Raw genomic sequence first — 543,264 nt, forward strand, 5'->3', positions numbered from 1 at the left:
AGCATTTATTAAGTGTCTACTGTGTGCTAGACATTGTGCCGGGCCCTGGGGATATAGATTTTTTAAAAATGGTGTCATGAAGCTTTTGTCTTTGGCTAAGTCCGTTTCATTCCCCACCTCAATGCTCAAAAATTATTTAATTTTTATCTGATAAGTGGCCTTGCTACATGCAAGAGTAGAATATTGAATTTTGAACTATGTTGTATGATTTACACTTCTTTGCCCCACTTGAAGAGGGCTAAGCTGTGCATGTCATAAAACTTGGGTTTAAAGCAGCTTCTGACCTCTCTGAGGTTTTCTAAGGTCCAGAGGACAGCAGGAATATGGTTCCTTGGTACATGTTTCATTATGCATTGTTTTCTCGTCATTACCTACCATTTATTTGCTTATTGATTCTGTATCAATATTAAAAACTTGTATCATTTTTAAAAAATGCTCTCATGGTACTTACAGTCTGTCTGAAAAAAGCAAGAGGAAAAATAGTCAGTTCTGCAAAAAATCACTGGAGTTGACTGAGTTGGAGTGTCACATGGTACAAATTAATCCAATTAACCAATCTGCATACAGGCATAAACTCTCTCCTCCTCCAAGTGACTACCAGTGAACTAAGATTATGATGATGGTGATGGTGATGGTGATGGTGATGGTGATGGTGATGGTGATGGTGATGGTGATGGTGATGATAGCAGCTAACACTCATAATGGTTCCAGAGAACAGATAGTGAAACATGTCTCCATTGCCTCAGAAAAAGATAGTACAAATATTGTTATCCTCATTTTACAGATGAGGAAACTGAGGCTCAGAGAAGGAAAGTGACTTGTCCCTTTTACACAGCTAATAATGATGAAAAGATTGAAAATTTGGAGGAAGAGGATGTGGGTTCAGATTTCAACTCTGTAATTAAACTTCCATAATACTGGATAAGGGTCATTTCCTCTTTCTTGACCTCCTTATGTGTCATATGAGAGGCTTGGACAAGAAGATCACTGAGATCCCTTCCAATGCTAAATCCTATGATCTGAGAATCAAAGAATCTCTCAGCTGGAAAGAACTTGAGAAACTCTCTTACATCTAAACAATGGAAGCTAAGTCTTAGGATTCCAACTTTAATGTTCTTCCCATCTTTCATCTCTAAAATGTAATGGTTTTTAAGTACCAGATGGGATGGGAGAGGCGTGGCTCCTTGGCAGTTTATGCTCAAAAAGAAAAACACAAGCAAAGCAACTAAGGGTTTAATTGACCACAAGTTCAATATAAGACAGTATGATGTCTGCTAAGGAAAAAAAAATAAAAAGCTAATGGAACAGCAAATGGGTGTATATGACTGGATTATAGAGTATGTGAAGTAGAGAAATATCTAATATTAATATATAATATAATATAATATAATATAATATAATATAATAAGACTGGAAAGAAAGGAAACAGCCAGATGATGAAGACCTTCGAATGCCAAGTAGAGGAGTTTATGTTTGATCCTGGAGGTAATAGGGACCCACAGGAGTTTATAAATCATTAAAATTAAGTTTATTGTCTACTCTCAAAGGCAGCAGCCCATTCTATTTCTGAACGGTTAAAAAGTTGTCCTTAATGTTATTAATTATATATTATCTTGTTCTCTGATTATTTCATGTGTGAGCTTATTGCTTCCCCTGGACTGGAAAGTTCCTTATGGCAAAAAGTAGGACTTCCACGTCAATATCTCCCATAGCACCTAGCACCATCAAAAGGGAGGAACAATAATTCCTTTTGGGTCGAATGATGGAGGTGGTAGCAGCCTGGGCACCTGGTTGTTATCAGAAATGATTCTTCATTATCATCACCATCATCAATCACAAAAGGAGGGCTTTCCACAGGAAGGAAAGCACACTAGTCCACTACTGGTGAAGCCGTGGATTGGTCTCATCGTTCTGGAAGATGACATGGAATTATGAAAGAAAAGCCACAATCTCTGACCCTGAGATCTTGCTACTGGGCATATAGCCCGAGGAAATCAGACAGATAGAAAGGACCCCTGCATAACAAAATATTTATAGCAACACGTTCTGTGGGACTTCTGGCCAAGATAGCTGCCTTGAGTAGAGGCAGGCCATCCAGCTCCCACACCCCCCACTGCAGAAAAAACCTCAAGATGGGACCAGATGGAAAAACAGTCAAGAAACCCAAGAAACAGCCACAGGAAGTAACTTCTTTCATCATGGAACTTCACAAAAAGTCATCGCAAAACCTGTAAGCATGAGAAAAGGGGGCCGACAAGAAAAGCCAGCAGACCAAAAACCTAGGAGAGACAGGTGGATCTTGTGAGGCTTTGAACCCAGAGGCAGCAAGAGTAGAGAATTTCCCAGAGAAAGCCTTAGGTTGGTCAGAAACCCACTGTGGACCTTGGAAGCAAGTGGCAGTGGGAGCAGCCAGGGAGGCGGGTCTGTGCTCATTGTGACTTTCAGAGAGAGACAGCCCAGTCCTTTGGGCTTTGAGATAATGCCAGAGGGTTCTGAAGATCCAAGACTCTGAACCTCAAAGATACAGAGGGGTCTAACCCCAAGAGGAAGTTCAGGAACTCGGGTGACCCAGAGCAAAGCCCAGTATTCTTCTGGGTGGTGAAGGGAGGAAGAAGACCTTTAGAGGGATAAAGGACTTTTAAGCATTTCTAGTGAAAAGAACAGAGTTGAATGGGAATTTTGAAATATAAACACAGGAGTCAAAAGAAACCAGAATGGTAAATTGATTTGAACAATTGGAAGGAACTATATGATGGTGTTATACTATCATCGTCATTATTATCACAGCATTTATAGTTTTTAAGGTTTAAACATGCTTTAAAGTAAGAAAAAAAAATTACTCATTTTATCCTAACAACCACTCTGTGAGGTAATGCTATTTTTTTTTTTGCTTTTTTTTGGTGAGGCAATTAGGGTTAAGTGACTTGCTTGGGGTCACACTGCTGGTAAGTATTAAATGTCTGAGGCCGGATTTGAACTCAGGTCCTCCTGACTCCAAGGCCAGAGTTCTATTTACTGTGCCACCTCGCTGCCCCCAGTAGATGCTATTATTATCCTTATTTTACATATGAGGAAACTGAGGCAGACAAAGATTAAGCAACTTTCCCAGGGCTACAAAGCTAGGAAGTATCTGAAGCAGGATTTGAACTCAGGACTTCTAGTGCTGCCTACCTACAGAAGCTTAATATCTTCAAAGGGTACTGAAAAAGTTAATTTTTTTTAAAAAGAGGATTTGGGAATGGATTGATTCTATTTTAAGGATTTTAAGGGGGTAAAGGAAGGAAGGATAAGGAGAACACTAGTGTGGTAAGGAGGAAGGAAGAGATGCCAGAACATACTATTTTTCATAATTAGGATTCATGAGAAGAAGAGAATATAAACGTGGAGGGAAGGAGGCATCTGGCGAGCTTCATTCTTATCTCAGTGAGACAGAGGAGGGCTGAACACACACAGAGATCCTTGCACAGACACATAGGCACATGTAGAAATGCAGCAAATTCAGCTGGGAAACAGGTAGAGATAGAATAGTGGTTAAGAGGAAGAACAGTAACTAATAGCAAAGAAAGACTTCTAAGCAAAACAGACTTCCCAAGAGATTAAAAGGAAAAAAAGAAGAAAAGAAAACTTTTGATAATTAAGGGAGTGCCCATAAATTGGATTATGGCTGAGCAAATGAGGGTATAGCACTAAAATGAACGGTTACTGTGCTGTAAGAAATGACGAAAGAGTTGCTTCAGAGAATCGTGGGGTCGTCTGAACTGTAAAGAAAAACAGCTTTGGAAGACTGAAGAACTCCAGTCCATTCAACGTCCAACCAGAGTTCCAAAGGACTGACGATGAAAGATATCTGTCTTCTCGTGGTAGAGAGCTGATGGCCTTAAGGTGTGCAGAGAGACGTTCATCTTTGGAAACGGCCACTTGGTGGGTTTGTTTCGCTTGGCTGTGATGATAGATTTTTTTTTTCCCTCTTTCTAATTGGGAGCTAGAGAAGGAGCAATGGTTATGGAAAAAAAAAAGGAGAAAATGAAAAAATAAAAATAAAAGGACTATTGAAGAGAAAAATTAGGAGCTGAGGAGGACAAGGACAATTTTGAAAGTGACATAATGAATTCATTATATACCTTTTTAAAAGCGAGCAGTATGGAAAAGAGATTCACAGTTTTATATACAGTCTTCTTTATGTGTTTAACTTGATTTATAGAAATATTCAGGTTTTTAAAGGTTTGTTAAGTTCAGAACTTTAAAAATTAAAATTAGGGAAAAAAGCATTCTGTAGCAGAAAAAAAAACTGGAAACAAAGTGATCGCCCATCAACTGAGAAGTAGCAAGAAGGATTCAGAGAACCTCAGTTTCCTTATCTATGAAAGGGAGATGATGATATTGCTTAGCTCCCAGAGTTATTGTGGGCATCAAATGAGATAATGTATATAAAGAGCTTTTGGAAACCTTAAAGTGTCATCTGGCATACAGCACAGTCAGGCCACTTACAGGAAGTAGGCCAGCCAAGTCTCCAATTTTGAGACCTGTGGATGGAGGTTCCAATGATAATTGGTCTTTATCATTTCCCCCTGGAGAAGGTATGGAAACCACTGCATGATTGTTCTCCCATAGTGGTCCTGGAATATGGATAGGGCCTGGACACAGATTTCAGTGATATTAAAAACTTCCAGATGAAGAAATTCCTTGTATCAGGACAAGCTAGCATCTTCTTGGTGACCTACAGTCCTCATGTATATTGTGGTTCAAATTTGTGATTTTTAATTGGTATAGGAAATTCTTCAATGTTATTGTTTGTCCTTCATTTTTAAGAGGATCAATGACATTACAGGGTGATGTCTTGACTTGCACATGAATTGGATTTAAGTGAGGCAGAGGTGTTCAAAGTCGTCAGCCTCACTCTCTCCTCCAGACTCATCAATGTCCAGTGGCTGGACAGAAGTCAAGACAGCTGGTGATGGCCTGGGATGCAGTGGATGACCTTGGCACCTTTGATGTATAACCAAGCTCCAATCGCTCCACAGCACCTGCTTCAGCCTTCGTGGCCATTGGAATAATTGTTCTCATCCACCCATTCTGCTGGCAGAAGTCTTTACATGCTTGTTGTAGACACCTCCCTAACTCACTGACCAGTTTGAGGCCCATCAGTTACCTTCAACCTGGTTTAGCCCATCTGTCGAGATGGCTTCCCAGGACATGGCCACTGTGCATGCTACAGCTTCTTAGAGCCACAGGTGAGTTGAGTGCCAGGTGGACACGGAAAGTGGATGAGCAGCCCTGAGCTGTCATGTCAAAGGTGCTCGTCCTCCCGGAACAACCTATACATCCCAGCAGAGATATATACATAGATTAGATATATACATACACATGTACATATAATACGTAGGTACACATACATACACCTGTATGCATACATATTCACACATACACATACACACACATTTGTAGAGGTGAGACTAGACCAGGGTGTCAAACTCAAATAGAAACAAGGACCGCTATGGATGGGTATACAGGAAGATCTCTGTGGCCACATATTGACTTAGTTTTACAATGTAATGTTACCTATGTTTTATTGTAATTTTATTTATTTTGTTAATGTCCCCCAATTACATTTTGATCTCTGCACTAGGGAGTGTTGCAGGCCATGGGTTTCCCTGCTAAGATCCCTTTCGGTTCTGAATCTCCTGATTTTAGAGTTCGGAAAGGACCTGAAATGTGTGTGATGTCATTCTCGCTTCTAGTTTGCATCTTTTCCAAATAAGAATGAGAAGTAGGAGTGTAGACCAGAGGCAGAGGGGCCTTAGGGGTCACCTAGGCTTCTCTTCTTATTTTATGAAGGAGGTACCCTGTGACCTAAGAAGAAGAAATAACATCTACCCCAGGTCACCCAGGTAGGGCCGGAAAAGTTGTTCCAGACCAGGAACCCTGATGATTTCCCTCAAGCATCTCACCCAGGCCTGAGAAAGGGCTCCATACCCACATCCCTGGGTGGAAAACCACTCAGCTGGGCCAACACCACCACCTGGACCAGGCTGAATTTGAGCCAAGTGCCATCTCTCAGATGATTCTTTGTCTAGAGATCTATTTAGGGCCAACCTCCTCCTCCATCCTCCCCCTCACTACCTAGGGGGGTGGGTCCTTCTGCCCCAAGAGAGCTCAGCCTCTGTCTTTGTGGGGAAGACTGTCACTTAACCCTACTTGCCTCACCAAAAAAAAAGAAAAAAGAAAACAAAGCTGATGAACCAACCGTGAACATGTGCCTGCTGTCACACCACGGGAATCCTTTGAACCCAGGAGTTCCACCACAACAGTTGTATGCTCTAAAGAGTAAATAGAGATCCATAGATTCCAAATATAGCTCCTCTCCCTACACTAACTACAGGCTTTGGATTAGAAATTATTTGAATAAAATATTTTTAAAAACAAATCAAATGTAGATTTCTCTATTATTTTAACTTAAGTGTTTAAAATATTATTAATGTAACAAGAAGTCTGCTGACTTAAATCAACACTGGATATTTATGAAAAGGAACTCAACATCTTCATTTATAGCAGGAATTTGAAAAAGCTAAGGAGAGCCATCTCTTTGCTTGTTAATCTTTTAAGGATGGGTCGATTCTCTCCTCTGCTTGCATGCTTGTATCCCTTCAGCTCAGGCCCATGACCCTTTTAGGGGCACCATTGCCATTGGCCCAATTGGAAATCATCATGTTCCTCCTTTCTACCATCCCTAGTTACTTTTAGATTTATGTACCTTTAAACTATTTGGGGGACCCTATTATTGGAAGACCCCTGCCTCTGCCCTTGTTCCAGCACTCTCTGCCAATTTTATTGGTATTTTATTTTATTTGTTTTTAGTTTTCAATATTCATTTCCATAAAATTTTGAGTACTAGATTTTCTTCCCCCCTCTCTTCTCCCCCTTCCCCAAGATAACATCCAATCTGATATAGGCTATACATATACATTCATATTAAACATATTTTCACATTTGTCATGTTGCAAAGGAGAATTAGAACCAATGGAAGAAACCACGAGAAAGAAGAAAAAACAACAAAAAGAGCAAATAGTATACTTCAATCTGCATTCAGATTCTATGGATGTGGATAGCATTTTCCGTGTCTTTTGGAGTTGTCTTAGATCACTGCATTGCGGAGAAGAGCTAAGTCTATCAAAGTCAGTCATAGCGCAATGTTGCTGTCTGCCATTTTTTATTAAGTGGTCGTGTGCAAACTCAGTCTCTTTTCTCTTGTCTGTTGTGATATAGGGGCTGTAGCTAGCCTATGCAACTTATCATACATGCACAAAGAACTGCTCAAGAGGAGTGGGGAGAGGAGAAACTCGGAGGCTGATTCTTACCTACACTGATCAGTCGGATCTCAAGCCCCAACTTTTGATCTTTTTTTTTTCAGATGACTTGAAGCACAGAATTTTTTTAGTTTGTCTATTATGTTTTCACCATTATTGTCCAGGACATCCCTCAAAGACTAAGTGGAACCATTGTCTACTTGGATCTTTTTGTAACAGCAAAGAACTGAAAACTAAGGGGTTGCTCATCAACTGGGGTATGACTGAACCACTTGTGATATACAAATGAGGTGGAATACTATTGTTCCATGAGAAATGATGACAGGCACTGTTTCAGAGAAACCTGAGAAGACTTCTATGAACTGATGCAGAATGAAGGGAGTAGAACCAGGAGAACAGTTTACACATCAACAACAGATTGTAAAAACAAACAACTTCCAAGGACACAAGAACTGGGGATAATAAAATGACCGATCGTGATTCCGAAGGATCCAGAGGAAGCATTCTATCTGTCCTTACAGAAGAGCAATGGATTCTGAATGAAGAAAGAAGCACACATACTTTGGACACGGCCAGTTCAGTTATTTGTTTTGATTGACTATGCATATTTATTATGAGGGTTTTGTTTTCTTTTCTCTTTTTTTTAACTGAGTGGGGAGAGATGAGAGGGAAATAAAATAATTTTTTGTTAATTGAAAGAAAAGTTAATTTAAAAAATCAGTTGTATGATTGGAACATTTCCTCCCTATCTAAATGTTTTCCTATTGACCATAGAATATTGATTCTTCTAAGAAGAGAAAGAGTAAGTATTTGATAAGAAAAAAGGACAAAGGACAGGTGAAATAAATAGTACGGGAGACCAGGGCCTTGTATGTGACCTTGGCCCCGTCTCTGATATTCTTGGTGTCAGAGTCCCCATCCATAAATGAGGGGTTGGACCAGAGGATCTCTAAAGTGCTGTTCAGTATGTGACCAGGGACAAATCATTTAACCTCTTTTCTCGCAGGATTTATGGAGGTGGAAGGTCCTTCAAGGCCGTGTAGCTGAACCTCCTTCTCCCCCCGAGGAGACAGCTGGGACCAAGAAGTGATGGAAGTCACAGGGTAGTAAGCTGCACAGTCAGTATTTGAGCTTCAATTTCCTCCTCTGTAGAATGTGGTTGACAAGACTCATGTTACCTACCTCACCAGAATGTCGGTAAAGGAAGTAATCTGTCAACCTTGAAGCATTCTCGCTCCGCCCCCAACACAAATCACTCTGTGTTTATCTCGTGTCCATCCTGTATTTACTTAACCAGCTTCCTTACAGCTCGGTGCCTCCTCCCACAAGAAGCCTTTCCTCGACCTCCAGCTGATGGTGCCTCCCAACCAATTATGTTATATCAACTGTGCACAGCTAGGTGGCACCATAGTGCAGAGTGCAGGGCCTGGCATCGGGAAGACTCATCTTCATGAGTTCAAATCCAGCCTCAGATACTTACTAGTTGTGTGACCCTGGGCAAGTCACTTCACCCTGTTTGCCTCAATTTCCTCACATGTAAAATGAGCTGGAGAAGGAAATGGCAAACCACTCTGGTATCTCTGCCAAGAAAAACCCAAGTGGGGTCACCAAGAGTCAGGCACAACTGAGAAATGACTGAACAACAATGATGCACAGTCACTGTGTCACCCTATTCAACCAGCTCCACTGATTATTTCTTGTAGCATCAAACACGAACTCCAGTGTTAGACGTCCTTAGACTAGAAAGTAGGGTCTGGTTTTTGCCTTTCTTTGTATCCCCAGTGTTTAGCCCAGTGCCTGGCACATAGTAGGTGCTTAATACATGCTAGCTGACCAACTGGCTTTTTTTTTTTTGGAGGCAGTTGGGTTAAGTGCCTTGCCCAGGGTCATGCAGCCAGTGAGTGTCTGAGGCTAGATTTGAACTCAAGTCTCTTACAGTGCTTTATCCACTGTGCCACCTAGACGCCCCTTGTCTGGCTTTTAAAGCTCTTCACACCCCAGTGCCAACACATTCCACTACTCCTCCTCTCCCCTATGAACTCTCACTCCCCCCAAACTGACCTTGTGCTATGTCTCCCCCTGGCCTTGCACTGGAAGCCTCCCGTGCCTGGAATGCAAGTCTATCTCTAACACTCTCTTTTACAGGAAGCCTTATCTGATTTCTCCAATTCGCTAATGCCTTCTCTCTGAAAATTGCCTGTATTTATTTTATATAAAATTCTATAACCCACCTTTGGTATGCCCAAGGAAACCTGAGTGTTTGTCTCAGAGAGGATCATGGGAGCCTGAGTGATCCTCCTGTGTCTGGCCCAAAGAGAACATAGAGAGATTTGGGGAAGAGGACTGACCAATTAGAGGAGTGGTCACCAAATTCTCCACATTTCTTTCTGTGCCCCGTGGGCCTGGCTAAAGGCAAGTTACATTTACATATGTACAAATTGTCCTGACCTCCTAGAAAAATAGGAGCTCCTCCAGGACAAGGATTGCTTCATTTCTGTATTTGTATCTTCATTGCCTAACACAATGCCTGGCCCGTGGTAGGCATTTGATAAATATTTGTTGATTAACTGATTAAAAATATAAATCCTTACTGTTAGGATGAGCCATGAATTTATGAATCTACAATGGATTCTGATGAGGATGGTGGCTTAGAATCCCCAGAGTTAACACCCCTACTCTCAAACTCTACAATCATATCAACATAAAGGACAATAAAATTCTGTTTATACACACACATTACAGGCATACATACATGTGTATATATACAGGCATATACACACATATATAATATACATATATGTATATGTGGGAGACAGCCGGTGAAAATGGCTGTATATAGAGATACTTATATCTATCTACATATCTCACACGTAAGGGCCCATCAGCTGTTTATAATCAGCAGCAGTCTTTGGATGTTAGGTCCTTCCCCACTTCTATCCCACCCCCACTCTCTCGGTAGCCTAAATGCTGTTAACTACCCTAACAAGAATAGATCAGCCAGACAAGCAGCCTTCTTCACATCACTGGGTTCAGTTTCCCAGAAGACCATATTCTAGCATTTGACCTTTGCTTCTTTCTCCCCCTCTCCTCCCCTTTCCTTTATCCTCTCATTCATCACAGCCCAGGATGTTTTTTGTTTGTTTATTTGTTTTCTTTTTAATAAATGACCTTGCTGCTGTTTGGGTAGGAATTCTTCTATTTTGCATAGGTAAGGCAATCCCAGGCTTAACCCTGAGATGAGGAGGAAAAGCTAGTTATAGATTTGGGCCAAAGTGTTGGGGGTGGGGAGGTGGAATTGCAGAGAGATGACTTGGAATTTTTTCTAAGCTCTTGGGTCAGAGAAGATGGTTTCTTATTATGGTTCTTACAACTGTAAGATGCATCCATGAATATCTGATTTTTCACACATGTGGCTTGGCATATGGTTTCCCCAAGCAGTATATTCTTAATTTCTTAATTAAAACCAAGTTTTGCACAGCAACGATTGTGTAACTGAATGGCAGGAATGAATTGGATCTAGTGCTGCTTCTCAGACTTCTGCAGTTGCTGAAAATAAATCAACATGTCTTGAGAGGGGGTGGTTAGGATACGACATTCCCTCGTCCTGCTGCTTGCTTCTTCCCTAGCTCTTCACAGCCCAAATCAGGGTGAGAGCAGGGTGCTGCAGGGCTGGGAGATGGACAGCTGGAAGCCTGAAGATGAGGTTCTGCCTGTAAGTGTATGTGGTGTGGGGTGGAGAGATGAACTCCCGATTGCACCAGCATTTCCATCTGGGTACCCAAGAATCTGGAGACCCTCACCTTCTGTAGAGAACTCCTCATGCATTTGGACTCTGCACTGGATGCCCTCCATGACGGGGCAGACCCCTGCGGCAAGCATGGGAATGTCTTCCTGGTTTGGCCTTCTACTGATATTGCCAATCAGAAGATCATGGAGCAAAGATATCTGTGGTTGCATCTATCAAAGAATCTTGTATGATCTTAATGGAGACACTGTTTTTGGAGACCCTTTTTAATCAACAGTGAGAAAAAAGCCTACTTGGATGAGACTGTAGTATTTAAGGATGTCAGAGAGTAGGAAGGTGTTTATGGTGGTTTGGTGGTATGAAGAAACTGGTCTACACTTTCAGATATGGGAGAACTCGATGGTAAAACTGGGACTGTTTGGCCAGTCAGTGGATACTGTGGTCAGGGTCAGCAGACTACGGGCCAAGGAGAGACCAGTTGAGGCTGAGAGGCACCAGTGATGTAGCAATGCCTGTGCCTTGGGTTTCAAGATTTCCTCCCCTTGAGTCGTCATTGTGGTCAGGGGAGGGAGGAGGGGTGCCCAATGAGGGTCCATGTTGCTCTTGATTCATAGCTTGAGATGCTCTCATACCCCTATAGAGTATTCACTAGACTTGGTCAGGTAAGTAAAGAGGAGGGTTATGATCAGAGCCAACCTGGGGCTGTTCATCTGGATTGTTCTGAGTGAACTTGCTTCCAGTTTCCTCTCTAAAGAAGGGGTAGGCCTGGTCAGTCACTCAGTAAGTCAATACATACTTTTAAAGTACCTACTGCGCGCAGGGCACCTGTGCTAAGTGCTAGGGATGCAAATATGAAAAAGAAAGTCTCTGCCCTCAAGGAGCTTATAATCTAATGAGAGAAGCTAATATACAAAAGGAAGCTAAAAGGGGATGGGGAAGAGTACCTAGGTGGGGGCACGATGGAGTCCAGTCAGAAGGACAGTTGCTGGGTGGGAAATGAGGAGACAGCTGGCTTGGGGCCCCTCTTTAAAAGGAGGAGTTCTTTGCCCCACCTTTTAACTCTCCAATCAGAGGGGCAGAGTACTGATGAAGCGTGGGTACCAAGGCTATTACTAGCTGTGTGACCCTGGACAAGTCACTTAACCCTGCTTGCCTCAGTTCCTCATTTTTAAAATGAGCTGGAGAAGGAAATGGCAAACCACTCCAGTATCTTTGCCAAGAAAAAGGGGGAAAAAAAACTCACCTCGAATGAAATCACAGAGATGGACATGACTGAACAACTGTAATCTCACAGAAAAATGAATGTCCTAATAAAGGTTGCCAGGGGGATATGATAGAGTCTAGTCCAAAGGAGTGGAGCCAAGGTGTAGCCCCAGTTTTAGCTTCCTTTTATGTCTTGTCTTCCTCCCTTAGATTATAAGCTCCGTGAGGGCACAGACTTTCTTGTTCATGGTTGTATCTCCAGTACTAGCACAGTGCCCTGCACATAGTAGGCACTTTATAAATATTTTTTGACTTACTGACTGACCAGACCTATCCTTTCTCTAGAGAGAGAAAACTGGGAGCAGGATCACCTAGTACAATTGAGATGAGCAATCCCCCATGTTGGGCCAGACCACACGTAATATCTCTGGACTTTCAGGACAATGTCCTGAACCTTTGAAAAGCCAGGTAACCCCTGAAAGACACTGAATGATAAATTCTGATCTTCGCCTATTTCAAATTCTGCTCTTCCTCCATGTTCTAACTTTTCCATGAGACCTTCCTCTATGACTCCATTTCCCATTGATCTTATTTTCTGATCTCCTACACTGGGTCATACCATTTAATACTTAATGCATATTGTTTTATAGTCTTTCATTTGTTTCATACGTGCAAGTGATCTCCCCAGCTGGATTACAGGAGCTCTGTAAGAAGTATGATATACTGGAAAGGACAGTGAGCAGTGAAGTGCATTAGGTACTAGCTATGTAATCCAAGATACTTAACCTCCTTGATCATATTTCCTCATCTGTAAAATGACAGCATTGTACTAGTTGATCTTAGGATCACAGAATTTAGAGTCAAAAGGGACTTCTGACCTCATTTAGTCCAAATCTATCATTTTACATGTAATGTATTGTCCCTTTAAAGCTTATTGCTAAGTTAAGAACGTTCAGAATCCTTAGAGAAACAGTAACTATGAGAACCAGTTTCTTAAGCAGTTACTCTCGGACTCAGGTCTGAGATAAGCAGTGAATTATTGGTGAATTCTGAACGTAACAAGCTATAGCAAACTGGAGGGATATGAACCAAATGACTGTAAGACAAATTGGCTTTCTCTAATTATAGATAGAAGATAAGAATTTTATTACTCCTCATAAACTAAGGTAGGGTCATTTTTAGAGATGATCTGGAACTTGAACCCAGAAAAATAAGAGAAAAGAGAAGTGAAAGGATAGATTTTGGAACTGCATTAGCTAAGCTTGAAACTGAAAGTGATGGCATTACAGCTGCTGCCAAGAAGTAAATCTAGCTTGATCAAAGATACAGTTTGGAAGCAGAGAATCGGAGAAGTTACTCATTAGATTAACTAGTTTGGCTGAGACATCATGTCTAGTGAAATGTCAGGAAAGTCCAGCTGGATCAACTCAACTTAAGCAGTGAAAGCATTTATTTAACAGAGAAGTTGCATTCACCAAGGAATGTTTATTTGACAGTCCTTGAGGACACCAAAGTCTACCATTCCAGAGTTGTGAATGACCTTGAACACTTGGGTTTTCCTCACTCATGGGTTACCTTGGCAGCCTCCTGTGTGTTCCCACTCTCCTCCAAAGACACTGAATCCTGTGTTGGGATGATGTGACCCAGGTCTATGTGTGAATTATGATGTATTTATTTTTCATGCATTTGCTTTAATATATGAGTACCCGTGAGAGTATTATTGTTTCTTTTGCCTTTTAAAATAAATGGTGATATTTAAGATCTAAAGGTGTCATTATTGTTAGGGACAGGTTGTATAAATAGAAACACATTTATGGGGATGTGAGACCTAGAATGGTGAATCTGAGAATATATGCCCCCACAACAGGGTTTCCCCAAGGATCCTGAGGGAATTTGAATGCAACCCCATTGTGATGGTCTTTATTTGACTTCTAAAGGCCCTTCAGGTTCTTTGGTTCTATAACCCATTAGATATGTGGTGCCGGGCAAGTCACAACCTCCCAGAGCTTCAGTTTCCCCATCTTTAAAATGGGGTCAATCGTAGCTATAGAAGTTATCTCCCACACTCCTCATGGGGAATTCCCTATAGCAACAGAACATGGGCCTAGTCCCTATCCCTGTAAAGATATACTCAACTCTGAGATGTAATATACACATGCAAATACTTGGAGGAGTACCACCTGATAAGGCGGGCAATGCCATTTGAGTATCTGGCACTGAAGAAGAAAACCTAAGGTAGTCCATACAGCTGGAAATCAACCACCCCCAGCATTCACTCAGTGTAAATAATAGTTATTCTAATCATATGCAATGTCCTGGCAGTAATAACTCAAAAACAAGGAAGTATGGCCTTAGGGTGAGGATTTGTGGAAAGCAGAAAATACATCTTTAGCTGTGGGAAGTTTCTTTCGGGTGGGATCTTTTGCCTGCATTGCAGACATTGACAATTTGCAGTAGATGGATTTGCCCAGGATAAATGGGTGGATCCCCGCCAACTCTGAGAGAAGCAGTGTGGTGGAGGGGAGAATGAACTGTGTTTAGAATCAGGAAGACCTGAGTTCAAATCTCACTTCTAGTATTTATGAGCTGTGGGATCATGGTCATTTAACCACTCTGCTGCTCAGTTTCCCCTTTTATAAGATAGGGATAATACCTGTGGTACCTACCCCCACAGGGTTACTGGGACAATCAGATAAGAGAATATCTGTGAAGCATTTTGAAAACATTAAAGTGCTATGTTATATAAATGCCAGTGATGATTATAACCACAGAAAAGTTGCCAGCCAGGAAATTTCCATTGTTGGAAAATGTGTGAGAATAAACCTTCAGAAAGCAAACTGTAGCTTCACACTTTCAGATATGAGAGCTGATAAAGAGAATGGAGGGAGGGGAAAGACTCATATTTCACAAGGAGGGCAATATTCTTCTAGTAAAAAAGAAAAAATACCTCCATATAAGGTTCCCTGGAACTAAGTTAGTAAGTGCCCGGCTCCTTGTGTTTACAGCTGCCCTGAAGGGAGGGGAGGGAAGAGCTGGCCACTAAAATATGATCCCACTAATGCTGTGAAATCAGCAAGAGACCTTTTTGAGGAAAGAATGTGGCTTCCAGCTGTAGAACAAATTCTGCGAAGAGGAACGAATTTCAGGATGCGTGCTGTTCAAGCAATGACACAATATGGGCATTAACGTATCATTTTGCTCAGCGAGTGATTCCACTACCCCTGCCCCCCAATAATCGTACTTTCTTCATTGAAACATGCAAAAATAAAAGTCCTTTTAATTTCAGAATGTCACTAGTTTTCACCATTACGCTGATTTCACAGACAGGTGATCTGGGGCAAAGATCTGGGGAGAATTCAACTGAATTCAATCCAAAGGCATACAGTTTGGATAATGCACTCCATGCTAGGATCAGAGCATACAAAGACAAAAAGCATGGCTGTCCCTGCCTTCAAGGAGCTGGGGGATGTATCCTGCACACTGACGTTGCTCAGTCATTTTCAGTCATGTCCAATTCTTCATGATCCCATTTGGAGTTTTCTAGGCAGAGACACTGGAGTAGTCTGCCATTTCCTACTCCAATTCATTTTACAGATGAGGAAACTGAGGCAAACAGGGTGAAGTGACTTGCCCAGGGTCACACAGCCAGTAAGAGTTGGAGGCCAGATTTGAATTCAGGAAGAGGAATCTTCCTGACTCTGGGCCTGGTATTCTATCCCCTGTGCCACCTAGCTGCGCCCCCTGCACATAGCTGCCCCTAACAAGGGAAGTATTATGTATGGGTACCTAACAAGGCCACTGCCTCTTAAGTCAGAGGTCCTGGGTGCAAATCTTAGCTCTGATTTTATTATCTCTGTGACCCTGGATGAGTCATTTGTGACAAGGTCTCAGTTTCCTTATCTGTAAAACAGACTAGGTGGCCTCAGAGTTCTAAAACATTGATCCAAAGTAATTGGATTGAGGGAGAAGGAAGAGGGGACCTGGAAAGGCCTTTTAAAGGAAGTGGTGCCTGAACCAATGGGCCTTGAAGGGAGGTGGGAATTCCAAGAGGTAGAGTGGTAAAGAGGGACAGCATTCCTGTTATGGGGCAAACGTGAGGGGGTGGGAAATGGAATACCAGGCACGTACATGGGTACAGGCAAACAGCAAATTGGCCAGTCTGGCTAAACTCTAGATTTCAGGGTGGACAGTAATGTTATAAGACCATGGAAAGCGAGCTGCAGTCAGACTGTGAAAGCCTTAAATGCTAAATGAGTTTATTTGTTTATTTTTTTAATCCTAGAAGCAATAGGGAGCCCCAGAGCTACTTCTTTTGGGGGGGGGTAATTGGGGTTAAGTGACTTGCCCAGGGTCACACAGCTAGTAAGTGTCTGAGACAGGATTTGCACTCAGGGCCAGTGCCCTATCCACTGTACCACCTAGCTGCCCTTCCCCTGAAGCTTCTTAAGCAAGGTGGAGAACAGCAAACTGGGAAGTAGCAGGGAGGAAAGGTGGTAGTGAGGAGCTGGGACTGCCCAGGAACCTTGGGCGGGGGAGGAGGGTCATTCCAAGAGAAGCCACCTAATGGAAACTGACACACTGTGGGCTCTCCCAGGTAAGGCTTTCCCGGAGGTTAAAGGGCAGGAAGAATAGGACTACAGCTCTGGGCTGGCTGAGACCCAGAGCAGAACTGACTGGGTACAGTGGGTGCTGCCACGGCAGGCACGTCCATTGCCAGGAAGGACACACAGTACCTTTGCCCACAGCTTCTATCTGTCCCTCACCGACAGCAAGCCAGAGCCTGAGGCAAGGCTGCAAAGCGTGAGAAGTTGCTCTTTTCCAGGTTCCCTTTTCCTAACCTTTCCCTGACCCCAGTGGGGACCTTGCTCCCCACTTTCAGGACCCATATCTTCCTATTCTTGAACTCTGCCCACCTCCCAAGCTGGGTGGCATTGGCTACCAGGGTGACCCCTGAACTGAAATGCACTCATCCCAGAGTGCTGACTTCAACAGCACAAGCATTTCAAGCATTGTCTAATGATGTAATTAAAGGCAGGATCTTCTTCCACATCAGCTGGAGGGGGAAAATAAAGGTGCTCTGTTAAAAAAAAAAATCATAATGATAACAACAACAACAACAATAAAAGAGATTTGGAGAAGGGAGATTGCATGGCATGATGGGAAGGTACACTGGCTCTGGAGTCCCAGGTCTGCCTCTTACTGCTCGGGTGACCTTGGAGAAGTCCCTTATGGCTTGGATGGTGGGCATGACTTTAACACTTATGGGCACCACGGTATTTGGGAAAGATTCATGAACTTGGAGTCAGGGGGCAGGTGCTCTGCTGTGATCTGCTACATCCTGCCTGCATGATTTTGGGCAAATCATTTTCCCTCCACTTTGCCTCAGTTTCCTTACCTGTAAATTGAGGGAGTTGGTCTTGGTGGCCTTTAAGATTCCTTCCAGCTCTAAAAATATGATCCTACGAGCAGCAGTCAAATTGCACCAGTGGGAGAACAATGGAGGGGCTGCAAGAAGAGACCTGGAAAGGAAGGTCCTTTTTCCTTGACCCTGAAATCATGTTAGCTTACAGCTAGCTCTGGCTCTGAAGCAAAACTTGTTTAAATCATTTTAGGAAGAAGGCTGGGTCAAAGGGACAGTAGGATGCCTGGGTTATTCTATTCTTCCTTCCCCTGACCTTTAAAGCTGGAAGAGATCTTAGTACTATCTAATACAACTCTCCCATCTTACAGATGGGAAAGTTGAGTCCTAGAGAAGTAAAGTGATGTACCCAAAGCTACAAAGCTGGGACAAGCGGCCAGGTTCAATCTGCTTTGCCCAATTTACTCTCAACATATTGCTCCAAGGCTCCCAGTTGTGGGAATCTTGAGTTGGCTGTATCTGAATACTTCCCATATCTCTTAGCTCTACCCTGTTCTGGGTCTTATCTCCTTCTTTCTCCCTTTCTCTCCCTACAGGGGTTGGGGGACTCATTCTGAAATATTCTCTTGGTAGCCCAGAATGGATTAACAGCTGGTCTTGGGGCTTGTTTTCTCTCTAAAAAAGTGATCAAACCCAAAGATGACCATTTAAAATTGTATTTAATGCTATGAAATTTCTATACTTGAGTAATATCAAAAACAGACCTTTCTTTTAAAACAATTAAATGTAAGCAAACAAAACAATAATCAATGGAGATAATGCTTTCAGAGGAAGCTTTTAAAGCAGCACCCCCAAGATCCAACGAAGTTTCCTTCTTCACTATTATTAAGCGATCTTGCCTAGTGGATTTTCCTCCTTTATCTTGAGTTCCATCTTCAAAGAGCTACTCTCACCTGCTTAACTTTGGATCAGAATTCTACTTGCTCCAGACCAGCTTGCTAGCCTGGTATCAAAACTCTTCTGCCTCCTGCCTCCAGTCACGATATCCCACATCACAGAGTCACAGAATTCGGAAGCTGGAAGCGCACCACCCCAACCCGGCCCCGTTGCTATCTTGTTAATCCATACTCCAAAGATATCTCCACTACATCATAGCCAACAAGTAGGCATCCACAAGCTGCCCAGATTCTTCCAATGAGGGGAACCTGCCTCCTCTCCAAGCAGACCATTCCACTCTAGGACAGCTCTGATTGAGAGGAAACTTTTCTTGGCAACGCTACCAAACAGAACAAATTTATCTTTCTCTGACCTAACAGCACTTCAATTACTTAAAGACACCTATTATGCCCCTCAGCCCCAAGTCTTCTCCAGTTCCGCAGTCCCTTCAGCCAATCCTCATGCGGAGTGAACTTCAGACCCTTCACCACCCTAGCTGACCTCCTCTGGAGTCTCTTCAGCTTACCAAGATGAGAGTTGCGGGACTGAGGGGTGTAGCTGGGCAGAGGTTTAAAGACTCTGAGATCAAGAGGTATCAAGAGGTCACTTGGTCTGACAACCAAGAAGCCCCCTATTGCTAAGGAGCCTGTTATCAGGGGCAGGTCAAAAGTCTGAAATCAGTCAAGGCAGGACAGAGCAAATCAGCCATAGAGAACCTTAAAATTGAAGGGACCTTGGAGTTCCAAGCAGTCAAGGCAAGTAAGGGTCAGGAATCCATACAGTCAGGCAGCTCAGCAAATAGAAGCCCAGAAGTGAGCCTGATCCCAGGCAGGACAGTCATCGTTTGCCTGTTGCATCTCTTATACTTTGTGATAGATGTGTTGTTACTATTTAGTTGATTAGTTCATGTCCAACTCTTTGGGACCCCATTTGGGATTTTCTTGGCAAAGATACTAGAGTGGCTTGCCATTTCCTTCTCCAACACATTTTAGAGATGAGGAAACTGAGGTAAATAGGGTGAAATGACTTGCCCAGGGTCACACAGCTAGTCAGTGTCTGAGGCCAGATTTGAACTCAGGTCTTCCTGACTCCAGGCCCAGCTGCCCTGATGGACATGTAAAGGAAAGAACTGCCATCTGAGGAAGAATAAGGAGCCTGCTGATGTTAACTGGGGCAAGAGTAGGAGAGATCTAATTCTAAAAAGACTTTGATATGGGAGGCATGTTTTAGTGAAAACCTTAGTTCAAATCTCATATCACTGGATTATTGGCAGCATGATCCTGAGTAAGTATGGTGTTTAACCCAGCTTTGAATACTTAATACCTTCCCACATCTGTCAGCCTCCTCTCCAGTCTGATTGGAGGGCTAGAGGGCACTAAGCTCCCCCCAAAACTTTCCTTTACAGAGGGTAGGACCTGCACTTTCTGACTCACTCTGCTTTCCGTAGGTAGCTCTGACTGGTTTTAACTTCAGGGAAATTTGATTTCCTCTCCTTCTCCCACTCCCAGCTTCCTTGTGTGTGTTTTCTTCTCCCATTAGATAGTAAGCTCCTTGAAGGTAGGGACTGCCTTTCTTTTCTTCATGTGGATCCTTAGGACTTAGCACAGGGCCCGTGTGCTAAGCACACAGCTTTGTAGGTCCTTCGTTTTTCATGAGAACCAATGACATCATAAGGTGATGTCTTGATTCTTGCATGAATCGGATTTAAGTGAGGCAGAGCTGCACAAAGTCATCAGCCTCACTCTCTCTTCCAGAGTCATGGAAGTCCAGTGGCAGGACAGAAGTCAAGATGACTGGTGATGGTCCAGAATGCAGTGGATGACCTTGGTGTCTTTTTTGTATGACCAAGCTTTTAGCAGGTGCTTAATAAATGTTTATTGAATTGCCTTTCATCTCTCCGAGCCTCAGTTTCCTCATCTATAAAAAGAGGGGATTGGATTCTATGACCTAAGTTCTCTTTGAGCTCTAAATGTATAAGCTTATGTCCTCCCAGTCAAAGGGCTTCATTCTCAGCTCTTCCTTCTACTGACTGCCAGGGAAAGAACAGGCCAGTGGCAAGAAGGACTCTGTGCCTTTATTGTCTTCCTTTCCCCACAGCATCTTTTCCTCTGAGGTAAGATGACAAATGAAACCTTCTGCCCAGGATCCTTTTAAAGAGATTGTTTTCCTTCCTTCCACTTTATTCTCTCTAAGAGGCCTGAAACCACCCACCCCCTCCCACTGTTATTGGACTTCCGTAGCTGGAAATTGTAAGGAAAGAGCTGCACACACCAGGCTCCCAGTTACTTTTCTTTTAACTTCCTGCTTTTTCAGGATCTTCAGAAACCATTTAAAGTTAGCAAGGACCCAACTCACGACCAAATATTTTGAACACAGGTTTAAAGGGAAGGGAAGGGAACAAACAGTTATTAAATGCCTACTATGTGCCAGGCCCAGTGCTAAGCTTTTTACAAATATTATCTCATATGAACTCATTTGAAGTTAAACAGATATCGTATCTTCAACTAAGAATTCTAAGGGTCAGAGTTCCCAAGGAGCCTGCCTGGGGATTACAAGCTATGGGCCTGTTCAAGCAACAGTCCTGTCTGTATACAGAAGCACTCTACACCCCATCCCATTCCTACATACACACAAAATCATAATTTTCTTTGCTTCTGAGAGGAAATGTATCCCTTAGCTTGAGAAATCACCATCTCCTTACAATTAGTGGGCTAGATCAATGAATTATCCTTCCCAGCAGTGACCTTCTATTACATTAAAGAAAAAATAGGGCTTTCCATCCCTGTAGCATCCCGTTTTTCTTCTCAGTGCTCTTAATATTACCATTAAAGACTATGATAAGACACTTGGGACTCCTGGTGGCTCCTATCTAGCCATTTTCATGCGTATTCTCATTTATTAAAAGGAAAGTTATTACATTAGCAGTCATTAATGCATCTGTCAAGGGAGGGGCTAAATTGTCCCCACAGCTTAAGAGAAAATGCTATGGGAGGTAGGTGGTCTGTATTTCTTCAAGAAAAAGAGTGGCATTAATTACCTAGGAGAAGGTATAAAAGCTTCCTGGCTATAATATCTCTCTTCTAGATACAGGCTAAATCTGACTTTGCATTTTCCTGATAGAACATTTCATTCTTTTATTCAAGGGCTTGTGCATAGAAGGTAGTGAAATAAAGGTTTTTTAAATTAAGTTGAATCGAATGAAATTGTTCTTTCTTGCCCTATGATGAGTTGACTGGCCATTGCAGCTGCTGTTCTGGCAAGCCCTAATCAATCCAAATTCAAGATTCTCATTATGTCAAATCAGGGATCTCACAGTGGCTTCTAGGGCAGTAGATGTGTCTGTTTTCTTTCTCTGTGCCCTCAAATTCAAAAGCATCAAGACTGGAAGATCAAATCCTTCTCCAAATCCATTTGATTCCAGTGGTTCTCAATTTTCTACCTACAGGGTGAGTTTTTATTCTCCATATTTCTATACCAAGTAAAGGGAAAAAAAGGCATTTGGTTCCTTACTTAGTAGAACCGGCAATTCAAAGGAAAAAAGGCAAATTATTACTTGTTTGAAAATTAGTTATATTCCCATAACTCCATCTTATTCCATTTCTATCTCTTCCAGGAAGAACGTATTCAAAACCAAAATACAGAAGTATATGTTTTTTCCTATTTTCCATTCTCCTCCAACTCTCTTTATTCATATATATATATATATATATATATATATATATGATTAATTCATATATATATGACATATTAATGATTGATTATATTAATGGAAAGGCCCCTCATGTGAGTGATCAGCCCTTTGCTTTTTGGTCTCTATAATTTCTCCCTTGCTGTCTTATCCACTCTCAGCCACTTTAATTATCACCTCCTCTATGAGACTTATAGGGCAGATAGGGGATAGAGTGGCAGGCCTGGAGTCAGGAAACCTGAGTTCAAAGCCGGACTCAAATACTTACTAGCTGTGTGACCCTGGGCAAGTCACTTAACCCTGTTTACCTCAGTTTTCTCATCTGTAAAATGAACTGGAGAAGAAAATGGCAAACCACTCCAGTATCTTTGCCAAGAAAACCCCAAATGGGGTCATAAAGAATCAGACACAACTGAAATGACTGAACAACAACAACAAAATATAGCAAGAAATATAGTTAGAATGGAACAGAAAAAACATATGTGTAATAAAGGAAAGAATATAGTCTAGTTAATTCACCTGAATTTTAGTTCCTTTCCTAGTTTCATTTGCAGGCCAATCAAAGAGCATCTTGGATGGGGAATAAAGGCTCATAATCAAGGATGTAATAGTAATTTAATTTTCTAAGATAATTAATTTAGTTTTGTAGACAGTATAGTCATTTGACACAATGAGACTCAAATCAATACCAGACAAAGACAGTGAAAAGAACAGACAATCTTTCTTGGCTAGGTATGGTGGATCATGGCCTTAGCTGTGCACTAAAAGAACTTCAACCTTCTCTTGTCAGTGAGAGGCTTTCTAACCACTGCACCTTGGGAAATGGGAATAGAAAGCAGCAGATGGCCCTGAAGAGCTAAAGCCCAGTAGACATGAGACCAACAAGTGAAGATACTAGTAGAGACAATGCAACAGATATCAAAGAAATGATTTGAGGTGAAGATTAATGGAATAACATAATAAGAAGACAGAGCACATTGTAGGTAATTAACATTTATCGATTGATTAATTGATTGAAATCAGAGTTATGGGTTGTCCCAGCACAACTGCTCCCTAGCCACATATGCCTCTATTAAACGTGTACCCTCTTTTCTTATATTCTGGTCATACAGATTCCTGATGTGTGTGCCCTCCATGCATGAACTCTGGTCACACATGTTCTCTGCATGTGGACTGTTCTTCACTGGCTATGGTAACCTATCTACGCTCAGAAAGACTTTTCTTGTCTCGTTTACCTTGTGGCTTGATCAAATGTCTTCCATTTTTAACTAATGTCTCTTCTGGTTAACATGTTGGTAGGGATGTGTGAATTATAGTTTTGGGTGGCTACTAACCTACAGAATGCCTCAGACCTGGGATGGATTTAGGAGATTTTGTGTGAAAAGTAGTATGGGGCCCAGAAACTACATGTGTAGATCCATGTCTCCAACCTTGACCCCTTTGCCTAGATCCAGTCTTACACCTTCCATTTTTCATCTGGTTCTACCTGATTCCTACAGTTCTGCCATCACCCGGGACTTAACATTTCAAGAGATAAATTTATCATCTTGCCCCCAAATTGATTTTCCCTCTAGAACTCCCTACTTTTTCCCAATGACCTAACCTTCCTCTCACCCAGACTCAAAATCTCAATCACCTTCAACTCTCCCTCCTCCCTGGTTTCTCATTTCTGATCAGTCCCTACCAAATCTTGTCCGTCCTTCCTTGAAGGTGTTTTTCACACTTAAATTCCTATCGTTGATACTGCAGTTCAGGTGTTCTTGCCTAATCTGTCACTTGCTACCTATTCTCCTGGTTCCAAGCCTTAGTATTCCACTTTATCCTGCACACTGCTATTAAATTAATCTTCCCAAAACATCATTTATTAGGACACACCTTGATCAAAAATTTCCAATAATTCCCCATTGCCTGTGTCATAAAAACCAACCACAACTGATAAAGCATGTAATTTTTTAAAGTTAAAAAACATTTTCTTTAAGTCCCATTATGGGTCCAACTTATTTTCATAGCCTTATCACATACTACTCTGCTACTATTGTACCTATAGCATCAGTATTCACAGATACTCTATCTCATAGGGTGGATAAGAGGGAAGCATTTTGCAAACTGTAAGAACTACATAACTTTGAGTTCTTATTGTGATAACAGCAGCAGCTGAGGGCTCCACAGATGACTACCAACAGGGCCGTGACCTATGCTATCATTTCCCAAGCGACAGAGAGGGTTGGAGTCCTCCAACCTCCTTTTCCCAGGCTCCATTAACCTATGGCCCAGGCACACCTAGGGAAACAGGGAAGGGCTAGGATGATGTTAAGGACAAGGCCATTGCTTACCTGGTGACAGGGTTCTTCTCGTCCTTTCCTTTAGTGCCAGCTATGTGTTACAATCTCCAACTGTTTGCAAAATAGTTTACTATACCAAACTCTCCCCAGGAGGATAAATCCAACATAGGGAAATATAAACACACAAGGAAAATCACTCTGATCTCTGGGACCAGCGAAGCTACACACACAAAGGTCTCACCCGGCTCTCTTAACTTTTCCACCAACAGCCCACTCAGTTTTGCCCTAGGAAGGTCTTAATGCAGAAGCCCAGGGTTATTAGCTCTGCTTTGACAGTCTGGCTCCAAGCTGTTGTGGAAGGGCAAGAGGCTGGTGCCCAGATTAATTGCCCTGCTTCCTATTAGTGGTAATGAGGAAGAGCCTCTTGACCCTAAAATATGTCCGTAAGATTATAGAATTTTAGAGCTTAGAGGGCTCTGGTGACTGCCTAACAAACCCCCTTGTTTAACAGATGAAGAAACTGAGATCGAGGGAGGGAGGGAGAGGGAGGGAGAGAGGGAGGAGGAGAGAGAGAGGCAGAGAGACAGACGGAGGGAGGAAGGAAGGGAGGGAGGAGGAGGGGGAGGAGAGAGAGAGAGAGAGAGAGAGAGAGAGAGAGAGAGAGAGAGAGAGAGAGAGAGAGAGAGAGAGAGAGAGAGAGAGAGAGAGGAAGTATCCACAGTGTCGGAGCACATTATTGGCAGAGCCAAGATTCAGACTTCAGCCTCTTGACTCTCACTCCGGCGATTTTTCCAACCTGTTAGTGTTTGAGGTTGGGTTTTCCTTACTCAAAAGCAGAACCAGGGCTATCTAATAACATTGTGACACAGAGCTCACAAATGAAAAGCAGCATGATATTCTAGAAAGAGCATGGGAGTCAGGTGACTCCCATTCTCATTTTGGCTCACTTCCTAACCGATCTCAGGACAAGTCCCTATTCTCTGGGATCCAACTTTCTCTTCTATGTGAAGAGGAATGGAGGCTGGACCAGAGGAGAGGCTGGGATGCAATGAAAAGAGAGGACCTCGATTTGAATCCCAACTCTGACACTTACTGCCTATGAGACTTAGGATAAGTCACTTGCCCCTCGCTGAGCCTGATTCCTGATCTGTAAAATGAAGAAGTTAGACTACTAGATGATCTCCGAGGTCTTCCAGCTCTACCATTCCATGATTCTAGGAAAGAGTAATATCATCTGTGCCAGGGTCATTGGCTATTGATTCCAAAGAGCTATGCAAACTTGTTCCCAACACTAAAGATATGTCTTCCCCAACTCCTTCACCTCTGCTAGTGTACTCTTCAAGGAAAAGATGAGATTTCTCCTACTCCTATGTTGCATAAGTCCTGCTGCCTACTTTTCTATTCATCTCTTCCTAGAATATTTCGAATATTCATCTCTGCCCACCCTACCTCCTTCCCCCATACGCTTTAAGCTCTCTGGGGCTCCAGCACCCAGCACAATGCCTGGCAGGTAGTAGGTGCTTAATAAATGCTTGTTAGATTGGAATGGGCTATTTCAGGCAGTTAGCAGCCTAAGGGAAAACCAGGGCCCTGCCCCTCCAGCCAAGCCCTTAACTCCCACCTCCAAGAAGGCTGAATTTGGTTTAAAGAGCATTAACGCAGGTGGAATCTACCTTAAAGCCAGAGCAATTGTCTAAACCTCAGCAACTATATGCTTATGTTCATCACATTAATTTTTTAAAAATTCAATAATTCACTTAGCCATAACCTATCTGTGTCAAGGATAAAGACTGCATAGTCTCATGTCCACAATAAGGAATAACTATCTATTATTGGTCAGTTTATACTTCTGTTTTTGAGAGTAACAATTTAAGGGAGGTTTCTTTGTCTTGTTCAGAGCGGATTAACTGTGGATGTATTTGCTGAGCCTAGATCCCAGTCGTAAAAGGCAAGATGTGTAAAATTCAAACACAGGGAAAAAACACTTTTGTTTACAAATGGCTCTTCCTGTAAATTAGTCTGTCTTTACTTATCTGTTTACATTTTGGATTCCACCGGCAGCTATATATAATAAGTTCTCTGACATCAGGAACTTTTTGTTTTCCCCGAAATCCATAATGGCTAACATTTTGGGGCACCTGAAGGTCTGCAAAGCACTTTACATGTATTATCTTTTTAAATTGTTATGCCCATTTTTCATAAGAGAAAACAAAGTTTAACAGGATAACTGGCTTGCCCAGCCTCACACAACAGACAAGTAAGTTTCTGAGTCAGAATTAGAACTCGAATCTTCCTCATTCCAATCCCAGAATTTTACACACTGCGCCAATTCGTTTTCATCACCGAAGACTGAATCTTAAACTCCGGGTTGTGTGTGGTTGTTGTATTGTGTGTCCTTTGTCCTTCGTTCTCGAAGAGGACTAAGATATTAGGAAGATGATGCTATGACTTACAAATGAATTGGATTTAAGTGAGGGACTGCAGTGCAAAGTCAACAGCCTCACTTTGTCCTCCGGAGCCTTCTGGGTCCAGTGGCCAAATATAGATCAGGACAACTGGAAATGATGCACAATGCAGCTGGAGACCTTGGCCTTTTAAAGCTAAGGTCTTTCCAAGTTCTCATTTTGACTAAGGCATGCCCATTCAGTGATTAGGGCTGTTTAAAAAGTGACCCAAGAGAAGAGGCCTTTAATTAAAAAAAAAAAATCAGGCTGGGAGGAGAAGATCTGCAGGGTTTCTGGCCAAAAGAGAAACAATTACTATTTACTTTCACTTCAAGCCTTCAGGGCCCAAACAATAACCACTAAGTGGTGCTTGGGTAGGAAACTTATAGGTGCTTAAAAAATGTTTGCTAGATTGGATTGGATTGAAGACTCAGATTCTGGCTTTTTAAAATTAGCTTTAGGAGTAAAAATGCCAAACTAAGTTAGTTCGTGAATTGTTACTGTCCATCTCATAATCATCTCCTGGTAAAGTTTACTCTGACCTGGCAAAGCTTCCAAGAGCCATTTTTTTCCTGCCATGACTTTAGGTCTTTACTGCATTTCAACCTTTAAGCTTATCACACAGACTGTAACTTACAAGAAACGTTCAGGCTTGATCTTTATCTAGCAATGTCCCAGAATGTCCAGGAAATGAGAAACATAAACACGTACAGCTCAGTGGATTACTAGATCCCAGGGTGCTCCAGAACAATGGCTTCTACTCCATATGGAACACTAATCAGCATAATTACGTCGGGGAAAAAACAGAACCAAAGGGCTTTTCTCTTTTGTCAGGGGAATATGAAAAGAGATGCAAAAAAAAAAAAAAATCCTTAACCAGGAAGGAGTTGGCGGGCTGGGGAGGGTCTGGCAGTAACTTATTTAATCATTCATTGTTATTGCCATCTGAATGAAGGAGGAAAAAGCATTTGGTAAACATTTACAAAGTGCCCAGGGCTGAGGATGCAGATGCAAAAGTGAAAACACTCCCCACCCTCACAGAATTTAGGAGAGACCTCGTCTGTTGGGCAGCTGGTGTCTTGGGGAGCGTTATTTTGGTTTGTAAAGTTACCTGGATGATGAGTGGAACCCTAGGCGAGTCAAAGACTTTAAGAATCAAGGGACTTCTATGGCCATCTAATCTAACCCATACACAAGGAAACCCCACTATAACACACTCACCAAGTGACCAGCCATCTTTGTGCATTGATATACCCTTTCTAGTAACAGTTGAAAGCACCTTCCATATTTATCCAACTCATGCTAGATACTATGCTTCTCATTCCAGGTGAATGGCAGTCTTCATGTCACTGTTCAGTCGTTTCAACTCTTTGTGACCCCATTTGGGGTTTTCTTGGCAAAGAGGGTTTTGCCATTTCCTTCTCCAGCTCATTTTGCAGATGAGGAAACTGAGGCAAACTGGGTGAAGTGACTTGCATTTTAGTTCTTGCAATATATTTGCAGTAAATATTTCTTTGTAAAAAATAATTGCTGGAGGGTGGGGGTGGGGAAGGGGAAGGAAGGGGGCCACTAGGTGGCTCGATGAATAGAGCACTGGCCCCGGAGTCAGGAGAACCTAAGTTCGAATCCGGCCTCAGACACTTGACACTTACTAGCTCTGTGACCCTGGGCAAGTCACGTAACCCCATTGCCTAGCCAAAAAAAACCTAATTAATGTTATGTGGTTAAGTGGAAGTGGCATGCTACTCGCTGGCACCTGGGCCTGAAAACACACCTCAAACTGCATCAAGGTAGTCTTGGAACCCTGAGGGAGATATAACAACACGATTCTGGGATAGTAGTATAACCACTCAGCTGGGTGGTTCACTGGAGTCAGGGTAGACCTGAGCTCAAATCTGGCCCCCTGCACTGACTAGCTGTGTGACCCTGGGAAAGTCACTTAAAAAAACCCCAATAGGCTTCTGTTTACCTCAGTTTCCTCAACTCAGACATGGGGATAATAATGGTATCTACCTTGTAGGGTTGCTGTGAGGATCCAGCGAAATAATATTTGTAAAGTACTTACAAAGGGGCTACCCCATAGTAGGCACTATATAAATACTTAGTTCCCCCTTCCTTCCCTCCACTACACTAGAAAGATTCATACTTTCCTTGCTGTAGACATTCCTCCCACTGAAGCTAATCTCAACCCCTCCTCATTTTAAGAATTGTCATGACCACAAGATCAGCCTGGAAATCTGCCTTCCCACTGAGAACCTCTTAGCATTTAGGTAGGTTGATCTCCTTATCAAATTAGGGCCATTTTCAAACTCCTTCCAACTCGATGAGGCCAGGCAAAGCCTGTGTTCTTCTGGCATGGCTATCTTCTCCAGGGTCACCTCCAAACCACGATAGAGCCTTAGAACAGCACTTTGGGGTGGGTGGAGGGGAGAGATGGGGAGAAAATTTGGAACTCAAAATCTCGTGGAAGCGAATGTTGAAAACTAAAAATAAATAAATTAATTAATAAAAAGTTTTAAAAAAGAATAGCACTTGAAGGGAGAACTATGAGACATGTACTTATGAAATGACACAAGAACAGGTTAACTGTGACTAAATCTATAGGCAGCATGGCATCATGGGTAGAGTATTAGAGTTGGAGTGAGGAGGAATTAAACCACAAAGCTGGAATTTCTTTTTTTTTTTTTTTGCGACGCAATTGGGGTTAAGTGACTTGCCCAGAGTCACACAGATAGTTAAGTGTCAATTGTCTGGTCTGAGACCGGATTTAAACTCTGGTCCTCCTGACTCCAGAGCCAGTGCTCTATCCACTGAAAGCTGGAATTTCTGCTAGCTATGTGACCCTGGGGAGTCACTTAACTTCTCTGGGCCTCAGTTTCCTCATCTGTAAAATGAAGGCTTTGGACTGAATGGTATCTGAGGTCTCTTCCACCTCTACAGCTGTGACCCTGAGAACCCATCAGTATTGTGCCGATTGCCTGAGTACCCAGAGAATGCAGAGTTAAAAGCACAGAGCACCAGCACAGTGTCCAGTCCACAGTAAGCCCTTGATAATAATAATAATAGCTAGCATTTATACAGCCCTTAATATGTACCAGGCACTGTGCTAAGCTCTTCACAAATTATCATCACAACATTCCTGGGAAATAGCCACTGTTACTACCCCATTTCACAGTGGAAGAAACTGAGACAAATGGGTTGAATGATTTGCCCAGGATCACACAGCTAGTAAGTAAGGAGGCTGAATCTGAGTCTTCCTGATTCCAAGCCCAGTTCTCCAGCCATTGCACCACCTAGCTGCCTAGGTACGTTTGTTGATTGACTGACTGATTAAGTAGGAATCGGAGGTGGATTTGGTGCAGCTTCCTGAAGGAGGTATCTGGGGGTGAGGGACTATTCCAAGTGCCTAGCACAGTGCTTTGCAAATAGCAAATGCTTAATATGTGTTGAATTGAATTAAGTGATGTGATTATAGTTCAGATCTCATCTTCAGCTAAGGCATTCCTTTTCCCCTTCCTTTTTCAACCAGCTGCAGTTACATCTGCCTCACTGGTTTCATTTGAGCACCTTCAAAAGCCTGGGATTTCATGAGTTTTCATATTTGAGGATAAACATAACGTTATCTCAGCAAGTGTCTAAATCTTAGGCTCTAAGAAGTAACTAGCAGAGTACAGCCTGAGCCCTCCCCCCGCCACCCCAGGTACACCCTCCTGAAGGTAGCAACACAGGAATTCACCTCAGTGTCTCTTTTTGTTTCCCACTTCTATTCTGGAGGTGAAGATGGGAGAAGAAAAAAGGGAGCAGAAAGAAGGAAATACCTGAATTCTCACTAGGCTTAGGACTGGATCTGTAGGATTTACATGCACCTAACACTAGGGTAAACTGGCCACCAGGGAGAGGAAAGAGAATTTATACTTTTATTTCTATCCTTATGCTTTTAGTTGGCACGGTTAGTATTTTTCAACATACATAAAAGCAAGGAAGGGGTGACTTCAGGTAACAAATGAAATCAATCAGCAAACATACCTACTGGGTACCAGAGGCAGCTAGGTGGCAAAGTGGATAGAGCAGCAGGCCTGAAGTCAGGAAGAGTCATCTTCTTGAGTTCAAATCTGGCCTCAGACTAGCTGTGTGACCCCGGGCAAGCTATTTACCCCTGTTTACCTCAGTTTCCTCAGCTGTAAAATGAGCTAGAAAAGGAAATGGCAGACCACTCTAGTATCTTTGCCAAGAAAACCCCAAATATGGGGCAGCAAGATGGCACAGTAGATAGAGCACGGCCCTGAAGTCAGGAGGACCTGAGTTCAAATCCAGCCTCAGACTAAACACTTGACACTTACTAGCTGTGTGACCCTGGGCAAGTCACTTAACCCCAATTGCCTTAAAAAAAAAAGAAGAGAGAAAAAAAGAAAACCCCCAAATAGGTCACAGAGAGTCAGACATGCCTGAAATGACTCAATAATAACTGTGTGCCTGGTACTGTGTTAGGCACCAGGATACAAAGACAAAAAAAATCAATGAAATTGTCCCTGCCCTCAGTGAGCTTACAATCCACTGAATGAAATTGAATCAAGCACTGTCACATGGGACCATGCCTCTGGTTTGTTAAAAACAAAACTGAAAAATCTCATATTCTCACTCAGAGAAAATGCTTTGAAACTGGGTTCACCAGGAGCCTGTGAACTAAAAAAAAACCATTTGAATAACTATATTGCAATATAGTTGGCTTCCTTTGTAATCCTATGTATTTTATTTTATGCATTTAAAAACATCATTCTGAAGTAGGGAGGGGCACAGGCTTCACTTCCAGAAGATCCGTGCCACATAAAAAGGTAGTTATGAACACGTGGCTTACAATGTGATTTAGCTGGAACAGGGAAGGAGAAGGTTTCACCTTTTGGCCATTAGCACCAGTGTTCTGAGTCATCTGTAAAATTCCAACTTGAAAATACACACACACACACACACACACACACACACACACACACAGAGCACTGTGTGTTGAGCTCAAGACTAAGGTAGACAACTTATTAAGCAGAACATGAAACAAGGAGGCGCTAATGGTGGAGATGTGTGTAGTAAGCCTGACTTTTGTGTGTTTTAGGCACTCAGGCCCAAGGCTTAGAAGTTATTTTTGTTTTCAGTCCTGTCTGACTCTTTATGACCCCATCTGGAGTTTTCTTAGTATGGTCTGCCATTTCCTTCTACAGCTCCTTTTAGAGATGAGGAAATTGAGGCAAACAAAGTTAATTAACTTGTCTGAGGTCACGTAGCTAGTAAGTGTCTGAGGTCAGATTTGAATTCATGTCTTCCTGACTCCAGGCCTGGCACTCTATCCATTGTGCCACCTAGCGGCCCTCTACTGTGAGTAGACCCTGGGTAAGTCCCTTAACATCTCAGTGCTCTCAACAACTCACTGAAAGCTACAAATTATAGATAAATTATCTATAATTATGGAGGGAGATTCCATGCTGGAATTTTCCTCACATTAAAGAAAAAACAGAGTCAGGTAGGCCAATCCCCGATCCCCGCCCCCCACAAAAAGATGAAGGCCAGAGGATTCGAGGAGTCTGGGACTCAGCCCCAACTGGTTTGACTGACTTCTACCGAAGGGTGTACCTTTGCTGCCAGAGACATTGCTTCTAATGCCACCAGAATACAGAGAGGAAGCAGAAGGGGGTTAAAGGCAGGTTGCTACGGCAACCAGCCTCCTCCTGGTTGCGTGGGGCATGGGGGTAGCAACACCAAGTCAGAAGATGCAGAGAGAGCTGGTTTCTCTCTGGCTCAGAAGTCGCCTCTGAGACTCATTCCAAAGTGACTCCGGGAGACAAAGCACAAACAGCCATTCCTTGGCCACAGCAGAAAGCCAAACACCGTCCACTCCACGTTGGTCAAGCCGGACCAGGAAAAGAGACATTCAGGCAGCTGTCAGCATTTTTTAAGTACTGCTACTTTTTGTTTTTATGTCATCTCCATTTGCCAATGCATAACCTCCCGTTTCACTCAAACAGAGCTTTTCCTCACAACAGAATAAGCAAGAGGAAAAAATGCAACAGTTCAACAAAACTAACCATGTCTAACACCCACAGTCCCTCACCTCAGCGAAGGCACTTTGTTATTCTTATTCTGTGTCTTCGCACAGAGCCTGTTCTAAACTACTGTTTCTCCTCCCTCAGAAGCTCCCAAGCCAGGTTTAGGCATCGATTGCCATCTTCCCACCTCTTCCCCCAAGCTGCCTTTGCTGGCCAATTAACACTTTTCTCCCAAAGTCCCAGTGGAAACCCCAGCTGACATCTATGAGGGGAAAAAAATCTAGCTACATGAAAGTTGCTATGCTCTTTGCATCTCTCTCTCCTCATCTATTTTCTCCTAGGGTGCTCCTGTCTTCCTCTAGTTCCTCAGCCTGTTCCCATGAGCTAGATCTTGAAGAGGCGGCTGCATCTCCTTCTGCATGGATGGAGAAGGCAGCCACCAGGGGACCGCTGGGACCCTGAGGGCTTTGCCTTAGCAGGGTGGGAGGGAGAAGCTGCAGTAGTTACAAGCTACAATGAGGATGTTTTCCTGCCTTGCCCTGATACATAAATTACTCTTCCTTCATTGAATGGATTCCTGGCATCTCTCTCTCTCTCTCTCTCTCTCTCTCTCTCTCTCTCTCTCTCTCCTCCCTCCCTCCTCCTCCTCTCTCTCTCTCTCTCTCTCTCTCTCTCTCTCTCTCTCTCTCTCTCTCTCTCTCTCTCTCTTTCTCTCCCTTCTATCCTCTGCTCCTCCTTCCTTCTTTCCTTCTTCATTTCCTTCTACCTTTTCCCTCTCTCTCTTTTTCTTTCTTTCTATTCCAAAAGAGAGTTCTAGATGGTAAGTTATTTCAGTATGTAATTCTGAGTTAGCAACAACATTTGGCATTTATCAGGTACTTTATATCCATTCATTAACGAATCATAGACTTGGGGTTGGAACATACTCTGGAGAGCACCCAGTCCAGGGGTTCTTAACTTTTTTTTGTGTCATGGTCATGGACCCTTTCGTCAATCTGATGAAGCCTTTGGCCTCCTTCTCAGAATAACACTTTTTTTTTTCAGTGAGGCAATCGTGAGGTTAAGTGACTTGCCTAGGGTCACACAGCTAGTAAGTTTCAAGTGTCTGAGGCCGAATTTGAACTCAGGTCCTCCTGACTCCAAGGCAGGAGTTCTATTTACTGCACCACCTAGCTGCCCCCATAATACCTTTAAATAACAAAATAAAATATGTAGAATTATAAAGAAACCCTAAAAAAATAATAAGATAGCTAGCATTTCTATAGTATTTTAAAGTTTACAAAGCACTTTACAGATATTCTCTCATTTGATTCTTATAACCACCTTGTGAGGTAGGTGCTAATATGATCCCCATTTTTATATATGAGGAAACTGAGGCTAAGAAAGGTCAAATGACTTACCCAGGGTCATGCATATTAATGTCTGAGGCAGGATTTGCACTCAGGTCTTCTGACTCAAAGTCTAGCACTCTATCCACTGTGTTGCCTATTGAAGAAGTTATCAAAACATTGTAATAGTAAACGCACAGGTTAGGAACTCCTGATCCAAGGCCCTCATTTTACAGAAACTCAGGTTATGACGGGGGCAGTCACTTACCCAAGGTCACCAAGGCAGTAAATGACAGCCTAGATCTGAACTCATCTCCTCTCACTCCATGCTTAGCACTACTTCTAACCCTAAATGCCTCAATCCCAGGCAAACAAATGGCCCTCACTGAACTCTACAAAGCCACGGGGAGGGGAGGGAAGGGAAGGCATGGGAGGGCACCCTGGGAGCACTGCTACCTGCTTCCTTTTGCCAAGGGCAAACACGAATCTCTCCTTATCCAGCCAAGCCATAGGGAAACAGAAAGAGGACTTACATTTTATTTCATTTTTAAGTGTTGGTCCAAAGGCCTTCATCTCTCCACATTTGGACACTTAACATTTTAGGTTGCGTGGTCCTTTAAGGGGAAGTAGGATCTCACTTACACGCTGTAATATAAGAACAGCATTTGTATAATAACACTTTGCATATGACACTCCTGCTGACGTGATTTCATCAGATACCCCAACATCCCTTTGAGATAGTGCAAATATTATCCTGGTTTTACAGATCAAGAGCTAAGTCTCAGAGAGGCGCTAGGGTCATCTGATCCCTTGGCCAGAGAGACTTTTGCCCTGTGCTGTCTGCCAGCAAAACTGCATTTGAAGAGAACATTTTCTTCTTCAAAACCTTTTTACATTCACAGATTCCCAGGAATTTTTTTTGAAGCTGGAAGAGACCTTTGAGATTGCAAACAACCCTTTAAATTTGGAGATTATTAGTCTCCTTTGTCAAATGAGTAAATGCATTTCCAGATCTGGGTAAGTGATTTGAATGAAGTGACCCTGCTAGTGAATGTCAGAGCTATTTCTAGAAGCTGGGGCTCGTGAATCCTAGTCTATATTTTTTTCTACTATGTCATACTTCCTTGTATAAGTTACAGGCAGGGGTGTGCTGGCAAATGTTTAACGACCAGCTCTCCAGAAAAAAAGGGGGAGGGCTATTCCAATACCACTTTTAAGTATTGTCTGCATTATTAATATTTCCTCCATCATTTTCTCAAGTCCAAACAATCAACACAACAATAAATCAGACCCTGTTTTGTAGATGACTTCAGAAGGGCAAATGTCCCCATTGAAAATTTAACAATCAGATTTCTCAAGCCCATTTCTGAGCTGGCTTTTTCACATCCCTGTTTACAGGTAACTATTAGATTGTATCTTATATGGGTACAATGGGTCAGGTCCCAAAATGGAGGTAAAGGTAGGACTTCCCTGAATGAGGTGTGAACTCTCCTTTTCCTGACTCTTCCTTTCCCCAGTGAGGCCTTTGATTTGATACTGACTCGGGTCCCCACACGTAGAGCTCTGCCCTTGGGGAGGACCAAGATACAGACCTGGACTTGGCTCCCTGGAGAGAAGCTTCACTGTCTACACAGACCCTCCAAAGAAATAAGTAGCACCCCCTCCACCACCTTCATGAAGAGTAAGAACAGATGTCAAATAGAGACACATTGATTAGGAATTGGTAGTCAGAAGGAGAGAGGCTTGAAAGCAGGAGGAGCTATGATGAGAAGAAGATGGGAAAGGGAAGAATGAGCAATAGAAAAGGAACCGAGTCATAAGGGAGCAACCAGGACCTGTCCCTTGGCTGGATGGTATAAATCCTGTGAACTGTGTGGGTCTGGATAGGAGGCAGGGCCCACCAGGAGGAGGAAATATTTGACTCTGGAGCAATCCAGATTTTTCTGCCCCTTGCTGGGAGGCCCCACTCAGGGTAATGCTGTTCTTAGAGGACTGGAGAGGCCCTTGGGAAGGCAGAGACCTTTCAGGGATGAAAGGGAAGTCGTTCTGATTATTAAAAGGCTGAATGTCAGTCCTTGGCATTTTTGGGGGGGGGGTGTCAAGTTAAGTTAAGCTTGTTCTATATTCAGAGTTTTGTTAGCCTGAATGCTTGCCCGGGGACCTTTAAGGGTCCTTAGAAGAAGAGAGCCTATTCTGATATTGAGAGGGGGACCTCAGGAAGAACCAAAGAAATGCGTGAGAAGCTTTCAATATGAAATACAATGATATACGACTTATGATGAAAAATGCCATCCACCTCCAGGCAAAGAACTGATGGATCTGAATGCAGATCCAAACAATGTTTTTAACTTTCTCTATTTTTCTTGGGTTTTTTTCTTTATTTTGGTTTGTGTTCTCTTTTGCAAAATGGCTAATACGGAAATACGTTGTGCATGACTGCACGTGTATAATCTATATCAGAACTGCACAACTTGGCAGTAGAGAGGAGCGAAACTTAAGATGGGCTAAACTTCTTCAGATGGCAGATTAGTTAGACTACAGACAGAATGTCCATGGTTGGTTGCCACAGGTCGTAGGTAGCAACAACCTTACGTTTTTCTTGGGCCTCCAGAAATCCTTTGGGGGGGCTACATAGGCTGTATGTTGTGCAGGCCTGATCTATGTCAAAGTGCTTGCTTTTCTCAGGGGGGTTGAAGAGGAGGGCAGGAGCGAATTTGGAACTCAAAAATTATAAAAAATGGGGGGCAGCTAGGTGGTACAGTGAATAGAGCACTGGCCCTGGATTCAGGAGGACCTGAGTTCAAATTCGGCCTCAGACACATAATACTTCCTAGTTGTATGACTCTGGGCAAGTCATTTAACCCCAACTGCCTCACTGAAAAGAAAAATAAAATAAAATAAATATATATATGTATATATATATACATACATATGTATATATATATAATGAATATTAAAAATTGTTTTTGCATGTAATTAGAGAAAAAAAGAAAAGCATTCTTAAAAAGAAAAAAGATTGAGTAAAGTCTGTTTGAGTCCAGATTTTAGCCCAGGTTAAGTATGTAGGTATGTATAAATACTATCTCAGTGTTTACTTACATCTCAGAGGCAACTGGTGGGCAGTCTAGGCCTAAAGTCAGAAAGATTTGAGTCCAAATGTGGTCTCAGATACTTACTAGTTATATGACCTAGGTAAGTCATTTAACCCCTGTTTGCCTCAGTTTCTTCAACCACAAAGTGGTGATAATAGAAGCACCTACCTCGGAGCTGTTGTAAGGATCAAAGAAGACAATATTTCTAAAAGTGCTTAGCACAGTGCCCGGCACATAGTAGGTGCTATATAAACACTTATCTCCCCCCCACCCCTTCCCCTTATTAGAGATATGAAGATTTATCTAACGGCAGCAATAACTGTCGGAACACAAAGTACCCAGGCCAGGCTCCTTCCAGCGTATTACAAGTCGGTTGGCCATTTTTTGTGGGCTCACTTTTTTTATGTACACAGGTAAACTGAGCAGAAAGCGGAAACAATTATACAGGAGTGGCAGAAGCTAATCGGGGAGTCAGGAGATGCACGTTCATGTCTGTGTTCTGACCCTATCTTTGGGAAATGTGGGAAAATCCTCCACGACTCCACTTTTCTTTACCTATTTAGTTAGTTACTTGGGTAGTTTGCGGGTGTTTGGGTCCAAGAGGCAAAATTATTTTCATGATAATACTAAGACATTTTAATTTCTAACATGAGAGATATCAATAGATGTAACCCACATGGGCAAAAGTCCTTTGGGGTCTTTGATCATTTTGAAGTGTATAAAGGGACATTAAGACCCAAAAGTTTGAGAACCTGTTGCTTTGTGGGGGTGGGGATTCTCTTCCATCTAAAAATACTTCTATTAATCTTAACCTAAAGGTCTGATAAATTCAGGAAACACATGTTAAACTCTCCATAAATAGAATGAATAATTTAAAAAGCATCAATTTAGCACATATGATGTACTATGGATTAGTCGTTTCTGATAGGAGTTACATTAGGGGGCCATTACCTTCTCTCCACTCCCTTCCTGCCATCTTTTTTTCCCTTGCTCAAGTTAAAAATATAAATACAGCTATGAAGAACTAGGAAACTTACATATTAGCAATATAAATGACCAAAATCAGTCGCCTTCATGGCCATTGGAGCAAATTGCTCTCATCCACCCATTCTGTGGAGAGAAGTCTTCACATGCTTGGGATACACACCTCTCTAACTTACTGACAGGTTTGAGGCCTGTCAATTACCCTCAACCTAGTTTAGCCCATCTACCAGCATAGCCCATCTAACCTGGAATTTCACCAGGGTGTGGCCCCTACACACGCTACCCGCTTCTTGGCATCACGAGTAAGAGCTGGGTGAAGGTGGACTCCAGAGGTGGGTAAACAAAGGGCTTCGCAAGCCCTCACACAAGAGGTGTTAGCCCTCCCTGAAAGTGCTTAATAAATGCTTGTTATCTTGACTGGACTCAATAATAACACACCTATGGAGGCTTTTTTTTATGGGAGGGACATGGACAAGGGTCTCACATGCTGTGAATGGTATTCAGTCTGCATTATTGGAAGGCATACTCATACTAATGACACCGTAGACACTTTGGAGTATGGATTAAGTTTCAAGTTCACCTACTCTTGTTATATTTCACAGGTAGAATTATCCCTACTTTATGGATCAGGAAACTGAGACTTATAATTTATCTGACCCAACTCCCTCATTTTACAGATAAAAAAAACTTGAAACTGAGTAACTTGAGGGACTGGCCCATAGTCACATGGCTGGTAAGTGACAGAGATTCAAACCTAGGTTTTCTATACCAAATCCCGTGCTCTTTCTAACTACGTCAATCAGAATACCCAATTTTGAATTTGCACAAGTCAGACTGGGGAGAACAGACAAGACTAAAATTTATCTTTGTCCCCCAAAAAGTATTTACAAGCTAATCAATAAAGAAAACATGGGAACCATTTCACCTATCTGCCAGGACACTTTTTAAACACTTGTAAAAATGATTTTATATGTAAATGTTGCTGCTAAATAATGGATTTGTGCAGTATTTCCCAAATTAATATAATTGAAGAACACTCTCAGGTTGAAATATATTGATGGAGTCCAGAAATACTCCTTGGGGGTATCCAGAATTCCCTGGAATAAGGCAAGGTTGGGGAAAAGTAGAAGCAAGATAGAGAAAATTAGGCCTGTTTTTATATCAAAAGAATGCTACATACAATTATAATTGTCAATTATAAATGTCAGCTATCAGTATGATTATGAGTATATAAAAAACAGACTTTAATTTAGTAGATGAACAACTGTCCCATTGAATGGAAAACTGTATATGTTTATTCTCTATAGAACAAAAAATTCATGGGCTACTGAATATTTTTTCCCAATCTTGTTATTTGGGTGGCATACAGACAGCTCGTATTCACTTTTATACAATTTTGTAGATTTTGATAGACTCCCCCTAATAACTCTCCCTCATTCAGCATCCTGGGAAATTCTTCTAATGACTTCATCTGACAGAGGAAAAATTTAGATTTAGGAAAATGGACTCCTTACTATTTAACTGGATCGGAGACAAAGCCAAACATGAAACATACATCTGGATTGGTAATGTAGGTATAAGATGCCAGACTTTAAGAGACTAAAACACATATTTCGTAGGTGTTGGGAAGAGTAATATTTCTGTTGAAACCAGTCTGATTTTCTCAGGTTTCTTCAAATTCCATGATTTGATATCTTATCTACACAGCATGAATACATGGTGTTCCCATTAAATACCTCATTTGCCAAGAATGCCAAGAAAATCAATCTATGTATTATGCAGAACCAATGCAGCTTGCTAAATGGAAAACAAACCTTTTCTCTTTGCAATTTAAGCAGAAATAAGTTCTAGCAGCTACCTTTAACATATCTTCTTCGTGTACTGAATTTAAACCCCAACAGCACTAAATTATACCCTAAATATGCGTTAAATACAATAACGAGGTCAGGTCGCTTTTTGTGCTCAGACGTTTAATCAACACTATCCGCAGGAAAAGGAATAGATATAATTTGTTCCTTTATGTCTCTCGCTCCCCTCCTTTCTAAAATACTATGATTCTAAGATAATATTTACACTAACACAGTAGGATATCGAAACTGGGTGGGATAAGCCCCATGACAAGAATATGTTTCTGGAAGCTGATGCCTTATTAAAGAGAAACAGAATAGGTAGGAGAAAAGGAGGAAGACTTCTTGGGAAAGCAATTTGATAGTGTGCAAATAAAATGACTAAAATATCCATACCTTTTAAGCCAGAGATTCCATTACTAGGCATATAACCCAAGGTGTTTATTGATAAAAGGAAATGTGCCCCCCCAAAAAGAAACACCCATTTACACCAGCATACTTATAGCAGCACTTTTTATGGTACAAAGAACTGGAAATAAAATGCCTAACAACTGGGGACTGTCTAAACAAATTGTGGTAAATTAATGGAATGGAATGGAATGGAATGGAATGGAATATTTCTGTGCTGTAAGAAATAAGGGCTATGATGAATACAGAGAAACATGGAAAGACTTCTATGAGCTGCTGCAAAGTGAAGTCAGCAGAACCAGGGGGGAAATATACAAAATGACTACAACAATGCAAATGGAAAGAACTCCAACCACAAAATAATGGAAAATTGTCTTGTTGTAAAACCACAAAGAATAAACATGTTCCCAAAGAAGAGATATGAAACCCTTCCCCCAACTCCTTGGTAGAGGTGGGAGGTCCACAGGTGTGGGTCTTTGCATAACTGTCAGTTTTTTTTTTATATGAGACAATTGGGGTTAAGTGACTTGCCTAGGGTCACACAGCTAGTAAGTATTACGTGTCTGGTCTGAAACTGGATTAGAACTCAGGTCCTCCTGAATCCACAGCTAGTGTTCTATCCACTGCACCACCTAGCTGCCCCTAAAAAAAAAATTGTTATATAAGATGACTACCTGGGAGGGGGAGACAGAAAGATACAGGGGGGAATTTAGGAGATAAAAAAAAATTTAAATAGCAATAAAATTTATTTTTTTAAAAAAGATCTACTTTTGAGGGTTCTCAAAGGGTATGTTAGTGGAACACATGTTACATAATCTTAGATCAAGCTAGAAAAAGGTCAGGTTTAGCCCCAGCGATAGACCCACCTAGCTAATTTCAGAGAGGCTCTTTACCAGGCTTGTTTCAGGGTAATTAATTTCTGGCCACAGCAACTCCTAAAGAACAATTATCTACTCCTAAGGTTGTCGTGATTTGCATTGCCGGACGAAGTATTTATACCAAAGAAATTAGATGTAACCCTGGGTTTGTGCCTTGGGTATTTGTTTGCATAGGATTCTCTCCTCAGTCAATCAATCACTAAACATTTATTAAGTGCCTACTACGTACCAGGCACTGTCCTAAGTACTAGGGATACAAAAAGAAGCAAAAGATAGTCTCTATACTCAAGGAACTCACAATCTAACAGGGTAAACAACATGCAAGCAAATTTGTAAAAAAACAAAAACAAAAACAAGTCAAGTATAGGACAAATTTAAGTAATTAACAGAGGGAAGACACTAGAATTAAGAGGGGTTGGGAAAGGCTTCCAATGCAAGATGGGACTTAAAGGAAGCCAGGGAGGTCAGTCAGTGGAGCAGAGGAGGGAAAAACCTTCCAGGCGTAGGGGAGAGCCATAAAAAATGCCAGGCGCTGAGAGATGGAGTATCTTGTTGGCTGAACAGCCAGGAGGCTGCGTCATTGGATTGAAATGAATGCGTCCAAGAGTAAGATGTAAGAAGACAGGAAAGGCAGGAGGCGGCTAGGTTGTGACTCATGGTGAAACATGCTCTCCAGCTCCTGATGGAGAGGCAATGAATGTGTGCAGAATACAGATTGGGACACACGGTTTTTGGACATGGCCACTTCAGGAATTTGTTTCACTGGACTATGCATATTTGTTCCATGGTGTTTTTTTGTTTGTTTGTTTGTTTTTGCAATGGGGGAAGGATGGAGAGGGAGAGAAAAAAGATTTTTTGTTCGTTGAAAAAAATTAGTTAAAAAAAAGACTTTTCTCCTTGGTAGTGAGAATAATGACTAGATATTTAGTGCCTTAGGAGAAGAGAGACATTTTTTTTTTCTGTCTTCAGAGAGGACACACAGGGTTCCTGACCCTCTTTGGGGGAAAATCAGAAGGGAAAGAGAGCAATAGACTTTGGAAGAGCTCTCTGCAGCCTCTCTCCTCCTTGATCCTCTCTTCTCTGGAGGTTCTCAGGACACCGTTCTCTCCTGGTTCTCCTCCTACCTATCCGCCCATGCTTCTGTCCCCTTGGCTGGATCGTCTTTCAGGTCATGCCTTATCACCATAGGCGTCCCTCAAGCACCCTCATCTCTTTTCTCTCTATACTGCTTCACTGGGTGATCTCATCAGCCCACATGGATTTAATGACCATCTCTATGCTGATGATTCTCACATCTACCTGTCCTGCCCCACTCTCTCTGCTGACTTCTAATTTCTCAGTTCCAGCTGCCTTTCAGACATCTCAAACTGGATGTCCAGTGAACATCTTAAATGAAACATATCCAAAACAGATTTCTTTATCTTTCCCTCTAAATCATCCCTGCCTCCTACCTTCCTTTATGACAGTAAAGGGCAACACCATCTTCTCAGTCCCCCAGGCTCCAGCATAAGAGTCATTCTGGACTCCTTACTCTTCTTCATCCTCCATATCCAAGCTATGGCCAAGACCTGTCGATTTCATCATATCTGCAGCATCTCCCAAATCTTCCCCCTTTTCTCCCATCTTAAAAAAAAATTTTTATGAATTTTAACCCAGAAATCTGAAAAATCCTAGATCACTTATGAAACAACCTGAATGAGGTTCCAGAAAGCTTGTTCTATGCGAGATAGTTGAAAGAAGTGGGTGTGTTTAGCTTAAAGATGCTCAAAAGGAGGCATGATTGAAATTGTCCAGTATTTGAATTGCTGCCAATTAGGAAAGGAGGCAGACTTATTTTGTGATGTTCCTTAAAGCCATATTAGAACCAATCAGTGAAAGCTATAAGGAGGCAAAGGCCATGTCAACATGGGTGGAAAAAAAAACCCAAACCCTTTTTAACCAATAAAGCTGTCTAATAGGAAAATATTCAGCCCTGGGAAGGTGGCGAACAAGCTCTCCTTTACTAGAGTTATTTAAGCTCAGTCTGGGTGACCATCTGTCAGGGATGTTGGAGAACGGATTATTCACTAAGTGGGAGGTGGACCAAGTGACCCCTAAGGTTTCTTTCAGCTCCAAAATTCTGTCACTCCTGTCTCCCAACTGCCTGCTAGATATTCACCCGGAGGTATCCTGGAGTCATTTCACTCTCAATATGCCTAAAATGAAACGTAACCTTTTTCTGCCACAGTAAAATGGGCTTAGCTTAAATCGTGCCTCTCTATGCAATTTCCAGGACTTCCCTGTTTCTGTAAAAGCAAATGTTCTTTTTCTAAATTTTTAATTTTTTTCAATTAATAAGCATGCTTTTTCTATCCCTTCTACCCCCACCTCCTATTTAGAAAAAAAAAAGACGAAAGAAAGACAAAGTCCTTGTAACAAATATACATAACTGAGCAAAACAAATTCGTTCAGTGGCCATGCCCCACAATGTATGTCTCATCTTATGTCTTGAATCCATCATCTGTAAGGTGGTGGATATTTTTTCAGCAAATAGAGAGATAGATGATGGATAGATAGGATAGGTAGAATGGATAGATAGACATGTAGGATAGCTAGATAGAAGAGATAAACGAGTATTTATTAAGGTATTTTCCAGTCACCAGACATAGAATCTTATTCTTTGATTCTTCTTTCTCCTTAGCCTCTGTCCACTGGTCAATCACCGCCTCCCACTGTTTCTGTCCCTTCTTTTCTTCTTTCTTCTCCTAGTATTCTCCTCTTTGTTGTTGTTCAATCATTTTGGGGTTTTTTTTTCCCAGTCATGTTTGACTGTGACCCAATTTTGGGTTTTCGTGGCAAAGACACTGGAGTGGTTTGTCATTTCCTTCTCCGCTCATTCTGCAGATAAGGAAACTGAGGCAAACAGGGCTAAGTGACTTGCCCAGGGTCACACAGCTAGTAAGTATAATGAGGCCAGATTTAAACTCAGGAAAATGAGTCTTCCTGACCCCAGGGCCTCACACCTGAATTATTGAACCATAGGCTAAGAATAAAAAGAATCCTATCCCACATTCCCCTACCTCTGCAGGGAAACTCAAGTTAACTATCAACACCAATAAGTATATGGCTAGTGTCAAATGAGTCACACAGTCAGTTAACAAATACTTATTAAGTACCTACCTACTATGTGCAGCTAGTTGGCTCAGTGGATAAAGTACTAATCTTGAAGTCAGGAAGACCTTTGTTCAAATCCAGCCTCAATCACTTACTAGCTGTGTGACCCTGGGCAGGTCACACCCTCTGTCTGCCTCAGATAGCAGCTATCTACCAGAATTGTTAAGAACATCAAATGAGATAATCATTGTAAAGCTCATAGCTTAATGAAGACTAATTTGACTGTTGCCACCAGTGATACACTAATTTATATTCAAAGTTAACTTTCATTTATTTGTCTTCCCTCTCCAATTAGCTTATATGATCTCCCTGAGGGGGGAGTTTGCCCACGATATGCTTCTTTTCATCATTCACAGTGCTCAGAACTGTGTCCTTCATATAGCAGATGGTTCATAGATAACTACTGATTGATCTGAAAAACACTTCATGCTCTCCTTTCCCTCTTTGCAGAGGTTGGGGAAGGAGGAGGGGAGACCAACGGATGTGAAATGCTGCCTGTTTCCTATAGACATATTGATTCCTTATCTTGTCTGCTTCTTTTTTCTTTTTCCTTTTTCTCTGTTATAAAGAATGGCTTATTGGCTAAGGGGAAGGAGGCTGGATATATTCAGAAAAGAAAGTCATGGAAAGATAACAGGATACCAATTAAAAATAAAAAATAAAAAGCATTACATAGTTACATAAGGGATGGAGCAAATGATGCCTTACATTTCTAATATTTCAGTCTTTTCATAGAATTTCTCCCATAGTCTAGAGAGCTTCAAAACCAATAATAGGGGACTGACAAAAATGAAAGCCAGCCCCCGTCCATCTTCCTTAGGAACAAAACACCCACCTGGCTCTACCTCCTACTTCCTGGAGTGTAAGTGGGTGGGCTCTGCCAGATACAGCAATTCTGAACTGTTTACTTCTATGTACTGGGAGTGTAAAGTGGAGCTCCCCCCCCAAAGTTCCTTAGCAGTGCCTAATGCACACCCACATGCTCTGCCGATGATGAGAGAGGACAGCTGCCCCAACAGTGGCTTCATTAAGGACAGGTCATTGAAAGAGTAGGTACCAGTTAACTGACCAGGGTAGCATGTGCTTGCACTGCCCTAACTGGGCTCCCCCACTACAATGGCAGAGCATATTAGGACTTCACATTGCCCAGGCTTCAGGAAAGAAGAAAAGGCGCCTTTAGTAGGTTGCTGACAAAACCGCCTTCGGGACCCAGTGTAAATATGACTGACTCTCAGAGACAGACAGAAAGACAGATATGGAGACAGAGAGACAGAGACTGAGATAGACAGAAAGGAACAGAGACAGAGATACTCACAAAGACACACAGAGAGACATAGCAAAAGAGATGGAACGGTTGTGTTTTTTTAGTGCTCTACCTGGTAAATCAACAGATTAGAATTCGGCTGGAAGAATTAAGGGATTGTTGAAATGGGGAAAGTGATTCACAAAAGGAGGGTCTAAGGAGATGCAAAGATTTCACAGGGCAAGAGAATAAAAAGTCTCCCATATCCCACCAGCACAGCTGAAGTTCTAGCAGGGCTGGCAAGGCTTGCTGTATTGGTTCAGGAAGGAACATTTGTCTGTTGACTCAGGGGACAGACTAGCTAAATTCAGAAGGATTCATCAACAAGAAGCTGGCCATCGGGGGACAAGTTTTTTGGAAGCACCAACCGGGTGGAATTATTAGCTTTTCTAAGTGTTAAAGTAGTATATTCAGATATTTTGACATTTTCAGTGAGGGGTCTTCTTAGCCCCAACAGGCACAGTAGCAAAGCAACAATACTGTGGTAAATTAAGCACATTAATTCCTTAAGAAGTTCACTGAAACAAACATGGATCTAAAAGGAAGGACGTCTGATTCTGTGGAAGAAACTATAGAGGTCATGCAGTGCAATCCCTTCATTTTACACATGAGTAAACTGAGATGGGGAGGGAAGGAAAGGAGAGGGGAGGGGAGGGGAAAGGAAAAGAGATATGAGAAGAGGAGAGGAGAGGAAAAGAAGGGAAGGGAGGGGAGAGGAGAGAACAAATTGAGGCAAGGGTGACTTACCCAAGGTCACATAGGTAGTTAGTGGAGGAGAGGTGGGATTTCAGCCCAGATCCTGACTCTCCATCTAACACTTTCCACCTCATTACGCTGCCCTCAGCAGAGATCTGCCGCTCCATAACCAAGGGTATGGCTCGTGTCCTCCTGCAACTATAGGCCTCCCTCTAATTATCAAAGCAACCAGTCTGCTCATTTGGGGGGGGCCTCTGTTTCCTCACCCATAAAACGACTGGGGTCAGTGCAGCTGATCTCTCTGTAAAGTCTCTTCTACAAATGTTCATAGAAAATGTTCATAAACATAGTCTTGTGACTTTCAGTCAAACAGGTTTTTCTTAATTCAGACTTGGGAGTTGAACATTGAGAATAACATGTTTCCATTTTCCTCATTAAGAAGGTTGACAGTGGGTCCATTAAAAGTGTCTTAAGGTTTCATTGTGTTTACAAAAACGTTTGGTTCTGTGATGCTTTCTTCACAAGCAAAATAGATCATTAACAAAAATTCTTGAGTTTGCATTCAAAGAGTAATAAAGCTACAGTAGGTAAGAACTCAATAAAGAAAAATAGAAAACCATAGATTTAAAGCTGGGGATTTTAGAGGTCATCTGCCGCAACTCCCTCATTTCACAGATAAGGAAACTGAGGTGCAGAGAAGGTAAGTGGCCTGGCCAAGGTCCTACAGATAATAAGAAGCAGAACTGGGAGGTAAAAGAAAGAGCTCTAGAAAGGACTCTGGGGACTGGTCCTGGTTCTACCACTAACTGGCTGTTACTAGGTACCTCCCATATCTCCATACCATAGTATATTCACTATGGCCATCACCTCCACCTCTGCCCCACAGGAACCTTGGATTCCATCCCTTGAAGTCACCCTACACTCTGATAGGCTTGTTTTTACCTAATCGTACCAGATCTAGGCTTCCACCTCACTTCTGGGTCATCTCCATCGATGCACTCACAACTTTAACCATTGTCTCCACCTGCCTCTCATCTCCCCTTTCCAGATCCCCTTTATGTGTTTTCTTTCCTCATCAGAATGTAAGTTCCTTAACGGCAGGGACTGACTTCATTGCTTGTAATGATATTTCCAGTGCTTAGCACTGTTCCTGGCACATAGCAAGCATTTTATGAGTGATTGCTCTATCATCTTTCTGTCTATTCATCTATTATCTATCTGTCCATCCATTTATCCATCTATCATCTATCTACTCATACATCTATCTTTTCATCTATCTACCCATCCATCCATCATCTATCATCTACATTCATCCATCCATATATCTACTTATCTATCCATCCAGCCATTATCTATTTACCATCTGTCTGTCTATCTATCTATCTATCTATCTATCTATCTCTATCTATCTATCTATCTGTCTAACTGATCTTGGGCAAATAACTTCACTTCTCTGAGTCTCAGTTTTTCTTTCTGTGAAATAAGGACATTGAACTAGGTCCTCTCTCAGAACCCTTCTAGCTCTAAATTCTTTAATTCCACAAAATGATGATTTCAAGAGACACTATGCAGTTGCCTTGGGAGTAAAGATAGTTTATAACAAGTATTTATAAACTAATGCTTGTTGAAAATGTTGAAGGAGAGGCTTTACTAGAAAAGGGAAAATTCTAATAAAATCCAAGGAGGGAAAAAAGAATTTTAAATTCATGGGGCTTTGGTTCCTGATATTTTTGCTGCCTGAATATTTACATCCTGGAAAGAGGTTGGTTGGGTTTTTTTCTCTTTCTTTTTCATGACATGAGACCCCTTTGTTTACAAAATCAATGCACACATGAAAAGAATCTTCAGTGCCAAGAACAGAAGCCAGAAGGGACAATTTCTGGACTCCACAAGTGTCAACACAGCAAAAACATAAGCAAAGACAACATATAGATATGTATGTATGTATGTATGTATGTTTAAATAATCAAATCAAAGCAGCTTTTCTTCCTGCCCCAGCTGGTGGCTCTATTCAAATGATGTATTAAAACACATGCACATACTACAACAACAACAACCACAACAACACAACTTTCTATTTATAAGCTTCACAATCACACCATGTCAAGGTCACAGTGCACACTAGGAAAATGAAGGAAACATCCTCCTCAGCATAGGTGGAGCTTGGCAATCCTCACATCCAGTAATTGAAAATCTCAGTCTGAAAAGACGCTTAGAAAGGAAAAGTAACCAACTTTGCGTCTGCCAAAACCTGACCATTTACAAGGGGGAAGGTGGCGTATCAGAACCTAGTTCCCAAAGTCTTATTTGGTTACCATCTGTTTTTAAAATATAAACATCCTATCCAATCAGCTAAGTTTTAGCCCATCTCAATCAGTGGAAATAGATTCAGCTGACTTCTTTGTGAACAAAACCTGTGAATATCCTTGTAGAACCATTGTGGACCCAAGGAGTGACTGTAGTCTATCTGGAGTCTTTAGTCTGGCCATCTACCACAGATCACAGGATCATTAGAATTGGGAGAGATTTCAGAGGTCACCTGGTCCAATCCCCTTATTTTATAGAGAAGGAAAGAGGGATGGATATCTAGTCACTTGACCAAGGTCATTAATAGAAACAGCTCACATTTGTTTATGGATTTAAGGTTTGGAAAGCACTTTATGTACAATATCTCATTTGATCCTCACAATAAGCCTATGAGTTAGCCGCCATCTTTATTCTTTTTCTACAGATGACAGGAAACTGACATTCTGAGTGGTTGTCACTGGCCCAGCTAATAAGTGTGCAAGGCAGGATTTGAACCCAGGACTTCTTGATGCCAGGCCCAACATTCTAAACAAGGAGCTGCATTCAAGTGTTATTGACCAGCTGGTCCAGCAACAGGATGTTCCCCATCCCATTCCCAAATGAAGCCAATTCAACTTCCTAAATACAAAACTGATGTGTCAATGTCCGCCTGGATTTAGGTGTCTTCTTAATAAAGACGTTCTAAATATGAGTTTTAATTTTAAAATCATTGCTATGTCCCCAGCTAACTTCATACTAGCTATGTTACCTTGATAACATGTCTTGAATCTGACCACTTATCTCACTTCATACAACTATCACTTTGATCACCTAAGCCATCACCTCTCCTCTGGAGTATTACAATAGCCTCCAAATTGGTTTCTCTGCCTTATATTTCTCCGCCCTCCCCTGCTACTTCCCACTCCCCTCCAAAGAGCTGCCAAAGTGATTTTCCTTGAGCATAGGTCTGACCATGTCCCTTTTCCACTCCACTACAGCGACTCCTCAAGACCTGTTATAAACTGCTCTGTTTGGCTTTTAAAGCCCATCACAGCCTTGCCCCAACCTATTCTCCAGCCTCAGTCTACATTACTCTCCTTCCTGCTGGCCTCCATGGTCCAGCGAGTCTGGGTTCCTCACACACACACATTCCATCACCTGTCTCTTGTCTTTGGTCTGGCCATCCCCCATACCTGGAATGTTCTCTTTCCTCAGCTCTGCCTCTTAGAATCTCTAAAGACCTCGTCAAATGCCATCTTCTTCGTGAAGCTTTTTATGACCATCCCCCTTCAACTAGTGCCCAACACCTGGCTTTGTGTATATATTTATTCTGTATATATCTTTATATTCAATCGAATATAAAAACTCCCTGAAGGCAGGAATTATTTCATTTTTGACTGTATCCTCAGGACTTAGCACACTGCCTCGCACAAGATAGGTTCTTAAAAAATGTTTGTTGATTGACCAAAGTTCCTCAGCTGCTATAATCACGGACGTGGGCAAATACGTATGAACAAGAACACATTTTTAAGTTTAGTTTTCATTATTAAGATTTTTTTCCATCCGTTTCTTAATCCTAGACAATTAATAAAACAATCAAGGGCTGATCCAAGTTGTAAATGCTCGTATTGAACATTTGACAACAGGCTGGCTGTCCCAGAGTGTACCGGGCTATAATTCTATGAACGCGAGGAGGAATTTAAATAAAAGATCTGTAATTCTGTGGGCTATAGGTTCATGGCTCAGTGCTAGAAGGGCCTTCAGGGGCCATCTAATTCAACCGCCACATTTCACAGAGGAGGAAACAGAAGCTCAGTAGGTTTGTGATTTGTCCAAGGTTGTAAGTGTTGGAGGCAGTATCCTAGCCCAGGCCTCAGAGTCTGGGACTAGTGATCTTTTGGATGCACCAAAGAGGGTGTGGCACCATTTCAAAAGGCTGCTATTAAAAACAAGCGTCTGTCACCTGAGAGGGTAGGAAAGGCAGGGGGCTATCTCTTTCTCAGTAACACTGCAGGGATTCTTTTGTACGTTGTTGTCGTCTCAGAAAGCAGAGAGAGCAGAGTCCTAAGGGGATAAGACACCAGAGAGGTGCATCTTGATACTGAGGATTAAATAGATGGAAGGAAAGTTCAGGAATAAAGGACATTACCTGGGGAGGACTGGCCTAGGAGGAGCATCGAAGCCCTTGCAGACAGCCAGAGGACAGTAGGGAGGTGGCCGGGCACAGAGAGCAGGCTCTGAATGGGGAGAAATACAGAGTGATGGCGTAGGCATGGGGCAACACCTATCTGGTTAAGGGAATAGGCAGGCTCATTCTCTCTACTCCCTGCCCACCCAATCTCCACTCATTTCCCTTTGGATCTGGCTGCCTGTCTCTACTACCCAAATACTTCATTGCCTTTACACTCATAGATTGGAGAAAGTAGATGCTTGAAAAGAAAATTCCCCAGAATGGTGAACAAACAAGTCGAATAAAAGATAAACCCACACAATTGGGAGCAGTGTGGCTCTAAAGTTCGTACAGATTCCTCAGCCTGGCATTTAAAGCCCTTCTCAGTCTGGCTGCTGCAGCAATTCCACTATGTCCCAGTCAGACTGGCTTCCTCCTCTTACCTGGCCTCAACATTCCAGCTCCTGGCTCCATGGTTTGGTACAGGTTTTTCTTCATGCGTGGAATACCTTCCTTTGTCCCTTAGAACCTTTATTTTCATTCAAGGCTCAGCTCCAATGCTGCCCTGGCAGGCCTTTCTTGACCACCTCCAAATCCACGACTTTCACAGAGAGCTTCTCCTCTAGAACTCAGCCATCCGGTCACCCAGCCCAGAATCTTGCTGCTGAAGAGCAGTCTCTTAATAAATTTCAATTAAGTGGAATTGAATATGAGCACTTCCTCCTCCCCCAATGCACCTATATTATAGTATAATATAGGAAAGAACCTTAGAGGGCACTGAGCCCCACCCCCTCATTTTACAGATTAGGAAACTGAGGCACAGAAAGGTGAAATGATTTGCCCCTCATCACACAGCTTTTAGTATCTGAAGCAGGAAGCAAACTCGGGCCTTCCTGATGCCAACTGCGACACTCTATCCACTATACCATACAAATCCATCCATACCTTCTCCACTATGCTATTCTTATCCACCTCCTTCCATAAATCCTCCATAAAGTATTTATCAAATTCATTAGGGATCTACTACTAGTTCTTTTAGTATTTTGTGCATACTGCTGCAACTGGACCAATCCATTTCTAGTCCTCAGCTTCTTCATCTGCAAAAAAGAAGGGGGGTAGCTGGGTGGCACAGTGGCACCAGCCCTGGAGTCAGGAGGACCTGAGTTCAAATCCGGTCTCAGACACATGACACTTACTCTCTGTGTGACTCTGAGCAAGTCAATTAGCCCCATTGCCTAGCCAAAAAAAAAAAAAGATGGCTTTTTGTCTTCCACCTCTAATCTCTAAGCCCTCATTTAATTTTTAAAAAATCACTTCTGCTTCCAACATGTGCTTTTAATAAATTACAATAATAATAATAGCTAGCATTAATATAGCACCTACTATGTGCCATGCATTCTGCCAAGTACTTTATAATTATTATCTCCTTTGATCCTCACAACAATTCTGGAAGGTAAGTATTATTGGCAGTTGAGGATTGAGGCAAACAGAGGTGGAGTGATTTGCCCAAGGTCACATAGCTAGTAAGTATAGAAAAGTCCATTCGAAAAACCTCGATTTTTAAAAAAACAAGAAGGTATTCATTCCAATGACAATGGGAGGGGTAAAGGTAGGAGATCCAGCAGGAAGGGTACCGAGAGCAAATTTTACCTATTTCATATTATGCTTGACGTTGGCCAAGGCAAAGCTTTCTCTTCCACCTCAGCCGCTCCATCCCTCTTTAAACATACAATATCTTTCATTCTCAAATGAGGAGGCAAATTACTGTAGAGGAGTTGGGCCTTGAGCATTGCTGTAAAGAATGAGCATTTCTGCTTGCCTTGTCAAGGGGTAAAAGAGAAGAGGAAGAGAATTTAAAACTCAACATTTTTAAAATGAATGTTAAAAATGTTTTACATGTAATTGAGAAATATTGAATGAAATAAATAAAAATATATTAAAAAAATAAAAAGAGAATGAGGATTTAGATTCATGGAGGAGGAGGGGAGGGGCCAGGCTGGACCAGAGCAGAGGAAAGGTCTCAGATGCAAAGACTTTTTGTTTCCCCCCCTCCACCCGAAGAAAGTAAGCTCCTAGAGGACAGGCAATATTTCATTTTTGTCTTTGTATCACCAGTGTTTATCATTTGTATCACTGTTTATCACTGTCTGGCACACATTAGAGGGCAGCTAGGTGGTGCAGTGGATGGTGCCAGCAAAAGCAGCTGAGTTCAAATATGGCCTTAGACACTTACTAGCTGTGTGACCCTGGGCAAATCACTGAACCCTGTTTGCCTCAGTTTCCTCATCTGTAAAATGAGCTGGAGAAGGAAATGGCAAACCACCCCAGTATCTTTGCCAAGAAAACCCCAAATGGTATCACTTGCTGAAAAAAAACAAACAGCTGTCCTCCAATGGGAACTTAATAAATGCTTTCTGGTTGATTGATTAACTTATCAACAAATTCATTAAACAGCACAATCTTTATTAACCTTTATTTACCCGCCATGGAATACCAGTCAAGTTGGAGTGATCTCCTCAGCTGAGCAGTGAGTGAGCAAGCACTTACTAAGAGTTTACTATGTGTCAGGCATTATGCTAAGTATAGGGGATACAAAGAAAGGGGGGTAAAAAAAGGAAAAGTCCCTTTCTAATTCTAATGGAGGAGACAATACGCAAAGAACTATGAACATTATAGATGCAGTGCAAATGGAAGGCCGTGTCAGAAGGAAAGGGAGGTAGAGGTAGAAAGGAAAGGCCTCTTGCAGAAATAATTGAATAGAGTTCTCTTCTCTAATGAGAGATAACCTGACATAACGAATTGAGAGCTGGGCTCAAAGCCAGGAAAACCTGGATTTGAGTTGCACCCTGTTATATCCTGCTCAGCCTCCCTGGGCAAGTCACCAAACTTTCTCAATGCTCAAGAAAACTCTCTAAGACTTTTAAGTTGCCCCAAAGGTGCCAGACGGCATTGGTGGAAGACAGTTTGCTCACCTTGAAGTTCCCTACATGAATAAAATCACAGGTGCAGTCTCTTTGGCACGTATTGCTTCCTCCCCCAGAGAAAAACAGCCCTGCTCTCCTGTATGGACATGGGTGATCTATGTCTTCCTGGGAAACAGAGTGAAATTCATTGCCACACCCTGGTGCTAAGCCTGCGTTGGACATGAATGAGCTGGCTGACTGCAGCGCAGACCTGAAGGCTGGTGGAATTCAGTAGGACCCAGGACAGCTTACTTATTGGCAGAACTGTATTTAAAGCATCCCAGAAAGATAGCAGCCATGGCCCTATGCAGATGTGCCAAGCAGGCGAGCTTATCTTTACCTCTTCCTCTTCCATCCCAACATTCAATACCAGGAAATCCAATTAATACCAATTAATTTTAAAAAAAAATTTTTTTTTTAGGCAATTGGGGTTAAGTGACTTGCCCAGGCTCACACAGCTCAATTAATACCAATTAAGCACCTATCATGTGGAAGCCAGCAGGGATAGAAAACCAAAACAATCCCTGCCCTTGAGAAACTGATTTTCTACTATGGGGGGGGCGCAATGATATAACATAGAGACAAAATCTATACAAGATAATTTGAGAAGAGAGAAAGAGCTGGGAAAATCAAAAGAGGCTTTCAAGAATAGAGGAGTCACCTGAGTTGAACTGGGAAGAAGAGAAGATTTAGGGGTTTAGTCATTAGTTCTATGTATAACCTCTGAGAATTGACTCTTGGATTCACAGAGCTGCAATGGACCTCAAAGGTCAGATATCTGGTCCAGCTGCTTCATTTGTACAAGAGGGCCAAAGAGATTGAGCTGCCTGTGGTCGAACAAGTAGTAAGTGGTGAAGTTGGGATTTGAACCAGGTCCTCCGGCATGTGTATGTATGTGTGTATATGTGAATACATGCATCTGTATATGTGTATACATACACATATATGTATATTGTATACACATGTGTATATATAAAATATATATAACATAGCTTTATATGTGTTATACATATAGTGTGTGTATATGAAAGAATGAGAGAGAGGGAGGGAGGAAGGGAGAGACAGAAAGGGAGGACAAAGAGACAGAAAGAGGGAGAGGAAAGAGAAAGGAGAGGAGAGAAGAAGAGAGGAGAGGAGAGCAAAGGAAAGGAAGTTGCACAATAGATAGAGAACTGAAGTGGCCTTAGAATGTTAATCTTGCCTCAGACACTAATAGTGTGACCCTGGGCAAGTCACTTAAACACTCTGACCCTCAGTTTTCTCAGCTGTAAAATGAGGAGGTTGAATTTCATGGTCTTAAAGTTCCCTCCTAGTTCTGAATATAAATATACATGTTCATATACATATATGTGTATGTATATAGCTTTTTAGAGAGATAGAGACAGAGAAACAGAAAAGAGAGCATGTCAGACTATTATGCTGAAATTTTAAATTAGCTGAGACCTGAAGATTATTTTAATCTTTTATGACTGCATATAACGTATATTCATCTCAGTTGTGGTAAATCTACCTGTGAATGAAACTATACGATGTTCTTATTTCTCCACATTTGGCCCTGGGTCAGCACTACCTGTATGGAGGCCATGCCGTCATTACTTTCTTCCCTTCTTTTAATACAGTCAGTAGCCCAAGCTCACTACTCCTCCTAGGTCATCACACTCAAGTCTTCCTTCCCTTTTGGAAGCATATGCACCAATCCTCTGTCCACCCCAACTATGAAGGATTAGTCAGCTGAAATTTGTATAAACTAAAAAGAAAGCCTCATTCATCAAACAAAGTCTGTGCCCGGCTTCCTCTGCTACAAGGCATTCTAACATCTCACAGCCATTCTGCTAAAAGTCCTCTCCTTATCCAACATGAGTCCCTCCTTTTGTAATTGAAATCATTGGTCTCCAATCCTCCCTTCTATGGAAATACAAAATGACTCTTTACCCCCATTTACAGTCACATAATCATCATAGGATTTAAAGAGGGAAAGGACTTAGATGATTATCCAGGGTCTGGAATATGGGGTTTTTGTTTGTTGGTTCGTTTGTTTTAATACTTTTGACGACTGTATTTCAGTGTAACTGCTTTTGATTCCTGTTGGATCCTATGTTTTGTTTTATGCATTTACAAATATTATTCTGAGAAGGGGCCCATGGGTTTCACCAGACTGATTGCCAAAGTGGGACATGGCACAAAAAAAGGTGAAGAATCTCTCATTGGATCCAACCTGGCCATCTCCCCACATGCTGCTCCTACATGGTCCATCATGCTTATCTCCCCCAACCTACCACAGCCTTGGGTCCCTCACCTCTAAAAAGGGAGTTTTTACCTTATCTTACCGGGACATTTCCAGGTCATCTCTACACCAGGCAATTATAAAAGAACTCCCCATCCTTTCCACTTTCTAGCTTCCCTTTGTAGATTGTCTTCTATTGTTAGAATGTAAAGTCAGTGAGAGTGGGGACTGTCATGCTATGATGAAGAAAAAGCCCTGAGAGAGTACCTGGGTTAGGAATAATAAATTTATTAATTAGACTAGCTGGCAATGAATAAATTGATGATTAGTGGTTTTTCTTGGTAACCAAAGACAAAAAAATGTGGAGAGCCTAAAAGCCTTAAATATTTTTTTTGAAAGGGAATGCCTCGACAAGTGAAAATCAACCCTGACTGATGGACATTTAATGAGGAGGTAGGCTTGGAGTCTTCTGCTCCTGCTGCTGAGAATGTGACTTGATCTTGAGGCTCAGCCACCTCCAGCAATCTATTCAAAGGAATCCATCTCAACCAGACCACTCTGGTTGGTTTTCTTCTTTGTGAGCTGGATCACCCTAAACTCTAATTGAGGGGTGCAAGGACAGGGGCTGCGCCCCTCCCCCGTAAGAACTCCCCTAGACTGAATTCTACTTCCACTCTAAACAGAAGTAAGATCTCCTAGTTGGGTAGAGTCCTGCCCAAGATTGAAGAGCATGTATACCCTGAGGGCTAGAACAAGCTCATCAATCAGTCACATCTTTCAGAGACTGACTTATTACAGAGACTTTTGTAGAGGCTGACTTTACTTTTAAGTGAGGAAAGAAAGGAGAAAAGCCTGGATCCAAATTAATAATTGGTTATCAATATAATAGTAGAATAATTTCTCTCAGTCCTTAATTATATTTGTAGCATTTAGTAGAGTGTCTGGCACACAACAAGGGCTTAATCAATGCTTGTTCACTCTATCTCTATCTATCCATCCTATCTTTCTCTCTCTCTACCCAGCCTGTCTGTCTATCTATCTATCCATCCATCCATCAATCTATCTTGTCTATCTATCTGTCTGCCTGTCTATCTGTCCATCCATCCATCCGTCATCCATCCATCTATCTATTTATCTTGTCTGTCTATTCATCTATCCATCTCTCTCTCTCTCTTTCTCACCTGTCCATGTGTACAACCCTCATTTTACAGATAAGGAAATTGAGGCCTAAAGAGGAAAAATGACTTGCCTGAGGCTCAGGTGACAAGCAGTAAAGCCAAGATTAAAACTCAGGACCTTAAAGTGCTTAACACAATGCCTTGGTGCATAGTAGGCTCTTTGTAAATGTGCTTGTTTCCTTCCCATTTCTTTCTCCTCTGGCCCAAGACCCAGTGTTCTTTCCATAACATTACCCTGCCTAGAGAGATGTAGAGTCATAGATTTTAGAGCTGGTCTCTTTATGTACTTGAAGATTTCTTTTTCTTTGTTTGTTCTTTTAATTACTAGATCTGTGATTTCATCACAGCCCTGTGAAGGGCTCCTGCTAATGTAGATCTGATTGCTATCCTGCAATTCAGAATTGCTTTGGGTCGGTGACAGGTTGAAATAACTTCCCCAAGGTCATACAGCCAATAGGTGTCAGAGGCCTTCCTGGTTTTGAGGCCAGATCTCTATCCAATAAGATGAGCTGCCTTTCCCAGAGATTTCTTTTTAATCACTGTCCTTATGACCTTGACATTAACTTCAAAATAGAATTTTAAGTTGATATTCTTAACCTCAACCATACAGCCATCTGACTACTCTCTAGTAATGTCCATACTAATCACATTCTCAGCTGAGATCAGACTTCCTTGTTTAAGGATTCCTGAGATGACTATTGTTCAGTGGGGTTAGGGGTTTGCCCACCCATAACCACTCCTATTATAAATTCAGTTTCAGTTCTCTGCTAGAAGGTAGGATGAGGTGATCTTGGGAATTCTGATCAGCTCCAGGAGAATTGTAGGCATTAGTTCCACAATGGACTCACCTTGGGCTGATACTGTAAGGCCTTGGAATATGAATATAGTTAAATACTATTTTGCTACAAGAAAAAGGGATAGTTTCAGAGAAACCTGGGGAGGCTTATATGAACTGATGCAGAGTGAAATGAGCTGAACCAGGAGAATAATTTATACATTGATAACAACATTATAAAGATAATTCATTTGAAAGACTTCTAAACTCTGATCAATGGAATGAATGAGCATGATTCCAGGAGGCTGATAATGAAACATATTACCCACTTCCTGTCAGAGAAGTAATTGACTTCAAACGGCAGAATACTATACGTGTGTGTGTATATATACATTTATATACATATACATACATACACACATTATATATAGATGCATATAGATATAGATATTGGTATGAGCTATGTAGGAATTGGTTTTGCTTGACCATCCATATTTGTTATAGGGTTTTGTTTTTGTCTATTTTTTTTCAATAGGGAGAAGAAGTAAGGAGAGAAAATAAATGTTTGTTAAAATAACTGATTAATTAAAATCTAGTCAGCCAGACTTAATTAGCTTTTAGAAGAAGCTATTAATTATGGTGATATGGTTGGTACAAAATATACCCCTGAATTAGGGGCACGTTCTCCCACTAGTAAACATAGAGTCCAGGGGAAAATAGGTTCCAGCTTGCAGAACATGTATGGCAAAAGTGGGAACTTGGAGCTCCTAGAAGGCTTGTGCTGGAATCCTCAAAACCTTCCCCTTGGGTGTGGCATGGCTTCTCTGATGGACTCCTTCTATAGCCTCAAGTATGCTTTTTCTCCTTTTTCCAATCTGTCCTCAATTGCCAGTGAGCAGAGATGCTGAGAGGTTGGACAATACTCATCCCATATCCAGTTCCTCCAACCAAGTTCACCAAGGGCCTTCTCTGGCCAAGAGCAGGGAGCAGACCAAAGTGGAGGCTGAGGTCAGAGTTCTTCTCCTTCCTCCCCAAGGAATGCCTTCTCTGGGACTTGGCCCTGAATTCAATCTGCTGCTAGACACTGCAATCCCTGGTTATGAACTGTCTGCCATTTTATAGATTGACCACTGGGCCTACCTGAGTTTCTTCAACCTTTCTGAACAGAATTCAAAGTAATGTCATCCCAGTTCATCCTGTGACTTTCAAAGGCATCTCAATTAATCAAAGTTCCACACTTCAGGGTTGGACATTTATGACTGATTCATTCAGTAGAGAAGTGTTCTCATCTGGTTAAGGTATCAGAATAGCCTCTAAACATTTACTTTAAGTGTGGATGGGTTGATTTGACTGATTGATTCAATCAACCCCTCAACCTTACACAGACTTAGGGAGCAGCTATTAGAAAGATGCTGGGAGCTAGTAGAAGCAGTGTCCTGTGTGAGGAACAGCAAAGTAGGCTCCTCTTGAACTGTTACAGTTGTGGCCTTTAAAACTCACAGAGCGCGAGTTTTGAAGCTGGCTGTCCACCACCGACTCATCCTTTCCACAGGCAATGAAAACGTCCTCTGAATGAGACGGCTGATGGTGCCTCCCACTCTAGGAGAAGGCTTGGGAATTGGAAGCTGCTCAGCAGGTTCATTAACATGTCTGGGAGTAGTACAGAGAAAGATTTAGGGCTTCTCTGCTTGTTTCAAAGGGACTGATTATTTGGAGCTTCCTGCTAGTTTACATTCTTGGGGTGGAGGCAGTGGACTCACATCGAAGATTTATGTGACAATATAAGCATATGGCAAAGACACTTGGAGGTGAGGGACGTGTCTCTCCTATGAAATGTGTTTGGCTGTGGATAGATGTCACTGCACGAATGTAAAATACATAGTCCATTTTCCAAAGAGTTTTTTGTTGTCTGAAAAAAGTTTCAGTCCCTAATCTGCTGCTTACAACTTATCAGACTTGGGGCAAGTCATTTTCATCTCTCAAAGTCCAAGTTTTCTCATCTACGAAGTGAGGTGTTTGGATTGGGTGGTACATAAAGTTTCTTCCAGATAGAGATCCTCTCATTTTCTTAATGTTCTGGGTTTCCAAAGGGTTTAGAATGTTTATTCATAATTTCGGAAAGTTTCCCATACTGATAAAATCACAGGTCCAGTCCAAGAGAGAGAGATTGAGAAAGACAGAGGCAGAGAGAGAGATAGATGGAGAGAGAGAGAGAGAGAGAGAGAGAGAGAGAGAGAGAGAGAGAGAGAGAGAGAGAGAGAGAGAGAGAGAGAGAGAGAGAGAGAGAAGGAGGGAGAGAAAAACAAAAGAAGGAAGAGAGAGACAGACAGAGACAGAGACAGAGAGAGAGAGAAGGAGGGAGAGAAAGACAAAAGGAGGAAGAGAGAGAGAGAGAGAGTGAGAGAGAGAGAGAGAGTGAGAGAGAGAGAGAGAGAGAGAGAGAGAGAGGGGGAGAGATGGAGAGAGAGAGAGAGAGAGAGAGAGAGAGGAGGGAGAGAGAGAGAGGAGAGAGATGGAGAGAGAGAGAGAGAGAGAGAGAGAGAGAGAGAGAGAGAGAGAAGATGGAGAGAGAGAGAGAGAGAGAGAGAGAGAGAGAGAGAGAGAGAGAGAGAGAGAGAGAGAGAGAGAGATTATGGAGTGACAAAATTTAACTCTTGATGATTTCATCAGCTCTCATGGATTCAATTATCATCTCACATCCATCCTTAATCTCTCTCCTGAGCATCACACCTGCTTGATATTTCCAGCTGGATGTCTCATACACATCTCAAACCCAACATATCCAGAAGGGACCTAATATGTCCACTCCTACCCTATCCTAAACCAAACTATGTTTTTAACTTACTTATTTTTGTCAATGGCATACCATCCTTTCAATCACCCAGGTTGATTAGGAGCAGCTAGGTGGTACAGTGGGAGAGTGCTGAGCCTGGCATCAGAAAGACCTGAGTTCAAATCCTGCCTTGGATACTAATTAGCTAGGTGATCCAGGGCAAGTCACTTAATCACTTTCTGCTTCAATAAATGGGGATAATAATAGTACCTACCTTCCAGGGTTGTCATGAGAATTAAATGAGATAATATATCTTTAAAGCACTTTGTACAGTACCTGGCACACAGTAGTCACTTAATAAATGCTTGCTTCCTCCCCCTCCAGGTTCACAAATTTGAAGTTATCCTTAACAGTTCATTCTCCATCACCCCTCTTAGATCTGAGAGAAATGATTATTAACAACTAATGATTGGGGGAGATCCAGAGTTTCCCATTTTTCTAAAGTCTTCATTTTCTTTTCTTTTTTTAAATAATTAATTTATTTTTAGTTTTCAACATTCACTTCCATGAGATTTTGAGTTTTAAATTTTCTCCCCCTTCATTTCCCCCCCCCCGCATGATGGCATGCAATCTGATATGTGCTCTACTTATACATTCATATTAAGCACATTTTCCCATTAGTCATGATGTAAAGAACAATTAGAACTAATGGGAGGAACCACAAGAATGAAGCAATAAAACAAAACAACAAAGGAAAAGGAGAGCAAATAGGATGCTTCCATCTGCATTCAGACTCCATAATTCTTTCTCTGGATGTGGATAGCATTTTCCATGGTGAGTCTTTTGGAATTGTCTTAGATCCTTGCATTGCTGAGAACAGTTAAGTCCATCAAAGTCAGTCATCATACAGTATGGCTGTTACTGTGTACAGTGTTCTCTTGGTTCTGCTCATTTCACTCAGCAACAGTCCATACAAGTCTTTCCGGGTTTTTCTGAAGTCAGCCTGTTCATCATTTCTTATAGCACAATAGTATTCCATTACATTCATATACCACAACTTGCTCAGCCATTCCCCAATTGATGGGCATCCACTCAGTTTCCTATTCTTTGCCACCACAAAAAGAGTTGCTATAAATATTTTTGTACATGTGGGTCCTTTTCCCATTTTTATGATCTCTTTGGGATACAGACCCAGAAGTACTATTGCTGGGTCAAAGAGTATGCACAATTTTATAGCCCTTTGGGCATAGTTTCAAATTGCTCTCCAGAATGGTTGGATCAGCTCACAACTCCACCAACAATGCATTAGTGTTCCAATGTTCCCACATCTTCTCTAACATTTATCATTTTCTTGTTTTGTCATGTTAGCCAATCTGATAGGTGTGATGTGGCACCTCAGAGTCATTTTGATTTGCATTTCTCTAATCAATAGTGATTTAGAGAATTTTTTAATATGACTACAAATAGCTTCAATTTCTTCCTCTGAAATCTGCCTGTTCATATCCTTTGACCATTTATCATAAAAACCTCATTTTCAAAGCTTATTCTCTGAAGATTGAACTAACTTTCTCCTCAGTCTTGGTCAGACCCCACCCCACCTTACAAGGAATCTCTAATCTAAGGTCAATTCCTGCCCATTGTGTTCCATTCAAGCAAGTCTGATTGGAGGTAGATCCTTTGTCTAGATTGCCCAAGGCTGGGGGTGGTCTGGGTATAGAGATAGTCTTTTTGTCCAAGAGTGACATGATGTCACTCTCTCAGCCCCTCATTGGAGTGAGTCCATTTCTCATTGTAATATTCATTCTCTCATTAATTGTTAATCAATCAGAGTTAATTGCAACCTTCTGGAATACCCAATTTTCCAAGGGCATATAAACCAGGATTGTGACTATCTTTGGTATTGGAGAGTGCCACTGACTTCTTTTGTTAATAAAATACTAGCATTATTAATAAAATGACTAATTACTCAGAAATTATATCTCTCAAACTTTTTAAACATCACAGATCCAATCAGTCACCAAGTCCTGTCAGTTGTTCCTCCACAGCATCTTTCTCCTTCACCACTCACATAGCTACCACCCTAGTTCAGGGCCTCATCACCTCTCACTTGGACTATTACAATAGTTTCCTAACTAGTCTTCTTACCTCCAGCTATGTCTCTATCCAATTCACCCCTTACATAACCAAATCAGTCTTCTTGCTGTTCCCTATGTGTGACCTTCCACAGCCTTCCTCTTATCAGAGACTTCCCCATGCCTGATATGCTTTCCTTCCTCATCTCTGCCTCTTGGAGTTCCTAGCTACCTGCAATACTTGCCCCAAATGTCACTTCCTTTTTTTTTTTTTTTTGGCTAGGCAATGGGATTAAGTGACTTGCCCACGGTCACACAGCTAGTAAGTGTCAAGTGTCTGAGGCCAGATTTGAATTCAAGTCCTCCTGACTCCCAGGCTGGTGCTTTATCCACTGTGCCACCTAGCTGCCCCAAATGTCACTTCCTTTAAAGGGTCTTTCCTGCTCACTCAATCAATGGCAATTATTAAGTGCTTACTGTATCCTTAGTTACCACTGCTCTCCTTCCAAAAATTGCTTTGTATTTCCTTTGTTTACTTTTTGCATTTATCTGCGTACATGTCACATGTATCTTACTTCCCATTCCTAGAATGTAAGCTCCTTGAGGACAGATACTAAGGGACTATCGGTTTTTTGTCTTTGTAACCCCAATATTAAGTACAGTATTTGGAACATGATAATCACTTAATAAAAACTTAATGAATTGAATTACATTAACAGCTATTTATAGCTATTAATCCAATTTTGATCAGTGATTTTTTAAACTGTCTATTAAGTAATAAATAATTAGGATTAGCTATGAAGATCTTCTACTTAGCTCTTCCTATGATGCTTCATTATGGCTTGAATGGAAAGGACCTTGAGTCCTCAAAGACTGTAGAAGCAGCTTACACTCTACTAGATCATAGTACCAAGCTAGAAAGCCTAGGATTGGGTCATCTGAGGACCAACTTACATAGGTCTGGAGGGGCTCATCTCACAAAGCTGCCCACCTGATACTGATGAATTCTTTTGGCCATAGCAACTCACAAATACTGCTAACTAGGCTACGGAAGCATTCTGTTTTGCATCAGTCACAGAGCCTTTGATTGACTGAAGTAAATATTAGTGAGATCTTTATAATATTAACTTTGGTGTTTTTTTTTTGGCTAGGCAATGGGATATAATATTAACTTTAAGAAAAAAATCATAAGGAGAATATTAGCACTACTTTAGAGGATTGATGTTCTGTCATTTTCAGTCACATCTGACTCGTGATCCCATTTGAGGTTCTCTTGGCAAAGACACTGGAGTGGTTTACCTTTTCCTTCTGCAACTAATTTTATAGATGAGGATTTAGAAGATATAAGGTGTTAAATTGAAATATTAAGAGCATGCAATTTAAGCTTTTATTTCACTTAGAAACAAGCAAACTTAATGCCTAATTAGTAAGAATTATTGGTCAAAATACTAAGCTAACCTACTTGAGGAAAAAGATGGCTCCTGGATGGGATTTGAGAGGTCATGGGACCAGTGGAGTCAAGCTCAAATAGAGATGGAGCCCTGCTACACATATTGGCCCAGAAAACCAGAAATTAATATTATCTATGCTGTATTGTGTATATTATTTATTTATTTTGTTAAACATTTCAGAAATTTTTTCTTTTGGGGGCTAGGCAATGGGGCTAAGTGACTTGCCCAGGGTCACACAGCTAAGTGAGTGTTAAGTATCTGAGGCTAAATTTGAACTCAGGTCCTCTTGACTCTAGGACCAGTACTCTATTCACTGTGCCACCCAGCTGCTCACCTCCCATTACATTTTAATCAGGTTTGGGCACACTTGGGAATGCTGTGGATTTGCACACTGTGATGACCAATCACTTCATTTTATAAATAAGGGAGCTAATTCACAGAGAGGTGGAATAATTTGCCCAAGGTTACATAGTGAATAAGTGGCCAATATGGAATTCAAATCCAGGTCCTCTAGCTCCAAATACAGCATTATTTCCATAGCACCGTTTCTCGAGGTTATAGGTCAGAGGTCCCTGACCAAATATGGCCCATTTGTTTTTTTTTAAACTAAAATTCAAAGGTATAGAATGAAGAACTTGACAATAATTTTAAAAATTAGTAAAAGACCTGACAATTATCGTAATCATAGCACCTATTACTTTCCGTAAAATAAATTTAATCCTATTTCAACTGAAATATTTAACATTTAATTTGGAAATGTCTAGTACAAATCTTATAAGTATGAAAGAAATGCTGTGTGTGGGAAAATATTTGAAAACAAGCTAGTAGCTGTGTGACCCTGGGCAAGTCACTTAACCTCAATTGCCTTACAAAAAAAGAAAGAAAGGAAAGAAGAAAAAAAAAGAAAGAAAATTAGTGACAATAATCGGTGAAGCATTGTGATGTAACAGAAAAGGCACACGTTTTTAGTACAACAGAACTTGGGTTCAAATACCAATAGATACAAGATTCATACAACCTGTGATACCTATAGAAAATCACTTTATCTCTCTAGGCCTGTTTCCTTATTGCTAAAATGGAGGGGCTAGGCTAGATTATCTCTAGAGTTCCTTTCAGCTCAAAATCTACACTCCTATATTTTATTTTTCCATCTTATAAAGTATGGCTAGATTCCCAGGTCCAGGACTATGCTAGAGCCCGCTTGGACTTCCTGGTGAGAGGTGACTGTTAACCTTTCAGTGTGAGCATTTATACCTCAGAAATTGGCAAATGGTACAAATCTGGGTTCAATTTAATGTTTTGTTGATTGTCTAGACTTAAGAAAGTGATGGAGAAAATGTTAATAATGCAAATTAAAAGTAAAGGTGTGTTATGCTTTCTCAGAGAGCTGGATATTAAACTTTGATTAGCCCTTATAAAAGAATCATTTCTTTTACATAGGCTTGAATTTTTGCTCTGCTACTTGCTGTTGCTGTGACCTTTTGGTAAATCACAGCCTCTGTGGGCTTCAGTTCCTTATTGATAAGACAAAGGGGCCAGACTATATATGCTTGCTAAATCCCATTTATCTCGAAATCTGTGAGCTCATGACCTAAGATGATGATAAAATAAATTAAAATCCTAATTTTAAGTTAAAAAAAGAATAATTTCTTTTGAAGATATGGATTTAGAGATGGAAGAGACTTCAGTGTTCTTCCTGGTCCCAGTAAACTGGGGTCAATAGAGGGTGAGTGACTTGCCCAAGGTTACACATTAAGTGGCAGAGATGGAATTTGAATCCAATTTCTGATTCTCTATCCAATGCTCTTTCTACCGTGGCATTATCATTAATGCAAAGATTCAACTATGTTTCTCAAAATCTCATTACAAAATCATGCTTATAAATAGTCTGTTCCCAACAGTGATGCCAGAGACAGCTGTTGCTTCCCTTCTCTTACTATTTTACTATTTGGAGAGGGTAGGCACTGGAGTCCCAGACTTAAGTCAAGTAGGTCTTGGGGAGAGGGGATATAGCAACTTCCTCTCCCCTCACATCCTTTCAGGCTCTATTGCAAGGAAACTGGTGAGGAATTCTGTCAATTTGCCACTGAATCTGTTTCGCTATCTAAATTTAACTTTTCTGCCATCATTGTCATAGTTAATCATTAGTTGCATGAACCAAACCTCCCAGTGTTTTCTGTAGCCTTGCGGATGGGAAAGTAGACAAGGCCTGGGGAGACAATGTCCCAGAATGGAAAAACAAAACAAAACAAAAACAAACCACCGGCTATGGAGTCAGAGGACATGGGTTCAAATTCTGCCTGTGATGCTTAATACCTGTGTGACCTTGGGAAAGTCACCCTAACTGTCAATTTCCTCATCTTATTATAAGGGGGTCAGATTAGGTGGCTGCAGAGATCTTTTCTAGCTCCAGGTCTCTGGTTCTTTGATTAGGTGACTATTCATGTGTAATCATGAACACATCCTCCATCTTCTTTAAACCTCCATTGCCAGCCAAAAACCTTTGTGATTCTTCATCCAGGGACATTTTCCTAAGTACATCATCTATCTCCTTTGCCAATTTCCCTCCACAGAAAAATTTAATCTATAAATTTCATTCCAAGTCACTCATTTTTACTTAAACTACTTCTAATCACCACAACTGCTAGTGTAGACTATCAGATGACTTAGACAATGTAGTAGGTGTTCCCAGGTGTGATTCAGACAGGAACCTTCTTCCCTCTGCTATATCCTGAACAAGGTGAGATATTCTCTGGATTAGGGAAACTTTCCAGCCAGGTATAAATTCCCCTTGTTTTGACTCTTTTTACCCTACCCATGAGGCCTCTGTTCCTGAAGTGATGTGTGAACTTGACTTGTCCTTGGTTACACTGATTTCAAATTGATAATAATTGATGATTTATGATCCATGACTTATGATTTAAAGCGAATATCTGAGTTCTGTCCTTGGGCTTGTGCTTTGAAAAGGTGTTATTCCTGAACACTAAAGACCTGGAGACACAGAGAAGAGAGGGGATACTAACAGACATGTGTTTATTTGCCTGAGGAGAGGCTTACATAGTTGTGCAGGTCCTCCAGACAAACATGTGCCAGCTGAAAATAACCAAGTGAAGGAGTTCCTAGACCAAATAGACCCTGGAGTGGAGGTGCGTCAAAGAACAGAGCCATAACATGGAGGAGCAAACCCAGATAATACCTTTCTCTGGTATTCTGAGTTATTTATCCTGGAAGACCAGGGAAAAGGAGCTGATTCTCCCTAAAATCCAAGTGCTTCCCCTTGTAGCGGGTCCTTGAGGAAGTATTATAAGTGTGTAGTACTATAGAGGTGCCTGAGGAGGCTAGGGGCCCACCAGAGAGATAGAGGAAGGAAAGGGAATGGCAGGACCTTTCCATTTTTGTCATTGGATAAAGCTTGTCTTATATTTAAATCTTATTAGCTTGCATGGGAGCCAGGACCTTTTCCCCTTTTGATGGATACTTAGACCAAGACAAATGTCCTGGAGAAGGGAGCAGGGCACAGACTTTAGCTGGTAACACATGCCAGAAGGCTGCACAATTGAACCTGACCTTTGGGAATTCAGAGCTAAGGTTCAGAGTCATGAGTTATAAAATATTTCTGCCACAAGTTGAAATATGTTGGACCATGTTCCTGCTATGACCCTTCTCTGCTTCCACAAACCATACAAGAAAAGTATTTATAGTTACACTTCAATGCCCTCATAATCTATATTTTGATTTCTTACTACAGTCACTATGAGCCATGTGGCAATCAAAATGGGTAAGGAAGAAGACTGGGTCAGATACCATGAATACTCTCAGCAAATTTAGCTTCAGGCACTTACTAGCTATGTGAGCTGGGCAAGTCACTTAACCTTTGTTTGCCTCAGTTTCCTCATCTGTAAAATGGGGATAATACCTCCTAAGATTGCTGTGAGGACCAAAAGAGATTACTATAGTAAAGCACTTAGTACCATGTCTGGCATATAGTAAGCACTATGTAAGTGTTAGCTATTATTACTGTTGTTGTTATTGTTATTTATTATCCAAGTTGCCACAACCTTACTGCATACATTGATCTCAAGCCTGACAAATAAAAACTCTAGCATTAATTACTCAAAGCATTACCTGCCAAGTTCATGCTTAGTTGTGCTAAGTATTTCTCTGTTCCTCATTGACATTAGTCCATTTCAGACTGCCACATCATGAAAGATAAAAAGAAGAGTCCCAACCCTTTGCAAATATTTAAGGCTTTGCATACAAATACTGGATATGTAAACCCTTTATCTCAAAATATCTGGAGGTTCATCTACATGGATAATCCCTCCACCAATGCATATATCACACTTTCTCTCCACCTTAGTAAGCATTTTCAATTCTATGTTGCTTTGACCAAAAACATTGATCATTTAGTGGCCGAACTTTGCTAGGCTGGTCTTTGGATAAAAGGTTTAGAATTTGCAATTGAATATGTGTTCATTGTCTTTGTCTACTGTATTCATTTGTCATTTGTATTCATTTGTGTATTTATTTGTCTTGTCTACTGGTGTGGTTTTTAAGACTTCAGGCCCTTAAGGAATCAACAATGGAGCTTCTGAATAGGCTGGTAGTAGAAGTTAGTGATGTGAACACCCTTATGATTTTAACAGTGGCTGAAAACATTCTTTACTTAATGACCTGCCTTCCATAAAGTATAGCTTTCTAAAATGGAACATGACACTTTTTCCAGATACTTTATCAAACTCATGCAAAACCCCATAAATTTTAACAGGATGAATATAGTTAGTTCTTATTTATCCATATAACGGACAACTCATATATTTCATGAGCTAAATAATTGTCACACTCCTAGGCCCAGGCTCTAGATGACAAAATGTATTTCAATGAGAAGACATTGAGGATATCCCTCCCCAACCTGCTCTGACCTGTTTATCCCAATGGATCTTCTTTTTTTTTTCCCTTTTTTTCGAGGCAATGAGGTGAAGGGACTTGCCCAGGGTCACACAGCTAGTGAGCATCATGTGTCTGAGGCCAGATTTGAACTCAGGTCCTCCTGACTCCAGGGCTGGTGCTCTATCCACTACGCCACCTAGCTGCCCCTAGATCTCCCATTTTATGCAAAAGATGTGGCCTCACTTTCTGAAGAAGAATCCAAAGGGTTTTTTTGGGGGGGGAGTGAAGATGATTCCTCGATTCATTAAGTATTAAGCTTAACAAATAGGTACAAGATGCCCTCTAATAGCTAGATCCCCCCTAATAGCCAGAGTTCCATAGGTGGAAATGGTAAGGCGGAAGGAGTCAACTGTATAAGCTTAGATATCTGAGGATAACAGTTCTCAGCCTCATGATAGACACCAACAGAACATCTTCTTTCTGAGGTAGCTATCCAGAGTACTGAACTACCTCTTCCTGAAGCTTTTCCTTATAGAACAGAGTGTTAGACAGCTCTATTTCTGCCCAGCTTACTGATTCTATCTGCCTTGACCCTTGTCTTCTTTTCTTTGATAATCCTGGATGCCAGCATCTACCCCAATCCATACACTGCCTCACCTCAACTTCTAAGCTACAAACTTGCCCTATTCTGCGTCAGACTTGTCCTGTGTGTTGCTTGAGTTGTACTATTGTCTAATATGACTAAAGAGTTATATTCCTGAGTTCAAATCTGGCCTCAGACACTTACTCGCTGTGTGACCCTGGGCAAGTCACTTCATCCTGTTTACCTCAGTTTCCTCACCTGTAAAATCAGCTGGGGAAGGAAATGGCAAACCACTCCAGTATCTCTGCCAAGAAAATCCCAAATGGGGTCATGAAGAGCTGGACACAATTGAACAACTGCGTTCTACCCAGGGCCCTAGATTAGCATCCTGGGTCCCTGGATTAGTTCCCAATCCCTTAATTCTTCAGCTAGTGTATCCTGCAGTGACAGTATGGTGATGGAGAAGCATTAGGGGAGGGAGCAGCCTTGCAAAATTTATTTTTAACACTTATCAATGTTTCTGAGGTTGCTTAGGATGATGGCTTTAATTCTAGGGTTCTTGGGTGTGCTCCACCATCATGTTGTTCCTATCTTACCACACTCTGCCTTCCAGACAGATGTACCTACTTACCTAGCAACAGGCTCTGGGATTCCCATATCTAAGAATTGCTTCCCCTCCCTCCTGCCCCCATAAGAGGGAACATACAAAAACTCACTTGCTGTGGCAGAGGATTATCTCAATGATTCCAGTCTTCTTGTTGTTGATGTCATGGGTCTGGTGTCAACTTGTTTGTCTTGTTCCTGACCTGCCCCTGCTGTCAGACCTTGCCTCTTCTGCTTTTTGACTGCCTTGCTACCTATATAATCTTGGGCAAGTCTCTGAATCTCAGTTTTCTTTTTTTTTTTAATGAGGGGTTTGGATTAGATTATTTCTAAAATTCTTTCCAGCTCTTAATCTATGATGATAAGATCCTGTATCTTGGCTTAACCTTCTATATTCTTACCATCTGTCTGTTTTATTTCAGACCTACTGCTACACCTGACCTCTGATAAGCCCTGATTTCATTTTCCCAACTGTGATCTAAATTCAGATCCCACACCTTGACTTGTGACAGTTGATTTTGTCTTCATCTAGATTTCTGAATATTTCCTAGGTTGGGCCCTCTCCTATTCCTGACCCCTACCCTTCCAGTCTTTCCTGGAGTCTCCTGATCCTAGCTTCTTCCCCTGTCTGCATTCTTACAGAATTCCATGTCCCCAGCACTACCAATCCTTCTGTTAACTTACTCCCTTAATCTTCATATGTGTCATCATCATTATCACAAAATCAGCCTCTAATTACATATAAAAAGTCAAAGCTGAATACAGATTATGCTCAGTATAACACAAATTACAATAATTAGAAAAGATGCAAAAATCCCAGCCAAATACCTTTCAACTGAAAGGAAAGGATATTTTATACTGCACTTCACTATTGATCAAAAAAATTTCACAATACTTAAATTGATTTTTAGTCCTGTTCTGATTTTTTTAAGCCCATATTACTAACTTTGGGGGATTTCCATGGCATTACTGAAAATCAGATTTCATTAAAAACCAGGGGTGGAGTTCACATTTCAAATCAAAGTCCAGATTAGGATTCAATAGCTATGGGGCATTAATGTCTTTTTGAGCTCCTTAAGTGATTGCTCTGTCATTCTACTTCAATTAGGAACAAAGTATAGTAGAGCTGGAGTGACTTTCCACTTCATCAAGTCCAGTATTCCTGCTTTATAGATAAAGAAACCAAGACCCGCAGAAGTTCTGACAGGGCCACATTGATAGCCCCGGAGCCAAAATTTTTTGTTATTGTTCAGTCATTTCAGTCATATCTGACTCTTTGTGACCCCATGGACCAAAGCATGCCAGGCCCTTCTATCATCTACTATCTCTCAAAGTCTGTCCATGCTCATGTTCATTTCTTCCATGACACTCTGTCCATCCCATCATCTTCCGTCCCCTTCTCCTCCTTTTGCCTTCAGTATTTCCTAACTGCAGGGTCTTTTCCAATGAGTCTCATATTCTTATTATGTGGCCAAAGTATTTAAGCTTCAGCTTCAGTATTTGACCTTCCAGTGAGTAGCCTGAATTAATTTCTGTAACTATCAAATGATTTGATCTCCTTGCTTTCCAAAGGACCCTCAAAAGTGTACTCCAGCATCATAATTTGAAAGCATCAGTTCTCTGGCACTCAGCTTTCCTTTTAGTCCAACTCTCACAGCCCTACATTGCTACTGGAAAAACCAGAGCTTTGACCATGTGGACCTTGTCAGCAAGGTGACGTCTCTGATTGTATGTGTTCTGTTTAGCCCACCTCAAAAAAAGAAAAAAGGTTGTGTCAAGCTAAGTCTGTCTACGTGGGAATTCATTTTAATGTATATCTTTGAAACAAACTTTTATGATCTTGGACAAATCATTTAACCTCCTGTTAGAGTTAGAAGGGCTTAAGTTTCCACAGGTAGAATGGTGCAGAGATGTAAAGAACAACAGCTCCAGGAAGTAGTACACTGCAGGTGGACTCGGGCTGAGCCAATAAAAAGTAAGCTGATGGTTCCATAGAGACCCCAAAATCAAGATAAGGGTCGAGCCAGCTCAGACCAGTTAGGGTCAACCTGAGGACACCTGAAAAATGTTAGTGCACCTGCTTAATGAGCTTCATTACTATTATCTGACTCACCCCGCATAAAATTAGAGCCCCATTAACGAGTCATGGGACGTATGACCGAGGGAGGGGACACATACTTGAGCATATCAAGGAGAAACATGTAAGGAAAGGTGTAACCTGGGAAGGGATGGACCAATCCTGGCCTGGGAGGTTTCATGCAGAATTCAACTGCATAAAAGCACACTTGCCCTTGCACTCAGGGCCCACCCCTCCTGAAGAGGGGTGGAGCCCGCTTCTGGCCAGAAATGTCTAAATCCTCTGGACTTTCTCTGTAATAAATTTTCTTGATACTAAATTTTTGGTGTCAAGCTTATTTCTAACACTCCCTTTCTTTGTCCGTAAAAGGAGGGAATTAGGCTAGATAGGGTCCTTCTGGCTCTAGAGCTATGATCTTATCATCTTAATTGGATAGCTTTAATATTATTCTATAATTAAGACTTTCCAGTAAGTGAGACTATCCTCTCTCCAAGTGGTTGGAATCAATGGAACAGTGATTCTCATTACGGAGTCTTCATAGGATGCAATACAGTCTTCATTCATTTGTTCACATAACAAACATTTTTGAATGTTTGGGAGGGGCGTGCCATGCAAAGACTAAAAGGATGAATAATAAATAGTCTCCTGCCTAAAGAGTCTAGGTGGCACAATGGCTAGAACTCAGGTTTTGGAATTCAAAAGACCTGAGTGCAAATCCTGTCTCAGACACTTACTAGCTGTGTGAGCCTGGGCAAGTCATTTAACCTCTGTTTACCTCCATTTCCTCATCTATAAAATGAGGTTAATAATAGCACCTAACCTCTGGGATTCACAGTGAGAATAAAATGAGACAATATTTGTGAAACACTTTGCAAATCTTAAAGCACCATATAAATACTAGTTATTCTTATTAAGAACATCATAATCAAGTAAAGGAGGTTAGATAGCTATCTAGATATATAGAAGTAGGTAATATAATATGGATTGCTCTACATATCATGAGAAGCATATATTACCAGTCACTATAGAGTGTGCATACATGTCATGAGAGGCAACAAGACACACAGTAGAGAAGGCTGGTCTTGGATGGAGTAAGGCTGTTGCAGAAACATGCCAGCTGTGAGACTCTGGGTGAATCACATTCAGTGCCCCAGGCCACCCTCTAAGACTTAAGAATTGCAGAACAGCTGCTGCTCTGCACCGGTAGAGGGAATTTACTTTACCGTGAGTTCTCTTGCATGTCATGGCATCACCTCCCTGATATCATGGTCCTCTTCAAGAACGAAGAACAAACAGTGGGGGCAAGCAAACCCAAATAGAAATGGATCGGGGGCGGAGGAGGGAGAAGAGCTGGGTGGCGCAGTAGATAGAGCACCAGCCTTGGAGTCGGTTCAAATCTGACTTCAGACGCTTTATTGGCTGTGTGACCCTGGATAAGTCACTTAACCCTGATTGGCTCAAAAAAGGGAAAGAAATGGATCACTGCAGACCACATATTGACTTAGAAAACCACAGTTTAACATTATTTAGGTCATAGTATATTTTTATTTATTTTATTAAACATTTGCCAAATATGTTTTAATCTGGTACTGGCCTTACTCTAGAGGTTTGTGAGCTTGCAAGTTTGACAGCTCTGCTCACTAATGAAGTGCTATGTAATATGTTATAGGTGGAAAGAAAGTGGCAAGTGCTTGTAGAGAGGTAAAAAGTGATTGGAAAATCTGGAGGAGGACAAGTCACTCCTGTAATATCAATGGTGTCCTAGCCAGTAGCTGGCCAGCAGCTGTGTATTTAGGCAGTTGAGGCAGGGACCAATGTAAATCTAATAACCTGACTTCTGATAACTGAAGCTTTTTTCTTTAAATGACAAAACTCTTTTTTAAAAAGGTAAGTTTTAATAGAAATCTTTTTTAAAGAGTCTATTTTCACATTTCTTGCTGTTTTAAGCAGTATCTGAACACCATTTGACCTTTTCTTGCTGACTTGGGGTCACCATTGTGAACACGAGCCATCAGACAGTGATGCCTTCAGGGCTTACTGAGATGAGCACTGTTGTAGGCTCCAGAGAGATTGCTTTACAGCTGGCAATTCTGCTGCTTCCGTTTCTTCCCTCCCTTTCATTTCCTTCCTCCCGGTCACTTAGGATAACAGCTTGTAGCAGCTCCCCAGCCCTCACTCAAAACAAATAAAAAGCTATTTAAATCAGAAAGGCTAATTTCACATAGAATCCCAAATGAAAGGGCTATAACTCTGGGAAGCTTCATTCTAGAGTAAAGTATGTGCTAATTCATACCTACCGATTAATTTCTCAGTGACAGAACCGCTATCTACCTGCCAGGATTTTCCATCCCTTCCTCCCCACCCCACCTGAAACAAGGTTAGGCTAATTTTCTCAAAGACAATAAAGCTGCTTTAGGATTTGATCAGCCAGGGAGCAAAGGGTCAAGCTACACCCCTCCTGGTTCAGCTTCCTAGTAGCCTTTGGCTGTGTTGACATAGCTTTCTGGTCATCCAAAGGCATAAAAGGGCTCACCATATGGATTTGGAGCCCTTCAGACTTTGCTGATGTCGGAATACCCTGAACACCAGATCCCGCAGTATTAACTAGAATAGGGAGGCATGGGGAACTCCAACCATCCGAACTGAGTGCTAGAGTATACTTGTTGAATATTCTTTCTGTTTCATGGCTATGTAAGCCATGGTCTTAAATTCCTCTCAGGCTGCATACAAGCACATGTCACATATGGCCTTGTGCTTCCATTGCAAGGTGCTAAAGTTAGAGAAATCCTTTCCCTCCCCGCCTCTCTCCCGCTGCTCCCACCAAGTAAAGAGGAGCGAAGAAATCCTCAGGAGCTGAAAGCATCCTTAAGAGTTGAGTTCTTCCTCAAGCAGACCTTTCTCAATTTTTAAACTTTCAGGCTCTCCAGAACCTAGATGAGTGGGTGGCTAAAAGGCACAAAAGCTATCCTTGCCCTTGAGTAAATCTATTGTCTGTCAATACTGCCATCCTAGTTTCCTTGCCCTTTCATGTGAAAATAAATCATTCAGAGTTTAATATCCTTAAGTTCAACAAGTGGATCAGGGAATTCTATTGGTCGGAGAAGCCCTGATCAATTCTCCCCTCACAATTCATAACTCATAGCCCTTTTCTCTCAAAGTTAATAGCTCTGTTCATTCATTTAACAAACACTTATTGAGTTCCTCCTCTGTGACTAAACTTGTACTTGGTGTTATGTAGGCAAAGACAAAAAACAGAGACTAGTCCATGCCCTCCAAGAGCTTATATTCTACTGGTGGAAAAATCACATGTACTCAAAAAAATTAAAGTAAATACAATATACTTTCTAGGGGGAGGCATGAGCAAAAGGGAAGATCAGGATAGACTTTCTACAGGACATGACACCTTTTTTGAGCCTTTGAAGAACCCAGTAAGTCCTTGAGGCAGATAAGGAGGGAGCAAATTCGAGAAACTATTCATGCAGTTAAACTTGATGGAAGTTTGACTGGTAGAAACGTGGGATGTTATTAATTAGGTTAGCTCAGGATTGCTATTGTCGTTCAGTCATTTTTCAGTTCTGTCCAACTCTTCTTGACCCATTTGGGGTTTTGTTGGGAGTGTACTGGAGTGGTTTTACCATTTCCTTCTTCATCTTATTTTACAGATAAGGAAACTGAGGCAAACAGGGTTAAATGACTTGCCCAAGTTCACATAGCAGTAAGTGTCTGAGGGCAGATTTGAACTCAGAAAGAGGAAGTGTTCCTTACTCCAGGCCTGGTACTCTATCCACTTCTCCACCTAAGTGCCCCTATCTCAGGATATGTAAGTTTTAAAATATTTGAGGTGTACTAGGCTTGATGAAATTCTATACGACATAATTTGGAGCACAATACTAACATTTAATCCATTTTACTTTACTCGTTTTTAAATGGGCAAATTCAGGGTTATTCTTAAAGTCCTCTATAATAATTTGTGTCTTTATTTAAAAAGCTTTATTTCAGAGGTGATCATAATTCAAAAAAGCACAGCAGTAAGATTAGTTATAAATTCATTTTTAAGCTATAATCCACAAGACCTGTTTATACTGAAAGTGAAGTGGTTAGTCAATGTAAAGTTGGAATTATTCCAGATTTAGCACTAATAATAGGCTAGATTATGGTAGTTAGATTTGGAAGACACTGATTGGATCACCAGGCCATCTGACTGCCAGGGGAAATGTTTCCCACTTGAGAGAAAATAACAGCATGCCATCCAAAAGATGTAACTGCATCCTACAGAGAGCTTTCCTTACTATAAATAGATAGACAGATAGACAGACAACATAGACGGATAGATGATAGATAAGATAGATAGATTGATAGACAGACAAGGTAGATGATAGACTAGATAGACAGACAGATAGACAAGGTAGATGATAGATAGATAGGCAGACACAGACACAGACAGACAGACAAGATTGATAGATAGACAAAAGATAGATAATAGACAAGTAGATGATAGACAAGATAGATAAAGGATAGATGGACAAGAGAGATAAAAGATAAATAGATAGACAAGATAGATGATAGATATAGATAGACTAGATAGATAGCTAACCAGATAAATAAATGAATAAACAAACATGCAAATAAATGAAGTGAAGCAAGTACAAATATTACCCTTTGATTTTCATTCTCTAGACCCAATGGGAATTTTGGTCATTGTAGGCCACGCACTATTTTGTAAGAGGTACTTTCTAAACATGCAAGAAACATTCCCTTACACTGCAGTTACTCTCCATTTTTCTGGCATGTAAGTTTTTAGCAGTCTCAGCCACTTAGAGCACATCTGAGAATCTGAAAGAAGGTTTAAAAAGGGAGACTAGAACCTAAAAGAAAGCCTGATCAAAATCCACCCAATCACCTTAGTACTCAGGTCCTCACCTGGAGCCTCCTGCCTCTCGTTTTAGAGATGGTTCTGGTAAGCTTGTTTTCTGCTGCTTTGAATCTGAAGAGTATCAGGAGGCAAGAAAAGTAGGCTGCTAGAAATTGGCCCAATCCAGGAAGCTTTCCATCATTTTCCTGACTGGAGTGTCACAGTGAGGCACAATGCTGGAAGAGGTAGTAGCTCACAGCAAAGGAGGATACAAGAAAAACAATCAGACTCTCAAAGTCCAGCAGCAGGAGCTCATTGAGTGTAGAGACAGATAGTCCCATATGCCACAATAGACTCTGAGGGCATCATCTATGACAACACGGCACAATGATAGCTGTTCACCATGACTCCAGGCTATCAAGGTTATACTCAGACAACTCTGTTTACTAAGTAAATGACATTTTAGAAAGGTTTCTATTGCTCCAGTGGTATATATACTTTAGGAAGGATGAATACTATATAATTTTTATCTTAGTACAATCTCTTGCACTTCACAAATGTTTACTGAATTAAAAGAATGATTTTTTAAAAAAAAGTATTAGCGTTTAAAAGGGATAAGCACCAATCAGTCAGAAATTTTACTTCCCCATAGAAGTCAATACAACATTTTTGTGTTTCTATTTTCCCCTACTGAAATCAAATAGAATATTCATAGCATCAAAGATTTTGAGACAGAAGGGACCTTAGAGGTCATCTAGTTTAACCCCTTCATTTTATAGATGGGCAAACTGAGGGTTGGCCCAAAATTACCTGGCAAGTGGACCTAGGATTCAAACCCAAGGCCTCTGACTCCAAATCCCATACTCTTCCTATGCTCGATGACTCATCTTTTTTCTATAAAATAACTCCCCTAAATGAATTCATTGTTCCTTTAGATATTTATAACCTACTTTTGATCATCCACTTGGCAGATTGCTGGCATTTTTAAAAGCCCTCCTTTTGACTTTCTCACCTCCTACTGATTTACTCTTAATCCTCCTGAGTCACACATACTCTCTCTTCCTCTGGTTCCAAATCAGCTACCCGAAAAGACTGCCTTTAAACACGAACACTTAATTGCTTCTCTGCCCACCTCTCCCAAGAAGTCATGAACCAACTAGCCTGAGAGCTTGCAAAGAATCTTTCTCAGAGGCCTTAGGGCTGTTCATCAGTCAAACAGAGAGTTCATACTGTCTGTCCCCAACGTGGTACGAGGATGCAGAGTTCACATTTCATGTAAATGTCACGACTCAAGAAAAAAGAAAAAAATGAGCTGGTGGGCAACATGAAGAAACTGTATAGCTTTCTGCCTTTTTCCTGATTGGGTTTTCACAGCATGGCATTGATATTTTGTTTGAAGTTTTGTTATAAATTCCCAGGCCATGGGACACACCCAGACACACTCAAACACCATCTGAGTACAAAAACACATTCCACAGTCAGAGAGAAATGCATTTTTGGATGATTGGGCATTTCAGAAGACCAGTGGGAGTGTTTTTCATACCCAAAGCAGTCTGAAAGAGGGTAGTAGAGAAAAGAGAAAGAGACATGTTGAACCATCTGAGCTAGGATTTTGATCTAGACCAGTTGTTCTCTGACACCATCTCTGAAACTGCATGTGGTTCTTTCATGCTACTAGAAACTCTCTAAAAAGGAACATTATATTATACTAAATTATACAGGGCTTATGGCTCCCTAGGCTGAGTGACTGCAAATGTGGCTTTTGATTCACATAACTATGAGTCTGAAAACTGGTCAGGCACCTTTACACCCAAGGGTGCTCATCCTCAAAGCACAATTACTTGAGTATCAGGTGCTTATACTCAAAAATCAATCCAAAAAAATTTTTTTATTAAACATCTACCATGTGCTTAATGAGAAAAATCTTTCTGTACTATGGTAGAATGTGTCAGGAATTGAGGATATAATGACAAAAGTGAAACAATCCCTGCCACTTATATTCTAATAGTGGAGAGAGATAGACAACAGAGATACATAGATATGGATATACACACACATATACAATATGTGTATACATACACATGCATATATCCACATATATAATGTGTATATATATAAAAATATATATGTGTATATATATATATATATTATGTAAAAATATGCAAAGTGAATAGAAGATGATTGAATTCAAATCTGGCCTTAGACACTTATCAGCTAGGTGATTCTGGGCAAGTCACTCTCTCTGCCTCAGTTTCCTCAACTGTAAAATGGGAATAACAATGCCACCTACCTCTCAGGCTTGTTGTGAGGATCAAATGAGATAATATTTGTAAAGCACTTAGCACAGTATCTGGTACATAGTAGGCACTTAATAGATGCTTATTTCCTTCTTTGCTCTTGGAGGTTGGTGGGGGGGAGGAAGTACTAGCAACTAGGCTAGGCCAAGAGATTCAGAAAAGGATACATATATGCATACATACATACATACATACATACTATATATATAAGTAGCCCTTGAGATCCCCAGAAGTATGTTGAATATTTTCAGTATTGACACTTCCCCAGGCATTATGATTCAGACATAGAGTCTTCATAGAATAGTAGTACTGAAATGTTTCTTAGAGAGCATCATTTGTCCTCATCTTACAGAGGAGGAAACTGAGTCTCAGTGAGGTTAAAAGGCTTACCAAAGTTACATAGCTTGTCAGTGGCAGAGACATGATTCAGGTCCTTTGACTCTAAATCCAGGGCACTTACCATTATGCCACCTCACCTGCCTCAGTCTCCAACTGCAACCAGAAATATGTCCAAGGCATTAATTCTTCTTCTACATCTCAGTTACATCCCTGCTGTTCTTCATTTCCATCCTGTTGATTGATTGAAGATGTATATGGAACCCATTGCTCAGAACTTGAGCACAAATTCAATCTTGGAGGCATCTCAATGATCATATTCTTTGGTTCACATCCTCAACTAGAGATTGCCCTGAAAACATCACAATATAACTTTTATCTAGCTCTCCTATAGGTTCCCCTGGTTCTCTTGCAAGCATCAAGCTAACAAGGTATAGAACACTGAACAAGTTTATTACACCCAACAAAGAATGCAGAAAGGACTCACAGTCAAACTCATAGATACGTAAGAAAACCCATGTGGTAAGCCTCATCTCTCTTCAGGGATCTATACAGTTGCTCTAGATTTATAGTTTACCCTTGCCACAATAGCAAAGACTCATATCCCTGTTACGTTTATGTTGCTGAATCCTGTAGCTTCTAGTTGCTCTATAAAATGTAGTGCCCTGAATTATTACAATGTTGTTGGTGGTAATAAAGTTTACTTTCTCTGCACTTATAAATATGTATGCAATGTTCATATTAGAGAAGATATGGTGGTGCAGAGACATGGTGTGGGTTTTAGGGCCCACGTCAGAATGCAAGCCCTGCTGGAGCTATTTGATAGCACCTGCAGAATCGTGACTTTCCATGTTGTCCTTCCAAATTTAGTTGTTATGGTCATTCCTATAAAGAGAATTTAAGTCCCTTCTCAGCCCACCTTCTCAAGTATATGAATGTTACCTCTGTGAGAGGACCAAAAATGATAGCACTTGACATTTATATGATGCTTGTCTTTCCACAGGTTCCTAAAATTGCTATCAGGTCAACATAGGACAAAGAATTGAACCCTTGGGTATCAGCCACAGATATACCTAGGAAGGAATTGGTTTGCATGAATGGTCCTGGGCAAATGAAGTTTAGAGGTCACCATGCAGCACTGGATCTCTGGGAAACGTCCAACGTGATAAACTCTTGCTGTGGCTGTGGATGATTTCATTAAATTCTAGGTGTCCATAAAGTGATGGCAGGGTGTGTATTAAAGGGACAAGCAAGTAAAGGAAACCATGCCCATCATCTTGCAGGGGAGGGGGAAGTGTCTGATATCAGGAGGGTATTTGCAAAAGGAGTTTGAAGTTTTTACTGAATACAGTCATAATACAAATTAGAAGTCAGACAATCTTGTTTTAATTACTGTTCTGAAATTGAAGCCACATCAGGAAGATTTTATTTAGCAAGTAAAATGACAGATGTCCATTTGAAACATTATAAATGTTAACTAAAATGTATACACACTTATCATCAAATTTAGTCATCTGTAATGAAAATTACAATGTTAGATGATAACACCCCATAACCTGGATTAAAAGACCTAGTAGGTCCTCTGTAGCTCTGGCACACTGTGAAGATAAGGGCTTAATAAAGGCTCATTGAACTGAATTAAATTGAATTTGGGATGGGAGAAAAAGAATACAGACTGGATCTATGATGTCATTAGAATAGGGAACTTCCAGGTAAGGAAACTCATTTTACCAGTGCTGGTTGCCACCTTCTTGGCAAATTATAACCTGGGAGAGTTGCCTAGGGTCAAGTTAGTCAATAAGCCTTTAATAAGTGCATACTGTGCTAGAGCTCTGAGAAGCTAAGTGACTTGCCCAGGGTCACACAGGCAGTGAGGGGTCAGAGGCAGAATTTGAACTCTGGTCTTGTCAAGGCTAAGGTCTTGTCAGCTCTTTAGCCACTTACAATAACACAATGAGCAGTTTGAATTGAATGAAGAAGGGAAATACTCAAAGCTCAAAATGTTCACAATCAGCTGAGATGCAGGGTGATACAGAGAAAGTTCTGGACACTGAATGAGGAGCCCTGGGTTTGATGACTGGTTCTGATAGTTACAGGCTTTGTGAGCCAGGGCAAATCAGTCAACCTGTCTGTGCCTCAGTTGCCTCATATGTAAAATGGGAATAATTATACTTCCTACCTGCATTTCAGTCTTATGAGGAAAATGCTTTGCGAGTCTAAAAACATATGAGCTGTTATTAGAATCAACACCCGTGCAATTGAGGAATGACACACAAACACACACACAGAAATATATTATGCCTAAATCAGTTTGTCCATACCCTCTGGGACAAAGCAGGCTCAGTCTAATTCCTCTTGCTCATGTTGTCCAGTCATTTCAATCACATCCAACTCTTCATGACTCCAGTTGGGTTTTTCTGGGCAGAGATGTTGAAGTAGTTTGCCATTTCTTTCCCCATCTTTGCATCTCTTCATTTTACAGATGAAGAAACCAAGATAAACAGGGTTAAGTGACTTGCCTAGGATCACACAGCTAGTAGCACCTGAGGTCAGATTCAAACTCAGGAAGATGAATCTTCCTGACTCCAAGCCTGGTACTCTATCCACAGCTCCATGTAGCGCCCTTCAAATACCTGGGTACGGTCCTCTCTATCCTACCCATTTAAATTCAATTCACTCCAACAAGCATTTATTTTCATTTCATTTCATTTTATTTTATTTTATTTAGGCAGTTGGGGTTAAGTGACTTGCCCAGGGTCACACAGCCAGTAAGTGTCAAGTGTTTGGTCTGAGGTCGGATTTGAACTCAGGTCCTCCTGACTTCAGGGCCGGTGCTGTATCCACTGCGCCACCTAGCTGCCCCCCAACAAACATTTATTAAGCACCTACTCTGTGTCAGGAACTCCGCTAAGCCCTAGAGATACACATAAGAAAAACAAAAACAGACCCTGCTCTCAAAGAGCTTACAATGTACTGGGGGAAGACAATATACAAAAGGAATCCGAAAAAAGGGAGAGCACTGGAGGGTGAGGTGGGGGCGTGGTAAGGGGGTGCGTGTTGTCATGATGTTTGTTAAGTTTAAACCACGCAGAGTAGCTGATTGAAAATGAAGAGTTAAGGCCTCTATAAAGGAAGGCTTTGGGAGAAGTTTAGTGTTCCAACCTCCAGCCCTTCAATTGGAAGAAAGAGGCAACTGAGGGTGCTGAGAAGATTCATTTCATTCGTTTTTTCAGTCACGTCCAACTCTCCATGATCCCATTTGGGGTTTTCTTGGCAAAGAGACTGGAGCAATTTGCCATTTCCTTCTTCAACTCATTTTACAGATGAGAAAACTGAGGTTAAGTGACTTGCCTGAGGTCAAATGTCTAAGGCTAGATTTGAACTCAGGTATTCCTGACTCCAGGCCCAGCACCACCTAGCTAAGAAGATGCTTAGTATCAAAAACTTAGTTAATCCACCTGGTAAAGAAATAACAGGTGATCAGCTTATCTCACATGTGAGGTCGGTGGACAGGGCAAGGAAGGCAAGTGTTCTTCCTTGGAGTGGAAGTCAAGTAGAGCAGTTGATAGAAAATGGAGTTACCAGGAAGGTTGGAGCTTTGGGATCCACCCTCCAGGCCTCCAATCAGAGAGAGAGAAAACTGAGGGTCAGTTGAAGAAGTGTAGAGTAGCAGAACTTGAGTCATTCTTCATACTTCCCATGTGATTTCAGGTGATGAGCTTATGTTGAGGGAGGCATGATATTCATGGAGACAAAACCAGGTAGAGCCTCTGATGATGAAGAGACAAATGAGATATTTTATGATAAATTAGTTATTATTGTTCTTATCCAGATCATCTCTGTTTCCAACCTAGCATATGATATTAAAATGGTTATGCAGGGGTAGTTCAGCATTGCATTCATGCCTCCAAAATTATTGCCTCTCAAAAACGTTTTCCATATTCTAATAATGCTTTAAAACCAACATATCACTCAAACACTAGATGCAATTCTATCACTTTGAATTTCATTTTTAATTGAATGTGCTATCCATACTGCAATAAATATGACAAATTACAGAATATAATCTCATAAGTGAAAATGAATGTAAAGATCATTTAGTCCAGTCCCTTCATTTCACAGAGGGAGGGAGAGGGAAAGGGAAGGAGAAAGTGTTTAAGATCTCAACCTAAAGAAGTCCATTCATTTCTGACCAACATTAGGACCCAGAAATGTCCTCCAAACTTGTAACCTGGAACATAATCTAAAGGAAGTAGATGAGCATTGAGTTGTCCTTCTTTCAGTGACTATTCATCTGAAAAGATCTGAGGGATTTAGTAGATTGTAAACTCAATGAATCAATAGTAAAATGAGTAAACTTTAAAAACTAATTTAATCCAAGATGGTATTAAAAGAGGAATAGTTTTTGGAATGAGGGAGGTGATAGCCCCACTATATTCCATTGAAATAAGACCCCATATGGAGATTGTATTCAATTCTGGACACTACATATTAGGAAGGGCATATAGTCAAGTCACAGAACATCTAGCAGAATGAAGTCTAGACTAATCAACCAACAGGGCATCAATGTATTTCATATTTTTTCTGAGTCATAAAAAAAAAGGTGATCCAGTCCAATACCCTCATTTTATAGATGAATGAATGACTGAAAAAGCATTGATTAAGTACTTACTATGCTTTTTTCCTTCCTTCCTTCCTTCCTTCACCTATAAAAGGAAGGCACTGGAGAAGAAATGGCAAACCACTCCAGTATGTTTGCCAAGAAAACCCCACAATAGGGTCATAGAGAGTCAGACATGACTGAAACGACACAACAACAACAACAACACCACCACAACAAAGCACTTACTTTGTGTCAAGTAGCATAAACTCTGGAGATGGAAACAACACAGTCTCTTCACTCAAGCAGCATATATTCTAATGAAGGTAGACCATATATCTAGGGAAGCTAGTGGTGGAAAGCAGGGAGCAGTGGGTGTGACTGGAATGCACCCCCAGAATCAGTGATGGCTTCTCCCACAAATATCACAAGTACCAAATCAGGGAGAAGCAATCAGATAACAGTTCATATGAAAGAGATTTGGGTTTGTTTTTTTTTTAATGGATTGCAAACTCCTTATGATTCAACAGCATAACATGTTTGCCAAAGCAGTGAAAGTGGTACCAGGCTGCTGTTGCAGAAGCCCAGTGACAAAGAAAGTCATGGTTCCACCATACTCCATTCTGATCGGACCACGTTGGACATCCTGTGGTCAGTTCTGGGTGTTATGCTATAGGAAGAGCCTTGAAAAACTGTCCAGAGGCAGGTGACCAGAATGATGAGCACACTGAAAACCATGTCCAACAAGAGCCGGTTGAAGGAATTGTACATGTATGGCTTGGAGAAGAGAATATGGGGAGACATTGTACTTGTCTTCAGGTATCTTAAGGGCTGGTATGTATAAGAGGGACCAGATTTGTCTGTTTGGCTCCAGAGGGCAGAAGGGGGTTTTAGAAGGGCAGATTTCAGGTCAATGTAAAGGTGAACTTCCTTCCAATTATTCCTGTCCAAAACTGGAATGGACTGTCTTGTAAAGAAGTGAGTTCCTCATCACTGGAGCTATCCCACTTGTGGTAGATATTGTAGGAGGGATTGCTGGTCATGTGTGGGTTGGACTAGATGATCTCTGTGTTCTCCTCTAACTTGGAAAGTTTGTGATTTTGAGAAATAAGTAGAAAGCTTTAGGTATATGGCAATGTTTGCAAAAAATGAAATGCAAAATTAATTTCTTTTAGCCTACTAATAGAACTGGAACATAAACAAAAATAATACATACATGTTGATCAAACAATTAATTAACAATCAAAGTGGGCTGACCTCATCTGACTTGAGATTTTTCCTCATGGTTATTTCATTTAAACACATTTTATTTTTCACGAGAACAAGGGAAAAATACAGAACATGCAGACATAAACTTGTTTATTATGATGTAGGATCAATACAAACTATCTGTTTCACATTCTTTGCTGTCAAAGAAATGCTTTTTATCTTTTCAGAAAATCATCACACTCCCCCAAGATGACAAAGACAGGCCTTTCTTTTCTGCATTTCTAAGAGTCTTGGTTTCCCCCAGCCTCTTCATCTTTTAAGATGATAAAGGTGTTTGTTTGACTCATGTTTGCATGTGACTTTAACTATATATAAGTTATCAAAGTATTTTTATGGGGAAAAAACTTAATTTTTTTCTTTTCAAAAGTAAAATTTCCTTCTATAATCTTCAACTACAATAAGAATTGCAAAAAATCAATGTGAATTCCTCTCATGGGAGAATGAACATGGGAAATATTTTCAATGGCAGGCTATTGCATTTGTTAATTTTTACAGCCTCCCTTTGCAGAAAGCCGCAGTAATAAATAAAATAAAGATACTGCATATTTAGGCATAATAAAAAAAAAGTACACAAGACAGTCTGAAAGACCTTGTAAAAGATAGACCTGCACAGAACTGTTCTTAGAGTTGTGTGCCTAAGGTTAGTTAAGATTTAGAATGATGTTGTAATACTGATGGGCCTCTTGCCAATTTTTATAATGGGCCTGTGCCAGCAGAGGCAAGCATGCTGTTGAATTTAGAAATCTGGTAGTGAAAGGACTCTACTACTAAGCACTAATAAACTGCAAGCTTCCTTGTTAGAGACTCCCAAGTATGGTTCTCTAATCATGGATCCCACTGGAAATTGGGAGAATTAGGCTATAAATCTCCGGAGCTGTCTGCTGTGGAAATAGAGCAATTCTTTCCATATGCCACCCTTGAATTCACTCAGATTGGGCTGCTTATGAGGTTGGATTCATACCTGTTCCTAGCCCATAGGTGCATCCAGTAATGGATGGTCCAAGAGTCAACTTCATCCTCCTAGGGGTCATCTGACAAGGCATGCCCTGGGGAAGACTCCCTGGAGCTTTCTCACCTGAACAGAGACCCTGTTGGTGTCTCTAATTAGGACTTGTATTTCTGAGGCTGGACTATCCATAAGGAAGGTGGTATTTCCTAGAGTTTTTTTCAAAGAAATTAAGGTTTCGGCAGACATTGAGCTGAGCCAAGCAATCTGACGACTTTGGATTTCCTTAAAATTTTCCCATAATCTACGAATAAATTTTTCTTCAAACGGAAAGGCTTTCATTAAATTTTACTTTAAATTACCAATTTAATAACCATTGATGCAAACTTTTCAATACACATGGAACAAGAAAGAAGATTTTATAAGAAATGGTGAACTTCTATTACTAATTCTTGCTGTAGAAAAGTCTATTTCCGTCCTTAGGTTAGGTTTTTATAATCTTCCCTCTTCTCTTGGGCCAAACAATTACCTGCCTCCTTTTCCTTCTGGAAGCCTCCTTTTTCTTCTGCCCTTCAAACTAAGCCAAACTAATCCTGCTTTCAGTCTTTTCCCAGCATTAGTCAGATTGTTAAAGAACAAGCCCTTCTGATGGCCTAGCTCATGATGTATCTATGTGGGAGTGGTGGGGAGGTAATGGGACTTTTGGTCAAAACATTTCTTAGACGCAAGGAACAACTGTGACCTGGGACTGGGAAAGTCTTGTCCCCTTTGAGAACTCATCAAAAATTCAGAAATTCCTTTCTCTTCCATAAACTATTCACAGAGTCTGAATAATACCTAGAATTGTAATTAATGTTTAGACTCAAAGGTTCGCGGCCATTAAAGCTAGAAGGGATCTTAAAGATCATCTAGTCAATTCAGTTTAATAATCAAATTAATCCAACAAACATTAAGTCTATCTAGCATGTTCAAAAATGGTGTACTCAGGATTTGTGTGTTGTTGTTGTATCTTGAGCTGATTCTTTGCCACCACATTTGGGGTTTTCCTGGCAAAGATACTGGAATGGTTTACCATTCCCTTTTCCAGCTCATTTTACAGATGAGGAGCTGAGGCAAACAGGGTGAAGTGACTTGCCCAGGGTCACACAGCTAGTAAGTGTCTGAGGCCAGATTTGATCTCAGAAAGACGAGTCTTACTGACTCCAGGCCTGGAGCTTATGCACTGAACCTCCTCAGGATACAAATAGAAAAATGAAACAGTCCCTTCCTTCAGGGAGCTTTCACTCTAGTACAACTCATTCATTTTGCAGAGTAGTAGTTTAAGTCCCAAATAAGTAATTTACCCAATGCTACATAGTTAGGAAGCAGCAGAACGGGGACGCCTGTGTTCAGATCCAGCACTCCTTCTATTGTACCAAAGCCCATTTTGGTTCTCCAGAAATTATTTTTCTCAAGTCTTCGTTTACACACAGACACACAAACACACAGGTACAGACATAGACACACACAGGCACGCACACACACACACACACACACACATGTTATTATGTTGATTTGTAACAAAACAAAGCACTGCTGAGCTTAGCGGAGGGGATTGGGACTGGCATACTTGCCTTCTCTTTCTCCACCAAATGTCACCTCTCAGCTCAGGACCCTCACAAATGGAATGGGTTCATTTTTAGTGGAGCCTGGTCCCTAAAGACAGGGATCAGGCTCTTTTTTCCTTTCTTTTTATACCCTTTCATCAAAGCTTCAAGAAAAATTATTTAAATTAGGTAAAGGACAGCTATTTATTTTGTCCTCATAGAAGAAATGCTAAAAACACAAAAACTCGCAAGTTCATGGCAACATCAGAATTAACTTAGAACTACTGTTGTACTTTCTGGTAGTTACATACTTAAGATATCAAAGCATGAATAATATTGCTACTAAATTGATATTTCACTTTCACCCCAAACAATTTTTTCCAGGTCCATGTCTTCTGCCAAGGTAGGATGGGGGGGGTAGGACCCTCCTCTTGCTAGTGATCATTCTTTTCAAGAAGCACTATAGTAGTTGCCAGGGCTTCTCTCAAAGTGCACTCGGTAGCGATGAGACTCCTACACATCTGGACCTCTCAGACTTTTCAGGTTGGCTTCAAACCTGGAAATGTCCATCTCAGGTTCATTATTTGGTCACCTATGTTCAAGAAAGAAAAAAAGGCAAAAAAGCAGTGGGGGCTTTGAAATTCAGTTTCTAGTTCACCTAGGTCAGCAGGTATTGGGCTTAGGCAAAGGATGCTGGGCTTAGAGAAAACTACATGTCCTAGAGACAGGAGAGAGATAGCAGATGCTGTCTCCCCTGTTAAGTCTAGAGTGTAACTAGCTCAGTGGTCAGGCTTCAGTGCCCACCAGGTAGTCTCTGGTTTAGAGAATGACACATTTCTGTACTAGATGTTCTGTAGAGTGTGAGAGGCAGATGGTGTAATGAATAGAGTGTTGAACCTGAAGTTAGGAAGACCAGGGTTCAATCTTGCCTCTTACATTGACTAACTGTATGACTGTGGACTCGATCTCTCTGAGTCTCATGGGTTGGACTATGTACATTTAAAGGTCTCTGGCAACTCTAAATTTGTGATTCTATGACCCATGGAATGAACAGGTAAAGATGACGCAAAGTCTAGGTCTTTATTAGGTTACACTGGATAATGAAGTGTCACAAAGTATAGGCTAACTATAAGAAAAGCTCACATTTTATTACTAGATGTATTATTTATTATTCAAAGAGCTGGAGGGCACCTTAGAGAGAATCTAGCCCAATCTTATTTTACAGGTGAAGAAACAGAGGCTTAGGAAGGTTAAGTCATTTGCCTAATGTTATTTAATTGGCGAAATGGTGACCCAGCACTCCCCTCAAGTCTTCTTACTTCAAAGCTATCATACAAACAACTTCACATACATTATCTTATTCGATCTACTATGTTATTTGATTAGGCAGCTAAATAGAGCAGTGGATAAGAACACTCAACGTAGACTTAAGGTACTAAATGTTAGCTTTTATTATTATTATTATTATTATTGTTATTATCCCCCAAATAATAATAATTATTATTATATATTGTTACATATAATGTGTGTGATATAAATATTATTGTTAATGATAATGTTTTTTATTATTATTATACTATGTGCCTGGCACATAGTAGGTGCTTAACAAAGACTTGTTAATGAATTGATCCTCAAAATGGTCCTGTAAGAACTGAGGAATCATAGATTTAGAGATTACCTAGTCCAACTCCCACTTCACAGTGAGGAAACTAAGAGGTAAGGTGATTTTGCCCCAGATCATTTCGGTCCAGTGCCAAAGACAAGATCTGAAGCCGTGTCCACTGTTCGCACTGCCTCCCTGAAGGATAATATAATTAGCCTGTATGAAATCAATTCCGGAATGTTCTACTCTACCATTGTGTTCCACATAAGGCTCTAATCCCCAACCCCTCTTAGTTCAGGTTTGATGTTGACTAAATGAGATACTCAAGAGTCACTGAGCACAGGGCAAGAATACACAGTATGGATACAGTGGCAAACACGTCTGGTAAGTATGTCATAAGGGTTTGGTGACTTGCATGATCTTGGGTGCCTGCCAATTCTGAGAGGCCCTGACTACACTTGGCTGAGACCTTTTCTGCTCCTAGGCCAGGAAGCTGTGTCAGGGAAGCTGGGGCTAATCAGGATGAAACAGGGGAGAGGGGAAAAGAAGTCAAGAAGTCAAAGAAGGATGAAAATGAGCTTCATAAAAGTTAATTGACTTGGCCATGTCTATACAGCCATGCCATAACTGCGACTCAAGTAGATTTCTTCTGACTCTGAATTCAGGGCTCTTTCAATTATAGCAATCTTGAGAATAGTCAGAGAAACAGATATGTTAGTCCTACAGGAGTAAGCAGTCAACCAAACCACCAGTATTTATCGATCACTTACTACAATCCATACAAAGGTATGGATGATATATAGAAATATGTGACACATTGCCAGCTGACTGGTCTCTCTTTTTCCTTGTTCTGATGTCAGTAACAACTCTTCCAACCCGGTTCTTTTCCTAGGCCCACTTTGAAACAGGAGGCAGGCTCCCAACTTCTCCTACGCCCTAAGTAACCACACAACCCTTGGCAAAGAGATAAAAATAACAAATATGGGGGAGATACAAAGTTACAAGAATTCTTTAAAATCCTTGTTGCAGTTTTTTAAAAAAATCTTTTTAAGCATTTAAAACAAGAGCTCTTAATCTGAGGCCCATGACTTTTTTTTTTAATATTTCATTAACTATATCTCAATACAATTAGTTTCTTTTCTATGAACTTTATTTCATGCATTTAAAAATTATTATTCTGAGAAGGGGTTCATAGGATCCACAAGTCCACAACATGAAAGCGGTTCAGAACCCCTGGTTTTAAAGATGCTGTTAAAGGAAGAGACAGAGGGCTGCGTAGCGTGGCCCATTTGGGTGTTTACATTTTGATGGTCGCTAGGGGTCTAGGGTATGATTCTCACTTTGACAATTTCAGAAACTTCATTTTACCAGTCACTCAAGCTGATCAATCAGCCAATCAACGTTTATGAAATGCTTGATTGGTGTTAGCCAGTGTGATAAACATCAAGGATACAAAGCAAAGTTAAAACACAGAAACAGCCCCTTACCTCAAGGAGTTTCTATAAGAGTGTAAGACAACATGTAAATAAATAGGGAAATACGTGATATATACAAACTAGATGGATGGTGATCTCAGAGGTAAAGGAACTAGCAGATGGGGAGATTGGGAAAGCCTCCTACAGAAGGATTTGAGCTGACGCTTGAAGAAGACAGAGATATAAAGGTAGAGGTGAGGAGAGAAGCAGTTTTAGGCTTGGAAGAGAACCAGGGCAAGGCCGGGAGAAGGTATAAGATATAAGAAGAACTGCATATGGGTGAGTATCTCTGGGCCACAGAGTCTGTGGAAGGGAGTTAAGTGTGAGAAGACAATCAATCAATAAACATTTATTTGGCACCTACTATGTGCCAGGCCCTGTGCTAAGTGCTGGGGACACAAAAAGAGGCAAAAGACAGTCTCTGCCCTCAAGGGGCTTACAATCTAAGGGAGGGAGAGAGACAACATACAATCAAATTTATTCAAAGTAACCTATATACAGGAAAATTAAGAAAAAATCAACAGATGGAAGGCCCTAGAATTAAGAAGGGTTGGGGAAAGGTTTCAGTAAAAGATGGGATTTTAGTTGGGATATGAAAGAAGGCAGGGAGGACAGACAGTAGGCAGAGTGGAGGAGGGAGAGAGGTCTAGGTATGGAGGATAACCAGAGAACACGCCCAGAACTGAAGATTAGAAATGAAAAAAAGGGACCAGGTTGTAGAAAACTTGAAATCCTAAACAGAGAAATTTCTATTTGATCCTAGAGATAGTAGGGAACCATTGGAGTTTATTGAGTGTGTATAAGAGTCAGGGGAAGGCAAGATGATCTGATGAGACTTACACTTCGGGAAAGTCACTTTGGCAGCAGTGCGGACGATAGACTGGATTGGAAGGGACTTGAGGCAAAGTGATCAATGAGAAGGCTGGGTGAGAGGTGGTGAGGGCTTGGAGTAGGGCTGTAGACATATGAATGAGGATAAGGGAATCTATAGGAGAGATCTTGTCAAGGTAGAAATGGTAAGATTTGGCAACAGATTGGACATGTGGAATGAATGAGACTGAGGAAGATGCTGAGGTTTTGGACCTAGGAAATGGTTGCTCACAGTGACAGGAAAGTCAGGAGAAAGGGAGGATTTGGGAGGAAGGCTAGTGAATTCTATTTTGGATGTAAGTTTGAGATGCCCATGGGACATCCAATTTGGGGTGTTGAATAGGTAGTGGGAGATGCAGGATTTGACTGCAGAAAAGAAAGTATGGCTGGACATAGAGATCAGAATCACCAGCATAGAGAAGCCAACCAGGGGAGCTGATAAGATAACCAAGTGAGATACTATAGAATGAAAAGAGAAGAGAGCTCAGAAGGACATAGTTCTGAGGGACATTCACAATTAAGGGGCATTACAAGGCTGAAGAGTCACCAAAGGAGACTGAGAAGGAACAGACAGGTAGGAGGATGATCAAGAAAATCAGGGTCACGAAAAATCAGGGAGGAGAGAGTGGCTAGGCTCTGGAGAATAATTCATGGTGATGAAATTCACAAGAAGTTGATTTGTGACCTAAAATGAAAGTTCAATAATTCAGAATGGAGGTTATTCCTGGCCCAAGGACCAGCCCCATCCACTGTGTGAAGATTCTTCTCCTTTAGGGGTCATAGGTAAAGAATAAAGACAAGGATATATCTCAAATAATAGCCAATTTGGCCAGTTGTAGAACTAGTTTTCATCCCCATCACTTTCCCCTTTTAATCTTTCTGGCCAAGACAAATTCCAAATTTTCCTCCTGATGCCCACAGGTAGACACAGAAATGTGATCCTTTTTAGAGATCCTGATTTTTCTGGGAGAATGCAGACAAAACTTAGCTCTGGGTACCTAGAACTGAATAGGCAATGAAAGATACATACCAGATCATACAATAAAGTAGTAGTGTTTCAATAATATGGATGGGAAGCTTACTATGCTACTTAACCTGTGGGCATTCCAACTGTGGAGCACAAGGTTTACATTCAACAAATACCTGCCTTGTCAAAGTAGAGGTAAGTGACCACAGTGATCACCAGCACCAAGAACACCTATATAACAGCAACGACTATAGCTTTTTTTTATATTGTTTTTATGGGAAGAACTAACATGCTAAGGACTATAGCTAATCCTCTCCTCTGCTTCATTCCCCTAGCTATGGCTGCCCATTTATGTTTTCTACTATCTAATTGTTTCTTTTATTATTGTGCTGATTGCAGCAAGTTTCAAGAATTTACGGTTCACCTCAATGGGATCCTAGATTATTCAAAAGAGATTGTCCCTACAATTCATACAAGAAAAACTAAATGCATGAAAATATATGAACATACACATTTAATTGGTTATGGAAATCTATCTTACCCTATAGGAAAATAGGGGGGGAAGGGGACAAGAGAGCAGAGAGATGATAGAGGAGAGGGCAGATTGGGGGAGGGGGTAATCAAAAGCAAATACTTCTGAGGAGGTCAAAAGAGGGAATAGAATAAATGGGGGGTGGGATAGGATTAAGGGAAATATAGTTTTTCATAACATGACTACTATGGAAGTGTTTTGCATAGCTACACATGTATAACCTGTAGTGGGTTATTTGCCTTTTCAATGAGAGTGGGTGGGGAGGGAGGAAGGGAGAAAATTTAGAACCCAAAGTTTTAAAAACACATGTTAAAAAAATTGTTTTCACATGCAACTGGGAAATAAGAAATACAGGCAATGGGGTACAGAAATCTATCCTACCCTACAGGAAAATAGAAGAGAAGGGGGAAGAGATAGATGGGAGGGCAGATTAGGGGAAGGGGTATTCAGAATGCATGCCATCTTGGGGTGGGGGGAGGGGCAAGATGGGGAGAAAATTTGGAACTCAAAATCTTGTGGAGGTAATGTTGAAAACTAAAAATAAATAAATTAAAAACAAAACAAAATAAAAACAAAAAAACCAAAACAAGATTTGTGGCAGAAATTCTGTATGGAAGTACTTGGACAAGGGTCATGCAAATTGAGACGGTATGGATTAGAGGGGGTTAGAATGGGTAGAGGGAATATCTACATTTATGAGATCACAGATCCATTGAGGTATTGCTTCAGGCATCTCCCATCCATTCCAGCTTCTCTATTTCTCTTTAGCCTTGCTTCATTGTGGATCAGGTCTCCACCCAGCAGGAGGGGCAGTGAGGAGAAAGTTTGGAGAGCAAAAGAAGGGAGTCAAATAGAAGGCCCTGTTCCAGAGTTCAAAGAATAAAAGCAAACTTTTTTTTTAACCAGTAAACTTTTTACTAAGCAGTGGGAAAAACCACAAGGAGCAAATCTGCTAGACTGAGCCAGAGAAACTGGTCTGAATCTAGGAACCACAGGCCCAAAGTACAATGGAAGCAGAGCCAAGATGGCGGGGAGAAGTCAGGAAGTTGCCTGAGCTCTCCCCAGTTTCTGTCAGAAATAACATTAAATCAAGTCTCTAAATGGATTCTGGAGTGATAGAACCTACAAAAAGATGGAGTGAAATAATTTTCCAGCTTAAGATAACTTAGAAGGACTCTAGGAAAGGTCTGTCTCACTTGGGAGTCCAGCCCAGCCCAGATGGTATCTGGGCAGGCCAGCTTGAGGCTCTTAGTTACAGCACAGATCAGCAACTGAGGCCTCTAGCTCCTGGCTCAGCAGGCCGGTAGCACAGCAGGCCAGCTGTGAGGCCTCCAGCACCAGCACAGAAGGCAAGTTGCCAGACTGGGAAACCAGGCAACAACAGTTGCAACTAGGCCAGGCCACCCCAGTGCAGTGAGCAAGCTACCAGCACCCGAGGCCCTAGCACGAGAAGCTTGGGACCGTGCCTCTTGCGCTGTCTTGCACTCCCCGGAGCAGAGTTCAACTTTAAAAGCCATGAAATAGGCCAAAAAAGAATAAAAGAGCAAGAAGCAAAAATGAACATTGACCATAGAAAATTACTCTGGTAACAGGGAGGATCAAAACACAAACTCAGAAGAGGACAACATTGTCAATATACCTATATCCAAAACCTCAAAGGGCAATATGAATTGGTCTGAAGCCCAAAAAGTCTTCTTGGAAGAGCTCAAAAAAGATTTTAAAAGTCAAATAAGAGAGGTAGAAGAAAAATTGGGCGAAAGAAATGAGAGGTATTCCAGAGTCAACAGCTTGGAAAAGGAAAGACAAAAATTGACTGAAGAAAACAATTCTTCAAAAAATACAACTGGCCAACTGGAAAAGAAAACCCAATGAAGAAAAAAACTCCTTAAAAAGCAGAATTGGCCAAATGAAAAAGGAGGTACAAAATCTAACTGAAGAAGATAATTTCTTAAAAATTAGAATTGGGCAAGTGTAAGCTAATGACTCTATGAGACATCAAGAATCGGCCAAACAAAACCAAAAGAATGAACAAAAATAGAAAATTTTAAATACCTCATTGGAAAAACAACCAAAGTCCCAAGGAACCAGGTCAGGAAGACATCACTTGCTAGCCATGCCCCCTTTTCAATCAGGCTGAAGGCAATGCAGCTATGGGCTTTAGCATCCTTTATTAGAATGCCTCCTTAGGGCTCAAGGTCAAGGCTTAGTAGGATGTTGATGTGGTAGAAGACTCCTGCCCAATCTGGGGGCTGCAAATTAATCATGGATTCCCGTGTTCCTTCTTCCTTAACTTCTTCCCTTCCTCCTTTCCTTGCTTGCCTCCTCTCTCCCTCTCTTCCTTCCTTTTTTTCCTTCCCTTCCTTTCTCCCTCTCTTCCTTCCTTTTTTCCTTCCCTTCCTTTCTCCTCTCTTTCCTTCCTTCCCTTCCTCCTTTCCTTCCTTCTTCCTCCCTCTCTCTTCCTTTCCTTCCTTCCTTCTCTCCCTCCCTCCTTCCTCCCTTTCTTCTCTCCTTCCCCTGCCTCCTTCCTTTCCTTCCTTAAGCACCTACTAAGAGCCTCCCTGATGTCATGATCCTCTCTGAGAATGAAAGACAAACATCTGTGAGTAGTAGTAGGGGCTGACCCACTGGGGACCCAACTCAAACTGGCCAGTTGGGCAACATAGCTTCTTTCTTTTTTTTCCTTCCTTCCTTCCTTCCTTCCTTCCTTCCTTCCTTCCTTCCTTCCTTCCTTCCTTCCTTCCTTCCTTCCTTCCTTCCTTCCTTCCTTCCTTCCTTCCTTCCTTCCTTCCTTCCTTCCTGTCTTTTGTCTTTCTTTCCTCTTTCCCTTCCCTTCCCTCTGTCAACATAGAGTATCATACCCTTACCTGTGGGTGCTCTGCCCAAAGGAATGTAAATTTTGATTACTGAAACCTCAAAAGATATCTTGGGGTTTATGGGCTAGATTTCTTTCTTAAGGACCACCTTAAACCCAAATCACTCTGGTTCTCATTGATTGGTCAACAATAGGTCCCAGGCCAAGCCCCACTTGGTCATTGTTTGGGCCCTGATGGGTTCAGAGTGAATGTAAATAGCAACTGTTTCTGTTTTGGCCAGAAACCTTGAGAGGCTTCCCCTCCCACATTGATTTTTTTTTTGACTAGGTAAGAGGCCATTCTCTGCCTCATTTCTTACCTAGCCTTAATCATTGATTGAACATTGCTCAGTCAAACTGAGACCTGTTAAAGACCTCCAGTGCCATTTCCAGTCATCCTATATCTTGCCACTGGATCCAGATGGAGAAGAAAGTGAGGCTGGTGACTTTGCACAGCCCTCCTTCACTTAAATCCAATCGACTTGCATGTCACCTCCCCATGGGAGGCATCACCTCCCCATGTCAAGGTCCTCTTTGAGAACAAAGAACAAACAACAACTAAGAGCTAATTGCTTTTACTTTACAGAGGCATCTAGATGGTACAGTTGAATAGAGCAATGTGCCTGGAATCAGGAAGATCTGAGTTCAAATCTAGCCTCAGATATTTACTAGCTGTGTGACCTTGGACAAGTCACTTAACCTCTGTTTGCCTTAGTTGGGGGTGGGGGGTTGGTAATAGCACCTAACCTCCAGGGTGGTTGTGGGAATCAAAGGAGATATTTGTAAAGTACCTGGCACATAGTAAATGCTATATAAATGTTAGTTATTACTATTAGCTAATACCAGTTACTGGAGATAAAGACTAACATGAAATAATCTTTGCCCTCGTGGAATATGCATTCTGTTGGAGAGGGGAGGAACAACTTATATTCTACTGGGGGAGGGATATAGAACATATTTATAAATATAAGCTCCTTGAGGACAGGGACTCATGTTTGTCTTTGTAGCCCCAGCACCTAGCTGCCTGACCCACAGTGGCTATCAAACACCTACAGCTTGATTTGACTTTCTGATTACTCCAGTCCTCATTGACTTTCTTTTACATGTTCTATGGACACATGTATTCTTCTATACATCCTATGGACATTTCCACACAATTTAGAACTTAATTTCATATTGTCTTAAATTAATATGCAAATGAGCTGCGATTTCTTCAGCATAGGGAACCTGAGTTGAGAATTCTCTTTAGTAAGCTAAGTAGAGAATTTCTAGGAAATTAATTCAATAAGCATTTATCAGATACCTACTATGTGACTGATATGGGGAAGGGCTAAGGAGACAAAAATGGAAAAGAAAAAAATAACAGCCTGTGTCCTGAAGGAGCTTACGTTTTACTGGAGGAAAGCAACATGTAGGCAGATAAGTATATACATATATATGTATGTGTGTGTGTTCATGTATAAACACACAGAGGAAGATCTGGGGCATTCACAAATGGCTTCCTGTTGGAGGGAGTTTAGCCAAATCTAGATTACATAATGCAGGTAAGTCCTTGGGAATTGCCTAAAACACAGAAAAGTTAAGAGATTTGTCCAGTTTCACACAGCTAGTGAGGGTTAAGTGGCACAGTGAATAAAGCACCTGGTCTGGAGTCTGGAGACTCATCTTCCTAAATTCAAATCTGGCCTCAGATACTTACTGTGTGACTCTGGGCAAGTTATTTCATCCTGTTTGCCTCAGTTTCCCTATCTGTAAAATGAGCTGGAGAAGGAAATGGCAAACCACTCCAGTATCTTTGTCAAGAAAACCCCAAACAGGGTCACAACGAGTCAGACACAACTGAACCACAATAAGAAGTAAGGAACGGGCCATATTTAAACCCAGGTCTTCCTGACTCACTATGTGTCACTGCCACAATAATGTATATCGTGTGTGTGTGTGTGTGTGTGTGTAAGTGCACACACGCTTCTAATTAGACTGTACATTCTTTAAGGTCAGGGACATGGAAGCCAAATCTTCTAGAATGCTCACTAAAAAGAGCATTGTCTAGAAGGGTCATGGATAATTTTTTATATGGGATTGTCATTCATTATTTTTTAAGACAAACTTCAGAAAATGCACTATAAAGTTTCATTATCTCAGTCTCAGGACTATTAAAACTCAAACCAAAACTGTAATTAAGAATCAAATTTTCATAGCATTCACACTCTAAAAAAAATTCTTCCCCAGTGATCACTTAGTCATTGTACATTTCAAGAACTTTGAGCTAGAGGTGAGAATCTTGGGTAAATTTATAAACCAAGGACCAAGTTCATAGTGACACAGTGTACAATCCAAGAAGAAATGAATGGAGTTAAATTCCTCCACACCTTGCCTACAACATAACCTAGCCGAGGATAACTATTTACAAAGGTAAGATTACAAGGTACTTTGTAATCACCAAGCATTGTGGCATTATTAACTGCCTGTGTTTTGCTTCAATTCAACACTCATTTATTATCATTCTAGCTTTGTGCAATTTAAAATGGATTCACTCATCCTCACTGAATTGATAAGATCCACACCCCCACTTGATGGATGGAGACAATGAGATGTGCAGAAACAACGATTTGGTCAAAATAATGTTCCAGCTCAGCTGAGGTTTAGCCCCACGAACATCAGAAGAGACTCTTTCATTGTTAACTTTAGGATAACTTGAATGCTATTTTGGATTGAGTTTTAATATCTATAGCTATAAACATTTGTAGGGGGGAAGATCTGAGAAACTTTTATACTGCATTAATTGCCCCTTGTGGAATTAGTGAGCAGCCTTAGAGTTATTAAAATTATCCTGTTATTGTGAATTTGAAATCCTATTTTCCTTTCTTTTGGGGAGGGGGTGGGGTGGGGGGTCTTTGTTGTATGATCATGTAGAATCTCTAGTACTATTATGAATTGACAGATTCTCTTAGGAAGGCTGAATTTCTTCCAGGTTCCTGTTGAAGACTAGCTCCCATCGGTCTCGAATCAATATTTTCTCTATAAAAATCTGTCCTTTGAGACATAACTGATGAGAGGATACGTGGGGGAGAATTTTAGAACCAAGCATGACGTCACACATTTGTGTTCTAAACCATCTGTATCTTTTCTTAACTAGGGGGCTGGAGGGGAGGTGGCAAACACAGATGCAGGGAAAAAAACCCATCTACCTCCCCCTCCCCCATGCTGGCAAGGGGAGCAGAATGAAAGAAAAAGCTGTTTGTTTCTGTGGATGGCTGGGCATGATCTATGTAGCTCCACGTCCGAGGTTTTATCTATGGGCGAGCAGGAGACACGCCCGCGCGTGAAGAAGTCCCACGTCCTTGCCCCGCGTCCTCCGAGAGGACAGGCGGACCCGGCGGCCGGGAAGCGGGCCGGCACAAAGGAGACCCTTCCCCCGCTCCCATCCTGCGCGTGTCCCCGGTCTCCTCCCCGCAAGTGACACGCGCGCGCGCGCTCCGGCCCTCCATAAATGGGGGCGCGTCCGCCTCCCTTCTCCACCTCCACGTGCGATCTCGGGGCACACCCCCGCGCTCCCGTCCTCCCTCCTCCACCTGCTCGCCCCCTCCGCTCCCAGGCCCGCCTCGGCCGCTCCGGCGCGGGAGCGCGCGCGCGCACACGCCCCCTCCCCGACCCCTCCTCCCGGGCTCCGGCCCCCTGCTGGGGGCGGCGGGGGAGGGGGAAGAAGGTGAGAGAGAAAGGGAGCGGGAGGGCGGGCCCGGAGGCGGCGCGGCCAATCCCGGCGCCGCTTACTCTGGGCCTGTCCCCCGCGCTGGGGCCAATCGGGGCGGGCGGTGGTGGTGAGTGGCGGTGGCGGTAATGTTGTGGAGTGGAGTTGGGATGCTGCCGCCGGGGCCGGGGCATTAGAGGCAGGGCGGGCGGCTGAGGCGGCGGCGGCGGGGGAAGGAAGGAAGGAAGGAAGGAAGGAAGGAAGGAAGGAAGGAAGGAAGGAAGGAAGGAAGGAGAAGGGACTGGGGGAGCGGCGGCAGGAGGAGGAGGAGCAGCGGCAGCTGCCGGAGGCGGCACCCCCGGCCCCGCGCCCCCCGGCCGCCCTCGCCGGACGCCCGCCCCGCTCGCCCGAGGCGGCCGGGCCGCGCCCCCTGCCCAGGCTGGCGCGGGGCGCGGAGGCGGCGGCTGGATGGTGCGCGGTGGCGGCGCCCGCCATGGTGTTCCTCAAACTCCGGGACCAGGTGGGTGAAGGGCAGCGGGAGGGCGGGGGCGGGGGGCGCGCGCGTGCACGTGCTGGTGCGCGCCCGCGGGGGGGCACCTGGAGCCCGCCCCGCCCCCGCGCCAGGTGGGGCTCCGGCCTAACCGGTGGCGGCTGCGGCGTCCCCGAGGCCGGGATCCCAGGCGGGGCGGGGACCGAAGCGAGCCGAGCCCCTCCCTGACCTCTTGCCGAAGAAGACCCCGGGGCCCGAGGAGACCTGTCACTTGCAGGCGGGGAGCAGCCCTCGCTCTCTTGGTGCCCGGGAACACGTTTTCTTTGTGAACTTTAAATGAGACTCGCCCCGTGGTTCGCGTAGGGAGCGGCGCTGGCTCCGATGAATGGGAGCTGTTCGCTGTTAAAACACCGCAAACACGTTTGTAGACTTGTGCTTTGATACTCTAGGAAGGGGCACGCGTTCAAATTCCGCCCCAAGACCCCCGAGCTGTGTGATCCCTGACAGATCCCCTCAAGCACTCGTGTGTTTGGTTCATCCTGTTTGTGATGTTAGCCTGTAACTAGGAAGGTTGCTTCTTCGAGGAACTTGGTGTGTTTTTTTAAACAAAAGCTTCGAAACAGATTTAAAATTGAACTTGTGTATTGAAATGTAGGATGCGATACTGTTTTTCAGAGTAGAGGTGGGGGGGAGGTTTGAGGATCAACATACTTTTAAAAATTCTGCCTCTGAGAATATCTACATCCAGATGTTCAGTGCTGAAAATTGTTGCATCGAGTAGATGCAGGTTTATTTTATATCCAGGGTAGTTTCCATTGATAGATAACTGCCTGAAATTATGTATCCTTTGGTAGCAAGAGGGTACCAGCTGGTGTTGACATCATCAGGGCATGACACTGAAAAAACTGCCTGCTGTCTTGGCTTGTGGTGTGTGTTTGTCAAAAGAGATGAAATCTCATTTATGTCAGATTAAAAAATTTTTAAATTACATGTAGGTAAATTTCCATTTAAATTGGTTTCCCTCAATTTCTACCACCTTCTGTAAGTTTAACGTGCATCACACTATCTTAACATTGTGTAACTCAAGTAGCCAGGTTTTCTACTTATTCTCCAGCAGGCCAGTGGTATTGCTGCCTCACTAATACTGCCCCCTAAGTAATCAATGAAGTAGGGTATTGCTCTTAAAATGTGGGGAAAGAAACTGGATTTTATTCATATCGTTTTGTAGATCTAGAACCGCTGTGGGCTTTTAAAAAGTCTAGTGTTTTGCTTGTGGTCTTTTTTTGTTGAAACCTGAATCCAGATAACTCTAGTGCTGAAGTCCAAATGTACCAGCACATTTGTGTTAGTGAAAATGAAAAAATCGTAAAGCAGTAATAGCCTGATGGCTGAATCCATTGTTTTAGCTTAAAAATATTTAGAGACATTATGGGGGTTTTTAAGTGCTAAAGTTACCAAAATAAATGAAATTAAGGCATGAATGCAATTGCATGGTTCAGAGGAGAGATTAATAGACTGTTACAGTACTTCATCACATAGTCACTAGTGTGAATTTGGTAAACTGCAGTCAGACTTTTTTATTGGATTTTGAGAAAAAAATTTAATGATTTCATTTTAATTTCTAGCAAATAGCTGTTTCCTTGAGTCATTTCACCTGCTACAATGTGTAGCTGCTACACTTTGTATAGCTGGTGTAGTGACTAAGCACCATAGAGGTGGAGTCAGGAAGACCTGAGTTTAAATTCTACCTCCAACACCAACCAGCCATATGACTCTGGGCAAGTTACTTCTGTCTTACCTTCCTCATCTGTAAAATGGGTATAATAATGGCATCTATTTCACTGGACAGTTGGTGAGGATCAAATGAGATAAAGTGCAGCGCTATGCAAACCTTAAGTCTCTCTGTATAGAAACTATTATTAGTAATAATAATGGCTAGACAGGATGCCGAGAGTGAAATGACTCGGCCAAGCCGACCTCTTGTTTTAAACGAGTAAAACTTAAAACTGCACTAAGGCTTTTGGGAATGTGTGTGTGTGTGTGTGTGTGTGTAATTTAGAGTGGGAAGGGCCCTTAGAAACTCTTCATTTTACAGGTGAAAAACAAGAACTAAGTCCTAGAAGTAAGAAGTAGACTTCTTGGTTCTTCTCCTGAGTCGATGACATTTCTGTGTTCTATAAAAACTGCTATCTATACAAGCTTCTGGAATATAGGGATCATGAGATCATAAATGTAGAGCTGGAAGTTTCCTTAAGAGGCCCTTTTAAGAGTCTAAACCCCTTGTTTTATAGTTGAGGAAATCAAGGCTCCGGGAGAGGTGAAGAGCCAGGGTCATGCAGCTAGTGAATGCCTGGCTTTGCTGGCTTTTAGTCTGGTATGTCATCTGCTGTGGTATAGTCTAGCACCAGCAATACTGTAGACCGACTAAGGGTGGAAAAGACAAGTTGGCATTGTGGGTAGAGAGCTAGCCTTGGATCCAGGATTCAAGTCCTGTCCCTGACACCTGTTGTGTATGTGACCCTGGGATAGTTGGCCCTTGACCTTTTGGTGCCCTAGGCAACTCCTTCCACACTATTAAGTTGTAGAGAAGGTACCTACCTGTATAGAGAAAATTGCTTCACCAACATCAGTGAAATCACATATCCAACCTTAGTCCCTGTCCTTCCAGAGGTAGTACCTTCCAACAGATGTCAAAATAATTTTTCAAATAAAATAGCCTTCCATGACTTATTGTAATCATGGGGTTGGAAGCATTAGAATATGATGCTTATTTTTTGTAGGTAGTTAGATGAATATGGAAATGCTTCCAACTTGTACTATATTTTATTTTAATTTCTCATCTTTTGGAGAAGTAAAAATGTCAGCCCCCCAGCAGTTTCATTTAAATATGCTTTCATCCCTCAAGGACCTCAGAGGTCATCTGGTCCAGTTAATTCCCTTTTTTTTTTTATAGAAGAAACAGATTCCAAAAGGTTCAGTGACTTGATCAAGATCACACAGCTACCTAGTGTGAAATAAAGTCAGTAAACTAAGTATTTTCACACTGCTGTAGTGTGTTGCCATTGGTGCTAAAACTAGAAACTTGTCCAGAAGGAGTTTTCAATTTGTTGTAGAATTTGCTAGGGACAAAGGAGACAAAAGTTTTGCCTTACAGGTGGCATTGATGCTTCCTGAATACACCATTAGTAAAATGGTTCTGCCTGTAATACTAGATCACTAAGTTTGTTAGCCATGATTCATAAAACACACCCTTATTAAAGAGAAACTTAATGTATATAAACCTGCGGTTACCTCATTTTATTGGACTCTTTTCATTTTAAAAATAAATTATTTTGATCTGATATCACTTTAAATATCTGTTTCGAGGGTCCTGCAGGCAGACTTAGAGTGCAGTTTCTTAACTGACTACTAGACCATGTATTGCTTCCCTTAGGTGGGGTGGGGTTGAGTCCTGTAATTTCATTGGTGTAGGGAACTCCCATTGAGGACACTCCCTCTACCAATGCAAATAGCCCCTGTTGTGCAACAAAAGTCTGGGACACTGAGAGGTTATGACCCTGATCCCAGGTAACACATCATACACTATGTGTTAGAGGCAGCACTTAAACCTGAGAGGCTGCTGCTCTATCCATTATCTCATGCTGCCCCGCTTTGGCGTAAAATTATTTCATTTAAGAATACTTGCTTTAGAGGAGTTAAACATTTTTTATGTTGGAGTAATAAAAGAGCAGTAATTTTCTTTTTTGTACTTGTGAGTTGACTGCATATATGCTCATTTATCTTTTGTATTCTCAACTATTTTGTGCTACTTGCCTGGGTTGGGGTTTTGGTGTGATTGGTACTGCTTTTGAGTGCAGGTAAATTAAACCTACTCATGGGTCTTGGGGAATGGGGTTGAGGGGGTAGCAACTTAATCACTCCTTTAGATGGAATGAAGAGTACTTTAATGTGTCCGAAGCATGATGCTAGGCACTTCAGGACGATTTAAGAAAAAAGAAAAAAAAGAAATGATTCTTTAACTCAAGGAATCTCTTTTCAATTTTGAGAAAGTGCACAGAAAGCAAGTGAAGAACATGTTTATAAAAGGTATCAACAAGTATTTATTTTCACTTTTTGTGGACCCAGCTCTTTTGAAAGAAAAAGAAAAGGTATGAGTCCTGCCTTCTTAAAGCTTTGTTTGAAGATAGCATATACCAGAGTACTAGAGAACAATACAAGATGGCGTATAATGAAGTGTTTTTCATACTTTGTTAGGTGCTGAATTCTTACCTAGTAGATAAGATGACTAGACAGTTTTTGCTGCTAGAATGCCCACTGCCACATCCCAGGGGATTCCCAGCAAGGAGGACTAGTGTGGCCAGCACTTTTCTGTCTCCTTTCATAGACCCCACTGGCTTCAACCCTTTTCCTTCCCTACAGTCTCAAAGCTTCATAAAATTAAAAGTAGCTCCTCTTGGGGGGAAAAAAAGGTTGGGGGCTTCTGCTTCAGATCCTATAGGAATTAATAAAAGGGGGATATTACTATGGGCTGAAATGTTTGGGAAGACTCTGGGCCAGGTAGGATTTGAGCTGGGACTTGAAGGACTAATATAGGATTGGCACAATTCAGATTGGTAGAGAAGCAGATTTAGAGCAGTAGAGAAGTGAGGAAGGGAGTTGGTTATGGTAAGCAAGAGAGAAGTGGAGATGAAAACGATGTTTGTGGGCTGATGGCAAGAGAGGTGGTAGACATCTGAATAGTAATAGGAAGTAGATTGGTTAGGGTAAGTGGTGCCAGATCTTGATTACTGTGCTTAGAAGATTGGACTTTGTATGGTAGGCAGAAGAGAGAGTCATGAATTTTAAGTTTTTACAGGAGAGAAGATTGAGGAAAGGAAAGACTTGAACAATGGGATTATGTAGGCCACTTATATCAACATGGCACAAATCAGTATGTTGAGGATATTAAATGTGGGGGGAATGTCTTGAGTGGGAGTGAGCTCATGGTCAACCTCATATTGATGTGGATTATTCACTTAATTTGCATGGATAGTTGGGTTTGACTGTTTTATACTCTCCTACTTGGTCACCCCGCTTCCATTCTTACCCGTCTCTAATCCATCTTCCACACAGCTGCCAGAATCATCTTTCCAAGGCACAGCTCTGATTGTGTCACACCCCTAAGGAAGGGCCTTAAAGGGCTCCCCACCCCCTGGATTTAAGGTCACTTGCAATCAGGATCCCACCTATCTTTCCATCCTTTTTTTATGCAACTTTGCTTTCTCTGCATCCAGTCAGCCAAACCTATTGTCTGTTCCTTGAACAGATGTCCTATAGGCATCTTTAATGCAACATTCTAAAAACAGATTTCATGATCTTTTCCCCTAAACTTACCATTTCTTTTAACTTCCTGCTTCTGTACCGCCATTCTTTTAAAGCCATTCACAGCCTTTCTACAGCCTATCTTTCCAGTCTCATTCACACTTTAAATTTGGAGAAGGGGCAGGGAGAGGCTGGAGGAAAGGTTCAGGACCCATGGTTTCATTGGTGATGGGTGAAAAAACTCTTTTCTTCTCCTCCCACCTGTCGCCCATTGGGAAAAGAAAGCCCAAACCAAAGTCCTTGTGACATATGTACAGAACAGATTCCCTCCTTGGCTATGTCCAAAAACATGCGTCTCATTCTGCACTCTGAGTCTGTCGTCAGTTCTGCTAGAATCATGGATGGTCATTGTGTTGATCAGAGATCTTAGAGCTTTCATAGTTTATTCTGTTATTGTATAAGTTGTTTTATTTCTGTTCATTTCGTTCTTTTTCAGTTCATACAAGTCTTCAAAATTGTTTTTGTAATATTGATGTTATAGGAATAGTGAGGTGACACAGTGGATAGAGCACTGTCTCTGAAGTCAGGAGGACCTGAGTTCAAATCCAGCCTCAGACACTTACTAGCTGTGTGAGACCCTGGGCGAGTCACTAACCCCCAATTGCCTCCCCCCAAAATTAATCTATTGATATTGAGGTATGAATTATTCTTCTGGTTCTGCTTACTTCACTCTTCTTCAGTTTATACAAGTCTTTCAGTGTCTCTTTGAAATGATCTTTTTCCTCATTTCTTACATCATAGTAACATTGCTTTTGCATTCATATTCTATAGTTTATTCAGCCTTTCCCTGATTGATGGGCATCCCTGCGCTTTCCAGCCACATTGCACATTTCTCTGCTTCCCACATTGGGATCTAACTGGTTTACCAACCTTTTTTCTGTTCCTTTCACAACACTCCCATCTCCCATCTCTGTGCCTTTGCACCGGCTGTCCTGAATGCCTGGAAGCAACGAGCATGCATTCAACACTTGTTACATTTCGGGCATTGAAGATCCCAGTACAGTGACTGAAACCATCCCTGCTCACAAGGATGTTCTCTTCTAATGGGGAGATGAGGAAACAGCTGAGTATATGCAGAATAAGTATAAAATAGTTAAAAGTAATTTGAGAGGGAGCACAGTGGCAATTGAGAGGATGAAGAAAGGCTTGGTACTTGATGTCGTGTCTTGAAGGAAGAGAGGGGACTCAAGTGTGGGTGAGGAAGGTGTGTATTTCAAGCAGTTGGGACTGGATGACCAGTGCCAAGGCACAGATACAGACTATGTGGGGAACAGAGAGAAGGGTCAGTTTGGTAGAACTGAAGTTCGGGGATGGAAGGGGGAGGCCAAGTTGTGAAATGATTTAAAAGCCAAAGAGAGAAGTTAAATTTTATCCTACAGTCATTAGGAAGCCACTAGAATTGTTTGAATAGGGGAGTTGATCTTATCCTTAATCTGGGTTTAAGGATAGCTGTGAGAAGGATGATCTGGCAGTGAGGGGACTTGAGGTCTTAAGACCAGCCAGGGGGCTATTGCAATAACTCAGTTGAGGGATGAAGAGGGCCTGAATTAAGGTTACAGTAAGAGTAGAGAGAAGGGATGGAGTTTGTGATGTGGAGGCCCAGAGGACAGGTTTTGGCAACTGATTGGGATATCAGTGGGATAGTAAGCTTGAGGAATAAAGGATAATTTGAGGTTACAAACCAGTGAGACTGGAAGAATGGTGTTGCCTTTAACAGAAATAGGAGAGTTTGGAAAAGGAGAGGGTTTTGATAATGAGTTTAGTTTTGAAAACGAGTTTCAGATGTCTGAGAAACCCAGTTTGAAATGTCCTGTAGGCAATTGGACTGAAGATCAGGGGTCATCTGCAAAGAGATGACAGTTACTGAGAGTAGAGAGGCAGAAGAAAAGAGGGCCTAGGACAGAACCTAGAGATCCACATGGTTATGGGGTAGGATACAAATGATGGGCCAGGAAAAGAGACTGAGAAAGAGCACCTGGACAAGAGGAGAATGTGGAGAGAATAGTCTCACAGAAGCCACAGAAAAGAGTACCCAGAATGAGGAGAGTGTGGTGTCAAGTGCTACTGATAACGGTGGGGAAGGATGAGAACTGAATGCGAAACATCAGAGTCGGCAGTTTTGGAGAGAGATGTTTGGGTTGAGTAGTGAGGTTGTAGATGGCCACAGATTGAGGAATAAAAGGGAATAAAAGAGGTAGGCAGGTAAGTAGTTGAAAGGGTTTGATTCAAGTGCTAGATGGTTTTCCTCCTCCCCCTGTTACACCCGCAATTTATATCTTAGGTAGAGTGATCTGCGTTGTTGGAGGGGATACCCATATTTATGAAACGATAGCTCCATTTGAATATTTGGCAATACTAATTTGTTTTTATGTTATATGCCTCAGTAGAATGTAAGTTCCTCGAGGGCAGAGAATATTTTGTTTTTGTCTTGTATACTTAGCATCTAGCACGGTGCCTTCTACTTAGGCACTTGATAGTGCTTCTTGGATTGAAATGTTATTTGTGATTCTAATGTATACCAAGAGATCGTACTGATGTAGTCACAGTGACCTGCACTGGGAGTCGTGGATGTGCATTTGGATTTGGTGTGTATTATGGCTTTTTTCTTCCAGCAGATTTACCCTGTTTGATTTTTATATTAACCTGAACAAAACAGTTTCTACTTACTACTGGGGCTATAGGGAGAAGCATCCTGTGTGCATGTGTAAAAGGAGAAGTGATTTGGGTTTTTAAATTATGTGTGGTTTTACTCAGACTTTTAAATATCTGCTAGGTACATTTCAGGGAGCTAGAAGGCACAGTGGATAGAGTGCCAGGCATGAAGTCAGGAAGGCTTATCTTCATAAATTCAAATCTTGCTTTAGACACTTACTAGCTTTATTACCCTGGGCAAGTCACTTAACCTTGTTTTTGCCTCAGTTTCCTCATCAATAAAATGAGCTGGAGAAGGAAATGGTAAACTCCAGTGTCTTTGCCAAGAAAACATCAAATGTGGTCATGAAGAGTTGGACACAACTGAAATGATGGGACAACAGATACAATTCACTCTGCTAGCAAGGTACTAGTTTCACATACGTAAGCAGTTCATAACCTCAAGGTTATTGTCTAGAAGGCAGAGATAAGATAAGACGCATAGATTATTATAATTCAAATGAGAATAAGTGCATTAGAGGAGTAAAAGAAATTAATATACAATGTGGGTGATTCGTATGGGGGTAATTCAGAATTGATTACAGCAAAACTTCAAATTTATAATTTTGTTTATTTATTTTTTTTAACTGGACTTGTGATTTCATTGGTATAGGGAGCTCTTGGTGAAGAACTTACTCCTCCAAATGAGGTTGCTACTTTCTCAGCCTGACCTTATAGTTGTTCAGTTGTTTAAGTCATGTCTGACTCTTTGACCCCATTTGGGGTTTTCTTGGCAAAGATGCTGGAGTGGTTTGCCATTTCCTTTTCCAACTCTTTTTTTTTTGGGGGGGGGCTTGGATTTGGGGAGGCAATCAGAGTTAAGTGACTTGCCCAGAGTAACACAGCTTTTTACAGATGAGGAACTGAGGCAAACAGGGTTAAGTGACTTGCCCAGGGGCACACAGCTAGTAAGTATCGGATGCTAGATTTGGACTCAGGTCCTCCTGATTCCAGGGTGGACACTGCACTGGACTACCTAGCTGCCCTTTCTCCTATACCTGTGGTATTGAGAATTTAATTTACTTGCTTTGTCATATAAGCCAATATGTGGCACATTTAACACTCTTGAAGCCCATTTTCAATCCACTAAGCCTTGCTGCTTCTATCATAAAAAAATTACTAAACAAGATTGTAGGGGTAATGTTAAACGTAAAATCGAAAACGTGAGTGTTTGGATTGTCACTAATTCCAAATTAGTACTGAATTGATGAAATCTTTATGTAATTGTATTTAGAGCTTAAAGGGTCCTTGATATAGCAGATTACAACAGGATCGAAGAAAAGAATCATAGATCAAAGATTTTGAGCAGAAAGAGAACCTGCAGGCTTTCACATTTTACAGACAAACTGAGGCTCAGATTGGTGAAGTGACTTTGTCAAAGGTCACATAAGTAGGAATGGACTATAAAGTCACCTGGATAGGACTTAAGTGGATGGAGAGCTGAAAGGAAACGTTCTAGGGTGGACAGCATGAACTTGGTTAGGGGTTGGAATAAGTATGTGAATACAGGATGGACAATCAGAAAACTGATCTACTGTGCCAGGTGCTGTGCCAAATTTTGGGGATACAAAAAAGAGCAAAAGAAAGTCTTTGCTCTTAAGGTGCTTACAGTGAAATGGGGGAGACCTCATGCAAACCACCATGTATAAGCACACTATGTACAGACTAAATTGGACAGAATCAGCAGAGGGAAGGCACTAGAATTAAGGGGGAATGAAAAAATGTGGGATCTTACCTGGGACTTGGAGGAAGCCAAGGAAGCCAAGAATCTTAGAGGAGTAGGGAAAGAATTCCAGGCATGGGGGCTAGGAAGGGGAGGACAGCTTGTGAAAGCTCCTTGGGTTGGGACGTGAAGGGTCTTGTTTGAGGAGCACCGAGAAATCTGGTGTCATTGGATCAAAGAGTACAACGTAGTAGTGAGAGTAAGGAAAGGAAAGTGTTTTTTTTTTTTTGAGGGGGGAGAGGTGGAGTTGATTATGAAGGGCTTTGAACTCCAGAGAATTTTGTATTTGATCCTGGAGATGAAAAGGAGCCTCTGTGGTTTGTTGGATGGGGTGGTAGGTTTGGGTTTGACCTGATCAGATCTGCACTTTAGGAAGATCACTTTGGCAAGCTGAGTGAAGGATGGACTAGAATGGAGACTGGGGGCAGGCAGACTCACTAGTAGGCATGAAGTAATAATAAGGGCCTGGACCAGGGTGGGGTTTATGTCAGGTGAAAGAAAGGGGTGTCTATGAGAGATGTTAGGAAGGTAAACTCAGCAGGCCTTGACAACAGATTGGTTACTGAGAGGTGAGAGAGAATGAGCAGCCAGAGATGACACCTAGGTTTGAGCCAGGGTGCCTGGGAGGAAGAATGGTGGTAACCTGGGTTGACTGGGCAGAGTGTTGCTATGGGGAAGTGATACCATTTTCTTCCTTTGTTACCTATATGATTCTCAATTTTTTCTTTCTTAAACTTTAATCTCATATCCACAACTTATTTTTTGATGTTTTCTCTAGGATGCTGTGCTATAAAGTGATTTAATTTGCTTAAAACTAAGCCTATTATATTTCCACTTGAAATTGACTTCCCTGTTTCTGTCACAGAAATTACTATTCCTTCAGTCTACTAAGCTCAGCCTTGGAGTTATCTTTGGACTCATTTATCTCCTTAGCTTCTTTTTTCTGATCTATTTTTAAGCCCCTCTTACTAAACTCCATGAGAACAAGGACCATGTCTTACCTAAGCCAATTATTACCACAGTTCTCTGCACATAGTAAGTCCTTACTACATGTTTGTTTGAAGGATGTTTCTGTTTTGCTGCTCAAATTTTAGTCCAGGCCTTCATTATCTCATTCAGTAAGCTTGGCCACTATAAAACTGTGCATTAAACTCGTCTTCCTGTCTCCATTCTCTCTTCCCTAATCTACCTTATATATTGCAGCCTAATTAATTCTTAAAAAAGCATCTCTTCTCATTTTCTTAGTTCTTTTTTTGACTTTTTAAAATTTTGATTATTTTTAGTTTTCAACAATCACTTCTATAAGCTTTTGAGTTTTAAATTTTTCTCCACCTCCTTCCCTACCTCCTTTCCCAAGATGGCATGCAATCTGATATAGGCTTTATATATACATTCATATTAAACATATTTTTACATTAGTCATGTTGTAAAGAAGAATTAGAAACAATGGAAGGAACCACAAGAAAGAGGAGACAAAACAAAACAGAAGGGGAAAAAAAAGAGCAAATAGTATGCTTTGGTCTGCATTCAAACTCCATATTTCTTTCTCTGGATGTGGAGAGCATTTTCCATCATAAGACTTTTGGAGGTCTTTGCATTGCTGAGAAGGGCTAAGTTTTTCAAAGTTAGTCATCGCACAACGTGGCTGTTACCATGTACGACGTTCTCCTGGTTCTGCTCACTTCACTCAGCATCAGTCCATACAAGTCTTTCCAGGTTTTTCTGAAGTCAGCCTGCTCATCATTTCTTAAAGCACAATAGTATTCCATTACATTCATATACCACAACTTGCTCAGCCATTCCCCAATTGATGGACATCCCCTTAATTTCCACTTCTTTGCCACCACACAAAGAGCTGCTATAAATATTTTTGTACATGTGGGTCCTTTTCCCATTTGTATGATCTAGACCTAGAAGTTGTATTGCACATTTTTATAGCCCTTTGGCCATAGTTCCAAACTCCACCAACAATGCATTAGTGCACCAATTTTCCCACATCTTCTCCAACATTTATCTTTTTCTTCTTTTGTCGTGTTGGCCAATCTGATAGGTGGGATGTGATACCTCAGAGTCATTTTGATTTTCATTTCTCTAATTAATAGTGATTTAGAGCATTTTTTCATATGACCATAGATGGAAAAGCATCTCTTCTTATGTTATTCCCTGCTCACGTCCAGTCCAGTCTTTTCTTGTTGACAGGATCCTCCTTGATTGACGCCATCCTACTTTTCTGATCTTATTTCTCACTATTCACAGGAACACCACCCCATCCAGTCCTCTCCTGCCCCTTCCCATCCTTCTGTCTTTAGACCCTGTTATTCCCCTTTAAGTATCCTTTACCTATCTTTCTTCTCTGGTTTCATGTGGTATTTTGTCCTTAGACGTTTATGTTCTAGTTATTTCTGTATGTGTTTGTCACCTCTACTAGATTAAGGGTAGGGACCAGGTCTGATTTTGCTTTTTATTTTTTTCCCCTTCCCTCTTATCCAGTCAAATGCACTCTTTGCACATGGTATGTGCTTAAGGTCTGTGTCAAGCACTGTCTTTTCCATGAAGTCATCTTCTGTGTTTATTTCAGTCCATGATCTTTCCCTTCTCTGAAGTTCTTTAGCTTTTAGTGTCTTGTTACGCAATTTAGAATGTAATTATCTCTTCTTAATTTTTCTCATTCTGTGAGAGGCTGTGCGGCATATCTGGTCTTGGAACCAGGCCTGGTCTCTGACATATTGGCTATGTATCCCTGGGTAAGTCATATAACTTCTCAGTACTTTAGACAACTCTCTAAGACTATCGGTTGTAGAGGTGCTCACCTGTATTGGTAAAAGGATATTCTTCTAACAATGAAATCACAGGTTCAGTCCTTAACCTTTTAATTTATCTCTAGTAGTTAAATGCACATTGTTCTTGTTTCCTCAAGAAGATTGTAAGCTACTCAAGGGCAGGGAACGTACAGACTTCTCTTGATGTAACTAGGTGGTACAGTGTATGGAGCCACTGATGGGCCTGGAGTCAGATCTGAGTTCAGATCCAGCCTCAGATGCTTATTAGCTGGGGGACTTTGAGCAAGTCACTTAACCTCTATCTGCCTCAGTTTTCACAAGTGTAAAATGGGGATAATAATAGCACCTACTTCCCAGGGTTGTGGCTTAAATGAGAAAATATTTGTAAATTGCTTAGAACAGTGCCTGGCCCATAGTAGAGGCTTAAGAAATTCTTGTTTCCTTTTTTTTTTTTAACTTTCTTTAAAATTTTTCCGTATTAGCCGTGTTGAAAAAATAAAGTTTAAAAATTATGCTTTTCTTTCCTTTTCTACCCTACATTGTCTAGCTCAATGCTGAGTACGCAATAGATTGTTAGGTAAATGCTTATTGATTGGTTTTTGGCAATATTATGAAGCTTTTTCTCAGATGAGTAAAACGGAACTATTGAGTATAGTAGTCTAGAAGATACTACTACTAAATAAGGTTCTGTATGATAACTCTTCTTATAAACACAATTTTTTCATTTCTTCAAGTGTAAAATAAGAGGGATAGGGTAGACCTTCGAGGTCCCTTCTGCCTCTGAATCTGTGATTTGATCTTTTGTTAACAAATTCTCTATGACAAAGCCCTGTGCAATTCTCAACTGCTTTCTCTAGTCTGAATCCATGAAATAGTCATACTGCTGGTAATTAAAGTAAAATAATGCGTGCTGTTTGTGTAATTAGAGAGCAGGGGAAAGAATGACACAGGCTTCAATCTTTTGACTTTTTTTGCCCTTTCTTTTTTCTCTTCAGTTTCTTTATTTTTTTAGCTGATGATCTTGCTTCTTACATCTTAGCCGTTTTAACCAGAAGACATCTGAGCTATTAAACCACTTGATAAAACACCTCAATAGATTATGGAATGTTTTTGCCTTTCTTTGTATCTCCAGTGCTTAGCACAGCTTGGCATATATAGTAGGCACTAATGGTGCAGGAGCTAGAAAGAGAGGTAAGTGTTGGAGATTGTCATGGATCTTCTGCATTACCTTAGTAACTTTGAAGTAGATTATTTTCTAATAGCCAAGACACATCATAGAGATGCTGCTTATTTCAGTGTTCTGGAGATTGGAAATCGTATTTTAGCAATCCTGTGTCTTGTGAGGTTTGTTAGGTTTGTTGTAAAGGGATTTTATCTTTATGTAACCCATATTCTCCTTCTTGCAATGTAAGCTCATTCCCTTTAGTCCTTGTTGGAGATTAAAAAAAAAAAGCTGCATTTGCAGAGTAACCCTTCAGAAAGCAGAAATTAGATGTGCTTATTTTGGTTGAAAAGTTTCACATAGATTTTTAGAAATTTCTCCAGCCAGGGAAAAATCGGCAGTTGTTTTGAAAAGCAGGCAACCTTTAACCCTGATGCAGGAGATTGTCGCTCATATTAAGTTTTGGGGGCAGTTTATTAAGAAATAATTTATTTTCCTAGTTGATTTTTTAAAAAGCTGTCTTTTTTACTTACCCTTTTCCCTATTAGTATTGATTATCATAATGTGAACTTTGGTGAATCAAAAAAGGAATAATGTTTCTGCTGTTGTCAGCAGGATACTAAAGAACTCTTAGTAGAGAACTATTCATTAGAATAAAGATCTAATAAGGAAAGATTGTTCACTGGAAATATATCTCATGTTCTGAATTATTCATGAGTTATTCATGTCAATTTAAGTCAGTTTTGAATAAGATTAAATAGTAAAAGCAATTAAAATGCTAAGTTCTCTTTAATTTGTTTGTTTATAGAAGCTCTGTGGAAACTTAGATTTAGAACTGGAAGGGCTGTTAGAGGTCATCAGAGTAGCCAGCTTACTTATCTTACACTTGAAGAAACTGAGGCCCAGAGAATGAGTTATTTACCCAAAGTCACATAAAGTGTCAGGTCTGGGATTCTAAACAGTTTGTGTTTTATCCTAGAGTCAGTAGGTACCCACTGTTGCTTCTGTTGGGGAGACTAAGTCAGACCATGAAAAATGAATTGGAGAATTTATGGAAGGATTAAAGTCAAGGCTAGAACAGGAGGAAAAGGCATTAGATGGGTTACCCCTCTGTGTAAGGGACCCATGTTGAGATCATAGATCTATCAGTGTAGAATTTTTGCTTTTTCCACCCACACTTAATTTAAAAAGACCCATATCTGAGTCCAAAAATCTTTTACCAAAAGTTCTGGGTTATTGATTCACTGTCATCGTATAATAATTATAACTGCTTAAATGGAACTGACTGCCTAGTCTCTTTTTATGACTACTTCATTATTAGGTTGAGATCATATATAAAGTACTTTGCAAACCCTTAAAGCACCATATAAATGATATTATCAGTACAGTCTGCCTTTCTTTATTATTATTTTAATTTGCTTAATTATAAATTTATTAGCTTACTTTATTATTATTTAACATTTATTGTTATTTGACACACCTATATTGTACCACCTTCTGACCTTCCCTTTAACAAAGAAAAACGTAGCCTTGTCAGCATCTGTCACATTTGATATGTTGGCTTTTATTTAAGGACTAGATGCTTCAGTCTGCTGTGGGCATCCTTAACATAGGCTTATTCATCATTTTCTTTAGTATCCAAATATGCTTATTTGAAATATTAAAGTTTGTTTGCCTTTTCCTTTAAGAATGACATTTGTTAATGTAAATGTTGCTGTGCTAGAAGTTGTCATGGAGATTTGAGTGTTTTCTGAGTTGGGAAAAAGAGACCTTAGTAGGAAGGGAGGAATAGAAACAGCAGATTTGTGACTCACAGAAAATGAAAACTGATTAAAATTTTTTTAAAAGTTAAGTACCACTGAAATGAAGAAAAATGTGACTATTACCACTATTTGTATTAATTAGAGTGGTATGGTTTGGTTTAAGAAGTATATTTATTTCAAAACTGCTAAAACTTTTGAGAGATTCAAGCCTACCATTAGCCTGCATCTGGTCACACTTTGCATTCCTCCACTGCCACCTTTTGCCTTGTCATTGGGCTCTTCCATGCCATACCATCTCCTGTGCATGCCTACTATAAAGTGGGCCTCCTGGACCTCACAGGACACATTACCACCTTCCATGAGGTTGGATCTTAAAGGGAGGACCTTTAATCAACCTGCCTCCCTCAGCAGACTTCTCTCCAACCATGGCAGCTCTATCTGAACTTATTCCTTTATAGTTACCACGTTCCCACTCCCTTGTATTCTCTTCATCTTAGTGATTTTGAACCCTGGGCTGCCCACAAACCTCATTCACTTTCTGTTCTTACCTTCTGCTCCCTTACTACCATCCACCTCAACCTTACTCCTTTCAGTGTCTCATTCCACTTCAGATCTGTCTCACCTTTCCACTGTGTTCCCTGGAATGCTCCATAATTAACAAACTTGTTTTCATACTAAGCCTTTTCCTTTCTTCATTCTTGTGTGGCACTCATTGAGACATGGGTCTCTCATAATGACTCTCTATGCCTTTCTAGGACTGGTTGCATTTTAACTTATACCACAGATTAGATGTAGTGAAGAAATTAGACTACTCTCCCAATCCTCCCCTCACTTCCAGACTCTTCCTCTACCATCATTACACAGTAAACTCTTCTCCTTTGAGGTGCATGCTATTTGAAATGTATTGCCCAGTGCAGATCCATTCTTTGCTTAGCTGCTAAACTAGTTTTCCTAAAGTACATGTCTGACCATACCTTATATCATCTTACTCAATAAACTCTAGTTTACTAATAAACTCTTATTACCTTTAGGATCAAATATGAAAACGTCTGTTTGGTATGTAAAGCCTATTTGGCCTCTCCTACATTTCCAATCTTCTTACATTTTATTCTCCTATGTACTTTACAATCCAGCTACTCTTCCTGTTCCTTTAATAAGGCTGTCTTGTGTGCTTGTTCTGTGCTTTTCATTGGCTATCCTCTGGAATATTCTTCCTCCTCACTTCTGCCTCCTGTTTCTTTTAAGTGTCAGCTCAAATCTTATTTCCTGGTCCCCGCATTCCCTCTCTTTCCCCATCTCCCAGTGCTTTGTCTCTGAGAGTACCATCCATTTTCTCTGTATATCCCTTATATGAGCATAATTATTTGTGTGTTGTCTACCTCTTATTAGAATGTGAACTCCTTGAGGGCAGGGACTATTGTACTTTTTTGTACCTAGCATTCAGCACCATGCCCATTACATAAGAAGTATTTAAATGTTTGTTGACTGTTTTTAAGCTGATGAAAAATGTATCAAAGAATTTTTAAAATCTTTTGCGGGTTTGAGATCTATTTCTGCTGTGTGGCTAATTTATACCTCATCTTTCATTGATGATCTATCATTTGAGTTGCTTTCATTCTCCTTTAATTTGAAGGCTCTAATTTCCCTTTTTGTGAGACTTTTATGATTGTTTTTCAAATGAGCTGGTTGGACTATATGATCTTTAAGGTTTCTCCTGGCTTTATATTCTATAATTCCTGTTAGATTTCTTTTGAAGCCACTGATTTGTTGGGATCAGATTGATTACTCAACCACTAATATCCAAGGAGATAAAGTATTGGAGAATCTTGAATGTAGATCGGTTTTCTCTTCCATTAACCTATCTTTATGCATAGATCTCATTGTTACTTCTCAGAAATCTTCAGTGCTCTCTGTTGCTATTGAGTAAAGTTCAAACTTCTCTCCTACTTTCTGTCCTTAAAACACATTTCTAATTCAACTGTGTTTTTAACATTGTTCTCATCATTCCCTGCACTTGGAATGCCCTTTTCACCTTTCTTTGCCATTTGAATTCCTATACCCATCCTCTGAAGCCCAACTCAATGCCATCTGTGCTATGAGATCTTCCTTGATCCCTCCTTCTTAGTGATGATCTCCTCAAATATCACACAGCACTTCCTTATGTACTGCTCTCCTGTATTTACTATAACATATTCTATGTTATGGTTGTGTTTGTGTAACTCATTTCCTCCCACGTTGTAAGCAAGTTACATTAAGGCATATGTCTTAGAGAAACTTTTTAGCTCTCTACGTGCCTTACACAGGGTTCTGTACATGGTAAGTGCTATGCTTTGAAAAATTTGGTTTGAGAAGGGAGCCTAGTGCCACTGCTTGTTTAAAAATACTTTATTTGTAGTTAACAAGCAATTTTTAAAAATGGAATAGCCAAAAGATGTGTGAATAAATTCTGTGGTTTTAATGTAGAAGTCAATTCACATTTTGCTTTAGAATACATTTAGTTTCTCCCCTCTCTAGTTTGTCTGGCATTCACATACCTGCTGAATGGATAGTCCTAAAGCACAAGTCAGAAGTTCTCATTCTCCTGCTTAAGAACGTTGAGTGACTCCCATTGCTCTCAAGATAAAATACAAACTCCTAGCGTTTATAATCCTTCACAATCTAGCTCTAGCCTCTCTTTTTTTAATTATTCCCCCTAATGCAGTCCATGCTGCAGCTAAACTAACCTAAACAACATTCTCTTTCCTATTTCCCTAATTGAAAATTAGTCAACAGTTATTAATCAATTGATTACTCAACCACTAATATCCAAGGAGATAAAGTATTGGAGAATCTTGAATGTAGATCAGTTTTCTCTTCCATTAACCTATCTTTCTTTATGCATAGATCTAATTGTTATTTCTCAGAAATCTTCAGTGCTCAGGTGCTATGCTAAGTGCTGGGGATATAAAAAGGCAAAAGACAACCCCTGCCCTCAAAAGAGCTCACAACCTAATGGGGAAAACAATGGGCTATACACAGGATAAATAGGAAATAATTAATAGAAGGCACTAGAATTGTGAGGAGTTGCAAAAGGTTTCCTTTAAAAGATGGGATTTTAGTTGGGATTTGAAGGAAGCCAGGAAGTCAGTAGGACTGGAGTTGAGGGGAGAGCACTTCAGGCATGGAGGCATCCAGAGAAAATAGCCCCCAGACCTAGAGATTCAGTAATTTGGTTTTGGAATAGCAAAGAGGTCAGTGTCCTTGGATTGAAGAGTACATGTTTGGAGAGTCAGGTATAAGAAGATTGGAAAGGTAGGAGTGGGTTAGGTTATGAAGGCCTTTGAATGCCAAACAGCATTTTGTATTTAATCCTGGAGGTGATAGGGAGCCACATTGTTGGACCTTCATTTTAGGAAAATCATTTTGATGGCTGAGTGACGGATGAATTAGAGTGGGGAGACTCTTGAGGCAGGCAGATGGACCAGCAGATATTACAATAGTCCTGACGTGAAAATTTGTGGGCCTGCATCAGGGGGGTGAAATCAGCAGGCCTTGGCCACAGCTTGGATTTGGGCGGTGAGAGAGCAAGGAGTATAGGATGACTCTTAGGCTGTGATCCTGGGGGACTATGAGGATGGTGTTTCTGCTCTACAGTAACGAAGGTAGGAGCCAAGGAGGGTTTGGGGGAAAGATACTGAGTTGTGTTTTGGACATGTTTTATTTAAAATGCCTACTGGCCAACCAGTTCAACACATTTGAAAGGTGATTGGAGGTGTTGGATTGGAGGTCAGCAGAGAGGTTGGGGCAAGATAAATAGATTTGAGAATAATCATCAGCATAGAGATGATAATTAAATCCATGGGAGATTACCAAGTAAAAAGTAGTGTACAGGGAGGAGAGAAGAGGGCCCAGGATAGAATCCTGAGGGACACCTACGGTGTTTTAGAGGGTGTGATCTGAAGGAGTGTCCAGCAAAGGAGGAACCAGGAAAAGCAGTCAGGTAGGAGGAGAACCAGGAGAGCATGGTGTCCTGAAAAGCTAGAGAGAAAAAAGCATCAGGCAGGAAAGAGGAGTATGTAAAGGCTGCCCAGAGGCCAAGGAGAATGAGAATTAAGAAAAGGCCGTTGGAGTTGGTAACTGAAAGATTACTGATGACTTTGGAGAGCACAGTTTAGAGTGGAGTGATAAGGTCTGAAGTGAGATTGTTATAGGTTAAGAAGAGAGTGAGAGGAGAGAAATTGGAAACTTTTATTAAGTGATTTCTATGTGAAAATTACTATACTAAGTGCTAGAAATACAAATAGAAAAGGAAAAGATAGTCCTTACTCTGCATCTCTGGCATTGCCTCCTTCCCTTAAAGGCTTCTTCTTGGGTACTACCTCCTGTAAGAGGCTTTTTCCTGATTCCGCAAGCTGTTAGTTCTCCCCCTTCCATTATGTATTTATTTTATATATCTATTTCATGCATTTATCTGTGAACACTATCTATCCCCTTAGAGTGTGATCAGTCCTTCCAAGGCAAGAAGAGTCTTATTTTTGTTTTTGTGCGTGACCCTTAGAAATATTTGTTGATTGACTTAAAATTTTTTATGGCTGTTTTTTAAAGAGTTTTCCTAACCAAGAAACTTCACATGAGACTCAGGAAGAGGTTGAAAGTTGCAGTTTTCGTATCTTGGACCTTTCTTAAGTTGTATGTCTATTGTATTGAGAATATGTAGTTTACTTCTCAAGTAGATGTAAAAGTAGTGAGCCAGAGCACAGGAATGAAAGGCCACAAACTTGACTTTTCATTGGCATATGGGGCTGTTAGAACTGCTCCGAATCCCTTCCGCATTTCTTTAGAAGACTGGTAGCTGGCACTCATTTATCTTTCCACCAGAGTTCTCAGTCAGTTTGGGATTAGCATCTAACTTTCCCTTCTATCAGTTATATCTCTCTGTCCTTATGTGTTATGTCCCTAGTGTGAGGATCAAATGAGGTCATGTGTGTGCTTGGGAAACCTTAAATCAATATAAAAGTCAGCTAAAAACTGTCAATGATCAAGTATTTCTTAAATGCCTTATGTACAAAAAACATGGTGCTAGGCATTGAGAATACAAAGACAAAGATGAAACAATTCTTGCCCCAGACGTAAGTGGGGAAGGTAGGGGAAATGGACAAAGACATGTAAGTAAATACTACCAGTACACAAAGTACATGCTAATTTTGAGTGGGGAGGGCTTGAGAGGGGGAATGGTTGGGACCAGTCTGAAGAATGTTGGAGGCTGTGCTTAAAATGAGCTTGGAAGGAAATTAGATATTGAAAAAGGCAGAGAGCTGTCGAGAGAAGAATGGGGTGGGGGGAGGATGGGGGCGGAGGCAGCCTGGGGAAAAACAGGAAAATTGGGAGATGAAATATAGTATGTAAGGAGTAGCAAGTTGGCCAGAATTGGTAGAAAGAAGTAATGCAGAATAAGTCTGGGAAACCTACCTTTAAGGGCTTTAAAAGCCAGACAAAATAGTTTTTATCCTAGAGACAATAGGTAGCCACTTGAGTTGAGGAATATTAATTAATTTCAGGAGTCCAGAACAGAGCTGGTAAAGCCCTGAATTAGGGTGAGATCCATATGAAGAAATGGGGAACTTATGTTAACTTAGTTACTTTTAGAGAGCAGAAACTCCAAAAGAATGTGTTAATATCTTTTTTTAAAAATCACCTTCATTTCTGAATGTATTGGTTCTCCTGTCCCCATTGAGCCGTCTCTTGTAACAAAGAAAGGGGAAACACTTAAGAAAACAGCCAACAACAGCAGCTAAGGCGGAGAGTATATGCAATGTATTTTTGGCCCTCACTTCTGGAGGGAAGATACATTTTTTAAATTCTTGGGTGAATCTTGATAATAACTAGGACATAAGGGAGATAAAGATACCATTCAGAAGCATTTTTCAGGAAAGATACTGGTAAATAGTATACAATTATTTGAAGCTTTACTTATAGAAATACTAATATAAATACTTCAGAAGCACCTCCTTTGTGGCCAGACACTGTACCAAACACTAGGGGTCCAAGAAGGGGGAAATAACAGCCCCTCCCCACTATATGACATGTTACATAAGGTGCTGTTTGCAGAGGTAGAGAAATAGAAAGAAATGAGTTATTCCTCACCATCCTCACTGTGGAGGGAGCTTCTGAAAAGACAGAAACTGCTGAGGTCAGGACAATCATTTGGAAGGTGTAACAGTGTCCATATAACTGAATGCTTTAGGAATTGGCAAAACCTACTCTTACCTCAATCTTCTGTTTTTCACTCTTTGGGTTCAGATGTCATTTCTGCTATTTTCTACTTTTAACTCTGGGCAGATCACTTCACCCCCTCTGTCTTTATCTTTAAAATGAAGTGTTGGACTAGATACTAATTCCTATAATGTCCTTATGATGGTGAGAAGTTGAATAATAAGACTATAGAGTTGTTTAACTCTAGGCTTTAAAAAAATGTGTGGTTTTGAGATGGAGATCATGAAAACTTTTTGTGAAACAATCAGAATAGTTAAACAAGTTACATTTTATGAAATAATGGATATTCAGTAGGCATTTATTTTTAAGTAGTAAATAAACATGCTCTGGCAATCTGGTGATTTGAGGGTTTTTAGGGGTGAGGAGGAGAATAGCTCTGGAGGAGAGTTAGTTATGCAGAAACTATATTAGTTCTGAACCAAAGAAAGGAATATCTTATCTGTTTTAAGTGTTTCTTTAGTGAATTACCCATACATTTTTAACTAGATGGTCAGCTCTTCCTCTTCTAGAGAGGCCTTTCCTGCATTTGCCCACCTGACCTGACCGAGTTCACACCTTCAGCTCTAAAGACCTTTCTTTGTATGGTATGATGTTTGAAAGATTAATTAACCAGCTTGGGGAGGATAATAATAGTAATAAGCTGACATTTTGAACCTCTTGGGAAATATCATCTTGCAAGATCCAGCCTTGTTACTCATACCTCATCTCATTTCACACCCACCAACAGTCATTTAGGACTTCTTTGGCTTTTCTGTCATGCCTTTACTGAGTGTACCTCCTTCCTTCTTTTCAACTTTCTTTTGCGTTGTCTTCCATCATTAGAACGTAAGCTCCTTGAGCTTAATATTTATTGACTATTGACTAGCTGACATTGAAGTGGCACTGTAAAATTTAATATAGTAGCTAACATTTATATAGTGCTTACCTGTGCCAGGCACTATGCTAAGTGCTTTACATATGTTATTGCATTTGATCGTCACTACGACTCTTTGAAGTACGTGCTATTTGTGGTTTATTCATTTCAGTTCTGTCCAACTGTGTCTTTCTTTGTATCCCTAGCATTTAACACAATACCTGGCACCTTTGTTGTTGTTCAGTTGTGTCTGACTCTGTGTGACTCCATTTGGGGTTTTCTTGGCAAAGATACTGGAGTGGTTTGTGCCATGTCCTTCTCCAGCTCATTTTACAGATGAGGAAACTGAGGCAAATAGTATTATGTGACTTGCCCAGGGTCACACAGCTAGCAAATGTCTGAGGCTGGGTTTGAACTCAGGTATTCCTGATTCTAAGCCTGGTGATCTTTTCACTGTGCCACCAAGTTGCCCTCTAGGGCTATTATATAGGTGCTCTTATTATCCTCATTTTAAAGATAAGGAAACTGAGGGAAATAAAAGGTTAAGTGACTTGCCCAGGGTCACGTGGCCAGTGTCTGAAGCCTGCTTTGAACTCAGGTCTTCCATAATCTAAGCTTGGTATATTATAGAGATTATGGTGTAATAACACTGATATTTATCATGAAATTGTACAGCCATTATACAAGAAAAGGAAAAAATATCATATGAAACTGAATCTCAATCATATATAACTTGAGAATTTTAAAAAACAAGATAATAAATGTAACACTAATTCCATTATAGGCCCTTTATCAGTGTATTTAATGACTTGGATAAAGACCTAGAAGGCATGCTTATTAAACTTGTGGAGAACACGGTGCAGGTGGGATAGCTAACAAACCTGAAGATAGAGTTGGAGTCCGAAAAGCTGTAGGGGCTAAAGCCTTTTACTGAATTTCGTGTGTAGAGGTTGGCAAGGTATTGCCTGAAGACCATTGTTCTGCTCCCTGCTTTTGTAGAACCAGAATTAAAAATGGTTTTTAGATTTTAAAACACAATAGAACTTTTATTTTAAAGTGTAGAAACCATCCTTAGCTCACTGACCATACAAAAACCAGTGAGGCTATAGTTTACTGACCCCTGGTATAGTAGAAAGAGCACTTGATTAGAAGTTATAGAATCTCTTGATTCAGATCCTGGCTTTGCTGCCTGCTTACTTACCTGTGTACCTTGGACTTTCATTTTCTAGGTGACAGGGAGGAGAGGTTTATTTCATCCATAGGGGAGAGGAGAAGAGAATGGGTTGAAGATACAGAGAAGTGTGAAGGAGGGGAAATTGAGGACTTTCATGTTCAGAGTTAGATGGACATCAGAGAAGGAGGTATGGTTATCTGCAACTGGGAAAGTGATAGAGCTGTATGGAGAAGATCTGTTATGGAGACCTTAACAATTAGAGTCAAGACAAGTCAGTCAGTTTGAAAGTGAAAGCTGGGAGTAAAGTGATTATCTTGGTTGTGAATTCTTATAATATGTTGGGTCTGGGCTCAGACTTGCCAGTCATAGAGTTGGTCTCAGAATAGAGTCATCATTATCTAGGCAAGGCCCTTGGTGTGGAGGTGAGCAGACAGGAGAGTGAACCTGGAGTGTATAATATTTTGCTTCTGCTTAATTCGGTTTTCATCCTTCCACACAAATCTCCCCATGTTTCTCTGAATTCCTTCTATTTTTGCACAGTAATATTCTGAAAGGCAAGATGGTTGTAGTGAATAAAAAACTGACCTTGAAGTCAAAAAGACCCGGTTCAGGTTCTGCTTCTGACATAGTTACACTGATGAAATCAGAGTCCCTTCTTCTCTCCCTTCCCCCTCATGCCATTTTAAAAATAGGCATTTCCTAATCAGTAGATAACCACTTTGTTTCCTATTCTTTGCTACTACGAGAAGTGCTGCTGTGAATGTTTTGTGGTGTCTATAGGATTTTTTTTCTTTAAATATTTGGGTGTTGGTGGCTGCATTAAAATCAGATCCCTCCCTGACTATACTATCCTTACTTAAGCACATGCACATCTCAGGAGTTCAGTGGTCAACAGAGTTCTTCCTAATTTTAGAATGCACATACCAAAATAGAAAGATTAGCTCTAAAATAATAGGAGTAATAGGTTGGATTTACAATAATAGGATCTCCTATAAATGAAGAGGATCAGAATTGATTTTAGAATCATAAAGTGTTAGATCTGAAGGGACTTTTTCCTTGGTTTTCATGACTATGGTCTTTGTTCATTCTTCTGTTTGTCTGACCACTCCTTCAGCCTCCTTTGCTGGATTTTTATTCTGGTTGTGCCCATTAAGTCAAGACACAGTCCTGGGCCCTCTTCTCTCTGTATACCATTTTGCTTGGTGATCTCACTAGTTCTCAATGATTCAGTGATTTTTTTCTATGCGGATAGTTCTCAAATCTATTTCTGTAATCCTGACCTCTCTCCTGAAATTCATTCTTGCATCTAACTACCCATTACCCATGGAACTGAATATCCTGTAGACATTCTAAACACATGTCCAAAACTGAATTCATTATCTTTCCACCTAAACCCTCCCCTCCCCATAACTTCCTCACCATCTTACCAGTCATCCTGCTGGGCTTACCAGCTAGGTGTCCTTGACTCTTCATTTTGTTTCATCCTCCATGTTCTGTCGTTTCTGCCTACTTAACATTTTTCATATCCCCTTCTCTCCTCTGGGGCAGCAAGGTGGCATGGTGGATAGAGTGCCAACCCTGGAGTCAGGAGGACTTGAGTTCAAAGTCCACCGGCTGTGTGACCCTGGATCACAGAGTCAGACACTACTGAAGGACAGCTAGATGACAGCAGTGTCTCCTCTGAGACGGCTGCCATGCTGGTGCAAACCCTCCTCCTCTCCGACCCGGACTTTTGCAGCAGTCTTTTGGTTGGGCTCTCTGCCACAAGTCTTTGCGTCTAGTCCATTCTCCACTCGTCTGTCAAATTGATCTTAAAACTGTATGTCTGACCTGGTCAGCTCTGTCCAGTAAAGTCAAATGGTACCGTGTCTCTTCAAGGATCAAATATAAAATCCTTTGTTTGGTTTTTTAAACCCTTTGTAACATGGCCTTGTTCTGTGTTTCCAGTTTTCTTACACTTTATTCCCCTCACTTTTCACCTCCACCTCAGGCTTCCCTGGTTTCCTTCAGGCTTAGCTAAAATCGCATCTTCTGAAAGAAGCTCTTCCTGATTTTCCCTTAGTGCCAGTACCTTCTCTTTGAGATTATCTCCTCTCTGTGTGTGTGTGTGTGTGTGTGTGTGTGTGTGTGTATAAATGTAGATATCTACAGGTCTATGTCTATCTTATTTGTACAAATCTGTTTCATGTTGTCTCTCCCATTAGATTGTGAGGGCAAAGTCTAATGCTTTTCTTTGTATCCCTAGCTCTTAGCTCAGTGCCTGACACATAGTGATAACTTAATAAATGACTGACAGGCTATCAGGAGGTAGGTAGTATACTTCATCATTTGTGTGATGGAATCATGATTGAGCTTTGCTTCTAAGCAAAGTTAAATGGCAACATTTTTATACTGTTGACTATAGCAAACAACACATTTCCTTTTTCCTTTTCCTTGGGACAAGAACTCAGTAGCAACATTATCGAAATGAATTCTAATAATCATGGGAAAGGTTGAGGAAAATTGTTTAGATAACTAAATTTTATAGTTGAAAGATTTTTTCTTTTGTTGTTTTTTGGTAAGGCAGTCGGGGTTAAGTGACTTGCCCAGGGTCACACAGCTAGTAAGTGTCAAGTATCTGGGGTCACATTTGAGCTCAGGTCCTCCTGACTACAAGGCTAGAGCTCTATCCACCTAGTTGCCTCTGTTGAGTCATTTTTCAGTTGTGTCTGACTCTCCTGGCCCCATTTGGGGTTTTCTTAGAATAGTTTTTGACTTCCTTCTTCAACTCATTTTGTAGATGAGGAAACTGAGGCAAATAGTGTTAAGTGATTTGCCCAGCATCACATAGTGGCCGGATTCGAACTCAGGAAGATGAATCTTCTTGACTCCAGACCCGGCCACTCTATCCACTGTGCCACCTAGCTGACCCTACAGGTGAAAGATTTCTTTGTTTAAACTGAACTGTGATGTAGTTGTTAAAAGTCTTAGGTTTCATTAATAAGAAACATACCAGTGAGATAGCAGGAAATGATGGGCCTCTTTCAGTTCTTGGTTCACTTTTTAAGAGGAATGTTTATAAACTAAAAGATATTCAGAGGAAGGGACCAGACAGTTATGGGGATAAAGTCCATGCCATGGATAGAACAATGGAAAGAATAGGTACATAAGTGCTTTTTTGTTGTAAAAGTATATACTGTGATTTAGATAGGTTGTAAATAATAAATCATGACCATTATTCCTGTGTGGGACAGCGACCCCAACCCAAATTAAACTCAGAGACCTCATGGTGGAAAGTAAAGGTTACCTTTATTACAGTCTTGGAGATGGCTGTCTGCTCCTTTGATACACGTGGGGGAGAGAGAGAGAGAGAGGAGAGACGGAGAGAGGAGAGACGAGAGAGAGAGAGGAGAGGAGAGAGAGAGAGGAGAGAGAGAGAGAGAAGAGAGAGAGAGAGAGAGAGAGAGAGAGAGAGAGAGAGAGGAGGGAGAGAGAGAGAGAGAGAGAGAGAGAGAGAGAGAGAGAGAGAGAGGAGAGAGAGAGAGAGAGAGAGAGAGAGAGAGAGAGAGAGAGAGAGTAACAGGGGCTGCCTTATGAAAGCAAATCTCCGCCCACCCCACAAACAAGTTTCCACCCACCACTATCCCTTACCCCCAGGTCTTTGTTGTAACAAAAATGCTGCAATGAACACTTTGATTTATTTGGGGCCTTTTCTCTCTGTCTCTGTATCTTTTTTTTAAATATAAATTTATTTATCTTTAGTTTTCAATATTTGCTTCCACAAGATTTTGAGTTCCAAATTTTCACCCCATCTCACCCCTCCCTCCACCCCAAGATGGCATGCATTCTGAATATCCCTTCCCCTAGTCTGTCCTCTCTTCTATCTTTCCCCCCCTTCTCTTATCTCCTTCCTCTTCTGTTTTCCTGTAGGGCAGGATAGACTTCTGTACCCCATTTCCTGTATTTCTTATTTCCCGATAGCCGTGAAAACATTTTTTTTAAACATATGTTTTTAAAACTTTAGGTTTCAAATTTTCTCCCTTCTTCCCTCCTCACCCACCCTCATTGAAAAGGCAAGCAACTCAATATAGATTATACATGTACAGTTATGCAAAACACTTCCATAGTAGCCATGTTTTGAAAAACTATATTTCCCTTAATCCTATCCTGCCCTCCCATTTATTCTATTCTTTCTTTTGACCCTGTCCCTCCTCAGAAGTATTTGCTTCTGATTACCCCCTTTCCCAATCTGCCCTCCTCTCTATCATCCTCCTGCTCTCTTGTCCCCTTCTCCCCCTATTTTCCTGTAGGGTAAGACAGATTTCCATACCCAATTGAATGTGTATGTTATTCCCTCCGTAAGCCAAATCCTATGAGAATACGATTCACTCATTCCCTCTCACCTTCCTCCATTTCCCCTCCACTGTAAGAAACTTTTCTTTTCTGTTTTTTTGGTGAGATAATTTATCCCATTCTACCTCTCCCTTTCTTCTTCTCCGAGTATAATCCTCTCTCATCCCTTAATTTTATTCTCCAGATATGACCCCTTAATCTTCAACTCACCCTGTGTCCTCTTATCTATCTATCTATCTATCTATCTATCTATCTATCCATCCATATAATTTTTTTCCTCCAACTACCCTAATACTGACAAAGGTCTCATGAGTTATACCTTTCCATGCAGGAATACAAACAGTTCAACTTTAACAAGTCTCTTGTGATTTCTCTTTCCTGTTTACCTCTTCATGTTCCACTTGAGTCTGTATTTGAAAGTCAAATTTATTCAGCTCTGGTCTTTTCATCAAGAATGCTTGAAAGTCCTCTATTTCACTGAATGACCATTTTTTCCCTGAAGGATTATACTCAGTTTTGCTGGGTAGGTGATTCTTGGTTGTAAAGCCTGTCTCCTTTGCCATCTGGAATATTATACTCCATGCCCTGCGGTCCTTTAATGTAGAAGCTGCTCAATCTTGTGTTATCCTGATTGTGTTTCCACAGTACTTGAATTGTTTCTTCTGGCAGCTTGTAATATTTTCTCCTTGACCTGGGAACTCTGGAATTTGGCTATAATATTCCTAGGAGTTTTCCTTTGGGGATCTCTTTCAGGAGGAGATCGTGGATTCTTTCAATTTCTATTTTGCCCTCTGGTTCTATATATCAGGGCAGTTTTCCTTGATAATTTCTTGAAAGATGATGTCTAGGCTCTTTTTTTGATCATGGCTTTCAGATAGTCCAATAATTTTTAAATTCTCTCTCCTGGATCTATTTTCCAGGTCAGTTGTTTTTCCAATGAGATATTTCACATTGTTTTCTAATTTTTCATTCTTTTGGATTTGTTTTACAGTGTCTTGATTTCTCATAAAGTCACTAGCTTCCAATTGCTCTATTCTAATTTTTAAGGAAGTATTTTCTTCAGTAATCTTTTGGACTTCCTTTTCCATTTGGCCAATTTTTCTTTTTAGGGCATTTTTCCTCATTGGCTTTTTGGACCTCTTTTGCCATTTGGGTTAGGCTATTTTTTTAAGGTGTTATTTTCTTCAGTATTTTTTTGGGTCTCCTTTAGCAAGCTGTTGACTTGTTTTTCATGATTTTCTTGCATCACTCTCATTTCTCTTCCCAGTTTTTCCTCTACTTCCCTTACTTGCTTCTCAAAATCCCTTTTGAGCTCTTCCAAGGCCTGGGGCAGATTCATATTTTTCTTGGAGGCTTTGGATGTAGGATCTTTGACTTTGTTGTCTTCTTCTGGTTGTATATTTTGATCTTCTTTGTCACCAAAGTAAGATAATATAGTCTGACTCTTTGTGCGCTGCTTGCTCATGATCCCAGCCAATTACTTGAGTTTTAAACTCTTTGTTAAGGTAAGAGTCTGCTTCCAATGTGGAGAATGTACTGTCCCAAGCTTTGGGGGTTTGTACAGCTGTTCTCAGAGATATTTGTAGGGACCTGTAAATTTTCAGTTCTTCCAAGATGGTATGATAAGGGGCAAGGTGTGTTTACTCTTTTCCTGGCCTGTGACCACAAGTTTTCCTTTCTGTCCTGTAACTGTGAGGAGGGTTTTCTCTGCACAGTCACTACAAGCTTCACCATACCAGCGCTCCTCCTCACCCCAGGACCACCGCCCAAAACTGTGACCCAGATCCAAGCACGGGTTCCTGCCTCAGCACTGGCAGATAGATCCCTGAAATCCCTCTCTGATCAGCCACTGGATTCCCCCTCAGTCTATGGGCCAGAAGCTCAGAAGGCAACCCGCCTTCCTCTCTGTGCCCTGCAGAAACAGACTTTTCCCACTGACCTTCTAAGTTGTCTTTGGCATTCCTGGATTGAGGAGTCTGGAAACCACCACAGCTGCCTGCGATTCAGTCCTTTGAGGCCTGCTGCAGGTTAGCTGCGGCCTGCACTCCTTTCCCAGCCTGACACGATATACCTTTCTGATTAATCATCCAGGTTGTCTTGGGCTGGCAGTTTGTTTCACTCTGTCTTTTTGTGGGTTCTGCTGCTTTAAAATTTGTTTAGAGCCATTTTTTTATGAGTATTTGGAGGGGTTTGGGGGAGAGCTCAAGCAAGCCACTGTTTTCGCTCCACCATCATGGCTCCCAAGAATAATCATCGACAACTTTTTAATATTAAATCATATTAGCAATGGCAGCAGCAGCTAGCATTTAGATAGTGCTTTATGGCTTGTAAAGTGCTTTACATTTATTAATCTCTTTTGAGCCTCACAAAACCCTTAGGTGCTAATTATTATTAGCATTTTGTAAAGGAAGAAGCTGAAGCTAAGAGTGATTAAAGTGACTTGTACAAGATCACTTGGCTTTTAAGTATTAGAGGCAACATTTGAACTCAGGTTTTGCTGACTCCCTCAAGTCCAGCGCTCTTTCCACAGTTCCACTTAGCAGCCTTATAATATAAAATGCAAACTCTTCTCTTTAGCATTTCAAGCCCTTTCAAAAAAGAAACTTTCAAATTATCTTTCCACCCAAATTGGCCTTCCTGTTGTTCCTGTACCCATATCCCATTTCTGTGCCTTTGCAGATGCTGTCCCCATGTTTTGTATAAACTCCCTTCTGGACCTTGGCTTGTTGGAAAAGTTGCCTCCTTTAAGCCTCAGTTCCTTTGCCGCTTTGTACCACGGTCTTTCTAGATGTTAATGCCCTTAGAGGATTATTTTCTGTTTACTTTGTATAGTTGTGGACTTACTTCTCTGTGTATGCTGTTTCCTCCCAGTGGAATAGAAGCTGCTGGGGCTTAAGGGGAGCTATTTCTTTTTTGTTTTTGTTTGTCAAGCACCTAACATAGTATGTGGAATGCAATAGGTGCTAAGTAGATTTTGGATTGAACTGAGTTGCTGTTATAATAACTGTTGTTAGAGTAACCTTTTTGTATGTATTTGTTTTTTTTTTCTCACATTTATTTCTGATGGAGCTCAGATAGAACTGGCCCTGGCACCAGTCACTATCTTACTAAATGATCTTTAGTGTTTGGTGAATTATTTTCTGGTAGATAAAATGATTTGATTTTTCTAATGGAATGAAAACATTAGAATGCAGGCTCATCTTCTGTGGACTCCATGAAAGCATCTTCAGAATTCTCTCCTCTGGTATTAGGACCATGGGAGTGAGTGATATATACTTCCTGTAACCATGTGGTTTTAGTTCTCCCTATTTTGAGATATTATCAGTCACATGTGATTTGGAAGTTTAGAGTGTTTGGTGTGCTATTTATAATGTTCTTAAATTTTGGGAAATCAGTGTTATGATCAGGCAGTGATGGTTTATAGTTTTATCTGTGATTGTCGTCCATTTTCACTACAATTTATTTGTTGAATTCTTAAGGATATTTTGATGTTTGTATTTGTAGTATAGGGCTTTTGTCTTTTAACTTTTGAAAAATAATGAGTCTCTGGACATTTTTGATCCTGTCTTAGGTATTCTTAGGTATTCAGTAAGTGCTAAAATTTTGCAAGCTGCAGTGCTAGGTTAGCTGGTTTCTACCTTTTCATTACCAAATCTTCATTGATCAGTAAGTCCAGTCTCCCTGTGCTGCAGAAATTTTTAACCTTTGGCAGTCTGGTTACGTCTGTTGACCCCTTCTCAAAACAGTATTTTTAAATGCATAAAATAAAATAATAAGACTTTAAAGGAAATGAATTATATTGAAATACAGTTGTTAAAATTTTTGTTTTAAATAGTTGGGTCAAGAGCTTCTGTTAAAACAAATCTGTTATACAAACATATAGCCATACGTGTATTACACATACATATGTGTACACATACTTATAGCTTTTGTTTTTACATAATATCTTAGGATATCCTTCCACTCTCTTAGTGAACTGTCCGTTATGACAAAGAATAAGGAGGGAAAAAAATTTCAACAAAACCAAAGAGCATATTGAAAAACATTTTAACATTAGTACATTCTACAACCATCGTCTCCCACCTCTGCAGGATAGGTGCCTTCTGTCTCTTCTTTGGGGCCTAGCTTGGTCTATAATTTCCTAGCATTAAGCTCTAATTGTCTTTTTCTGATTTTAACGTTCTTGTTGTATAATATTGTTTTTGTGGCTCTTATTTCACATTGAATCAGTTCACAAACATCTTCTATGGCTTTCTGTATTTGTCATAAACATTGTTTTTTATAGTGCAGTAATGTCCCATCACATTTATTCACCACAGCTGGTTGGGCCATTTTCCACTTTATGAATGGCTACTTTGTTTCCAGTTCTTTCTACCAGAAAAGATGTTGCTATAAATATGTTGCTGTATGTGGGGTTTTCTGTGCATATAGAAGATAGACCTCTTTGAGGTATATGTCTAGCCATGGGATCTTTGGATTAAAGGGTATGGACATTTAAGTCACTTAACATAATTCCACATTGCTTTCTAGAAGGGTTATATAAGTTCACAGCCCTACCAACAGTGATTTTCTATAGACCTCCACCTTTTCCTATTCCCGCCTATTATCATCTTTGCCACCTTCATGGGTGTGAGGTGAATCCATTGTATTGATTTGCATTTTCCTCATTATTAGTCTTTTTGAGCGATTTTTCATATGTTTGTTAAGAGTTTGTAATTCTTTTGAAAGCTTTTTTTATCCTTGAAATTCTAACTCTAACCACATATCAATTGGGAAATAGCAGTTGGTCTTATATCTGTTCCAGTTCATTTGTTAAATTCTCAAGGGTGTTTTAGGTTCATATTTATAATATTGGGCAGCGAGGTGGCGCAGTGGATAGAGTGCTGGGCCTCGAGTCAGGGAGACTCGTCTTCCTGAGTTCAAATCCAGCCTCGGACACTTACTAGCTCTGTGACCATGGGCAAGTCACTTAACCCTATTTGCCTCAATTCCTCATCAGTAAAATAAGCTGGAGAAGGAAAATGCAAACCACTCCAATATTGTTTCATGGTGTCACCACATGGTGTCATGAAGAGTTACACATGACTGCAATGACTTAACAATTTATAATACTGAGATTTGGCAGCTTTTAGTTTTTCATGGATAGTGAACTTCTAGTGGCCACCTTGTATCTTCATTATAATCTTAATGATTACTGATAGAAGATTTTGAATAACAAGCTGTGCGTTGGCATATAGTATTGATAGGGACCTTAGACGTGACCTAGTCTAAGTGCCTCATTTTACCACCACCATGATTTTGATAATGCTAGTAAAGAACTTAGCACACATTGTCATTGTAAAATTGGGACTCTTATCATCTTGGCTGTAGATTATACTATAAGAGTTTGTGTTCGGGTGTCCATCTGTGTGAAACAGATTTAGCCATTAGGTGAAATGAGTTCAGTAAAATGAAATGATGCCATAAGAAGAATTATCCTTTATACCTTTGGTAGGCAGGTTAATATAGTAGTCCACAGAGACCTCTGGACTTGAAGTAATGTAAGACCTGGTTTTAAATTTTGTTTGTATTTTGGGGGGGGGTTGCAATTGAGGTTAAGTGACTTACCCAGGGTCACATAGCTAGCTAGTAAGCTAGCCAAGACAAAAGACCCTTTCCTGTCTAATTCCTGTGTAATTTTGGAAGGACATGCTAGTAGTTTTTTTTTGGGGGGGGGTTAAGAAAAGCTTGAACTAAATCTTGAAGAAAACCAGGAATTTCAAGAGGCAGAGTATATTTGGAGCTGAAAGAGACCCTTAAAGCCATTAAATCCAGCTTCCTCATTTTATGAAGAGGATGCTGAGGCCAAGAGAGAATTCTTGGTATGTGACTTGTCCAGGGTCACAGAAGTAAGATGTGTCTAAAGCAGAGTTTGGAGAGCATTCCAACTGTGGGGGACAGCCAGTGCAAAGGCATGGAAATAGGTTTCAGTGTGTGAGGAACAGAAAAAAAGGCTGTCATTACTTAAACCAATAAAGTAAATGAAAATGAATAATGTTTTTGTAAAAAGGCTGTTAAAGTAGTCCAGCTTGCCAGAGGAAGCTTGTGTCTGATTCTAGAGGTAATAAGCAGCCATTGGAGTTTGACTACGGGGCTATACATGGTGGTTGGGTGGAGAATGGATTGGAATAGGGCCAACGTTGAGGCTGGAAGAGCAATTATGATGCAGCTGTAGGAGAAGGAGAGGTGGGAACATCTGTGAGATATTGTACAGATGGAAGTTAGAATTGGCAACTGATTAAATCAGGTGAGAGTGAAGAGTTTAGGATGATATCAAGGTTGTGAAGCTGGATAACTGGAAGGGCAAATGGTGTCATTGATAGGAATAGGGAAGTTGGGAAGAGTGTAGGGGGAAAGAGAACAAGTTCAGTTTTGTACATGTTGAATTTGAGATGCTGAGATGCTTATAGAATCTTTCTGTTTTCAAATGAATTTTTATTTCTACCTTTTGTTTTATATTTTAGAAAATTTGCCTTGTAACTCTTCCTCTCTACATGCCCTATCCCCCCCCAAATCATTCTTTATTTCTTTATTTTTTAAGGCAGTTGAGGTTAAGTGACTTGCCCAGGGTCATACAGCTAGTGTCAAGTGTTTGGTCTGAGGTCAGATTTGAACTTGGGTCTTCCTGACTTCAGGGCCAGTGCTCTATCCACTGCGCCACCTAGCTGCCCCAAAACCATTCTTTATAACAAATATCTTTTAAAAAAGAAAAGGAAAAGGAAAAGATAATCAGCAAAAACAATCAATATATTGAAAAAAATTTGTCAGCACATGAAATGTTCTACCCTTGTGATCCTCCACATCTGCAGAGGAGCTGGATGAGGGGGCTTCACATATCTCTTCTTTGGGGCCAAGTATGTGTGTTTTTTGTAATTTTGCTCTTCAATTTCTATTAATTTTGTGGTAGTCCATTCTTTCCTGTTATATTATTATATGTATTGTTCTTCTGGTTCTTATTTCACTTTGTTATCAGTTGTTGTAAAGCATTGCTATGTTTCTAGAGCCGTCATATTCATAATTTTTTATAGCATAATAACATTCCATTATATTCATGTACCACAATTTGTTTAGCCATTCCTTAATCAGTGGGCATCGGTATTGTTTCCAGTTCTTTGCTACCATACAAAGTGCTGCTATAGATATTTTGGTTAAAGGGTGTGGACGTTTTAGCCACTTTATTTGCATAATTCCAAATTGCTTTCCAGAATAGTTGCATTAATTTATAGGTCTACTAGCAAATTAGTGTGCCTGTCTCTTCGCGATGCCTCTAACCTGGGCTTCTGGTCTATTGTCATTATTGTCAGTTTGCTGAGAGTGAGGTGTTTAGATGTGCATTTCTCTTATTTGTGATTTGGATCATTATTTCATTGTTGTCAATGGTTTGTAATCCTGTTTTATTCATAGCCACTTGTAGAATGTTGATTAATGCTGAGAAAGGAAATTTGCAAAAATTCAAATGTTTAGGCTCTTTGAGGCAGTGCTTTAGTAAGTAGAGTTGATGAGTGGTTTCAGGGAGCAGCATTTCCATGTACCAGGTATACATAAGTATAAGTATATGTGCAGTTAGGAGGCTCAGTGGATAGATTGCTGGATCGGGAATCAGCAAGACCTGGGTTTAAATCTAGACTCAGAAACTTACTAGCTGTAAGATTTTGGGCAAGTCATGTAACCTCAGCTACAGTTTCCTCATCAGTAAAATGGGGAATAATAGCAGCTACCTTTCAGGGTTGCTGTGATGATAAAATGAGATCGTATTTATAAAGTGTTTTGCAAACCTAGAGGTGCTATATAAATGCTAACTATTATCATTTTGATGTGAGTAAATCATATCTAATTGTGTTAAGAATTATTTTATCTAGATATGTAAATGAAAAAAGCATCTATTTAGCATTTATTATGTGCCAGTCACTTGCTGAGAATACTAATAGGAAAGGCCAGATAGGCCCTACTCTTAAGGACCTCACACTCTAATTGGGGGAGATAATATAAAAGAAAATTTATAGAAGAAGGGTATATGGAAAGGCCTGGGGTGAGTGCAGATGGGATAGATTGTAGGGCCCAGGCATACAGTGTAAGTCAGTGGGTCCTGAGACAGTGCTGAGTATATAAAGTGACTAGAGGAAGGGCAGATAGTAAGATGTAGTGGTCCTTCATTTCACCAAAGAGTAATAAAATTGGGATTTCCTTCTCCTCCAAGGCATGTGAGCAGTCAAACAGCATGAATGGGTTCAGGCTGCTCCCAAATCAGGAACACCAGAGGGCCCTCTTCAGAATGAGCCAGAGGATGGAAGGGTGTGTAGTAGAAAGGAAAGGTTATTGGATTTAGGTTTCAGAAGGATTAAATTCTAATCCTGACTCTTTCTACAACTTATTAGCCATAGACTTTGGAAGAGTAATTTTTTAAAAAAAATCTTCAGCATTCCAGGTTTTTTTTGGTTTTTTTGGGGGGGGGTTTTGGTTGGGTTATTACTGCCTTTGACAGGTTTTTTTTTTTAAATGATTCTTCTCAACGTTCTTCCAGCTTCAAGGAGTCTTCACTGCCCAGTAGAGGAATCAATAACAAACCTTCCAGTTGGCTTCCAGGTCCCTCTGAAAGTCTTTGCCTCTTTTGTGAGGAGTAATTAGTCTGCTTTGCACCAAAATACCAGTTCTTTTTGATTCTATTTTTTTTGCTTTTCTGTGACTGATCCAGTTTCATCTTGAGCTTGTTTGATTCTTGAAATACTTGACTTCTGTGACTTTTGTATGTATACTTCTTTGGAGTAATATTCATTGCTAAATAACACAGAATTGAAGACCACAACAAAAAAGAGGAAATAAACACCTATGTATGGAAACAAATCCAGCTACTGTCAGAGATCTAAATAACTAAAGGTCTGGAAACCAGTTCAATTCAGTTTCATCTGATCAAAATGAAAAAAAAATTACTTGATAACTTTATAACAATAGATTTGCAGTTTTATGTGCACATCATCTTTAGTACAGTGTGTTATGGAAATGCTTATTTTATCCCACCAATTAAAAATAAATAAAAATTTTAAAAAATGAGACTTTGAGTTAACCTACTAACTCACAAAATGAAACTATATCCAAATGATGGCTTTCCTCTATTTCATGTACCACTGTAGTACAGCATGAAATTTATTTTGCATAATATTGGTGTATACCTGCCTTTTTACTTTGACAAAAGTGCCATGAAATCTTTGTCTTACTGGCATTGTAGAAGATAAAATTTCTGTCAACCATTTGCCTTTTGAGCAATAATTAATTTATATTCGTTTTTATTTTCTATGAATAGGGAAGGGTTTTTGTTTTTTAATGGTGAAGGGAAAGTGGGTGGAACTTGTGATTTTATTATTGTAGGGAACTCTGATTTGAAAACACTCTCTGCCAAAACAGATCTGCAAGTGGTCTGTAACTTTATATTCTTAACGTGTTGTCTTGGGTATTTGCCCATGGTCCCACAGGTAGTATGTGTCAGAGACAGGACTTCCTGACTCCCCAGCTAGTCTTCTCAAACACAGCATGCTGGAGAAGGCTAGGAGGTCAAAAATAGTCACCAAGTCTAGATGTAGTAAGTAAAGATGAGTGCATCTATTGCCATACTGTGTATGTGGATAACTATGTACGAATTGTGTTTCTCTGATTTGAATCCAGTTATGATATTAACAGGCAGGTCCTTTTATGGTTTTTTGGCCATCAGAAAATTTAGCAATTGTGATTATAAACAGGTTACTAGATTTGGTGCATACTTAGTAGTATAGCTATTTTTAAAGAATGAAAGCAAAGTTGATAGCCTTTTCATAGTTTTTGTATTAATAACAAGTAAAAGATCTTAGAATTCTTAGTACTTTGCTTCTTAGTACTTTGTAATAGAGATTACAGATTACATACTTGGATAGAATCATCAGTGTTTTTTGATGATTGAGTATGTATGAATTTAGCTAAATAAGGAAATTGAATTTTATTAATCAGCTGTACAATATTTTTTCATTGCACTGACACTAACAATTTTACTGCATTGCAAATTGAATGATTCTGAACATAACAGGTCATTCAGAGAATTTTTAAGGGAGTTAAAGCTTATTATTCCCAAATTCTGTAATTATATTACAGAGGAGAGAATTGTTCATTTAATTGTAGTTTTCTATGATCATGCTGTGTGAACTTAAATATCAGCACGTGTACTAGGGCCAAATTGTTAAGGGTCAATAAAAATATGTTTTTGCAGCGTGATATTGGGATAAAGCCCTGAATTTTGGTGTAGGAGGCCTGCATTCAAATTTCACTTCAGGCACTTACTAGGCATGTGAAAATGGGCAAGAATTACAATTTCTTGCTCTGTAAAATGGGGATATTATTTATTGTGTTACCTCCTTCACAGTGTGGTTTTTGAAGATTCTTTTGCAAACATCAAAGTGCTTATTTATATAAATGAGATTTCTCTCTTTCAGTTTCATTGGAAAGTCTGATGTTTTAATGCCATCTTAAACTGTGAAATCCTGTTACTTGAGTAAGAACCCACTTTTGTATTGCTAATAAGTTAGGTCGCCAATTTCACTTTAGTTTGTCATTTCTCTCTTTAGTGTTTGCTGCCCCCCAAAGGCAAAGGATTAGTATTACTATCCTAAGTAAATTGAATTAGCTAACAGTGCCCCAAAGAATCAGAATTAGAAGGGATCATGTTATTTGACATCCAGTTATCACATGCCTGAAAAAGAATTCCCATTACAACTTATCTAATAAATGAACATCCAGCTTCTACTTGAAGACCTCCAATGAGGTGGCCCTTTCTAGTTATGGATGCCTCTAATTTTTAGGAACCTTTTCCTGACATCAAGCCTAAATCTTTTTCAGTTTTCACACATTATTCCTCATTCTGCCAGTAGCCCTTCAAAAACTTCAAGATAGCGTCATGTATGCCCTGAGGCTAAGATTCTCTGTTTCAGCTGTTCTTCATCTAGCATGGGCTCCAGGCAGCCTTTCTAAAATGTGATGGTTAGAATTGAAAACAGTACTCCAGAGGTGGTGGGACTGGGGCAAAGTTCAGACACACAATGGCTTCCTTATTTTGTGCAGTTCATGTGATATAGAACATCTTACTGTGATAACACTGTTAACTCTGAGGTTTTAGTTTCTAAACTGCTATATCTTTTTTCAGACAGAGTTGTCTAGCCATGGTTTCCCCATCTTGTATTTGTGAAGCTGATTTTTTTAACTCAAGTGTAAGATTTTACATTTGTCCTAATGTTTTAGCCTGTCAGGAGTTTTGTGACTCTTGACTTTCTCATCCATTGCATAGTAATTTTCAGCTTTGTGCATGTTTGATGAACATGTCATTTATGCCTTTATCCAACTCAGCTGAATACATAGAAAGGTGGATGTTTGACATAGTAACAAATTTTGATCCCTGTGGCGATCCACTGGAGACCTTGCCCAGTTGACATTGAATCATGTGACTACTCTTTTGAATATAACCATTCAGCTAGCTCCAAATCCAAGTAACTATACAAATGCCCAGGTCACACCTTTCCTTTCCCCCCCCCACAAGATAAGTGAAAGATACTTTATCAAACATTTTGCTTAAAGGTAAGCAATTTGTGGCATTCTCTAATCTGGCAGCATAGTAATCCTGTCCAAGGTTAGTCTGGCATAATTTGCTCCTGATGAAACCATGTACTAGATTTTTGTGATCATTTCTTTTCTAGATTTTTCACTAACTATCTCTTTAATAATCCCTTGTAGTTAAAAATCCCTTGTATTTTCTAAGGAATCAGTGTCAAACCTGACCTTTTGAAAGGTTGCAGCCTTTATTCATTTCCCTTTTTTAATGGGATATTTGTCTTTTCATGTCATGACACCTTTATTCTTTCCAGTTTTTCAGGTACCACTAATAGGGCTTCAGCAATCACATCTTTAGTACCCAAGATATAGTCTATCTAGTCCAGGGGATTTAAATTTATTAAGGTCAGGTAGCTGTTCTATATCTCCTTATTTTTATTGGGTGTCAGCACCATCTTGGCCATTTTTGTTGGGTTCTTTCTACTATAGAGAAAACAGGCAAAATTAAAATTGAGGAGGTCTATCTTCTCTCTGTCATCTGTTGTTATTATCCCATTCGTCCTCTTCCTTCTTTGATGTTCGTTTGATGTTGGTTGGTGAGTTATATGTACATCCAGTTGAGTCTCTTCAGATAACTCTTATTTTCCCTTTGTTGAAATTAGTTCCCTTTTTGTCTTAAGATTTCCTTTTTGAGAACTTCCTTACAGAATTTTAGTCCACCATGTGGTTTTTTGATGAAGCCTTTGAAATTTGCTTTCCAAAAATCTAGGGTACATGCCAGATGATGTGTTGCTTTCCTGTCACAGACTCTGAGAGAAAATTGTCATGTCTACCTGCCTAGGTTCCCTTCTTTTTCACCCCAGCACCAGTTCCTCCCTTTTAGTGAGAATCACATCTAAGCTTACACAGGTTGTTGTTGTTTTAGTTAAAGTTCCTGAACTATCTCCTTCCCTCCTTCCCAATCGTACACTAGAGAAGGTCTCACCCCCCCCCCATTTATATCTATAATATGTGACTATTTGTCTCTCTCTATCTATGTATCTATGTGCTACAGCTAGGTGGCGCAGTAGATAGAGTGCTGCTGGACCTAGAGTCAAGAAGACTTCTCCCTGAGTTCAAATTCCACCTCAGACACTTATTATCTGTGTGACCCTGGGTGAGTCACTTAACCCCATTGCCTGGCTGGGGGGGGGGGGAAAGAACTGCCTGTTTATATCCTTTAACCAATTGTCACTTGGGGAATTACTCATTCTTATACGTTTGACAAAGTTCTCTATATTTGAGATAAGAGACCTTATCCAACAAACTGTCTATACAACCCCCCCCCAATTTTCTGCTTCCCTTATATTCTTGGTTTCATTGGTTTTATTTGTTAAAAAACAAAAACTTTTTTTAAGGTAATCAAAATTATCCATTTTACATCTCACAATGCTCCCTCTGGTTTATTTGTAAATCCTTCTATCCATAAGTAATGTTCCATATTCTTCTAATTTATTTATGATATCTCCCTTTATATGTAGATCATGTGTCCACTTTGATTATATTGGTAAATGGAGTAAGATATTGGTCCATACCCTATTTCTGCCAGACTGTATTCTATTTTTCCCAACAGATTTTTACCAAATAGTGAATTCTTATCCCAAAAGCTTAGATCTTAACAATCTGTCAAATATAAGGTTACTGTTACAATTTACTACTGTGTATTGTATGTCTAGTCTGATCCACAGATCCAACTTCCCATTTCTTAGCTAGTACCAGATAGTTCTGATAATTATTGCCTTATAATATAGTTTTAAGATCTGATACTGCTAAACCTCCTTCCTTTACTTTTTTTTCCATCAATTCCTTTGATATTCTTGACCATTTGTTCTTCCATATGAATTTTTTTTTATTTTTTCTAGCTCCAAATAATTTTTTTTGGTAATTTAATTGGGATGGCATTGAATAAGTAGATCAGTTTAGGAAGAATTGTCACTATTATATTGGCTCTGCCCACCCATGAATAATTAATTTTTCTCTAGTTATTTCAATCTGACTTAAGTGTATAGAAAGTGTTTTATAGTTGTGTTCATGTAGTTCCTGGGTTTGTCTTGGCAGGCATACTTCCAGGTGTTTTATGCTGTCTGTGGCTATTTTCTATGGTTATTTTACATGGGGTGTCTCTTACTATCTTTTCTTGTAGGGTTTTGTTGGTGATACATAGAAAATGATGATGATTTATTTGGGTTATTTTGTATCCTGCTACTTTGCTAAAATTAATTGTTTTAACTAGCTTTTTAGCTGAATCTCTAGGATTTTCCAACTATATTATTGTATCCTGTAGTTTTTACTTTTTAAAGAATGAAATTACAATTAAAGCAATTCAAGAATTGATGAGCGTCTCCGCTTTTGACAGAGGAAGAGTTTTTGCCAATGTCTTCCCTATCACCACTGTATCATAACTTTACCAGATTTGGGATGTTTCCTAAACTGCTCTTTTCTTCCTGTTTTAGCTTATGCTGATTGATGACCAGTGGCATGGATTTTTGCCCACATTTATTTTCCACTCTGCTTACCTGTCTCTATTTTCTGAGTTAGTGTTTAGAGTGATAGACTTTGAGTTAGGAAGATCTGAGTTCAAATTCCATTTCTGACACTGTGTCCATGAGCATGTCACAAAACCTCTCTGTACTTCCTCAATCTCCTCTTCTGTAAAATGGGAATAATAATACTTAAAGTACTTGTTTCACAGGGTTGCTTATGAGGCTCAAATGAAATAATGTATATAAAGAGCTTTTCAAATTTTAAAGTGCTGCAAAGTAGTTGTTATATCATGATAGTGCTTGAGGATTGTGATTGGCATTGTCAGCTCCTCTGTAGCAGAGTTCATTTTTTTTGGTGTCTTGGACTCCTGGCAGTCTGTTGAAACCTTTGGACCCTTTCTCAAAAGAATGCCTTTAAATTAATAAATTAAAACAGTGGAATTACAAATTCAATTAATTATTGAAATGGAGTTATTTAAATTTTTTTAAAAAAGGTTTACAGTTGAGAAACTTTGTAGGAAGGTTACTTGTTCACTAGACAAGTCTATATATAGTACCAGCAATTAAATGAATATACATTAAGTCTAGACAGTGAGAAAACTGCCTCCTTTTCTGCTACTCTAGCCACCATCTTTAGAGAAGCCAGAAAGGAGCCACAAAGGACCAGATAGCATTGTATATTTTTGTTCCATAGGTTTTTATGACCAAATGAAAAATTTTTTTTTGTGAGGCAGTTGGGAGTTAAGTGACTTGCGTAGGGTCACACAGCTAATAAGTGTCAGGTGTCTGAAGCTGGATTTGAATTCAGGTCCTTCTGACTAAGTCAGGGCTTCATCCACTGTGCCACCTAGCTGCCCCCTGACCAAATAATTCCTTACCTAGTAGTATCACTCCTACAATTGGTACTAGGTGCCTTATCATAAACTAATATTATTTGTTATTAAAAATATATGTGACAGTGGCCTTACCTCACATTCCTCCTTAATGTACTCTATATATATCACAGCCTAGGTGCCAGCCAAATTTGGCCACTCACCATTTCTCAAACCCCACACTCACCTCAGTCTACCATTTTTGCACATTAAAATGCCATTTGCTCTTTAAAGCCTTCTCAGTATCATCTGGAAGGATGCTTTCTTCTTAGTTCTTGCACCAATTTCTTTGTGTGTCTCTTATGCTACATGCTACCTTCTCCTTGATATTTGCACTGTATCATGCATGTCACCAGAATATTTTTGAATAGATAGCGAGAAATTTGGTTGATGGATCATTACAGGATCATACACTAAGAACTACTGATATAGAGCAGCATCAAATTTAGTACAGATTATTAAAGAATAGTATTAAAGTGTTGCATTTATTTCAAGGCATCTGACCTCTAATAAAAGTAAACTTAAAAGTAACTTCTAAGTTACTTGTGTTAGAAGACATGTAAAGACTTGGCTTGGCACAATTCACAGCACACTTTCTTCATGGATAAAACAGAGCTAAACTTCAATCTAGCCTATGTCAAGTAAAATTCAAGTCTCAAATAGAAATTTTACTGTAAAATTGGCATACACAGTCAAACCAGCCATTTCTTAAAGCTTCCAGGTCATATTTGGTTTTTTTAAATAGCAGATACAGCGCAGTCCTACTGTATATCTCTAGGGGGCAGCAGATTCTTGCTTTTGATATTTGTATTCTGCAGCATAGTTGTCATCAAAAATAAATACTACTTTCCACCAAGGGAAAATAGTGTAGGAGTCTATAGCAGTGTAAATTATTTTCCAGTTACTTCTCTACAGGCAATTCATATAGATTTAGTTTGCTGTAATTGTACCTCCTTACACTCTCATGTTTTTCTTCTAAGTGTAGCTGTGTGTATGGAATTAAGAAATGTCAGCTTCACATCCCATCTAACCATCTACCCAGATCATCTCAACATTTGCCTTCCATAGTTGACCCATTTCTAATTCGCCTAGATAAGCTCCCTTCTCTACTGGACCTGAGACTTGGGTTTTTCAGAACCTAGGTCCCAGTCCTTGGGGAAGTCAATTCACTCATTTTTAGGACCCAGCCCAGATGATTGGTGAATGTGTATATGCAAACTAGCAATTTAGCATCCTACCTACGCAGGACTCTAGAACACCAGACGATGGTTCAGCTTTAAATCTCACCCATCTACTCACATCATCTCACCATTTACTTGCCACTATTTGTGTACCTCTTTCCGCCTCATCTTCCCAAAAGAAAACACCTCTGATTTTTACTCTGTTCTGTCTGTTGGCTTCCCATATTAAAGTAAGCTGTGTAAAGGCAAGGACTATCTTGTCTCTTATTCAAACAAAAATCACACACATTATTTCCAGTTTTTAGAATAATACTTGGTGCATGGTAGGCACTTAAATACCTTTCATTCATTCCTCTCTGTTTTTGTAGCTTTTTTCATACATTCAAGTCTGTGGCAATGAGAAAGTTAACATAATACCCCATTATGTTTTCTTAATGATCTCTACATTTTTTAAGTGCAAACATGACATTTTAATAAACTTATTTTCATCCTTGACAGTCTGAAATCTTTTGTACATTCTAAAACACCATAGCTAGAAAGTTAGAAGACTGAGTTAATATGCCACTAATTTGTAGTAGTGCCTCAAAAAAATAGCTTAACATTAAGTCATATCACAGTACTTTCTTGTTTTTGAGCATTCATGGAAATTTCAATGTGAAGTAACGTACAGAGCTTCAAAGGTGGCAGGGACCTTGTCAACAAAGTCTGTCAGTTATTCTGGAGTTTCTCACCTGATTAGGCTTACTTGTAATGTTGTACTTCTTTCTATATGTTCCTATCAAATTATTACATTGGTCAAAAAATATGTCATCAATTTCCAGTGCTATGAACCTGAAGTCATTTGCTTTTGTAGTTGTGCAATAAAATTCCTCTATAGAAGACCTCATCTGAGGCCTATTTTGGGGAAATGACCTCCTCCAAGATGGTTCTAGAATGCCATGTCAGTGGAAGCAGGTTCTACCATGCTTAGAAAGTCAGTCAGTTAATATATATTAAGTACCTACTCTGTGCCCTGCACAGTGCTTTAACCCTGGGGATACAAATATGAAAAAGAAAGTCTTCATCCTCTAGGACAGAGCTTACTATCTGTTGGGGAAATACTACACACAAAAGGAAGCTAAAACAGGAGGCTAGGAGGCATAAGGAAGTTTTATGTAAAAGGAATGTAATTCACCATTCCACTCTTTTCCCCTAAGCTAAATAATTATGTCTTAGTCTTAGAATATTGGGAAAAGAGGGGAAGAGGAAAACAATTTGGGGGAGGGAGTGGTAAGGCAAAGGAAGGAAATTTTGTTTCACATGATCAGAGTGCACTAGTTTTTGTTTTGTTTGTTTTGTTTTGCTTAGGACTAATCCCTCCCTTAATCTTCCCTTCCTCTTCTCCCCTTTTCCCTTCTATTTCCCTGTGGAGTAAAATAGATTTCTGTACCCAGTTTTCTGTGTGTGTGTATGTATGTATATAATCTTGCCTCATTTGACCAGTTCATATGAGAGTGAGGTTGAGGTGTCAGCTGTTCCCCTTACCACCTACCTACCTCTTGTTTATATAGATGTCTAGTTATGTATCCTGATTATGTGAAATAATTTCCCCTTACCTTCCTTGTTCTTACCCTCCACCCCTGTTGTATTCCTCTCTTCTTTTCCAGTTTTCTATGATCATCAATACCACAGAACCATTCCCAGGCTTTGTCTTTGACTTCTTTATAACCCTTCATAGTGATAGGGGGCGTATATATCATCTCCCTATATTAGAATGTAAGCAGTTTATCCTTGTTTAGTCCTTTATCATCGTTCATTTGTATTTACCTTTTCATAGTTCTATAACTCCTGTGTTTGAACTTCAGAGTATTTCTGCATTCTGCAAGTACTCTTATTTCGTTAAAGGTTCATTCCTCACCACCCTTGCCCCTCCCAATCACTCCCCCCCCCCATAGGATTATACTCAGCTTTGCCTTCTGGAATATGGTTTTCCAGGCTCTCCATTTCTTTATGGTGTTGGGTGCTAAGTCATGTGTGATCCTATCTGTAGTTCCTTGGTACTCAAATTCTTTCCTTCTGGCTGCCTGCATTTTTTTCCTTTGACTTAGAAACTCTGGATTTTGGCTGCGCTTTTTAAAACAATCTATTATTTTTTTTAGTGAGGCAATTGGGGTTAAGTGACTTGCCCAGAGTCACACAGCTAGGAAGTGTTATGTGTCTGAGACCGCATTTGAACTCAGGTCCTCCTTACTCTAGGGCCAGTGCTGTATACATTGTGGCACCTAGTTGCCCCTTACTGTGTTTCTGTAAGTCTCACCTCTGAAACATACTTGCTGTGTGACATTTGTAAGTCATTTAACTTCTCAGTGATCTCTGACAACTCTGTGACAATGTAACAATGACAGGTGCTGACCTGCATAATTGTTAGAAGGATCTTTTTCATTTGGGAGTTCTGTGTTCATGAAATTACAAGGTCATTCTGTGCTATGCTAGGAGCCAGGAATACAAAAAGAGCCCTCAGGGAGCTCAGTTTAGGGGACAGCCAAAAAAAAAGGCCTGGATTGGAGAGATTGGAGTGATTGGAGTACCTTGTTCGTGGAATAGCCTGGGAGCCAGTTTCACTAGGTAGAAAAAGAAGCCTAGAAGGGAGCTGGCTCATGATTTGAATGCCAAATAGAGCATTTTGTATTTAATCTTGGAGGTGACAGGGAGCCACTGGAGTTTATCGAGTAGAGAGACAGCTGACATAGTCAGACCCATGCTTTAGGAAAATCACTTTGGTGGCTGAAGGCAAGCGGAGGTTAAGTGATTTGACCAGGCTCACAAAGCTAGGAAATATCTGAGATCAGATTTGAACTAAGGTCTTCCTGACTCCAGATCTGGCACACTATCCTTTATGCAGCATAAGTGCCCCTGTGCCTTAGTTTCTTCAACTGTAAAATGGGGATAATAATAGCACCTACCTCTCAGGATTGTTGTGAACATCAAATGAGATAGTAGATGTTATATAAACGCTTACTTACTTTCTTTCCTTTTTCCTCTGACTTTGAAAAGTAATGATAGGTAACATTAAAATCTGCAAAGGGCAGACTCACAAATTTGTTATTTCTTTAAAAATCATGTAAGAACAATAATGGGTTAAATTTTTTTCTTCCACTTAACATCCTAAAGTGTTATTTAAAAACTTAATTCTGAAGTACAGAATCCAAAAACAGACATCTAAGAAACTCTGTGTGTGTGTGTGTGTGTGTGTGTGTGTGTATGTGTGTGTGTGTGTGTGTGTGTGTGTGTGTGTGTGTGTGTAACTGAGAGCCACGGTTTTTGGCAGCCACTTAAACTATATACACAAGGTTGGGAATGGGCAAGTTGACAATTCTCATTGGGGCCCCATCATTCCATTTAAGGGTTTCAGAGTATGTTGCATCAAAAAGAGTTCACTCTGTTTTCAGTGAAAAAACATTAGTAAGTTGTGAAGTTTACTTAGGAAATGTATTTTCACAAGCTTACCAGAGACTTGAATTTATTTACAGCTGGAAAATCACTTTTAAAAAACCTCACCCATGTTTCCCTCTTTTGAAACAATGGAATGAACTCTTTAAGTATAATTACTTGGTTAAAAAAAAAGGACAGAAAATATGAAAAGGCCCCCCCCAAACTGTTGTGAGTCATCAGTTAGGATTTTTAAATAGTTACATTCAGTATTTCTATCTCCACCCAGAAAAAACATGAATCATATTCTCTAGTGTTTCCCAAATAATAGCTGCTTTGAAACGGAAGTGGTAGAGTCCTAATTTGTGTGTGAAATAACTGATGTATACTCCCAACTGCTTTTTACTGTACATGTGGGAATTCCATAGACGTTTCATTTAAGTCTTGCTTATAAGGGCAAACACTTGGTAACTATAGTAACTTATTTTTAACTGGAAAATTTCCCCTTCAGTTTTAAGGATGTCATAACACTATACTATGGCTTATTCTAATATTGAAAGAAGACCACATTCTGTTAAATATGAGTTTTTTTCAGTTTCCTTTTACTTTTTTCAGAATTTACTAATGTGAGGGGAATATGACAATTTGATGTAGGCTGGGTATTAGCTTTACCTTATGTAATGTCTATGAAAAAAGATTTGATTTGTAAATAAATAGTATAAACAGATTGCAGGGGACATATTTCCCTCAGAGAACAAACTATTTTTAAGGCTGTTAACTGGTTAGTACATTATATCAAATAGATACTATTAATAATAAATGAGATGTATTGGTTTATGAAAGAAGACCCATCATGAAGAAAAGTCATAGAATTACTGAACAAAATATATACAAGGTAAATTGTATGTAATCTCAGAAAGAAGGTATTAGCTTTTAAAAGGATGACTGGGAAAGGCCTCTTGGACGAGTTAAGGCTTGAGCTGAGATGTGGAGGGAGAGCATTCCAGGCCTGAGGGACAGCCATTCAGTCAGTTAGGTTAATGACTATGTGCCAGGCACTGTGCTCAGCTCTGGCAGTACAAAGAAAAGTTTAAAAAAAAACAACCCAAACAACAAGAAAAACAACAAAGTACATACAAAAAACCTAGGATTTCACAGTCTGAGGGATTCAGTTCATTTTTCAGTCGTGTCCAACTCCTTGTGACCCTTTTTGGGTTTTCTTGGCAAAGATACTAGAGTAGCCCCCTCTTACCTTTTCAGTTTTCTTACAGCATACTTCCCTCCACATGGCTTTTCAGTCCAGTGACACTGGCCTATTTGCTCCACAAACAAGATATTCTAGATCTCTCAACTCCTGGCATTTTCTCTGGCTGTCCCACATGCCAGAGAGTACTCCCACCTCAACTTTGCCTGCTGACTTCCCTAAAGTGCAATTAAATTTCTTTGTTTTTTACAGGAAGCCTTCTCCAGCCCCTCTTTAATTCTAATGCTTTCCCTCTGCTAATTATTTCCTAGTCATCCTGTATAGAGTCTGCTTTGTTTATATATTTGTTTGCATGTTGTCTTCTCCATTCTGTTGTGAGCAAGGATTGAGGACAAGTATGGTCTTTTTTGTATCCCCAGTGCTTAGCATAGTGCCTAATGCCTGGTAGGGACTTAATAAATGTTTGGTTGATCCCAGTTTCCCTTCTCAGGACATTCTCTAGTTTTATCAGTTCCCCTCCCAAAATGTGGTACTCGGAACCAGACACAGCACTTAAAGTGTGGTCTAACCAAGGTAATATTTGCCTTCTTCATTCTGTTCCCTGTGCCTCTCATTGCAACCTAAGGTCACATTATCCTTTTTTGACTAACTATCACACTATTGGAGCTTGTGCCTGCTCTGGGCAAGTGATGATGACAGATTGTGACAACTTGGATGCAGCAGGAGTTAAAGTCTGGATGAGTCACAAAAGCTGTTTCAAGTGGTATTGATCAGGAAGTGAAGTTTCTTTGTGTCTTGGAAGCCTCTGAGTCCCTGCTATGAGGATGGGAATGGATGATGGAGAATCCAGAAGAGGATTCTGTAGGAGGAGATCCAAAAACCCAGAGAGGAGTTATAGCCAAGAGAAGAGGGTGGTCAATAGTGCGGTGACCGCAGGGATGAGATGGAGGCCTAAGAAGACCCTGCTGGAGGAGCATCATGACTCCCCTAGGATGAGATGAGCTCATCATACTCATCGCCTTTTCAACACCCTCAGTTGCCTCCTCCCTCTAATTGGAGGCTAGAGGCTGGAGCAGTGAAGGCATCGCTTTATCCAGCTAACTTCATTTACCATCAACTACTATTTGGTTTTACTCTTTGAACAGCATACTCTGCACCCCCCCCCCATCTAAGCTAAAGAGCATAGATCTTAAACTCCTTGAGGGCAGAGACTTGGAGAGGCCATGCTTTGATCCTACCACTCATAAGTTTCAGGAACTCATGGCTGCTCTAACCTTTACTGTTGCTCTTTCTTCTAATTACCTGCCTTCCCCACTCCCCCAGGCCAGACACACCGTGAGGCATATACGGAGGTATCCCTTACCCCCATTATCTGCCAGTAGAAAAGGAAAGATTTCTTTAGGGCTATTTAAGAAGGGGGCAGTTGGCATTAACACTACAAAGAGGATAGAGTTATAGGTTTCTCTATGCTGATCTTAAATTTCTGTAGCCTGAATCTGGCTTGGTCAGGAATATATCTTCCATTAATAACATTGTTTCTTTGGAACTAAGTGCCTGCCCTCTACAAGGCTGTTCTATGTAAAGTTACGTTATTAGGGAACCCGTTAATTATGAGAAATGGAAATATGTTTATAGTAAACTGTAATTTTTGAAATGTGAAGTCCACATGAGAGATATTTGTATAAGAAGTAGCATAGATGTTCAATACCAATTAATTTGATTTACAGTAGAATTAATATTCATAATGATCATTCAGTAAACATTTGTGAAATCTAGGTACTTGGTATTACAAAGACAAGATAGAAAACAGTAACTAAAAATAATCTCTGCCCTCAAGTAATTTATGATCTAATTTGGGGTGAGAGGTGGGAAGGAAGGACAAATCGAATGAGAGCATATGCAAAATAAGTAGAGGCAAAATGCGGTGAGACATCTGAAGAGCAAGAAGAGAGATCGCTTTTGTCTCAGCAGTACTATCAGGGAGTGAGGTGGCATCTTAGTTGGACTTGGAAGGAAAACAGGAACCTGGATGGGCCCCAACATGCATTTGGGCACAGGGGCTGCTGACATGAGCAGATGTAGTGAGACATATGAGAGGGCAGAGTGACATTAAACAGCTGGAATATGGAAAGTGGGATCAGGAGCAGTATATAGGAGTCTGATTGTAGGGGGCCTTGAATGCTAGTTTCTACTTGACTTGATAGACTTTTTGAAATACTAACATAATCATAATGATTCTTCAGAGAGATTGCTGGATTAGATGGAAGGCAGGGAGCCTAGTCTAAGTGAAAAAGAAATAAGGGAAGGCCTTCATGAATTTGGGGCAGTTTGTGATGAAGTGGGAAGGAGGACCCAGAAATGAGTTACATTAGGTTAAAATGACAGGATTTAACTGATCAAATGTATGAGTTGAGAGAAGAGGAGTCAAAGATATGACTCATGATTATGTGTGTGGGGGAGGAAACGGGACAGGAAGTGGGGCCATTAATTGAAAAGGAGAAATTGTGGGGGAGGTATGTATTTTGGGTGGAAGGTATTACATTAAATTTTAGGCATTGCTTATGGTGCTAGTAAATCATCCAGGTGGGGATACCCAGCAAATGGTTAACAAGCCTGGTGTGGGAGCTCTTGGGAGAGTGATTTGCTAACATAGTTTGGAAATAATTTTTATAGAGATGTTAGGCAACGTAAGCTTAAAGCAAAATCCTAGAAGACAGGTGCTAAAACGTATATATGGCTTTGATGATATTCTGAAGTTAAACATTTAGTTAATTTTAGGATGGAAATTAGGCAGATTTTGTCATTACAATTGGTTCAGATTGGTAAGCTTCTGTTAATTTGTAAGGATGGACTTAGAACTTTACCAGAACTCAGTTATGTTTCCTATAAAGAGAATGTGTTTCATAACAGAGAAAATAAACATGCTGGGATATGGATTGTATACATTTTATACTAACTTGTTTTGTACCCAACAGCGAGGTTTGAGGACTTCAACCATCCAGCTGCAAAACTTCAAGTATTGAAGAAGTCTCTGAGCATTCTTTGAGTAAAAATAAATCCCAGAGCTAATCAACTTTAATCTAGAAGAAAGAGGGATAGCCACCATCTAGCCAGGGTCTAATACAAGCATTGTATATGAGATCTAGGTTACTCACTTTTAACAGATTTGATAATATGCTTTCCTTTGGCAACTTTTAGTTCTGTAGATGACAATAAATAGAAAATTTTAAGTGGGGTGGGGTGCTGGGGAAGTTCCTAGAAGGGACATATTGATAGCACTAAGAAGTGACAGCTGACAGCTAGATTCAAGGAAATAGCATAAACAGGAACTAGATTACATGCCACGATAGAGCTTCTCAGGGCATGCTATTTATACAAGAAGATTTATATGTTCCAATTCAGTTTTAAGCCTTAGTAGATTAGAAGTGAAAAAGAAATGAGTAAAGGCTTTTATTTAAGCTTCAGGAGCTTAAAACTGCGTCAAGACTTTGGGGATACCCTGTATATGCTTTATGACATAGGTGGGAAGTGTAAGTAGTAGTATCAGTTTTGTTTAGTAGTTGAGGAAACTGAGACTGATAAGTGAGTTCACATGCTCAAGACTGCACACATTATCAAATTAGGGAATGCAGCCTACTTCTTCTGACAACAGAGTACACATTATAGTTGAAGCCGATATTGATGACCCAAATTCATCAACAATATTGTCTTCAGCTTACTAAGAAAAGAAAGAATATGCTATAGAATGATTTCTACAAAAGAGAGAATGTTCAAATGCTCTTTAAAAAGTTGACTGGAAAATTGATTTACCTAGAACAATTTATTTCTCCAGTGGTACTACTATATTAGGATAGTAGTTTGTCTCAAGTTTTAGTAATTTGATTCAGAAATATGACTGTCAAATTAGGGACTATTTACAAGTTATATTGGAATTCACTAGTGGGCTTAGAAGTTCTTTGTAGATGGAGGCTTCCCTGTACATGCTGTTTCTCAGGACTTTCGAGATAATGTATTTATTCAAGTAGATGTATTAATTAATGTCTGCATATGCTGTGATGTTGTCCAGCTTCAACTAATTCTTGGCAATTATCTGTCCCTCTTATGGGGTATGTAAGCATATACCTTGTGTGATAAATATTTGTATAAAATACATCTGGGTTCCATTTGAAAAACATTTGTTAGGAACTCCATTGAGATTTAAATAGGGACAGGTTGTTAGGTTTTCAATCCTTAGACTATAATCATAAGATCATAAAGAGATTTAGATTTGGTCATGGACCTTAGAGGTGATCTAGTTTACAGAGAGGACAGTTAGCTTGTTCAAGGTCTGACAGTTGGTCAAAGAGCTTTGACCAGGACCCAGGACTCCTGACTCTTACTTTTCTAGTCTTTCCGTTACATCATGCTGCCTTCCTAATCTCTGACGTTCATGTACAGTAGTGGTGCTTTATGTATTTCATTTGACATTTATGCTAGACCCATCATGTAGGTAGCGTAAGTATTCTGCTCATTTTTTAGATGAGTAAATAGGAATCCAGTGACGTTTGTCCAAGGTGCTATAGAGCTTAGTGCATATTATTCTTTTAATTTTTTAAAATCACATTTCCTTTGTTACAGTTGATTTGATGTGAGGGTGTATGAAGAGTCAAAAAGGACACGAATCCACTAGTCTTTTGAAAAAAACTATGTCATATTGCAGTGATGTTGAGAAAAGGAAGAGAAAAGAACTCCTGTGTATGAAATCAGCAACTATGGCAAAGTAATTGGGACAGTGCAGAGGAAGGGAAATACTTTATGCTATAGATTTACCTTATTTGATACAATTCTCTGAAAATAGTAAGAAAAATGATAACTTGCATTACTATTGAATTTTAAGGTATACAAAGTGCTTTCCGCCAAGGGTCCTGTTAAGTATACAAGTAGTATAAATATTATGATTATTTTACATATAAAAAAAACAGGTGCATACGAAGAAAAAAGAGGTTATATGACTTGCAAGGTTCATACACCTAGGAGATACTGAAGCTAGGACTGGAGTTAGAAGCTTAGGTTTCAAGTCTAGTGCTCCTTCCATTGCTGAGTTCCAGTTAGGCAAAGAGGATGTTGAAAGGAGGGTGAGGGTTAACAAAAGAAAAGGTAGTCAGGGCAGCATTGGGCAGTCTATAGAGGAAAAGCAGGAACTGAATTGTGGGGGAAATGTTTGCCAGGACATATGAGTAATATCTTCAGGACGCTAGTTGGGAAACGATGACTTAGATGTTATATGATTTTCCTTATAAGTGATTCCTTATTCTGAAATTGTCCATTATTGTCATAAATATTAATCATTACAATGGTGATTTCTGAGGTTCACTATTAAAAGCTAATTAATGTCGATGGATCCGTAATTTTTTTTTAATATGGAATTGGGCAAATTAGGGGGAAAATGAACCAGAGTGCTATTATTGTATTCTTTCAGGCGCTAATATTTCTATAACACTGATAGTGATCATGATGTGGTGATTGGACATTTAGAGAAAATTGTTGTATTGTATTTTTTCAGATTATATTTTTCCACTTCTCTCCCAGCCCCTGAAAAGAAGAAAAACAATCCCTTGTTATAAACAAGTATAGTTAAGTTCCCCCACCCCCCCCCAAAATTCCCACATTGTCTCCCGCTTCCCAAAAAAAATTTCAATCTGCATTTTCAAGTCTCTTTACCAAGGGGGGAAAGAGGGAGCAGGCGGGGGGAAAGGGTGAGGTCGGTGTTCCTCTGGAATAACAGTCATTGTGTTGGTTAGAGTTGATTATCTTTACAATATTATTGTTGAGTTGATTATCTTTACAATATTATTGTTACTATAGAAATTATTCTTCTGGTTCTGCTTATTTCACACTGTATCAGTTATACAAGTCTTTCCAGGTTTCTGTGAAACTACCTCCTTCATTATTTCTTATAGCACAATAGTGTTCTATCACATTCATATACTATAACTTGTTTAGCCATTCCCTAATTAATGGACATCCCCTCAGTTTCCAATTCTTTGTCACTGCAAAAAGAGCTGCTATGAATAATTTTGCACCTTTTCTTTTTTCTTTGACCTATGAGTATAGATCTAGTAGTGGTATTTCTGGCTCAAAAGATGTGCACAGTTTAATAGCTTTGGGGGCATAGTTCCAAATTGTTTTCCAGTAGCTGGACCCGTTTATAACTTTATTATAACAATGCATTGATATATCTGTTTTCCCCACAGCCTTTCCAGCCTTTCCCATTTTTATTTTTTTGTCAGCATTGCCAACCTGATAAATGAGATAGGGAACCTCAGAGTTTTAATTTGCATTTCTCTGATTCTTAGTGTTTGTGTTGTTCAGTTTTTTCAGTCATGTCCAACTCTTTGTGACCCTATTTGGGGGTTTTCTTGGCAAAGATAATTGAGTGGTTTGCCATTTCCCTGTCCAGCTCATTTTACATGTGAGGAAACTGAAATAAACAGGGTTAAGCAACTTACCTAGGGTCACATAGCTAGCTAGCAAGTAAGTGTCTAAGAACGGATTTGAACTCAGGTCCTCCTGACTCTGGCCCCATGCTGTATTGCTTTGCCTCCTAGGTTCCCTTCTTAGTGATTTAGATTCTTTTATATGTCTGTTAATAACTTAGATTTCTTCCTCTAAAAACTCTTTATGCCCATTGACTATTTATCAATTGGAGAATGATTCTTATTTACAAATTTGAGTTAATTCCCTATATATCTTAGAAATGAGACCTTTATCAGAGAAACTTGTTAACAGAGATTCCCTCCCCCCATGTACCTGTTTCTGTTCTAATGTTAGCTGCATTGGTTTTGTTTATGCAAAAACTTGTTAATTTTATGTAATCAAAATTGTGCATTTTATCTTCAGTGACCTTTTTCTGTCTTTTTGGTCATGAACTCTTCCTCTCTCTATAAGGTTACAGGTGATCTGTTAATATCACATCATCCTTTATGTCTAAGTCATGAATTTGGAGCTCATCTTGTAGAGGTGTGAGATGTTGATCTATACCTGGTTTCTTCCAGTCTATTTTCCACTTTTCCCCAACAATTTTTGTCAGAAAGTGAATTTTTGCCCCAAAGCTGGGATCTTCAGGTTTATCAGATACTAGGCTGTGGTGCTTATTTGCGTTGTATATTGTAGGCAATCTATTCCACTGATTAACCTCTCTCTATTTCTTGGGTTTTTTGTTTGTGTTTTTTTTGGTTGGTCAGTGAGGCTTAAGTGACTTGCTAGTAAGTGTTATGTGTCTGAGGCCAGATCTGAACTTAGATCCTCCTGAATCCAGGGCTGGTGCTCTATCTGCCACCTAGCTGCCCCCTCTCTCTATTTCTTAACCTGTTGTTTTGATGATTATTGCTTCGTATCTGGTATTTCTGGGTCCTTTTCCTTCTGATTTTCCCCCCATTAATTTCCTTGAGATTCTTTACCTTTTGTTTCTCCAGCTGAATTTTTGTTTTTCCAAGTCTATAAAAAGTAATGCTTTGGTAGTTTGATTGGTATGGCACTGGAAAAGTAAATTAATTTAGGTAGTATTGTCATTTTATTATATTGGCTCAGTTTAAAATGAGCAATTAATATTTCTTCAATTTAGGTTTAGGTTTATTATTTAGATCTGCATTTGTGTAAAAAGTATTTTGTATGTGTTCATATGGTACCTGAATACTATATCACCATATGTCCTTAATTTTTGATTAGTGGGGCTGACCTGTTGGAAGGGATATGCTACTGTGCCAAACAATTTCTGTTTAATGCTGGGTATAATAAAGAACCACTGGAGCTCAGGGGGAGAATACATTGGGGTGGGACTAGAGACTTGAGGCAGGGATAATAACTAGAAGGCTATTACAGTAGTCCAGGCAGAAGGTTATGAAGCATACACTAGATTGTTGGCTGTGCTAGTGGAGAGAAGGGGACCGATATAAGAGATGGAAGAAGAAATGACAAGATTGGATAATAGATTAGCTATGTGAGGGGAGTGGGGGTTAGGAGTTGAGAGTGTTGCCAAGGTTGCTGGCCTCATTGGCTGTGAGGTTGGTGGTAATCTTCAGCTGTAGTGGAGAAGCTGAGAAGCAGTGAGTTCTGTTTTAGACATGTTGAGTTTGAGATGCCGAGGGGCCATAAAATTCAAGGTGTCTACAAGGCAGTTGATGATAGGAGACTAGAGCTCAAGGTAGAGCCAGGGATGTTTATAGATCTTGGAATCATCTACACAGAGATGATAACTGAGGCCAGGGGAGATGATTGTGATCATTAAGTAAGGTAATATCAAAGGGACAGGGAAGAAGGTCCACCAGAGTAGAGTCATGCTTAGTGGGGATGACATGGATGAAGAATAAGCAAATGAGACTGACAAAGCAGCTGTTGGTCAGATAAGAGGAGAATCAGAGGAGAGAAACAGGAAAGGGGTGCAGAGGAGCAGAAAAAGCAGTGTCATTAAAACCTAGGGAGAAGAGAGTATCCAAAAGGAGAGGGTACTCGACAGTGTCAAATTGTGCAGAGAAGTAAAAAAATGAAGAAAACTGAGAAAAAGCCATTCAGTTTGGCAGTTAAGAGATCATTGATAAGTTTGGAGAAGGCAGTTTCGGTTTAATAATGACGCTGGAAGCCAGAATGCAGAAGATTTTAGAAGAGACACGAGAGGCAACAAGTGCAGATCATTTTCTCAAGGAGTTTAGTCTCCCAAAAGGGAGGAAAAATAAAGGATAACTCCTGTCAAGTGTGATAGGATCAGTTGAAGTTTTAATGACTGGGGAGACACAGTAATAATAGCTAGTAGCATTTATATGTGCTAGGCACTGTGCCTAAGCACTTTACAAATTTCTCATTTGATCATTACTACAAACTGTAGGAAGTAGGTCTCCATTTTACAGCTGAGGAAACTGAAGCATGTTTGAGATTAGCTGAGGTTAAGTAATTAACGATGACTGAATGATGTGAGATGAGTAAGAGGACATGAGAGAGTTTATTGGTGAAGTTGAGCTTAGAAGGAGGGGTGGGATACATAAGGTGAAGTGGAAGGCTTGAGGAGAGACAATGTTTGGAACAGTACTTTGGAGAGTGGATTATTGAACCAGTTAGTGAATTGTAGAATGATTGCCTTGCTGTAGTAAGGGTCCAGTTGAGATTGTCTAACATGGTAGTGGATCTAGTCACCACCATTGGTGATTTTCTTGAGCTCCAATCAGTGGCTCTTGAAAGGAAAATGGCAGATGGTGGGAGTTTGGCAAGGCTTGGTCAGGAATAAGAAAAGAGAAGAGAAGAGTTCACCAAGGAGTTAATGTAGAAAAGTGGGGGGAATGTAGCCAGTGGAGGGGTTAGAACTTAGGAAAGAACTGAGAGGTGGAGGGAATGGTAGTCAGGGTTGTAAGGCATGGGGAAAGATGGGAATGATAAAAATTATGAGATAAAGAAATTCCTGAGTTAACATGGGAATAGACCACTTGTTTGTGATAACCTTATCAAGGACATGACCACCCTTGTTTGTAGCTGAGGTGACATAAAGGAATAAGCTGGTCGTGGGAATTGAGCAGGTGATGTTAGGGTGTTTGAAGAAGCATCAATCAGTATGTGTGTTGAAGTCTCAAGTATGAGGGCTAGAATTGTGGAGAGAAAGATTGTGATCCTGCCAGACATTGAACTCATTGAAGAAGAAGGGAGATTGGTGGTGGTGTGGGGAGTTGTGGAGGATCTGGATTGGGTAATAAATTTGGAAAGCATGTCCCTCCAAGAAGAGGTTGCAGAGTGATGATGGTAGAGGGAGAGTCTGGAAGTGACAGTGAAAAGCCAGGAGTGTTCCAATTCCCCCTCATACAAAGTTGGTGTATGAGTGAAAGTGCAACCAGGTGGGAGCATGTGTGTTCAAGTCTCCTAGTAAGAGCCGGGGTTGTGGTGGAGAAAGAATGACTCACTGAGGAAGGAAGGGTGCATATCCTGGGAGCCAAGTAAACAACAGTCTTGATTGAGGGACATTAGAGGGGCAGTAAATAGAGCCTGGGCCTGGACTCAGGGAGACCTGAGTTAAAATCTGGCCTCACGTAACTTTGCTTGTTGTGTAACCCTGGGCAAGTCACTTAACCTGTTTGTCTCAATTTCCCCAATTGTAGAATGGTGATAATACTACCTTTGAGGATCAAATGAGATAAATATTAATAAAAAGTGCTTAGCACAGTGCCTGGCACATAGGTAGTGCTACATAAATGCTTAGTCCCTTCCTTAGTCTCTTATTCTATCACCTGAACCTCGAAGTGAGGACCTACTTAATAAAGGTATTATAGATTCTTAAGACTTTGCCCACATTATGTAAATGTATTTATAGTAAAAATTTTATGTGATACTTAGAATTACAGACTTTTAGAGTCGGAAGATATCTTAAATAGATGACTTCTGCTCTTCATTTCTATTATGTGGAGAGGCAGCTGCTATGGAGAAGCATCTGAGTGGCACTAGTAGACAGTACCTGTTTGCTAATATGCAGCAATCGTGGATTAAAATCAATAAGAACCCTGTCCTATACATACATATATATATATGTATATATATATATATATGTATATGTATATATATACACACATACACACACACATATGTAGAAGAATTTCCAGAAACTTTTTGTCATATCCTGTTTGTATGTAATTGTTTGCATATTGTCTCCCCCATATAGAGTGTGAGCTTCTTGAGAACAGGGTCTATTTTTTTCCCTTTTTTTTTTTGGTATCCCCAGTGCTTTGCATGGTGCTTATCACATAGTAGCCACTTAATAAATGTTAGGGGAAATACAGCAAAAGTGAGTCAAAATGATAAATTTACGAGCCACAAAAGACTCATTCATCTCTTTAGTAATAAAATAATTCATTTACATAGTGTTTTAAGGTACTAATGTATATACTTTGCTAAAGCATTATTATCCTGATTTTATTTATGAAGATACTGAGATGTAAGGAAGTTATGCACTTACTGGTACCATACAGCTAGTAGGAAAAAAAATACTGGGATTTTGGTTTGAAATTTCCTGAAGAATATTTATGGTCTTGTAGTTATCAAAATTGTCTTTCTAAGTAACAGAAAGTTTAGCCTAAGGATGTGTCTAGCTAGACAGATGTCTATATTGTATTATATATTTGGTTGTAAATTTTCTCTGATCTCTTAAATCCCCATATTACTGATACCAGTTTTGCAAGGAAATCTATTTTAACAATTCTGGTTAGCATGAAAGGGTTAAAATGGCTTCTATACACTAACATATGAAAACAGTTAAGCTGTTTGGAACTGTTTGCTTGCATAAATGGATGTTAGTCAGCAGAGGCAGTATACCAGGATACCAGATTTCTTTGTGGCTTTCAGTGGAAAATGTTAAAAGCACACTCATTTTTTAGCTAAAGAATTTTTTAGTTTGATCTGAATTAGTCACAGAACTGGCATGGGCATTCTAATTGTGAAGACTTTACAAATGTGGCCCTTTTTGGGGGGTGGCTAGAGGAAGTTACATCCTGAGCAGTGGCTCAGTTCTGTGGTAAGTGTAACATGTGAGCATTACTAGGCATTTTATCCTGCGGGTCTGCAGTCTGCTCTTCAGACTAGGCTCAGTCGGAATGCTGCTGTGGGGCTGATTTTTCAGGTCCTATGGTTGATTTTTCGTCTTTCTCTTTAACGATCAGTTCATTCAAAGGGTTTGTGGCTTTTTCAAGATCATCTACTGAACACAGAACATCTGAAATCTACTAAAAAGGCTAGCAGTGGAAGGAAACTGGATTGGCACTGACCCAGATGTTTGAATAAAAGAGTAGTCGGAAAGAAGATGCACGGAGGATTTTTTTCCCCCTGAAGGAGAACTATATAATGGAAGCTGGATTCATGCAGAGATCAAAGGAAACACTCAAGTGATAAACTACTTTGTGGAGGAAAAGGTTGAAGCAGTGATTTGAACAGTTATTTGAGCTTCATAGCTTCTTCAAACCGTTAAGATTTTTTTTTTTTGCTAACACCATTCTTGTTGTGAGTTGTTTTGCTTAGAGCAGCCACAGCTAACTGCTGCTTGATGGAGGAGGAATGAGGGCTCTTTATTGCCTGTGCTATTGATGAAAATACAGCTATCTGCATGTTTGTCATTTGGGAAATCTCGATTAAACAGGCTATTTTCTAATACCAAGAATCTTCTTATTGTCCCTTGTGGTCTGACTCATCGCATGTAAATGTATTGCAGCTTTGCTGTTGATGCAGAAGAGTGGGTTTATTTTTTAAACATAGAAAGAATTGTCAACCTCTGAGCTCCATGTTCTGAATTTGTGCTGAGCACAGACGAATTTTTTTCTGGAGTATATCAGCATTAAGACCAGTGAAACTCAAGAAATGAAGACTTGATGAGGTGGAGATAGAATAGTGAGATTTAAAAATTTTGTTTTCAGCTCAAAGAAAGCCGGCTATATGTAACCAAATTGACCTTGCCTGAATTGGGGATAGCTGGGATCGCCTCTGTCACTGCAGTTGCTTCTCCTTTCAGTCAATACAAAGTGGTGTCATGTCATCCCAAACAATGACTTCTCTGTGCTAACAAAATTCTACTGTGACGAGAAGTGAGAGGCATAATGTTTTAGAGGGTAATTTTTCAAATGAATTTAGATTATACCTGAGATTAGTTTACAAAGGTTTTGTTTTGAGTTTTACTAATAATTTATATAGTAAAGAAAGGGTGACTTTGAACAGAATAATAGGACTTGGGAATTTTAGAGATGTTTCAAAGCTGTGGGGGTCAATTACCACTGGAAAAACTGAAGTTTAAAATTAACTTTTAAATGCCAGCTGTAGTACACAGAATGTTCGCAAGTGTGTACAGAAGAGGAAGACATACTCCTTGTACTATACCAACTGTAACTTTTGTTGTATAGTTTGAAATTTACTGTTTTAAACGAATGAGTCGGGTGTGTATTGTTGTTTTGGAGGAGATAGAAGATGAATCTCCACCATTTGTTTCCAAATTGCCTCAGGAAAATAAATTCCTTCCATCTCCAGCTTCTGGAAATGCATTGGTAAGATGTGATAGTTTCTTAACTATTTTTGTATTCTTGTGTACTATGAATGATTATTTTTTTTGCTTTTTAAAAATAGACTTTTTAGTTATTTATATGTTTTCAGTTTGCAGGTATATGTACCATGTCACAATGCAAAGTGAATATGTTTCTGATATTCTTGGAAGACGAAAAAACATTTCAGATAGGACAAAGGCTGCATATTTTCAGCTTTGAAAAGAAAAAATACTCTTATGTTATAAAATTATTTCAGTCTGATTGTAGATTGTCTGTGTCCTTGTGGATATAAACATTTTGTCTTTTACTTCCTTTCTTTCCATGTCTAGTCTGTAGTTTGTGAAATTGTGGTAAAAAGTAAGAATTGGCACTTCTGCCTATTTTAGGGGAGACTGACAGCTACTGGTAGTAACACGGAAGGCCTGGCATTTACTGTAATAGGCTGTATATTGTTTACATGTACAACTTTATCTTGTACTGTGTTATCTTTAGCCTTGTTTTAAAAACTTGTCAACTGCTTCTTTGCCTAGTAGAACATGATATCCTATCATAGATACTTATGCTGTTGATTAGGAAACTTATATTTAGACTTACACGTGTTTGTGTGTGTTAATTGTGCCATTCAGACATACTGTACTTGGTCTAAGAACAGGGGAACTGAATCATTTTTTGTAAATTTCTAGCTTGTGAACGCTTATGTTACATTAGTGGTAAAACTTTAGTTCTCAGCTCCCAAGCAAAATGTTTTCAAGGAGGCCTTATTTTAATAGATCCCCAGATTGTGTGGGAACTACCAGAGTGACAGAGGTGGGCCTATGTATTTTAGATCCTCTAGTTTAAATAGTATTACTTATTGGTAAGATAAATAGGCTAGGCTTAAAAATTCAAATTTATCAGGACTGATATATTATTTTGTTGTGGTTAAACTGTATTAGTGATTTTTCCTAGTTTTACCTTTTTTCCCTCCAGAGGTGATAATAATCATTTGTGTAGTTTGCAAAGAAAATGTAACAAAATTCATGTAGATTGCTGCCAGATAATTGGTTTTTAGTTACTGTTGAAGTGGGGACAGAGGAAACATTCTATGCCTTTTATTGTTGCTCTTGACTTAGAAATTTAATGTCAGTGTTATTAGAAGCATAAATGTTTTATAAAGCATTTTTGGCCAAAGATGACTTTTTTTATACCCCTTTTCTTTTATATTTTAGCCATCACTGGTTCAAGCTATATTTAATGGAGATCCTGATGAAGTTCGGGCACTAATATTTAAGAAAGAAGATGTTAACTTTCAGGTAATAAAAAGCAGAGTTAAATTTAGATAATCTTCACGCTCTCCTTGAATTGTATTTTTTCTCTCCCCCCCTTTTATTTTTTTCCAGTTACATGTAAAGATAGTTTCCAACATTTACTTTTATAAGATTTTGAGTTCCAGATTTTTTTGCATTGTATTTTTAAGGCTTCTGTTTTCAAATGAAGAAAAAATTAGTTTCTTCTGTGAAAAGATAGTGAATACACTTAAAGTAATTAATGACATATATGCTTCTTTGCAACCTTTTGTTTTGTTTTTTTTTTCTAAGTTGAAATCTGACTCTTCTTTCTCCTGTGAATAGATGTTTCTTTCTCCTGTGAATAGATGTAGTTGTGGAGAGATATTGAGCACACAAATTTTCTTTTGTTTGATTGCTCTCCTGTTAAAAGGAGAATAACCTGTCTATTTTTTGCTAGTTGTTTTTGCAATTGATCTTCAGGCTTGCAGTTATTATGTAGTAAGCTTTTAAGTTTCCTAAAATTAGTAACTTACTCCTGGGCCATAAAAAATATTAGCATTATATCTTTTTAAAAGTTACCAATTTACTTCAGTAGAATCAGGCCCATTAATGCATTTCCAGTGAAACAAGTGTTCCTCTGTAGTACTGTGAATAAAGTAGTGTCCTGCTATTTCATGTGATCTAGAAAGTAGTTCTAATAAAACTGGGGTTTATGACTTTGAAATTATTCAGCTCTAAATAAAAGGACCCTTTTTCCTTTTTTGTTCCTTTTACACAATAAGTGCTGTGTTACTTATTTTAAAAGCAACACAATACAGAAAAGCATTGTCCTTCCCTTTTAGAATATGTCCAGTTCTGGATTAATTGTGTGTGTTGGAAACTTTGTCACCTCATCTAGGTGGGTAAAGGCTCCTCCCATCTTGGAAGAGGCCACATCTGGTTAAAGGATCCCCTGACCATTTTCATTAATAACCTTCAGCTTGTGTTCATTTAAATGGCATTTCATTAGTGTCGGAGAGAAAGAAGGTGTAAGACCAACTTCCTGCTTTTATTGCAGGTTTCCTTGTTACTAAAATTGGATATGGTATTTCATATAGCCCTCCAGTTAATGAGTTTGAATTACTTTTTACAGAAAGAATGATTAATTGTATTTGTGTTATGTAGAAATTTTATGCTTGAGTGGAGGTATGTGTGGAGGGTGGGAGGAGGGGATGATTCTGTTATCTCCCAGGTTTATGGCTATATTCTGGATAATTGAGATTGTGAAAGTTGGAATGTTATATATAAATGAATGTCATAACTTTTAAGATATGTTGATTTTTTTTATTCCTTAACACATTTTTAAAAAATCTTGAGTTCTCATTATAGGTGTTTAGGTCTCTAAGATTCATGAGAGTAAGAGAATATATAAAAGTACACAATATACCAAATATTATTTTAAAACGCTTAATGATTTTGTTCAGAGTTACCCAAACTCAGAGATATATTTGCTCATTTTGGAACTATTTAACTTATGAAAGCATTTTTTTGTTCTTTTTATAGTGTGAAACATTTGAATTCTCTTTATAGTTGTATTTTAATTGTTACTGAGATGTTTAAAGAGCATATCCACAAGAAAAAGGCTACCTAATTTCCTTGAGTAGATGAAAATTACATTTTAAGTATTCTGCTATTTCACCAATGTTGCTACTCCTTCCTGTGATAACAGATCATAGCTCACAACTCTTTCTTTCTTTGCCTGCCTCTTGCCTCTTCTCCCATAGACCATCCAGAGAGGGTTCACTCAGGTGTGCTGAAGGTCTTGCTCTAGATCTGTGGGTACCAGTGGGGTATGCAAGCTGTTATCTCTTGATCTCGTTTACATGACAAGCCCCACCTCCCTTTCCTGTCCTACTTCTCTCTGCTGACATCCTTTATGTGACTAATATGCTACGCTTAGTTGTTAGCATGGGACTCCATGTTCTCTTAGGGACTTATACCTTTTAATTCTTTTTAACATCTAGTGTTCCATTACTCACAACGACGTAGCAAGTGTTAGTAGCAAAATGATTTTGTGTTAGGGAGCAGATTAGAGTCATTAAAGGTACTGCACAGTTTCCCAAATGCAATCTAGCTCGCTCTTCTCCTATTCCATTATATGTTAAATTTATTGTCCATCTGCATTGTCTTTTTAAAATTATTTTTAAAAATTAGAAAAAATCAGCTTTCTCCCCTGCCAAATCTAGTCCCTTCCCCTCCATTTGAGAATTGAAGAAAAACAAAGCTGCTCTTAAAAACACATATAGTTAAGCAAAACAAAGCAAAGTAAAAGAAATTTCCACATTGACCACATCTGTGTGTGTGTGTATGTGTGTGACCACATCTGTGTGTGTGTGTATGTGTGTGTGCACACGCATGCACATACAGAGATATGTATGATATGTATGTATATGCACAGGTGTATGTGTAAATGTGTGTGCATGTACACGGGTGTGTGTGCGTATTTCTCATTTTGCACTCTGTTTCCTTCACCTCTCTCTGGATGAGTAGCATGTTTCATTGCTAGTTCTCAGGCATCATAGCCGATGATTACGCGAACCTCCTAATACTTTCAAAGTTGTTTATCTTTTTCATGTTGCCATCACTGTATCAATTGTTGTCCTGGTTCTGTTCACTCTACTGTGTATCATTGCATATAAGTCTCCCCAGGTTTCTCTGAAACCGTATCTTTCATCATTTCTTAGAGCATGAGATATTCCGTCAGATTTACAGAATATAACTTGTTCATCCATTCCTCAATTTATGGGCACACCCTTGGTTCCCATTTTTTTGCCTCTTCAAAAAGAACTATAAGTATTTTTGCACATCTTTAGAGTTTATTTTACTTAAGACAACCCCGTTCTTTTTTTCCTTCTCCCATTTCTTTGTTGAGTTTTGTACATACTCGTTTTGCCTGTGTGTATGCGTGTGCACGCACGCGCATTCTTCCCTTCTTTGACCAGTTAGGATGAGAATGAGGTTGAAGTGTCATCCACTTCCCCTGCTACTTCTCCCTTGTTTGTATGGATGTCTGCTTGTATACCCTGCTCATGTAGGATATTTTTCTCTAACCTTCCTTTCCTCCCCTCCATTCCTGCTTTTCCCCCACCCCTACCCCATGTGTTCCTCTTCCCTTCTCTTTCCATTCTTCTCTTAAGATTATCAAGACATACAGAACTACTCCCAGCCCTGCTGTCTAATTAGATTCTCTTAATGACCCTTAATGGACAGCTAGGTGGTGAAGTGGATAGAACACTGCTCTTGGAATCAGGAAGACTTATCTTCGTGAGTTCAAATCTGGCCTCTGACACTTACTAGGTGTGTGACCATGGGTAAGTCACTTGACCTTGTTTGCCTCAGTTCCTCATCTGTAAAATGAGCTGAAGAAGGAAATGGCAAACCATTCTAGTACTTTTGCCAATAAAATCCCAAATGGGAGCTCAGTGGATAGAGTGCTGGGTGTAGAGTAAGAAGGATCTGAGCTCAAATGTGGCCTTACTTAATAGTTGTGTGACTCTAGGCCGGTCATTTAACTTCTGTTTGTCTTAATCCATTGGAGAAGGAAATAGCAAACCACTTCAGTATCTTAAGAAAACCCCATGGACAGCACTGGCATGCTATGGTCCATCAGGTCACGAAGAGTCAGACATGACTGAACAAAAACGATGACACTTAATAATGATAAGAGTTCAGGGGGGACACATGTATCATCTTCCCATACTTGTTTAGTTCTTTATTATTGTCCATGTTAACCTTTTCACATTTACCTTTATTCCTATGTTTAAATTTAAAAGTTTTTACATAGTTCTGGTCTTTTTAGCATGAATGCTTGAAAGCCCTCTTTTGTCAAAGATCCATTTTTCCCCTTTACAAATATATTCAGATTTGCCTGTTAAGTTATTCTTGAGCCCATATCTTTTGCCTTCCAAAATATGGTATTCCAAGCTCCCTACACTCCTTCCTAGTGGTGGCTTCTAAGTCATGTGCAGAATTGACTGTGACTCCTCAGTACTCAAATCTTTTCTTTTTTGGTTGCTTGCAATTATTTCTTTGCAATTTTCTTTGACTTGGAAACTTAGTACTTTGGCTGTAATATTCCCAGAGTTCTCATTTTGGGATTTCTTTCATAAACTTACCAGTGGATTCTATTTTTTCTTTTAAGATTCCTTCAAATATGATGGCTAGGCTCTTGTTTGGTCATGATGTTCAGGTAGTTGGATAATTCTCAAATATTTTCTATTTTCTTCAGTTCTTAAATTTTTTGTTTTTATTATGAGATGCTTTACAGTTTCTATTTTGGTTTTTACTATTACTTGCCATCTCATGGAGTTGTTGGGTTTTGTCTTTTCGTCCCACTGATTTTGAAGGAGCTTGTTGCTTGGGTGTGGTTTTCCAAGGTCTTAATTTCCTTTCCAGTTCTTCTTTCCAGTGTTTAAATTTTTTTCCTCTAGTGCTCTCGTTTCATGACAAAACGTCTTTTTTTTTTAACTTGCTGCATCTTATACAGGAATTCTCATTGAATTTTTTCCCAGGCTGAATTTTTCTTTTAGCCTTTGCTTGTTCTGGAGTAGTCTTCTTCTAGGTTTATGTCTTGAGCATCCTTGTCGCCATAATAACTTTTTATGTTGGCTTTGTAATCTTTTTTTTTTGTTTTTGATTAGGCAGTTGGGGTTAAGTGACTTGCCCAAAGTCACAGCTAGTGAGTGTTATATGTCTGAGGCCAGATTTGAACTCAGGTCCTCCTGACTTCAGGGCCAGTGTTCTATCCACTAGCCATCTAGCTGCCTCTAACTTTTTATGTTGGGATTCTTTTTTTGTTTGCTCATTCTTCCAGCCTGCTGTCCAGGTAAGGTTTGAGCTGGTCCTGTTGCTGCTTTCTTAGGTTTTTTAGTGTTTTATTTTTCTAGGATCTCAGGCTAAGGACCTACAAGCATTCGCTCTCTCCAAAGTGGTCTAATCCAGGGTAACATCTGATTAAAGTGCCCCTAGTGTCTGCATATTCCTGACCTGGGTTTGGGTCTGAGCAACAGTAGACTATTGGGATCAGCCACTATCAACCAACTGTGAGGCTTTGCTGGTTCAGGCTAGAGCTTTGCTAGAACTGCAGGCTCCCATTGAGTTATGGTTTGGTGCCCTGGTTTTTCCTCTACAGATTTCAGAACTATACCACTGTTGCTTGCTTCTGAATCAGCCCTGTTTTCATCCACTGAATGCCACTGCAGGCACAGGTCCCCTTGTTAGTCTGTTTTGTATCTGTGACCCTAAACTGGATGGTAGGCAACGAAGCTGCCAGTTGGTATCTGTTCCCATTCTCTTGGGGTGTGGGAGTACATGATCTCTTGTTTTTGGACATAGTTCTGTGCTGCAGTGCTCCCCTATCCCAGTGTCCACTGACCTTTCTGTATCCCTATAACAACCAACCTGGGCTGGAAAAATGACTCACTGTGGCTTTGATTTCCCCCCTCCACCCACACCTACCCGCAGGTCTTTATTTGTTTATTTTTGACATTCTTTTCTTTTTAAATTTTGAATTCCAAATTCTCTCCCTCACTCCCACTGATATATCATTTATACATGTGACATCATGCAAAACATTTCCATGTTAGCTATATTTTTTTAAAAACAAGAAAAATAAAAGTGAAACAATTATGCTTCACTTTGCACTCCAAGTCCATCATTTCTCTCTCTGGAGGTATGGATAGCATGAATTACAATTTCACTAATGCTTACCTATGAAACTAGAACTACTAAACATTCAGAAACAGTGGTGAGGGAGTGGCTTCATGTTTACATTGTAAGTGAATAATTAAGTAAAAAATAAAAATTGACCTTTTCTTTCCCTATACAATTTGTTTTCTGAGACTCATGTGTATTCTTTCTCTGTCTCTCTCTCTCTCTTTCCTTGAAACAGTAATTGAGTACCTTAAAAAAAAAAACTTCAGTATCCTAAAATTGTATTTGTGTTGTATCCTTAAATTGTAACAAATTTTTATTGGAAAAAATTGACAAGCATTTCTTCTTATAGTTTACATATAGCCTTTCTGCAAATTAAGTTATAGAAAGTTAGGGACTCACTGCCACTAAATTCTTTGATATGATTGTAAAATTTTTCTATGCCTATCAGAAAGATTGCATATGTACAGCAAGGGCAAGGAGCATAAAAGTATTCACATAAAAAGCAAGTTGGAGAGTTAGTTGTCATGTTGTCAAATTATGAAGTCTTTTTTGATAACATCCTGACTCATTCAAAGTATTCATTTTGTCATGTAAAAACTAATATCCATACTCTACAAGACATATTCTTTCAACTCCTAATGCAAATGCGTCAAAAACAAGAAACAACAAAATAATGCCATTATAATGAAAGGCATCAAAACCTAGGACTGCGTGTCAGATATGTCTAGACCTACTAAAATATCTTAAAGCCTTTGGAAAAGTTGAAAATTTTGGTTAGCATTCTTTTTTGGTACTGAATTATAAGAAGTCGAAGATTAGGAAGTGATTTTACAGATATATACACATACACAAAAGAGTTGACATGACTGGAGTAGTCTTCCTCATTAGAATGTAAGCACTTCTTTGAGGACAGGTACTGTTTAAAGTCTTAATGTGGCCTCTTTTTGGTCCTCTTTAGACTTTTAGTCTATGTTCTAGAAACATTGCCCTACTGATAGTTCCTTAAATTCTGGTCTCTATCTTCTTTGCCTTTGTTGATCAAGTCTGGGAAGCTCTGACCTTTCACCTGTAGTTTCCCTGAGTACTTTCAAGAAACCCCTCAAATACCACCTATTCCAGGAGGTCTTTCCTGGCACCCTTTGCTGCTACTGCCATGCCCTTTGGGATCACCTGCCACCTGTTCTGTACATATCTTGTATGTACGTATTATTCACATGTTGTCTTCCTCATTAGAATGTAAGCTCCTTGAGAACAAAGACTATCTTTTTGCCTTTCTTTGCATCCCCTGTGCTTAGCATAGTGCCCAGCACATAGTAACTGCTTAATAAATGCTTACTGATTTGACTAAATATTTGTTGAATTAACATATGAAGTTGGACCATTCAAGAGACAATGTTCCATAGTTAAAAGTGGCTCAAAAAATTCTCGTGTAGATCCCCTTCTCCCTGTCCAGGCAAGATCGTGTTAATTTTGATTTTTGGCCTACCCAAATGGACCATATTTTGATACTATTTTCTATGTGACTTATTATAGCTTCATAAGTAATTAGTATTTTAAATATGCTGGTTAGCTGTTAATCAATTTGGTCATTTCTGTTATGTAATATAATTGATATTTATAAATAATATTATATTAAATATAATATTCATTAATATATTTAAATTCTATTTATATAATTTGTTATATTAATAATATTTTGAAATTTATGATGATATATTTTTAAGCTTTATCTTTTGTTTTTGTTTTATGTTTTGTTTTCCAGCAAGAGTAAGCTTGTAGTAAGTAGCAGTTTATCACCAGGGCTAACTTTATATCCAAGATACTAACAGTGGTAATGGTTTGAAACTTCTATTAAGAAGTAGTCTCTATGGGGAATCTTGTTGCTTTAATTTCATTTGAAATTTTCCTCTGTACTCCAAAAATTGTCTGAGATTGAAAGAAAGGAATACAGATTAGTTTGTGTTTTGGCCACCTTTAGATTGCAGTTATTCATAGCCGTAGTGGATGTCATTAAGGAAGGACTAGGGCACCGGTTTAGGGTTTGGGTACAAAAACAATGGAGTAGGTAGAGCATAGAGTGCTGGGCATGGAGTCAGGTGAGGAAGATCTGAGTTCAAATGCAGTCTCAGACACTTAATAGCTGTGTGACCCTAGGCAAGTCACTTAACCTTCTTTGCCTCCGTTTCTTTATCTGTCGAATGAGCTAGAGAAGAAAATGGCAAATCACTTCATATCAGTATCTTTGCCAAGAAAACCCCAAATAGGGCCACAAAAAGTTGGACATGATTGAAACGTCTGAACACCACCACTACCACAAAGAACAACAAACAAGGGGGGAAAATCCCTGTCATAAAAGTGCTTACATTGTTTTGGGAGAGGCAGTGTATGTATGTGTGTGAGGTGTTTTAGTTTGTTTTGCTTTCACTGGGGGGGGGGGAGTTGTGTATATGTGTACATATAGATTAAGGACAAAATAAAATAAAGTGGATGAATACTAGGTAGTTATGGAGGCAGGAGATCAGGAAGAGCTTCCTAGAGAAGGTAGTGCTTGAGCTGCATTTTGCAAAGGAAGAGAGGGATTCTGTGAGGCCAAAGTGTGAAAAGCATGCATTGCAGGCATCTTGATTGGCTCATGGGAAGGCATTATAATGGCAGATGGAGTGAGGTGTGTGGGAACAGAAAGAAGGCTAGTTTGCCTGGGTCACAGAGGGCAGCAAGGAGAGTAACATGTAGTGAGTATGGAGAGATAAATTGGGGTTAGGGTTAGTTCAGTTTATTGAGTAGAGTACTGACAAAATCATTGGCTGCTAGATAGAGCTTAGACTACAGGGAGACCAATTAGGGGTCACTGTAGTAGTCCAGTAGTCCAGATGAGAAGTGATTAGGACCTGAATTAAGGTGGTTACTGAATAAGTAGACAGAAGGGGATGGGTGTATGGGAGAAAAATTGTAGAGGGACCTATTGCAAGATTAAGTAACTGTATTTATGGGCTCCTAGTTGAGGAGTAAGAGAAAATGAAAAGTGAATCTGGGAGCCTAGAAGAATGGTGATACTCTCAGTTAATAGGAAATTTCAGAAGAGGGGTGGGTTTAGGGGGAAAGGATGAGTTCTGTTTTTGGACATAATTGAGTTTGAGATGTCTGCAGAATAGGCAGTTTTGAATGTCCCAAAAGGCAGTTGATGATGCAAGACTGGAGTTCAGGAGAGCACCTGGGAGTGGATATATAGGTGAATCAGTAGAAATGAAAGAATGAATAATGCATTTATTAAGTAGTGGGATTTGTTTGGGTTTTTTGTTTGTTTTGGTGCTAAGCACTGTGTTAGGTTATGGAGATAAAAATGGAAAAATGAGAAGGTCTCTACCCTTGAGGAACTCACATTCCATTGCAGACAACACATGGAAAAGATTCATGGCCACTGGAACAGCCAGGTGATCTGCAGGTTACAGTGGCAGGGCAAATAGGTCCAGCGATCCTCTGCTTTTCCATCCTCTCAGAGTCGATGGCGGTGTCCCCCTGACAAGGAGAATGGGGAGTGGGGTTGGAGGTGTTGAGGACAGAGCTATTTGGGATATCTGCAGTTAGTCACAGTGGGGTAAGGTGTGATATGGATGATGAGGCAGCAAAGAAAATAGAAGAAGCAGCTAGTCAGGTTGGAGGAAAACCAAAAGAGGGACTGTAGTGTAAGGAAATAGCGGAGAAGAGAGTTATCTAGGAGAAAAGTAATGAGCAGTACCACAGTGCAGCATATAGGTAAGGAAAGGCAAGAGCTAAAACACCCATTAGATCTGGCAATTAAGACATCACAGGTAACTTGGGAGAGGCTTTTTTCAGTTGAATGATGAGATTGGAATCCAAATTGCAAAGGATTGAGAATGAGTGAGAAAAGGATGGAAGTGGAGGCAAGGAGTGTAGATACCTTTTATTACTTCGGGGTTTTTTTCTTTTAAATCTGAGAAACATCAACAAACATGAACATTTTCATATACAAAGAGCAGAAAAAGGATTATTAATGAAACTGAAACTCAGTTGTGTGTCTTTTTTAAAAGTACATGTAAAATTTAACCCATTAGTACAAACTCCACCCTATTTATCCGAGCTTCCTTTTGCTTTCTTCTGAATATATTCTAAATGTTTGTTGCACTTTTTTCAATTCCTTTATTTTTAGCATCACTAGTACTACTTTCCCCTGCCTTCCATAACTCTTCACCCCCCCCATCAAAACCCTTCTTTTTAACAAATGTAATTAAGCAAATCAAACCCACATGTTTGTTTTGTTGGAAAATCTATGTGATTCTGTACTTCTCTACCAAGAGGTCAGAAGCTTGATAGACCATCAGTCTTTTGGAGTCATCATTGGTAATTGCATCAATCAGAGTTCTTAAATCTTTCAAAGTTGTTTTCTTTTACAGTGTTGCAACTATTGCATGAATTCTCCTAGTTCTTGCCTAGTTGGCACTAGTTTATGTAAGCTTTGTAGGAGTTTACTGAGAAAGGATATAGAGCAAAAACTGGAAGCCATTATAGGTTCTGTTGAAGGATTTTTAAAGACAGGGAAGATTTGGGCTTTTTTGGATTTATTAAAGAACGTACCGTAGAGAGGGAATCAACCAGAAAAGAAAGGAGTTGTGCTTAAGAGTACTGTAGAGAGGTAAGCCTTGGCATGAGAGACTGAAGGAAAGGTGGGGAGAGGGAGATGGAGTAATTTCACTGTTGTCCTTACTGCTGCTTCCAGTTTCTTCACCCCTCAGCTTTTTCCAAGGGGTTCGCCCCTGCACTGTCTATACTCTTTTCCTTCTCCATTTTGACCTGTTGGTGAACCATTTCAGCTCTATATTGTTTTCTTTTCTCAAGTCACTTGCCCCTTTATCCTGTTGCCAGTCTTGCCCTTGCCAAGCCTCAGCCTTGGATTATTCCTACTGTCTACTGCCTTTGTTCCTACTCATGTGCTGCTAAATGAAGCTGGAGAAAATTACTATGCAGACTTAAAGTGTGGCACTTCTTAAGCTCTTTAGTCTCATTCACAATAATTCTTAGTGTAATCTTTGTATACAATACATTTCTCCTTTCTAGAATTTGGGGGCATGGTGCAGCTAGGTGGTGCAATGGATAGAGCACCCCAGCCCTGGAGTCAGGAGAACCTGGGTTCAAATCTGGCCTCAGACACATAACACTCAACTACCTGTGTGAGTCTGGGCAAGTCACTTAACCCCAATTGCCTTGCCCCCCCAAATAATAATTATATGGAATTTAGGGAGATATGTTATGATTATCTTTGTGGTCCATGCTGCACATTATGTATTAATTAGTGTAGAAATTTCAATATTAGTGACATTGGTTCTCTAAAAAGATATTCCCATTTAATGACAAATCAGTAGATTAAACATTTATCGATTGCCTTCAGTATACAAGGCACTGTGCAAAATTCTGGGGAATCAAAGAAAAGTAAAAAATAATCCCTGCTCTCAAGGAACTCATAGACTAATGGAGGAGACAGCATAAAAACAACTATATATAGGATAAATTGGAAATAGAAGGCACTAGAATAAAGTGGGTATGGGGAGGTGGCAAGAAAGACTTGTCACATAGGAGGTTGGATTTTAGCTGGAACCTGAAGGAAACCAGAGTTGAGAGAACATTCCAGGCATGGGGGCCAGCTAGTAAAAATGCCCAGAGTTAGGATGCAGTCCAGTGTCACTGAATTTCAGAGTATGTGTAGGGGGAGTAAGGTATAAAAAAATGAAAAGATAAGGAGGTTTTGAAGGAGTTTGAATAGCAGAGAGGTTTTCAGATATGATCCTTGAGATGGTAGAGATCCTTTGGAGTTTATTGAGTGTGTGTGTGTGTGTGTGTGTGTGTGTGTGAGTGAGAGAGAGAGAGAGACACACACACACACACACACACACACACAGTCAGACCAGCACTTTTAGGAAGGTTGCTTTTGGCAGCTAAATGGAGAACAGACTGAAATAGGGAGACTTGTAGCAGGGAAACCAACAAGTAGGCTATAGCAATAGTCCAAGTGTGAGGTGATGAGGGTCTGTACTAGGGTAGTAACAGTGTCAATGGAGAGAAGGGAGGGTGTATTTGGAGGATGTTATGAAAGTAAAATTCACAGGATTTGGTGACAGATTGGATATGTGGTATGAGAGAGGAGAGTCTACTATGTCACCTGGATTTTGAGTCAAGATTCCTGGTAGGATAGTGGTGTCCTCAATAGTAGCATGGATATTAAGAGTGGAGACTTTGGGAGGAAAGACAACGAGGGCAGTTTTGGACATGTTGAGTGTAAGATGTATATCTGATACTCAGTTCAACATTTCCGAATGGCAGTTGGAGATGCAAGACCATAGATTTGAGAATTATTAGCATAAAGATGCTAATTAAATCCATGAGAGCTGATGAGATCACCAAAGTGACATAGGATAGAAGGAGCAGAGAAGCGGACCAGGGCAGAGCCCCGTAGCACAAGACAAAATTAGCTGATATGACGTGGATGAAGATGGAGCAAAGGAGACTCAGAAGGAGCAGTGTCTGAACACCTAGGGAAAAAAAAGAGTATTAAGGAGAAAAGAGTGATCAGCAGTGTCACTGCCTAGAGAATGAGGATTAATAAAAAGGTCACTAGTTTTGACAATTAAGAGATTTTCACTTTGGAGAGTAATTTTGGTTTAATGATGAAGAAGCCAGACTTGAGAGGGTTAAGAAGAGAATGAAAAAAAAAAAGTAGAAGAACTTTTTGTAAATTAATCTATACAACCATTAAGTATGTTTTAGTAGATTTTTTGGGTAGTTTTGGTAATTATTTTGAATGATACTTCCCCTTTTTACTGCCTCCTTGATACAATTGTTTTTATATAGAAATGCTCTTGATTTTTATCAAAAGGGAAAGAGTTTTGTCTCTTTTGTCTATCTTCCTCTTGTTTATTTCTTTTGTATTACTGCTGTTTCTGGCACTTTTACAACTATATTAAATAATAGTAGAGTAAGAGGTATCTTTATTTACTCCAGCATTCAATGGGAAAATTTTGTTTTCTCCATTGCATATAGTGTTTGTTTCTAGTTTTTGGTAGATAATTGTCATCATATTAAAAAGTCTATACATTATAAGGTTCTTTTTAAAGCCTAAATGAATGTTGTATTTTGTCACAGATTTCCTCCCCACCCCCTTTTTGAGATAACCTTGTGGTTTGGATATTATTGTTTTTCCTGTGATCCATTTTCCTAATGTTGAACATCTTGACATCATACCTGTGAATTCACCTTAATAATAATAATATCCTTTTGGGGTATAAATTGCTTTAATCTTTCTGCTAAGATATAATTTAAATGTTTGGGATTGATATTCATTAATGATATTGTTCTATGGCTCTTTCTTTGCTTTATTCTTCTCTGATATTCTTAGGTATTAGGACTATATTGGTTATATGTGCTAAATGGGTAGTTGGGGGAATTGATATCTCCAATTAAAGTCTCATGGAAGAAAAACTAATAAGGAAATCTAGATTCTAAAATGAACCTTATCCTTTATTTAGGCACATGACTATTGACTTATGTCAACAGGCCATCACAACTTGATGAAACTTATGTGAAAACTAGATTTATTACAAGAAAAATGAACATGCATGTGGAACCCTAAGAGTTCACAATCCATTACAGAAGTTTGCATATTTATAACAGCTGGACAAAGGAAGGAGAAGATACCAGAAATCTCCACCTAAAGGGGGCATGGCATGGGACGGGAAAGGTGCCATAAAGGTGTGAAAAGGACAAAACCCCTTAACAGACACAGAATCTTGGCATTAGAAAGAACCTCATAGGGTAATTAGACCAAACATATCTGAATGTGAATCTGCTAAGATGCCAAAAAAGTTAGACATCTCAAGTGACGCGGCCTTTGTTCATGATGGCCATTCCATTATTGGCTAGATTTAATTGTTAGGTTTCTCTTAAGGAAGCCAAGTCTGGATCTGCGATTTCATTGGTATCAAGCATTTCTACAACTTAGAGCTTTAGAGTTACATAGACGGGTTTCTCAATAGTTATGTGAATTGCCAGACTCATACAGCTAATGTGTGTTATCCATGCCTTCCTGACTCTGAGGCCAGTTCTCCAATATAAAGTTGTAAAGGATATGTAGAATCCATTACACTCTTCTGAACACTTCTTAAATTTACCTCTGTAGAGCGTCTTTTATTCCTCGTTTCTGCTTTTCCCATCGTAGGGCAAGGTAAATGGATCTGTTATTCTCTTTTCCAGGTGACAGTCCTTCAAATAAGACATGTTGTTCTCCCTTTCCCACTGCTTTCTCTTTTCTAGGCTCCCAAATTCTGACACTCTTAAGGCCCTGGTCACCCCATCTTCTGCTTAAAATGTTATACTCAAAATTGATCATATTCTCTTAGATATGGTCTGACTAGGACAGAGTACATACAACGAAACTATTATCTCTCTAGTATTTGACACAGTGCAGTTAAAAATGGCAATAGTTTTCTTGGCTGCCACATCACACTTTTGATACGTTGGACTTCCATATCTCTAAAAACCCCAACAAAAAGTGAAAATGTTTGACTAGGTGACCTCTGAAATTCTATGAGCATAATATCTCAGAGCATTGCTGGGGAGAGAGGGACTTCCTAGGCAGTTCTAGGATGACTGGATGGACTAAAGGACTTTATAGGGACAGTTTATTTCATTGTAGTAATGCTGCAAATGGAGCATTGGCCAGATAGCACTACAGGACTATTTCCCACTATTATTAAATTTTAGGGGGTAGGGAGACTTTTGGGGATATGCCTTTTATTCATATTACTCCTCATCTTATGTACTATTTCCTATTATTATACTTTTCTTTAAATTTATTTTTAATTTATGGACTAGAAGAAGCATTTCCATAGCACAGTACAATGAAAAAAAGTGATGCACATGAAATTACAAATCTACTATGCACAACTTCCTATTCCTTTCAAATATACAACAAAATTATCAGGTAAATATCTTTTTTTCCCCTTACATCCCTCCCAGCCACCATTAGACACAAATAGGGGTGTGTGTGTGTGTGTGTGTGTGTGTGTGTGTGTATGTATTATTATTCTATGTGTTCTTTAGTTCTTTCTCTGGATACATATGTCCTTTATAGTTAATTGGGTATTTATAATAGAATAACATTCACTCAAAGTCATTCTTGAAACAATATTGCTGTTACTGTATACAATGTTCTCTTGGTTCTGCTCATTTCACATTATTACATGCAAGACTTTCCATGTTTTTCTAAAATCATTGAGTTCATGATTGCACAGTAGTATTCCATCACAGTTATATACCACAGCTTGTTCACCCATTCCCCAGTTGATAGGCACACCTGTAATTTCCAGCTCTTTGCCACCACAAAGAGAGCTACTGCAAACATTTTGGAACTTATAGGTTCTTTTCCTTTTTCCCTACTCATCTCTGGAAATAGACCTAGCAGTGGTATTGCTGGGTCAAAGGATATAGGGAGTTTAATAATTCTTTGGGCATAGTTCCAGATTGTTCTCTAAAATGGTTGGATCAGTTCGCAGTTCCACCAACAATGCATTAGTGTCTCACTTTTTCCATTTCCCCTCCAGCATTCGTTGCTTTCCCCTTCAATAGATTTAGCCAATATGGCAGGTATAAAATGTTATTTCAAGGTTGTTTTAATTTGCATTGCTCTCATCAATAATAATTTAGAGCATTTTTTATGACTATAAATTGGTTAGATTTCTTCATTGGAAAACTGCCTGTTCATATCCTTTGACCATTTATCAATTGGGGAATGACTCATATTCTTATAGATTGGACAAAGTTCTTTATATAATATATGAGACCTTTATCTGATAAACTGTCTCTAAAATTTCCCTCCCAGTTTTCTGCTTTCCTTCTGATCTTTTGTTTCATTTGTACAAAACCTTTAAAATTTAATGTAATTGAAATTATCCATTTTATACCTAACTTTCTATTACTATTTGTATTTCTATTACTTTTCTTTTTGCTTCAATTCTGATTTTTTAAATCCTCTTCTACATTTTTACTTTTCTTGTCTCCTTTATTATTCTGCCGTTAGTACCTTGATAACACTAAGGGCTACAAATGTAACTGACTCTTGATTTAAAATTAACATTTACATTTGGGATTTGAAACCTAAACAGGTAGATACTTGTTTTGTTAATTGTTATTTCTTGCTTATTGTATCCTGAAATGATAAATAGCAACTACATTAAATAGCCTTATTGTTTTCCTGTTTAAAATAAAATTATCTTTGGGTAAGATTGTGGATTTTTTTCAGTATTTAGTGATTTTGTAGTTGTTTTCAAGACATATCTTTATGGATCATACTTATGTCTTTAAGTAATTATATTTCTCAAAGAAATAAAAATAATGTAGATAGGCTCTTATTTTTTTTTAAATTCCAGTTCTCACTTAGGGAATTAGCCATTGTTCCCTCGTGTTACCAGAAATTTCTAGACATTTTTCTACAACAAGTATATTACTAAAATTTTTCATTTTACTGAATTTGACCAGATATGATAGTGAAGATTTTTGAATACTGTATGTCATCCATTGTGTTGTTATCTGTCCGACATGTGTTGGAGTAAGACCTAGGATCAAATCTACCTCACTTGTCTGACCTTGAACAAGTCACTTGACTATCTGATCTTCAGATTTCTTCTTTTTCAAATAAAGGAGTTGGATTAGATTATGGCTAAAGTCTTTCCTAACTCCTAATCCTGTGATCCTATCAGTTACAGATTTGTAATATTCTGGAAGAAGATGATGTCACTAAAAATAAAAGGACTTTTTTTTTAGTCAGACTTTGAATTCTTTATCAGACATTTGAATTGAATGAAGTAGGTTTATAATATTTATTTCATTCTTTTATTGTTTTTTCCCCCCAGGCAGTTAGGGTTAAGTGACTTGCCCAGAGTCACACAGCTAGTGTCAAATGTTTGGTCTGAGGCCGCATTTGAACTCAAGTCCTCCCAGCTTCAGGGCTGGCGCTCTATTCACTGCACCACCTGACTGCCCCTATTTCCTTCTTTTACAGGGACTTCTGTATATCGAGTTATTTTTAAAAACCTCTTTCAAAAGCTTTGAGAAAAAGTCAACTTAGTCATCAAAAAAAGTTCGTGTTGATTTTGATTTGTGCACACGCGTATACACACACACACACACACACACACACACACACACACCCTCTTGTGATTTTTATTTGCATATATAGTCACTGTTGATGGCAGTGACTCCTTACCTTAGTAGAATTCTTCAGGACTTACTGTGGTTGCTGGTCCTGAACTCTTAAAACTTTGCTTCTCAGGTTTCATAGATTCCATTACCTGACATGTACTTTGAAGTCTTGCCAGTTTGTAGGATCTGCCAGTTTGCTTTGCAGATGTCTGGGTCACCTCTGTGCCGTAATTGAAATGTCAGAGTAAAATTTTAGTCCAGTGAATAGTATTTGGCTTTGTCTCTCTGTGTTAATAGTCAGATTTATGTAATTTAATGGCCCTTAGATGTATACGAAGATAAAGCTTAAATAAGGATTGCTTTGTGAAGCAAATGGGTTTTGAATTTTGATGTAAACTAGATCTGCCATGACATTGAGAGAAAACAACAAAGACCTATGTTCAGGAATTTCTCTTAATTTTTTGCTCCTTTTTTTTTTTAACAGGAAAACTACTTAGAAAATAATGGGTTTTTTTTTAAAGGTACTTAATGAACTTCAGCTTCATTAGTAAAAACATTTTCTGATAATAAAATTTGGTAGACTTAAATATTCAGAAATTACTCAGTACTTAGGGAATCGTAACAGAAATGATAAATCCAACAATACTTTCTCTTCAGTAGAAATGAAAAAACTAAATAGCCTTCTGCCCAGCCAAAGTTTCTTAATTCTTATTTTAGGCTTTCATAGAAGGCATTAGTATTATTTTGTCTAATTTGATACACTGTTTTGTTTAGGGAAAGTTGAGACTATAATCAGTTTTTTCAGTTGTGATACTTAAGTAAAATACTAATTCTAACATTTTAAATATATTATTGACTTAGCCCAGGGGTGGTGAACTTGCAGCCTCAAAACTAGACATACTCAAATGTCATAAACAAAACAGTAGTACTGGATTTAGGTACTGCAAAATATAGACTATGAAAAATAAAATTATTATTCAGAAATCTAGGTAGTGACTTAGTAAAATTCAAAGCCTCTACTTGTTTTTGGCGATACTAAGATACTAGACTTCTTTTTAAAATGTTCTTATTAATAATAATAACTAATATTTATCTAGGGATTTAAGATTTGCCAAATGCTTTCCATGTATTATCTCATTTAAACTACACAACAGCCCTGGGATGTAGGTCCTATTAGTAGCTCCTTTTACAGATGAAGAAACTAAAATGGTGATGATTTGTCCAAAGTCGTATAGTAAGTGTTGGAGGCAGGATTTTGAATTCAGTTTTCTAGAATGAATGGAGTTCAGTCTTTTAAATGTAATAATGTATATGCTATATGATATATATATATATATATATATATATATATATTCACACATATAATTAAATGAGGTAATATATGTAAAGCATTTACTTATGCTTCAGAAAACCCAAGTGAATGTGTTGTTGTTCAGTTGTTGTTTTTTTCAGTCATGTCTAACTCTTTGTGACCCCATTTGGAATTTTCTTGGCAAAGATACTGGAGTGGTTTGCCATTTTCCTTCTCCAGCACATGAGATAGATGAGAAGACTGAGGCAAGGAGGGTTAAGTGACTTGCTCGGGGTCACATAACTAGTGAGTATCTGAGACTAGATTTGAATTCATGAATATGAGTCTTCCTGATTCCAAGCCCAGTGCTCTATCCACTGTACCACCTAACTGCCCAGAGTGAATGTAGGAAATTTCTTTTCCACTTTATCTTTAAAAAAATTTTTTTTTAGTGTAGTCCTTGGTATCTAGCATAATTGCTAAGCTTCAGAATATAGATCTTCCACCATTCTTGTGGGAATTCACCTACCCTCAACTCCCTTCTCTGTTCAGTTATAAATCTACATACAAAATTATCAGCAACAAGGATAATGTAATTGTGGTAAAAACTTTAGGCATCATCTAGTCCAGGAGTTCTTAACCCTTTTTATGTCATGGGCCCTTTTGTCTGGGGAAGCCTGTGGATAGACCCCTTCTCAGAATGTTTTTAAAATGCATAAAATACACTTAGGAGTAGCTATCAAAATATTTTACTGACTCTAGGTTAAGAATCCCTGATCTGTTTCCAATTCCTCTTTTGCAGATGAAAAACTGTTTAGAGATAATGAGACTCACTCATAGTTGCCTACCTTGTTTATGGAATTAGATATTGCCACATAACTCAAGTTAGTGCTTCTCTTTATATCATATTGCTTTTCTATATTATGTATTTATATATGCATTTTGGATTATTTGGAACATGACTGTTGACTAGAAAAAAAATGAAATGCCCAAATTAGAGAGATGGGGAGGAATTTTTGTGAACTTGAGTTTTTAAATGACTTATTTTCTGTCTTCTCTGTATATGAAAAGACTATGTTAAAACATTTAGTATATTTTAGTTTGTTGTTTCTCAAGTTAAGACTTTGTCTTTTCTTTAAAAAACATCTGGTGTAACTCTTGGCAGTTTATTAACTGAATAAGCATTGACACCTGTCATGTGCTTTATTGTGCTCAGAATTTGTCACTTTGTCTTTAGGTAACAGGAAGCTCCTGTAAAAATACCTGTTTGTAAATGCTGGCAGTTTGGAGGAAGGAGAGGCAGTTTATTAGGATGTATCACTGCAGACTAACTAAAAAAATTTATGTAAGGTAGAGAAAGTATCGTGAATAAGTATGTGTTCGTGCTTCATCTTATTAAATGTTTAACTTTGGTATTAGCTGGATTTAAATTCTGACAATAATTTCGTAGGGTTAATATTGCTTTTAACTTGTACAAAAATTTTAGCACATATTTCTTTCCACTCCTTAAAAGGTATAGGCACATTAATTTGATTGCATTTATTCATTAGTGTACTAACTTTTCAGACTTGGGCATCAGGACTCACAGTCACAGAGCTAAATACACACATGCGTTACACACGTCAGGACTATCAGTGAAAGAGTAACCGTACCGTTTGGAGGCGGTGTAGTGTCGTGGAACAAGCGCTGTAGAGCTGTATTTCGGTGCTGCTGCTGACTGACTGCTTACCTTTGGACAGGTCACCTCAGCCCTCCCTGGTCTCCAGTTCCTTCAGTGTGAGGAATATGGACTAGACAATGTCCAGGGTCTCTTCTAGTTCTAGGGCCAATGCTTTTGATGATTTTCTCTCATTCTAATAAGATTACAGTAGGTTATTTCCTAAATTTACAAAAGAAATTGTATTTATGATGTCATATTTTTTATATTAATTGTGAGAATTTCTATTTAGTAGACTTTGGCATATGTAATTTTTATGGTTTGGGGTTTTTGTTGTTTTTTTCTCTTAATAGTGATAGGTGATACTTAGTGCAATAGGGATTGTGTCAGAGCAGTATACTTGAATCAAGAGAGAATTGGGCTTCAGGGGTGGGGAATCTGTGGCCTCAAGGTCACCTATGGCCTTCTAGGTCCTCAGGTGCAGCCTTTTGACTGAGTTCAGGTTTTATAGAATAAATCCTTTCATTAAGGAGATTTGTTCTGTGAAGTTTAGATTCAGTCAGAGGGCCACATGTGGCTTCAAGGCTGCGGGTTCCCTACCCCCGGTAGACCCTTCTGCTGGTGCATATTAGCTATTTGGTGACAAATAAGTTACAATCTCACCTGAATTTCTTCACCTGTAAATCAGATAATTCTATACCCTTTTATGTATTGCAAACTGGACAATTTTTTTCCATAAGGATACATTATTTTGATGTACTTGAAGAGTGCAAATATGATTCTAGCTTGTTATTATTTACCTATTAAAATCAGTTTGAAAATTATTAGAATCATAAGCAATCCCAGTAACATTCTTAAAAGCCTTTTAAAGTAATTTATACTTTTTCAATTAAATTTGACAAGCATTGATTAAATGCCTGCGATGTCCCATGGGAACATTTGGTCTTGCAGGAAGGAATTTGAGTCCCTGGAGATGATGAAGTCCAGGTGAGCAACCAAATGGGAATTGAGGATTCCAAATGGGCTACGTGTAATATACAAAATTCTTCATTGGGGCAGTCAAACATGGACTAGTCAATCACTTTAGGAAAATGTATAGAAGTGTCATATAAATTCTTAGATATCTAAACCAAGAGATTCATACTATAGAATATCAATTGACTTTGCTCTTAATCATAATCTTTTATGGCAGGTACCCTAAGGAGAAGTTTTAGCTAGCCTGTATATAGTCATGTTGTTGATGGTGATGTGTTTACTTGTGCATGAATTGGATTTAAGTGAGGCACTTGTGTAATTACGTCCAGTGGCAGGACAAGTCAGGATGACTGTCAGTGGCCCAGGATGCTGTGGATGACCTTAGAGTCGTAGATGTCTGACCAAGCCCTAAGTGCTCCACAATGCTTACTTCAGCCTCCTTCTTGGCCATTGGGACAAATTGTTCTCATCGACCCATTCCTTGGGGGGAAAGTCTTCACATGGTTGGGATAGACACTTCCCCTCCTCCCCCAAATCACGGGTGGATTTGAGGCCTGTTACCTGGGTTAGCCTGTCTGTTGAGATGGTTTTACCAGGGTGTGGCCTCTGCATGTGCTATAGCTTCTTGGAGCCACAGGTGAGAATTGGGTGGCTGATTGGATAGCAGAAGTGGATGAGCAGCCCTGAAAAGCTCTATGGTCATAGGACACCAATGAAGGCTAGATTGGTCTATAAACCAAAAGGAATAACATCCCTTAATGATCTATGTGGCCTCCTAGGGACACTCCCCCACCCCAGGACCAAGTTGCTCTGTGGGTCTGCACTTGTAAGAATATAGTATGCAAGTCCACACCAGCATTACCTTTAGTAGCCAGCCAGAGAACACTAGCTCAGAGTAAAGGTATTTACTGAAAAAACATGGTAAGAAAATTAACAATGAAACATTTCCCCCATATTAGCTGTACTAATTTGTAAAATTTGATGCGATTTTCTAGTTGTTTTAGCAGTAATGTCTAGCCTGAGACCCAAGATCTCCTTTCTTGTACTCAGACCAGTGCGGTAGCACTTTTTAAATTCCTTAGTTATAAAAATGAAATATGAGAATCTTAAGAAGGGACCCCTTGGATGGTTCCTGACGTTTCTCTAAATACGTCACAAAATCTTCACTGCCCTGGATATATACATATGTTCCCTTGGACCAAATTTCTTGAGGTCCTTATGTCTCCAGTTCAGTTTCCTTTTGCTCTTCAAAGTAATTTACAAGAATGAATACTTTGCAGTTCTTTTGAGAGCTATTTGTTTTTGGCCATTTATTTGGGAAATGGCTATTAGTCATGTGTGTGTATTTCTTAGTTGTTTCTATATCTTAGACACCAAACCTTTACAAGGAAAAAATTTGATTTTTTCCCCCCATTTGACCACTTCCTTTTTCATCCTACATTCATTAATGTTGTCTTTTCAGTTTCAAGTAATCAAAAGTCACCTTTTTTATTTTTTTAACTACCTTTATCTTTTGTTTGGTTAAGAGCACATCTCTTGCCCAAAGCTGTGAAGAGTATACTATCTATTTCTCTTAAAATTTCTCTAACATTAAGATCAGATTTCCATTTAGAATGTATTGTGGAGTTGTATAAGGTCTTGATCCAAGCCTGATTTCTGCCAGATTGCTTTGCAGTTTTGTTTTTGTTTTTGTTTTTGTTTTTTGATCAAATAGAGCCTAATACTATTTTTAATGTGATGGATGGGCTTTTTTTCATAGTGTTTTTCAGAACATAGAGTATTGATAGTTAATGATTCTTTTAAAAACTACTAATGGAGATTGATATTTTGCCTTGTAACATACAGGAACAAACTTTTTCCATACAAACAAGATATTATGAATGTTAGTAAAATTTGTATTGCTGTGCTTGGCAAAACAGAAATCATATTGTTGACCCATGGCTAGAACATAGATTTTCAATTCCAGTTAAGTCAGTAGGCATTCATTAAGGCTTATTGTGTGTCAGGTACTGTGTATCATGCTGGGAATATAAATTGTCAACCTCCAGAGTTCTAAGAATGACAAACAGAATTAGGCTGTTATGGGTGTTTATTTCTCTTAAAGTGGGTGGGCTTGCATGCATGGGAGCTGCAGTCAGCTGAGCTCACTTTGGGGTTAGGCTGCGCATTTTATATACCTTTTCTGCAGGGGCTGATGTCACTCCATCATCATTTCACCCCTGGACAGAGAAACTATCTTTTTACCAGACCATTCCCAGCTATACCAGACCACTTCCAGCCTTGGGCTGTCTAGACCAAAGAATTTGTCTCTGCCCAAACTGAGTAGAACACTGAGGGTTTCCCCACTTTGGATTAAATTCCTTGCAAGGTTGGGTGTGGTCTGACCAAAGTTAAGAGAGTCAATGCTATCTCATTATCGGTAATGTCCTGAAGAAAAATTGAACTTAGTCTGGACTTTCAAAGAAGAGGGGAGGGTGAAGCACCTTGAACCTTCTCAAGATATTGGTTATTAATAATCATTTTTCACATTTCCACAAAATACAAGCAGAAAGTCCATGCCCTCAAGGAACTTAAATTCTAATAAGGTAAAATAACACATAAAAGGAAACTGAAAAGCAAGGGGTGTGGGAGAAGCTCATGTCTTTGCCCAGGTCTGCTATCTAAATGCTTGTACTGTGCCCTGGAAAGGGAGTTTAGAGTTTAGAGCCACAGTCAAAGATCTTGTACCCTGGATGAGGTGGGGGAGGCTGGGAATTGCCCTGTTTCTGTGTTTTACAGTTGTTAAAGAAATCTTTTTAAAGAAAACAAAGGGTTGACCTAATCAGTTAGACAAGACTTTGTTGTCTCTTATCCAAGGACAATAAATAGATTTTACAATAGTAGATGAGTCCATCTGCTTACTGTGTCACTGCATAGTTTGCTATTTTTTTTTATCTCCTTAAAGAGAGGTTGGAGGCTTCCCACTATTAGGTCACTAGGTGGTTGGGGATCAGTTTAGTCCATCAAGACATCACAGAATGATTGTGGTTCCTATTTTTCCTCTCAGTATTTCCTCTCTTTGATACTCCTCGTGGAGTATCACCAGATTTGGACTATTAGGTGTCTGTTGCTTTTTCTCTCATCCTATAGCAGTTTCTTTAACAATCATTATTATTTTTTGAGTCCATTATAAGTGTTTATCCTTCACTTATGTATTACAGTAGGCAGTTGGTTGTACAACAAAATAGGAAACTTAATTCAGTGGTGTTTATGGCAGTAATGAAACAAAAATATGTTAATATTAAATCATACAAAATTTTAAATCAAATCTAGCTCATAGGTACCTTTTCAAAAGGGTTGGAACATTGTAAGAGACCACAAGTATTAAAAATAACTTTGTAATCAGGGAGACAAAAGGGAAGAGGGCAGATATCTTAATATCTGTTTAAACAGCTAGTATCTTGTTCAGTTGTCTTGGATTTAGCTGCCTGCTTCATGAAGTTGTCTGCAGACGATCTGGTAAATATTTTTTCTCATCATAGTCAAAGGGATCTATTCTAGACCACTGACCACAAATTGTTCAATTTGCCCTGATTAAACTGAGACACATATCCATTAATAAACCAGCACCTTAGAGTTGTTTGTTTGCTTTTAATGTGGTATTAGTACCTGAGATGAACCTTTCCACCACGTTTCTGGGGGAAATTTGCAGATTTCTTTCTTTTGAATCTACTCATTTAAGTAATTATTCTAAGATGTCTCTTTTTCTTCATTTCTTCCCCCAAGAAAGATGTCCTTCAAGAAATGTCCATCAAAGAAAACTGTGTGTTCCATTTCAGTCTTATTATCATAAAAGGCCTTGAACAAGTGATAAAAGAAAGAACAATTCTCCTAGAATTAGCAAAGAGGTGCATGCTGGGTATGTGCAGGCCACAGTGTAGATCCAATTTAAAATTGCAGAGAAAAAGAAGAATAAAAGAGGTAGTCAAGGAAAATATGATAGAAGATGAACTAGTCCTTTGCTGATGTAAGAGTAAGGCATGACAAGTGGACAGCCAGAGTGCTCTGCTGCTGTCTTGGTGGAAATGTCAGGAAAATGTCTCTATCATGTTCGATGGACTTGTATGTGAATATCACAAGATAGACGGACGTGGATAGGTTACAATCTGCATCTTTGGAAGGAACTTCAAAATTGATGAGATCCCATTTGAATATTTGAACATAGTGTTTTGTGATTTCCAAGTTGAATCTTAGTTCTACTGCAGAATTAACCCAAAAAAAATTAGAATCTTACGAGGCTAACTTCAAAAATCTCAATTGCTTAACCTCAGATTATTAGTCCTGTCTTTTGTTTCACTTTTCCAAGCCTACAAACTATAATATTATGGCTACATGGACTGTCATATTTTCTTTGAGATAAGTCTCATGGCAGGCTAATTATTCTATTTATAATCTTTTCTTGCCAAGTGGGAACTTCTCAACAAAATTATTTATGGGTTGAATATTAAGTTATTTTTTCAAAACCTGTAAAGAGGAAACCAGTACAATTTTCTTTTAAAAATAATTAAGGGAAAAGAAAGTGAAGAGAATAGTCTATATTGCTTGTTCTAGTTAGAATGTTTTCATATTTTAGTTTTGTTTGATTTAGCTATAAGATTTTTATCATGTTAGAATTATATAACTGATCCTTATACTCATAGACCCAGGAAAAGATTTTTGTCAGGTTTTAAAGCATTCCTGTTATTGAAAAATAAAAATTTAATTGGAAAAAATAAAAGGTTAATTAGGTAGGAGGATTAATAAGAAATGCATTTTATTTATATTTAACATTTCTTTGTCCTTTTGTTTTTTGCTATAGTTCAGCCCTGCACACCAAAGGATTTCCTCTACATTTCCCAAAGGTCACCTGAAATACTTTGGCAGGCCACAGATTGTGCAGGCCTGCTATAGTTTGTGATATATTCTACTATATTAACCACCCCACCTCCACTTCCACCTGAACAAATACACAACCACACAGCATCTAGCAGATTATACTGCATTCTTCATCTATTCTCCACCTCTTTTCAAAAGAATGGAGATATATACCATTATCGCTTCTCATACACTGAAGACTGGTAATTATGATTAATAAGGTTTAGTTGCCTTCAAATGTTTTCCTTTTAAAATAAAAATGTTTTCCTTTACATTGTTGTTGTCATTGTGTATTTTGTTGTCTTGGTTTTGATTGCTTTGTATCAGTTTAGACAAATCTCTCCATGCTTCTAAATCTCTTGTATTTTATGTTTGGCCTTTGCATTTCTGTGTGTGTTGACTTGAGGGTTTTTTTCAGGTGGTGCTTTAAGACAAAAATAGGAGAAACCCCTAGCAATGGTCCCATTGGGCCACCAAGGCCATTCAGCCCCCTGGGTACCCTCTCTCCCTCAATCAAAAACCATCATCTCCAGCCTACTCAAGCCATGACTAGGCAAAAAAAAAAAAATCCTACTTCAAGTCCTCATCCATGTCTAGGAATCCCACCCGTGGTGCCTAGTCTAAAGAGAGGCTTTCTGGAATCCTACTGCAGTGCTTTACCCAGATGAGACCTGCTAAGTTCTCCACAAAATCCTCTCCTCCAACACATCCCTCTGATGTTATGCTCCCTTGCTCACCACATCCATTTTTGTTTTTTCTCATAGCTTCCCTCCAGCTTCCCCATTGAGCTCAGTAAAACACACACACACACACACACACACACACACTCTCTCTCTCTCTCTCTCTCTCTTCTCTCTCTCCTCTCTCTCTCTCTCTCTCTCTCTTCTCTTTCTAGCACTGGAACAAAGCCTACACTGAATATATGTAGTGGCTTCAGGATTCTATCTAGTTTTATTTAACTCTTTAGTTCTAATAGCTTTGGGCAATTTTCTTCAGTAATTCCATGAAATATGATCGTATTTTTGGTGTGCTTTTCAAGAAGCCCAGCAATTATTAAATTATCTTTCTTCCTGTTTTCCAGATCAGTTATTTTTGATAATAGTTATCTCATGTTCTAACAATTTTTCTGCCTTTTTACTTTGCAGTAATATTTTTTTTTCTTTTTCTTTTGTTTTTTAGGTGAGACAGTTGGGGTTCAGTGACTTGCCCAGAGTCACACAGCTAGTGAGTGTTATGTGTCTGAGGTCGGGGTTGAACTCAAGTCCTCTTGACTCCAGGGCCAGTGCTCTACCCTCTGCACCACCCAGCTGCCACTGCAGTAATATTTCTCGTGGCGTCTTTCGATTTTTAAGTTGTGTTATATCCTTTCTCTTTTTCATGATGTCTACTACTTTGCTAAAGTTTTCAGAATTCTAAGCTGTTGGATCTTCTACGATTATTCTCAGTTGTAATTTCGCCCTGTGTCTTTTCCTTCATTTCTTTTAGTAGGCCTTTCAGCCACTCACTCATGGCCTATTCTCATTTCTTTTGTTCAACTTTTGACTATTTTCTTCATTTCTAGTATGCCTTTATTGTATTAGGGGATCTTCATAGCAATAGCTGACAGAGGTTTCCCTAAACTCTGCCATTCCCCACTTTCATTTTACCCTAATATCTTTTGGCTCTGCAAGTGCTAAAGTTGCTGTCATGCAGATTTCTCAGAACAGGTCCTTGTGTGGGAGTGGAGGGTCATGTAGAACTTTTGGTCCCTAACTTGAAATGTACCTCAAGTAGAAAGTCTGTCTGATAATAGCTCCTGAACTCTTCCCTCCTATGGGAAGCAAGGGTTCCAGTTACAGAGGGAACAGATGCCAGATTGGGTGATCATACAGTCTTGATGAAAGCAGACAATCCCTAACCAAATGAGGAGGTGACTTCTGGGACCTCCTCATTTGGTTAGGAATTGGTTTGTAGGCTGGCAAGGAGTAAACTGAAGCCAGTAATATGGTCCTTAGTGGTGATAGTGGTTGTTTTGTCTTTTTGATGTGATTACCTTATTGGAATTTTTCCTTCAGTGTTCTTGCATAATAATCATGTACTGTAGAACAATTGATGGTTACCTATTTTGTTTTTCTGTTTTTGCCAGTATAAAAAGTGCTGCTAAATTCAGTTATTATAATAAATTAACTATACCTCTTCATATTTGATACATATGTCTCCCATTCTTTCTTTCATCCTTCTTTGGATTTTTCTCCTTCTTGTGCTTTCTTTCTTTCTTTCTTTATTTATTTTTGAGGCAGTTGGGGTTAAGTGACTTGGCCAGGGTCACAGAGCTAGTGTCAGGTGTCCGGTCTGAGACTCGATTTAAACTCAGGGCCTCCTGACTTCAGGGCTGGTGCTCTATCAAGACTCTGCACCACCTAGCTGTCTCACTTTCTTTTATTTTTAAAGTAATTGTTAGACGTATCCAAATCATGTTTTAGGTTTTATTTGGTTGCCTGTAGCTTCCCATGCATTTTGTTAATATTCCCTAAAGCAAGTGTACAAGTTATGATCATTTTTACCATCTTCTTTAAGATATCCTTTATGGCCTGAAATATTTCCCTTTCTCAATAAACTAAATAAGTTCAGGATTTTCAAAATTCTAAAACTATTAACTATCCGATTGTTTTTCTTGTCCTTTCAACTTGAATTGGTAAAAAAAAAAGATTTTTTTAAATTACAAAACTTATTTCATTGATATTTTGAACAAAGTAGACAAATATTTCTCACTAAATTGCCTTCTAATATACGTGTATTCAGAAAGTCTTGGTGCAGTTTTAAGCTTTGGGTGGTTTGTCAATAATAATAACAGCTTTATTTACATATTGTTTTGCAGTTTATAAAGCTCTTTCAAAGTGAGATCAAATCTATAGTATTAACATTATTATTTAGTGGAAAGAACATTAGATTTGTGGCCAGTGCCTCCTGAGTTTGAATCCAGACTCTTTTCAGTTACTGCTTGTGCAAATCATTTAATGTTTATGGTCCCTATTTTCCTCATATGTAAAATGAGATCATTGGATGATGATTTCTAAAGTTCTTCTAGCCCTCAGTCTATAATCCTGGTAAATTTTTACCTAAAGAGATGAAGATGTGTTAAATTTCGTGTTGCTAATTTTAAAATTCAAAGACTGAAAAGACATTGTGAAAACAAATATAAAACTGTTATATTAAGATAGGAGTATCATGTGTTTCTAATAGGGAATTCATTATGCAGATAAAGTATGAAATCATTTCATAATGTCATTATAAGGCTTGAGAATCTGTCTTTTAATGTCTGATGCTTTTTGTCTTTTAATTGATAACACTAATATTCTTGTTCATAGCTCTTGTTTTATAGTTTTCCTATGTATCCTCAAAAGTTAGGAAAATGGATCCTTTCAACTTGGGAATTGATACTCATGTCTTTCCCCTTAAATAAAATATATTAAAAGAATTTTCTGTTTAAAACATTTCTCCCCTTCTTATTATAGGACAATGAAAAGAGGACACCGTTACATGCTGCTGCTTATCTGGGAGATGCAGAGATTATTGAACTACTTATTTTATCTGGTATGTTACGCTCTATTTAATAAAAAGATGTGTTACAAGTTCCCATTTCACCTAACATTTGCCAAAGTAAGTTTTTTGTAAACAGAATATTTACCATGACTTGGTTCTTCATGTTTGTTTACATGGGCAGAGACTAATCCTATATTATCTTTTTAAAATGTAAGAGCATTAAAATTAAAAGAAGAAATGCTCACCCTTTCCCTTTCCCCTCCTCCCCTCATACCCCTTGCTTGAGCTGGCACTCTGATATTTGTAGGAAAGGAAAATTAGGACATAAATTAGTCTTATCTGAAGATTTGAGCTTATGAAATTGAAAATCACCAGCGTGGTTGATAACAGACTGAAATGTTTAACTGATCTAGTTTTCCATATATATTGACTTGATGCAGAGGTGGAAAGATACTATTGCTTTCTTCTCCTTCCTCTTCCCACCTTCACTTGCTGTCAACCAAATAGAATTAAGAACAGAATTCTTAGTAGTGAATTATTTACCCCCTCTTGAAACTTGTTCCATTTCTTCCCAGAATCCCTTTTTTTCTGAAATGTCATTTTATCACGTATAAGTTGGAAAATTTTGCCATACAACCATTTCCCAAAAAGATTTGTCTTCATTTTATTGAGCAATAGTAATACTAAAACCATTTTTAGTCTGATTTAATATTCATGGCCTAACATTGAGAACTTTGATTTTGGCTAAATTCTGTGTCAGTCTAGGCATATGTGACTCATATGATATTTACTTTTCTTGCTCTGAAGCATTTTAAAACTTAGCTTCCATATAGAGAAATTACATCAGAACTTGGTTTGTAGTTACTTTTCAAATTGTCAAAATTTGCACTATTCAGCTTCTTTTTTTAAGTGCCCTTTTACATTTAAAGAGTTAAACAACAGATCTTCACTTTGTATGTAATAGTCACATGTTGTGAACTTTTTGGATGTCACACCTTTATGACAATGAAGTCATCATTGGGTTGAAGTTTTAGTTTCCTTCTTCCTTTCCTCCCTTCCTTCCTTCCTGCAGTTGGGGTTAAGTGACTTGCCCAGGGTCGCACAGTTAGTTAATTGTCAAGTGTCTGAGGTCCTTTTTTTGAATTCAGGTTCTCCTGACTTCCAGGTCTGGTGCTGTATCCATTGTGCCACCTAGCTGCCCTGAAATTTGAGATTCATTTGAACAAGTAGCATCAGAAGTATCTTTAGAACACATACTTATGGATACACACACACACACACACACACACCACCCCCCCACCACCCCTCAGTGTAACAATAGACACCACAAAGAGGTGGAGATATTTATTCCAGCTACTGCTTTTAGAAAGGGAACCACAATTTTTTTTTTTACATTTCTCTCCTTATGACATAAAATAATCAAACTAACTGTGCTGGCAGTTACTTTATTTTCTTTTGGGGTTTTATTTTTATTCTGAACTTAAAACACTAAGTTAAGTAGAATAGAAAAAGATTTACTATCTCTTACATGTACCTTACTTTTCTTCAGAAATGTTCAATAAATTCAATATGTAACTTTCAAAGCTGTCCTGCTTGTCTGTGACTCTTTCTGGTGTACCTTCAGTTCTTCTGGATATAAAAAGAAATGTTTCAGTGGCACTCCCTTCACCCCTTTTTTTCCTCCTTATATTCCCGCCACCTGTTTCTTTCAGAAGCTTCCAATTTTTGTGGCTGGGTTGGCGGTATAGGGGAGAAAACAAAACTTTGCAACAATTATTCAGTCAAGCAATACAAATTCCTACATTGGCCACGTCCAAAAATATATTCTTATTCTGCATCTTGAGTACACGTTTCCTTCATGAGTCTTCTGGGACTGTGGTTGATCATTGCATTAATCAAGGTTCTTAAATCTTTCAAAGTTGTTTTTCTTTTCTGTTGTATCAGTTGTTCTCCTTTACGTCGGTTCTTATTTAAAATATATCTCACAAAAACTTACATGTTGATACAAGTTACTGGGAGAACGATTATATTCTTTGGAAGACTATACCATGGTAGGTCCTCATTAAGTTTTTGTTGAACTGAAGTAAGTTAACTAGCTAAGAAATGTTGTGTAAGCAGATTAATAAATACAAAATATATACAGAGTTATTGAGTGAGGATGAGCACTAACAACTTGGAGGATTAAGAAAGACCATATTTAGGGGGGGTCACTGAGCTGAGTCTTGGAGGAGACTTGGAATTCTAATCAGCATAGGTAGGCAGAGAGAGATATCAAACTTGGAGCCATAGGCATACAGCCTGGAAAATTCCTGAATCAGGCCTGAACCAGATTAAAACACAGTTGAGAAATATTTGACAAAATAAATAACTATTTTTTTTAAAAAAGTATTTGTGGTTTTCCAAGTCAGAATGTGGCCTGCAGGGGGAGTTTGATGCAACTTGTGTAGGCAGTGGTGGGGGAATAGCCTGTGCAAATAAAGACAGTGAGGTGGCTGCTCAGACGTCGCATAAGATGAATGGCAAGTAGGTGAATTTGGGTAGAACAGAGTGTACGTAAGGGGGAGTATGTGAAATCCTGTGGAAAGATAGGCTGGCTAGACCCAGATTGTGAGGAACTCATACTGGCAATAGAGAATCACGGAAGCTTCTGTAGTGGGAGAGAAACACTGCCAATCCTCTGCTTTAGGAATCTGTTTGGAGAAATCTCATGGAGAAAGAGGAGCCTAGAGGCACAGAAACAAATTAAGAAGCTATTATATTGGTCCAATTAAGCATTGATAAGGTTCTGAAGTAGGTAATCGGAATGAAGAAATGTGAGTGAATGACAGATACTGTGTGGAGAGAGGTGACTGAACCTGGTAATTGCTTGAATATGTAGATTGAGGGAGAATGCATAAGAAACTTGAATTAAAAGTAAAAAGATATTTTTAAAAATTCAGTTTGGTCTCCACATCCATAATGAGGCTATATTTCTCAGAAACAGTAATTTTACTCATTGTATGTATCTGCCTACTATAGCCATAGTAATAATTACTAAAAAAAAAAAGTAGTGATATATTTCTTCCTTAAACAGCTCATAGTTTATATAATTTAATTAAATATTAAATATTGTAGATGTTGGACATAAAGAGATAAAAGTGTCAGGCTAGTAGTTAGTATAATGGAAAAGTTCAGGATTTGGGTTAAGAAGATTTGGATTTATATTCCAACTTGGCAATTTTTCTGTGACTTTGGGCCACAACCTGAGAGATTAGACTAGATACCCTGTTTAGTCTGTTTCAGCTCCAAACACAGGAATTGAGAATGATCCTATAACAACTACTGCTGTTGTCATAGGCAAGTCTTTTGACTCAACTTAAGCATCTGTGCCTTTCTTGTTTTAATGTGGTCAGCATAATATTGGAGAAAATGAGCCTAAATGTGTTGTCTCCGGTTGGAGATAATTCTCCATCACGCAGAAGGATAATTCTCCACATTTCAAATAGGAGTCATCAGGAATTTCAAATTGATGGATTTCCCTTTGCGTTTTCATTGCTCCCTTTAGACAATTCCTACAGTGAATAGAGTGCTGGTTCTGGAGTCAAAAAAACCCGAGTTCAAATGCGGCCTTGGATACTAGTTATTAGATGTGTGACCCTGGGCAAATTCACTTAACCTCTGTCTCCGTTTTCTTAACTGTAAAATGGGGATAATAATAGCACTTACCTTCCAGGATTTTTGTGAGGATCAAATGAAGTAATATTTGTAAACTGCTTAGCACAGTGTCTGGCATGTAGGAGGTGCTTTATGCATATTTCCTTCATTCCTCATTTAAATAATTTCTCTGTGTCATCAGAATTACATCATTGAAAGTTTCTCATTCCTTCTCGGCTTGTATAGAATTTTGAGTTATATAATTGTACTTATCTTTCTTCTAAACCCTTGAACACTTTCTCAAAATTTAGAGTTCAAGTTGGATTGTGCCTAGTTTTTCTCTCTTCTATCACAGATTATAAGGTGGAGAAGTAGTCTCTTCCCTCCCAAGGATTCTGTCTTTTATATTTAACAACCATTTCCTCCTTGTTGGGGAAAATCAGGTTTACAATAGTCGTTTCCATTGTTGCTTCCTCCCCAGTTTTGAAGGATGAAATTATTAGCTGCTCTGCTTTTGAAATTATATTAGATAGCTGGATAATTTCCTCTTTCCATTGAGGAAATCTGTAGCATATTCTGATGATAATATTGCTTCAGTTTCTGCTTGCTATTGATTTTTACTGGAAGCAGGGCATGGTTTTATGAACTTAAAAAAATCCCTTTCGATAATTGTATTTGATGTCATTGGTTTCCATTTTAATCCTATGTATTTCATTTTGAAAGGGGTCCAGGATATAAAAAAGATAAAGACTTCCTTTAAAGACTCCCCATGTTCCCCTCTTCTGGTTTCAGGATTTCCTTCGATGAATATATCTTTATGTGTAGTGTTTACCAGCATTCCCCACCCCTTTAGGCATTCTTCTTCTTTTACTTAAGAGCCGTGTACCCTTCTCAGATTTGATTCCACAAAGTTTCAGTGATATGAGGTCGAATTTGCCTCCTTGCATTAAGATGTCTAATTTATTTTCTTTGATACTCATGTATTGTATATTATGTGATCAGTCTACAAGTATTTATTAAAGGCCTGCTGTTTGCCAAGTCCTGTGCTAGACTTCGGGGATATAAATGCAATGAATGAAACAATCTTTACTCTTAAAGAATTAACATCCTTAAAGAATTTACAAAAACTATGCATACGAAGTAGCTAGATATATTGATCTTTACAGCTTCAGACTTTACTTTTGTCATCAAATACATTGGCAGCTGAGCTTTCTTTTGGCTTTGATCTAGCTACTTTATTAGTGTTGGAGGTTCTGGTAATTGTCCCCCACTCTTCCATAGTAGTGTATTGGACACCTAATGGAGGCTTATCTTCAGATGTCGTCTCTTTTATCGTTTTAATACTGTCCATGGGGTTTTCCTGGCAAAGATACTGGAATGGTTTGCCATTTCCTTTTCCAGTGGATCACCTTTTGTAAGAACTCTCCTCTATGACCTGTCCATCTTTGGTGCCCTATAGTTTCATTGAGCTAAAGCAAGGGACTTCTTTTTTACATTTTTAAAAAGATTTTATTATGAACTAGAAAACCATCAACAAACATGAAAATTTCCTTAAAAAGAGTAGGGCAAAGTATTTGTACATGAAAACATGGGTCCTCTACGTACGTCTTTTTCATCTGACATACATTAAATTTATCAAAGTAGTACCAACATTGTTCTGCTTCTCTAGGTGCCCACTTTGAACCCCGCTCTGATCTCCTCTGTAATTTTAAAAAAATGTTTCATTAACTTTTATTTCCTCTTCCCATTTTTTTCCATTAATATGATTGTACCTCTACTCTCCTCCCTCCGATTACTGTCCCCCATAAAAGCTTTGCCTTAAGCAAGGGACTTCTTAAGCAAGACTACTTCTGTTAAGTAGATTAAGAACAGGTGGTAAGAATATACAAAAGAACCATACAACAAAGATCTTAACATCACCAATAGACACGATGGTGTGGTTGCTGATGTAGAGCCAGACATCCTGGAGAATGAAATCAAGTGGGCCTTAGGAAGCATTGCTAGCAATAAGGCTGGTGGAGGTGATGGAATTCCAGCTGAACTGTTTAAAATCCTAAATGATTATGCTGTTAAAGTGCTGCATTCAGTATGCCATCAAATTTGGAAAACTCAGCAGTGGCCACTGGATTGGAAAAGATCAGTTTACATCCCAATTCTAAAGAAGGGCAATGACAAGGAATGTTCAAATTACATAACAATTGCACTCCTTTCACACACCAGCAAGGTTATGCTTAAGATGCTGCAATATGTTTCAGCAATGTGTGAACCAAGAATTGCCAGAAGAACAGACTGGTTTTTAAAGAGGCAGAGGAACTAGAAACCAAATATTCACTGGATTATGGAGAAACCAAGGTAGTTCCAGAAAAACATCTACTTCTGCTTCATTGACTACACCAAAGCCCTTTGTGTTGATCGCAACAAAATGTAGGAAGTCCTCAAAGAGATGGGAGTACTACCACATCATCTTGTCTCCCGAGGAACAGTTAGATCTAAGCATGGAGCAATTGATTGGTTTAAGATAGGAAAAGGAATACGACAAGTCTGTATATTGTCACCTAATTTATTTAACTTATATGCAGAGTACATCATGTGAAATGCTAAACTGGAAGTATCAAAAGCTGGAATTAAGGTTGCTAAGAGAAGTATCAACAATCTCAATATACGCAGATGATACCACTCTGATGGCAGAAAGTAAAGAGGAATTAAAAAGCCTCTTGATGAAGGCGAAAGAGGAAAGTATAGAAGCTGGCTTGAAATTTAACATCAACAAAACTAAGCTCTTGACAACTGGTCCCATCACTTCCTGGCAAATAAAGGGAGAAGAAATGGAAACAGTGTCAGATTTTATATTCTTGAGCTCAGAGGTCACTGAAGAACAGTGACTGGACCCATGAAATTAAAAGACACTTGTTCTAGAAGGAAAGTTATGGCAAATCTGGATAGCATACTCCCCCGCCCCCAAAAAAGGCAGAGACATCATTTTACTGACAATGATCTGTGTGGTCAAAGCTATGGTTTTTCCAGTAACGCTGTATGGCTGTGAGAGTTGTATTATAAGGAAGGCTGAATGCCACAGGATTGATGCTTTTCAGTTGTGGTGCTGGAGAAGATTTTGAGAGCCCCTTGCTCAGCAAAGAGATCAAATCAGTCAATACTTAAAGAAATTAATTCAAGCTATTCAGTGGAAGGTCAAATACTGAAGCTGAAGCTTAAATTGAAAAGATTGAAGGCAAAAGGAAAAGGGGACGGCTGAGGAAGAGATAGTGTCATGGAAACAATGAACATAAACTTGGGCAGACTTTGAGAGGTAGTGGAATATAGAAGGGGATGATGTGTTGTGGTCCATGGGGTCATGAAGAGTCAGACTGAGTGACTGAACAGAAACCACCACAAAGTTAGCTATAAGGTAGTTTGAAGAGGAAGACACACTGGCCTTTGAGGGGAAGGGCTTTGCATAGAAGGGGAGCAGATATGGACCATAGAGATCATGCAATCCAACCCTTGCATTTTATAGATAACTCTGGCTCAGCAAGGTGGGAAATTATTTACTCCATAATCACAAACAGATGGTAATCAGCTGATTTAAGGAACTCAAGTATTTTGATTCCTCACTTTTTGATTCTTAAGGGCAGGATTTAATACATTTCTATGAAAATTTACCCCATTGTTACTAGCTAATTATAGAACCTAGTATGGCATTTCTCATACTCTTGTGTAGTTAAAATGACTTATGTCATTTGCTATAATTATAGCAATTATGATGGTATTTCTGTGGTGAATCTACTTAATAATTTCCATTTCACAGGCTTAGAATCATAATTCTAGAAGAGGAAGAAAAAAACATTAGATCTTTTTCAACTGCTTTATTTTACAGATGAAACTTGGGGCCTAGAGAAACATGCCCAATTCTATAATATTTTCAATTTGAGTTAGTTTAAAAGAAATTTTTTTCCCTTCGAACCTAACCTAGCCCTTTAAAAAGATAAGATTTTTTTAAACTTCAGGTTCTATAAGAAGTAGATTGTAAAACTTGGTGGTTGAAAAAATGATCAATTCTTAGTAGCACCTAGAAAGGCAGTGCAGGAGAAAAACCATTTAACTTTTTTGTTAAGGGGGGAGGGAGAGAGAGAGAGAGAGAGTGAGTGAGTAGGAGGTAAGGGGAAGAATAATCTGGGCATTAAAGATTATGACATGAATTATACAGAAATGCACTTTATAACTCTAATTTTCCTTTGTCAGTTCCTATAAAGTTAAGATCAGAGAACTGCCAAGGAGATAGTAGAATCACCACTGAGCAAAGCTGGCAAACAAGTCTTTGGCCGTTCTAACATTGTCAGGTAAATAAAGAGTGAAGGATTTCTTTCTTTCTTTGAAACTAGTAGAAGGAAGAAGAGATTAAAATATTTTGTATAACCTATCAAAGTCCTTCCATGCTACCTCAATATCAAATTTGCTGTTTGCTTTCATTTGCCACTACTGTCACTGGAGGTGAGCCCTCATTAATAACCCCCTGGGCTCACAGTAGTCTCCTGACAAGTGTTCTGCCTATGCTCTTTCCTCCTCCGGAGCTCACTATGATGCACCTGCCAGGCTAATGCACCTTTGTCATGTTACTCTTTGCCTTTTTTGTGGGGGAAGGAGACTAGTAAGGGCACTCTGCCAGTGGAAATCTACCAGTGTTGTGCAGTGTTTGATCTTAGAGGTAGCCACACAGCCAGTAGAGGTGGTGCTGAAGCCCAGGTGACCTCTCTTTTTACTACTCTGCACTGCCTTTGCTGAAAACCTTTCAGTTGCTCTCTCCTGCCTCCCAGTTTAAGTCTTCATTCTTGCCCAGCCTTCATCGTCCTCTGCAATCTGCTGTTTCCACACTTTGTCTTGTGCTATTTTCTTTCATGCCACATTGATAGCAAGCAAGTTGCTTAACATTAATGCCACATTGATATTTTGATGTAATGAGGAACTGTTTTTATGAATTTCCTTGTATTACTCTGCCAGGAAAGAAAATATAAATGTATCTTTATCTTACTTAACACATGTAATGCATTTCCTTATATATCAAACCACCTTCATCCATGTGGATACATACTCCTGCATGGAGTGTAAACCCATAGAATACTGGCTTGTGATTTGTTACTCTTGTTCATATTTTCCCTTAAATCCTCCATGGGAGACATCAGTCACTTTGGTTTCCCCTTTAGTCCCCACCTGGGTGTGTGCAGTTTGTCTGGGCCTATATACCACTGTTGCCTTCAGCAGTCTTTTGACTCCATGGTCAGGCAGGTAGATGCTTGTATCAATTAATGAATAGTATGAACATTAAATCATTTGTAAATTGAATTTTACATATTCAGGTTCCTAATGTAAGCGTAGTTATTCTATTATTTGCATATCACCTCTAGAATCCAGTACCATTAAAACTCTCCATTGTGCCTTAGATGAGCCACCGTCCCCACAGAACAAAAAATGAAGAAATTTACAGGAACCAAACTGTATTTATTAGTAGTGAAGATAAAAATGTTCTAGTTAGTTTTGCAATTTAAAAGTGAAGTATGAGCATAGTTGGTGACCTCTGTTTAATTTACACTCTGTGATTAAACTGCAGCTTTGCAAGCGCTTCATATTATTCTCCAGTTACCTAGCATACCATGAATTTAATTGACTTGCTTAGGGCCACATAGCCAGTGTATGGCAGCAGTATGACTTGATCCATGTCTTCCTGATTCCGAGGCTAGCTCTCTTAACACTATAGTGCCACAACGCCTTTCATGTGTATATGTAGTCAGTTAAGTGAGCATCCATAGTATTTTCACAAGTACTGCTGAGTGGTTCCATTTCTTTTGGCCTACATACTTAACATACTCTGAAATGTCCTCTGATGGAGCACTAAGCCAGCTTTTAGTCCTATATTGTACTGAGTTAAGGATGGGTAGGTCATCCTTGTACTGAAAGTTGAGAGTTTAGTTCAAGCAGAGTGACTGAAGGTGGGCAAATGAATATGGATTAGCCTGGCACTGGGGTTAAGCGTTGAAGTCTCTGTTGAATGGAACTATAGAGCTCTTCCTCCATAATGCAAAGCTACAATAAGCAAACAACAAAATTTCAGTATAAAGGCATTGACCTAATTAAGAACTGCAAACTGTAGTCATAGTTACAATGCAGTTTTGTTCTGTCTCTGCAAAGGTACTGTGCTTTCTACCTAGAAAATTTTAAAAATCGAGTATAATAATTGTTCTCTTATAAATAATAAGTAGTTTATTTACTTCATTTAGGACTTATGCATTTCAAATATTACTTCTTTGCTTGGGTATCATAGTCTTCTTCCAGAAGAGTGCAACTGTGGTATCTCATTGTTATAGAGAGCTGACCAGGAGGTCTCGAGGGATTTACTCAGGGGAGTGCAAGCCCTGCCAAGTTTTGACTTTGATGGTGTCTCACTAGCAAAAACCAATCTAGCTAAGAATGGAGAGTACCATCACCAGCAGTTGGGTTACTATTAATTGAGGAATACTTTGGCTATGGGAACAATGAAAGTGATGGACATAAAAGGTTTTTGAGAGAGAAGGAGAAAATAACCACATTTTAATGGACTGAAAACAATTGGGCGCTAACTTTGTAATCAGATTCAGTCATCTGTCTTCATTCAGATCATTCACTAGTTGGAACAGAGGTCAGAATTAAGATCACATTAGAAGATAAAGTTGAAGAACTCCAGCCTGGCTCATTAAAGCTATTGCTCTGGGGGAAAGAGAAGTATAGATAAATGTAAAAACATTGAATCTCACCTTTACCATTTCTCAGATGCTTCTCTGGTTAAAAAGACAAAGGCGACAGTGAGAAGTCTAAAAGAGTTCCCAAACTTGAATATCCTTTCCAGGCAAAGACCTGGCAGCAAAAGGTAATACTTATTTAATAAGCATCCGCTCCTCGGAAGAAGATGGACAGGCATCATTGCAACATAAAGTAGAGAAAGGCAGGAGAGGCAAAAACCCAAGTTTCCCAAAAGCTTGGCATGAAACCGTAAGGCAAAATATCTCAAGAATATCTGTAGATAAAACTGGAAGGAGCAGAACAAATATATGGGAAATGGAAGAAATTTTTTTAAAAATCTGGCAACATACAACATCCTATTTTTTGATTACTGTGGATTCACTGCATTTGAATTGATTTTATTGAACCCAAGTGTTTTTCCATTGATCTTTGCATCACCTAAAATCTTGATTCTTCTGAGATTTGGATGTTCTGAGATTTGAAGCTATCATTAGAATAGTAATGTTGAAAAGACATGTTTTAGACTCTCAAATAGTGTGTCAGCTGTAATATACATCAATGTGTTGGGTATTTTTACTGAACTGGTGTTTTTCACTCTACCAAATCCGTTGCCACCCCCTAAAAATAATCTACACAGAAAGTACACCAAACAGATAAACTATTAATACGTTTGGCCTTTTTAATGATACAAATTTTTATTGTTAAGTCCTTAATTAGTCTACCAGTACATATATTTTCTATTGCAGTTATGTATAGGCACTGTAGATGAAGAATGATTTGTCTGTATAATTAATACGATGTGGATGGAAAAAATTGAAATTGGGGAATTAAACAGAACTTTCAGTAATTTCTAGTTATTTATTATTCCCAAAGCGTATTTCTATTTATATTTTGTTATACCACATTAATTTCAGAATATGTGTTCTCTTATGTACTGAATCATCCTTTATAACAAAGATTTCAGAACAAAGGGGAGAAAAAAACCAGTTCAGCAAAATGGAGAGATTTATGGTAGATATAAGTGGACTGCATCTTATTATCACCAACAAATTGTTAACAAGAAATAATTTTATATGGCCTCACAAGGTGAGATCATCATATGGGGAGACTGAGATAACAAATGGACATCTCACATGTGACATAGGTAACCCTGCTATGGTAATTAAAAAACAAACCTAGATGAAGACAAACTGTATTTTACACAGACCCATTATGAAGAATTTTTTAGAAGATATAAATCAAGTGTCATATAGGATGAGAACTATGTTTAGGTTGCCATATGTACTGTTAAAGGAGATCACAGATCTGTTGAGATAAAAAAAATAGGTCACACGAATGTAAAACTTTCTTTTAAAAGTCTGTTATCACAGTAACCCTCCTTGGTAGCTGGGATGAGTATCTTATTTTTTTCAGATGAGAAACCAAGGCTTAGAGAGGTTTTGATTTGCCCAACATCATATAACTAGTAAATGTTTGGGTTCAACATTCAAATCCAGGTTTTTGACACCAAATTTAGCCTGCTTTTTGTTATCACTGTTAGAGATAGGCTTAGGGATTGGATCTGCAGTTTCTTTGCATTGGGAACGACAAGGAAAGGGATCTCCTTTCAGTGCGTGTTGGCATCTTCTCTGCAATTAATGGTCTTACAGAGTTGCCTAAAAGCATCAAAAGGTCTCCCAGGATCACAAATCTAATGTGTTCAAGGCAGGACCTGAACACAGATCTTTCTGGTGTCCTTTTTGCCGTACTACATTCTGTGATTACTAACCATATGCATCTTGGATTGATTGTTTTATCCAAAAGAACTAGAATTCAAAAGCACAAAGAGCCAATAGTAATAGTTCATGTATGGTGCTTTATCGTTATAAAGCACTATATTCACAATAACTGTGAAGTAGACTACAAAATACTGTTAATGCACCCTCTCCTTCTGGACACTTTGTCTGCTCTAGGTTTTCCTGACACTGTCTCCTTCTACCTCTTAACTACTCCTCATCTTTCTTTGCTGGCTTGCTATCCAGATCTTGATCCTTATGGGGGTTTTTTGTCCGTGTTTCCCTAAGGCTCTTTCCTAGGCTCCCTGCACTTTCTACTCTCTCAGGCACCTCATTAGTTCCTGTGGGTTTAATTATCATCTCTATTCTTAGGACTCCCAGAGACATGTATCTACCTTCAGTTTCTCCTCTTAGCTTCTATCCCACATGACCAATTGCCTAATTGGACATTTCAGCCTGGATATCCCAGTATTTTCTCAACAGTTCAAAACTAAATTCATTACCTTTCTCTTCAAACTCACCCTTCTTCAAGTCTTCCACATTTCTAGGATAGGTATCACAGTTCTTTCAGTCCCCAGGTTCCTAACCTTGGTGTTATACTCAAGACCTCTGTCTCCCCTCATGCTACACATCCAGTTAGTTGCTATATCTTGGTGTTTCTGCCTCTACAGCAGATCTTGCTGTCAACCATCCTCTCTATTCAGGTAGCTTCCATTTGAGCTCCTCTCACCTAGGTTATTGTAGCTTCAGTTCTCTTCCCACTTCATTTCATCTGTCCAGCTGCTGCCAAAGTGGTTTTCCTTAAGCATAGATCTGACCATGCCACTCCCCAACTTAATAAACTCTAATGGCTTCCTAAAATATCTCTAGAATCAAATACAAAGTTATGTATTTATCTTTTATCTTTATTATCTTTTCAGCCTCATTTTACATTATATGAGAAGATACTTCTCCCCGTTGCATATTTTATATTGTTTCAGTGTATTGATTGATAAGCTATGCAGAATTCCCCTCCTTAATCCCCTCATCTTTTTTTTTTTTTGGCAAGGCAATTGGGATTAAGAGTCCATACAGCTAGTAAGTGTTATGTGTCTGAGGCCAGATTTGAAATCAGGTACTCCTGACTCCAGGGCTGGTGGTCTATTCACTCCCTCTTTTTCTTATGTGTTGAGAAATATTGTTTTGTACATCGAATGACTCTGGGAAGGGAGAGGAATACTGAGGCCATTTATAATGTGAAAATTATGTCAATAAAAACTTTAAAAAAAATTTTGAGCACACTTTCTGTATGGAAGAGGTATTTCTTATAGATGACGTCTTCCATATACTATTCTTTATTGATAACATGCTGATTTCATCAAGCCCTGATATCTTGGAGAATTCTATCAGATATGTAATCACTCAGAAGCGTTGGCTTAAATATCCCCATCAGAAAAACTCAGTGGATGGAGTATATCTTTTTTGCAAACTGTGACGTACAGTTAAATGAGCAAAACCATAGAGCTGGTACCTATGTCTTAGACAGACCGTGAATGTTTGTGGACAGTACTCTGGGCCCAGTGTTGAACAGAAGGAAGCAAACAGACTGGACAGATTTTGGAAAATTGTGCAGTGATTTTTCTCCCTGAAACAAAGGCCCATCTTTTTAACACTAGTGTAATTCCAGTGATACTTTGAGTGTGAATTGTGGAATGCCAGTTTCCAACGAATTAAAGTTGAGGGTCACCTGAAAGGCGATGGAGTGCCACACAAGGGAATTGGAGCATCTTACAATGAATTGTATAACAGTTTTGTTTAAAAAAAAAAGTCCTCAGAACAGTGTGGAAGCTGACAGAAAGACATGCTGGGTCACATAGCAGGCTTGTAGGGTAACCTGTGGACATCCCATGCACTCAACTGTTATTCATATAGTGCCAGAGTACTATATACAGACTATATAGTGCTACTATACAGAATTTCATGGTTTGGTAGATGTAAATGAGTTCTGATGCATGATTTTGGAGGAAGCACCCACATTGAGATAACAGAGCTACCAAAGTATCAAGATACTAGAAAATTAATACTTTAGGAAGATTAATTTGACTTAGGTTGTAAGGAAGGATTGGACAGTTAAGCCGAGTGGTAGATCAGATCAGAAACTGTTGCGATAGCCTTGATGTCAAATAATAAGGGTTTGTTTGTTTCTTTCTTTTTTAAACTGTAGTTGTAAGAATGGGAGTAGAAACAAAAGGAAGGGACGGGTTGAATAGCCATTTTATGGGACTATAAGGTTTTGAGGCAAGTTGGCTGCTAAGGTATGCCAGGTAAGGGAGGACCAATTTCACTGATCTTTAACCCTGTTACCTCTTAGATGTTTTTATTGTCATCATCATCATTTTATGACTGTTCATGCTACTTCCTATGGACTTTTAAAGGGAACACAGGGATGTTATCATAGGATCAAAGATTTAGTGCCCAAAAGTACCTTGTAAACTAATTTTCAAAGGGAGTTAAAATTGAGTAAAAATAAATTCTCTAGTTTGTGTGGTTCGTATTTCTATATCTTTCAGATGTACCACCATCCTTCCAGTCATTCTCATTTACAATCCTGGTATCATCCTTGACTCCTCATTCTCATCCCACATAGTCATTTGATTGCTAGATAGTATCTCATCATTTCTCTCATATGCATTGCTTTCCCTCCACTCAAACACACACACCACCATAATTCAGGCCTTCTTTGTCTCTTACCTAGACTATTGCAATAACTTCTTAACTAGTCTCCCTGCCTAGAAGAATTGGAATCTTCTGTTTCCAATCCTTCCTCCATATAGCTTCCAAAGTGATATTCCTTAACTTTAGGTCTGACCGTGGTTCCCCTGCTCAGTAAACTCTAGTGGCTTCCTATTACCTCTAGAATTAGTGGTAAATTCCTCTTTTGGGCATTTGAAGACCTTTACAACTTTCCCTCAACCTATCTTGACACCCTTATTGTACATTTGACACCCTTATTGTACATTTGATACCCTCCATGTATCCTATCATCCATTCAAACTAGCATTCTTACTGTTCCTCTTACCTAATGCTCTGTGTCCCCCATCTTTATGACTTTGTATTGACTGTCTTGACTGTCTGGAATGTATCCCTGCTTCCTTTCTGTCTCAGAATCCCAAGTAAAAGACCACCTTCCACATCAGGCCCTTCTGTTGTCCTCCTCTACCTAGTGTCTTGCCCCAGTATTCCTTGTCACCTCTATACAAGTTAGTTTTGTGTAATGCTTGTTTTGAAAACACAAATTTGTTCCAACAAGATTGACATGTTGGGGAACAATTGGAACATAACACAAATTTCTTGTTTGCTTATGTGTAATTTTGTCCGTGAGAAACAGCTGCCGTGTCTTGGAGTTGCAGCTGCCCTCTGCCTCACAGCATTGACTTTGCAAAGCTGGCTCCATGGGAACAAGCTGAGTAGGTAAATAGGTGCTTGAGCAAGCCTCAGACTCAGCCACTAGTTAGTGTAGCAGTTATGTTTTTCTTCATCATTTTACAGGTGTAACACTCTGCTGCCATTTTCATGGGGGTCCTTTTTTTTGAATATCATTGATGAATTTTTGCCCCCGTAAGAAATTGGTTTTTATTACACAATTTTGCATAGCAGGGTGGTGATTTTTCTTATTTGTTTAGGAATACTTGTGTTGCATTGGGACAAGTTGGTGTCACAGTGGATAGAGTGCCAGTCCTGGAGTCAGGAAGACTCATCTTCCTGAGCTGCATCTATCCTGAGCTAGGATGCTTCCTAGCTGTGTGACTCTGGGGAAGTCACTTAGCCCTATTTGCCTCAGTTTCATCATCTGGAGCTAGAGAAGGAAATGGCAAACTACTGTAGTATCTTTGCCAAGAAAACCCGAAATGGGGTCACACAGAGGCAGACACAACTAAAGAAAGACTGAACAACAACAAAATGTTGCATTAAACCAGAACTAACTGTATCTGGTTTTGTGTACTTGACTCTTTTGGAAGGTTTCAGGCTATTTGAAGGTAGTGACTATTTCACTGTTCTTTGTGTCTATAGTACCTGTCACAATATATGGCATCTAGTAGGTGCTTTATAAGTACTTATTGATTGATTAGATTTATTTTACCATGTATTTTGTTGAGAGGTTGTGGTCTGTATTTTGTGGCTATGTGGGTGGTTATGTAATAGTATGACTTGTGTAGAACGAAGTCTGACCCTCAAGGATGTTACTGAAAAAAGCCCTAGCATTTGGTTAAATTCAGCCAGCATTAATTAAGCACCTGCTATGTCCCAGGTACATTGCTTAAGACTAAAGGAAAACAGTCTCTGTGCTGAAGGCCCTGAACATTTGACTGGGTGGTAAATATGTGCACGGTTAAGTAAATACAAAGTGCACACCAAGTAATGTTAGCAGGATGAGGGTCCTACAAGCAGCCAAGCTAGGAAATGCCTCCTATGGGGGACATGATTAACAGACTGGTCTAATAAACACAGTGATTTTGAGGGAGTGGTAAGGGTGAATTATCTTTTGAGACAGCTACAGCAGCTGTAGTGTGATAAGAAAGTATCTGATTGGTTGCTTACATTAATAATGGAAAGAAAAGCCAAATTTTCACTTAAGGGTTAGTGAAAATAAAGATACATTTTTCCTATCCAAATTCACAGACCCTCTGAAATTTATCTCTAGAAACAATGAGATTCAAGCTTTAAACTTAGGAGAAGATGTAAAGACTAGATTATGTAGATTTGAGTCCTAGTCACAGGGGTAGTTGAAATCTTGGGAGGTGGTAAGATTACTTAGAGAAAGGAGAGAAAAGAGCCCAGAACAGAGACAAGGAGATGGCAGCATGTAGATGATGATCCACTAAAGGAAAAAGTAGGAAGTTGGAGACCCAGAAATGTCTGGAAAATCCAAAGGGGAAGCAGTTTTGGATACTTTGCATCAGATTCAGAGATGCTGTTACATGCTGAAGAGAAGGCAAGAATGATAAGGATGAAGAAAACACTCAGCGTTTATTAATAAAGAGCAAGTTCATTGATGTCTTTGGAGAGAACAACTTCAGCTTTCAAAGAGTTGAGGAAAGAGAAGGTGCTGTTGGTGCATGTAGCTTTAGCATTGTGCCGTATATACTTGGATGATAACTTAATATTATTTACTGTTTATGAATTGAAACACTTTTACATTTTCAGCAACAGTAACATTTGTTTCGTGGTTTTTTTTTGTTTCTATTCGGTTTTTTAAATTTTCAACTGGTCTTTTAGCTCTTAAGAGAAAGATAATGATAAAATTAATAGAATGTAAAAAGAGGTCACGCTTTATGTTTCCTATCCTTTAGATTAGATATTTGGAATTCTAAGTGGAAAGAAAATCTTAACCAAAAAAAAGCAATAATGGTGTAACTCTTCTTTTGAGCTTTAAGTGAAATGAATGATTTTTCATTATGCCCAAACTTTCCATCTTTACTGTTCTGTCTTTTTAAAAAAAATCTTTTCCCCTCTCTTTTCCCTTTTATTTTGTCTTCTCAGCTAACCTTCTTGCCCATTCATTAGAGCAGATATAAAACAGGGATTTATGAAGTTACCATTGCTTCGACACACATGATAGCTTAAACACTGTACTTTACAGCCAGTGGAAATGGTATTAAAAATAACCCTAAACATTATCACATGAAATAGAAGAATTGCTAAAAATCTATTAATATTATCAGGAAAATACTGTTAGTATATGAAAGATAAAATAGCATCCATGTAATTTTCATTTTTCAACTGCCAAACACTTCTGTGGAAATATTTATTAATCCATGTTGCGTTTTTTCCATTTAAGAAACTAATTTGTTAAATAGATGATTAATTGGTATCTAAAAATAAACTTCCAGGCATTTCTGCTGTATTTCTCCCATAATGAAGTTGTAGGTTACAATAAATTTTAAAAACTCATTTTTCTCAACTCTGCATTTGTTTACTTTAGTTCCTTTTTCTCCATCTGTTCTAATTTCTCCTAAAAATGGATGGGTTTATTTAGTGAAATTGACTTCCTTGAAAGAGGAAATGTTATTTCAGAAAATCCTAGCCTTTCAGAACCTTTTAGTCCAGTGTATTCATAAACAAGAATCTTTTCTAAAACTTTCCTGATAAGTGGTCAACCAGTCCTTTGCTTAAGGATCTTTGGGGAAGGAGAACTCACTACTTCACATTCCATTCCCTTTTTGAATAGTTCTAGCTCTTAGAAAGCTTTTCTGTACCTTAACACTAAATATTCCTCTTTGCAGAATAAGTCTGCTCCCTCTGTGACGGTCCTTCAGATTCCTAAACACAGCTATCCTAACCTTCCTAAATCCAGGACTAACCTTCTCAGTTTTATCAGTCTGTCTTCATGTGGAAGGATCTCAAGGTGCTTACCTAGATTTAGATTTGGTGAGAACTCCCTCTCTGGTACAAGGGAATTTTTTCATCCAAGAGAGAGTGTAGGGTATTTTAACACTGCCCCAAATCTTGTGGTGTTAACCTTCACTCTCCAGGCCTCAGTTTCCTCATCTGATATCCTTACCCATTCTCATCAGTACCTGGAACTATGCAGTCTGAAATTCTGGTCTCTGATCCTGGCCTCCTCATAATTGTCTACCTCTCAGAATCCTTCATTAGGATTAAACCTACTTTTCATCTTCACCATGTGACCTCTAGTCTCTCAAAACTCCCTCAATTAGTCATTCCCAATCTTCCCAGTCTTGACCTTGTATTAACCCTGTATTTGTTCAAGTAATTGGAACTGTACTATTCTTAAATGTACCACCTATTGTTTTATGTAGAGAATTTATTTATGTAGAGAAATGGAAATGAAGTGTGTAGATCTTGGCAAAGATTACATGGGGGTAGAAGAAGGGTTAGGGGTAGTGGAGACTGTATAGAAACTCAGAATAATTTGAGATAACAACAGAAACTTTCATCCAGGACAAGAGCAGAGATGGCTGCTAGGGAGAAGGACAAAGTCATGGAAAAATGCATTTTCTTTAATATATGTCCATTATGTAGAAAACATATGTACTTGGTCCCAAGAAATGCAGATAAAGGGTTCCATTTTTTAAAATGTGGTTAAGTATAATCAAGAAAATGGTTATTTTTCCTTCCAACCTACCCTAGTTCCAATTCTTTTATTTGCACCCCCCAGCGAATAAGTAATCTAAAGTGCAGGCAAGTTATTTTCTCTATACCTCCTATTTCTTCCACATATATATGGTCAATATTCATAGGACACCACTTATATTCTGTTATTATTATCTGCCTAAAATACTAGATTTTCTGAACATCACTTGTTTTCTGTAAGAGTAACTCATTTAAGGTACGCATTTGTAAACCACCTGCTTATGGCCAGAACCACCAGAAATTTGCAAAGTGTTTTACATGGGAAGTTAGCCTCTTTAAGTGCTCAAATTTAATGTTCAGAATGAATTGTAGCACAACTCTTGTAGAAAACCAGACTTTAGATTGTGAAACTTCTTGGATTCATGGTTAGCCTGAAGCATGTGACCCCTTCCAAAGCCTACAGTACTGTTTTCAGGAGCTCCGCACTAAAAGTAAAATGCAGGAGTGATTTTTCTCAGGTTGATAGGTGGAGATGAGCTAATGGAAAATGCTTTGCTCTGTCTCTTTCTCTCTCTTTCTTCTCTCTGTCTTTCTCTCTTCCCTCCCCCTTCCTCCTCCCCTTCTCTTTATCCCTCTCTCTCTTCTCACCCTCTCCCACTCCTGGCCTGATAACAAGACCTAACTAAGGCTGTTGGCCTCACTGCTTTTGGTAAGCAGCCAAAATAGGGCATTATTTACAGTTTGAGAAGAGAAAAGCCAGTGCTTGGCTCATGGCCCAGTTTACAAGGGTGCTGGCTATATTCCCTGTGGACTAGGAGGGACCAAAAGAGCAAGTTTTTGCAAACAAATTTTGGAAGATAATATTGTTGCTATTAAATTATTTTTTAATGAGATCTACTATTTCCCTGGTATAGAGAGCTCCTCATGAGGAAACTAGCTGCAACTCCTGTCTATCCTGTATTTATCTTATATTATGTAGTTATTTACTTCTTGTCTTCCCTATTAAGAGTCTACATTTCTTGAGGGTGTTTATTGCTTTTCTCTGTATCCTCTGGCTGAGGATAATACCTGCATCAGGTATGTTCTCCATAAATGCTTGTTGACTGACTGCAACTTAGAGTCATATTTGCCTGAGGCACCTGAATAGTTAATGGGATTGCCCAGAAGCTTAGCCAGTGTTTGTTTCCGGCAGAACTTGAAACAAGTTTACCTGGCTTAGAACAGGCTCTCTATCCACTATACCATGCTGCTCTTTCACTGTTATTAATTGTTATTCAGGATTGAAAACAGAAAAAAGCTTTGTTATCTGCCCTCATCAACACTAGATCAGTGATTCTCATTTAGTAGTTTGAACAATGGTCTGAGGGGTTCACACTAAAAATTCTTGAATGCTGTCTAAAGCAGTTAATAATTTCCCAGTTATGTTACAAATGTATTTTTCCCCTGACAACAAGCATGTTTATATTCGTCACATTATAGGTCTGTTTCTTCAGTGATTCAAAATCATCATGATTATGTGGGCAGTGATTTTGGTGTTTGTGCAGTTACACGGGACCCTGCTTCTGACTAAGCAGCAGTGTGTTCTTGAGGTTTCTCAACTTGTTACCAAGTTGTTTCTGAACCACCACAAGGGCTCAATATTTAAGCTCAAATCAATTCCCAGTGAATGGTCTGATACATTTGCATACCCACGTTTGATTTCTGTATATTGCAGCAGAGCAGCTCCCTCCGTTTCCTTCTGTTACTCTGTAATCATACCTCATCATCTCTGTAATCACTTGACCAAGCTGTTCTGTGCATTTGCATTTTTGCAGTGCAGATATTGGGCTGTTTAAAAATCTTGATCACTGGGCATGCAACATTACATGCCATCTTGAAACCATCATGGATTGTAACAAATTTTCTGCAGAAACAAACCTTATATTCCCTTTCATTTCAGTATTAAAGGCTGGTTTTTTTTTTTTGGTGAGGCAATCCAGGTTAAGTGATTAAAGGCTATTTTTAAAACTTACCCTTCACCGGTGTTACTATTCTGTTTGGTAGATTTTCAAATGAACTAGTTGGCTGTATTGATTAGTCAGTAGTTTTTGAGAAAGCATAGCTGGTGTGTAAGTGGTAGAAGAGAAGAAAGTCATGACTGAAGAGATTTTTGTCTTATAAAAATTAGTTTATATATACATGCTGGGTTTTTTCAGATGAAACTATTCTCATTAACCAATAGAAAAGTGAATATTTTATATTGTTTCTAGCTATTCACTAAATTTATTATTTCATCATTTGGCTAAATGGCTAAAAATTTAAAAATGAATTTCTGTCTCTTAGCAAGAGAGCTTGTAAAATTCTCCTACTATTCTCCCCTATGTATTTGTGTAAGCAAGCATTTTCATTTTATTCTTAATTTTAAATCAAAATATGAAACTCAATGAGGAACCAGTTTTAAGACTGTATGACATTGAGCCAAATATTGCAAACTTTTATTTAAATAAAGTTCAACATTGAAATTAAATTTGCATGTGATTATTATGTTAAACATTTTCTAAGTTGTGACTTAGTTAAGAATGAAGTGCATACTATATGCCAGGCACTGTGCTAAGTACAGATATAATAAGCATATAAAGTCTTGCTCAATTATTTTAATTCTTACAGAATGTTCTACATAAAACACTAATGATTATCTTGTAATTTTATATTTAGAGTTTTAATAATTATAAGTAGAATAAAAATGTATAGCTATAAAATACTATTTTAATTTTGGAGCTTTTGGGACAAAAGCTAGCATTGTCATTATTGTCAACACTTAATGAATAAATCTAAGAGAATATTATGAGTAATGTATTAAACTACCCTGGGGGTCCATAACATTTTTCTTTTTTGTTGTTATTGTTGAAACGGATTTGAGGGATAAAAACCACTGGCAATCACTTATTTAGGTAAAACTAAAACAATATGTATTAAGTGATTTCTGTGTGTAAGGCAAAAGTAGTAGAGGGCAAAAATAAAGTTCAGATCCTGTGACAAGAAATGCGTACATTTTATTCAAAAATCAAATTGATAAAGGGATTTGTAATGGACAGGGTGCAATGTTAAATTACAAAGAGATCACTTTTGACTAGGGGAAATGAAGGAAGATTCTGGAAGAGGTGGTATTGAATTAGGTCTTTCATCATGTATTTCAGCAAGAGGACTTTATTTTAGGAGCCACAAAGTATCTTTCTATATATAGAAGGGCCAAGAGGTAAGGAAGATAGAAGGGAGTTTGGTTTGGCTAGAATGTGGAATTTGTAAGGGGTGAAAAGGTAATTTGTAAAAGGTGAAAAGGTAAGTCATCGCCAGATCATGGAAGTCATTCAGTGTCAGGCTAAGGAGTTTGGAATTTATTTTCATCCTGTCTTCTTGCTCATATCTCTGGCTTTTCCCTGATTTGTATTTTATACTAGAAGGTCTTATTTCTTGAAGTGTTGTGAAGAACCAATTAACTTTTTCAGTTGAGATAGTAAAAAAACTATTTTTCCTTTTTTTTGTGGTTGTATTTTCTTATTATTTGAAATCATTGTTTTGATTTAAAACTGACCTGCTAGGTCCATGCTACAGTGAAGAAGTAAAGGAAAAAGTAGTGTCAGCAAAGATTTAACTGATTCTCATGAATTTTTTTAAAAGAACTAGAAAACAGGAATTTTAGTGGATAAACCCAAACAGTGATGCTGATTTGACTAAATTATTATTTTTTTATTGTCACAGAGACTTTGTCTTTGCATTTTTCAAAACATTGTTGCAAACCCATTTCAGTATGCAAATATGCAGGTTGGAAAATGTTTCTCTGGAAGATAAAATTTGGAATTCAGATAAAAAATAGGTTACATATAGCAAAATGCTTTCATAACAAGTTTGAGTTATTATTCAGCTATCTTCCTGGCATTAAAATTTCATTTCTTCATTCTCTTCACTTTTTAAAGAATTATTTAGGCATTACCTAAGATAATTATGAGCCCAGATAGTCTGTGGATTTTTAGGAACCAGCGTCACCTTAAAGCAGTATCCCTGGTTACCTAGACTTTAGTATTACAGCCTTGGGGCACCTCTAGTGGATTGATGCCTCCATTTATTTGCCTTTAGTTATCTTATCATTAGTTCTAAGCTTCCCTGAAAAATTTTCCAGAAATGATGTGGTTTACAGAAATAAGTTGTATTTTATGAATTGTTGGGTTAAATAGTTTCTGTGGTAGTATGAACAGTATCTGCACCAATACCGCACCAGTAGTGTCTTTATTTGTCCCTTAAGGAGAGGGGTAGTTATTTAGCAATTGATAACATAGAAATATAAGTTAGAGGGTCTAGCATCCTATCCTACCATCAGGAGGCTTCTTGATTTGACTGAAAATATGCTCAGAATTGGATAATGAATCGATGAGCTCAGGCTGGTGCATCCATGTGAATTCTAAAATTGGGCAATTGCCCTGGGAAGAACATGCCACTTTCCTGGAGTTACAGAGAGCTAGATAGTCTAGACTTAGAGCAAATCGCGATTTCCCACTTTATGCTGAGGAAAGGTAAGTTAAAGGTTAGATAGAAGCTTAAGTGTCACTAAATTTAGAATCGTGCCAATATCCTTTATATGCTCTTATGGTCAGAAAGTCACCAGAAGAAAATGAACTGTGCACATCCACTGTGACTGGAGCTGTAAATTGGTCCAGTCAGTCTTAAAGTAGTGATGGGTCACTGTAACTGAGAAAACCCTAATTTTAGGCAAATAAACCAGACTAGAGAAAAGATCGGAAGAATAAGAACAGCAGCCACCTGAAAAGAGAAGCAGATTGGCCACAATCGTGTCACACTGATATTGAAAACTTTTATGATGGTTCTCAATGGCCTATTTGATTAAAAATGGAAACCTGCACAGTCTTCATATGTATCCAAATTTTGTCTCCCACTGCCTCCTGTACTTATTATAGTTATTATTATATATTATATATTATTATAGATAGCAATTAATAACTTCTAAATGGAAAGAGGTGGAGTTTGCTATAATGGCATAGGGATGATAGAGTACCTGGGAAGGCTTTATGAAGAAGCTGGAATCTTAAAGAGAGGATAGGAATGAAATAGGTGGAGAAAAGGGGGCGATAGTGACAAGTGTGAAGTGCATTTACAATTAAGTGAGATAATAAAGCTGAGTTACCCTTCTTTCGGACATCACCACTGCAGTAATCTTTTCCTTTTCGGAACTCCTGTTTCATTTCTGACATACCCTAGTACTTGGTTATATAGCTATATTCCTCCTAAGGTTACTGTGACCAAAATAGCTTTGAAATAACATTGTTAATTTATTATATGCAAGTCACACTACCAATCACAACATTGTTCCACAGCAGCTAACCACCCCTAATGTGTAACTGTAACACTGTTTTAAAAAAAAAACTGAAAATTTTTTTATATCTTTTTAACATGGAGCAACATTATAATTGGATTTGCAAAAACAGAGTTGGGCAGGCAAGAATAGCACAGCGTGAGAATCAATTAAGAGCAAGCACCTGCTGTGTGCCAGGCCCCGTGATAGGTTCTGAGATGCCGATGCAGAGTCAAGGAGCAGTCTAGCAGGGGAGACAACAGGCAAACAACTATGTACAAACAGGATATATACAGGACAGGTTGGGAATAGTCTCAGAGGCAAGGCAGTACCATTTAGAGGCATGGGACAGGCTTGTTTTTGCAGAAAGTGGACTTCAGCTGAGACTTTAAAGGAAGCCAGGAGGTAAATATGAAGAGGGAGAGTGAGACAGCCAGGCAATACTTAGTCGAGTGATGTGTAAGGATCTGCAGAGAAGCCAGTGTCAAAGAATGAAATGATCTCTGTTTGCAAAGGACTTCACACTCTTATGGTGAAGATAACAAGTATATAGACAAAGTAAATATAAGCAGAACAAATACAAATAAATAAAAAATAGTGCCCTCCCTCTCAAACTACCCTGTATTTAACTATATACACAATTGACTAAATACAGGGTAATTTGAGAGGGAGGGCACTATCTATGGGGGGGGGGTCAGAAAAGGCTTTATGTAGGTCATGCTTGAGCTGTATCTTTTTAAAAAAATTATTAATTCATTTTTAGTTTTCAGCAATCACTTCACAAAGCTTTTGAGTTTTAAATTTGCTTCCCCTCCCTCCCTGCCTTCTTCCCCAAAATGGCACGAAATCTGATATAAGCTTTATATGTACATTCCTATTAAACATGTTTTCACATTAGTCATGTTGTAAAGAAAAATTAGAACTCATAAGAGGAACCACAGGAAAGAAGAAACAAAACAAAAGAAAAAAAGAGCATTGATCTGCATCAAACTCCATAGTTCTTTCTCTGGATGTGGGTAGCATTTTCCATTATGAGATTTTTGGAGATGTCTTAGATCCTTGCATTGCTGAGAAGGGTTACGTCTATCAAAGTTAGTCATCATACAACGTGGCTGTTACTATGTACAACTTTCTCCTGGTTCTGTTCACTTCACTCAGCATCAGTCCATACAAGTCTTTCCAGGTTTTTCTAAAGTCCGTTTGCTCATTTCTTATAGTACTGTAGTTTTACATTACATTCATATACCACAACTTGTTCAGCCATTCCCCAGTTGATGGGCATGCCCTCAATTTCCAATTCTTTGCCACCATGGAAAGAGCTGCTATACATATTTTTTGTACATGTGGGTCCTTTTCCCATTTTTATGCTCTCTTTGGGTTACAGCCCTAGAAATGCTATTGCTGGGTCAAAGGGTATGCACATTTTTATAGCCCTTTGGGCATGGTTCCAGATTGTTGAACTGTATCTTGAAGGAAGAGAAAGATTCTATGAGGCTGTGAGGGAAGGAGGTTTGAATGGATTGCAATTTCTTTCTATGAAGGAAGTTCCCATGTCTTTAAAGTCCTTTCATCATTGTGTTAATCTTACCTCCCAGCTAGGGAGATAAACTTTAAAAATTTTTTAAATTGTGAATTTCACCAACACCCCCCCCCAAAAAAAACACAATCGCAAAGTATTTCCATATACAAAAACAGAATGAGGCAGCTAAGTTGGCACAGTGGATAGAGTTCTAGGCCTAGAGTCAGGAACACTCATCTTCCTAAGTTTTAATCCAGCCCCAGACACTTAGTAGCTGTGTGACCCTAGGCAAGTTGCTTCACCCTGTTTGCCTCAGTTTCCTCATCTATAAAATGAACTAGAGAAGGCAATGTCAAGCCATTTCATTACCCTGCCAAGAAAACCCCAAATGGGGTCATGAAAAGTTGGATATGACTGAAAATGACTATCATAATAGAATGGCAAAAGAATATTATATGTGAAATTTAATGTTAGTTTTGTAGAGCTTACTTTTTTTTTAAGTATACAATTTAATGTTTACTTTCAAAGCTACCCCACTTGCCTTTGCTTCCTTCTGAATTACTAGCGGTTGATTATGGGATTGTTTAGCATTCTAGATTGGATATAAATCATTTGTATTCTATTTGGAGTACAACATAAACCTGAAAGTACTTTTGAGTGAGCTGTTGCTTTTACATGTGATAGCTGATGGTAGTAGTGGTAGTGACAATTTAGACAATCCATGAACTTCTATTAGTTTGTATTCTTAGAAATGTTTTGTAGGAACATGGGATTTCAGGTTAGAAAGGTCTTTAGAGATCATCTAGGATAACCTATCTTTCCATAAATGAGGAAATTGAGAAGAGAAATGACTAAATCAAGGTCAAACAGCATTAGTTAGGATCTGAACTTAGGTCTTCTAACTTCCAATTCAGTGTTCTTTCAACAACACCGCATTGCCTCTTCACTGTGGTGTGCAAAATCAAATTAGTTTATCCATTAGAGACAAAAGTTACAATAGAAATTACCTTTGTGAAGCATAACTTTTAAATAAATCACCACAATCCACCAAAAAACACATATGATTTACTTGAATATTATAGAATGTAGCTTCCAGTGGTCTATGTAAATCAGCAAAACTAAAGTATGTATAAATCAGGTAAACGAGGTGAATGCAATGCCCAGTCTCAGTAAAGAGCCTTAGAAGAAAGTGCTCATTGAAGTGCTAAAGACTGAATCACTTTTCTGCCTTCTGCTGCTTGCTTAAATGGAAGAGGACTAAATTGGTAGGTTCCAATTTTTAATTTCTTTTTTTTTGAAAATTTTAAAAATTTTCCCTTAATGTTGGATTCTCAAACATGCTGGCACTGATGTGGTAGTCAGTAAATCAAAGAACTTAAATGGGCGAATGGTTCTTTATTTGACAGAAAATGTGCTAAAAAACTATAAAGCAGTTTTATGATAATATTAATAATCATAGTTCAAGCTGACATCTTGCTTATACCATATACCACAATAAATAAATTTTCAAAATGAATGAGAATGGAATATTAAAGAGTCATGCCATTTCAAAAAGTACGAGAAAATTAGAAGATGCCAGTTACTTTTGATAGCTAAGGTTGGGAAGAGAATCTTAAATAAGGGACAGAGGAGGTCACAGTAGGCAAAGTACATAATTTGTTTATATGCAATTTCTGAGAACTCTATTTGTATTATTTGGTGATATACATTGGGAAATGGCCTGTAGTATTCCATATTTTTGTTTTTCCCTATATATCTTGCTTATGAGACTCTGAGAGATAGATGATGTAATTTTTTTTACCTTTTTATCCCATTTAAATTGATTTTACTTGTGCAAAATCTTTTCATTGTCATGTAATCTAAGTTATTTATTTTCTCTTTTTAACTAACCCTTAATTACTTTGTCATCAACCGAAGCAGTGAAAGGTACCTGGTCTCTTTTAATTGTTTGTTTTTTTAAGGTATGGCCTTCAGTATACAAGTCATGTATCCATTTTGTGCTTACTTTAGTGTATGGTGCAATATGTTGATCTATACCTCATTTTTGCCAAACTGCATTCCAGTTTTCCTGGCAGTTCTTTTCAAAAAGTGAAGTCTTCCCTTTTTTAAATAATCATTTTTGTCACTGGTGATAGAAGAACCAGCACATTTAGACTCTAACTTCTCTGTCTCCGAAGTCTATATAAATAAATACAAATGATCTTAAGGATGATGACGTCAAGAAGAATGGAAAGACCAGGTATATAGAAAACCATGCTGAAATTGATATAATATTGAAAATATGGTGGATTTCTTTGGAAAATATGTTGAGAGAAAACAAAAGCATAGAAGGGAAAAACTCATGGACAGTAATTCCCAAAAGCTACATGACTGAGAACTATACCTGCTTTTTTATTTTTATAAACTCTTCATAAGGAATGATCTGTATATATATTGAGGGAACAGGAAAACTTTAGCATACAATTCTCTACAGCAGATTACATCTATATAATTCATGTTGGGTGGGTGTTGCACTGGATACTACAAAATCCTACTGTTGGTTATTTGTTTATGAAAAGCAGAATGCACCCATGAATGCTTTTCCTCCCAAAAGGAATTACTCCTGCAGATGTTACAATACAAGATTCCTTTAGAAACACATTATAAAAAAACTAAACTATTCATTGGCCCCCTGATCTTTAGCATCAAATGAGGCATGAAACAAGGAAACCTGTATTCCCTTAAGATGTTTGCCACTGTCACAAAACATGTCTTATGCAGAAGTTCAAATGTAAGGTGGAATCCCTCTAGGTCAGAGATTTTTAACCTTTTGTGTGTCATGGACCCTTTCACAATCGGGGGGGGGATCCACAGACCTAAAGTTAAGAATCACTGCTGTAAAAGGCAAAGTACAGTGCTTCTGTTTTTAGATTACATTGTACTTATTTCATCATTCCCTAGAACATCAAAGGGCATTCTCTTTGAGATTAATGATTACTGAAAGGAGATCAACCTAACCATTCATATAAGAAAAACTAAGTGAGTGAAAAATACCTGTTGTTTGGATTCTGAGCTGAGTGGCCAGTTTATTGAGTTAGTACGCAACAAACATAGTACAAATGGACAATGACTGTACAGAATTGAATAGGAGAGAGACAGAGAATGAGTTTGCAACTGTTATGTGATGTTTTTAATGATCCTAAGCCACATGTACCTAGTGCAAACTCCTTTTTTCAATGTGAGTGTCTCCCCATTGTCACTTTATGAATTTTAATCTTTGAAACACAAAAGTCTCTGAGGAATTACAGTTGTAAATCACCCAGAAGATAATGGAGAGATGCATAATGTGGGTGTGAGTAAGCTGTGATATTTTTCTAATCAGGATATAAGTTCAAGAAGAATATAAAAGATATCGTTGAGGAAATATATGATCAGAAAAGGATGTGGGCCAGTCATGTAATATGAGAAGATAGATAAAATGGACTGTCCAAGTGCTATATTGGTGTTCTTGGACTGTAAGAGACTTGAAGGCCTCCATCAGGTTGGGAGAATTTTCTCTAGAGATCTATGGAACACCCTGGAGGATACCTACATCAAGGAGACCATAGATCTGTTGGAGTATTGGAACGCTCCTATGTTCATGTATTCAGGACTTGATGGCTTCTAGTGTTCAATTCTGCATCTATGATTACTATTGTTATTGATAATTGAATTAGAAAGGTGAAAAGCAAAGTTCTTTGGAAAGTCTGAAGAGGAATGATGGTTACTGGCTTGGGAATCAAAGATGGATGACTTCATGGAGAGCTTGGCATGTTAGTTAAGATTTAAAACCTGAATGGGAATTTAGAAGTCAAAAGAGGAGTGAGATGGAAGCCAGGAAGGGAAAATATATGCGATCCGTTTTGGCTGAAAAGAGGAATTAGGGGCAGCTAGGTGGCGCAGTAGATAGAGCTCCAGCCTTAAAGTCAGGAGCATCTGAGTTCAAATCTGGCCTCAGACATTTGACAGACACTAGCTGTGTGACCCTGGGCAAGTGACTTAACCCTGATTGCCTCGCCAAAAAAAGAAAAAGAAAAGAAGAATTCGTAGAAGGAAATAATATGAGATAAAGTGGATAGAATAGTACTAGATTTTGGAGGGTCTTGGATGCCGGATAAAGGGCATTACTCAGTGGGTGTTTTAGGGTGCAATTGAACAGGAGTAACCAGATCCATGCATGAACAACATTAGTCTGATGGCAGTATAGCAGATACTGATTTATTAGTAATAAGTACATGCTACCTTACTTAAATATTCTATCCATGATCTAAAATGATAATTTTACCTTGTAACTATAAATTTGTTATCAACTCTCATTAATTTAAACTTTTTTACCATAATGTCTGAAACACAAAATCTATTAATACTTTTGGTATAGTGATTTTATAGAAATAATAATTTTTAATTTTAAAAATTCAATTTATATTTTTTTTCTTGTTGCAGGAGCTAGAGTTAATGCCAAAGACAGCAAATGGTTGACTCCTTTACACAGAGCAGTTGCATCTTGTAGTGAGGTATGAATTTTTTTTAGTAGCATAATTTTTGAAGAAATGATTACCTAGTGGCCATATTATCTCTAGCAAAAAGAATCATAAGAACCTACTTGGTTAAGCACCGATCTTCTCTCCACAAGTGGGAAAACTTTGAGTCTCTAGCATTCAGTGCAGTTACCCTTCTCCATACCCCCTTTATAAATGTGCTTGTTTGGTCAAGATCATTTCTCTCCTGGGGAATCCATTCTTCACAGCCCTCCAGGAAACCCTCAAGCTCCAAGGCCTAGTTTTGACCTATGAGGCCATACTACTTCTTATGATGGGATTAGATATTCATTTAATAATATAATTAAATAATGGTAACTGAGAAAGTACTAGTAAAGGGATAGTTGCAAGAAAATTTAAAAACAAGAAAGAGATGGCCTGTAACTTTCCTGTTCAAAGTTCTTCAATGATTCTGTTTCCTACTATGTCACGACTTTTTGCAAAATAATTCAGTTTGAGTTATGGAAAAAGCATCAGAAACCTTAAACTGTCACTAATTAACTTTGAGACCTTGACCAAGGTCAGTGACATCTTAGACGTTAGCATCCTCATCGCAAAATTAGGGGGATGAACTAGAATCTAGTATGGTCTCAAAGTTATATAATGCTTAGGGGTCTAGATTATAACAATAATAGATGCAGAGCATGATGCAGTAAAAATGTATCATGGATCTACTGTGTGTGAAGTACTTTGCTAAGCATTCAGGATGCAAAAATGAAAAAATATCGCAGTCCTTTTTCTTAAGAAACTTACATTTTGACTGGGAAAGTAGGGCATGCAGGAAGAAAAAAAAATACATACCACAGGATAGAAAATGACTAGAATGAAACAGGTGACTTTGAGCTAGAAGGAATCAGAGAGAGGTTTCATGGAGGAGTGATAGCATCTGGATAAAGACTTAGAGGAAGGAAACAAATTCTTCAGTTGTCAGAGCTAAGGATGAATGTGTGTTCCAGACTTTCCAGGAACATCAGAGCAAGATTAAACAATAGCTGTTGAGCCTGTTTATATAGGACATAGATTTCATGAAGGCCAGAATAGTATGTGAAAGAAATTTCTTTCTCCCTCTCTCCTCTCTTCTCCCTTTCCCTCCCCCTGTTTCCCTCTTCTTCCTTGTCTCCTCTCCTCTCTCTTTTCTCCCTCTCTCTCTCCTCTCTTTTCTTCTCTTTTCTTCCTCTCCCCTCTCCTCTCTTCTCTCCTTTCTCTTCTCTCTCTCTTCTCTCCCTCTCTACCTCTTTCTTCCCCTCTCTTTCTCCCCCTCTCCTTGCCCATTCTTCCTACATGTCCCTTAAATATCTCTAACCCAGCAATTCTAAAACCATCTCTTCGAAAATGTCCTCAGTCTACTTTAGTTTCCTGTGTGAAAAATGGGATTAATAATGGCATCTACCTTACCGGGTTGTTGTGAGCATCAAAAGAAATCATAGCTGTTAAGTGCTTAGCACAGACACGGTGTTGCACATGTGGACCCTGAATAAATGCTTACTCTTTTCTGACCTTTCTCATGGCTGACAGAAGACTATTTCTGAAGTATGAGTCTGATCATGTGTCATTTCTACATAATAATCTTAGAATCGTGGATTTAGAGAGACATTCTAGGTCCTCCCTCTAGTTCTCAAGACCTGCAGATGGTTTATTTTTCCAAGGTCCCACAGCGAGTGGCAGAGCTGGTCCTGAATCCAGCCCTCTGATTCAATACCAGGACAACTTCTGCTGTTGTTCCATGCTGCTGCCTCTTTCCTCTAGAATTAAACACAAGTTCCCTTCACTCTTCCTGCTTATTTCAGAGTCTAGTTCAGTCCAAACTGTCTTTGTTCCTGGTGTCCAAATGAGGCATTTCTGTGTGTTCCCCCCCACCTCTAGTCTTGAAATGTCTTTCCTTCCAAGGCTGAGTTCAGATGCTGCTTTCTGAGTGTTCTCTCCTTTGTCAGATCATCTTGTAATTTAATTATGAATGTACATGTTGAGTCCACCAAGTCCACTCTGTGAGGGCAGCAACTATTTTTTTTTCATTGTATCTAACTCCTAAATGCTTGCTTGTTGAATTGAATTTTGAGGAATAAAGGGAAACGATATAAGAGAACTAAGTTTGATTAAGGAATAGCTAAGAAAAACATAGGTCATTTGCTAAAGCAATTTTTAATTTTTTATGCCTATGAACAAGAATTAACAATAGGAATTACTCTGTTTTGGAGCAATCAGCAATCTGAAATATCAAGAGAGAAATCTTAGGTTACCTGAATAGTTAAGTCACATGTTTACATGATTGTCTATACCATGTTATCAAAAGAGCCTTCAGTTTGGGGGATTTGTTAAAGTATATTAATAAATAAGTTTTACTGTTATAAACTCCACAAGCACCTTTATATTTTAATATTATTTTTCTCAGTGGGTGTTGGTATATTTTTATAACTGCTCTATCCTTTTTCACTTAATTTTTGTTTACACAAATTTTTCAGGAAGCTGTCCAGGTATTGTTGAAGCATTCAGCAGATGTTAATGCTCGTGATAAAAATTGGCAAACTCCTTTACATATAGCTGCTGCAAACAAAGCTGTCCAGTGTGCTGAAGCTTTGGTTCCCCTCCTAAGCAATGTAAATGTGTCTGATAGAGCTGGCAGAACAGCTTTGCATCATGCAGCGTTCAGCGGACATGTGGAGGTACGCAATCAGTTATTTAGTGTTCTTTAAGAGTGATTTTTGTCTGTTAGGATGAAAAAAATTATTTGTATAATTAAAAATAGGAGAAAGTATTTTGGATTTCATTTTTCCTCTTACCCATAGCAAAGCCTTAAACTCTCATTCTAGCAGACATTTATATCTTAATTATCATTGTTTTAGAAGTTTTTTTTATTCAGCAATTATAGTCAGCTATGTTTAATCTATTTTAAATATAACTTTCAGCAGGGATTATGGAAGCTAAGTACCAGGTTGCTGTATTGCATTATTTCTTTTGTTTATTTTCCCCACTAATCAAAGAATCATAGAATTTTATAACTTGCAGGAAATTTAAATAAGATCAAGTCCAAGGTTTCAAGTTAATTTAAAAGCATTATTGAATTCATAATATCCCTTGGGGTAACTTGGTGGCACAATGGATAGAGCAGAGCTCTGGGCCCGGAATTAGGAAGATATGAGTTCAAATCCAGCCTCAGACATCTATTAGCTGTGTAACTCTGGGCAAGTGACTTCACTTCAGTTTGCCTCAGTTTCCTTTTCTGTAAAATGGGGTTTACCTCCCTGCCTTGTTGTGAGGATTAAATGAGATGATTGTAAAGTGGGCACACAGTAGGCACTTAATGTTTGTTTGCTTCCTTAGATGAGGCATTTTGTGTTTTCTTATTGAATGGGTGTAAGTAGTCCAATTATTTTCTTGTGGGGGCCCATGGGTTTTGTTTTTTTACATTAAAAAAGCAATTCTATACTCCCAAAAAGTTATTTGGGAACTTTTTCTAGTTTTGTCCTCTCGTTTTGAATATGAAGTAATTGAGGCCTGTAGGAGTGGAGGGCCTTGCCCACAGGCAGCTCCTTAGTGGCGTCATAGGGACTGAGAAGTGTCTCAATTTTATGCATTAATATGAAATTATGTTGTTTATTTATCTCAGATGGTCAATCTGCTGCTGTCTAGAGGTGCTAATATTAATGCATTTGATAAGAAGGACAGACGTGCTATTCATTGGGCAGCATATATGGGTATGTAATTTATTTCATTTTTGAGCTGTGTTTTATAAATCACACATTACAATTCTTGTGATTGAATGATTGACTAAATCATTTTTGTAGAAGTTATGGAAGAAATGAAAGAACAGGATATAGAGAGTAGTTATATATAGATTACACATAACATTATTGGGAGGCTGTGTCCAGTGCTATTTTGAATCATTGTGTTAATACGAAATGTTGAATATGAAGTGTATTTAATCCTCCCCTCCATCTTTTATCTGATCTGGTTTTGAGATCATTTCACCAATTGCTAGCCCACTGGTTGTACAGTCAGTCCTCAACTGTCATGGGGGTATCTTCCTAGAGAATGGTGAGAAAGTCAACAACACAGATGTTAATACATTGAACCTATGGGAAATAGGGGGATAGTCCCATGACCACCAAAACCTAATCTTTTGCTATATACTTTTTTTGCATACTTAACAATTCTTTGTAACAAAACATTAATTCTGATAATTGTACTTTCTCTTACATAATAGTCATGAAATAACCCATGAAATGCAGCACACAAAATAAAATTGGTAATATGCAAAGTTTTTTCTCACTAGTAATTCTCTAGATTTCTGTGACCTGTCGTGCTAACATCTCAGTTTTTAAAAACATTGCTTTCAGATAATATTCAGTTTTTATAACACATGAAATCTACAGTACCATAAATAGAGTGCAACAAATCAAATTCTTAAAACTAAAACATTTTTAACCTCAATCTTACTTTCCACTGGGTCAGATGTCAGCCATGAATGGGCACAGTTGCCAACATGAAAGTGAAAATGAGGTTACTAAGAAAATCACAGGAATGATTCTAGTCATATGAATGTTGGAAGATTAACTGGATTTTTATATGGATTTTTAGCCCTTTAAATCTAAATCTAGTCCAGTAATCAATTATTAAGCACCTACTATGGTGCCAGGCACTGTGCTAAGCACTGTCACAGTTCTGCTTCCTGGACAAATCATGTATTATAAACATATAATTTATTCTACTTTAAGTCATATTTTTTATCTTACACATTTATAACTATTCTTCTCATGAGCTGCAAACCTATTGGAGTTGACCAAAGTTAACTCAGAACTCACAGGAAATGTGATAAAGAACTAGCCTTCCAACTCAAGTCTTCCTCTCCTGATTCTGCTCTTGGAACATCAGCTATGCCTGCTTCCTTCTGACACTGCTACCATCTTATTGTATGCCCTCATTCCCTCACACTTGGACTAATATAGTAAACCTCTGGCTAGCTTCACTGTGCTTCAGTCTCTCCCCACCTCAGCTTTCAAAGTGGCACTGCTAAAAGACAGATCTGACCATGTCACTCCCCCTCTTCAATAACATCTGTGGCTCTCTGTTGTTTCCCAGATCAAATACGAAATCTTCTGTTTCACTTTTAAAGTACTTCATTAACTCGGCCCCTTCCTGCTTTTCTGGTCTCCTTGTTTCTGACTCTGCTCAACACTATCAGTGATTCCATGGCTGGCTTCTTTGATCTTCCTCACAGAAGACACTGTCATCTCTGGCCTCTGGGCCCTTTCCCTGGCTGTTCCCCATACTCGTAATACTCTCCTTCCTGATCTACATCTCCTGACTTTCCTGGCTTCCTTGAAGTATCCAATACCGTTTTCTTCAAGAAGCCTTGCCTGATACTCCTAAATGATAATTAATGCCTTTCATCTGTTGATTCTCCAGTTTATCCCTCATCTATCTTATTTGTGCATAGCTGTTGGCATATTGTCTTCCTCATTAAAATAGTTCCCTTCAGAGCAGAGGATGCCTTTTTGCCTATACTAACTAAAACCTCTGTTCAAAACTAGGGATCAGGAGATTGGTTTCAGTATAGTAACTTACCATAGAGTAGCTTTGGGGAGTGCACTGCAAAATTTAAAGTGTTGTTGTGTTAGTGTCTATGTTGTGGAGAAGTGGACAAAGAAATACCACCACCCCCCTCCTACGTGAGTGTGTGTGTGTGTGTGTGTGTGTCTGTCTGTCTGTACACATACATGGCATGTATGGAATGTGTATTTGGTGTGTATCAGCTATTAAGGGTGGCTGTCCCAAATAAATGGTAATATAGAAATGCTTTCATTTTTTAAAAAATTGAAGATGCCTGGTAAATGCAAATCATGTGAAAGAATGTGTAACTTAATCATAGTATACAAAGTCTTTCCTGCTCCAAGACAGCTTGGAGCTATTGACAAAAAGGGAAGGTGGGAAGCAGCAGTGAGCTGCCTCCAGTTGTTCTTTCCCAGAATAGCCAAGCACATGTAGCTCAGGGCCTCTGGGGTTGGTTTTTAGGGTTTGTGTTTTTTTTTTTGTCAGGTACAAGTATGGTGTAGGGAGCTTCATGCCTTCCAACTATTCTATTTATGCCCATTGGGAAAAAATTCATGACCCTCTCCCTCCTTTCACTTTTGATGCATTGAGCAAGATTAAGAATGACACAAAGTTTCCACAGGAGGAAGAAACAGAATGTAAGTTCTCTAATGACGCATCCTTGGAATAATGGCAACACATTTGAGTAGAGCATGGCCACCTTTACTTCTGTACTTGCACATCCAGTCCTATTACAGGCCCTCTTTAACTCCTGGCCATATTCTTTCATCATAATGTCACACCGTTCTGCGTCCCACCAGGCTCTTCTACTTTAGTCAGTCTTTTTTGTACTACTGAAGTGATTTTCCTTGTCCGGATCTGTATAGTGATTGCTTTGTCTTTTGTGTCTCCAGCCTAGGCTACCAGCTAGTTCCCAAGGCACGGTTCATTAGATACCTCCTGGCATCTCTCTTCCCCTCTGCTTTTCTCTTGCTCTTCCTCAGAGTTCTCTTACAGTGTTTCCCTCACATATTGCAAGTTATATTTTGAATTGTTTTAAGGAAAATTCCTCAGTGTCTTCCTTTAAATGAGAAGCCTTCCATAATATTGGGTCTGTGTAAGTCACTCAGGAAATGTTGGTGTGATTTAGAACTTTTTTCCCTTCTTATATTAAAAACCTTTTTTTAAAGTTCTGTTCTTAGTACAAACCCAACAAACATGAACATCTCAGCATATAAAGAAAAATGGGGGATATACATAAGACCAGGGCAGCTGGGTGGTGCAGTGAAGTGCTAGGCCTGATGTCAGAAAAGACTGATCTTCCTGAGCTCTAATAAAGAGTACCTGGAAATTTCTCCCCAGATAATGAATATCTCAGGATGGGGCTAGCCTATGGTACGATTTTGAAATAGATGGAGTTGCCTTTAGCACCCATAACCTCTTCTTCTCCTTGGCTCTTTCGTCCTTGGGGGTGTCTTTAAGTATCTGGCTTGATTTTTGAAGAATGAATGGGTGGAATGAGTCAGTCTGATCTAATGCCTGGAGAGCTGTGTTCAGGTTGCTTTGCCACTGACTATGGGACCCTCAATATAGTCATGTAGTTCCCAGAGTGGCAGGCAGCTCCAAGATGATGAGTTTCAGAGCAGATGTTGATGGGGCACTGGCCTGGAGTCAGGAAGACCCGAGTTTAAATCTGGCCTCAGACACTTACTAGTTGTGTGACCCTGGGCAAGTTACTTAACCTTGTTTGCCTCAATTTCCTCATTTGTCAAATGAGCTGGTGAAGGAAATGGTAAACCACTCCAGTATCTGTGCCAAGAAAACCCCAAATGGAATCACAAAGAGTGGGACATGACTGACAAATGACTGAACAATAACAACATAAAAACTAAATTTCTATTATATATACTGTTTCTTTTTTCTCATCGTGTATATCTTTTTTGTATAATTCAAATTTTGCTTGGTAGTTCTAATATAACTTTAATTGTCTCTTTCCCTTTCTGAATATCTTCTGCTCTCTTCTCATTTTTTAAAACCACTGATTGATGCTTTTCTTCCTTTAATTAAGTGAGTCCTTATCTGGGACTTAGCTGGGATATGTGTGTTTATTGAATACTGTGGTATTAGATATGTTTGCTTATGTATATTATGTATCTAATCTTTTCCACTGATTAATCTCTCTCTTATTTTTTAACCAGTATCAATTTGTTTTTATAATTACTGCTTTTTGTATGGTTTAAAATCTGGCACTGCTAGGCCCCCTTTTGTTTCCATTTCTTTTCATTATTTCTCCTGAGGCTCTTGATTTTTTTGCCTCCAAATGAATTTCATTATTTTTGCTGTTCAGTCATTTTAGTTCTGTCCCACCCTTCATGACACCATTTGGAGTTTTCTTGGCAAGGATACTGAAGTGGTTTGCCATTTCCTTCTCCAGATCATTTTAAAAATGAGGAAACTGAGGCAAACAGTGTTAAGTGACTGGCCCAGAGTCACACAGCTAGTAAGTGTCTGAGGCCAAATGGGAACGCATGAATTTCTGACTCCAAGTCCAGCATTTTTTACTGTACCATCTAGCTGCCTCTAATTTCATCATTACTTTTTCTAGTTCTATAAAGTAATCCTTAGCTTTTTTTGATTGGCATAACACTGAATAATAATCTAGGTAGTATTATAAATTTCATTATATAGGCTTGTCCTATCCATGCGTAATTAATATTTTGCCAGTCATTTCAGTCTTAGATTTGCAATTGTATTTACTAATAAATTCTATCAAACATTCAAAGAACAATTAATTACAATATTACATAAATTGTTTGCCAAAAAAAATAACAAAAGAAGGGATGCAACCAAATTCCTTTTATGACACAGATAGGATCCTGGTACATCAACTGCGAAGAGTCAAAACAGAAAAACAAAGCTATAGACCAATATTCCTAATGAACAAAGATGAAAAACATCTATTAGGTGCCTCCTATGTTATAAATATTAACAAGAGAGGTTAAAATAACAATGATGCAAGTTTGCTTTATACCATGAATTCAGGATTGGTTTGAAATTAGGAAAATTATAAATTCAGCCATAGTAATAAAAATCTAGAGAAATTTGATTACATCAGTACATATAGAAAAAGATTTTGATAAAATCAAATGTCCATTTCTGTTTAAAAAAAAAAGCTGCTAGGTGGTACAGTGGATAGAGCACAGGCCGTGAAGTAAGGAGGACCTGAGTTCAAATCCAGCCTCAAACCAAACACATGCCACTTAGTAGCTGTGTGACCCTGGGCAAGTCACTTAACCCCAATTGTCTTTAAAAAAAAAAAACTACTTAGAAAACATAGGAACAAGTAGGACTTTACTTAAAATGATAAATAATATTTATCTAAAACCAAGAGCTACAATTAATTTGTATTAAAGATAAACTGGAATCCTTTCCAGTAAATTAGTGGTGAAACTAGGTTGTCCATTGTCACCACATCTGTTTAACACAGTAATAGAAATGTTGACTATGGCAATAAAACAAGAAAAGAGAAATTGAAGCATTAATATAGATAATGCAGAAACAAAATTATTGCTTTTTCCAAATGATATAGTGTATTTAACCCTAAAGAGTCAGCTGAAAAATGAAATAATAACTACAAACTTGTAGAATATAAAGTAAATCCACACAAATCATCAGTGTTTTCTATGTAATACTAATATAACCCAGGTCTCCCTGACTTCAGTGCAGTACTCTGTTCCCTGTGCTCCCTAGCTGCCAGTATTTTAAAGTTATTGAAACAGTTCTTAGCTCTGCTTTTTAAAAAATTAATGATTTTTTTGTTTCTGGGGTTAAATGTATAAATTCAGTGTTGGTAGAGGTTTATCCATGGTTTAAGAGAGCATTTTTTGTTTGTTTGTTTGGTTTTCACCCATGCATTTTGTTTTTACATCACAGTCATTTCTACATACATTCCTTTCCTGCCTTCCCAGTGGGTTCTTTTGAAACATAACCTACCATCATATCAATTGTGGCTGGCTGTGTGCACTATTCTGTTCCTTGCCCTCCACTTCCTTCCCTTCTGTCCTCCCCCTCTAATGGTCCATTGCTGCAAAGATGAGGAAGAAAGAAGTGCATTTTCTTGGGTCTTTTCACATTGAACCTGGTAGTAATAATTTCATTTCCATTTTTCACTCATTGTGTATATTATTTGCCTTCTACTTGAGTCAGTTTTGTATCTCTTCATTTAATTCTTGTGATTTTTTTTTTAATTCATTGCATTTGTCTTTTTCTTTTTTCTGGAGCAGCTGGTGGCACAGTAGGTAACATGCTAGACCTGGAGTCAGGAAGATCTGAATTCCTATAGCCTGAGATACTAGCTGTGACCCTGGGCAAGTCACTTAACCTCTGTCTGCCTCAGTTTCTTTGTCTCTAAAATGGGGATAAGAGTAGCCACTGTTGTTCGAGTGTTGTTGTGAGGATAATAGTGTAAAGTGCTTAGCCCAGTGCCATATAAATGTTACCTATTAACATCATCGTCATCATCACAGTGCAATAATATTCTATTATGTTCACACACCACAGTTTTCAAAACTATTCCCCAATCAATGAGCATTACTTAATTTCCAGGTTTTTAGTCTTATCAAAAATGTTATTAGAATATAAGTGCCAAGGCTTTTTTCACTTTTGTCTTTACTTTCCCAGGACTTATCATAGAGACTGATATTTAGGTTCCCAGTAAATGCCCATTGTTTGTTTATATGTGGAACCTTTTTTCTGTCTTTGACAAAGTGAAGAAGCAACTTAGTCATTCTCTTATCACAAATGTTTGGGCCAATTAATTTTCATTGACAGCATAATAACGCGTGATCTTGCATTGCTGTTCTGAGTTGTCCTCTTTGCCAGTTTGCTATGTAGTAGGTGAAATGTTAGCGTTGTGTGATTATTAGTGATTTTGAGTACTTTTTCTTATGGTTATTAACAATTTGCCATTTTCCTTTTGAAAAATGCTCATATTCTTTTACTGTTTCCCTTCGGGAACAACTCTTGATCTTATGTGTACATTCATTCCATGGATGTATCTTGGATCTCAGAGATGTGTGTTGCAAAGATTTTTTCCATCAGTAGCTTCCCTTATGATCCTAGGTACATAGATTTTGTTTTTATAAAAGCGTTTCAATTTTACGTGTTAAAATTATCTATTATCTTTACTATGTTTTTATTGATATTTAAATCTTAGGCTCTTAGGCTCAAGTTAAGTATCCATCTGAAACACTGTAGTATGTTGTCCATGATATTTCATAAAAAGAACAGGAAGACTGAATACTTCATTCAGTGTAAAGAAATGTAAATACACAAAGCAAGAGTGAGCTACACATTGACATTCTAGAATGCAGCTCTTCAAATTTACAACAGTTCTATACATTCTGTCTATCTGCTGGGGTTTTAAATTTTAAAAAACTGTATTTCATTATCTTCAATCAGCAAAAATCTGCCTTCTCACCTTCCCTCCCCATCACCCCTTTCTACTCCCAATTCCCCACCTCCCAAATGACACGCTTGAGACCTAAAGAAAAACAAATCCCTTTACTTCATTTGATTATGTATCTTCTCAGATTTTTCTGAAGTCATTTCCTTCATAATTTCTTACGGTGTAATAGTATTCCATCATGTATATGTGATGAGCTTGTTCAGCCCTTCCCCAGTTTACGGGCAGCCCCTCTAACCTGTTCAAGTAAGAGTGAGGCTGAAGTGTCAGCTGCTTCACCTTCCCCACCCCACCTCCACCTAGCTGTGTTTGTTCAGACTTCTGCTTACACACGCATTAGGAAAGAGAATTTTCCCTAACCTTCCTTTTCCTTCTCCCTCAGTGTATTCTTCCCCCATCTTTCCATTCTTCTGTTAAGATCATCAGGACACCAAGTAATTCAACAAAAGCACTCCCAGGCCTTGTCTAATTATATTGCATCCATGACCCTTGAGGATAGGATTCAGAATAGACACAGGTTTTTGAAAGTAAGTAGTTTATCATTCTGTAGTTATTTCTCATTGTGCATTCATGTTTACCTTTTTAAGTTTCCTTTCACTGCTGTGTTTGAACTTGAGTTTCTACATGGCTTGGATCTTTTCATCAGGAATGCGTTGAAGTCCTGTTTCATCAAAGGTTCATTTTTTTCCCCTGTAGCTTTGTACTCAGTTTTGCCAAGCAAGTTATTCTTCATTGTAAGCCTATATCTTTTGCCTTCTGGAAGATGGTATTCTAAGCTCCTCACTACTTTACAGTGGTGTCTGCTAAAGTGCATGTGAGCCTGATTGTGGCTCTTTAACATTTGAATTCCTTTTTTTCTGGTTGCTTGCAGTATTGGTTCTTTGACCTAAAAGTTCTAGATTTTGGCTGTGATGTTCCTGGACATTTTCATTTTAGTCTTTCTTTAAGGACATAACCAGTGGACTCTTTGTACTTCCATTTAGCCTAACCCTGTTTTTCTAAGAGCTCTGGGTTTGTAGTTTTAAGTTTTCATGAAATGTGATGAAATGGCCTCTTTTGTTGGTCACAGCATTTGGATAGTCCGGTGATTCTTAAATTTTTTTCTCCTTGATCTTTAATTTCCATGTTCTGTTTTTTCACACTTTGTTTTAATATGCCTTGTTGTCTTTTAGTGTCATTGGCTTCTCTTTGGTCCATTCTAATTTTCAGAGTTTGCTGCTTAGGCAAGGTTTTCTCCCTTTAACAGCCAAGCTGTTAATTCTCTTTCCAGTTCTTTATTCCATAGCTCTCATTTCTTTGGCAGTTTTCTCCTCATTTATTTCTCATCTCATTTATTAAAACAACTTTTAACTCTTTTTTTTTAACTTCATCTTTTCCAGGAATTCTCATTGAGTTTTTGCCCAAGCTGTATTTTTCTCTGACAAATTATTTGTAGGTGTTTTGGAATCATACTCTTCTTCTGCATTTGTTTGTTGTGGGGTTCTTTTTTTGTTTGCCTATCCTTTCAGCCTGACTTAGATTTGATGTGAGGGTTGAGCTCTGCCATATTTCTGTAGGGTAGGTCTTGTCCTGTTGATGCTTTCTTGAGGTGTTTATTTTGTGTTGTGTTTGTTATTCTAGGATCTCAGGGACTGGCTAGGGAACCTGCTAGCTTTCTGTGCTTTTGGAGTAGTCTGATCCAGGATGAAGCTTGATTACTTTCTGGTGTGATCTCTGCAAATTCCTGGCCTGAGTTTCAGTCAGCCACAGAAGATTACTACTACTCTGCCCCTATCAGCCAGCTAGCTAGGTAGTTTGATTGGTTAAGAGTGACAGAACTATAGGGTCCCCTTTGACCTAGATATTCCTCTACAGGCTTTAGATGGAGCTAGAAGCTAATCTGAGACCTTGCTCTGCTCCTGGGATCTGAGGCACCCTGCTGTTCCTTGTTTCTAACTTCCTCCTTTATTGGTACCACCCAGAACCTCCCTGTCTGGAAACTCTACATTCCCCTCTCTCTCTCCCCCACCCCCAATTTGCAGTCTGCTTTTCTCAGTCTGCTCTGGATCTGTGACCCATAACTGGGTAGTGGTTGATGAAATTGCCAGATGGCACTTGTACCCATCACAATATCCCATATGGATCTGGGTGTGGCCTTGTCTGAATCTGGAGTGCTCCAGGCACAGTGTTTTAGTGCCCCAGCCCTGTTACCTGTGTTAGCAGACCTTTCATGTCTCCCTAGGCTGACCTGGTCCAGACAAAGAACTCACTGTAACTTTTTCTGGATTTCCTTATCAGGAATCATTCTAGTGCATTTTCTAGATCTGCTTGGAGGAGTTATGGACTCAGCTGCTCCCTCCTACCCTACTCTCTTAGCTCTGCCCCTTTTAAGCAAACTACACATTTCTTATGTCTGGTTTTAGCATCTTATGTTAATTAAAAGCCTGATTACAGAGCAGTTTGCTAAAAATCTTAATGCTGTTGTAATTCTTATAGTTGTAACCTAGATTTTGATGATTTTAGGAAATAGTAACACACACACAAACATGCACACAACACCCCCTTTGCAGAGGAATGACAGGAAGGCAGGAACCAAGACAGAAACTTGAGCAGTCACGGTCTTCTTGGGAAAAGCGATATTCAGTTGAGCTGGAGAGTAAAGGATTTTGTACAGGTAGTTAGTGGAAGAGAAAAGTCTGAAACATAGGTAGAGACCATGTGTTCATGCTTTCCCCCTCAAAAAGTAAAGATTTTTTACATAAGCACACTCCAGCATTCAGTATATAGGGAAAATGTAAATTATTATGGACAGCATATTAAAATTGAGAGTGGGGAGCAAGATTTGCACAGAAGAAGGTCTGGTGAGAGATTATTTGAATGAGAAATATATTTGTGAGAAAGGATTAGAAGTTAGGCTTCCACAGCAGAACAAGGGAATTCTGAGAAGGACTTCCACGATCTTGTTGCATAGTCCCTCAGCCAATCAGAAAGTGCCCCAAACATTCTGCAAACATCTAGTTCCTGAAGGAGCCGTGGGGGCTAAACCTGTTGTGACCCGTAGGGGTCAAGGATGGGGCCTCAACAGGGCGAGAGCAGAGATAGCTGCCGTTTTTTAACATGGGACGCATGATCCCAGTGGAGTTAACTTGACAAAGAGAAACATGGAGGAACATGGATGGGTAGTTCAGGAGGAGTGTAACTCAGATGAGCTGGTCCAATTGCAGATCAGGTGGGTGGAATATAACCATTCAGAATTGATTCTTACTGCTGAACCAGCATGCACATGCCATATTAGAGTGCAGTGTGCCCATTTCTCTTGAGAAGCATAATAAAGGCTTTCCTTCCCTCACTCCTGTAGTAGGTTTTTGTTTCAAATTTTTCTAGCATATTCAGGTACTGAATGTTTACTAATAACTATTCAAGAAATTGGCCCAGGTCATTACAGGTTTTTGTAGAATATCAAAGATGCTGGAAAATAGAGCGGTCAAGTAGTATCACTATTATATAATATAGGAATACTCGGAATTCTACATTTTAAGCTGGAAAGTATAAGAAATCATAATTATTAAATAATTAAATAAATTAAACTAGGATCATAAATAATAACTGGTGTCGTAAGCCATTTTAGAAGGTTTATGGATTACCTGTTAGTCATAGTAAAATATGATTATGCATAAACTTCAAATTAATATGTGCATATACCACCACATATAATAACAGTTCTTTACTTTTATGCCCACCTTCCTCTTAGAAACCCAATTGCCTTTATTGTCATACATATCCTGTGATTTTCTATATATGCATATGTATGTATAAAAACAGTGGGTTTGGGGAAAACAAATTGTATATTTATTACTTTATCATCCTTGATATATACAGCAATGAAAAAGATTAGACTATTTATCTTTACCCATTAATTTCAGGTCACATTGAAGTTGTGAAATTGCTTGTTGCTCATGGAGCTGAAGTCACATGTAAAGATAAGAAATCTTATACACCTCTTCATGCTGCTGCTTCTAGTGGAATGATCAGTGTCGTGAAGTATCTTCTAGATCTTGGTGTTGATGTGAGTACAAGGAAGCTTTGAAAATGACAGTAAAAATTTTGTATTATTGGTCACTGCAATATAGACATTTTCCCCATGTTTTAAATGCTTCTTCAAGTTTTTACTTTTGCTGAATATGATCTTGAAGTGTGAAAACAGCCATTATTCTGTTCAATTTATTAAATACTCACTATGTGCCTGGGTATGTGCTAAGGGCTGGAGATAAAAGAGGCAAAAGACAGTCATTGCCCTCAAGGAGCTTACATTGTAGTGGATTATCTTGCAATTTAGCTACTCAGTGATAATTGAGTATAAAGATAATTGAGTATAAAGTATAAATTGAGTAAGTATATTTACTTAGGAGATAAAAGGTACCCTAAAGTGTTCTTCTAGGATGCGTATCTTCAGTTGGAAAAAAAAATTTTTTTTAATGCAGTCTAAGTTCTTCACCTTTGTTTCTGCAGTAGGGTCCAGGAGATTCTATCTTCCTATTGAACAATTTGTCAAAAAAGCTAGTTTTATTATGATTGATTCAATACCCTCTTAGAAATACATCACTTACCCAACAATTCCAGGCATCTGAAATATAGCTGACAATTGGAGGAAGCAAAAAACCTTTTCAAGCAAATAAAAAATGTTACACAAGTTTCTGTGCTGTACCCAAAAGAGAGAGCTGCTTTGGCTTTTTTTTCTTGTGTTAATTTTAACTAACTTGAGTTTATGAGCTATGTGCAAACACAAAAGCAGGAAATTAGGAAAGAGAAAGAAGGCAGTTGAGGATGTATGTACTGACAACAGTGTCCTCTTACAATTTTTAAATTATCTTCACATCCATTTTAAAGATGAAGGCTCAGTTTAATAAGTTTTCTCAAAAACTTCATTTGTTAAGTCATGTTTTTGAATTCTGAAGTAAAACATCCTTTCAGGCAATACATTTACTTAATTTTATGCTTCCTATACTAAGGTTTTTTTAATTGACTAATGCCTTTTAATTTCATTGTCAATATTTTAACACATTTAAGATTGTTAGTTTTTTGTTTTCATACTTAGTATGAAATCTTTGCTATATGGGTAAATATATTTCCTAAATATGGAAACAACCAGAGTATGAATTTACTTAAATATAATCTTTAAGTAAACTAATGGAAAAGAACATTGTACATTTAATACCTATTTTGAACCCTTAGTTTAAGCATTTTGTTGTCGTTTTTCTTTAACCAAAGTATGGCTAATATAGCACAACATTTCTTTAATAATGGAAATACAGAAAGCTCAAGCATATTATTTTTGAAGACTCCAATAACAAAATACTTGGGAAACTGTTCATTAGAATCATTTATATTTTTCAAATATTTACAACTTTATGCAAGTGAATTCTGTGGTGCTAAATAGAATGAACTTTTTTGTACAAAAATATGTTGAACTAAATCATTCATTTAACAAGCATTTCTTAAGTCCCAGTCTAAATGTCAATCACTGTGTACTAGGTACTAGGGGCGATAGAAAATACAAAGAAGTAAAATTGGTAGTACCAGTAGAACACGATGAGCACAACATTGGTGGAACTCACACCGCCCAAAGCATTGAAACAGAACTCAAAGGAGCCTTTCCATTTGGTTGAGCTAGTTCTTCATTCCAAAACAAAAGTCTTTTGCCTTTTTGTAAAATGCCAAGTTTTGAAGTCTGGAAAGTATCTAGAAATTTCGTTTACTTCACATGAATTGGGCAAATAAAAAAAATATAACATAGATTACACTTATTTGGAAAATTTGTTTTCCATTCTTGTATTTTTAATTTTAAGTCAATACATACATACATACATATATACATACATACATACATACATACAGGCACATGCACACAAGCACATGCACACACACACACACACATTCATACTTGAATATGTTATTGCAAATAATCTGTTGGGAGTTCTTTAGAGAAATACAAAACATGTAAATTATTATAGAGACACTGGAATTTTCAGTTTATACCTTTGAATTGAATTATAAGTTATTCTCAAATAGATTGTTTAGCTTGAGAAATGGTTAATTATTAATAGAAAAATGTGATTGGTAATGCTATTAGACATAAGGCCTTAGTTCATATATTTTATGACTTTTAATTTAATGTCACAAGTAAGTCTTTAGGAAAAATTGTGAGATTCACTGAGTATGTTATTATTTTTAAAAATATTTTTAAGAAATTTGCTTTGTAATTTTCTAGACTTTCCCTAATCATTCTGTTTTATAGACAATCCATAAAACCACGAATGCATACATACAAATCCAGTTCTCTCCATGCTATTGCTATTCTGTGGCTTAATATAAAAATACGGTTTTATCACTAACAGTTATTTACCAAAAAAAAAAACTCTTTTAAAAATTGGCCATTCCAGAAGTATTTTTCCTCAGGTCTACAAGTATTCCTGTCTTTCATAAAAGGCAGTGTGTTATAGTGTATTTAAGGGGCAGAAGTCCTGAGTTTGAGTTCTGCCTGCACCTTTTAGGACTTGGGTGACTTGATTATTTTTCAGCATTTACTCATCTGTAAAGTAGGGATAATAACCACCACCTCCAAGAGTTAGTTGTTGACAGTAATTGGTTTCTCTGTCCAGTGTCATGTATATAGTGGTGTTTTGTTTACAGTCGGTCTTTTGAATCTCTCAATAACCCTGTAGGGTCGAGAATAGTAGCTAGCATTTGTACAGTGCTTTAAGATTTGTGTTTGTTATCTTATTTGATCTTCATCACAACCCTGTAAGAGAGGTGGCTTAATTACTCCCATTTTACAGAAGAGGAAACTGAGACTCAGATTTATGGCAGTAGCTCAGGGTCACACAGCCAGTATCCCAAGCAGGGGATCCTAATTCAAGTCTTCTGAGTCCAAGTGTAGTGCTCCCTAGACCCTTAGTCGAGATATTATAGGTATTGTTATCCCTATTTTATGTAAGAAGAAACTGAGCCTTAAAGAAATTAGGCTAGACTGCTTTGTATTAGAACCCAGACCTTCTTCCCTCTGCGTCCAGCATTGCAAGTATAGAAAGGATCACTACAAATGTGCTCACCATCTCTCTTCTTTGTCTGATAGATGAATGAACCAAATGCCTATGGAAATACACCTCTTCATGTAGCCTGCTATAATGGACAAGATGTGGTCGTGAATGAACTCATAGATTGTGGTGCTCACGTGAATCAAATGAATGAGAAAGGGTTTACTCCCTTACACTTTGCTGCAGCATCAACACATGGCGCCCTGTGTCTGGAGCTCCTAGTTGGGAATGGGGCCGACGTGAACATGAAGGTATAGTCTTTTAAATTACTTTTGAAAGTTGGTCACTATTCTTAAGTTAAATATTTACATCAGAGTTGTAAATGTGTATAAAGAGTAGCTTTTGATGTCTATAATTGTACAAAATCATTTTCATGAAGATACTTTAATTTTAGTAATTTGAGGAAATCTAAAGTATCACTGAGGGGTCCTTTTTCTTTGTTTTCTCTGGGGAAATATGCTACCAAAACCTCAAGCATCACTGATTGCTTCAGGATTTATTTATCGTGCAGTCATATGCCAGTCCGTGGCCTGCAAAAATAACTAGAAAATGAAAGTCTAAATACTTACAGAATTGACAAACAAATCAAAGCCTCAAAAACAGGAAGCCCTCTGATTAAAGGTTGGTCACGAATCTCTTTTGCCAATCTGCTAAGTCACTCTTCTGTACTCCGGTGTTTTGGATCCCATTGAAGAAGGGAAGGTATCATGGAATAATTTTGAGGATCTCTGAAAGGGGAAAGGACCAAGCACTTCTTGAGCACCTACTGTGTGCCAGGCACTGTGCTAGGAGCTTTACAGATATCTCATTTGATCCTTTCAATGGTCCTGTGACATGTGTGATCACAATGCAGTGTGTAACACCAAGAATACTGAGGTCCCGTGCCCCCCATCTGACAGAACGCTGTCTCTGGGACCCTGGGCAAGTCTCTTAACTTCTTAGATGCTGACTTGAGTTGGTAGAGGGAGTGTCTCCACCCGTCAGTCTTTATCTCCATCCTGGAGATGAGCTGCAGTTGCCCAGAGAATGAGAGAGGCTTCTATGTGGCCTCTTGTCTCTGTCGTTCTAGAGCAGATGGCTTGCTGCTACTGACCCATCTAGTTACAGTCATGAAGAGCCATCTGATGATTATTCTTAGTCTGAAGTACCTTAACATCTAGATGAAATAGAAGTCAAATCCAGTAACCTGGATACCAGGAAAAACAACTTGGGCCACTGAGTTTCCACGTCCTGGTGGGCACAAATATTTGTTGTGGCCCATTCTGACCTGCCTTCAGATTGCTGCCTTCTCTCCCCACCTGGAGACAATTTCTAAAGTTATTTTTGGTTATAGCATAGCTGGAGTGGCTTCTACTTTTTATTTACATTTCAGCTGTCTGTACTTTATTGCTGTAAAATAAAGAGCCTTCTCTAAAGCCTGCTTTCCCTAGCATGAAAGTTTATGAGGACTGGGTTCTTAAAGAACTTAGCTGATAGAGCCCAGCAGCTCCTTCCAGGATTTGAGGACATGGCCCACCATGGAGCTGTCAGCTCTAACCAGTTAGCTCTTTGGGAGGTTTTCTTTGCACCTTAGTGGACAGTTTCATGAATTGGGGTACTTCATCCCCAAGGGTAAAAAGGCTTGTCAGCTGCATCAGTAGAAAGACTGTCACCACATGGAGAAAACCACAAATCCTGTAATGATAGCTAGCCTTCAGTTCAATAAAATTAATTGGAAACAATTCACAATTACAGTTCTTAAAGCTTAGACTTTGACAAACTAATACAATTTGAAAATTGTATTACTTAGAGAAATAAGATAGAGGACATTATTTACTTTGTTGTGAATCTCTTCTCTCTCTTCCCCCTCCCCCCCTTTCCAAAGTTGAGTAGCATTCTTTCATTTCTTTCATTTAGATTTCATGTACCCAACACTAAATTTTGTTCCGGTAATAAAATTGATATAATTTCATGTTGATGACAAAATTGTAATTAATAATGCCTTTGCATTTGGAATTTTAATTTTTATAGCAATGGTAACAACATGTATATGTTGCAAAAATGTATGTTTCATAAATAACAAGTTGGTGCTTTAGTTTAGCAAACGTGTTAAGTGACTGCTTTTTGCTAGTCACTTTCTTGGTTTCTGGAGATCAGAAAATAGAAAAAACTATACAATTCTCCTAACCTCCAACCCCTTATCTCCAAGGTATTTACAGTCTAGTAATGATTGAATGATAGGCTTAGTGGACTAGGTAATTGAATGCTTTTCACCAGCTCCTGGTGTAAGAATTTTCTTTTAAATACGAAAGTTTAAAGACAACAAGATCTTTCATTGCCCTTCAGGGACTTAATTGCTTTCACTTTTAAAATTTCTCAAGCCTAGTATTATAAAATACTACTTTTATAAAAAACTACTTTATTTCTTTAACATTTTACTTAATCATCTCAGCAGTGAATTTTATGCTTAAAACAGGATCTCAATGTTTAATCATATATGAAGAGGTGTTATAGTAAAATCTGTACATTTTGTTCTTGAATATAGCCTTTGTTAGAATAGTTTTGAGCTTATTTTAAATCCCACACATGGGAGTATTTTATATAGCAATACTTCATCCCTTTGGAACACCTCAGTTTCTGATATTTGAGTCTTCAGCTAGGAAAAAGTTATACACATATGATGCTCTCACTTGTTCTGGCAAATTAGTGTCTGGTTCCTATCCGGTCAAGGAGCTGATGTTGATAGAACCTGCTCCACACTCTAAAGTGTCAAACTGGGAAATTTGTGTCCATACGTATTCCACTGTCTTCTTAACCATGACCTGAGTTGAGGCCTGATTGTGTGTGTTCTTTTTTCTTTATTTCGGCTAGCTTACTTTTGAGTATCTTAATTCAAATTTTAGTATTTCAAAGCCACACAATAATTATGCACAAAAAATCCAGCCTCAATTCTAGCCATTGTTAATATACTTACATATTTATGTGTATCATACAATACAACTAGTATCGAGGAACTATTCTTTTTAATTATATTTTTAGAGCAAAGATGGGAAGACACCATTGCACATGACAGCAATCCACGGCAGATTCTCAAGATCACAAACCATTATCCAGAGTGGTAAAAAGTATTTTTGTTTCTGTTTTCAGATGTGGTTTTAAACTAATCTTTAAAAAAAGACATTTGCATGTTAGCTGTTACCATAGCAGAACACATATCTCCGAGTTTGGTTTCAAATCCCATTAAACATTAAGAATGCTGTACTTCATATATCTCTCGTTGTTGTCATTAGTTTTTTAATTATATAATATATAATTTTAAAAAATTGTTTCTGTTGTGTTTTTCTTACCAGAATATAGAAAAAGTTATCTTAAATATTGACCGTTCTTTTTTCAAGTTGATTTCTTTGTTTTAGCCAATGGGAGATAGATCTACTTCTTTGTCATTACTTAGAAATTGTTTTATTGTTGTGTTGATGTCTGTCTGTTTTGCATTTTCTAGTTGCAATATTTTAATTTAAAATGTCATGGTGGGTTCTAAGAAAGCAGTAGTCATCCTTTTTTAATAGCAGGAACATATTCAGCACCTAATAAATATTTGTTTTGAATTAAATTGGCTTGGTCTTTAGCCATTTGCAGAGAGTTAAATCTTTTGAATAACATCTTTACTGAAATAATTTTAGTATGTGTGAATCTGGTTATAAAGAATTGCTATCTTAGTTTGTATTTGAATATCAGTATCAATTATGAATTAGAAAGAATTGAGACAAAACAGAAATTATTCCTTGCTATCTAATATAACCTTGTATACATCCGTGTAGACCTGACTAGATGTATTTTATTGTAGGAGCAGAAATAGACTGCAAAGATAAGAATGGAAATACTCCGTTGCACATAGCAGCTCGATATGGCCATGAGCTACTTATCAACACTCTCATTACAAGTGGTGCTGACACAGCAAAGTAAGTCATTTTCAAGTTGGATAGTGACTCTGATTACACAATACAGAATGAAATTAAATAAATCATTACAACACCGTTTAGTTATTTCAGGGAAAGGTAGTTGTGGGACTTCAGCAAAGAAGTGGTTGCTTGATTATCAGTCTGCCTGAATTCCCTCTACTTGGGTGTAGACACAGTGATTTAAAATTTTAGGTTTATTGTCAATTAATTTGATTATATGAGATAATAAAATCATGTAAATTTTTATATTTTAAGTAAACCTTTGTTCTTCCCCATGCCCCCAAACATGAACTAACTGTATGGTTTTGAAGTCATGTTTATCTTGTGATTATAATAACACCTTTTCATTATTTTTAATCTGCAAGAGAATATAGGTCAATAAAGACAAGTTATTCCTTTCAAAACTTCTTTTAATTGAACAAAACTGAAATGCACATGAAAAATGTAGTTTTCTTGAGTCTCAGAGTGGTGTCTGTTTTTTGGTACTAAGGTTTTTATCCTACTCCCCCCAGATAGTTTAGAAAATAGAATGCTTGTATTTTACTAGTGTTGTAATCAATGTACCATAATATCTGCTTTAGGCGGGGTATACATGGAATGTTCCCCCTCCATTTGGCAGCATTAAGTGGTTTTTCAGATTGCTGTAGGAAACTTCTTTCTTCAGGTAAGCAAATCATGAATTTTGGTATCTTTTGTTTAACAAAACTATAATATATAAACAGGCATCCTTTCTTATTTAAATAGGATGGCTATTTATTCTGTTTATGGCTAAAGCCAGCTCTTTCCCACCATAATTTTGAAGTTTTGAGCTTAAAAATGGATTTTTTTTAAAGAAGGAAAGAATATAATTAACCACAAGTCTATGTGAGCTAACAGAAAAATGTCAGTATTTCTGGCTGCTACGTTTATTCATACAAATTAGTTGTCTTTGAAAATAAAATACAGCCCAAGGAGAAGAAATAAGTTTGAACTGTTTATGTTCTAAATCCTTGTCCAGTTGTTAAGTTTGTTGTGTTGTTTTTGTATATGATGAGATGCACAGTATAATAAACTGTTTTGTCTTGTTGAGAGCAAGGTGGGATTTCCATCTACAATCGAGGTTTCTTAGCCAGGGATCCATATTTGTCCAGAGTTCTCTACATAGGTTTCAGAGGGTCTACAAAACTTAGATGGAGGAGAAGAGAAAACCAACTCCATCTTTGTTTTCTCTAACCTCTATGGAAAGAGACAACTATTGGTTCTTTCTACATTATTTCTAATTCACATCTTATACTGATATACAAGTGCAAAGTAGAAGAGGAACTATTTTTTAAAAATATTTTTTCCCCAGGCACATGTAAAAGATAATTTTTAACATTAATTAAAAATTTTTTTTGAATTCCAAATTTTCTCTCTCCCTCCCCCACCTTTGAGACAGTAAGCAATTTGATATAGGTTATACATGTTCAATCATGCAAAATTTATTACCTTGTTAATCATGTTGTGATAGAAGACATAGACCCAAAGAGGGGGGAAAAACATGAAATAATACAGAAAGTGAAAAATAGTGTGCCTTGATCTGCATTCAGAATCCATCAGTTCTTTCTCTGGAGGTAGATAGCATTTTTCATCATGAGTCCTTAGGAATTGACTTAGTTCATTATATTGCTGAAAATAGCTAAGTCATTTACAATTGATCATCGTACAGTATTGCTATTACTGTATACAGTGTCCTCCTGGTTCTGCTCACTTTACTTTGCATCAATTCATGTAAGTCTTACCAAGTTTTTCTGAAATCCATCTGCTCATAATTTCTTATAACACAGTACAATATGCTATATTATAGTAAAATAGTGTTTCATCACAATTGTATTGTGATGGAATACCCAATGGCCAAACACAATTTTTTCGACCATTCCCCAATTGTTGGGATTCTAGTCAATTTCCAGTTTTTTGCCATCACAGAAAGAGCTGCTATAAATATTTTTGTGCAAATAAGGCTGTTCCCCTTTTTTTGAATCTCTTTGGGATACAGCCCTAGAAGTGCTATTGTTGGGTCCGAGGGTATGCACCGTTTTATAGCCTTTTGGGCATCGTTCCAAATTGCTTTCCCAAATGGTTGGATCAGTTCACAGCTCCACCAGCAATGCATTAGTGTCCTAATTTTTCCGTATCCCCTCCAGCATTTAATATTTTCCTTTTATGTCATATTAGCCAGTCTGATAGGTATGGTGTAGTGATTTGCATTTCTCTAATCAATAATGATTTAAAGTACTTCTTCATATACCTATAGATGGCTTCGATTTCTTCTTTTGAAAATTGCCTATTCATATCCTTTTACCATTTATCAATTGGGGAATGACTTGTATTCTTATAAATTTGAATTAATTCTCTATATATTTGAGAAATGAGGCTTTTATCAGAGACACTGGGCAACTCTATTTCACTAACTGCTGACTGAAATTTAGGCTTTCCTTCAATTATGAACGTGGACAACTGAGAAGGATCCTGCTGGGTCCACCAGACTGCCTAAGTGTTTGTGACACACAAAGGTCAGGATCTCTGTGCTCTACCTGGTGCGTCAGAACTCATCAAACAAGGACATAGAGAGAACAGCTTTCCATTTTCCGAGGAGAGTTTATGCTGTTAATTAGAGCAAGAAATCAGTAGATATTCGCAAACTAGGTCAGCCAAAGGACCTATATTTACTCTTAAAATAGTATGATCAGTCTTGGAGTCAGGTAGGCATACCATAAAAAGTTGTGGTCCAGAATGCTGATTAGCCAAAGCTAAAAATAAGCCCCCAGAAAGTCTCTGAATATGTTTTAAAAATTACTGCAGTAGATGAGGTATTGTTTCAGGTATTTTTATTGTTTAGGTGTTTTTTCTTACTCTGGAAGCTTGCTCTATTGATATTTCTCAATAAATATTAAAGTAACTTAATTCCTGTTTGTTGATTAGATTATTACTGTTTACTAATAACAATTATAATATATACAAGCATGAGTGAGAGTATTGTTTGTTACCTTTTCATCTTCTTCCTGTTGGGAACCAGAAGTAAAGTAAAGCATCTAGGGGAAAAAATAAGCTTTTCTAGAACTTGTCTGAAACCTCAAATAACAGTAACAACGGATCACCACAAAATAGAAGGTTCTTTCTAACGTTGTGTATCACTAAGGAGTTATGTATCAAGTTCAGTAATTTTACAGATACTGAAGTTATGAGTGATATGTTATGCATGACACTTTTGCATGAAAATTTCCTGGACTATTTTAGCAGAACTTTGGTTTATGTTTTATATCACTAAAGAGTTAATTGTTTCTTTAGGATTTGACATAGATACTCCAGATGATTTTGGCAGGACTTGTCTTCATGCTGCTGCAGCTGGAGGGTATGTTTCACAATTTTTATGTGTTGAAAAAAAATCTGGCCATGGCAATTTTCTCTCCCATTGCTTTTATCACTTGTCAGTAAACATGACATAGGAGATGAGAAGTTCCTGGAATTAAATAGAAAAAGAAAGTCAGCATGGGAGAGCACTGTATTCTGATAGCTAAAGCACGTGGCAGCGAAGCAGAGTGGAAAGGAGAGAGCACGGGATGAATAGCCAACAGGACATGGATTTAACAACCTGTTGTCCTCAGTTTCTTCACATATAAAAATGAAGCGTGACCTGGATGATTTCTGAAGATCCTTTGAGCTTCCAGTGTATGATCTAAGAAGCAGGAGATAGAGAAAACAAGGAGTAGGGAACTACGTAAAACCCGTTGGGGCGCAGTGCTCAGGAACTGGAAGCATTATGGATCTAGACAGTCGTTGGTTCTCAGGTCTTTAGATGTTCCATAGAAAAAGCAGAAAGGTGCCTGTATACTGTGACGTTTATGGTTCACAGCATCTGAGGAAGAAGCACCCCCCCGAGAGTCTCAAGTCCAAGCTGCAGCAGAACCAGAAGCCCCCGTTAGGATGCAGAAGGGTCACCTGTTGTCTTGTGCTTGGAGACCAGCCCGTTCTCCTTTTGAATCATTAGCCAGTTTTTCTCATGGCCAGCTTCATTTTGCCTCTTAATAGCTTCTTCTGGCCTCTGGAGTCCAGCAGAACAAGGTGACTTCTCTTGACAGTCCTTTTGATAATTGAACATAGTCGGCAAGTCCTCCTTCTGTAGGCTGCACACCTGAAATTCCTTCAGCTCATCCTCTTGTAATCTGAGCTCAGGGCCTTTTGGCATCTAGTTCACCATCCTCTGGACACTGCAGCTTGTCCAGAGTCTTCCTCCAGTATGGATCCCCGAAGTGACCACGGAGCCACAGCCGGGGTCTGATGAGCTTGTCAGGGGACTGCGCTGATCCTGGTCCTCTGGTCACCTCTGTCTGCTCTTTCCTTCCCTGGAGTGTAACTCCTATTGATCCACTGGCATGAGCTTATCAAAGGCCTCTATTCTTCTTCTTATATATAATCTTAATGTGTTTAGGTCTTCATCTTGCTGTTAGCCATTTGTATTTTCTCTTTTCCAGTCCAAAAATTATTTTTCTTATAGAAAACAGGCACCAAAAGAAAATTGAGCAGCCTCTTTATGAGTGTTCCATGTCATTGCACATTTGTACATATGCACATATATTTAAGTGACTGCCATGTTTCAAGCACCTACTAGGTAGGGACTGGGCATGCAAAGACAGAAATAACTGTCCCTTCCTAAAGAAGCTCATGTCTTGTTGGAAAGAGTAAATCCCAAGTGACAGCAAGGAGCGGAGGAGGGGGAGGAGCAGTGTAAGCCTCCTGTGGTAGGGGACTCCTTGAGCCCAGCTTTGAGGTAGAAGGTGGAGTGAGAACAGAGTGCGAACGCAAGGAGATGCAGGGAGGCTGACTGGGACCTGGGAGAACCAGTACGTCAGATTGGCTGAAGTACAAAATACTTGAAGCTAGGCCGAAGGCAAATTGTGAAAAGCTTTCGGTGCCCAGCAGAGGAATTTCTATTTTCACCTAGAGGCAGTGGGAAGCCCCTGGAGCCTGCAGGATTATGATGTGGTCAGGCCTGTGCCAGAGGGGCATGACTTTGGTAGTTCTGTGGAGGATGGATCACAGACTAGAGAAACCAGCTAGTCCGAGGTGCAGTAATCACTGCAGACTCCTGACAATGAATGACTGTAACCTTTAGCAAGATTCTCTTGGTTTCTTTTATACTCACATGAATTGCCATCAGGTTTATTTCTCTTTAAGAAGTGAAGACAGTAATAAAGTCTGCCCGCTTAAAATGAAACCCATTTCTTGGTCTGAATTCATGATTACATGTAATATTTCTAGTTGTATAAATGTATGACTCATTCGTAAATTCATATGCTATCATTGTTCCCTTAGAACATATTCTATCTACCATTGATTTGACCCTTTAACATATCCTGCTACTTGCCAAACTGAACTGAACAAACTTCTTTAGCAAACCAGTGTCTCCTGCATTTAAAATTTTTATTTTTTTTTAATTTTAAGTCGTTCCTTCATTTAAAATTTTTCTTCTCCATCCACCCTCCATACACTGCAACCAGTCTAGTCTTCTTGAAGTACACCTCTAATGATGTCAGACCCTCACCAACTCCCATGACTGCATTGGGTCCTGTTCTCTAGCCTATATCTTTTGTGCTGTGGCTCAACCTGCCTTGTCCAGCCATTTCTTCCCTACATAGGAGTATGCCCTGTCCTTTGGCCACAGCAGGTCTATTGAGTTTGGTTAGAACCCAAAAACACCATTGTATGTGTGGTCCTTTTGCTTGCAGTGAGGAAAACCTTCCTACTGCTGTTATTCAAGGGCTGATATGTTGGCTTAAAATACAAGACCTATCGAATTATCTCAGTAATTTGTTAAAAAGTGGTTCTGCAAGAATCTTAACCCCAAACTCATATTTTGTATTAATTTTTAATTGACATAAATTATAAAAACACCCGATTTAGTGTGTATTTTATTTTATGCTTTATTAAATAAAGTATTATGTATTTAATACCTTAAGTATTAAAGTATTTAATCATTTAATACTTTAAAAGTAATTGTAAATTCTGCAACTATGGTGTAATTTGTATTTGTAAGGCATGTAAAATAAGAGGGGGAAATATTTTGAAGTACATGTAATATTTAGATTCCTTCTTATTAGAAGGTACTCATCTACATTACACCTACATTATAACTCATTTTATAACATGTGACTTTAAAAGTTTAGATAGCACAAGTTTTATCTTTTAATATCCATTAACGTGTTCCATTCTATGTTGTTATAAAAGGTGCCCTTTTAAAACTATGACTTTTTTTCTGCCATCCATTAATATTTCATATTTGTAAAGAGCATTGTCATCTAAATTCAACTTGAAAATAATTGATAATTATAACATGTTGTTGTTGAAAGAGTTTTCTTAAAAAACTTTTGCAAGACATTTAATTAAACTTATTTTGACACTACTAGGAATTTGGAGTGCCTAAATCTTCTACTTAATACTGGCTCAGACTTCAACAAAAAGGACAGATTTGGGAGGTAGGATGTGATATGTTTTATTTATTTTAATTTTGTGACTTATTCGTTTTCCTTTTTATTTTATAAAAAAAATGCTATTTATGACTTAATGTGCATAACATGGAAACCAGAAAAGATCATTTCTAATGCTAATAGTTCTAAGTGAGTGAGCAGTGCTTATCTGGGCAATCTGTGAGTAAGTCGTTGAGGGTTTTAATGAGAGTTTAAAAGACTGAAGCCTAACCACACACTCACGTGTGGCTAATTCAGTGAAACACATATTTAGCAGCACCAACTGGATCCAAGGCATACTGTGCTAGGTTTGGAATATTCAGAGACAAAAACAGCATAGTCATTTCCCTCAGGGAAAAGAGCTTGCATTCTACTTTGGATCTAAAGCAGAGTATTTTGGAATAGAGAACACTAAAAGCCAGGAGGGTCAAAAAGGCCTCCTGTAGAATTAGTGCCTCACCTTCACCCTGAAGCTGAGGGGTTACAAGAACTTGAAGGTTCTCAGGAGATGAGAGCATCACCAGCAGTGGGGCACAGTCTGTGCAGACAAAAGGTAGTCCAGAGGGCAAACAGCACTTAGCTAGAACATAGCTTGTGTGATAGATAGGTCTGTAAAAATGTGTTAGAGCCAGATCAGGTCAAGATTTTCAAGGCTTATTTTATCCTAGAGGCAATAGGGAGCTTGAACAAGGAAGCGACATGGTTAGACTTCTGCTTTTGGGTGATTATTTTGGCAGACATGTGGAAGAAGATTTGGGGAGAGGAAAAACTGGAAGTAAAACAGTTGGAATGCTGTTGTTACAGTAGTCTAGTCAAGAATAGGTTGAGGCCTGCGTGAGGTGGCTGGCAGGGCACAGTGGATAGAGCTAGGCCTGGACAGGAAGATGCATATTCCTGAGCTCAAATGTGGTCTCAGACACTTACTGTGTGAACCTGGGCAAGTCACTTAACTCTTTGCCTCAGTTTCCTCATTTGCAAAGCAAGCTAGAGATGGGAATGGCAAACCACTCCTGTATCTATCCAGTATCTCAAGTTTGTGTTATGTTGAACTTTCCATCACTCCACTTGTCCAATTAATTGTCACCTTCCTTTAGGATGCAACCTAAACACCACCTTCTACATGAAGGCTACCTTGATTACCTCCAACTGCTAGTGCCTTCCCTCTTAAGTTACTTTGTATTTAATTACTTTGAATATATTTGTATTTATTCAGTATATATTTGTGCTCTGTGTGTGTGGGTGTGTGTTTGTTGCATTCTCCTTTTGTCTAAATTTCTTGTAAGTGGGGATTTTTTTGATGTTGGTTATACTTGGATACCCAGTAACTGGTACCTAGTAAAAGCTTAATACTTGATTGATTGAATGAATGAATGAATGAATGACTCCAAAGATGGGAATCTGGGTGACTTGGAAGGATGGATGTGCCTTCAACAGAACTAGAGATGTTTGAGGGAAGTTTTAGAGAAAATAGAACAAATTTCATTGGACGTGTTGATTTTGAAATGCCTGTTTGACAGCCATGTGAAGATGTCCATCTGGTAACTAGAATTGTAAAAGTGGAGCTCAGGAACAGATAAGGGCTGAAGCTGTGAATGTTGAGAATCATCTGCATTTTGGTTTTAATTATACTTTTGGTAGCTAATGAGACCATGAAGAAAGAGTGTAAAAAATGTTGGAGGGCCTAGGACATATCCCTGGGGTTCCTTCTTGCTTATAGGGTGGAACATGATTGGTGATTCAGCAAAGGAGACTGAGAGGGACGGAGGGACAAATGATAAGAGAACCAGAAGAGAGTACAATCAGAAAAGGCAAGGCACAAGAGACTGTCCAAAAGGAGGGGACAGTCAGCAGTGTCAGAAGCTGCAGAGAGACTTCAAGAGGGAAAAGATCATTGCATTTAGCAATTAAAAACCAGATTGCACGAGGTTAAAAAGTGAGTAAGAGAGTTAGGAAGTCGAGGCGTTGAGAGTGTACAGATTCATAGGGGTGGGGGATCTGCGGCCTCAAGACTACAGGTTCCCCACCCCTATCCTAGGTCTTCATCTGTAGAAAGGAAGCTGACAGATAGAATAGTCGTTTTTTTTTTTGGAGGAGACAGCATCAAGGAAGGTGTGTTGGAGACATGGAAGATGGCTTGTTTGTCAATAACTAACGTGTGAGAAGGCATTGAGAAAATGCAGCTGAGGAGAGTCGTCAAAGTTCGTGGAGGAAGCCTGGAAGAAGGTGTGCAATCAAGGACACAATAGAACTGACTTTAACTAGGGGAAGGGTCACCACTTCATAAGAACCCAGAGTGGCTGTCCCTAATACCATCCTGTCACCCTCTTCCAAAAACCTACAGTATTCAGACACTAAGAACACCTTCTCTGTTGCCACAATAAATGTTTTTCTTTAAAACTCAGGCAAATAATTCTGGCTCTATAAAGCCAGTAGTGGGGAAAACATTCAAAAACTTAATGTCCCTAGTTTGTTATCAGTTAGGCAAGGAAGGACGACCATAAACCAGCCAGGCACCCCACTCAGTGCTTGTCCCATTTATACATATGCTTTCTGTAAGGAGGGATGTGTGGATATGTTTAAGACAATGTGATTGGGTTTCTCTACTAAGGCAGTAAATATAAAAGTAGAGTATAGTAACTAATATCTTAGGAAGGGAAAGCAAAGATTAAGAATCTGTATGACTTCAAAATTATTTGAGATGCAATATAAAGAGCTCTTAATTATGAGTGCTAATGGAAAAAATTAATTTTATGGATTCGTGTGTAGTTATATAATGCTTTTGTAGCAGATTTACCTTCTTAATTATCCCTTAATGTGACCGAAATTAAAATTAGTCTATATCCCCTGAGCACGTAGCTCCTGAAAGGTTATAGAGGGCAGCTGAAGAGTATTCAAGGTGCTCAGGGAAGCCTAAGCCTGGAATTACCTAGGTAACTGGAATTGACTTAAAACTCTCTTTCTAGTAAAAGGAAATGAAGTTTTTTATACTGTCAAATAAATTTATAGAGGTTTGAGAAGAAATGATTCCATGAAAACTGTTTCCTTACTGTTTGTTACCTTAGTATTTCATTTGATTCTTTTCATTCCTAATGTTTATGCAATTTTGATACTCTGATAGCATTCTGCAAATATTATAGCGAAGAAAAAAATTGACTGCAGATATTCTTTTGACATTAAAACCAACTGCAATTCTTCTGAATTGTCAAGTCTTCATACTTACCCATTTATGTTTAAGAAATCTGGTTGATATCACAGAGTTCTTGCCGTGCTTTTTTAACTCTTTTCAGCTAGAAAAAGGGTTAAGAGTTTCTACCAGTCTCATAGGTTTCTCTACTAGAGTGAAGTCCTCTCTGTTCACTCAGGAAATGAACACTGAGCTTCTAAGAACAGTGTAAATTATATTCCTTTCAGTTTTCTGCATTTAGAACAGGAATATCCTTTTCTCTCTCCCCCACTACCTGATTTCTCTCTTTCTGATCTTCCACCTAGCCCACCATCAACCTTCTACAAAAGGGAGATTAACTTATATAACGTCAGCTTAAATAATTATATAACGTCAGCTTAAATAATCTCTATGTGTCTATAAACAGTTAAGACTTAGTAAAAATCCGCCTTTATTTCTGAAGTTGTTTACTGGTATCTGTTTCTTTTCTCTATTGAAATGGACATGGAAGAACACCCCTCCACTATGCTGCGGCCAATTGTAATTACCAGTGCCTGTTTGCTCTCGTGGGGTCAGGAGCCAGCGTGAATGACCTGGATGAGAGAGGCTGTACACCTCTGCACTATGCAGCCACCTCAGATACAGACGGCAAGTAAGTATGACAGTGATGGTACCTGAGTTCAGTCTTTATGTCAGATAGAGTTCTAATTGTGTTTGTCTCTGTATCACCAATGCTTAGCACACATTAAGTGCTTCATAGATTCTTAACTGACTGACCTTTATTTCTTTAATGAGTATAGCATTTGTATTATGTTTCTCTTTGTCCAAAGAGGAAAAATGATTAGTTTTGCAAATGTTTGTTCTTAAATCATGGTTTTTCCTGCCCAGCCCCAGCATCTGGGTTCCATCTGCCGCTTGCCATCCATCAACTCAGATTCCAACCCAAGCCACTCTGGCTGCACCACATCCCTTCCTGTAGGCCAACCAAACTCTCTTATTTTACTAAGAGGAATGATTTCTGGGGATGAAATGAAACCTTGTTGGGAGAGCTACCATTTCACCTTAGAATTTATTATAAAGAAGGAGGGGGTAAAATTGGATATAGTCAGGCATGCACTTTAGATTTTAGGTACAACAGATTTCAAAAGGTTTAGAGAAAGAATGATCAGTCAGTCAACAAACATTTATTAAGTGCCAACTATCTCTGTGCCAGAACTGTAACAAGTGCTAGGAATTAAAAAAAAAAGTTAAAAGAGATTCCCTGGTCTCAAAAAGTTCACAGTCTAATGAGGAAGACAAAATGCAAACAATTATGTACAAATAAGCCATATAGAAGATGAGGGAAGAAGGCCCTAGAATTAAGGGGGGTCAGGAAAATCTTCCTGTAGAAGGCAAGATTTTATCTAGGATTTGAGGGAGGTCATTCCATGCCCATGAAAATGCTATGTTAGGAGATAGAGTGTCTTCTTCAAGGAATAGCAAAGAGATTGGTGTTACTAGCTCACAGAGTATATGGGGGCTGGGGAAGGTGTAAGAATATTGGAAAATGGTGGAGATGTGTGTTTTGAAGGGTTTTGAATGCCAAACAGTGTTAAGTTTGATCCTAGAAAGAGATGATAGGGTTACACTAGAGTTTATCTTATCAGGGGAATGATATGGTCAGGCTTGCACTTCAGGAAAATCATTTTGATAGCTGAGTGGAAAATGGGCTGCAGGAGGAAGAGACTTGTGGCAGGGAGCCCCACCAGAAGCCTATGGCAACGGTCTAGATGTGAACTGATGCAAGCCAGCACCAGAGTGGGGACAGTGTCAGAGGAGAGGAGGGGCGTATACGAGAGATGGTGCCAGGATAGACATGATAGCCCTCAACCACTGACTGATGTAGGAGGTAAGAGAAAGTAGGGAGTCTTACAAGGACCACACCTAGGTTGTGAGCCTGGGTTACCAGGTGAGCCTTCTTTGAGATATAATAGTTAACTTTCCTAGGATTATTTCAGTATTAAATTCTTATGTCTTCCCCCCCCCTCCTCCCCAATGTATATAAGAAATCTATTTTTTCTGGGTTTGGTTGATTTCCTTCATTGTGATGAGGAGCATTTAACAGCATATGGAAAGGAGAATGGTTTGCCCTAAACAGTAAAAGAGAAGTGAAGAAGAGGAGAGGGTTTTGGGAGCAAGTTAACGAGTCCAGTATTGAACATGTTGAATTTAAGGTGTTAGTGGTACATCCAGTTCAAGATGTCCATGGGCAGTTAGAGATGTGAGGAGGACAGGTGATAGGTTAGGACTGAATAAGTAGATTTGTGAATCATTAGCATAAAGTTGATAATTGAATCTTTGGGAGCTGATTAGATCACCATTTGAATTAGGGAGGAGAGGACAGGGCCCAGAACAAAAGCCTCTGGAACATTCAAGGTTAGTGATTTGGATGAAGATCCATTAACAAAAACTGAGGAAATGTGATCAGATAGGTAGGAGGAGAACCAGGGTAGAATAGTTTCACAGTAACCTAGAGAGAAGATAATATCAAGGAGAAGATGGTAGGATTCCATGGTCTAAATTTCTATTCGGCACAGTTGAGTTGAGAATAAAATTCTTAAGACACCAAAAAATCTTAATTTTGATAAAGAGTGAATAGGAAGTATCTCAGTAGGACTGAAGATGCACAGGGAACCAATACATTTTTTAAAGAGTCCTGTTGATTGGAGAATGACTGAACATGTTGTATAGTGTATGTTTGATGGCACATTATGGTACCATAAGAAGAAGAACCTGAGGATTTCAGAGAAACTGAACTGGTGCCAAAGAAAAAAGTAGAACCAAGAGAAAAATTTGTATAATGGCTAAAGTAATGTCAATGAAAACCATAGTTGTGTCAGAGCCAAAATGGCAGAGTATCACGAGGAACGAAGTACCATGAGCCTCTTCCTGACCCCCCTAAAAAATAAAACACAGGGAAAAAAAAATCTCCTAAATAGATCCAAAAAAAGGCACCAGACTGAATTATGGGAACACCCCCCCGACCAAAAAAAAAAAAGAGATCTGTGTGGAGACATGGGGTCTACCCAAGAGCATTCCAGCACAGGGAGAGGCTGTGTACCAAGGTAAGACAAGGTTCCAGATCCTACATGGAGGCTCCTAAACTTGTGTAGGGCATCAGAACAGAGCCAACTAGGTGCTCTGTCTCTCTCCAAATCTCAGGCCATAGATAGAAGGGGATAGAAGAGAGGAACTTTGCCTAAGTGTGGGTGGCATTTTAGGTTGAGAAGAGGTTTAGGCCATAGTCTGTATATACCTAGCAAAGAGCAGGTTGTGGCCTCGGGAGCAGAGTAGGGTCTCATTTCCAGCCTCTAGCTCAGTCTGAAGCCTACAGGAGAACAAGCAGGGTAGGCATCCCAGACCAAAGGGAAGCCCATTGTTCTGTCACTCTAAAGCAGTAGCGCTTTCCAGCTAGGTGTTGGTGCTTGAGTCCCACAGCAGTGTCCTGGAACTCTACATGGGCAAGCCAATAGGTGTGTTGCTTAGACCCAAACCCATGTTAGAAATTGGCAGAGCTCACCCCAGAGGGACAATAATTAGGCTTTGCCCTTGCAAGTACTGAAAGCTTTCACACCCCCAACCTGAGCTCTCCCTGAAATGCTAGAATAATATAACATTCATTATCCCAAGAAAGAAACAGGACCACCTACCCAACACAAAACCTCACTTTAATAGAAATTCTGAAGTCTCCAACTAAGATGTAAGAAGGCGCAAACAAAAAAGAATCCTACCACAAAAGCTGTTATGACCATAAGGAACGTTCAAGACAGACTTAGAAGAGGCTGGCTCTGAAATATCTACAAGGAGAAAAAAAAGCCTCGGTGAAAAACACAACTTAGGCACAAGTACAACAACAAGCAACCACTTCTCCGAGAATTAGAGTGCGCCAAATAGAAGCCAATGACTTAGTGAAACAACAAGAAATGTTAACGCAAAATGAGATGACTGAAAAATGTGAGTTATCTCATTGAAACAGCAACTGACCTGGAGAATAGATCAAGAAGGAAAAAATTACATGTCATCAAACTACCTGAAATCCATGATCATCAAAAGAGCCTAAGCAGAAAACTGTCCAGATGTATTAGATCCACAACATTTTTGAAAATGTACAGAAACACCATAGCCAAAGCCCAGAGCTTCAGAGGAAAAACATACTGCAAGTATTCAGAAATAAAGAATTCAAGTACCAAGGAGCCATAGTCAGGATAACCCATGATTTGCAGACATCACTTTAAAAGAGCAAAGAACTTGAATTACCATATTTCAGAGAGTGAAGTATATATGCTTACATCCAAGAGTGACTCACCCACCACAACTGAGTGTAGTCATACAGAGGGAAGGGGGACCTTCAGAGAAATAGAGGACTTTCAAGTGTTCCTGATGAAAAGACCAGAACTATGTCAAACCTTTGACCTTCAAACAGAGGAGTAAAAATGAGTGAGCACTCATAAGGGACTAAGGATAATCTATGCTTCCATTCTGATATTTAAGAAATGATACGTGTGTCCCCTCTGAGCCTCCTCATCCTGGGGTGGGCAGGTCTTTGACACTTGAACATCATTCCCATTTGAACTGATCAAAAGAGGGAATATTCCACACATGATTGGGTACAGAAATACATTTCATTCCATAGGGAAACAGGAGAGGAGAAGGGATATGGGAAAGTTAAAAGGAGAGTACTTAAGGAAGGGATTAGTCCTAAGCAAAACACTACCTGAGGATATACAAATATAATTATAGCAGGTCTTTTTTGCAGTGATAAAAGAGTTGAAAACTGAAGGGGGAAGCCCTTAAATTGGGGAAATGGCTAAACAAGTTATGGTTTGTAAATGTGATAGAATACAGTTGTGCTATAAGAAAGGAAGAAGGAGGGCAGCTAGGTGGCATAGTGAAGAGAGCTCTGGCCTTGCAGTCAGGACGACCCGAGTTCCAATCCAGCCCCAGACACTTAACACTTACTAGCTGTGTGACTCTGGGCAAGTCACTTAACCCTGATTGCCTCACCAAGGAAAAAAAAAAGATAAAGACTGAGAAAAAATGATCAGACTTGACAGTTCATTCGGTCTGTTTTAAGAGAGCAATTTCAGTTGAATGAATGCAGAAGCCAAATTGAAAGGAAAGGCCATGGAAGTAAGAAGTATGAGCACTTTTTCTAGAAGCCTGGCTGAAAAAGAAGAGAGCTACAGGGCAGTTACTTGAGGGGCTAGTAGAGTCCAATGAAGGGTTTTTAAAGATGGGGAGATTGGCTCGTGTTTATAGACATCAGTATATAGAAAAGATTCTATGATTTAAGAACAAAAGAAGGAATGATAGAGGAGTGAAGATGATGAGATCAAGGGCTTGTGAAGAAAAGAGCTGGCCTTAGCAAGGAGAAAGGCCACCTTGTTCTCGGAGAGTGGGGTATGGAGGAGAAATTGGGAAATGATGTCAAGAATTCTTGAGCATTCAGAAGCATAGGCAGCTCATACTGAATAGGTTATTTTCACAGCAAAGCAGGAAGCAAGGCCTTCAGCAAGTCAAGATAAAGGTTTGAGGAGAAGCTAAGGCTTGGGACAGCATCTGTGGAGCCTGTGATGTAAAATCAGTTAGAGAGGAATAAGAGAACTTCCCATTTGAGGTTAGATAACATACATTTGTCATAGACCTAATCAAATTAATTGCATGAATTCTTCCAGCTCCCTTATGCAGCTGGTGTGAGTAATCCAGGAATGAGGTTTGACAAGGTATGAGTAGTAGGACAAGAAAGCAAGTGATTTGAGAGTAGAAGAAATTTTGTGTTTAGTTTGTTTAATGTGTTTTTCAGTTTCTCAGTTTATGCTTCTAATGTGCAGAATTGATATTTCATTGAAGTTGTGCCTTTTGGGGGTTTTCCCCTTCAATTTTGTATAATAATATCTCACTTAGCAAATTTTATGGGAACAAAGATCCTTTAAAACAATCTTCCATGTTGTTTTACTTATAAAGTTTCTCATTAAGTTTTCTTATTATAATCTTTCTTGTGATATTTCGAAGGGCAAGAGACCAGTGAAATGCTAGTTCAACAACTCACATTCAAAGTCAAGCTAATTTTTATCCCTGTTTTGAGGGGATGAGTCAGATGGGATTGTCATAGGTATTTCCCTGTCAGGTGTTTCCTCTCTTCTGGGGATTAATGAGTTGACCAGCTACACCTGTCTTCCTAGCCGCTGAGAGTTAAAACCTTTGTTGAATGAGGGTGTTTGCTTATGTGTGTATTTTTTCAATGGCTTCTTCCAAAATCTGTGCACTTTATTCCCCTCCCCCACATTTCCCCTTTTCCTTCCCTAGATTAGATTCAGTAGCAGTTCTTTATTACAGACTCTCTTTCTTCTTACCTGCATATTCTTGCCCCATCTTATAACACCTACCAAAATCTTCTCTCCTGTACCTACCCAAGCAGAAATCAACTGCCTTCTTCCCTAAAAATTTCCGATGTATATTTTGTTTGGGAGCATATTGGATATTTCGCATACATATTATTTAACTCTTATTGTTCTCATGCTTCTCAACACTCCCATCTTTCTGGTAAGGTAACTTCCCTCTCTGATTTTAAGTAGGTGATAGCTAATCTTTTTTTTTTTTTGAAACAGCCTGTGCTGTTTCCAATTATATAAAAAGACTGAACATTAAATTGTCAAATCTCCAGTTTTCTTTCTTTTTTTAAATTAAATTTTATTTTTCATTTGACAGTTATTTATTGTCTTCCTTCCTACTTCCTTCTCCTCTCCCTTGCTGAATAGGTTGTTTTCCCCTTCTCACCTGTCCCCTTTCCTCCACTGAGGAAGAAAAACAGAAAAACAAAACTTTTCTTTCTAATACACTAAAGGCAAGCAAAACAAATGCCCTCTTTGGTTATGTCCAAAAGCTCGTGTCTCTTTTTATGCATATTTTATCTGTCACCTGTTGGCCGGGAAGTAGGTACTGTTCTTCATCATCACTCTGGACTTGTGGTTGTTCACTGAGTGGTCAGAGTTCTTAAAAGTCTTTCAAAGTTGTATGCTTTTAAAACTGCTGTTGTTTTCCTGATTCTCCTCACTTCTCTCTGCATCAGTTTATCCAAGTTTTCCCAGATTTCTTTGAAACCATCTCTTTAGTTATTTTTTATGGTAAAGTAGCATTCCATTATATTCTTATGTCACATTTTATTTAGCAATTCCCCGATCGGTAGCTCCTTAGTTTCTAGTCCTTTCTCATCACGAAGAAAGAACTGTTATAAATATTTTTGTATACAGATGGGTTCTTTACTTCTTTGATCTCTTTGAGGTACAGGCCTAGTTGGGGTCTTGCTAGATCAATGGGTTTGCACAGTTTAGTAACTTTTGAGAGTATGTTCTGGTCCATTTATAAGAGGTTGAAAAAAATTGAGAAATGATGGTTCAGTGATAAAACTATTATACCAGTATCTTTCAGATGAAATAAAACTATTTTATACGCATTGTTGTACTTCAAAAGAAGTCACTGTACATGAAGCTTTTTTTTTGCATGTGAAAACAATTTTTTTTAACATGTGTTTTTAAAACTTGGGGGTTCCAAATTTTTTCCCTTCTTCCCTCCACACCCACCCTCATTGAGAAGGCAAGCAACTCAGTACAGGTTATAAATGTGTAGTCATGCAAAACACTTCCATAGTAGTCATGTTCTGAAAAACTAACTATATTTCCCTTCATCCTATCCTTCCCCCCATTTGTTCTGTTCTCCCTTTTGATCCTGTCGCTCCTCAGAAGGGTTTGCTTTTGATTACCCCCTTCCCCAGTCTGCCTTCCCCTCTATCATCCCCCTGTTCTCTTGTCCCCTTCCCCCCTGTTTTCCTGTAGGGTAAGATAGATTTCCCTACCCAATTGAGTGTGTATGTTATTCCCTCCTTGAGCCAGATACATTGAGAATAAGATTCACTCATTCCCTCTCACCTTCTCCCACTTCCCCTCCACTTTAAAAGCCTTTTCTTGTCTGTTTTATGTGAGATAATTTACTTCATTCTACCTCTCCCTTTCTCCTTCTCCCAGTATAATCCTTTCTCACCCCTTAATTTTATTCTCCAGATATCACCCCTTAATCTTCAACTCACCCTGTGCCCTCTGTCTATCTATCTATCTATCTATCATTTTTTCCGTCCAGCTACCCTAATACTGACAAAGGTCTTATGAGTTACAAATATCATCTTTCCATGCAGAATGTAAACAGTTCAACCTTCATAAGTCCCTTATGATTTCCCTGTCCTGTTTACCTCTTCATATTTCTCTTGAGTCTTGTATTTGAAATTCTTTTCATCAAAAATGCTTGAAAGTCCTCTATTTCACTGAATGTCCATTTTCTCCCCCGAAGGGTTGCAGTTTTGCTGGGTAGGTGATTCTTGGTTGTAATCCTGTTTCCTTTGCCCTCCAGAATATTATACAAAGCATTTTCACTGGGACACTTTCTGCTACTTTAAAAAGCTCCTCTTCACATAGGTGTTTATTTTCCAAAAATAACTTTCTGTTTCAGCACTTAATGGAGCTCTAAGTCAATATCTTGAAGTAATGTTATTCTGCTTATAAGATAATCTTGTTCTCTCTGTAGAATTATTTCTGTTTTATTATTGTATATGTCTTGTAAACTTAGACTTAAATGACACTCTTGGGTAAAGTGTTTGCTCGTTATGTTTCGTATTAGACATAACAGTGAATTTGTGTTGTGACTATAATGAAGTAAAAGAACTTAAGCATATGCAGACATACTCAAATATCCCTACAATATTTTAAAATACTTGTGATTTCGTAAGTACGAGTACTCCTTTGATATATTATAATCCTTCCCTTCTTACTAAGTGATCTTTTAAATTGCTTTGTTAAAAAAAATCACCTACTTGGTTGCCAACCAAGCATCTGATTATCCTCTCAGGTTACAGTCCATCACCTTGTTTGTACCGAAAGCCTTCGTGATAGGACCTTCCAAACCCCACAGCTTCATTCCCAGAGCCTTTGAGAATCAGGGATAGCTAATGACGTGCCGAGGAAAAGAACGTTAAGGTGCTGAAACATGCCAGAACTTGTATGGTCAGAGGATTGTTTTGATGATTGTACTGCCTGAAATATTGGCATGACTCTTCTCAAAATTCCTTTTCCAAGCCAATTGGAATACATGCAAGAAAATGACATTGTAGGTCATTACTTTATAGTCATACCTGCTTCTCCTTCCACTCCCCAACAGTATTATTTCAATCATCCATCTAATTTGTTCTTATTATTTAAGTGATAATGTTCATTCATATATAAAATATTTTTTTAATCAGTTGCTGAGTAGGAAGGTGTTAGACCCAGTGATCCCCAAGGTTTCTTCTGGCTTTAGGACTGTATGACTCACAGCTAATATTTCTTTTTTACATGAAATGATTTTTTAATTTAATTACTTTTTAACTTTTTTTAAAGGTTTATTGTTATCTTTTTCTATACCACAATCATTTTCCGTTACCATCACTATATAATATTCCCTTCTAACCATGTAAATTAGCAAATCATGTAAAACTGACCATATCTGACAGTGTTGAAGGTAATAAAATCCCCACCTCTCTATTGAGATGAGGGAAAGTATCTTTCCTCATTTCTCCTCTGGACCAAGATGAATAATTATGTTTAATCTAAGTTGAGGTGTCTTTTAGTGCTTTTATGTGGATTGGATAGATTAATCTCCTGGTTCTGTTTTCTTCACCCTGTGTCAGTGTCTATAAGTCTTCTCAAATTTCCCTAAATTCTTTATATCTGTCATTTAATTTTGTAGAGGTAATTTTTCCATTGATTATTTCATGTGTCAAATTTTTTTAAAGCCATTCTCCAACTGATGGACACCCTTTTTGTTTCCAATTTTTTGCTAGCAAGTCAGTCCTTAACCGACATCCCTCTTCTCCCTGCTGTTCCTGTTCATTTTGAAGGAGGCTTAGTTGTATTTCCAGCACTTGGCCCAGTACCTAGTGCAGAGTAAGCACTTAATAAGTATTTGTTGACTAACACTGGAAAGAGAATGATATGAAGTTTGTAAAGCCTGGGTTTTATAGTCCATCATCTTAGGCTTTCTGGTTGTATGGTTTCTGGCAAATCTACTTCTCTGAGTGTCCCTTCTTTTAATCTTTCAAAATATTATGGAGATTCCTACCTTACTTTATAGAGTGTCATACAAGTCAAATAAAGTAATATTTGTTAAAGTACTTTGAAAATTTTTAAGTACTATACCAACCTAAGGTGACATTAATGTTCTCCAACTTCATTTATAGTAAAAAATGTTATTGTACTTCATTTCTTCTAGTGGTATTACCTCTGGTTTTTGGACAGAAATTTCACATTTGTGCAGCTTCTGTTGATCTATGATCTCATCAATGTGGACACTTCCTCTAATGATGTAAATTATACTCCATCCTGGAGAGACTTCCTTTAGATCTCTTGAGATTGTCTGGTACTTAGGCAATACTGTCCACCTTTTTTCCTAGTCTTTCATATCCCTGATAGACATTGCTAATGACAGCTCTTCTTTTGTAATGTATTGCAGTCTTAAATTAGTGTACAATGACAGTGAAGCATTTTCCAAAGGAATGATTGTGTTAAATTGGTTCCTGTACCAAAGAGGGAAAGGCCAAGTCAGAATGGGATTTGTTAAAAAGCTCTCCAGTAGAATCAGCCCAGGTCTTAGGAGTGCTAAATGTGAGAGAGACACTTGCAGTCTTCCACAAGCCTTAACTTCTGATTTAGCTTTCAACTCCCTTAGCCAAACATTCACTCAGGACTTTGTGTTCAGTATTTCATGTAGTCAGACCTCTGATGACCCTCTCAGGTGTTAGTCCCACCCCACCCCAACTAATACACTAAAATTCCTCTGTGTTTACTCTGTGTGTGATTGGTGTTCGTTTACCTTTAATCATGCTTTTCAGCCCAAAGCAATGGGAACTCCTTAAGGACAGAGAGGTTCCATGTTTGTCTTTTGTGTTCCCGGCAATGAGCACAGTGCCAGCCCACTGTAGTATATGTTATAAACACTTAGTGAGTTGGTAGCCACATCAGCTCTCATGAAAGCAGCTGTTATCTCTAAGGTTACTGTCCCAATGGACACATCTAAGAGTTGCTCCTGTGCCTCGCTTTAGATCCTACCTCTTGCTAAGTGATTTCCAGCCTCAGGTTTTTTTTTTTACAACAAATACTGTTTCTAGTCATTTCACAGTAGTGGTTGTGAATCATGAGATTCTCAAAATGTTGTATTTTTCAATATGCTTTCATTTAAAATATGCCTTATGTGCCTTTTGGTTGTCTTCTGGTCATAAGAGAAATAGTGAAAAGATAATGATAATAACAGGTAGCATTCCATGGTACCATGGAAAGAGGAGACTTTAAAATTGGAGGCCCTCTGTTCAGATCTTGTCTCTGATACTTACTACCTCTGTAACCTTGGGCAGGTCTAGGCCTTGGTTTCTATATCTGTAAAGTGGGGGGGGGGGGTTAGACTGTTTGCTTCTGAGATCTCTTCCAGCTCCAGATTCATAAACCTCTGAATCGTGTTGTCTTGTTTCTTCCTCATGTTTGGGGAAGTGGGTGAGATAAATACTGTATTACTAGAGCTTTAACTAGGGATAACTTTTACCTGGGGCATGACAGTGACACAGAGATAAAACTGGACATAAAACAGTATCATCAGTAGAGGAGCTTTTCCTTCCCTCAGAGAGGATTTCCCCTAAGGAGTTGGATGGAAGTAGGAGGAAAGGGAACCTGAAAGAGGGATGCTGTAGCAGTGGAACCCTGGACTCGGGGTAAAGAGCCTACTGTGAGTAGGAGGAACCATACCAAAAAGAAGTAAGGTCATAGTTACATAGAAATATTTGTAATTTGCCACGTGATAATACTGTTATTTTCTATGTGAGGATAGTCATATGTAAGCAAGTACATTGTGTCTTTTCAATTGTCTTCTGTTTTACTGTTGGTTAAAATGAAAGATGTTAATATTATGAATTGTATTGTCACTCCATAGGTGCCTGGAATACTTACTAAGAAATGATGCAAATCCAGGAATCCGTGACAAACAAGGATATAATGCAGTTCATTATTCTGCTGCTTATGGTCACCGTTTATGTCTTGAACTGGTAAGAGTGCTGTTTTCATGTGGGGAATAATATGATTTCGTATTTGAATAAATAGAAAAACAAACTAATAATAGCAGTAATAATAACTAACATTTACACGGGCTTAGTATGTGCCAGGCATGTTGCTAAATGCTTTATACTTCTATCTTTTGATTCTCACAACCACCCTGGGAGGTAGGTGCTGTTCCATTTTACAGATGAGGAAGCTGAGGCAAAGAGATTTGAATGTCTTGCCCAGGGTAACACAGCTAATAAATGTCTGAGGCTGGATTACCAGATCTTCCTGGCTCCAGGCCCACGCTCAGTCTGCTGTGCCCTCTAACACACTGATTGTGTCTCAATAGAGAAGAAAAAATGACTGGTTTAAAAAATGATTCCAGTTTGTCGTGTAAAGAGTGCTGTCCTCTTCCCTGTCTCAGGGAACATTCTCCTGGACCTTGGTTTCTTCTGCCAGCTTCCATGATCTATGTCTCCTGTCCTTCAGTCATCAGTTTTTAAGAAAAGTTTATACTCAGAATCTTTACTTCTTGTCACCCATTGCCTCGCAGTCCAATTTTTGGCCTTTATGCTATCCCAAAACTGCTTAGTTTCAGGTCACCAGTGCTAAATTATGAGACCTCTGTTGCTGTTTCATCTTCCTGGTTCTTTCTATAGTATCTGACCCTGTTGATGACCTTTGTTCTTGATTCTCTTTTCCTGCAGCTTCAGTGACACTGCCTCTCCTCTGTGACTACTGTTCTTCTCCCTTCCTTTGCCCACCTCCGAAATGTAGACACCTTCCAAGACTCAGCCTTTTTTAAAAAAAAAATTATTTATTTTCAGTTTTCAGCATTCACTTACATAAGAGCTCGAGTTCCAAATTATCTCAAAGCCTCCCTTCCCCCCTACCCTAAGACTGCATGCAATCTGATATAGGCTTTACATACACATCCATATTGAACCTATTTTCACATTAGCCAAGACTCATCCTTTGGCCTTCTCTTTGCTCTTTCCTTGACAATCTTCTCCAGTTCCATGGCTTCAACATTTGGCAGAAGACAGCCAAATCTCTCCCAGTCCTGATCTCACGAGCTCTGGTACCATATTTTCACCTTAGTGGACAAACCCACCTGGATATTGCATTGTTGCACCTGGTTTTTTCAAACTGGATTAATCTCCCTGTTAAAACTTACTCCTCCCAACCTCCTTATCTCATTTGATATTACCAGTCTTCCAGTCACTGAGGTTCTTCCCTTTCTCTCACCCTTTCATATCCAATCATTAGTTCCATTCTATCAGTTTTCCCTTGACAAAATTAAGTCGTCCCCTCTACTCCTATAGCTACTGCTCTAGCTCATTCTCTGACTTCTCACCTTGATTGTTGTAATCGCCTCCTTACTGTTTGATATTATCTGCCTCTCCAGTCCATCCTTTCTATAGCTGTTAACATAATATTCCTAATGTGCCAGTCTGTTTACATCGCTTCTCTTCTCAAAAACCTTAGGGACTTATTATCACTGTGAGATAAAAAATAAAAATTCTGTTTCTCTTCATGTATGTATTCTACATCTTGCCCACACTCAATTGCTTGCTGACCTCTGATCTGGTATTGCCTTTACCAGCCTGTGGACATTTATTTGCACATGCTATCCCCCATGTCTGTAGCTCCTTTGTTGCTTCATCTAGCCTTTCACAGTTCATCTTAAGACCTCTCTGCACTTAGCCATTTAAAAATGGTTTCTCAACCTACCTCAGTTTGTCATTCCTTTATGTTGAATCTCTAAATTAAAATGCCACTTCCTGCAAAAAACCATTCCTGGTCTCCTTTATTGGTAGTGCTTTCCCCTCTGAAAGTTAGCTTCCATCTACTCTAGATTTATCACGTGTTCAGCTATTTGTGAATATGTTCCCTCCCCATTAGAATGTAAGCTGCGTGAGGGCAGGAATTATTTTTGTTTTTTTCTTCGTGTTCCCAGCACGTAGCACAATGCTTGGCACATAGTAAGCATGTTATGAATACTTGATTGATAGCACCTTCCAGTGGGTGTTCTTGACTTATCCTGCTACTCATCAAAGTCAGTCATCCCACAGTGTGGCTCTTATTGTGTTTAACGTTCTCCTTGTTCTGCTCATTTCACTCAACATCAGTCCATTCGGGTCTTTCCAGGTTTTTCTGAAAGCATCCTGCTTGTCATTTCTTATAGCACAATAGTATTCCATTCCATTCATATACCACAACTTGTTCAGTCATTCCCCAGTTGATGGGTATCCTCTCAATTCCAATTCTTTGCCACAATAAGAGCTGCTATAAATATTTTTGTACATGTGGGTCCTTTTCCCGTTTTTATGATCTCTTTGGGATACAGCCCTAGAAGTGCATTGCTGGGTCAAAGGGTAGGCACATTTTTATAACCTTTGGGCATAGTTCCAAATTGCTCTCCAGAATGATTGGATCAGTTCACAACTCCACCAGCAATGCATTAGTGTTTCAGTTTTTCCACGTCTTCTCCAACATTTTATCATTTTCCTGTTTTGTCATGTTAGCCAATCTGATAGGTGTGATATGGTACCTCAGAGTCATTTTGATTTGCATTTCTCTAATAGTGATTTAGAGCATTTTTTTCATATGACTACAGATAGCTTTAATTTCTTGCTCTGAAAACTGCCTGTTCATATCCTTTATAATTTATTTCTTAAATTTATAATTGACCTAATTAAATTTGGCTGTCTTATTTCATACCAACTTTCTAGAAGGAAGGAGAAATGAAGAAATGAGAACTCTGATTATATTCTTCCCTTATTCTTACTCTTTTATTCCATTCTCACTAAGTTCTCCTCCTTTAGCCAGTTGCCTGCCATGTCTTCCCAGGACTTCTGGGAATTTGTGAAGGCAACATCTTCTAATTGAGGGAAGTATTCAGCTAAGACTTTACCACTGCAAAAGAAACATTGATTTCATATATTTAGGTTTAAATTCCTACATACCATTCATCCTACTTGACTATAACCAAAGCAGGTTATGTGATATAGTTTATAGGGCACTGAACTTGGAGTCAGAAAGACCTGGGTTCAAATCCCACCTCAGACACTTACCAGTTGTGTGGCTGTAGAGAAGGCATCTGAAGACCTTACTGCCTCTGAATCTATTATCCTGTGAACCAGAAACAAAATTTAGAGGAAGCTAATGGTCAGTTGTACTAAAACAGACTCATATGGTCAAAGCTTACGGAAATTTTTTTTTTTTTGCTTTTTTGCTTTTTGGTAAGGCAATCAGGGTTAAGTGACTTGCCCAGGGTCACACAGCTAGTAAGTTTCAAGTGTCTCAGGTTGAATTTGAACTCGGGTCCTCCCGACTCCAGGGCCGGAGCACTGTCTCACCTAGCTGCCCCTTAAAAATGTATCAGAAACTTAAATGATTCCTATAAGAAAAAAAATGACAGGAAATAAAGAGTAGGGGGGAAAGATTGAGGTCCTGCTGTGAATTTTCTTGCATATGTTGAAGATTTACAGAAGTTTGAGATTTGGGTATGTTTTGATTAAATTCTTAGGTCCAAGCTATTTACTTATTGTTTTAAAAAACTCAAGAAATACAGATTTTAAATGTTTATCTCATAGTATATCAAATATAGTATATTACCTACCCTTCAAAGCTGCAAGGAGGAATATTTTGAAAACTTCACATCCGCTCTATAACTATGAAATTGCCCAGGATCATCTAGCCAATATGTATCAGAGATGGGAGAGACCAAAACCCAGGTCTCCTAAGTGGCAGAAGGGCCAAGCTGCAGTGGTATAGGAAAAATTCACCAAAAGCTCTTAACACCCATGAAATGACAAATCCCATCCAATCTTAAAAATAGCCTATGTAAACTGCTACTCCTCCTTTTGGAAAGCTTTTTATTTTCTTGGAAGGCAAGGACAGACAGTACAGTGTTTAGATTCGTGACCCCCCCCCCCCAAATATATAGATCCAAAACAAATAATAATAGTACTCTGTAAATATGAAATGTTTTTAATACTTGATACTGAATGTTAATTATTAGTGATACTGTATAAAATATATCCTTTCTTTTTGAAATTTATTTCAGATTGCCAGTGAAACTCCCTTAGATGTTGTAAGTATATACCTTTTTAAAATACTGTGTGAAATATTTTTTGGGACAGTTTAGATGTGGTTCTGCCTTAAGTACTGATGTAGACTAATAGCTCTCATATGCCTGTTGTTTTTTCCTTCTGATCTTCCATAAGATTATCCTGCTTCCATTGTCTTTCATAGTCATAATGGCTTTTGCTGGGCCCATACCTACTATGTTACATGTAGAAGAAATCGTCAGAGGGAACTGTGGTAACAGGAAAAATTGAAGTAGTGTTGACAGTTTGTTAGCTTCTGTCCAGCTCTTCTGTGGTATATCTTTAAATGTCACTCAGTGATATTTGAAAACTTTTTAGCTTGACTTTCATTTTTCAGAAACTTTTAATGGGGATAAAAAAAATCTCCAATTTAAAAATAAAAATTAGTCAGCTTTTTAAAAATTGAGCAGTTGCTACGTGTGTTTTTAAAGCAACATTTTTCACATTTAAATGTGACTTTTTTTTTCCTTAGCTAATGGAAACCTCGGGTACGGATATGTTAAATGATTCAGATAACAGAGCACCAATAAGCCCTTTGCACTTAGCTGTAAGTATTGTCTCCTTAAATTACTTAGTTCTTTATTTTTGAGGTGAGTTTTTCATGTATTCATAAAATATAGAAAATCATGTAAAATTATTTTGAGATCATTGCATGGAAATAAAATGAACAGATAGAAAGTATGTATTTGCACTCATACAAATACAAGTGCTCAGAGGTCCAAGCCAACCAGATCAGCATAGGACTCCTTCACTTAGTGGCTCCAACAGGACCCCACCCAGTTCCACCAGTGTCATCTCTTAACAGTAGTCATGGCCCTGTGATGATCAGGGAGCCATCAACTACAATCCTTGCAAGGATTTGTCTTACGTTACAAGACCTTTGGACCTTTTCTGTTCTGCTGCTGTGCCCTTGAGACTCCAGAGTATTGCCATCTACCTTTGGCCTGTACCATTTACCCATGTAGCTTACCCATGTAGCTGAAGTCTTCCCCAATTAGAACTTGAACTCTTAAAGTGCAGCTGTCTCATTTTTCTGTTGTATTCCCAACATTTAGCATAGTGCTTGGCACATAATCAGTGCTGTTTTGTTTCCATTTCGTAGTTAGATCTACCTGCTTCTGAGGATCTGTGATCTCATTGATGTCTTCCCCTACCTTTCATGTGGGTGCCAGTAGAGTTCACAAACTACCCATCTGTTTCCCCTCACTCTCATTATGTGCCCAGACCTTCTTTCTTCATTATATGTTTCTTGGATGATCTCTTTTATACTTCCTCTGGTACATAGTTCTTTAACTATGTGTATCAGTGTCTGTACCATGAATATAGTACATATGAACATGTATATGCAGTATATCTGCATGCCCATATCTACTGCCTACCATGCATATTCCCATTGCCCTTTAGGTGGTTATCCACAGTTTTGAATCTCTTAATGTAACATTTAGCTGGATCAAGTGGATTTGAGAGAGAGAGAGATGGAGAAAGAAAGAGAGTATGTGTGTTGGAGAGACACTAAGACACATTAATGTGAGAGACCATCTGATATAATGAATGACAGGCCAGTCTCAGAGTCAGGATACCCTGGGTTCCAGAGTCCCCCACCTCCCCACCCCTGACACATACAAGTGGTATATTCATGAACAATTCGCTTACGCACTCATTGACCTAAGCAATTTTCTGTGGGTTACAAAATAGTTACTAATCTGCATTGATAGTCTCCCCCTTATTTTACAAATCAGCAAATTGACTCCCAGAAAGAAAATTTTCCTTCTTGTACTGCCACCAAAATCTCTCCTTTCCTCCTCCACTGAGAATAAAAGGTAAACAAACCTCCTGTTACAAAGGGGTATAGTCAAAACAAATTTCTGCATTGGCCATGTCCAAAGCAATGTATCTCATTCTATATTTTGAGTCTTTCACCTCTCTATGAGGAAGTAGACAGCCATTTCATTGGCCTTTTAGATCATGGTTAGTCATTAATTACACTGATCTTAGTTACTAATTTATTCAGTCTTGTTTGGCTTTGCTTTTGTTACTGTCTAAATTGTTTTCCTGGTTTTACTCATTTCACTCTGCATCCATTTATATAAGTCTTCCCAGATTTCTCTGAAACCAGCCTTCTTAGTATTTCTTACAGTACAGTAGTACTCCATCACATTTACATACCGTAACTTGTTTATCCATTTCGCCTCTATGGGCATCTGTTCAGATTCACATTCCTTGCCACTTCAAAAAACTCTAAATATTTTTGTGCATCCTAATTTGAAGATTGTTTTTGTTAGGGCTGAACCCTTTCATAATATGCCCTTCCTCCAAATTCTCCTCCCTTCTCTCTTTACCGTATTTCCCTGTTTATTGAAATGTAGTTCTGTACCCGACCGTCTGTGCTTGTGCGTGTGTGTATGTATGCGTGTTTTTCCCTCCTTTGAATAGTTCATATGAGAGGGAGGTTGAAGTGTCAGCTGCTTCATATCCCTTCTCCCTGTATTTGTACACTTTTTCTTGCACAACCTGATTATGTGAGATAATTTTCCCTGGCCTTCCTTTACCTTTGCCCCCCTCCCAATATATTGTTCTTCTCATAAGCTCATCAAGATAGCAGTCTCTCCTGTATATATGACCCAGAACTGGGCAGTGGGCAACAGAACTGCCAGTTGGCCCCAGACCTCTTCACAGTGTCCTGTCATGAACCTGATCATGCCCTGGTCTCATTGTGTAGTCTCTCCTTGGCCACTGTCGTGTTCTGTGTCATGCTCCTGACCAGACTCCACCCCCCAGTATCCACATACTTCTCTGTCTCCCTCTGCTGACCTAGGCTGGACAAGCAACTCGCTGTGACATTTTCTGGGTTCCTCTATCAGGATTTGGTCTGTTGTATTTTCTATAGATCTCTTTGGAGGAGGCTTGTTTCTTGCAGTCGTAGTTGTTGTTTGTTTGTTGGTGTAGGGGGATGGGATGGGAGGGAATGAGCTCACTCTGTGGCTTCCTGCTACTCTGTCATCTTGGCTCCAGCTGGAGTCTGGTTCTACAGTTTTCAGGGCATCTGTAACTGTCTGTGTGACCTTGAGCGTCTCTCTTCACAAACCTAGTCCTCAATTCATCTATAAAATGGAAGGTTCAACTAAATGTTCTTAAGGTATTTTATGACTTTGTTTATGTCTCCTTACTCATAATGTAAGTAACTGTGTAGGGGAAAGGGGAATGAAAATAGACTGTTGATTTTTAAAAAGAAAACAAACCTTAAAACAACCTTACTTATTTCCTCTTCCATTCAGATTTTATTTCTTTCTGCAAGTATTCTTTCTCCTTTCAGTCATCCAGTGAACATTTAGTAAATGCCTGCTATGTGCTAGTTACTGGGATACAAGTATAAAGAATGAAATAATTCCTTCTTGCAAATGAGATTACATTCTGATTAGGGAGATAACAGGTACGCATAACTATGTAGTGTAAATATAAGTTGAATAAATACAAATGTATAAATTAGTTAAGTACAAGGTAGCTCAGGAGGAGCTAACAGTTGGTGATTTCAGAAGGACTTCCTGAAAATGATGCTTTCTAGTGGTATTTTTTGAAGAGAGCAGTTTGATTTGAGTGAAGAGGTCAGATGCCAGAGGGCAAAGGGTTGGAGACTAAGAGAGCGAAGAAAAAGTGAAAGCAGCAAATAGCAACCATGTTTCCAAGGAGCTTAGCTGAGAAGGCAGGAAAGATAGAAAATGGTAGTTTCTGAAGGTCTTCTGGTTTTGTTTTGTTTTTTTAAAGATGGATAAGGATTTGAGAGAGAGGAAAAGAAATGGTTTGGGATGCAGTCTGCTGGAAAAAATGGGAGAGGGTGGGATCAAGAGGAGATGGAGAATAGTTGGCCTTGGCAAGAAGAAGAGCACTTTAGTGTCTGAGACTGGAGTTTGATTTCAAGAGATTTTGAGATCAAGAGAGGAAGGGTAAAGACAGCTCATACAATAGCTTCGGTTTCTTCAGTACAGTGAGAGGCAAAAAGTCCCCAACTGAATGTGAAAGGAAGTGGGAGTTGGGGAGGTGGTTTATCAGTGGTTTGATTAGGAAAAAGAAAGTTTAGAATAACTTCTGTGGAAAGTAAGAGGGAATTAATTAGGGAACAAAAATCAATTATTATACATTTATTGTGTGCCTGCTATGTGCCTAATAGAGAGATAGCTATGTGACTCATTAGATAAAGTGTTGGGCCTGGAGTCAGGAAGACCTGAATTCAAATCTAGCTTCAGATACATATTAGCTGTGTGACATTGGGCAAGTCACTTAACCTTGATTTGCCTTACTCCGCTGAAGAAGGAAATGGCAAACTGCTCCAATATCTTTGCCAAGAAAACCCTGTGGACAGTATTGTCCATGGGGTCACGAAGAGTTGGATGCTACTAAACAAGAAAATATGCCAGATACAGTACTAAGCTCGGGGGCTACAGAGAGAGGCAAAAGACAGTCCTTGCCCTCAAGGAGCTCACAATCTAGTGAGAGAAACAATAATAAACAAATATGTATAAACAAGCCATATACAGGATAAATAGGAAACAGTTAATGGAGGGAGTAGTTGGGAAAAACTTTCTATACATTATGAAATTTTAGTTGGGACTTAAATGGAGCGAGTAAAACTAGGAGGCAGAAATAAGGAGGGAGTACATTCCAGGCATGGGAGATGGCCAGAGAAAATGCCTTGGAGCTGAGCAATGGAAAGTCTTGTTTGTGGAGAAGCCAGGAGGCCAGGGTCACCAAATTGAAGATCCAGTACATGGTAGGGAAGACTGGAAAGGACTAGCTTGCTGTAATAAGGGCCCAGGTGAGGTTGGATAAAATGAATTTGTAATATACCTCTCAGCATGGGTATGAGTTTTCCTCCAGCTACACTCAGCAGCAGAGGAGGCAGGTGGTGGCAGTAATCCAGCGCTAACGTTGGCAAGAGCTGAATGGGGATAGGACAAGGGCACAAGAGATATGAAAGTTGAGGACACTATAGAGGTGAAACAGGTAACTCTGGGTTTGAAATTAAAAGAGGGAGGAAAGTGAAGTCAGAGTGCAGGAGTAATGGCCTGAGGATTTTGGGGGGAGGGGGAGAACGGTAGGTACTTATTGCTTGTTTACATATTAATAAGCCCCAAGCTCTGAAAAGAGTGGTTTTTAAGTTGGCCATTCCTAGTTGGGAATGGAAACAAGTGTCTCTTCATTAGATTCTCCCAAAGAATTATGGTGCTGTTATCATGTTTACATTTTTGTGCTTCCTAATCATTTAATAGTAGTTTTTATTTTAAAAAGCTGATTTACAGGTTCTTTCTAAAACTGCAATTGAGAGCCACTGAAGTATATATCGAGTGCTCTTTGTCCAGCTGTCTTGGCAGTGGTTTGCACATTAATTGGAAAGCTTTATGCAGCTTGTGATAGCATGCTCAAAGAGGCCTCCCTCTTGACCACAGCTTCTGCTGTACAGCCAGCCACTGCTGTATTCCCATGTGAAGGAAGGACATGAGGCAAAAGCAGAGCAGTTGACAAATGTTTGTGTTTCCTTATACTTTTATCTTATTCTTCTTGAGATTTAGCTTCAGATGGGACCCATCTATAGGGCATTGCTCCTTTTTCGTAGTTCAATATTATTACAATAGTACCAGTACTTAGAAACCCTTTTGGCTCATATGTAACTCTTTTGGGTGGTTATTTTCCCCTGCTTCCTTGTGGCATTCCTTGGCCACAAGTTTTTTTTTTCCTCGACTGTTATCAAATTAGTTTTCTACACCACTCTTCAGAGAAATTATTCCACACTTTCCTCAAACTTTTCTCTAGACCACCAGTATATACTTACTATATATTGATAAGCTGTGTGATATTCTGTTTGTTATTTTAAGCCATTTGCAATCTAGGTTAAGCCTATCATTCTAGTGTGATTACACATTACAGTGGAGCGTGTATATAAGCTTTTCAGCCCATGACCTTAACTTCAGTGAAAAAACTGAGGCCATTTGTTATCACCTCCCCCATCTCTGCAATTTTACATTTCAGTTCGCCCTGGCATCTCTCCTCAGCCTGTCCTTCTATGCCCCCTGTCTTGGAGCATTGTGAAATAATAGAGAGCCATTGGAGTTAATTGAATGGGGAGGTAGGGTAATATGGTTTGACCTGAGTTTTAGGAAGATCAGTTTGACAGCTGAGTGGAGGCTGGATTGGAGTAGGGAAGAGGCTTCTGGCAGGCAGACCAACTATCAGGCCTTTGCAGTACTCCAAGTATGAGCATTTCTGCTCCTGGGAGGTGGTAGCATTGGAAGACCAAAAGGGGTAGAAATGACAAGACTTGACAAGTGTTTGGGTATGGGTGAGATAAGAGCGTGGAGGGGGTCAGAGTCAAAGATAACCCCTAGCTTGTGAGCCTGAGTGGCTGGGAAGACAGTCGTGCTCTTTACAGAAATAGGGAAATCAGGAAGAGGAGAGGGTTTGGGGGAAATGTTCTGAGTTCAGTTTTGAAGATGTTGGATTTAAGATGTCTGCAGGACTTCCAGTTTGAGCCATCCAAAAATCAGTTGAAGATACAAGTAGAGATGTAAAGAGAGAGGTTTGGGCTGGACAGATAACTTCTGTTCATCAACACAGACATGATAAATAAGTCCATGGGACCTGTGAGATCATCAGGTGATATAGAAAAAAGGGACCAGGACAGAGTTTTAGGGGACCATTCATGGCTAGCAAGCAAGAGCCTTGAATGGAGACTAAGAAGGAGTGGTTCAGCTGCCAGGAGGAAAACCAGAAGAGGAGAGAGTTTTGAGACATCAGGTTTTCCAAATAAAAAAGTAAAAAATCCCCAAGAATGGACCCCCATTGATCAGGTTTATATTCCCCCATTCTTGGATGAGAACATCTGGACTCTCTCATCTCTTCCCTTCTAATACATACAGCTTATATGGTTCTGCTTTACTACACTGGTGCTATACAGAAGTTGAATTTCTTCCATAGGATTTCAGGAAATGCCTTCTCCTTTATAGCATGAGAAAAACATAAAGCCAACTTTGAAAACAGTCTTATTGTTGCTCTATGGAGAGGGTTCTGTATACCAATGTAAATAACTCATAAGTTTTTTATCAAGGAAAACCTTCTTGTTAATTTTCCAAAATCTCTTTTCCAGTAAGTATTTAATCTACTCTATGGATCAAGCATCTACCTTATGGTGGGGATAAAGGGGGTGAGGCATAGGCCCAGGGATGGTTTATTTTGAAAGGGAAACTGGGTTCATTCTGGTAGTTTAGAGAGCCAGAGACAACTTGAGATTTACATTTTTAGCACTAATTATTTTAACAAGCTGTCCAGTGTTTCATTGTTTTTCAGAACATCTCTTGATTTTTCCTATTCCCCATCAAACTTTTAAAAATACTTGTCATTGCTTGGACTTTTGAAATTTTCTGTTTACCTGATTAAGATTAGAGTATATTTTGTATAATGTCTCTATGTGTTGACTCTGGTATTTGGGCTATCTCTCAGGTTAAGGATATGTTAGAATATAGAGATTTTGTTCCCAAAAGTAAATAGTTAAGAGATCGAGCAACCAATACAGCAGCTTACTGAAGTTTTTAATCAGTGCATCCAACACAGCCATTTTCCTTGTTGAGACAGTTTTCATTATAGGAAAAGTGCTATTTGTTTTACATTCATTAAGGTCCTACTATGTTCCAGGCACTGTGTTAAGTGCATAGTGTCTTTGTATACCCAGCACAAGATGTATAATAAATGTTTGATAATTTGAATTGAACTAGGTGGTGCTGGGCCTAAAGTCAGGAAGACCTGAGTTCAGATCCATCCTCACTCAGATGCTTAGTGGCTGTTGGAGCCTGGAGAAGGAAATGGCAAACCACTCCAGTATCTTTGCCAAGAAAAGCCCAAATAGGGTCACAACTGAAATGACCAAACAACTATTTAACTTGAATTGAAATGCCATAAACCCTCTGTTAACCAAGTTAACCTGAATGCTGCATTCCCCATCTATAAACAACAACTGGGGCATTAGTTTTATATGGTGTATTAACAAATTTCAAATATAATGGTTCAGTTAGAAGAATTTTTAATATGAAATGTTAGGATTCATCTAAAACATAGTAATATAAAGAATGTATTTCCTTTGTGCTTTCAAATAATGTGAAGTCAGTCTTATTTGATGTGGATTTTTAACAATTTTTCTTTCAGGCCTATCATGGTCACCATCAAGCATTAGAAGTGTTGGTACAATCTTTGTTAGATCTTGATGTGCGGAATAACAATGGAAGAACACCCTTAGACCTTGCAGCCTTTAAAGGCCACGTGGAATGTGTGGACGTGCTCATTAATCAGGGAGCTTCAATCTTAGTCAAGGATTATGTGGTAAAGAGGACACCTATCCATGCTGCAGGTACAACACCCGCACCGCTTCCCTAAGTAGCTCTCAGCATCATCTTTATCTTAAGAGTTCTTGCATTACTGTGCTTTAATATCTTACCCGAGGATAGTTCTTATCTTTGTTCAGAATCAGAGAATCTGGATTCAATACCAGAGCTAATGCTTACCTAACTGTGAGGTGCTGAACACATCACTTACCTTGCTGGTCTTCGGTATCTTCATCCGCAGAATCAGAGGTCGCATTATATAGCCTCTCAGTTCCCTTCTAGCTCCAGAGCTATGATCCTGTGATAAGTTATAAAGCCATGCAGTGCATTTATGACATTGATTTATCTGATGTAAATGTTGCTTCAAGAGTTTTAGTCTTTCAGATCTTTTAGCAGCATCAAGATAGCAGTTGTTTTTAACAGATTTGCTAAGTCAGTCTTGATTTCAAGAAAATACATTAAGCTTTTAATGAAATTTTGTAAATTTCTTTGTCAGTCTGCCTGCTCTGATTTCAGGTTTGAAAATTGTGGTCACCATAAGTCTATGATCAACATGTTATATTTATTGCTCACCTAAACATTTAAATATAAGTAGTAGTATCTGGTCTATCCTTCAGTGCAAGGGTTGGCTCTTTCACTGATGATACATCTGAAAAACTGAAGGATTTCATCAGCAACACTTGCACTGTTATATCAGTTGGCTAGACAGACACTTGACTGTGAGATCTTAGATTTCAGCCATTGTGAAGCTGTTCCTCCCAGCGTAGCCACACTCTCTTGGATATGTGGTGAAGATAGAATGAGCCATATCAATATTTGTGTGCATGTCTCATTTTCTCTATTAGATAGCAGGCCCTTCAAAAACATATGTTTTGTATAAGTTGAAGTTGAACAATTTGAAGATAAGGGCTACAAAAATAATATGAAAACATCCTTAAACCCAGCAGTGTGAAATACTCCTCACTGATTTCTAGGGAGTGAGAGCAGCTGACAGACTCTGGATCCTGAGCAAAAGTTTGGGGCAAAGTAAAGCAGCAGCAAAGAGGTCTTAGCTGATAGTTAGTGGAGGAATGATTCCATTGGACATACTGCAGAGTCCTTTGGAGCATCCACCTTACTAACAGCCACACAGCTAATGTCATCACCTTTAAGACAATGGAGGGTAATTCATATATATGTACACACACACATACCACAATGGTACCTAGACAGTAAAAGAGAAAACACATTGACCTGGGATACCTTTCCAGGCCACACTTAACTCTGTAAAGTAAGGGAGTGACATCCCAAGTACCTTCCAGTTCTGGGAAGGTAAGCAGCTAAATGGCACAGTGGACAGAGCATTGGGCCTGGAGTCAGGAATACCTGAGTTCAGATCCAGACTCAGATGCTTGCTATCTGTGTGACCTTGGGCAAGTCATTTAATCTGTGCCTGCCTCACTCAGTTTGCTTACCTGTAAAATGGGGATAATAATAGCACCTACCTCCTGGGATTACTGTGAGTAGCAAATGGAATATTTGTACAGTACTTTGCAAACCTTAAAGTGGGCTATTATTTGTATTTCTGTGTTTTGTATTCTGTATTTGTATACATGGGGGTTAAGACCTAAAGTTGGTAGATGATTGGCCTTCCCTTTATTTATTTATTTATTTGTTTTTGCTCTGGGTGTTGTTTAGTTGTTCTATAAAGATAGATCCATAGAATCATAGAATTCTAGATCTAGAAGTAGAAATGGGTAACTATTATTATCATTATCATTACTTTAAAAGGACCTCCCTAAATAATTAATAAAGCTTTTTGTTAAGTACCTGCAAATAGCTTATTTCTTCAGTTATTCAAGGAATGATGTGATTTGTGTCTTATTAAATTCCAGATAACTTGCTGTAAGATTAAAATTTTAACCCTATCATTATTATTTATGATTATTTCCACTATTAACCTTATATTTTACTTTGCAGCAACAAATGGTCATTCAGAGTGTTTACGGTTATTGATAGGGAATGCAGAGCCACAAAATGCAGTGGACATTCAAGATGGAAATGGACAGTAAGTTTTAACAAGTATTGTTTCATTTTTTTCTTTCTTGAGTATGAATTCCCATGTATTTTATGTTTTTGGACATATATACTTCAAACTGCATAAGTGAATATGTTGAAATTGTAGTGCTCTTAAGATGCAGATATATAAAATAGTCTCTAATATCTACATTTAGAAAAATTAAAAGGTACTATTATGATTCATTATTATTCATGCAGTAGAAGATGGGATGCTAAGTAGTATCATTAAATCTTTTGTGCATCGTACTGTCTTTCTCATGTTACTCAGGACTCCCCTGATGCTGTCTGTTCTGAATGGACACACAGACTGTGTTTATTCACTACTGAATAAAGGAGCAAATGTAGATGCCAAAGATAAGTGGGGAAGAACAGCATTACATAGAGGGGTAAGAAAAAATGTTTTTCTTTGTAACATAGAAGTAGATTGAATTTTGTTGCCTTTCATTTTCTTCATTAAATTTTACCATCAAGTAACCCTGAATAATTCACCCGTGTATTGGAAAGAGTTATCAGGTCATGGTGTACAGTTTTATCAAGCTGCATTAATTAATTTTTGATAGAAAATGCCCAGTAACTGAACACATAGAGCTTAAAGTCATCTGGCCCAGTGCCTTTATTTTATAGATGAAGAAACTAAGGTCCACAGGGATGATTTATGATGATGCCACAGTGATAATTAGTCCATTTTTCTCCCACCATCTCATTCCTTTACCTGTATCTTTCTTTTTCCCTTCTGAATTCTTTCACTTTTTGAAATTTCATTGATTTCACACATTGGTTTCCCATTTTTTAATAATATGCCAGATTAATTAGGTGCATATCTTAATAAAAATATCTGAATTAAAGATGAGATTTAATCTAATTCTGATTTTATAACAAACATTTGGAACAATAGTGATAATACTTAGAAAATGTTTCATCGTAGGATGGCTTAGGGATGATAATGTGGCTCTTTGTGATTTGGGGCCATTTATATTCTAACTCTTGTATAGTTATGCCAATATGCAAATTACTTCTCTTCTAGGCAGTTACAGGCCATGAGGAATGTGTAGATGCATTGCTTCAACATGGTGCCAAGTGTTTACTGCGGGACAGTAGGGGTCGGACACCCATACACTTGTCAGCAGCCTGTGGTCACATTGGTGTTCTTGGAGCACTGTTACAGGCAGCAGCATCTGCAGATGCCATTCCTGCCATAGCAGACAATCATGGCTATACATCGCTTCATTGGGCCTGCTACAATGGTAAAGTATTCTTTTATAATGTGAGAACAGGTTTCATTCAATCTTCATATGACTGGGCAGCCCACAGACATTTATTACACAGAGCCAACAAATTCAGTTTGACGTTGTTGCTCCTATAGTGTCTCTGCCTTTGTGCTGGCCCATGTCCCATGCCTGAAAGGCTCTCCCTCCTCACTTCAGTCTCTCAGAATCCCTGGTTTCATTCATTGCTCAGAAGTGTCACCTCTTGTGGAAGCCCTTTCCTGGTCTCCTCAACTGCTGCCATCTTCTCTTCCAGCGTTACAGTGGCTGATTTATGTGTGTCTCTGATAAACTACTTGCATACGTGCCATGTCTCTCCTAGAATATAAACTCCTCAAGGACAGGGACTATTTTGGTTGAGCACCATGTCTGGCATCTAGCAGATACTTCATGCTTTTGATAAGTTAAGCACCTACCTCTGTTGCTGTGTTGATTACTAGAGTTTAAAAGAAGAGACAAAACAGTCTGCCCTCAAGAAACTTACATTCTACCAGGGTGATCTGGCCTACATAGAGATAAATAATTTATTGTGTGAAAAATGCTGTGGAAAAAAGCCATTTTAAGAACATAATGTTGAGTATAATAGATTAGTCACTTTTATAGGGTATTGCAAAATTATTTTTTTTTCAGTGTATCTTATATAGTACATTTGAATATTTTGGGTGTGTTCTTATCCTACTACAAATAGACTTCTATCAAAGAACAAAAACTGTAAAGCAAGAAAAACTTTAAAGAAAGGTTCTCACAATAAGCACATTTTACATTAACTCTGCGATATTGTTAAAAGATTATTTTTAGCTATTAAGGGAACTTCACATAGTTATTCTTTTACATTATACTCACATTAGCTCATTCTGAAAAAATAATGCTTTTTTTTAAGAAAAGAGGGTTTTAACAAAAGGTAGTTTTTGAAATGAGTGTTAATAAAATTAAGTTAAAAAGAATGAAAAATGTCCAGATTTGTTTTATAAAAGATTGTCAGAAGATTTGTAAAGGCTTGAATTGGTCTATGGCTTTGATCATCCTTTTTGGAAAATACTGTAATATATCATGCATAGTGTATGTATTACTGTGTTGAGATTTATCTTCATGACTTAAAGCAGGAAAACAAGATTTTTGTTTTGTGTTACTATATACTTATTGACATTGGTGTCAGGCAGCTGTGAGATGATGGAATTTATACCAAGTTGCATTATTTCACATTATTCCTTTGTTTTTATTGATAGTCATTAAATTTGTAATACTTATTTTAGAAAAGAATCTTCTTGAAATTTGGAAATTTTTCTCACATTCATTCAACTAAAGATTTCTAGAAAATTTACAGCTTAGCTTTGCTGTTCTTAAACTCTTTTCCTACCTACCCCATCTCTCTATATTCAAAACTTATTACCCAAAAAAATCTCTTTGAAAGCTTTTTAACTACTTTGAAAATTCTTGAGATTTTCTGTTTCTGTGGCCCAGATTACAATCCCATGTTCCTTGGCCTTATCTCTTTGTTTCAGCTTCCTAAACTATACAAGCAAGAATGATAAAATTTCTTCTTCTGTCTTAATGCAGATATTTGTGGAGTATTTATAGACTTTTTAGTTTTGTGTAATCGCAAAAAAAGAAGAAAATGTATTAGCCAATCTATAAGTGCTTTGAATTCCTCAGGATCACTACATAAATCCAATTTATTACTATTCCTTTCAGTCTCTTCACTTCCTAACTTCAGAGTTCAAGACCATAGCCATACTTAACAGCTTTGGCAGCTGACCCAAGTCATTGCCTAGCTAAGGCGAGCAGCATAGCATGTGCTCAAATCAGCTTTGTAATTATGAAAAATGAAATATGGAAATCATACAAGGAAATAAGATATTCAGTTGTTGGATCAACAAATTACTATAGTGCCTTAGGATTAGAATCTTAGGCTTATGAAGAACCTTTGTACTGCACCTTGTGATTTCATCAAGCCCCAGAATGCTGTGGAACCTCCTAAATGAACTCCATCATCCTTAAGGGTTGGGCTAACTATCCGGAGAAGAACCAAGGGGTCATCTGGCTCTATCCATGAGATTTGGAGTTGTGTGTTCTTTCTACCCCACCAGAGAATCTTCAGCAGAGTTCCTCCACATATAGCATAGGAGGGATGTTGGTATGGGGATTAAAGGATTGCAGCCCTTCAGTGAAGGGAAAGTGTGTGTCTTCTTGTATCTTCCAAACTCCCCATTTTGGGTCAAAGCTCTGGTCACCCCAGTTCTGGCTCTGTATGCTACTTATCAGGTTTTTTCATTGTTAAAATTTGACTATCAAATTAATTTTGATTTCTAGGAACTGTTTAGCCTATAAATAAAATTTAATGAAAAGAGATGATGTGTTCACTCATCATCTGTAGAGAGTTCATCCTCTTTTTGGACTCAGTGCTGAGCATCCTCCACAATTGGTGACAACCACTTTCTGAAAGCCTATATATCTTCCTGTTTTATGCCTTCCTTGAGGTCACCAGTCGGTTATAGAAAAAGTTTTCTGTTTATTACATCTTTCAAAGATATCTTCTATGACTCTGGCATATGCATGGAAGGTAACTTTGTTGGCTTTCAAGCTATGTTTTGCCCTACCAAATGAAATATTATTTATAGTCAACAAGCAGTAAGCACAGTAGGATCTTATAGTCTCTACATCTTTCAATCAGCTGTGTGGCTATAAAGATGTGGTCTATTAAATTTCATTTGTTAATAAAAGCTTGTCTATTTCTTCCTTCACCCAACTTTGTTTTGTTTTGTTAATTGAAGTCCCAGTTCAGTGATCTGTTCTTTTTTTCTCTTTTGATAAAAATGTTTAGAAATGTAAATAATTTTCCTAAGCACTACTTTGGCTGATCACAAATATTTTGGAATATTGTCTTATCATTGTTATTGTCTTTTGAGATTACCTGATTCAGTTGGTTAATGACCAATTAATTTTTAATCCTGTATTTACTGGGTTTTTATTGAGTAAAATTTTATTGCTCTGTGGTCACTTTTTTCTCCATTTATGTGGTTCCTGTGCCCCAATATATGACCAGTTTTTATAAAGCTGCCATGTACAGCTGAGAAATATGTATACTCTTCTGTTTCCATTCAGTAATTGCCAGAGATCTATCATATTAACCTATTCTAAAATTTTATTCAAGTCCCTAACTCCTTCCTTGTTTGGATGGGTTTTTTTTTTTTGAGAGTAAGAGAAACATGTGAATTACTAGATTTTCTAGGTGTGAAAGGGATACGTTGAGGTCTACAACTATTATGGTTTTACTGTCTTATTTCTCTCTAAAACTCTTAGCTTTTGCAGAGAAGAGGGTAGTGAGAGAGAAGGGTGCTGAGAACCAGTGCTTAATCATTCTGTTGCCACTCCCATCTGTCTACTCTTCCCCTCATCCAGATTCCAATCATAGTTTATTATCCTTTCTTTTCCTTTACTAGTAACTTGCTTTTCTTCTCTTTAAAAAAAATCAAATTAGTGAGTATTTTACCAATTTATTAATTCAGTGGATGTTTTATTTCAGTTTTGTTCATCTTTACTTTGATTTTCATAATTTCTATTTTGATATTTAAGGGAAAAAAACAACATTGGTTTTCTAGGGGTTTGGTTTTTTTAGGTGTATGTCCAATTCTTTATCTGTTCATTCTTTCTTTTGGTAATGAAGGCAATTGATTTACATCAGTTAAATTTTCTTAGGAAATGATGATAGTTTTTGTCAACCTCTATTCTCTTGTCTTTTTCCTTTTTTAGTGTCAACAACTTGTTTAAATAAAAATCAGATTGAGGTTGCTTCAGTAGCTTGCATATCACTTGCCTCATTTCTTTCCTTCTAGTTGGGTATTGATTTTGTTCTTTGCTCTATTAAGTCAATAATCTGACTCTCCACAAACAGTTAATTTGCAAATAATTTGTAAACCAGTAACCAGTAATTTTTTCTCTATTAAAATGTATCCAGTACCATTTTTTTCATTAGATTATTTGGTGTACTCTATTTCCACTACTTCTTGATTCTTTTTTCAATGAAAGTATTCATCATATATAAGCATGCTGCTTATGTGTAGTCTACAAGCCTTTTGGACCCTCTTGTTCCTAATTTATGAATATCTTTGGCTGTTCTCCCTTTTGTCCACCTTTTCACTGAATTCATCAAATATTAAAGCATATTTTGATTGATGATTTTATGAGTTCTTTGAAGTTCTTTACCTCTTTATCTTTATGAAATTGATTTTGGTATGTCAGCAAATATTTTCTAATTGGTCTTTTTATGTTTGTGAGCATATGAGATAACCCATCAACCCATGAAATATTTTTGGTTGCCTTTTGACCTAATAAAACCAACTCTGTCTAGTTCTTTATTTGCCCTTCCCACAGAACTTATCAGCTATCCTTCTATTTAGTTGCAGTTTTCTTCTGTTTTCTTGTTTCATAATAGCAAGAATTTTACAGTTACCATGATTCAGATCTTCCAATGGTATGTCCACTCATTGGTCACTGGACAGGACTCTCATATTAAGAGTACCAAAAGTTAAAGATAATGTTAATAAACATCTAAAAATAACATGATTAGTACCCATGCCCCATTTGAACTATTCTTCTTTAATGGTGCTGAAGTAGGATGGGGTTTTCACAAAACTAAAGGCCATTTTGTATTTTTCTTTGTTTCATAGATGCCTATGGCCAGAGAATTCAGCTCCAAGTGGTCAGTTTCCTAGGAATGGGCCTCTCCAAATTTAGGTAGTCTGGTTCTCAGAAAGCAGACATAATCTTTTTCCAGTACCATATTTTCCAGCATGGTAGAACTTAGCAGTTTGCCTTCTCTTACCTGCAAAAATGCATGGTTGTCTCCAGGCCACAGTGAGGCATGAAAGAAGGACTCTGTGGCATATAAATGTAATAACCATTGAACAGCTATACCAAAAAGTAAAATAACATATAACTGTTAGCTCTATAAACTATAGTTTACTAAAAGGAAACTATATATAAATTTGAACAGAATAACCACCCTTGTGTTCTTTTCCTAACTGTTGGAGTGATCATTCTCATGTTCTACTGTCTATGCATAAGTACATCCCAGTATTCTCTCTTCTGTCCTCTTGTCTTTCTGCTCTCTTGGTGATCTCATCACACACTTCACATGGATGCAAATGCCATTTCTATTTAGATGGTGACAAAATCTGCAAATTTGACCTTCATCTCTGGATATCCTTTAGGCATCTCAAAGTTAGCTTTGCAAAATAGAACTCATCATTTCCCCTTATAATCTGTCTTTCTTCCAGCTTCCCTACTTTTTCAAGGTTATTGAAAGTTTTAGAATATTGATAAGTTATCAAAATCCAAGGTAATCACTGTCTTGTGTCTTAGTTTTGAACTTTGTAAAAATTTGTATTGTTTGCCCAGTGGCTTCAGGGATTGCCTTTGTGATCCTAGCCATAAGCTCATCCAAAGACACATACGTGGCAGTTTTAAACAGGAACTCCCAAGAAAAATGTCTGATGGAGGTAGATCAGGTGACTAACAAAAGGGCAGCCTCTTCTGCTAGCCTGAGTAAGTGTCATCCAGAAGTAATTACATAGGCAAAAGCATAATGACAGGGGGCCCTGTCTTTTTAAAATAAATGTAAAAGAAATTTAAATAATTAAACTCTCAAATGACATTTATACTTCTGCACCAAGACTTTTGGGATTCCCTGTAGGAAGTCTCGTGCATCCACAACTCCCATCTGTCCTCTTCTCTGTGCTTATACCACAGTTGTGCTTATCCAGGCCTATATCACATGTCATTGGAGTAATGTAACAGCCTCTTCATTGGTCTTTCTGCCTCTGGTCTCATCCCTTTCCTATCAATCCCCTATGCAGCCGCCAAATTAGTATTTCTAAAGCACTGCTCAAAAAGAGGAAGCAGTTCTTTATTGTTTCCCTAATCTACTCCTCAAATTCTGGTTACCTGGTATTTAAATCCCTTTATGTTCTTGGCCCCAGCTTAACCTTTCTGTGCTCATTATTTATTCTGCCTCATACAGTCCTGGTTCTAACCAGATTGGCTTATCTGTTTTTTCCTGGTCACGACCTTCTGCCCCACAGGCCATCTCCTGTGCATGGCATGACCTCACTCCTCACCTCTGCCTTTTGACATTTCTAGCTTTCTTTAAGGCCCAGTTCAAGTACCACCTTCCTAAAGAGACCTTTTCTGATTTCACCAGCTATTAATGTTTCTGCCGTTAACCTTTGAAAAATGAAGTAAACTGAGAAACAATGATCAGAGTGTGATAAATGTATTAATTGGGCTAGCAGGGGCCAAAAAATTAGTTCAGTGACTTTTCTCAGTGACCAGAGACCAGGAGGTAGGACTTACTAGCCTTCACATAGTTTTGGGAAGTAAAAGAGAACAAAAAATAGAACAGGGTGGGTGAGGAAGATAATACAGTTGGTTACAGAGTTGCCAGCATCATAAGAGTGAGGACAACATGATTGGTTACATTAAGAGAAGTGGGCTAGCACTCATGGAGCTGTGTGTCTTAGAAGAATGCTTGATTGACTTATGGGATCCATCTGTGCCTAAGGCCATGGATAGTAGACCAGGAATAACAGACTTCCTGGCTTCTAGAAGGGAGATACAAGGACAGGCAAGGATGGACAGTATATCTTGTGGAAACGTGCCAGGTCAGCTTGTAGGCCTTCAAAGATAATAGTTTAAAATTTTACAGGATTCGAAGGTGTGAGGGATAACCATTTTTCTTTTTAACTCAAGAGAGGAAACTGAACTCCTTTGACTATAGAAATGTTCATTGTTTGAGTTTGCCGGCAAGGTTAGAGATAGTGAACCCAGACTCCCTGGTATGCACCTGAATCTCTCAAGCCAAGACTAAGACAGTGATCAGCAGGAGAACTGGACTTCTAAACTTAGCCTGTAGGCAAAGAGACAAAGAAAATGTGGTTTGAACAATCATGCAGAATGGGGCAGCACTACAGAATAAGGTCAGTTATAAAATGGCACAGTCAATTTAATTTCTTCACCACTGCCATTGGTTGTATGTTGTATATAAACCGTATATATTCACTTTTCCTTGATGATACTGTGTCTCCTTCATAAGAATGTAAGACTCCTGAGGGCAGGAACTTTATTTTTTTTTTCCATCTAATCTCCTGCTTAGCATAATACCTGATAAGTCTTAGGTGCTTAATAAATTATGATTATTTGTTTCTCTGCCCCCTATAAGAAAACAAAATCTGATCAATATAAAGTGACTCTGGAAGTTCCATTAACATTAACCACCTCATCTGCCAGGCATTATGCTAAACTCTGAGGATACAAAGAAAAATTCAGAATAGGCCCTGCCCTTTAGGAGCTTACATTTGAATGAGGGGGATAACATGTATATAAATGGGTATATTTGAGGTGCACACTGAAAGGATGGAAGTTTAACCTTAGAAGGGAAAACACTAGCAGGTGGTGGGGTGGGGTGGCCTCTTGTACAAAAGGTGGCATTTGAGCTTTGCAGGATTGAAGGAAGCCAGGGAGTCTAAGATGCTCAATTAGAAGGGAAAGCCTTCTAGGCACGGAGAGCAGTGGGGCCACAGCACAGTCTGGGAGATGGGGGGAGGGCAGATGGGCTGGGGACAGGGTAGATCAGGTGGAGGTTTGAGGAGAGCAGAAAAGGTTCGGAAAGTGCTTGTGATGAATGAGGAGGCAATCCGTTAAGGAGGATTAAAAGGATTGCCTTGTCTCCATCCTTGGCCTTCCTCCAGTTGTAGCGCATGATATGATATCTGCCCCACCAACATTGAATTTCATTGTCTCAAAGCTACTTATGCCCATATGTGAGTTTAATATTGTGTTTCAGACATTGTAAGAAATATTTCTCTTAGGATAGTATATGAATAGATATTTTCAGGTGATTATTAACATTCCTTAAAAACCTGCCTGTTCACAGTGCAACAATCTAAGACATCTCCAAAGAAAATGTTGTCCACATCCAGAGAAAGAACTGTGGAGTTTGAATGCAGATCGAAGCATACTATTTACTATTTTTTTTCTTCTGTTGTGTTTTGTTTCCTCTTTCTAGTGGTTCCTCCTATTGGTTTCAAATTCTTACTTACAACATCAGTAATGTGAAATATGTTTAATAGGAATGTATATGTATAGCCTATATCAGATTGCGAGCCGTCTTGAGGGGGGAGATGGGGAGGAAGGAGGAGAAAAATTTTAAACTCAAAAGCTTGTGGAAATGATTGATAAATCAAAATAAATTAATAAAAAATATTAAAGCTGAAAAAAAAACAAAAAAACCTGCCTGTTCATAATCTTTGATCCCTTTCACAGTAGATAAATGATTGCTTTTATACATTCATATCAGTTCTTACAGATTCTGGATGTCAGGTTTTTTGTCATATTTCCCCCCTAAAGATTTTTTCCCTTAATACAAATGCATTATATGTTTGTTGTGCAAAAGCTTGTTTCATCAAATTTACCTATTTTGTCTCCAATAATTTCTTTCCTTACACTGGTATCTTTTCCACAACTGAAATAGATATATCAATCAGCAAAGATTCATTAAATACTTACTTTGTGCCTGGCCACTGTACTAGGTACTGAGGATACATGTACAAAGAATTAAGCAATACCTACTCCTAATGAGGGAGACAAATATGTACATAATACAAGGAAATACAAGGTTGTTAAGTGAGGACAGTGCTAAAAATAGGAAGATCAGGAAATCCTTCAAGCCGAGAAAGTGGTGTTTGAGTGGAGGTCAGAAACTTTGGGAGGTGCACACTGCAGTACAAAGGCATGGAGATTGAATAGATGGGCTGTGTGTGTGAGGAACAGGGAGAAAGCATGCCCAAATCAGAGAGTGTGGGAAGGGGCATGGGAAGCATGGAAAGACAGCTTGCATCTGGATTGTGAATGCCCTTAGAAGCTGAACTGAGGATCTGATCCTAAAAGGTAATAGAGAGCCACTGGAATTTGTTCACACCTGTGCTTAAGAAAAATCATTTTGCCCTCTCTTTGGAGGATGGATGAATTGGAATGAGGAAAGACAAGGTAGGTAGACCAATTATAAGTCCATTCTAATAGGCCTGGCAAGAGGTAATGAGAGTCTGAAGGTGATGACTGTGTGAAAAAGGGGAAGGGATCCATCTGGAAGACTGGATAAATAGTGGTTGTAAGGACACCAGATCTTTAACTAATAGGGAGGAAGTTAGGAGTATAAAAAAATACTCCAAATCATTAATAATTAGAGAGATGCCAGTTAAAGCAACTCTGAGGCTCTTCCTCACATGCATGAGATTGGCAAAGATGATAAAAATGGAAATCAAATCTTAGAATGGCTAAAGAAAAACATTAATCACGCGCCATTGGTAGAGCTGTGAATTGGTCTTGCCAACAACTTTGCAACTTTTTCTCTTCCTTCAAGTAATGAAGTTTGGAGTATTTTTTTGTATCTTTGCTGATTACCTCAATTTCTTCCTTTGAACTCTGTTCATATCCTTTGACCATTTATTTGCTGGGAAATGGCTCTTTTTCTTTTAAATTAATCAATTCCTTAATTATCTTAGAAATGAGACCTTTATCAGAGAAACTTGCTGCAAAGATTTTTCCCCAGCTGTTTCTTTTCTAATTTTAACTGCATTGGTTTTGTTTATACAATATCTTTTTAATTTTATGAAATTAAATTGTTCATTTGTCTTCTGTGATCATCTCTGTCCCTTGTGGCCATGAACTCTTCTATGTATAGATCCAAAAGATAATTTTCTTTTTGCTCCTCCATCTTGTTTTATCTTTTCTCACACACACACACACACATCCATATATAAAGTGTTTCTATTCAGTTATATTGTGTTCATATCATAAAGAGACTTGATAGGATCCCTTTTCATGTAATTATGTAACATTGGAAGTACTTATTTCTTAAATGATGAATAGACTTCATTTGGTCCCAATCTAGTCCCAGGGTTTTTTCTTTGGGAGTTCATTTTAACTCCCAAAGCTTATTTAGTTTCTCTTTCTGAGACTGAGTTATGTTCATGGTATAAAGGTGTGAAGCTTTAATTTGATGAGTCTTATCAAATTTTTCATAGAATTTTCTTCATCCTTTGAAACCAATGTTAGTGAATGTCACAGTTATTTTCATGGTCGTCTTTTCACAAGTGATTATTATGAGTCCCACAGTATGAGATGACAGTGTCCCATGAAATAATGTTTCTTGATGTCTTTGGACATACAACAAAACCATCTCTTCCAACTTTACCCCTCTGTAAGTAATATCTTCATCACGAAGTACCCAGCCTACTGGTGATAAACATCTTCATACTTAATTATTCTGGGCCTCAAAAACTAAACTCATCCTCTTGCCATGGAAAAGAGGGGAGAAAATGCACACACACCCCCACTGCAAATAGTGTCAAATACAGTAGATGGCTTAAGAAGGGCACAGGCAGGCCAAACTTCATTCCTCTTCCATCTCTGCTTTTTACTCTTTGGATGTTGCTACCGTGGCTCATCTGCCTTCTAATCCAGAGGGTGCCCAGAGCACATATGGCCTCTGCACCCTGTGTTCTCATTGGTGAGTTTGTCCAGAAGCTTTCATCCAGGGGAAGGTCCAGGCCAGTTAGCCATCCTTCTCTCCCCACTCTGCTTCTGATGATTCAGTATCTTTTATGTCTTATTTTCCCCCATTGGAATGTAAACTCCTTGATAGGAGGGACTGTTTTTCTTTTTTGCTTGTATCTGTATCCTCAGCCCTTAGAATGGTTCCAGGGACATAGTTTTTCCTTAATTAACACTTGTTTACTTGACTTGGTTTTGCTGAACTGCTTTTTATTCTGTAAATTCTTTGTTGCAAGCAGTGGCTTGATGGTTAGGGAAGGAGGAAGGGATATATTCGGACGTAGTGATGTACACATATCAACGCAAAAATTTTCAAACTTTAAAAAAAAAAAAGAGAGCCAGTGATAGTAGTAACATTGTAAAATGTTGAGAAGCTGCCCGCTGCTGCTGTTCTAATTTCAAGGGGGTCTTAAAGTTTCATCTGATTACCAGATACCTGAACATGGTGTGCTGCCTTAACAATTTAATAAATTGGTCTTTTTAATGTTTTAAGCTCTACAACACATTTAGTTTTAATAACTTTGGATTTTAATATCTGATTTTTCAAACTTATTTAGGACATGAAACGTGTGTCGAACTTCTCTTGGAACAGGAGGTCTTCCAGAAAATGGAAGGAAATTCTTTCAGCCCATTACATTGTGCTGTGTAAGAAAACCAAAATAAATCACATTTGCTTATGACACTAAAAATAAATTCTCTCAAGCCTTGAGTAACCAGATTGTTGTTTTTCATAGGATAAATGATAATGAAAGTGCTGCTGAAATGTTAATTGATACATTGGGCACTGGCATTGTAAATTCAACAGATACAAAAGGAAGGTAGGAATTCACCTGTAACAGTTTGCTTTTTATAAAAATAGTCTTAATATTTTAGCTCTTGTTATTGTTTGTTATTAAAATGTCATTTTTCAGGTAAACATGCATAAGTGTTTTTTAAACCTTTTAGAATTCAGGATAGCGTGTTATACTAGAAACTTATTTTTATTGACTAAACAGTTTCTGTTTACTGTTGAACAAGTGGAAAGATTTCTTCAGTTTTTTCTTAGAAGCTTATTTGTTAGACAAATAAGGTCAATAACAAAATTAAAAATATGATTTCTTGTGTGCCAGTCCATTTCTCATACAAGGTCCACTTGAGTTACTAACACATAAATGTTACTGTAGAAAGAATGGGGGAGGGATGTTCCAAGTAATTTGTCAACCAGTTTGTATCCTGATGTTAATTTTATTGTAGTCTTTGAAAGTTTTGGAAAGAGTACTGAACTGAGAATCAGGAGAGATTCAGATCTGTACCATTTGCTGGCAGTATGAACTTAAATTTAACCTCTCAGCCTTAATTTAATAATTTGTAAAATTGGAGAATTGGTTATTGGGGAAGATGAGTGAACCAAATATCTCAAAGTTCTTTCACAGCTCTCAAATTCTGCAAAACTGTTGAATAGTTTTTATTCTAGAAATAAAAAATATGGCACATTAATAATTGTGAACTTTGCTGTATTGCAGAACCCCTCTTCATGCAGCGGCCTTCACAGATCATGTAGAATGTTTGCAGCTGCTCCTCAGCCATAATGCTCAAGTGAATTCTGTAGATTCTTCTGGAAAAACACCTCTGATGATGGCTGCAGAAAATGGACAGACAAATACTGTTGGTAAAGAAATGACCTAGAAATTTTAATATTCCTATAAATCCTATTAATTGCATGTAATGCCTGAGATTGAAAGTGGCCTCCTACAGGAAAGGGCAGGATCAGTGGTTTGAGGATGAGCAGAGTATTGGTGTTTGCTACTGAAGTTTACAAACCTCGCTAACCAAATTTTTAGTCACTGAACTGATGTTTTAATTTGCTCCATTTGATTGAGAAAGTTAAGGTTTCCAAGTCTGATTGAATAGTTTTGCTTATATTTTATAAACATAAGTGCTGTTGCTATAGATAATTTGTTCTTTTTATTTTCTATTCTTCAGTTCAGAGAGTGATTACAATACTGAGGTAATGTTCCTTCTGTAAGAATTGCTGCAATTTCCCCTCCCTCTAATTCCCTTCTTCTCCACAGAGATGCTGGTTAGCAGTGCTAATGCAGACCTTACTCTACAGGATAACAGTAAAAACACAGCACTCCATTTGGCATGCAGTAAGGTAGATACATGTTTTCATTTTTAAAAATCATTATTTTAAGCAGTGATATCACTGAATACTATATATAGAATTATTAGGAAATATTTTACAATGCAGTAAAAATGAACTTTAAAATTATTTGGGGCAAAATTTATATCATTGATCACTTAAATCAGTTTTCATATACATATACATATATATATATGTATGTCAATAGAAATATTTTGATGTGTTGAAAACTGTAATCAGGGTAGCAACCCTCACTTAAACCTATTACCCTCCAAAATAAATGTCTGTTAAAACAATCAAGACCTGTTCACTAACTGTTAACCAGGGTAAGGTCTTGAATACATGGTACACATAGAATTTGTCATTAAAGGATTAAGTTTTCAAAAAGAAAATTATTGATTCTGTTTTTAGGGTCATGAAACTAGTGCCTTGTTAATTCTGGAGAAGATAACAGATAGAAACCTCATTAATGCAACCAATGCAGCTTTGCAAACGTGAGTATTTCTCATTTCAACTTTGATATACCAGCATACAAATGTAAAGTAATTAGTGAATTTTGTGTGTGTGGATTAGTTGGCTGAGTAGTTACATTTCATAAATTATTGTAACTGGTAAAATTTGATTTTTTTCCAGCTGGGGATATTCATAACATTTTTGAAATGTTTTATCCAGAATCATCTATAAAGATATGTTACTGAAGATTATTTTAATCTTAAACTTTATAAGAATGTTTAAAATGTTTCTTTATGCCATTTAAATATTTAGAGATGCTGAAAGAATCATTACTTGAAGAATTACCTTAACAAATCATGATATTCAGTGTAATGTGTTCCTTGACTAGAAATCTACTGAGCCATCTATCTGCCCAGTAGTGAAATCTCAGGCCTGGTCCAAAATAAATAAATGAAAGCACCCATAAAACTTTTTTTTTTTAAAATAAAAAAGGCTTGGTAGATAGAGCACCTGGAGTTGGGAATACCTGAGTTCAAATCCAGCCTCAAACACTAATTAGCTATGTGACCCCTGGCAAGTCACTTAACCTCTATTTGCCTCAGTTTCCTCATCTGTAAAATGGGGATAAAAATAGCACCTATCTCTGAGTGTTGTGAGATTCAAATGAGATAATTGCCTTGAGCATAGTAGGGACACAGCAAACATCTGTTCTTACAGAATGTATAGATGTGATAACATAGGAAGGGCTACACTAATATAGTAGATGTAAGAAATGTTACACAGGAATATGTTGACAGATTGAAATTGTGAGCTGAAACTAACATGGTGAAATTTTAATAGGGACCAGACAGAAAATAAGCATTTATTAAGTGCTTGCCATGTGCTGCTCAACTCTGTGTGAAGGTCTGGGGAGAAGAACATGAAGCCGTCATTCTCTCCCTTCAGGGTATGAGCTCGGCCTTCGATGACAATCAGGGGAAACCCAGTGTCGTCGTGTGCAGAGCCAGCGCCAGTCTGCATGGGGGCAAGGTGCTGGCAGAGCAGCAGGTTAGGAGAGCCTCCATTCTGAGGGTAAGGAGGCCACTCTAGCCAGGTCAGAGCCTGGAGCATGAAAAGGAGTAGGGCCTGATTCCGTCAGAAGAGCAAGTTGGTGCCAGGTTGTAACAGGCTGGTGATAGGACATCACCCAAGCTTATGGAGTAGGGAGGGACATGGTCAGTCAGGCCTGTGCATTTCTGGAGTTGTTCTGACAAATTGGGGTATGCCTAGAATAAGGTGATGTGATGAGTTGCCAGAGCTGGACTGATCATACTGATCAAAGCAATTGAGGACGTTTAGCTTGAGAAAGAGATGAAATAAAAGAACATGATCCCTGTCTTCAGACACTCGCAGTTGTCCCGAGGTCCTTTGGCCTCAGATGGCACTCTTGCAAGACCCAAAATTGGTAAAATATCTGTTGGAACAGCACTTGGGCAGTCATCCCGTGCTTTTGCCATCTGACCAGCATATGTTCTCTTCCTGACATATATTTCCTGATGGTAGTTTATGGTGTTACAGGAAAGACCAGTGGATGAAAGTTGCAGGCAGGCAGATTTAAACTCTACATTAGGAAAAACTGTCAGACAGTTAGATTTCTTTAAGGTAGATTGGGCTGCCTCAGTAAGTAGTGAGTTCCCTTTTCCATCATTGGAGTTATTCAGGTAGATACTTAGATGGTCATTTGTCAGTGATGTTTAAGTGAGATTCACTCAAGAAAAGATTGAATTAAGTATAGACTCATACTCTGCGTTCACCACGTTGGCATCTGGTCTGACACTCAGTATCTCATAGACTATTCTAGACATATGCTCATGTTTATCATTTCATTTATAAAGTAACAGTTTAGTCAACTAGATTTTCTTTTTTCCATTCTACTGTAAAATTACTCTCGATCAACCACATTTGTCTGCTTTTTCAGACCCTTACATGTTGCTGCCAGAAATGGACTCACAGTCGTAGTACAAGAACTTTTGGGGAAAGGAGCAAGTGTGCTTGCTGTAGATGAAAATGGTAAGGAGTCTCATTATTTGATGTAAATCTGAATTTAAATAATGATTTAAATGCTTCAGTTCCTTGGGGGTAGTCTGCATTTTATGTGAGGTGAGCCTCTGTTGTTTGGCAAAGGGGGACAAAATCATTATTATTGAGTAATGATACTAATCATTCACATTTCTGCAGCGCTTCAGCATTTATAAATCCCTTTCTTTACAGGAAGGCAAGTAGTGGGAGGATTATTTTCTCCTTCAGATCCTTGTAGACACAGGTGACCAAGATCAGGAAAGGTCTTGAAATCATACTGAGATTGGTCAGAGAAACTTAAGATCCTTTAAATATATAAAGGGCTGTTATGTAGGAGAAAGACTGGACTTTCTTAACTTGGCCAAGAAGCAATAGAAGCGGTGGGTAGAGTTATAGAGAAGCAGATACTTAGTCTCAGTAGAAAGGAAAAAATACCACGATTAGAGCTAGCCCCAAAGTGGAATGGTTTGCCCTAGAAGAAAGAGATTTCTCCCATGCTACAAGTCTTCAAGCAAAATAAAAGTTACTATTTGGTAGGGATTTTGTAGAGATGTTTTTAAATCAGTTATGGGTACTCTTGTATCCTCTGAGGATCTGTAATTTTGTAGTCCATATTTTAAAATGAAAAAAGTAAAGCTCAGAGAGGTTGACTCCTTGGGGCCACATAATTACGTCAGAGAGTCTAGACTCACAAATATCATCTCTCTGTCTCTTAAAGTCTAGAGTTCTTGCTTCTTCTGAGTACAGCCTGCAAGATATTAACACCAAGAAGTTAGTAGGACAAAAGAAATTAGAAAATTCCCAGCTAATGAACTGAAAGATTTCTGAAATCTGATAAAGGCTTCTAAATAAAGTTGATAATTATCATTTATCATCTGAATTGATTTTATTAATTCTGTGCATGTATCAAAATATAAATTTATACTGTACCTTTATTTTTAGAAGGTAGTAAATTTAACTGTTTCTGTGTGTGAGGCAGTTGGGGTTAAGTGATTTGCCCAGAGTCACACATTGTAATTGTGTGTGTAGTTGACTTAGTAATTGTCAAGTGTCAGAGGTTGGATTTGAACTCAGGTCCTTCTGTCTCCAGGATTGGTACTATATCCACTGTGCCACCTAGTTGCCCTAGTAAATTTAATTTTTAAAAGACATGTTTTTAACATATGTTAAGTAAAGTTGAGCCACCTAAGTATAATTTGGAAATCTCTGCTAGTAGATGTACGTAGCAGATAGTGACTATACCATGTTGGTCAGTCAGTCAATGAACATGAAGCACCTACTGTGTGCTAGGCATTGCACTAAGCTCTGGATGGTACAAAGAAAGGCAAAACAAATGTGCGCGCGCACACGCACATGCGCACACACATGCGCATGCACGCACACATGCACACGCTCGCGTGCGCACACACACACACACACACACACACACATTTTCCTGCTCCCCCAGCCTGGTGGGGAAGATGACATGTGAACAACTGTACAGACGAGCTATAGACAAGATAAACCCAGAGAGAGAGATTATAGATGGTTGGGAAAGTGTTCCTGCAGAAAGTGGGACGTTCACTGAGACATGAAGGAAGCCAGGAGGAGAAGATGAGGAGGGAGAGAAGAGCAGCAGCCATGGAAGTGCCCCGAGTCAGGAGGAAGGCCTGGGTCACTGGATCCCAGAGGACGTGGAGAGCAGTAAGGAGTTAGTGAACTGGAAAGGGGAGGCAGAGGTGGGCTGTAAAGGATTTTAAAAGCAGACAGATCCTGAAAGTCATAGGAAGCCCCTGGCATTTGTTGTTGGGTCAAACCTGTGTTTCGGGAGGGTCAGTTTGACATCTGAGTGGAAGATGGCCTGGAGTGGGAGAGAATCAAGGCAGGCAGACAGATCGGGGGGTCTCAGTAATTGGTTAGAGGGTATTTCCTAGTTCTTAAGCCTGTATTGACTTAACTTTTGCCATTTTATAAATCAGCATCTTTCATTTGAAAAAGTGAATGTACCAAGGATCTGTGATTTGTGTCATTGTGGAAACTTGCAGTGAGAAGGGTCTGATGCCCTCACTGTAGGTGCTTCTGTAGTGTGCAGCCTGGGAGTCCTGGGCAGCCACTTGGCACCTGGAGCAGTGCCCTGGCTTAGCAGGATGTGGCCCTGTCTTCTCAGTCCATCCAAAGGCATTGATGGTGTGCTTCAGTTCTGGCCCTAGAGTCACCAGCCTCTAGGAGAAGGGTTAGTGGCCAGACTCAGGGAGGTTCTTCAGATGCCTCAAGTTCGTGACTACAGAGTATTCATATGTATGTCTGTACTCAGTTGGTGCTGAGGTTACAGAAATGAAAAACAGCACTCTGCTTGCCCTCCAAGAGCCTGCAGTCTGTCTGACTGAAGGGCTAAGACACATAGACAAATAAACATGAGACAGTGAAGACGGGGATGTGGGCAGAAAGCTCTCATCTGAGGAGGTACATCTGGGAAGCCCCAGGGAGGGAAGTTGTGCCCAAGCTGGGCCTTGAAGGAAAACACAGGATTTCAACAAGTGGAAATGTGCAAGGAGTGAGTGAGCCCTGCGGCATGGCATGTTTGATAGACAGCACCATAGCAGAAGCTTACAGCAGAGCTCAGAGAGAGGGTTAGACGCCAGGCTTGGAGTTGGTATTTTACTGGACACCTTAGGGAGTCACTGGAGCTTTAGAGCAGATCATGGTGTGGCTCTGAGACCAGAGTGGTATGGAGGAGAAATGCCAGATTCAGAGCCAGAGGGGCCTGGCTTCTCCTCGAGGTGACCGCCAGGGTCGCTCATGGCTCTGCATCTGGGATCTTCAGCGGGGCAGTGGGGTGGAAATGGGCTCATCAGGAGCAGCCTCTTTAGATAAGTGGTTCTAGAGCACGTCCCTGAGGACAGTTAAGGCTCCGTGGGGTGAAAGTGAGGGGAGGCAGCAATGCATGCATGGACAGCGGGCACCGAGGCAGGGGTGGGAGGTGGTCGTCAGGAGTCAGTGTAGAGAATGTGTCATCAGCCTGGACTCAGCCTGCTCTGATGGCACCAGGAGAGTTTGCTGCTGTTTGCTTCAGGGCAGGAGTGATAGTGTGTGAGCGTGGAGGCAGGGAGCAGTGTTCCTCTATTCTTATCACAGCTGTCCAGAATCTTTTAGCAGCAGTGGGGGATTCGTAAGAAAACCAGCATGGTATGTGGAGCGACACACGCTGGGTTCTGTCTACCTCCCCAGACCCCTCGGCTTTCTTGTAAATACTCTCTGGTGGCTCCTTTTGCCTCCAGGATCAAGTATCAGGTTGTCTTTTGGGGCATTTAAAGCTCTTCATGAACAACCTGCCCCCCTTCCTACCTTTCCATTCTTATGCTTTATTCCCTTCCACAGTCCGCTCTGTGACCCAGCTGTTGTTCAAGTCTTGTCTGACTCTCCGTGGCATCATTTGGGGTTTTCTTGGCAAAGATCCTGGAGTGGTTTGCCATTTCCTTCTCCAGTTTATTTTATAGATGAGGAAACTGAGGCAAGCAGCATGAAGTATCTTGCCCAGGGTCACATAGCTAGGAAGTATCTGAGGCCAGATTTGAACTTGGGTCTTCCTGACTCCAGGCCCAGTGCTCTCTCCACTGCACCACCCTTTGACCCGGCTTCACTGGCCCATTTTCTGTTTCCTGTACGTAATATTTCATCTCCCATCTCTGTGCACTGTCTCTCATTCATACACTGCTCTCCCTTAGGCCTCTTAGTGTCCCTGGCTTTCTTTGCAACTCAGTTCAATGCTGTCTTTCTGCAGGAGCCTTTTCATGGACCCTCAGATGTTAGTGACTTAGCTTCTGAGATTACTTTGAGTCTCCTCTCTATAGGTCATGCAGTTAGCTAGCTGTTTACATATTGTCTCCTTCATTGGAATGTTAGGTCTTTGAGGGCAATAGCTGTTTTTGGCTTTTGTTGTATCCTGGGTCCTTAACACAGTGCATGGCATGTAGAAGTACTTAATAAATGTTTATTGACTGACATTAACTATCTCTGTGACAGTAAACAAATCACTAAGCCTCAGTTTTTTTCATCTGTAAAATGAGAGAGTTGAGCTAACTCTCTGAAGTCCTAGCTTTAAAATCCATTGATAATAATATTTATAAATTAAGTTTAAATATGTGTATACAGGATAAAAAAGTATTGAAGGGGTTGGGTTATTCATCAGTGGAAGAAGTATGCATACCAACAAAATGGTGGTTTCATCAAGGTACAAAAATCAGTCCTTCGTATTTTAGGCATATATTAAGACGGGTGATCCTATGATTTCTGAGAAACTTTGAATAAAGTCTATTTTAAGGATTTCCTTTTATGTTTAATTCTAGGATATACCCCAGCTTTGGCCTGTGCTCCCAATAAGGATGTGGCTGATTGTCTAGCCCTCATTCTGGCCACCATGATGCCTATTTCATCAAGTAGCACAATACCGTCCCTAACGTTCAGTGCCATTAATCATTACACTAACACCTCAAAGACCGTCACCTTTGACCCCTTGCCAATCATGCGCAGTGAGCATAGCTCTTACTGCAGTTTCAACAACATTGGCAGGGAAGATGGTTACCCATACACAGAAGAGGATGAACTCAATGATTCTGATTCGGAGACTTACTGAGCAGCTTCTGTGCTTGTGTGAAGACTGAGTCCAGTCCCAGGAAGAGCACTCACTCAGTGTTCAAATACAAAACCGGCCTGAAGGAAAAGGGCTCATGGTGGATGGTCTGCATTCTGACATGTAGAGGAAGATTTTTAAAGCCAAGTTTTGCAAAAGGAGCTACTAGATAAAGCTCTGAAGTGGACTTGAAATTCAGAGCTAAAAGTAACATCAAACAACTTGGTTTAATTTGGTTTTGAGGTACAAGGCATAATTTTGGGACACTGTACATGCTAGTCTGTGTAGACAAGCAACACTATTGTACAAGAAAAAAGGACACTACATTTAAAATCCTATCAATAAAACTAATTAAATCTGAAGGCAATAAAAGTTTGGTACAGTAGGCATTGTTGCACAGCAAATTGCCAAAGGACCAAATAACTTAAGGGTTTTTTAATCTAATAACTTTTTGTGGAAACTGGAATAGGTTAATTGAAAACTTCTCTAAACCAAACTTTAATATTTCTAAAACAATGAAGTTCAAATTTGGTTTTAAGTTTGATTTAAAAAAAAATAAGCAAAAATCTGAAAGCCTTCTGACACTGTATTTAAATGTACAATGAGAGAAAGCAGATGTATTTTTAAGTTTTGTTTTTTCTTTTAGATAAAAATTTTAAAGAAAAATTGTCATACTTTTATAATGTTAAAATTGAAAACCAGCTAACTGATGCAGTCAGGGTGATACATGTATAGTGTAAAAAAAATGGAGGGAGAGGGAGTCCAAGACAATTATTGTTGCACAGTTTTAGATGGTTAAGTTTAAAATTTAAAATTGAGCTGTTGTTGTTTAAAATAAGCTGAAAAGACTTCTACTAGGGGAGAGTGAAACTTAATGCAAATTTGAAGGTCATTTCATGACACCCTATTGCAGCTGTCCGTCTGGTCCTGGGAAATGAATTTTTTTTCCAGCAACTCATCCACTTTTTTATAACATGTACATTGATTATTGAAATTATTTTTATGCCTCCTCATTGCATTTGTTTTGCATTATTTAAATCTTGGAGTATGATAAAAAAAAATCAAAAAAGAATATCCCTATTATCCAAAGGTATAATGTCAGGTTCTTTGGAAGAATTATTTGTTGTACAACATTTTTTTTTTATATGAACACAAACATGTGGGTCCTGTTTGGATGTGTGTTTTATAACACACCACTGTTGAGGGGAAGAAGGAGGAAGGGGGTAGAGTCTGCCAGAAATTTCCTGACAAATGGAAAAGGGTTTCATGACTTTTAAAAGAAAACTGAGGTTTGGGCTGTTAACGACTTTATTCGGTTCTGCTTTAACCGTAACTCACTTTTCAAGTGAAATTGCTCAGAGACATGCAAGACCATCTTGAATGTCCAGAGAGAGTACAGTAAGTTGCAGCAAATTTCATTTTATCCTTTTTTTATTTTGAAACTGGAAACCTTAATGAAATTGTAAATTATCAGCTGGTTTTCTGAACATAAAGTGTGAAAACACAGAACAGTATTTTGATCTATTTGATAATTTTGTGGGGTTTTTGAAGAATTAATGAGCATGTACATAGAAATAGTGACTGCTTGAATACTGTATTTACTTGCACTCTTTCGGCACATCAAGATTCATGTATATTTTACGGAGTATAATAAAACCCAGATGTGAGTTGTATTTAATGAACGATGTATTTATATCTGTGTGCATTACCTAAAGCTGTTTTTAAAGAAACATTTCTAGGGTTTTGACTACTTTTGTCAAGTTTTTTTCCTTTGATGTTGACTATTTCTTACCATGTCAGATAAGACATAACAGAAATGATACCTTTGGTCTTCCACTTTTCCATTATACAGATAACACATGACAAACTTAGCTTGATCATTAGTGGTGGAGAAGTAGATTTGTCTTTTAATTGGCAATATGCTGCATGTTCTGTGAAAGTATTCTTTGAAAAGTAATAGGATGGTAGAGAGTAGACATGTATCCTTTCCCATTCTGTATAGTAATTTCTTCTGAATTTCTAGAGGGCGTATTTATTGTACGCTTTCAGGGCTCATCCCGTCTAAGCACCCACATGATTGAGGAACCCCTGAACCCCTTACACGTCCAGCTTCTGCTGGAATAGTTCTAGTGATGGGCAGTTCACAGTGCCTCACAACGCCTCTTTTCCAATTCTGAAAAGTTCCAGTTTATTTTAAGTGATTGCTTAACCAGAGCTCTGCCTCCCTGTCATTTTTACTCCCTGGCTGGAAATCTCTCTTCCAGGCCTATGTTCTCCTTGACCATTTCATCTATTTGAAGACATGCATAGTACCTTAAACTCTCTCCAACTTGTTTTAAAACAAAACAAAATTAACCCCCAGCATATCAGGCACTAAGTGCTTCCGATGTGCCAAGCACTGGGAATACAAAGGTTTTTAAAAATAAATCTCTCTCTCCTCTCAAGGAGCTTATGTGCTATTCTAGAAGACAGCATCTATATTGATATAGATTAGATAGATAGATAGATAGATATGTACATGTATATTTTATATATATATGTGTGTATATATCTCTATATAGAGATATATAAAATTAATATGAAATAAATCAAGTAAGTCTCCCTCCCAGGATAAGCCTCAGGTCTCTCAATCCTCGTGGAGCTCCTTTCGTCTTCTGTAAAACCCAAGGTAACATTTCCCATCGTGTGTTAAAATGTGTTTTATAAACAGTAAATCTTTTTATGTAAATATGAATGTTATTTATAACTGTTGTTATCACTCATTGAAAACAATGCTTGAAGGATTTAAACTGTAGGAATCCTGTGTAAATGAACTTTATCCACACATCACCAGAATGTATCTTTAAAAAAAAAAAAGGTTTTAAAAAAAACATTTAAAATGATTGGGAGAAGACTAAAGTTTCTCAGGAAGAGATGTTTTATATAGTAACCTGAATTTATTTTCTGATAAGGCATACGTACACTTTTTTAAGGGTAGTATTATAGAATGTATAATGTAGACTGGAAAATCCTTGAGGGCAGGAACCCTATTTTACGGATCTTTATATTCCTGCTGTCTCTCTCTCCACCTCCCTGAGCTCCCTATACCTGTCATATCCATAGACATCTTTAAAAGTGCTGATTGAATTGAATTGGCAGAAAACAAGAAAGTCTCCTGGATTACTTTCTTTCAGAAGGAGCAGAAGGAGAGCTACCTAGAACAAACCCACCAGGCAGCATTGAAAGAGTGCTGGATTTGGAACCAGGGTCAGACTCTCAGCTCTTCCTCTTAGGAGTTGTGTGACCGGGGGTAAATCACTTGGGCCCTCTTGAGCCTCAGTTTCCTCATTTGTGCAATGAGGAGATTGGTAACTTCCAGCTCTAAAGGGATGAATAGCAAAATTTCAAATGCCAGATTTCTTTTCAAATGTCTTTTTAGAATGGTGTATCTTGAACCATTTCCTGTCAAGTTTGTCATTAGCATTTTTAAAGTTTTATTAATAACTTTTATATCACATGCATTTCTGAATATCTGTCTTCCCTTCTGATCAAGTCCATCCCTTGCAACAAAGACTTTAAAGGAAAGATGGAAGAAGTGCAGTTCAACAAAATCGTCTACCACTTTCTCCATGCCTGATGTATGTATATCGTTTTACAACCATGGCCCCTCACCTCTGCAGTGAAAGGAAGGAAGTACATTCTTTCAACTTTTCTCTGGGGCCAGGCTTGGTCAAGTTTTCCCATGCTTCTCTGACTTGTCATGTTGCTTGTTTTTTTATTATAGTAATATCCATTACATAGATGTACGATAATTTGTTTAGCTGTTACTCAATGTATAGACGCCTACCTTGTTGCCAGTTCTTTGCTACTACCCAAAAAGTGCCTCTATCACTATGTTGGTGTACATGGGACCTCTCTCTCTGTCTTTGACCTCCTTACGATATATACCGCACCATGGGATATCTGGGGTAAAAGATATGGACATTTTAGACACTTCCTTAAGATAATTACAAATTACTTGCCAGAACCATTCAACCAATTCACAGCTGCACAAAAATATTCATGAGACTCTCTTCCCATAATCCATCTGACATATTTCCACCCTTTGTCATCTTTCCAGATTTGATGGGTGGAAGGTGACTCCTCAGAGCTGTTTTGATTTGCATTTCTTTTATTACTAGTGATTTGAAGTAATCTTCCCAGTGGTTATTTATGATTTGTAATTCTTTTGAACGTAGCAAGAAGGACACTCACAGTACTAAGCTCCAGGGACAAATAAAAAAAAAGATAGCTAGCCCCTGCTGTCCAAAGGAGCTCACATTCATTTGGTGTGCTACAACATGAGGGGGAATATAGGACTGGCCTTATAGTATGGAAATGGCCCGGAAGTGGCGTTAGATGCCTTATGCGGATTCCAGTGGGAAAGGAATGAAGAGGCTAAGGATAGGATTTTCATCTCCATTGTCTTTTACTTACACACACACACACACACACACACACACACACACACACACACACAGTGGATTGTGAGAATCCAATGAGATAATGATTATAAAATGTTTCCCATAGCACCTGACACATAGTAAGCACTATGTAAGTGATAGCTATTATGTCAGACCCTTAGAATTTTCTAATTTTGTGCAAAAGCTTTTCAATTTCCCATAATCAAAACTATCTAGCCCTTGTGACCTTTTCTGTCCTGTGCCAGAGTTGTGAAAGTCATCAGCTTCCATTCTCCTCTGATTTTTTTAAGTGATATACATTTTAACAAGTTTATCAGACTACTTCCTAGTTTCACCAGAAGTTCTTGTCAAATAGAGAATTCTTTTCCAAGTAGCTTATGTCTGAGGTTATCAAGTCATGTGTGATTGAATTTGTTTCTGAATCTTGCTTATCTAGTCTGTTCCCCTGGAATGTTTTTCTGTTTTTTTTATTTTAAATTATTAGTCTTGTAATGTAGTTTGTGGTCTGGTAATGCTGTTGCTCTTCCAATTCTACCTTTTTTTTTTCATCATTTCCTTTGAAATTCTAACGCTTCAAATGATTTTTTTTTAATTTTGTAGAGCTCTATAAAGTAATCCCTTGGTTATTTGACTGGCATACCACTAAATATGAGAAGTAATCTAGGTTGTACTTTTATTAAATTGCTGCAGTGAGCGTTGAATATCCTTCTAATTGTTCATCATTCTCTAATTCTTTAGATAATGTTTTATTTTTGGCATTTATATAAGTTCTTGTGTATGTCTTGGTGGATGGACTCCCAGATATTTTCTTGGTTTTTTAGTCATTTTGAATAAGAGCATCTCCCTTCCCTTTCTAAAATGTGCTCCTCGATTTTGCTGTTGCTACACAGAAATGGTGCTAGTTTTGTGCATCTTTTTGGTGTACTGCTACTTTGCTGAAGCTAGTATCTGTTTCTTTGCTGATTCTCTGGACTTTTCTAAGTAAAACATTTTCTACAAATAGGGATGATTTTGTCTTCCCTTTGCCAGTGTTTGTGACTTTAATTTCTTTTGTCATTAACATATAAATTCTTTATAAAATTGGGGGGCTACTGTTCCTACTTCACAGGACTCCTGTGAAAAAGCACAAAGTTCCACAAAAGTATAAGTTATCGTATGCCTACTATGTGCATTTTTGGTGGTCGTTGCTATCTTCTCTACCCCTTCCCTGTTACTTCAGGTACAAAGGAATGAAATCAAATATAGTGAGTGGCTGAGAAAAGTAAAACAACCAGGACATTAATCTAAGTCTTGACAGCCATGTGAGCAGAATGCCTAGCCTGCATAAACATTTGCCTATGATACAGTACATCCAGTTCCGTGCAGGTTTATATGGCTCTCCTCTATCTGATTGTATGTGGCCTTTACTGCAATACTTTAAGCCCTCCCTTGATGCAGTTTGCAAAGTATCCATGTCTGCTTGCCTTCACTCTCTATAATGGTAAGTATAATTGCTTTTTTTATCAAGTGTTTTCTTAGTAAAAGGGTAATTCAAGATTGTTTTATGCCAAGAGTGGGAAACCTCAGCCCATATCATGCATAGTTCAGAATAATATTACTTTATTCCCTGCAGGTGAATATCAAAGAATAATTTTTTTGTTGCAGGGTATGTAGTGGTTGTCACATTCTGAAGGCTTAACTATAATAAATAGATGTCATAGCCAAAGCAGCACTTGTTGACAGTCTCTTGTATGATTGCTGTCAGAAAAGCCTATGTTTTTAATACCCATGATTGCTCAGTCATGTGGTGTGGCCATGAAGTATAAAATGTGTCATGGTCATCAGAGTTACAAATAGTATTCTAAAGGGTGAAGGACAGAAGTGTGGTTAACCTAAGGCTATGTGCAGTCTGTGTAAATAGCACCAACAGGACTGTAATGTGATCAGAAAAGGAAGATCCTTGATGTATTGGGACCGAAATACATCAAAATAGAAGGATGGCTCACAGCTTCTTTATGGAAAGCTAAATAAAGGAGCTGTTGCAATTTATTTTATCAAACATGAACTAATCAGAAAGCATTTATTTAAGCACTTACTATGTGCCATGCACTGTGCTAAACACTAGGGATATGTATACTAAAACAGTGCCTGCCTGCAAGGAGCTTACCTTTTAAAAAGGGGAGAAAATAGATGACCAAGAGGAGTCCAAAGGAGAGTATTTTGATTTGGAAAGTCCTAGAGATGATGAGTGGATCCATAAGGGAGCAGATGAACATACTCTTTTTCTAGCAGCAATGCAGTAAAGAATGGAAGCCCTTTGTGGGCCAAGATTTTCGTTTCTAACTTACCTTTAATACCTAGCACAGTACCTGGAAAAGTGGATGCTTAATAGTCTTGTCAACTGATTGGTGAGGACAGCTGACAAAATGCAAGTGTGTCACAGCTGTGGGTGTATATTTAGAAAGAACAGAGCTTTGACCAAATATATAAATGAATTCTTATCAGAGAACAGAATTAAGCAGATTAGCTGTAGTAGTTGTAACTTTTTTATAAATGGTATTTCTCATTGATTTAGTAATAGAGATGGATTTTGTCCATAAGCAAGCATTAGTCCTTATGACAGGTACTTCAGGTGCCTGAGATAGTTAGACTAGTCCCTAGCTCCATCTCTCCCCTTAGGGCAATGAACCTGGAATAAGGTACTCTTAATTCCTTCAGTCAGCAAACCTTTATTAAGTGCTTACTAGGTGCCAGGTGTGGGCAGCTAGCTGATGCAGTGGATAGAGTGCCAGGCAGGAAGATCTCAGTTCAAATCTAACCTCAGATGTTTACTAGCTGTGTGACCCTAGAAAAGTCACTTGACTTTTGGTTTCCTCATCTGTAAAATGAGCTGGAGAAGGAAATGGCAACAAAGCCCCAAATGGGGTGTCCCCCCCCAATACACACACACTGACAAACATAGTACCTACCTGAAAGATAGTATCTAAGTACATACAAATAATGTTATCTAATCTCAACCAGGCCTTCATTGCTACATGGCAATCCCTATACTCTTTTCTAATTGAGTCTAATACACTCTCCACAGCATCTACAAATGTTTCTTATCAAGCCCTCTCCCTCTCAGTAGACAACTGCACTTAGCCACCCCCCCAAAAAAAAGCTGTTAAGACCCTCTTGTCTTCTGCATGTCAAAACCAACCCCTCTACTTGTGCCCTCCATACTGTCCTCTCTCTTCTCCAGTTGTTTGTCCCAACTTTAATTGTTTCTTTCATCTCTTCAATCTTTCCCCATCTACTGACTCCACTGCTGCCTACAAACGTGTCAGGGTATGCCCCAAACATAAAATGTCTTCACCTCATCACACTATTCCCTCCAGCTTTTTGTTCTCTGTTCTCCCTTTAGAGCCAAACTACTAGCCCACCTTTTCACTTTTCAGCTCTTTCAAAGTGGCTTCTGATTTCACTACCCAGCTGAAGCTTCTCTCCAAGGTCACCAATGATCTCTTAATTCCTAAATCTAGTAACCCTGTGACCTGTTCTCTTTCCTCATTCTTCTTAACATTTATGTAGCATTTGACACTGACCAACCCTTCCCTCTCTCCATTTTCTGGATTTCCGTAACATTGCTCTCTCCTAATTCTCCTGACTACTTCTCAGTCTTACTTCCTGGATCATTATCCATGCCCTCTCTTCTAATTGTGGGTGAGCCCTATGGTTTTGTTGTAGGCTATCTACTTTTCTCTCAGATTCAGTTCCTTGGTGATATCATAAGCTCCCATAGATTCACAGATTCATTGAACCACAGAATTTAGAGTTGAAAAAGACCTCAGAGGCTGTCTAGTCCAAAATCCTAACAAAAAATAATGCTGCAACCCACCCAATACACCTGAAATGTGGTCTTCTGGTCTCTGAAGACCTCCAATAAAAGGGGATGCACTCTCTTTTTGAGGCATCTGGGTTTGCCACCTTGGAGTCGCCTCAATTGTTGCCTTTCCCACATCCTCATATCCAACAAGCTGCCATATCTTGTCCATTCTCCCTTCACGACATGTCACATGTGTCACCTTCACTACACTTACACTCTAGTTCAGACTCCCTCTGCCTGGACCATTGCAACAGCCTCTAACGTGGACTCTGGTTTCCAGTTTTTCTCAATTCATCCATTACATAGCTGCCAGAATGATTTTTCTAAAGCACATCTGACCATGAAACTCCTATTCAGGAACTTTCAATTATTCCTGATTGCCTCAAGAATAAAATGCAAACTCCTTAACTTGGCATGTGCATTCTGGCTTCAGCCTACTTTTCCAGCCTTCCCTTCCTATATTCATTATGTTGCAGCTAAATTGGCCTACTTGCCATTCCCTGAATTTGGTGTGCCATCTCCCACCTTTTTACCTTTGCACATAATGTCCACCATGCCTGGAATGCACTCCGTCTTCATATCACTAGCTTCGTTGAAAACTCAGCTGAGGTGCCACTTCTTAGGGGAAGTCTTTCATTATAAATACTAATTTCCTTCTTCAAATTATCATGAAGATAATTCATCTGTTTACATGTTTTATTTCCAGTAAATAAAATAAACTTCTCGAAGACGGGTACTACTTTTCATTCTGCCTTTGTATCCCCAGCACCCTAGCAACTGCCTTGGACATAGTAAGGTGATCATTAATTGCTTATTGAATCTGATTGGGTCAACCATAAATAAGTATTGATCATCAAAACTGTTACCTTTTAATGAATGTTGCAAGTTAAATGTTGGCCTTGTACAAGGACCTTTTTGTTCATCAGCCCAATTTTATTTTCAAACGTCAAAATCCCAGCATATTTTGCCCCTAAGTACTGCATCCTTTAAATGGAATACACATTACAATTCAGCAAGAGTCAGAGCTTTGTTCTTTTGTTAGCCACCGAGAATTTACATTGCAGCCACCCTTTGGAAAGTAGTATTTTAATTGAGCACAAATGTCGTTCTGTTGTTTATGAATTGTGTCTTTATTGGATGAAATATTTTCCTGGGTTTAATATTTCTAGTACTTCAGAATCTTAGAATATCAAAGTGTTACTTGAAATATTTCTTATGTAACTCCTACCCCAGGGCCATTTCCATGGAGACTTGGTGACCTGACAATGTTAATTAGCAGGCATTACACAGAAATTTCTGAAGTTTCTAGGGCTTTTGGCCAAAGAACGAACTTCCTTCTGCCAAAAAATCCTGTGATGGAGAGACCCAGAGAAACCATGAATTTGGATAGAAGAGGGAGAACTGTGAGCCACACTGGTCCTCTGTGACTTTCATGCTATGGCAGTAGGGGGGGACTGGAAGACTGGACACTTGCTCTGCAACAGAAAGTGAGGAAAAGAAGTCGATCTGAGACTTCATTGTGTGGCATGAGATCATTTCTGACAACAAGACTGTACTGGAGCTGGAGAAAAGAGCTGACTGGGAAACAGAAGCTAGGGCTATTGGTGAGACTACCAGAATCTAATCTAGAGCACTGACCCATGCAAAAAAATGCAAGTCACCTTTACTCTGGATTTAGGGTGCAAAATGAGGCCTAATTTTTTTTGATAGAGCCAATAAGGGAATTTGTTTTACTTGACTATGCATGTTTTTTACAAGAAATTTTCCAATCAGTCGGGGGAGGGGATGGAGTAGGAGGAGAGAAAATAGGTTTCTGCTGTTCATTAAAAACTTTTAAAACCTTTATTTTAAAAAAAGACGCTTTAAAAAGTTTTCATCGTGACTAATGCAAGGTTTATACTTTGGCATGCAAAGATGGTTCAACAATTGAAAAACTTTCAATATAATGGAACATATAAATGAAAATATATATAACAATACCATGTAATATCAATAAATGAATGGGGAAAGCCTTTTACAAAATCCAATATTCATTCATGATTTTTAAAAACAAAAAAGAACAAGTATAGAGGAGTTTTCCTCCACAAAAATATCTCCCATAAGCTGTCAACATAATATGACATAGAGGAAGGAGCATTCTCACTTAAAACAGGTTCAAAACAAGAAGTATCTCTTTAACTGCTTTTATTTGATATAGTAGGGCAGGAAATAACTAGTATCTTTAAAAAATCCAACTGCTCAACCAAAAAATTAATTGAAACAATATTCACTAAAGATACAAGATTTTTATTCTTATCAACCAGCAATAAAGATTAGGGGAGGAAAAAAAAACAAAAAGAGAAACTATTTACAATAACAACAAAACCATAAAATATTTGGGAATTAACCTAGCCAGAAATTATACAGGACTTGTATAATGACAACTAGAAAACCATGAGGTCTGAAATAGACAAAAACAAATACTTGGAGGAGCCATTCAATGTTCATGAATGAGTTGGTTTAATATAATAAAAATGACAATGATCTGAAATTAATTTATGTATTTAATACAATACCAATCAGATCACTAAGAAATTTATAGAACTCTATCAAACCATAATGAAATTATATGGAAAAATAAATGGGAAAGAAAATGGCATGACAGTGGAAAAGCTGATGAAGGTGGTCTTGCCAATCCTAGATGGCTTTAAGATCTATCACAAAGCAGTTATAAAAACTAGCTAGTACAAAGGAACGAAAGACAATCCGATTAATGGAATAGAATAAATACACAAAGCATCCAAGCAAATGTAGACAAGATTAATGATAAATCTGAAGAAAATGAAAACTCAGGAAAAAATGTCCCTTGGGAAATCTGGTTGGCAATCTGGTGGGAAATTAATTTATTTAAACATCTTATACCTGAAATTCAGCTAGACAACAGAATTCAACATTTTAAAATTTTTTATTGGAGGAAAATAAAACAATTTGTTTCTTATTACAGGGAAATGTGTTTTTTTTCCTATTGCAATAGTTATGAGAAATTATTAGAACAAAATAGATGTGCTGCTTCACTAATGTAAAATTTTTAAATCTGTGTGACATAAATAATTTTTATTAGAGAAAAAAACACATTGGCCAAAATATATGTGGCAGATAAAAGAGAGGCAGTATGGTACTGTGGAGAGAGCCAGTCCCAGAGCCAGGTTTTCAAGTATTTCCTCTTGACATGAACTATGTGACTCTGGGCAAGTCAGGAGGCAGTGTGGTTGTGCCATGGTGCAGAGCGCCATCCCTGGAGTCAGGAAGACTCATCTTCTAGAGTTCAAATCTGGCCTCAGTTACTAACTAGCTGTTTGACCCTGGTCAAGTCACTTCACCCTGTTGGCCTCAGTATCCTTATCTGTAAAATGAGCTGGAGAAAGAAATGGCAAACCACTCCAGTATCTTTGCTAAGAAAACCCCAGATGGGATCATGGGTAGTCAGACATGACTGAAAGGACTCAACAATAACAACTGGGCAGGATCTCTACTGTACTTTGCAGAAAAGGTGCTTACCTGCTTTGGTTGTAGGAATTTCTTCATCCAGTAGTTGTCTATACCAATCACATTATAGGTCCAATCCCTATCTTAATCTCTGTGGCAGAAATTTGAAACCTAAAATACATGAAGAGCTATTAAAAATTTACAATAGTGGCTCAAAATACAACGTATAAATCCTGATGGATACTTAGGGAGAGTGACTGAAAAGTTTTTATCATTTAAATGTAGACAGTAAGCATGTTGTTGCATCGATACTTAGTGTTAACTTTTGAATAAATCATTTTAAAATAAGAAATAGCAAAGGGTATTTGAATACTGGATTTGAAGTCACAAATCTGAGTTCAAATTACGAATCTGCTATTAAATGTGATGTTGGGCAAGCCAAAATCTTTTTATTTCTTAGTCTTCTCTTTGGTGATATAATAGGCCTCGATTAGACATGGGATTCTTAAACTGGGGTTTATGGATAAATTTCAAGGTATCCATGAACTTGAATGGGGGAAAAAACCCCAAACTTCATGTTTATTTTCACTAACCTCTGACATGTAGCATTTACTTCAGTGATTAAAGTAGGCAACAACCACTGCAGTGTTTGGCTTCACCAGACTGCCAAAGGGATCCAGGGCACAGAAACAGTTAAATCCTGTGTCTGATGACCTCTGACATTACTTATTTTCAGATGTAAATGCCATGAACCTGCATCTTTGATTTCTACTTCCCTGTCTGGTCACCAAATCCTGCTGATTTTTCCTGTGCATGATCTCTGCATCCATCTCTTCCTGTCCATTCATGTTCCCATGGCCTGTCTCACCTCACACCTGAACCTCCTAAATTGTCTCCTGCCTCTGTTGCCACACATTGAGCGCACACTGCTGGAGTCCTCTTAAAATGCTACTTGAAAACAGTCTTCCCCATTCCCCTACACAAAACATTCAGTTGTCTATAAGCAGGTCTTTTTCAATGCCTTACCCTGACACATCAGACCTGCCTGTGCCCCTGCTAATTCCACTTCTTTATCCCCTCTTCCCTCTAGATCCTGAAAGGACCTTAAGTCCATAAACATTATGGATGTTTATTGTACGGCTCGGGGGGGGGGGGAAGCCCTCTCATTTGTTTGCTAGTCTAGGTTTCAGTAGTAAAAGGGAGCTTACCTTACTTGTATTTTTATGATAGCCTACCAATATGAATGCTCTAATTGAAAGATGCATGGCAGACGCACCTGGAAAGATGATGAACCGAGTAGAGAACTTAAAAAGAATGTCTTTTAAGATTTAGAAATTTTAAAAATATTTTGATGCTTTAAGCATATGGCGCATATGTAAAACTAATTGTCTGGCTACTAGTAGTTTGATAAATTCTTAAGGCAACTAAGAAAGACATAAACACCAGCATTGCATGTTTTATTCTTAGAGCTTAGAAATGACATTAAATGGTGGGAAAATACATTTCAAAGCTAGTTTTCTAACCCTGGTAGTGAACAAAAGTGTTAATTCTCTGAATAACTGAAAATGGATTCACTGAACAAGATTTCACCCTCTGCCCTATATATGGTCTAAATTAAAATTCATGGCACTTTCACTGATAAAGTAGGTGACATAAAAGTATTTCAGTTAACTATCAGCATATTTTATCTACTCATCTCCAATGCTGTGGCAAACAAAGGGAGCATATTTTCCAAATGTGACATTACTTGTTATGAAGTATTCAGCAGAGCTCGGGACGTATGAGATTAATACAGAATATAGGTGCAGACACACAGTTATATGTTATGGCCTAAAATCGGTTTTACTGCTTTGTTTCCCAAAAACCACTTGGTCAAAACTCAATCCAACCCAAAGTTCCTGTTAATGGATTCCCTGTCACTTTGTTATGATCCCTTTTCCATTGACTTCCTAGATGACAAGATAATGGTTTGTCTGAGGCAAGTTACAAGAGTCCGTCAGATTTTTTTTTTCTGAAAATGCCAGTTTATTGCATTTGAATGCTCCTGTCTTCCTTCCACTGTGTTCTACCATCTAGTACTGCACTTTTCTGAAACATTTTTTCCTATGCAGCTATTATCTACAATCCCCATTTTTAATTTATAAGCCAGTGTTTCTTCTAAATCATCAGGAAACTGGAATAAAGTTTGTGAAACTCCAAGCTCTTCTGGGGACAGTGTTCATTTAAATAAGTTCCATTTGTACCATAGGTCTTATGATTTCAAATGGCGGCCTGAGTCCTAATACCATGGATGAAACAGCAATGTACATTTCATTTCAGAAATGTAGACTGACACCAAGAAATGTAGAGATCACCATAGGTGACCGTAGAGTGTGCACTCATCCCAGCAGCTACAGAGGGACCCTGGGCATTTGCTGTGCTGTAGATGAGTTATGTTGAAGGCATCCTCTTACTCGTGTTTATCCAGACCTTTATCCATCCCCATCCCCTGAAACCAGGTATACTGTGGATCAGGGAGGAAGTAGGAAAGAATATGATTTTATTCTCATGGGTCATCTGCTCTTGATCTGGCCAGCACTTTCTCTGGGGACCCTCCTGGCATGGTGGGAGGACTTCAGGGTTTGCCAACTTCCTGAGGAAGGACCTTCCTGCCCCAACAGTTTGTATCTTGGGGTTGAGGTGGAAGTGCCTTTGCTCCTCCTGGGTCACCTTCAAGCCCAAGGCCAACTTGGGCCAACCCCTCACCCCTGGGAGAACCTGGGAAGTGTGGGGTGTGTAGTGTTTCCTAGAAACAGTCCAGGCCTTTAGAATGAACTAACCGTACTCCTAAGCTCATTTCCTCCCCCCAGTAGGTATTCTATTAGTCTAGGGCAGCTAGGTGGCTCAGAAGGCAGTGGAGTCAGGAGGACCTGAGTTCAAATCCATCCTCAGACACTTGCTATCTGTGTGACCCTGGGCAAGTCACTTAATCCTTTTTGCCTCAGTCCCTCGTCTGTAAAATGAGCTGGAGAAGGAAATGGAAACTAAGTCATCCTATATCCAAGTAAAATAAAGCAATTTCCCTCAACTAATAATCTGAAATCATTCAATTTAAACATTTATTAGGAATAACGTTAAAATTGTTTTTCAAATGGCTTTGAAAAGTTTCACCCCAGTGGTAAAGAAAAAATATTTTTAAATGTTTTCATACATTATGTATTAAATGTTATAATAAATGCTTCAATTTTACAACAGTGCCTAAAATTCCTGGCATCCCCAATTGGCGCAACTATCTTGAATCTCAACCTTGCTCAGCCTCTTTAAGAAAGTGAGGCCTTCCTCAAGGGCTCATGATTGAATTACACCAACAATTGTAAACCATCTGTAAAAGAAACGCTAAGGGATTTATTAGTGCCATCAGAAGTCCCAGAGGAAACCAAAGCCTTACAGGCAGAATTTTCACACTCACAGCTGCCCATTGATGCTCCCTTCTCATCCCACTGTCTTGTTTTCCCCTCATGACACTTGTCAACTGGACTGGAACTGGTCTCTAACCTGTGGGTGGCCAGAGCCAAAAAGCAGGCTAGAGACAGGAGGGTCAGGAATCAAGCAAAAATCTAATTTCAAAGCAAGGAAAGCAGGTTTGCAAACCAAAGTCCTCCTAGGAAGAAGGGCTTGGTGGCTTGTAGTGGGGGGAGGGTTTTTAACCCTGAAAACCACAAAAGGGCAGGAGCCAACACAGTCATTCTTGGGTCTTGAATGAACAGTTCCCTTGGCAGGCCCTAAATGGACTCAAGTCTTAAGGGTCATTGAACCTTGTGATCATTCAGTGGGGTACAGGCCCAGGGTTATTGTGACAGGAGCAGGAGTGCAGCACCTGGTTCAGCTCACTTAGCAGTTACAAGCATAGGGATTGTTCAGAGTGTCAGGAGGTGTGATTGATTGCTTTCTGCTACAACATGTTGGCTGCTTCTGGCCCTCGGGTCCCTAGGAAATAGGGAAGCTCCAACAAATCTAAATAGTTATCAATTAATATGAAAATCATAAATCCCTCAGAGAACATCTAGGGCTGATCAAAGCAATGCATTTTGTCAGGAGTGAGCACAAAGGATTGTTGTTATGCCAAGCTCAGTGTACAGCCTGCTTGCTAGGCCATAACTCTAGGAAAAGCAGGGTGTCCCCTGATATCTTGACACACAGCACTTTCAAATTTCCTGTCAGGTTTTTCCTCAAACATCCTTCTTCCTGAGAAATGTGGATGTGAGGAAGCCCTGTCATGCTGTGCTTTCTTTTTTATTCAGTAATATTTTACACACCCATTTCTGATACAGCCACTATTGTTCTAGGTGTGGCATCTCAATGTACTTCTACTTCAGTCTGTGTAGAAGATGTATGTCTACAGGAAACAGACTGCACATCCCACATTTGTTCATTATTTTAAGAAACATTCTAGCTTCTAAAATACTTTTGCTTGAGTGTGTTAATTAATAATATGACCCAAAAAAAGCCAAAATGCTGCTTTATGAACGTGCATGAGAAAATGGTGCTTATTTTGGTTTTAAACAGTCAGTAGCTTTTAAAGGACATCGACCATAAGTTACTTGAGACTGTCTCTGGAATTTATGTTTAAAAGAAATGGAACCAAGGGGATCTACCCATGATACTACTTCTTTCCATGGTGCCAAATGACATCCTGGTAGAACAGAAAGGAGACTGTGTGTGCCATTAGGGGCAAACATTCCTATGGCTTATATCATTGGATGCAGCAGCGACTGAGGACTCAGTTGGTGTCTCTGTCCCCTTGAGCTCAGAACAGTGATGATGATTTTTGTTTTCCATTTTGAACACCAGTCATGTATTTACCAATCAATATGACCTTGAGCACAAACCTAGTACCCATTCAATGGACTAGTTGGTTCTACTAATCCCTCTCATACCAGCGTCCATACAAAGCAGCTGTCACTAAGCCTGAAGACAACTGATTTTTCCTCATGAAGTAATAGTTGTCTTCCCAGCCCAGTTGGCCTGGAGATTCCAGTGTCATTCCAGAAGTCAATAATATAGGAAACACAAAGGGAGTACTGAAATTTCCCCAGAGGTGAAAGTCAAAAGTATCAATAGCATTTGTTATCTCCTGTCCACAGGTCTCAAAATGGAGGCCACCGCATTTCACCAGGGCACACTTGAACGTAGTAAGTGCCATGTACTGTATGAAGACCATCAAAGACCCCAAGAGCATAGAAGTCATTGGATAAAATGTGCCTCTGATAATCCAAATGACAGCAGAGGGAATTGGCACAGACCTGCAGGCTGCCTCGATTTTCCCAAACAGGTACAAGAGTGAAATTGTCATACATCATCTCAGAGTGAAATAAAGGTGGCATCTTTGGGTTCCATTTTGAGGATTCACTACAGTGAGCATCTGGGTCATTCTCACAATTAGGATCTTCTGATGAGAATTTTCTGTGGGACTCATGAATTCTACTTGTGCCATTCCACAGTAGGCCTACATCTAGTGGGTTTTTAGCTATCTGGGCTACTGTCAGTTTGCCTTCAGGGTTTTCCATATCATGGTACCAAAAAGACTTCTGAGGAGTATGTATGCCACTGCCTGTCATGCCCAAGGATGGGTGGTGGATATTTGCTGCCAGAACATTGACGTTGAAAGCAACTGCAAAAGCTTGTTGAATTTCAATACCTGCCAGGAGTGGGAGCTGATTCATCCAAGCAGCTGGAAATACAATATGTTTTACTCCATAGTCTTTCACAAGGCTCACAGCAGGTTCGAAGAACAATATATCGAAGCAAGTAAAAATGCCAAACTTGCCAGCAAAAGGTGTATCAAAGGTGCTGTGATCAACTTCAGAAGGAGCGTCAAAAGCATATTCAAAGTAGAGGTTTTGCTTGCGATAGCTGGCGACAAAAGTGCCATTATCACTGAACACGACGTTAGTATTAAACTGGTATCGTCCATCAGACGGGCATCGGGGGTCACTGGTGTCACAAGGCTGCTTGGTTCCCAGGTTAGCCACCAGGAACATCTGGCCCATGACAGCCATACAACTCAAGCGCTGGAGGACCTAGAAAAACAAATTGGCAAATAAAAAATAAATATGGAGAACACTGGTGTCAAATTACTCGTCACTGGCTTCCCATATATCAAGAAACTCATCGATGATGTAATAATAATAGTAGCATTTATGTGGCGCTTTGACATTTGCAAGGTGCTTTACAAATACTGACCCTTACAACAACCCTGGGAAGAAGGTGCTATCATTATTCCCATTTTACAAATAAGGATACTGAAGTAGAGGTTAAGTGACTTTGATCAGGGTCAAAAAGCTAGTAAGTATCTGAGGCTGCCTTTGAACTCAGGTCTTCAGGCCCAGCGTTCTATCTACTGTACCATCGAGCTGCCTCTCCAGGAAAAAAAAATCATTTTTTTACCTTTGTGGAAATTTAAATCAACAAAGCAAGTCATTCTTGAGGGCCTACTATGTGTAAAAGGATTCTGCTAGGTGACAGAGGAAACACAAAGATGAACAACATGCTGTTTCTGCCTTTGAAGTGCTTAAATCTAACAGGAGAGAAGAAGAGGGGTATAAGATGCATATAAACATATAAAAATACCTCAGGGCAATGGATAGAGCTCCGGAGCTGGAGTCAGGAAGACCTGAGTTCAAGTCTGGCCTCAGACATTTACTAGCTGTATGACCCTGGGCAAGTCATTTCACCTTGTTCACCTCAGTTGCCTCATCTGTAAAATGGGGACACACTGGAGAAGGAAATGGCAAACCACTCCAGTATCTTTGCTAAGAAAAGCCATGGACAAAGTCAATAGGATCACATGGCGTCTGAACAAGAGTCTATACGGTTTTTTTTTCTGGCAAGGGGAAGGAACAAGTGTTTATTGAGCATGTGTCATGCTCTGTGCCAAACACTTGACAGATATTTTATTTGAGCCTCACAACAACCCTGTGAGGTGGGCGTTACTGTGATCTTGTTTTATAGTTGAGGAAACTGAGGTGGAGGTTAAGTGACTTGCCCAGGGTCACACAGATAGCAAGTATCTGAGGCTGGATTTGAACTTGGGTCTTCCTGCCTCCAGGTCCAGTGCTCTCTCCACTGAACCACACCTCGTATAGGGGGTGGGTGAAACGTGGAGGGAGCTAGCGTTTCCAGGAGGCTGAAGTTAGAGGACAGAACATTCCAGGCACTGGGGGCAGCCGGTAAAAAGGTACAAAAAATGGGAGATGAATTGTTCCAGAGTTGTTCCCAATGCAGAAGGAATAGCAAATAAGCCAGTTTGGGTAGACCGTAAGGTATGTGAAGGGAAGAAATACATAATCAGTCAGGAAAGAGGCTGGAACCGTATTGTGCAGGGCTTCAAGTGCCCCACAGAAGAGCTTATGTGTAATTCTAGAGACAATAAGGAGCCACTGACACTTTTTGAGCAGGAGAGTGACAGAATCAGACCCATATTTTAGGAATATCAAATGGACAGCCATGTGGAAGATGGGATGTATAGGGGAGAAACTAGATGTCTTGTCAGTTTGGAGGCTATTGCATTAGTCCAGGTGAGAAGTGATGAGAGTCTGTACATTTTTAAGAGATGTATAAAGTGCTCTGAAAGTCCAAAGGCAGACAGGGTAGAACCATTTTTCATTGAGATCATGATATGGCCTATCAGGAATGCTTTTTTCCTTTTCCATCCTTACAAGATGGGGAAAATGTCAAGTGGCAGGTATAGGGGTGGAGGCATTGCATTCCAGACAGGCAGAATTACACCAACAGACTAGGAGATGGGGAAGCAGAGGATGTCTTTGGGGATGAACGAGCAGAGCACTGGACACATGAAGAGAGTCACAGAAACCAACACGTGAAAGGTGGGAACAGACTGCAGGGTCTTTGAACACAGAGAGTTTGAACTTAGGGAGTAAGTAGGAAGCCTTGGAAAGTTTTTAGTAGGAAAATGACAGAATGGGACCCACACGTGGCTAAAACTAAGCTGACCTCAATGTGCAGGAGAGATTTTACTAGAGGGGAGGAGATTGGTTAAAGAAGCACCCCTGCATAGTGGGAGGAGAGCCGACCTTGAAGACCTCGGCTCCGGTCCCGCCTCTGACACGCGCTGGCTGTGTGACCATCAGAGAAATCACTTTACCTCTCGGTGCAGTTCTCGAGGCTGTAAGTTACAGAGAACGCACCAACATCATTGGGCACAGGCCATTACCTCACCGAGGAACTCGCTCCTACCCCCTACCACAGCAGTTTAAGGGACAGGTAATAGCTTGTTGACTGACTCGAGGGTGATGTCTGTAGTAAAGCAGAAAAAACAGGAGAAAGGAGGGGATGGAGGTGAGAGAAATTTCAGATATAAAATCAACCGGACTTGATAACTAGCTGAATTTAAATGAAGAAAGATGGCATGGGGCAGTATCTCACAAGGGAAACTTTTGTCCCCTCACAATTCTTACAACTTATTTCTATAAAATGTAATTGGTCTGAAGTTCACACGTCACGATGCTGTGTACCTTTGCGCTAAGAGATCTTTGATCTCATCCTCCCACCCGAGAAGAGCACAAGTCATTGTTCCCTAGTGTGGGAGCAGTTGGGGCCAAAGCCACCTTATCTAGGCCTTCCTCTCTGGCTATGAGTTCTGAACTTTGCCAGGCTGGCCATGGAGAAGAATCGCTCTTCCACGTTCTACTCCACATGTTCTGAGCTTGGTAGCAGCAGCCAGAGCTGCTGTCTTCAAGGGAAGAGGGTCACCTCCATGCACAGACAAGGCATCAGAGGGGACCTTGGAGGAGAAATAATAATGGTCCATAGTGTATGAAGGCTAAAACACTTGCTGAATAAATTTAATTCTCCTTTTCTGCCACCTTATCCTCAGTCAGTTAAAAAGCATGTAGTATGAAGCACTTAACAGGTGCTAGGCCCTGAGCTAAGTGCTGGGGGTACAAAGAAAGGCAAAAACCAGTGCCTGCCCTCAAGGAGCTCCCAGTCTAATGGGTAGACAAACATGTAAAGAAACGGGCGCATTCAGAATGGAAGGAAGGCTCAAGGTGAAGAGGCTGGGAATGGCCTGCAGAAGATGCCCCTGGAAAGAATAACAGGATACCAAGAGGTGGCAGGCAGGAGGCCGAGCAGTCTAAGCAGATGGGACATTAGGAGGGGGAGCTTTGGGCAGACCACAGCACAGAGAGGAGAGTAAAGTATAAGAAAACTGGGAAAGAGGGCGAGGGGCCAGACTGCAAAAAGCCTTCCTTCAGGGCCAAAGACCTTCATATTTATTCCTGGAGGTGATAGGGAGCCAGTGGGGCTTACTGAGAAGAGTCACATGGTCAGAAATGACTTTGGCAGCTACATGGAGAATAGATAGGAAAGAGGAGAGACTGGAGGCAGAGGTACCAGTTAGAACTCTGTCTCTTTGGCTTCATGTTAGCACAGTGCCTGACGCATAGTAGCAGCTTGATAAATGCTCTGTCTACTTATCTGTCTTTCTTTTTCTTTCTATATCTATCTGTCTGTCTGTCTAGTGATTTGGGACAAGTGCTTCAGCATCTCTGAGATTGTTTCTTCTTCTGTAAATTGGGAAGGATACTACATGTACCCACCTCCCCGGGTTGCTGTGAGGATGAATGTCCGTAAGACATTCTGCAGATCCCAGAAGTCCTGCATACATGGAGGTTGTCGTTATGACCCCACTCAGCGCTCTGCAGCTGGACTATGGCAAGAATCTCTTCGTGGGTCCTCCCATCCTCACTCTTTTCCTGTCCCAATCCTTCCTTTGTCAGGAATGTTGTAGGTCTCAGATTCCTTTTCAGCTCAGGATTGGAACTAAATGACTTGGGGATTCCCTTTCAACTTTGATTCTGAAATAGCTTTAAAAAAAATCCAAAACTGCTGGAATCCCCCCTGGGAAATCATTTGGTTTAGTAACTCTCTAATGCCCTTATCATGTGACATTGCATGGTACAGTTATTGATTGTATCATTTCACTCTGTGGGATGGTAAACTGATGGCAAAGACTTTATCTTAGCTCAGTAACATATCTCCTGCAACATCTAGCCCTGTGCCATATACTTTATAAACATCTACTGAATGAATGAGTAAATTATCACCTATCAATAATCCTCCCAATTAATTAAGGAGGATTTATTGCATGTCTAATACTGCGTCAGGAACAATACAGGATTTCCAATAATGTGTTTTGTATCTTAAGGAATGAGGAAAATATCAGTAAATGGGAATTAAAAAAAGAAAAAGATTTCCTGGATTCTTACTTATCACTTTCATGATAATAGGTGAGTAATCTTCAGAATGCCCCCAAAACTTCTTCTGGGGTTTCCAGAATTCCTCTTAGAGCCTGAGATCATTCTGTTCTTGTTTTTTATCCCACAGTTGAACTAAGTTCTATTCCCCCTGGTTTTAGAAGAGGCAGAGCTGCAGCACCCACCTCCGTGTCACTGAACTTGTGTGGTTCCAGGCACGGGTTCCACTTCCCAGACTGGCGAGATGGCACAAAGTCCAGAAATGGGTAAATGGAATCTCTGGTGAAGTTGAATCCATGAATCCCATCTTCTGGAAAGACAATAATCTGCACACCCTGCCAATTAGAGTGTCAGAATACAATCTGTGGTTAGAGAAAAGGCCCAAATGATACTTCTCATTGTCACATGAGGAACAAAGCATTTACATTACAGCATATGCAAGCAAGTACTGCTTAGGAACAGCACCTCCCTAGCCGGGGACTGCAGAGTTCTCTTAAGAACACAGACCAACCCAGAAGCCCTTCCCCAAATCATCAGAGACACAAGTCCCTGGTTAAGAAGGCCTGGGACTCAACGGTGGTGCCTCTGCTGAAAGAGATCCGGCAACCTTTAAACATCAGCGTCTCCTTCCGATGTTCATTTAAATGACTCCGTATTCCAACTCCTGACGATTAGTACCAACGTGGGGTGGAGGGACAGAAGGGCACAAAGTTCAGAACAATCTAAAGCAGCAGATAAGTCAGAAGGCATTTCAGTTTGAAGTGGGTTATTAATTTTTTATGGCAAAATAACCCACCAAATTATGTTTTGCTCGGGTTAATATTAAAAATGAGCTTGCATTTTCTAAGCACAGAGTGAGAAACTGAATAGGGAACCAAGTCAACAAGCATCTATTAAGCACCTACTGAGTACTAAGCTCTTGGAAAATAAATACAGACAGAAATCAGCCTCAGCTCTTCTGGAGCTCAGGATCCTGTTGGAAAGGCAGGATTAAACATTAACCAGGTACAACAAAGCATCTCTTTTGCAAAGGGAATCGAGAATTCCCCAGTAGAGGAGCCCAACTATGGTGGCCAGCACTGAAGATGATCCCTCCCATGAATCATTTTAATCCCTTTGTTTTTTGGCCTTTGGGTAAAAGATATAAATAGATGGCCCAATGTAGTGAATTACAAAGGCTGACATTTTACATGAAGCTTCGAGGTTTTGCAAAGCGCTTTTTAAAAAACATGATCTCAGCTGCTTCTCACAGCAGCCCTTTGGGCTAAGTGCTGTTATTGTCATTTTGCAGATGAGGAGGCTTCAGTGACTCTCCCGGGGATCATACAAATACCAGGGAAATAAGATTCAAAGCAAGGCCCTGAACCCTTCTCACTAAACCATTGTCCCTCCATGAATATCCTTCTTGATTCCTTGAATCAGCCAGACTGCTATATAGCCCCCCGGGTTATCACTTAGGCTGCTTCTGGAGTATTCCTCAGTATTCTGGCTCTTGAGGCTGTCCTTGGAAGAAAAACTAGACCTGGGGCTGCCACTGTCTAAGCCTCCTTTACGCCTGGCTATCCAATATAGCTAACTTCACCTCGAGGGCTCTCAACCAATCAACTGCTAGATTTGAGAAATTCATAACTAGATTTAAAGCCTTTCATTTTTCTTTAAATATGTTTCCTTACAAGACTTATCCTTGGGGTAACATTTGACAAAACAAAACAATTTCCTTTTCTGTGCCCCAAGTGAGAAGATGTCTTTTGTTGTCCGTCCTCTTTGGAAATGAGCCACGAGCAAAGTCGGCCCAGATTGTCCCTTTGTAAATTCGAGCTCAGGGTTGCCTCAATTAGTTTGTTCTGTGAACTGCCTGAGGACTGAGATTATTCATTTTCTTTTAAATATGGCCCAGAATTTTGTGTGTAATGATCTGAAGGCAACAAACTGCCTGTGAATGATTACCTTCCAATAATGGAAGGACGTAATGAAGATGACGTTAATAATTTGGCTCATTTGACTTAAAAGGTTGGTTTGGTTCATCTGGTTAAGAGGCAGTGTGGCCTCGTTGATGGAGATGGAGTCAGGAGACATTGGTTTGAATCTCAGTCCAGATACTTAATCACCAAGTGATTCCAGTCTCAACTTCCTGGGCTATGTATGGAAGATGGGAACGCTTGCTTGCAAGGGGTCAAACCCGATCAAGGCCAGTTGTTATCAGTCCCACGGGCCCCTCGGGACACCTGCAGCGACCCCGCCACAAAAGCAGCACGTTTCCGTGGGCTCAGTGGCCGGCAGGCTACAACTGGACAAATGTTTTCTCACCTCCTTTGCCGCAGCCACTATCTGCTCTTCGTACAGATCTAGGTTCTGGTTCATCAGTCTCAACGCTGATTCTCTGTCTGTAAGGGCAGTAGAGTTGGGACTCAGTATTGACCGATGTTCATAGACAGCAGCTACATAATGTCCTTCAGTGTGGCCTTCCAAGGAGATAACTTGATGGCACAAGAGCAGAAGACAGAGTTTATAGCTGGCTCCAAGCATGATGTGGGCAATAAATCTAGGACATAACAGACAAGGGGAAAACTGTTGAACGAAGAATCATGCCAGGAATTTAACATTTGCAGCTGTGATTTATTAATCCTGACAATTAAATCCAGACACCCAACTAAACTAGGGCTGAAAGAGTTTGTTTCATGTCCCTCATAAAAGGGCATGTGTTTCTCCTTAAACATGTCCCAATCTAAGTTTCAAATGGCACACCACACTAATTTCCCAGCTATTTCCAAAAGAGGTCCAATGTTGGCAACAATGTTTTTACTCAATTTTCAACAAAACCTCACTGTCATTATTTACTTCTCTTGCTCTATAGTCAACTTTTAATTAATAACATTGATTATAATTGACATGATTCAGTTTCTACTATAGCTCATCCATCTGCACTGGCCACAATCTATAAAATGACCAGAGTTATAAAAACCACAATTATAAATAGAAATGAATTACAGATTTTCCCTTGCATTTCTCTTAGTAAGTAATGAATTTAAAAGCTAAATCTCATTTCCCTTAGTATGTAGGTTTTTTAATATAATACTGAAAACAATGCTGACCAGCTCAGATGAGGGTTGTGCTGTTATTTATAAGTAGGCAAAAAGGAAAAAAAAGTTTCCCATGAAAACACTGCTTTTTTTCCCTGCCTTTAGGAATTATCAAATTTAACTTCAACATATTTTACTCCAAGAAGCAAACTGGCTTGTAGCTAATGGGCTGCTTTTAGCATCAAGAATCAATTAACCAACAAGCATTCATTTATTAACTGCCGGAACAGTGCTGGACATTGGGGATAAAAAGACAAATCTGAGAATCCCGGACCTCAAAGAACTTATCTCAGGTAACTTGTCTCAGGTAAGACTACACAGACCTTTGGGGCAGCTAGGTGGCACAGTGGATAGAGCACCAGCCCTGATTTCAAATCCGGCCTCAGACCAAACACTTAACACTTACTAGCTGTGTGACCCTAGCTAGGCAAGTCACTTAACCCCAACTGCCTAAACATTTAAAAAAAAAATTTAAAAAAATTTAATTACACAGACCTGTGTGGGGGGAGGGTGTAAAAGGAGAGAGGGGGATTCAGGTGGGAAGAGCAGCAGGGGCATCAGAAATGTCTCCTACCGAAGGTGAAGCTTGGGCAGGAAGTGAAGGTCTCTCTGATATGATAAGGCGGCAGAGAGAGAGGAGAGTGACAGGTAATAGGCTGGAAAGGCAGATGGCCATGATAGGCCCAGGGCATTCAAAGCCAAAGGGAGCTTGGGGCTTCCACTGCCAAACAGAGTAAGTAGGAGTCACCAGAATTTACTGATAAAGAAGTGACATGATCGCACGTACACTTTGGGGCTAGAAAAGATTGAAGGCAGGGAGGCCAACAAGGAGACTATTTCAATGGAGGAAGGAAGCACCTACTGTGTGCTGGGTATTTTTTTACAAATATTATCTCATTTGATCCTCATAATAACCCTGTGAGGTCAATGGTCAGCGCCATTCAGCAGCGTCCGGAATAATGCAGGGTTGGGTTTTTGGCAAGGCTTCAAGGGTGAAAGGAGAAGGCCGAGGGATTCCAAGGAGAGGACAATGGAGAATTGACTGATTAATTAAAAAGTGGAGAATGGGAAAGGAAAGTTGACACCAAAGCAGGGGTAAGGGTCTCTGAGAGGCCTGGGTGGGGGAGAATGCGATGCAGAAGTGGCTCCAGAAGAAGTAATTCATAGGGACAGACAGGGACTCTAGGCTGGTCACCTAAGTCAGGGCTCAGTGCCCTGGGCAGTTCTAGGGTTGCTGATCTGAACCAGTGGAGGGAGTTTCCACATCTGAAGTTCTGTCACACAGACTTTTGTCTCCATTCACATAAGCCTAAACATCCCCACAAGTTCTCAATCTTTGTCACTCCTTTGCTTGTAGCCTGGCTGGATGAGAATCCCTTTAAAATGTCTTAGATTGAACACTAGTGTGATATTGTTGATGGCAATTCAGCCTCAGAGATGGGAAAACCTGGGTTCAAGGTCAGGCAAGTCATAGAACCTCCCAGGGGTTCTAGACTACTCTCTAAGACTGTCAGTTTCAGAGAAGGTGCCAGCTTATATTGGTAGAGGGAATTACTTTGCCTTATACTTAGTTTATTTTCATTATAAAGCCAAACTCCAGTGGGACAAATTTCTTCTTTTTTTATTGGCAAAAGTCTCAGAAAATAAACAAGTCTAACGCTTTACAGTAATAGAATCTGTACTAAGTACACATGTTCAGAATCCAACATTTCTCAGAATGAGGTCCTTCTCTCCTCATCTCAATTCATCACTCATCTCTCTGTGGCATTTCTGGCCACCTAATAAATATGACATCAGAATGCTGATTCCCAAGATTGGTTGGCATCCTACTTGGGGACTGCAGTAACAACATTGAGGGGATGAACAAGGGGTCTTTCAGTGACGGCTCACGAGTTCTAGGAGGAAACAAAGTAGAATTGATAAGCTTTCTTTTATCCGAATTAAGCTAGAGGACAAACCCAGCATGTTAAAGGACATCTTTTACACATGTTTTCCTATTACAATAATTCTACCTCCGTGACTGATTATAATAAGGAGCATCTTTTAAGAAGCATTCATAATAACCAAAGACGCCAGGAAAAGGATCTTATTTTTAGAGCTGAGAAAACTGAGGTTTTAGGCAAAGGTAGTTAAATGGCTTCCCAGAAGGCCGAGGTGAAGTCAGAAACTTCCCAGGCTCTCACAATGGGTTTTGCAATATAGCCTTTTTCTACAGTAGATTATATGCAGTACATTTGTATATTGTTTGTTTTGATCTTAAGGGTCACTTGCAATTTGGCCAAAGAAGGACCCAGCTAAACTAGCTAGTGTTAGGCTGCTGATAGTCAAGGTTTGATGTTGGAACAAAATGAGACATTTGAAGGTCATTTAAGTTAGCGAAAAGGAAGTTTACTCAGCCAGGGCAGAGGAAGGATATTCAATAAAGCTTGGGAAGATGCAGGGAGGAATCTTACCTTACCTCCACCAGGAACTCTAGTCAGCCTGAAAGGATGTGGAGAGTCGAAGCGCCCAGACTCTACCTAGATGGGTCTTTTATGCCCTTAGGTAACCAGGAAGTCAAAGAAGGCTGTCCTGGAACCTTGATCCCCAGGTCAACCAAGCCTCAAAGGCAGCTTTGTCACTTTTCAGGAAAAAAAAAAAAAACACAAAACAACTAGTCTAACTCCAGTCGTAAAGGGAAGAAAGAGGAAAATTTTTAGATAAGGGATAAGGATCCAGTCACACTAAGAAAACCATTTTGTTTCACAACCTTTTCATTTTTGGTTGAGTGCATATCATGGATTTTTTTTTTATCAAAAAGTTAGAGAGCAGCTGTTAATCATTTACATACCTTGGAATGGCTCCCCTCTACAAGGAAAACTAGAAAAGCTTAGTGAGGGCTACCAAATTCATCAGCAATTTATGATGTACTCTGGTATATCTTATATTACCACAGTCCAAAGTTGCTAAGTCCATAGAGGGTAGACCCTTTCATTTGTCTTTGAATCCCCAGCCCCTACAGTGGCTTGCACACAGTGGATGCTTCTTACATGTCTGTGGAACTGAACTGAATTAAGGAATATTGAACAGTCACGCAGGAAAGGATACAACCACAATGAAGTAAGAGAAAATGAATATAGGTACATGTTTGGACTTGAAAAATGTGTTGGTGATAAGGTCGACTTTCTCCCTATATAAATAGGTTGTCCTGTGGGACTATGTCATGTGTTAATAGGTTATAAAGGACATCAAAAATGGCAGGTGCTGTGGGCAAAGGTCAAGATTTAAGCTGCCAGTTTGGAGGAGTCAAAGGTGATATTGGAGGCAGGTGCTAGGCGCCATCAGAGTGACAATCGATAGACCAGAGGCAGAGGAGTCATGGGAGTCCCAAGAGTGAGATGTCAAGCTACCCCAGGTGAGAGACAGCTCCCACCGCCCCTGTGCAGGAGCCTAGTGAATCATCCTTGATGTGAAGGTGTTAGCTACTGAAATGATGTCAAGAGGGAGCCTGATAAGAGTTGGTACATTTCCAAAAGTGGAGCTCATTGTTTTCTTGGAAATGAGGCTTTTCAGCTCAAGGAGACTAATTTATACATCTCTACTTCAAAATGAAAAGCACTCACTTGGCACTAATCGCTATAATAATGCTACTTTTTCTCTATATGGAAGCTGAATCAATGTTCAGAGAGGAAAAATGGATTTTTTTTTCTTTACTTGGCAAAAAATTCATCTTGACTAGGTAGCATAAACCATCCTCCTCTTCATCCATGCTGTCATTCTTTGCAGTAAACGTCTTATGCAATAAAATGTAAAGACAGACATACATATTTTTGAAATTTATAAATAGCCCAGTTGTCTTTCTTTTCTGATCTTATTTTAAGTGAAGGATCCTATCAACCTGAACCTGCCTCTATCTTTCCCTTATTCCCCAAGAATAAGGAAGGAGGATGAAAAATACAGCAGAGGAAATGTCATACCAAGTAGATCAAGGCTTGGAGGATTTGCAATGTTACCAAGAACTTGGGTTATATTTTTTATGTATATCTTATAGAAAAATAAGGGTTTTTTTATAAAATTAATTTTTATATCCAAGTAATACTATTGAGGCTAATGAACTTTATTTCTTTCACCAGGAAAATATGGGAGAAGATATTATATAGCTTTGCCTGTTTATATTAACCAAAATTTAGAAGGAAATAAAAGGAAAATAGATTTTCTTATTTTTAAAAAAAATATACAGTTATTTATTGATTGTTTTCTAGTTCTTCAGAATGTCAAATCAAATGCCAGTTGTAACAGGCTACAGGATTCATCAGTGCTGCTCCTGAAGAAGATGCTTCTCAATAGTTCTAGAAGGTTTTCACCTTCCAGTTTGATAGTTTCCATGAAAGCACGTCTATCAGCAAGATCCCTGCCAGCTCATTTCTGTCAAGTGTATACATTCTGAATGGCAAATGGTGATATCAAAACTGAAGAGCTCAGAAAGCATCAATGAATAAATTAACTACTAAAATCATGTTACCACATTAATAACATATATGTATATATACATATACACATGTAAATTCATAAGCTTTGTACTCAGAATGATGAATAACGTAAGGTTTATGTTTTCTTCCTTTGATTAGTAGCAATATTTCTACTCAACATTAGCTAGAAAAGCTGATATCTGAGTTCACTCTAATTGATTTAAGGAACTTAGAACTAAAACTTAAATCAAATAATTGAGGCTGAGGGCCAGGATTAAATACAAAACTCTGCTATTTGGCATTCAAAGCCCTTCTTATCCTAGCCCCCTCCCTACCTTTCCAGTCTTCTTACACCCCACTTCCTGCCTTCCTGGCTGTTTCAGGTACCAGACACTCCACCTCTTGGCTGTGGGTGTTTTCTCTGGCCCCCCCAAGCCTGGAATGCTCCTCCTCCTCATATCTACCTACTGACCTCCCTGGCTTCCTTCAGTTCCCAATTAAAATCTACAGGAAGCCCTTCCTAACCCCTGTTAATTCCAGTGTGCCCCTCTATTAATTATTTCTTATTTATCTTGCATTTATCTTGTTTGCTTCTTGTCTCCCCCATTAGATTGTGAGCTCCTTGAGGGCAGGGACTGTCTTTTGCCTCTTTTTGCATCCCCAGTGCTTAGCACAAGGCCTGGCACATAGTAGGCGCTTAATAAATGTGTACTGACTGAATGAATGACCAATTATGCATATATAATTAAGGCCAAAAATGCTTCCACCTGAAACACCTGGGTAACCTTTCTTTCCTTGCTCCATCCCAAACGACTACCAGAGTTCTCCATTTCATGTTGTGTGTATGAACCTATGATTACGCTATGGACAACCATCCTACTGTCTTTGTTCTTCATTCGGTCACTGGGACTTGGAAAACTCCAGCCAAGCTCAAGCTCTTTACCGCCACCTTATGGAGAAGCTTAGTATTGCCAACTTAGATGACTGGACATTGTCAGTGAGATACAGACAGCACAGGGATGCTTAAGCAATTATCGAGGCAGGGTTTTTTCTCCCACTCCTTTGCATCCCCATCACCCCAATTACATCATGAAAACACAGGGAGCATTTTCCAAAATGGGCTGCCCTAAGTGATCTCTGTCTTTCTTACTTTCCCCTAGCCATCTTCCTGTTTAATTTGCATCCTCCATTCTGAAGTTGTGAATTAGAGCCTTGTGAAACAAGAGAAGTCTTGAGATGCTTATATTGTCTACAGAAGTCAGTGGACAGCCTGAGAGTCAAGAGGGTCACCAGACACCAAATGGGCCACACTGCAGGTGGGAACGTGGTAGACTTACGTCCAGGACACCAAGAAAGATGAAAGAAAAATGAGTCCTTGCCTCAAAGAGCTCCCAGTCTGCTGGGAGAGAAGCCTTAGTAAAGGGTGACAGCTGGGCCCAACATTTGATGCCCCCTACCCCAGAGGAGGGGTGCTTGCAGGAATCCACCAACATTCCTCAGCTCCTCTAAGGCTCCTAATTAATCCATAAATATTTATATACATCAATAAATATTTAACCTGTGCTAATTATGTGCCAAGGACTGGGAATAAAAAGTACAATGAATGAAATAATCCCTATTGGCAAGAAGCTTGCTGGCAACGAGAACATCTATATGTGTAGAGATCACTAATATAAAGAGAAAAAATGCAAAATAGACAAATACAAGGTGGTTTGAGAGGGAGGGCATTACCTGTCTGGGGAGATGGAAAGGCTTCAGCTTGAGCTGCATCTTGAGGGGAGTGCTTCTATGAGGCAGAGGTGAGGAAGGAGGTGAGGAAGGGAAGGAGGTGAGGAAGGGAAGGGGGTGAGGAAGAGAGTGAGGAAGAGAGGAAGGGGGTAAGGAAGGGGAGCATCTCTGGCATATGAGACAGGGAGATGGGAAGGAGCATGATGCTATCCACAAAAAGGACACCTTGAAGAATGGGTGAGTTTGTGGGGAAAGATGCGTTTGCAATGTCTAGAACATTTAGTCTGAAATGTCCAGCAGGCAATTGGTGAGGGGAGACCAAGCTTAGGGAAGAGACTGGGGCCAGAAATAGTGATCTGGGAATCACCGGCACAGAAAGGAGAGCTGATAAGGTCGGAAGGGAAAGAGGCAGAGATGGAGCCTTTGGGCACACCTGCCTTTAGGAGATGTCATAGTTCACCTGCCAGCTGAAGCAGAAGTCTGGTTAAAGATCCAGCAAAGGAGCTTGAGAAAGCATGGACATATCTGAGAAGGGCCACAAAATCCCCAAGAGGAGAATGAATCTGGGAGTGGGAGTGGGAGTGGTCAACAGCGTCGACTACAGCAGGTGGATTGAGGAGGGTGAAGATTGTGGACAGACTCATCAGATCTGAAGATCGGGAAGTCCTTGGGCACCTGATGATCAGAAGCCATAGTGCAAAGGGTTATGAAGTGAGTTGAGTGGAAGCAGCAGGTGTAGATGGCTTTTCCTAGGAGTTTGGCTGAGAAAGGGAGGAGAGGTGTAGGATGAGAGCTTGAGGGGAGGCTCGAGTGAAGGTTTGTTTTGTTTTTCTCTTGAACATGGTTGAAGGCGAAAGGGAACAAACCAGTATTTAGGGAACAACTAATTTTCCCTCTACCCATTGACTATTAATGCCGGGTTGTCTGTATCATCTAAGCTGACTCCAAAACTTAGGTCTGTACCCCCCTAGTTCCTCCCTTTCATCTGATGTCTGTAAGGTCACTTACAAGAGCATACAGTATAAAGACTTTAATCAGAATGGAAGCAATCATTTGGAGCAAATTAATATTCTCTGGCCTATGCAAGTACACAGAGAGATAAAGCAGGTGAAGACTTAGAAACCAAAATCCAGACTGCCTGGAAGGTAAAGTGTGTGAAGAGGAATAATCCAGAATGGGAGAGGAAAGGTCAGTTGAGACTTGGTGGCAAAGTGTCCTCCTGAGAAGTCTGTGTTTTATCCTAAAGCAACAGGAAGTCACAGAAGGTTGTTGAGCTGGGCAGTGAGCTAGGCAGATTTATGCAGAAGGAAGATTATTTTGGTAGCTAGTTGAAGGATGAATTAAAGAGAGAAAAGCCTGGATACAAGGAGGTCAAGTATGAGACCTATAGTAGTAGTAGTAGCAGCAGCAGCAGCAGCAGGAGGAGGAGTAGCAGTAGCAGCAGCAGCTAACATTTACGTAACACCTACTGTGTGCCAGGCACTCTACTAAGCACTTTACAAAGATTGTCTCATTTGATCAATTGACTTAATTTGATATTATTACGTTAATCTAACGGAATGGAGATAAAAAAGCCTGATGGTGTTGGTGTAAATGGAGAGAAGTAGGGATACAATCAACAGGCTTTGGAAACCAGAGAGTCAGGAAGAATAAAGAGGCTGAGATTCTGAGAGCAGGAGACTGGGATCAGCAGAAACATCGAAGTTGGCAGTATTTCTGTACAGAGAAGGGCAAGTTTAGGGGGTTAGATAATGTAGTAGGCATCAGACATGGAGAACATGGGGTGGTATTGGGACATACTGTAGAGAGCTGTCCAGCAGGGAACTCAAGGTAGGAGAACTAGGTTACAGGGGAGGGATTTGGGCAATATTATCTTGTATTTCTTATTGTAGCCTTCCAGGCGAATGTAAACTTGTGGTTGCACATCCGTCTGAGATGCAGCTGAGTGGTACAATGGATAAAATGCTGGGCTCCGAGTCAGGAAGACCTAAGTATTTATACTGCCTGGAAGGTAAAGTATTTATACCCTGCCACAGTCACTGAATAGCTCTGTGGCCCTGCACAAATCACTTAACATCTGTTTGCCTCAGTTTTCTTATCTGTAAAATGGGGATGATAATAGCACCTCCCTCCCAGTTGTTGTTGTGAGGATCAAAAGAAATAATAATTGTAAAGTACTTAGCCCAGTGCCTGGCACACAGTAGGTGCTACATAAATGTTAATTATTATTGTTGTTGTTGTTGTTATTATTATCATTATTAGACAGCAGTTGAACTCAGGTCTTGCTGACTTCAAGTTAAGCAGCTATCCACTATACCAAAGGCATCACACACATGGCCCACAAGGCTCCCAAACCAGATTAAAATGTACTAGCTCCTTTCTGGTTTTAATGTATTAACAAAAAGAGAACTACAGAGACAGGTGTGGTTTTCTAAGTCAATGCGCTGCCCACTGGGGTCCTTATGTACTGTGTTCTAGCCCCTGTTTCTGTCTGAGGTTCTCCTACACAACACACATTTCACACCAAAAATTCGTGCTCCCCTCAGTCCCTGAAATTTTCTTTAATCGTTTAAAGATCTTTTCCCACGAAGCACCATATATGTCAGGTGTGACCATTTAAGGTTTTTAAGGTGCTTTTCAGTAGTTTTCAATGTTGGAATTAAGAGTGGGCTCAATAATCCTACTGGTTTTAAAAATTAGTTATAGAATGACAGTTTGCCATAGTCTTGATTATCTAGCTCGACCAGCTCGCTTTGTGACCTCACCCAAAGTCACACAGAAAATAAATGGAAGAACCCATATAAAAACCAAGGTCTGTCTCATCGCACCCCAATGCCATGTGGCCCCTCGAGTCACCTTAGGTCTTCTAGGCCACTTGAAAGCTCTGCTCTCCAAAGAACAGGGAGGTGTAGACGCTCTCTAAAGAGGTGGAAAGATTTCGTTACTATTATTTTTTGAATAGCTAAGAATTCCTAGTGTGCCAGTCACTACCAAAATGGCAGGTCATGGGGGTGCACCCAGGGAGGCCAAGGCTGGAGACCTCTTGAGCTGCAGTGGGGATCCACCCTAAGCTCAGCGTTAATACCATGGTCCCAGGTTACCTAACGAGGAGCAAACATGGGAAATGGAGTAAGTCAAAGGTCATGTGTCAATCCGAGTGCGATGAGGCCCTTGATGGACTTCTGACCTTCTAAATGAAGTGATGAAATCTTATAAAAAACTAAACTAAGGGCCGCTAGGTGGTGCCACAGTTCACAGAGCCCCAGGCCTGGAGTCAGGAAGACTCATCTTTTCTGAGTTCAGATCTGGCCTCAGACACTTACTAGCTGTGTGACCCTGGGCAAGTCACTTCACCCTGTTTGCCTCAGTTTCCTCATCTGTAAAATGAGCCGGGAAGGAAATGGCAAGCCACTTCAGTATCTTTGCCAAGAAAAGCCCATGGACAGTACTGGTGTGCTATGGTCCATTGGGTCACGAAGAGTTGGACACAACTGAAGGACTGACCTGCAACCAAGTAGCCCAAAATGGTTTCTTCTCTCCAGAAGGTTTTTCTGGTTTCTCTGCACTCTCTCCAGAGAGGAGGCACGGAACTTATATTCAAATAAATTCTCATCAGATATTCCCTAAGCCAGCCCTACCTACCACATTCTGGTGAATGAACTGAATGAATGCTGTAGTCTGAGAGGAACAGACTTTCGTAAGTTACAATGAAAATAAAAGCACTCTAGAACCAACCCCAAAAGAAGTAATTAAGAAATGGTGGTCATGTTCTTTGCAAAATCCTTAAATGATTAGGAAATATTCCTTCAGGATCCTGTAATGATGTAATATCACAATAACAATGATGAATCAATAAACACCCATTTATTAAGGGCTTATTATGGGCCAGGGAGGGTGCTAAGTGCTTGGGGATACCCAGGAAAAAATCAAACCCAGCGTATAAAATAAGTGACACTCAGCTGCTCTTATCTCACGCCAACCAGAGGACTCTGGACAGTTTTGCTGAATCGTCAGTGGAATGCCCAACCAAAAAGTGAACTCTGCCCCACGAGCTGAAGGCTGTTTGAAGGTCAGAGATCGTGGAAAAAAATACAGCCCAGCTGTTCTTCTAATGAACTTGCTGCTGGGTGATCCCACCCAAGCAGCTGAGAATCAATTCCCTGGGACGCCAAGCCTTGGGCTAGGAATGTTCCAGCCTCTGTGTTTCTACTTCCACCGGAATTATGACTACAAGTCACCACCTGTGTGATCATGGGTAACTTATGCTCTCTGGGCATCCGCTTCCCCGTCTGTGAAATGAGTGTTTCATAAGAGTTTGTTGGTTTGACAGTCATTTATACAAAATGGAAAACCCTCCGAGCCTGGCCCCTTCCTGCACCTTATGCCTCTCCCAGCCACTCTGTGACCTCCAGGGGGCATCCCTGGGTCTGATCCCCGCACGAGAAGCCAGCCCATCTCCCGAATGGCCCCTGAATGCGCCTGCCTTCCCTCTGCTGATTCTCTCCTGTCTATCTCTCCCACAGCTCGTCTGCACCGGGCTGTCTGCAGATTGTCTCTCCACTAGACTGGGAGCGCCATGAGAGCTGGGACTGACTTTTGCCTTTCTTTGAAACCCCAGTGCTGAGCACATGGTAAGCACCTGATAAATGCTTATTGATCTGACTATGGTTTTGCAGTAAGGATAAGTATAGGTTTTGTCACAAGTAAAATAGGTGCTCGGCCAGCACCAGGACTGGAGTCAGGAAGATCTGAGTTCAAATCCAGACCAGATACCAGCTGTGTGACCCTGGGCAAGTCACTTTACCGTTTGCCTCAGTTTCCTCATCTGTCAAATGAGCTGGAGAAGGAAATGGCACAAACTGCTCCAGTATCTCTGCCAAGAAAACCCCAAATGGGGTCACCAAGAGCAGGCCATGAATGATGAGTGACTGAACTAGAACAACAAAAAGGGTGCTATGAGGGCAATCTACCTCCCAGGGTTGTCATGGAGATCACAAAAAATCACTAGGGAAAGTGCTTTGCAAACTTAGGTGCTACATAAATGCTAGTTGCTGGTGTTATTACTACAATAACTGGGTGAAGGGGCAGTGAGGTGGCGCAGTGGATAGAGTGTCGGCCCTGGAGTCAGGAGGACCTGAGTTCAAATCCAGCTCAGACACCAACTGTGTGACCCTGGGCAAGTCATTTGACCCCATTGCCTAGCCAAAAAAAACTCCACAAAAAACTGGGTGAAAAAGTTTTTCCATAAATTAGCACAGCACGTGGCACACAGTAAGTAGTACATAAATACTAGCTTTTGTCATTATTATTGTTATTATTACTGTTATTATAACTGGGTGAACCACAGCTTCTTCATAAATGAGCGCAGTGCCTGGTACACAGTAAATGCTACATAAATGCCGGCTGTCAATACATTATTTACAGATATCTGTAAGGTTTGCAAAGCGCTTTGTGTTCGACCCCGGGGGCAGGCGCAGTTATTAGCCACTTCCTGCAAAGGAGGAATCTGCAGCTCACAGAGGTGCAGATTTCACGCTTGGGTCCTGCTCCTTATTGACTACGCCCCCTAGCGGCTGAGGTGCGCTAAGCTCATGGGGCGCTCGCCGAGGGAGGAGGTGGGCGGTCCCGCACGGCGGGCTCCCATTGGCGAACTTACCAATAGGCAGGCAGGCAGGCAGGGCGGGCCGGGAGGAGGGGAGAGGGGCGGAGCCAGCCGGGGCTCTGAGAGTCTGACGGTCAGGGAACGCCGCCAGGCTCCTCTCCCTGACCCCGGCACGCGCGCACCACCCACGCACGGCAGCTGCTGCAGCGAGGCAGCGCCAGGCTCCGGAGGCTGACGCGCGGAGACGCGCGCGTGCCAAAAACCACCGCCCCTCCCCCTACCTACCTGTGTGGCACGGAGAAGTCAGCCGTGTCTCCTCGCTCTCAGCTCTGCCCCCCCTGTCCCGCCCACTGTCCCGCCCCCGAGGACTTCGGCCCTCTAGGAGAGCTGATCTCTGACTGGAGAAAGGGCCTGTTGACATCCTGTTCAGGGGAGCCCCGGCCCCGCCTCTTCCCAAAATGATTGGTTGATCTTCGTGTCAGTCACAAAGAAGCGTGTTGGCCATTGGTGGAGAAGGGTCGGAGGCGAACGGAGGAGGATTTAAAGGCGCAGGATGCCTTTCCCGGCTGAGTCGTCACCTGAGGGAAGATGGCTTCGAACCGGGCAGCGGGAAACCGCGAGGACCAAGAGACGGTGTCCGGCGCTGAGGTCATTGCCTGGGCGCTGAAGAAACAGGTGAGAGTGACCCACGTGCGGAGGGCCGAGCCTGTGGGGGGGGGTCACCCGGGGTGTCACAAGGGGGCGTGGGAGTCCTAGGCTTAGAGCCGGAGGGGCCTCCTTTTACGGATGGGGAAACTAAAGCCCAGGGTGCCCAGCCAGGAGGGGGTCCAGCGCCCCGGCCATGGTCCCCGCTGAGCGCCTGTCCTCTTCTGTCAGAATGTGGAGTACATGTTTGGCATCGTGGGCATCCCCGTGACCGAGATCGCCGTGGCAGCGCAGGCCGTGGGCATCAAGTACATCGGCATGAGGAATGAGCAGGCGGTGAGCGAGGGGCAGGGGGGGTCGTGGGGGGCAGCCCCCAGCCCGGCCCCCTCCCCTCTCAGGGTCACTCCGGGTCATTGGGGGCAGCCCCCCCATCTTGTCCCCCTACCCTCTCAGTGTCACTCCAGGTCATCAGGGGCAGCCCCCATTTTTCCTTTCTGAGCAAATTCAAACCTGGTCAAGTTATGAGACCTTAAGGTGGCAATGCTGGCCACCCAGTCTGACCGCCTCATTTTTTACAAAGGAGGAAACTGAGACCAAATGAGGTGACATTTTTAGGGAGGAGAAAACAGGACCAGAGAAGGGAAGGGACTTGTCCAAGGGCACACGGACCATTGTCTAGGATGGGATTCAGACTCAGGTCCTCTGACCCTAAATCCAACACTTTGTGTAAGTTCTTCAAGAAGGCAAGTGATGGGTGAGAAGGCAGGCGAAGGCTCAGAGCCTTTTGGGGTCACAGGCCCAGCAGCATCTGGTGAAGCCTGCGGATCCCTTCTAAAAAGTGCTTGAGACATAGAGGACTGCAAAGGAACCAACTAGATTGCCATACAGTCATCAAAATATTTTTAAAAAACAAGTTAACAGACCCCACATTAAGAGTGCCTTTGGTTTAGAGAATACCAACAGCAGCAACTCACTGACGTTTCTATAGTGCTTTAAACTCTGTAGAGCTTTTGACATAAGATGCTGACGTTTGAACCTCAGGACAACACTGTGAGGCAGGAATTATAGTTATTGATGCTTTTTCATAGATGGGGAAACTGAGGCTCAGGAAAATTAAGTGACATGCTCATGGTCACACAGCTGGTAAATATGAGGCGTAGATCTTCCTGACTCCTGACCCCGGGACAGCTGAGGAGTGAGAGTAGGTGGTATTTTGCATTTCAGAGCTAAGGGAACTAGCCTATTAATCCACAGATGTTCCTACCTCAGGCAGTTTATAGCATGTGCTGATGATCTTTGAGTGGGACAGTGATGGCCAGAAGAAGCTGGGCATAGATTATGAGCTATTGTTATAAAAGAGTGAGGCCTTTGCAGCTGTCATTCAATGAACAAGCACTTAAAGCACTCTCACTTGGGTGCTCCTAGTAGCCATCAGATGTCTGGGAATTTCACTGAAGGTAGGTTTCCTTTGAAGGACAGTTCAGTGGAAAGAATTCAGATCCAAGCTCTGCCCCTTCCTACCTTTTAGCCTCTCTAGACTCGGTTTCCTCCCTGTAAAATGAAGTCGTACTAGATGTTTTTTAGGTCCTTCTAATTCTAAGCATGTGACCCCATGCATAAATCTGAAAGCTGTAAGGGACACTTATTTTTTGAATAAATGAGGTATCTTTATATGATCGTTAAGCTAGTTCATAATCAATTTTTTGCCTTTTTCCACCAGAAATTTACTATTATGTATTATGTTCCAACAGTAATAATAATTTACCTTTATTTATAGAAGAGGAAATGTAGTCTAGTAAATAAGGAAATGGCCTTGGAGGCAGTTAGGGAGATCTGGATCCAGGCCATATGATGCCTGCATGCCGTGTGGTCCAGGGCAAGTTAACCTCTCGGTACTGAAAGCAGACATCTCACAAGGAGGTGGCCAATCTTCCTTGGTAAAGTACAGTCCTCTCTGCTAACTGCCTCCCCCAAGAAATCACAGATCTGCTAAAAATATGACATAGACATGTTTTCTTCAGAAAGTGCAGCTCTGAGCAGGACATAGTACAAGTCTTATCGTTCCTGTTTGACAGATGAGAGAACTGACTCTGAAAGTGGAATTGATTTTCTTGCAGTAAATCTAAGTGTGTCAGTCCTGGGACTCTGACTGAGGCCTCCTAACCCTAAAGCAGCACAGTTCCCAGGATGCCATGATTTTACTCTGTTTTCCCTGGTTTTGTCCTCCCCTTATTGGCCAGTTCCAGTGTATAGTAAGAGCTGATGTTTATGTATATTTTTAAGATGTGCAAAGCACTTCACATATATTATCTGTTTGATCCTCATAACAACCCTGTGAAAAGTTAAGTACTGTCATTGTGACTGAATACATGTAAAAGCATTTCTAAGTCCTTACTGGGTGCTAGGTACTATGCTCAGGACTAGGGAGACCAATACAAAAAATGAGACAGTCACTGCCCTCAAGGAACATATGTTCTAATGGGGTCATTTCAATCGTGTCCAGCTCTTTGTGACCCCAGTTGGGGTTTTCTTGGCAAAGATACTGGAATGCTTTGCCATTTCCTTCTCCAATTCATTTTACATATGAGGAAACTGAGGCAAACAGGGTTAAGGGACTTCTCCAGGGTCACGCAGGTAGGAAGTATCTGAGGCTACATTTGAACCCATGCAGATGAGTCTTCCTAACTCCAGGCCTGGCATTCTCTCCATCCCTCATTCTCATGGGGAAGACAGCACATAAAGAGCCAGAGTTGGAAAGTGGGGGCCAGAGTAGGACAGGTAAGTAGTCACCTCTAGAACCCATGGTCCAGTGGGGAAGTAGGAGACCCAGAGTGAGCAGCTGGTGTGGAAGAGGCCACAAAGCAGGGATCCCTGTTACTGTCTGTATGACCAAAGACAGATCATTTAACCTTGCTAGTTAATCACGTAGTTAGGATAAGCAGTTGAGCCAACGGAGCCCCAAGGTGCCCGGCGTCGTTCAGCCATTAAGCTGGAGCTGAAGTCTCTCCTGAACCTAGGTCTCACGCGCTTCCCACCAAAACCTGCTACTTCTCTGAGTGTGGGTGGTTATAATGTGGCATGATAGGCTGAGAAAGGTTAGAAGACTTGCCCATCAGAAACATTTTTAAATGTTCAGAGGGATTGTTAAAGACACAAAGAAGGTAGGAAAAACTTTTAGAGAAGTCAGGTTTGGCCTCCACTTGAAACACTGATGAAGATGAGGGTTCATGCCTATTTATTTAGCATGTTAGCTTTAATATTGTTTGCACGGCCTTGTTTCCTTAGTTTAGCTTATTCTATTGTTTTTTTTTCTGGAATGGCAGCACATTTACCATGTGTTGAAATTATCATAGGCAGTAAGAGGATGACAAAAGCTTACTTGGCTGGTTTTCCCTGAAAATAAATGAGAACAAACAGGACTGAAGAAATGGCCTTCTTTGTAATCACAGATTACAAAGCAAACCTGTTCCAGATAAGCAGGATTTAGTTAGACCAAAAGTTGTTTCCTAATAGAAATTAGATTGAAATTAATTGACAAGGAAACCTTTTGTCCATAATTTAAATTTAAATATTCTACTTTTATGCTGTATTCAAAAAATTATTTAACTGCACTTCAGCCTTATAATGCTGAAAAACAGGCAGAAAATGCTTAAATGAGTTCAGTTCACAATAAATAGCAGCCAATCAGTCAACATTGAATAAACACCTACTGTGTGCCAGGCTCACTGCTAAGGCTGATATCATAACACGGGGAACAGTGGAAATGGCCTTCTGATGTGTACTTCTTCAAGCTAAATGTGTCAGCATTGCGGTTCCGATGGCTCTAAGTTGGTTCCAGGATGTTTGAGTACCTTTGTTGTTCTTTTAGGCTTCTTATGCTGCCTCTGCCGTGGGATATCTGACAGGCAGGTAACGTGAACATTTCTGTTTTATTATCATTGGTAACCATAGCTAACGGGGCAACACTAGTGTCATGTTTTTTTAATGGAAACGTTACTTGTCTGGAAGAATTGGTGCCAGCGGGCAGCAGTGCTGAGGGTTAACCAAGGAGTAGCTTTCTGAGTAATGTAGTTATTGGGAATAGTAAGAAAATGAAGGAATAGTTTGTCCAACAGCTTAGTTGCTAACCTCATCTCATGAGACAGACTGAATTTGAGTTAGGCATAAGAAGTTAATTTCCCTATTACTTGTTTCTGCTAATACCCCTGTTAATCATGTAACTTGACAGTTTCCCATGGTAAATCTTGTTATGCATCCTATAAAGAAAGACAATTGTTTTCATCTTTCCCATTTTTCTTGATGATTTTAAAATATCAGTTGAGTGTTTCAAATCCATGAAACAATGGTGGGCACCCCCATCCTCTCAGTTATCCAGATTTGTAGCTTCATAGCCATCCCTAACTCTTTCCTTTTCCTATTTCACTAACTCCATCTTTCTAAATAAGTTGCTAAATCATACACTATCTCTTGGATTTACCTCCTTCTTTCCACTCCCGTGGCTCCTGCCCTAGTTCAGGCCCTTGTCCCTTCTTGCCTAGGTCATCATTTCCCAGTTGATATTCCTGCTTCTGGCTGCTTCTCACTAATTCATCCTTCGTGTAGCTGCCAAAACAACTACCCTGAGGCATAGCTACGATTATAATATGTCCTGATCAAAGGCCCTCTGACTCTTTACCAAATCTAGAATATAAAATACAAACTCAAAGATTTGCAGAATTTAGCTTTGGAAGGGACCTACTCCAAGCCATACCTGATCCGCATGGTAAATAACCAGTGAGCAGCTGGTCAGCTGGCCTCTGCTTAAAGACCTCCGGGGAGGGGAACCTTGGACTGCTGTCCTTGTGAGGAAGCTTTTCTGGATAACCCGTGCTAAATTTGCCTCCTCATACCATGTACCCCTTGCTTCTGCCCTCTAGAACTAAACAGAGCCAGGCTTCCTCTGCCATGTGACAGCCCCGCAGACACTTGACAAAGATTTTCTCCTTCAAAGCAAATATCTCTCAGCACCTTCTTGCATTTCATAAATTCAGGGTCTTCCATTCTCTGGAAACCCTCTAGCTCATCAGTGCCCTTCTTAAACTGCAGTGCCACAAAGGTTCCAGATATTTGACCTGTCCAAGGCTTTCAAGATGTGACCCAGGCCTGGTATTTGCTGCCTTGCATAGTGTCCTCTCTACTTCCCTTCCCATCCTGATTTCCCAGCCTCATCTCTCCTGCGTGTACTCTGCCTTCCATCCAAACAAGATGGCTCACTGCCCCCGGAATCCCAGATTTCTTCTGCTTCTGTCCATTCACCCCAGCCGTCCTACACGCATGAAGTGCATCACCTTCCAGTGCCTCTTTCTTTATAGACTCAGTGCAGGTACCACCACATCAGTGAGGCCTTCTCTGATTCCTCATCTCCTACCACTCAGGTGCCTTCTGCCACTCTTTCCTCCTTCACCCTTGTCTCACGTGATGAAATGACCTCATTCCTTACCAAGGCTAATCCCTGTACTTGTTCAAATGATCCCATTCCATCCCATCTCCTCCAATCAATGACCTCCCTCTGTCATCCCCACTCTTTCACTTATTTTCAGTCTCTCTTTTTCTACTGGCTCCTTTCCTACTGCCTGCAGACATGTCCATATCTCCCCTATCCTGAAAAAACCCTCATTGGATTCTTCCATCCTTACTATCATCCTGTATCTCTTCTGCTCCATGCAGCTAAACTCCTCCCAAGGGCCATTTACAATAGGTGCCTCCACCTTTTTCTCACTCTTCTTAATGCCTTATAATCCAGCTTCTGATCTCATCATTCCACCAAAACTGTCCTCTCCAAAATTGCCGGTGATCTCTTTGTTGCCAAATCTAGTGGCCTTTTCTCAGCCCTCGTTCTCCTTGACCTCTCTGCAGCCTTTGATACTGTTGATCACCCTCTCTTTCTTCATATTTTCTTCTCTCTAGGTTTTCCGGACTTCACTCTCTCCTGGTCTTCTTCCTACCTACCTGACCGCTCCTCTTTTTTTCCTTATCTGGGTCCTCCTCTAAATTTAGGTGTGCCTCAGGGTTCTGTCTGCTACTCTCTTCACTTCTCCCTCTCCACTACTTTACTGGGTAATCTCATCAGCTGCCATGGATTTAATTCCCAAACTTGAAGTTTAGGGTTCTCAGATCTGCCTATCCTGCCCCAAGCTCTCTGCTGACCTCTAATCTCAAATCTCCATCTGCTTTTCAGACTTGTCGAACTAGATTCCAGTAGGCTTCTTAAACTCAACGTGCCTGAAGCAGAATGTGTTATCTTTCCCCTAAACCCTTCTTCTCTCCTACCTTCCCTGTTACTGTGGAGGGCACCATCATCCTTCCTAGCTCCCAGGCTCACAACCTAAGAGTCAGACTGGATCCTCTCTCTCTCACTTCCCACATCTAAGCTGTCACCAAGGCCAATTGATTTTATCTCTGCAGCATCTCTTGAATTTGCCCCCTCGGGCACTGCTATCCTCTTGGTGCAGGCCCTCATCACCTCACGCTTAGACTATTGCCATCGGTCTGCCGGCCTCAAGTCTCTCCCTCCTCCTCTCCATTCTCAGCCACCAAAGTGATTTTCCTGGAGTTCAGGTCTGATCATGTCACTCTCTTACTCATAAACCCCGGTGGCTCCCTATGGCTTCTAGAGTCAAATACAAAGTGCTCTGTTTGGCATTCAAAGCCCTTTATAACCCAGCTCCTTCCTAACTTTCCAGGCTTCGTACATCTTACTCCCCAACACGTATTCTTCCATCACAGGCCTTCTTGCAGTGCTGCAAACAAAAAATCCATTGTCTTGGCTCCAGGCATTCTCGCTGGCTGTCCCTCATGCCTGGAGTGCTCTCTCTTTTCACCTCCTACTGGCTTCCCTGGCTTCTTTTAAGTCCCAACTAAAATCACGTCTTCTACCAGAAATCTTTTCCAGCCCTTTTCAATTCTAGTGCCTTCCCTGTCTTAATTCCTATTTCCTATGTTTCCTGTGTGCAGCTTGTTTTGTGTGTATTTGTTCACCTATTCTCTCCCCAGCAGTCTGTGTGCTCTTTCAGGGCTGGGACTGTCTTCTGCCTCTTTTGTGTATCCCTAGCACTTAGCACGGTGCCTGGCACAGAGTAGGCGCTTAATAAATGTTTATGGATTGATTGGTCCCTCCCATCATGTTGTTGGTGTTCTTTCCTCCTTAAATTACCTTGCATGTGCTGTATGTTGACCTTGCCTGGTTTTCTTTGGGGAGCAATGCCTTGCCCATCATGGGTGCTGAAAGCACTTTGTAATTGTCAGAAAGGAGAAGTGCTGCATCACTTCTAATGCTCTTGGATCCCGTTTTCACTATTTTTGCTATCTGAATAAGCTACATGGAGATATTTAGGTTGTTTGGGGGGATCCATCCCACAAGACTTTTAAGAGATGTAATCTTATAAATGCAAAATAACATTCTGGTTACGGAATTTGATTGGTACCAACAATACTTTCCCCCTCATCCCTCAATGCTGAACATATTGTTTCTAATTAAAATCCAAATCCTGCCTCACTTCCTAGCTATGGGAGCCTGTGCTAATTACTCACTTATCTTGTCCATCTCAGCTTTGGTTTCCTTAACTATAAAATGGTGATAATAACAGCACCTACCACGCAGGGTTATTGTGAGGATCATGATTGTGAGGATCTGTAAAGCACTTTGTAAACATTAAAGTGCTGTATAAATGCAAGCTGATTATTGGAAAGGTCACGCCAGTTAGCATAAGAGGCAGGATTTGAACACAGGCCTTCCCAACTCTAAGGCCAACACTCTGCCACTCTGCTTCCCCCCAGTGTCAGTATCCTGCTCAGGTGAAACCCTCAAGCCTCACAGAAGGGACTTTGGTCACATTACACTTCAGAATTCCTTTTGCCCAGAAGATCTCTAACAGTTTGTTTACCTGATAAGCAGTGACTCCTTTCTCCCATAACAAAGTTCAGCTGCAGATCACAAATCCATACTTGATTTAGCTCCATTGTAATTGTATCAGAATTTGAATATGCTTACATAATGGATTATAAAATTACAGGTCCTAAATCTCTCTTAAATTCTGATCCCAAGAGTATACTGATAATTTAAGTTTTATTACAATGATACACATGCCCCAAAAAGGGGAAATAAAAGATCTGCCAGCATTTAAGTGCCTGCTAGGTGCCAAGCATTGTTCAAGCCTCTTGAGATACAAGAGAAAAATGAACCCTCCTGTTCTCTAAAACCATACATCCTATTGATCAGTGTAACCATATTCACATACTCCGGTGGGTTTTCTCATTCCTAATTGTGTAGAAATACAGCTGAAAAAGGCCTAGAATGTCATTCCTCTGAAATTTCCACAGATATTTGTGTATTTACTTCTGAAGTGATTTGTTATTTTTATTATTACAATTAACATTTATATAGCGCTTTAAGATTTATAGAGCAGTATATGTTTATATATGTATGTATGTATGTATACACACACACACACACATTTATATAGCGCTTTAAGATTTATAGAGCAGTATATGTTTATATATGTATGTATGTATGTATGTATGTATGTATAGACACACACACACACACACACACACACACACACACACACACACACACACACACACACACACACCCTCTCTTCTAATTCATGATGTTTTTCTTCCAGGCCGGGAGTTTGCCTTGTGGTTTCTGGTCCAGGTCTTATCCATGCACTCGGTGGAATGGCAAATGCAAACATGAACTGTTGGTAATTCAGTTTAAATTTTAACCTTTTTTTTCCGAGTCCTATAATTTTTTTTTATCCTTACTAAGTGTGACTACATGATTAGTAAAAGAGAACTCCTCCTCAAGTGAGTAGACTCCCAGTGTCATTGACCATGGTCTTCACAAGGTGGTAGGTTTGGGGGCTGGAAGACTCCTCCATTCTCCCTCCTTTTTTATCTGTGAGGGATCTGAGGCCTGGAGTAGGGAAGGGATTTACCCAAGGTCATGAGAAAGTCTTGATGTTTTCAGATCTTATCATCACTGTGAAATGAAATTAAAGTGCATATGTGGGTATGGACTTGTAAAAGTGCCTTAAGTCCTTAGAAAGATATTGCATAAATCTGATACTGGCTCTTAGATGTCTTTTCATAGTTTGGGAAAGGGAATAGATCTTCAAGAGATCCAGTTTATTCTCCTTATTTTACAGAGGAGGAAGCAGGCCCATTAACTCTGGACATCATTGCTACTCTTTTTTTTTTCCAGAATAGATTTCAGATAATACAGAGTAAAGATAGCTAGTGGGTTCTGGATTTCAGAGGTTACATGTAAGAGTCTTCCCAGGTCATCAAGAATGCTTGGAGGGGGCAGAGCCAAGATGGCGCAGTGAAAGCAGTGACTTGCTTGAGCTCTCCCCCAAACCCCTCCAAATACTCATAAAAAATGGCTCTAAACAAATTCTGAAGCAGCAGAACCCACAAAAAGACAGAGTGAAACAAATTTCCAACCCAAGACAACCTGGATGATTGATCAGAAAGGTGTATTGCGCTGGGCTGGGAGCGTAGCGCGGCACAGGCCGCAGTAAACCTGGAGCAGGCCTCAGAGGACTGAATTGCGGGCAGCTGTGGAGGTTTCCAGACTCCTCAATCCACCAATGCCAAAGACAGCTTAGAAGATCAGTGGGAAAAGTCTGTTTCTGTCGGTGGTCAGAGAGGAAGGCGGGTTTCAGCTCCATTCCCCAAGAGCGTGGCCCTGGCGGGGGGGGGGAGGGTGGCAGCTGCTTCCCGAGCTTCCGGCCCACAGACTGAGGGGGAATCCAGTGGCTGATCAGAGAGGGACTGCAGGGATCTCTTTGCCAGTGCTGAGGCAGGAATCTCTTGCTTTGCCCGTATGTGGATCTGGGTCACAGTTCTGGGTGGCAGTGCTGGGGTGAGGAGGAGCGCTGGCGTGGTGAAGCTTATAGTGGCTGTGGAGAGGAACCCCTCCTCACAGTTCGGGGACAGAAAGGAATACTTGCTGTCATAGGCCAGGAAAGGAGTAAACACCTCCCCCTTATCATACACCTTGGAAGAACTGAAAATTTACAGGTCCCTACAAGTATCTCTGAAAACAGCTACACAAACCCCTGAAGCTTGGGACAGTACACTCTCCACATTGGAAGCAGACTCTTACCTTAACAAAGAGTTTAAAACTAAAGTAATTGGCTGGGATCATGAGCAAGCAGTGCAAAAAGAGTCAGACCCATAGAATCTTACTTTGGTGAAAAAGAAGATCAAAATACACAACCAGAAGAAGACAACAAAATCAAAGCTCCTAAATCCAGAGCCTCCAAGAAAAATATGAATCAGTCCCAGGCCTTGGAAGAGCTCAAAAGGGATTTTGAGAAGCAAGTAAGGGAAGTAGAGGAAAAACTGGGAAGAGAAATGAGAGGGATGCAAGAAAATCATGAAAAACAAGTCAACAGCTTGCTAAAGGAGACTCAAAAAAATGCTGAAGAAAATAACACCTTAAAAAACAGCCTAACCCAAATGGCAAAAGAGGTCCAAAAAGCCAATGAGGAGAAAAATGCCCTAAAAAGAAAAATTGGCCAAATGGAAAAGGAAGTCCAAAAGATTACTGAAGAAAATACTTCCTTAAAAATTAGAACAGAGCAATTGGAAGACAGTGACTTTATGAGAAATCAAGACACTGTAAAACAAATCCAAAAGAATGAAAAATTAGAAAACAATGTGAAATATCTCATTAGAAAAACAGCTGACCTGGAAAATAGATCCAGGAGAGAGAATTTAAAAATTTTTTGGACTCTCTGAAAGCCATGATCAAAAAAAGAGCCTAGACATCATCTTTCAAGAAATTATCAAGGAAAACTGCCCTGATATATTAGAACCAGAGGGCAAAATAGAAATTGAAAGAATCCACAGATCTCCTCCTGAAAGAGATCCCCAAAGGAAAACTCCTAGGAATATTGTAGAAAAAAAAAAGTCTTCCCAGGAGGGATAGAAAACTCAAGAACGAAATGTTGATAGTGCCAATGGTTCAGATGAGAAATAAAGCAGTCATAGTATGAAGAAACCCATCCAGAAACTCATCAACCAGCTGAGATATTAAAGTGATATAGATAGAAGATGCAGTTACAGAATGAAGGGTTAGACTAGATGATGTTTCCAGCTCTAAATCCAATGAAAATGTTGGTGGCATCCTTGATTGTGTGGTAGGAAGTAACATTCTAGCTTTGGGTTATTCACTTCAGAAAACAGAGCTGGTGGAGTAGAGAACAAAAAAGGGAGAGGAAAATATGAGTTAATGGAGAGTGAAGTGAGCAGAGCCAGGAACGTGATGTACACAAGGACCCTGATGATGTAAACAGAACAGAAAACCCAAACTGACCATTTTGGATTATAGTGACCAAATTTGGCCCCCAAAGCGAGTGGAGAGAATGTGTCTTTTTGCTTTCCTTGCCGAGGCAGAGAGCTGTGTTGGGGTCATATTGCACATACTCTCAGACATGGTTGATGTGTTGCTTATTTTTGGTGAACTGCTTTTTTCCCCTCTTTTAATCCTTGTTACAAGCCATGACTTTCTAGTTAAGGGAAGAGAAAGAGACATATTTGGAAATGAAAGTGATGTAAAAACAAGGATCAATAAAAATAAGGAAAAAAATTGACTTAGAAGGGGCAAGAAATATCTTTCAGACGAGAGGAGTCTAGTTCTAAATGCTATCTAACCTGCAGGAAAGTCCCTAGTGTTGTGGCCCTGGCATTTGCCCTTAGCCTTGTTATGTATATCAAGGCATGCTTATTGAAATTGTCAGACACACAGAGCTGGGGAGCTAGCTCGTGTGCCAAGAACCATGAGGCAAACCTCATCATATTAGTAGGAATGAGTGGAAAGCCCTGCACTTGTTGATGGTGCAGCAGTGGTGTGGGTGGGACACACGGCTGTACAACAATGCGTATGAAAAGATCTGTGGGTTTTTGTGCACTGCAAACTCTGGATGAGTCAACAGTGTGAATGTTTTTTTGCAGCCAAAAAAAGCTTACTTAATCTTGGGCTGCTTTTGTGGAAGGGCAGCACCCAGAGTGAAGGAGGCCAGCCACTGCTGTTCTCTTCCCGGATCACAATTCTTCTTCCTCCACATCTGGAGTTTTCTGAGTCACATTTGGGAAGGAAGGTGACAAAGTAGGGCACAGCCCAGAGGAGGACCATGATGACAACATGGGCCTTGTGGGCATCACATGGAGGAACTGTGGCTACTTAGCTGGAGAAGAGAAATTTACTGGGAGAAGAGGAGAGCTGTCTTTAGCCATTTGAAGGGCCCACAGGTAGAAGGAGGGGTGAGAGGTATTTGACTAGGTCTTAGAAGGCAAAACCATAGTTATATGCAGAGAGGCAGGTTCAGTGTGGCATGAGGAAAGATCTCCAACCAGCGAGAGCCTTCCAGAAGCAGAGCAGCATTTTCACTATTCTGAGTGGTCAGCCAGTGTTAAGCAGTCACTGTGTACCAGGCACACTGTGCTGGGTTCTGGGTTACAGAGACAAAAATGAACCGGTCCCTGCCGTCAGTGAACTTATGTACTGCCCGAGGAGACAAATAAGTACGAGGTAATTTTGGGAGGAAGATCCCAGTCAGCCAAGAAAGTAACACAGAAGAGGGCACTTGACCTCACAGAATCACTCGTTTCCTCATTTGAGGCCCAGGGGAGTGCACCCTACATTCCTGACACAAGGGACTGCTAGTGGAAAGGGACAGAGATAGGCTATGGAATATGACATGTGAGGCGTATCAGAAGGGCCACTTTGGACCAGTTTGTGAAGGGATTTAAATGCCAAACAACAGAATAGAAAGTCAGTAGAGTTTATTGAGCCGCGAAGTGACCTGACCCAACCTATGCTCTAGGAATATCACTTCGGTTACTTCATAGTAAAAATATGGATTAGAGAAGAGAGACTAATTAGGAGGCTTTGCAGTAATACACGTGATCAGACCTGAACTAAACTCGGTGGCCCTGTGAGCAGGGAGAAGGGGACGCCTGCTGTTGATATTATAAAAAGGATTCCCATTTAAGGGTAGATCAAACTGTGTAGATTCAGTGTCCCTCGCAGCTCTGAGACACTGAATCAGAGCCTACTTTTCAAGAAGTAGTTACAGTTCTACTATGGGCTTCTCATGTGGCAGTATTTTATTACATGACTTCGTTTAATGTTTGTTTTATGACTGAATTAGAGGGTTTGGAAAGCTCTGGCTTTAGAGTTAGAGGCCCTGTGTGCTGATGTCCTCTCTGCTGTTTACTATTTCTAGGATGGGAGGCAGGTCCGATTTCTCACTTGGGGGTTTGTGCTCCACTGTTGCTAAGGTGTCTCACAACTCTAACACTCCATTCGGCTCTATGAGGAATACATGGGATGTGATACTGTCCTCCTGTTGTCTGTCCCATGGATTGGTCATAGCTCCCCAAGCCTTTCTCCTTTTTTCTTTATGCCCTCTATTATCACTCAGACATTTACTTAGGTTTGCCATGCTTAGTGCAAAGCTTTCCAACTTGACTCTTCTTTATTGCTCCTTAAATCAACCACTCGCGAATTTCAGGAAATTTATCTTTGTTTTAAAATTCTTTATTTCAGGCCTCTGATTGTTGTTGGTGGTTCTGCTGACAGTAATCAAGAAATGATGGGAGCCTTCCAGGAGTTTCCCCAGGTACCTAGGCATAAGATGCTCCGTGTGGCGTTCAGTGTAAAATTTAGTGTTACGTGCAGATGCCATTGCTTGTCTCCGGGCTGCAGACTCTCTGGGGCCAATGGAGCCGATGCAGAAAGATAACACCAATCCATAAATAAGTGAACCTACCTCCTGGGGACCGAGTAAATTGCGTCTTTCATGTATGTATGTATACTAAGTGTTTTTCAGATGTATGTAGGTGTTCTTGTAAGTTCAAATAGAATATAAATTAATTTTAAAATATTACTGGAGTCAGTAGCTTTTTGACATATTCCATATTTTTCTTAATCATTTGATGTTAATAGTATAACTTATTGTGTGTGTGGAGAATTCAAGAACCATTGATGGTAACAAGGGGTCCTTGGATTCCAAAAGATTTCAAATCCCTGATGTTTCCTGTTTGACCAATGTTTTGCTACATCTCTTTGCTACCTGCAATTCCATTAAAAATACACCAGAAGTAGCCCTGTTGAATGACTCTGATCTTAAATATCAGACGAAGCCTAGAACAAGATGATCTCTGCTCTCCAGAGAGTTTGTGGCTATGACAGAGAAAGATCCATGGAAGAGTCCAGGTTGAAGAGGGATTCTGTGTGGATGCTGAGATCCTCCAGACGCTTTCACAAGGAGGACCTTGTGAAGGATGTGTCAGCTCCTGGAATATTGCAGAGCCTCCTGGAAGCGATTTGTAATGACCATCCAGACAGGAAAGGCCAAGTGGATCAAGAATGTCTCTTACCTAGACTGTGACATACATTGGATAGGCAGCCTTGTCTGTCAGTACGTGTGTCTGAGGAAGGCAAGACAGATGCTGGTGAGTTAGGTGCAGTTAAGCAGGAGAAGAACAAGCTGGATTGCTTTCAGTAACCTGCAAGACTTCTTTAATATTTCCAAGTCTCCCACAGGCACAAAGGCCTGTCTTTGTAACACCAGAACTCTACCAGCCTTGCTGGATGGCTGCAAGACTCAGAATAAATTTGTCTCTGGAGAATTGAAGGTGAATATCATCCAGAGAGCCCTGGAAAGTGCCTGGTGGATGGGAGCAGGCCATAGTCAGGGAGGAACTTTGAAGAAGAAAGCAGTAAAAGAGGTCATTGGGGAAATAGAGTGACGTAGGAGGAGAAGAGAGGCCGATGGTGAGGGTGAGGGCCAGCAGGTGTACAGGACAGGTGTCTCAGTGTCAGGAGAAATTGAGGAAGTCTCTAGCATGTTGGGTCATCATGTCACCCTGTGGTGAACTTAGGAGAGGAGTTGGACAAGAGGCACACAGGATGAGCAGGCAGGGAGAGGCTGTGATCTGCATCACTGAAGGGACTCCAAATCAGTGAGATCACAGAGCCTTTTGAGTAGAATCTGTGTTGTCCTCATGCATAGTAGGTGCTTAACAGACGCTGCTTGTTCATGTGAAATAAAGCTGGAGAAGGCAGGTGAGAGCTGGGTGACAGACAAGGAATTTCTGTATTAGCCTGAAGTCAAAAGGTTTTTGTGCAGGTGAGCCCAAGCACGAAAGACAGACAACAGCATGATCAGACTTCTGCGTTTGGGCAGCTGCAGGAAGGATGGGTCAGAGGAGGGGAAACGGGAGACTGATGCAGTCGTGCAGAGGAGAGGGAATGGGAATGTGAGCCAGGCTGCAAGCATCGTGATAGAGTGATGGGCGTAGAAGTGGGGATAGAGGAGATAGGACTTGGCAGCGGATGAGATACTGGAGGGAGGGAGAGTGAAGAGTCGGATATGACCAAGGTCAAGAGCCTGGGTGGGGGGCGAGTTAAAGGGAAAAACCCCCGAGCTCAGGTTTTGATATGACAAGTGTGGGGGACTGGTAGGATAGCCAAGGGAGGATTGAGGTGTGCAGCAGGCTGTTAGTGCTACAAGACTGGGATTTAGGAAAGAGACTGAGGCGTAGGACATTTCATCTGGGTGCTTACAACCCCAGGGAATTTTTCTTAAGGCAAACGTTGAATGAATATTTAATCATAAAAAACACTTTTATTTATCAAATTAGAGAAACAAAAAAAATTAATTTAAAAAAAATAACACTATAACTTTACTTTTAAAATACAACTTTAAAAATGAGATACAAAATGCTAAAAAAAAAAAAACCCACCACAAATAGAGATATTAGCTTGTGCCTAGCATGCTTATGGGGTTTTATGTGTAGATCTGAAATTATCTTCATTGTAATAGTCAATATTTACATAGCATTTTGATGTCTGCAAAGCACTTTACATATATTATTTCATTGATCCAACTACCTGGAAAGTAGATGGCTGTTGCTTGTTATCTTCATTTTATAAATAAGGAAACTGAGGCTGAGAAGTTAAGTGACTTGTCCAGGGTCACACAGCTACTAAGTAGCTGAGCAGGATATGAGCTTAAGTCTTCCTGATCCCCAAGTCCAGCGTCTTATGCCCAGTGTCCTTTAGCTGCCTTGGAATGATAGTGGAACCCATGAAAGAACATGTTGAGAGAAATGGAGAGAGGCAGGGATGAAACCGTGGGGCACATCCATGCTTCACCAACATGTGTTGTTCTTTAACTTCCACGAGACCCTGATCCTGGTTCTATTTCAGAATCTCACTATCAATTTCAAAATATTTTCATAGTATTTTATACTTAACCTTCTCGTGATTAGGTTATATGTTCTAAGAAACACAGTTCTGCAGAAGTAGAAATACTAGATGGATTCAAAATTCTCTTCTTTGCCTGTTTATGAATTATCCTTGATACAAAATACTGTTGCCTCTTCATAGAGCTGGTTAGGATTTCAGAAGGCCTTCTGGTTCAAATCCTTTGTTTTATAGATAAGGAAACTGATTCCCAGAATGATTGCCCAAGGATATGGAGGGGATAAGTGACAAAGCAGGATTTGAACCCAGGTCCTCTGACCCCAAAGCTTGAAGTGGCCTGGATCTATATTGACTATTTATTTGAGTCTTAGCCACTTATATTCTGTAACTTGCTCCTGTAATGGAAACCCACGTTTATTAATTTTGTTTCTATGTAGAAGAGTATTGTGGTTTGTAGACTGAATTTGGAACTTTTTTTTCCTCTACGTAGGTTGAAGCTTGTAGGTTATACAGCAAACTGTCTGTCAGACCAAGCAGCATAGAAGCTATTCCCTTTGTTATTGAAAAGGTACGGTATATAATTATAAGTTGTCCATAATGTTTGAGTTGTTTGTTTTTAATGCTTGAAATCTTGGTTGTTACAGCCCTGAGTATTATATTCCACTTAGTAAAATATAACAGGTAGGAACACTGCCAGACAGTTCAAAATTGCACTACTTTTCATAGACTATTAATTGCCTTTTGCATATTTTAAAGATGCTTTTCATTTATCTTGTTTAAAGAAGCTAAACTATATAGCAGGCACTGGAGAACATGTTTTTGCCTTTCAAAGGTCCCTGGCTGTATCTTCCATATTGGGAATACCCTTTACAGTTGAGATAAATGATAAAATCCTTAAATATCACCTTACAAGGGAAATGTTGATAACCAGCCTTGATGTGTAGGATTCCATATTGAGCTGACTAAACAATGAGCCAGAGTTGACAAGCCACAGCTCCCTGAGCACTGGAGACAACAAAAACCTTTACTTTGGAGGCAAAAATATGAATTCGTGGTGGCAATAGAACCTTGGGATTCAGGTGGCAGTTGGGTCATTTCTAAGAGTAAAAATAATGAAAAATAAAGTTTAAGATCTCAGTAATATAAATTGATCTTCCTTTTAATTAAAGATAGTACCATTGGAGAGGAATTTTAATTTCAATGTGTTCTCCCTTGTTTTTCCAGTTGTTTGTGTCAGTTTCCTCAGCTGTAAAATGGAGTTAATTAAAAGTACCTACATCACAGGCTTGTGAGGATCAAATGAAAAAATATTTGTAAAGCGCTTAGCACAGTGCCTGGTATACAGTAGGCACTATAGAAATGCTTATTTCCTCCCTCTCTTTCCCCATTGATAATTGAACAACTAGCATTTATGTAACACTTTAAGGTTTGTGATGTGCTTTTGCATATGTTAACTCATGTGATTCTCACAACAACACATGAGGAAACTGAGACAGAGAGAGGTGTAGTGACTTTTCCAGGTTTTAGCTAATGGGTCTGAGGTAGAGTCCACACAGATTTCCTGAGTCCGAAGCCTTCATGCTCTCCACTTGCCCCCTAGCTTCCTGGTTTGCCTACTTTTACTCCATTTTTCATTATGGTCCAAATACAGACTACATTTCCTCTCCAAATCTGGCTTCTATGACCTAATTGTGACCCATAATTTTTCTTTTTCATTGTAGACTCGATGTATTTTGCTATCTTTCAAAGACCTCTCATTTTAGGCATGTACCCTATATTGCTAATATGGTATGAAATACCTAGGAAATTTAGAAAATTATTCATTTCATAACTTTAAAAGAGTCATATGGAATAAAATCATGCACATTAAGATTTTTAAAATACTAATATGTGCTCCTACTATTTTGCAATAAATCTAGGCTGTGAGAACCAGTATTTATGGTCGGCCAGGTGCCTGCTATGTTGACATACCTGGAGACTTTGTGAACTTACAGGTGAATGCAAGCTCTATAAAGTGAGTAATTGTTTGGGGGAAAGTTTTCTAATGAGATTAAAGTATTTCCAAACATTTGCTAACTTTGCAAGAAATAACTATCAGGGCTTTTTTTAAAATTTCTTTAATCCCTTAAGCCTATTTCCTTTTAATTAACTTAAGCCTGGCAGAGGGTCTAACTTCATTTTAGTATTGTTATTTGTATATGAGCTTTTCACATTTTGTGTGGGAAGATGATGGGCCATAATATCAGTGATTTGGAATGTCATAATTTAAGCCTGTGAAAGACTTAGGTAAAGCTGGTGATGAATGTAGGATTAAATCGAGGAGAAAGCCAGAGATTTAGGAGAGGCTGTGGCTGGAGATCTGGCTCTGCCACTAACTTGACCTTGGGCACATGGCTTTACTGCTTGGTCAATTGTTCATTGCCTTCATCTGTAAAATGGATTGTGTGTTGTCTTTTCCTGCTCTGAGATTCTGTGGTTATAGAAATTATTCGAATTCAACTTTTGATTAGAAGGATCTTCTAAACATAATAGCAAGGGTATTTTGATTCTTTTTTTCCCAATAAAATGACACTACTGTAACATTTGGAGAACAGTAGTAAGCCACTTATTAATTCATTTATTATCATTAGAAAGGAATTATCCAAACCCTCCACAAATTATTTTTGTACAATGATCAGAGGTTATACATACCAGTTCAGAGGACTGGTGGGGTTGTTTTACATTGTGAAATACTAGCATTCTCCACCAAAGTCTTCCTTTGGCACCTAATCCTGGCATGGAGTAGGGGGGCTGGCTCATGGGCCCCTTTGCAAGGTAATGTTGTTTTAAATAGAGAAAATACAGAGGATTATGAAGAAACTAGTTACATTGAAAGAATATTTTTCGTGTGTGTATGTGTGTGAGGGTTGTAACAGACACTCTCTGGTTTGGCGTCTATGTGGGTAAAGCAGGTACCCACGCTGGTAGAATGATAGATCCTTGAAGTATAGAAGAACTACCTGTGGAGCTGTTCACTGAAAGAAAAAAGAATCAGCATCCCCCGCCTGAGCTTGCTTTGGGGTCAGAATTGCAGGATAGTTAATATTCAATCCTATTTCAGCACGTGACTGTCTTTTGTTTCAAACCAACAATAGAGCTGAGTTTGCTGCAGTCTCCCTCTCGTTTCTTGGTCGTGTTCACCACTTAAGCAAGGTGCTGTGACTAGGGCACCATGTAGTCTTTCCTTGCCCCCCTTCATGAATGAATGAGAAAGCATTTAGGAAGCACTTGCTGTATACACAACACTGTGCTAGGCACTAAGGACATGAATAGACCGGTAAGACAGCCACCGCACTGAAGGAGTTCACATGCTTTCAGGAGAAACAACAGAGAAACTTTCAGCTGTGGGGCAGATGGTTTTTGGAGTGGGAGTAGCAGCAGCAAAACAGATGGTCCTGCCTCTGCTTTAATGTCAGTTCCTCTGACAAAATCATATCTGTTTCTGATCCCAAACCACATGAGAATGTAAAAGACTTTGATGGAAAGGAACTTTTTTTTCCCCTGGGGCTTCAGCAGAAGTGATTTCCTGGTTTAATCTTTATGGGGATTGCTTCCCAGGACAGTGCCTCAGTGGGCTAGGCTAGAAGCAGATCTGCTGGTCTGGTGGGGGCTCCCACTCCTAGGACTGCTCGGCTTATCTGTCTGTCAGTCGGTGGAAGCTGGTCAACACTTGGCATTGGTGGTGGTGAGGAAGATGAGTCCTTTCTCCACAGTGATTGCTCCTCTTGAGGTTGTCGGGGGCCCAGGCTGGAAGCAGCACTTATAATCAAGGGAGGCACTGCTATTCCTGAGACTTTAGGGTTCAGGGAATGGCTGGGCACTCTCCACTTGGGCCTGAGGGGAGGTAGTGGTGGCATCACTTGCTGGGCACATGCTGCCTCCCTCATTTCCCTTAGCATGCCCTGCTGATTCAGTCAAGGTTGGCTTACTTGTGGAGTAATAATAGTGTTGACTTGCCTGGAACATTCTATCTCAGAGTGCCAGGCTGCTTCAGCGAGACTGGCTTGCCTGTCTAAATAATGATCAGATAACACTGTAGTGACCTGAAAAAAATGAAAAGTCCTTTAAAATTTCCTTCCTCAGCTGTAAAATAGGGATCATGATAGCACCTACCTCACAGAGCTGTTGTGAGCATCACCTGAGATATTTGTAAAGTGCTTACTTAGCACAGTGCCTGGCACATGGTAGGTGCTGAAGAAAGGCTGCTTTCCTTCCTTAAGTCCCAGATTTACCAAGGAGTGTTTCTGTTTCTGTGCATGGGAGAATGAGACAGAACAGTCCTGCCACCTCTTGGGTATTGCTATTAATCTAAGCATGAAGTGGTTAGGAGCAAAACTTAGAATAAAACTTTCGGTTCTTTCTCTCAGTCTAGTCGAACTTATTTTGGGGGATTTTTACTTAAAATCTGACTGTGGTCTTAGGTTGTACTCATTTAATAAATAAAAGAGTTATCTCTAAATATGATGATCAGCTTTAATCTTTTCCCACCTTTAACTCACCCTTTAATGGCACTAACATTGGGCAGTTCGGTGCAGAGGCATCTGCCAGAATGGCGCGCTTGTTAGGATTTGATGGCCAAAGACCTCCTTTGTTTTGTTTGATACAAGAATGAAGGCTCTCTTTTGCAGGTATGTGGAGTGCTGCATGCCCCCCCCAGTTAACATGGCAGATACTTCTGCTGTATCTGCAGCAGCATCTATCATCAGGAATGCAAAACAACCCCTTCTTATCATAGGAAAAGGTAATGAAGGAAACAGACATTTAAACTTTAATATGCATGTGAAAGAATGTACATCCCATTGGGAAGTTTCCAGTCTTCTTTCTTTGTTGGTTAGTCTTTTTTAGTCACTCTTCATGATCCCATTTGAAGAGTTTTCTTGGCAAAGATACTGGAGTGGTTTTCCATTTCCTTCTCCAGCTCATTTTACAGATGAGGAAACTGAGGCAAGCTGGGTTAAGCGACTTGCCTAGGGTCACACAGCTAATAAGTGTCTGAGGCTGGATTTGAACGCAGGTTGTCCTGACTCCAGACCTGGATCTAACCACTGCCTCCTTCCTTATTTACCAAACATTTTGGCTTTGGAAGTTGGAATACTATTTTTTATCCATTGACTACATTTGTTAGTTGTGTTATAGGATTACCTGTGAATTCAAAGAGGTTGGTTTTTTGTTTTTTTTTTTTTAAAGATTTTTTTTTTAAGGAATTGTCACTTAGATTTGCAGGAAACTGTGAACAAAGTAATAGATTACAAATTGCTTCTCTGAATCAGAAATTTTTCTAAATAAGTATTTTTAGACATATCAACAGTGTATCATCTATTTAATATCACCAGTATGGGGAGCACTGTGGCCTGGTAGCTAGAGAATGACCTCATTCTGATGCCTGCATGACTGTGAGTGGTCACTTCACTTCACTCTTAGTGGCCCAGTACCATGGGATGTAGAGGAGGCACTGCTCTGCATCCACAGAGGGGGTTTCCTCACAGGGAAATCACAGGTCTGAAAAACAAAAATTAATTGATTTGTTTTCTTTCTCCAAGTTATTAGTATTGTATTCATCTATGAAATATGTGGAAAATAATTATGCCTAAAAGAATCTATAAATATAATAGACACTTAGACAAAGTGAAAACAGAAGCATTGAAACGTTGAAGATAAATAGTATTGGGCAGTAATTAGGGTAAAGTAGTAATTTTTCAAGTATTTAAAAATAAAACCAAAATCAGAGTAACAATTTTAGATTGAAGCTTTAATAGAGATAGAAGGGCCAGGTGTAGTATTGCATTCCTGTAATCCCTGCTACTGGGGAAAGCTAGTACTGGTAGATTGCTTGAGCTCTGGAGTTCTGTGCTTTATGGGCTACATTAATAAAGCGTCTGTACTAAGTCCAGAGTCAATATGATGGGCTGCTGGAATTGAGCAGGAAAGGAGGGCACCAGATTGCCCATGGAGGGTGGCGTGAACCAGCCCAGGTCAGAAATGGAGATGCTTCAAGCTTCCATGCTGGTCATTTGGGGGATCAGGACCCTCTGTGGCTGCTGCAATTCTAGCCTGGGGAAGATAGTGGAATGGGAGGTATAAACAAGTCATTCTCCATGAGTTGCATCAAGTTGTACAGTAGATATTTACCCAGAGATTACATCGCAGGAGCTTATCCCATACTTCTTGCTATAGGTGCTGCTTATGCACATGCTGAAGATAACATCAGAAAGTTGGTGGACCAGTGTGGCTTGCCATTTTTGCCCACGCCCATGGGCAAAGGTGTTGTTCCTGACAACCATCCCAACTGTGTAGCAGCAGCCAGATCCAGGTTTGTGGGACACCAGGTTGTCAGTTTATGTCAGTTTAGCTGATTTGAGTTCAGGTAGGCTTTTGTAACCTTAATGAATCCAGGAAGAATTCATTAGAAAAATTGAATCAAGTATCATGCAATGAAATCACACCCACCTTTTAATTGGTCCTAAGACACACCCTGCAGCTTAGCTCTGTAATGAAAAGTAGGCTTCCTTTAGCAATTATTATGAAACCTGTCACACTGTACTTAGGAAGGGAAGTTGAAGTAAGCTTGGGGAAAAACGTGTTTGGTGAGCTCTAAGTCACAGCTCTGTCCTACAAATAAGCTAATATGGAGCATATGTGGTAACATCATGAATGAGACCAACAAAGAACTTTTAGAGCATGTTTGCTGTGTATCCCCCAGCTGGGCGTCACGTGCCAGCCATCCAGATGGACCTACGACTTGACTTTGTACCTCATCTGAGGATCAGTTGACGGACCTGGGGATGTTTGGCCTGGAAAGAAAAAACCCAGGGGTTGGGGGGGTCATAGTAACTGACTCTCCCAAGCATTTGAGATGAAAGAGATGGGTTCTGCTTGTCCCCAGAATACAGCAGGAGAAATTCCTAGAAATAGCAAAGAGATCCATGGAGGCTGGGTAGAAGAAAAAGCTTTGCAGGGATTCAGAAGTGGAATGGGCCATCACGGGAGGTGGTGGGGACCCCTCAACGGATGGCTTGGTGCAAAGGCCGAATCACCATTTGCCAGCCATGTTTTAGAGGGGATTTTTTTTCAGATATGGATTGGACTTGATTGGACTTGCTGATGGTCTTTCCCATCTCTGAAACCCTGTGACACATTTTTTCTGGTCTCCGTACAGTAAAACCATGGTGATAATGATGATAATGATGATGAAGGTAATAGCTAGCATTTACATAGAATTTTAAGCTGTGCCAAGCACTTTATGAAAAGGGTTTCCCCTCATCCACACAACCACCCTCTGGAGATGTTGCTGTTGTTATTCCATCTTGTAGTTGAAGATACTAAAGCTAGGAGAGATTGTGACTTTCCCAGAATGACTCATCTAATAAGTGTCTGAGGCCAGATTCAAACTCTAGGCCCAGCACTGTATGTACTGTGCCACCTAGCTGCCATAACTAGTCTACTAATTCAGATTTTTTCATAAGCAAATTAATACTATAACCTAGATTACAAACTGACAAGCTATTTAAGATAATTAACCGTTGCTGCATTGTGTACAAACAGATATTGCAGTCTCCACATCTTTTGGCTGTCGGTTAAATCAGGTTTTGTAGGACTTTGATGTGGAAAGCTTTTATTAGTAGTTAGTGTATACTTGAAATTAATAAAATTGTATTTCTCTAGTCTGAGACAGGTGGCACAGTGGATAAGGCACTGGGCCTGGAGTCAAAAAAACTCATCTTCCTGAGTTCAAGTCTGGCCTCAGACACTTACTAACTGTGTGATCCTGGGCAAGTCACTTCACTCTACCTCAGTTTCCTTGTCTGTAAAAAAAAAAAAAGAAAGAAAAAAAAAGGAGAAGGAAATGGCAAACCTCTCCAGCATCCCTGCCAAGAAAACCCCAAATAGGGTCACAGAGAGTCTGACATGACTGAACAAAAGAAATAACCTGTAACTTAGACTTCTTATATTTTAGACTGACCTTGAAGTTGTCCTAAATTAATGAATTTTAATGCATTTGTTATTGAATTCAATAACCATTTGTAGAGTATTGTGCTGTGTATCGTGCTGTGTTCTGGAGATATAAAAATAAAATCAGATGTAGTCTGATTAGAAAATGAATGCAGCATCAAGGTCCTTCAGAACGGAGAGTGCTTTGTTTTTGTCTTTGTGTGCTCAGAAAAGTCCTAGAGACAGGTGAGAACAGGGGCTGAGTCTGACTAGGACATAGATTATAAGGGGATTTGTGTGAGAATTTGTGTGCAGAATAGGTTGCTCCTAAACTGCCCAGGGCATTGTGTGCCAGGCCAAGGCATTTGTTCCCAAGGGAACTCTGAAGATGTTTAAGCCAGTGACAGGATATAATCAGAGGCGTGAAGTATGGATGGTATAGAGGAGACACTGACAACAGGAAGGAAGCTTAATTAGGAGGATTTTTGATGGTCAGAGCAATCATATTGTCTTCCCAATAGGTAAAAAAAATCTGTAAGTAGAGGACCAGAGTCTCAGCCTGAACTTTGTGGATCGTGGATGTAAGGTCTGATGATGGTGAATAGATGTTTTCATGACACAAGCTTAATTCAGGGGCATTTCCTCAGCCCAAAACAGACTTTAAATTGCCTTAGTAATTAAAAATAGGTGGATTGATAGATTGATCGATCAATAGATCTATATAACAATAAAGATTGAGAAGTCAGAGAACACACAATAACAAACATCAGTTGTGATGTTTTTTATGTGTTCTCTTACTTAGAACACAGTAATCAATAAAGACACTTTCATAAATAAATTAATTTTAATTAGACATTTTTAGAATGCAAGATAAAATAGGTTTTAGACTTATTTCTGTAGTGATGAATTATGTTTATATTTTCCAAACAATTGAGAATAACTTTAAGTATTTTCATATTGTAAATATAAGATATTTTCCACATCTTATATCTTTTCATTCTTTTATCAGGGCATTGCAACATGCTGATGTAATCCTATTATTGGGTGCCAGGTTAAATTGGATTTTGCACTTTGGACTCCCTCCAAGATATCGAGCTGATGTGCAGATTATCCAGGTCTGAGTAGGAAAGAAATTTAAATGAGAGTTCTCTCTGTTATAATCCTTGCACTATCTTCTTATGATCTCTGCTGGTTGTCAGTAGATGCCTTTGAGATAGGCTCCCTTCTTTTAATTAATTTTCAAAAGCTAGACTGAGCAAGAACTGCATCTGCTTGTGCAAATGTACTAAATTACATAATAAGGGGAAAAGCAACTACTTGTCCTGTGAGAGGTTTATTATTTTAAGTAGTAAATTACAATTACAGCAATACTTTCATCTGGTATCACTGGGAAATAATGTGATCCGTGTCAGTAATTTTTTCTAAATAAACAAGTTATTTTTTTAAGTGCTAATTTTTTTTCAAATTTTAATTCCTTTTGATGATTGCCTTTCTAGATATGTTAGAGATTTCTATACTATATGCTGTACAAAACTTAACCTTTCCTTGATGACTCAAGGCCATTATTATGGATATTAATTGAGTATATTATACTCATGGACTATTGAGGGATGTAGAGCTCTTTCCTCCATCCTAAACAGTTTCAAACTACTTTATAGTTGATAATAATAATGAGAAAACCTATCCCCCCAATTAGTAGCAGTTGCCATTTGTCAGTATGTCAATTTCTAGCAGTCCCACCCTTATATTGCCATATTAAACTAGGTAATGAAGCATGTTGCCGATTAGAATTTTATATCAAATTAAGTTAAGCCTCTCTGGCTGTGATTCAAAGCCTGTCACATTCTGGTTGCAACCTATCTTACAAGACTTATTTCCCATTACTTCTCTTCCTGGGTTCTTCGTTCCAGCCAGACTGAGCTCTTTGTTCTTCCCCCTACATGACTTAATGTCTTGGGGCTGTCCTCCCTCTTCGTCTCCCCTTCTTGGAATCCATAAGCTAAGCTTAAGTGCCCCTCCTACAAAGATTTCTCACTGAACTCCCAAATGTCTGATTTCTTCTCCTCCCAAATTACTTTTGTTTACTCTGTATGTAATTTGCATTTATGGATCTATGTGCGTGCTATTTCTACCTGGTTTTCATTTTTTTACCTGCTGTCTTTGTGTCCCAAGTGCTGTACATTTTAATAAATGTTGAATTATTGAGTTGAATTTAATTAGAGTGTTTTGCAAAGGTTTGGGCTCACCCAGAGGCTATTTTTGATTATGGGGTTAATATCTGTATTCCAGCTGTTTCAATCATCTGAAATACTGACCTCTAGACAATGGGAGTAAATTGTTGATTTGTTATGGTTGAGGTAGAAATTTTACAGAATTAATGACAACCTTCCTCCCTGTCCGGTTTGGAATATTCAGATCAACTACTCTCAGTGTGGAGATGCTGAAGTAAAATCTGTGTCAGAGTTCAGGAAGGCAGACTTAAAACTAGGCCCCCATTCACACTGACCTACTTTGGTGGTCAGGTTGCATTGTTGTATCATGCTTTGGGTTTTTTTGTTTTGTTTTTGTCATTTTGCTAAGAGGCTACTTTTAGTAGGACTTGTTGCCCCCTAAAGCCTTCTTCAAGAATACTGAACATCCGTTACATGGAGCTGAATATAAATTTTCTGATTGAATTATTAAGAACTAATTTGCCTTGTTTTCCACTTTTGGCATCTCTTTGTAGGTTGATATCTGTGCAGAAGAGCTAGGGAATAATGTTAAGCCTGCTGCAGCACTGTTAGGTGATATAAATGCTGTCACTGCACAGGTAAGACCTTGGTTTTAGCTTCCTTATATGGACATTTTTAGAACATTCAGTTCTTTAAAACCTTTCTTTCTTGAGTCAATTGAGTCTGAATATTTTTTGTGTTTTTAAAAATCCAAATTATAAGAAATTGGAGCTCCTCATACCCACATTTATATGTAAGTTAGGAATTTCTAGAAACTATATTAATTAAGAGCAAAAAGAGTACAGTGATATTTCCTTTGGGAGCTGTGGAGTTTGGCAACCATATTTCTTGGTGTAACAGCTGGGATTTCTCTCTGATGGTAACCTTTGAATTCTCTTTCTCTCTCTCTCTCTCTCTCTCTCTGTCTCTGTCTGTCTCTGTCTCTCTGTCTCTCTGTCTCTCTCTCTTTTTCTCTGTCTTTGTCCTCTGGTGCAAGAAGAGTATTATTTAGTCATCTAGTGTCCTGAAAAATGTGATTTAACTTTGAAAGAAATATAATTTACAGATATTAGGAAGATTTCTCAATATTTCTTTAGGCAAAAAGGATCCATTGATACAGATTTACCATCTGTAATTTGAGACTGGCCAAATCCTGGTATTCTCTTCTCCTTTTGTGGTTGATCCTTTTTGTTCCAGTGGGAGATATAACATTATAGAGCAATGTTTTAACTTTGATGTAAGAAGAGTTGGTTTAGCCATGCTTCTTTTGTCAGAATAGCTCTCATGGTGAAAATAGTGGTATATTTATCATGATTACGTGATAGAAAAGTGTAAACTAAATACTGTTCCACATCAGTGTGGGCCCCTTCCTTTGGTTGGTGATTTTAGAGGAACCTGGTCCACTGCTAGGATTGAATGTGAAGGAGTGGAGTTCCGTCTTCACCCATTAGAGGGTATGTGATGAGCTGAAGAATGCTTTACTTTTTGATGGACCAGTCTGAAAATGTGGAGGAAAATGAAACAGTATCCCCTATCCTGTGAGAGTCTCACTATTTGGAGGGAATCTTTATTGATATAGAATAAATTTCACATTTTATAAATGAACTTTAAAAATTTTTAATTAACTTTTTTAAAAAAATTGCTGCCTTTAAAAAAAGTTAAAACACAAGAGATACATTGTCCCATAAAAAGACTTTCTATGCTAGTATTTTAATTTAAGATTATTTCTTAGCTTTTAGAACATTACAACAAAAGGCCATGGCAATATCCTCCTACTGCCGAATGGTGGAAGGTACTGAGAGAAAAAATGAAGAGCAATGAAGAAGCATCCAAGGTAATGAGAAGCCTTGAATGGCACTCAGGTGTGACTGGGCTGGGTCTGGCTAGATTTGGAGTCAAAATCCTGAGTCCCACTTGTGCCTGCTTACCAACTCTGCCTTGGGGCCAGTGACATCAGCTCTTAAGGAGCCTTAGTTTCCTCACCTGTAGAGGGGGGTAGATAATACAACTTTACAGACTGCTGTGAGAATTTTTTTCTTTTGACATGTTAAATTTTTTCAATGTTTTTTGAAGTTTTGACTTCCAAATTCTATCCTTCCTTCCTTCCCCTTCCCTAAGACAGTAAGCAATCAGGTATAAGTTATACATGTGCAGTCATGTAGAATATTTCCATGTTAATCATTTTGTAAAGGAAGATTTGAAAAAGAAAAGAAAAATAATGAATTGAAAGAAAGTGAAAAATAGCATGCTTTAGTCTGCATGAAAACAACATCAGTTCTTTCTCTGCAGGTGGATAGCATGCTTCATCATTAGTCCTTTGGGATTTTCTTGGATCATTGTATTGCTGAGAATAACTAAATGATTCATAGTTCTTCATTGAACATTATTGCTATTACTGTATATAATGTTCTCCTGGTTCTGTTCACTTCATTTTGTATCAGTTCATGTAAGTCTTTCCAGACTTTTCTGAAATCATCCTGCTTTTCATTTCGGACTGGGGGTCTGTGGCTCTCAGGGGCCATTCCCTCTGCTCATTCTCCCTTCTGGATCAAGCCCTGGTCCTCTGCACACTGAGCTGGGGAGGGAGAAGGATCCCAGGGCAGGAAGCTGGCCTGGGATCTGTACCCACAGCAATGGCATCCTAAGGCAGAGATCTCAGGTCCAAGAGAAAGCAGCGGTGATCTCAGCTGTGAGGGAGGAAGGCCTGCTGCGAGAATCTAATGCAGTAATAAAGCATTACACGGTAGCCATTATTATAAGCTCTGGAGTTTTAAGTTCATTCATTATTATGCCAGTTGCTAAAATTTTTGATCAGTGACAGTTTCTCCAATTAATAATAAGTAGCTTCAGTATTTTTCTTCTGTCACATTTTCATGAATCAAATTTTTCCTGGGAAGCACCTTAGTTCAAGGAGAGGAAATAGATCTTTCCCTCTTTTTATCCTGCTTTGTGCTCACTAGGCTATTCTTTACAGATACACTCACATGTATCATAGGACTCCATCAGTCAACAAGCATTTATTAAGTGCCTCCTGTGTGCCAGGCACTGTGGGGAAACAAAGGGGAAAATAAAAGGTCCCTGCCCTATAGAGTTTTCTGTCTACAGAAGGAGACAATATGTACATATTTAAGCATATATACTAAATAAATGCATAAATACACAATAATTTTGTTGGGGAGGGAGGCATCCAACAATTGGGGAAAGACCTCATATAGAAGGTGATGTGAATTGGACTTGGAAGAAGACTAATGATTTTAAGAGTGGGTTGTACAAAAGCAGTGAATCCCAAACGTAGGAGTTAGTTGGTTCTCTCAAAATACCTTCTTGACAGCCATTTATAAGCATATTCATTGCTATCCATGTAATAATCCCTCTAATAGGATCCCCCCAAAATTAGTTTACCTAAGATAAGAACTTTTAATTCCCTCAATACTTTACTGACTTTTTATTCCTGTAACTCTTTACTCCACTAGTAAACCTACTATAATGATTTCCCCTATGATTTTAGGAATTAGCATCACAAAAATCTTTGCCTATGAATTATTACACAGTATTCTACCATGTCCAAGAACAGCTACCAAGAGACTGTATTATAGTAAGTGAAGGAGCAAATACTATGGATATTGGACGGACTGTGCTTCAAAACTACTTTCCTCGTCATAGGTAAAAAAACCAAAATTTTCTTTTAAGATAACTGCTGTTATTTATGTGCATGTGTATATGTGTAGTTGATGAACTAACTTACAATTACTAAAGCTTCCAGTGATTGTACATGCTTAGTGAAAAATATCTTGACATACTAAAGTGTTTTTATGTGAAGATTCCTATAAATAAGGTTTCAGTGACTATGCTTCTATCTCTTTATTAAATTTAAGATCAAAATTGATTTTTTTGTTTTGAGTATATGTTTCCTATGTTGTGTGAAAATTATTTTAAAATTTGAACAGTTACAGTCATATGGAATTTTTTTTCTATTGACTATCTTTGGCAATTGTACAGTAACTTCCATTCTAAAATGATTTGGAATGTGTTTATCTAACTTTTAAAATTTGTCTCAAGTAGTTTATTGGCTAAGATCCAAAGGATTGTGAGGCTCTATCGTCTCACTGTTCTGTAGAGTTCATTCTTCTTTTGAGGAAGGAAGTCATTGGAGCACTTTCCCTGTAGACTGGATGCTGGTACTTTTGGGACAATGGGAGTCGGTTTGGGCTTTGCTATCGCTGCTGCCGTGGTGGCTAAAGATAAAAATCCAGAAAAACGTGTGGTCTGTGTGGAAGGAGACAGTGCTTTTGGATTCTCTGGCATGGAGGTGGAAACTATCTGCAGGTAAAAATGGGGCATTTCAGTTTTTCCTACATATGAAGAATAAATGTGTGTGTAGATATACTAGCTGCTACTTTATCACACGCTATAAAAAAAATCTCTAAAGATCCTGATAGTATGGTTCCTAAATCCTAATGCCACTGACAAAGTCATCCCAAGGCCTTGTCTGGGGTCACTTTACATTTGAAGCTGTCCCACGTGGTGGCTGTTTGAAGAGTGCTCATTGTTCACAGAAATGCTCACAGAGTCACCGCTTGCCTTCCCCTTCAGGGACAGGCTTTCCTTCAACTCCTGTAGGACTCAAACTTAAGTAATCATTATTTCAAATCAGATAGCATATGTAGAAGTGCTCTGCAAACTTAAAAAAATGTGTTAACTATTTTTTCTAAAATTGGGTTTTTCATTTTTAATGGATTAACATTTTAATAATCACGATTGTGATTTCAGAAAATCGTTATTCAGTGTGAAGAAGGTATGTTTAGGGGCAGGTAGGTGGCTCAGTGAATAGAGCATTGGCCCTGGAGTCAAAAGAACTCAAATTTGGTGAGTTCAGATTTGGCCTCAGATACTTTACTTGTACTATCTGTGTGACCCTGGGCAAGACACTTAACTCCAGTTGTCTGGGAGGTGGGGGAAGAAGGTATCTTTGCTTTTTTATGCGTGTACAGACCACTTGTAATAATTTTATGGCCTTTTAGGGGTCCATAGCCCAGGGGTTATTTGTTCTTTTTTTATTGTCTGCCATTTTCATATCTGGAAAGTTCCCATGTGATTATAGAATATAGTTTATAACCAGACTGAGGCTGCGTAGGATTATTTTATAAATCTACATCTCATCTGTTCACAGTTCCTTTCAGAGTCTTTGTAACAGTGAATCTTAATTTATGTATGTAACGATTTTTTAAAGTTTTAGTATATAAAACTTGAAAGTTTCAAAGAGAGACCATGAGCATTTAACATCTTTAAAAATTAGTTCTTGCCTAAATGTTAGGTTGAGCTTCCTAGGGTAACTACCAGTCCCTTGTTAGGATGCCTGGATGTATGGGCAAACTGAGAAATGTTAGAGGATTCCAGAAAACATAAACTGCCACCAGATGTGACAGCAAATACCGCAGCTTTATAAAGACTCACTCACTAGCTATAAATAAACTTGACTCCAGAAAATATGTGCACAGACGGGGAAATTCTTGTGTTTTATTACTCACTAGGTGACTAGAACAATTAATGAGATTTCATCTGGGTTGGTTTTTTTTGTCATAACTATATTGTCTTGATTTCCTTGATTTCTTAATGTGTCTATTTCTTTGGTTTGGTTTTTCAGCCAGACTGTAAAGCACTTTAAGGGCAGGGAAGCTTCTCTTTTTTCCTCTGTGCCGTCATGCACAATACTAGCAAGTGGGAGCCACTCATCAAATACTTGTTGCTTTAGTTAACTGTTTGTTGGGCCAATACTCCAGCAATTCTAGGATCTGTGATTTCATCGGTTCAGGTGCTCCCTATGCATACTCTCTAAGACTTCCTTAGGAGATTGTCTTTGAAGGTTCCTGTAGCCAAAAGACCCCTCACCTGGTGGCCAGCCTGATGAAGGGCCTCTCAGAACTTAGCCAGGCTGCTCCTTAGAAGACAGGTGGGGTATGTCACCACGTCTGCACTCAGCTTGTCTCCCAGCTCCCTGAGCCTGTGCTGTCATCACCTAGCCTTTGCAGATCCAAGGTCATCCATCTCTTCACCATGATGAGGCATTAGGGGAGATCATTCAACTAATAATACCTGATTTCCAGTCTGACCTTAATATGCACAAAAACACATAGAGACAGCTATATCCATCATTGTGTAAAAATTCCTTCCTAAAGCTAGGACAGTACTTTAGAATTAGGAAAGGCTCACTTCCTAGGATCCTAGCTCTGAGGCTGAAAGGCACTTCAGTGGTCATCTAGTCCAGCTCCTTCACTTTAGAGGTAGGGGGACTAAGGCCTAGGAAGATTAAGTGGCTTGCCTAGGGTCACACAGGCATAGTAAACATAAGAACATGATTTGAACCCAGGCCACTAAATCTTGTTTCCTCTCATTTGTTTCAGGCATAATTTGCCAATCCTTCTCATTGTGGTGAACAATAATGGAATTTATCAAGGCTTTGATGCAGAAACCTGGAAAGAGATAACGAAACTTGGAGAAATTTCCCAAGTGTGAGTATCATAAAACCTGGACTCTTAGACTCACTGAGAAACAGATTTTAAGAGCCCTAGTATATTTTCCATTCTCATATTGGTTTAGTTTTTAAATTATTTTAAAATGTTTTTGTACAGTCTATGTAATAGATGTAATTGTAAATTCTAGGCTGTTACCTCCTCTAAAGGGCAAGGATGATGTCGATATAGTTCTTTATAAAATGTTATCCACTGTTGAGAGGGATTAATTAGTGTTTTATTAGAACCTAAAGTCTTTGTCAAGTTCAGGTAAGTCGGTAAATTGTCTAAATCTTGTAAGTGAAAAGAAATAGTATAAAACCATTTTAAATATAAGATTGCTGTTCAGCTTAGTAGAATGTAGCCATTAGGCGTCCTAATCTGGTGCAGCAGGCCACTTAGGAGTGTGACGTTATGTTTTGTACATAATCCATAACGACCTGGGGCTTCCTTCCCTCTGCTGGCTTACTGAGGCTTGGCCTGCTGATGTAGGGGCAGATGAAGATGGCGTCATCCTTCCTGACTGTGGAGGAGGACATGTTGAATTTGTGAATGTGTGTACTTGGTTACACTTTGTATCATATTCTAAAACCAAATGTAAATGATTTGAGATTATCAGTTATTTTACCCTATCTACATTTATTTCCATTTTTAGTGCATACAATTGACAGTTGTCTAGAACCAGTTGGTTTTAAAATGTACATAGACTTTAGTTAGTGGTATTTCACATGAATACTGCCAGCACAGGTCTGCTCTGGTAGGAGCAGGCCTAGTGTAGGATGCCCTACTCTAGGAAGACAAGTGTACTTTGGGGTATTTCTGGTCATCTTGGTTAACTGCCTCCACCACAGCTGCCTCATCTCCCTCATCCTCTTCCTCGTTCACCATATGTCACAGGAATCAAGCTGTGAAGTGCATTGTTGGTATGAATTTCCAATGGCTGAATTAAAATAATTTACAGTTTTTCAGAAGTTTATGTCTTGCAGACCAGGACCGAGACTTTTATTGTTTGGAAAGTCCAGAAGACTCCAAGCTACTTTAAATTTAAAAACATTTAAACTGAAGGACCAACATAATAAAAACGATAATATCACCAAAATTAATTTATACTTTTAATGCTATGCCAATCAAAATATTATAGAAATACTTTACAGAGCTTAATAAAATAATAGCAAAATTCATTTTTAAAAAAAGATCTAGAATTTCAAGGGAGAAAAGTTACGGATGATGGGGTAACTAGCACTTCTAGACCTCAAACCACATTATAAAGCACAGCCCTCAAAACCATCTTATCCTGGTTAAAAATTAGAAAGGTAGATCAGTGGAACAGGCTAGACAAGGGGGAATCAGAAACAATGGAACTCAGTCACCCAGTATTGGATAAAACTAAAAACATCAGTTACTTAATAAAGAAGTCTCTATCTGACAAAAACTTCTGGGAAAACTGGAAAGCAGTATGGTAGAAATTAGGCTTAGACTAACACCTTATGTCACATTTCACAATATATTCTTAATGGATACATAACCTTAATATTAAAGATCATAGTATAAAAGCAAAAGAAAAACAGATCCTGTACCTCTCACAGCTGTGGGCAGGAGTGTATTCTTAAATGAAAGATAGAGGCAATTACGAAAGAGAAAATAGATAATTTTGATTATGTAGAATTGAAAAGCTTCTGTACAGACAACATTAATCAGAAGGAGAGTGGTAGAATGGGGGGAAATCTTCATGTCAGACTTCTGTGATAAGAGTTCGGTATCCAAGATCCATAAACAGTTTGTCTGCGAGGGTATGTATGACCGGTAGCCATTGAACAAAAGACGAAGGGTCAGAGGATAAGAACAATGAGTACTCAGAAGAAGAATTGCAGAGTATTCACAGCCACATGAAAAAGTGCTCCAGATTACTAATAGTAAGAGGAATGGAAATCACATCGATGGTGAGGTTCACCTACACACTGCGCATTTGTCTGAAGAATGGCAGTAGTCAATGCTGCAGGGGTTGGGGGAAGATAGGCACACTGACGCACTGTTGGTGGAGCTAGGAATTGGTACAACCATTTTGGAAAGCAATTTGGAATTATAAAAATAAAGTGATTAAAATATCCATACCCTTTGACCTAAAGATTCCACAAAGGCATGTATTCTAAGGAAGCCAGTGATAAGAAGAAATTCCCCTTGTCCACTAAAATATGTATACTAACCCTCTTTGGGTGGCAAAGAATTGGAAACAAAGTAGACGCCCAATAATTGGGAATGGCTAAACAAATCATGAGACGTGAATTGTCATGGAGTGTTACTGTACTAGAAGAAATGAGGTATGAGGGGCAGCCACGTGGTGTGGTGGATAGAGCACTGGCCCTGGAGTCAGGAGGACCTGAGTTCAAATTTGGCCTCAGATACTTACTAGCTGTGGGGCCCTGAGCAAGTCGTTTAATCCCAATTGCCTCCAAAAAAAGAAAGAAAGAAAGAAAGAAAGAAAGAATGTATGAGTGAAGTAAGCAGAGGCAAGAAAATAAAACACATTGATTACAACAATGTAAATGGAAAGAAAAACACACTAGAAAATCACAAGTGAAGTTAGAAACATGATAAAGAGCAAGCCTAGCACAAAAGGAGAGATGTGAGAGGATGCTCCTAACCCATCCCTCTGGGACAGTGGGAGGTACCCAGGTTTTGCACATTGTGCAAGTTTTCAGAGTTTTTCAAGGTATTGATAAGTTTGGGGGTTTTTTTGGCTAGGCAATGGGGTTAAGTGACTTGCCCAGGGTCACACAGCTAGTAAGTGTTATGTGTCTGAGGCTGGATTTGAACTCAGGTCCTCCTGAATCCAGGGCCGGTGTTCTATCCACTGTGCCACCTAGCTGCCCCCAAGGTATTGATCAGTTGAACTGATTTTTTTTTCCTGTTTTTCCTCTTTTTGTCTCTAAAAAATATTGTTAAATGGGGTGGCTCTCTGGGAAAGGGAGGGGGAATGATACCAGGGAAAACTATGATGATATAAAAAACAGAAGACATCAATAAAAGCTTATTTTAGAAAGTTAAAATAAAAGATAAAATTAACCTTCAAAACCCCTTGAAGCCAAAATTTTCCTTCCTAACACCCTCTGTTTGAGTCTTCATCCGGGGCCCATCGAAGTAAAAACAATCCCCAGCACCCCTGACACTTGGAATTCAAGTATGCCAATTCCCAGGCCTGTGCTACACTCTAAAATTGTAATTATTTCTTGTTTCTTTTTTGTAAAGGTTGGAATATCCTAATCTAATGAATCCAATGTTGTTGTTGAGTTATTTCAGTCGTGTCTGATTCTTTCTGACCCCATTTGAGGTTTTCTTGGCAAAGATACTGGAATGGTTTGACATTTCCAGAAGAAATTAATCCAATGCAATAACATTAATTGGGATTAGTATTTAACTTCCAAGGCTTGATCAACTTACTAGATTTATATACAAAATTTGAAATAAGCACTGAATAAAACAAAGATGACCACGAGGATTATGACATTACTGGTAGGATCACACAAAGTAAAATATCCAAAGAAAACAGCGGCAATTTGTTAACATTCTAACTGAATTTTCCTCTTTGACTTGACTTCCTGCTCTGGCTTGTGTTGATTGTGATCCAGATTAGTTTGACTTCTAGACTCTTCCTTCCACATTGGTGCCTGCCACCTCTGTGTTGAATAATTGACATTCCTCAGGCAGTGGCTGCAATTGCCTTTTATTTCAAAATTTTTCAGAAATCTTCATAAAAATTTTGTTTTCCTATGAAGATTCTCTGCCATGTTCAGCTTTTTACTGTTCTGGCTAAATAGCCCACCAATATTCTAGTAACTTTCTTGAATTCTCCTCCTTCTTGATAGTTTTCTTGTTAGGTTAGCTTTTTTTTTTATCATTATTACTTTGCATTTTTATCTCAGCAATTTGACTTATTTTATGAACTTATTTTATAAGCCTTAAAAAAATCTGTAGAATTATATCTAGTATAAGCACAAGTTGTTTTTTTTAATCGCACTTCAACAAATTATTTCAGAATATAACTTGAGAAGGCAAACATCAGTGACCATTTACTCTCCTTTTTCAGGGGACCTCCAGTTTCTCTCCTGCCAAATTCCCATTATGAGCAGATTATGACTGCATTTGGAGGCAAAGGGTATTTTGTACAGACTCCGGGAGAGCTGCAGAATGCTCTGACTGCAAGCTTAGCTGAGAAAACAGTGCCATCTCTTATCAACGTTATGATTCAGCCTCAAGCCAGTCGGAAGACACAGGTAAGTGCTGCCCATGTGAGTGAGGAAGAAAAGGCATATGCCAAGCAGAGAATCTCTCTTCTCGTGTTCTGTCTCAATGCTGGTGTTTCGTGGTGGCCAATAGGTGTCCAGCTGTGCTTCCTGTAGTAACTGCCATCTTCCACCACCCAAATGTTCCCACGTTGATGTGATTCCAATTAACGCTGACTTCCTTCTTAGAAAGGGGGCAGAGAGTAGGCTGGTAGGCTTTTAAAACTCTTGTTGACATCTTTAAGAAATGGATTCAGTTGAGGTTTTGCCTTTTTCCCCCTCGCTTTTAAGATTTACAGCAATTTGTGGTTGTGTTGTCCTCTGGGTTAATACTGTAGGCAGGAGAAACAGTAGCCAGACAAATAGGGAGGGTAGTAAATGCTGCTGCCTTTTGTAGGTTTTCATTGCTTCATTCACTTGATTCCTGTTTCCGGTCCATGTGAACTAATAGCATACTTCTCCATCTTGTTCACCATTTAAAAAATTATTGATACTTTGTTTTGATTCACCAGATCTTTTTTGGACTAAATCTGGTATTTCACTGGTATTGGGAACTCCCAGTGAGAAAGTTCCCTCTACCAATGCAGATGAGCCAAAAAGCAGGCTGCTTCCAGAGACGTTTGTCTAGGGCTGCCCAGCCAAGGCATGTCTGAGATGGGACGGGAATCTAGGTCTTTCTGACGTGGGGGCCAGCTTTCCATCCACTACATCACAGCAGCCTTGACATGAATGATGCTTCCTAGCAAACACCCAAACAGATCCCTCCAAAGAAATACATTTTACTTTGTAGCACTTGTAAACCTTAAAGTGTCAAATAAATGTTAGCTGCTATTGCTATCGTTACTATTATTGTTACTGTTGATTTATAACAGAAGGAAAGGCACCCTTTAATTTTGAGAGATGATACTCACATTGACCTTTGTATTTGCCCAGAGTGATGTTACCTCTTCATTGGCATTGCCTGCTCTTTTCTCTTTGCTAGAACTTTCGATTCTGCACTGCACCTTTTCCAAGCCCAGCCTCCTTCTTCTGGCCTTGGCCTTATGCTCCCAATTACTTTCTTCCTTTTAGTAAGTTAGGAGTGGGACCTATACCCTACATCTTGGAGGGAAGATCTTTCTTGTGTACTCCCTATAGCAACCACATGGGTATATAGCGTAGACTCCATCTCCATTAGAACAGTCATCAGAGGCTATATGCCTAACCTGAGGGAAGTTCAGAGAAGAAGATGAAGGAAAGGAAGACGACAATAGGCTGGTAAGAGGAGGGTAACAGAGATGCTGACAAGTACTGACAGCTGCTGCTGCTGCAGTGAGCCCTAAAGGCTGGTGTCCTCTTTGAGGCTGAGTGACCCAAGAATGCCCTATAATCATTGCCGTCCTCTGGAGGCCGCACTGCCTCCACAGTCCCATCTTTGGCTTGTCTCATTTCACCAAGTGAACTGACATAGGCTAGCCAATGCCCAAAGACTGGTTTGTAAACCAGAATGCCAATGAATTACGTGGACAGTGGCTTCTCATCATTCGCAGTAGTTGTGTTCTGTGAACACCAAACTAATGAATATGGACCATTGCTCCTAGGGGAGATACAAGGTCAGGTTCTTGGGAGCCTCTGTCCCCACATTTACCATAACACTTTCTGGAGTGGCCTCACATGCGCATGGGCGAATTTCCTCTTCCTTTTATTTTTTTCTTTTTTTTAGGCAATTGGGGTTAAGTGACTCGCCCAGGGTCACACAGCTAGTAAGTGTCAAATGTTTGGTCTGAGGCCGGATTTGAACTCAGGTACTCCTGACTTCAGGGCCAGTGCTCTATCTACTGTGCCACCTAGCTGCCCTGAATTTCCTCTTCCTTTTAAGAGATATAAGGAATGGTTGATTCATTAACATTGAACTGACAGCCAATAGCACTCTAGCTAATGCCTGACTAAGCTTCTCTAACACATGTCACATCCTTCTGGGGTTTAGGAACGCTGGACAGGGGCCATTTAAACAGCAAAATCATCAACAAAAAGCATAAAAATGCAAAAACCATGGCACTGAAGAGATGGTGAAAAGGACACTTGTTCAGAGTAGGAGAGATGAAACAAGAAGCAGATTGTTGCCTTGCTTGGCTTCAGCAAGGACCATGGGCATTAGGTGACTCAGATTGTTTTCCACTCTGCTTATCAACAAGTGATTCTGACAAGCCATGAATATGGATTTGGGAGTTACAAACAAATTTTAGCAAGCAAGCAAATTTGCAGACGAGGATCGGCTATACTTTTCTAGTGACTGGGAGCATACGTGGCCATTGTTCAGAGCAGTTCCCTTCCTGGGAGAGCGGTTCCTGACAAGCCACTAATCAGATGAGCTGATAAACATGGAACCAGAGAATACTTTTATAGGATAGTTCCATTTCTGCTCTGATTGCATTGAGTTATCATGTCTGAACTCTCACAAATATCTTTACTAGAAAAATAACCTCCTTTCTTTAATTTTAGAGAAAGGACTTTATATAGGGTAATTATGAATATTTCCATTTTTAATGACTTTTTATTCTTTTTAGTGGTTATTTTATGTTTCCAATGTGATAATGAAATGACAAAACCCATTTGAAAATAGGGACTTCTCTGCCAAGTTATTTATGCTGTTGACTTGATCAAACTCTTGAGTTGCTGACTTCAGTTGTTCTGATTCTTGGGGTAGGGAACCTGTGGCCTCAAGGCCACGTGTGTCCTCCTCGGTCCGTGGCTCTGGCCTTTTGACTGAGTCCAGGTTTTACAGAACAAATTCTTTTATTAAGGGGATTCTTCTGGGAAGTCTGGATTCAGTCAAAGGGCCACACTTGAAGACCTAGAGGGCCACATGTTTTCTCGAGGCCGCAGGTTCCGTATCCCAATTTAGTCTGTTCCACTGATCTACTTTTCTGTAAAATACTGTCTCTTTCTCTTGAATGTTGGTAGAGAAATATTGCCAAATTTCTTTTTTCTAGATTGTTCAATCACCATCCCCTTCTACTTATATTCATTTCAAAATATTTTCATAACATTTTGAAATTAAAGTTTTCAGATTGTTTCCTGATGTTATAAAGAGGGCTTAATTATTCTAATTACTAAATCGTATCAAAATCTACATCATTTGGGAATATTTCCTACACAAAGAATTAATCCCATCCTTTGTACAAGGACTGTCCCTGATGTGGGTGTTAAACTTGTTTTGTCTTAGTCATCTTGTGACCTATCATTGGGGTTCAAATGGCTTTGGAACCTTTACTCTCTCTCCAAGAACCGTAGCTAATGGAGAAGGATCTAGAAACATATCCTAGGATGTTGTAGAGAACCGAGCAACGAGGCCTAGCAGGCCTTATTTGAATGACTTCTGAAAGGCATCTTGCACTGAAGTCCCGCTCCAGTGTTTCATTGTGGCTTGACAGGGGCTTTACATCAGCCAAATGTGAACTCTGGCATGTCCTACCGAGCAGGCCGTGCTTGGAGCACTGACCACCCTAGTACAGGCCCTCATCTCCTCACATCTGGAGTATCGCAGTAGACTGCTGGTGAATCAGCCTCTAATCCATCCTCCCTTCAGCCACTCAAGTGGTTTTCCTAAATAAAAGTCAGATTATGTCACACACACACACCACCCACGTCCCCTCCCCCAATTCAGTAGACTCTTATGGCTCCTTCTTGTCTCAGGAGCAAATACAAAATGGTCTGTTGGGTATTCAGAACTCTTCATAACCAGGCCCTTCTTCTTTTTCCAGTTGTCTTATACCTTATCCCCCAGTTTCTCTCCCTCCCACATGTATTCTTCAGCCCAGTGATACTGGCAACCTGGCTGTTCAAAAAACAAGACACTCAGTCTCTTGACTCCACGTACTTTCTTTTTTTGTTATTATATTATTTTACCAAATAATTTGTCCCCAAATCTTGAGTCTTTATGCTTCTCAAATACAAGGTGACTGTTTATTTGCTGCTATAAATGGTATGTCTACTCTTTTCCATTGATCTGCCTTTCTATTTGTTAGCCAGTACCAGCAAGTTTCTTAAATTATCTCTACTGGATCTATTTTCCAGGTCAGTTGTTTTTCTAATAAAGTAGTTATATTTTCTTCTTTTTTTTTCATTTTTTCATATTTTTCTATTTTGCTTAGTTGATTCTTGATGTCTCATAGAATTGTTAGCTTCCACTTCTCCAATTCAAATTTTAAGGAATTATTTTCTTCAGTTAGCTTTTCTACCTCCTTTTCCATTTGCACCATTTTACTTTTTAAGGAGTTATTTTCTTCAGTGATTTTTGCCCTTCCATTTCCAAGCTGTCATCTCTTTTTTCATAATTCTCTTCCCTAACTCTCATTTCTTTCCCCAATTTTTCTTCTACTTCTCTTATTCGAATTTTAAAATCTTTTTTTAGGGTGCAGTTTTTTAAAATTTTGATTAATTTATTTTGAATTATCAACAATCACTTCCATAAGCTTTTGAGTTTAAAATTTTTCTCCCTCTCCTTCCCTACCTCCCTCCCCAAGACGGCGTGCAGTCTGATATAGGCTATACATGTACATTCCTGTTAAACATATTTTCACATTGGTGATGTTGTAGGTAAGAATTAGAACCACAGGAGGAACCACCAGAAAGAGGAAACAAAACACAACAGAAGAAAAAAAATAGCAAATAGTATGCTTCAATCTGCATTCAAACTCCATAGCTCGCTCTTTTGATGTGGATAGCATTTAAAATCTTTTTTTAGCTCTTTTAGGAAGACTTTTGGGCTTGAGACCAACTTATATTTCTCTTTGAGGCTTTGCATGTAGGTATTTTGATATTGTTGTCCTCTTCTGAGTTTTGTTTTGATCGATCTTGTCCCCACTGTAGTTTTCCGTGGGTTTTTTTGCTCTTTTTTCATCCTATGACATGACTTTTAAAGTTGAGCCCTGCTCCTGGGGCACCAGGGGGTGCTGGCCCAAGCTTCTTGCTCTGTGGGCCAAGGATTGGTTTGCTGCTCTGGAGCCTCCAGGCCTGATGGTTTTCCCAGCTGCACTGGGGTGCTAGGCCTAATCTCACCTATTGTACAGGGGATTCTGGGACTAGAAGCTTTCTTGCTGTGCTGGAGCTCGAGGCCTCACAACTGGCCTGATGTGCCTATGGCCTGCTGAGCCAGTACCCAAGCCCTTACTTGCTGATCTGTACTGGGACAAGACGCTTCCCACTGGCTTGCCTGGACCCCACCCACACCGAGTGAGACAGTCCTTTCTTGTAGTCCTTCTAAGTTATCTTGTATTGAAAAATTGTTCCACCTCATCCTTTTGTGGATTCTGTTACTCCAGAATTCATTTTGAAGCTTCATTTAAAGTTGTTTTGAGGGAAACTGGGGAGAGCTCAGGCAACTTCTTGCCTTTTCTTTACCATCATGATTCTTTTATAATCACTTCCATGAGACTGTGAGCTCCTCAACAGCAAGGAATGTCTTTTTTTTTCTTTGTGTATTGCACGGTGTTTGGCACATAGTAGACACTTAACAAATGCTTATTTACTGAATTACTGACTGGAGAAGCAGGCTAGAAGCTGGGATTTGGCTCACCTAGGTAGGACATAGGCTTAATTTAAATGTACTCCCATTCACATGGCAGCCAGAGCAGAAACAGTTTGGTGAGCTGCCTTTTCCACAGCCCTTCATGGGAAGTTCCAGTTATGTCATATGTAGTTTTTGGCAGTGAGGGTTAGAGGTTTAGGGGTGCTGGGATCCCAAAATCATGACATCTGGGTCCTGCCCAAATGAATTCGACCCAAGCCTTCTTTCAGCCAAAGACAAGGTTTATTAGAACATCAATCAGGAGTGGGAGATTTAAAGAATCCACCATATTGGCCAGACTCTTAAGGAATCTAAGCATTTGTATCACTAATGCAAGCAGGCTAGATCTTAAGAATCTGAGCCTGGGTTCTTTCTCTGGCTGTCCCTTATGCCTGGAACATTCTCTGTCCTCTGCTCCGACCACTGACCCCCTTGGCTTCCCTTAGTTCTGGTAAAATCCCACCTTCTCCAGAAAGCCTTCCCTAATCCCTCTTAATTCTCGTGTCTTCCCTCTCTTAATTATTTATCCTGTACATAACTTATTTGTGCATATTTGTTGTCTTCCCCATTAGATTGTAAGCTTCTCGAGGGCAGAGACTGTCTTTCGCCTCTTTTTGTATCCCCAATACTTAACACAGTGCTTGGTACATAGTAGGCGCTTAATAAATGCTTACTGATTGAGCATGGCCCCAGTGAAGTACTTTGTGCCTGAGGTCCAGCATCCAACTTGATGAATTTGGGAGCAGCTTGGCAAAAGGTTGACCACAGATGATGGGTTTGTTTTTGGCCACAGCAACTCATGAACACTCTTCTAAGGTATGGCGGTATTGAGAGTCTCATCTGATGAGGGGATATCTACAGCTTTGAAATGATATGTCCACTTAAGGAAGTGAAGGAAATGTACAAGGCTAACCCACCTTCTTCATTCTGGCCAAAGTGGGCCAGTTAAAGCAGACTGGGCAGTGAAGGGACAGCCTGTGACAGATATTTCCTGCCTGGATGATGTGCTCATGGCTGAATATCTACTGGCCTAACCATTCCTCTCTTTTCCTAGGATTTTCACTGGCTAACTCGTTCTAATATGTGACTGAAGCTGCCAGTGGGGGGCCTCAAGGAGTCTGTCCTTTCCAGCCAGACGAAGGCTATTATCCACAGCACACAGCAACATTACCACAGTTTTTCAAATTGTACTCAGCAAAAGGAGAAAAAACTATTCGAATCAGACGTAAAAAAAGATTTGCAATGTTTTTACCAAGGTTATTCAGTGGAAATAGCTATTTGATGATGTGGTTAAGATGAGAATCTTTTAAATCATTGTATAATGAGGCTTTTTATTTTGCATAAAACTAACATCTGTTTGAATCCATTCTTAAAATTAGGTACATTTTTAAAACATCATTTTAAAAAAAAGCAAAAAACTTTATCAGGTGCCTAATGGCAGACCTATATAATAAATCATGACTCCTAAGTTGTATCTCTACATCTCTTATTTACTGTGTGCCTCAGTTTCCTCTTTTGCAAAATTGGGTTACTTATTTCCTTTTCCCTGCCTCAAAGTTATTGTAAACATTTTTTTCAAAAGCACTTTATGATTCACAAAAGAAAAATCACATATAAGAGAGTATTATTGGGAGTAGCTTAATTTTTTAAATGAAGCCAGAGGTTGTTTGACAGTCTTGATTTAATGCGTTCAGATCAGTCAACAAGCATTTATTAAACACTGAACCCAGGCTCAGATTCTTAAGATCTAGCCTGCTTACATTAGTGATACAAATGCTTAGATTCCTTAAGAGTCTGGCCGATATGGTGGATTCTTTAAATCTCCCACTCCTGATTGATGTTCTAATAAACCTTGTCTTTGGCTGAAAGAAGGCTTGGGTCGAATTCATTTGGGCAGGACCCAGATGTCATGATTTTGGGATCCCAGCACCCCTAAACCTCTAACCCTCACTGCCAAAAACTACATATGACATAACTGGAACTTCCCACTTCCCTGTTCCAGGCACTGTGCTAAGCTCTGTACATACCCCCCCCCACCAAGAAAGGCAAAAAACCAAAACAAAACAAAACAGGCCCTGCTTTTAAGGGCTCAAAATCTAGTGGGGAAGAAACTGTGCAAACAACTACGTACAGACAAGCTAGAGACAGAATAAATTGAGGCAGCTCCGTGGAGCATAGATAGATCCCCAGGCCTGGAGTCAGGAAGATGGGAGTTAAAATCTAGTCTCAGACACTTGCTAGCTGTGTGACGTTGCACAAGTCATTTAACCTCTGTCTGCCCCAGTTTCTTCATCTGGAAAATAGGGATGATGGGGTAGCTAGGTGGCAAGTGGATAGAGCACCAGCCCTGGATTCAGAAGGACCTGAGTTCAAATCTGGCCTCAGACACACAATAACACTTACTAGCTGTGTGACCCTGGGCAAGTCACTTAACCCCATTGCCTAACAAAAAATAAAAATATAAAAAATAAAATAAAATAGGGATGATAATAATAGCACCTACACCCCTGAGTTGTTGTGAGGATCAAATGAGATACTGTTTGTAAAATGCTTAGCACAGTGTCTGGCACATAGTAAGCCCTATATAAATGCAGCTGTCATTTTTGTTATAATCTAAGAGGAAAAGCAGTATTATAATGCAATATTGCATAAAACTATGGACTTGTCAAATTCATCATTTCTCAGCATCATTTCAGAAAGTTGCTTAAATGTGTATGTGAATTGAAACATTACTATACACGTATAAGTTCAACTAATTTGTCCAAATTGGCAGAAGATCTTATTATGTGGAGGTGTTTTGGGAGCCTGTACTGTGTGACCTTAAGTATGGAAAGAGAAGTCAGGGATTCAAGCTGGAAGATTTATTGGTGCCCATCCCTAGCCAAGAAGTTATTGGGGAATTTCTGTTTGGTATGATGAAAGAATGATTTGCATTAGATCTTTGTCTTAAATGGTACTACTCACTTTCTGTTTTGTTTGGCATTAATAAGGCTTGTGGATTTCTGTATGAATTCATCTGGCTATCTAGAACATAGATGGAAAGATGCCCCACTGCTCACCTTCCTCACTGGTCTAGAGATCATTGTACATGCCAGATGAGCGTGCAGAATATACAGCTGGAGATGAGGTAGGGAGGGGCCATGAAGGCCAACCAGTCACCACAGTAGCAAGTGATGCTGCCCTCATGAACATTTTTTCCATTGGGGGACTGTAATAGAGATAGATTACAAAGGACCTTTGACCTAAATGTTGTTTTAATGAGATAAGCCTGCTATGAACCTTTCCCTGAATGCCAAAAGAACCAGGTTTGACACCTTGACTTGATGGGGTGCTGTTCATTCAGTCTGTTATTCTGAACTTATTTTCTTTTGCTTTATAAAAGGGAAAGGGGAGTGCCATGCTTTGTTGTGCCATTTTGGTTTAATTATTCCACAGAGAATTAACATTAGGAAAAATATAAACATTTATGATGACCTTTCAAAATGAAAACATTTTATTATGATTTCAGTTAATTATTTTTATAGACCATAATATTGCATCCTCTTCTTTCCTGTAGTATATGGTTTTGTTTTTCAGTTATAGCTAACACTTAATGACCCCATTTGGGGTTTTCTTGGCAAAGATACTGGAGTGGTTTATCATTTCCTTCACCAGTTCATTTTACAGATGTGGAAACTGAGGCCAGTAGGGTTAAGTGACTTGTCCAGGGTCACATAGCTAGTAAGTGTCTGAGCCTGAATTTGAACTCAGGTCTTCCTGACTCTAGGCCCAGCACTCTATCCAGTGTGCTTACCTAGCTGCCCCTTATGGTTTTTCACCTAGGTCCAAAATTGTAGAATGTCTAAACATACTAGAAAGGCCAAGCCTATTTATGTCTTTGAAAGAGTATATGAATTGCATCCTTTCCGGATCTGATATACAAAATCATAAGATTTAGAACTATGAGCAGCCTTTGAGGGTCATCTAATCCCAACCCCTCAGTTTTGGAACCTTAGGCCTGAGTGAATGACTTGCCCAGGTCACACCAGTAGCATTCAGCCATAGTCTTCTTATTCCAAATCTAGTTCTCCTTCCACTATATCCTGCTGCCTCCAAAGTTAGGAGTAATTATTCCCATTACAAAAGAATTCTCTTTACTAAGGGATTCCTTCCTATGTACTCACTAAGGGATATTTTTAAATGTTAAACTATAGCTCATCACTTTCTTGACTGAGTCATTGGGACACAGTTTAAGCTAAAGTGTTAGGACTAACAGTCAATAGATGATCAATCAGAAATAATTCCTCTGTATCTCCAAAATTAGTTCCCTGTCCTAACTTCCTGGGCAACGAGATGACATAGTAGATAGAGTGCTGGGCCTGGACTCAGGAAAACCTGAGTTCAAATGCAGTCTCAGACACTTACTAGCTGTGTGACCCTGAGCAAGTCACTTAACCTCTGTTTGCCTTAATCCTTTTTACCCCGTTGCATCCAGGGCCGTCTGCAGTCGTCCTGATATATATGTTGCCACTGGACCCAGATGGCTGCAGAGGAGAGAGTGAAGTTGGTGACTCTGCACAGCCCTCCCCCGCTTAAATCCAATTCACTTGCATGTCATGGCATCACCTTCCTGATGTCATGGTCCTCTTCAAGAACGAAGGACAAACAACAATAGTTTTAATCCACTGGAGACGAAATAGCAACCACTCCAGTCTTTGTCCAGAAAATCTCATGGAAAATATTGGCATGCTATGGTCCATGTGCTATGGTCGCAAAGAGTCAGACACAACTAAACAAGTATTATCTCCGTTTTGCAGTTGAGGAAACTGAGGCAAACAGTGATTTGCCCAGGGTCACATAGCTAGTAAGTGGCTGAGCAAGATTTGAACTCAAGTCTTCCTGTTGCCAACTCCAGCACTCTGTACATCGCACCATCTATCTGCCTTTGCTGTGTTCTGCCTTAATGGGATAAAAATTGAGGGTTGCTCTTTTTCTTGTAATCTTGTTAGTATTATTTTCATTTTGTTCTTGTGAGCTGACATAAGCGACAGAGAAAATAATTCCTCAGAGAACCAGATTTTCAGATTGCTAATAAGGAATGTTGGCCACATAGCAAAGCCCCTGATTGAACAAGTGTCCCCTCCACCATGTCCCCACCAAATGGGTGTCCATCCTTTGCTTGAGTGCTTCTAATGAAGGAGAGGGCGTTCTTTCCGGAGGCAGCCTCTTTACCTTTGTGGGGCTGTGATTGTTAGAAAGTTTTTCTTGACATTGAGCCTCAGTTTGCCTCTTTGCCATCTCCTCTCCACTCACCCACTCACAATGACACAAGCCCTCATTAATTCTCACCTACACAATATTGCAGGCGTCTTCCAATCAGTCTTTCTGTACTGTTTCTCCCAGCTCCAATCCATGATCCACATGGCTGTCAAACCGGATGTCTCTGAAGCTGTGGTCTTACTCCCCTGCTGCAAAAGATTTAGTGACTCCCTCGAGGATAAGCAGTAGCTCATCTATTTGCATTTAAAAGCCCTGTCCTATCTGGCTCCAGCCAGGTGGCTGCTGAGGTTGCTTCCAGCTGGCACATTCTTCTGTCTGCCTATGCTTTCCCCATATACTTGGGAAGAGTCAGACTACATTTGTTTCTCAAATTCCTTTTTCCTTCTTCTTGATGTTCTTAGTCTGAGATCTTTTTGAATTCTGACTGTCATGGTCAATCAGTAACATTTATCGAGTCCCTTCTTTGGACAAAGCATGGGGCTAGGTACTGGGATACAAAGACAAAAGGTGAAGCAGCCCCTGCCCTCAAGGAGCTTCCATTCTGTCAAGGGTTGGCCAGCGTGTTAGCCAGACCTCCCAGCTTGGCTTCGTCAGCATATTCTCAAACTTCAGTACATCTCCAGGACCCACAATCATAACAGTGAGTTCATCTACCATGATGCAGAGGGCAAGCCTTCTGTGCTCTGTGGATGGTGCCCACGAGTTCCTGTGGCCAAAACTCATTACCTAGTGTCCAACCTTCTGGTGATGGTGATGGTAAAAGCATTTGTAGAGTGCTTTAAGTGTTGCAAAGTGCTTTACAAATATTTTATCCTCCCAGCAACCCTGAGACTTAAGGTGCTGTTATTATCCCCATTTTACAGTTGAGGAAACTGATGAGGCTCTCCAGACTTACCTATGCTGTTTCTCCCTTGGTCATCCAGGCCTACATTTTTGAACTCTTCAGCTTGGTAGGAACTATATGATTTTACACTCCCTTCATGTCTTGGTGAAGCGAGATCAAATAGTAGGTGGTTTAAAAGAAAGGTCATATTCCTTTGTAAAACTAATTTTTAAGTGGTTAAAGATAACTGGGGTGCCAAGGGCCCCTAAAAGTGAGGGAACACAGTTTGTGGGAGTAGCAGACTAGATAAAGCCCCATCCCCCAGAGTCAGCGCTCTTCTGTGTACCATATCTTATGACAGGAAATCAGAAAAGTGGTTTGCTTTGAGAGATTTTACCCCTGCATGTATGCGAAGGGAGGTGGATTTTTCTTGTCATTTATTTTGCTTTAACTAGTAGTTTGGTTGGTCTAGAGAAAGGAACCTTGGTGGGGGCTCATGAAATTTGGTTCTGAGTGGATACTCATCTACCAGAGTGTGCCGGTGACCTTCAGGAGCTTTTTGGAGACCTAGAATGAGGCCTAGATCATATGGAAAGGAGATCAATCAGTCATCAGGCTTGCTGTGTGCACTTACTATTAAGTGCTTGCTTTGTGCCAGGTACTGTGCTAAAAAAATTTGCAGGAGATAAAAAGAAAGATAAAAATCAATCCCCGCTCTCAGGTAACTCCATTCAAATGGAGGAGACAACATGTGAGTAACTAGGCGCATACAAGATCTGTGCAGTGAAGATGAAGGTAATATGAAAAGGGAAGGCCTTTACAGCTGCAGGGACCAGGAGGGGTCTCTAGCTAGAGGTGGTATTTGAGCTGGGTCTTGGCAGAAGCAGGGAAGGTGTCCCGCAGATTTAGGGCCCGGTTCAGATGAATGGCGAGCAGTAGCACTGGGACGGGTTAGAATATTGATACACACAGTGCACTTCAGGAATGCAGCTTTCCTCCCCCCACCATCTCATGAGGCAACATGCTGAGTGGCAGCTAGGACAAACTGTGCTCTCCAGTGGAGGCCCAGAGCCGCTGCAGGCTGGGTTCACATAGGATTCTCAGACAGTCTGCCGTGTCTATTGTCATATCACAGGTTGGGGGAGGGAGACGAGGAGTATGGATCATTATCTAAAGCAGGATCTCTTAAAATTGACCGGAAAGGTCTACTCACAGTGAGGAAAGTGAAGTTATAACTAAGCCACAACACAAGCTTGCTGGAGAATTTGGGCAGCCAGTTCTCACTAGACCTGTGCACCACTGAAACCTTAAGTGTACTAGAATTGTGTAATGGGAGGCAGGCCTAGGAGAGCGGGGCCCTAGACTCTACTCCTCAGAAACTCGGAAGTGGAGGTGGGGGCTAAGAGCATTCTGGGCATGAAGACTAGCCAGAGCAAAGGCAAAGAAATGAGAGGGGGAGCAGTGTAGGCCCGGGTGGGGCTCTGAGGGCCCAGCCAGCCCCAGCAGTTCGTGATTCATTGATTGGGGTGGGGGAAGGAGAGGTGAGGGCTACATTCCCTTGACCTGATTCAGATGCTCCACTCAGGCAGCATCTAGGCCCAAGACATCTAGGCTCTCATGCGCAGTGACTGAACCTCAGCTGCTGACTCACTGGGGCCTAACTTTCAAAATCCAGACTTCATGAGCGGCCCTATCCTCACGTTCATTGTCTCAGCTCATGTTTATAGAAACATCTGTTTCCTCCATCACCCAGCACAGTGCTTTGCGCACAGAAGCACTTTACAGATGTTTGTAGAAAGAAAGAAAAAACAAGGAAGGAAAGGAGGGAGGGAGAGAGGAAGGAAGGAAGAGAGGAAGGAAAAAAGGAAGGAAATGGAGGAGAGCTGACGGGAGATGGAGGTGCCTGATCAGGGTGGGCTTGCCATGCATCATAGTAGACAGGGGGGTCAGAGGGCTGGCACGGTGACCTTTTCTATGACACATTAGTAGGAGCTATCAGTCTTTGTTTCTACGTGTTGCAAGGCCACAAGGAGTTAAAGCCATCAACTTGTGTAGCAAAGTGACAGATGGTGTTTTGCCCATTTCCCCTCCTGTTCAGGCTTCCCTCTCCGGAGTAGAATGCTTTCCCATTTTTCGTCTGGCATCTCTCTATTAGTCATGATTCTACGAGCCTGCAAGTCCTTCCTCCCAGGGAATCCCCCTCCCCACCGCACTCTGTTGGCCTCCTTTTGTTCTAGTGGTAGGTGACTGATCTTTTCCTCTGGAAGTCCTTTCACTTTGGTGATGATACAGACTCATGGCTTCCTATCATCCGGCTGCCAGTAACTTTCCACAGCCACTGCCTCCTGGCCTTGCTCCAGGTTTCTTCCTCCAGATATTGGGACCTTGGGACTTTGGCATATTCAGCCAAACCCGTGCTCTGTCACCTGGTCAGAGGGCCAAGGTTCTTCCCTACAGTGTGAATAAATCTGGGGCATGAGCCAAGTGCAGAAGCTAAATGGTAAATGGCCAGTCCCATTTCTCCACTTAATTTGGTCTGACCTCCCCCAACCAGGCTTTCAGTCGCCTTTAGTTTCCTGTGTCCTGCCTTCTACTCCTAGCTTGGCGTAGTGCTCATTCTATCTCTAAGCTCTCCTGGTGTCAGGGAAAACAAAGGCCATCTGTCCCTACACCCCTTTCTGATTCTTCATTACTTTGGCTCTGCTCCAAGCCTGATAGCTGAGCCAGTGAGAGGTTCTCCTCTGTCCAGAAACTTCGCAGAACAGGCTAGCTTCCCTCAGCAGCAGTCCCTCCAATGACTCCAGCCATTTCTCAGGACCACCCCTTGAGGTTTTGTAACCTCAATCAAACACAGCAGTATTCCCCCACTGTGCCCCAGTTTCTTTAACAGTTCGTTTTTTTTTCCTCGTCCCCATTCAAGTCACACATGGGATACATTTTCATCGCCTTCACTCCAGGGCCCTGGGATGAGGCCAGTAAAGATGATGGGAGTGGATGGAGTATTCCAGTTTACCTGAATTCGAAGGAGAACCAGTATCAATCCACGAGTTTCCATGAAAATGTACCAATTAAACTTTGTAAAGTAACATTTCAATTTCATTTTATTTTATTATTTTTTAATTTTTTTTTCAGTTTTGGTTTTTATTTTCCCCAGTACATTTACTCCCTGTGTGTGTGACCCTGGGCAGGTCACCTAACCTTTCTGGATTTCAGTTTCTTTGATAGTATAAGAAGAGAATTGGACTAGATGGCCTCTGAAATCTCTTCCAGCTCTAAAGCTTTTTTCTATCAATTTCATTTTAAAATGAAGCTTTATAAATCAACATATCAGTATTCTTCTAATCAATCAATGAGTATTTATTAAGTGCTTACTTTATGCGAGGATGCTGGAAATACAGACAAAAAACATCATTTCTGCCCTCAAGGAGCTATCCCTTATCAAGGGAGACAGCACGTCTTCATATAAATTATATACAAAGTAAAATACAAGGTTGTCATATCGTTATGAGTAATGTCTTTGCAGTATCTGAGGAATTGAAATTGAGAATCACTCAAAGAGCAGTAAAGAATAGTGGGTGTGAACAGGCCATAACACATAACAACCGAGGGATTAGGGAGAAGTGCTCTGGAGGAATAGCTTCAAAGAAGTGTGTTAACGGAAAGCAAGACAACCGGCTAGTCATACAGCAAAACCAAGGGACAAACATGTGCCATTGGTGCCCTCGTGGCATCATCCAAAGTCAAGGAAGGTCCCTAGCATGTTAGGTGTACCCTATGAGGTCAACTTAAGGAAAACGTGGACGAGTGATATAGGAGCATTATCCCCTGAAACTTCCCAGGGAGCACCCTGTCAGCCCCAATCTGGGTCACCTGCCTGGGACCACTTCTCTCCTAAGATATCCCAAGGAGCCTTGCCTTAGAATCGGACCCAACTCTGTCCTCTGTGGCCTCTGCTTTCAGCCCCAAGGTAGCCCACTTGTGGACTCTGTTGGCCTCACAACCACCCTGGATCCAGACCATCTGGCTGCGGCTCCCTCCCCGCTGAGACTTCCCAGGGAGCTCTCGTTCAACGGCCCTGGAACCAGGTCTCGGGTCTCTCTGTCTTTTCCCTCTCTGGTGCTCTAGAGGATGTCCCAGAATCAGATACACCCTAAGCTACCGGATCCTGCTTCTTATCTGGATTTTCCAAGGCTGTACCTTCACCTGCTCCTGCCTGCTGTAAGTCACACCACCTGCCACAAGGTTGGACATCCAGGGAAGACCCTGAATGGTCTAACCACCTCCCTCCCTCATTGCTAGCCGTCTGCCTGAACTTATTCCTCAGTAGTTAGCATACTTCCCACTCCATCATTCTCTCTCCATCCCAGTGATCCTGAACCCCCAGCTGTCGTTGTACAAACCCCATTCCTCATCCCCCATTGCTCACTCCCATCCTCCTCAGGCCCTAACCTCTGCCTAGCCCCATGTCCTGCTCCGGATCTCCTGTGCCCTCTGGAATGCCTGCTCCATACTTAACAAACTTGCTGTTATCCAAAACTTTTTCCTTTCTCACTCTTCCTCTTCTGTCACTGACTGGGATCTGGTTATCTCCTGAAGTAACTTCCCTGGGCACCCTTCCAGGACCAGTTACAACCCAACTCAGTGCTCATGATGAGGGAGTTAGAATACTCCTTCCTCCCCGTTACCACTTCCAGCCTCTCTCTCTGCCGCTATCGCTCAGGAACCTCTCCTGTTTTGCAGATCAGTCAGTACGTATTTGTCACCCAGTCAAGGTTCAGGGAGCTGTTGTCTACCAGCCCCCAGGAAACTCCTTGTCCTTCCTCAGTGAGTTTGGTGCCTGGCAACCAATCTTTCTCTTCTCCCTACTCCTTTTATACTAGGGGACTTCACCATATATGTCGATATTCCCTCAGAGACCCTAACTTTGTAGTTCCTCAGCTTACTCATTTCACATGCATAGTGCTCATCCTTCTTGATCTCTTTGCAGTCTTTGACACCGTCAGGCACTGTCCTCCTGGAAACCTCCCCTGCTCTAGGCTTTGTGACACTAGACTCTCTTGGTTGTCTTCCTGCCTGTCTGACCACTTCTTCTCAGTCTCCTTTGCTGCGTATTTGCCCAGTTCACACCTCCTAACTGTAGGTGGCCCCCAGGGCTCTTTCCTGGGTCAGGTTCTCATTTGCCCTCTACATGATCAGGATTGGTGACCTCATCAGTTCCCATGGATTCAGTCATGATCTCTATAGAGGTGATTCTCAGATCCATTCATCCAGCTCTAACATTTCTCGTGATCTTCAGTAGCGAATCACCAACTGCTTATTGGACACTTTGGGCTGGATTTTCTGTAGACATCTTAAACTTAACATGTCTGAAGCTAAACTAATTTACCCTTCCCCACAAGCCCTTCCCCCACCTTCTACCTTCCCTATTACTGTTGAGGGCACCACCAGTCTTCCCAGTCACTCAGGTCAAAACCCAAATGTCAATCAGCCAGTCAATCAGTAGACATTTAGGCACTCACTGTGCCAGGCACTGGCTGCTGTGAATACTGAAAGAAGTAAAAGACAGTCCTGGATTCAAGGAGCTTACAGTATAATGGGGGACACAAAAAGCAAACAAATATGTAGGAACAAGTGAAATGCAAGACAAATAGGAGCTAATTAACAGAAGGACTTGGTGGAATGGAGGGGTTAGAAAAGGCTTCCTGTAGAAGAAGGGCTTTTCATTGGAACTTGAAGGAAGCCAGGGAGGTTAGCAATCAGAGCAGGGGTGAGAGGATGCCCAGAGCTGAGAGATGGAGGGGCTTATTAGTGGAGCAGTCAGGAGGCCAGTGTCACTGGATTGAAGAGGACATGTCGAGAAGTAAGGTGCAAGAAGCCTGGAAAGGTAGAAGGCAGCTGGTTATGAAGGCCTTTGAATGCCAGATAGAGGATTTTGTCTTTGATCTTGGAGGTGATAGGGAGCTACTGGCATTTATTGAATACAGCAGTCACATGGTTGGACCTGCACTTTAGGAAAATCACTTTAGTGGCTGATGGAGGATGGACTGGTGTGAGGAGATAACTAGAGGCAGGCTGACACCACCCTCCCCCCCCACCCCTGCAATTATTAAGGTAGTCCAGGTGTGAGGTGATGAGGGCCCGCACCCAGGTAGATGAAGAGTCAGAGGCATATGTGAGAGATGTCACAAAGGTGAAATTGGCAGGTCTTGGCAACAGATGGGTACAGGGATGTGACAGAGAATGAGGAGTCCAGGATGACCCCTAGGTTGTGAACTTGAGGGTCTGGGAGGATGGTGGTGCCCTCTACAGTAATGGGGAAGGTAGTGAATGGGATGTCCCAGGGAAGACTCCTCAGTGTAATTAAGGTTTGGGATAAGGCTGAGTTGGATGAGAGGTCCCATGAAGACTTCTTAGAAGAATAAATGGAAATTGGATTATGACACAAGGTAGGCATAGCAGTCTGACAGGCCTAAGTTTTAGTTTACTAGAAATCACCTGAGTTATGGGAGTCTAGCTCCAAGTACCCCCCCCCCCGGCCCTTTTCTCTGCCATTGTTATTTCAGCAGTTAAAGTTTGCCAAGCCTGAACCTCCTGGAGAAGCCCCTCCTGTATTTTGTTGATGCACCTGTTGCTATATTTCGGTCATGGTGACCTGGCTATACTGTACAGTGTCTAGCTTGACTACACATCTTTAATTGCTTTTGTGGTAATATTTCAACAAACTAAGGACTGAAGATGGATATCGGTAACTTGTAACTAAGATGTGCATACTGTTTGTTGTTGTTTGCTCCTGTGGTAGAGTTTTGTGTTGAGATGGGGAGCCAAAACATTGGCCGGTTGGTGGGAGGGGGGAGTGTGCCCATTAGGGTATAGAATCAGGTCCTTTTGCTTCTGTCTGTGTCTCCTTTCATCAGAGTATTCTGGAGGAGGGACACCCAAATCTCGAGGTTTGAAATAATAATAATAATAATAATTAACTTTCTGTTTCTCCTTGGATACCTCTGTGTTTTTTTTTTAACACAGCAGGATGTAGGCTATGCTTTGTGATTTGTGCTTTGTTTTCAAAGAGGACCGTGACATCAGGGAGAGGAAGACATGACTTGCAACTGACTTTGATTTGAGTGAGAGGGCTATGCAAGGTCACCAGCCTCACTTTCTCCTCCAGAGCCATCTGGGTCCAGTGGCCAGATATTCATCGGTCTGACTGGCGATGGCCCAGGATGCAGTGGGAGACCCTGGCCCTTTTAAGCTAAGGTCTTTTCAGGTTCTCACTTTGAGTGAGGTAACACCTATTCAGTGAATAGGCCTCTTTAAGAAGGGAATCGAGGGATAGCCCCTTTAATTAAAAAAAAAAATCAGACTGAGAGGGGAAGACCTTCAGGTTTGCTGGCCAAAAGAGAAACAGCTACTATTTACATTCACTCTGAGCCAGGAGATCCCAAAAAATGACCATTAAGTGGTGCTTGCACAGGGACCTATTGTTATCCAGTCCTTTTCTTTCTCAAAGGAGGTAGGAGGAGCGTTTAGGAGGAAAGAGAATCAGTTCTGTTCTGGTTATGTTATGCTTAAGATGTCTACAGGACAACCAGTTCAAGATGTCTGAAAGGAAGCTGGAGATATGAGTTTGGAGGTCAGCAGAGAAACTGGGGTGGGATAGGTGGATTGGAGAATCATCAGCACAGAGATTCTGGTAATGAAATCCTTGGAAGCCAATGAGACCACCATGTGGGGTAGTATAAGGAGAGAAGAGGCAGAATCCTATGGGACACCTATATTTAGAGGAAGTAAGTGATCTGGATGAAGACCCAGCAAAGGAGACTGAGAAGGAGTGGTCATACAGGTAAGAGGAGAACCAGGAGAGAGGGTGTCCTGAAAGCCTAAAGAGAAGAGAGTATCAAGGAAGAGAGAGTGATTTGTAGTGTTAAAGGCTTCAGAGAGGTCAAGGAGAAGGATTGAGGGAAGGCATTAGGTTTAAGAGATCATTAATAACTTTGGAGAGGACAGTTTCAGTGGAATGATAAAGTCAGAAGCCAGATTATAAAGGACTGAGAAGAGAGTGAGAGGAGAAAATGTGGAGACATCTATTGTATGTAGATAGCCTTTTCAGGTTTCGCTACAAAGGGCAAAAGAGATAATAGTTAAATATAGTTAAAAATATATTAATATTTAAAAAGTTAAAAATAGGACAATAGTTAACAGGGAAGGGAGGATCCAGTGAGGACTTCTTCAGGATGGGAAAGACAAGGGCATGTTTGGAGCCAGTAGACAGACAGAGACTGAAAATAAGTGAAAGAGAGGGGATGACAGAGCGGGGTAGTCTATTGGAGGAGATGGGTTGGGATCGTTTGAGTGAGAAGAGGGATTAGCCTTTGTAAAGAGAAAGGCCCCTTCATCATTCAAGACAGGGGTGAAGGAGAAGACAGTGGCAGAAGGCATCTCAGTGATATGCGATGAGGAAGAGGAGAGAAGAGGGAGCTCATGGCATACTGGCTCAATTTTTTTCTGTACAATATGAGGCAAAGTTCTCAAATGACAGAGTCAGAGGAAGGGAGCCATGAGAGCTTTGAGGAGGGATGAAAAGGTTTGAAAGAGCCATTGTGGAGGGTGGGAGTATAGAAGGATTGCCTAGCAGCAGTGAGGGTCCAGTTGAGGGAAAGAAAGATGCTTGTTGACTTGACTCTTCAGGAGGCTGAGAGACTTTTTCCTGGCTCAGTTAGGTCCAAGGCCCCTATAAGAACCCCAAGACTGCTGATCAAGGGCTGAAGCCTCCAGAATGTCTTCCAGACTGTAATCTCTCTGGGATGCTCTAGACTGGAGATAGCCCAGGTCCAGATCAGACTTTGGTTGCTTTGGAAAATCTATGAAGAGAACAGAGGTAGCATCTTCCTGGACACAGCTGGGGAAATTGGTTTAGGGAGAGAACCTTGGCCGTAAAGTCAGAAGACCTGGGTTTTTATCCTACTTACTGACTGTGTGGGCAGAAGGTCACTTCACTTCCTTAGTCTCAGATCCTTCATCTATAAAATAGAGATAATAATAATTAATAATAATAACAGTGTTTATATAGTGCTTTAAGTTTTACAAAGTACTTTATACATCTTATCTCATTTGATTCTCATAAAAACCCTGATAGGTGCTATTATTATCCCCATTTTACAGTTGAGGAAACCGAGGCTGAGAAAAGTGAAGTGACTTGCCCAGGGTCACACAGTTCATAAGTGTCTGAGCCTGAATTTGAGCTCAGGTCATCCTGCCTTCCAGCCCAGCTCTGCAGCCTCTTCACCACCTCCCTATCTTTGAATACTTGCACTATATGCTACTTCCCAGAGTGGAGAAAACTTGGAGGCGCCGCTAGATGTTAAATCCTTGGATTCATAAGCCATGTCTTATTATTGTAATTTCCTTCCCGCTCTTGTCCCTTAAGCTAAAAAAGCCCAAGTCCCTTCTGTCCTTTAAAAATACGTTTGTACTTCCTGGGGATGATGGGCACCCTTAATTCCTATTCAGCCACAGTCCTCTTTCCTTGCCCAAGGGCAGATCTGCCAAGGATGAGTGGATGGACTTGAAAACGAGGCCTACTCTCTGTCTAATTGAATCATCACTAATCTGTAGGCAGGAAGACCAGGTTCATAATTCTCTTTCCAGGCCAGAGCTGATCAATAATCCTCTGCCTGCTATTGTCAGCTGTGCCTGTTGGGCTGGGAGTTTTACAGGCTCTGTTCCTAGGGCCAGAAAGAGCCCTGCTCCTCAGTTCTGCCAGGCCCCCCTCCCAGCCCCACCACAAGGTCATGGAGAGTTTGATTGGTTTTTATTCTCTCTTCTTACACCACTAATGATATTCAGAATCGTGGTATCTGACTGTAAGGTGATAGGATTGTACAGAAATGCAGTGACTGCCCATGTCAGGGGAGGCTGTGGTCAGACCGTTCACTGCGCTCAGGGCTGCTACAGAAAGGGGGTGAGAACTATAGCATCCTTCTTAACTCAGCCTCTCAGTGTATGATCCCAGGAAGGAACCGTAGACCCTGGGGAAGCAGAGACAGGGAATCCCTGTTTAATATGCATTTCAGCCAAACCAGCCCATCTCTGATTGGGATGCCAGTCACATTACTGCTGCACCATCGCCCCCTTGTGGCCCTAAAGTACTAATCCACACCAGTACCGCAGCATCTCTGCCTGTTAGGCCTTGGAGGTTGGGTTTTCCAACCCCGTCTTTTTATAGGGGAGGAAACTCTTACACGTAGTAAGGAACAGAGCAGGGATTTAAATCTAGACCCTTTCACTCTAAATCCAGTGGTTTTTTCCTGATAGACCAGATGTGCAATAATGACCAATGAGATTGTCCAAAGTTATAAGGAGAGTAATAGCTGGCATTCTAGCCCAGGTCTTCTGACTTCAAGACCAGTACTTTCTTTCTTTCCTTCCTCCCTCCCTCCCTCCTTCTATCTCTTCCTTCTTCCATCCTTCCTTCCCTCCTTTCTTGTTTCTTTCTTCTATTTCTTTCTTTCTTCCTTCCCTTTTCTTTCATGTTATACTGCTGATTTTTATTTTTTATTGAATTGTCACTTTTCAGTTGTACCTTCCCTGAGTTGTGGAAATCAGTTAAGAGAAAATTAGTTAAGCAAGACATTGTCAGAGCCACCCCAGTGCTGCTTATAAACTTTCACCATCCTCCTCTGTAAAGATTTTACAGATTAGTGTATATTCTAAACTTATGTTACCCATGGTCACTATAGCTTTTCTCATAGCAAGCAAGTCAGGTGGAATATTGGGCCATTCTATGAAGGGGACCTTTAGAGATGAACATCTAATGCTTGGATTAAAAAAAAATCAACTTCACAAATACAAGGTAGGGGATACATGGCCAAACTGCATTTAGTCTAAAAAATCTGCAGGTTTTTTGAGTCACTCTTGGGCTGCACTGAGACACAAAACTCCCAGTTCTTAGGAGGTGATAATACCACTGTACTCTTACTTGGTCAGACTACATCTAGAAGATTGTGTTTAGTTCTGAGAAGTGTGTTTTAGGAAGGCCATTGGTAAACTGGAGAGTTTCCAGAGAAAAACAATGGTGAAAGGCCTGACATTTATGAGGATTGCCTTTTTTTTTTTGATTGAACTAAGGCTGAGCAGCCTGGAGATGGGACTTGAGAGTGTCATGATAACTGTGTTTAAACGTCTGTGACATAAAAGAGAGATTAGAGTTATTCTGCTTCACCCCAGAGGGCAAAATTATGAGGAAATCAGTCAAAGGAAGCTTGGCAAGATGTCCAAGATATTCAACTAAGCTGTCATCCCAAGGGTATTCAAGAATTAAAACAGAGGACTACAAATAGAGGAAAAATGGAAAAGATCTGCAACAACGATCTATTTTCTGCATTAAGGACAGTGGAACCGTCACACTTGGACCCTGACATCACAGTCTCTTGAGGTTCTTACAGAAGAAGGAGATGTGGTGCCAATAAGAACAAAGGTGAGAAGAGCAGCTGGACTGAATTAAACATAGAGGAAGGAAATAGCTGCTGGAGGCAATCCACCCATGAAGCACTGAGAGACTGATTCACCAAGTATCTAAAGGAAGAGAAGGTACCAGAGGCGCGGGGCAAAACCCTCAGACCTTATTGGTATCAAGAAGAGGTGACCACGTGAGTATCAGCAACTACCAACCTATACATTGACTCTCTCACCTATCTGACACATTCATGAGGGTTATCTGTGCATGAATTGAGGGCAAACTCGACAAGGGTATTGGAGGGGGCAAGCAGGATTTTGCAAATTATTTTTGACAACGGACCACATCTTTACCATCCCACAACTGACTCAAAGATGTAGAAGATATAAGGTCCCATCATGCTCATTGTTGATTATGAAAAAAAAAAAAGCACCCAGCTTTTCAGAACAAGCCACCACTTTATGGGTTCTCATACAATGATGTGTCTCCCATCCATGTCACGATCATTCACAGTCTCTTGGAAGTTATAACGACTGTTGTTCAACATCCTTTGATAATAAACGTTAAGTGAAACATAGAACAGGGCTATGTTTGCCACCGTGATGGAGATCCAGTGTAGAAGAATCCATGTTGAGGACAGCTTTAGAGTAGATGGGGACGTCCTTCAGATGCTCCACTTTGTGGATGAAGTTGTGTCAATTTCATCAAACTCCAAGACATTGCAGAGACTCTTGGAAGAGATTTTAAATCACTCAAAGGAGTTTGGCCTGTTCATCCTCACAGGAAAGCTCAAATGCATGAAGAATGTCTATTGCCCACATTTCAACATGTATACTCGAGTGGACTTGTCCAAAAAGTGGACATATGTGTGAACAAGGAGCTGGGCCCAGAGTTGAAAAGGAGGAAGAGGGCAGGCTAGATTCTTTTTTTAGCACTTTTTACCAACCCCAAGCTCCCCATAATGACAGATATTTTCAATACAAACACTTTTTACCAGTATTGCCGTGTGGCACTGAGACGTGGAACACTAAAGCCTAGACCTAAAGATGAGCACGACACAGAGTACAATGGAAAGGAACATGGTGGGAATAAAAGGGCCCTTAACTTAACTAATGAGGAACTCCAAAGAACAGGAGTAAATAACGTCAGCAATGAATTTTATGACAGAAAGAAAAGATGGGCTGGTCATGTGACAAGAGCAAAGGACGCTAGGTGGGCAGCTAGTGTGCTCCACTGGTTTCCTCACAGTGTCAGAGGAAATCAAGGAAAAACACAATGGATGAACCCACTGTGGAGGATGTGGGAAAGAGCATGGACAAGAGCTACGTGGGGATGGATGGCAGTCTGTCTTATTGGAGGGCATTTCTGAATTAGTGAAGTCAAGGCCCATGTTATTATTTGGGTGTAGAGGATATACCATAAAAAGGATGAGATTTGTTCTGTTTGGTTCCCAAAAAACTAGGAATAGTTAGTGGAAGTAATAAAGGGGAGTAGGGAGTGGACCTGTGATTTTATCAGTATAAGGAGCTCCCAGGTGGGGAAACTCTATCAATTCAGGTTTGGGCACCAGAGAGGGTAAGTGATTTTGTCCAGAGTCCCACAGTCACAAAGGTGGAACTCAAACCCAGGTTTTCCTGGCTTCAAGTCTGGCTCACTGTCTTCTATACCACACTGCCTCTTGTAAAGGAGTAGTAATAATCCTGATAAACTGCTGGTATTTCTATAGCGCTTTAAGTTTTGCAAAGTGCTTTCAATGTGTGATCTTATTTGATCTAGACACCAGCTCCGTGAGGCTAGGGACTATTTAGTATCAGTCCCGTTTTAAGAGGAGGAAACTGACAATGAGAGAGGGTAAGAGGCTCGTCAGAGATGGTGCAGCGGGAAAGTGCCTGAGGTGGGATTCAGACTCAGGTCTTCTCCTCAGGGAAGCTCAGCGCTCTGGCTCATTCCAGATCCTGTGTTCTGGGGAGATTCTTGCCTCGGACTGCATGTCTTCTGGGATTCGGTGCTGCCTGTGACGAGGTTCGCAAAATAGTCCTGTCCTCTGAGTTGGTGGTTGTCGAATGTTCAGTGAAATTGTCTGTGTCACATTTTCAGACATCTCCTGTAAATGTTCCACATCAAAATAGTCTTCACAACAAATAAAAACATCAGGAACCTGGGTCTCAATTACCAGTGTGCTCAGTGAGATGACAGCAATAAAAACAATAGTAATAATAGCTAGCATTTATATAGAGCTTTAAGGCTTATATGGCTTTTTACAACAATTATCTCATTTAACCCTCACGACAACTCTGGGAGGTAAATGCTATTGTTATCCCCATTTTACAGAGGAGGAAACTGAGGCTAAAACATTGTGACATTAAAGACATTTGCCTCAGGTCACACAGGCTTCAAACTTGGGTCTTCTGACTCCAAGTCTGCTTGTGTGTTTTCTTGGAGCATATTACACAGATATCATGCTGAGGTTTTAAATTGGCTTCTCTTCTGAATACCATTTTAATTTGTTATGATCTTATGTTAACGAGTACTCATTGCAGCAGAGCTGAGTCTACCTGACTAATTACACTGCAGGGCAAGCAGCGTTAGCGTCTTCCTTAGGGGGACCTACTTCTCCTTTTTCTCAAGACTTGAGATGCCAAGGGGCCAGGGTGTGCTGCCAGCCAAGTCCCTGGAGGGAGTCAAGGCTCCGAGGGGAATGGGGGACAGCACCCTGGCTTTGGGCTATCGTCCTCACCCTGCTGGGATTGGGGGTAGCCCCAGCCAATGGAGTATGGTGATAATAAACAGATTGTTGATTTGGACTTTAAGATTGATTGGTAGATTGACTGGAAACCTTGTTCATTGAGAGTATTCTTCATAGGATCATAGATTCAGAGTGGGAGGGGACCTTAGAGGTCATCTTAGCCAACACCTCTCTTTTTACAGATGAGGAAACTGAGGCTGATGGAGAGGTTATCCAAGAAATAAGTGACAGAACCAAGATTCAGGCTCAGGTCTTCCTAACTCTAAGCCCAGGGCTCTCTCCCTCACAACACGAGCCTCCTCTTCCTTATTCATCTTTTACTTTTGGAGTCAGAGGACCTGGGCTCAGATTCCAACTCTATTGCTTAGAGCCAATGCAACCATGGGATTGATTTGCTGTCTTTGAGCCTGTTTCCTGTCCTGTGAGATGGACAGGGGGATTTGGGCTTGTTGCCCTCTAGCTCCCTCTGTCTGGTTCGTAGAGGAAAGCTTCCTTCCTACAGAGGCCTCACCCAAGCTTCCTTTCCACATGGCCCTGATGGGATGTGTGTGGAATGTTTTCTGAGTAGATTGTAGACACTAGATGATAAACCCCTTGGGGACAGGGGCTGTGTGGTTGTCCATCTTTGTAATCCCAGGGCCCAGCACAGAGCTTTGCATATACTGGGAACCTGACACATGGGTGTTGAATTAGATAGACTTTGCTGTGCATGCCATCTGCTGTCAAGGTTCCTTCTACTGCTTTAAAGGATGGCATCATAGTAATAATGATAATGATAGCTGACATTTATAGGAAACTTTGCTTTGGCAGAGTGCTTTCTGTGTTATCTTCCTTGGTCCTTACTACCCCTGTGAAGGAGGTGTTTTTGTTATCTTCATTTTACAGATGGGGAACTGAGATTGCAGCCAGGGTCACATGGTGTTGAGGGCCAATCTTAAGAGTCTGATAAGGGTTTAAGATCCAAGGCAGGGTTTGACCTCTGCCCAGGCTTTTACCCAAAAGGGCTCAATGATTAAGTGGTAAGGCTCTCCAATTCCTTCCTGATTAGGAGGTTCCTGAGACATTCCTTCTCACTCTTTGAACCTCAGATTTACACATTCACTCCTCTATGCAGGTGGCGCCAAGACGCCTGGGAAAACCTTGGAATTTACAGCCCAATCTAGGAACCCTGATAAGGAGGAAATTCATGATTGTCACATCCTCAGCAGATGTTCTGGGGAGTATCTCACGGGGAGGACTCTTTGAAGTTAGGCTAGATTTTCTCTATATATCCTGTACCCTCAGATGAATAAACTGAGTCAGTAATTCTACTCCTCCTGGCCCATGTCACAAGTTATTTCACGCCTCTCTGTTCGGTGTACAATCTGGTTGTGGGCAACAACATGGCTAGTGTCTGAGGCAGAATTCTAACTCAGGTCTTATTGATTCCAAGTCCTGGACTCTCTCCAGTTAAGAAGGGAGGCTACTTTCCTGTGTGGCAGCAAATCCAGTGTGTTTCCCCTCCTCCCCCCACCCCCCCAGTAAATGTCCCCAGCTTTCTTTTCCACCCTGGGTAGTAAACAGGGAGAGCTTCAGAATTCCCTCATCCTGATTTAGCCCACGGTTCCCTCTCTTTACAGCCAGATCTTTCAAGAGTGAGCTTCCCAAACGGAAGCTGTTTTTCCTTGCTCATTTCCTTGTGCTCTAGTAATAACTGGAGTGGATCCTTTTGCTTTTCCTCCAAAACACAGCCTTTCCTTCTAAAGCAGGGGTTCTGAATTGCAAATGTATTTTTTTAGATTCTATTAACTGTGTTTCAATATAATTGGTTTCCTTTGTAATCCTGTCTATTTTATTTCATACATTTAAAAATATTCTTCTGAAAAGGGGTCCCTAGACTGCCAAAGAAGTAAAAGATACAAAAACAAAAAAGTTAATAAGCCCTGCCCTATACATCTACCTCGTGTCTGTCCTAAACGACAAGGGTATCATTGTCCCTGACTAAGCAAAGGGAGCCATAGCCCCCCTCGTCCTCACTATGCCCCCCCAGTTGTCCTTAGAACCCAGTTGATTTTCTTCTCCAGAGGGGTAAGGAGACAAGCATTTAGTAAGTGCCTACTATGTACCAGGCACTGGGCTTAATCACTTTTTACAAATATTATCTCATTTGATCCTCATAACAATTCTGTGAGGTAGGTGCTATTGTTGGCACCATTTTACAATTGAGGGAACTGAGGTAGACCTTGGTTAAGTGACTTGCCTAGGGTCATTCGGCTAGTCAGTATCTGAATCTGGATTGGAACTCGGGTTTTCCTGACTCCAAGTCCAGCATTCTGTGCACTGTGGCAACCCGTGGCTAGTTTTCAGGGACTGTCAGGCCATCTCGGCTGTTTTCCAGGGGAACTCCCATAAGATGCTGAAGACATGAAAAGTCACCTCAACCCAGCTAGCAGCTGCACTGGCAACTCTTTCATTTTCGAATTTGATTTATCCTCGGGTCACTGCAACAAGGTCTGTGATGTCATTAGTGTAGGGAACTTCCAGTCTACCCAGGCAGACGGGTACTTATGCCCAAGGCACTAAGAGGTTTGGGACCTGGCCACATCCCAGAGCCAAGATGTGCCAGGTGTAGACCTGAGTCGAGGTCTTTCTGACCCCAAGGCCAGTTGTCTATCTGCTAAGCCACTGACTTTATGAGAAAGTAAAAGGTAATCGTTTCCGGATACAAAAACTTTCATCTGGAGAACTGTGTCTAGCTTAGGATAGGATGTATGTAACATGATCGTATTTCTTGAAATACAGATTGATAAATAGGTCCTCACATTCAGTCTGATAATATCTTCCCCTTGGTTCTGGACATGAATAAGAGGCCCAATTCTACAGAGAAATGTTAATATCTTTATAGAAAGTGGCATTTTAAAATTTGACTCACTTTTTTTTTAAAGTAGGGATTCTTAACCTTTGTTATGTGACAAATAAAAAGTTCGAGAGATACAATTTCTGGGTAATTAATCATTTTATTAATGATGGCTAGCAAATAATTAATCAGAGGATGGTCATTTGGCCTTCTGTTGTAAATCAAAGACCCCTCCTGGAGGCCTCTTGACACTTATATACCCTTGGAAGAGTGGGTATTCCCAACAGGTGTGATCAACTCTGATTGGTTAAAATTTAATGAGAGAATGAATATTATAATGAGAGGTGGGCCTATTCTAATGAGGGGCTGGAGGCCTAACTTTGATTTTGTCACTCTTACTCCCAGACCACCCCCAGCCTCTGGCTTGGGAATTCTAGATAAAGGATCTACACCCCCCACCCCCAAGCCTGAGTAGAACACAGTGGGCCTGAATTCATCTAGATTAGATTCTTTTTACTCTTTAATCAGAATTAAGCTTCCTCAGTTGGGTGGGATCTGAATAAGATTGAAGAGAATGTTAAATCCAATCTCATTATCCTTATTCTTCAGAGGCTGACTTGACCTAGTAGAGAATGAGGAAATAGGAAAGGAAGAAATCGTGGATCTCTCTAATATAATTGGTTATTAACATAAGAGAGAAATAATCATTTCTCTCAGTTATATCATGGACCCCTTTAATAGCCCAGGGAACCTATGGACCCCTTCTTAAAATAATATTTTTAAAAAATAAAATACATAAGGATTGCAAAGGAAACTAATTATATTGGAATATAGTTACCATTTTAAAAAATACAAGTTCGTCAGCTCCAGATCTAAAAGGATGCTTGTAGAACCCTCCAAGATTAGCGTTTGTCACCAGAGGGATGTCAAAGGCACAATGTGCTGAGTTGAGGAGGGGACAGTTCGGCAGCATGTGGTCCTCATTGTCAGTGGACCAGTTAATTAGGTTGATGCTGTGTTTGTGTGAGCATAGTCTAGAGTGACTAAGTGTTGGAGGATAACCAACCCATCTGTGTCATGTAGATGTTTGTGGACTTTAGATTTGCCTACAGTAATCTGGATTGCATTCTCATACCCCACCTCCCATACACATACACAGTGTTATGAGCATCCCCTTAGAGATAAGTTTGAAAAATAAAATTCCAAGATTTTAATTTTAATCTGGGCATTTGATCCCCAGCTTGAGTTAAATATAACCCTGTCTAGTGTAAGGAGAAGATTTCATGGGAAATGGTTGGCATTCTTTCTTTCAAACGGCATGGGACGGAGTGGGGAGGGTGAAAAGGGAGAGAGAGGAGGGGAGAGAGAGAGAGAGAGAGAGAGAGAGATAGAGAGAGAGAGAGAGAGAGAGAGAGAGAGAGAGAGAGAGAGAGTTACACATCACATAGACAGTAGAGAGGCAAAGATAGCAAAGACAGGTCCCAAATCCAGACCAGCATTGGTGCTAGATTGGAATTTCATAGACCAGCCAGCATGGTTCTGAATCCAGCCACCTTGGGGATTTATCTTCAGATATTTCTCTCCCTCGTTTTGGCTCAGACTGATTTCCTCGACTGCTGCTTGCCCATTTCAGAAGGTAAATGATGTTGTCACTATTGAGCTATTTGCTAAATGTGGTGTTTGGGATCTTTAGCAGCCAGCTAGCCTTCAGCCAAGCTGCTAGTGGGGGTTTGGGCTGGAACAAAGGCCCGGGTGATTTTGCCTCCCTCTTTCAATTCCCTGCTTTGTGTCTTTCCTGGAAAAGCCCTCAACTCCTGGTTCCAATTTGCATCTAAGTCTGTCCAACCCAAGGTACCCTATAAAAACCCTTCTCAGGTGACCTTCTCAGCCCCCTGGGGTTGAAGGCTGGCTGGCTGTACATTTACTGCGTGTGGCCATCTATTTCAGTGAGAGATGAGATTGGCTAAGGGGGAGATAGGCAGAAAAAGAAAGAAAAAAGAGCCCCGGTGTAAAGCTGTTTCTAAAAGTAGCCCCCGACCTTGTCCCTGGGAGCTGGCCTCGACCTGGTGGATGTTTGCAAAGTGACCATCATCTGGTCGGGGGGAAGACACCCCTAGCCCACACTCAGATGATTTTCACAGTTATCCAGGGTCTCCTGCTTAGGTAATGCTCAAGAAGAAAAAGGAGGAAACCAATTCCTCCTAATCAAGGCAGGGGAGGAAGTTCAGGATGGTGGTTTCAGGGTTTGGGCTTTCTCTTCTGGGGGAAGGGACAGAGTGCCTGGAGGAGAGGTGGGCTCATTGGCCTGGAGGTGGGACTTTTCCCCTTTGAGCCCGGGAGGCTGGTTGTCTGTCCTGTAGCCCCCGCATAGGAAGAAGCTGGGGAGAGGGAGTCAGGCATGGAGTGGGGACGGCAACATTATCAGGCAGCTCAGAGATGGGTTCACTCCACCAACAAGCTCTTTTTGGGGCCAGGTGTCCTTAGACTGATCCATGGTGTCTCATTTTAATGAAAAGCACAGCAAGAAAAATGCAAAGTGGAGTGGGAAGAGCAGACTGAGAAGTGGGAGACTGGAGTCTTCTGGTCTGCTGTGGGGCCTGGGACAAGGCGTCACCCCTTCCAGCTGGCCATCTGTAATCCTTTGCATTTTGTATAGACTTCTGTGTATGTGGTCTCCCCCAATAGAGTGCAAGTCCCTTGAGGGCAGGGACTGCTTCTCACAGTGTCTGGCACACTGGAGGCACTTACAAAGCGATTTTTGATTATTTGATTTTCTCCTCCATAGAATGTGGGGGTTAGAAACCTCTGTCAGTTCTCTCAATTGTGAGCGGCAGTGACTCGAGAAGATGCTGGCCCTTGCTGTATTTATCTGTACCTATAATGCAATAGATATATTTGAGGCTTTCCCTTCATCATCTCCTAGAGCCTTGTGGCAGCCCCCGGAAACAGATACCAGATGTCCCCACTTTATGGAAAGTTTCTCTTCTGGTCACGCAGCTGCTCGCGATTGGAGCCTAGCTCCATCCTGCAGCCTCTCCCAGCGCCCTGGTCCCAGGCCCCAGCCCTGTGCTTCCTCTCCCCTCTGTACCCCCTGGGCTTTGCACAGTGCTTGGAATAGAGTAAACACTTGTTAAATGCTATTCATTCATTCATTCATTCCCTAGCAAGAGTGACATTATTGTAGACTCGAGAAAAGGTTTTTAGTCCTTAGAAACTGCCAAGAGGGATCCCTTAGAAACTGCCAAGAGGGATCTGAGATCTTCCTGACAGCTGGTCCTTCTTTTCTCTTTCTCCCTCCCTTAGGATATGAGGGGACTACAGCTCCCTGACCTTCTCCCAGGGCTTTTCCCCAGGAGCACTCCTGGGACTTTTAATTTTGTTTTTGCTTTTAAAGCAAAAGCATGTGATCCATCTGCTGGGGCTGGCAGAAGAGGGCGCCAGGGCCTTAGGGACCTCCTCAGGGAATGAGTCAGCAGGGACTTTGCCACCCCCTGGAGGTAGGAGAGACCTGTCAGGAAGAACAGAGTCAATGGGCTATGGAGAGAGAAAAGAAATGCAGGGAGTGGGGATTAGCAGCTGCAGCCAGGCCAGTTTTGCTTTGAGGCCTTGCTTCCTTCATCCATTATAAGCCCTGTTTAAAAACAACAACAACAACAAGAAAAAACTGTCCAGAACACATCCAAGATCTAGGAAACAAGTGAAAAATGGACTTATCTGAGAGGCAAGTGAAAACGCCATCAGAAAACCTGTGTACTTGTGGGGCTTTAGATTTGGCACTAAAGGGCCCCATTTTATAGATGAGTAAACTGAAGCCAAGGGTAGGCCCTCATCACCTCACATCCCGACTCTGGCAAAAGCCTGTTAGGTTCAAAGTCAAGGGTGACTCCACTGTTGTAGTCCTCAGTGACTGAAATGGGGATGATCTTGACAGAAACAGCAAAATTCTGAGGGAGGGTGGATTTGGAGGGAAAGAGAATGAGACCAGCCAGGGATCACCATGTCCAACTGAGATGTTTACAGGTCATCTAATTGGAAAGGCTCATTAAGCAGATGGAGATGTACGAGTGGGGCTCAGCATCAGAGGATTATAAATGGAGCTGGAAGGGCTCTCAGAGGCCCCTAGTCCGCCCTTCATGCTACAGCCGAGGAACCTGAGGCCAGGAAAGTGAAGTGACTCGCCCAGGGTCACACAGGTAGTGAGAGGTGAGAGAGGGAGATAAAGGCTTATCAATCTGGCAGTTGTCTCAGTAGAGGTGGTAACTGGAATTCCCAATCACAGGATCCAGGATGATAGATGCTGAGAGAGAGAGAGAGAGAGAGAGAAAGAGAGAGAGAGTCACTCTCTCAGAGAAGGAGACAGAGCAGGAAAGGGAAAGAGGGTGTACGGATGGAAGAGAAGGCTGTATTCTCACAGTAACCTGGAGAGGCATGGAGCAGGGCTGGGGGGCCGGCTGGTTATTGGAGGAAGTTGGGGGGACTTGTTGTTGGATTTTGGGTGGGAGTGTTGATTAAAGAGTCAAAAAGTGGAAGGAAAAGCAGTGGACTCAGTGATACTGAGTTGTAATTCGTTAGTTTATTTTACTGGTATTTATTCAGCATCTACTATGTGCAAAGGCTAGGATACAAAGACAGGCTCCTGCCCTCAAGGAGCCTGCATTTTCCTGGAGAAGTTTCCCTTCAAGGGGGTAGTCATTGACTTATTGCCAGGTCACCAAGGCAGAGAGTGATAGCAAGTGACTTCCATGGTAAGTCGACATGCAGGTTTGTTCCATCACTTTCCCCTTCCCCCTCCCTGCAGGCAGAGCTCGGTCCAGCCCTGGACAAAATGGTGGAGGAAGAAGCAAGCAGGATGCTCCCCCTGCCCCTTCCCTGCTCCCCCTGCCCCCATGCTCTCACCCAGTTCTCTCTTTCCTTCCTCTCTCTCTTCAAGAAGAGGCAGCAGCTACTAGTAATGCATAGGGAGGCGGAGGTTATCAGTAAGACATAGGTCTGCCATGGGGGCAGATCACTTCCCTCGTGTAAAATGAGAGATTTGGACAGATATCCTGTGTGGGCCCTTCTGGCTCCAGATGCATGATTCTGTGTGAATATAAGACTCCCTCTCTCAGGGCTTTTTGCACTTGTCAAAGCTAATGTCACAGGGAAGATACTAGGCCTGGAGTCAGAGGACCCGGATTCAAATCTCCACTCGTACTTGCTCTTGTGTGACTTTGTGTAAGTCACTTACCTTCTCTGGTCTTTAATTCCCTCCCCTGAAAAATGGGAGTAGTTGGGATTGGACAAGCTGATCTAAGGTCTCTTCTAGCTCTGAATTCTAAGATCTTCATTCCTCTCTGCCTGGAAGAGGAGGTAGTGGTGGTTAATGATGGAATATCAGGGCTCAGTTAAGTAGCAGGGAGACATTTGAGGGTAGGGAAAGCCTTCCCAAGATCCATCCCCCAAATCACAAAGGCCCTGGTCACCCCAATGGTCCTCTCAGAACCCATGGGATTGCCCCAGGAGACACCGACATTCCTTCATTAGGAAGTGCCTGAAATGACCTGACGTTAGGAGATCTGTATCCACTCAGTAAAGTGCCCCCAAGTGCAGTCAACTCAGCTGGCAATCTGCTCCTAGTAATTGGCTTTTCCCTAAGGTGCCATTCAGAAACCCATTGCCCTTTGAGCAGTGGATTTATAGGGGTTTGTGCTGAAGTCATTCCATCCTTGAACAGTATAGACAAAATGGTTTTCCCCGCAAAGATCTGATAATAAAAAGATATGTTATGGCATATGGTAAGAGAGCCGGAGGTTCCAGGGAGTCAGGAAAACATACATGAATTTTTGAACATCTGTTGCCCGGGTGGTTTTAGTCTCAACAAAGATAGCGCCTGTATATTTATCCTCCATGATAAAGGTAATATTAAGGATGTTTACAGTGTGGTCATGGAAGGTAGCCAGAGAATTGTTGGGGGGAAGGGGAGGGGGAGGATGCTGCAGTTATCCAGGCATATGGCAGAGCTATTTGTCTCTGCTTGATGTTAATTGGTTATTCTTTAAATGGTCTCCTAATGGACTTCCCAGCCTTCTTCTCCCATTCCGAATATCCATATTTCTTCTAGGTAATAAAACAATCATTTGTACTTATGTAAGGAGGCCTTCCAAGGAGTTCTAAGCCTCCCTGACCATCAGGCCTTTAGCCTTGTGAACAGACCCCCGATCCTACTGAACCCACCACCTTCTCTGTGCTGTGGAAAACGAGTTATAATATACCTAACATTCAGAACACTCCTAGGCTTGAGTTCTCCTTTATATGGGACCTCCTTTAATCCTTACAATAATTTTGGGAGATAAATGTTATAAGTATCCCTTCCATATTTCAGTGGATTTGTGATCTCGTTGAAATTAGACATCATCTAATGGGACCCTTGGTCTTCTCTCCCCATAAATCCTCTACACCAGGGGTCTTCACCTTTGTTGTGTCACAGACCTCTTTGTTGGCTGGTGAGGCCTAGGGATCCTTCTCAGAATCATGTTTTTAAAGGCATAAAATAAAATGCATGGGATAGCAAAGGAAATAAATTAGAGTAATATGCCATTATCAAAATATTTTTAGAGAAAGAAGTTTACGAACCCCAGGTTAAGAGCCCCTGCTCTAAAGGGACTCTCCTCAGTCTGCTGGTTGGCTTTTCCTTGGGTCCATCCCATGGCTCTTCAGGCAGCATGCAGGCTAGCCATCGTAGCCATCTATTGGCTTGCTCAGAGGTGCCCTCGCTCCTCCACCAACTCTAGTCACATTCTGGTCGTATGAAGAAACTGAGGAATGTAAATTTGGAGCTGAATGTCTTCTCATCCAAGCCCTACATTTTGTGGATAAGGAAGCTGAATTCCAGAGAGGTTAAATGCTTATACCACATCCCACCTCAATTCTGACTTCTAGACTCTGCCTCTACCATGGCGCTAAACAGCATCTCCTCCCTTAAGGGTCAGTCTTTCCAGATGTATCACCCAATCCAGATCCTGGGACCATTATCTCCTGGCCCTCAGGACATTCTCCCTCCTTTATCAGTGAGTCCATTGGCTGGTTTACAGTCTCCCTTTCCTTCCACACTCATCTGCATGCCACTGTTGATATCTTTTCCTTTGGGTCTTCTTACTCCTTTTTACATATTATCCAATATTCTGTATAAACTCATAAACAAAATCTCTAGAATGAATGGGAAGACCTGTGTTGCTTTTGACGAGTCACCATTAAAGTGATAGCTTGATTTTTTGTTATATATTCTAAGTCTAATCAACAGGCTGATGGAATTTATTAGTAGTAGGAATAAAAATTCTATCCTACATTTCTAGAGTGCCTTTGCATTTATTACGTTTGAGCCTCTCCATAGCACCTGCTTTGGTCTCAATGTGTTGTTTTTAGTAATAATAATGATAGCCTTCATGTCATGCAAGTATAGAGGCTGCAAAGAACTGGACAGACATTATATCACCTAATAGTCACAATGACCCCCTGAAATAGGTAGGCTGGTAAGGGGTACCATTTTTGTTTTCCTGGTTTTACAGATGAGAAAGTTTTGGCTCAAAACAAGGTAAAGTACATGAATAATTGATATCCAATTGTTTGCCCTCCTAAGGAAGAAGAGGGGTGGGCAAGAGGAAGGAAGAGGATTTGAAACTCAGTGTTTTAAAAAATGAATGTTAAAAATTTTCTCATGTAACTGGGAAATAGTTAACAAAATAAATGAAAATGTATTAAAATATGGAAAAAAGATAAGAATTAAGTAGGAAGGTTAGATTGGTAGTAAAAGTGAGGTGAGGGCTTGGACCAGGGTCATCCGAATCAAATCCAGTGCTCATCCCACTAAATTATGTTTTATGTCAAAATTATGTTATATATGTCATCATATTATAAACCTCATGGGGAAAGGGAGAAAAGGAACAAGCATTTATTAAGTGCCTACTCTGTACCAAGCCTCTGATCAGTAACTTGTGGTCGATCCCCCAGGGGTCAGGGGTCAGGGGGAATGACTGGAGGATCTTCGCCAATCCCCAGAAAATAGCCCGTGTGACTTATTGCTACCTCAGCAGAGGACAGATGTTAATAGTTTCTATCTGGTGGTTTCTACAGATCTTAAATGAAGTGACAAGACCATTTGTAGACCATCGGTCAGGAGACTGGGAGCGCCTCAAAGGCAGGGACTGTCTTTGCCTTTCTTTGTATCCCAGTGCTTAGCACAGCGCCTGGCATGTAGTAGCACTGCCTTCCTCAACGGAAAGCTGCAACTCCTCTAAAAACTCTGGTCTCAGCGAGTTGCCTAGAGCATTGAGAGTTTAGTGACTTGCCTAGGGTTGTCCAGCTAGTATTTATCACAGGCAAAACTTGAACTCAGGGCTTCCCTGACTTCCTTGCTTCTCTACCAGAAAATTATTTGAATTAAATAAAAACCTTTGCCTAATTTAACACCCAGCAAGTTGGAGGAGAGACAGTTGCTTCAGTATAAGAGCTTGTAGAGAAGAACCATGTCTCTCACATTTAAAGGATGCCAGTGTGAACAGTGGAAAAGCTGAATTCCTGTTGCCACACCTGCTTACCTTATGATCAGGTCCTCACGTGGGATGGGCAGGACCAAGGACTGGAGCAATTATATTTTAGCTGTTAACTGCCTAGGAACAGGTGGAGGACATGACCATTAGAATGAATCACATTGACACAGGAGGCTTGTGGTTGGAGGCCTCTTTGTTGGGTTCCCCACAGTTGTAAAAAGTAGATGTTTGTCCCTTTTCTCTTCGGGAGCCTGAGGGATGGGACGAGGGAAAGTAGTTTTATCCCGGCCATCATATCTCGTCATGTTGTGAGCTGGGAAGCAGACGTGATCGGCCCAGGTGCACACCTTCTTGCTCAACTAAAGCAGATTGATGGTTAAAAAAGAAAAGAACAGGGGAAAAAACAACCTGAGATCTGTGAGTCTGACACATTCCCTTTCTGCTGGCTCTCCCAGCTCTTTCCGCCTGCTTTTCCGGGAGTTCTGCTGAGCACACACAGTTTCCTGCATTCCTAGAAGTTTGGGAAATGTCCTGTCAGCTTTCCCACTTATGAAAGTCCATTTCTAAAGGAAGTGCCACAGGAAAGACAATTCTTTGGTTGCCAAGGTGTGGGATCTGGCTTCAGGAGGAGGGTACAGTGAGATGGGGGCATGGAAGGTCATTCTGTGTCCTAGCATGGCCCTGCCAGAGCCCCTCTGCTGAATCAGACCAAATCACCTGCTCCTTTCCTGGGTGGAAACAGACTTTTGGACTCACTCCCAGAAGATGGTCCCGCCATGGGCCACTGTCTCAGAGGTGTCAAAAGTGGGTGGCCTCACTCTCCCTCTTCTGGGAAATTCAGCTAAGACACTAGACAAACTGTCTTTAAAAGTATGTTCCTGATGGTGCCTCACCATGAAGACAGCCCTGCAGGTACACTTCAGAAAGTGGATCAGAGAGCCAGGCAGGCAGGCAGGTGGGCAGACAGACAGGTGGGTATAGGTAGATAGATGGATAGATAGATTTGTTAAGTATTTCTTAAGCTGTCAGGCACAGTGCTAAGCACTATGGATACAAAGATAAATGATATAGTTCCTGTCTTCAAGGAGTTTGTATTCTAAGGGTGAAAACCACACATAAAGAGGAGCGTGTGCAGGGGGTGGAAGGAAGGATCTCACAAGAGTGAGCTAGACTGTGCAGTGGATTGAATGCTGGACTTAGAGTCAGGAAGACCTAAATTCAAATCCTACCAAACTGTGTGACCCTGTGCAAGTCACTTAACCTTTCTCTACCTCAGTTTCTCCATCGGTAAAATGGGGATAATAATAGCATCAACCTCACAGTGTTGTTGAAAGGACCAAATGAGTTAACATGTAAAGCTTTTTGCCAACCTTAAAGTGACACATAAATGTTAGCCTTTATTGTGACTTTGAAGGGAGCGGGGAAGCTGCTAAGGAGGGTGAGCTGAACTGAGTGTGAAGTGAGTATGGTCTGAGGAATTCATGGACTGGTGTTCGGGGCTAGGAGTCACCAGGCAAGAGAGTGGGGCTCATTGCAGAAGTATGTCCAAGGGGCAAGGCTGCTGGGGTAGGGAGGGGGAGAGTGAGCCAGAGTGAGGGGAGGCCTTCCCCAATTCTGTTCAGTCACCCAGGCTGCAGGGCTTGACTGTCCATCAGGTCACAGGACAGAGACACCAGAGAGTTGACAGGAGTGGGCCACATTACTGGAAGGGGGGTGGGGAGCTGTGGAGAATGATGGCCTGTTATAAGTTTTTATTGGAGTAGAAGTGTACCATGGTGTGTTAGTGCTAGAAGGACCGCAGTCATGCAGCTTGTGGTGGGTGAGCAGGATGATCAGGGCCATGCCCTAAGAGGCTGTTCTTAGAGGACACTGAAGATATTTCTAGTTTGGGGGAGTGAGCGACTCCCCACCTCATCTACCCCTGGTTCTGGCTCTATAAATAAGTCTTGGCCAAGACCGGAGTTCAGGAGACCACTTGGAATCAGTCTGTCCCAGTGGTCTGGGGATGTCAGAGCTGAGCCTGCCTCTCCGCTCACCCAACTCCCAGTGTTCTTTCCACAGAGTTGGGGTGTCTTATTTTCACACGTGTGAGAATTGAGGCAGTTATTTCAATAATCCAGGCCCTTCAAACTCATAAATAATCAAAACAAGAGGATTTTGTGTGATGGGGGCTAGGGGAGGGGGAGGGTTAGGAGCTTGCCTGAGTTATCTGGCCACTTGCACTGATTCCCTGCTTTTTTCTGCCAGTGTAGACAGAGCATCCAACATGGAGGATGACCCTGGGCCAATGAGTTTATAAGCTGTCTCTCTGAGGAGCTCTACCGAATGAAGCTCAAGGTTAATGCTTCTAAAAAGAAATGTGGTGTCAGATCTTTTTGCTGATTCGGTCTGTAGATAGAGCACATGGTCTCATAACTGATGACCTTGGAGATCCCGTTACTGAAGGACATTGGGTCAGGAATTTGGCACCCAGAGCAGGCCTCCTTAGTGATAATGCCTAGTTTCAGCACATGTGTTGGTCGGTTAGTATTAGGCTTCAATTGCGGGACATTCTCAGAGTGGGGAGGCAGACTTGGAAGCTGGGCCTCTGTCAGCCAAGGTTGCATTCTTTTGTCTTCCATCACACTGCCCCTTGGGCAGGAGGCTCCAGTAATATACCTGAATTGCAGAAAATATCAGCATTCAGAGACAGTCTTTCCAGGCATCATTTATTTGAATAAGTGAAAAAGCATTTGCTATATGTCAGGCATTGTGCTAAGCACAAGCCAGCAAAAACAGCCCATGCCCTCAGGGAGCTTACATTCTAATAGCAGAAGAAAGCATATAGAGCTAAAGTTGGAAGGGGTGGTGGTGGTGAGAGACTACAGGGATGAAGCTAACCAAGAGGGTTAGGTGCTGGGTCACAGGGGTCCGAGTCAGGGTCCCCTCCAAGGCTCAACCTTCTCATTTTACTGAGCTAGAAACTGAGGCTCACGCCTCACTCACTGGTTCATCATGTAGAATTCCTTTAGGTTACATGGACCAGGGCCTGAAGCTGAGACATGAAGGACCCACTCAGAGAAGCCATACTTGTCCTGGAGGAGCATATTGTCCATTTTGCTGTTTTCAAGTGGAGACAGGCTTCTCGTTGATTAGACCTACAGCGTAAATCGACTTCTTTTTTGTCATGGCTTGAATATTACCCTTTTATATCGGTTGGTCCTGGCTCACGCCCAGATGGCATGTGTGTTCCAACAAATAGCTGCTGCTCAGAGATCCTGGTTGGAGGGGAGATGCAGGGCATTTCAGACACTCCAGGTGCATGTTCCAGCTGGATGGCCCATAGTAATCTCAAATTTAAAATGACTACCACAAAATTCATTATCTCTTCCCCACAGTCACTGCTCTTCTGAATTTCCCTATTTCTGTCAAAGGTACCCCCATCCTTCTAGTCCCCCAGTTTCCATCCCTTGTATTCTTCAACTCATTGCTCTCCATGTTTGGAATCTAACCAATGACTGAGCCGCACTGATTCAACTTTCACCACATCTTCCTCTTCCTCCCTGGAAACGGAGGGTTCTGGAAAGGGCAAAGGAGAGGAAGGTCTTGTGTCTGGTGTCGGGGCAAGAGCCTTGTCCAACCCTGCCTGTCATCTGCTCTGTGACCTGGAACCAGTCTTGTTACCTCCCTTGGTAATTGGCTTTAGTGCCTTCCTCTATAAAACCAATCAGTGCGAATTTTATGAAGCTGCAGGCACTTAACACACACCAGGGAATTCAGAGACAGAAATGAAACAGTTCCTCCTTCAAGGAGCGCCAGGAAGCTGGAAGTCAGGAAGACCCAGGTTCCAATCCCGCCTCATACACTTCCTAGTGGCACTTTAGAGAAGCCATTTAAACCTCTCTGTGCTTGAGAGGGATTTCAACTCAGTGACCTCCAAAATCCCTTCTAGATCAATCCCAAGTACAAAGTGACTGGGGGAATCAGGGAACTCCTCCTGGAGGAGGTGACTGCCTGAGCTGAGCCATGAAGGAAGCTAAGGATTATTGGAAGTAAGAGAGGTAAGGAGATGGGGCAGAGAGCAAGGGCAAAGGCACAAAGGAGGGAGATAGAGCGTCATGTTCCATAAAAAGCAGGCAGGCCACTTTGGCCGGCCTGTACAATGTGTGAGGCCTGGAAGGAGCCAGCCTAGGCAGAGCTTTGAATGTCAAATGGAAGACTTAATAGAGGCAGTAGGGTACCACTGACGTTTCCTGAGCCAGGATCAGGATCCTGTCTTTGGGGAACATATGGATGGAGGGTGATCGGTGAGGGGAGAGAATTGAGGCCAGTTGGGACCCTTGCACTAGGTTAGGTGAGAGGTGATGAAGCCTTGGGAGTAGGAGAGAGAGGCGGTGAAAGTTGAATCAATGAGGCTCAAGCCATTGGCTAGATTCCAAACATGGAGAGCAAAGAGTTGAAGAATACAAGGGATGCAAACTGGGGGACTAGAAGGATGGGGGTACCCCGTGACAGAAATAGGGAAATTCAGAAGAGCAGTGACTGTGGGGAAGAGATATTGCATCTTGTGGTAGTCATTTTAAATTTGAGATGACTGTGGGCCATCCAGCTGGAAATCACAGAATCACAGAAATCTCAGGCTAGGAGACCATCCTGCCCAATGCCCTCATTTTATAGAGGCGGGAACAGAGTCCCAGACTTAGGGACTTGTCTCAGATCTTGCAAGTCCCAGGAACATGGTGACCTCCTGCTTCCAAGGATGAAACCAAGCATTGCCCTGCTCTCCTTGCTAGGGATGCCACCCATCCACTTTGGGTACCATGTGGGTCCTAGGATGGAAGCTAAGCAAACCATGTAGTACTGAAGACATTTGACAGTAGAACTCCTTCCTAGTTTAAATCTCATCTTGAAAAATACAAAAACAGAAGATGAGCCTAAAAACTGGAAATAGAGGGTCTTTCCATCCAGCTGTTATGGTCAGCCTCTGTTACTGGAAATAGTCTGTTCTTTGTATGGGAGGCAGCCAGGGAGCTTTGTTATTGGCCAATGACCAGTCCTATAGAATTATCCTATAAAACAGGTCCCCTGACTCTCATGCCCTACCCCGGCCTCCTGACCAGACAGTTTAATAGCACTCAGGGATTTATGCCTGTCCCCTTAATCAAGTTAAGAAAAAAGGCACGGACAAGACAGTTAAGAGGTTTCTTTCTGTTCCCTTAGCCATGTAATGACATTGTCTCCTCCTTCTTTATTTGCCCTGGGTCATTCGGACAAATGATGACTCAAATTCTCAAAGCTGATGTCTTTTCCTAGATAAGGTCAAAAAACATTCCTTCAGCAATAATCCTCTCCCTCAACTAGCATGGTTTTGTAAATTGTATTGATGCCTTTCAGCTTGACATCACAGTCATTTCTGAATATGCCCCTCTTCTGTCCCCTCTCCCCACCACCTCTCGTGCACTTTCTCTTATGGGAAAGAAGGAAAAAACAATTAAACAAAGCCAGCCAAATGTCAGCTGCAGTTCACAATGTTGTTCCACCTTCCACGCTGATAATCTCCCACTTCTCAGCTGGAGTTGGAAGGTGCATTTCCTTCTCTCTTCGCCAGGGCCAAGCTTGCTTGTTTTCATATTCTTTCTCTTTGCATTACTGTAGTCATTCTATACGTAGGTCCTCTGGCTCAGTTTACTTTGGATATCCATGTTATCCAACTCTCCCCATATTGGGCGATTTCTTGTATTCGTTGTTTCTTATGGCACAATTGTAATTCATTAATTCATGTACAATTGGTTTAACTATTGGAGCATTGGTTTCATTGGGCAACAGTGGTTTTAAAAAAAGGAGGTGTGTTTTCCTGTTTGAATCTTATACTAGCTGAGAGTAGCCAATAATTTCATGATTCATGACTTGGAATGACCAGATTTGGAAGTGGGAAAGCCTGGTTCAAATTGGACTTCAGACACTTAGCTGTGAGAGCATGGTAGAATCATTGAACTCTTAATTTCACTTTCCTCATCTGTAAAATGGGCATAATAATAGCATCCATCTCACATGGTTATTACGAGGTTCAAATGAGGTAGGATATGTAAAATGTTTGGCAAGTCTTGAAGTAATATATCAGGTTTAGCCATTACTACTACTACTACTACTACTACTACTACTACTACTACTACTACTACTACTACTACTACTACTACTACTACTACTACTACTACTACTACTATTACTACTACTACTACTACTACTACTACTACTACTACTACTACTACTACTACTACTACTACTACTACTACTACTACTAAAACAATAACACATTTAAGAGGATTTCCATGTATTGAAATAGTTTAAGTGGCTTTCTTACAGAATCTCTATAAAGGAAATAGAAGGAACTAGAAGTCGCATTCTTATAGAAAGGAGGCCACACTGGTCGCACATTCATTGATGACAGGCTCTGGGATGCAGCGCTGCCATCCCCGTCACCTGTGTACAAATGACACCTGACAGCCTTCCCAGCAGGTGCTTCAGGGTCCACCGTCTCTGGTCCCTTAAGGGAGTATGGAACGAGGGATCTCTAATCCACTCCGTCCGTGAGTCCACAATCATCCTGGCAGCTGCCCTAGACACTGGGACCAATCCAAGGAGTTCCCTTTTCGAGGCACCATCGCTCATGCCTGCCCTCCACACAGGTGCCTGAATCTCCATCTGTTGCTCACTTCAAAAGGTAACCCAGCCAGGTGACACAGAGGATACTGTGCTGGACTTAAGAGTCAGGAAGGCCTGAGTTTGAATCCTGTCTCCAGGACTTCTTAGCGCTGTGACCCTGGGCAAGTCTCTTAAACTTCTTAGCCTCAGTTTCCTCTCCATTAAGTGGGGATAATAATACCTACCTCATCTTAAAGGGCTATGGAAATATGAGCTATTATTCTCTGGACGATTGTCCAGTATGTAAGGGGAGATGCACACAGAGGAAACGATGAAACCACAAGATGAATCTCTCAGATCTTTCCAAGAGCTGTCACAAATACTGGAGTAGATTTAGGGCTAGCCAAAGGACCTTGGAGTCCAGTGAGCCCATCCCCCTCGCTTTACAGATGAGGAAGCTGAGATGCGGCAAGAGTAAATAGAATATTATAAATTGTGAGTCTTTTTTCATCAGAGATGGTGCTCTGAGATTGTGGGGAGAGGAAGATGCAGGAGGAAGTACGGGTGATATCAAAATAAATAGTTGTAAGCTGTAGATCTGCTCTGGTACACCAAAAAGACCATAGGTCTACCTGCGTAGACTCAAAAGAGTGTTTGGAAGAAGAGACATGGATTGTCTTGTGAATTCTGCTGGCCTGAGAGGATCAGTCCAGGATCCTTGGGAGAGGCAGCTTTTAAATTGGGCTTTAAAGGAGTGGGTAGGAGTTCACAAGGGGGGAGGGGCAGGGAGAAGGAATTAGGGAGTTTATTCAGGACATGGGGAGCAGCCTGATGGGAAGCTGAAGGTGTGAGGGGGTGGCACTGAGTAGCTTGTTCTGTCTGGGAGTAGACAATGTGAAGGGAAGATGTGGGAGATAAATAAAGCCAGAGAACTTGGGTGGCAACAGATTATGGAGGTCCTTGAGTGACAGATAAAGAGTTTGAAGTTTGCTTGGTAAGAGACTTGTCTTGGATAATCCTAAGAGTGTTTAAGGCTGAAAAGTTGAAGGAGGATGACAGGAAGCTACTGAACCTAGAGGCAACTTGACCAGATCTGTGAATGAGGAAGGTAACTCTGGCGATCATATGAAGGCTTCTTTGGCTAGGGGAGAGAGAGAAGGGAGAAGGAGAAAGCAGGTAGACTTCTTAGGAGTGTATTGCAAAGTCATTCTCTAGTAGATAAATGGTCAAAGGATATGAACAATCAGTTCTCAAAAGAATTGCAAGCTGTTAACAATTATATGCTACTAATAACTAGTAAGAGAAATGCAAATAAAAACAACTCTAAAATTTTATTTCACAGTCAGCAAAATGGTAATGGTGTCAAAAGACAGGAATAGTCAATGTTGGAGGAGTTGTGGAAAGATGGGCATACTAGTACATTTTTGGTGGAGCTGTGAATTGATGTAACCATTTGAGAAAGCAGTTTGGAATTGTGGAAAATCCCTATCCTTTGACTCAGAGATTCCACTGCTGGGATTATACCCTAAGGAGGTCACTGACAAAAAGAAAGCCTCCATATACAATGAAATATCTACAGCAGCACTTTTTGTGGTAATAAAGAGCTGGAACCAAAGTAGATGACGATCAGTTGGGGTCTGGCTACATAGACTGTGATACATCTCTCAATGTGCCGTAAGAAAAGACAAACGCAGTGAATACAGAGAAGCTTGGAAAGGTTTCTGTGCACTGATGCAAAGGAAAGTCAGCATACAAGATATACCGTGACTGCAACAGTGTAAATAGAGAGAAAATAACCCCAGAACCGCGGAAGTGGAATAATGCAGAATTATCCATGACCAGCTCATCTGCAAAGGAGAGCCGTCTCCCCCTACTCTTCTGCAGAGGTGGGGATCCCCATAGGAAACACTGTGTAGACACCTCATCGATAACAACGGGTTTTTCTGACGTGTTGATTAATTTTACTGAGTTTTTTTTTCCTCTTTCAAAAAAATTCTTTGTTATAAGAATAGCTGTCTGGAAGGGAGAGAGGGGAAAAGATACGGGGGGAAATGTGGGCAATGTAAAAATAAAAGCTGCTAATTTGGATTTATTTTTAAAAGAATCGATTACAAGCACTGTTTGACATGCAGTCCTTTTTCTGTTATTTTTTTGTACGTGAGGATGTTCATATTAGATCACAGGCTTAGAATAGAGAGAAACCTTGGAGGCCATGCAGTCAGGCCTTCTCATGTTACAACTGGACAAATGAGACCCAGAGAGACAAGGTTACTTGCCCAAGGTCACACAGCCAGTACATGACCCAGCTACCATTTGAACCCAGATCCATTTTCTCCAAATCTAGCCTGTGAGGTTCAAACATGGTCAGGTGTATGGAAGTATTTTCATGACCTTTAACTGCTATTTACATGTATGTAAGATATCACTGTTTTAAATTTCTCTGTGCCTCAGTTTCTTATCATCTGGCAAACTTGGCGTAACTTCCCATGCTTCAGTGGAAAGAGGGCCAGTGTGAAAAACAAACAAAAACCCCCAGCAGAGACAAGCAGTAGCATGGCCTTGCTTTTCTGGGAGCGTCAGAACATTTTGCTCACAATGAATGAATGAATGGAAGGTCAGGGAGAGAATCCATGGAAAGCCTGCCCAGGTTGCCTTGTTGTTCCTCTTGTTTGTGAACTGACTGTGCCCAAAGCAGAGAGGCCTGGCAGCTGGCGGTGTCCCTGGCCAAGAGGCCTGGGCAGGCTGGGCCTGTCAGTCAGGAGCACTGCAAGGTCCACAGAGAGAAGAGGCTCAGGGCATCTGGACTTCAGGGCCCCTGCTTGGGAGAAAGGCCCGCGTGAGCAGGGCACGGAGGCCAGCTCTGCCTTGGGTTTCTGATTACACAGCTCTTCCCATTGAGCCGTGGGCAGCCGGCCCTGGGAGCCCAGCATGTTGTTCTGAACATCCAGAGGTTTAAATGACTTGTTCAGTGTGATACATAGCCATCAAGTGGCCACACAGATCTGAATGTTAAGTCCTTTGCCTCCAAATCTAGGGTAAATGGAAGCTAAGCCCCCAGATGCTGAGGGGAAGCATGAGCTTTTTTTTAAAAAGGGGGGGGAGGAAAGGGAGCTGAAAAAATCACACTGAAGTAGCCAGGGAGGTTTTGTTTACCTGGAGGCCTGTCAGGGGAAGATATTATTATCTAAAGTTAGTCAGCCAGCTGGAGTCAGGAAGACCTGAGTTCAAATTCTACCTCAGATACATACTAGCTGTGTGACCCTGGGCAAGTCACTTCATCTCTGCTTGCCTCAGTTTTCTCATCTGTAAAATGGGGATAATGATAGCACCTACCTCCCAGCATTGTTGTGAGGATCAAATGAGATAATAATTGTAAAGGGCTTAGGACAGTGCCTGGCACATAGTAAGCGCTATATAAATATTAGTTGTTATTATTAAATGAGATAAAATCTGGAAAGTGCTTTGCAAACCTTAAAGTGCTATATAAGTATGTTAGCTCTTTTTCTTAATGTAAAGAAAACTGGCTCAGAACCAAGGAGCCCTGGTTTGATCTAATTTCTAGTTTGAGCTCTACTGGTAACTACCCACGTAACCTTGGATAAGTCACCGAAGACTGTCATGTTTTTGAGTTGAAGGGATTGGCATAGCGTCACACAGCTTAGAATGATCGGAACTAGGATTTGAACTCGGTGTTTCTGGCTCCAAATCCAGTGTTCTCTTCAATAGAACACCCACCTCTCTATGGCTCATACCAAAGTGGAATGAGTGGCCTGGGGCCAGAAGAGGATTTCCCAGTAAAAGCCAGATGACCACCCACTTGTCAGGTTTGTCATAGAAGGGAGTCTTCTTTGGGTATGGGTTCGACTATGGCCATCAAAGCCTCTTCCAGCTCTGAAATTCTGGGGGCTTTGATGTAAAATGAAGGGGGTTGGACTGGCCTCATAACCTCTGAATGTCTCTTCCAGCTCTGGTACTCAGTAAGTTCATTTTCCTGTAATTCCCCTAAAATTCTTTGACTCTGTTCACATGTTTTCCAGATAGGTGCTCATGTGAGCGTTGAAGAGGTTCATTATGGTCTGGGACTCATGATGGGCAGAGTGAGATGGCAGAGTCAAAGCAGTGACTTGCTTGAGCTCTCCCCCAAACCCCTCCTCATACCTGTAAAAATGGCTCTACACAAATTCTAGAGCAGCAGAGCCCACAAAAAGACAGAGTGAAACAAATTTCCAGCCCAAGACAACCTGGATGGTTGATTAGAAAGGTCTATTGCAGCAGGCTGGGAGAGGAGTACAGTTCAGTGTGGGTGCGCAAGCAAAGACCAGGTCTCAGCAAACCTGGAGCAGGCCTCAGGGGACTGAATCATGGGAAGCTGTGACGATTTCCAAACTTCTCAACCCACAAACCCCAAAGACAACTTAGAAAGTCAGTAGCAAAGGGCTGTGACTGCGATGAGAGAGGAGCTTGGTCCCAGCCCCAGTCCCGGCACAGCCCTAGGGCGGTGGTTGCTTCTAGAGCTCTCAGCCCACAGACAGAGGGGAAATCCAGTGACTGATCAGAGTGGGATTGTAGGGATCTCTTTGCTGGCACTGAGGCAGGAATCTCTTGCTTTGCCCATGCTTGGATCAGGGTAATAGTTCTGGATGGGGGTCCTGGGGCAAGGAGGAGTGCTGGTGTGGTGAGCTTGTAGTGGCAGTGAAAAGAAAATCCTCCTCACAGTTTCAAGGCAGAAAACAGTGCTTGTGGTTACTCATAGACTAGAGCATAGGCCAGGAGGAAAGGAGTAAACACCTCACCCCTTATCGTATGACCTTGGAAGAACTGAAAATTTTCAGGTCCCTAGAAGTATCTCTGAAAACAGCTGCATAAAACCCCCAAAGCTTGGGACAGTACATTCTTCACACTGGAAGCAGACCCCTACCTCAATAAAGAGTTTAAAACTCAAGTAATTGCCTGGGAACATGAGCAAACTGCACACAAAAAAAGTCAGACCATAGAATCTTCTGACAAAGAAGACCAAAACATACAACCAGAAGAAGACAACAAAGTCAAAGCTCCTACATCCAAAGCCTCCAAGAAAAATATGAATCAGTCCCAGGCCTTGGAAGAGCTCAAAAAGATTTTGAGAAGCAAGTAAGAAGAAGAAAAACTGGGAAGAGAAATGAGAGTGATGCAAGAAAATCATGAAAAACAAGTCAACAGCTTGCTAAAGGAGACCCAAAAAAATACTGAAGAAAATAACACCTTAAAAAATAGCCTAACCCAAATGGCAAAAGAGGTTCAAAAAGCCAATGAGGAGAAGAATGCCCTAAAAAGCAAAATTGGCCAAGTGGAAAAGGAAGTCCAAAAGCTCACTGAAGAAAATACTTCCTTAAAAATTAGAATGGAGCAAATGGAAGCTAGTGATTTTATTAGAAATCAAGACACTGTAAAACAAATCCAAAAGAATGAAAAAATAGAAAACAATGTGAAATATCTCATTGGAAAAACAACTGACCTGGAAAATAGATCCAGGAGAGAGAATTTAAAAATCATTGGATTATCTGAAAGCCATGATCAAAAAGAGAACCTAGACATCATTGTTGAAATTATCAAGAGTACAAGTTATCCTGTTTCTTGTAATGCAGTAAAGACAATTTTGCCTTTCCAGATTTCTCTTTACCATCTTGTAAGCAAACCCTATAATTGGGAAGAGCACCTTTGCTAAGACAAAATAGTAACGTAGGATAAACAATACTGACCAAGATGGTTTGGGGTTTCTCTTTTATTTTTTAACTAACTTCTTTATTTATAATGTATCTCTGGACAATTTTGGCAGAGAAATTGAGAACAACGTAACATTAATATTTTTGGGTAAAAAAAGCTAAAACTGTGTTTTTCTGGGGTTGGTTTTTTTTTTTGCACTACGTGCGTCAGTAAAAGGTCAAATTAACATTTTTGTCCTCTTGAAGTAAAATTAGCCATCTCAGAAAGATATCTTGCATTTTCTTTTGCTTTGGTTTTCTATTTTCATTTCCTCTTCTGGTCTCAAGTAAATACTTATAGGTGGCTTATCTTTACCTTACACCAGCACATCAGTGAAGTGTCAAATTACAACCATCACACTTAGACAGATTGCTATGGACTTAGAAATACAGACAGTCCCTCTTTTCCTTTACACACCTATATGTTTTTTCTATGCATAGCACACATTCCTAAATTCTAGTTATGTATAAAGGACAGGTAGATAAAATTTGTGGAAGCTGCTGACATGTAGGCCACTCATTCCTTATTGTTTTCATCCAAATTATGATTAAAGATCTATGAATACTTACTGAGTTTTACATCCTCTGCACCCTCTACTTTGTTAAATTCCATTTGAAACTTAAATTGAGCTGCTACCTTCTCCCATGCATTATTGTCTGCATGAGTATCTTATTAGAAGAAGCTGGTGAGAGTGCACTCCCACATAAGCAATTGCAGTGTTTTGCATGCAAAATAAATAAATAAAGCTGTCCTACTTCTATTTTATAAATGGAGGAGCAATCATATCTTTCTAAGCAATAATGGAAAAAAAAACTAGTGCTTTTGTGCATTTTAATATATCTGAGTTCATTTTTCCACAGTGTAATTCTTTTGACATGGTTAGGTTTCTCATATTATCCTAGTTCATGAACATCAGAATGCTAAATAAATACTGTGTTTAAGTTTTGTGTTGCAAGAACAAATGGAATAAACTTGAATTGTGCTAAAAAAAAAAAGAAATTATCAAGAAAAACTACCTTGATATTCTAGAACCAGAGGGCCAAGTAGACTAGAGAGCTTGTAATATAATATTCCAGAGGTCAAAGGAGATAGGATTACAGCCAAGAAGTCACCTACCAAGCAAAACTGAGTATAATCCTTCAGGAGGAAAAAATGGATATTCAGTGAAATAGAGAACTTTCAAGCATTCTTGATGAAAAGATGAATAGAAAATTCGACTTTCAAATACAAGACTCAAGAGAAGCATGAAGAGGTAAACAGGAAAGAGAAATCATAAAGGACCTGTTAAGGTTGAACTGTTTGCATTCCTGCATGGAAAGATGATATTTGTAACTCATGAGACCTTTGTCAGTATTAGGGTAGTTGGAGGGGAAAAAATTATATGTACAGAGAGAGAGAGGGAGGAAGGGAGGGAGGGAGATAGCACAGGGTGAGTTGAAAATGAAGGGGTGATATCTGGAAAATAAAATTAAAGGGTGAGAGAGGATTATACTGGGAGAAGGAGAAAGGGAGAGGTAGAATGGGGTAAATTATCTCACATAAAACAGACAAGAAAAGGCTTTTTACAGTGGAAGGGAAACAGGGGAAGGTGAGAGGGAATCTTATTGTCACAGGATTTGGCTCGAGGGAATACCATACACATTCAGTTGGGTATGGAAATCTGTCTTACCCTGCAGGAAAATAGGGGGAGAAGGGGACAAGAGAGCAGGGGTGATGATACAGGGGAGGGCAGATTGGGGGAGAGGGTAATGAGAAGCAAATGCTTCTGAGGAGGGACAGGGTCAAAAGAGAGAATAGAATAAACGGGAAGGGATAGGATGAAGGGAAATACAGTTAGTTTTCCACAACATGACTACCGTGGAAGTGTTTTGCATGACTATACATGTATAACCTGTATCAAGTTGCTTGCCTTCTTATTGAGGATGGGTGGGGAGGGAAGAAGGGAGAAAATTTGGAACCCAAAGTTTTAAAAACAAATGTTAAAAATTGTTTTCACATGCAACTGGGAAATAAGATATACAGGCAATGGGGTATAGAAATCTATCCTGCCCTACAGGAAAATAGAAGGGAAAGAGGATAAGAGAAAGGGGGGGGCAGAGATAGAAGGGAGGGCAGATTAGGGGAAGGGGTATTCAGAATGCATGCCATCTTGGGGTGGGGGAGGGGCAAGATGGGGTGAAAATTTGGAACTCAAAATCTTGTGGAAGTGAATGTTGAAAACTAAAAATAAATAAATAAATAAAAATAAAATAAAAGGTTCATCATGGCTCCAGAGATGGAAGGGAACTCTGAGGCCATCTTGTTCAATCCCACAGCCTGTGGAAAGTAACTGAAGAAGATTGCTGGAGGTCACACCACTAGGAAGTATCAGAGGCAGGATTTGAACCCATGTCCTCAGACTCCTCTGCCAAGGCTCTTTCCTCAGTACCATACTCACCTCTGGTGGTCCATGTGACAAACATTTTAGGGGGAGCGACTTGTATGATCCCCATTTCTGAGTCTGAGTGAGGCACAGGTTAGCTGTCCTAGGTATCTCACCTCTTACATGAAGTAATTTTGTCCTTAGGGGTAAAGGGTATCACAGGCTGTGACTATGGAGGTGAATCAGTGACTAAGACTGTTTCTACACAGTGAAGATTGGACCACTATCTGGTGGTTATATGGCTCAGTGCATAAAGCCTAGGCTAATACTTCTGGCCTAGACAACCTCACCTTTTTGGAGGGGGCACAATCGACTCTCTAATGAGGACATTCCTAATGAGATAATTAATGACTCATTGGATCATAGCCCTCACATCTGGAAGGGCCCTCAGAAGCCATCGAGTCAAAGTCCCTCATTTTACAGGTGAGAAAATTGAGGATTCCAGGGGTTTGAATGACTGTAGAGTTAGAGCTGAGATGTAGACTGAAGTCTTCTCACCAATCCTGTGTTCTCAGATTCCCATGTTATGTTATGCTTGTGTCCATCGCTTCTATATTCAGATCAAACTTGATAACATCTGTAAAGAACACCACAAACCTGGAAGGGACCTTCAGGTCCAAACCAACGTTCTCAGTTCATTGACAAGAAAATGGGGGCCCATGAGGCTGAGTGGAGACCCATACCGGCCCAGGATCGGGCCACCGGAGAAGCCAGGTGGCCCAGGGATCTGTCCCCTGTGACGGTCAGAATCAGTCCATCTCTCAAAGCTCCATGTTGCTGTGGCAGGGAGCCCAAACAAAGGCAACCCTAATGCAAACCAGGCTCCTCAAGAAAGGTAAATGAAGTGAAACCTTCCGAGAAGATGTTATCTTGGACCCCAGCCTGGAGTGGAAGCAGGCCTGCATCTGAGACAAGGACAGACAGCTCCTGGAAGGCATCCCAGGGAAACCATATCACAGAAGCAGCTTTCTCTCTCAGCTGATGATTCCCAGAGCTGCGATGGAGACAAAATACCATAAACACAACACCTGTTGGCTGGCTCTTGGGCAGCCACTGGGAACTTTTGAAGAATTACATTTCTCCAGGTGGCCTTGTGGCGAATTACAGGCTGGGAGGAAGTCAGTTCTGCAAATTAAATTCCCCGCACATTATTAATCAGAGCCCTGTTCGAGGCACTAGTGGTGGGAACATGGGGTGGGCAGGTAGAGGACAGAGTTTAGGTAAGTCAGGAGCCCTTCGTGGAGCTTACAGCCTCTAGGTGGTATATGATACATATATAAAAGCATTAGATACCAGATAGAACATAAGCAGCTAAGAGAGGCACATGGTGCCTATGCAAAGTCTGAGTGAGGAAAAATTGTTTCCTACTGGGGATCAGGGCTGGCTTCATGGAGGAGGTGGCATTTGAGTGGAGCCTTGAATGATAAAGAGAATTCAGGATGCGCTTGAAAGGCCCAATCTCAGCCTTTGATTAAAACCAGAGATTCAGAGGTGGTGGAGAGCCGGGAGAGATCCTCAAGGTCCCCTAGTGCAACCCTTTCATTTTCCAGATGGGGAGACTGGGCCAGGAAGCGGGGAAGGTACAACAACCAAACAAACCAGCTGGCTCTGGGTGCCAAGGGCTGGGTTCAAATCCTGCCTTTGACCAGGTGCTTAAGTCACTCACCTTGGTGAGCCTCAGTTTCCTGATTTGTAAAGTGAGAGAGAGCTAACAAGATGATCTCTAGGGTCCTTTTCAGCTCTAAAGACAAGGGGGGGGCAGGTAGGAGGGGACAGACAAAACACTTTAAGAATAATAGAAAAGAGAAAGGGACTTCAGAGTAGGGCCTTGAAGGCTGTTGAGGAGCGGGAATGGGAATGGGTGGATGAGTGGAGCTCCAGGCCTGGGGGTAGGAATAAAAAGGAGACCACTGCAGAATCTGCCTTCAAGGAGTTTACATCCTAATGGGGGAAACAGCAGGCATGCCCCCACCCCCAGTGGTAAGGTGAGGTCATAGATAAGGCCTGGGAGGTCCCTGGGATGGGGAGTTCCTCCAGAAGTCAATCAGTTGAGCTCCCCTTTCCATCTTTCCAGAAAAAATGGGAAGAAGGATTTTGATGAGTGAATTCACAACAAAGGTGTGGGGGGGCATGGCATGAGGAGTGGGGCTGGTGTACTCTGAAAGGTGGGGGTGAGGAGAAAGCCCCCCAGTGGAGGGGGAGCCTGGGCACATGGACAAATGAACACAAGATAACTCTAGGGTTTCAGGCCTGAGTGACTGGGAGGAGGCTGGTGCCATGCAGAGAAATATAGGAAGGGGAATGGGGGGGGGGCGAGTGGAAGGTCATATCTGTTTTGAACTCGTTGAGTTTGAGGTCAGTCAGGACACCCTGGTCCAGAGAGGGTTTTGACCCAGGGGAGTGGTTTGATTTCTGGAGAGATGCAGAAGAGGCTTAGCACAAGGGAGTGGAGTTTACAGGTTATTTTGTTTCTTGTGGGGATAGAAATAAGAGTTCAAGCTCTCATGCAGTGCCCAGCATACCAGCGGAACAGGCATAAATCAAACAGCAAAGTAGTTAACGAGAACCGAATAGGAAAACAAATAGCAGGAGAAAATGATGTGGGTAGATCATTCCTTCTCACCATCCTAATATACAAATGAGAAGAATCAGAACCCTATCAATCCAAGTCTCCAATTCAATTCAATCAGCATTTTATTAAGGAGCTCCTGTGAGCAGAGCAGTACTAGGTGCTGGGAATGCAAAGGCAAAAATGAAAAAAAATTCGTCTCTGCCCCCGAGCAGGGTATAAAAATTATTTCTTTTCAGTTACCAACCATTTCTTTTCCCTCCCTTCTCTCAGCAAACAAAACAAAATCCTTTGGAATAAATGTGCACAGTGAGGCTAAATACATGGCGGGTCAGCCGTTTCCTGGGGCTTCATTTTGCTTCTTGGACTCATCATCTCTCAGGCAGGATGTGAGCAGTAGGCATCATCCTGGACCCCCCAGTTGTACTCAGTCATTGCCTGGGTCTTTACAGTGCTGTTATTATTTTGTAAACGGTTGTCTCCCTTCTGCTGACCTCTGCACAAGTTCACACGAGTTCATACAAGGGACTGCCCCCTTTGGAAGGAGTGTGCAATCTTTGGTTTTGTAAACCTTCAAGTGTTATAGAAAGCTGTGTGGCACGCCTGCACCATGTGTGGGGCACACTGTGCCAAAGACCCTGCCCTTGAGAAGGACTGAGCTCCCAGCTGCGTGGGCCTGCAGGCACACTGGGTGACTGGCGATGCTGGGCTAAAAGGCTACCCAGGATTAGGAAAGATTAAAAGAGAGCAGGCCCAGCAACTCTGTGCAGGGCCAGCTGGGACTTTCCAAAACGGGGGAATGTGACAGAATGCAGGCACCTCGTCTTTCATTCCCCCTCTCCAGTCCCTGTTGGTCCTTGAAGAGGATTTTTCGTGCAGCTTGTCAGGCCGGGTAATTTGCTTATGTATAGCCTGTGATATTACAAACAGCCAAATGAAGGAAGAGTCTTGGGAGCTGTGAATAAGGAGCTGGCTAATTGACAGAGCTCAGGCAAGGGCAGGGAGAAACAAAGAGCTGGATTCCAGCCTCTGGGATGTCATGGCGCAGCTATGTCTTGAACTTAATAGAAGGGATCAAGGAGCCCAGAGCCTTTTGACCTTTGCTCCCTCAGCTGTCCACCTGCCTGAGCCAGGCAATCAGAGGGTGCCGATGAATAAAAAGACTGTGAGGGCTCTTGTGTCTTAGGCTCCAGGCTGTTTGTTCCCTGAATTCTAGGGCTGACTCATAAGCTAGGAGGAGAGGCCGTGAGGTCAGGTGGAAAGAGCCCCTCCCTAGGTCTAGAGGCAGAAGACATGGACTTGAATCCCAGCTCAGCTCCTCCAGGCCTCTTCAGCCCTGAATAATAATTGTTTATGTAAAGATTTCAGGTTTGTAAAGTGTTTTACAGATACTCTTAGCATGACCAGCACATAGTAGGCACTTAATAAATGCTTGTTTTATCCTTTCTTATTGGACATTTCAAACTGGATGTCCCAGAGGCATCCAAAACTCAACCCACCCAAAACCAAATTCATTAACTCAGTTTTCCCTCCGAACCCTCCCTGACTCCAAACTTCCCTGTGTCTGTCAAAGGTACCACCATCCTTCCAGCCTCCCAGGCTCACAACCTCATCGTACTCTCCATGCCCCAGAGAGCCAATCAGGTGCTACATCTTTTTTTTAATTTAAAATATATTTTTTCTATAAGCAAAAATCTGCTTTCTCTCCCTTGACTCCTCATTACAAAAGCAAGAAAGAAAAATAAAACCCCTTAGAAACATATATAGATAAGCAAAGCAAATTCCCATATTGGCTGTGTCCAGAAAATGTCTCAATCTAGCCTGCCCTCCAGTCTATTTTCTGAAAGGAAACTTTTCTTTGTCTTCCTCCCCCACCCCATCCACCTTGTATTTAACTACTTTGTATGTATTGATATATATTTGTTCACTTTATGTTTATTATGTTTACATTAATATGTGTGCTTGTTATCTACCCCATTAGAATGTGAATTTCTTGATAGTAGGGATTATTTTATTCTTTGTACTTGCATCCCTAGTATCTAACACGGCATCTAGTACAGAGTAGGTGCTTAATAAATGCTTGTAGATTGGCTAATTTTTGAGATAAATACTATTATGCCCATTTTACAGATGAGGAAACTGAGGCTCAGAGCAGTGAAGTGGTTTACCCAAGGCCACACAGCTAGGATTTGAAGCTCAGGGCTTCCTGGGTCCAAGTCCAGGACTCTGTCTGTTATGGACACCTTCATTTCTCTGAATCTCCATTTTCCTTATCTGTGAAATGACAAGGTTGTTCTGGATGAGTTGTAAAGTAGTTGGATCACAGATGTAAGCAGCATAGAGGCCATCTTCTGATCTTACAGATGAGGAAACTGAGCCCTAGGAAGGCAAGTGACTTGCCCAGGGTCACACTGCTGGTAAGGAGAAGCAGCAGCATTCTAACCTTGCACTCCAAATCCAGGGCTCCTCACACTGTGTTACTAAAACCTATAAACTCCAGAGAGGAGATGTGGAGTCAGCCTCTGTCCATGAGCCTCAGAGCTTGGGGTTTATTTTTGTTCTTTCTTGTGAAGGCGGGCCGGTATCATAGAAGGAACCAGGGCTACAGTGGAAGGGCCTTCAAAAACCTCCAAGAACTCTATGACTGTGACATTCATTTAGCCACACATCTGTCCAGCCCGGAGAGTCACCGCTATGGCTGAGACAATGAAAGCCCAGACATCCCTTGGTCTGGAGGGTCCATGAGGCTTCTTGTTGGTTTTCCAAAGCGCTTCCTCACAGTGAAAGTCTCCAAGAACCAGTATACTCTTACCCTGCGCACAATTCTATCAAACCTAGTATGTTTTCTCAGTCCAGAACTGATCAAAAGAAGCAAATAGTAAGCAGAGAGAGTGTCTGCTCTCAGGCAGCACAGCGACCCCAGTAAGGAAGGTAGACAGCAGGGAACAAGGACAGCAAGAGGGAAGTAAGAAAATATATTTTTAAAATATAAAATATAAATATAATTTAAATTAAATATATTAATTATATATTAAAATGTAATAAATAAATTAAAATATAAAAAGCAAAAGACATAGCAGTCTGGAGCCATTTAGTATATGAGCAAATACCGCCATGAACCTCACTCAATAAGCCCCAAGAGTATCACAGAGTAATAATGAATGTTCCTAATGATGAAACATTGAGAGAAGGCACAGTTGTAGATTTGGGGAATTTTAGAGCTGAAGGATACCTGAGCAGTCATCTAATCCTACTGCCTAATTAAAAAAACAAACCAAAAATTACCCTAATGTTCAACATATTCACCTTAATTAGGCAGAGATGTCTAGAATGTATTTTGGAAAGATTTCTATGCAAAAGGATTAAAACAGAAGTTGGGGTATTTAAGGGGGGGGGGCATAGATTCTTGGCTGTTTGGAAACGTTAATGATCCAAAATGACGCATCATTTGTCATCTCCAAGTAGCCAGGGTCTTAACTGTTCTGTCTGGTGTTGGTGCTGACGATGATGTAGATGATGACGATGATGATGGTGATGATGATGGTGGTGGTGGTGGTGGTGGTGATGAGTTAGTCAGGAAAGAATCATGATGACTTGTCCAATAAAGTTGAGGACTGCAGACCCAAGAGGTAGGTTAACAAGAACCACCACAGGACAGTTTCAGGAAAGGTAACATAGCTAATTTTTCAGCAGTCATCACTGAAAGTGGAATGAGGTCTTCATTGTCCCACTCCCATTTTCTCTGATCTCTAAGAAAGTTCATGATGGAGTTCTTTTTTTTTGGGGGGGGGGAAGACCAAAGAAACATATGTCTCTAAGCATAGAGCAGAGTCCTTTTTTTTTAAATTGCTCTTTTCTAAATGGGTTTAAGAACAGTTCTTTTGTATAATACATAATACATCTTGTACTACTTACTGGCCAGTCTGAAATAATTGTGCTTAACAATCACTGAGCTATGTATTTTATAATGCAGATTATTTTTCCTAATTCGATTAGCCAATGCATGACCAGAAAACAAGGGAACTGATGTTCACCTGTGGCTTGGAGAAACAGTCTCATTCCTTTATGGTCACTTCTCATCCATAAAGGAAAAGAGCATGGGACGGTGGTGTTTGGGGGGAAAGTGCTGGGTTTGAAATTAGAAGTTGTAGGTTCAAATCCTAACACTGCCACTTACTGTCACTTGCATGATTTGGAGCAAATCACCCTGTCTAGGCCTCAGTGTTCCCCTTCTATAAAATGGGGAGAGGGAAAGGAAAAAGGGGAAGGTCTCGTCTAGCTCTAATCTCTGACCCAGTGCTGTGGAGTTGAGACATACCTGAGTTCAAATCCTGACTCTAACACAGACTGTAAACCCTGTGACCATTATCCCTGACTCTCCAATTTTTCATCTGTAAAATGAGGATAATAACATCTGTCTCACAAGGCTGATCCTGTTGACAGGATCAGATGAAATGCAGGCTGATCCAGTGAATATTTATCAAGCACCCTACAGGAGGATGTGCCATGCACTATGCTGGGTCGTGAGATAAAAAGGACAAAATGAAACTACCTCATGCAGGGGACATAAGACATGGACCCAAACAAGTAAATACAGGCGACTTGGAGGTGGAGGAGGAAACTAGTCACTGGAGGTGGCTTCTGAGTTGAGCCCTGAAGGAAGTCCAGAGGGAGAGGCAAGGGGGAGGGCATCCCAGGCGGACACAGAGTGTGTCCAGAGGGACAAAGGGAAGCTTGAAACAATGGACTGGAGCCAGATTTGGGCCTGGAGTCAGGAAGATCTGAGTTCACATTCTGCCTCAGACACTGGCTGTGTGACCCTAGGCAAGTCACTTAACCCCTCTAGCCCACGGGGTCTGTAAAATAGAGATACAAGTACCTACTTTATGAGGTTGTTATGAAGATCAAATAGGATAAGATATTTTAAAAGTCCTTTGTAAGCCTAAAGGCACTATAGAAATGCTAGCTGTATCACTGGGAGTAATAATGTCTAGAAAGTGATTTGCAAGCCTTCAGGCAGTATGTAAATGTTAGCTGCCATTGTTATTACTTCTTTTGGGTTATTTGATTGAATTGAGTTTCATGAAATGTAACTGAGCCCAAACTCAGGTGCCACAGAAAGAGCGTTAATATCCAGGCCTTAATTAAGATGAGATTGGTGAAGTTCTTTCCAGAGATGGTCATGGGAATTGGGCTCGGAGGGCCGGGAGATCGGCATTGGCCCTGCTGAGTTCTCACAGCAAGTGAAAAGCCCTTCAGGGTAGCGGCCCTCCCACTCTGGTGGTGTCTGCTTTCCCAGCGGTCAGGCTAACTTGGCCTTCACTTCTGGGGGAAGGGGGGAACTCTTCTCCGGTCCCTCTGGCTGCCGCCCCGCCCCCTGGTTCATTCACCACCAGGACAGGCTGCCTGCCCATTCATGCTGGGGAGAGACAGCTCTGGGCTGGCCCCTGGACCATTGGCCTCTGGGGCAGCTGGACAGCGAGAGATATTTAAAGCTCTCATTGGCCAAGGGAGGCGGCTCCCGGCACACAGCACATGCTGCGGGCTCAGGGGGCAGGCAGAGAGCAGGGCTTCTGATCCCAAGCTGCACCTCCACTCCTCCTCCTGACCTGGGCCAGCCTGAGTTGCTGGGGTCCACTATGGCCAGCCCATCCTTCAGGCCTTCGCATCTCTTCACCATCTCGGGGCTGCTCTATTACTCCACCTGTATGGGTGAGTTGAAGGAGGGAGGGAAGAGGAAAGGAGGGAGGGAATGAAAGTGTCTGTGGTTTCTTGGAAAAACAATCAACCGAAAAGAGACAGATCCTCTGGGAAATCTGTGGTGTTCTTACAGCTTTTGCAGAGGGCTTTATAAAAAATCTTCAGGCACTAGGTTGTGCAGCTAATATGGGGACTGGATGTGTGTGTGTGTGTGTGTGTGTGTGTGTGTGTGTGTGTCCCTGGCAGGTGTATGCATTTGTGTGTGCTTCCTGATGCTTGCTTGGACTTCTTCACGTTTGGCTCTAAGTGGCTGACTTGGCCTTTCTCCTTTTAGCTGTCTTTGCAGCAGGTAGATCATCATAGAACTGTAGAATATAAGTGCTCAGAGAGTCCTCAGAGATCACAGGAGCATAGCAGCAGCATTAGGCTAGGGCTGGATGCCATCTCAGCAGCCACGCAGTCCAGCCCCTCTTCCATGTCTCCGATCCAGCCTCTTCCCCTAGGAAGCTCAGAGATGTTAAGTCACTTGCCCAAGGTTGCACAGGGACCCAGCCCTCCTCCTTCCCAGGCTCCCTATATGGAGCTGCCTAGGTGATAGTGGGGTACCAGGCTGCAGCCAGCTGAGTCCTGTCTTCTCATTTCTGCAACCTATCTGGTTTCTAAGCATGAGACCCACCTGGGAAGAGGGCAAACATGCAAGCTGACTGCTTGCGTTGCTGCGTGTCCTTCTGATCCCTTAAACATACATTCCCTTAGCTGTCATGTATTTCCCAAAACAAATCCTGGAGAAATCAACTTTTGCAAGGGCAGGCACCAGCAGCCTGAGGAAACTCAGCGAATCTTCTGAGCCGATCAGTCATGCCTTTCTCTGAAGTGGAAATGCTTCTCTGACTGGAGCTGGTGCAGGGGGGGAGCCAGAGAAAATCAGGCCAGCTGTAGAGTGAAGGGGACTTTAGGGAAATCTGTAACTCCCTCCACTGTTTGAGCCCAAACTTTCGCCTTTTCTGGCGTGGTTACTATAGAATAAGGTTGGTTGATTTGAGCATCCCTTTTTTTTTCCCTTCACTTGCCCACACGTGAGCATCTTTGCACCCATGTGCAAACGGAGTCCCCAAAGCAAAGGTGATGATGATGAAGCCTGGAATCAGTGGCATCTGTAGTCTCCCTACCAGTTTTCAGTCTCTATTTCCTCTTTCGGTGGCTCCTACTTTCTCATTGTTACCTTTGCTGGAGCAAGAGCAGAACTAGAAATCGTTAGCTGTAGGAAATTATGGATGTGACTAATTCGAGATTTGCATACTAGCGACTCTAGATGGTCCAGGGTTTGCATTCATACAGCCAGAAGCCTTTGGGCTTAGGAAGGAGCTTCTTCTTTAAAGCTCTTGTTCTACAAGTGAAAACAGAGGACCAGAAAAGGTTGAGTGGATCCATTCACTCGGATTCCCCTCATCTTTCATCCAGTCTCCTGTTTTTCCTACAGTGATTTGTACTGGATCATTTCACTAACCTGTTCCTCAGTTTCTCCTACTGCATGCTGTACAGTGGGAAGGGTTCTTAAAAACTGTTGGCATACCCAAGGAGCAAAGGCATTTGGTCAACCTAGAATCGGAATCACTGTTATTTCTAACCATTTTGTCAGGGAATTTCAGGAACTTTGAGGCATACTGAGCAATTCTAACTCCTCCCCCCAATTTGAGCTTGGAGGGGGAGCAGGTATGCTATCTGGGACAGAGAATACTTGAATGGGGAGACAGTGTGAAAACAGCATGGTGTGGTAGGAAAACTCCTGGGTTTGGGGTCTAAAGACCTGGTTTCTTATTTTTTCTTGTGATCTCTGGTTTCAATCCCTACCTGTGGGTCCTTGAGCAAGTCATTTAACGGCAGCCTGCCTGAGTTTGCTCATCTGTCAAATGGAGTGGTTGGACTGGATGGCCTCTTGGGTAGGGCTAAATCTGGGATCCATGCCACAGAGAGACACGCCATTGTTCCCGTGACAGCATGGAATATCTGATGGCTCCTGGTAGCCAGAATTCCGAGGCTCTGGACTGGGACCAGCAGGCAGCAGGGGCTAGGGAGAGGCCCACAGGATCCCCTGCAGACAGAATCCACTCGAAGCTCTGAGCTCACTTGACAGGGCAGCCTTGTTTTCAACCGTGTCCACCTGGTGGAAATATTCCGAGCTGGAACGAGCCGTAAATAAACTAGACTGTGCTAAAAACAAACAGCTCCATGGAGTCAGCTTGGGCAGAAATAGATAGGGATTGCCTGAGCAGAGTGATGCAGAGCGACATGGACAGTGGGAGGGGGAGGGTGCCCAGAGCAGAGGGGCAGGGAGGGGGCCCGGGCCGGCCCCAGCACAAAAAGGCCGCTCCATTGTGGGGTGCCAGGGACAAATTTTACCCTTCTGGGGAAGCCTGGGTGTTAGACGTAAGTCACAAAGCGCTTTGGAAGCCATTGGCCCCTCCATTAGTGGGTAGGGAGGAGGCAAGACTCAGAGGCTATATATGGACTGGAAAATCGATAAATTGCAGCAAATGCAAATAGCCCCGCTAATCTGCCTACTTCTCAGATCCTGCACCCCCACCCCTGAAGCTTTCCTGCCTGGGATTTCCAGAAGCACGGTGGAAAATTGCCCCCTTGGGCCTCAGCTGTTCGCTCTCACTTGCTTCACCCTCTCTCACAAGGAAAGCAGTTCTGGTTATTACAGCCTCAGGGAAGGGACTAATGCGTCTTAAAAGTGGTCCCAGCTTTCCGGCCTGTTGCATGCCTCACTACGTTTTCTCCCACTGCTAAAAAGAGCCCTCTCTTCTGGCATGGCCCTTCTTCCATGGCAACCAGCTCGGGCAAAGCATCGGTTTAGGAAGGGAGTTAAGAAAACTGTAAGAGCCTGATAATTGGGCATTGTTATAGCCAAGAATCTCTTCTGAGTAGTCCCTCCGAGATGACACCTTCACGAAAAATGAGTGCTGGATTCGGGGTCAGAGGACTTGAGTTCAAATTGCAGTCACTTATGTTTGAGTGACTCTGGGCCTCAGTTTCCTCACTGATAAAATGGGAGGGATTGACTAGTCCTCTTGGGCCTCTTCCAGTTGGAGGGCTTGATCCTACAGAGAAGCTGGCGCTGGCCTGAGGCTGCAGTGAGGTGGAAAGAGAAAGAGCAGAGTATTGGGGGAGGGAACGGCACCCTGATGATGGAGCCAGGAGATCCAGTTAATCAGTCAATCATCAGCCAGTAAAAATTTATTAAGCGCTATATGCCAGACACTGTGCTAAATGCCTGGAATACAGAGGCAAAAGACAGTCCCTGCCATCAAGGAGCTCACAATCTAACAGGAAACAACCTGCAAATAAATATGTGCAAACAGGCTACATACAGGATAAATAGAAAATACAGACATACCTTGGAGATACAGTGATTTCCATTCCAGACCACTGCAGTAAAGCACATATCATAATAGAGTGAGTCACACACATTTTGTGGTTTTGCAGTGCATGTAAAAGTTCTGTTTACACTGTGCTGTAGTCTATTAAATGCAACAGTATCATGTCTAAAAATGGTCCCTACCTCAATTTAAAAATACCTTATTGCTAAAAAGTGTTAACCGTCATCTGAGCCTTCAGCAAGTCTCAATCTTTTTGCTGATGGAGGGTCTTGCCTCCAGGTTGCCGGCTGTTGACTCATCAGGGTAGTGGTTGCTGAAGGCTGGAGTGGCCGTGGCAATTTCTTAAAATAAGACAAGGAAGTTTGCCCCATTGATTGACTCCTCCTTTCACTTGCACCTTAGAGGCCATTATAGGGTTATTGATTAGCCAGATTTCAGTATTGTTCTGTCTCAGGGAATATAGAGGGCCCAGGGAGAGGGAGAGAGATAGGGAATGGCCAGTTGGTAGCATTCAGAACATGTACAACGTTTATCAATGAAGTTCATTGTCATATGGGCATAGTTTGTGGTACTCCAAACCAATTACAGTAGTAATATCAAAGATCACTGGTCACAAGTCACCGTAACAGATATGATAATAATAAAAAATGTGAAGTATGGTGAGAAATACCCAAATGTGACAACAGAGACACAATGTAAGCATGTGCTGTTGGAAAAATGGCACCCATAGCCTTGCTCCATGCAGAATTTCTACAAACCTTCAGTTTAAAAAGCAAACAAAAAAACCCTGCAGTATCTGCAAAGTGTAATAAAACGAGGCATGCCTGTAAGTAACAGAGGGAAGGTACTAGAATTAAGAGAGGTTGGGAAAGGCTTTCTGTAGAAGGTAGGATTGGTTCTTAAAGGAAGCCAAGGAAGGCATTTGGCATTCTGGGCATGGTGGACAGCCAGAGGAAATTCTCAGAGCCAAGGGTTGGAGGGTCTTGTTCATGGAACAGCTGAGAGGCCAGAGTCATTGGATCAAAGAGGACATGTTGTGGAGGAAGGTGTGGGAAGACTGAAAAGGTAGGAGGGATCTAGAATATGAAGGGCTTTGAATGCCAGGCTCAGCATTTTGTATGGGATCCTGGAGGCAACAGGGCGCCACTGGAATTTACTAAGTAGGAGGAGTGACATGGTCAGACCTGTGCTTTAGGAAAATCGTTTTGACAGATGAGTGAGTGAAGGATGCATTGGAGTGGGGAGAGACTTGAGGCAGGCAGACGCCTCAGGAGCTATTGCACTAGTCCAGGCATGAAGTGATGAGGGCATATCTGCACCAGGGAGGTGGCAGTGTCAGAGGAGAGAAGTGGAGAGATGCTACAGAGGGGAAGTCAACAAGAGATGCTACAGAGGTGAAATAGACAACAGATGCTGGAAAGGTGACATTGACAAGAGAGGCTAGAGAGGTGAAATTGACAGGCCTTGACAATGTGGGACAGTATGAAAAAAACTGGATGAGGGTAATACAGAGTGAGGGTCCTGGTTGTTAGTGCCTCCCCACCCTCTTCCCATAGTGCTCAAACAATGGTGAAAAGTTTGTAAGGTCAAATTTTGTTTCAAATGGTTTATCTGAATGGTGGCTCTCTGCACCCTTCTTAGTTTCTGTTCAGGGAGAAATTGTGTAGTAGGGGGTAGGGAAGAGTCACCTAGAGCACAGGATACCGGCATTCCAGCCCGATACCCTGACGCACAAAGGGCAGAAATACCCTAGGGACCTAAATTTTACCACTTGCTGTCCCCCCACCACCACCCCTTATCTGACTCTGTCCCTGCAGAATTGCAGTCTCAAATACCCCAGCAATGACTCTCTCTTCTGTTACTTTAAGTATATTAACAATGTACGGTACTGGTGAAGGCAGATACTCTAGTGCACTCTTCTAGCGCAAACAGCTGCACTTTCTCCCTCCTCTCTGCTTTCTCCCCACCCCTCTCTCTCTCTCTCCCCCTCACTCTTCCTCTCCCCTCCCCTCCCTCTCCCACCACACTCTGAATTAACTTTCTAGCTGTGGTAATACCTCCTGATCTTTGCTCTGATCTTGCCATTCCTTCAGCCTGCTATCCGTCCTCCCAAAAGCCCAGACAAGGCATTTGTGCTCCTTGGGCAAGGTTCCAAAATTGTGCCCCTTGTGCCTTGCTGTCCAGTGAAGGGTCTTGAATATTAAGTGTTCTCACAAAACAAATATCTATGTTCCACAAAGCGTGGGATTTTCTGGCCTTAAATATAAGTGAATTTGTGAAAAATAATAAGAAATGTCCTTTGTTTTGTGCCCCGGTGCCCAGTCGCGTTCCAGGTAATTGCCTACCTTTCTGATCCTTGGTCCCAGCTCTGCTTGTCCCACCCCCATCTCTGCCTGTTGAAATATTTTCTTCAGGGTTCTTGTTGTGCCATGCATCCCTTTGGTACAGCCTGCTGAAGCTGATAAGACTCCTCAGAATCATGTTTTTAAATGAATAAAATAAAGTACATAGGGTTGGTTACAAAGGTTTATGAAAATAAAGGTGTTGTTTTTTTTTCCACCATCCAAGATGACAGACGCTCTGAAGTCTATCCGAGTTAAGAATCCCTGCCTTCAGTCCCAGTTCAAATACTTTGTCCTCTGATAGCTTCCCTGAGTGCTCCAGCTGGAAGGGACCCTTCTTTTCTCCTCTGAACTCTTCATTTACACCATTAACGTTGCATAGACTGCCTTGACTGGTATTATTTGTGTTCAGCGCTTGTCCCTACCAGGTTTTAAACCTGGCACATAGCAGGCACTTAGTAAAAGTTTGTTGAATTGAATAAAATAGTAGAAAGAACTTTGGACTTGTAGTCAGGAGAGTAAGGTTGGAGTCTCAGCTGTGCCATTTACTGTCTGTGTGACCTTGGACAAATTACCTAACTTCTTTAAGCCTCGTGTTAAACGTTAATATTTTCACCGCTTTCTTGGGAAGTGCTTTGTCAGTCTTTAAATGCTGTGAGGAATCATCTTTATTGTTACTTGATGCTGTTGTTGGTTGGGGGGTTTTGCATGTAAAATAAAAACTAAATATTTATTGGGGATGTAATTAGCACATATTGATCAAATTGATCAATATATTTGTTAAACCTGCTCATCAAGCCTAGGCAGGTTATGAAGCATTTTAGGAGTGAAACAGATGGTCTGATCCCAATGGGTCAAACTCCGATGAAATCAGGCCCCCTGATGACTGTAGGAAGGGAGACAGGATTGGTTTTCTTAGTACCTCTATACTGCCTATTGTAAAGCACAGGACCCTGACTCTTACTTCTTTCCCACACCCTGGCACTGAGTGACAGCTTTCTCTGCACAGCCCTTCCCGGTTTGGAAGAGAAGAAACGGGGTAGTCAGAAAGGATGCTGCCTGTTGACCCCTCCTCCTCCGCCAATGTTTCCACCGCCATTTTTCAGAGGGGGCCGGAATTCTGTGAGTATCTTGGGACTTGTTGGAGGAGGAAGTTGCTGGATTCCTCCTCAGACAAAAAGCTCTCTGTTCCCAGGGAACTTTTCCTGCTACCCTAGTTCTTCAGCTTGGTCCCTGAAAGTACATGTATTGTGTAGGTTTAGGCGTTGGCTTGGCTCTCCATGAGTTTAGGGGATTTGGGGGCTTCCTGTTAAAGACATCAACTGTTGCAGGAAATTTCTTCTCATGTGTTATTCTGAGTTATAAAGTCATCAGTGTCTTTCTGGGGCCAGTGCCCCTGAAAAGAAGTCAAGTCTACCTATAACTTTCCATTTTCTCAGCTCTAGTTAGCTTTACCTCAGAAGCAGAATTTCCCTCTCTTTGCCTTTTTTTTCCCTTAAATATCAGCTGGCCAGTAAAATTCTCTTATTGCCAAAACATACCACCCATTTTAGGGAGGCAAAGGACACTGATTTATCCCAGTTTCCCATTCCTGTTGTCTGCGGACACCATCTGAGAGTAGGTCCCTCTAAGGTGAAAAGGAATATGTAACTATGGAGATGTGTGTATGTGTGTGAGTGTGTACGGCCCTTCTTGGGGCTCTTAGGCCATCTGGGAAGCTCCCAGGTTTGGTGTGAGGGACACTGCAACGTGTTCCCTAACTTGTTTAAAACATTCTTTTCTCAATGAACAAACACTGATTTTCTCTCCCTCCTGACCCCTCCCCCCAATTAAAAAGAAAGAAAAAGAAAAGAAAAACAAAACTCTTGTAACACATGTGCATTCCTAACTTCTTTAAAAGTTGCCATTGGCCATCCAGGACAGACCATCCTTGGTTTTAAAGATCCCAGGAACACAAAAGATGGCAGAATACAGGTGTGGCAGCAGGAGGCTGGAAACCAGCCAGGGAATGGGTAACTGGCTAATTCTTGAGTAGTTCCATCTAATGAGTTGGCTACCCTGTGACTTGTATGCTGGCTCTAACCTTTCATCCTGTATATTGTTTTCTGTTGAAGCTTCTGTCCCCGGATATGTCAAACTTCTTTCTAGAGCTACAGACAACCCAGTCTCCATGTGTTCAAGAATCCCTTGGCCCCCCTGGGCCTCCAGGCCCCCAGGTTAGTATCATCTTCTGAGCCCTCTCTTGGTATTTTCTGTTTAAAGCTTTAAGATGCGTTCAATGAAATAAAACTCGACAAATCTTTATTAAGTACCTACTGTGCTCAGGGTTACTGTGCTAGGCACTGGGGATACAATTCTAAAATGAAAGTGATTCCTGCCTTCAAGGAGCTTATATTCTACATGGAATTTATTCTACACTGGTGTTTGCTTCCCTTAACATTTTATTTTTAAAAATAGTTTATCTTGATACTTCCTTAGTTTATGCCTCCAGTTCCATCATCCGGCCATGATGATATACTGAATTTTCAGTTCAGTTCAGTTCAAAGTGTGTATGCTAGGTGATGGGGATGTAGACAAAGCAAACAGGTCCTGCCTTCAAGGAAATCTTACATCTAGAAGGAAAATATGTATGCAGATAACTAATATGAGGTAGGGAGTGCTAAGAAGAGAGCCAGACAAATGCTGAAGGAAAATCTGAGCAAGGAGGGCATTACAGTGTGAGAAGTGTTTCCACAGGAGGTGACACACTGAGTGAGAGGAGGAGCTGGTTATCCACTTTGGCTGCAAGGTAAAATCCCTTTCTTGACATTTCTCTGCTACCTAGGATCAGGGAGGTGGCAGAAGCAATATCTGGGAGGTGTGCACAGAAATGGAGTTCTGGGGAGCTCTCCAGTTCCCATCCTCCGGGTGCTCCTGAGAATTAGCATTAAGGGCTCTTCCCGTGTAAACAAAGATAAAAGCCAAACAGCTGGCAGAGGCAATCAACTGAAAATAGGTAGTGAATAAAGGAATGTGTGAGAGCCAGTGACTCTCTGGAGGGCAAGACCAGTTTCATTTTTGTCATTGTAATCTTAGTACCCTATACACGCTAAGCACATTAGTGCTTGTTAACTCCCTAATCTCTACATCCACTCTCTCAAAGCCTTTGGGCCTAGGGTCTCTCTCCAACTTGTGAGTGATTATTTTTAATAGAAATTCTTTTGAAGGCACCTGAGAGAGAGATCTCTTCTAAGTGCAGGAGAATGGGCCTTTGGTCCTGGGGTTGCAATTCCTGCTTTCACAAGTGGGAGACATTAAAGAATCAAGTGCATCTCCCTCCTGTGGGCACAGACTCCCGAGCAGTAGAGGGCCTAGGCTGGCCCTGGTTCTGCCTCCGCACTTCTGTCAATGTTTGCAGGCAACAGTCACAAGGAAATATTTCTATCTGAATGGTGGCCTCTGCACTTCTCACTATGGGAAGCACTTTTTATTGTGGGCATTAATGATATCGTGGCATAGTGGGGAGAGGCTAGGCATGGGTTCACCTCTCAGCTGTGTGACCCCAGCAAGCATTTACTAACTGTGCCAGGCCCTGTACTAAGTGCTAGGGATACAGAGAAAGGCAAAAAAACTAAACACAAACAGCTCCTGCCTCAGGGAGCTCATAGTCTCATGGAGGAGCTACCTGGAGACAATTAGGCAGACACGAGACAGAGACAGGGTGAATTGGAGGTGATCTCGGAGGGAAGGCACTGTAATGAAGCACCGGGAAAGATGAGATTTTAACTGCAATTTGAGGAAAGCCGGGATAACCAGGAGGGAGAGATGAGGAGGGAGAGTGTCTCAGACCAGGGGGCAGCCAGAGCCAAAAGAGGGAGGGTCTTGTTCGTGGATTAGCCAGGAGGTCAGTGCCACTGAATGGAAGAGTATGTGGAGGGGTAGTAAGGTATGAGAAGATTGGAAAGGTAGGAAGGGGCCAGACTATGCAGGGCTTGAAAAGCCAAAAAGGAGATGTTATATTTGATCCTAGAGCTAATAGGGAGACACTGGCGTTTATTGGCATGGCGGGCTATTTAAGTTCCCTGCGCCTCAGCTTTTCATTTGTAAAATGGAGCTCAGAGTAATTACACTGGCTGCCTTACCAGGCTGTTGTGCCCTGTCGACCTGAGAGTGCTGCAGGTGGGGGAAGTGGCCGCTTTAATCAGCAGACTGTGCTGGAAACTGTCATTTGAGTGAAAGAAAACCTGGACTGTTCTAGAACCTTGAGCCCATATAAAAGAAAACACAGATCACTTTAGAACCTGCAGCTGGCATGAAGGAAAACACAAATACTTCTAGAACCTCTAGCTCACATAAAAGAAAACACAGCTTGTTCTTGAGCCTTGTTCTAGTTCCATTATTCTAGAATGCTTGTTGACCGCATCCCTTGTGAAAAGAAACAGGAGCAGTTCTGCTGCCTTAGGAGTGAAAACACCCCCAAAAGAAATGTGGGGGTGAGCATGGGGAAGGGCCCCCCTTTGTCATCCTGACCAAAGGTCTTAGCTCCACAATTCAAAAGAGCATTCACAGTCAGCATGGCAGCCTTTAGGTCTCAGGCTTCTGTAACGTGGCTGGGAACTTTGATGGATTTCTAGCCCCAGCCCCAGCCCCCAATTCTGGGGACTTTAAAAAGCAATTAGCTGAGTGAGTCTCTCTCAGACAGGCAGAGCAGAAAATAGCATCTCCCTTGGAAGGGTCATTGGAAGCGGTAGTATTGCTCACTCTGCAGGACTCCTCATTTCCAAGCCAGAGCTCATCTCAGCTTTGCGGCTGACCCAGGGAATAAAAATGCCAAATTTTCTTGGACAGTTCCTCCTGTTTTAAGAAGGCATTTTATGGATGATATAGGGAGCAGGAAGATTACCGAGGCTGCTGCTGACTAGGTTTGGGCTGGGGACCTCCAAGAAGAACGCCTTCTCCGTTAACAAAGTCTGATTTCCCTGTTGGAAGCAGAGCAGCCTGGGAAGGCTTGGGTAGAATAGCTGTTGAGTCAGGAACTGTAGTCACATCGCTCATTTTGGAAAATAAGGTCATTTTATGCCTCTTCAGATGTTCTTACCAAGTGCACAGAGGCCCTCCCGATGTTACTGACGCACCAAATAGCCCAGAAAGGCGAGTAAAACATGGAAGAGCTTCTGTCTCAGGAAATTGGAGGTAGGAGCAGGACACCTGTGAGGACAGCCAGTATGGCAGCCTAGGAAGAACGAAGTCCAGAATGGAACCTAAGCAGGCACAGAGAAGAGGAGGAGGAGATGGAGTTTGTTCTGTAGGAATTAGGGGTATCTCCTGGGGTCCTGGGTCTGCCACGGAAAGCATGTCCACTTAACTGGTCACAGGCCACATAATACTTACCCTCCTGATCCCTGCCTCAAAGGGGCACGGATTGTAAATTCAGGGTTGGAAGAAAGCACAGAGGTTAGTGAGTCCAGTCCTCTAATTTTACAAATGAGGAAGCTGAGTTGACTTGCCTAAAGTCATACAGACAGAAAGCACCTGGCAGAGATTCAGTCTTCTGATTCCAATACTGGGCTCTTTTCAGTATGCCACGGGGCTTCTTGTGCCCAGGGCTGGCTTTATCATTGCTTTTGTAGAGAGAGTATCTATGGGCTAACGTCATTCCCTGAAATGAGTGAGGCTCTCTCATCCATAAGCATGGTAGGAAACAGAGATGTCTTGTACCGTTGTTAAACATTATTGTCTCCATCATGCAGGGTCCCCCGGGGACTCCTGGAGTAAGAGGACCAAAAGGGGAAAAAGTGAGTACTGACCTTTTCTTCAGACTAGACGTGTGTGTGTGTGTGTGTGTGTGTGTGTGTGTGTATGTGAGAGAGAGAGAGAGAGAGTTTGAGTCTGTGTGTATGAATGTGGGGGGGCAAGGCCAAATTGGCTCAGATTTGGGTCTTTAAGGATGGTGAGATATTGATATGTTACCAAAAGTGACTTAAAAGTCTTCTTTAGGAGGGGCAGCTAGGTGGCACAGTGGATAGAGCACCAGCCCTAAATTGAGGAGGACCTGAGTTCAAATGTGGCCTCAGACACATAACACTTACTAGCTGTGTGACCCTGGGCAAGTCACTTAACCCCATTGCCTAGTCAAAGAAAAATAGTCTTCTCCAAGGACATAAGGAACAGCATTGCTGCAGATCAGCACCGAGCCTTTTGCTTAACAACAAGAAATAAATTGAGGGCTGGGCAGGATCAAATAGACAAACCTTCTTCTACCCAGTGACGTCCTGCTGAGGTGCAGAGGGTGAAGGCAGATGCCATGGCCCTGAGGGGTCCTGGCACATCGCTGCCAGGGCTACATGGACTTTGAAACTTCTCATTGGCCTTTCCTCTTGTGCCCCTAACATACCTGGGTGCTCTGAAATGATGAGTAGGGTAGCAAGAAGCTGGCTCTGAAGCCAGAGACTTTGGCTAAGTGACTCTGGACAAGTCACTTCATCTCTGTGGGCCCAAGGCTACTCATCTTTTAAAGAATAAGGTTGGACTAGGTGACAGCTTGCAATTCTCTTGCAATTCTAGATTTATGATCAAAGCAGAGAGCATGAGTGTGTGAATCTGGAGTCATTGCCACACGAACCCCTCTGACACTTCAGTGTAGCTGATGTGTCCTTTCTCTCCACAGGGGGAGCTTGGCCGGCCAGGAAGAAAGGTAAGTGTATTTTTCTGGGCCAGTGTCAAGTAAATAACCCAGTTCTGGGTTTCCTTCCTTCCCTCCCTCCCTCCCTCCTTCCACCTTTACGTTTTGCTGGCCGTCAGGAATTCATGTCCTTTGACGCCGGCGCTGTTGGCAGGTGTGGGCATCCCTAGTGCTACCAGGATGAAATCACCTTGGCCATAGTGAGGTACCATGTCCCCCTGCCCCTTGGCAGTGACAGACGCTGAGCCAGCCATAGTGGAATGTCCAGTGGAGCCAGAGGTTGCAACCAATGGCTTCGTTGCCAGGCCATAGTCAGCCCATCCTGAATTTGACTCCGGGCTGCCAGATCTCTGGACTCCCTCACTTCACTGCCATTCGGCCTCAAATCGCTAACAGAACTGGTTCTTCTGAACTGGCCAGTTAAGGAGGAATGAAGTACCCAGCAACCTGAAGGGGATTCGGAGGTGTTGTCTATTTTCCCAGCTGAAATAAATGGGGTTCCCCTAAGATCATAATGAACAACCAGATTCTGAGCTTTGCCAGAGTTGAACAAGACCCTCATAGAGTGACAAGCAAGCGAGTGAGATTCCCCTAAGAAAAGGTAGGGGTTCATCCTTACTCTTTGTGGCCAGTGGATTCTGACACTGGAAGGCTAGGTCTTGGTGACAAAGGAAGGCAGAATACATTCGGTTCCATATGCACAATTGCTTCAGTTTCCTGGCGAAGCTCGTCTTTATCTACAGGAAATCATTTTCAGTAAGAGCCCTTCAGGTCTATATTCCATAGCTTGTCAGCAATGGTGGATCCACATTCCTTTTCAGTATTTTCCCCCATCCCTCCCCCCCTTTTTTTTTCTAGGCAGTCAGGGTCAAGTGATTTGCCCAGGGTCACACAGCTAGTGAGTATCATGTGTCTGAGGCTGGATTTGAACTCAGTTCCTCCTGACTCCAGGGCCCACCGGTGCTCTATCTACTGTGCCACTTAGCTGCCCCTCCATCCCCTTTTGCTGGGCTCCCTCCCTTCTTGTACAGCCAAAGGCACTGCCCTATTTCTCACCAGTGTCCCAGGGTACCTACCCCTGAAGGGAGGGGGAGGGAGATTTCTTGGGTGAAAACAAAAATACCAGAAGATCTATATTCTTCTCTCCTTTCTCACTGCATTTTCCAAGTGGACACAGTCAGCCCATCCTGTACCAGCAGGAATTATTAACTTGGGGTTTATGTACTTGTTTTGTGAAAGATTTTGATAAGTATTTCAACATAATTGATTTCCTTTGTTATCTTATGTATATTTCATTTTGTGCCCTTAAAAATATTCTTCTGAGAAGACAGCAGAGTCAGTGGCACAAAACATTAATCATTTCTGCTAGATATCAAGCTGGGGGTGGGGAGTGAGCATGCCAGAGAGTGGGATGCTTAGATGGGAATTGGCCACAGATAATTCCTCTGCAAGTTATTAGGAGTCCAGTGGGAGCCAGGAGCTTTGATCTGAGGGAGTCCAATTCCCTTGCCTCCGTGTACATGCTGAAAAAATCAGCATGGAGCAGTAGGCAAAGAAGTTGTACTTGGCCCTTCCTGCCTCCAGCGTTTAATAGCTGTGAGAGTATGGGGAAATCATGTAATTTTTCTAAGCTCCAGTTTCCTGATCTGTAAGGGTTGTAGTGAGGCTCAAGAGATAAGGTGAGACCATAGTGTCAGCTCTTACGATGACTCTAGCACTGGAGGGAAACTAACCCAGTTGTCATGACTGTTATTATTGGTCTTCAAAGGGTAGACCCGGCCCTCCAGGAGCCCCCGGAATGCCTGGGCCTGTTGGCTGGCCAGGCCCTGCCGGACCTCAGGTAAGTGCTGAGCCTCTTGGACCTCACACTGCACCAGATCAGCAAGGGGAGGGGAAGATGGCACACCAGCTCCATAGGAGCCATGCAGAAAAGCTTGGTCTGCCAGCAGAGGGACAAGGAGGAGAGGCTGCCATCTTTCCTGCTGCTCTGTGCCTGTGGGCTTCAGAGAGGATGCACAACTCTCCTGGAGGGTCAGGACGTGTAGGTTCGATCTTGGACGACAACCTGTGTGACCATTTCCCAAAGGGATGGGCTCCCTCCCTCACTGGGGCAGCCTGAGCAGGGGATGAGCAGCCACTTGCTGGGGAGACCCCAGAAAGGATCCTTGCTCAGGGTCTTTCCTCCAGAGCATCTCTGCACTCCCGCCCCACCTCCAGGGACTGCCCCAAGCCACTAAGTTCTCTCCCATCCCTGGTCAAACCTGCTCTCAGGAGAGGATAGAGCATGGGCCATTTACACCTTAGTGAGCATGTTGACGACTTAGGTTGCTTTCTCACCTAGCTGAAGCCAAATAGATAGCCATTTTATACCTTGTTGCAAACCTTGGTGGCCCTCTCATTAAAATAGAGCAAAATTAGGCTATGTCAGCAGCTGTCAGGAAAGGAGGGTGTCAGCTGAGAAAGAAAACATTTGGATCTTGGGCAAGACCAGGGGGCATTTTTGGCAGGGGTGTATTTGATTAAACCCCCAAAATTGGAAAGGAAGAGGGGCAGAGTGGGCAGTTGGGGTGGGGCAGAGGAGAGATATCTACAGGCATCCCTCCTTAGTGTAAAACACAGCTGCTCTAGGAGCCGTGGGGTGAATTTCAGTCAAGGGAATTCAGTTTTATTGGGATGGAGAGTGAAGTAGATGTCCTCAGAGGGCCTTCTCTGCTCTGAGGTTCTGTCACTTCCTTACTTCTCTGGGCCTCAGTTTCTTTATCTGGAGTAAGTGGTTTCCAGGGTCTCTTCCAAGTCTAAAATCTTTCGTCCTATTATCTTTTGCTTGCTCAAAATAAAAATTCCAGACACGAAACCTAGGCCAGTACCAGAAACTCTCATGTGTGCTGCCAGGGTTGCCAAGGGTGAATTTAGGCTTTGGTTGAGGAGCCTACTTCCTGCTCAAGTTCCTCCAAAGGGGACCCCCTTATTGGAGGTCTTTAAGCCAAAGCTGGATGCCATTCGTGGGGGGAAATGTAGAGGGGATTTCCAACTCTGAGACTCAATGATCTCTGGCCTTGTGAAAGGATATTTACATTTTTAGCCTGATCTCTCATAGGGAAACAAAATTCCCCTTTTCAGGGGATTTTAGAGATCAGGTAAGAGAGGTGTTCCAAGCTCACACATGCTATCTGGAGGTCACCATTCACTCTGTCCAGGATGAGCTGGTTTTGCTGTCTCCCTCGCTCACTGATGGTGCAATGGCTCTGGGCAGCTTGTTCTCATAGGAACTGTAACCTTTTCTTTCTTTCTTCCAACCCCTGCAGGGTGAAAAAGGTGATCTGGGCTTGATGGGATTACCAGGTACAAGAGGACCTGTGGGCTCTCAGGTTTGTGAACCAGAGCATTTTCAGATTTTGTTTTCTAGTTCTCTGTTGAAGCCAACCTAGGCTGTAGGCCCTGAGGTCAGTACTAGGCACACTGTGGATATTTCTTCCCTCTACCAAACAGCGGCAGAATGTAGAAGCAGAGGGAATGGAGGAATAAAGGCAGTGAAAATGGCTCCAAGCTATCAGGATGCCTTTCTAAGCCCCACCCGGGACTGAAACTCCTTCATGACTCAGCTTCATGTCACAGATTAGACCCACTCAGTGCCCTCTTTAGCATGGTGTGGCTGGCAGAGCATCCAGAGACCTGGGCCCTTACAGCTACCAGCAGAGTGTCCTTGGGCTGGTCACATAAACTTCTGGGGGCTCAATTTCAAGTGTGGTTAAAAAACAACAACTCTAAGGTATAGGCCTTATTGCTTCAGTATGAAAGCCTCCAATGTCTAGTTTGATGGAATTCATGATCTAAAGGGAAGCTCATGTGCTCTGCTTCACTGAGTGCCTGGTGGGAAGAGATCAGTCAGTTCTCATGGCACTGACTGGTGATCGTTCATTGGGTACACTTTTATTTCATCCTGGTCCTACAATTAGCTCTCACTTTTTCAGGGGCAAATGATGTTTGTGGAGGGTCTAGCTTGTTTTCGCTTGCTCCTCTGACGTATTCATACCAATCACTATTCATTAACCCCTTCACCAGAAGTTGGGCTGGAAATAAAAGAGTACCTTGGAGTTACTTGTTCCTAATTCTGGGTGAAGATTTAGTAAGGGTGACATTGTCCTGCCAGGTGGCACAGCGGATAAGAGCACCGGGCCTGGAGTCAGGAGGACCTGAGTTCAAATTTGGCCTCAGGCACTTAACTCTGGGCAAGTCACTTAACCTCATTGCCTAGTGAAAAACAAAAACAAAACAAACTGACATTGTCAGTAAAATGTGGTGTTTTTTAAATATTATTTATTGAAAATTTAGTGATAGTCAACAAAAACAGATTTGCAAAAGAACAAATGTGAATAAAAGAACAATTGTACATGAAATGACACACTTCTTTCATTTGCAGTTTGTTTAAAATTATGCAATGTAACTTTAACAAGATGGTGGTTAAATCAGCTGATTTCTCTCTCTCTCTCTTCTCCTTTGACCTGTTTTTCTTCTATTTTTATGGATTTTGTTGCTGTTCTTATTGAAAAGCAGAACAGCATAGTGGCTTCAGGAAGTCCCGAGTTCAGATCCCACTTCTGACACCTACTAGCTGAGACCTACACAGGAAACTCGTTTAACCTCTATGATTCTCTGGCAGTCTCCTGAGTCTCTCAGTTATCAATGGAGCTGTGTCTAGCACAGGTCCCTGACCCATGGAAAGAGTATTGTATTATTTGCCCAATTGTAGGCAGTGGGCACATTTTGGTTCTTCATTTGGTCAGACAGGTCTCTTAGTTTTTATACTCTTCGTGTTGGTAATTTCTTAGAGCACCAAACTGTCCATTATATTCATGTTCCACAATTTCTTCAGCCATGCCGCAGCCAGTTGTTTGTTTTTCCCTTAGGAATAATATGAATTGCTTATATTATTGAATTCATGTATTATTATGAATAACACCGCCATTGCTAGATATCTTTTTGGATAGATTGGTTGTTGTTTTTTTCCTATCCCTAATATTTTTAGAATACGTAAGTCCTGGTAGTGGGTTATTTGTGCCTAAAAACCCGTACTCTCTTTATTTTTTTATTTGTATCATCAACACTTAGCACATGCTTTGCACTTAGTAAGTACTTAATAAATGCTTTTTCCATTAGTTCATTCATTGTTCAAGGTCAGAGGGCATGAAAAGTTTTATGATTCATATACAGAAGGGGAGAGGGAGAGAGAGATGTCATGGGTTGTCATGGACAAAGGTCTTATCACCAGAAGAGCTCCCCTAACAGTGATGAAGCTCTCTCTACTTAGTTCGATTGTCCCTCAGAAACCAGCCTTGATCTGTTGCCAGGACCATCCCTAAAACCCTTGCAGCGTGGCAGACCTTGCCAGTGCTTGTGCTCTGATGGTGTAGCCTCCCAGGTCACCTCCAAGCCGTGACATAGCCTTACAGTGAGATCGCTGGGCTACTGTTTTGTGCTTGGACAATGGCTTTAGCTGCACTTCTTTAACTCTGGGATGCTTCTTGCCCTGTTCTGAAGCGTTCTCTATAAATACTATCCACGGGGGGTCATGCTCAGAGGGAAAAAAAATGGCTCCTGCTTACGATGGCAACCCTGTTTGTTTCTATTGCAAAAAAAAGCCCAGGCAAAAGAATGGGGGGAAGGGCTGCTGAAGGGAAGACGTTCTTACACCTTACAGAGATGAAGAAGAAAAACATGGTGTTCCTTCGGACCCCTAGAAACTCAACCAGCGTGTCCTGAATTCTGACCCCCAGAGGCTCTAGTAAAAACCTTAGAATCAATGTAGGGATGTATTTAAATCATTGCATGGCCTGGTCTCTTTCATGTGAGCGAGAACTTGGCTATGCTAATCTCAAAGGCTGTGCAGCAAATGTAGGTGTATGGATTGTAAAAGGGCTTTCTGCTTTCTTTCAGGGTTACCCTGGAACCAGAGGGGAAAAGGTCAGTGTGGCAATAAGATGGTCCATTAGAGACTGGTTGTGTAAGTGCCTAAGGGAATGTGAGAGTAGACTAGAAGTGAGGATGGAGGGAGGGAGGGAGGCTGAGGGCTGGCGGGCTGGGTGGGTGGGCATTTCTTTAGGAGTTGGCATCTTCTCAGGGGCCCTGATGAGAGGACTGAAGTACTACGATCCAAAACCAGTGAGGTGGATGAATATGGGGCCACGGAAGTTAGCCACAGGCTCACAACAAGCCATACTGAGAAATGGTCTCATAGATGTGTCCTTTCCCTCACAGAGAAAGGACAGGGGACATGGAGGTGGAGAGAGCTAGGATGACTGTTTCAACCCTTAAGTAATAATACCCAAAGGAATTCTACCAGCTTCCGTATCAGACCTATTCATAGTTGGGGTATTAAAGGTGCCAGGGGTCTTCTTACTTGGGACCAGTGGGATTGTCAAGAGTTTCCAGTTTCTTTTATTGACTTTAGACCCTGACTCCTGTAGACCATTCTGAATAGCCTATGAAGTTCTGGACAGGCCTAGTTTCTTTTGGACTATTCCTCAGAAGCCCCTGCTGGCAGTGAGGTGGTCAGGTCACATATATCAGCAAAATACTTCATCTGTTAAATTATTTGTATGTTATCAATGAACCCCATAGCTAGCTCAATGGAATGTGAGGCCATGTCTCCATATTAGGGCTTCTTCACCTTTGTTCTGCCATGTACGTTTTTGGCTGGGAAGCCTACGGATCCCTTCTCAGAATCACTCAAGGTGGGCTGGCAAGGATTCTGGAGGGAGACAATAGTGCAGCGTCCCAGCTGCCCGGCACCAGAAACAAAGAGCTCCAGAGTTGGAAGGGACCTTGGTGGCCGCTAATCCCACCTTGCCCAAAAGGAGCCCCCCCTTCCGTACCCAACAAGTGGTCATCTTGCCTCTGCTGGAAGACCTTTGGGGAAGGAGAGCCCCCTCCCTCCCTGGCAGCCCATTCTAAAATCAGATAAGCTCTTGGGATAACAGGATACCCACACCCTACCTGATCACCCAGAATTTCCCTTGGATTCTATTTCCTGGAGCCCCTTGGAAGTTCAGTCCATCTTATAAAATGCTCCAAGCCACTTTTGACCTTTTCCTCAGTGGGACAACCCCAAACCTTTCATAAGGAAAAATAATGAGGAAGGTTCTTTTGGAATGAGTGGGTCAGAAGATCTCAGTTACTGTCAGGTCAGGGAGTTTAAATCCAGCCTCAGATACTTACTAGTTTTGTGACCCTGGGCAAGTCACTTAGTCTGTTTGCCTTGGTTTCCTCATCTGTAAAATGGGGATCATAATAGCCCCTACCTCCCAGTGTTGTTGAGAGTCCCAGGTTCTCCTCCCTGCCCCCAAGGGGCATCAGAAGAATTCTGTGGAAGATAAACATGTCAGCAGAAACCGCCCGTTGGGGTGTTAATTTCTAAAAATATCCCAGACTTTTAGCATGTTAAATAGTAAAAAAAATCATTAAAAGTTCATCTTCAGCTAGCTCTACATGATGTCCAGTTCAGCTAGTCTCTCTAAGGCTACAATTGCTTGGAAATCAGTTCTGTCAGTCTCAGGCCCACCTCCAAGAGCAGCCCCACTTCTCTCTACTTCTGACCCCATGAGGGTGCACGTACCTCCTTCCAAGACGAGATCCAGGAAGAACTGATTGTGGAGGGGAAGGGGAAGGAGAAAGCTAGCGTGTGCTAGAGCCACTGAGGTTCACTGGGGTCTGACCAACCCAGTCAAAAGGCAGGGGGAGGGGGCAGCTAGGACACTTAACTAGCTGTGTGACCCTGGGCAAGTCACTTAACCCTGATTGCCTCCCCCCCCCCAAAAAAAAAAGGCAGATGGAAGTAGAGCTGAAACCTCCACATTCCCTCAATTCCTGGTTTCTCTTCTGGAGCCTTTTCTTTGGCCTTGAGAGCATCCATTCTCCATGCTTCTGCCAGAGTAATATACAGCAAAATCCTAGTGGGCAGCTCTGGCCTGTAGCCCCCACCTGAATTAGCCCCTCTAGACACCAGGTTGGTGGGGCGGAGCCCCACCATAGGTAGCCACCTGGTGGAGCTGAAAGCGGGGGCATCTGGGCTTGTAGAATGGCCTCTCTTCTCTGCAGATTAATGTCCTCATTCACTGGAGGAGACCTGGGCCACAACATCATAGATTTAGGGCTGGAAGGGAACTTAGAGGCCACTGAGTCCAACTCCTTTACAGATGAGGAAACTGAGGAAACAGATGAGCAGTTAAGTGACTTCCCAGGAGCCACCCACCTAGCAAGTGGGTAAGGTAGGATGTGTACTCGGGTCTCCCTGACTCCAAGCTGACGCTCTATCTCCTGCTCCACACATTCAAACACGAGCTTGGATCTAAGATCCCATCCCTGCTCTGATGTGATTTTGGGCAAGTCATTTCCCCTCCCTCCCTGGGCTTTCAGTTTGCTCATTTGTCAGTGGAGGGGCAGCTAAACCAACCCATGTCCAAGGTCCCCTGCAGGTCTCGCTCTCTGATCTAGGGTCCTGTGACTCTTTCACTCGGCATTAACACAACCTGTCTCTCCTGTGGTTTCCCCCCAGGGCTCCAAAGGAGACCAGGGCATCTTGGGCCCCAAGGGAGAAAAGGTAATGTTTTGGGCAGTCACCCAGGTGGGGGAGCAGCTGGGCCCCAGACTGACTGACGGAGGTAGCTGCGTTTGGAAAAGGCTCCCTCCACAGCTGGTGTGGATAACCACCCATCCCCAGGTGATCCCTGCCTGTATTTCCTTCACAGGGTTTTCCAGGCCTTCCTGGGATGCTGGGACAGAAAGTGAGTACCTGAAGGTTGGAGGAAGCAGAGAAGGGAAGGGGGGAGATGCTCCTGCCCCTGTATTATTGTCTCCTAACTTACCACCATTAAGAGGCTTCCTCTGGATTCTGGGGAGTGACAATGGAAAACCTCATTTGGGGCTTAAAACCTCATCTCCTTCCTAGGATGCTGTCTTTAAGACAGACTAATAGAATCCTTTTCTGGTAAGTGTAACTACATCCTAATTTTCCACATTTTCAGATTCTTAGTACATTTTTTATTCTACTCGAATCTCATTGGCAGGGCTGTCATATATTGTATAAAATGTCACGTTTCCTCACTACCTTGATAACCTATGAGAAAGATTGTTCTTCATATTGGGTTAAATAATTCTCGAGAGATTTCCATTCAGTGCAACTAAGACAAAACAGGAGAGCCAAGGAAGGCAGATCTCTCCCTGTTATCTACTGGTAATTATCTCAGCAATCTAAAGGATGCTCTTTTCCATCCTTGGACATGCTCCTTTAAGACAGGGCTATATGTGATGCCCATAATTGAGTCTTGGGAGAGAAATTAGATCAAGAAAATGCTGGCTGTTTCCAGTTGGAGAAGGGCAGGGTGGGATTGCAAGAATTTTGTGCTAATGGAGTCCTAGGAATGGTTACATAAAAATGTAAATAATGTGTGTGTGTGTGTGTGTGTGTGTGTGTGTGTGTGTGTGCACGCGCACGCGCGCACAGAACTTTCTGCAGAGGCCAGGGAGTCCCCAAATGGAACAGTACACCCAGAAGTTTCCCTGTGACTACTATTCTGGAAGAAAGGGTCACTTTTTATCCTGTCTTAGTCTGTTTTTCCTTATGCTCATATATCTTATTGCCCAACAAACACTTTACAAAGAGGTCTCAGAGATGTTATGTGAATAAGCCTTTATTTGAACTAACTTCCTAGATAACTGGCTTATTTAGTTTAAATATGAACTTTAAAACATTTAAGGGATGGAGAGGGGATAAGTATATGATACTTGAATGTCTTTAATACGACAATAATTTAACTTTTATCCATGAATTATCTCACTCCCTTTTACCTAAAGCTGACCATGGAATAATGGTCCATAGAGGAAATAATAGATTTTAAGGGGGGGAGGCAAGAATTTTTTTGGGGGGGGCAGTTATATAATGCCTAGCAAAGGATAGATTCAGGGTATTGACTACATTTATTGAAACTAATTTCAGATTTACAAGCTTGGCCTTTAAAAATGCATCATTCTTATATGCTGGTTGTTGCTGGGAATTTTTATCATGTCACTGAACGTCAAAAACACAGGCTTGATAAATATTGGGGCAGCTGTTTGGCTTGTATGTTCTGGCCCAACCTCTGACAAACGCACCTTGTCTTTGCAATGGTAATTATAAATCAATAAGCATTGCCAGGGCATTTAGAGCTGTAGACAGCAGAGAGGATGAGCTAGCTGTCACCTAGTAGACATGGCCAAAAGAATAATAACAAGCAGTCAGACATATGGAATCTTGGATGGAAATAGGGGAGACACATAGGGCAGAACAGGGGAAATAGGCTATTTTGAGGTTTTGAATTTTTGTGGTTGACACATTTGACATTGGCTCATTGGCAGATCTTTGGTTAGTGACATCTACCACCTTTATACCTGCCTTCCCTTCATGACTTTGAATGAAAACTATTCACCATGAAACCATATGGTCACACTCAGTTGGCTCTGGGATCAGACCACAGTACATCCCACACCATCTTGTCCATCTTCTCCCATAAATCCTACTGTACATCTTCCTAGCACCAGGAGGCCTTTACATTTTAAAGGCACCACTGTATCCAGCTGTGAGCCTTCCTTCTTGTTACATGACCCACCCACCACCTTTTCCAACCACCCATTTCCTCTCTTTCTTATTCTACTCCTTCTACACACGTCATCGCTGGTCATGTGCTATAACCCACTTACACTCACCTTTTAGGCATAAGTCAGAAAAATATGGCCCCTCCCCCACCCCTGCCAAAGTTCCATTAAAATAAAATGGAAAGGAAGTAACAATCAAAATAATTTGGATTTAAGGGAGGAAAAATAGTTTTCTAAAGAGATCTAATAAAGGGCCATGACCCACTAACACTCCAAAACCCTGCTCAGAAAGAGCATTATGGGAACTGACAAGGATTGTTCCAGACCCGCAGATGAATTTTGCTGGGGCAAAAACATTGGAATTTAAAAGAAGAATCTCTGATAAAATTCCTTTTTGAGTTTTTGTGGTTCTTTTAAACTTACTCTAAGCATTTGCCAAGCAGTTCATGGTGACAGAGTAACCAGATAGGACCCAGAAGTTTTCCTGTCTTTTTACCTCTCTCGTCCAGGCTCTGGTAGAAAGGGGAATCTGTTGCCAACACTTGGGCATCAGATTTGTGTGGCTCAGCTTCTCTCTCGCCTCTAGCCACCAGACATCTTCCTTCTCTCTCATCCTCCCTGGAAGACTTGTCTTCAGTCTTCCATACCCTGCCCTCCACCCCTGCCTTTTCTTCATGAGTGATAAATTTGGAAAGAATGTCCCACTGAGCTTCTAAGTGGAATCCAGTTGCTAGGAGTGCTCTTCTCTCCCCTGATTTTCCTCTCCCTTCTCTTCCTTCTCTACAGGGAGAAATGGGCCCAAAGGGAGAGCCTGGCACATCAGGACCCAGGGGACCTACGGGGAGACCAGGAAAACGAGGCAAGCAAGTAAGGGCCCCGTGCTTTCCCTCCTCCCTTCAGTTGTAGGGCCTTCTTGCAGGGGTGGGCCCACATACAACTGAGCTGGTTTGAGGAAGAAGGAAAATATCATTATCCAGCACTGAATGTGGACTTCAGTGCTCCGTGTTCCAGCTAGCAGTGGAGAGCTACTGCATGGGTCATCTCTTGCCACTGGCTGCTTGACTTGGTGGCAGGTGGGGACAGGGCAGTTAAAACTGGGTCAAACCAGCAAGGTCCAATGGACTTTTCAGGTCACAAAGGCCTGGTTTCAGGGAATCAAAAGGGAGAAAGTGAGGGCCTCAGAGCTGGATAGGACCTGACAGGCCATTAAGCCAACATCCTCATTTTACAGATAAGGAAACTAAGGCCGAAAGAGGTTGTAATGTGCCCACGGCCACCCAAGTAGTACATGGCCAAGGCAGGATTCAACCTTGGGTCAGATGGCTCCAGACCTGGGGCTCTTTGCTTTAATTTTCCAGCCAAGTGTTGATTCTGTATAAAATTCGAGCCCTCCAGGCATTTGTTTTGTTGTCTTCTCTTGGCCAGAGTATTAACAGCACAGTCCCTGGAAGGGATTTGGGGACAGAGCCAACCGCTGCCCCTCCCTAAGCAGCTTGGTGTTTTTGGAGCAGTGGGCGTTGACATTGCTGAGGGGCACCACTGCATCAAGAGAGGGAGGAAGGCATTAATGAGATTTGGGGAAAATGTCGAGGTCTGTGCAAACATCCAAATACATCAATAATACTCCCATGGATAAAGGACGTAATTCTTAATGTCCTAAAAGAATTAGACATAAAAGCTCAGCTACAAAAGGATGGAATTAGATGAACTCCCCTTGGTCCTGTGGGTGGGTTTGGCCTTACATGAGGCCAGGTGGGCCTTCTGGCTTTAAACCAAGCACGACCACCCCTCCCTGGCTGTACATACCCCAGATACCTTCCCTTCCCTCCTCCCACATACAGAGCACTGTTACCAGCTGCTGCTCTGCCCGCCATGAGAGAGGTGAGCAGAGCTTACTACCTCATCTGCCCTACATGAAAAGCCAAAGGTCTTAGTGGACCCGTTGCACCCTCATGTTGTTCCCGTTAATCTGGTGGGCCACATTCCTCCTTCCTAGAGTTTTCTTTTTAAAATTGTTTTTATTATCATTGCATTTTTTAAAAAAAAATTATTCGCTAGAGTTTTCATAGTTTACTTTTCTGTCCTACACCCCAGGGCATGGAAGCAAAATTGTCCTTTCTGCATTCTGGTCTGTGCTAAATTAGAAGGTCAATGTGGGGAGGCTGCTCCCCTTATCTTTTTAAAGGACAAGTCCCTTTTCAGTCAAATCCTGTTCATGACAGTCCCTCCAGTCACATGACCCATGCCCTCCCTTTTCTGAAGCCTTCTGAGAGAAGAGGCTAGTTCATAAAATCCTAAGATGTTAGAACTGAAAGAGACCTAGCTATGCATGGGGCCATGGGATGCCAGGTCTAGAGCTGCAAGGTGCCTGGAACAGGGCACTGGGTCTGGAGGCAGGAAGACCGGAGTTCAAATGTGGTCTCAGAGACTTACTAGCTTTGTGACCCTGGACACTTAACTGCTACTTCATCTGTTAAGTGGGGCTAATAATAGCACCCACCTCCCGGGGTTGTTGTGAGGATAAAATAATATAATATTTATAAATCACTTTGCAACCCTTAAAGCCCTCTGTAAATATTAGCTTTTAAATTAAACAAAAGCCTGGCTCCACATTTCCAGCATCATGGGGATGGCTGGGATCTTTACCAGGATGCAGTCTGGAGACAACCAGGCCAGATAAGTGGAAACATTTCCCACTATCATCTGTTCATTCATTTGACGAGCATTTATTAAGTGCCTACTGTTTTCTGAGCACTGTTTTAGGTGCTGGATCTTGTAAAGGAGGCTTTAGCGGCACATACATTGGTTTTCCTGTTTCAGTGCGCTCATCCACACTGGCCCATTGATGCGTTAGCACAAAATAGGGGCCCGGGTACACTCGTCTTGGTCCAGGACACTGGAGTCGTTTTTGAATAGCTAAAGCACTGTGTCTGGGGGTACATACACATGTTGGGAAGGATGGTGGCTAATTGTGTTAACAAAAGCCTTCAGTTGAAGCCTGTGCAGATATTCATCAGGGCTGAGCAGGCCAGATAGCTTCATCACAGATGGTTGGGGGTTTTTTGTTTTTAACTTTTACTTTAGCTCAAAGCTATATTCTTCCTTCAGCTTCATAAATTATTCACTTGGGGACAGATCAGGCTCTGAGGAATAGTTTGACAATTCATCAAAGACTCAGGAGACTGATTAGATCTCTCCTCCCCATCCCCCATCTCCCCAGAGCCAGAATGAGCGGTCCATAGGAAATGACAGCTTAGTGGAGCAGGCCTCTAACAAGGGGGGGCGGGGTCTCCTGTCACTGGGATTGTCTTTGCTTGGGTACCCCATTGTGTAACTGAATGTCCGTCTCTCTCCCTTTCTTTACCTCCCCTTCTGTCTTCTCTGTCTCTCCCAATATCTTTCTGTTTCTTTCTCCTCTCATTCTTTCTCTGTGTTTCTCTCTGTGTGTCCAGCTGTCTTCTTCCTCCCTGTCACTTTGTTTCTCTTTCTCTGTCCCACTCTGTCTCTGGTTCTCTCGCCGTCATCATTAAGGGCAGGAGAGAAGGTTCATTCTTGGTCGTCAGTTGGCACAGCTGGCTCAGAATGGGCTATGGGCGTGTTGTAATTTTGCCATTAGGTAGCTATGGCAGGGGGTACGGAAAGCCTGGCCTTCAGACTTGAAGAGAGGGAAGGGGGTTTGTCCTCTTTTTAGCCCCAGGCTGGCCTAGGCCACCTTGACGGTTTCCCTCGCAGATGTCCAGTGTACAGGAATGAACTCACAGGCCTAATCTTGGGCCTGCTACTTTCTGGCTGATCCATTAGAATTGTTTTGTAAAGGGGTTTCAGTAAGTGCTTTCTAAGGTTCTTCTGGAGTCTTACAAATCCTAGGATTTAGAGCTGGAAGTGACTTGCCCAAGGTCATTTAGGTAGTTGGTAGTGAAAGAGTAGAGCTCCAACAGGAACCCAGGTCTTTTGACTCCAGTGCATTCTGACTCTCTTAGTAGATGAGGTTAAAAGGCTGAAGTACCAGCTTAATGCCTGATGCACAGTAGGTACTTAATAAATGCACGTTCCCTTTCCCCATTGCACTACACCAGCCTACTTTATAATAGCTTATGTGAATAGTAGCATTTAAAGGCTTACAAAATGCTTTTTTCATGAAACTATAAACTAGACAGGTATTAAAGTTACCATTTTGCAAATGGGTAAACCAAGATCACGAGGTTTGCCTAAGGTCATACTGCTCATACATGTTGGAGCTGGGGCTTGTATGCAGGTCTTCTGACTTGTAGGCGGGTTGCTCTTCCTTCTGTGTTATGATGACTCTCACATATTCCATCGGTCTAAAATTAGTAGACCTAAGAGGTTCTTTTGGATGTAAAACCTAGCAGGAGCCCCCTCCATTACCAGCTCCAGCCCTTCCACATCAGTAGGCTAGGAGAAGTCAGCACTGCCAACCTAGCTCAGCTTTGCCCGTGCAAAGAAAGGCCCATTGGTCATTTTCTAGGTACCATCATAGACAGACTAGACAGCCAGTCTGGATGATCCAAAATAGATTCTTGAAACTTGAGTATTCTGGTTTGTTTCTCTTCTATGAGCAAATAAACTGAACAGGTGCCTATTGCCTTTTGGGCTCGTAGCCTCGGCAGCCCCTGATCAATATGAATTCAGACAAAAACTGAACTAAAGCTAAAAGAAGAAAGGTGGAGAATAATTCAGTTTCTTTTGGCTCAGCTCCCCGATTTCCACTGGGCCCGCATGACACCCTTTACAGCATGGATAGAGGGGCCACTGCTATCTCCATTGCCCCTCACATCTGGTCAGCGGGCACTCTTGGTATGCAGTCTCCTTCCACCGGGGCTGAGTGGGTTCTGTTCTATGCATAGGGATGAAGTGCCTCTCCCAGGGTCACACAGAAAACAAGCATCCCCGGTAAGATTTGAACCCGTTTCCCTGACTCCCAGCCTAACACTCTGCCCACTGTTGTATGGCTTCCATAAAGGTACCAAAATGTCTTTGGATGGTTAGCATGCATCTTAGGAAGCAAAGCCGTCCTTCATCCATCATTTCCCCTAGCAAATGGCTAGCATAGCATTGTATGACCTGGGCAGAGAGCTTCCACAGAGCTCGGTCAGGTTCTGACAAAACAGAGGCTGTATTCCAGGTGGATCAAAGAACCCCTGGTACACTATGCATCGTGGTGTTGTTCAGTTGTTTTTCAGTCGTTTCTGGCTCTTGATGACCCCAGCTGGGGTTTTCTTGGTGGAGATATTAGGGTAGTTTGCCATTTCCTTCTCTAGTTCATTTTTACAGATGAGGAAACTGAGGTAGACAGGGTTAAGTGACTTGCCTGAGGTCACACAGCTAGTAAGCATCTGAGGCTGGATCTGAACTCAGGGGGGTAAGTCTTCCTGACTCCAGGCCCGGTGCTCTGTGTACCACGGTGCCACCTAGCTGCCCCTGTACTCCATAGGTATCTAATAAGTGCAGTTGGCTATGGTTCAGGGAGTCAAGTCTGTACTCAGTCAGTGCTCTGGCTCCTTTCTTAAACATTGGTTGTAAACCTTGTATGAAGAGGAGTGCCTGAGATAAGACAATCATAGGGTCATAGTTGCAGACCTGAAAGGACTCCAGAGGCCATCTCGTTCAGCCCCCTCACTTACAGATGAAGAAACTGAGGCCCAGAGAGTTGAAGTGACTTGCCCAAGGTCACTTGCCCAGGGAGAAGGAGAAAAGTCAGGATTCAAACCCAGGCCCTTTTCACTTGTGTACTTATCCCGCCATACCACGCATGGTGCCCTTTCTCTTGGGGCTCCAGGTTTGTTTATTCAGTTGTGTGTGTCTCTTCGTGACCCCATGGACCACACCGTCTATGGGGTTTTCTTGGCAAAGGTGCTGGAGTGCTGTGCCACTTCCTCCTCTAATGGATTAAGGCAAACAAAGGTTAAGTGACTTTCCCAGAGTCACAAGAGCTAGAGTTGAGCTCAAGAAAATGATTCTTCTTGACTCCGGGCCCAGCACTCCATCCACCGAGCCATCTAGCTGCCTCCGTCCAAGTTTACAGCTCCTTTAAAATTTTCATCGGAAGGAGAGGGAGTGCTAGAAAGCCAGATAAAGAAGTCCAATGAAATCCTCATTTCCAGGAAAGGTTGTTATCAGCCCCAGTGTGCTTCGCAGCCCACGTCCCCTCCCCCGGTGGCAGCGGGCTGATTAGCTGAGCTTCAAGGCAGGATGTGAGGGACAGGGCAGGCTCTTGGGGGCTCTTATGTCCATGGCTGTGTGGTAGCTGTGAAATGTCAAGATCACATTTGTTTGCTCTGAGAAATCCAAAAGAAGAAGGGCTGGCTATTAGCAGTTTACCTCATATAGAATTCACAGGACCCATACACCTGGTAGACAGGTGCTGGGCACCCCAGAGTTGGGGAAGGCGGGGTTCTAGTCCTGCCTTGGCTCTGGTTGCCAGCGTGTGATCAGCGAGCCTCTTAGTGCCCTTGGCAATGCTCCCAAGTCCCCCGAGAGCGCCAGTCTACGCAGGGGGAGGAAGCTTTCAAATCAGTGAGGTCCCCACACTGAAGAAACCATAGATTCAGAGAGAAACAAAAAATGAAAGTCATCTAATTCAGCCTCTTGCTTACAGCTGGAGGGTGACCTGGTTCTTGTAATCTGGGGAAAGAGTCTTTAAAAAATTGTTTTAATTTAATTTTTCAGTTACTAAAAATCTATTTTCTCTCCCTTCTATTGTCTGTTATTTGGAGGTGGGGTGAGGAAGGAACCCTTGTAACAGATGTGCAGAATCAAACAAAACAAATTCCTCATTGGCCTTGTCCAAAATCACATGCTTCATTCTGCACCCAGAGTCCGCCACCTCTTGGTCACAGGTGGGCAATCCAGAGAGAGGATTTGTACGTTATTAGCACATGATGAATCGCGTTTTCCCAGGAAAATATGTTTTTTAGGCAACGTGAATGCCATTCACTGAAGTGCTCCTTGTTATCCAGCTGAGAAGCAGTAGTTAGCAGCTGTTTGTGTGAGAGTCAGGGGTGGCAGCCAGCTCCCCCAGGCCTTGCTTCCCGTCCTGGGATCCAGCTCAGATTGCTGACTAAAAAAAGCCCGTGAGCAGCTATATTAAGAAGGTGTGACTTCCTCTCTTACAAGATCCGCGTTGGTGATCTCATTGAATATTTCAGCTCAGAAAGGAGTCTTCAAAGGAGGATTGAATTGGGTCCTCCAATGTCACCCTCACACCCCTCTCTCCCCACTCAAGATTTTTTAAAAATACCCTTCCAGAGACTTGAAACAGGCCAGTGAAGACCGAAGAAGGAGCTCCATTCACAAGGAGGAATGTCCTACCTTCCAGGCCTGATGGGAAAAGGGCCCTGTGAAGGGGCTGCTTCCCCATGAGAGGGGAGATTGCATTCCACCAGGAGGGTAAGCCTGCCAAAGTAGACTTGTGGGAAGAGAATCCAGGCCAAAGGTGCTGGGGACATAAATCACTGTCCTGCTTAGACCCCAAAGAGCAATTAGTGCATAGCTGAGTGCTCAGGCCTGGTGTTACGGGGAGTGAACCCGGCTCATTTCAATCACCAGCTCTCAGTCACTGGCCACAAGGCCAAGGTGCCGGCACTTGGTGAAGTCATTCCTATAACAGAGGAGAGCATTCAGAAACAAATGGAACCAGGACTCCAAGAGGCATGGGCCTTTTTGGGCTTTGGTATTGTAATAATAGTTGTCTCTGTCCTGATAGGAAAATGGGAAAATCCAGGTTTGTAAAGCAGCTAAACTGGGGAATAGGGATTCACTTTCCCCATGTGTAAAGTGATTCATCTGGCCGTGCAGCACCAACGATGTTCATTCATTCGAGTAACAAGCGTGAGAGCCTGCCATGTGTGCATGGCCATTTTCACCGTGGTGAACATGTTAGTGTGAGGTCTGTAGAAGAGCTTCTTCTTTGGTCAAGTTGGAGGAAATGGAGAGGCCTGAGAGTAAATGGGCGCTGTCAACACACGCCCTGGTGGGACATCAGTGTTGGAATGGGTTGTTCCGTTGTATAAACCGTGGCCTTTTTCTGGTGTTTGGACTGTTGGTTTGGTTTTCTCCCTCGTGGCAAAATCCCTGCCCTTTTTTCTCCTTGAGTGGACAGCAGAGTGGAACGTGGGGCATCGAGCTGAGAGTCTGGCCGTCACTTCTTCTACTGTAGGGCCAGAGCTGGACTTTTTGGACTTGTTTAGTGCTCTGTGACAACTTTTATAGCTCTTTAGGTTTGCTGAATGTTTTTCCTCACATGTACCTGTGAGGGAGGTAGTGCCAGTATGGTTACCTTTTCTTTACAGATGTGATTACTGAGGCTTGGAGAAGAACCTTGTTCTTTTGCCATTGAGGCTGGGGTTCTTTCCCCTAACCCACAAAAACACTTTAATGGACGTTATTTCATTTGAACCTCTGTGTCCCTGTGAGGGAGGCTGGGCAGGGATTATTATGCTCATTTTACAGATGAGGAAACTGAGGCTCAGAGAAATGGAGCTTTACCTCAGATTGCAGGGCTATCAGAGCTGACTGAGCTCTTGGGACTCCATCTTGTGCTCTGGCCACTGCCCCAAGACGCTGGGTTCTAGATGGCCGTAAGGAATGCCCAGGATATGTTGATGCAAAAACTGCGTCGGCAGCAGAAAGATGACCCACTTGCTCGCAATCCCGCGGAGACGCCCCGTCTCCTTCATGGAGCTTGCTGTCTCCCTCTTCCTGACCTTCTGCACATTATTCTGTAACAAACGTCTCTTGATCCTGCTCTTTAACCAGCTGGGGCTCAGCCCCCACAAAGCCTTCCCTGCACTCCCTCCATGGGAGCGACCTTCTTGGAACCCTTGGGGCACTACAGCTCCCATCACATAATGGTCTGGTTGTTTTAGTCGTGGTGTCCGGTTGGGAAGGGAGGGATGGACAGGGAAGCAGGGAACAGAAGCATTCTTGTGGCACCTGCTATGTGCCAGGCACTGTGCAGAGTGCTTTACAAATATCATTTCATTCGATCCTCACAATACCCACCAAGGTAGGTGCTAGTATTATCTCCATTTTACAGATGAGGAAACTGAGGCAAACAGTGGTTAAATGACTTGCCCAAGGTCACCCAGCTACTAAGTGCCTGAGGCTGGATTTGAATTCAGGTTTTCCTGACTACAGGTCCAGTGTTTTATCCACTTTGCCACCCAGCTGTCAAGGGCGATGTTACATGTTGGTTGGGGGGACTGTGGCAGAGGAGGACATTGAAAACTCGCAGTGACCAGTAAGAAGGAACAGCCTCCCAGTATGTGGCCTCTTCAAACTTCTTTCTTTTTGTTCTTTCTTATTCAATAAAATGAATTGGGGTCTGTAACCTACCAGCTTTTCATCTGACCCTCAAGCTTTTCTCACCTTTGACTTCTCCTGTTTGCCTAAAGAGCTTATTCGGTTTCATGCTGCAAATGGCATTCTCTTGTTCTGGGAGTAAATCTGAGACTGTGTGGTTAGGAGTGTTGACCTCTGCTAACCTGGAAGAAAGCTCCCACCATCCTAACAGGTTATGCTTTCTTCTCTGCCAGGGGCAAAAGGGTGATGCCGGAGTCACGGGTCCGCCTGGCCGCTCTGGACTTCCTGGCAAACCGGGCCTCCCAGGAGCACCAGCGTCGGGTAAGGAGTGTCTGTGGCCCATGAGCCCTTCCCCCCCAGCTGGCCCATGATGCTGGAGGGCTTGGCTTTGGGGTCATGTGACCATTGCCATGAGCATGTAAGAATGGGAAGTGGGTCTCTGGACTGAACAAAGCCACTTGGGGCCAGGTTCTCCTCGTCTGCAGCTCTGTTCCCCTGGGCTCCCACAGCACTGATGTTGGTGAAGCCTTGACTGCTGGCCGTGATGAGAGAGGACCTGGCTGTCTCCTGGACCCAGCTTGCTACCTCCGCTCCCCAAGCTTCTGTAGGCTTCCCCAGCTCCTCTCCATTTCCTTTAAGCCCCGTTCAGGCGTCTCCCCACACAGGAAGGCTTCCCAGAGTGCCCCCTTGTTAGTGCTTTCTCCCTCCTGAAATGACTTATCTGTGTGCATAAGGTATCCCTCCAGTGGAGTGGAAGGTCCCTAAGGATGGAGATGGCTTTGTTTTGGTCTTTGCACCCACAATGCCTTGCCCCAGCACACTTCCGAATTCTTCATCCTTGGCAGCCCATGCACTAGCAACAGCTTCATGGTGATCCTCATGCTCATTTTCCAGCAAAGAGGTGGACATGGGTTTCATGTAATGCTTCTTGTTGCATTTGGATTTTACCACCTCCTGGTCGCCCCAACGACACGTGGCTGCCTCTCATTCTGTCCTCTAGTTTTCATTTATAATGAGGTCAGAATTAGTGTGGCTCATTCCTCCTGGATCATAAAAAGTGCTGAACCGAGATCTTACCTGGAGAGTGCAAACAGTCCAGATGCAGAGATGGCCTGATGGTGGAGCGATACCAGTGCCCCCTCTCCTGCACAGTGCAGATGTGGGTGGGGCCACATAGGACTCAGGGATACTTCAAATGGGGTCAAGAAAAATTGGCAACAGTGAGAGGTTTCTGAATGCACAGCCATCAAAAATTAGTTCAAAAGCAAACGCATAATGAATCTGAGGTGCATCTGGCAGGGCTTGCCAGTGTTACATCACGTAACTTCACTGCAGCCGTGGTTTGGAACACAAAGCATGTGCAGTTTGCACTGTGCATGCCATCAGGCCATGCGATGCCAGTGCATGCTGCTGAAAGGTAAAAAGGGGTCTCGAGTGGAAAAAGTTTAAGAAGCCCTGAACACTGGGGTGCAGTGAAGTGCCTGGGACACCGCAGCCAGCATGTGTCAGAGGTGAAATTTAAACAAAAGTTTTCCTGGCTTCCAGGCTGGCCAACACTACCCACTGCACCATACTACCTTTCATTTTTCTAGACATTTAAAAATTAAGAGCAGTGTTTAAAGTCACTCTCCTTCAGGTTCATTCTGAACTCTCCAGCCTCCAAGATTCCTTCCTTTATAACTATTGGCAGCTGGGTGGCAAAGTGGATAGAGTACTGAGCCTAGAGTCAAGAAGACCTGAGTTCAAGTCCAGCCTCAGGCATTTACTAGTTGTGTGACCCTGGGCAAATCACTTTACCTCTTTTTGCCTCAGTTTCCTCATTTGTCAAATGGAGCCAATAATGCCTTCCTCCTTAGAGTTGTTGTAAGGATCACATGAGGTAGCATGTGTATCAGTGCCAGCTGTCATTAACCATTCTGTTAACAATGCAGTGCTCCTTTTCTAGGAACTGGCTTTTTGGGCTTTTGCCATAAAACATGGTGGTCTGGTGTTTCATTTCCCAGGACAATCTATAACTGGACCCAAAGGGGAAAGAGGACCTCCTGGGCCTCCGGGGAGATGTCTTTGTAAATCCTCCATGAATATGAATAACCCGTCATATGAGGACTATTTGCGTGGACCCAACTACCCCAGAGTGCCTGTGGTAAGGTTACTTTGTATGATGCCAGTGGCTAATGGTGAATGTGTGTCACACCCTCTAACGTTGGCTCCTCGGCACCCCTCAGCAGATTTCCCCAGTGGAGAACCTTCTAAATGAGTCACTTCATCCATTATGGACTTTTAGATTGAAAACTCAGATCTTAGTGGCTAGGGAAAAGAAATCACAGGTAAAGCTCTTAGGATCCATTGGTCAAAGGCCATGGGGCTAGGGATTTTGTGTCCTTACCAACTGCCCCATCCACGCCATCTCCTCTCTGCTCTAGAGAAACATTGGTTGGAGTCCTCACTGACCTCTTCTTTGGACAGATTTTTGTGGTGAACAATGGTGAGGAGCTGGAGCGGCTGAACACCCGAAACGCCATCGCTTTTCGTAAAGACCAGAGGGCTCTCTATTTCAAGGACAACCTTGGCTGGCTCCCCATCCAGGTATTCCAGGGGGACCATTTCAGAATCCACTCTTAGAGCCTTAAAGATATCGGAAGATCCCAAGCCTCAGCCACATGTTGAGTTCTTCCCCAGCTCCTCCAAAGAGTCACAGACCCTCCCCTGAGGACAGGAAGCAGGCCCTTGGCTCCCACTGTCTGGCACACTGCCCCACTTCTCTCTATTGTTGGACAAAAGCCCATAGGTGAGCTCAAGGTGGAGGTTTCCCAGAGGCCGTGTTTGCCAGCTCCACACCAACCTCTTGAACACCAGACTAGCTTCCTGTATGCAGTGGTAGAGGTCACACTTGTCCAACACCTGGAAATAACAGCAGCATTTATGTAATGCTTCAAGGTTTATGATCTTCTCTGAGTCTCACTATGAGCCTGGGAGGTACCTGCTATAGAGGTATTATTATACTCATTCAATTTCCTTTAATTCAATATTACTTCCAGTTCCAAATTCTCTCCCTCTCTCAGCTCCTCCCCATATCATACCCGTTTTAGAGATGAGGAAACTGAAACTCAGAGAGCTTAAATGATTGGCTCACATTCACACAGCCAGGATGGGAAGACTGGAGGCAGGAACTGAACCCCGGGCTTCCTGAGTCCACGATCCCTCTCGATCCAGTTAACCACGTTCCCTCTGAGCCAGGGATCCTTGGCCTTTTTTGGTTCCCAGGGCTCCTCTGGCAGCCTAGTGAAACCTACGGATCCCTTTTCAGAATCGTGTTTTTAAATGCAGAAAACAAAATGCATAGATTACAAAGGAAATTGATTATATTGAAACAGCCATTAAAATATTAAAACAGAAACAAGTTCAGGGAGACCAGGTTAAGAACCTCGGCTCTAAAGTTCATGGAGAGTCTGTAGAGAAGGAACAAATGAAAAACTGCTTTTCTCCCTGAATGGGGTTGACTTTTCAGTGGTGCCTGGAATCCCATTGCCCTCTTGCTAGGGTTTCTCTTGGACCTCCCTCCGGTGTCTTTATTTCCAAGCTCGAATGTTTTCTTTCTTGTTCCTCGGGGCATCTGTTGTCCCCTCCCGGTAATTATTGTGTGTTTGTTTGGATAGCTTACCCCTTTCTATCCTGTGGATTACCCTGTAGACGATGGCCACTCTTGTGGAGATGGGATCCTACAGCCGGGAGAGGAATGTGATGATGGCAACAACGTGGTGGCTGATGACTGCATAAGTAAGTGATCGGTCAGTTACTGGGCTGAGGAGAAGCACGATCCAGTCTAGTCCTAATTGGGAGCAGTTCCAAGTTCAGAGGTTATATCAGGAAGGGGAGGGGTAAGAGAGAGAGAGGGAGAGGTATAGGGGAGGTCAGTGCAATGTAATAGTGGGCTTGGGCACTAGCCTCCTTTCCTTAGAAGCATGAGCTGGCATCTCCGGATGCTTTTAGGAGTAAAATGAAGGGTCTTATCTAATCGCTAGGAAATGGACTTTTCTTTAAAGGGGTGGGGAGAATGTGTTTGCCAGAGCCTCCTCCAAATAGGCTGGTTTGAGTTCTATCCACTTTCTTCATCAGTAGAGACACTGATGAGCAATGAAATGGCTAGAGGCAGGGGAGGGACTAGTAAATAAGGGTCTGGGTGGTCTATAAGCTAGATCTTTCCTTCCCAAATAAATGAGTGGACTATCCCTTCTAAAAGCTTATACCTGCTTAAACTACTGAATCCCCCTGCAAATTACTAGGGTCTCTTGGAACACTGGTTGGCTCTGGCCCTTGACTTGCCCCAGTCTCTCAGTTTCATACATGGAGATTGATGGTCAATATAGCCCATCGATGGATCTCACTACACAAGGCTTCCTGCTAACTGGGAAAGGCCTTTTAGCCACAGCATCCTCACAAATAAAGCACTTATATATGATCCAAAGCCAGTCTCCACCATTAGCCTTAACCTTAGTGTTCCTGCCTTCCTGTGTCCATCTAGGATGTCATCGAGCATATTGTGGAGATGGTTATCGACATGAAGGTGTGGAAGACTGTGACGGAAGGGACTTTGGCTATCTGACTTGTGAGACCTATCTCCCCGGGTAGGGATAAACGATGCATTGTTAAGTAAATGCAGAAAGGGTTTGAGCAAGTCTGCTTTTTTCTGTCCTCAGAGAGCTACAATGACTTGAAAGCAAAAGCTATTTCTTCCTGGGAGAGGGCGGGGGAAGCAAAGATGCAGTTTGCATCACCCTTGATCCAATGGGAGGACAAAGCTGTCTGTTCCTAAGCAACCCCGGGGCACCCTTTTTTATTTCATGAGACAAGCATCTTCTCACCCCACCCCCCGATCTTCAATACATTGTGCTTCCTGGACCGGGGGTTTGGAGAAGGAAGTTAGGGATGAATGGAAAGGAGAGTCCAGTGGAACAAAGCAAGTGCACCAGATCCGGTTCAATTGTACAAATACTTACTGAGCGCTTACCATACCTAAGACACTGTGGTAAGTGCTGAAGGGGATGTGAAGAAGAAGGGGACACTGTCCTTGCATCACCTTGGTGGGATCACATTTCTGAAAATTAGATATTTTCCCATGGTCCTTCTTCCTGGTAGCTCCAAATTAGGTGGCTGGAATAGACGGTTTTAAATAGAGATCGACTGTGTTTATGAAAATTAGCAGGACCCAATTACTTACAAGATATTATCTTGCCTCAAGCAAGACAGAGAAACAGATTAAAAAAAAAAAAGATCGCATGGGCCCCTGTTTGGCCTTTGCATTAAGCCATTCTTGGTGGCCATCCAGCCACAAACTGCTCTTTGAAAGCGTTCCCATCCATAAACTGCTGCCCTCTGGGCTGCCCGTTCAGTAACCCCTGTCCAGGCTGACATCCTGATTAAACCATCCCCAAAGTCTGGCTTTAAGTCCGGCAGAGAACCTACTTCAGCCAGGAGCCACGTGGGCTGACATTTCTGTCAGAGACAATTCCCTGTTCGGCTACTTCTCCTGCCCCTTTGGGTCCTGTTCCCACCCTCTGCAGTGTCCTCTAGGGAAAGGGAAATGGGCTGGAATTGGGAGAGCTGAATTCCAGTCCTGCTGCCACCAGTAACTATAATCTCTGGCAGATCCTTCCCTTTGTAGCTCAGCTTGCTTATTTGAAAAGGGAAACGGATTAAAATGAACGTGGAATGCCTATGGCTTGTAAAGAATCAATCAATCACTGAGCAACTATTAAGTGCTTACTATGTGCCAATGAGAGCAGACCAGCCTAGGAGGTGGAAAGGCCCAGGTTCAAGTGTACCCTGGACATATCCTTGCAGTACAATCCTGGATCAAACACTTGCTAGCTTCTCAGTGCTCTAGAGGGAGAACTCTTGAAGACTCTAAATCAAAAGAAAGGTGCCAGTCTGCCCTGGCAGAGGAAGTTCCTCACCAAGGCTCTTGACACCTGTGAAATGCATCTGTATCTTTTACCATGTGCCAGGCACCATGTAAAGAGCTGGGGCTACATGGAGAGACAGAAACAGTCCCTGCCCTCCGGAAGTTTATATTCTTAATGAAAGACAAAATAAGAACTAGTGTTTATGGAGTTCTTTGAGGTTTGAAAAGTGCCTTACATAATTATAATAATAGCTAGTATTTACATAGCTATGTGTCAGGCATGGTGCTGAGTGCTTCACAATTATTATCTCCTTTGATCCTCGCAGCAACCCTGCAGGGTAGGTACCATTGTCATCCCCATTTTTCAGATGAGAAAATGGAGATATTCAGAGGTTAAGTTACTTGCCCAAGGTCACATAACTAATAAGTGTCTGAGGCCAGATTTGAACTCATGACTTCCTAACTCCAGGTCCAGTGCTTTCTCCACTGAGCCACCCCTAACATACATAGAGTGGGGACAAAAGGTAATGTTATAGAGGAGAGGAGTGATATTTCAAGCTTACCCCAGGACAGTGAAGGGCTTGTGGCAGGTATAAGCAGGTTGCACCCAATGGATGTTATGCCAGAGATGCGTGATAAGGAGAAAAAAAAGAGGGAGTGGCTGACCCATGGACAGCCAGTGTTCTCCATCTTCTATCAGAAGGTCACAGTAGGACTTCAGTGGAGAAGTTGAGACAGGCAGCACGGTAGAGGGGAGCCACGCATCGCGTTGCATTCTCTGGGCCTCAGTGACCTTATCTGAAAAAGGAGGGGCTGCAATAGATATCCCTGAAGGTACTTCCAGACCCTCAAATTCTGTAGCTATACTAAATGGTACATTCTTTTCAGCATTCCATATGAACAAGTTAATGAGCTTTTATTAAGCACCTACTGTGTGCCAGGCACTGTGTTAAGCACTAGGGCTACAAAGAAAGGCAAAAACCGTTAGTCAAGGAGTTTGGAGTCTAATGGTAATAATGCTTTTCATTGATAAAGGGAATGCAGTGTTTTTTCGGAGAGGTGGAAGAATAGGGCCCAGTGCATTTTTTTTCCCTTGGTAGATTCGTTGGGTTTTCTACACTAGAAAAATATCACAACCTCACAGAGGCAAGGAAAGAAGTGTTTGTATAGAATGAGAACAGAGTAACCCCAGAGATTGTGGAGGTTACATTGCTGACTTTGTGGGTGAAGGCCTGCCCACAGTAACCCAGCTCTTGAGTATGGCCGCCATGTTCTTGAAAGGTGCCTCTCCTGGCTCTCTCAGGGTAGCACATGGCCTTTGCTGGAATGCTGCCATCCTGGGGAGCCGAGCTGGGCTCTGGAGCCTGAGGGGGCTGCGAGCCACATCATCTCCTCATTGCTGACTGGCCTCATTTGTCCCCTCATCAGCATTCCTCCTCCAGTCTGACCTTCTGTTTCCTGTCAGCCGTCATTTCTGTGGAAGACGAGCTAGCAGGAGCTACTAATTAACCAGACTGTGGAGCTTGCAGGTGGATTGTGGGAAACTGGGCCAGGCTGGGATCCCATTCCTTTCCATTTCAAACTCTAAATCCACCAGCATTGATCAAGTGCTCATTCTATGCAAGGTGCTGTGCTGGATAGTAAAGATGCCAAGGCAGAAACAAAACTGTGTCTGCTCTCCAGGAGCCCCATTCTGCTGGGCTGGACAGGAGCTGATCATGTGCTCTGTATGTACATAACGCAGTACAAGACAGGGTGGCAGGGGCTTGGGACAAATCAGGAAAGGTTGAGGTGGGAGAGGGCTCCAGCCTCGGGGATATCAGAGAAGGCTTCATGGAAGGAAAATAAGGAGCCCGAAAGGCAGAGAGGAGCAGGAGTATGTCACAGAAACGGGAATTGGTCTGTAGGAATTGAGGGAGGCCTGAGGTGACGGCATGCTCAGTCCAGGGAAAGCAAATCATGTAGGTGGACAGGAATGTAGAGTGTAAAACATGAGGCTGGAGAGAGGGACCCAGGAGTCAAGAACTGGACGTTCCAGGCCAGGAAACGTGTCTTTTATTCTAGAGGCCACAGAGAGCCATTGAAGGTATTTGAGCAAGGGAGTAATGTGTGTTTCAGGAGGATCACTCGTGCCTTATAAGGGCAGAGACCAGAATTGTGGAAACCAAGAAAGGGACTATTACAGTGTGGAAGAGAGTGGTGACGAGGGTCTGAGGTAGGTGGCGGTCATGTGAGTGGAGAAAAAAGGATGCACGTGATGCACGTGGAGGTAAAATCCACGAGACGTGGCAAAGTGATCGGCTCTGTGGGCAATGAGGACTCCGAGGTTGTGAACCTGGTGAGCACGAATACAGGGGTGCAGCCATCAGAAACAGGGAAGTCTAGAGCACGGGTTTAGGGGGAAGGTGTGGCTTTCAGTTTGGAGAGGTAGAGTTTGAGGTACCAACAGAACATCCAGGTGGAAATGCAGGACGAGAGTTTAAGAGAGATTATGGATGGATATTTGGAAATCCTCTGCCCAAGGATGACTGAATCCATGGGAGCTGAAGGGAGAGTAGATAGAGAAGATGGCTCATGACATAGTTTTGGGGGCAAGAGATGGGTGATGCAGCAAAGGAGACTGAGAAGGAATAGCCACATAAGTATTTAGGAGAAGCAAGAAAGTACTGCTCTAGGGGGAGGTGGGTGGTGCAGTAGATAGAGCACTAGCCCTGGATTCAGGAGGACCTGAGTTCAAATCCGGCCTCAGACACTTAACAGCTAGCTGTGTGACTCTGGGCAAGTCACTTAATCCCAATTGCCTCACATAAGAAAAAAAGAAAGAAAGAAAGAAAGCTTAGCCCCCTAAAAGCTAAGGTAAGAGGGGGTGGTCAGCAATGTCCAAAACTGGGGAGAGGTCATCAAGGATGAGGACTGAGAAAAGGCCACTGGATTGAGAAATGAACGATTGTTGGTAACATTTGGAAGTGGTTTCTGTAAAAAGCCAGACTGCAAGGGGTGAAGAAGTGGGTGGCTAGTGAGCAAATGGAAGCAGTGAGGGTCGATGATGTTTCTCTAGGAGTTTGGCAGTGAGCCAGTAAGTTTGGCTTAAGGGGGTGGTTAGGTCAAGTGAAAGATTTTGTTTGTTTTCTGTTTTTAAGGATGAGGAGACCTCATCATGTGGTCAGGCATCTGGGAAGGCCTCAGTAGAGAGGGAGAGATGGAAGACATGACAAAGATGGAATAATCAATGAGGCAAACTCCCAGAAGATGAGATAGGACCGAGGGTGCAAGTTAGAGGTATTTACCTGCTAACTTTGTAATCGAACCTTATACCTTTAAAAAAGAAGAGCCCCTTCTTCTGAGGCTGGAGCAACAGAGAGAAGGCAAAGGTGAAGAGAATTTGGGGCAGATGGGAGCAGGGGAGGCAAGGGAGGTCCTGTGCAGGGCCTCAGGTACTTACTAGGGTACTTATAGGGCAGGAGCCAGGGTCCTTTGTTGCAGGAGTGCTGGGGGTGCAATTGGGGGGCCTCAGAAGAGAGAGACATTTAGAAAGGCCATTGTGGATGTGCAATAGAAAGTCAGCCAAAGAAGGAAAAAAGGACTGTGAGAACAAGGGAGCAGTGAAGCAAGACAAGAGTCCACCGTGGACTGTGTCATCTCCTCTGGCGCTGTTCAGCGGCTAGGGGGTGAACCAGGATTACGAGTTGGCAGGCATGAACGGCGGAACGAGGCAGCAAGGAGGGAGGGGAGTCCAAGGAGGAGGACCGGGACTTGCTGGACTGATTGATTACCTACAGGAGGGAATGAAGAGAAGCCAAGGTTGGGATAATGGACTGAGCTTCCGTGAGATTGTAAACTCCTTGAGGGCAGGGACTGTCTTTTGCCTCTTTTTGTATCCCTAGCACTTAGCATAGTGACTGGTATGTAGTAGGTGCTTAATAAATGTTTTTGATTGATTAGTTCTAACTATTCCTTTATCAAGAGGGAGCTTCTCGAGAGGCTCCGTCTCATGAGCACTAGATCTAAAAGTTCAGGTCCAGATCCCAGTTCTCTGACTCCCCCCATTTGGGCTGGTTTTTCCTCATTTTAATGTGTGCGAATGTTGCTCTAGAGCAGGGGTCCTTAATTTGGGGTCCATGGATTCCTAAGAGGGAGAAGTCTGTGAACTTGTTTTTAATATTTAGATAACTGCATTTCAGTGTAATTGGTTTCATTTGCAGTCCTCCATATTTTATTTTATTTTATTTTATGCATTTGAAGTCAGGATTTGGAAGGGGACTATAGGGTTCACTGGACACTGCCAGAGGGGTCCAGGACCCAAAAGGGTTAAGAGCACTTGGACTAGATGATCCCTAAGGAGGTATCCAGGTGGTCTGGTGCATAGAGTGCTGGGCTCAGATCCGGGAGTTCAAATCCCGTTGCAGCTAGGAGGCTGTGTAGTGCTGGCAAGTCAATCTCTCAGTTTCCTCCTCTGTAAAATAGAGATAATAATAGCACCTACCTCCCATGGTTGTCCTGAGGATAAAGCGAGATGGTCTTTGCAAAACTCTTAATGCTACCAGCTGTGATCATTCAGGTTCCTTCCATCTCTCAAATCCCAAGGTCCCATGGTACCCATGGAATTCTTTCTGACTCATGGTTCTCTTTCTCACCTCAGGTCCTATGGGGAATTGAGATGTACTTCACACTGCTACATTGACTCCACACCATGTCGCTATTTCACATGAAGGGATGCGGGGTGGGCAGTATCCCCTGTGGAATGGACAGCAGCTGCCATGACACCAATTCAGACTGGCATAGTCATGCCCAGTCTCTGCATGAAGAAAACAAAAACCAACCATCTTGCTGCTGATGGCTATTGGAGATGTATGCTTAATTAGTTCTGACTGGAAGAAAAAACGGACCACTGTATCCTTGTCTTAATCCAAAATGTAGATGGCATCTCATAGACTCACTTGTGGGAGCTGGTCTGCCGCCCAACTGGAAAGGCAAAGGAACTGGAAAACGGCAACTAGTCTCTGTATCTCAGAAAACTATGTGATAAGACAATGATACCTCAATTTAGTGCTATCTGTACACAGACTTTTGGGGGTGTTGTTTGAATTGAGTTTTGATCTGCAGCTTTCGGCTGTCTCTGGTATAGCCCAGCATGGAGGTCCCAACCACACTCTTCTCTCGTCTTCTGACCTTGAGCAGGGTCAGGACCACACAGCAGTACAGACTTCAGCATCAGTGACAGGAAGTGCCAAAGATGCCAGTAACTGATGGAGTGATTCTCCCGTGCCACTGTGGAAGGGACCCTTGGCCACTGGTCAGCCCCAGGAGGCTCTTGAAATGTAGTGAAACTGCAGAGGGCACGCAGCCATCCCTCCCTGGGGACATGCTGGTTCAGCCCCAGCCTGGGCAGTCTCTGTCTCCCTTAGACCTCATACAGAGAGCCAGCCTCAAAAGAGGTGGAAGGTCAGTTCCCATTCTGACCCCTATGAAAACAGAGGCTTGCTGAGAGCTTTCTGGACGAGCTGGAAGAACTCTCCTGAGGCTGGTGTCCCTTTTCTGGCACTGACTTGAAGGGAGAGTCTGCGTCTGTGTCCCACCCAGCCTTTCTTTTCTCTCTGTTGGTTCCATTTCTCTGAGCTGAGCTTCGTGATCCAATCCTGGTGACCCCCCCCATACACACACCATTCTCTTATAAAGTTCACAGATGTGGTTTTCCCACCTGGGTGCAGTCCGTCTCTCAGTCCTTCAGGAAACCTGGTGCCCAGTCTTAACTGGATAGGGTTCTGCCACCGAAAATGTCTCTGTGCTTCTCATCTTTCCTGAGTGAGCTGTTTATGATGTCTCTCCAGGTGTGTGAATCATGTGTGGGTCTTACTGTCATATCTGCAGGTGAGAGCTCCTGATTTCTCTACATGTGAGTCCAAGAGGCCTGTGAATCGTCTTGCAGTCAGTCTGTCTAGAGAGGTCTTTGTTCTGTCCTGTAAAGAAGGGTCCCCACAGCATTAACAATAGTGATGTCTCTGTTTACTAGAACTACCAAATGGCTTATTCTGTGCAGGAGGAGGATGTTCTGTATGTTTCGTGCAAATCCATCACAAATAGGGCAAGGAATGTCTGTAGATTGCATGCCAGTGCAATTGGTATCCCACTTTATGACATGGACCCCAAATGAAGATGTCCAATACATGCCCTGCTGGGGCTGCAATCAGCATGGCTGGACTGCTCTGTCAGCGTCTCCCTGAAGACTGGACGCAGGCAAGAAAGTCCCTGACTCATGTCAGTGAACAAAACGTTTTCCCCTTTCATCAAGTGGAAGGATTGCCGTACACCCCTGACATGGGGATTCCAGGGCACAGAAGGAATAAAGGCAGTTCGTTTGCTCTCCGTGACTTGTGACCCCTCCACGGGTGCTAAGCGCTGCCAGAGGGGTGGAGTGGAACAGTCTGGATTTAAATCCCTTTTATTGACCTTCTGTGTTGGCACAAGTCGGTTCCTAGTATCTTAAATGGGTGATTTGAAATTATTTTTTTAAGGAGAAAAAAAAAGATTTCAGTTCTTTTTAGACAGCATGTAGCACTTTGGCAGGAAACGAAGATGGCCAGAGCAAAGATTTTCTGGGGGTGGGAAGGAGAAGGTGGTACAGAGCAAGTTAGGTAATTTTGTGTCAGCCTGTCTACCTCTCGGACTCATTTTCTACATCAGTAAAGTGATGGGGTGAACGTGTTGACGTCAAAGACCTTCCACCTCCAACATCCTTTGACGCTACCCATGACTGCTGTCCAGTCCTTGGCCATGTGGGCAGCACACGCTTTTTCAAAGTGATGAAGACCATCTTCTTAAATGATCACAGACAAGACCTGCATTCGCAGAAACTGTGGGCAGGTCTATGGAGATTTTTTAAAATCATGATTTAATGACACATCTGTGTTTTTGTTACCCTCTTGGACAGAGAATGAATCAGAGGAAAGCCCCCAGTGTGTTCTGTTGGGTAAATCCTTTATGGGAGATATGGATGGATGGAAGTATTCACACTGTAGACCCAGCAGGACTTCCTCGTGGACAACTATCCTCTCTGTCTGCTGTCCTGGGTTTTTGTTTCCCCGTAAAATGGCTTCTGCTGCTAATCACGTTGCTGCCATGGGGTCCGTGAGCACGTGCCTATTACTGGATGCTCCATCTCTGCCCAGGAATGTCCCTGGAAACCCGTTTTCTTGCCCCGCTGCTGGCTCTTCTTCCATGTCTCTGGAGCAAAGGAGTCCGGCCTCCTCTGGGAGGAAACATTTTTTGAGAGCTGACTTGTACATTGTATGACATCCTGCCCAACACATGTGCTTTTCCCTATTAGCTATGTAATCTTGTAATACGTTTAATATATCAACCATATAGATTTTGGAATTGACCATATTGTACAACCTACACACAATAAAATCCATGTCTTTGAAATACAGTCTCCTCCTTCCTAGTCTCTATTCTCCTTCCGTGTCAGACACAGCAAGTCTTTGTCCTCCTAGGCTGCCTGTGTTGGTTATTGTTCTAAAATCACAGCGACAGTGAGTCACATTTGTGAAAGTGCTTTGGTGTACTAGATACACCAGAGATGGAGTCAAGAAGATCTGGGTTCAAGTGCTGCCTTTGCTTATTAGTAGCTATTAACTTCAGTTTCCTTATTTGCAAAGTGGAGAGAATAATCGCTATAGTTCCCACCCCCAGCGTTTCAACCAGATTCCAAGTGAACAACAAAGCCCTTTGCAGTCTTAGCTTGCTCTGCAAATGTCCGGGCTTGTTATCACTTCCTCCTAATGACTCTGTGAGGTAGGTGGTATGAGCATTGTTACACTCGTACCCCATTAGAAAGAAGAAATGGGGCCAGAGAGAGGAAGGGTCTTGGAGACAGACTCCACTCCCAATCCAGCACTCTTCATGCTGCTGTTCAGCCCCCAGACACGCAGGTCAGTCAAGGCTTGGGTGCGAACTGGAACCAGAAGGCTGGGGAGTAGGGATGGAGACAGATCACATGCATCAGTGTGACTCGTCTGGCCCCTACAGCCCCCGGCCGTGTGAATCCTTAGTGCCATCATCTAAAAATGTGTCTCCTGTTGAAGTCCATCAGAGCTTGCCAAACAAGCTAATCTCTCATAATTTTTTGGTTCCCTTCTTTCCCTTTTCATAAATTTTACAAACGTGAATATTTTCATAAACAAAGAGCAGCAAGGTTTGTATATGGAACTGTTAATTTCTATCACATTTGTGGGGTTTTTTTCCAAGCACAGATCAAATTTAACATGGTGGTATCAACACCGTCCTGCTTCGAGATCTCTCCCCTTCTGAACACTTCTGATTTCTTCTGTTTTTTGAGTGTTTCGTTGATGTTTTTCTATAATTTTTTATTACTATCACTAATCCTTCCACCTAATTCTCTATATAACTAAAAGTTTAGTTAAGTAAAACAAACAGGCATTGGCTGTATCTGAAAACGTTTCATTCTGCATCCACAGACTACCACCTCCCTGCCAAAAGGTAGGAAGAATCCTTCATCGGTCACATAAAGTTGTGATTAGTTCTTTAGTCTTTCAAAGTTTGTTTTCCCTTACAGTATTGGGGTCATTGTAGAAATTGTTCTTCTGGTTCTGTTCATTTCACTTTGCACATGAGTTTATGCAAGTTTTCGTGTGTTTCCCAAATCTGTCCTTTTTTGTCATTTCTTAAGCCGCAATATTATGTTGCATTCAAATACCATAATTTGTTCAGATTTTGTTTCCAGTTCTTCGCTGCAACAAAAAGTGTTGCTATAAATATTTGTGTGTGTGTGTGTGTGTGTATATACATATATATACTATATATATATATACATATATATGTATGTATGTATGTATGTATGTATGTATGTATGTATGTATATGAGTCCTTTCCATTTATTTTTAGCCTCACTAGGGTATTTGCCTAGAAATGGTATCCGTAGGTCAAAAGGTATGCAGAGTTTAATGAATTTGGGGACATAGTTCCAAATTGCTTTCCAATCTAGTTGGACCAGTTCACACGTTCCCCAATAGGACAGCAGTGGTCAATCTCCATGTAATTGTCATTTACCTTCTTTTTAGCCGTCTTTACCAATCTGATGAAGGTAAAATAGAAACTGTCATTTTAATTTGCATTTCTCTCGTTATTCATGATTTGGACCATTTCCCCCCCATGTGTTGTTGATAGCTTATCTTTCTTCTTTTGAGATATGCCTGTTCACGTGATCTGATAGTTTATTAAATCTATTGGGGAATGGTACTTGTTCTTATGTATCTGTATCAGTTCTCTGTGTCTTGGATATTAGCTTTTTTTATCAGAGAATTTTTCCCAACTCAGCTATTTCTTTTCACATTCCAATTGCATTCATTTTGTTTGTACAAAACCTCTTTGGTTTCACAAAATCACTATTGTCATTTTATCCTTTAGATAATAGAACATCTCTATTCCCTGTTTGGTCAAGAACTCTCCATAGCTGCTATAGGTACCTCCTTCCTTCTCCCCTCATTTGTTTACATGACCTTTTATATCAAAGTCGGGGATACATTTGGAGTTTATTGTGGTGTGTGTTGTGAGATATCAGTTTAAACCCAATTTCTCCCAAACTGTTTCCTAATTTTCCAGGCAGTTTTTGTCATACCGTGAGTCCTTACCCCAGTAGTACTATACTACTACATTGTTTGCTTCCGGGGCTTTTGTACCTGATCTGTTCCATGCATCGGCTTTCCTATTTTTTAACCAGTACAAGATTGTTTTGACAATTACTGCTTTATAGTATAGTTTGAGATCTATTACTCCTAAGCTCTCTTCCTTCCCTTTTTTTTTCGTTTTTCATCTTCAGCTTCTTGATATTTTGTTCCTACAGATTAATTTTGCTATTATTACATATAGTTCTATAAAATAATTATTTGGTAGTTTGATTACTATGGCACTAAATCTATAAATTAATTTGGGTAATATTGCCATTTTTATTACATTGGCCTGACTCAACAATGAACAATTAGTATCTCTTCAATTATTTAAGTCTTCTTGTATTTCTGGAAACTGTCTTGTAGGTACATTAATATAATTCCTCTGTGTTTTGGTAAGTGAAATTTGAGATATTTTATACATACTGTGGCGATTTTGAATGGAATTTCTATGTCTTTGGGTTTTATTGGTAATACATAGAAAGGCTGATAATTTTGTGGGCTTATTTTATATCCATATGGTTACTGTTTCGATCGATTTTAGTTGAATCTCTAGGGTTTTCTAAGTAAAATATCATCTCAAAAAGTGGTAATTTTGTTTTCTTTGTTTACACTTAGCCCCTCAGTTTTTCTTGTCTCATGGCTGTAGTGAGAATTCCTAGAACTGTATCATAAAATCATGGTGAAGGCAGACTTTCTTGTTTTACCCCTAATTGTTACTGGAATGGCATCTAGCATAGAGATGCTGCTTACCAAAATTAAGGAAATGTCTGTCTGCTTATACCTATAATAATTCATTAAAATTAAAAGGTTTTTTGGTTATTTAAAACATAAATGTTTTAGGGGTTATTTAAATTGTTTCTTGTATGTTAATCTGGACAGTTTCTACTTTTACAAATAATAAATTTCATTTACCATTTTGTTGGCATAAATTGACCAAAACAGTTTATAATAATTTTCTTTATTTTTTGTGCTTTTTTTGTTTTTGCCAATTTGTGTTTCCTCTATTTTCTTGATTAAATAAGCTGTTTATCAGGGTTTGTTTTTTCAAAATACTAGTTCCTGGCCCATTTATCAACTCAACACGTTTTTATCTCATTTCCCCACCATTTTTTATTTTCAGAATTTTTATTTTTATACTTAGTTGAGATTTTATGATTTGTTGCTTTTCTGGTTTTTTAAAAAGTTGCATGCCCATATCACTGATCTATTATTTGTCTTTTGTTGATAATAAGTGTTTCAAGATATAAACTTCTCCCCAAGGACTATATTGGGGCTGCTTCCTGAAAGTCTTCATATGTTGTTTCATTATTTCCGTTTTATGAAATTAGCTGTTGTTTTCATGATTTGTTTTTTGATCCACTTACCCTTTAGGATTAATTAGTCTTCATTTAATTTTGACTCCTTTCTTCAAATGCTCTTTATTGATTATATTTTTTTTTGTTATGGGAGAGTAAAGAATGTCTGATGCTTCATTTTTTCAATTTGGAAGTATGCAAATAGTGGCTTAAAAAGGGCTCCATGTACAGTAAATATTTATATCAGCACTTTTTGTGTTAAAGAACTGGAAACAAAGTAGATGCCCATGAAGTGGGGAATGGCTATGTAAACTGTAGTTCATGAATGCAATAAAGTATTAATGTATCATAAGACACTTATGTGAACTGATGCAAAATGAAGTAAGCAGAGCCAGGAAAACAATATACACAATGACTACAATAAATGGAAGGAACAATCTTGAAACAAACAGTTAAAAAGACTGTGCTTGGCTCTTTCCTCAGGCCAGTCCCCGAGTAGTTTTTGTGATAATGGAATGACAGAAAACATTCCCAGGCTATTCATGGTTAACAAAAGGCTGATTCCTCTTGAGTGAAGCTCCCCTTCTGAGTTGCCTATGATGCCCTCCAGCTCCTACAGCTCTTCACAGCTGTTGTACCTAAGTGACCAGGTGATATCGACAGCCTTAGCCTTTAGTCCCCTGAACCAATTAAATCTTGGGGGATGGTTTCAGTACCCTTTAAGGAAAAACTCTCCTAATTTGTATAGGAGTGATAGGTTAGATATCGCTCCAAATAGTCTCAAAAAAAAATACAAAAAGACACATTCCCCCCTGGCCCTTTTGTAGGAAAGGGGCACAGGTGTGGGATATTACATATAACATCATTTTTTAAAAATGTGTTTTTGTGAATTTTTTTTCTTTTAAAAGAAATTCTTTTTTGTAAGGGATGGCTCTCTGAGTGGAGGGAGGGAAGGCATGTAGGAGGAAATGTAGGTGATATAAAAACAAAAAATAAAAATAAAAATCTACTTAAAATACTTCTGCTTCTCTAGATTTGAGTTTTGTTTGTTTTTTTAATGCCATAGAACGTTTGATTTTTGTAAGTGTGCCATGTACAGCTGAGTGATATGTATAATTCTATTTTCATTCAGTAATTGCCAAGGATCAATAAATAACATCCAATTTTTAAAAATTCTATTCAAGTCCTTAACTTTATCTTTTTGTTAGATGTGTCCAGATCTGCAAGGGTCACACTGAAGTCTGCAACTATATAATTTTGTAGTCATTTAGTTAATTTTTCCTTTGAGTACTTAGGGGTGGTGAATCTGCGGCCTTGAGGCCACATGTGGCCTTCTAGGTCCTTGGGTGTGGCCTTTTGACTGAGTCCAAGTTTTACAGAACAAATATTTCATTAGAACAAAATTTACCACGGGGATTTGTTCTGTGAAGTCTGGCACTGGTTCCCCACCTCTGACTTAGATATGTCATGTAGTGCATATAAATTATTGATATTTTTTTACTTGCCAAACCTTTAAACATAATGAAGCTTCCCTGCTTATTATCTCTATTAACCATGTCTATTTTAACTCTTGTCCGAGATCATAATTGTCACTCTCTGCTTTTTAAAATTCACCCGAAGCATAATAAATTCAGCTCCAACACTGTGTGATTCTCTGAGTGTTTCTTAGTAACATGGTTTTTGATCCATTCTGCTATGCATTCCTTTTGACAGATGAGTTTATTCCATCCACATTCTTTGCAAGGATTGTTTTCCCCTGCATCAAACCTCTCATACCTCTTCTTCTCTTTGCTTCTCAACCTCTCTTTATCTTTGTGGTGGTGGTGGTTGTTTTCTGATGAAGCAATGGGGTTAAGTGACTCGCCCAGGGTCACACAGTAAGTGTTATGTGTCTGAGGCCGCATTTGAACTCAGGTCCTCCTGAATCCAGGGCCGGTGCTCTATCCACTGCGCCACATAGCTGCCTCACTGACCCCCTCTTTACAAAGAGAAATGGTGGTGAAGGAGAAGGGATTGGATCAATCCTAGTAAGCTATCACTAAAATGGTCTCGATGCCACTCCTCTGCTTCTCTTGGTGGCTGGTTCTTCCGCTCTCTTTTTTTAATCCACTTTAATGACCTACTTTCGGTTTGCCATACTGATTATTCCCTCTCCAGTTACCCTCTCTTAACCCACTCCTTCCTTTTTCTTGTCCCAGCCCATTTTCCTCTTGAATGTGATGTAGTTCTACACCAAACAGTGTTTGTGATAAACCCTCATTGGCCCCCATCAGGTAAGCATGAGGTTCATGAGATGCCTGGTCCTCTCACACTCTGTGCTTATCTTTATCGTTCTTCTCATATACTTCAATAATGCAAAAGTCACTTCCTTCCCCTTCTTCCTCATTTCCCCCTTAGTGTATTCCTTCCTCCCCCCCCTTCTTTCCTTTCTTAAAACCAAGTAGAAAGAACAAAAACCACTCCCAGACCCTGTCTTTTTCTTTTGCTATTGCCTCCATGACCTCTAAAGACAGTGGGATCCACAAGACAGGCTCATCTCTTCTGTGAGTATGCCACTTCCAAACGCTCAGATGTACTTTTCTGGTTTCTCGTTTCTTGTGCAATTTATCTTTTCATCAGGAATGCTTGAAAGTTCTCTTTCAAGGCCCATTTTTCTCCTCTGTAAAAGGATGCTTAGTTTTGCAGGTAAGTTATTCCTGATAAAAAGCCTTTTCTTTTGCCTTTTTAGAAGATTAAATCTCCGTTGTTACTCAGGTACAGCAGTCCTGGGTGATTCCTTGGTCCTTGAACTCTACTTCTGGCAATTTGCTGCATTTTTTCTTTTGAGTTGGATTTTAGTTCTGGGTGTTTTTAATTTGGGGTTTCTTTCTGGAGGTGATTGGTGGTTTCTGTTTTTACTTTGCCCTGTGGTTCCAGCAGAACTGGAAGTTGTCTTTTTCTGAAATAACATAGCCAAGTTTTGGTCATAAAATTCAGAATCGGTGATACTGAAAAGTACGTCTCCTCGAACTGTTTTTTAAGGTCTACTGTTCTTGATAGCATACCTTACACATTTTAATCTTTTAAGTCTTTTGATTTTGTTCTGTTTCTTTTTTCATGAAATTGTGGTCAGTCTCGTCAAGATGGCAGACTGAGTAGAAACAAAATAGCCAAGTTCTCTCCCAACTACTGGGCAGTTGGTAAGTGCAGTGGATAAGGCCCTGGGTCTAGAGAGAGAGAGAATCTCATCTTCCCAAGTTCAAATCCAGCCTTAGACGTTTACTAGCAGTGTGACCCTGGGCAAGTCACTTAACCCGGCTGCATCAGTTTCCTCATCTGTGGAATGAACTAGAGAAGGAAACAGCGAGTGCTCCAGTATCTTTGCCAAGAAAACCTCAACAGGGGTCATGGAGAGTCAGAACTGAAAAATGACTAAACAATAATTCACAACTATTCCAGCAAGAGCTTTGGGGAAAAAAAAAAGGAACTGCACTGAACTGAGAAACAATCAAGAAATTTAAGGAGAAACTACAGTAAGTACGTCTTTGTCAGCTCAGAATTGTGCAGGCTCCAGGGAAGGGGTCCAGACAGAAAAGGCTGGCACAAGAGTATATTTAATGGAGGATTCACAAGAAAGAAAGGATCCTAGACAAGGATGTGACCAAGAACACTTGGAGCCTACAGCTATGTTGTTCTGCCCTGAAACCAGGGCTCAGAAACCTACGGAGTTTGAACTAGGAGGGCAATTCAGGACTCACCCTGTCAGCCAATCAGTCAAATTGCATTTATTAAGTGTCTACCATGTGCCAGGCACATAGGGCAGCCAGGTGGTACAGTGACTAAAGCACTAGGCCTGGAGTCAGGAAAATCTGAGTTCAAATCCAGCCTCAGACACTTTTTATCCGTGTGACCCTGGGCAAGTCAGTTAATCCTGTTTCCTCCTCTGTCAAATGAGCTGGAGAAGGAAATGTCAGACCATTCCAGTATCTTTGCCAAGAAAACCCCAAATGGAGGCAAAGAGTCAGACATGACTGAAACAACTGAACAACAACAGATGTACAAGGCACAGTGCTGAGCACTGGGGATACAAAAAACAAAGACAAAAAGCAGTCCTTGCCTTCAAGAAGCTCACAGTCTAATGGGAGAGAAAACATACAACTGTGTAAAGCAAAATATGTGCCGGATAAATTAGGAGTCATCTCAGGGAGATGACACGAAGATTAGGAGGACTGGGAAAGGGCGACACTTCAGCTGAGAGGCCACGTGAACCAAGAGGGAGAGAATTCCAGGCATGGGAGACAGCTAATGAAAACACTACAAGCTGGGAGATGGAGTGGTGTGTTTGTGGAACAGCAGGTTCAGTATCACTGGATTGCCGCGTCCATGCAAGGAAGTACGCTGTAAGTAGACTGGAAGGAGGGGATCAGACCACCCATGCTTCTGTCTCCCTCTGCCAGTGGTCCAATTCAGGTGTTGGCCCTATGAGATTGGTGACCCTGAGACAAGAATACTTGTGACGTCAAGTTCTGTTTATTCTATTTTTCACGGTGTCCACTATTTGTGTAAGCTTTTCAACCTTCCCTTCTAAGCTATTTATTCTCCTATTTTTTAAACAGCTGTTTCGTTTCATTTCATTTTTAAAATCTCTTCCTTTCTTCTAGTCATTTTGTTTTTTTAGGTTTTGTCTGTTTTTAGCTAGGCAGTGGGGTTAAGTGACTTGCCCCAGGTCACACAGCTAGTGTTATGTGTCTGAGGCTGGATTTGAACTCAGGTCCTCCTGACTCCAGGGCTAGTGCTCTGTCCACTTCGCCACACAGCTGCCCCTCTTCTAGCCACTCTTGGGAGCCCCTGTGCCTAAGTCATTCCTTCCCATCAGGCTCTCCTTGCATTTGTTACGGAGTTACTCTCTTCTATTTACCTCTTGATTTCCCTTAGCCCATAGTACTTCTTCACTGTGTTGGAAGTTTTCTTTAATTTCTTACATCTCCAATCTCAGCTCCTGGATGGGGACTTTATACCAAGACCAGACTCCTCCCCATCGTCCACTCTTGGATGGGATGGGATGGGCAAGCCCTTCTTTGGTCCCATCTCCTCAGCAGTCAGAATGCCACTTCTGTCATGGTTGTAGGCGAGGTAGCTGGTGCAAGGTCCTACCTTCTGTTCCAGTCCCTTTCCTGGTGATTCAGTTCAGATGTTGGCCTCCGCCTCTTCTTTGTGCCTTTGCTTGTACCACCTCCACCTAAGATTTGGCTCTATCATCTACTACAGTCAGGCTCCAGTCAAATATTGATGACAGGCTAGTCTCAGGCCTCCTGCAAAGTGCCCTCTGCACACCTGGTCACTGGGCTCCCCTTGCCTTCTGTGGCTCCTAGTTCTCTCAGAGCAGGGGTGGGGAACCTGTGGCCTCACAGCCACATGTGGCCTTTTAGGTTCTTGGCTGCAGCCTTTTGACTGAGGCCAAGTTTTACAGAACAAATCTTTTTAAGGGGATTTGTTCTGTGAAGTTTGGATCTAGTCAAAGGGCCGCACTTGGGGCCCTCATCTCAGACGTTCATTCCCTGGCTCTGTCTGCCTGTATACTGGACCTATCAAAAAGCTAGCTCTGTGAAAATGTTTAATAGGAATGTATATGTACGCCGTCTTGGGGAGGGTGAGAAAAATTTTAAACTCAAAAGGTTATGGAAGTGATTGTTGATAAGTCAAAATAAATTAATTATAAAAAAAGCTAGCTCTGCTCCCACCTGCTGCTGCAACAGGTTAGAGCTGTGATCCCCTTGTCTGTGGGAACGTGCACTTCTTTCACATCCCCTGGCATAACCCCTACAAGATACAATACCAGTTTGCTAGAGATTGGTCTGGCTTCTGACTCCCCCAGCTTGGAGCTCCCACAGATTTAAGGACCTACTTACAGTAGCTCGTATTGGTTACCTCCCCTCAGCACCTACAGGCTTTTGGCCACCTTCTTGGACAGTCCTGGACAGGATGAAAGAGTTTATTTATGTTTCTCTTTGGTCCCTGGGACATTTTTCAACCTGGTGCGCTTATAGATCGTTGCTGGAACGTTTGTGGGAGAATCACCCTCCTTAACCAGAGATTCAAAAGTTTTTGTTGGTAATGAATGGATTGCAGGTCTGTTCAAATCCACTGTGCCCCTCTCTGCTGCCCTCTGAATGAAGGAAGAACAAGTCTCCCAGTGATGCACCTGCTTGAGGATGGGTGCCTGCCTTCACAGGAATGGTCAACTTGCCAGAAGGCCCCCATCTCAGGCTCATGCCAAGGGGCCGTTCTTGGTTTTTCTGCTGCTCTCATGCCTGTCTGACAAAGGGCATCAGTGAAACAGATGAAGCTGTAGAGTGTGGCTGTCCTTTTTAAAACAGGAGAATCAGAGTTGGGAGGAACGCCAGAGGAGGTCTGACCATTAGCTGAAAGAATCCTTTCTACCATATCCAGTAAATCGTCATACAGCCATACAGTGAAGGGAAATCCGCTTCTTTTTGGAGACAGCTAATTCTGTGTGGATGCCTCTAATTGGGAAGACTGTGTTTGCTGACCCTAAATCTGCCTATGTTAATTTCCCATTCATTAGTCACATGATATAACACATCTGATCCCTCTTCCGTATAACAACTCTTTGAATATGTGAAGAGAGCAATCATCTCCCCACCAAGTCTTCTCTTCTTCCAATGATCATGTTCTACCATTTGTCTATGTCATGGTTTCAAGCCTCCAGACTCTCCTGGTATCTCTTCTTTGCACGTGCTCCAACTGGTCAACGATCCTTAGAATGTATGGTACCTGGAACTGGCCACAACTGATCATCTTTAGGCTGACCCAGGAAAAAAACACTATCACTTCCTTGACTCTTACACCCCCTAACTTGAGTTTTCTATCCACTAAACTCTCCCCTCCCCCTTTTCCCTTCGTGAAGTGCTTTTCACCACGTTTGCTTTACTCTGTACTTGGTAGTTAATTTTTCTTAACCCAGTGACTTCATCCTTATCCCTATTTACTTTCATCTCATTGGCTCTAACTAACATTCCAGCTCATCAAGGTCTTTGTGAATTCTTATTCTGTCCTCTGCTATACTGGCTAGTTCTAGTTTTATGTCATTTAGAAAGCATAAAAATCAAGTCATTCAAGACACTGATTTTTTTTAAGGTGTTCAAAACATGGCCAAGGAAAAGAACCACGTGGCCCTCCATTAGAGTTCTGTCCAGTCTGACTGCCCTACAGTGGAATTCATTAGCTGCCCCACATGGCCGGGGCAATCACCTGGTCGAGCCCTCTCCCTGCAGAGAGATGATGTGCCTCCTCCAAGGTCACACAGCTGGCAGGTCCTCTGAGTAACCCTAAATCCAGTGCTCCTTCTAATACCTCATGCCGGCATTCAGTCAATCCACTCGTTCCAGCCCACTTACTGCCACCATTTTCCATCCAATCCATATCTTTTTTACACCTTGTTCACCAGGAGACTAACTCTGGAGAATGAGCGTCCAAAGAAGTTCCCCGGCATCCTACTCTAGGCACATCGTCAAAAAGGAAAGGAAGTCAGTCTGGCATAACTTGTTCGTGGTGAACCCAGGCCAGCTCTTAGCTATCCCTTTCTCCCTTTCAAAGTGCTCCTAAGTCATTCTTTAATAATTCACTTTCAAATTTTACTAGCCTTGTAAACTTCCTAAATTTAGTGATATCCAGTTTTAAGAATCATTTTTTAGATTCCATTATCATTAGGTCCAACATTATTTCTAACTTAAGAAAGAAAAACAAAAACAGAAGACAAAAGGAGAATTGCTGACTTTAATTTCTTATTTAAATATAGTGATTTTTTTAAAAAGTAAACTATAAAACTTTACACTGCAAATATTTTACATAAATGTAAACATGCATATTTCTACCCTATAGTAAAGCAGCTATGAAAATAAACTCTAGGCAGAAGATTTTGAAAATTGTAATCATAGAACCAGATAACTTTAAGTTAACTTGTTAAAATGAACTCAGGACAAAAGTGATGATGAGGAAATGGCAATGGTAAGTGATGATCATTATTCTACTGCTCTTTTACTTCAACCTACACCTGAGTTTCTAAAGTACCACCTACCACACCACATTAGAATAATTCCATTTTTTACTATAACCTAATATACATCCACATGAGAATATTTCTTTCAAAACAACACATAAATACATCACAAACACACACATATCCTACTGAATCTGTTATCTTAATCAAGGAAAAGGGATTCTGGAGTCTTAAGGTTTCCGACAAGCAAATATAAACACCACACATGAAAAAAACATGAGACTATTACAGACAAAAAGCAAATAAAGAATAAGTAGTCTTGGTTTCAGCTAAAAATCTCGAGTCTGCTAGTATCCAAACCCTACTGTGATTTTATGTGTAAAATTTAAGCACTGTATAACAAGTATTTCCAAAAGGCAGGGTTCTGAGACTTCTGGCTATCCACTAGGACCACCAGTCTCTAAACGGAGACAAATAACCAAAAAAAAAAAAAAAGGAAATTTGAAAAATTCCACAAGATGCTTCAAAATGTTGAAAACATCCATGGCTCCCATGTCCAAGTTGTCATCCAAAGTATGCATATTCTTGGAATGCCCTACCCTCCATATTTCCCCTACCAGTCTACTATATCTGAATAACTAACCATAGTGCTATGTGCAAATAATGCGTTTACACAATCCTTTCTGACAATTAGCAAATGTACATCTTGACTTGAAGATGTTAGAACCAAGGTCCTATTTGCTTCCTTTAGCATTTGTTTTTATTTAAAATTTAAAAGCTTACACAGGAAACCTTAGTTTTAAATGACTGAAATCTGGCTTAAAGAATTGGGCAAGTTAATAATAGCAGTGAAATACTTAAATATTCCTTATTTCCAGCAATAATATAAACTGATGATGGTATTGTCCATCTATAATGTTAACACTACCAATGGATTATAAATAAATTATCAATTCATTATAAATAAATTCTTTTACTGCATTAAATTCAATCTAAAAGCCTGAGATTTGGGTAAGAACCAAAAAGTACTTAAAGGTCACAAGGCAATGAGGTTTATTCCCCCTTACTTGAACTCCCAGCTTTCTTTGGACAATTTGTAAGGGGAAAGCTAAAGTTTTTCTCCCCTTCCTCCTGCCCCCTAACCCTGGCTCCCCTTAATTATATTCCTTTGAGCTTCCCCCATGTGTCTTGCACCCCACGTTTAGATTCAAATGCTCCTTCTACTTCAGAACTGGTGTTGAAGAGCTGACAGGTAGGGGAATGGTGGAGGTGAAAAGGAAGCATAAGTCAGGGAGGCAACAGGGCAGAAACTAATTTAAAATCTATATGCCCAGTAAACATAAGCAAAAGAATTTTGTGTTAAGAAATATGTATTCTGGGGCAGCTAGGTGGCGCAGCGGATAGAGTGCTGGCCGTGAAGTCAGGAGGACCTGAGTTCAAATCTGCACTCAGACCAAACACTTGACACTTACTAGCTGTGTGACCCTCGGCAAGTCACTTAACCCCAACTGCCTTAAAAAAAAAAAGAGCCAGGAAATAAAAACAATGTTAAAAATGCATTAAAAAAAAAGAAAAAAAGAAATATGTATTCTAATTATAAGCAATGGGATGTTCATTTGGACTGTATGGAGACCTACTGCATGTGCACTTAAAAAGGTACACTTAATTGTAACTTAGGATTGCTGTCCTAGAACAACATTGTCATTTTATCAGTATTTTAAGCATTTTGCAGATCTGTACAAAACAGGGCATATTTTGTCTTGCTTCCATGTACATAAAAATACAACCTATAATTTAAACATAGTGTATAAAAGCGGGGAGGGGGGGAGTCCCCAAATCAAGGAGAGTTATGGTCCTTTCATATGATACTTTCAAACTCATCCTGGGATATTTTTTAAAATCTCACTTCTAGTTCATACATTCAGTAGTTTTCTTCCCTAACTCCTACTACTCAGAGTCATTCCTATATTTCTTTTTTAAAAATCCATTCCTTTTACAATCCACTGAATCAATTATGTCCAATGAAAGCTGAATATGAGCTCATGGTTTTCCCTTATCAACTCAGTACTCAAACCTCCAATTTTATCCAGTCACTGCACCTATACATGGGGTTTTTCTGTCCTGTACAGAGCCAACTTTCACAGGCCCACATTCAAACCAGAAGTAAAATGGTAGTCATGACTTTCACAGTCTAGGTACAAGCTCCAATATGTATCTGATTGCTCTATGTACATAGATCACTGGTTTTGCTACATACCTAAGCTCTGCACACAGTAGGTGTTCAATAAATATTTGATTAAATATAAAGGGAGTCATTATGGTACAATAGAGAAAGTGCTGGAGCCTTGGGTTTTACTCGCATCTGCCTCTCTAAGCCTCTTTGCCTGGACTGGATCACATACAATGTTCTCTCTACTTCTGAAAGTCTATGCCTAAGTATGTCTCTACTGGCCTATCAGGTCAAGCCTAATTAGGCAAAGAAGGCTAAAACCTTCATCTCCACGTGGTCAATAATTAGAAGAGACTTTAACACACAAAGGCCGAATCATTTGCTTCGGCAATGAAAATGACATGTCCAAACTAGTGACTGTGACTCAACCTCTGAAAAACCAAGATCCCCCTTCCCCCGACTGTTCAGGTTTTCCATCCACAACATTAACCAAAAAACCACCCCCCTAGTTACTCACTCTACGGATCTAGGTAAAACTTGTAAAACTGTATTCACATAATATATACAAGAGCACTCCTGCTCGGGCTCGGTGACAGCTCCTCCCCAAGCACTCTCCTTGGCAGTGGCTTCCTGCTTGTGTCCTGCTGCCCCCACACGTCCTACCAAAGAGACGGATGCAGGAGGCTCCAATGCTAGTCATCGCTGTCACTGCCAGACTCACTCAACTGTAAATCATTTCCTGTAAGAACAAATCAAAAATAAAATCACAGAATTAAGTTAATGCCTTAAAATTTTTCAGCTGACAGCATTCAATATCGGCAAGTAAAGAATTCTCTTTTAAACCTTACAAGGATGCTTTTTTTTTTATCATTTTGACTAGTGTTATACCAAATCACAAGACGTTATTAATTTCATGCCCTGATACTGTTGGGCTTGGTTTCAGTAATGCTGAGACTGTAAAAAGCCTATAATTATACCCTTGGCTCAGTGAGGGGTACTGGGCAGGCAGAGTCATTACACTTAATTTGTGTTTTCTTGTGATGAGTTAACTTGGTTGGACCACCAATTCATGTTGAGTTAACTCAATTAGTTTCTCCACTGTTACTGTCAGAGTTTCCAATTCCTCCACAGCTTAAACACACCAGGGAAGGATATTCATCAGTAAAGAAAAGCAGTATAATCAGGTTAGGGGTACAGAAAGATCCAACATATCCCCCACACACACACACACTGTTCTTCCTCTTCTCTTTTTAATTGGCTGCAGTAAAATGCTGCCAAATGTGAATGCCTGACCTCCCTGTGTCCCCTCCTGATGGCCAGAGCCTGCTGTGCCAATAAAGGCGCCCCTCCACTGAGGATGTATCGATGAATGTTTTGGAAGACTTGGATTCAAGTCTTTCGGGTCGTGACCCAGAGCTAGTGCCTTCAGCTGTGGGTCCCAGACTCCCGGGGACAATCAGTGGCCCAACAGTGGCTGCTCTGCATGGCTGGTATGGGGAGGCCCCTATGCCAATGAAATGAAAGGTCAGGACTAAAAAAAAATGGCAGCTGCTGGGGGACGTGCTGGTGACAAAACCACATGAAAAGGACACAGTGCCCACCTCAAGGAGCTTGCGCTCCACTGGGGAACACATGATGTCCATATCTAAGTACATCTATATAAGAAACACAAAGGCTCTCACAAGACGGGCTCGGGCAGCCTTGGGCAGGAGGCGCCCCCTGAGAGGAGCCTGGAAGGAAAGGAGGCCACAGCATCTGGGGCCCTCAAGGAAATGGGGACAAGTCCCAAGGGGCCTGTCTAGGCCAGAATGGCCCCAAGCTCGGCCACGCAAACATATGGGGCAGCATTTTCTGGAATTCAGTTGTGTGTGCACAGGAGGAATGCTAAAACGCCAGCTTGTGCTTTCCGGTCCCACTGACAGTTTCTGGTCCTAATGTTCCTAAGCCTCTGAGTCAACAGGGCAGGGACGCCACAGGGCCCCAGGTCACTCCCACTCACGCAGGGTGTTCATCAGCTGGTTGTTTCCCGGCGGCCGGCTGGTGCCGTTGGCCACAGGGTTTCTGTGACTGAACTGCTGGTGAGGAGGCTGCGAGGGGGAGGCCCTGGCGGCCGGCTCATCCCCTCCGCTGCTGGAGCTGTCGTCGTCGCTGCCCGAGGAGCTGTCCGAGTCCGACGAGCTGCTCCCGCTGGTGCTGCTCATCTGCTCAATGATTTCAACCTCTGCTCTCAGCTCTGGAACGAAAGGGCAATTTGTGCCAGCAGATAAAGGGGTCAGGCCATGTTCTTTGCTGAAAGGATGTTATTTAAAATGTTTGCAAACTACAGGTTTATGAGTTTATTAATAAAGAGAAAGTAGTCAAAGTGTGGGCCAAAAAAGTTCTAGTCTCAAAAGACACCAATATACAATGTTGCTTTTCATGGGCATGAATGAATCTTTCCACAGCATTTTAAGGTTCTAGCAACAGAAGGAACCGAGAAGTAAATGACATTGATTAAGTGAAGCAGAAAATGCCAGACTAATGAGGCAGCCTGGCACACTGGCTCTGGAGTCCAAGGACCTGGATTCAAATGGTGCCTCTGATGCTTACACCTGGGTGATAGCAGGTGAGTCATTTAAACTCCCTGGGACTCAGTTTCCACCTCTTAAGTGGGTTGGACTAGATGTAGATGACTTCTGAGGTCACTATCAGTTCTAGATCTGTGATCCCATTAACTTCAATGCTAAGAAAATCTCCAGAAAAATGCTTTAATGCTTTATAAACTATGTCTTGCCAAACAGATTTGGCTACAGTGCAACTATAGGATTCTTTATTCTGTATGAATTAAAATCAAATATGTATTTGAAATCTTCTTGCAAACACATTATCTGTCGATGAGATCTATCTGCTAACAGTCACGTATAAAACACACCTTCCTGTGCACACACTGTACAATCTATTCATCTACTTCCAACACTCCTTCACATGACCAAAACTGACTAGGCACTCATGGTCTACAACTCTCATCCAAGTAAACAGAGGGAGTCTTTAACACCTCAGTAAGTCAGAAAAATAGACTGAGCACTTAAAAAAAAAAACGCTCCTAAGGCCTGCAGTGGGAAGGATCCCGAAGGTTAGAGGCTAAAGCTGAGCCCTGGGGCCTGGGTTTTTTACATTCATTATCAGACTTGTGGAGCCCCTTGCTAACAAGGGGGACACTGTCCAGAAGGGGCCATTTATCAACCCCCCTCCTATCCACTGGCCCGTCAGTATCTGCAGTGTTTAAAGCATTTCATGCACTTGCAGCGTGGCTCAATCTCAAAATATCCCTCCAAGTAGAAGCTACTAAACGCCCACACTTTCTAGAGAAAGCATCTGAGGGTCATGAATTGGGGAGAGTTACCCAAAGTTACCATCAATCAGCCACCTCTTTAGAAAGGCAAAAGTAAAATGGGCCCTGTTCTCAAAGAGCTTACATTTTAATGGGTGAGTACATACCAAGTTAGGGCCTGACTGACCTGGGCTTATTTCTGCTCAACTATCCCGCCCTCTCTCACACCCATTCCTCAACAAAGATTAATGGAATTGTGAATGAATTAATCAACCAATCAACATTTATGATGGCCTTTTATTCCCAAGGCCAACCTACCCAAAAGAGGAAACTGCAGGACAATCAGGCTTCCCAACTGGCAGCACAGCTCTAACAGTTTGCCTTATGTTTCACCTCCATGGTACGTGCTGGTTTAAATTCTGAGCTTCCAAGGGGCCTGATTTTCAAAGCCGCTAATTCCAGAAAGAACCTTCCCAGGCATCCTGGGAGGCCCCCAAGAAGAATAAGCACAGCTCATATTTGTCTGCATCTCCTACAAGGCAGAATCCCGAAGTGGAAATCTCAAGCACAGACTCATAGATGCTTACATAAGCCCTCAGCAGTTACTACTGTTCTCGTCTATCTTTCTTGAGGACAGAGATTCCACAAACTATTACTTACCTCTCTTAATGTCATCTAGTTGGGGTTCAGGTGAAGGGTTGTCTTTCACAGGAGAGGTTTTTGGTCCAATTGGGGGTTTCATTGGGGCTCTAAATGGTACAGGAGGTGGTGGTGCCCGAGCTGGGGGCTGTTCCATTCTTGCCTGGATTTTGCTGCTTCCCTCAGCTCTGAAACAAGGGCAAAAATATTTAATGGGACTACATTATACATTTTGTTTTGTTTTGTTTTAGGCAATTGGGGTTAAGTGACTTGCCCAGGGTCACACAGCTAGAAAGTGTCAAGTGTTTGGTCTGAGGCCAAATTTGAACTCAGGTTCTCCTGACTTCAGGGCTGGTGCTCTATCCACTGCACCACCTAGCTGCCCCTAGATTATGCATTTTAGACTAGGAATGTGGTCTTATACTACAGGGAACTAAAGCTCTCTGCTTCTTTTGCACATAAAGACAAAATTATGCATTTTAAATAGTGTTCATAAAATTTCCAGTTTCACATGAAATGGTGCTCACTACTCAAAGTCAGTGAAGTTTTATTCTCATGATATAGTAATCTAGAATACTTCACGCTTGGAGTTTGTGCTTTCACCCCAGTGAAACAGCCTCTACAATCAATATGCTTTTGCCAAAATCTTTTGTCTCTGATTTTCCGGTTTCAACAACCACATTATCAATGAAGCATTAATCATCTTCAGAATACACAATCTTTCTGAAAATGAAGATGGTTTGATTTCTCATACAGGTCAAGAAAATGACAATTCAGAAAATTATTCCCTGTGTAGTCCAGATGTTGTTTAGAGAAAGTTATGCCTCAAGCAGTAACTGACACTCAAAAAATATACGAATAAATGAACCTGCCTGCTTATCCTTCCCAGCAGAGCACAGGGCTGGGAACAAGAAAACCTGGGTTTGAGGCCCCTTTCTGCCTTTACTTGCCATATGACCCTGGGCCAGTCTCAACTCAGGCCCTCTGATCTCAGTCTTTTCACTGGCAACTCTCACAGAGACAGCACAGCCATGCTTTAAGTGCTGGAGTTGAAGACCTGGCAATTCCTAGCTGTGTGCCCCCAGGCAGGTCATTAACCTCTTGGGGCTCCAAGGAACTCGCTAGGAATCATCTACTAAACCATCAAGTCTGCTGGGAGCTCCCCCAACTGATGATGTCAGGGATCCAGAGCTTACTCTCCCACCTCACAGGAGATCCTCAATGGGTTCTGTCAATGGCCACACTGCAGATGTGTGCTAGCATGGATTCTCACCTTGTCTTCTTGACCTGAATGCTGCTACTGAGTTTTTCCAACACATATTCACCAGTGTCATGATTAATGATGAGAACACAGTCTTTCTGATAGGGTCTTTTGTTTCCTTTGAACACAGTCATTGGAGGTGTTGATCCCTGTTGAAAGCAAAAGCACAAGACAGGAATCTTAAATCACACACGAACATGCTGCTACCTAGAAAAAAGGTGACTGTTTTAAAATGGTCAAGTAGTGTGAAAAACTAAAACCCATTTTAAAAAACCTACCCACTAATTTGAATAAGTAGTTCTCCTACCAATAAAGTTGTGAATGTGGAATAAATGAACTGATTTCTGATTTACTTTTTGGATCCCCCTAGGGATCAACACAAGCAGAAATATGGTGTGTATTATCCCTAACTGGCCTAAATAACCCTAAACCAGAGACAGTAATAATTTAAGTATTTTATTTCTTCTGGGAAATTATTAATCTGGGCAATTTATATTTTTGTAAGTATTCATCCATTTCAACTTAGATTGTCAGGTTTATTGGCACATAGTTGGTCAAAATACCTCCTAATTATAGTTTTAATTTCCTCTTCATTGGTAGTGAATTCACCCTTTTCATTTTTGATACTGGTAATTTGGTTTTCCTCTTTTTCTTAATCAAATTAACCAAAGGCTTATCTATTTTATTGGTTTTTGTTATAAAACCAGGTAATAGTTTTCTTAATTTCAATTTTATTAACCTCTCCATTGATTTTCAGAATTTCTAATTTGGTATTTAGTTGGAGGTTTTTAATTTGTTCTTTTTCTAGCCTTTTTACTTGCCCACCCAATTCACTGATCTCCCCCTTTCTCTATTTCATTCATGTAAACATTTAGAGATATAAAACTTCCCCTAAGAACTGCTTTGGCTTCATCCCATAAGTTTTGGTATGTTGTCTATCACAGGCAGTCATAACTGACATTGGTAACATGCTCTGAAGTTGCCAAAGCACTTTATCTCAATTATCTGAGTCAAATCTTTCCCACTCTGGTCCACTTCTCCCTGGCAGCTACAGAGCTTCCTCCCCAACAGTTCCCTACACCAATAGCATCACCGTTCTGGACAAAAAAAGTGCAGAGCCCCAGACTGCGCCTGGAGATTCAGAGACAAAAATAAGTCTCCTTCCTCTCAAGGAACCTTAACGTGCCCATTTTTCAGTAATCTTGGACTAAAACCTCTCTAGACCAATTCTGTGTTGGGCAGTAGGTAAGAAACGTCTTGACTCAGACTTTGACAGCTGGATCTGATCTGCACCGTGTTTGTTCTCATTAACCAATGCCCTCTTCTATTCCTAAGACCTCCTGCTTCAATCCCAGTTATCCAGACTCTCCGGCCTCAGGCCTGAACCATTCCCAGGCCTCCCAGCCTGAGATCTTTCCCTGATCTCCTTTAATTCTGGACCCATGCATGGCAGAGGTTCTAGGTGATTACGCTGGACTCTAACTTTAATCAAGATCTCTGAGAAAGGTACAGAAAAACTACTTTTCCTTTAAGTTGCTGACCCTCAGTATATCGTCATCTTCAAAAAAAATTTAATGATGGAAAAACTGTAAATATAACACAAATAAGGTACATCAGAGCAATCCCAAAGTTTTTAGAAATGACTATGAAAATGACTCAACTTACAGGAATGTGTGGTAGTGTAATTGTGACTTCATCTCCTTTGCCAACCTGGAGTTCTCCTTCACATGAAGTGTCTATGGATGCTGGTTTAAAATCATCTAAAGAAGAAAAAATTATTAGAGCAATGGCTACGTTATTACCCAAAGTTTCCTCGATATTTTTAATTAAGAACTCAAATCATACTTTTCTTATTCAGATAACTATCAAATGCCAACAAAAGCTAATTCATTAAAAAAAGATTTTCTTCTTAAATAACTACAAAAATATTAAATTGTGCCCAATACAGAATTTTAGAGTAGTTTTAAATGTGGTCTCAATTAGTCCTGTACAGGAACTATTAAAAAAGGCATGCCACCTTGATAATAACGAGGAAAGGAGTTACCACAATAATGTTTTTGGATCTGACACACTTTTCTGTGATGCGTTTGAGGAAAAACCAAAGCAGGGTAACATAATGGTAAAAGCATTGGTCTGAGACAAGAGAAAAGGGTGATGAGTCTGACTATGATGAACTCAACGACCCGGGAAAGTCACTTAAACTCAGGCCTCACTTTCCCCCTCTGTGAACTGAGCTGAAATGGTGTGCAGCGGATGGACCACGGGTCCTCGAGTCGGGAGGACCCGAGTTCAAATCCAGCCTCGGACGCTTACTAGCTGCGTGACCCGGCCGAGCTGCGGAGCCCCGATCCCCTCCCCGCCCCCCAGCCCTCCAGGCCGATCTCAACGCTGGACCGCATGCGGGGGCCCAACACGGAAGGCGCCGGCCAGGGCCGGGGCCGCGTAGTGAGTCACCGCTATCTGCTCTCCCGGCAGACTGGCCTCGGGGCGTCCGCGGGGCGGCAGGCGCGGTGACTCAGGCCGCGGCCTCGGCCCAGCCTCCCCGGGACGCCGAGGGAGGCGTGGGCGGCCGTCCGGGGCACTCATGGCCTAAGCGTCCCTTCGCCCACGGCCACGCGCGGCTCCGCGGGGGGTCCGCGGGAAGGAGGAGGGGTCTCCCCCGCCCGGCCACCGCCCACGGCCTCGCCCTCCCCCGGGCTGAGGGGATACGGAAGGGCGTGAAGGCTCTGCGGAGTCTAGCAGGAATCGGGGAGGGGGCGGAGCACGGAATCCGCCGGGGGGGGCGCTTCTCTGGGAGGTTCCCCTAGGGCCCGACGGGGAGGGGGGGTCCATCCCGGGGCCCGGGCGCACTCACAGCGGATGGTGTGGAAGGAGGACTTGGGCCTCTTCTCGAAGCTCTCGCCGAGCTTCAGGCCGTGCTCCTCGCGGTCCAGCAGCGGGTTCGCGGTGCCGTTCATGGCCCTTTCCCCGCCGGGGGAAGCGGCCTCCAGTCACCGCTCGGGCCGACTCCTGCGCCGGCTTCCTCGGCGCCGCCCCCGCCCTGAGGGCCGGCCGGCACTTCCGGAAGAGGCCGGGGTGCAACCGGGACACCGCTCCGCTCCGAGGCTGGGGGGGGCGGGTGCGACCCCCAACACAGGCCGGAATCTCCTCCTGCCCTTCCGCCGCGCCGGGGGCGGGGTTTGCGGGGAATGGGGAGTGAGCTTCCGGCGTCGCCGCTCCTACCGGAAGTGGGCGGGGAAGTGCTACAGGGAAAGCGTTCCGATCGAGGCCCGGGGCTGAGCGCACTTCCGGTCCTCCCTGTGGGCTAACGCGGAGCGCGCCCTAAAAAGGACGGGGCGCGCTTTTCTGGGGGCGGGGAACGTCCCTTTTCCGCCCGCGCCCCCGGCCCAGCCCCAGGCCCAGCTCCAGGCTGACTCGGCCGGTCCAGGTTTAAAGCTCCCTTCTCGCCGGTAGCCAGTGAGGTAGGTAATGGCGCTTAGAGAGGGTTGTGCCCATTCGTTACAGAGGAGGAAACTGAGACCTCGAGACCCTGAGTCCTCGTCCTGGCCCCTCCACTTACTAGCTCAATGGCGACACACAAGCTCTCTACCCGCCCCTCGCCCCAGACCTCAGTTTCCCGGTTTGTAAAAATTGTTCCAAGATCAGGGTGGAAAGAGCCCGTGACCCTGGAGTCTAAGGAACCGGGTTTTAATCCTACCTCTGACCCTTACTAGCAGTGTACCCCTGGGCAAGCCCCACCCAACTTCCTTGGACCTCAGTTTCCTCGTCTTTAAAAGGAGGGGGCTGGACCCGAGGTCCCTTCCAGCTCTGCCCCTCCAAGCATGACCAAGGTGGGGGAGGGGCGTCTAGTCCCCAGTCATGGACTTAGTGCCCAGCCCTGGAACTACAGACAGGCCTGCCCTCAGGGGGCTTACAGTCCAAAGGAAAAGACCACCCACCGAAAGGGGCTGAAGTTGGGCAGAAGGCGCCCTGAGGTGGGAACCTCTTAAAATGGGGGTTTTGGGAAGAACTGACCCCCTGAGGACGGCAGGCCAGGGTGAGCAACCCCTGAATCCTTCGGATTAGAAACTTGGGCCCCCCCCCCCACCTCCACCCCAGAGTAAAGGACGAAGAGGCAGAGCAGCCTTGAAGCCGCCTGGCCTGATCCTGGCCCCCTGCGCTTCTTCCCTCCAGCCGGGATGGGCCATGGGCTCCTGGGCTCCACCAGCATTTTCCTACAGTCCTGCGTACTTGGTCTTGAAACCGTGGGGTGCGGGCCTGGGGTATGAAGGGCAGAGCAGGATTTATCGAAGTGGCCCGGGCCCCCCCCCCAACATTTGCAATTATTTCCTTCTTGTTCCCACTCAGTGGATGTAAAGAAAATTACATAGACAAGTGCCTGGCACCTAGTAGGCACTTCATAAATGTTGGTTTTGTTTTCAGGAATTCTCTGTGTGCTAAACCATCCTTTAGGAAAGGGAAGACAATATAACAGTAATAATAATTGCTTATATTTATATAGCGCCTACTGTGTCCCAGCCACTGTGCTAAGTGCTTAAAAGTCATCCATTTGAATAAACATTTATAGTGTGCCTATTGCATGCAGGCACTGTGTACTTGTAAAATGTGTACCTGTAAAACTGCAGCCAGACAATAAACAGTCACTATGTAGCTTCTAATCTAACATAAATTAAAACAACAGAATTAGAATGTAAAATGATCACTGCTTTCATTCAGCAGTAAGACCTGGATTTTTGCTAAGTGGGAATTGTCTACTTGGATTGTTGATTGTGCAAATACAGCTTTACACATACTATCCCCTTTTACCTTAGCCACCTTAAAATGTTTGACTTACCTTTGTATTCTCATTTTCATTCCTTTTTTAGCTCCCGATCTTGCTTGAATTATGGGAATTGATTGCCTGAAAATGAATATGGGGAAACACGGCTAAAAATATTATCCTCAGAAGAGCTGCAGGAAGATGGATTCATCCAGGAATTAGAGGGATGAAGACTCTTTAATGAGGTTACACGTGATAATGTCCTCCGGTGGAGAGGATCCAGATCGGGAGAAAGAACAAGAGACCAGGCCTCAAAGCAGAGATGGTCCGGTCGTGTCTGCCTTTAAACAGGCAAAACTGGAAAAGGAGGCCCAGAAGAACTGGGACCTGTTTTATAAGAGAAATAGTACCAATTTCTTCAGAGATAGACACTGGACCACCAGAGAGTTTGAGGAACTGAGATCATGTAAGGAGGTAAGCCAACTGATACTGCCCCTCATAGGAAAGATAAGGCCTGAACAGGTAGAGAGGACAATACCGGTCAATACCCGGTGCCCATTGAAGACTATGACATACTTAGGGTCAGCACCTTAAAGGAAGAGTCGTTTTTCTGTCCCTTTCCCAGAGATGCTTGATTAAAGTTAGAGACTGTCATATAGCTGCCGAGTGATTAGCACCTGTGTAAAAAAACCATGGCTTCTCTGAGACCTGGGCTGCAGCCACAGACAGCAGAGAGGTCCAAGGGGCCTTGTGCAGTGAATCACTTAGGTGGAGGGTTGATTCCAACGTGATCACCTAGAATCTGTGCCATGTGCGTGTCCAGAATTAAAGATCAGGGATCTCAGGCTGAGGCCGGAGAGTCTGGACAACTGGGATTTTTAATAGGCAAGAACTAGCAATTTCTTTTGCTGATGGTGCAAACATAACATACATTCTTTTTCTTTCTCCCCAGTTTGAAGATCAGAAGTTGACTATCCTTGAAGCTGGCTGTGGGGTTGGAAACTGTTTATTCCCTCTTCTAGAAGAAGATCTAAATATCTTTGCTTACGCCTGTGACTTCTCACCCCGGGCCGTCGAGTACGTTAAGGTTGGTGTAATAGGCATGTGATGATACTTCTTTAAGAAAGAGGATTCTCAGTGGATGAAAACTGCCTGTTTACATACAAGTTTGATGTGGCACAATTGGGCTAAATTAATCCTTTGCTTTTTTAATTGACGTTACCAATTAGTGCTAATTGTGAAAGAGAAAATAAGTTGGTTATGTGGATATACTCAGTCTGCAAAACTAATTTCTCTGACTGGCAGCTTTTAGGTAGTGGCCCCTTTTGGTGACTGGCAAGATGAAGGCCAGAAGGCCCCTCGCCCACTTTGTCACTCTCATGACCCATGCCGACTAACTCTTGAATCAGAAGCGTAGAGTGGCAGATAGAAGAGACTTTGGAAGTCATTTTTGCCTTACTCCTTCCCAGAGCACAAAGCCCTCTGAAGACATCTCAGCAGGTGAATTGTGAAGACTCTCAGTGATCCGCACTCGTTTTAGGTCAGCACTGATCATGAAACCTCTTTCCTTGTGTTGCACTGAAATCTGCCTTCCTGTGATTTCCATCTGTCCCTGAGGGCCAAGCAGGACGAGCCTTCCTGACAAAGCTGCAGGTAGCTCTTCACTTTGCTCAGCTAAACATTCCACTTCAGCTGCTCTTTTGGCCTGGGCGGTACCAGGTCCCACAGCATCGAGGTCATCATCCTAGGATGAGCTGGCATCATCCAGTGGACCTTTTAAAAAGGACTCCAAAAGCCAGGCTTAATCTATCTGTCTACTGCGGTCTGACCAGGGCAGGGCCCAGTGGGACTTTGTCTCCTCTCCCGCTAGACACTAGGCTTCTGACACCTAGAAGAGGCTTGAAGAGTCCCTGGCTTTGCCACTGGTAGAATTTCCTTAAGTTTGGCCCCTCTCTCACAGAGGAAAAGGTGCAGAGTAGAGCCAGGGTGAGTCTCTATAGCAAACCATCCACCTCTCTGCATTCTTGCAGGAACATCGGAGGAGTCTGAGGTCATGTCCCAGCCAAGTTCAGTCTGGGGGCTGCACATCACACTGCTGACTCAAACTGAGCTTGTGGTCCACTAGGACGAGGAGGTCTCTTTTACCTGAACTACCTGGGTTGGACTAGACTCTCACTGATGTTCCGTCCGCCTCTGAAAGTGCCTTCTAGCCCCTTCTCCCCTTTTTGTTGTTCAGTTGTTTTTTCAGTCACCTACAAATTAAGTCCTGAAATGAGGAGAGGCTGCCCTGCGTACCCTCTTTAAATGGAGGATCTGAAACACTGTTTCCCCTCTAGTTCAGATCCTTACCACCTTTCACCTGGATCGTTGCTAAGCCTTCCTGTTCTAATCAGTGTTCTTTCCTCACTCTGGTCCATACCCCTCTGCAGCTCAGAGCTCCCTCCAGAGACTTCCACATCACTGTTCTGGACAAAAAAGTGCAGGGCCTCAGGCTGGGCCTGGAGATTCAGAGACAAAAATAAGTCTCTTCCCTCTCAAGGAACCTCGGTGTGCCCATTTTTCAGTAATCTTGGGCTCAAACCCATCTGGACCAATTATGCTTTGGGCAGCAACTGGAAAAATACTTAGAATGGTTTGCCATTTCCTTTTCCAATTGATTTTACAGATGAGGAAACTGAGGCAAACAAGGTTAAGTGACTTGCCCCAGGGTCACACAGCTAGGAAGTGTCCAAGGCCAGGTTTGAACTCACAAAGTTCAGTCTTTCTGACTCTAGATCCTACACTTTAGCTGCCTGGCTGCCCCAAGCTTCTCCCCTTAGCTGTTTTTCTTGACTCAGATCTTAAGATTTTTCTTTTTTCCCTGTTAGTTTCATCTTGTTAGTCTCATCTTACAATCCCAGCAGAGGACTTTCTGATCTACCTTGGTCAGCGTTGAACGAATGTGTAGATTCGAGAATCTACAAAGTAGGTTTGTGGAAATCTGAGTTCAGATATTTTGAGTTTGGAATTCTTCCCAGTCCTGGAGTTACTGTCAGCCTGCAAGCCCTACAGTCCTGGGCTACCTTATTGACATTGGAAAGAATGCCGGAGTTCCCTGGAAAAACCTCTTACCCTCAGAAGAAAAGATGCTGTGCAGCAGTCACTGATCCCAGATGCTTCCCAGAGAAGGAAAGGATGGCACTGTCTGGGGGAGGACAGCTGATACCTTCCCAGGCCTGGAGGTCTGGAACTTCCGCTGGCTGTTCCATTAAGAAAAAAAAAAGCTGTCTGTCTGCCAGAAGAATGTTTCAGACTATAGGAAATGGGAGGCAAAATGTGGAAATGACAAGTCTTCACTACCCAGCAAGTGACTGATGTGTGAAGTATATTTATGTTCACCAAATTTGCAAGGATTACGTCTATTTATCCTGCCTAAAGAAATTTCATAAAAAATGTTTTAGCTTTAAGATAAAAACTATGTACATATTTTTAATATATTTGTGTGTGTGTGTGGTGTATGTGTTTATGTATGTGTGTTTCAGCCTCAGAGTTGAAATACTTTGAGTGGACTTTAGAGAAAATGCTTGTCATAAACATGAACCAAAAGTTTATCTTCACAAAGTTGTAAGTTGTCCTGACAAAAAATTTTATTTTATGACATGTTAGAACATACACATATGGGTGTATCTATACAAATATATACCTTCATATGTGCATATGTATGTAACATACTAGACCTGTGGTACAGGCCTGGGCCTGTACCCTAAAGCCTGAGGGACTTGCCCCATGTCACCGGGGGGCCAGGAGAAGCCAGAGGCAGGTGGCCATGAGGGTGAAAGGAAGGAAAGGCAGGGACACCACGACCACCTGCTGAGGCTGGGCCTTCTCTCTTAACTTATTTGCCATTTGGGGCTTTGGTGAGGAGAAATAGTGGCCAGTGGGAGGAGGGGAGGAAGTCGTGGATTTGGGCCCAGTTTGTACCTTCCTGGCAGCCACCAGTAGAACTTGAGTGGGTGGGGAAGAGTTGAAGCCTGAAACTGTAGGAACAGGACTTTGTCCCTTCTTCCCCTCCCCCCACTTTGGAATCCTGAGAATGAGGCTTCCTAGGCACTAAAGACACACATCTGGAGGGAGGAGGCTGGGCCCCACTCTTCCTTGATTGTTATCCTTGTCTGGTTTTCCAAATGGAAAGTCAGCCCTTAAATAACCAAGAGGTAATCGGTTTTTTACTATCTCTTTGGCCCTGTATCAGTCACCAAGTATTTCCTAAGTGCTTTCAGTTTGCTAGGCACTCTAGGTTTACTGAGAAAAAGTCAAGCTTATCTTCTACTATTATAGGCTTATAAAATGCGTGTATTTGAAGATCAAATGGCTTCTAAGTAAAATGCAATATGTAGGAATTAAATCCTGTTATTTGCTGGGGACTTCTGCCTTGGATAAAGTGCCTGGGACAGGAATGAGAGTGAACTTTCTTGCTAGCAGAATTTGAGAATTAGCTGCTTTGTGAGAGATTGCCACCTTGGTTGAATCAACTACAGGCATCGTCAGCTCGTCCTGTGTAAACATTGCTCTGACATTTATTTCCCATAGCATCAGTTACATATGTTGTAACCAAATGATTATGACATCACAAAGCTGTGTTGCAGTGTTATGAAATGACCAGTGAAACAGCCGATAGCGTTTGACTGATGACCTGATTTACCCATCATTACCCAAGGCACTGCCTCTGTCCAAAGGTTTCACCTGATGCCATGTTTTCACAAAGTTAATTCAGCTCATGCCTTTACCGGTAGAGTTAAGGCAAGGATATTCTCATTTTTTACTTTGTTCCCCCAGCATCTAATACAATACCTGACATATAATAGACACAATAAATGGTGAATTTGAATCATTTCAGTGTTGGCGTGATTTAATCATGAAACAACTTTTCACATTTTCTTCCTTTCCCTGCTGAATAGCAAAACCCTCTGTATGACGCTGAGCGGTGTAAGGCGTTCCATTGTGATCTCACCCAAGATGATCTTCTGGAACACATCCCAGCAGCCTCTGTCGATGTCGTCACCTTGATATTTGTGCTTTCTGCTGTTCACCCCGACAAGATGCACCTGGTCTTGCAAAATGTTTACAGGGTAAATGAGAGCCTGATTGGGGGGGGGGGAATGCTCAGCCTTGGAATCACACTCCCTAGAAAGCCCTTGGGGGCCGCCTTCTCCTTTCGTCCATTGTACGATGTGTGTGTTAGGGATCAGAAACTGTGTCTTTGACTTTGCTCAGGAGATGATGTGGGTCAAATAAATTTTTGTAAATTAAATTGTAAATGGATTCAGATACTTCATGGTGCTGAAAGATAAACTTTGAAGAAGAGTTAAAATGTTTCCTATGTGGACATAGGTAACAAATTTCAGGAATTTTAAAGGAAGGTTGCATGGCTTGCGAATGAGTGTCCTGTGTCTTCTGGTCCCTGGAAGATGAAGCTGGTCAGCTTCAGACCAACCACAGATGAACTGGACTCTGTGGTGACTGTTGGGGGAACAAGGCCTTTGAAAGAAAGAGGGAATCTTTCTTTTTTAGAAATAGCTGTACACTTACTAGCTGTGTAACTCTGGGGAAGTCACTTAACCCCAATTGCCCCACCCAAAAAAAACAAAACAAAAGAAAAAAAGAAAGAAATAGCTATTCAGAGGAACACTTGGTTACAGACAAAGCCTCGAACGTTGCGGTTTGGCATGTCTTAGATGTCTGCAGTAATGGGTACAGCCACTAAAAGGCGTGTTCAGAGCTCGTCCTCTTAAGCAGCTGAGGCAGTGGTCTCCTTTTTTTCATTCATTTGATTGCCGTCCTGCACACACATCACATCGGTAATCCAGGTTAGCTCAGCCTAGAACTTTCACAAGCTTGAATTAGTGGTGTCTGAATTAAGGAGATTTCAGCTGACATTCAATTTTCATTGAGCTTTTACTTAATACATGGGGATAATGTGCAATATATGCTTTTGTTCACTAGGTATTAAAGCCAGGTAAATGTGTCTTGTTTCGAGACTATGGGCTGAATGATCATGCGATGCTGCGGTTTAAGACTGGCAGCAAGCTAGGAGAAAACTTTTACGTTAGACAAGATGGGACCAGGGCCTATTTCTTCACTGACGGTAAGAGAAAAGTGCTTTTTGTCAATTTCCAGTTGTTCATGGGACTGTAATTAATTGTGATGTTGTGGATGACACAGTTTATGTGTGAGAGGTTTGTACAATTCGTTTTCGTCTTTCTGTTCTGGTATTTAGATAGAGCATGACAAGGTCAGTACAGACTGATGGTTTGCCAATCCGATTTTCACATTTCAAAACGCATTGTGAGACAGAACATTTACCTGCCTAACTAAGCTCTGGACTTTCAAGGCAAGAGAGGGCAGTGAGGAATAAGTGTTTGGAATGAACATGGAATGGACCTCAACAAATTTCATGGTTCACTGATTGATGGCCTGAAATGTACCCCACGCCCCTCAGCACGTTCTGTTTTGCATGGCCGTAGAAAGCAAAGTCAGACGTTATGCAGGGAAAATCCTCGGCTCTTGACTGCTTTGTGTGTAGGCAGGGAGCACTGGAATGCAAAAGCCCTCAAACAAGAAGTGTTTATTTAAGCCCTTCTGTTGGGTCCAGCACCATGTAGGTCAGGTGGGGAGAGGCAGACATTCATAACGAGGTCCCTCCCTTAATATTGGTGGAGAGGCAAAACCCAGACATATCGATAGAGAGCTCTAACTATCTCTGCATGTATATCTATATCTATATCTATATGTCTTTGTGTAGATGTGTGTAAAGTGTTGAGAGAACAATATAAGACAAGAAGGTAAAGTAGTAGGTTGCATGGAAGAGGCTAAGAATGCTACTGGAGCACAGAAGAAAGGGAGCTTAAAGAAGCTCAGAGACAATATTTAAGTTGGAGAGGAAGGGCTTGGAATCGGAGCCAGCCTTCGGTGTCTTGAAATCATTCAGGTGTAATAAGAGCCAGACGAGGACCTGGATGAGGGCATGCCTGCTGTTGTCTTTGTAATGCTAGTGCCTAGCACACAGTGGGTGCCTAATAAATGCTTCAAGAATGGCCAGGAGAGGTATCTAAGGAGAAGTTAGCAGCACTGAATGATGGATTGGATAGAATGAGCTGTAAAGGAAAGGGATGAGCGTTAAAACCCAGAGGGGTCAGGGGAGGGTTTTTGGAAGGTGGAGAAAACATGGGCATGTTTGTGGGCAGTAGGGAAGCAGCCTAGGAGCCAGCAATGATTAGTGAGAGAACGGGGGTGATAGATGGAGCAGTATGCTGGAGGAGAAGGGATAGAATGGGGTCGCTCATGAATTTCAAGGGGTTTGCCTGGGCAACGGGAAGAGCCACCTTCCAGTGAGGCGGGATAAAGGAAGAAGAAGTTTTGGGAGGCATCTTAGTGATGCAGCATGAGGAGGAGGAGGAGAGAGGGGAAGGAGCTCTCGGCAAGTGGCCTTCATTGTTCTAATGAAGCATGAGGCAAGGTCTTGGGGGCAGGGAGAGCCCTGTGGAGGTGAGGAGGAGTGAGAAGGCTTGGAAGAGCCACTGTGGGGAGTGGGAGAGTGAGTACAAGGATTGCCTTGAAGCAGAGAGTCCAGGTGAGTTACTATCACATAACATATAGTGGGCCCAGAGGGAACTATTGTGTGACTTTCGTGAAAAGGAGGGAGGGTGGTAGATGGTGGCTGTGAGCCAAGGCTGAGGCATGGCAGGGCAAGATGGGCCATAGGACCAGAGGGCAGGGGGCTGGAGAGCAGAGGGCAGTGGGACACTAAGGAGCCAAAGGCCTTCGGGGTGCTGACAGTTGTGCTGAGGATGGTGACGATGACAGTGGGTAGGGAGAGCCCAGGTGAGGGGCACCTGGCTTCTTGCAACCGATAGGAGTCTGAAAACCTCAAGATTCACCTTATGAGAGACTAGAGATCACGGCTGCTCTTGTCTAGACCACACTTATGTCTGCTTCATATGTGCCTCTTTAGAGACAGGTCTAAATTAATAGTTGTCAAGTTAATGAAGGATGAGGGGAAAAGAGAAGTCAAAGTGCCGAGCCTTGGGACCTGGAGCAATGAGGGGTGCTGGCTCCAGGGGAAAGAGAGTGAACTTGGTATTTGGAGCTGATGCTGAGCCTTCTAACAGCAATGTCTGTGAGACCGCAGAGGTGAAGAAGTAGGAAGTTGGAAGGCGTCTGCGTGGGTGCCATGACTGTGGATGGAGAAAGAAGAGGGGAGAATGCCGAATAGTAAGTGAGGGAAGAAGAGAATCTGTGTAGCCACAGGCGGTATCAGAGAGGGGGTGTTCAGTAGGGACAGATGCAGCCGAGATGAGGGAGGGTGAGAGGGGAGAAAAAGCGCTGGAATGTAAGGGTCAGCGGGTCAGCGGTGACCTTTAAAAGGGTGGCTTCTGTGGAATGGCTGGGAGGGGAGCCAGATGTGGAGGTGCTTGGGAGGCCACTGTCCAGAAGAGATGCAAACAGAGGCGGCTTCTAGCAGTGCTCAGGTTTGCCCTGTTTGATTGGCAGGAGTTGGAGGGGGCAGCAGGCTTGGGGGAAGTCTGCATGCCTTTGTAGGTGTGGGGAAAGATGCATGGAAAACAGAAATCTGAGGTTGCAGTGAATGAGGAAAGTTTGTTAAAGCTGTTTGCTGTCTTCCACATTATTGCTTCTTTTCTGAAAAGCATGAGATGGAGCCCACAGGTAAACAGTTTAAAGCCAGGACCTTCCAAAGGGCCTGTTTCCTCACCCCCCAAGTTCGCTGTGTTAGGATCGGTTGTATGGTGCAGACCGTGCTTTGGACTTGGTCTTCATCTTCATGGCAGGGGAAGGGAAAGATGTTATGATACACACAGTCGCCAGGATTTTTAGATGGGCTCCCCTGCCTCCCACCTCCCCTGAGTAGTAGAATAAATAAGGTGCTCAGAGTAAAGCAGTCAGGGGTACGGAGCCTTTTTGTGAGCACAGCCAGCTTTGAAATCCATGTCTTTTCTTTTTGGTTGAATGGGGACATTGTACGTTGTTCAGCACAGTGCCTACCTGGCATGTAGTAGGTGCTTAATAAATGCTTATTCGTTGGTTCTTTTGAAGGAATCATTAGTGGACTGTGCTGGGCAAGGAATAGGCATTCTTTAGATGATCATTGGATTGAATTAAATAGGATACCTACCCTGAAGGTGTGGAAGGCGGCTTACATGGGGCAGGTTGGAGCTATCCCACTTTATACTAGAAATGTGTGGTCTGGAAGAGAAAGAGTTTGGGATGAGTGACTGGTCATGGAAACCACTCCAAACTTGGAGTCAGGAAACTTTTCTATCGTTTCTGGCTCTGCTTCTTAAAACCCACGTGGTCTTGGAAGAGTCATTTTACTGTGCTCCATTGAAGGAGTTGGACTATGATCTCTGAGGTCCCTTCCAGCTCAGGAGCCTATGAAAGCCATTTCTTGCAAATTAAAACTTTCCACATGTGTGTGTATGTGTGTAAAAATAATGAATTTATAGGAAATGGGATCTTCTTGTCTTTCTTTTCCATTAAAGTAAAACCTACCCAAAAATGTCAAAGTGAAATTATTCAAGTGTTTAAACAAAAACATGGTCTTAGCTTCCCTCACTGCCTTGTCCTAATGAGGTGATAGAAAAGCTCTCCAGACAGAGATTATCAGTGCCATTTACTTTCTCTCTTCTAGTATTCCTGGCTCAGCTCTTCCGGGCAACAGGATATGAAGAAGTGGTCAGTGAGTATGTCCTTCGAGAAACCGTGAATAAGAAAGAAGGCTTGTGTGTACCAAGAGTTTTTCTTCAGAGCAAATTTCGGAAGCCTCTAAGGACACCATGATTCTCAATACCATGATCATAAGTCTCAACTCTTCACAGAATAAAATAATTTGGGGCAGAGGTACTCTGTTAAAAATGAGTACTTTTGTCACAATTTAGGAATTCACTTATTCAGAGGATCCATTATCTCAAATGGAGAACGGTGTGCGCACAGACTATCTATACCTTCTCATTCTTCATCGTTCTTGTCTCTGTCTTCCCCAAACCCTTTACAGAGGGTCCCTACCACATGCCAAAGGGCTTCCTCTGAGTCAGGCTTCTGACCCTGTGTCTGTGAACTTTTATCAATAACGTTTCAATAACTGTATTTCAATACAATTGGTCTCCTTTGTAATCCTTTGTATCTTATTTTGTGCATTTAAAAACATGATTCTGAGAATAGGTGCTTAGGTTTCAACAGACTCCCGTGGGGGTCCGAGACACGGACAGAGGTTTAGGACCCCCTACTGCAGGTCTTTTGAACATTCCATGGGAGCCCATGAGGGTTTGTTGACCCTCACACTCTATCATATCATGTGGTTGGCCCACCTTCTTGTTCAGGCACGTTCTGGGGGATGCCTTCCATGCTTAATGGGTGGCAACCTGAGACAGAAAAGTTACATTACAACGTTATGGCCTTGTGCCCACTTGGGTCGCCCTCCACGTCTTTTCTCATAAGTTGATACCGCTCAAGGGTGGGGGTGGGGGAGAATCATTAAGTGATCAGGGTGTTTAACCCTTGAGAACGTAGTAGTACCACGAGGTCTGTGTGCCAACAGGAGACACCAGGGCTGGCCTGGAAGCCATGGAATACAAAGAAATGGGGCTTTGTCCCACTTCCCAAGTCCACAAAGAAAGGAAGTCACATACCCCAATTTTGTTTCAGAAAATATGGTCAGAAGGCATACACACGGTGAGGGAAATAGCAGCAGGCTTGGCCCACAACCTCCGAGAGCTCTTAGACATTTTGGTATTTTGTGTGGTGCTGCTGCTAAGTAGCTTATCCTCACCTTTGGTAACTTGACTTGCAAGGATGGACTGTTAGAAGAGACGGGTGTCAGGGAAGGGGATCCCATCACATCTTAATTTGACCCCAAACGTGGACCTCCCCAGCAGAGGAGGGGATTGTCGCTGGAGAAAGGACTTGGCGGAAGGCTGTGCGTGAAGGAGCGGGCCTCAGCATCTCCATATGAATAACAATTGTTGTATTCTTCAGAGTCAGCTTCAGGCTCCCAAATCCTGTCTGTCACTCTGCACTACGATGCTTATTTCTGGGCATTACTTTAAAACAAGCCAAGAGAAAGGTAGAGGTTCTTTATATTTTTGTTGAAAATAAGGGAGATTTTTAATAAATATATTTCAGAATCTTCTTGTGTGAACTTTTATGGGAATGGGAGGAAGAGGAAGGAACACATCTGGGGGAAACCCCTCAGAGTGCGTGTTTCCGCATGGGGATCGTGGGTGTTTTCTGCTCATAGCTCCCCACATCCTTGAGCTAGGAACAGATGTATCTGCCTCCAGCAAATACAGTGTTGGGCCACAAACAGATGCCTCAAGACAAGTCTGAAAGGGAATAGAATAATAAAGGCAGAAGACGTTCTCTCTTTTCACTCCACTGCCTGATTTTCCTTAAGTCTGCTGTGATGATTTTAGGGCCCAGCCACTTGAACCAGCATTTATTTTGACAATTGCAGTAAGGCATAGACACAAGGTAAGATGACAGATGGACAGTTGATCTCACAGAGGGAATACCCAGGACACTCCTGGGTAATCCAAGGACAAAGCTCCATCACAGATGAGAAAAGATGGTCAGAATAGATTAGAGCAGCGTTGACTTGTCGTCATGGAGAGACGGATACATGAAGAGCTGCAGAGAAATAAGGCATTGGTTAAAAACAGGGAATGTTTCCAGGGTCAGAGCTAGGACAGACTGTGGCCCCCTCCCACTTGCTTTGGAGAACCGCGCTTATATACTTTTCTGAAGCCTCCCCTGTTAGTGGAACTCAATTTACCACAAGATGAATCCATGGCAGAGAACAAGCTTTTCTGGCACAGAATACACACACATTTGAGTCTTTAAATGTACTTTTCCTTTCCCTTCTCCAAACATACTTGTCCTGTGCTGCCACTGTGACCTCCCAGACCCAAACATCAATCCCTTCTGTTTGTTTGATAAGAGTATGAGCCTCCTGGGGGGTAGGGACTGTGGGGCTTTTTGTATTTGTATGCCAGCACTTAGTACAGGGCCTAACGTGGAGTAAAGGCTTTGTCAGTCAGTCAAAGCATCCCTATCCCTTCTCCCTGCCTATTTTGCATAATCATAATTCCAGTTTTACCCAGAGGAAATGCCATCCATCATTGTATCCAAATAGTAGAGCTAGTTCACAGGAAGATTTCTCTCCTGGATTCTACATTTGGAGCAGGAAGGCACAGTACAGGCCCCCTAATCTAACCATCCCATTTGATTGATGTGGAAACTGAGTCTCAGAGAGGACCAGTGACTTGCTTGCCAGGGCCACAAAGCTAGGAACTGTCAAAAACAGGTTTTGAACCCAGTTCTTCCGAATTCCAGGTGTATGCACTAGACTACGCTGGGAGTCCACAGACTCACATGAAGCAAAAAGAGAATTAAGAGGGAGGTGTGAAGTGTGTTCAATGGCACTTTTAGAGAGCACTGCTGGGATAGCTTCTGTCTAGTGCTAGTACCGTCTTACAGGATTATTGTGAGAAAGACAAATCAGAAAATGCTTTATGACCTTAAACTATTACTATTTGTCATGTTAGACTTTTTAAAGAACTTCAGGGGTAGCTAGGTGGCGAAGTGGATAGAGCCCTGGATTCAGGAGGACTTAGTTCAAATCTGGCCTCAGACACATAACACTTACTAGCTGTGTGACCCTGGGCAAGTCACTTAACCCCATTGCCTGGCCCAAAAAAAAAAAATTTCAGTAAGCATTTGTTAAGTATCTACTATGTGCCAGGCACGATGCTATGTGTTAGGGATACAAAAACAAGATAACATGAACCCAGGCCTCAAGGAGTTTATAATCTCCCAGGAGAAAACATACCCATATAAGTAAATACAACCTATGTGGACCATGATTTCCTTGAGAAGGCCAGTAGAACAGGACTTTCAGAAGGCCCAACAGGATAGGCACGAGTGGGATAGCAACACTTGGTGGGGTGGGATATGGCCCGGATGAGTGCAAGGAAGCTGACCATGGTGACCCCAAATAGAAGCTTTGGTGAAAAGAGTCTAGTCTCAGACTTGGGGATTCCGAGTGGGGCCACAAGGCAGGGATTTTCACTGCTGACTGGATTAACAACCCTGCCCGAGGAAAAGATGGGAAGACACGTAAGGCAGAGGTGCAGTCAGGCCAGTTATAGGCCTGGGTACGGCAGGTTTGAGTTACTCATACTCAGCAATGTTGACTCGACTTCAGGATTCGTTCCAGGATGGGCCAGGGAGGGCTTGAAAAGCATTGGAATCAGAAATGGGTCGTGTTGATCTTGTGTTCACCAGGTGGCAGTAGAGACCAGTTACCCTCGGTTTCCTTCTTCCATCCTCACCTTAAGTCACCATTATAACAAACACTATCGTCCATTTCTATGGTAACGATACGGAAAAATATGTGCCTGGCTGTGGCTACTGTCTCCTGTCACTGAGAAGTTACGCTTTTGGCCCGGCAGCTGACCGCTGTCTGGGCATCACCGAAACAGAGGGACTTCTGTTCACAAAACCAAGGCCGCCCAACCCAACCAAGTCATATGTGATTTGTTTTCCATTGAATTTCAGTGACATTTGTTACCTTTTTAAGCAGTCTGGAATATTAACCTATGTTAGCTGCATTCCTTTCCCAGTCTGCTACCAACACTGCTTCACATCCTCCCCCCACCACCTGTTACCCTTTTATGAATACTGCTCAGAAATGGGCAAGAATTCCCTTCCCAGCCTGCAGCTCTTGGGACCTTTTAGTAAATAGCCAATGCACTGTTATGTTGAGTCGAATCTAACTCAAAAAAATAGACATGATTGTCTTCTACCAGTCTGTTAACAAGGGGTATTTACATGTTCGTGGACTTTTAGGGAAATTCTTAACTCAATAGAAACACATAAATCTTTCCAAAATGAGCTCTCTAAATTGAGGACATAATTATTAATGATAATCTTAACTATGTGAGAGGTGATCTCTCAGACGTGAAGCCTCCTCAAGGGCCATTAGTTCTTGTTAATGGCTCTGGTATTGTTGCCTTTGAGTGGTACATGTGTAAAGACCCCTCAGAATACAAGACCCCCTCCCCTACTCTTAGATAGTGTTAGCAGAAATTCCTGAGCCATAAGAGCATCCTATCTCACCTCTAGCTAGTTATATGACCTTGGGTAAAAGGCTGCTGAAACTGTGAGGCCCTGAAAAGTGGAACATGCTAACATAATTTCTATACCTCTTTGTTCTCTCTGTTACTGGGGTAATTTTTACATGAATAGACTGTACACCTGAGGCTCAGCCAATGAGCCAATGGGAAGGGGGTTGGGGTGAGCTGCTGCGTTAGGGTCTATATAATCTTGCCTTAAACAAACAGCACTTACACTCTTGGGGCAGCTTAGGCAGGACGGGGGTGCCCTTTCTCGAGAAAGTCAATAAAGAGATTCCTCCTTTTTGCAAACTTTTGTCAAGACTCTGGTTTTTAATTTGAGTAGGTGGTCTCTGTCCCACACAACTATGTAGACATCCAAGCATTCTTGCAAACAGAATGGAATTAGATTCTAAATACCTCCATGAGTCCATTAGGTGTAGAAAGAGGGGATTGATGCCAAATAAAAGGTAGCTGTGTGACTTCTAGGCAGCAAGAACAGAGGATCCCCAAGAAAAAGGAACAGCTGAACTGCCGAAAGAAGAAAGGCAAGAGAACAGGACAGAGACAGAGGACAAAGAGACAGAGAAACGTGACGGAGAGTTAGAGACAGGAGACAGAGACAGAGAGAGAACAAAGAAAGACAGAAAGACCTTTGCGTATCTTCCCTAAAACTTTTCTTCTGTCTCTGGTCTAGTCAAGCAATGTGTAATCACTCATATTCTCTCATGTGAGGGTCATAGTAGGCTCCTCAACCTTTCCTGAGAGTTGGAGGCCAAATTGAACATTTTGCATTTCAAGTTCTGGGCCAGCTGGGTTCAGAGGTTATTGGGTGTGTGTGTTGGCGGGGATGGTCTGTCCCTTTTTAAGGAACAGGCCAGTTTAGAACTGAGAGCAAACCCTCTGAACAACAGACAGCTGCATCTTCAATCCAACCACTGCTGCTGTTATTTTCTGAGACCAGTGGACTATAGTGAGAACCAAGTGTATGTATATTACGGGATGTAGGGTGGGGATGGGGTGCCCTGGCACTGTTATGGAGGCATGGTTAGGAGAATATTGCCAAAGATAGCTAAATTAGCAGATGCCAACCTCTATGCTGTCCCAGCACGTGGATAATGAAAGTGCCTTCCTGAGGTACAGGTTTCCTTTCTTGGAAGGAAAACACATTTACTCTCCACCTCTAAATTCATTTTTACAGCTTAGGGGGTTCAGGAAAAGATTCCAAAGGGTCTGCATTCTGGTTACATACCTCCCTCACACATTACTCATTTTTATCTCAGGCAGGATTTGCTTGTCTTTCACAGTTCCTGGCCAGGGAAGGGAAGATTAAAGAATAAATCATTTGGAACCATGAAAGAAATTGTGACTTTTTTTCATGAATACTTGAATAACCTTAGTTTGAAAGAAAAAATTTTGGTTAAAAATTATACATTTTGGGGGCTTTCACCTCTTGTCAATATGTTGGGTTTGATGAAATCAAATCAGTAAGTATTACTAAAGAAATATACAGGAAAATATGGAAAATATAATCATAGATTCATAGATGTAGAGTTGGAAGGATCTTTTAACATCATTGACCCCTCCACATTATCTTTGGTGTGAGGCTCAAAGAGCCATAGAATAGACATCTCTAGCTTCTCCTCCTCCACCTTTCTCCAAGGGAGGCTTTCATTCTTACCAAAAGGAGGAGCAAGAAGTTGGGGCAAGAGGCCACTTTGCTGTCCTCAGAGAGAGAGAGTGTTGGGCTAGAAATACAAATCTGTTCCCTTAAATATTATCAGCCTGGGGAGTATGATTGGCTTCAATTTAACTTCTGATCACTGTGTCATTACCAGGGAGAAAGGAGGATCTGAAGTTCTATGTCCAAGGGAGACTCACTTCCCACTAAACACCACTTCCACAATGAACACGCATATATAGTACTTAGCCAAGAAATCCATGATTCAAGTCGCACAGCAAGAAACAGAAATCAGAGGAAGTATGCACGTGAAAATATATACCAGATAATACCGAGTGAGCAAGCTCTCCCACTGAGAGCGAGGCCACTCAGCTCAACCAAAAGAGAGTCCTAGATCTCCCCCAAGGGGAAGTTCCCCAAAGCCTCTAGCATACCAAGCTGGGGACAGGGACCTGACGGAGACATGGTGCAGCTTTTCAGTGTCCCCATCAAACATGGCACATACGACTAAATACTCCAAGCCTAGACTGACCAGGGCCCCCCAGAATACAAGGGGGTACATCCTTTTACAATAGATACATCTGTATGACAAAAAGATTTCAAAGCCTTAGCTCTTTTATGTAAAGCAGCATTCAGCAGAACAACCACTACAATCCGAGCGCAAGCACTGATATGTTACCAGGTTCTGGGGGTTGGGTCTATGATGGCTCTGTTCGTGGACCTGAAGGGATGTCATGTGGAACAAAGGGTCAAACTGGGAGTGACAGCAGAAGTTGCCTTGGGGCAGATGTAACCTCGATATAAGGAAAATATTCCCATCAATCAGAGCTAAGTCACAACAGAGTGTGGGCTGCCTTGGGATGGAGACCCTAAAACAAGGCCACTTGTCAGTGGATGTCATAGAGAGGGTTCTTGCTCAGGTATGGGTCAGACTAGATGGCCCGTGAGGGCTCTTCCAGCTCTTAAGGTTCTGTGAAAATGGCAGGGTGGCAGATAGAATGCCATCCTCCAACATGCCCCATTGGGAAGCCATGGAAACCAAAGGTACACAATTCAAAAGTAACTGTTTGGGCAGCCCCTTTTCATCAAACCACCCTCCTGGATGGTACAACAGTGTTCTGTCTGTTGCCTACTCATCCTGAAGGATCTCCTTGTCTCCAGTATCCAGGTGGTCTGAGTTTGGGAGGCTGTAAGTTTGAATGGGGCACTAAGGATTCACTTTTCCAGACTACTTGCAGGGGGTACATTGTTCATTTAGCAACCCAATTTGTGAAGGAAAAAAAAAAGGCTGTGGGGAAGATGGATTGAAGAAATTGTCTTTAATTCCATTTCTGCAATAGATGGATAGTTGAATGGATGGATGGATGGACAGATGGATAGAAGATAAATAGGGCTAGGGATACATATAAGCATGCAAAGCAATTCTTGCCTTCCTGTAGTTTATATTCTAATGAGGGAAAACAATAGGCTGGAGGAGGGGCTTGCATTAGTCATGAGGTCTAGAGGTTTAGGGGTGCTGGAACCCCAAAATCATGACACATAGGTCCTGTCTCAAAGAATTCGACCCAAGCCTTCTTTCAGCCAAAGACAAGGTTTATTAAAGATTCGCCATATTAGCCAGACTCTTAAGGAATCTGAGCAACTGGCCGGATTCTAAGAATCTAAGCAGTGGCTAGATTGTAAGAATCTGAGCACCTTAATAGAGACAAGATGGACTTTATATATAGAAAGAATGTGGGAGGGATCTAGAAGTGGCCAAGTAGTTTGGAGTGACTGGAGGAGGGGTCTAAGGAGGATCTAGATGGGAGTGGCCAGTAAGGTAGGGTGAAACAGAACACCTGGCACCTGGACCAAATGGTCAAGGGAGAATGGAGCCTAGCTAGGATTAAGGGTGGGAAGTGGTGAGAGGCCATAGGGAGGTAAAATAATGGAGGGCTAGGCTAGGTTAAGGGTAATGGAATTGGGAGATTGGGTTTAGCCGTAAGAAAAGACCAATTGATGGAATTATGGCCTCAGGAGAACACCAGAGATGACCTAGATCAAGTGGGAGAGTTCAAGGAGACAAATGGAACCCAAATTCTTTTTGGGGGTAAGGGGCAAAGGTCTCAGCTTGGGACCGTGCCCCATCATTATGGGGTGGGGCAGGTGGTATGGCTGATGCCAAGGAGATGGGCAAGTCAGAAGAGTGAATCAAGTTTAATGAAAGTAAAAGTCCACAGGCTTTGCAAACTATAATAAGGCCCCTTGTAACCATTGGTGGGTATGTGGAAAAGTCAGTGTTTGGTGCACATTTGAATAGGCCTGGGTTACAGACTCATCAGTTAGGAGGGCAGGACATCAGGGTCGCAGTAAGCCAGTCAGGGATAAGTAACATCTATAGTGGCCAGAAGGAGCTCTGGCTTGGAGTCAGGAAGACCTGAGTTTAAATTTGACTTCATCTACTAGTTGTGTGACCCTGGCTAAGTCACCTAATCCTGTTTGCCTCAGTTTCCTCATCTGTCAAATGAGCTGGAGAAGGAAACGGCAAACCACTCCATTATCTTTGCCAGGAAGACCCCCAAATGGATTTACAAAGAGTAGGACATGGCTGAAATGACTCAACAGCAGTGGCCACACGTTCTTTCAAAAATAGCTGCCAAAGCATTAGTTTGTCTTCCCTCTTCTTTTCTCTCCTGTTCATAATTATTTGTTTCATTTACTCACTGTTGTTTTTTTCTTACCACATGACACTAATAGAGTGGCTGCCAAAGATTTTAAAGTTCAAAATGTCGGGGTAGCTAAGTGGTGCAGTGGATAGAGCATCGGCCTTGGATTCAGGAGGAGCTGAGTTCAAATCCAGCTTCAGACACATAACACCAGCCGTGTGACCCTGGGCAAGTCACTTAACCCCATTGCCTATCCTAAAAAAATAAAAAAAAATTAAAGTTAAAAATGTGACGGGAGGAATTAAAAATAGAATAAGAAGAAAAATGTAACACTTGGAGCTGGAACTTTTAACAAGACACAGCTGTAGGTACCAGTACGCCCACTTCTGGAGGCTTTTCCTGATGACCACGAGGACCAAACACCATGGAGCAACTAGGTGGTGTGGATAGAGCTCCAGGCCTGGAGTCAGGAAGGTCCAGGTTCAAATGCAGCCTCAGACACTTACTAGCTGCGTGACTCTGGGCAAGTCACTTAACTTCTGTTTGCCTTGGAGACAGCTAGGTGGCCCAGTGGATAGAGTTGCTGGGGCTGGAGTGAGGAAGACATGACTTCAAATCTGGCCTCACACAGTCACTAGCTGCGGGACCCTGGGCAAGTCACTTAACCTCTGTTTGCTTTAATCCACTGGAGAAGGAATTGGGAAACCAGTCCAGTATCTTTGCCAAGAAAGCCCCATGTATGGTCCACAGGGTCACAAACAGTCTGACACGCCTAATCACCAAGCCTCCAGCTAGTAATCGGTCTCTACCACTAGAAATTACTCTGTATTCTTTTGCATATATTGTGTATCCATTTCACCAGTATAAGGCACTCCACCCCAGTAGAATGTATGTTCCTTGAGGGCAGGAACAGCTTTGCCTTGTCATTGTAACCCTCAGTACTGCTTAACATAGAGCAAGTGCTGAATAAATCCTTCAATTAAATTGTTGAACTGAATGTCCTCTTCTGAGATCTAGAAAAATTGAGTGGAATAGTAAAAAATAAGCTTTGTTCTCTGCAGTTTCTGCAGTTTGCACCCTGTCACATGTGTCCCACTGTTACTTTCGATGCTACAAACTTTTTTCTGTCTTTAAAAAAATTCCCATTCAGCAATTCAATAAACATGCCGACTATGTGCAAAAGAGTACGCTTAGACACTGTGGCTCTGATTAAAATACTGAATTTAGAGCTAAGAAGACCTGGGTTTGAGTTCTGCCTCTTCTATGGGCTAGTCACTCAGGCTCCCTGGGAAATGAGGGAACTAGGCTGGATAGACTTCTATTAGTTCAGTCACTGAGTCTTTGTGACCCTGTGGGCTATTCTGTCTGTGGGGTTTTCTTACCAAAGATACTGGAGTGGTTTGCCATTTTCTTCTCCAGTAAATTAAGGCAAGCAGGGTTAAGTGACTTGCCCAGGGTCACAGAGCTAGTAAGTATCCGGGGCTGAATTTGAACTCAGGTCTTCCTGACTCCAGCCCCAGCAGCTCTATCCATTGGGCCACCTAGCTGCCTCCTAGAGAGGCTTTGAGGTCCCTTTTTTTTTTCTAAATCTATGTAATCCTACCAAGAAAAACAATCCTTGATTCCATTAAAGAGGTCACAGTCCAGCAAGAAGAATTGCTACCCTTACCATTCCTGTAACCTTCTGAAGCAAAAATATTATCTCCAAGACCATTTACGTTTAAGTATCTCTCCAATCAATCAATCCAATTAAGCACCTACTAAGAGTCAGGCATTGTGTAAAGTAGGAAGGGGGGGCTACAAAAAGGCAAAAGGACAGTCCCTGCCTTCAAGAAGCTTACAATCTAATGGGGGAGACAAGAAGCAAACCAATATATACAAAGCAAGTTATAAACAGAATAAATAGGAAAAACCATCAACAGGAGGGCATTAGAATTACAGGGGGTGGTTGGGGAAGGCTTCCTGTAGGAGGTGGGATTTTAGTTGGGACTTAAAGGAAGCTGGGGAGGGCAGTAGTCAGAGCTGAGGAGGAGGAGGAAGAGAGCCTTCCTGGCATGAGGAAATTCCAGAGAAAATGCCCAGAGCCAAGGAACAGCCAAGAGAACTGTATCACTGGATCAAACTGGAAAGGCAGGAAGGGCTGAGGTTAGAATGTTGGCTCCATCAAACCAGGGACTCCTCACTTTTACATTTGCATTCCAAGCTGAGGCTGCTGGATGATGTGGTGGATAGAGCCCTGCATTGAGGAAGTCTGAGCTCCAGTCTGGTGTCAGACACTTCCTAGCTGTGTGACCCTCCCTAGGCAAGCCATTTAACTTCTGTCTCTCAATCTCTCCATCTGTAAAATGGGGATAATAATAACACCCACCTCCTCCAGTGGTTGTGAGGATAAAATGAGATAGTAATTATGAAGTACCTGGCACATAAGTACTTAATAAATACTTGTTATCTATCGTAATACCTTTTTCATTCATTTAATAAATGTTTGTTGTTGATTTGGCTGAAAGAACCCCCAATATTGCTGGAGCCAGAGTAATTTGAATTGCAGGTTCGCTAATATTTTCGCTTTTTGTCTGTCCCGTAGCTTCCTTCAAAGCCCAGCTGAAGAGCCATTTTCTACCAGGGTGCTTTCCTGCCCCTTTCGCTAGGGCTTCCCCCAGAAATTACCTTATATTTATTTATATTTGTAATTGACATATATTTTGTAGATGTCAATCCATTATTTTCGTATCCCTATAGCCTAGCACATTGTATGATAATAGGATTGTATGTTTAGAACTGGAACGGCCTTCGAGGCCATCCGGTCCAACTCCCTGTTTTTACAGATAAGGAAACTGAGGCTAATTAACTGGCCAGGATCACATAGCTAGTAAGTGGTTGAGGCAGGATCTGAACCCAGGGCTTCCTGAGTCAGTCCAGTGCCCCAGAGGCACTTAATAATTGCTTACTGATTAATTGCTTGTTTGGGAAGAGACAATGACCAGAGAGTGCCTGGTGAGGTGAGGGGACTCAGTTGGGGGGCGAGGTGGGGAGGGGGCTAAGATTAGAAGTTCCAGATAGTATTGGGGGGTGGGGTGGGAAGGAAAGTAGGTAAAACGTAGGAGACAAGACGATCAATGCCGGTCCTGGTATGAGCGAGTAGAAGTACTAGGTAACGGAAGGCCGGAAAATATCGTTGGGCCCATGTCGCAGGGTGGGTTCCTTAAGGATGCTAGAGAAGATGAGGTTCTGGGCCGGGAAACTTCACACCGACCCGGCACTTGGATACTGGGATACAGGAGGAAGACGAAATACCTGAGAACCTGGGGGGCCCTGGAGGGCATTCATCCTACCGTGACATAGAGGCGGGGAATAATAAGATGCGTGTTCCTTCCAGAGGAACCCAGGCACCGCTGGGATTCGAACCCAGGATCTCCTGTTTACTAGACAGGCGCTTTAACCAACTAAGCCACGGCGCCGCGGCAGACAAAGGGGGAGATGAATGGTAAAGAACGAAAGACTAAGTCCAAAGGTTAGGGCCACACAAGGAGCTGGCGGGGGAAGGGGAGTAGGGAACGTGCGAGTTCCGGTAAGAAATCGATCAGCTGCTCGAAAGTTTCAGGTTGAAACCAAGAGTCAAGGGAAAGTGCCCCTGAGTTACGCGCAGACGCCGCAGCCCCAGGTGGGCGCCCTGGAGTGTTACATCTTATCCGAGGCGCACTCCGAGAGTCTGGCGCGGCCGGCGTGGGGGAGGGGACGGCTTTGTCTTTGTTTTCTCGGGGTGCTCTAGAGCTCGGCGTTCACACTGACCTAGAATGGGCCATTGGGTGACTTTCCAAAGGGCCCCTCCCAGAAAGGATTTTTGTTCACTGATACATGAAGTTTAAAAATTAAACACACATTTGAAATCTCAGAAACAGCCTCCCCACGCGTACAATGTACTTTTTATTTTTCTTCATTTTTATTAGCACCGAGAGAAAGACAGCCACTGAAAAATAGATGAGAAGTACTTTTCTTTAAGAAAAGCTGCAAGCTAAAAGTCGCAGGGATGGACTGCACGGCCCCTTTCACCCTCTTTCTTTTTATTAGGCTCCCAAAGTGAAAGCCAACCAGTCTCCTTAAGATGTCCTCCCTCCACTCTGTCACAGGGCTCTCCTTATTCCCCTTACTATCCCAGCTGTCATTTTTAAAAATGCTTCAAATTCTCTCTTTGTTCTAAAAGACCCAGAGGAAAAACCACTTAGCGGGAGACACCAGCTGAGAATGACTGGGGAAGCATTCGGAAGCTAAATCTTAAATTTGCAGACTGTGGTGAGGAAGACAAAGATTGTGGAAGGGTTTCTTCTCTGCCGAGTAGGTGGCGTAGTGGCTAGGGCGTTGGTTTCACAGCCGGTAGGCTTGGGTGCAAGGCTATCCTCCCTACAGAGCTTCTGTGCTAACGTTTGTAAATTCGTTTAGATTCCTCGCCTTCTTTAAATCTTTCCAGCTCTAAAAATCCATTTATTTTTTCCTTGCCCATTGATCCATATTAATGTTCTTGTCTTGTCTGCATTGTTCTCTAATTGCTTCAAGTCCCCTCAAAGACCCCAAGGAGGCCTGCCTTGGGTCTGTAGCTTCCTCAACATTCAATGCAATGTTAATCACTACAGGACCCCGGGTTATTGAATAAAAGAAGGACAGGGCTGGGAGCCGACTAAATCTAAACAGGGAGGATGATAATGGCATTTCTTTTCTGTCAGGGAGGAAAACCATCCAATGGCAAGTTTCATTCAAGGATAACAATGTTTAGAGCTTGCTACACTAGAGACTGGCGGGGGTGCGCCTTGGGTGAGATCTGGAACTCTCTCCCTTGGTTGAGCTGAGTTACCTCAATCCCAATGGAAGAGCTCTTTTACTCTGTAATGTCTGGCTCCATGCTCTCCTATATCACCTTCTCTGATTTCTATTTTGCTATGGTCTAGATAAATGAGTTTCTTTGCTGTTTCACTATGTATATTCATTGTGGAACTAGTATTTGGTTCGGAAAGGATGAAGCCTTGGATATAGAGCTTGGATATTGGTTCCCTTCTCCCCCAGCACTTAGCACAGTACCGAACATATAATAGAAACTTAATAAATATTGATTCCTCCTAATAATGAAAAACAGTGATCAGAAATTAAACCTGATCATATCCACACCCCTGTGATTAGACTAATAGTACTTAAGGGAGCAGGTGGATATAATTCTAGCCCAGAAGCCCCTCTCTGTGAGGAGAGCAAAGCTTCCTCTCCTGGTAGGAATTAAAGCTTCTCTTAAAGAAGGGTGGGGAGAAATGATGCTAGAGATGTCTGTTCTGCCTCCATTGGAGCCATGCATAGACACCTCCATGCTACAGGTGGGGGACAGCCCCTGGCCACAGGCAGACTTCACAATCTTCTTCATTACAGTAACTCATATGATTTGGCTTAGCATAAATACCACCATGCCATGGAAAGAAGAATTTTCTAACATCAAAAGTTTGCTCAAAAAGGGTCCATTGTGCCCCCATCATGTACCCCTACATGCACACATGTTCTGTCATACGTAGGTAGCCATCCACCTTGCTCATCTCTCTTTTGAAGCCGTATCCCATTCCTGAATAATGTTAAAAAGCTCTTGTTCTTACAGGAACACTCTATGTCAAGTTAATAAGTATTTGTTGTGTCTATTATGTACCAGGTACTATGCTAAGAAAGGCAGATATAATCCTTGCGCTCAAGAAGCTTACCTTCTAATGGAGGAGACAATATACCAATAACTATGTACAAGATAAATACAGGGTAAGTCAGAGAAAATCTCAGAGGGACAGCACTAGCATTGAGGGAGGATTGGGAAAGGCTTCTTGTAGCAAATAGGATTTTATCTGGGATTTGAAGGAAGCCAGGAGACAGGAGGAGGGAGAGAATTCCAGGCATGAAGGACAGCCAGTGAAAATGCAGAGTTGGACAGTGGAGTGTCTAGGCAGAGTCATTACATTGCAGAGTACATTACAGGGAGTAAGGTATAAGAAGACTGGAAAGGTAGGAAGGGGTATAAAAAGTATAAAGCACTTTTAAAGCCAAACAAAAGATTTTGTACTTCATTGTGGAGGTGACAGGGAGCCACTGGAGTTGACTGACTGGAGAGGTGATATGGTCAGACCTGTACTTTAGGAAGATCAGTTTGACAGCTGAATAGAGGGCAGACTGAAGTGGAGAGAGAGAGAGACTTGTGGCAGGCTTCTACGGTGGTCTGTGAGGTGACGAGGAGCTGTACGAGAGGCGTGGCAATGTCAGAGGAGAGAATGGGGGCTTGTACTAGACGTGTTGCAAAGGTAGAGATGTCAGGACTTGACAATCAGTTGTATATGGAGGGTGAGAGAGAATTGGGAATTGAGTATGGCAACTAATTGTGACCCTGGGAGGAAGTGGGTGCACTCAGCACTAATAGGGAAGTTGGGAGAGGAGAGGCTTTTTGAGAAAAGATAATGAGTTCGGTTTTTCATCTACTGAGTTTAAGATGTCTTACACTATATAGCACCCAATTCAAGGTGTCTAATAGGCAAATGGAGACTAGAAGTCAAGGTGAAGGTAAGGGTTGGATAAATAGATCTGAGAATTGTCTTCAGAGAGATGATTGCTGTGGTTTAGATAATTGAGCTTCTTTGGTATTTCGCTAGGTATATTCTTTGTGGAACTAGTATTTGGTGCAGAAAGGGTGAAGCCCTTCTGAGTTACTGTAATGAAGAAGACTGTGAAGACCACCTGTGGCCAGGGGCTGTCCCCCACCTGTAGCACGGAGGTGTCTATGCATGGCTTCAATGGAGGCAGAACAGACATCTCTAGCATCATTGCTTCAGAGAGATTGAATCCCTGGGAGCTGATGAGATCACCAAGTGAAACAGTGTATATCGAGAAGAGAAGTGGGCAGGTGGATTTCCAGCCTATACCCAGCGGGACTAAGCTTTCCCTAGAGTTCAGGGAACCCTCGTGCTCCCTCCTACTACCTGGAGACAGCAGGTAGGGAAGGAGGTGATTCTGCCAATAAATAAATTAAAAAAGAGGCATTTTACTCATAGCCGTGTCATGCAGGAGGTACAAATATTGGGTTCTTTGATGGACACGTCCTCCAGGGGCCAGAATGTAGCCCATTCATAGGTATGACTCTTGTGAGTGTCCTCCTGTCCACCCCCCATGAGGAGCCGAATATTGATGCTAATGCGATGAGCAGTACTGAACACCAGAGGGCGCTCTGGGGTATCCACCAAGTTCCAGCTATCTCTGGCTCTCAGAGCCATTGACTGTCATTCACTCCTTGGCTCCATCCTTTCATGGATGTTGGTTGGATAGGGGCCATGTCTTCATCCTCTGATCATATCTCAGGGGTTATATCCCCCCCACCTCACTGCTCAGATAACTACTGTCTTTCACCTTCAGCATTTTCCTTACAGTCAACTGTATCAAAACTGTAATGCCTTTTGGGTGTCGTGGACCTCTTTAGACCTTCCTTAGGATAATATTTTTAAATGAGTAAAATAAAGTAAAAAAAATTACAAAAGAAACCAATTATATTGAAATACAGTTTTACATACATACGTGTATGTGTGTATATATGTATGTATGTATATATATATGAAAATATGCCAGTTCATAGACTCCAGGTTAAGAAGCCCTGCTTTGACAGTAATGGTAGAATGATAAATCATAGCAGGTGAATATTAATGCCCATCGCACGAGCATTGCCAGCCTGTGATCTTTCTGGTTCCCTATCGACTTTACTTCCCCTCTCCCCAAAGCATCAGGCAGGGCAGAAGTCCTGACATTCAGGTCCCTGCAAGGAGAAACCAAGAACTTTCCCTCAGGGTTTTCCCCTCTGAAATCACCAGGGATTGGTGAAGGAGCATCTTATAGATCCTTTCTGAGGGAAGCATGGCTTGAGTGATCAGGGCAGTGGCACAAGCTGTGAGCTTGGCTTTCAGGCAGTCTGTTTCCTGATTTCCTCATTAGAGAAGCAGTATGGTACAGTGGAAAGATCATTGACTTTCAAAGACCTGGGGTTCAAATCCTGCCTCTCTGAGTTACTACTCGTGTGACTTGAGGGCAAATCGCTTCATGCCTGGGTCTCAGTTTTCTCCTCCATAACTGAATGGGTCAGACTGGATCACTCTGAGCTCCCTTTCTGCTCTAAAACTATAATGCTCTAGTCTTCTTCTCACCTCACTGCTAAAAAAACAAAAAGTGTGCATTTAATTGAATCTCTGCCCCTCTAACAGCAGACAAGTCTGAGGGCATTTCCCCCGTGGGAGGTAAATGGCCAGGGCGTCATAGTCCTGCCAAGGTTGTCATTGAAGGGAATGCATGGGCCCTCACAAGCCTGAGCACCATTTCCCTAATCCCTAGTCCTGGTTCTCTTGACTCCCAGGAATGTTGGGGAGTCCTTGACCAGTGTCCCCCAGGACTGTGTGATTGGAGCCTACTTATGGGAGTGCTACCTCAATAACATGATCTGGCCTCAAACACTTACTGGCTGTGTGGCTCTGAGCAAGTCACTTAATGCTTCTCAGCCTCAGTTTCCTCATCTGTAAAATAGGGATAATAATAGCATCTAACTCACCATGTTGTTGTAAGATTAAATGAGATAACATGTAAAGTACCTCAGTTTCCTCATTTGTAATAATAGTAGTAGTTATCATTATGACTATATGTTAGCCACCCTGCTAAGTGCTTTACAATTATCATCTCATTTGATTCTCCCAACAACTCTGGAAGCCAGGTGCTATAATTATCCCTGTTTTACAGTTGAAGAAACTGAGGTAAACAGATTACATGACTTGCCTAGAATCACGCGGCTAATAAGTGTCTGAGGCCAGATTTGAACTCGGGCCGGACTCCAGGGCCAGGGCTCTTACCCTCAGCACTAAGTAAAGGCATCAGACTAGGTTACCTCTGAGGTCCCTCTAGGCTCTAATCTCTCTGTTCTCAGCAGTTCCAGAGGTCATTTAGATCCAGAAGCACAGAAAATGACCTTCCATTTTGGGAAAGGTAGAGGAAGAGTCCGGAAAGGGAAGGAAAGGACAATCTGAGCAGTGGGGTCCTCTGTGGAGCCCATGCTGTGTTCTGCTCAGGAGAGTGACAGATGTTCATTCCCCAGTTTGGGGAGATCCTGTCTCTGCCTGAGCAACAACCTGGCAGCGTGCCAGCAGAATCCACAGCTCATCTGCCTCTGGTTCATTCTGTCCTTCCCGAAGATTCCAAGGGGATCAGACTGCAAGCCATAGATAGGGGAGCCAGGCCAGAAGCCAGAAAGGACAATTGCCTTGGGGATGCTTGCGGCTCTCATGAGACTCACAGTCACAGGCTTCAGGCCAGGCTCGGGTGACTCTTGTATCTGTGACGAAGCAATCAGGGAATCCACCCTGATCTGGTAGCCTGGGACCTGGGGCATGCAGGACGGGCCTCGTATGCTCTGGCTCAGGGATGGAAGAAGGACGTGCTGTCTGGAGCTCAAGGGTCAGTAAATGCCATGGGCTGCCTGCATCCCCCAGGATAAGACACAGTGCTCTGTTTGACATTCAAAGCCCTTCATAACCTGGCTCCATTCTTTCCAGTCTTATTAGATGCTGCTCTCCTTCCCAGGCTCTTGGGTCAGGCCAAACCCACCTTCTGGCTGTTCTTCTCACAAGATACTCCTTCTACCCCCTCCCTGCCTTTGTACTGGCCTCCCCCCAGGCCTGCAATGCACTTCCTACTATCCTTCTTTCACACGGTCCCACTCTTCCTTCAAGATGCACTGAAGTACCATCTTTGGCAAGAAACCTTCCCTAACCCTCTGAAAGCTAGTACCCTCCCTCCCAAAATACCTTGCATTTTGCTACTTTGCATGTATTTGTATTTATTTACTTTACATTTATGCCATCTGCATTTTAACACTACTCATCTCCCCCATTAGAATGTAAGCTCCTTGAAGGTAGGGATTGTTTCATTCTTTGTACTTGTATCCCCCAGTATGGCACATAGTAGGTACTTCATAAATGCTTGAGTGATTGGACCTCCTGTCTCCCCCTATAGAATGTAAGCTCCTTGAGGGAAGGGATGTATACTTTTTGTCTTGGTATACCTAGCACAATGCCTAGCACATAGTAGGTGCTTCATAAGTCCTTGATTGAGTGAGGATTGTGCCTACTTGTCTCCCCCTAGGGAACATAAATTCCTTGAGGGAAAGGATGTTTGTTTTAGTCTTTGTGTATCTAGCACAATGCTTGACACATAGTAAGTGTATCCAGCTGGAGTGATTGACTGATTTAAGCTCCTTGAGAATAGGGATCGATTAATTTTTTTTTTTAAGCAATCAGGTTAAGTGACTTACCTAAGGGTCACAGCTAATAAATGTCTGAGGCTGAATTTGAACTCAGGTCCTCCTGACTCCAGGATTGATTCATTTTTGGTTTCGTATCTCTAGCACAGTTCTTGGTATATTGTAGGTACTTCATGCTTGAGTGAGTGATTTATGCTCCTAAAGAGCAGGAATTGTTTCTTTTTTTGCTTGTTTTTAGAGACTTAGCACATAGTAGGTGCTTTATAAATGCTTTGTTGACTGAGTGGTAGCGGGTAGCAGTGGAAAGCAATTACACAGTAACTTCAGAAGCTTTGACTACATATAAAGGGGATTATTTATTTATTTGTTTGTTTATTTATTTATTATTAAGAAGTATATAAAGGTAATTTGCAGGATTTATAGGAAGAATCGTACCTAAAGTTTCCTCGATCTTCTCTATGGGTCTGCTCTCATGTTGGCTAAGTCTGAGTTCATGTTGGGGAGAGTAACTAATGGCAAAGTTCAGTGTTATTATCCTGTTCAGAAACCCTATGTGACTTTTTAATGGCACTGCATACACACATTCCTTTCCTGGCATCTGCTGACTGCGCACTGCCGGCCTCTGTGGTTATGAATATTCATCTAAATCACATGGGGAGCTGTGGGGAAGTAGAACCTGGCATTTGTACTCAATGTCCCTGCTAAGAGGAAGTCACTTGACCCCCAGTGATTCCCCTGGGAAGGGTCACCACCTCCCTGATACTAAGGCAATGGGGCCTTTCAGGGAGTCCCTACTAGGAAATGTCATCTCCGCAAGGAGACCAGAGGTTCTCAACCTTTTTAGTATTGTGGACCCCTATGGCAGGATGGAACTGTTCTCAGAATAATGGTAGCTTTTTAAAAAAATTCATATTAAAAAGAAATGCTAAATTTCATTAAGATGCTAGTGAAAAGAGTTTTTTTATGAATGTATATGTAGAGCCTATATCAGATTGCATGCTGTCTTGGGATGGGGGAAGGGGAAGTGGGGGGCAGAAAATTTGGAACTCAAAATCTTATGGAAGTGAATGTTGAAAATCAAAAATAAATTAATTAATATTTTAAAAAAAAAATAAAGTTTTTTGTTTTTTTGCTTTTTGCCATCAAAATTCATGGACTCTCCGAAATCCATCCATGGTCCTTTGAGGGTCTATAGATCAAAGGTTAAGGACCTCCTGTTTGAGTGACAAATATCTGGGCAAGAGTAGCTCCATAGGCTGCTGCTTCTTCCTCAAATACTCAGCTGTATTTGGAGTCAGGGGACCTTAGTCCTTACTGGATCACTTATTCCTGTGTAACCTTGGGCAAATCACTTAATTTCTCTGGGTCTCAGTTTCCCCACTTGTAAAAGGAGGGGGTTGGACTCCATGATCTCTAGAGACCTTTCTAGCTCTAAATCCCACTCGAAATCTGCTCCTGTGCAAGTTCTGCCTTCTGGGGCCAAACAAGACAAGTCTGAGACTGTTTGCACGGGACAGATGTTCAAATATTTGGAGATAACCATGATCTGTTACTGCCCTCCCCCTCCAATTCTTCTTTAGCTCCACATTTCCAGCTTCCTCAGCCAAACTTCACAGAGCATGACCTAGAAGATGCTTAATTTCTTTCCTCCCCCCCACTTAGTAGTATTTTATTTTTTCTAATTACATGTAAAGATAGTTTTCAACATTCACTTTTATAAGATTTTAAGTTCTGAATTCTCCCCCCACTTCTCTCCTCCCCAAGACTGCAAGCAATCTGATGTAGGCTATACATGTATGATCATATTAAACATATTTCCACATTAGTCGTGTTGTGAAAGAAGAATCAGAACAAAAGGGAAAAACCATGGGAAAAAAAATAGAGAGACAAACTAGTATGCTTTGATCTGCCTTCAAACTCCATAGCTCTTTCTCTGGATGTGAATAGCATTTTCCATCATGAGCCTTTTGGAATTGTCTTAGATCATTGTATTGCTGAGAAGAGCTAAGTCTATCCAAGCTGATCATTGTACAATGTTGCTGTTGCTGTGTGCAATGTTCCCCTGGTTCTGTTCACTTCACTCAGCAGATTTCCTGTTTTTGCTCCTCCCTCTCCCTTGTCCTGGTTCCCAAGCCAGAGGCACTCAGAACCCAAGAATCACAGAATCTCTGAGTTGGAAAGGACCCTAAATGTCTTTAGAGGCAGGTAGTTGACACCTTGGAGATAGAATGGTGGACCTGGAGTTTCGAAGACCTAAATTCAAATCTTGCTGCCTACGTTTACTGTTTATGTCACCCTGGCCAAGTCACTTACCCTCTGTCTACTTCATTCCTCATGTGTAAAACGGGGATAATAACAGCACCTACCCCACAAGGTTGTTGTGCAATCATATGAGCTCACATGTATGAAGCACTTGCAAACTTTAAAGCATTACATAAATAAATGTTAGCTGTTATTATTATTATTAGTCTTCATTCAACTGGGATCCTGTGTAGGCTTGATTTACATAAAGCTGATGAAATACACTGTAATAGGGCTATCCTGTCACCCTGAAATCATACCTACACCTATTCATAAGCCCAGTGGTGAGAGCCAGGAAAGCCACCCCCACCCCCACCCCTTAACAGAGGGAGCAGGTGAACAGAGGGTGTCCTCCAGCTCTCTTATGGCTCTGAATCTATGATCATGATTGATCTTGATAATTTCTTGTGTCTTTTCCTGGGACCTCAGATTTTTCCCTTCAGGAAAGAAAGCAAGCTAGTAAAGAAACTACCTCTAAGGTGCTAGCTAGTTCAATACAATCTGGCTAATCTTTATTAAACACCTACTCTGCAAAAGGCACTGTGCTAAGGTTCTGGACAAAAAACCCAACAAACCACAAACCATTAAAGTGCCTGTCCTCAAGGAGAATGCATTGTACTTGAGCTTATATTCTAGCATTTTAATGTATTATTAAATAGCATTTCAAAAAAGGAGACCTGATGAATGTTTAACCCATGGGAATGAATGTCTAATGGTAAAATCTGAAGCGCTGTGATGCACAGGTAAGAAATGAATATGGGGACAGGAAGCAACCATGAGCTAAAGCTGTCACTTTTGTGGCACCAAAGTGCAGAATGAGCCATCTGTCCTGGAGCAGCCACAGATCTTGGGTAAAGCAACTGACCAACTATAAAGGAGTCCCCTTCATCTGGAAACAGAGGTATCAGAGGAAATGCAGATTGATAGCTGGAAGGAACTTGAGAGGTCATTAAGTCCAATCCTCTCATTTTACAGATGAGCAAACCTAAGGGCCATGTGACTTGTTCAGGGTCACACAGCTAGTAAATATCTGAGCCAGTAACAGAACCTAGATCTTCCTGACTCGTAAGTCTCATTCCCATTTCAGTGCTTCCCACTGCAGCTTAAAAGAACCAGTATAAAATGTGCTCCTTTTCCAGTTGCAGAAAAGCCAGCCTTCTCTTTCTCCTGTCAGATTGGGAGGGCTGAGCTTTTAGGTTGATAAAGAACTGGGGAGCTCTTGCCTAAACTGTAGTTTGTTCTTCTGGGTAATCTGTCTCTACAGTTTTTAGAGGCCAGATTCCTTTCCTCCTGTATCATGAGTCTGTGTGTTTCCTTTTGGACCAGTGTCTTGGGTTCCGGGCCAGGGCAGATGGCTCTGCTTTTCTATGGCTCTAGGAGAACAAAATTCCTTTGCAAGTTTTTGCCTGTATGTTTTTCTATAGGACTGGAGAGATTCAGAGGATTCATTTATTCACTTACAGTCTTATACCATAATCAAATTAATAATAATAATAATGGCTAGCATTTTTATAAGTGCTTAAAGGTTTGCAAATCACTTACAAATATTACCTCATTTTATCCTTACAACAACCATTGGAAGTACATGCTATTATTATCATTTACAGATGTGGAAACTGGGGCAGACAGAAGTTAAGTGACTTGCCCAAGGTCATACAGTTAATTAATGTCTGGAATCAGATTTGAACTCAGGTCTTCCTGACTCCAAGATCAGCACTCTCTCCATACTAGCTGTATGTGGGTCCAGAGCGACTTAGAGCATTATTGATTCTAAAATTGAAGCTAATGGAAATAATCTAAGACTTCTCATCTACTTTAACTAGTTGAAGTCCCAAGGGAATAGTCCTCCCAATCCCAACACAGCTCAATACTTAAATTAAAAAACAAAATAACAAACACACTAGACAATGTTCTTTTTTTTCCCAGTAAGCAGTTCATTTGAATAATTACTGCCAAACCTACACATTTTCTAATTTTGCAATTTCCCAAGTCTTTGAGGAGATGACTCATGCTGCTAAATTATACGGATTGCTGAGTTTTCCCATGATGCCCATCTGAATTTGTTTGTTTTCATCTGTATCCAGGGTTTATTTTTTGTGTTTTGTCTTGGTAGGGCTCAACTGAGAATTTTCTCATCCTGGCCAACATAAGGCCTGAAGTATCTTCTCCTTTCACAAACTCTTGATTTACTTTGGCTAGGTAGGATGACACGATGCCCCTAAGTGGACTCTCCTTCTTTATCTTCCCCACCTGCAGGTTTAGTCCCTATCTTGGAATAGGGCTGTGTCTAGCTCTGATCTCTGTAAAATCTGCATGCTATCCATGTCTGATGAATGATAAATCATAGAACCATAAACTCAGCCTTGGGAACGTCCTTAGAGGATGTCTCATCCAACCCTTCTAACATCAATCTTGTCTACAATAGCCCCAAGTGGTCATGTAGCCTTCATAGTGAATGGGAACCAGCTACCTTGCTAGGAATCCCTTTCTACTTTTGGATAACTCAAGAACTTGGGAAATCTTCCCTTATATGAATTCTAAATTTGTCTCTCACTACTTCTACCCGTTGTTCTTGTTCTGCCATCTAGAACAAAGGAAAAAAATAGTTTAATGCTTCTTCCACAAAAGAACACTTCAAACACTTGAAGACGGTTACTATATCCCCACCTCTTCTCTGGTTTACTCTCTCCAATTCCATTAACCAAACTCATACGGCATGACATCAAGGCACTATACTATCCTGGTCACTGTCCTCTATATGCTCTCCACATTATCAATAGGTGTCTAGAACCTAATACAATAGTCTAGACTGACCAGAGGAGAGTACCAGGAGTAAGGACCACTTCCCTCATTTCAGCCAATATTCCTTTCTTAAAATAACCCAAGAGTGTGTTAGGGTTTTTTTTTTTGTTGTTGTTGTTACTGTGGACTCATTGACAACGTGGTTCACTAAAATCCCCAGATCTTTTTCAGGTGAAATGTTATCTGGCCACACCTTCCCCTAATTTGTAATTGGAAGCTGATTCTTTGGATAGACATATATAACTTTGTTTGTGCCCATTAAATTTCATCTTGTTGCTTTTAGGTCTTATTTCTAGCTTGTCAATACTTTTAAAAAATCTCAACTTTATCATCTTAATTCTCTTAATCTTTATCTTAACTTTATCATCAGCTAACTCATCAGCACATTTCGTAAACATGCCAGGTATTCCATTATCCAAGTCAGTGGTGTTGGTAGTAGTTTGTTATTTAGTTGTTTTTCAGTTGTGTTTGATTCTTTGTGACCCCATTTGGGGTTTTCTTGGCAGAGATACTGGAGTGATTTACCATTTCTTTCTCCAGCTCATTTTACAGATGAGGAAACTGAGGCAAACAGGGTTAAGTGACTTACCCAGGGTCACACAGCTAGCAAGTGTCTGAGGCCAGATTTGAACTCTGGACTTTCTAACTCCAGGCCTGGTGCTCTATCCACTGTGCCACCTAGAAATCTTCAATAGGACAGAACCAAGGACAATCATGACGTAAAAGCCAACAGAGAGCTATTTCTCATTTTCTGAAATGGGGACATCTCTAAGACCAATGGGTCCAAATGCTATTGAGAGCGTCTTTAGTTCCATTGGCATTAGTTATTTCCTCCATCCACTGGGTTGGGTGCCTGTGCCAATGGGGGAAACTCGCATAAGCTTCAGTGCCCTGGAACAAGAATGGTAGGTGGGCTGTGCAAATCTAAGTCAGAAGATAATTACTGGGACTCTCCGGAGCCGTTGCAGAAGGAGTGAAGAGGAGTTACTCTGTAGTTACTGTTGTTTCCACTACGACTGTGTTATTTTCTTGCCACTGAATAATTACTTTGCATTTCTACCAAGGAAGGTGGCTTGTCTAGGTCATAAAGATGGGGTTCTCACAGAGGAGAAGCCTTGTGGAGCCAGCGCAGATGATGTGACACCATGAGCTCGATTTCAGGTTGACTTTTTTCTTTGGCGTCAAGCTCGTTCTTTGACACATCGTTAGATAAGTCTGACCCAGGAAGATGACCCTATCACAGAATCGAGGTGTTCATGGCCATCTGGTCCAGCCCGTGGCTGAAAAGGAATTCTGTGGTCTCTGATTCCAGGCCCTGGTCTCTGTGCACTACGGCGCCACCTAGCGGCCCCAGGCGCTTTTACACCAGGTGCTTTTCTCACCTGTGAATGAGGGGACCACACAAGAAAAGCACTGGGATGCCTT

At 41.1% G+C, this 543,264-nt stretch overlaps 6 protein-coding genes, 1 long non-coding RNA gene and 1 other non-coding gene across 13 annotated transcripts; 4 read left to right on the plus strand and 4 right to left on the minus strand.

Moving 5' to 3' along the window:
- Positions 1 to 15,509: 15,509 nt before the first annotated feature.
- On the minus strand, positions 15,510 to 24,618 carry LOC110209054 (uncharacterized). Its single transcript, XR_013487016.1, has 2 exons — positions 24,569 to 24,618; positions 15,510 to 17,771 (listed from the first exon to the last, which is right to left on the minus strand). It is a non-coding gene; the product is annotated as an uncharacterized LOC110209054 (long non-coding RNA).
- A 76,210-nt stretch (positions 24,619 to 100,828) lies between these two features.
- On the plus strand, positions 100,829 to 305,294 carry ANKRD28 (ankyrin repeat domain 28). 3 transcript variants are annotated; one of them, XM_078151469.1, is made up of 29 exons: positions 100,829 to 101,119; positions 164,208 to 164,291; positions 191,162 to 191,206; positions 193,477 to 193,555; positions 224,079 to 224,149; positions 226,633 to 226,833; positions 227,778 to 227,865; positions 239,066 to 239,208; positions 242,275 to 242,487; positions 245,255 to 245,333; positions 246,060 to 246,174; positions 246,756 to 246,838; positions 249,481 to 249,544; positions 252,597 to 252,665; positions 256,331 to 256,471; positions 267,859 to 267,970; positions 272,038 to 272,064; positions 272,553 to 272,627; positions 280,268 to 280,469; positions 282,403 to 282,490; positions 282,770 to 282,887; positions 283,526 to 283,745; positions 294,932 to 295,019; positions 295,109 to 295,192; positions 295,877 to 296,022; positions 296,426 to 296,508; positions 296,908 to 296,990; positions 298,907 to 298,998; positions 303,333 to 305,294. In XM_078151469.1, the coding sequence occupies exons 1-29, from the start codon at positions 101,093 to 101,095 to the stop codon at positions 303,617 to 303,619; spliced, it is 3,207 nt and encodes a 1,068-aa protein (XP_078007595.1). In that variant the 5' UTR covers positions 100,829 to 101,092; the 3' UTR covers positions 303,620 to 305,294. The 3 variants fall into 3 exon arrangements, with proteins under 3 accessions (XP_078007595.1, XP_020842892.1, XP_020842894.1); XM_020987233.2 differs by lacking the exon at positions 100,829 to 101,119 and adding an exon at positions 161,395 to 163,002; XM_020987235.2 differs by lacking the exons at positions 100,829 to 101,119; positions 191,162 to 191,206 and adding an exon at positions 161,396 to 163,002.
- An 11,509-nt stretch (positions 305,295 to 316,803) lies between these two features.
- BTD (biotinidase) lies at positions 316,804 to 340,825 on the minus strand. The gene is given in 5 exon segments (XM_020987241.2): positions 316,804 to 320,529; positions 320,531 to 321,426; positions 325,809 to 325,958; positions 327,931 to 328,165; positions 340,767 to 340,825. Coding segments are annotated over 4 exon segments (1,527 nt in total). The 5' UTR covers positions 328,150 to 328,165; positions 340,767 to 340,825; the 3' UTR covers positions 316,804 to 320,267.
- Positions 340,826 to 340,897: 72 nt separating this feature from the next.
- HACL1 (2-hydroxyacyl-CoA lyase 1) lies at positions 340,898 to 385,379 on the plus strand. 3 transcript variants are annotated; one of them, XM_020987238.2, is made up of 17 exons: positions 340,899 to 341,156; positions 341,358 to 341,462; positions 344,995 to 345,035; positions 349,790 to 349,870; positions 354,727 to 354,799; positions 357,881 to 357,958; positions 359,310 to 359,404; positions 362,058 to 362,170; positions 363,604 to 363,739; positions 366,368 to 366,473; positions 368,084 to 368,167; positions 369,301 to 369,402; positions 371,077 to 371,231; positions 371,709 to 371,894; positions 373,970 to 374,077; positions 378,162 to 378,348; positions 384,960 to 385,379. In XM_020987238.2, exons 1-17 carry the CDS (start codon positions 341,070 to 341,072, stop codon positions 384,990 to 384,992), a joined length of 1,770 nt encoding a protein of 589 aa, XP_020842897.1. In that variant the 5' UTR covers positions 340,899 to 341,069; the 3' UTR covers positions 384,993 to 385,379. The 3 variants fall into 3 exon arrangements, with proteins under 3 accessions (XP_020842899.1, XP_020842897.1, XP_020842898.1); XM_020987239.2 differs by having other exon boundaries at positions 340,903 to 341,156; positions 371,736 to 371,894; XM_020987240.2 differs by lacking the exon at positions 341,358 to 341,462 and having other exon boundaries at positions 340,898 to 341,156.
- Positions 385,380 to 438,156: 52,777 nt separating this feature from the next.
- On the plus strand, positions 438,157 to 484,261 carry COLQ (collagen like tail subunit of asymmetric acetylcholinesterase). Of its 2 annotated transcripts, XM_020987242.2 has the most exons (17): positions 438,169 to 438,612; positions 445,335 to 445,447; positions 446,440 to 446,541; positions 450,055 to 450,099; positions 450,972 to 450,998; positions 452,755 to 452,826; positions 454,292 to 454,354; positions 456,921 to 456,947; positions 459,538 to 459,582; positions 459,731 to 459,766; positions 462,399 to 462,479; positions 471,167 to 471,254; positions 472,937 to 473,076; positions 473,400 to 473,519; positions 474,590 to 474,710; positions 475,456 to 475,558; positions 481,475 to 484,261. In XM_020987242.2, exons 1-17 carry the CDS (start codon positions 438,540 to 438,542, stop codon positions 481,542 to 481,544), a joined length of 1,326 nt encoding a protein of 441 aa, XP_020842901.1. In that variant the 5' UTR covers positions 438,169 to 438,539; the 3' UTR covers positions 481,545 to 484,261. The 2 variants fall into 2 exon arrangements, with proteins under 2 accessions (XP_020842902.1, XP_020842901.1); XM_020987243.2 differs by lacking the exon at positions 481,475 to 484,261 and having other exon boundaries at positions 438,157 to 438,612; positions 474,624 to 474,710; positions 475,456 to 475,546.
- Positions 484,262 to 495,574: 11,313 nt separating this feature from the next.
- EAF1 (ELL associated factor 1) lies at positions 495,575 to 506,363 on the minus strand. Its single transcript, XM_020987245.2, has 6 exons — positions 506,050 to 506,363; positions 504,861 to 504,955; positions 503,208 to 503,344; positions 501,956 to 502,122; positions 499,985 to 500,218; positions 495,575 to 498,724 (listed from the first exon to the last, which is right to left on the minus strand). Exons 1-6 carry the CDS (start codon positions 506,150 to 506,152, stop codon positions 498,678 to 498,680), a joined length of 783 nt encoding a protein of 260 aa, XP_020842904.1. The 5' UTR covers positions 506,153 to 506,363; the 3' UTR covers positions 495,575 to 498,677.
- Positions 506,364 to 506,428: 65 nt separating this feature from the next.
- On the plus strand, positions 506,429 to 519,131 carry METTL6 (methyltransferase 6, tRNA N3-cytidine). The gene is made up of 6 exons (XM_020987244.2): positions 506,429 to 506,656; positions 508,061 to 508,428; positions 508,907 to 509,041; positions 512,892 to 513,062; positions 513,937 to 514,078; positions 517,640 to 519,131. Exons 2-6 carry the CDS (start codon positions 508,195 to 508,197, stop codon positions 517,786 to 517,788), a joined length of 831 nt encoding a protein of 276 aa, XP_020842903.1. The 5' UTR covers positions 506,429 to 506,656; positions 508,061 to 508,194; the 3' UTR covers positions 517,789 to 519,131.
- Positions 519,132 to 529,829: 10,698 nt separating this feature from the next.
- Positions 529,830 to 529,903, minus strand: TRNAT-AGU (transfer RNA threonine (anticodon AGU)). Its single transcript has one exon. It is a non-coding gene; the product is annotated as a tRNA-Thr (tRNA).
- Between the last annotated feature and the right edge of the window lie 13,361 nt (positions 529,904 to 543,264).

The sequence above is a fragment of the Phascolarctos cinereus genome, unplaced genomic scaffold, assembly GCF_003287225.1.
Source record: "Phascolarctos cinereus isolate Bilbo 61053 unplaced genomic scaffold, phaCin_HiC Scaffold_1;HRSCAF=81, whole genome shotgun sequence".
In the NCBI taxonomy this organism is placed as follows: domain Eukaryota; kingdom Metazoa; phylum Chordata; class Mammalia; order Diprotodontia; family Phascolarctidae; genus Phascolarctos; species Phascolarctos cinereus.

Coding starts and splice junctions, on each gene's coding strand:
- ANKRD28 (XM_020987233.2), top strand. CDS start 162,886: ATGAGTCGGGTGTGTATTGTTGTTTTGGAGGAGATAGAAGATGAATCT. Junction 246,175..246,755: donor AGTGGTGCTGACACAGCAAA/GTAAGTCATTTT, acceptor TATCTGCTTTAG/GCGGGGTATACATGGAATGT. Junction 282,491..282,769: donor ATTCAAGATGGAAATGGACA/GTAAGTTTTAAC, acceptor CATGTTACTCAG/GACTCCCCTGATGCTGTCTG.
- HACL1 (XM_020987238.2), top strand. CDS start 341,070: ATGGCTTCGAACCGGGCAGCGGGAAACCGCGAGGACCAAGAGACGGTG. Junction 345,036..349,789: donor GTGGGATATCTGACAGGCAG/GTAACGTGAACA, acceptor TTTTTCTTCCAG/GCCGGGAGTTTGCCTTGTGG. Junction 369,403..371,076: donor GCAATGAAGAAGCATCCAAG/GTAATGAGAAGC, acceptor CTATGATTTTAG/GAATTAGCATCACAAAAATC.
- COLQ (XM_020987242.2), top strand. CDS start 438,540: ATGGCCAGCCCATCCTTCAGGCCTTCGCATCTCTTCACCATCTCGGGG. Junction 459,583..459,730: donor TGGGCCCCAAGGGAGAAAAG/GTAATGTTTTGG, acceptor TTTCCTTCACAG/GGTTTTCCAGGCCTTCCTGG. Junction 473,520..474,589: donor TTGGCTGGCTCCCCATCCAG/GTATTCCAGGGG, acceptor TTGTTTGGATAG/CTTACCCCTTTCTATCCTGT.
- EAF1 (XM_020987245.2), bottom strand. CDS start 506,152: ATGAACGGCACCGCGAACCCGCTGCTGGACCGCGAGGAGCACGGCCTG. Junction 500,219..501,955: donor ACTAGATGACATTAAGAGAG/GTAAGTAATAGT, acceptor CTTTCGTTCCAG/AGCTGAGAGCAGAGGTTGAA. Junction 498,725..499,984: donor CCAGCTGATGAACACCCTGC/GTGAGTGGGAGT, acceptor TTGTTCTTACAG/GAAATGATTTACAGTTGAGT.
- METTL6 (XM_020987244.2), top strand. CDS start 508,195: ATGAGGTTACACGTGATAATGTCCTCCGGTGGAGAGGATCCAGATCGG. Junction 509,042..512,891: donor GGGCCGTCGAGTACGTTAAG/GTTGGTGTAATA, acceptor CCTGCTGAATAG/CAAAACCCTCTGTATGACGC. Junction 514,079..517,639: donor GGCCTATTTCTTCACTGACG/GTAAGAGAAAAG, acceptor TCTCTCTTCTAG/TATTCCTGGCTCAGCTCTTC.